The 576,716-nt window shown below is 41.1% G+C and overlaps 1 protein-coding gene, 1 long non-coding RNA gene and 1 other non-coding gene across 4 annotated transcripts; 2 read left to right on the top strand and 1 right to left on the bottom strand.

Annotated features, from left to right (window-relative positions):
- The first annotated feature begins 269,271 nt into the window (after positions 1-269,271).
- LOC128054509 (uncharacterized) lies at positions 269,272-270,805 on the top strand. The gene is made up of 3 exons (XR_008200006.1): positions 269,272-269,753; positions 270,192-270,267; positions 270,650-270,805. It is a non-coding gene; the product is annotated as an uncharacterized LOC128054509 (long non-coding RNA).
- On the top strand, positions 269,974-270,110 carry LOC128054898 (small nucleolar RNA SNORA13). The gene has a single exon (XR_008200045.1). It is a non-coding gene; the product is annotated as a small nucleolar RNA SNORA13 (small nucleolar RNA).
- A 1,555-nt stretch (positions 270,806-272,360) lies between the features above and the next one.
- EPB41L4A (erythrocyte membrane protein band 4.1 like 4A) lies at positions 272,361-559,476 on the bottom strand. Of its 2 annotated transcripts, XM_052646727.1 has the most exons (23): positions 559,302-559,476; positions 445,936-446,040; positions 407,676-407,727; positions 401,810-401,888; positions 387,044-387,141; positions 385,748-385,868; positions 383,245-383,332; positions 380,960-381,048; positions 380,315-380,378; positions 359,755-359,846; positions 358,419-358,496; positions 352,238-352,359; positions 322,733-322,823; positions 319,666-319,749; positions 318,591-318,704; positions 305,993-306,040; positions 304,822-304,899; positions 294,083-294,202; positions 281,746-281,793; positions 280,550-280,618; positions 279,945-280,055; positions 278,325-278,406; positions 272,361-272,755 (listed from the first exon to the last, which is right to left on the bottom strand). In XM_052646727.1, the coding sequence occupies exons 1-23, from the start codon at positions 559,398-559,400 to the stop codon at positions 272,627-272,629; spliced, it is 2,061 nt and encodes a 686-aa protein (XP_052502687.1). In that variant the 5' UTR covers positions 559,401-559,476; the 3' UTR covers positions 272,361-272,626. The 2 variants fall into 2 exon arrangements, with proteins under 2 accessions (XP_052502687.1, XP_052502689.1); XM_052646729.1 differs by lacking the exon at positions 305,993-306,040.
- Positions 559,477-576,716: the final 17,240 nt, after the last annotated feature.

The following is a 576,716-nucleotide window of genomic DNA, read 5'->3' as shown; positions in this document are numbered from 1 at the left end:
GAGTCAGACACAACTGAGTAACTAAGCACAGTAGAGCACAAAGGTTGTCATTATTATTTTTAATCTTAAATGTTGTTTGACAAGCCAGAAAAATGACTGAGGACAGCAAGTGGGTATGATCATAAAATGAACAGAAGGAACAGGAATATCTTAATTTTCTATCACTCCTGTGACAAATCACCACAAATTTGGAGGCTAAAACAGACACAAATTTATTATAACCTACAGTTATGTAGGTCTGAAGTCTAGAAAGCTCTCTCTCACTGGGCTAAAATCAAGACGTCCATAGACTGTATTTCTTTCTAGGGGATAATCCGTTTTCTGCTCATTCAACTTGTTGGAAGAATTCAGTTCTTTTCAGCTACAGAACCAAGGTCGCCGACTTCTTGCTGGCTGTATACTGAGCAATGGTCACCACTCTTCGAGGCCACCAGTGTTTCTTGGCTCATGGGCCCCTTCTCCATCTTCAAAGTGAGCAGTGACTGATCGAGACCTTCTCATGTCTTGTCTCCTGGCCCACTCTTTGGCCTCCCTTTTCAAAGATTTGTGAGATTAGATTGCATCATCCAGATAATCCAGGATTAATCACACCTGCAAAGTCCTTTTCATCATATAAGGTAACAATTTCACAGAGTCCAGGGATTAGGATGTGACCATCTGCAAGGGAACCGTTATACTGCCAACCACGAGGGGTGAGGAAGAGAGAGCAGGTAGAGTCCTAGCGACCCCAGGAAGCCTCTTATGCTCTCCTGACCTAGACATCTTCTCCCCACTCCCTCCCCATCCGTGCCCAACTTTCTCTCCATAAACCCAGAGAGTGTCTCAGGTGGAGACAGAGACACAGACTAAAGATAGGACCACACTGTTTGGGCTGGTGATTTTTGTTCTGAGTGGTGGTACAATCTCATCTGTTCATAACCTGAGGGCCTAGATGTTGATGAGGAGTTCGATGTATGAAGAAAGTAATCTACTTGCACTAGAGCCCAGCCTCTGCAGTGTATCTGAGGTGTCACAAAAGCCCAAGACAGAACGTGTTCATTTGCAGACACAGGTGAAAATACAAGCCATGTTTTTTAAAGCTCTCCTTACATCATTCTCCTTATTAGCTAAGATGCTAAAATGCATCATCTGTAAGAACACTACATGTATGCTCTATGCTAAGATTGAGAGGCAAATCTGGAAGAAAGAGAAAAAGAAACATTTCACAAGTCCAAGAAAAAAGCGTATAAAATCCTTCACTGATTGAGATCTATGGGTCTTGATTTTTAAGTGAATATTCATCTATCCAGTGTTTTGATCCTAAGAAGCAGGGTTTTTCCACTATAATTCTTTCCTGATTCGTGGACTTCATGATAGGCTCCAGCAAGGTTGGCCCTGTCTAGGGAGAAACTTTAGTGGCTTAACAGGCTTTTTAATCCTGTTAGATAGATTAGCTTGTTTGGAGCTGCTAATGCAAGGGGCCTAACATTTTTTATACAAATCATAAATGCAGGTAGCATAAACTTTTGCAGGAAGTCTTCCAAGGACGGCATGGAGCTGGGGGCTGAAGAGAAGAGGTACTTCTGCCTCCATGCTGAGTTACTTGTGAGGTAGGCTACCTGGTGCCTTATGACCTATTATATGCCCATCTCAGTGTGGATTTGTTTCTGGCCACTTGTCACAGAGCAGACTGCCTGAGACACTCTAACATCTTCTATGTTCTACATTGATAAAATGATGTAAGCAGGATGGTTCAGATGGGTTTAGCACATGAGCTCTAACACCATAAAGTCCTTCTACCCTTGGTTGACTAGAATGTCTGAAATCACATTATTAAAGAGTCATCCTTTCGACTCCAATATCTCTTTCTAAATTTCCTCTTACCTTTTCAATTTTAAAATAGTACTATTCCTTAAAAAAACTACTATAAGCCATGCCATATAGAGCCACCCAGGATGGACTGGGTCACAGTGAAGAGTTAAGACAAAATATGGTCCACTGGAGAAAGGAATGGCAAACCACTTCAGTATGCTTGCCACAAAAACCCCAGGAACGGTATGAAAAGACAAAAAGATAGGACACTGACGGATGAACTCCATGGGTCACTACGTGCCCAATATGCTACTGGTGGAGAGTAGAGAAATAACTCTGGAAAGAATGAAGAGACGGAGCCAAAACCAAAACAACACCCTACTGTGGTTGTGATTGGTGATGGAAGTAAAGTCTGATGCTGTAAAGAGCAGTATGGCATAGGAACCTGGAATGTTAGGTCTATGCATCAAGGTAAATTGGAAGTGGTCAAACAGGAGATGGCAAGACTGAACATAGACATTTTAGGAATCAGTGAACTAAAATGGATGGAATGGGCAAATTTAATTCAGATGACCATGATATCTACTACTGTGGGCAAGAATCTCTTATAAAAAATGGAGTAGCCCTCATAGTCAACAAAAGAGTGTAAAATGCAGTACGTGGAAGCAATCTAAAAGATGACAAATGATCTCTGTTTCCAAGGCAAACCATTCAATATCACAGCAATCCAAGTCTATGCCCAACCACTAATGCCAAAGAAGCTGAAGTTGAATGGTTCTATGAAGACCTACAAGACCTTCTAGAAATAGCACCCCCAAAAGATGTTCTTTTCATCATAGGGGACTTGAATGCAAAAGTAGGAAGTCAAGAGATACCTGGAGTAACAGGCAAGTTTGGCCTTGGAGTACAGAATGAAGCAGGGCATAGGCTAACAGAGTTTTGCCAAGAGAATGCATTGGTCCTAGCAAACACCCTCTTCCAACAACACAACAGATTACTCTAACATGGACATCACCAGACAGTCAATACTGAAATCAGATTGATTATCTTCCTTGCAGCCAAAGATGGAGAAGCTCTACACAGTCAGCAAAAACAAGACCAGGGATTGACTGTGGCTCTTATCATGAATTCCTTATTGAAAAATTCAGACTTAAATTGAAGAAAGTAGGGAAAACCACTAGACCATTCAGGTATGACATAAATAAAATCCCTTATGATTATACAGTGGAAGTGACAAAGGATTCAAGGATTAGATCTGATAGAGTGCCTAAAGAACTACGGACAGAGATTTGTGACATTACAATGTTACGAACATTGCAATGCTTGTGTACATTACAATGTACAAGGTCCTGTACATTACAATGTACAGGAGGCAAGGATCAAGATCATCCCCAAGAAAAAGAAATGCAAAAAGGCAAACTGATTGCCTGAGGAGGGCTTACAAACAGCTGAGAAAAGAAGACAAGATACAGGCAAAAGAGAAAAGGAAAGATATACCCATTTGAATGCAGATTTCCAAAGAATAGCAAGGAGAGATAAGAAAGCCTTCCTCAGTGATCAATGAAAGAAATAGAGGAAAACAATAGAATGGGAAAGACTAGAGATCTTTTCAAGAAAGTGAGAGATACCAAGGGAACATTTCATGCAAAGATAAGCAAATGGTATGGAACTAATAAGCAGAAGATATTAAGAAGAGGTGGCAAGAACATACAGAAGAATTTGATAAATAGATCTTTACGACCCAGATAACCATGATGGTATGATCACTCACCTAGAGCCAGACATCCTGGAATGCGAAATCAAGTGGGCTTTAGGAAGCATCACTACAAACAAAGCTATTTGAGGTGATGGAATTCCAGCTGAGCTATTTCAAATCCGAAAAGATGATACTGTGAAAGTGCTGCACTCAATATGCCAGCAAATTTGGAAAACTCAGCAGTGACCACAGAACTGGAAAAGGTCAGTTTTCATTCCAATCCCAAAGAAAGTCAATGCCAAAGAATGTTCAAACTACTGTACAATTGCACTCATCTCATATTCTAGCAAAGTAATGCTCAAAATTCTCCAAGCCAGGCTTCAACAGCACATGAACCGAGAACTTCCAGATGTTCAAACTGGATTTAGAAAAGGCAGGAACCAGAGATCAAATTGCCAACATCTGTTAGATCATAGAAAAAGCAACAGAGTTCCAGAAAAACATCTCCTTCTGCTTTATTGACTACACCAAAGCCTTTGGCTGTGTAGATCACAAGAAACTGTGGAAAATTCTCAGAGATAGGAATATCAGACCACCTTACTGCCTCTTGAGAAATCTGTATGTAGATCAAGAAGCAACAGTTAGAACTGGACATGGAATAACTGACTGGTTCCAAATTGGAAAAGGCTATATAATGCCACCCTGCTTATTTAACTTATATGCAGAGTACATCATTGGAAATGCCAGGCTGGGTAAAGCACAAGCTGGAATAAGATTGCTGGGAGAAATACCAATAACCTCAGATATGCAGATGACCCCACCCTTATGGCAGAAAGTGAAGGGGAACTAAAGAGCCTCCTGATGAAAGTGAAAGAGGAGAGTGAAAAAGCTGGCTTAAACTCAACATTCAAAAAACAATGGAAACAATGGGGAAACAATGGAAACAGTGACAGACTTTTATTTTCTTGGGCTCCAAAATCACTGCAGATGGTGAATGCAGTCATGGAATTAAAAGATGCTTGCTCCTTGGAAGAAAAATTATAAGCAACCTAGACAGCATTTTAAAAAGCAGAGACATCACTTTTCTGAGAAAGGTCCATCTAGTCAAAGCTATGGTTTTTCAGTGGTCATATATGGGATGTGAGAGTTGGACTAGAAAGAAAGCTGAGCGCTGAAGAATTGATGCTTTTGAACTGCGATGTTGGAGAAGACTCTCGAGAGTCCCTTGGACTACAGGGAGATCCAACCAGTCCATCCTAAAGGAAGTCAGTCCTGAATATTCATTGAAAGGACTGATGCTGAAGCTGGAACTCCAATGCTTTAACCTCCTGATGCGAAGAGCTGACCCACTGGAAAAGACCCTCATGCTGGGAAAGATTGAAGGCAGGAGGAGAAGGGAATGACAGAGGATGGGTTGGTTGGATGGCATCACTTACTCAATGGACATGAGTTTGAGCAAGCTCCAGGAGTTGGTGATGGACAGGGAAGCCTGGCGTGCTGCAGTCCATGGGTCACAAAGAGTTGGACATGACTGAGCAACTGAACTGAACTGAACTGTTGCCTAAAAAACATCTTTTAATAATAGGCCCTATGAGATGTATAGAAAAAGAGATAAATAGAAAAAGCTTTCCCTAGATCTGAAGCTGTCATTATAAAAGAAGACAAAGAAAATATTGTCCTCATTGCATTTTTACTGAGAGGATCACTTTTCAAAAAATGTATCTGAAAAAGAGTAAAATTAAGATAACATGGGAGGCTTATTGTGGTTTCTACCACTCAGAATATACCAGCAATTTACATAATGGCTCTTGGACACCAAACTCTGCAAGCTCTAATTTCGTCGAAGTTTGCTCCTGGTGCTCCCCCATCAGTATATCTCCTTACATTATAGAGAAAACATTATAATTCAGAAACCCCATTCAGAAACAGTCAAGTTAACCCATCACTCCTGAAACATTAAACTTAATTCTTATTATACTTCTGACTGTTGGAGATAATATTTAAGTGGTTGAGGAGATTTCTGTTTTTCTCTTACAGGTGTGAGAACCCCTGACTTTCATGGGCCATTGGTGATGACGGGGCTCAGAACTAAGAGTGAAGCTGGGTACCAGCTCATTGCTTCTTCCTCCTCTTAACCACGAGTCCAAGCTCCTCAGAGGGGCAGGTCATCTGATCTTCAATGACATAAAATTCCCACACACAGTCCCAGAAGGAGAATTGGTGTTTTGGGGCTGTGAGTGCCAAGTCTCTCCACTTTCTAAAGCAGAACAAAAGAAAACACAATCTAATCCAGCAATATGAGGAAACACTAACCAACATCATTCTTAATTTAATACATACCTCAGTAGAGCCAGGATGTCAACCCAGGTGGTCTTTGTTCTGAACTATTCTACTTAGTTGGTTCTCACTCCCTAATAATGAAATAGTGGCATATTTTCTATAACTCAATATTCCATTTCTGAAATCACAATATTTTCTCAAAATCTGCTTTTACTCTTATGTTGCTGATTCTGGTTACTGACATAACCCATCTAACCCATCAAACCAGATCCCCTCATGTGTGTTAATTCCCCGAGGATAATCTATCACTTTTATCTATCAATTCTATTTCCTGCATGTCTCTCAGTCTGCTCTCTCATCTATTGCTTATGCTATACCGAGTCAGCTCTCCTCGGGCCCCTCCAACAGCCTCCTCCATGGAGGCTGTCACTTCTTTCATATCCTTTATCCATTCCTTCTCTGATGATCCTAAAACAGAAGCTAATCATACTATTCCCACTAAAAAAAAAAAAAAAACTCTCATGATTTCCCATCTTCTATATCAGTGTCTTCAGGCTATTTCTCCATGAACCAACAACATATTAGTCATTCTAAGGATCTTTTAAAAAGTACAGATTTGTGGCTGCCACCTTGACCCCAGTGAATCAGAATTTCTGGGGATGGGACTCAGGAGTCTGAATTTTGTTAACTGCTGCAGGAGATTTTTATATACACTTAAAGTTAGAGCGGAGAAGGCAATGGCAACCCACTCCAGTACTCTTGCCTGGAAAATCCCATGGACAGAGAAGCCTGGTGGGCTGCAGTCCATGGGGTTGCTAAGAGTCGGACACGACTGAGTGACTTCACTTTCACTTTTCACTTTCATGCCCTGGAGAAAGAAATGGCAACCCACTCCAGTATTCTTGCCTGGAGAATCCCAGGGACGGCGGAGCCTGATGGGCTGCCGTCTGTGGCATCGCACAGAGTTGGACACGACTGAAGCGACTTAGCAGAAAGTTAGAGCAGTACAGATTGCTGAGGAAACTCCAGCTCCCACTGCAGGGGTACAAAGGTCCCAGGATTCTGTCTTAGCTACTCTCCAGCCTCGCCTCCTGTTGCCTGTCTCACGTCCTGTCCTGCACTAGTCAGGCCTGCACTGCTGTGCTGAGCCATCTGCATTGCCATCGCGTGTGTTGCCACCTGTCTCCTCTGTCTTGAGAGTTCTACCGTCTTCTCTCACACTGCCCACTCCATGAGGCCTTCCTCGAATAAACCATGCCAAACAAATGAATCCTTTCCTCCTTATCCCTTTGCCCCATGACAATACCTTCCAGATGGCACTGTAGCTATTTGTTTACCTGTCTGTCTCCTCACATACACTGAAAACTCCTTGGAAGTAAAAATCTGTCTTTTTCAGATTTTACTTCTAATTCTACCATAAAGCCTGAACAAGCTGCATGAATGATATTGAGTTTACAAAGATCCATGTTCACTTTGCATCAGGAGAAAGCAGTAGGAGTGGTATCTTTAGAGCTGACATTCTTGCCAAGAAGTGGAGCCTCATCACAGACCACATCCAGGTCATCCTTTTCCTGCCTAAAGCCAAAAAGGTCTATTAAAACTTCCCCACTGCCGCACTCAGGGTCAGGCAAGGTGAAACTTCTTGGAAAAGCTGTGTTTATCACAGTTTCTTTTTCTACAAAGTAAAAGTTTTAGACAGAAATTGAAATAATATTTGAAATACAAGTCTGTGTAATTAGAGTAGAAAGCTTACACCTTGAGAAATAAACTTTGAGCCACTGAAGGTAGGTATGCTGGACACTGTATTAATAGGCTGTTATGTAAATATATGGTGGAAACTAATTTGAACTAGTTAAGTGAAAAAGAAAAGCTTATAATGATATCAAAGTATTTTACAAAACTCAGGCTTAAGAATGCAGCTGGAGATGTGGAACAACTTGAACTAATGACATGAACACTTTAGGAATCCCTCCCCCGCCTCCACTGCCACCCCAGCTGCTTAGCTTTGCTCCATTCACCACTCTGGCTACATACAATGGAAAGCATGGTTGCTGTAACTTCTGAACTTTAGACCATATAGTTGTAGACTCTTAAGGATTCTGAAAGAGATGGGAATACCAGACCACTTGACCTGCCTCTTGAGAAACCTATATGCAGGTCAGGAAGCAACAGTTAGAACTGGATATGGAACAACAGACTGGTTCCAAATAGGAAAAGGAGTACGTCAAGGCTGTTTATTGTCACCCTGCTTATTTAACTTCTATGCAAAGTACATCATGAGAAACACTGGGCTGGAAGAAGCACAAGCTGGAATCAAGATAGCCGGGAGAAATACCAATAACCTCAGATATGCAGATGACACCACCCTTATGGCAGAAAGTGAAGACGAACTAAAGAGCCTCTTGATGAAAGTGAAAGAGGAGAGTGAAAAGTCGGCTTAAAGCTCAACATTCAGAAAACTAAGATCATGGCATCTGGTCCCATCACTTCATGGGAAATAGATGGGGAAACAGTGTCAGACTTAATTTTGGGGGGCTCCAAAATCACTGCAGATGGTGATTGCAGCCATGAAATTAAAAGACACTTACTCCTTGGAAGGAACGTTATGACCACCCTAGACAGCATATTAAAAAGCAGAGACATTACTTTGCCAACAAAGGTCCATCTAGTCAAGGCTATGGTTTTATGGTCATGTATGGATGTGAGAGCTGGACTGTGAAGAAAGCTGAGCATGGACAAATTGAAGCTTTTGAACTGTGGTGTTGGAGAAGACTCTTGAGAGTCCCTTGGACTGCAAGGAGGTCCAACCAGTCCATCCTAAAGGAGATCAGCCCTGGGTGTTCATTGGAAGGACTGATGCTGAGGCTGAAACTCCAATACTGTGGCCACCTGATGTGAAGAGCTGACTCATCGGAAAAGACTCTGATGCTGGGAAAGATTGAAGGCAGGAGGAGAAGGGGACGACAGAGGATGAGATGGCTGGATGGCATCAGCGACTCGATGGACATGGGTTTGAGTGAACTCCGGGAGTTGGTGATGGACAGGGAGGCCTGGCATGCTGCGGTTCATGGGGTTGCAAAGAGTCGGACATAACTGAGTGACTGAACTGAACTGAACTGAAAGAGATCCTCACTGAACTCTCAGGGGAGCAGCTCAGTAACTGAGTTGAGTCAATGATCAAGTTTCTTCGGGTTAATTCACTGTGACTGGCAACACCAGCAGAGACATATTGGAACATGGTGCCCCAACTAGTTATGTGAAAGGGAGAGGTAACTGGAGTGCGAAATCCTGTAGGTGTTCACCAGCAAGAATAAGCTCATTGATGCTGGAAGCAAAGAGGATAGTTTAAATTGTGGGCAATCCACATGGGATATATGGAATGGGACAACTGAACAAGAAGAGCCAAACCAGGACTATGCCAGAGGCTGGGCCAAAATCTCCCGTGGTAAAAGCCTGTACCATTACCACAGTGAGGAACTGACTGTTAGGGCCAAGGTTGTCTGTTTGTCATTTGTCATTTGCTGCTACGTCTGCTGCAATTAAATATTTGTATGCAAAATAAGAAGTTTGTTTCATAGAGCAGTTTTAGTTTCTAACTAATCCTTGTGTCATCTTTTTAAAGCCATAAGTAAAGAACCTTTTGAAAGAGAGCAAACATGTAGAAAACAGCAAGAAATGTAGACTCCATTATGCCTGACAGATAACTGCAATGCATTAGAAGGCATTTGTGTTAGTCTGCTCGGGCCGCCCCTTCTGGTCTCTCTCTTCTGTGTCTGCATTTCCTCTCCTTATAAGGACACTAATCAGATTAAATTAGGGCCCTTTCTAAAGATCTCATTTTAACTTAACTCTTTAAAAACTTTATTTCCAATCACAGTCACATTTGAAGTACTAGGATTTAGAACTTCGACATATGAAGTTGGAGGAAGGGAACATCAGAGACACAAGTCAGCCCATAACACTTGAAATGCAAACTTTTTAAAGTCTCAGAGGTTATTTTATTGGTCTTCATGAAAACTTTTTAACCTTGCAGGGAGACTTGCATTGCCATTGTCTCAAGGGAACAGATAAGAAGACTGCAGGTAAGAGCTGGCAGAATCATGACCCCACAGCAAATGCTCAGTCCCCGAGATCACAATGCTTCCACAAGTTGTCACTTCCACTAATCTCTGAAGATGCAATTACGAGCTGCTGAGGTCCAATTTGGGCAAGGCAGAGTGGGACTGTAGTAGGACAGCTGCTCTAAATACTGGAGAATAGGAATCTGGACTTTGGATAATTTAATTGGTATGAAGAATAGGAAAAAAGGAGGTGAAGTGCCTTGAAATATAACTGAATGCCTTGTCATCTGGGGTTTGCTTGGCTATTTTTCACTGAGGCTGTTCAAATCCAACTGAAGGCATTCCAGACAGATTCTACCCAGAAAACCCTCATTTTAAAAAGTGCTGACATGGCCATGGGCATTGCTCTTGAGATATAGGCAGATCTGATACTCATTCACCGTTTATAATGGAGAAGGCAATGGCAACCCCCTCCAGTACTCTTGCCTGGAAAATCCCATGGATGGAGGAGCCTGGTGGGCTGCCGTCTATGGGGTCGCAGAGTCGGACACGACTGAAGATCCCAGCAGCAGATCCAGCTCTAAGTGTAAACTGGATTTGCCTGTCTCAGGGCCACCCACCTGACAGGCCCCCAAAACACAATTCTGATTGCTTCATAGCAGTATTCCCAGAGGGGTCTTGTTAGAGCAATCACAGAACCATTTGAAATCGAGGGGGAAGTCCTGGCAAATGAACTACTGAAATAGTTGTGCTTTACAAGGCTTACATGGCCCAGTGTGCTGTAGCGCTGATGAAAACCAGTAACTTCAGAATGGAATCCTAATGGACGACAGGCTTGGGATGGGGGTGAGGGTAGGCAACGGAGTTCTGTTTCAGAAATACTGTCATGCTTTGGACTGAAAGTCAACCTGTTGCCTTTAAATTATGAAACTGGTCACTGCTAGCACCTACTCTTTCGTTAGATGCAATCTTTCATTTTAGTCTGCGTCCTACTTCTTAAGTAATGGGTTTCAATGAAAAGTTTATGGCCATAAAAATATAAAATAATGCCATTTGCAGAAACATGGATGGACCTAGAGATTCTCATACTGACTGAAGTAATTCAGACAGAAAGACAAATAACATGTGATATCGCTTATATGAGGAATCTAAAAAAAGCCTACAAATGAACTTATGTACAAAACTGAAATCGAGTTACAGATAAACTTATGGTTGCTAGGGTGGGTAAGGGGGGGATATGGGCTTCCCAGGTGGTGCTAGCGGTAAAGAACTTGCCTGCCAAAGCAGGAGACGGAAAGTGATGTGGGTTTGATCTCTGGGTTGGGAAGGTATTTCTTGCCTGGAGAATCCCTTGAACAGAGGAGTCTGGCAGGCTACAGTCCATGGGATTGCAAAGAGACAGACATGACCGAAGCGACTTAATACACGTACACACACAAGAGGGATATAAACTGGAGGAGTGGCTTGACACATACACACTGCGGCATGTAAAACAGAACTCATAAGCCCCTACGGTGCAGCACTACTCGGCCCTCTGTAATGGCCTATGTGGGACAAGAAAGGATGGGAAAAGAGTGGGTATATGTATATGTATCTGATTCACTTTGCTGCAGACCTGAAACTAACACAACATTGTAAAGCAATTATACCAATACAGATTTTAAAAAAAATTTTGTGTAAAAACTAAACAAAGCAACAATAACAAAAAAAGAAAATATTATGGCCAATTGCCCACAGCTTACCATCAACAGGAATGCCTTTTCATCTCTCTCTTGTCCCTCACCTTTGTACCACACCCCAAGCTAACTAAATTGCACGGAAAAGGAGATTGAGCTCCAGTTCAAATGTTGGGTTGAGCACACACATCTCCCTCCAGTCTTTCTCTAAGACGCCATTGAAATCAAATTTTAGGGGCACACAATGAATAAACACATGCAGCAAAGAAAACAAGAGCGAGGCGGTGATTATTAGTGGATTGATGGATTTCAACAAATATATGAAAGCCCGAAAATGGAGCGAAATGCATGGCCTCACACAGTAAACACACTCCTGGGACGTATGTCAGAGAAATTCTCACTTAGGCCTGCAGGGAGCATGTTCATGGATGGTCCTTGCACATGAACACAATGGTCATTAAGGCAGTAGAAAGCCGGAAGAAACTTTGGGAAAGATAATTCAAGAGGAGTGAGAACATTCTATGAAACACTGGGCAGTAACAAACAGAAAAATTAGACACAGAATGAGAATTCATGCGAAAGTAAAAATGAGGAACCACAATGTTATCTGTGTAAAGACTAACACACAACAGAGCATATTATTAACAATTACATGCGTATTTGAGGACATGTAAATCCATACTGCAGGTACCTACAGGGAAGAGGCAGATGGAAAGGAATGAAAGACTAGAGAAGAAGGGGAAAATATAATAATAGAGGGTACGCATTTAAGTAGTAACAACGTGCTCTGCACAGCATGCCTGGGACCCTATAGGAAAAATATACTGAGTGGTATGGATTGGATGAAACAGGGAAGAAGCTACATATCAGAATGAAGGGTCAACAATCTATGTACTATAACATCAAAATGATCTCACACATTTATACTCCTACATTTATTTATATACATATAAAAATTACTTGAAGATGCACTCTAACTTTTCAATATAAGCAAGTCTAAATAATTTCATTTTTCACTATGGTGCATACATTGTTTAGACTAAAAATTAAGAAAAAAGAGGGGCTGCAATACACTGAGAAAAACTCAATTTACTCTCTTTTTCAAAGGAAAAAACCACACACAATAGGGAAGAGAATGCCTGAAGGAAATGTAGGTTAAGATTTTAACATGTGGAGTGCTTACAATCTTATTTTAAAACTTGACTTTCTCTGTATGTTTTAAGAAAACAACTCCGAAAACACAAGCAGAGGCTCAGGAGAGCAGCTGCCATGGGGCAGCCATTCAAGACATTGCTTTGGGATTCTGTAAAACCTATAAAAACTTGGGTTTCTTAGGATCTGAAGGTTACCGGATTTTTTTATTAATGAAAGTCTAGCCTACCAGCAATATGAAGTTTCTACTATGTGAAAGGAAAATGCTGATTAACTGAACCCATCATTAAATTGGAGAAAACCTAGGACTCCAGTGGAAAAACAGTTTTATTGATTCCCCATGTTTGCCACTGAGTTACCAGCAGCAGCTCTCATGATATTACACAGGAAGTTCAGCTAGGTAGAGAATTTGATTTGTTGTGTGATAGTTGCAGCCGGATCTTCCTGTCTGGATGAAGATTCCATACAAATCCCAGAAAAACAAAACAAAGGGTAAACTGCAAATAATTTCTGTGGGTCATCAGGATGGCTTTTTGCTTTAATTGCAATTATGTTACAAGCGTTCAGTGCTATTTAAATAGGGAAATAACACAAAGACACTAACTTAAGCAATACTCAGACAGCTGACAGATCCTATATACACTGTACATTGAGTAGAGAAGACAATTAAGGGCTTTAAAGAAAAGAAACAGTCGTTTCATGGCACAAAGACTAAGTGGGTAAACCCTTAAAGCTCCTTCCCTTTCTTCTCTGGGCACTACCTCAGGGTGGCATTCAAGAATCATTTTGAAAGATTTCCAGTAAAACTTTATTCCATATTTCCAAAGCAAAGACTATTTACAACATGAGAACTGTACACTAAGTTTAGAACATCAAAATAGAAAATTAAAGCCAAATAAAATGACATATGCAAATATACCCATTTTAACAGTTAAAACTAAGTTGTTGGGATTTCCCATTTAATTTTCGGGGGACCTGAGCATTCACAATTCATTTCACAATCACCTAACTCTCATGAGGCATAAAGGGATGGGAGCGGAATTTTTACAGAGAGATCTAAAAAGTGTAATGACTTTAACCTAGGAATTAGTTTTAGCAAATAATAGTATAATAATAATACATTTTCCAAATAAAAACTCTTGGTTAATCCTAGTTCAAGTACAGGGTACTGAAGAGAATCTATTTAAATAGCTATGTTTATGATAACCAATTTTAGTGTTTCAAAATTTTCTCTTTTCAATGGGCAGTTCTGTGATTAAGACTTAGAATGTATTTATTCTAATTAGCTTTTCTGTCAGCATAACCTTGAGGGATTTTCTTTTTCTATTTTTTTCTCAGCATGAAGTCCTGCTAGAACAAAATTAAATTTGGTGAGATTTGGGAATTCAGTTGTGCTTTTCCTTGAAATTTGATCATTTAAAGTCAAACCAAATGGAAAGACAGCAGCTTTCCAAAAGCAGAGACGCTTGTATGTTGAAACATGATTTTCTAATTCCAAAGACAAATTAACCTACTGATTCAAAGCAAGTCGGGCCTTGGCCCAGCTCTTTATTGTACTGATGATTCCTACTGCCTGTGTGATTTTAATGAGAACATAATTGTTGATCTACAAGAGCAGACAACCCTATGGGTGTGGCCTTCAGATTATGGCCAGCGTGGGGTAATCTCAAGGCCAGGAGGGGGATGTCATCCACATGGAGTGAAGAGTCATCACAATATTTATTCAGTTATCATGGTACATTGACATCAGATCCTCTGCAACAACATTGTAAGATGTTTAATCACCAGGAAAGTCATAACTCAAGCAGAAGATGACTAGGCAAAACAATCCCTTGCACAGCTCTTAGAGCACCCTCTGAGTAGAAGGTTCTGGGGCATGCTTTGGCTATCATGCCTTCTGAGGCTGCTTTATGGTGCTGATTCCGGGGATGCTGCAGAAACCATCATTTTAATTCGGAGACAATCTGATGGGGACTAAAACCAAATCAATACACTTTCAGCTGATTTTGTTACCCAGTGATATTTGGAACAAATATGCTTATCCTTAAAACCTCACCAAGCCCTTTACAGATAGGCATAGAATGGCACTCAGGAATTGATGGTAGTAAAAATTAAGTGATGCTGGGGGCAGGGAGTGGGGGGGGTGGGTGGGGGGGGGATGGACAGGGACTAACAAATATTCCGAAAATATTAAGGCACTGTTCTCCATGCTTGCAGAGAGAAATATTTCTTTTCTTATGCAGTATACATTCTAGGTGGGAGTGTCAGAGATGAAACAAAAATAACTACAAAGGTAATATCAGGTGGTTTCAGTGCTATGAAATAGAGAACCCCTGAGGGTAGCAATTTGCTGGGTACAGCCAGAAGGCAGTGGAGAAACAAGTAAGGAAGACAGTGCTATGGATGAGACAGGCAGGAAGAAGAGGGTTATCTCAGGGCGCTGCAACTTAGGCATTACTGCCAACGGGGGCCAGATAACTCTGTGTCACAGAGGGCTGCTCTGTGTCCTGTAGGACGTGAGCAGTGTTTCTGGCTGCTCCCTGGGAACATGCCGGGAGCATACCCCATCTGTGACAACCAAAAATGTCTCCAGATATTGCTAAAAATCCCTCGGAACATTTGAGACTCTCTAGTTGAGAACAGCTAGCTCACATAGGGTCTTAGAAGCAGGAGCAATAGACAAAATATTTAACTCATACAGCAAGAGCACTGGCCACTCAGACCAGGCACCATCTATAAATAATCCATAGAGCTGTACCAACGCATCCTGGATGAATATCAGCTTTGCTATAGCTCACGATAAGGAGTTTGAATTATAATTGTGATAAAAAGCTATAGTAGCAATTCCTATCTGTTTATTAAGACAAAAAGTGACATGATTTCTTTTATTTATTCAAAAAGACCGATTCAGCTGCTAAGCAGAGAACAGATTTCAGGGCAGGGAGCCAGAGAGGACACAGGGAGACTGGGAGGAGGCTCCTGAAGAGGTCTATATGCAAAGATGCTGGTGCCTTGGGCCAGGGTAATAGCGGTGCGGACAAGTCAAAGTGACCAAAGTACATTCGAGAGGTGGAGGGCCACTGAGAAATCAAGGATCATAACTAGGTTTGGGCTTAACCACTGAGTGAATGGGGTTCGTGTATAAAGACGAGGAAGACTAGGTAAAGAACGGATTTCAGAAGGATAATCAAAAATTCTTTTTTTAGGTATGTTAAAGTTTCAGATGCCTATGAAACATCTCAATGAAGCTGTCCAACAGGTACCAGCTGGGAACGTGAGACTAGAGGTGTGAACAAATTTAATAATCACCAGCATATATAATCCAGAAACAACTGATATCCAGAGTGTGTGTTTACATAGGTAATCAACACAGGACAAGCCACCAACCATTTAAATCAATGTATCTCCTCACTTTCTAAAGATGAACTTAGATATTTCATGGCCTGCCTCCCATAACCTTCCATGTCTTCTCTACATTTGACAAAGATTAGCCTCATTTAATTTCAATTAACAAACAGACTGACTTTACACTTTGTTTTTTTCTGAAAAATCTTGGGCAAATACTCCTGTGTACTTTTTAAGGGTTTTGTTATAATGCAAAATGAATGCAAATCTATTAGGCACTGGGGTGGGGACAGGGGCATGGAAAGAAAGTCATAGCTCTTTGGGTAACAATACGATTCCTTATTCTTAGTCCCAGACAGCCCAAGACCCCACAATTAAATACTATCTATTTTAAAAATATTCAATGTATTTTGTCATCATTTCATTTACTGTTATTAAATTCTTATTGGTCTTGAAGGATAGGTGTTACTCTACTAGATTCAAACCTGGTTCTAACAGGGGTCAGTAAATACTATTAATAATAAAGGAAATCTTACATTGAAATAACACATTGTGGTTTTCAAGGCATTTCCTATACTGATAAGGTTTTATTTTCACCACAGTTTATGACATAGGAAGGGCAGATATTAGTACACCAATTTTAAAATAAGGACACTATTGTTCAGTGAGATTAAATGATTTTCCCTTTGTCCTAGAGTTGGTAAATGTTAGGAAAAGGATTGGAACACTAGTGTTTTGACAACTAATTCAGTGCTGAGAGAGTAGAAAGAGTTCTGCCAGCACATTATGATACTATAACTCACTATATATGATACCAAAAGTGAACCCTTGTTTGACTTTTTCCTAAAGATGATTTGAACTTGTTCCTCAACCCAAACATATTTTCCTATGTTTCTTCTCTGTAATCTAATTTTCTATGCTTGATAAAATTTGTGTGTCTGCCTCCCATGTTCAACATGCTATCTATCTGTCTGTTTTCTTGGGTTGTGTTTATTCTAGCCGACAACCTTTTCCCAAGACTGCCGTGCTGGCTTCCTAACTTTTCCCTAATTACTTCAATGCCATTATGACCAAAACAGTGGCACAGACTACACAAATTGAATTGTATTTTCTCCTTTTCCATGCTTAGTGAGTTTACTCTAACTTTGCTCTCCATCATTATTAACAACTTTGCTCTCCCATTTTCCCAACTTAAATGTCTCATTCTACATTGACAAAATGTTTTCCTTACTAATTTTACATCTAATAAATGATATTGTGGAAAATGACAGAAAAGTACAAAGAAGAAAATATAAATTACCAACATACCCACTAGTCAAATATCAGTAAAATGTGATTGCCTGACCGCTTTTTTTAATTAACATTCATATTTAATTAATATTTATTATGTACTTTCTAGGTACTGTTTTAGGAACTTTTGGACTCATAATTTATTAAAACATCACACTAATTGTCTCTGGGGATGGCAATTACCATTTCAATTTTAGTTGACGTTACCTGCCAAATTCACAGTTGATTAATGGAAGAATTGAGTTCCAACCTAGATCTGTTTTTTTTTTTTCCTTCTTTTTTTTTTCCTCTTCTTTTTTTTAAATTTTTTAATTTTTACTTTATTTTACTTTACAATACTGTATTGGTTTTGCCATACATTGACATGAATCCACCACGGGTGTATACAAGCTCCCAATCCTGAATCCCCCTCCCACCTCCCATCCCATATCATGTCTCTGGATCAACCCCATGCACCAGCCCCAAGCATCCTGTATCCTGTATCAAACATAGACTGGCACTTTGTTTCTTACATGATAGTATACGTGTTTCAATGCCATTCTCCCAAATCATCCCACCCTCTCTCTCTCCCTCAGAGTCCAAAAGTCTGTTCTATACATCTGTGTCTCTTCTGCTGTCTCGCATACAGGGTCATCATTACCATCTTTCTAAATTCCGTATATATGTGTCAGTATATTGTATTGGTGTTTTTCTTTCTGGCTTACTTCACTCTGTATAATCGGCTCCAGTTTCATCCATCTCATTAGAACTGATTCAAATCTATACTTTTTAATGGCTGAGTAATACTCCGTTGTGTATATGTACCACAGCTTCCTTATCCATTCATCTGCTGATGGACATCTAGGTTGTTTCCATGTCCTGGCTATTATAAACAGGGCTGCAATGAACATTGGTGTACATGTGTCTCTTTCAATTCTGGTTTCCATGGTGTGTATGCCCAGCAGTGGGATTGCTGGGTCGTAATGCAGCTCTATTTGCAATTTTTTTAAGGAATCTCCACACTGTTTTCCATAGTGGCTGTACTAGTTTGCATTCCCACCAACAGTGTAGGAGGGTTCCCTTTTCTCCACATCCTCTCCAGCATTTATTGCTTGTAGACTTTTGGATCGCAGCCATTCTGACTGGTGTGAAGTGGTACCTCATTGTGGTCTTGATTTGCATTTCTCTGATAATGAGTGATGTTGAGCATCTTTTCATGTGTTTATTAGCCATCTGTATGTCTTCTTTGAAGAAATGCCTATTTAGCTCTTTGGCCCATTTTTTGATTGGGTCGTTTATTTTTCTGGAGTTGAGCTGCATAAGTTGCTTGTATATTTTTGAGATTAGTTGTTTGTCAGTTGCTTCATTTGCTATTGTTTTCTCCCATTCAGAAGGCTGTCTTTTCACCTTACTTATAGTTTCCTTCGTTGTGCAGAAGCTTTTAATTTTAATTAGATCCCATTTGTTTATTTTTGCTTTTATTTCCAGTATTCTGGGAGGTGGATCATAGAGGATCCTGCTGTGATGTATGTCGGAGAGTGTTTGCCTATGTTCTCCTCTAGGAGTTTTATAGTTTCTGGTCTTACATTTAGATCTTTAATCCATTTTGAGTTTATTTTTGTGCGTGGTGTTAGAAAGTGATCTAGTTTCATTCTTTTAAGACAGGTTGACCAGTTTTCCCAGCACCACTTGTTAAAGAGATCATCTTTAATCCATTGTATATTCTTGCCTCCTTTGTCGAAGATAAGGTGTCCATAGGTGTGTGGATTTATCTCTGGGCTTTCTATTTTGTTCCATCGATCTATATTTCTGTCTTTGTGCCAGTACCATACTGTCTTGATGACTGTGGGTTTGTAGTAGAGCCTGAAGTCAGGCAGGTTGATTCTTCCAGTTCCATTCTTCTTTCTCAAGATTGCTTTGGCTTTTGCTGTCTTTTGAATCAAATGTTTACTAACTTTCTAAATTCTTTCTTGCTAATAGTAAAGGGATTTAAGTCTATGAATTTTACTCAAAGTTTTAATACAATTTTAGCCATATCCCATCACCTTGGGGGAAAAATTGTAAAAATGAACTCAGAGAGGCAACATGACAGAATGTGTAGGGTCTTGGAGGCCATTGTGAAAACTTTAGCTTTTACTAAGATGAAATAGAGAGCCATTGAGAGTTTTAGGCAAAGCAGTAGCATAATTTAACTAAAAGACTCAAATGAACTGCAAAGAAAAAAGTGCCTATTTAGAAATGTGACCAATGCCACAGAAGTACAAAAAATCCTATAAAAATTAATACACAATTTTGCCTTCCCCATCTATAAGTACTGAGCCCTGTGATTTAACAGAAACATGTTTTATTCTCCATAATTGCAGTGACCAAAATCTAACAAACATTTAAATAAATATTAGTTATTACATTTTCATCTCATCCTAGCATTCTATATTAATAAAGTACAGACTACTGAGTCTTACATAATGAGTACCCAGTAAATAAATACTTGTTGGTTTAAAAACGAAAAAGAAAGAAAAGGAAGAAGAGGGATGGATCGAGAGTGAGAAAGATGAGAGAGAAGACAGGAAAGTCATTTAGTACACCTACTCCTACAAAAAGGACATACGCATACTGTTTAGGACAAATGCTTAGGCTAACACATCTCAACTAATCTCAAATTTTAGAGAACATACAATATGATGAGCCTATAATTTAAAAACAAAGAACAGAGAGATGTTTTATTTCTTAAAATTGCTGTTAAAAACTGAGCTTGTATCTGTTCTTACAGAGAAGGACAGATTACTGTGAGAAACTAAGCTGGTGCAAGATGTACCTAGAACTGGCTTTCTTCCCGAGATCAAGCAGAACAACAAATAAAATACTAATTTGCACATCTGGGCTTGGTTTTGTTCTTAGTGTTTGAAACAATTTCAATTTTTATATCGATGATTGTTTAAGTAAAGGATTTAGTGTGTCTTAAGGAGAACTACTTTATGCACTTACAAAGTAGAATAAGATTTGCTTCTCTATAACTGTGTTTAGCAGCTCCAGATACCATGGGAAATGGATTGGTGTGTAAATTTGCTCTCCCTATGTGAAGTAAACATGTTAGGCTTCTAGGACTTCATGATCTAAAACCACTGAAAGAGAAGAGAGATACTTGAACAGCAGGAATGTACATTTCTGTGAATCCCCACTTATATTTTTCTAATGGTTCACATATCAAATATATCCCATCTATATGTCAAAGTTTTCATTTTCTAATACAAATTCCCTCCAGAGCCTCAGTGCCAAGCTGTGTTCTCTCAACCTTTATTTGTCAATGCCAGATAACAGATCTGGCAGTAACAATTCATCTGACAGTTTTGTGATGACATGAGAGGCTCAACTGGGTACAGATAGCTCTGCCATCACTGCATGATCATTCCTGCAACTCTAACCATAAATTTCACTTTTTATGGATTAAGTAGGCATTTATGATTAAACGTCTGGACCACAGCTTTATTTGGGACTTCTTTCTTTCCATGTATAGGACTGACTTGGTAAGTCTCAGAAGGGCACAATGTAATCTAGTTTAGGAGGGGACAATTAGGGAGAGAATATAAATTACTGAATTTGTTGTAGACTAGAGAAGGCTTCGGGCTTCCCAGGTGGTACTAGTGGTAAAGAACCTGCCTGCCAATGCAGGAGACATGAGAGTCGTGGGTTTGATCCCTGGATCGGGAAGATCCCTTGGAGGAAGCATGGCAACCCAGTCCAGTATTCTTGCCAGGAGAATCCCATAAACAGGGGAGCCTGATGGGCTACAGTCCATGGGGTCGCGAAGAGTCAGACACGACGGGAGCGACTGAGCTTGCAGACATAGAGTGGGCTTCCCTGGTGGCTCTGATGATAAAGAATCTGCCTGCAATGCAAGAGACTCAGGCTTGATTCCTGGGTCAGAAAGATCCCCTGGAGAAGGAGTGGCTACCCACTCCATTATTCTCGCCTAGAGAAGTCAATGGACAGAAGAGCCTGGCAGGCTACAGTCCATAGGGTTGCAAAAAGTCGGACATGTCTGAGTGACTAACACTTTCACTTTCACACTGATGTTATATTTTTCATTTCCTTAAATTCAATTATCTTCAGCTAGCAAAATTAATGGTTAAAATGCCCATTTACCTCCCTGAATTTTAATTCTGGATACCAACAAAAGATGACATTCATTTTAAGAAGTTTCTGACATGGAAGCATGTTAAATGTTTACAAATATAGACTTAGTAAAAAATACTTGCCACTTTTCTATAAGAGTTTAAGTTAAATCACCTTTTTTCTATAATCAGAGTTCTCACAGGGAATATCACAAAGGGTCTCCTGTTTTTATTATGAGGGATAGATAGGTTAGCAGAGTGTCCTTACAACAAAAAAGACCTTAAGAACAGAAAAATTCAGAAGGACCCACATATTTATCACAACTGGCTTTCTCCATGAAAAGAAATTTGAAGTTAATTGTAAATGGCATCAAAGATAAAACTCAAAAAATATGAAAGGTGCTAAGGATGAGGATGTTGTCACATGTGGGTCTAGTACATGCTAAGTTGCTTCAGTCATGTCCAACTCTTCACAACCCTATGGACTCTAGCCCTTCCGGCTCCTCTGTGCATGGGACTCTCCAGGCAAGAATACCGGAGTGGGTTACCTTGCCCTCGTCCAGGGAATCTGCCCAGCCCAGGGATGGAACCTGTGTCTCTTATGTCTCCCGAATTGGCAGGAAGGTTCTTTACCACCAGCACACCTGGGAAGTCTTTGGGTCTCAGCATGATGCTATTTGGCACCATCAAAGCCCCAGGCTGGGGAGCTGAGGAACCTGGTCTCTGGGGCTGTAAGAAATACACAATTCTCCTAGGAGATGAGCCCTCTGATGGCTAACTCTTGAAAAGAAAGCCCCCTGAGGAAGGAACCTTGTCTATCTTGTTCACTGCCAGAATACATTAGTGTACCCAGGTTTCTAAAACACAGGTTTTCAAATATTAAATTATAATTTCTAATAAGTCCATGTAGAGTTCCTGTTGTGGAGAAGGCAATGGCACCCCATTCCAGTACTTTTGCCTGGAAAATCCCATGGACGGAGGAACCTGGTAGGCTGCAGTCCATGGGGTCGCTAGAGTCGGACACGACAGAGCGACTTCACTTTCACTTTTCACTTTCATGCATTGGAGAAGGAAATGGCAACCCACTCCAGTGTTCTTGCCTAGAGAATCCCAGGGATGGGGAAGCCTGGTGGGCTGCCGTCTGTGGGGTCGCACAGAGTCGGACACAACTGAAGCGACTTAGCAGGAGTAGCAGCATAGCTCCTGTTGTGCATCCCCCAAATGGCCTCCCACCACCCCTTCTTGGTCCTGGTTACTTCAGAAAGGTATCACCTGGCAGCAGGCATCACCTGGCAGAGAAGAGCACCTCCAGGATGCTACTTTATCACCATCAGTGTCAGCTGTAATCAGCACTGCAGTGACACTGGTTCCTCATTCTAGAAACCATCCCTTTACCCACTGTTCTGAGTACCTCCCGTGTGCAGAGTGGTGTCTGCCACACGTAGGCTACTTCCTGAGTTTTTCTGAGTAAAATGCTGAATAAGGACCTATCTACTTTATTTTATATTTTTTAGTTATGCATTTCCCCTGAAACATTACCTATTAACTAGTTCAACCCAACCAAACCCACGTATCTGCAGGGGTATTATCTACATTTCCAATGCCATCCATCCAGACAAACCCCAAGTAAGCATCTGCTATGTGGCAGAAATCCTTCCGGACCCTGGAGCGATCTTCCAGGAGTCTGAGGGAGACAGAGATGTGTTTGGACTTCTTCCCCAAAGTACAGATCACATAAATAATTCACAAGTAGGAGAGAAAATGAGATGTCAAAGAGATTAAATGGGTCATAAGTGTGCGGCTATTCTTCAGGCTCAATTTGACTTCTTTTTGGCTTTAGTCATAGGGTCTAAAAGTTATTTTTATGACCAGCTAAAGACATAAAAATAGGTACAACTATATGACAGGTCAGATTACATAAGCTTGAGGAGACCTCGAGACATACATGTAGAATCTAAACTCAGAATAATTTACACTCATTGCCTGGCTACTGTGCGCCAAGCACTGTGCTAAGACATATCCAAACAGCCTTTCGTTCAGTGTCCAAACCACCCCATGAACAAATTCTAGTCTTCACCCTATTTTACACATAACATAACTTAGTTGTGGGAACTCAAATAATTTGCCAAAAGGTACACAGCTGATAAGAGGCAAGGACAAAATGTAGTCTCGTCTCTTTCTGCCTCCAGAGTTTGGGTGAAGGCGCTGCACCATCTGCCTTATGAAGATGTAAACCTAGTACATTAAGCTTCTCTGAAATTGTAAATTTTATGCTAGAATAGCCCGTATTTAAACTAGAGCAGATCTTAAACCTTTTGGCCACTTTAATTTTCTTCCCAGCTTATGAATTGGTACAAGTTGCTATAGCAACACTCTGCAGCCTTTTTCTTCTGCTCTGTGCTCATCAGCCTCTTCTCTCTGACTCCATCATCCAGTCTGGTGCGGCCCCGTAAGTGACTGAAACCCCCACGGCAGACTGGCTGGGGTCTCCGTGGTCACATTTCAAGCAGACATGGCTTTGCTTGTTGAACCTCCTCACTTCACCCACTCAGAACCTTGTTCTCTCTGTTCATCTGATGCCCTTGACTACCGGTCCGATGAAGATTACTATGTCCATATACTTCCCTGGTGGCTCAGAGGTTAAAGTGTCTGCCTGGAATGCTGGAGACCCGAGTTCAATCCCTGGGTAGGGAAGATCCCCTGGAGAAGGAAATGACACCCCACTCCAGTACTCTTGCCTGGAGAATCCCATGGAGGGAGGAGCTTGGTAGGCTTCAGTCCATGGGGTCGCAAAGAGTTGGACACGACTGAGCGACTTCACTTCGCTATACTGACCCTACTTACCACTAGAGCCTGACTTATAGTCTATTGTTTCTTTATCTCTGAAAATGGTCTCTCGCTCAACTTTCCTAAAGGATATAGATGTGCCTCTTTTGTTTGACTCTGGATATTCAAGGACAAACTTCAGAGAGGATTGAGATATTCTCTTTCTTGTCTTTTTAATATCCAAAATACCTAGATTTTTTATTAAAAAAAAAAATCACATTCAATGCCAAGATGGGCCTCCGTACCACATATCTTGTATCCTTCAGAGGACCCATCCTAGCCTTTTGCACCTAGTGAAAGTGAAAGTGTTATTCGCTCATTATTACTGACTCTTTGCAACCCCACGGAAGTACATAAATAAGTTAATAAATAAATGAACGGATGATTGACTAGTAGATATTGGCTAGAGAAGAGCTAGTGTTGTGCACAGGTGAAGGAGAATCTAATTTAAGAGGTACAACTTATTCTTTCCTTCTATACAGAGTATCTAAGAAATATTTGATCATTAAGATTACCAGCATTACTTGGAGTTACAATATTGTTTTATAATATTTGTATTTACAATGCAAATACAAAAAAATACAATATTGTTTTATAACTTGGTTTACAATATTGTTACTATATTAGCTACAATTTGTAAGACACCTACTGTATATCAGACACTAACCTGGGTACTCTTTATAATTTTTAAGTAAATAGCTCCAAAAATATGGAAGATAAGAGCTAGTATTCTTTTTTTCTGGGTGTGAAAATGTAGATTAGGCAGGTTCAGTGAGGTTAAGTAAGTATGGATGATCTCTTAGGAAATAAGGAAGAGATGGATTTGATCCAATGTCTATTTAATTCCAAAAGTAAGATTTCACTTTCTCCTATACTGCCTCGTTATTGAGGGAGTCATAAGAATATTCCCCTTAAAATTTGCAGGTGTTTTCAGGAGATGAAGAATTAGCATATTGTCTTTAATCTATTACCATAGACTAGGTGACAAGACCATCAAGCTACCACATAGCAGAAAGAATAATCTTGTATAAGCAGAACTCAGGATAGGCTAATTTTGATGGGAAAAAGGCAGTTTAAGAAGATTCAAACAGACATCTCCCCAGATTACCAGGGGGTGAGTCTACCTTTCAGTGCACTATATGACCAAGGAGTAAGATGAGGACACGAAATGTGCGGAAGAGGCAGATAGCCAGACACCAAGAGAAGGAACCGATAGGAAGCAGGGGGGAAGGGGAGGGATGGGTGCTGAAAACAAGAGCTGCTCCTTCACAGCAGAGAAGGGGCAATTTCCAAGTGCTGTTCCTTTCCCATCTCTGGCTCTGATTACAGGCATTGTGCTATTCCTACGAGAGACAAAAGGGTAGGGCAAGGAAAGGGAAGGAGAAGACATTTCACACTGAAGCAACATCACCACTTAAAGTTACCTTATGATGGGTGAGGGCATCGTAAATTCAAGTCAAGCCACAGATTTACTCTAAAAATTAAAAGCATGCCCAGTTTGAATTAGGAGACAAATGGAATGTAACCATCCATAGGCATAAAAACGTAAAATTCTTTAGCGGTCAACAGTACTTTCAGATTTGAGTCCATTGGTAGAAAAAAATTTAAATGGAAATGACAATCAGGTGCAAAAATGAGCTCTAGGCTAAGGGCCTTGTTCCCACTTCAGATCCAGGGATCAGCATAAAGAGCCTTCTAAGCGTCAGGACTGGTATGTCTTTAGCTGGAGCACTTACTGCAAAAGTGAGTTCTTGGCTTCTGTTCCTCTCTGCTCACAGAATACATCTCTAAGGCAGAACATTTCCATCTCAAGTGGTTAGGGAAACTTAAGAAGTTTAAACATATATGTAACTTTCTCTGATATGAACTTAGGAATGTGCCCTAAAGTTGCTCTCAGGGAGTGGCCTTTCCATTTTTGTAAAAATATTGCTCTTTTTGATTATTCTCTTGAACTATGTCCATGCATGAACAAAAGTCCTTTTAATTGTAAACATAGGCTTCCTTGTGGCTCAGATGGCAAAGAATCCATTTACAATGCAGGAGACCCAGGTTCAATCCCTGGAGAAGAGAATGGCTACCCTTCCAGTATTCCGGCCTGGAGAATTCCACAGACAGAGGTGCCTGGCTGGTTACAGCACATGGGGTCAGAAAGAGCTGGACACGACTGACAACTAACACTTTCACTTTTTCACTTTAAGACATAGATAACCAACCACTCAAACTAGGGCTAGCAAATACCATCACTCCAGGCTGATGCCCTCAGATCCTTTTGGCCATTTCTGCGCCCCTTTGGTGCTGGCTTTCTTGTCGATTGCTTTCTGTGGCCTCATCAATGATTATTCTTGCAAAGACTCCCTCTGGCTATTGAGTTGCACAATCAGGGAGCTGGACATGCTTGGGAGTTTGCATCTCTCTGAGCCCTGAACCAGAGGCTGATGGTGCAGGGCAAGGGAAGGCCAACTTTCTGATCTCAGGTCAAGAGAGCTCTGAGGTGAAGCTATCTCCCGTAGACTGTCTGAAATCACAACTTACTCTCCTCTTCTCTTACATTGCTTTCTCCACGTCCTTTCAACTTCTCTTGCGAGTACTTCCTTAGTCAATTACCTGTACATGAACCGTCACTTCAGCATCAGTCTCAAGGGAACCTGACCTAAGACACCAGCCCAAATAAAAAGTGGCTGGAGTGACCTGGGTGACACTGCAAGAGGTGACCACAGACACACACAAAGCACAGCCTCGTCTTGGGAACTGGAGCTCAAGAGCATCTGGGTACGAGAGCTTCTCTCTGCAACTGCAGCTCCACGGTTGCTATCGTGTGTTTGAGTGCGTGCGTGTGTTTCTTTTAGAATCTTGCCCAGTCCCCTCATTGCAGACGGCCTTCTCAAACTTCAGGCAGTCTTTCCCAAGGACACAGGTCAGAAGTATAAGACTGGCCACCTTGTACATTTGCATCAGCGATGTGCACGTGCACGCGCGTGCGCGCACACACACACACACACATGCAAAACTTGTTTAAGTTCTAAAGTGCACAAACGAATTAAGCTGAAGGGGAGCAGAAGATAGGTACAGATACATTAGCATATTTCTGTAAATATTTTATATGTGAAAATACACTGATGATATAACATGGAAAACGTTCATGAGAACTGAACATCAGAACTTACTAGTTTACTGGCCTTTCACATAGACATAGCTACTTTGTAGTCTAGAATAGATGAATGAGAAATATGCTTTGCTTCAAAAAGTATTTGTGTGAAGGGAAAGTGAGTGAGAGGTTAACTGTGAACTGTTGCCTTCTCTTTCCCCCTTAAAGAGTATGAGTGAATATTCACATATATCTTATGTTTTATGAGACAGATAATTACTGAGGCAATTCAGAACCCCGTCTCCCAATCCTTCCCTCTTACCTTCTGCCAGGAGATGTGACACTGCCCAATAGCAACATCTACCCGATGACGATGGCTTTCAAATCTTTCTGGCCCATAGTAACAACACAACCTAATATATGCCCACACATGCACATCTAAACAAAATGTAAACATAATCAAAACAAATACTTGTGAAATAATACTTATTCTTCCTACCTCTGATGCACTCTGTTTTCCATTGTTTTGTTATAACTGAGTCTATTTCATTTCTAAAAATGCTAGCAGCAAGCAACTAAATTGATTTCAGGGCCCATTAATGGGTTGCAACTAGTGCCTTGGGACATTAAGGGCCTGCATCTAAAGGCTAATATTACTAGAAGTATTACCCCTTTAAGTCATTATCACCCTCTAACACCTTGTTGTGCATCAGCTCATTATTCACGTAAGAAATGTGTTTTGAGCACCTGCTCCGTGCTTGTCATTTTGCTGAGAGCCAAGAAAGACACAAGCAGAAAAAAGCACCCATCTTCACCTTTAAAATATCACCAACAGGGTCCTTGGTTGCAAGCAGCAGGAGCCCATTCTGACTGATATAAAGAGCTGTATACTATATAGTTATGAGGGTGTTATAGATGATAGATAGATAAAGAGACAGATAGACAGTAGCTTTTCCAGGACCACCAGGAAAGAGAGAGAACCACATAGAACATTGCGTGGCCCAAGCTACAATCACAATCATACCCCAGAAGGGGTCCACAGCTGTCCCTGCTGGCACTCCACACTGCAACGTATATGCCAACCCTGGACCCCAGTCGCTATCACTGGCCCATCATCGGCATGTTGCCCTGAGACAGTCCAAGTGCTGGCCACAGTGGTCCTCCCCAGTCCCACATGGAATCTCCTATCACCGCTTCTCTGAGGCTCCAGCTCTTGAAAAACAGTCTGCGTTGACTGTATCTGATTGTTTGAACTTGGGCCATGTGCCTTTGCATGGTGACTTAGAACTGAGACTCTAGAGTCAGATTCCTTGGATTCAAAGCTTGGCTTGTCCCATTACTTGCTGTGCGACCACGAGCAAGTTGCTTTCTCTCAAGTTGCTTGCTCCAGTCAGTCCCCTCCTGTATCCATTTGATAACGTGTGCGTGTTCAGTTGCTTCACTTGTGTCCAACTCTTTGCGGCCCTGTGGACTGTAGCCCACTCGGCTCCTCTGTCCATGTGATTCTCCAGACAAGAACAGCGGAGTGGGTTGTCATGCCCTCCTCCAGGGGATCTTTCCAACCGAGGGATTGAACCTATCTCATCTCCTGCATCTCCTGCAATACAGGTGTATTCTTTACCACTGAGCCACCAGGGAAGCCTAATTTGATAATAATGGTACCAATTTCACAGATATTAATGAAGATTACCAGATTTAAGACTATTATAGTTGGGTTATATATTATGATATCTGTTATTAAGGATTATATGAGTTATTACTTGTCAAGTACTTAGAAGTGATATCTCTTAGTAGAAGGAGTTGGGAAAGGGAATATAGAAAACTTTCAGATTTTATCATTCAAGATGGGTTCAGCCTCCAATCAAGACTCAAAAGATGGGGAACTTTCTAAACCACAGGATGGGCAAAGAAGAATGGTCACTAAGCTAGTAGAAACATTTAAAAGGACTTCCCTGGTGGTCTAGTGGCTAAGACACTGAGCTCCCAATAGGGTGCCCAGTTCTGATCCCTGGCCAGGGAACTGGGATCCCACATACTGCAACTAAAAGTTCTCAGGCTGCAACTAAAGATGCCACATACTGCCACAAAGATTGAAGATCCTGTGTGCTGTGACTAAGACCCAGGGAACCAAACAAACAAATAAACTGAAATAAATTTTTAAAAGTGAGTTGAACAATTAGATCCCTGCTCCTGGAGGTCAGGGCTCTATAGAAATGAAACCTAGAATAGGATAGAAGTGCAAGGACTATTGCACTTGCCTAATACTTGCCTGGAAAATCCCATGGACGGAGGAGCCTGGTGGGCTGCAGTCCATGCGGTCGCTAAGAATCGGACACGACTGAGCAACTTCACTTTCACTTTACACTTCCATGCATTGGAGAAGGAAATGGCACCCACTCCAGTGTTCTTGCCTGGAGAATCCCAGGGACGGCAGAGCCTGGTGGGCTGCCGTCTATGGGGTCACACAGAGTCGGACGTGACTGAAGCGACTTAGCAGCAGCAGCAGCAAGGACTATAGAAACTGGACTGGGGAACCCTGGCTGCCAGAGACCTCTGTGAGGAGAGCTTCAGAAGAAAGGCAGAGTGGAGAGAGGAGAAGGCCCAGACGCCAGAGACTTCCTTGCTCGACAATTTCGTGATAGACTCCTCCTGTTCTGCCCCACAATATGACACTCTGAGTCAGTAGTCTTCAAATACTTTTGCCCTAACATCCCCTAAAAGAATTTTGCAAACTGTCTACACGCCACAGATTTCTAACATCTAGAATTTTTATCATAAATTTAAATCGCTGAAAATGTTGTGATTTCTGGCGTATAATACACATGCTTTAAATATATTCCTCAAAAGCTTGAAGCTTCAGATTTAGCTATTTTAATTTATAGAAACTGTATATCCTTAAAAGGAAAATGGCAAAGTTCTCAGTTTCAAATCAATTAGGCAAAACAGACCATTTTTGTCAGGAAAAAAAAAAGTCTGACTTTATATTTAATTGAAATGCATATATTAATCTGTGTCTCTGGGTTAACCAACTGATTCTGAGTTCAAGTTCTAAAAGAAATGGAGAAGGTATGGAGCCTTTCCTTGAGTCTGAAGCCTGAAGCAAATAATGTGTTTCTCCTTTAAGATCTTTCCATTAGAAGTTACTCTTTATGTTCCTTACACCATGCTTCCTTACGAGCTGTGAAGTCTCAAATTCTCCCTTTGGCACCTTGACATTCAAGTCCTAAGTCCCGAGCAAGGCGTCATGGTCAAATTTAGGACCAGTAAAGTAGAGGGAGGCAACTGTAAAAAGGGACACAGATAACCCACAAATCACAGGTTCATTCTCAGGTGGCCCGTTTAGGAAAGAACAAATGTAGAGGTTAAAAAACAGAAGTTTATTCCTTAAAATGAACCCAGCTTACATATTCACTGAAAAATCTCACTGGAGCATGTATTCCAGTTACAAACAAACAAACAAAACTTATTTTAGAGCTATATCTAATGCAGAACTCTTTATATGCATATTTTCTATTATAAGTATATTTTCCATTAGAGAGAGAGAGAGATAAATGACAGACGGACATAGATGTTCTTACCGAGAGTTTGAGCCAATCAGGGCCGATACAGTAGAGGTGCTCCACAACAAAAGGAAAAGGAACATTCAGCAAATGGTGCAACATTTTATACTACACATTTACTTCTGTCTTTGCCAGCAGCTTAACTTTCTTAGGGGGCCCTACAATGCCTTTGGTTCCAAATTACTCTTGACAAAATATTATATGTAATTGTGAAATAATGTGAATATTTTATGAAGTGCTATGGTATTTAGAGCAAATATATAATCCAGAGAAAGGCAAATAGAAGGATACTAAGGAATTTTGCCATTTTAAAGGGGAAAGCCAATGGGTTAGGGAGTCCCCGAGTCTCCACTCCCTCTACCCCCCTTACCCACCCCCACAAAATCAGCCTGAGAGCCTCTGGAGCCAATACCTGCAGCCACCTCTGCAGAGGCCTGGCCTCCAGTAAGGGACTTTCCTCACCACGTCTAAGGAGCTTGTTCAGTTCAGTTCAGTTCAGTTCAGTCACTCAGTTGTGTCTGACTCTTTGCAACCCCATGAATCACAGCACACCAGGCCTCCCTGTCCATCAGCAACTCCCGGAGCTCACTCAGACTCACGGCCATCAAGTCAGTGATGCCATCCAGCCATCTCAGCCTCGGTCGTCCCCTTCTCCTCCTGCCCCCCAGTCCCTCCCAGCATCAGAGTCTTTTCCAATGAGTCAACTCTTCACATGAGGTGGCCAAAGTACTGGAGTTTCAGCTTTAGCATCATTCCTTCCAAAGAAATCCCAGGGCTGATCTCCTTCAGAATGGACTGGTTGGATCTCCTTGCAGTCCAAGGGACTCTCAAGAGTCTTCTCCAACACCACAGTTCAAAAGCATCAATTTTTCGGCTCTCAGCTTTCTTCCCAGTCCAACTCTCATATCCATACATGACCACAGGAAAAACCATAGCCTTGAGTAGACGGACCTTAGTCAGCAAAGTAATATCCCTGCTTTTGAATATGCTACCTAGGTTGGTCATAACTTTTCTTCCAAGGAGTAAGCGTCTTTTAATTTTGTGGCTTCAGTCACCATCTGCAGTGATTTGGGAGCCCCACAAAATAAAGTCTGACACTGTTTCCATTGTTTCCATCTATTTGCATGAAGTGATGGGACCAGATGCCATGATCTTCGTTTTCTGAATGTTGAGCTTTAAGCCAACTTTTTCACTCTCCTCTTTCACTTTCATCAAGAGGCTTTTTAGTTCCTCTTCACTTTCTGCCATAAAGGTGATATCATCTGCATATCTGAGGTTATTGATATTTCTCCCGGCAATCTTGATTCCAGCTTGTGCTTCTTCCAGGCCAGCATTTCTCATGATGTACTCTGCATATAAGTTAAATAAGCAGGGTGACAATATACAGCCTTGACGGACTCCTTTTCCTATTTGGAACCAGTCTGTTGTTCCATGTCCAATTCTAACTGTTGCTTCCTGACCTGCATATAGGTTTCTCAAGAGGCAGGTCAGGTGGTCTGGTATTCCCACCTCTTTCAGAATTTTCCACAGTTTATTGTGATGCACACAGTCAAAGGCTTTGGCATAGTCAATCAAGCAGAAATAGATGTTTTTCTGGAACTCTCCTGTTTTTTCGATAATCCAGCAGATGTTGGCAATTTGATCTCTGGTTCCTCTGCCTTTTCTAAAACCAGCTTGAGCATCTGGAAGTTCATGGTTCATGCATTGCTGAAGCCTGGCTTGGTGAATTTTGAGCATTACTTTACTAGCATGTGAGATGAGTGCCATTGTGCAGCTTTGAGCATTCTTTATCATTGCCTTTCTTGGGATTGGAATGAAAACTGACCTTTTCCAGTCCTGTGGCCACTGCTGAGTTTTCCAAATGTGCTGGCATATTGAGTGCAGCACTTTCACAGCATCATCTTTCAGGATTTGAAAGAGCTCAGCTGGAATTCCATCACCTCCACTAGCTTTGTTCGTAGTGATGCTTTCTAAGGCCCACTTGACTTCACATTCCAGGATGTCTGGCTCTAGGTGAGTGATCACACCATCGTGATTATCTTGGTCGTGAAGATCTTTTTTGTACAGTTCTTCTGTGTATTCTTGCCACCTCTTCTTAATATCTTCTGCTTCTGTTAGGTCCATACCATTTCTGTCCTTTATCGAGCCCATCTTTGCATGAAATGTTCCCTTGGTATCTCTAATTTTCTTGAAGAGATCTCTAGTCTTTTCCATTCTGTTCTTTTCCTCTATTTCTTTGCATTGATTGCTGAAGAAGGCTTTCTTATCTCTCCTTGCTATTCTTTGGAACTCTGCATTCAGATGCTTATATCTTTCCTTTTCTTCTTGGCTTTTCACTTTTCTTCTTTTCACAGCTATTTGTAAGGCCTCCCCAGACAGCCACTTTGCTTTTTTGCATTTCTTTTCCATGGGGATGGTCTTGATCCCTGTCTCCTGTACAATGTCACGAACCTCATTCCATAGTTCATCAGGCACTCTATCAGATCTAGGCCCTTAAATCTATTCCTCACTTCCACTGTAAATCGTAAGGGATTTAATTTAGGTCATACCTGAATGGTCTAGTGGTTTTCCCTACTTCCTTCAATTTAAGTCTGAATTTGGCAATAAGGAGCTCATGATCTGAGCCACAGTCAGCTCCTGGTCTTGCTTTTGCTGACTGTATAGAGCTTCTCCATCTTTGGCTGCAAAGAATACAATCAATCTGATTTTGGTATTGACCATCTGGTGATGTCCCTGTGTAGAGTCTTCTCTTGTGTTGTTGGAAGAGGGTGTTTGCTATGACCAGTGCGTTCTCTTGGCAAAACTCTATTAGCCTTTACCCTGCTTCATTCCATACTCCAAGGCCAAATTTGCCTGTTACTCCAGATGTTTCTTGACTTCCTACTTTTGCATTCCAGTCCCCTATAATGAAAAGGATATCTTTTGGGGGTGTTAGTTCTAAAAGGTCTTGTAGGTCTTCATAGAACCGTTCAACTTCAGCTTCTTCAGCATTACTCGTTGGGGCATAGACTTGGATTACCGTGATATTGAATGATTTGCCTTGGAAACGAACAGAGATCATTCTGTTGTTTTTGAGATTGCACCCAAGTACTGCATTTCAGACTCTTTTGTTGACCATGATGGCTACTCCATTTCTTCTAAGGGATTCCTGCCCACAGTAGTAGATATATGGTCATCTGAGTTAAATTCACACATTCTAGTCCATTTTAGTTCACTGATTCCTAGAATATCGACGTTCACTCTTGCCATGTCCTGTTTGACCGCTTCCAGTTTGCCTTGATTCATGGACCTAACATTCCAGGTTCCTATGCAAAATTGCTCTTTACAGCATTAGACCTTGCTTCTATCACCAGTCACATCCATAACTGGGTATTGTTTTTGCTTTGGCTCCATCCCTTCATTCTTTCTGGAGTTATTTCTCCACTGATCTCCATTAGCATATTGGGCACCTACTGACCTGGGGAGTTCCTCTTTCAGTATCCTATCATTTTGCCTTTCCATACTGTTCATGGGGTTCTCAAGGCAAGAATACTGAAGTGGTTTGCCATTCCCTTCTCCAGTGGACCACATTCTGTCAGGCCTCTCCACCATGACCCGCCCATCTTGGGTGGCCCTACAGGGTATAGCTTAGTTTCATTGAGTTAGACAAGGCTGTGGTACTAGTGTGATTAGATTGACTACATTTCTGTGATTATGGTTTCAGTGTGTCTGCCCTCTGATGCCCTCTTGCAACACCTACCATCTTACTTGGGTTTCTCTTACCTTGGATGTGGGGTATCTCTTCATGGCTGCTCCTTACCTTGATCGAGGGGTATCTCCTCACTGCCGCCCCTCCTGACTTTGAATGTGGAGTAGTTCCTCTAGGCCCTCCTGCGCCTGCGCAGCCACCGCTCTTTGGACGTGGGGTCCAAGGAGCTTGTTAGAAAGTGTTAATTGCTCAGTTGTGTCCAAATCTTTGTGGGTTACCCCATGGACTGTAGCCCACCAGGCTGCTCTGTCCATAGAAATCTCCAGGCAAAAATACTAGAGTGGATTGCCATTCCCTTCACCAGAGGATCTTCCTGACCCAGGGATTGAACCCACGTCTCCTGCATTGCAGGCCAATTCTTTACCTGGGAGCTTGAGCTGGTAAGGAGGAGCTTAAGCTGGCCACAAATATTTAGACACTTTGAAGTTAAATTCCCCAATCACTGTCAAGTTGATTTTAAATAGAAATCTTCCTTTCCTTCTCTTAGCATGTGTATGACTGACACAGCATTTTGTAGGAAATGAGAAATCTGCACACCACTCTTTATACATTTTCAGTTCAGGCAAAATCTTTAAGGAATTAATTATGTGTCTTGGATGTGCTGTTATTCAATTTGTCAAGGCAATTTCTGTGTGCCAGACAGAGTTTTCTACTCCCAGTCATTCACTTGCCCCCTGAATGATAGGGAAACAGAAGCCCTCAGAGTCCTCAAAGCCAGATGAGTGAAAGAAAGAAAAGGAAGGAAGGCAGAAAGAGTGAGAGAAAGAGAGGGGAAAACACCTATTAAATGTGAAGTATCTAACCAAAGATCTTTGTACCTAAGCAAGGTTAGCCTTTCTCCCAGGAGAAGATTATTTCTACTCTTTCCTATTTCTTCTGTTCCCCTGAATTTGTCTTGAGAAACTGCCGAGCAATTGTAAAAACTCCCTGAAATGACTAAAACAGAGCACAACTGAAACATGATGAACGAACTGCTGTGGAGATGTACTTTGGGTGAGCAATGCTGAAATCACCCTGACTAGCTCTGCAGGGCTCAGGATAACAGAGAGGCAAGAGCATTGGCCTGTGGCCCCAGTGGCCTGCAGCAGTTTCTGACTGAGCGAGAGCAGTGGAAGGAACGGAGGGTGTGAAAAGGCAGGCGAGAAAATGTACAACAATCTATGCAACGCTAGACCTTGTAACACACATCTCAAAACTTCCCTTTAGATGTTACTCCCGTAAGGACAGAGGACAAATTTACTGTATCAGTTACTAAGACCAAAGGAGAAGACACAGCCCACCTTACCTCCCCAACAATGACATGATTCCCTTGTCAGTAGGGACTTTAATCTCTGACCCCTCTCTTCCACCAACACTGAATATTATTAAAGATGTATTTTGAGATAATGTTTTCTAAATATTTACCCCTTTTAACTGGAATGAGCATTATATCAAGAGTTACTGAGAGGCTACTTGGACTTGACCTTCTGTCTAAAGTATAACCCTCTACATTCCACAAAAGAGGTGCTGTTGTCCTGCTCACAAGGCATAGTGATTAGAAGACTGTCAAGGAAGGAGGTCATGGATGGAAAGCTAACTACCAGCTTATTGCCAACCCAGTAGTGTTTCCCTCTCTTTCTTGCAAAGGGAACTCTTAATTTATTTCAGTGTCCACCTGAGGACAAGCTTCCTGATCTCTAGTTCAGGAATACATCCCGATTTATGTAAGCCATTCACAGCAATGCCACTCCTCTTGCCTGTGATTTGAGTAGGTGATACAGTTCTGGTCAGGTAGTTAAGACAGGAAATCATTGAAGGCTTCCAGAAAAGGTTTTCTTACTCAAAAATCACGTCACAAGGAAGACAAAACAGTTTTTCCTGCTGGATGTTGTGACTGGATATGGTAGCCAGTACTTGTCCAGTCATCTGGCAACTCTGTGTGGGCCTAACTAGAGCACACCAAATGTGGCGGAACAGAAAGGGGAAAGAGTGCAGACCCTTGACAATGTCACAAAGATGCTGAGCTAAATAATTCTGGCACTGCCCTATCTTGCCCCTTCTCATGTCCTTATTATTTCAACCTTCTGTATTGGCTTTAAAGTATGCTCCCATTCACTGATCTTCTTCCATAAATGACTGAAACCTAAGTCTCCCCCCTTGATTTAGCTGACTTAGTGACTCACTTCTAAAAAATAGCACAGGGTGGAAGTGAAAGTACACAACTTCAGAGACTAGAGCTTAAAAGGGCAAAGGCTTCCTCTTCACTTTCTCTCCCCAAGCACTCATAGTAGATGAAGCTACCTGTCATGTCCTGAGGACACGCAAGCAGCCTAAGGAGAGGCCCACGTGGTGAGGAACGGCACTTCTCTACCAACAGACACACAGGTAAACCATTCAGAAGCAGACCTTTCAAGCCCAGTCAGGCCTGAAGATGACAGAAGTCTCTGCCTATATCCTAACTGCAGCTTCATAAGAGACTCTTAGCCAGAACAATCCAGCTAAACCACTCCTGAAGTGCTGACTCATGCAAATGCTGATATAATATCATTGTTTTAACCGCTACTTTGTTGGAGAAATTGTTATAAAAGGGTAGATAACAAAGACGCTTTTTAAGATTTAGTCTAACTTTTTCAAAGGTATATTAATTGATAAAATGTTCTGAAAGTCTGCATGCTAAACCCAGAAAATTACAGGGCCCTTCGGGGCCCCCGAGATCATTTTCCTCTTTCTTTAAAAGGGCATACGATACACTCTGAGACAAATAGATATATCTCTCATATGACCTTCCAAAAACGGAGATAATAGTTGTTCTAGGGCTTTACTTTTACAGCCATCTGGTGAGAGGCCCAAATCCTCTAGCCATGATTAAACCAACTGCATCTTGAATCCTTAAACTCAGTAGTATTTCCCAAATTTCTTATAGAAAAAGTATCCTGAATAACATTAATAGATATTCTACAAAAAATAAAAATAAAAAATAGAGAGAGAGAGAGGGAAGTGATAGAGATTCAAAGCATACTCATACTGTATTGAAGACATTGGAGAAGTCTTTCTGCAAAGAAATCTGTTAAACTTTTTTTTAAGTCATAGTTTCTCAAATTTAGGGTGACAATAGGCAGTCCTTGGGACCTCCCTGGTGGCTCAGAGGTTAAAGCGTCTGCCTGGAATGTGGGAGACCCGAGTTCGATCCCTGGGTTGGGAAGATCCCCTGGAGAAAGAAATGGCAACCCACTTCAGTACTCTTGCCTGGAGAATCCCATGGAGGGAGGAGCCTGGTACGCTACAGGCCATGGGGTCGCAAAGACTCGGACACGACTGAGCGACTTCACTTTCTTTCTTTCTATATAGACAGTCCTCTAATTTTCCTTTCTTCCAACAAAAATACCTATGATAATTTCTTGAGACATAAATGTTCTTTAGGACACAGAGAGACATGACAGTGGATGAGAAAGAGAGCATCACAATACACTGAATGAATGTATTAACATGAATGATCAAAATAATTCAACACTATACTCAAAATACCACAGCCATCCTACGGAGATACAGTCACATCCATTATCTGAGTAATTCAAAGTGTCTAAGTTTAGACTTAGATCTCAAGTCAGAAATGGTATAAGAATTAGTAATGTGCAATGTGCAAAATAGGACTCATGCACATTTACTCAAAAAGATTAGCACTTTTCTCCAGAAGTCCAAACTTTCAGATTAGTTTCTTCTTTCCATTAAGCAATAAAATGTTGCTTTCTCCTCTAAAATTCTTTTATTTTAACATTTCAGGAGAATTTTTCCTCTCAAATATTTGGCAAAGGAAAAGAACTTCTTACAATGATTGCTAAAATATTGATATCTGGTATATAAAACCCCAAATTCACATGCGAGTGCCTGCTAAAATATCAAATAATTCACTAATGATGCACCCACTAGTGCCAAGGCTGGCAGTGTCAGTTCCTGGATTCTATCCTGTTAAGGCCCAAGTCAGTTCAGTTCAGTCGCTCAGTCATGTCCGACTCTCTGCATCTCCATGGACTGCAGCAGCCAGGCTTCCCTGTCCATCAGCAACTCCCGGAGCCTACTCAAACTCATGTCCATCGAGTCAGTGATTTGGGTTAAGCCCCAAAGCCAAGTGAATAAAGTCCCACACTCTTGAGTAAGTAGGAAGATCACTCACAGGAGTCAGTTAGGACTTCCTCTAACCAGACAAGGTCCCATAAGGTAAATGGTTCTGTCCTGGGGCTGGGCCAACCTTTATGCCCAGAATACCTCTGACTTCTCCTGATTATACCTTTGCAGGAATTTCTTTACCATTTAAAAATCAAATCACCAACCCTTTGAAACTTGTTAGAAATGGGATCTATGGAAATGAATATATTCAAGCAGGTACATGAGAAGCCCCACTTTTCTCCTCCACCCCAGCCATCAAAGAAGGCTCCCCATCTTTGATACTTGTAGTTAGCCATCATGCTCGCCACTCAGGAAAGGGAGACTGATTTTCTCGGTCTTGTCCAGGAGAGGACATGAATGCTTTTCCTTAGTTCCATTAGTAGCAATTTCCATTTAGGAAAAGGAACTCCAAAGAAAAGAAATGGAATAATTACAGAGCAATCTTTGGTCAGTTTTTGAAAGGACATCATTCGGATGCTACAACTGCTGCAGTCTTAATGGCTGGTAAATCTGTTTGGACATTTTCCTGGTTTCTTCTATTAGTTAACCCATTAACTGGCTAATCCGTTGCCTATAATCCTTTACTGAGAGAGGATATTACCATCTTGGTCAAGGATGAAATGACTACATTCTTTCTTATCCATACCTTCACTCCCAGTAGTCCAAGTTCCATTTTTTTGTTTATGAAAGATTCCTCATCTGCAGCTTTCCTAAATTCCCATATCCTGTTAGTCAGTCAATCCATGAAGGGCATTGCTCAATCCTAGAATTTCTAAGAACTTAAGAACACCTGCACCATTTTTTTTCCTTTTGGCTTGCTTGAGGGAAAGATGGACATCACATCACGTGGTAGACTGCGTTCCCAAACAGAAACCACAGCTACTAATCTTGAAACTAGGGAGAACTGAGGTGGTCTCAGAAACCAGAGCGGGTCCATGAAGTGGAGTCACACGAAACCTAAAAAGACCCAGGGTTTTTAGACTGTTTTCCCCCCATGACATGAGGTCAGGCTTCTCACTGACCCTTAGGAGGAGGAAGCTGTGGCTGTAGCTCAAGGCAGGACCCAGCCCACACTGTCTACTGCCTGAAGCAATGAGTGGCTCAGGATCTGTTATGTGAGGCCCAACAGAGGTTCATCCCAGGCGAGAAGTGTTGCCAACACGGGTGACTTAGCAAGGATGGAGAACCTCCTGTAGGAAAAAACAGCACACCCTAGATGATGGCGGCAGTAGCTTCAGCCAGACTTATCTACACAGCTTTGGAGAGGCTGGAGAATATCTCACCCACACAGCCAGATACCACTTGGTGTGTGGGAGTTACTGTCTTTGAGGAACACGTTCATTCAGGATGCAGACCCATGTTGAGGTGGGTGGATAGGAGGAGGATGAGAAGGCCACCTAGAAAAGAAAGAGTATTTTGTAGGACTCTTTTTGTAGTTTTAGTAATTATTTTTCTAGAAGAGAAATGTGGCTGTACAGCATTTTTTAAAACTAACTGATCACTCCCCATCACCTCCAATATTTCCCTACCTTCTCTGTGCTCATAATTACATGGTAGGGAGACGACAGCAGAAAGCAAAGATAAAAAGAACTCTTCCAATCAGTCCCAAAGGCAGAAAGAGAGCAGCTGTTTACTGAGCCTTAGACAACATCCCGAAAGGGTCCAAATCTCAGCACAGCTTGAACTTAGCAGACCACATCAATGGGCCAGGAAGGCTAGGAGCCAGTGCAAAGACCACCCTTGCTTCTGACACCTGATGCAAGGTTGAGGGTCCTCAAGCGCACTTCTGGCACCAAAGGCAAATTTGAGTTTCCCCAAGAACACTCTCAGGTTGAATAATTCACCAAATTAAAAAGCAGCAAAGGGAAGAGGCACATATGTCAAGAGTATTCCATGTATGAGCTTCCAGTGGTCCTCTCCCAGTGGAGTCATGCAAACAGCACTTATTTCTCCCAACAAAGAGATGTGACAATGCACAGTGTGCAGAGGACTGCCAACCAGACAAGCTCACTCTGGCCCAGGCAATCAGAGTTTTTCCTGGGGCTCGGTCATGTGGCTATGGTAGACAACCGTATTGCGTGCCCCAAGGATCCCCACAGAAATCCCATTGTCACCGCAGATTGTCTGTCACAGCTGGTTTTTCTGAATGCACTGCAAGAGAGTTCATTTCCACACTTTCTTCAGCTTCTAGGGGTCACCTGGGGTTTTTTGCTTGCATTCCCTTCCTCCAGCCTCAGAGCACATCACTCCCTTCTCTGTTTCCATCATCACATCACTTTCAACTGTGACCCTTACTCTTCCAGAGTCTCTGTTACAAGGTCCCTTACCTAGGGAACCTTCCACCTCAAGATCTTAAACTTACTTACATTTGCCAAGCCCCTTCTGCCATATAAGGCGACATTCACGGTTTGCAAGGACTTGACAGGGGCATATTTGGGAGTCCGTCATTTAGTCTATTTCAGATGGGTTGTATGCCTAAAGAGTCATAGGTACCATCAAAAAAATGTATTTTATCTTCATTTTATCTGACTTATAGTAAGAGATTTGTTGTGAATAGCAAATATTTGTTTCTCAGAAACATTTATAATATGGAGAAAACTTAAAATTTTCTTAAAAAGAAAAAAAATCCCTTCTTAAAGAGACATACATTATGTAGTATAAATATTTTGATACCCTGGAATGCTAGCTGGCTTCAAAGAGTGAAAGGGCTAGGATAAAATATAATTAAGTAAGCCTGCATAAAAAGAGAGCTCATGGAGAAGAATTAGAATCTACTTGGTGGGGCAGTGGGTGGGGCAGGGAGGTATGGTCAGTGGAGAAAACAAAATGATTCATGAGAATTTCCTGAGTGCTGAGTCTTGTGTGCTCTGACACTTGGGAAGATCTGAGGGCATGAGGAGAAGCGGGTGACAGAGGATGAGCTAGTTGGATGGCATTACTGATTCAATGGGCAGGAGTTTCAGCAAACTCTGGGAGACGGTTAAGGACCTGGAAGCCCGGGATGCTGCAGATCACGGGATCGCAAACTGCAGGACACGACTTAGCGACAGAATAACAACAAGGGTTGATCCAACACTTTGTGGAAGAGCAAAACTAACTTTTTTTTTTTTTTTGGCTTTTGTGATAACAGTGCCTCTCCCAAGGATCAATTCCATAAGGCACTATCTTCTCTTATCCTTACAAAAATAACTATATTAATTTAACCTCACAAAAGACATTTTTCTTGATATTCTTGTGGTAATTATTTTAGGAAAAACTGCCAGTATTTAAAAGCTTGTTTGTTACTAAAAGTTTATCCGGATGCTTCCCATACAATGTTTAATATCACTTCATATTTTTTTGAGAATTATACCAAATAACACTAAAATCAAAATGATTCACATTTACTTCAATTGTGGGTATTCTGAATCTTCTCACTTTAAAAAGTCTGATGAGATTTGCATTCCCATCTGATAAATGAGAGTCATGGTCACATGTGATGGAGTCATTGCTCATATCCCTGGTGCGGGTTAAAAACAGTCTCTAAAATAGGCTCTGTTGCTTTTCCTGATGTCTTGACTGCATTATACTACATCTGCAGCCCTGCAGGTGTCTTCAATTCACTGCAAAGCAGTTTGTGCTATCAACTAACAGCAGTGTGTGCTAAGATCACCTTGGAAAGAGACTTCTGCACTTCAGATTTGGCTTTAAAAAAGAGAGAAAAATATTCTACTATGATTGCTCATATAATTAAGAGGCTGTACAGAGAAGGGATTAAGCACATGGACTCAAGAATCAAACTGCCTGGTGTCAACTCTGTGGTCAGCCCTTAGTAACAGAAAATATGAGACAAGTTACTGGGACTTTTTTTCCTGAGTTCCCTCAACTGCAAAATGTGGATAAACATAGTGCTTTGTAGGGCTGGGGTAAGACTGTCAGTCACAGCACTAAGAACAAGACCTGGCTCTAGGCAGCACTCAGTAATGGGGTGAAAGCATCATCCTCTCCTCCTCCTCCTCCCCTCTGATCTCACTTTCATCTCATCACTACCCTCTCGTGTCCTCCCTTTTCCTCTTCCCCATCCTCAGCTTTATATAAGGCTTTGAAATTGGCTCTCCTTTTGCAGCTCCACTCTGTCCCCAGCTGAATTCAATAACATATTAATAAAGCATCCTGCTATTACTCTTCAATAATAACAATAGTTAACATTTTTTGAGCATTCACTATGTTCCTATAGGCATCCTTTTGTGAAATAGACCCTACACCCCTAAGCAGTCTCCTCCCTGAACTCCATGGAAGCATACTGTCATATTTTTCCTTGTGCCCTTCTCCTTTCTCTTAAAGGCTGGCTTTCCTTGGCATTCCTTCCCAGTCACTTCTCTGTACACTTTCCTTTGGCTGGTAAAGATTGCATATTTACAGTAGTCTACTATATGCTGATGATCTCAAAACTGTATCTCCAGCTTGCACTTCTCCCCAGAGTTCCAGAATCTGATGGATGTGCACTGAACATCTCAACTTAGATGTCCCACTGTAACGCGGAGCCAGCCCAGGCAACCTGAGTTCATCTTCACACCAAACTCTTTCCCTTCTTGCATTCCTATCGAAGAAGCAGCAGCATCCCCACCCCATCCCAAGATGTAATGTGTTAAATACTGAGTTGAAAAAGTTAAGAGCATGAAAATGGGCTCTGCCCCTGTGGAACTTAGAATCTAACTGGAGGATACAATAGAAGAAACAAGTAAATAGGCCATACTTAATTTTCTGTCTTTTCACTATTATTACTTACATAATTAAGTGTACTCTTTTCTTGGGATTTTTTTCATTCAGTTCAGTTCAGTCACTCAGTCATGTGCGACTCTTTGTGACCCCATGAATCGCAGCACACCAGGCCTCCCTGTCCATCACCAACTCCCAGAGTTCACTCACTAACGTCCATCAAGTCAGTGATGCCATTTTTTTCATTAGCTTTTTATAAAACTGACTAACTCTGTCATATTTTACCACACATACTTTCTTATTCAGTAATTTTTCTGCATTCACCAATCTATTATTTTTAAATGATCAGGGCTAATGACCTTTCCTTCTATGAACTTTTGTCTACCACTAAATCAACAAAGGTTTTCTCTATCAGGAGATCTTACGAATGGTTAAGTTTGTCTTCCAGTTTTTCTATTTGTTTGTTTCATTCTGTTCTATTAGGCATTTGTTATTGATGAGGTATTATTAAAATTTAATTTATGAAGTTCTCCAAATCTTAATAAATAGTTAGGATGAGAAATCAACCTGCCTAGTTGATTGAGATTGCCTAGATAGCAGTATCTTTCATTTCTGAAATATTTGATACCATCAATTTTTCTGTCTTAAAATTTGCATCTTCCTTGGTTTAGCAACAGAACTTTTAGGTTTCTTCCTATCTTTTCAGCTTTGACACCTCTCTCCTATTTTCTCATCCCTCCTCCTTTTTCCTTCTGGTTGTATTTGTTCCCACAGCTAACGTCTTAGACATCTGTCCTCACCTGATTACTTTCCTTGACTCAGTTCTGGCCCACGGTATCAAAGATACTTTGATTAGGATGACTTCCTACTCATATTCAACAAGAATAAAATTCAACATAAAATCTCCTGCAGCCTTCAACTGGCTTACTCTCCAATTTCTCAATTGATAACAATCCTTTCTTCAATCAAAATCCCAGTTCAGTTCAGTTCAGTTCAGTCGCTCAGTCGTGTCCGACTCTTTGCAACCCCATGAATCGCAGAATGCCAGGCCTCCCTGTCCATCACCATCTCCCGGAGTTCACTCAGACTCACGTCCATCAAGTCAGTGATGCCATCCAGCCATCTCATCCTCTGTCGTCCCCTTCTCCTCCTGCCCCCAATCTCTCCCAGCATCAGAGTCTTTTCCAGTGAGTCAACTCTTCGCATCAAGTGGCCAAAGTACTGGAGTTTCAGCTTCAGCATCATTCCCTCCAAAGAAATCCCAGGGCTGATCTCTTTCAGAATGGACTGGTTGGATCTCCTTGCAGTCCAAGGGACTCTCAAGAGTCTTCTCCAACACCACAGTTCAAACGCATCAATTCTTCGGTGCTCAGCCTTCTTCACAGTCCAACTCTCATATCCATACGTGACCACAGGAAAAACCATAGCCTTGACTACACGGACCTTAGTCGGCAAAGTAATGTCTCTGCTTTTGAATATGCCATCTAGGTTGGTCATAACTTTTCTTCCAACGAGTAAGCGTCTTTTAATTTCATGGCTGCAGTCACCATCTGCAGTGATTTTGGAGCTCAGAAAAATAAAGTCTGACACTGTTTCCACTGTTTCACCATCTATTTCCCAACAGATACTCAAAACCTCAGAATCACCTTCAACTCTCCTTTATCTCCCTTATTTCACTGGTTAACCATGTCTACTAATGCTGCCTTTAAATATTTTTATTATTATTTACATCTATCCCTACATCTCTAATCTAATAGACTAATGATCAAAGGCCAGCCAGAACTCTTCCCTATAAGTCTGAACAACACCCTGTTCATGAATGCACTCTCTTCATCCTTCAATGTCTACCATGCACTTCTACCAGAAGAATCATCCTTATCATGCTATTTCTGAAATAAAAAAACCTTAAGGTATAAATGACAAAGTCCAACACTATTATCCTAATTTTCAGGTCCTTGTATGATCTGATTATATTTAGTTTCTTACTAAAGACCTCTAAACTAAGGGCAAAAGAAAAAAAAAAAGATGAAAAGGAAAGGGAAGGAAAATGAAAAAGGAAAGAAAAAAATGGAAGGGAGGAAATTTTTAAAAATTTTTAAAGAAGGGTATTTTTGTTGGAAATGACAGACACCAATCTCAAAATAAATTCATCACAGAAATAAAAAATTATTGACACATATAATTAGGAATGTGACATCTGAATCTGGCTTCAGGATAGTTGGATCCTGGGTTTTACATGATATCATTAGGACACTGTGTCTCTCTTTATTTCACAGCTCTGTTTTCCTCAGTATCTGCTTTATTCTATGCCAAAGTCTCTGGAAAAAAAAGAAAACAAGAGACCTGAACCAGTTTAGCCAACTCATTTAGATAGCATCACCAAATTTCTGTCATGAGCTCTGACTGGCTCACCTTGACCTTGTGCCCAATTCTAAACCCGTGACTGCAACCAAAGACAAGTGGTAAGTTCATTAGCAGATGTGGGACACATCCTCCTCCCTGGGATTAGGCTTAGTTTGAACCCCACCAAACCCAATGTTTGAGACTGGGGCAGAGGAGACTCTCAAAGGAGATTTTTACATGGCATAATACACATTTATGTGAGACAAACTAAATTTGAAAGAGCCATGAGCAGAGTAATCTGCTAACCTGGAAGTGTCAATTCTGCTAATCAGCTATTGGTGAGATTTCTGTCAAGCTAATTCAATTTTATTTGTGCTTCACTTTCTTTCACAACAAAATGGGCATAGAATTTATGCCACCGGCTGCTCCCCCAAAACAAGATCCTCAGATGAACCTGCCCACATCACAAAAGGTGAAAGTTTGTAGAGTCCAGTGTGGGCATTACACTGAAGTTCTTAGTCATATATGGAGCTTTTGACTTTAAAGCACTTTCATACTGTCTAATTTGATCCAAATAAGACCACCGTGAAATACCTAGCTTCTCATTTTACACATAATGCTTTGCTTCTCAGGCCACAGCCCCTAAAAGCATCTCAGCTGTTCCATAGAATCAGTCATTTCCTCCCTTCCCACTCTCATTCTTTCCAGCAAAGTCACATGTAAAGAAGGAGGGTGGTGTCTCAGCACTGACTGTAGAGAGCCCACTCTGCTAAGGGGCTGACGTCTGTTTAGAGGACACTGCATGGCCTTGCCTCTTCTCCCCAACTGAAAAGTCAATTCCCACTGACTCCGTGCCAAGAGCAGCCCCAGCTTCCTCCAAAATTATCTCTGCTTCTCTTGAGTCTACTTCTAGAGTTTTATAGTCAACCAACTGAGAGATTAAAACCAAAACCCACCAACCAAGAAACATATAAAATTTATTCTAAGAAAAATAAGAAAATCCCAGTCTCTTTACTATTAATCCAATTTTTCCCCTACAACATGATGAACTTTAACTCTCCTGGGGCAGGGATGATTAGTAAGATTTGGAAACACAGTTTACAGTTTAAATTTCTCAACAAATGTATCTTGGATATTTAAAAAGGTATAAATTCAAAGAAATAATGTATAACTATAGAAGTCCCTATTTTTTTAATTCCCTCCTCCACAATAGTTTACAGTTGTTTGTACACAGTAGCTACTTTAAAATTCTTTGCTAAAATTAATTAAAATACTATCTTGGGAGGTTCTAAATACCAAACTTACTTAAAAAAAAACTTTGAAATTCAGATCTCATTAATTGAGATTCTGTGTTCTTTCAATCAAGAACTAAAGTAAATTGTCTATCTTTATAATATTAAAAAGCAATGTGACATGATAAATGATGAGTAATATTGAACTACATTATAGAGGGATATTTATCAACTCTGAAAAAGTTTTAGTTTTATCATTTGCATAGCGATTATATAATGTAATTATGATAGATATCACTTATTGAGTACTGATTGGGTGTTACTCTAACTGCTTTATATTATCTTATTAAATCCTCAAAACAAATCTATGAGGCAATTACTTTCTTTACAGATGCAAAAACTAAATCTCAGAGAGAAACTATTCAGGGGTTTTATATAGTAAGGTTGGACCCTAGAGCCAAATATTATGCTCTTAACGAATACACTGCACTCTTCCTCCTTCCAAGAAGTGACCACTCGTTGGAAGAGTGCTTTGATGTGGTAATTTTAAATTATTTTTGTGCATACCTTAAATAAAGGCATCTTGACAAGAAATATTTTGATAACATATTTTAGTTATTGTGTAAATTTTAGTATTCATGTAATGTTTGAAGTAAACATATTTCTTATCAATGTCTTACAAACATGTTCTCTTATGAGTTGCTGAGATGTTCCTAGACTTTGCCCCTTCATTTATTACCAGTTTAAGTTCACATGCTATACTCCATACATGCAGCCCTCACTCACATTTCGACTAATTTTTGACTCAATATTTGCTGACTTCAATTTTCATGAGTGACATTAAATGTATTAGATATCAGTTATATTGTTGGAAAACACATTTGTTGGTCCCAAATTGTAAATAATGGAGATAAACTGCTGTTGAGAGAGGTAAGGAACCAATCATCTCTATAAACCCCAAAATATTTAGTTTCCCACAAAAGTCTTATCTAATAATTTAATATTTCCTGTAATGCTATTTCCCTGGTGGAAAGATCAGCTCAGTGTGTTCTACACTTTTTGGACCACTTTGTATTTTGGATCAGAAATGTATGGCAGTGAACAGCTGTGGAGAAAGTGGAAGACAGTGAGCTGGATAAGGGCCTGCCAAAACACACTGACATGAATTCTCACTGTTTTGAAACAACAACCATACAAACTATATATTTCCAGTCTTTACTGTAACTCAGCCCTCCCCTATGGGATACATATGAGAGAGAGATGCCCTGGTGGTATTCACTTCTATGTCAACAATCAGTAGGCTAGAATCTGTCTTGGCTATTTCAGTTCTATCAAGTTCAAAGACCATTTATTATATATACCCAGAGACAAAAACAAGAGTCCTTCTCAGACAGCTGTGCCTAAGGGCCATGCAAAAGTGAATGGCCATCCAAGGAATGTCTTCATGGAAAAAATTTCTGAACACTAAAATGCAGTATTTCTCTCTCCTGCCCTGTCAGCTGGTCACCTTTCCCAAGCATGGAACAGCTCACTGTAAGTGGACAACATGTTCCCAGCTGCAGCTGACTCATATCATGACTGGGAATCCAAATCAGCTTCTTTCCAGTGTGGGAAAAATCTGAACTTAATCAATTCCCTATGTAGAAGGCATTTCCAATTTTTCTCATCCTCTCTGGAGAACTAGAAAGTCACCTAACTTGAGACTTGGTGACCAAAACTCACTCATCTAAAATGTGAAATAAAGGACAAAGATTGTTGGTGGATCTCCTACTAGAATGTTCAAAGAGGAAAGCAGAGAACAACAAATAAACCATAGAGTTTGGGCTAGAAAACTGAAGTAATGGTAAATTCATAAAGACAAATACATGAAAAAACAAAACAGAATCCTGACAGCACTTTCTCCTCTCAACCAGCAATTTTCCATAGCAACCTATTCTGATTACAAATAAAAGTGCTGCTGGAAGACCAAGGCTAGTGAAAGCATTTTCATTGTCCAACACAAATGTTATCATATTAAAAGTGCTGTCAAACAGGCTCCATGGATGGAGCACATAGGTTGCACCACTGAATGAGACAAAAAGATTCAAGTAATTGCAGCTGTCTATCAACAAGGGGTCAAAAACTGCAGTCTAACACAAAGGCATTCAAAATTTTAAACTCTAGAAAAAATTTTTAATTATAAAGTATTTGAGACAAAGAAAAAGGTCTAGGATATGATATAATGAGCACTCCTTCACACACCATTTGTAGATCCTCCATGAGCATTAAACTTCAGTTTAAGTCCCCTGCATGCCCTTCTTTGATAGCTCAGAACTCACTCTTGCCATAGGTTACCACTATTCTAAATTCGGTGTTTTTCTTTCTCGTAAATCTTTTTATACTTTTACTATACATATACATGTCTTAAAAGAATATGTGCAATTATTTTGTAAAACTCAAATAAATTATATCACATTGTCTGCATACTTCTTGCTTAAACATTGTGAGATTTATCCATGATGGTATAGAGTGCTGGGACTTGCCTGGTGATCCAGAGGTTAAGAATCCACCTTCCTGGAGAAGGCAATGGCAACCCACTCCAGTGTTCTTGCCTGGAGAATCCCAGGGACGGGGGAGCCTGGTGGGCTGCCGTCTGTGGGGTCGCACAGAGTTGGACATGACTGAAGTGACTTAGCAGCAGTAGCAGCAGAGGCTGTTTTACTCAAATTTTTATCCCCAGTCCAAAACACTTTGTGAGTCCCTCTTATGGGTCAAGAGCTGTTGGTTGAACTAAACTGAATGCAATGTATTAATCCTCCAAAGTTCCATCCCTCTTTTTTTTTTTTTAGGACATAATGATGTAAGCCACTCCAGAAAATGAAGATGTGATGCTGCTCAGCCTTTGGGATATTTTTTGAATCTGTCAGTGTCCGATTGAGCAGAAAACAAAACATCACATAACATGTTGTAAGCATTATTATATGTCCTGCATTAATAGTCTGTGTATCTGCTGCTCTGACTTTGAAACACGTTATGTATATAGATAGAGACATTGGCGTAAGTTTTGTTAAATAAAACAACTGTAAAATTCAAAAAAAAAAAAAAGAAACCACCTTCCAGTCCAGGAGCCTTAGGTCCGATCCCTGACCAGGAAAATAAGATCCCACATGTTGGTGAGCAACTAAGCCCAAGTGCTGCAACTGAGGCCAAGGACAGCCAAAGAAGTAAATATTTTTAAAAGAAGAAATATACAGAGTGCTTGTATTTATTCATTGGCTGATACAGTTATTTCATTGCACATATATACAATCTATTTATCCATTTTTCCAATGATGGACATTCAGTTTATTTCTAATTTGTTCTATTGCCAACAATGATGTTATGAACATTCTTATGTGTTCTTATGTATTTGTCTTGTGTGTATAAAATTAAATGATTCTTTAGGTCAGGAGTCTGCAAACTATGTCTTTGGGCCAAATCTGGCCTATCATTTGCATTTGTAAATAGAGTTTAATGGAAGACAGCCATATTCATCTGTTTATGTTTTATCTATGGTTGCCTTTGACACAAGAGATGACTCTACACATGGACACCACCAGACAGTCAACACCAAAATCAGATTGATTATATTCCTTGCAACCAAAGATGGAGGAACTCTATATAGTTAACAACAACAACAACAAAAAGACCTGGAGCTGACTGTGGCTCAGATCATGAAGCTCCTTACTGCAAAATTCAGGCTCAAACTGAAGAAAGTAGAGAAAATCACTAGATCTTTCAGGTTTGGCTTAAGTCAAATCTCTAATGATTAGACAGTGGGGGTGACCAATAGATTTAAGGGATTAGATCTAGTAGACAGAGTGCCTTAGGAGCTATGGACAGAGGATCATAACATTGTACAGGAGGCAGTGACCAAAACCATCCCAGAGAAAAAGAAATGCAAGAAGGCAAAATGGTTGTCTGAGGAGGCCTTACAGCTGAGGAAAAAAGAGAAGCAAAGGGCAAGAAAGAAAGGGAAAGATATTTCCAACTGAATGCTGAGTTCCAGAAAATAGCAAGAAGAGATACGAAAGCCTTCTTACATGAACAATGCAAGGAAACAGAGGAAAACAATAGAATGGGAAAGACTAGAGATTTCTTCAAGAAAACTGGAGATACCAAGGGAACATTTCATATAAAGATGGGCACAATAAAGGACAGAAAACAGCAGGGATGTAACAGAAACAGAAGAGATTAAGAAGAGGTGGCAAGAATACACAGAAGAACTATACAAAAAAGGCCTTAATGACTTGGCTAATCACGACAGTGTTCACTTACCTAGAGCCAGATGTCCTGGAGTGTGAAAGTCAAGTGGGCCTTACAAAGTTAGTGGAGGTGGTGGAATTCCAGCAGAGCTATTTCAAATCCTAAGAGATGATATTGTTAAAGTGCTGCCCTCAGTATGTCAACAAATTTGGAAAACTCAGCAGTGGCTCCAGGACTGGAAAAGGTCAGTTTTCATCCCAATCCCAAAGAAAAGCAATGCCAAAGACTGTTCTAACTATTGTACAATTGTGCTCATTTCACATGATAGCAAGATAATGTCCAAAACCCTTCAAGCTAGGCTTCAACACGACATGAACCAAGAACTTCCAGATGTACAAGCTGGATTTAGAAAAGGCAGAGGAACCAGAGATCAAACTGCCAACATCTGTTGGATCATAGATAAAGCAAGAGAGTTCCAGAAAAATATCTATTTCTGCTTTATTGACTATGCCAAAGCCTTTGACTGTGTAGATCACCGCAAACTGTGGTAAACTCTGAAGGAGATAGGAATACCAGACCACCTTATCAGCAACAGTTAGAACCAGATATGGAACAACAGACTGGTTCCAAATTGGGAAAGGAGTAGGTCAAGGCTGTATATTGTCACCCTGCTTATTTAACTTATATGCACAGTACATCACATGTGGGCTAGACGAATCACAAGCTGGAATCAAGACTGCCAGGAGAAATATCAACAACCTTAGAAATCCAGATAACACCACTCTTATGGTAAAAAGAGATAAGAAACAAAAGAGCTTCTTGATGAAGGTGAAAGAGGAGTGTGAAAAAACTCAACATTCAAAAAACTAACATTATGGCATCTGGTCCCATCATTTCATGGCAAACAGATTGGGAAACAATGCAAATAGTGACAGATTTTATTTTCTTAGGCTCCAAAATCACTGCAGACCGTGACTGCAGCCATGAAATGAAAAGACATTTGCTCCTTGGAAGAAAAGCTATGACAAACCTAGACAGTGTATTAAAAAGCAGAGACATCACTTTGCCAACAAAGATCTGTATAGTCAAACTATGGTTTTTCCAGAGCCGTGTATGGGTGTGACAGCTGGCCCATAAAAAAGGCTGAGCACTGAAGAACTGACACTTTAGAACTGTGGTTCTGAAGACTCTTGAGAGTCCCTTGGACAACAAGGAAATCCAACCAGTCAATCCTAAAAGAAATCAGCCCTGAGTATTCACTGGAAGGAGTGAAGCTGAAGCTCCAATACTTTGACCACCTGGTTTAAAGAGCCAACTCATTGGAAAAGATCCTGTTGCTGGGAAAGATTGAGGGCAGGAGGAGAAGGGGACAACAGAAGATGAGATGGTTGAATGGCATCACTGACTCAATAGACATGAGTTTTAGCAAACTCTGGGAGAGAGTGAAGGACAGGGAAGCATGATGTGCTGTAGTCCATGGGGTTGCAAAGAGCTGGACATGACTTAGCAACTGAGCAACAAAAATGAATGGTTGCTTTCACACTACAGTTGCAGAGCTGAGTAGCTGTGATAGATAATATATGGCATGTAAAACTGAAAGTATTTATCTGACCTTTTATAGTAAAAGTTTGCCAACCCCTACTTTAGGGTAGAAGCTTAGCAGTGACATGTTTGGATTGAAGACTACATAAATATTGAATTTTACCAAATATTGCCGGATGCCTCCCAAAGTAATGTGCCAATTTACATTCTCTTCAATAATGTAAAAACATCTCTATTCTCCTTGTTTCTCAACCTTACTAGCACTTGAAATCTCAAAAACTTTTGAATCTTGTCTAATTGTCTTGTGGTTTCATTTCAGATATCCTGAATTTGTATTATAATGGCGCACATCTATATTTGTGGGACATGTTTCAGGGCAATAATTTAAATGGTAGACAATGGTCTAACTCCATCCCAAGGTCAGGCTGAGGCACAAAAGTGCTGAAGGATATCTCCTTATCTGTTTCCACCTTAAGTTCCTCCTTGCAAACACTATATTCTTTTCCTGGCACCTCCACCCCAGGCACGCTCTCTCTAAGCACCTATGCATCTGGGTCATGTGTAGCAAGTTCTAGAGTTCATTTGCTACCTGCTGAACACAGCTTTCTACTCCTTCCATTCACAGATAAATTTCACTGTGAAACAGGACCCTGGTGGTTTTCCTGAAAGAAGAGAGAAGTCCTACTCTTTCAGTCTTGGATACCAGGTCTCCACATGGCACCATCATAGTGCAGTTTCTACCATCTACACATGAAGCCAACCAGACAGGCAGCTGTGAGAATATGCTGAGAGAAGGGAGGACTCTTCTGTGCCTCTGGCTACTCTGGAGATGAGGTTCACTGTCTAGGTACCTCTGGATTAGCCAGTTTTGATCAAACTCTTTGATGGAAGTAAATCAGCTTTTATCTTCCCAAGGCCTTTGATTTTATTCTGGAACACAGATATTCCTTTACAAGAGTTTAGGTTCTTGTCTTTTCGTTTATTCAGTTGGCTATGGTAAGGGAAATGCTCCTTCTCACAGAGAGCTGTATAACCTGAGTAGGTAAATGAGAAAACGAGGTAGCAAGGGGAGGGCAAGAAGCAAGGGGAGAAGTTTATACGTGTCAGTTATTGACACATTCTCAGAGCCCTGAAATGCCAAATAGCACCTCAGTTTTATAGTCAGGCTGTTGATCTAGGTGAATTTGAAGAGGGAAAGGCAGATAAAAGGGAAGAGAGAAAATTGGGTGAGAGAAGCAAGACAGGAATCGTTATGAAACAAGAGAAAATCAGCATGAAGAGAAGCTGAAGAGAGCTATTAATAATGTATATGAAATGCAATGGTTAGCACAATTCCAGCTACGGTGAGGTACAAGTTGGGCTATCATAATACAGGCACATGTGCTAATACTTAGGGGCAGGAGGCAGGGACTTCCCACCATGGGGTGAGTGATTCAGGGCAGCATAGCTCCAAGCTTTGTCAAGCTTGTGCTTCCCAGAGGGGTAATGAGCAAGCAGGCGTTGGTGTGCAGGGAGGCCACTTGGCAGCGGACATGCTCATGGCTACAATATACCTTGGGAATGAGTCAGTGGATTTCCTTTTGAACACTCTGTGCATGGGTATAGAATCATCTGAGACCATGAGTTATGTTCCCAGACATTTTCTCCTGCATTCCTGGCAACTTCTTCCATATTGTCTTTTTTTTTCTATCGGACTAGTTGTCGTCTAAAACTGTCTGGTTTTTAAGCTTTGTCTGAGCTTGCTCTCATTCTCTAGGCAACATGTGTCCAAACAGTATTTACTGAGGGCCAACTCAATAAATGAGGAAAACAAAGATTAAAGAAGACATGGTTCCTACCTTCAGAAATGTCAGATGCTGGCACCCCACTCCAGTACTCTTGCCTAGAGAATCCCATGGACAGAGGAGCCTGGGAGGCTGCAGTCCGTGGGGTCGCTAAGTGTCGGACACGACTGAGCGACTTCACTTTCACGCACTGGAGAAGGAAATGGCAGCCCACTCCAGTGTTCTTGCCTGGAGAATCCCAGGGACGGGGGAGCCTGGTGGGCTGCCGTCTCTGGGATCACACAGAGTCGGATATGACTGAAGCGACTTAGCAGCAGCAAGTCACATTACAGAATGGAAAGGAGGAGGATGTGAACTAAGTGTCAAGATCTGGGAGCAGAGAGAAATAAACTCTTCCTCAGAGAATTGAGGTGTATTTTAAGAAAATGTTTGAGTTGTGTTGTGAAAAATCACGGTGAAAGAGGAGAAGGATAGTCCAGGTAGGAAGACCAACATATGCAAAGGTACACTGATGCGGAAATACATGGCATGTTTAGGGGAAATATTTTTTAAATAACTACTCTAGGGGGTGGGAAGTCCTAGCCTCATGTCCTTGAAGTAGGAGCATGCATACTAACGGAAGCACCAGCAAGTGTCAGATGGATGAGGGCAGGGGAGTGAGGCGCACGCCAGCTAAGGAACTGGGGCTTTATTCTCTGGGGCCCTACACAGCTTGCCAGTGTGAACTTAATTAAAGTCAATGGATATCTAAGTTTCAGCCAGGCACATGATTAACTCTCTCATGACATTCTAGCCAAGATGGAAAATACAGGCTCATTTGGTACATCACGCAATCATCTTCAGACATTAGAAGTGTCAGGTAGAAGCTGGATTTCATATTTTATGCCTAGATCCAGAGAAAGAGCTAGAAATAATACATTAAAGTTACAGGGAAACATTACTGGTTAGGGTCAGGAGAAAAAAAAGACACTTCTAGTCAGTGCCTAATTCATTATTAACAACCTATTAATATAAAAGAATTATGTCAGTGGGGAAAGGACCTGTTTCATTGTGTGTATTTTTCATTGTGTATTGATTTGGCAGAAGCTGTCAATGTTATCAAAGCTTTAAGCAGGGATATATTTTATTTGATTTTTTTTTCTGACTTCACAAAACTGTCAAAGAATGGCATTTTTTAGAGTCACAAGTAGATGTATTTTCATATCATTTAAATGACTTGGTCTAACACATGACAATTTCTCTACACTTGAAAGTATCCATTGTTAAACTGGAGAATACCATTTTCTCCTTTGCTCACAAAGATATATTTAGAAAATAAAAAGGAGAAAAAAATAGAAAGATAAAGAAAGGTAGAGAATAGAAATGCAAAGTGAGAAACAATACATGTGTAAAATGGAAAGTGACAGGTTCTTTCCATGTTACAATGAGGACAGGGAGATCTAAGCAGTTAAATGCCTCCAGTGTTTGCACAGAGTAAGAAGCTGGGTCCCCAGACTGTCTGGGACCCTGCTCTCAGACCATTCTGTACACACCTTCTGGTAGGAGCAAAGAGAGGGCAAGAATAGGATGTTAAATAACTTTTTGAAAAATGCATTTTGGTGATTATTGGTAACCAGTACAAAAGACCAAGTGTAAGATGTTGCAGATGATATTAAGGACTAACCTACTGTCAGAAGCAGATTAATTATTTTAAGAAGAAAAAGGCATACAGCATATATATGCTAGTCTGCTAAGATTGCCAGAACAAAACATCATAGACTTGAGTCATTTAAACAACAGAAATTTATTTTCTCACAATTCTGGAATCTGGAAGCCAAGGTCAAGGTGTTAACAGGATGGTTTCTTGTCTTTCTCTTTGGCTTCCGGGTGACCACCTTCTCTCCCCGTCCTCACACGAACTATCCCGTGTGCACATTCCTGCGTCTGTTCGTCTCTTTCTGTTCTTACAAGGATATCAGTCCTGTTGAATTAGAGCCCCACCTTGATGGCCTCAATCTTAACCACCTCCTTAAAGGCCCTATTTCCAAATACCGTCACACTGCGGGTTTACAGCTTCAACATATGATTTTTTCAGGGACACACTTCAGTCCATAACGGTGTGTAACAGACGGGGAGGCAGGTCCAGACCAAAGACAGTGGTGCCTGCGTTACTGTTCCAAAGAATTTACTCTAGCCTCTACCTTGCATGTCCTATGGCATCTTGCTGACCCCCAACACTCTACTATCGTCTTTTAGAATTTGTCAAAATAACTATTCATTTACTGACTTTCTATGCAGTTTTTCAACTCTCGCCCTTGGAACTCTGAACTCTGTTCATGGACCAGGTACCTGTCAGTTTCTAACACAAAGACCTGCCCCCCTTGAACTCTCACTTGCCCCAGGTCGACGCTTTCCTACACAGTGACTTGAGTACTGCTGTCCTCCTCCCCCTGCCCCTTCTATCTGTGTGCTTTCAGGCTTCTCAGGGGACCACTTCTGCCAGCACAGCTGCCCAGTAAAGCTTAAACTACCTGCCAACACGTGTTCTTCCACCACTAACCCAAAAGGTCCTTGAGACAAGGACTATGTCTTGCTCATTTGTGTACTCAAGGCCCACAGTAGTGTTTGAGCATGTAATAATTTTTTGAGAAATGTTTTCTAAGAAGTGACAAAAAACAAATCAGGTTTCTAATGGAGATACATGAGGAAGAAGGACAGTGAGTCCAGATTTTTTGTTTGCTCTAGTAAGGAAAGTGTAGCTCCACATGATATTATCCTCTACAGTCATACTTACCCTCAGCCTGCCTGACATACAGACGAAACAGGGAAAAATAAATAAGTAAAGGGTTGTGGAGAAAGTCCCAGTCCCCATGCTTAATTCTTCACTCAACCAGCACTTTTTAAGCAGCAGTTACAGTCAAAAAGTTATCACACTCCATACACATTCAAAGAGGAAAGCCAGTTTTATATTTTTTCAGGTCATAATCTGTTATTATTGATAGACATGCTAATAAAAGAATAATTATGAACATTTATTTATATGCCACTTCATTCTACTAAAAAATTTATATAATGCAGAAATATAAAATTAATAGTTGAGTCACTTCAAAAAAGATTAATAGTTAAGAGAGACAAAAAATTTTCACTAACTGCAGGACATCCAAGATGCTGTATCTAGAGATGCTAGAAATGAGAAACAAATTGGGCCATAATCTACCTATACTGAGAAAAAACTTTCAGTTACAAGACTTATGGTAAGAAATACAATGTGTTCTTATGTAGAGATCCCGTAAAAAATTTCTTTCCCTGTCTGTATGAGGGGAACACTGTGGAGACTTTTTTTGTGGGGGGTGTCCAGGAAATGTTTATTTATTTATTTTTAATTTATTTTTTTATTGAAGGTTAATTGCTTTACAGAATTTTTTTGTTTTCTGTCAAATCTTAACATGAATCAGCCATAGGTATTTTTAAGTCAAGATGACATGTTAAGTACACTTAAGGATTTAAGTCCTCACTTCCATTCCAATAATAAAATACTAAATAAAATATATAAACTATATTTATTTTTATGTAAATGAACTGGATGAAAGGAATAATGAGAAATACCCAGGTGTCAGAAATGTAGTGATTTTAGGCTGAGTTCTGGCAACTCATGGTATCCTGGGAGATCTTGGCAGATCCTGGGAGTAAACAGAACCATTGAGTCTATATTTCAACACCAACATGAGTATGAGTGTTAACAGTTACAGATCTCATCCCTGTGGTGGAAAACCAAAGTGATGTAATTCTTAACTACACCTAGGCCCAAAGTTGGGCTTCCTGTGAGAATATAGGACCTGGCAATGGCACCCCACTCCAGTACTCTTGCCTGGAAAATCCCATGGACAGAGGAGCCTAGTAGGCTGCAGTCTGTGGGGTCGCGAAAAGTCAGACACGACTGAGCGACTTCACTTTCACTTTTCACTTTCATGCATTGGAGAAGGAAATGGCAACCCACTCCAGTGTTCTCACCTGGAGAATCCCAGGGACAGGGGAGCCTGGTGGGCCCCCGTCTGTGGGGTTGCACAGAGTCGGACACGACTGAAGCGACTAAGCAGCAAGCAAATTGTCCACCCAAGCCATGGTTGGAAATAGCTTCCCACTGAATTCCAGAATCTTGGATCTGCGTCATATTATTGCCTAGTTCCAATATTTAAATCCAAAAAAATCCAGAGACAAAACACAAACATAAGGACTTGCTCAGGGAGAGCGACAGTGCCCAGGTTAGGCTACAAGGGGAAATGTCCACAACAGGGTATACATGAGGGGCTCAGAGAGAGGGTGATGACCAGGGAAGTAAACTTACAGACAAGAAAGACACAGCACATGGGAATGGCTGCATCCACAGAAAAGACAACACATGTAACTCAGAGCAAAGAAACAGTAAGACAATGAGAAGTGTCTAGCAATTAAGTTATTAGAAAAACAAGCTCATGGTTATGATTCAACATTTCAAAAAATATTTTTCTTTCCCTAAATAATTTATAAATATATGTGTGCATGGACTGCAGACTGCCAGGCTCCTCTTTCCATGGAATTTTCCAGGAAAGAATATTGGAATGGGTTGCCATTTCCTACTCCAGGGGATCTTCCTGACCCAGAGATCGAACCCGTGTCTCCTGCGTCGGCAGGCAGGTTTTTCACCACTGCACCACCTGGGAAGCCTGCAGTTCCAATAAAAAATCCCAACAAGAATTCGCAAAGAACTTGATAAGCTAACTACAAGATTCACTTTGGAAAGCTGTATGAATACCAAGATTTTTTTTTAAAGGACAGTGTTAGGAGAGAACTTTGTGCTACATCCATCAAAACATTAAAAATAATAAAAGCATGTTCTTTTAACAAGGGTATACAAATAAAGTAACAGTACGGAATAGGTAGTCCTATGGCATGGCATGAGCCACTGGGGAAGGGCGCTTTTCAGGGCACTTCAGGTACATTTTACTTTTCAGAAAGGAAAAAAACTATATTCCTACTTCATACAAGGAAAAGATCAGATGGATTAGGGAACTAAGTGGAAATTAAAACTGCAAATCTATTTAAAAGACAACTTGAGTTTCAGATGAGAAGTTTTCTTAAACAAGTTACAAAGACATAAAGGAAAGATGAACATATCTGACTAAATATATAATGGTGAAACATCAAAATATATTCAAACTTACTCCATAAGTTCATTTATATAAATGTTAAAAGTTAGTCTATGGTGATTGAAATCAGAATAGCAGTTACCTTTGAGAAAGGGGGGCTTCCCTGGTAGCTCAGTTGGTAAAGAATCTGCCTGCAATGCAGAAGACCCCAGTTTGATTGCTGGGTTGGGAAGATCCATTGGAGAATGGTTAGGCTACCCACTCCAGTATACTTGGGCTTCCCATGTGGCTCAGCTGATAAAGAATCTACCTGCAATGCAGGAAATTGGGTTCAATCCCTGAGTTGGGAAGATCCTCTGGAGCAGGGAAAGGCTACTCACTCCAATATTCCGGTCTGGAGAATTCCATGGACTAGTCCCTGGGGTCGCAAAAGTCGGACACAACTGAATGACTTAGAGGAAGGGATGTGTGGGTAATAACTGGACAGGTTTATAAGGGGGGGCCTCTGAGTGCTGATGAAGTTTTTGCTTCTGATTTGGATGATGATTACACTTTTTGAAAAGACATCAGGCTGCACATATGTGTGCACTTTTCTGTATGTATATTAACTAAATTTAAAATCTTAAATAAACACGGATATATCAACATGATTAAAATGCAGACAGTGTTGTGGGGGGCATTTGGATTAGATATGAAAGAAACTGTGTCCCTTGGACTGCAAGGAGATCCAACCAGTCCATCCTGAAGGAAATCAGTCCTGAATATTCATTGGAAGGACTGATGTTGAAGCTGAAACTCCAATACTTTGGCTACCTGATGCGAAGAGCTGACTCACTGGAAAAGACCCTGATGCTAGGAAAGATTGAAGGCGGGAAGAGAAGGGGATGACAGAGGATGAGATGGTTGGATGGCATCACTGACTTGATGGACATAAGTTTGAGTAAGTTCTGGGAGTTGGTGATGGTCAGGGAGGCCTGGCATGCTGCAGTCTATGGGGTCACAAAGAGTTGGAACCAACTGAGCAACTGAACTGAACTGAACTGTTGAAATTAAAAGTGCACATACCTTAAACTCAGTATAGAGCAGTATTTTTCAAACTGTTTGTTGTGACTCAGGAGGTAGGTTCTTAAATCAACTTCATGCTTTATAACAGGGTTTTTTTTTTTTCTTCCATGAAGTATAAAAACAGTAAAATATTTGGACATAAAAATGCTATGCATGGATAGCAGTCAGTCCAAGACATGCTTTTCACTGAACCAAATGAAGAAACAAAAATGTCAAGTTTTTCATAAAACTAACCAGATAATGTAGTATTTTAATTCTGAGACTGTCCTTAAAACTTTTTAGTACAGAAAAGTTCTTTCTATAATAAATTATGGTGACTCAATATTAATATTGTCTGTGGATTTTTTAATGTTTGCATCGAGCAAAAGTAAAAGTTGGCAAACCTGTGTGCATCACCGACTTTTTTTCCTCTAAATATCACCGATCTCTGACATTCCAATGTCTGGGAATCACTATTCTACTCCATACCTCAGCAGTTTCGAGCAGATCAAAGTCACAGACTGAACCTTTTGTACTGTAACTACTGAACTAACCATGCACTCATTCTTTAACACATTCAGTGAGTGGATGTTGAGGGGACTGAGGCATAAAGGTCAGTTAGCTTGATTTAATTCCACAACAAAGCCTTTAAAAAATGTGTGCCATTGCTCACTAGGGCATGGCAGTGGAGGTGGATGGATTATTGCAAATCCATCATCGCTGTGAAAAACAATCCAGTGGATGGGTCAAAACCTTCATCTTTATTTGAATATGATCGCATATGAGCACACTGCTAGTGATCTGGATAGGCAAGAATGCTGAGGAGCAAAGAACAACACAGGCCTAGCGCCCACTTCAGGTAGCCCACTGGAGTGGCTTTGAGAATCAGAGACGGAGAGAGGCTGGATCCTGAGACAGAGTTTACAATCCACTCTGGCTCACCCTCACTGTATCTAAAGTTGCTTACAGTTTAAAAATAGATGTCTATAGATTGAAAGTTTAAATGTTCTACAAGTTTTATCTAAAAAATGCCAAGCAGTTAGGGATCTATGAAAAGTGATTTAAAAAATCAGTTTAAGCCAAATAACCTCCAGCATTACCAATTTAAATATTAAGTATTTCGTGTGTGTGTTGTGTTAGTCGCTCAGTCACATCCGACTCTTTGCAACCCCATGGACTGTAGCCCACTAAGGCTCCTTTGTCCATGCGATTCTCTAGGCAAGAATACTGGAGTCTGAGTCATAAAATGTTACCCATAAGCACTCATATGGCAGTAGTCCTGGCTTAGTAATGGTTTAGATTTCTACTCATTGACAAGCTGCTATCCACTTCCAACTATAAACCCAGAGATCATTTATCCCAGTCTTTCCCCACATCGCAGTTAAGAAGCTGAGGCTCAAAGAGGTGAAATGACTTCTACACAGGCAGTTAGTTCAGAATCAAGGTCCCTTGGCTCTTAGTCCAGTGCGCCCCTAGCGGTACCACTTTTCCTCTCAGAGTGTAAACAGGATGGAAATTACACCCACTTAAGAGTGCACTTTACCCATCCAGCAACCAACGCTCACTGGATTTAAGTTTGAAAAGGAAAATGAATGTTAATAATCAGCAACAAAATGCTATATTTTTGCCCAAAAGAAAATAATAAGTGCTATGCTCCATTGATCTATGGTCCAGTTAGGAAAGCTTTCTTAATCTGACAGTAGAATGAAACATTTGATGAGAAACAAATGGTAAAAAACATGCTAAAAATATTATAATTTCAACTATAGTATTTTCTGTTCATTTAACCTAACTTTAAAGAGTTATGTTATTTTAGAGCTCTGAGTCTATTTCTAGCATGAAAACCACTTCCTTTTATTTACTCTATATTTATGATTTTTAAGTATGGCACCCCACTCCAGCACTCTTGCCTGGAAAATCCCATGGGTGAAGGAACCTGGTAGGCTGCAGTCCATGGGGTCGCGAAGAGTCGGACACGACTGAGCAACTTCACTTTCACTTTTCACTTTCATGCATTGGAGAAGGAAATGGCAACCCACTCCAGTGTTCTTGCCTGGAGAATCCCAGGGATGGGGGGAGCCTGGTGGGCTTCCATCTATGGGGCCGCACAGAGTCAGACACGACTGAAGCGACTTAGCAGTAGCAGTAGCAAGTAGCCCTATAGTTTCCATGTATAATTTCTACTGTTTGCCAATTCTATACTTTCAGTTCAGTTCAGTCCCTCAGTTGCGTCTGACTCTGCAACCCCATGAACCGCAGCATGCCAGGCCTCCCTGTCCACCACCAACTCCTGGAGTTTACTCAAACTCATCTCCATTGAGTCAGTGATGCCATCCAACCATCTCATCCTCTGTTGTCCCCTTCTCCTCCCACCTTCAATCTTTCCCAGCATCAGGGTCTTTTCAAATGAATCTGCTCTTCCCATCAGGTGGCCAAAGTATTATTGGAGTTTCAAGTTCAACATCAGTCCTACCAATGAACACTCAGGACTGACCTCCTTTAGAATGGACTGGTTGGATCTCCTTGCAGCCCAAGGGACTCTCAAGAGTCTTCTCCAACACCACAGTTCAAAGGCATCAATTCTCTAGCACTCTATACTCTAAGAAGTGTCAAATACTGTTATTACCCTACTGTCTTCTGATTCTATAAGCTAGAGATTGCTTTTAGGGACTAAGCAATAACATAAATGTGTGAAGTGACAGTTTGGAGTGATGAGGATTTGGTGAACAGGTTCATGTCTTTGTTTTTGCTCTACATGGATTTTGAAAACACGTAGAATTTTAACAGGAGTGTTAGAATATCAGTGAGCAATTAGATAAAACTCTAAAGAAGAAGGGGAAAGAAATTGAGAGTGTCCATTAGAAACAAAGACCCTGCTTTCTGTAAGTCAGGGGTATAGTCAGATCTCAGGGAAGGTATAACAGCCTCCATAATGACAAAGCTCAAGTTGCCTCAATAGTCCAGTGCTCTTTTCATGTTTATACCAAGACTAACGGTGAACAAAGTTGTGTGTGTGTGTGTGTGTGTGTGTGTGTGTGTGTGTGTGTGTTTAACCAACTGAAGTTCTGTTCTTTTACCTTATTTCACCTGTAAAACCTCTTCATTCTTTATCATTAGCTAAGAGGAGACCGGGCTTCCCTGGTGGCTCAGATGATAAAGAATCTGCCTGCAATGCATGAGACCTGGGATCAATCCTTGGGTTGGGAGGATCCCCTGGAGGAGGGCATGGCTGCCTACTCCAGTATTGTTGCCTGGAGAATCCCATGGACAGAGGAGCCTAGTGGGCTACAATCCACAGGGTCACAAAGAATAGGATGCAAGTGTGCAGCTAAGCACAGCACAGCAAGAGGAGACCATCCTCAGCCTGAATCCTTAAAAAAGAAATCATGGATATGGGTGTGGAGCCAATGAAATGTAACCCATGTAGTAAAACTGATGCACTCAGAACATTCCTCACATTTTCCAGTTCTCAACCCCGGTAATCCACTCTGCTAAAAAATCAGTATTACAGAAGACATTGTCAAGTACCCTTTCTTTTCTTCTTTAGCAAATGTTCCCCTAAATATTCAGTGAATCTCTCAGAGAGTGACAGCATCTCAGAGAAACTCTTTGGAACAGACACTATAAGATTGTGCCAAAATGTCATCCCGCCAAGAAAACACAGAAAAAGAGATTTTTTTTTTAAATGGATCATCAAAACCCAGTTCAGAATAGCATGAAACAGAGAGAGCAATTTGAGAACTGAAGGCAGTCAATTAAACAAGACGGAACTTCCTCCCTCTAGCCCTGTCCAGAGATGTAGTTGACAGTTTTCTAACAGACTATGTAGTTTTCACACCTAAATTTACTACAGAAGTTTCTATGGCACCTTGAAATTCACAAGTTTCACATGGTCTGTACTCAAGACCAACAGCCAATAAGCTTGAAAGAAGAAAAGGTAGAATGAAGTGACATATGGAAAAATAGAAAATTACAGTAAGAAATGATTCTTGTGGTTCAATCATCTCATTTTATAGAAATAGAAACTTGAGTCCTTGGAATGACATACTCAAATAAGATGAGTAGCAATCTTGTTTATTTTCTACTACACTACCACCATTCATAAGGACTTTCTAAAAAATTCTTTTGAAGTATTATCAATACATGAAAATGAAAATGAAGTCGCTCAGTCGTGTCCAACTCTTTACGACCCCATGGACTTCTCCAGGCCAGAATACTGCAGCGGGTGGCCTTTCCTTTCTCCAGGGGATCTTCCCAACCCAGGGTTCCTTCCCAACCCAGGGTTCGAACCTAGGTCTCCCTCATTGCAGGCAGATTCTTTACCAGCTCAGCCACAAGGGAAGCCCCATTATCAATGAATATAGGAAAGTAAATTAATTAAATGTACATTTAAAAAAAACAATAATAATAAAGCAGGAACTTGTGAAAGCACCACCCAGGCAAAGAATGAGGACACTGCAATCTTTCGGAAGCCCTCACATGGCCCTCTTCTCTCTCTCTCTTTTTTTTTTTTTAAAATTTTTATTTATTTATTTATTTTTTAATTTTTAATTTTACTTTATTTTACTTTACAATACTGTATTGGTTTTGCCATACCTTGACATGAATCCACCACAGGTGTACATGCGATCCCATGTTTGGGATCACATGGCCCTCTTATTGCTCCCTCTTCCCTCCCTGCAAAGGAAGCCAGGCTTTCCTGCAAGTGCTTTACCTTCTACTTAGGCATCTGTACCTAAATAATATATTTTTAGCTTTTTTATTTAGTGGAATCAAATCATTATGTGGAAATTTTTATATCTGACATCTTTCACTCAATGTACATTTGTAAGATTTAACTAAGCTGATGTGTAGAGCTGTAATTTGCTCATTGCTATTTAATATTTCACTACATGAATATGTCATATTTTTTAATCTTCAGGTTATATATCTGTATGGAGTGCAATTTCTATGCTGGAGAGTATGCACAGAGTCTACTTAGGACACTTTCAGCAGGAAAAAAATATGTGACTGATTAAAAATGGCTCAAACAATAAGAACACTTGCTATTTTGCATAACAAGACATTAAGGCATAAGTAAAATCCAATGTTGTCTGTTTCAATGACTCAACAGCATCATCAAGGACCCAGGCAATTTCTTCTGCTGCTCTCATCCTTAATCTCTGTCCCACTTTTTCAGGCTGGGTCCTTCATAATCACAAGAAGCCACAGCAGCTCTAGACAACATAGCCAACCACGACCACATCCAGAGGGAGAAGGGGCCGTTTTCTCCAGTGTTTCTCTCTTAAGTGTAACACAACCTTTCCTTGGAGCCCTCAGCAAACTTTCTCTCACCTCATAGTTAATGATTATATCACTTGTTCTACTGAAATCAATCACTAAAAAGAGAAATAAAACTCATCTATGTCAATCAAGGTAAGGTGTTCAATACAAACTCTCAGAGGCTGGTGAGAGACCCTGGCCCTGAGCACTTTGCCATGGGAATGAGGTTGTGTGCTTATCTTTTATTCTCTTGAATTTTGCTCTCGTTAAACATAATGACATATATTTGTTTACTGTGGAACGTATAATTTAAAACCTATATAAGAACATAGTGAAAAGAATAATAAACCGAAACCCTATTCTGTGAAACCAGTTCCGAGCTTCACTATTAACTCATGCCCAGTCTCCTTTCATCTGTACCCCATCCATTCCCCCATTCCTTCTTTGGTTACCCACAAGTAAATCCAGCTCTCGTTATTACTTCTATAAACATATCAGTTGCTGTTTAGTCTTTCAGTTGTGTTTGACTCTTTGCAATCACACAGGACTGTATCCCACCAGGATCCTCTGTCCATAGGATTTCCAAGACAAGAATACTGGAGTGGGTTGCCACTTCCTTCTTCAGGGGATCTTCCTGACCTAGGGATTGAACCCAAGTCTCCTACATTGGCAGGCAGATTTTTTACCACTGAGACACCAGGGAAGCAAAACTATATACCAATATAAGTCTTTAAAGACTTCTTTAAAAACAAAGCCACAATACAATTATCACATCTTAAAAGAAGTTTCCTAATACAACAAGCAGAAGATATTAAGAAGAGGCAGCAAGAATACACAGAAGAACTGTTAAAAAAGATCTTCATGACTCAGATAATCACGATGGTGTGATCACTCACCTAGAGCCAGACATCCTGGAATGTGAAGTCAAGTGGGCCTTAGGAAGCATCACTATGAACAAAGCTAGTGGAGGTGATGGAATTCCAGTTGAGCTCTTTCAAATCCTGAAAGATGATGCTGTGAAAGTGCTGTACTCAATATGCCAGTAAATTTGGAAAACTCAGCAGTGGCCACAGGACTGGAAAAGGTCAGTTTTCATTCCAATCCCAAAGAAAGGTAATGCCAAAGAATGCTCAAACTACCGGACAATTGCACTCATCTCACACGCTAGTAAACTAATGCTCAAAATTCTCCAAGCCAGGCTTCAGCAATACATGAACTGTGAACTTCCAGATGCTCAAGCTGGTTTTAGGGAAGGCAGAGGAACCAGAGATCAAATTGCCAATATCTGCTGGATCATCCGAAAACAAGAGAGTTCCAGAAAAACATCTACTTCTGCTTTATTGACTGTGCCAAAGCCTTTGACTGTGCAGATCACAATAAACTGTGGAAAATTCTGAGAGAGATGGGAATACCAGACCACCTGACCTGCCTCTTGAGAAACGTGTATGCAGGTCAGGAAGCAACAGTTAGAACTGGACATGGAACAACAGACTAGTTCCAAATAGGAAAAGGAGTACATCAAGGCTGTATATTGTCACCCTGTTTATCTAATTTGTATGCAGAGTACATCATGAGAAACGCTGGGCTGGATGAAGCACAAGCTGGAATCAAGATTGCTGGAAGAAATATCAATAACCTCAAATACAAAGATGACACCACCTTTATGGCAGAAAGTAAAGAAAAACTAAAGTGACTCTTGATGAAAGTGAAAGAGGAGAGTGAAAAAATTGGCTTAAAGCTCAACACTCAGAAAACTAAGATGATGGCATCACTTCATGGCAGAAAAATGAGGGAACAGTGGAAACAGTGAGAGATTTTATTTTTTTGAGTTCCAAAATCACTGCAGAATGGTGACTGCAGTCATGAAATTAAAAGATGTTTACTCCTTGGAAGGAATGTTATGACCAACCTAGAAAGCATATTAAAAAGCAGAGACATTACTTTGTCAACAAAGGTCTATCTAGTCAAGGCTATCATTTTTCCAGTGGTCATGTATCGATGTGAGAATTGGACTATTAAGAAAGCTGACCACCAAAGAATTGAAGCTTTTGAACTGTGGCGTTGGAGAAGACTCTTGAGAGTCCCTTGGGCTGCAAGGAGATCCAACCAGTCCATCCTAAAGGAGAGCAGTCTTGGGTGTTCATTGGTAGGACTGATGTTGAAGCTGAAACTAATACTTTGGCCACCTCATGTGAAGATCTGACTCATTGGAAAAGACTCTGATGCTGGGAAAGATTGAAGGTGGGAGAAGAAGGGAACAGAGGATGAGATGGTTGGATGGCATCACCGACTCAATGGACATGGGTTTGGGTGGACTCTGGCAGTTGGTAATGGACAGGGAGGCCTGGCATGCTGCACTTCATGGGGTCACAAAGAGTCGGACACACTGAGCAACTGAACTGAACTAATACAACAAATACCCTGTTAGTTTTCAAATATTTCCAACTACCTCAAAAAAATGTATCAGTAAGTGTATTTATGTCCATGTGTGCAGGTCATGTATTTAGAGAGTTTGAACTGAGATCCAAATAAGGCCCAAACATTCCAATTACTGATAGGTCTCCTAAGCAGGACCAGGTAATCTTGAAAAAAAGTCAGAGTTTTGTAAATGAGGAGGATGGGCAGTTGAGGTAATGTGAGTATAGGCTGGAGCTCCCAAGCCAATAAGCCTCAACCAGGCTCTGAAAGTCTCCCTAAAAGACTGACCCATGGGCCATGTCAGTGATCACACCTAGAAATGTGCAGGTTACAGTCTCGAAGAACTCCTTCACTCCAAGGGCAAAAAATACTAAGGATCCAGATTTTTTAGGAAAAGCATATCACAAAGAAATGAGCATCATTAAAAACTGGGTGAGAAAGAACATGGAATTAATGCTAATGTCACTGCAGCAACAATTTGTTTTTAAGAAATCAACTGTTAGCAAGAGATTAATAGAAGTGGTAAAAGACTAGAAATGTGTAATTCCCTGGTGAATTATATCTATTGATTAAAATAAAAGTATAAAATATAGTGACTTCAAGTCATCACTTCTTTGTAATCAATTTCACTTTTAATCTACACTTAGATTTTACAATTAGGTTGTAAATACTTGAAATGATTGGTATTGAATTTGAAATTGTGATTTTTAAAAAATGTGGCATTGAGATCAACTGCTAACTGAAGGAGAAGTGATATACTGCTAATGAGATTTTATGGTGCTATTTATTAATACCTCTCCACTTCTAAAAATGATTTGCAGTAACAAAATAAAATATATAGATTTGATAAGACTGGAAAAAACATCAAAGAAGAGTAAAGGCAAAATTCCAGAAATAAAAGAAGGAAAGGAGAATAATTAAGCAGAAAACATGGGCTAAAGCAAGGGATTGACTATTTAAAGAAAAAAAAACTTTTAAAGTTTACTATCCTCTGTCTCTACTTTTCCAACCCATTTTTCTTCTAACAGTCTCAAGTCAGAGGTAGTGGTTCAGGAAAAAATGTTTACTATCAGCACAGCTTCTCCAGGAACTGGGCATGGCAAGATGGCTATGCTGAATAAACCTATAGCCTATTATACAGAGTGAAGTGAGTCAGAAAGAGAAAGATAAATATCATATACTAATGCATACATACGGAATCTAGAAAGATGGTACTGAAGAATTTATTTGCAGGGCAGCAATGGAGAAACAGGCATAGAGAACAGACTATGGACACAGGGAGAGGGGAGGAGAGGATGAGATGTATGGAGAGACTAACATGGAAACTTACATTACCATGTGCAAAATAGATCAATTCAGTTCAGTCACTCAGTCGTGTCCAACTCTTTGCGGCCCCATGGACTGCAGCACGCCAGGCCTCCCTGTCCATCACCAACTCCCGGAGTTTATTCAAACTCATCCCCATTAAGTTGGTGATGCCATCCAACCATCTCATCCTCTGTCATCCCCTTCTCCTCCCACCTTCAATCTTTCCCAGCATCAAGGTCTTTTCAAATGAGTCAGCTCTTTGCATCAGGTGGCCAAAGTATTGGAGTTTCAGCTTCAGCATCAGTCCTTTCAATGATCACTCAAGAATGATTGTAAAATAGATAGCCAGTGAGAATTTGCTGTATGTCTCAGGAAATTAAACAGGGGCTCTGTATCAACCTAGAGGGGTGGGCTGGGGAGGGAGATGGGAGAGGATTCAAGAGGGAGCAGATATATGTATACCTATGGCTGATTCATGTTGAGGTGTGACAGAAAATAACAAAATTCTGTAAAGCAATTATCCTTCAATTTAAAAATAAGTAAATTTTTAAAATTTATATTTAAAAAAGGAATATGACAGTGGTTCTCAATGATGGTAATTTCACCCCTCAGGGGGAGAATTGGCAATGCATGGACCTGTTCTGTCTATGTTTGTTCAATAACGGAGAGGTACTATGTTCAATGAGTGGACAGAGGCCCAGGTTACTGCTGAACATCCTACTATGTACAGGATGCTCCCTTCCCCCAGTAAAGAATCACTCAGCACAATATGTCAACAGGACCAGGTTGAGAATCCCACATCTAGTGGACAAAGACATAGAACAATTCCAAGGCACCAGCCCATCATGCACCATTAACATACACAGGACTTCTCTCTCCTTTGTCCAACAAATTCTTTCCCTACAATTTTCTTTCCTTGCTGTTACCCTCAGCACAATCAAAATACATGCCTTAACAGATCAATTCCAGTTTACTGCAAGCTCCCAAATGATTTTATGGCTCACTTTGATATGAGCTCACAGATGTCTAATTTTTCTGACATTATAATTCACTCCTTCCACCTAAGAATGGCAGTGGTTTCTGTTTTGTCTATGATGACAAAGCTAATTCCTCTTCCTGACAACAGACTCATCATCCATCAATGGCTAATTCTTCACTTTTGTAAACTCACCTTAAATCTTCACAGCTCCTTTTCTCCAGCCAAGACATCAAAAGACCTTTCTCCCTGTTATCTCCTTCACCTGTTCAACTTGCCTCCAGGTTGGTTAAAAACTTTAGTAAAGAATACTTCTGAAAAACCAGACAAATTTTTTAGTTCAGTCAATTCAGTCACTCAGTCATTTCTGACTCTTTGTGACCCCATGGACTGTAGTACACCAGGCTTCCCTGTCCAGCACCAACTCCTGGAGCTTGCTCAAACTCATGTCCATTGAGTCGGTGATGCCATTCAACCATCTCATTCTCTGTTGTCCCTTTCTCCTCCTTCCTTCAATCATTCCCAGCATCAGGGTCTTTTCCAGTGAGTCAGCTCTTCATATCAGGTGGCCAAAGTATTGGAGTTTCAGCTTCAGCATCAGTCCTTCCAATGAATATTCAGAACTGCTCTCCTTTAGGATGGACTGGTTGGATCTCCTTGCAGTCCAAGGGACTCTCAAGAGTCTTCTCCAACACCACAGTTCAAAAGCATCAATTCTAGAGCGCTCAGCTTTCTTTATAGTCCAACTCTCACATCCATACTTGACTACTGGAAACAACATAGCTTTGAATAGGTGGACCTTTGTTGGCTGAGTAATGTCTCTGTTTTTTAATATGCTGTCTAGGTTAAATATAGCTTTTCTTCCAAGGAGCAAGCATCTTTTAATTTCATGGTTGCAGTCACCATCTGCAGTGATTTTGGAGCCCCCCCCCCCCAAAAAAGACTCTTACTGTTTCCATTGTTATCCCATCTATTTCCCATGAAGTGATGGGACCAGATGCCATGATCTTCGTTTTCTGAATGTTGAGTTTTAAGCCAATTTTTTCACTCTCCTCTTTCAGTTTCAAGAGGCTCTTTAGTTTTTCTATGCTCTCTCCCATGCAGTATCATCTGCATATCTGAGATTATTGATATTTCTCCCAGCAATCTTGATTCCAGCTTGCCCTTCATTCAGCCTGGCATTTCACATGATGTGCTCTGCATATAAGTTAAATAAGCAGGGTGACAATATACAGCCTTGACGTACTCTTGTTCCTATTTGGAACCAGTCTGTTGTTTCATGTCTGGTTCTAACTCTTGCTTCTTGACCTGCATACAGATTTCTTAGGAAGCAGGTAAGGTGATCTGGTATTCCCATTTCTTTAAGAATTTTCCACAGTTTATTGTGATCCACACAGTCAAAGGCTTTGGCATAGTCAATGAAGTAGAAATAGATGTTTCTCTGGAACTCTGTTGCTTTTTCTATGATCCAGCAGATGTTGGCAATTTGATCTCTGGTTCCTCTGCCTTTTCTAAATCCAGTTTGAACATCTGGAATTTCATGGTTCACGTTCTGTTGAAGCCTGGCTTGGAGAATTTTGAGCATTACTTTGCGAGCGTGTGAGATGAGTGCAATAGTGTACTAGTTTGAACATTCTTTGGCATTGCCTTTCTTTGGTATTGGACTGAAAACTGACCTTTCCCAGTCCTGTGGCCACTGCTGAGTTTTCCAAATTTGCTGGCATATTGAGTGCAGGACTTTGACAGCATCATCTTTCAGGATTTGAAATAGCTCAACTGAAATTCCATCACCTCCACTAGCTTTGTTCGTAGTGATGCTTTCTAAGGCCCACCTGACTTCTCATTTCAAGATATCTGGCTCTAGGTGAGTGGTCACACCATCGTGGTTATCTGGGTCATGAAGATCTTTTTTGTATAGTTCTTCTGTGTATTCTTGCCACCTCTTCTTAATATCTTCTGCTTCTGTTAGGTCCATACCATTTCTGTCCTTTCTTGTGCCCATCTTTGCAGATTTTTAGTTACTTCCATTGTGGTAAGTGGGACAATAGCAGAATCTACTACAAAATCTGTGTATTGAAAAGGCTTTTTCTATAACTTTTTCTAGACTCCACCTGCCAATGCAGAAGATGCAGGAGACACAGATTTGATCCCTGTGTTGGGAAGATCCCCTGGAGAGGAAATGGCAGCCCACTCTGGTATTCTTGCCTGGAAATTTTCATGGACAGAGGAGCCCGGCAGGCTACTGTCCATAGGTTTGCAAAGGGTCAGATACAACTGAGTTCTGAGCATGCATGCATTTTCCTTCTAATATTCTATGTCAGAAAACTAAGGCTGAAACAAAATACATTTTGATGCAAAACAATTTTAATTAATTGAAACTGAGTCTCCCTAAAACCAAGTTCCCTTGCCAAATTTATGATTCAATCTCCTTCTTTGTCCTGCCCCCTGTTTCCCTCAGGTTGAGGACTATCAAAGAAATAGGGAACTGAAACCAAGCAAGACCCTGTGGGGCCCTCCTAAGTACAAAAGTTCCTCTGTGTCCCCTGTCTGTCATTTGTAGAACAAGGCTTTAGCCTTTGAGGCCTTCCCAGAGTTCCAAAAGCCAACTCAAGTAACTACTAATTGGGTAAGTGAGTGAATGCAGAAACAAAGGAAAAAGAAGTTAAGCAAGAAAATTAATGACACTAGTTCCTCCTCAAAGGATGTATGTAACAATTTGATGCATATCTTTGAATCATTCTGCAAGAACCAAGACTCCACCCAGGGAGAGGATGGTGACTAGAGGCTGAATACAAGCACACAGATCCCAGACTGGTTGGAATTAGAAGGCTGATTAAGATTCCTGAAATACCACTCTGTTAGGCTACCACCAACCAATCAGAAGAAAGTCCTGCCTCCTTTCAACCCTCACCCCAAATGTTGCCTTTGAAAATCCTCTCTGAAAACCACTGGGAAGTTTTGGTCTTTAAGTGTGAGCCACCTGTACTCCTTGCTTGGTACCTGCAAAAAACCTCTAATTTCCTCCATTGCAACCTGGTGTTAATAGAATAGTTCTGCTGTGAGGTGAGCAAGCAGACACAAGCTTGTTTTAATAACATAATCATATTTTTTTCATTTTCCACTGGTTTAATTAATGGAGATTTTGTTTCATGAAAATCTTTGTTCAGAAGAAAGGAAGGGAGATATCATTCAAATTTTTTTTTAATTTGTTGCTGTTTTTTTAATTTTAAAAATGATCCTTTGGGGGGAAATTTTTTAATATGTTGAAATCTAGTGACTCAAAAAATGAGATGAAAATAAAATATGAAAATTGAGTTCACATTTTTTTTAATAAACTCTATTGCAGAAGAGAATTGTTCCCTTATTTCTGATAACACTAAGTCAACATTTCTAGTACAGATATTGGAAATGATCAGCCTGAATAAAATATGAAAACTATTTTAAAATACCTAAGAATTTATTACACTGAAAGGGGGATAGATGAACTTTTAAAGTTACTCACAATGAGAGCAGTGGAATAAATGAGGCAGTTGCAAGGAGTGAGATTTTGACTCAATATAAGAATGAAGATTTGCTTCCACTCTGATATTCAAGGAGCTTCCTTAATGTTTCAATACCATTACTTTAGTTAGGAAAATATGCCCTAACAAAAAACTGATGGGCTGGGCTTCAGCATTCCCTCCTGGTGTTTTATGGACACTACACATGCAGCTTCATGCCTTCAGATCCTTGGTTACCTAGCTTCTCTCAGGGTTTGGGCAGCCACTAGCCCCATACATTATACTTAGATGTACTGGGCTGACCAAAAAGTTCATTCAGGTTTTTTGACCAGCTCCATAATTATGCTCCTCCTTTGCTCAACAGCAGAAGTCCCCTGCTGTGTCCAAAACAGCCATGACAATTTAGCAAGAGTCACAGGGCCCTTCACAATCTGCACACCACCATCAACCACTCCTCCAGCCTGGTGGAAGAATAAAGATTTTGATGTAATAAAAATTCATTTTTTAAAACTTCATTGTTATTTAGAAAAAAACATTTTGATGCACTCAAATAAATGACTTGGGGAAATGTTATAGATAGAAAATGCATCCAGATAGTATAAAGGAATTTAATAAAGTTTCCCCTAAGATGTTTCAGTCAAGTTAGAGAACTGTGAACCAGATACTAGGACATTTAAGAGAATCTATAACTAGAAAAGTGACATCAAAGACTAATTAATGGATGATTACTAGCCTTAAAAAGAGATTTCCCACGGTAGAACACAGAATGTTGCTTGTCCAATGACATGTTTAAAAGTATGGAACTCTTGTTCATCACATCTACAGACCCTGGTGCTGAGAAGGGAAGCAAATACCGTGAATGGCAGAAATGAGGCAAAAAGCTAGAAGGCCAGAATGCTGGATGGAAAAGGTGATGAAATTCAACCAATTCAGAAAGCAAACTGCAAAAGTACAAGACAGTGAGACAGTGATATTCCAGAACCATTTGTAGAAAAGGCATAAATATTTTACTCAACTGCAAATGTAATATAAGTCAACATGTGACTCTCCCTCCAAAAAGGAACTAATATGACCTTGAGTTGTATTAATAGACATACAGTAGCTATATAAAGGAGATAAATGTTCCTCTGTTCTCTACAACCTAAATGCAAAGGTACTGGTGATATTTAGCCTGAAGAAAGAAGGTAGATTGATTGCTCTCTTTAACTATTTAAAGGTGTGTCGTGTAGAAGCAGCCCTCGGAAGTTTGACATACAATGGGTAAGATATATGAGGAGATAAATTTGGATCTTCTTCCTAACAGTGAAAATATACATGGGAAGGAATAAGGTCTCTATTACCAGACTGGACCAGTTTTATACATGCTGTAGGTTGGATTCAAGTTCTGGAGAAGTGACTGGAGTGAATGAGACAGTTCAAAATATCTACCTCATTCACTAGGGGGTCACTGGGTAAAGCTGGTGGTGGATTGGACAGAGTGGGGATTAGTGAAGGAAAATTGCTCCATACTGAAAAAGCATGAAGCAAAACTCCTGCTGGCTCTCATTAAAGTTTTACTAGAGATGAATTGCACTTCCACACTCATTAGGAACAAAGCCTAATAGAATTACAGACAAAATTCTCTTTCCATTTTATGTTTTGTAAAAACTTCAAAATGTTTCCTCTTCCTAAACCTGATCTTCAAAATCTCTTTTCTAAACTGTGTACAATGTAGATATGTTAGGCATTTTCTAGGAGTAATTTTTCAACTGTAATAAGTGAAGCCCAACAACAAACTGTAGAATAAATCTGTTACTTGGAATTAAAATTTGCAGTTCTAAATTTATTTTTGTTTTAGTTTCTTTTGTGTTCCCAAGATATCAAGTAAAATAAACCTATCTGTCAGCATACATGGGTCTCCTTACAGCAATGTCAAAATGATGGTTTCGGTCTGAGTATTTTAGTTCTCAACATCAGTGACAAGCATTTGGCCAACATTCCTTTGGGATTTACCTGTGTTTTGTATCAACATTCCATAGACATGCTCACTCTCTCTGGCTCCAAAGGACTTCTTGGCCTCTAATATGCATTTAGTTTCTATTCCCACCACTTCTTCATGGTATTTCTTCAAGGCAGTAAATACATCTAGAAGTCTTGCTGGCCAGATCTCTTATAGGTTCGTTTGCCTGCTTTTCCTTTCTCTTGAGCTAATAGCTCTCAAATTTAGAATGCTTCAAAATCACCTGTATAGCTAGTTTAAAAATATGGATCCCAAGATCTCATCCTCAGGTGTTCTCATTTAATAGCTGCCTTGAGACGAGTATGACCGTTCTAACAAATTCCACTTACCCTATAAAGGTGTTTTTTTTAATTTTTTTTAATACAGAAGGTCAACAGATTACACATTGAGAAATATTCTCCCAAGGATTCTAAATGGAAATGAAACAATGTACTATGTGGTATTTTTCTCATCAGGCCTGAGAAAATTTGTTGATGATCTACATTTTTACAACAATGACTGGTTAAAACATGTCTCCCTCACCTACAAAGAGACAGCAGTAAATGTAGTTTCAAGAATATCTGCTATTTAAATGGTGATCTGTATGGAGCTTGTTAGAAATCCCTCACCCCACTCCCACTGGATCAGAACCTGCACGCCAATAGGATATCCAGGTGATTTATATCAACACTAAGATTTGAGAAGCAACTGTGCTACAGCATGTGAAAAAACGACAAGCAACCTACACAAGCCATCATAGCAGGGTTAGACTCAGCTTCAAATACCAGACACTCAAAAATAACAGTAGCTTAAACAAGAAAGCTTGTTTCTCTAGCACATAAAAGTCCACCTGTCGGTGCATTAGGGCAGATACTATAACTTTCTTCTGTGTGGTGGTCCTCAGGGATCCAGGTTCCTTCTTGGCCAAGCTGTTGTGTTTTGTCATGCAAAATGCACACTGCAGAACTCTAGGATACCATTCACATAATATTCAAAAAAGATTTGTGAATTTATTGTGACAGTTTTCCTGCATCCGGCATGAAAGGACTTACAGAATGGATGATTTTTTCTAAATCACAAAAACTTGCTTTTACAGGCTGGTGGCAGAACAGTCTAGCTTTCTGCTTATTATCCCTTCATCCTCCTGCTAAGTTAGATTTCCGGAAGTCACACTCACTTTTCAAGCAGAATCCTAGATGAAGGACCAAGAAGTATGCACCAGTTATCTAGTCCTGCTAAATTTACCTGGTGCTGCCAAATCTTAGCATACATCCCATTGATCAGACCTGGTACCAGAGATACACACAGCTGCAAAGGAAGCTGGAAAATGTAGTCTTTATTTTGGGCAGCTGTATGTCCAGCTCAAAAGTCTATTATGATGAAAAGCAGGAATAACACTATGGTAAACAACTAGGAATCATATATTTGGGGACAAAGCCAAGTAATTCTGAGATTTCTACAGCAAAATAATCTGCCTTTTCAGAACCTGTTCGACTCAATCAGACGGTTCTACTTCAAAGTTGAGTCTCTCTAAACTGCCACATTTGCTATAAGCAACTTCATAGCAACATTTGACTGTCTCAATTTTCTTTCCTTTGTCCTGGAGGGGCAGTGATAGGAAAGTGGCTAGGAGTGAGCCTAGAGAAAAGAGCAGAAAAATGCAGGTACCTGTACTGAGGTATAGAGGAGATAATGTTCAAAAGAAAGTAGAAGTTGTCATCAAAGAAAGACTAACAAACAAGGTGACCATATACTGACTCTTAGGGAGTTAAACCAAAGCATCTTCAATCCTTTATGTTCAAAGCAAGGATTGTCCTAAAGGCAGGAGAGGTTGAGTATACTGAACTGGAGGAGTCACCACTTTGGGGAGCAAGGTTAGCTCCAAAATTTGTGGAACCAAGTACAAAATAAAGATGCAGGGTCCCTTGTTCAAAAAGAAGGAAGAAAGTGTAAAGTTACTAAAATATAAAGCTATTTCCTTTAAAACTATCTTATTATTTATAAACATAATAAGGATAGTAATAGATGAGAAATAAAATTAACTTACAAAGTGTACAAAAATTATATTTTGGTACATAATTTTATAATAATATTTTATTAATGTAATATCTTGATTGATTATAAAGTTTGCTAGATCTTTTTTTTTTTTGCAAACTTATTTACCAGGTCATCAGAATACTGTATTTTCAATTGATACAATTTAAAGTACATAAAGTGTTCCTGCTTATTTAACTTATATACAGAGTACAGCATGAGGACGCACAAGCTGGAATCAAGGTTGCTGGGAGAAATATCAATAACCTCAGATATGCAGATGACAACACCCTTATGGCAGAAAGTGAAGAGGAACTAAAAAGCCTCCTGATGAAAGTGAAAGAAGAGAGTGAAAATGTTGGCTTAAAACTCAACATTCAGAAAACTAAGATCATGGCATTTGGTCCCATCACTTCATGGGAAATAGATGGGGAAACAGTGGAAACAGTGTCAGACTTTATTTTTCTGGGCTCCAAAATCACTTCAGATGGTGATTGCAGCCATGAAATTAAAAGACACTTACTCCTTGGAAGGAAAGTTATGACCAACCTAGATAGCATATTCAAAAGCAGAGACATTACTTTGTCAACTAAGGTCCGTCTAGTCAAGGCTATGGTTTTTCCAGTAGTCATGTATGGATATGAGAGTTGGACTGTGAAGAAAGCTGAGTGTGGAAGAATTGATGCCTTTGAACTGTGGTGTTGGAGAAGACTCTTGAGAGTCCCTTGGACTGCAAGGAGGTCCAATCAGTCCATCCTAAAGGATAACACTCCTGGTGTTCAGTGGAGGGACTGATGCTGAAGCTGAAACTCCAATAGTTTGGCCACCTCCTGCGAAGAGTTGACTCATTGGAAAAGACACTGATGCTGGGAGGGATTGGGGGCAGGAGAAGAAAGGGACAACAGAGGATGAGATGGATGGATGGCATCACTGACTTGATGCACATGAGTCTGGGTAAACTCCGGGAGTTGGTGATGGACAGGGAGGCCTGGCATGCTGCGATTCATGGGGTCGCAAAGAGTTGGACACGACTGAGCGAATGAACTGAACTGAACTCCACTGAAAGTGTTCCTGGCAAATAAAAGATAACAAATCACTTTTTCCGATATTTAATTGTAAGAAGGATCTCTCAGTTCACATAACTATTAGAGCTATTAAGAGGATTTCATAGACTGTGTCAAAATTGGGATTAAAAAAATTGTTTTGAAATGTAAAGTACTGGGAGCCAGTGTGAGGAACTCTGCCCTTGGCAAAGGTCATGAGGAAGGAGGCTTCGGCATACGCAAAGGCGGGATCGAGCCTCAGGAAACCCCCTGTTCCCAAGCATCTACCCCCAAAACCAGAGTCTACCTACTTTACTGTTTCATGCTCTCACCTACACCTCTGACTTTATGGGGGGCTGTTCCCCACCGGTTCTCTCGGAGAAGAAGTAAACTTGCAGCTCCAGTCAATGAAAATTCCTGGGTCTGACAAGGGTGTCTCAGGTCAAACCTCTCTGCTGGCAGACTAGCTTGTGTGACAGGATTATCCACACTCCTACCATAAACAGCACAGAGAATTTGGAGTATTTTGAAAATCTTAATTAGCATAGGGCTTTTCTCATTGTTGAGTCAATGACTGCCACCAGGCCTCCATATTGTTAGGCACCTGGGAAAATATTAATGTATTTGGAATATAGAAAAGGAAATATAGTAGTTTTTGATGTTAGCAATACTAGACTTTTTGAGTTAATGAATTTTCTCTTTTGTTATAGGTCACTGTACTTTGTTATAAATCACCGTGTCCTTCTTATGTAAAAATGTAACTTTATCACTATCTTAAGACTAAATAGATCTTAAGGGGAACATTGGTGAAGGGTTTTCATTTGTTGGGCTGATGTTTGCTGCTAAATCTCCATATTCCCTGCCCTTATAATGAATATAACTAGCATATAGGAGAAATAAGTATTAACCTTTAGGATTAATCATGTTAACCTTAGGTTAAACAAATTCCTTTCTTAGTTGTAACCCACTACACCCTCACCCTATAGGAATGCAACTTTATCCGGTACCTTCAGAGGGTGGTGTCTGGTTTAAGAAAAAACACCCTTGGAAAAAATAAGTTTTCTGGTTAACTGACCGTTATCAGAAAGAAAGGATCGTAAAATGTCAGCAGGCCTCATGGCCAGAAGATGATGTAAAACCCGTGAACTTTTTTTTATACATTTATGTGAAGCACCTGATTTTGATAAAGGTCAGGACTGCTGACCCCTGCGTGACTTTAAATTTTCCATTTGTCTCTATGTGTAACAAAAGGTATATAAGCAAACCTTAAAAAATAAAGAAATCGGATCAGTTTCTGAAAAGACTGATTCCCCCGTGTCATTTCTTTCTTGCTCCCTGTTTTTTCTGGCTGAATTCCCATCTGGAACATGGGTGCTCACCACGTCTACTTACTTGCCCTGGCTTCTAAGATCCATGAGAGAGGGAGCCAAAGGCGGGGCACCCTTCGATATTCAAAGGGGCATCGGTGGCCCAACGTAGATGGTGCAAATTCCTTGTCTTGGAGTTTTATTGGTATCCCACGTAAACCAAGTTATTCAGCCTCTTTTTCTCCACTAATATTTCCTGCTATGCTATTTCTTTCTAATCTCCCTCTATATCTTTAATTAAGCAATTAATTCCTAGGACGCTGAATCCGTCCCCCCTTCAAATTACCCTGGATCCACCGTGGCTGGACCCCAGCAGTAAAGGTTAGTATATCTAGAGCCAATGGTTCTTGCAGAAGAAAATCTTTGAAATATTTAATTTCAGGGCTTCCCCAGTGGCTCAGCAGCAAAGAATCCACCTGCCAGAGCAGGAGACAGAGGTTCAGCCCCTAGTCCGAGATGAACCAACACACTGCAGAGTAACTAAGCCCATGCACCACAACTATTGAGCCTGTGCTCTTGAGCCCGGGAGTCACCACTGCTGAGCCCATGTGAGCTCTAGGGCCCGTGCTCCACAACAAAAGCAGCACTGCAATGAGAAGCCCGAGGGCCACATCTAGAGAGCAGCCTGAGCAGCAACAGAGACCCAGCACAGCCAAAAATAAATAAACACACTTAAAAAAAATAATTTGAGTATCTCCTAAATACAACCATTTTGGCCTGAACCATTCCCTCCCTCACCTCCTTCTCTCCATCACCAATCCAGGAGACAAGTACAGGCATGTGTAACACTTAGAGGTGTTTGAATAAATTCATATCAACAATCATTTACAAAACACAAGCTTCTTATGAATTGCAACACAAAGTGTAAAAAATGTACTAATTTTACTACTTTGTCCTACACTGGCAACCTCTTTAACATCTAGAGACTAGAGGTCACAAAATTAGGACTCATTTGTCCATGATATATACTAGATCCACAGCAAAACAAAAAGCACATAACATACAAAAAATGATTTCATCTGAAAATGTCCAGGTAAAAACAACATGCATATTCAGTTCAGTTCAGTTCAGTCGCTCAGTCATGTCCGACTCTTTGTGACCCCATGAATCACAGCACGCCAGACTTCCCTGTCCATCACCAACTCCCGGAGTTCACTCAGACTCATGTCCATCGACTGAGTGATGCCATCCAGCCATCTCATCCTCGGTCGTCCCCTTTTCCTCCTGCCCCCAATCCCTCCCAGCATCAGAGTCTTTTCCAATGAGTCAGCTCTTCGCACAAAGTAGCCAAAGTACTGGAGTTTCAGCTTTAGCATCATTGCTTCCAAAGGAATCCCAGGGCTGATCTCCTTCAGAATGGACTGGTTGGATCTCCTTGCAGTCCAAGGGACTCTCGAGTCTTCTCCAACACCACAGTTCAAAAGAATCAATTCTTTGGTGCTCAGCCTTCTTCACAGTCCAACTCTCACATCCATACATGACCACAGGAAAAACCAAAGCCTTGACTAGACAGACCTTAGTCGGCAAAGTAATGTCTCTGCTTGTGAATATACTATGTAGGTTGGTCATAACTTTTCTTCCAAGGAGTAAGCGTCTTTTAATTTCATGGCTGCAGTCACCATCTGCAGTGATTTTGGAGCCCCCCAAAATACAGTCTGACACTGTTTCCACTGTTTCCCCATCTATTTCCCATGAAGTGATGGGACCAGACGCCGTGATCTTAGTTTTCTGCATGTTGAGCTTTAAGCCAACTTTTTCACTCTCCTCTTTCACTTTCATCAAGAGGCTTTTTAGTTCCTCTTCACTTTCTGCCATAAGGGTGGTGTCGTCTGCATATCTGAGGTTATTGATATTTCTCCCAGCAATCTTGATTCCAGCTTGTGTTTCTTCCAGTCCAGCGTTTCTCCTGATGTACTCTGCATATAAGTTCAATAAGCAGGGTGACAATATATGGCCTTGACGTACTCCTTTTCCTATTTGGAACCAGTCTGAATTGATGCTTTCGAACTGTGGTGTTGGAGAAGACTCTTGAGAGTCCCTTGGACTGCAAGAAGATCTAACCAGTCCATTCTGAAGGAGATCAACCCTGGGATTTCTTTGGAAGGAATGATGCTAAAGCTGAAACTCCAGTACTTTGGCCACCTCATGTGAAGAATTGACTCATTGGAGAAGACTTTGATGCTGGGAGGGATTGGGGGCAGGAGGAGAAGGGGACAACCGAGGATGAGATGGCTGGATGGCATCACTGACTCGATGGACGCGAGTCTGAGTGAACTCCGGGAGTTGGTGATGAACAGGGAGGCCTGGCGTGCTGCGATTCATGGGGTCACAGAGAGTCGGACACGACTGAGCAACTGAACTGAACTGTTGTTCTATGTCCAGTTCTAACTGTTGCTTCCTGACCTGCATACAGATTTCTCAAGAGGCAGGTCAGGTGGTCTGGTATTCCCATCTCTCTCAGAATTTTCCAGTTTATAATTTTCCAGTTTATAACCTTTTATAATTCTTACCCTCCCACCTCCTTCAAACCCCTGAACAAGTGAAGACAACAGTATACTGCTCACAGAGCTGGTTTAACATTTAACATTCCCAAAGACATTAACATTCCCAATTCCTATGAATTTGGGCAAAATGATATTTCACTACCTCTACATTTAACATACACGGGGCACTTCTAAACATCTAGGTGGACTAGAAGTTTAAATAAGGACTTAATTTGTCCACTATATACAGAGCAGTATTGAATACACTGCCATATGTAATGGTTATAATCTGAAATTGTCTTCAAAATATGAGTATTGTAGCCTAAGATCCTTCCCTTCTCTCCCCTCTCCACCATACCCAGGGGGCTATAATGCTCAAATTTTCAGAAGACAATCTTTCCTAGAAACTTTTAACACAAAATGTACAAAATATATTGCTTACTAACTCTATTTTTGTCATATAGTGGCAACCTCTTTAACATCTAGAAAGACTAGATGTTGTAAATTAGGATTCATTTGTCCATTATATACACTATATATATAGCAAAGTGAAACAAAATGCACTAACAGAAAAGACAATGGTCAATCTTGCCTCACTATAACCCACTGGCACAGAGGTCTGCACTTCCCTCCCCCCGCCCCCACCACCCCTGACCTCCAACCAGTGCACAAAACACGTGGTCTGGCCACCACCCACCCCCCAACCTTTCATATGAATTTTAACAAAAAGGCATTTACAAAATGTCTTTTTACTATCTCGACTTTTAACATATATCAGGCACTTCAGAACATCTAGAAGGATATTTCAAAAAAGTACTTATTGTCAACTATACATACAGTAGTGAGGAATGAAATCCACACACAAAACAATGCTTATATGAAAATGTCGTCTAAGTATGACCAGTCTGGCAGAGAACTTTCTATTCCTCCTCCCCAAGGTCTTCCATTCCATGTCCTCCAACCCACTGAACAAACGGGGACTTCGGTGGCTCTGGAAGTTGCTTCTAGAGGTAATCAAACAATTCCATTTCGAAAAGTCATTTCCAGAAGACATTTCTTTTCTACTGTTTGCTTGTTTTTTAAACAAATGGGTATTTACAAGACATGCGATTTTTCTAACTGTTTTATCATACGTCGGCAATGGCTTTACATCTAGGAGGCCTAGATGCGGCAAAAGTTTTCTTCTGAAAGGCTGGGGTGGCGGGGGAGTTGGGAGCCTTGTGTCAGCGGCCAGTAAATCCTCCCGCTGGGCGATGGGCACTTTCTGCTGGCCACAGGGGTACATTATTCTGCCATTTCCGTCTTCTGACATCAAGGGCTTGGCAGGACGACGCTCACCGTCCCATCACCCGCTAAAGCTCCACTTGTCACCGACCGCGGTTCCGCTCACCTCGAGGGCCCGCTAAGGCCTTTGTCCCTCACTGTCCGGACGAGGTGAGGTCTCATCCAACCAGGATGCAGCGGTCGCCAGACCGCGGATACGCGCGGCCGCAAGGCCTAAGGGTGGACTCGCCGGCGCAGTAGTCCTTCCCGGCCCCGGGCTCTAACAGGCCTCCGCGGACCAGGAGCGGCCGCCATTCTCGTAGTCCCGCCTCGCCTGACGCCCAGAGGCGCCACGTTCCCAGAGGCCCGGAGGAGGCTTCGCCTGAGCCCAAGCCCTGCCGCGCAGGATGAAGAGACCGAGCGGTCGGCAGGATCCCGGCTCGGAGGGGCCGCCGCCAATAAGTCGCGGAGGTGCGAGTTGGGGCATCCAGAGGTTCGAGGCTGCTTCCGGCCTTGGGCCCCGCCGACCGGCGGCCTCGGCGAGCGCGCTGCAGAGCACACCAAGACTGGCCCGGGGCGGCGGTTTACCCACCAACCAGAGGCTGGAGGGCCTGCAGTGCCCCAGGGTAGAAGGCCACGGTCCGCTTCTGGCCGCGCTCTCTGCCGGACCTAAACAAAATACATTTTTAAAAGATATATGTTTCAAAAACGCAAACCCAATTTTAAAAAAAAGATTTAATTGTTCATGCAAATCAGTTTTATGCATTTGAGTTAAATTATAAACATAAATTAGTGCAATGGCATTTAAGTATTTCCTCTAGAGTTCCGGAAATGGAGGTTGTACAAGAAACCAAAAGTGGTTTTGAATTGGCAAATAATTCAGAACACTTGCTTATTCAGTTCAGTTCAGTCACTCAGTCATGTCCTACTCTTTGCAACCCCATGATTCGCAGCACACTAGGCCTCCCTGTCCATCACGAACTCCCAGAGTTCACTCAAACTCATGTGCATTGAGTCGGTGATGCCATCCAGCCATCTCATCCTCTGTCGTCCCCTTTTCCTCCTGCCCCCAATCCCTCCTAGCATCAGGGTCTTTTCCAATGAGTCAACTCTTCTCATGAGGTGGCCAAAGTATTGGAGTTTCAGCTTCAGCATCAGTCCTTCCACTGAACACTAGGAGTGGTCTCCTTTAGGATGAACTGGTTGGACCTCCTTGCAGTCCAAGGGACTCTCAAGAGTCTTCTCCAACACCACAGTTCAAAAGCATCAATTCTTCCACACTCAGCTTTCTTCACAGTCCAACTCTCACATCCATACATGACCACAGGAAAAACCATAGCCTTGACTAGACGGACCTTAGTTAGTAAAGTAATATCTCTGCTTTTTAATATGCTACCTAGGTTGGTCATAACTTTTCTTCCAAGGAGTAAGCGTCTTTTAGTTTCATGGCTGCAATCACCATCTGCAGTGATTTTGGAGCCCAAAAAAATAAAGTCTGACACTGTTTCCACTGTTTCCCCATCTATTTCCCTTGAAGTGATGGGACCAGATGCCATCATCTTAGTTTTCTGAATGTTGAGCTTTAAGCCAACTTTTTCACTCTCCTCTTTCACTTTCATCAAGAGGTTTTTTAGTTCCTCTTCACTTTCTGCCATAAGGGTGGTGTCATCTGCATATCTGAGGTTATTGATATTTCTCCCGGCAGTCTTGATTTCGGCTTGTGCTTCTTCCAGCCCAGCGTTTCTCCTGATGTACTCTGCATATAAGTTCAATAAGCAGGGTGACAATATACAGCCTTGACGCACTCCTGTCCCTATTTGGAACCAATCTGTTGCTCCATGTCAAGTTCTAACTGTTGCTTCCTGACCTGCATATAGGTTTCTCAAGAGGCAGGTCAGGTGGTCTGGTATTCCCATCTCTTTCAGAATTTTCCACAGTTTGTTGTGATCCACAGAGTCAAAGGCTTTGGCATAGTCAATAAAGCAGAAGTAGATGTTTTTCTGGAACTCTCTTGCTTTTTCCATGATCCAGCAGATGTTGGCAATTTGATCTTTGTTTCCTCTGCCTTTTCTAAAACCAGCTTGAACATCTGGAAGTTCACGGTTCACGTATTGCTGAAGCCTGGTTTGGAGAATTTTGAGCATTACTTTACTAGCGTGTGAGATGAGTGCCATTGTGCGGTAGTTTGAGCATTCTTTGGCATTGCCTTTCTTTGGGATTGGAATGAAAACTGACCTTTTCCAGTCCTGTGGCCACTGCTGAGTTTTCCAAATGTGCTGGCATATAGAGTGCAGCACTTTCACAGCATCATCTTTCAGGATTTGAATTAGCTCAACTGGAATTCCATCACCTCCACTAGCTTTGTTCATAGTGATGCTTTCCCAGGCCCACTTGACTTCACATTCCAGGATGTCTGGCTCTAGGTGAGTGATCACACCATCGTGATTATCTTGGTCGTGAAGATCTTTTTTGTACAGTTCTTCTGTGTATTCTTGCCACCTCTTCTTTATATCTTCTGCTTTTGCTAGGTCCATACCATTTCTGTCCTTTATAAAGCCCATCTTTACATGAAATGTTCCCTTGGTATCTCTAATTTTCTTGAAGAGATCTCCAGTCTTTCCCATTCTGTTCTTATCCTCTATTTCTTTGCATTGATCGCTGAGGAAGGCTTTCTTATCTCTCCTTGCTATTCTTTGGAATGCTGCATTCAGATGCTTATATCTTTCCTTTTCTTCTTTGCTTTTCGCTTCTCTTCTTTTCACAGCTATTTGTAAGGCCTCCCCAGACAGCCATTTTGCTTTTTTGCATTTCTTTTCCATGGGGATGGTCTTGATCCCTGTCTCCTATACAATGTCAGAAACCTCTGTCCATAGTTCATCAGGCACTCTATCAGATCTAGGCCCTTAAATCTATTTCTCACTTCCACTGTATAATCATAAGGGATTTGATTTAGGTCATACCTGAATGGTTTAGTGGTTTTCCCTACTTTCTTCAATTTAAGACTGAATTTGGCAATAAGGAGTTCATGATCTGAGCCACAGTCAGCTCATGGTCTTTTTTTGCTGACTGTATAGAGCTTCTCCATCCTTGGCTGCAAAGAATATAATCAATCTGATTTTGGTGTTGACTATCTGGTGATGTCCATGTGTAGTCTTCTCTTGTGTTGTTGGAAGAGGGTGTTTTTTATGACCAGTGCTTTCTCTTGGCAAAACTCTATTAGCCTTTGCGCTGCTTCATTCTGTATTCCAAGGCTAAATTTGCCTGTTACCCCAGGTGTTTCTTGACTTCCTACTTTTGCATTCCAGTCCCCTATAATGAAAGGGACATCTTTTTTGGGTGTTAGTTCTTAAAGGTCTTGTAGGTCTTCATAGACCCGTTCAACTTCAGCTTCTTCAGTGTTACTGGTTGGGGCATAGGCTTGCATTATTGTGATATTGAATGGTATTTCCTCTAAGAGTTCCGGAAATGGAGGGTGTACAAGCAACCAAAAGTGGTTTTGAATTTTCAAATAATTCAGAATACTTGCTTATCGACCCTATCATATTTCCAATTAAAAGGAAAAGTCAATCTTAGACTTGTCATCCTTATTAGTAATTGGTTCATCTGATGCTACATACATATGATATGATGATACATATGAAAACAATGTTCTTTTCCATCCACTTGGGCAATCATTAAAGTTAATTTGTATTTCTAAGCCTGTAGCTGTCTGTTTGCAATGTTGTAACAGCTTTTAAACCCATGGATTCTAAACTCTTTGAAAAAATGATTGTAATTTCCCATTATGCTTTATTGCAAGGTGCATGTATACACTTTTATTTTGTAGGTATTAGCAAAATGTACTTAAGTGCTGGCAGTTCCTATATCAGCATTCCATCCAGAGGATTAATACTTATGCTAAAGCCCTAGGGATGAGCTCCTACGACAAACACCCAAGCTGGGGTCCCAGCCCAGTCTCAGTCCTATAGCCTTCCCAAGGCTGCACTGATGGCTGTCACCACCAATCTAGACCAGGTCCTAGTCTCAGTGGCCCAGTCCAGGTCTCACATCGTCCTGTACTGTCCCAGCAACGAGAGTGCACACAGAGCAACACTCAGTGTATATGCCCCAGTGTACAACACAGTGCTTTTAAAATTTTATACATTATATTTCACTTAAAGTTATTATAAAATATTGGCTATATTCCTTGTGCCATACAATATATTCTTACAGCTATTTATTCACTCCTGGGACAGTCCAGGATGTTGTGAGACCTGGAGTGGGATACTGTGAGCCCTGGAGTGGGCTGCTGGGGCCAGGACCTGGTCTAGATTGGTGATGGCAGCCAGCTTATTTATTTTATACATAGAAGTTTGTACAGTCTTTTATACATGGAAGTTTGTAAGTCACTTCTCTGGTGGCTTAGACAGTAAAGAGTTAGCCTGCAATGCAGAAGACCAGGGTTCTATCCCTGGGTCAGGAAGATCCCCTGGAGAAGGGAATGTCAAACCACTCCTGTATTCTTGCTTGGAGAATCCCATGGACCTAGGTGGCCTACAGTCCATGGGTTTGCAAAGAGTTGGACACGACTGAGCAACTAATACTTTCACCATTCATTTTGGAAGTTTGTACACGTTAATCTTCAACACCTATCTTGTACCTTCCCACTGTCTCTGTCCCCACTGATAACCACTAGTTGGTTCTCTTTATCTATAAGTTTATTTCTGCTTTGTTATATTCATTTGTTTAATTTTTTAGATTCCACATATAAGTGATAACACACAGGATTTGTCTTTCTCTGACTTATATCACTAAGCACAATATCCTCCAGGTCCATCTGTGTTTTTGAAGTTTTTTTTTAGCTGAGTAATATTCGTGTGTGTGTGTGTGTGTGTGTGTGTGTGTAAAAAGGCCAATCTTCTTACCACTTTATCTTTTGATGGATACCTAGGTTGCTTCCATATCTTGACAATTGTAAATAATGCTGCTATGAACACTGGGGTGCATGTATCTTTTCAAGTTAGTGTTTTTGTTTTCTTTGGATCTATATCCAGGAGTTGAATTGCTGGATCACATGGTAGTTCTACTTTGACTTTTCTGAGAAACTTCCATACTGTTTCCCATAGTGGTTACACCAATTTACATCCCCACCAACAGTGTACCAGGGTTGCCTTTTCTCCACATTCTTGCTAGCATTTTTATCTGTGGTCTTTTTGATGATAACCATTCTTATAGGTGTGAGATAGTATCTCATTGTTGTTTTTTGTTTGCCTTTGATGATTCGCGATGTTGAACATCTTTCATTTCTTTGCACAAGCCTAAAGCAACCTCCTGAATTTTGAATCTTCCATTTGCATTTAACAAAAAAGGCAAACTTGTAAGTTATTGCGTGTATATTTACTTTTAATTTCTCCTTTTTTCTATTCAAGTTACCAGGTTTAATGCTGTTTATCCACACTTAATTTGTAATAAAGCAAATTGTTTCTGAAATACTTTCCCAGATCACAGGCACATATATCAATATATGTACACTATTTCAGATCTCTATCACTGAACATTTTCCCCATGCTCTGAGTATTATCTACACAGGCTCTAAGCCAACAAGAATTGAGACATACTGACATACTTCCCTGGTGACTTAGTAGTAAAAGAATTCACTTCAGCAATGCAGAAGACATAGGTTCGATTCCTGGGTGGGAAAGATCTCTTGGAGAAGGAAAAGGCAACCCACTCCAGCATTCTTGCCTGAGAAGTCTTATGGACAGAGGAGTCTGGTGGATTACAGTCCATGGGGTTCCAAGAGTTGCACCTACATAATTTAGCAACTGAACAACTGACATACTGAAAAAACCATTACCTGAGTCTGTTGCTTGCTTTCCTATAGCTAGTATGTTCTGCATGTCTCCTCTCTCTGCAGTCTTTATTTCCACCAGTTATTTTGGGTCTGGTCAAGATTTTTACTCTTACTGGCTCACAAAATGTTTGAAAGTGATACAGTTGGACTTCCCCAAGGACAGCAAGGAAAGTATCGTGTTGGATGCTGTATTTATATAAGTTGTAAGGCAGCAGATGTTACCCTCAAAGAAATAGATGTGGAAACATAGGATGAAGCAAGGCAGACAGTTCAGGGATTGGTGGAAATACAGAGATATTAAGAATGGCAATATAAACATCTCTGTGGTTTGGGATAACTGATCTGTCATTGTTGAAAAAAACACATCAAAGAAAACAGGCCCAGAAGCAGTCTTGACTTCAAGTCATTTTAAGAGAATGGAAAAAGTATTGTCAACATAAAATGCTAGGAACTCATAGTATTGACAGCTGTGCTACAACAACCTTATATGACATTGCTAGTGGTCCTATTTCCCAAAACACATCCTCCTTGCTAAACAGTGTGTGCATACATCACACAGTAGTATCTTTATATAAAGCACATCACTGTAAGAACTATTGCTATTTAATTTAATCTAATAGTAAAATAATTATACTCAGCAAACATGAGTTCATTATATTTAATTTCATTTTCCATTTAAATTGTATTTTCAAAATTATCATAGAACTATAAAACAACAGTTGGTAACATCGTTTTTATCAAAATCAAGCACATATAATGTTTAAGGCACTGGAGAGACACAAACGTAGGTTATATTGTCAGGTCTCAAGGAGTTTAAAATTCAGTTTGAGGAAAAATATCAGTGAGCATTTACTGAGAAAAAAGTGCCGATAATACAACGGATGCCCAGGTAACTAGGAAAAGATATATACAGCAAGTGGAGCTTGAGCTGGATGCTAGTAAGTATTGACCCTCATAAAAGGAGAGACTGGTGAAGGTCTCTGTGCAGAGGTGTGAGGGAAGAAACATAAACAAAGCTCAGGAAGTTGAGTGAAGAGCCTGAAGTCATGGAAGGGGTCACATAGGGTAGTAGTGAGGATTACAATAGTCAGAAACTGCTTGGCTGCATATGATAGAAACTCAAACCAGTTGGACCAAAAAGAGGAAGTCAGGATTGCAGGGTATCTTACACAATCCAAGAACAGAAATCTGGCAGAGAACCTGAGGACAACTGGAACCAACGATGCTTGTCTGTCTTCTTTTCCTCTGGGCTCGTGTTTCATCTTCTACATGATAAGAAACATGAATGCCAACACTCTCTCAGTACACATCTTACAGCCTCAGCGATTCAGAATGAGAGAAGGAAAATGGTCTTTGTTCCCGTTTCTAAAATTCCTGAGAGAGACACTGACTGGCCAGGGTACGGGATCAGGAGATCTGGAAGCCTAACGATTAATGTAAGGAAAGGAAGGTGGTTTAATAAAGTGTTTGAAAAGGAAAATGGTTATACTATAAATATATACATGTTACATATAGAAATAGTATCCATCAACATACACATTCATGCCAAAAACCAAAAATACCACATTTTGTTTGTGTTAAAAACTCACATCAAAATGCTAGCCTGAGACAGGCTTGATTCATTCCTGTTATTCTTTCCTAAAACAGTTAATATCACCTGTAATTATTAGATGAAATGCAATTATCTTTAGGGCTCACTGCTGCTTTGTATTCTGTGCCAGGGTTTCATCAAAGCCACATTCCATCCTTTTGCTTTTCTGTCTTTGTTTAAGTTAGGCAGCATATAGACTGTTTTACAAATTAAGCTGCTCTTTCTTCAAGGTGAAACTTTTTATAATGATAATTGAGGGGAACTGAGCTAACCTCAAAATGTAGACTAACTATGTTATATCATGATTTTATGGTACATAGTATGTTTTGAGGTCTAAGAATTTACTAATTTCATATAATAAACTCTATTTAAGGAATCATTACTGCCTTCATTGAGAAAAGACTGCATAATAGCTTCTGAGTTAAATAGGTGCTCTGAATATTTCAATGCTATAGTGAAAATTGTTAGAAGCATGATAGAAAAACTGGTATTTGTTTTATGGCATTCTTGACATTTTAAGAAATGTAGATTCTAGTCCTAGTGAAACAATTTCCACATCTATGTCTGACATGTTTATATTTCCAGAACTGGAAAGAAGAATGCCTTCCAGAATACATTCTTACAGATCCTCAATAGAATTTCCCCTCCCTTCTCTTTTTTGCCACTTTATTTATTTTTTTAATTGAAGGATAATTGCTTTACATAATTTTGTGGTTTTCTGTCATACATCAACAAAAATCAGCCACCCTCCCCTTTCCCTGCATTTTCATGGACATGCATTTCCCAGGTGGGTCAATGGTAAAGAATCTGACTGCCAGTGCAGGAGATAAGGGTTCTATCCCTGGTCTGATAAGATTCTCTGGAGAAGGAAATGGCAACCCACCCCAGTATTCTTGCCTGGGAAATCCCACTGACAGAGAAGCTTGGCGGGCTACAGTTCATGGGCTTGCAAAGAGTCGGGCACGACTGAGTAATTGAGCACACGCGTACATGCGCACGGGCGCACATACGTCATAGTCTCTCATACTAAATTACACAATATATTTCACTATTGCTAGTTCTTTGCACTAGGGAGCACTCAATAAAAATATGTGACTTGCTTTGGAAAGCAAAACAAAACAAGAAAAAGAAATGTAGATTCTGCATCAAATTTTCCCTTTGGAATAACTTTTTTTTCTGCCTCATTACTCTGTGCTGCACCCCAGTGCCTTCAACTCAGGTCTGTTCCACCATATACCAGTAGAGGAGCACAATGCGCCACCCTAAAGTGCATCTCTCTGGCACAAGGACTAAGTAAGGTTGATTATTTTTAAGAAACTATTTATTTATTTTACTTCCTCATCTCGGCCGCCTCGGGTGTTGTGGCGCACGGGCTTAGCTGCTCCACAGCACGTGGGCTCTTAGTTTCCAGGCGAGAGACTGAATCTGCATCCCTTGCATCGCAAGGCGGATTCTTAACCACGGACCACCAGGGAAGTCCCTAGGTTGATTGTTTTTAAGAAGCTGAAGACTCAGGAAGTCTTTCTTTTCACCTTCACCCTAACTGCCCCAAAGAATGTAGACAGAGGACCTGTTCCAGGAAGGGAGCTGTCACCACAGATCACTATAGTCTGAATGTGACAGGGAGGAATGAAGCAAAATATGTTTGTTACAATTCAGTTCTGTGTTTCCTGTGTCTACATATGTGGCCCAGGAAACATTTGTTTACCAAATATCAGCTTTTCATATCCATGTGAATTGCCTTCCTCTCCTTTGAAAGTCTCAAACCACTTCTCCCAATATCCTCTTTTGTCTTTAGCTGATGACTGTATTTAAGCTCAGGGTTTCAGCCACTTTGGTGAGTTACTTCATGTTTCTGGGTCTTTTCCATGTATACATGTTATTAAACTTCTGCTTGACTTTCTCCTGCTTATCTGTCTCATGACAATTCCTAGGATGAAAATTTCCTCCTCCTCAACATATCTCAAGGTCAGGGCTCAGCCTCCACTGGGGCAAAAATGTCTTTCTATTCTAGCACCTAAAATGGTGACAGGACCATTGGCATTCAGTCAATATTGAATAAATGAATGAATTACATCAAGGGTTTGCATTCATGGACACAAATCAATAAACAGAGCAAAAACATCCCCCAACTAAAAGAAGCAAGGTTAAAATGAAGAGGTCAGTGAGGGAGGGAGCAAACAGCTTATACTTGCTTCCTTTCTTTATAAAATGCCCCTTCATGTGCATAAACAGAAAGTTATTCTTCACATACCAAAGCTGAGTAATTCCAACTCCATTTATTCCAATTCTGTTAGTGCTTGGGGATAAAGTTCAGTCTCTAAAGGACAAAGAAGTTCTTGCTCAGTGTTGGCCAGATGGCTCAGGACACAGCTCTGAAGTCCATTCTGATTGTCCAAAGTTTCTTTTGATAAATAGCATGATTGCACTGACTGGAAGAGCAATTCCTTCTATCAGAAAATACTAGCAACAGAATTATTCTGGACTATCAAATTGCAAAAGGATAAAAATGTCTGCATTTTTATCAATAGGTAGATATTGATACAGATAAAAGTCTGCATTTTATCAATATCAAATTTAATCAATATTTTGGGATCAGTTTTTATTTGGTTCCTTGGATAACAAGACAACACACAGCTTATTCTGTGAATTAAGTCTATCCAAGCCCAAATACACAGTTTCACACAGCACACCACATGTCTTTATGCTACGCCCAAGGCATTTTCCTAATTAGCAAAAATGAAGAGCATATGGTAGGAAGGAGAGAGACAGCAAGCACCAGGAGTTGGAAGTGCCTACGGGGCAATCCAGGGGGAGATATGCAGTAGCAGATATAAAGGGCTTAAAACCAATAATGGTTTAAATCATAGCTAACATGTATTAAACAGTTGCTAGCCACCATGCTAAAGGCTTCACCATGTGACTTCACTTAAGCCTTACAACAACACTCTGAGAATGCTCTACATTAATCTCCATCTTACAGATAAGGAAATAGAGGCATAAAGGGATGAAATAATCTGTTTACAACTAACAGTTGTGAATTGATGAGTTAAAGCTAGCTTGTGCCTCTTTCAAAGAAAGAACACATTTCATGGCCAAAACTGCCCCATTATTTTAATCTGCTGTTATGTGTGCTCAGTTGTGTCCGACTCTCTGAGATCCCATCAACTATAGCCCACCAGGCTCCTCTGTCCAGGGAATTTCCCAAGCAAGAACACTGGAGTGAGTTACCATTTCTTCCTCCAGAGCATTCTCTCAACTCAGGGATCAAGCACAAGTCTCCAGTGTCTCATGCACTGGCAGGTGGATTCTTCACCACTGCACCATCTGGGAAGCCCATTTTAGTTTGCTATGGGACAAAAAACCTGTTTGTCTGTTAGGGGACCCACAGAAGCCCAGCCTGATAAATCAGAATCCTACCTAGACCTTTCTGTCCTCCTGAGACGAAACAGGACTCTGTGGGGCTCCTGGGCACAGAAGCCTTTCATACAGTTGCTAATCAGTGAAAGGAGGGAACGTAGAGACAAGCAAGGACCAGCCAAGAAGCCACAGTGCAGCCTTGGAGCGGGGTCCTGATTCCACCTTAGTTCAGTTCAGTTCAGCCGCTCAGTCGTGTCCGACTGAGACCCCATGAATCGCAGCACACCAGGCCTCCTTGTCCATCACCATCTCCCGGAGTTAACTCAGAGTCATGTCCATCGAGTCAGTGATGCCATCCAGCCATTTCATCCTCGGTTGTCCCCTTCTCCTCCTGCCCCTAATCCCTCCCAGCATCAGAGTCTTTTCCAATGACTCAACTCTTCGCATGAGGTGGCCAAAGTACTGGAGTTTCAGCTTTAGCATCATTCCTTCCAAAGAAATACCAGGGCTGATCTCCTTCAGAATGGACTGGTTGGGTCTCCTTGCAGTCCAAGGGACTCTCAAGAGTCTTCTCCAACACCACAGTTCAAAAGCATCAAATCTTCAGCACTCTGCATTCCACCTTAAGTGATACACAAAACAATACCTTTACGCTCTTAGTAGAACTAAAACACCCAACAAATGGAAGATGTCAGCATTCTTCATTCCAGAGAAGCACATCAGGAGACCACCCGAGGCCAGATTAAAGGAGGCCTTGCATACACCCTGATCCTTATCAGCAACCCCACCCTTGAACCATTGCTATAAAATTTCTCATCAAATTCTCCCAAGTTGGGACACTCAATTTTTGAGGCTAAGAGTCCACTGAGTCCACTTTGCCTGGCAAAGCAACAAAGCTACTCTTTTCTACTTCACTTAAAACTATGTTTCTGAGATTTGACTCAGTACCAGGGCACAGAGACCAATTTTTGGCATCTCACTATCATTTATATGCTTAGTCACTCAGTCATGTCTGACTCCGTGCCACCCAATGGACTCTAGCCCACCAGGCTCCTCTATCCATGGGGATTCTGCAGCCAAAAATACTGGAGTGGGTTACCATACCCACCTCCAGGGAATCTCCCCAATCCAGGGATCAAACCCAAGTCTCCCATATTGCAGGCAGATTCTTTACCACCTGAGCCAGCAGGGAAGCCCACCATCATTTATATACTCTGGCAAATTTTTCTTTCTCCATATAACAAATGTTGGGATTCTGAGTCAAATTAGATTTTGAGGCTTCAAAAAGTCCTATAAGTGTTTTGTTGATGGACGTAATGTCTCCTTCTCTTTACATCCATGACACAAAACATCTAGAATTATTAGTGACCATCTAAAACTTCGATGGTAATCGTCTCTCAGATTCTTGCCTCCAAATGGTGCTCTCTTTTACATTCTGAATCCGGCTATTAATAATTCAACTTTATTTGCCTCCCTTGTACTCAGTTACAAATGCTGCAGTTATTTCCTATACTGCCCCACAAAAGGGAGCTAATCTTATCTTGCCAGAAAAACATCAAAGATATAGTTAGCCCTCTAGAAGCTGATACTCTCTCATTTCTTAATGATGATTTAGGGCAGGAATCCCCAAACTGTAGCTCACAGTTCAAATTTGGTTGTCTGCTTGTTTGTATAAGTACTTTTCATTGCAACACAACCACATTCATTTGTTCATATATTGTCTGTGGCTGCTTTTGTGCATCAATGAGTAGTTGCAACAGACACTACTGCCCCACAATGCTAAAAATTTTTACCATCTGGCCTTTTACAGAAAAAAGTTTTGACTCCTGGTCTAGGTGGTTAGATGGGGCACTCTATCACAAGCATGCTTTCAACAAAATACGTAAGAACTGACAATGACTGTAACTTAAGAATGTTTATCACTTTCCTAACCTAAAGTCTAGAGTCTGTCAGATTCTAGTTGGTTCATAGATTCAACAGTGACATCAGAGACCGAGGTTCTTTATCCTTTTCTACTCTGCCATCCTCAGCAGGTTGACTTACCAGTTCAGCATGTCCAGATGGCTAAACAACTACAAGTGTCCTCACAGGAGAGCATCCAAAAAAGATGGAAAGTAAAGGGCAAAGGAGACTTTGAATTCTTTTTTTTAATCATGAAAGCAAAGCTTTTCCAGAAAACATTAGCAGAAATTCCCATATTTGGCTATGTGCATAGCCATGGACCAAATGGAAAATGGGCTTGGAGCCATGGCTATCTTGCCTGGTTGCATATTAGAATTACCTGAAGAGTAAACAGCAAATTAGAAACACTAACATCTGTGCCCTGTCTCAGACCAATTATGTCAGAAACTCTGAAACTGTTCCTAGCAGTGGCATTTTTCTTTAACTCCCAAGAAGATCCCAACAGGTAACCAGGAATGAGAATCACTAGTTACACTAATCATGATTTCTTTCCTGGAGCTAAGCATACTTCCACATGAACAAAAGCAGAATTCATTTTCCTAGGAAGATGATGGAATAGTTGATGATTTGGGACAGGCAACCAACAGTGTTTGCCACAGTTATATACATGTATAATCAAAGCTATGGTTTTTCCAGGAGTCATATATGGATGTGAGAGTTGGACCATAAAGAAGGCTGAACACTGAAGAATTGATGCTTTTGAATTGTGGTGCTGGAAGAGACTCTTGAGAGACCCTTGGACAGCAAGGAGATCAAACCAGTCAATCTTAAAGGAAATCAACCCTGAATATTCATTGAAGGACAGATGCTGAAGCTGAAGCTCCAATACTTTGGCCACCTGATGCAAAGAGCCAACTCACTGGAAAAGATCCTGATGCTGGGAAAGATTGAAGACAAAAAGAGAAACGGACAGTAGAGGATGAAATGGTTAGACAGCATCACCAACTCAATGGACAAGAATTTGAGCAAACTCTGGGAGAGAGTGAAAGACAAGGGAGCCTGGTGTGCTACAGCCCACGCAGTCACAAAGAGTCTATGGGTACACAACTTAGCAACTGAACAGTAAGAACAACATACATGGATGTTAAAGTAATTCAGATAGATGGTGGGACTAATGTGGAAGAGACAATTAGCAAGGATCCCCCTAAAATCCTCAAAGAATGGGGAGAAGTACTCAGAAAGCTTCTGAGCAACAACTCAGAGGAGAGTAGAGGGCCATGGACTTCAAGGAAGAAAGAACACACAGATGGAGATCACAGGAGATAGGGAGTGTTACAAGTGTAAGGAATACAGCAAAGAAAGGAGTTCTGAGAGTACAATTGGTTCCGTATTAGGCACATTGAGGGTAAAATGTCTATGTTATTTCAACAAAAATACTCATCAGTATAGAATTCAAATAAGTATTCTATAGAAAACATTTTTGAGAATGATAGGCAGGAGGCTACAAATAATTTCCTCAAGGAATAGGCATAAATTAAGTCAGGAGAAAACTCTAACTATGAGGATGGTGGAGATCATCAATCTGGGTGAAGCTGTTCTGTGAGATATGTAAAATACAGAGAAAAGCATACAACAAATGCAAATCAAGTCTGCTACCAACTGTTAATAGATTGGAGATGTTTAGAATTATCCTGAACTGCTAAAGATAATAGAAATTTGCATGTTTTACTTGACATACTTTAAACCTTGATGATAGAATTAGTTTTCAACTAATAAGACTAATCAATTAACAGGACAAATCCAGTCCTTCTAATTCCAGATTCCCCGGATTGAGTCCTCACTTAAACCAAAGATTGATTTGCACATGACTAGTAACCACAGAATGTGAGTGACCTTTTGGTCTCCAATGAAACCTCCTGGGAAAATTGTTTTCCCTGAACTCATTTAAAAACAGCTAACTGCTCTATATTATTTAAGGATCTTTTGTCAAAGGAATTCAATGAGCATCAGCCTGAGGTCACCTCATGACTTCTTAAACTTTTTCATCCAGTGAACTCCCCTGGGTTTTCCATGACTCATATCAACTGTCCACAGAAAAATAAGTTCAGTTTTCATCATACGTATTCTGCAGTAGCTTTGGTCTCCCCCTTAGTATCACATCAAATCTGAAAGGAGGAAGTGCCCAAGGGGAGGCTGAAGGTAAAGAATGCTGGGTCATTCATAGTTTAGTGCCTCTTCTCCAAACACTGCCCAGAGAACCGGGCTACAGATGCTGTGACTTCCTGAGAACAGTCCATGATCTCACTATGGGTCAACCAGCTGCTAGTGTAAAAAAACACTGGGAAAATATTGAAAATCTATGTGGTGTAATGACAGACTATAAGATAAATAGAACCCAGGAATGCTAAAATAATAATTTTTCAAAATTGTTATATGAATAGCATAAAAACATCACCTTAAAAATCAGTGGGAAGATATTTATTGTTTACTATTATTAGTAAATTTAAAATATGCCACTTTCATAAAACTATCATAAGTTAAAAACATCATTCCTTAGCCTTTAATTCAATAAATACTTCAGTGCCTACTATATGCATGTCATGTGTAAGGCCCAAGGTTAGTGGAACACAATTCCTGCTTTTCAGGAAATTTAAAACTCGAAATACCTTGGCTTAAAACAAAAAAGTTAACATGATATTATAATATGGCACAAAGGTATTAGAGTAAGTCCAGCATTCACTATTAGAATTCAGATGTGCATGCTGTCACTTCAGCCATGTCTGACTTTTTGAGACCCCATGGACCACAGCTGGCCAGGCTCCTCTCCATGGGATTCTCTAGGCAGCCACACTGCAGTGGGCTGCCATGCCCTCCTCCAGGGGATCGTCTCGACCCAGGGATGGAACCTGCTCCTCTTACATCTCCAGCATGTAGGTTCTTTAACACTAGAGCCACCTGGGAAGCCCAGAATTCTGATGTATCTGATCATATTCCACACACTTTATGTAACAGGCTTACCAGGAATCCAACCATAGGCATCTCTTGCTAAGAAGATATCATAAAGACATGATTAGGTAGGTAAGCCTGGCCTGGTAGAAAAGCACTTGTGTCAGCGGCAGGTGACTCTGACAGCTGTGTCTACCCATTAGAAGTCTCTTTTGCCCTTTGTGTAACAGCAGAAGGAACTGTTCCCACCAACACCAACAGGATGTGAGACCAGACAGGGCCACGGGCCGGCCCTAGTCTCTCACAGAGCATGGTCTGTTAACGCAACCAAACCCTTAGCAAATTCAGTCCTTCAGCAAATATTTTTCGCGAGTCTACAATGTGGCAGAGTCACAGTGCTGTGTGGCCTAACAAAAAATGGAGGAAGATGAATAATGTACATATGCCGTGAAATAATCAAGCTGATGTGTTTTAAATTCATGAGGTTCTTATTGGAATAGAGTGTCCAACTGGTGACAAATTTTTAAGGATGCGTGAAGGCTAAAGCAGATCCTGAGGAAAATGGAAAGGATGATTAATTAGGAAAGGAAATTAGGTTCTATGAGAAAAAGTTAAATTAATTCCAGCTTTAAATTGAAGACTAAGGGCTGACTTGATTATTATCTTTATGATCAGGTGAGATTTTACGTTCTTTTTTTTTTCCTTAAAAGACCTAGACACAGACTTCCCTGGTGATACAGTGGATAAGAATCTGCCTGCCAATGCAGGATTCAATCCTGGTCTGGGAAGATTCCACATGCCACCAAGCAAATAAGCCCATGGGCCACAACTACTGAGCCTGCATTCTAGGGCCTGTAAGCTGCAACTACTGAAGCCTAGGTGGCTAAAGCCTCTGTTCTGCAACAAGAGAAGCTACTACAATAAGCCGGTGCACCACAATAATGAGTAGCGCTTGCTCTCCGAAAATAGAGAAACTCCCATGCAGCAATGAAGACCCAGTGCAACCAAAAATAAAAAAAATACCTAGACACAGAAGAAATAGGATAAAATCAAATTTAGACACTGGTCTAAATAAAACACAATAAACACACACACAATGCGGGCCATTGACTCATTGCTTAACACAATAGGAGGTTGCAGAAGTACAAAGATGAATTACATATGTCTCTGCCAAAAGAAGTCACTGCATTTCAATATAAGAAAGAACTCCTTTGACCAATCAGGTGATAAAACTCAAGAACTAGCTGAAGGAGCATATGTAATATAAATGCCTAGAGATTGTCAAGAATAACACTGACTGCTATTCAAGATTGTTATGGTTGTTATGATCATAGAACTAGATGATTACTGAAGTTCCTTTCTAGACTATGATACTAGAGCCTGTACCTTACTTTTACAATCTACAGTTTCCTTCAAGTGGTGTTCAAAGTAATATATAACCAAAGTATATATAACTGGATTTATACTTGTCCACTGCAAGGAGATCCAACCAGTCCATCCTAAAGGGAGTCAGTCCTGAATATTCATTGAAAGGACTGATGCTGAAGCTGAAACTCCAATACTTTGGCCACCCAATGCGAAGAGCTGACTCATCTGAAAAGACCCTGAAGATGGGAACGATTGAAGGCAGGAGGAGAAGGGGACGACAGAGGATGAGATGGTTGGATGGCATCACCGACTCAATGGACATGAGTTTGGGTAAACTCCAGGAGCTAGTGATGGACAGGGAGGCCTGGCATGCTGAGGTCCATGGGGTCACAAAGAATCGGACATGACTAAGTAACTGAACTGAACTGATTGATTAATATTACAACTTCATGGCAAAATATTCTTATGTCCATTTTTTAGCTGATTTAATTAAAAGCAATACTTAACTCCTTGAGTTTAAGGGAAAACATCTGATAAGCCCTCTGACAAAGGGTTAAGAATTTAAACTCTGGATCAAGATTGTGTGTGTGTTCAGTCACTAAGTCATGTCCAACTCTTTGCCATCCCATGCACTGTAGCCCACCAGGCTCCTCTGTCCACGGAATTTTTCATTCAAGAATACTAGAGTAGGTTGCCATTTCCTTCTCCAGGGGATATTCTTGACCCACAGACAGAACCCATATCTCCTGCATTGGCAGGTGGATTCTTTACCACTGAGTCACCTGGGAAGGCCCTGGATTAAGATTATTACCAATAAATAGATTACAACTATAAAATGAGAGGAGCATTTGGAATGTTATAGTCGACTACATTTAAATTTGAGTTTTCAGGTTGAATATGCAGTATTACAGACTAGAAAAAAAACTATGAAAGCTTAGTTCTGTCCTTTTCAAGAAATGTAATGAGATACATATAACCCTGAAGCATAGAGTTTACATCTAGAACATTTGTTGTTTAATAAGAACACTAAAAAGAATAAAAATATTTGAAGCAGCTTTCTAGATATTTCTACTTGGATATCCCACTAAAATTTCAAATACAGTGCATCAAGAAAAGGGAGAGAGAAAGCAAAAGAGTAAGAGAGTGAGACCTTAACTCAAATCTGTACCTGTACTCTTTATATGTCTTTATAGTATCACCATCTTCCCAGTATTTCAGTCCAGAAATGTCAACCATCTTTGACTCCTTACTCTCTGTTCCCCACATTAATTAATTTAATTTATTGGGCACCTATCATAAAGTCTGTCACCACATTAGAGGCTAGGAGTGCAAAAATATATGACACTGTATTTGCCCTCAAGTATATGGCCATGTAAACCAATTTTCAGCCCCACATAATTAGACTGTTTTGTTTCAGCATCATTGAGATCATTGTGGATTCATATGCAATGTTAAAAGATATAATACGGAGAAATCTCTCACACACTTTTCTTCATTTCCTCCAGTCTTAGATACTACAAAACTATAGTGTATCAAACCAGGATATTTATATTGATCCAATCCAATCCTTATTCAGATTTCCCCAGTTTCACTAGTATGTGTGTGTTTAGTTTTACACAATATAATCACGTATATTAGGTTCCTATATCCACCAACACAGTCAAGCTACTAACAATGCCGTCACTACAAGTGTTCCATCGCCCTTTTACAACCACACCCACTTCTCTTCCATTTCCCACCCCTATTCAACTGATTTCTCATTCTTGTTTGGGTAGTGCTTTTTTCAGCTTAGCTGGAACTTCACATTTCCTCCGCCTCCTTCTTAGCCTGTGGAAATGTTCCTGATCCTTAAAGACTCAGGCTCAGTCTGATTTCCTTTCGTGAAAGTCTCCCAATTCCCTTCCTTCCTCCATCTCCTGATTTATGCTACTACTCTTACTTTAGATTTCATCATCATTTTGCTTCTATCATGAAGCTACCATGATACTACAGTTTAAAAACTCCTTCTAACATATGTCTGTGGATATCTAATCCACTTCTGATAAGTTTACGGAAATGCAGAGTGAGTTGCACACCAGTGATGTTGGCAGTTCCACACATTTTTCAAATACAAGAGCTCAAATGACAAAACTGCCTAAGAGTGAAGTCAGAGTGATCATTCATTACCTGGAAGACAAGACCAGACTATTTCTTAATAGTTTTCTCTTAACAATAATAATATAAATATATATAAGATGCAATGCAAATTTATCTCTTGGTGATGAGCCAATGTGTTGATCTAACTTGAAATTTATCAGGAAAATCTGACATCTCCTGCCCTTTTAACAAGAATAATTTACAAAACTATTCTCTAAATGAAGACCCAGTAAATGTTACCTCTTTCTCTAATAAAATTAGTATTCTATTCCTATAGTATACGGATGGCACTCAATGTATCTTCAATTTAAAGGAAAATGAACAATGTCATGCTAACCTTTTTTGATATATAAAATAAATACCATAAAAGGTTAAAGGTTAAAAGCTTAAAGTAGGATCACTTAGCCTCCTCTTCTCTGGACACACAGTCATTAGGAGCTGATCACAGGGACTGTCTCTGAAGTTCTCAAATAAACTACATTGTTATTTGTTCTTTTTTCCCCCTGAGGTAAAGCAAATATATTCCTTACTTTTTGAAAGAAATTCAGCAACACCAAGGTCATGATTTTTATTAAGTTCTAAAATCACAGCCAGTATCTAAATTGCATCTTTTGATAGATCTTTAATCAGTTTTTAATCACATTCACCACAAGTTCCAGGCATGATAATAAAAATTTCCATCTAACTTATCAGACCTAAGAGGAATATGATCTTTTGGAAATTCCAACATAGGCTTAGCTGAACACAGAGATTTCTTTGGAGCCTAATTTTATTTTAGCCCTCTTTTCTGATTAGAAATGAAAATAAAAAAAATATTTAACCATTAGGTGTATCAAAGAAATGAATGGCTATCTGTACCTTCCAGGGAAAATATTGCCATCTAGGCAGGACCCTCATAAACTAATGACAGGCTTAGTTCAGCCATAAAGGACAACAGTTACCAATAAAATTGACTTACATAAATGTTTCAAATTTTGTACTTTTCCTTATCCTTTAATATTGAACAAAGTCAGAAAAAGAAGCTTTAAAAGGAGACTGGAAGAAGAAAAAAAGAAACACACTGGAGGGAAGTCATAGGGTGGAAAATGAGCCATAGCAGGGGAATTTGATGAAAATTTCTGGTGGATTTATGTCATGTATTAGAGTGTCATGAAGAAGTGAAGTGAAGTGAATCGCTCAGTCGTGTCCAACTCTTTGCAACCCCATGGACTGTAGCCTATCAGGCTCCTCCGTCCATGGGATTTTCCAGGCAAGAGCGCTGGAGTGGATTTCCATTTCCTTCTCCAGGGGACTTTCCCGACCCAGGAATCGAACCCGGGTCTCCCGCATTGCGGGCAAACTCTTTACCATGGGAGCCACTCCGTTTTTAGAGTGTCATAAAAAAATAAATTAAAACAGGAAAGAAAAGAGAGAGGCTTCAAAAGTCTTCCAGTGCTTCAACAACAATAAAAATAATGCTAATATAAATAGCTCCCATCTGATTTGTGTTTGGACCACACAGTGCACTTTTGCCCACACATATTTTCTTTCCTAATCTTCACAATAACTCTTTGACGTGAAAAAAAAAATTACTTAATGTAGATGTATGGCAGAAACCAACATAATATTGTAAAGTAATAATCCTTCAATTAAAAATAAATGCATTTTAAAAAATTACTTGAGTTTCATACCACCTAATACTGCAGCATTCAATTGGAGGGATGGCATACCTTCTCTTAGTGGCTCTCTGCATAGAATCTGCATGCTGTGTTTAAACATGCAAGTAGAGTGGTGGATCCAATCATCCACAGTGTGAATAAGATCTACTAAAACTGTAGTGATCTGACAAGATTATGGATTTCTGATTACTCTGTGTACCTGACCCTACTTCCCAGTTCTCATGTCACGTACCACATCCTAGAAGCTGCTTCTTTACTTAAACTGTGACTTTCGATGATATGGCCAGTGTAAGACATTGTGTCTTAATGACAAATTCGACAGAAGTAAAAGGCAACTCTAGGGACTTCTCTATGAATAAGAAAATTCTGCAGTGTTAACTGATAAATCTTTAATTTTTAATTTAATTGGACCTAATTAAATACACGTGAGTTGAACAGCTGCAGTTTAACTGTCTTCATCCTATCTATGAAACTTAAACCTTCAAACAATGATTGGTGGGTCAGAAATGAACAATAACAGTTTCTAATAGAGTTCTATTTATAAAAATATTTCACATTTTTGGTTAATTTGTCATCTAGGACATGTTTAGTCTAAAATAAAGCAGAAGCCATGAATATTATTGTGGCCTGGGTTCTGGCCACAAGAGACACATATGACCTCAGACAGAATACACTGAGTCAGCATTGTGGTCTAGAATAAGGACAAATTAGCCCTAGATTGGACTTCATGTCCATGGAGTCAAGTCCCACATGGACCAAACACTAATGGAGCTGAGTCATCAGTGTAAGGGCTCAGCCAATTATTTCCCCAACTGAGAAGTTTTTTACAATACAGACTCATAAACCACCTCCTGGATCTATTTCATACTATTCATAGGGTTCTCAAGACAAGAATACTGAAGTGGTTTGCCATTCCCTTCTCCAGTAGACCACATTCTGTCAGACCTCTCCATCATGACCTGCCCATCTTGGATCTATTTCACCCATATTTCTTGGAATGCTTATGGATCTGAATTTTTCAGAAGTTTCCCAGGTGCCTGGATGATCAGTAAATTTGGGGAAATAGGGCTAGACTAAAATTATTCTAAGTAGGTATAAAAGGGGGCTAGGAGTTCTCCATCTGCTCACAGACAGAAAAAAAAGCTGCCTTAAACTACTGCTCCACCATCCAATGCTGGTAACTAGAAGTCTGATTACAATTTGACCCTTACTCCTTTCTTAACCATTTGTTTGTGTGACTGATTGACTGACTGATCTTCTCTAGAAACTGAATTTGGAGACCAGAAACTTCATTACGATGCAGCTATTTAAGGGCACTCTATTAATCTAAAGACCCAAAATCTTCAGCTCAAGGGAAATTCCTCCAGTTCCTTTCTATCACTTCCATTTCCTATGTTCTCTTTTCCTAAAGCACCTATTTTATAGGTATTTAACATTAAGAATTAAAATTCTTGTGTTTTAACTTTTAACTCATTGTTCTCATCTTTTCCTCTTTCCTCTCCAAGTTTTAGAATATTTTATTTTCCAGAACACTAATTTAGGCCTTCACTCTGTTTTCCAACTCTTGAATTTTTTTCAACTTTGCCTTTGAGAGTTTTAATTTCTAGGACCAATTTGTGTTTTCTTATTATTCATCTTCATAACAATCTTTTCCTTTCCCTCCTTCTCCCCTCCCCATCCTCCCCCTTCTTTGCTTTTCTTTTAATGGATAATAGCCATTTGACTTTCTCTTAAAGATACTTTTAAGTGTTTCTTATTAAGTTTTCAGCTATTTCTTGAAATATTTATTTTATAACCTTAGATCAGTAGTTCTGCTAGTTCATCTTGTTCCTTCTATGGTTTTTCATCAACTATCTGGTGATGGGTGTCCATTAATAGCTGGCATGGGTTACTTCTGCAGTGATATAGTTCCAATGTTCCAGCAGGCCTCAACTTTGATTGAAAAGACTGCTTTTAGTTTTCACATAAATGGTTAGGGCAGGTCAAGCAGACAACACCCGTCAAGGCTCCCTGGGCATGGGCGGGCAGGCAGGCTGGATATCCATCTGCTGTACCCCTTGCCAACTGAGGAAGATGTGTACTTTGGCAGAGAAGCGCTTCAGAGCCTGAAACTCCTGGCAGTGCAGTCTGTTCCGTTTTTTCCCTCTGTGCCTGTATGTGGCTCATGTCACCGCATGATCTGCTCTCCTTTTCACTCAGACCCCTAAAACCTTTGTTTGAAAATACATTTCAGACTTACCCTGACACTGAATTTCACCTGTGCCTGTCATTTAGTTTAGTGGGGTAAGTGAAAGGACTGAATTGCTCCATTGTTCAGATTTAGCTCCTATTTAATTATTACAAGGGCAAGTCCTTCAGCTCACTCTCCTTTATGTTAGGTCACTCTCAACTTGCAGGATCTCAGGATTGCATTCTCTCTACTTTGAAAAATCCTCAAAATTTTCTGCCTGCTGATGACATTCTTCCTCCTTTTCCAACACTGATGAAATATACACATATTTTATATATATACACATTCAGCCATATAAGAGAGTCAAGACAAGAGGAAATTTAGATGTTTTCAGTTTGATCTCCTCCTACAATAATTCTCTTAGCTTTCTCCCATATTAAATCACAGATACATTCAGCTCCAGGCACTAACACAAACATTAAACCACATCTTTCGTAAAATACATAAGAAACCAGTAAGTAAAAAGCTCATAAAACTCACAGGCTAATGACATCTATTTCCTCATGAAAATATAAATGGATGAATTATATTTTATATTTGACCTTTCCTTTTTTTTTTTAATTTTCTTTTTCAACAAAAGAAGTTCTACCTGACAAGGTATCTTGTTGGGTAAACAGAAGTACTGCTCAAGTTGATAAAGCATACTTGACTACATATAACAGTTTCTATCATTTTCAAAATATTTAGTCCAAGAGAAGCCTGAATTGAACCCATCATCATGGCCTATTGTGTCATACAAATTTATAGCAAGAATGATACCTACAAGGTACTATGAAAATCTACGTTAATAATTCTCAATCTCTTGGATGGTTATTGACCATCTGCAGTTACTAGTTACACAAGGAAACTGTTTCTTGCCATAACACAGACCCAGTTGCAGAGGGTTATAAGTCTTATTAATCCACATAACATGCTTCTTTTAGAGATTAAATTTTTTTATAAATTTATTTATTTTAATTGGAGGTTAATTACTTTACAATATTGTATTGGTTTTGCCATACATTAAATCTTGAAATGATATAATTTGATATTTGCAAATATCACTCAGGAACATGCTATCTTCCATCTTTCCATAGTGAAGAATCAGGGATCACTCATAAGTCACACACCAAAATTCTATGTGCTCACCACATTAATCATAAGTGTGTGTGTGTGTGAGTGTGTGTGTGTGTGTGTGTATAATCCAGTTGTGATGTAAACTCAAATACTAAGGGCTTTAGAATCTCCTTATCCTATTTCCAATTCACATCTAGATGGTAAATATGGCACAAAAAAATGACCTGTAATAAGAACTTGTCTGTCATACATTCATGCACTCAAATTGGTCTGGAGTTGATGGGACATGACATGCTACATGGACAAAAATATAAACAGAGAAAAGCAAACAGCTTTGATATTAAATGTAAGTTGTCTGGACTGCCCAGAGTAGCAAACTATAAAATTAACCAGTGGCCAAAAGGCCATGAGAATAAGTTTAAAGTATTTTTAAATATCAAGAGATGTAAATAGAGCTGTATTGGTAGTGACAATAGTTGTGATTATCTTTTCCCTATGAATTTAGAGACATTCTCAAATCAGCCATGTCATACTAGGTTTCCCTCAAAAGTATGAATAAATAGCAAGCTACCACTAAAGTAGAAAAGAAAGAATCTGAAGAAAGTGAATGTTCATGCTAGCAGAAGACCCTGTAGTATATATGCAATGGAGGCAAAACCTGCCTCGGGTCCCAGAGTGTCAGGGATCTGACAGTGTTAAAATGATACATAAAGACAATTTCATTTTGATGGCCTAAGTTTAAAATACATTCCAGTGAAGACTGTGTGACATGTTATGTTGAGTTTGGAAAGAGAAATAATTATACTATGACTTTTATCTGTGTATAAAAATGTATTGGACAAATAAATCTAATAATGTGTGACATTGTACAGGAGACAAGAATCAAGACCATCCCCAAGAAAACAAAATGCAAAAAAGCAAAATGGCTGTCTGAGGAGGCCTTACAAAGAGCTGTGAAAAGAAGAGAAGAGAAGAGCAAAGGAGAAAAGGAAAGATATACCGATTTGAACGCAGTGTTCCAAAGAATAGCAAAAAGAGATTAAAAGGCCTTCCTCAGTGATCAGTGCAAAGAAATAGAGGAAAACAACAGAATGGGGAAGACTAGAGATCTCAAGAAAATTAGATACCCAGAGAACATTTCATGCAAAGATGGGCTCAATACAGGACAGAAATGGTATGGACCATATAGAAGCAGAAGTTATTAAGAAGAGGTGGCAAGAATACACAGAAGAACTGTACAAAAAAGATCTTCACGACTCAGATAATCATGATGGTGTGATCACTCACACTCCCGTAGAGCCAGACATCCTGGAATGTGAAGTAAAGTGGGCCTGGGAAAGCATCACTATGAACAAAGCTAGTGGAGGTGGTGGAATTCCAGTTGAGCTATTTCAAATTCTAAAAGATGATGCTGTGAAAGTGCTACACTCAATAGGCCAGCAAATTTGGAAAACTCAGCAGTGGCCACAGGACTCGAAAAGGTCAGTTTTCATTCCAATCCCAAAGAAAGGCAATGCCAAACAATGCTCAAACTACCACACAATTGTACTCATCTCACATGCTAGTAAAGTAATGCTCAAAATTCTCCAAGCCAGGCTTCAGCAACACGTGAACCATGAACTTCCAGATGTTCAAGCTGGTTTTAGAAAAGGCAGAGGAACAAGAGATCAAATTGCCAACATCTGCTGGATCATGGAAAAAGCAAGAGAGTTCCAGAAAAACATCTATTTCTGCTTTATTGACTATGCCAAAGCCTTTGACTGTGTGGATCACAATAAACTGTGGAAAATTCTGAAGGAGATGGAAATACAAGACCACCTGACCTGCCTCTTGATAAACCTGTATGCAAGTCAAGAAGCAACAGTTAGTGCTGGACATGGAGCAACAGATTGGTTCCAAATAGGAACAGGAGTACATCAAGGCTGTATATTGTCACCCTGCTTATTGAACTTATACGCAGAGTACATCATGAGAAATGCTGGGCTGGATGAAGCACAGGCTAGAATCAAGATTGCCAGGAGAAATATCAATAACCTCAGATATGCAGATGACAATACCCTTACGGCAGAAAGTGAAGAACTAAAGAGCCTCTTGATGAAAGTGAAAGAGGAGAGGGCTTAAAGCTCAACATTCAGAAAACTAAAATCATGGCATTCAGTCCCATAACTTCATGGCAAATAGATGGAGAAACAGTGGAAACAGTGTCAGACTTTATTTTTGGGGGCTCCAAAATCATTGCAGATGGTGATTGCAGCCATGAAATTAAAAGATGCTTACTCCTTGGAAAGAAAGTTATGACCAACTTAGATAGCATATTCAAAAGCAGAGACATTACTTTGTCAACAAAGGTCCATCTAGTCAAGGCTATGTTTTTTTCCAGTGGTCATGTATGGATGTGAGAGTTGGACTATAAAGAAAGTGGAGCACCAAAGAATTGATGCTTTTGAACTGTGGTGTTGGAGAAGACTCTTGAGAGTCCCTTGGACTGCAGGGAGATCCAACCAGTATATCCTAAAGGAGATCAGTCCTGGGTGTTCATTGGAAGGACTGATTTTGAAGCTGAAGTTCAATACTTTGGCCATCTGATGTGAAGCGCTGACTCATTGGAAAAGACCCTGATGCTGGGAAAGATTGAGGGGAGGAGGAGAAGGGGACGACAGAGGATGAGATGGTTTGGATGGCATCATTGACTCAATGGACATGGGTATGGGTGGACTCCGGGAGTTGGTGATGGACATGGAGGCCTGGTGTGCTGCAGTTCATGGGGTCGCAAAGAGTCGGACATGACTGAGCAACTGAACTAAACTGACTGAATGTGTAAGGAGTTTTGGGCAGGAGAGTCTGGGGAATTAAGCATCTGTGCTGCATTAGCTTTCTAGGGCTGCATTTCCTTTGTACCTGTCTGTGTCCAAATTTCCTCCTCTATAAGGACACCAGCCATACTGGATCAGTGAGCAAGTGAGTGAAGTCGCACAGTCGTGTCTGACTCTTTGTGACCCCATGGACTGTAGCCTACCAGACTCCTCTGTCCATGGGATTTTCCAGGCAATAGTACTGGAGTGGATTGCCATTTCCTTCTCCAGGGGATCTTCCCGACCCAGGGATCGAACTCAAGTCTCCCACATTGTAGACAGATGCTTACCATCTGAGCCACCAGGGAAGTCCTATACTGGGCCAGGGCCCATTCTAATAGCCTTAGTTTAATTTAATTACCTCTGTAAGACTCTATCTTTAAATATGGTCTCATTCTGAGGTACTGGCAGTTAGGACTTCAAACGTGTTTTTGAGGGGACATGATTCAGCCCATAATACATGCTATTTTTGCTTGATATTTTTGTAAATAGAGCAGCAATTAACGGGTGAAGGGAGGAGGGCAGGGGTGGGGACGAGGGAATCTTAACATTGAACTCTAGATAATACATTCACCAGAGCCTATACAACTGAATTAAGTGTCAAGCAAGAGCCCACACTAGATGAAGGAAAAAATTTTAGATTTTCTTAACAAGAAAAGAAGCAGTGGCAACGTGAAAGAGATACAGTGGTTCTTGAATATGGACCTTACAAATTCATATTAATAACAATAATATACAAAGGTATAGATTCATCAACAATATTAGAGAAACATTATTAATTGCAATGTGAATAGACGATCTAGGATCATTGAGGATGAGATCAAAATTAATTATGTATAAAGTTCCTTTACTGAAAAATATGATAAAGTGTTTGTGGTATTACTATGAGATATCAAATTACTATTATCTAGCCTATTTTTTTTTTCAGTTTTCTGCTATCTATATAGCAGAAATTGACGTTCATTATTAGAATGAGATTTTTAATTGGAGTATTCGGCTTTTTTAGTTTTTTTTTTTTTTTTTAGAATATCATTAATAAGATATGAGTACGAATATGAGTAACATGAAATTTCCTGGCATTTTGACCCTTACTGAAAAATCAGGCAGACCTGCTAAGATACGAGTGAGAACTAGCATATCACTTTATGCTAACATCTTCCATTTCAGATTTTTCACCATGAAACATTCATGCATTTAAAATTAAAAGCTATAACAAATTCACTTCAGTAGAGTTTTTGACTTCAGCCTTATACTCTCCCCTCCAGACCTCACCAGCAGTCTGGGAATGCCACCACGCAGTCTAGGTTGAAAGAAGTCAAAATCACTGGTGTTTCTGGGAGAACACACATTCTCCTTTCTGACTCTCAGTCACAGCTTCAAAACCCTATGGCGTGATGCTGAGACCCGCTTGATTTACCTTGCAATGTGACCTGTTTTAGCTCTTGTGCTGGTGACTCACTGAACATCTCTTTTATTAATCCTTGCATCTACTGCTAACAATCAACACTGGAGCTGAAACAGCTTTCAGAAATAAACACAGCATTTTCCTGTACTCTTAGAGGGGGGAGAAAAAGAGAGATGAGGGCATTGGCCATATAAAACCATATACCATATATACTTGGCTTAGAAAGCTAAGGTTTTTAATCTGTATTTTAAAATTTGGGAGTCTATTCTAAAGTTTTAATTTTCCCTACTCAGATTCTAGGGGACATTATCTGTCTATTCTAGCTTTTTTTAGTTTTCTGATATCTATATGACATTGATACTCACTAATAGAACAAGGTTGTTGGTTAAGATGTTTGGTTTTGTTGCTATTTTCTCGTGTTATTTTTATTCATTTATTTATCTGGAGGAGTTTCATTTTCCATTCATTGATTTTTCCTGAACAGCCCCGTCTCTGCTTGCCATAGTTCATAACTATGGTTACTTTGAATCTTCTCTTTAGGTAGGACAAGATGTGGGGTCTCAGACTCTCCAACATGAGGAGAAATATGAACAAATTTGATAATGAAAAATTTCTTTAAATACAAATTCGAGAAAAATCTTCACACATGCTCAGAGATATATAAAAATATTTATGAAGTATTGTTTGAAACAGCAATAAATAAGGAAACTATATCTGTTAATGGAACAGTAGTGAATAAATTATGGAATATCAAACCAATAGAACACCATGCAGCAGTTAAAGAAATGAGGCAGACCTGTGTGTATGCAGATCTCTATATTTTGTTTTGCTTTTGGCCATTCAGCCTGCAGACCCATTTTTTATCTGAAGGGAATTCTCTTTTCACAAGATAGGAATACTTGGTAGCTTTAACATGTGACTTGCCCATCCGCTCTACGTGCCCCTGGGTGGGCCTACAAAAATATTCTTTATGCCAAAGTTTGGCTTTTTGATGCCTTCTTAATGAAAGAGGTACTACATCTAGAATATTTAGAAACAAGAATTAGAACAGTGTCTGATACATAATAAGTGCTCAATAAATGTCATCTCTTCCTATTATTTTATCCATCTATACAGAAATATATAGCATTAACTGGGAATGTGAATCTCAAACTTTTTGTACAACTGCACTATGTCTCTGAGCTAACACTAATTCCTGAGGACCAAGAATATCACTCTCAAGTCAGATTAAAATGGAATGCTGATAGCCTCAAAATGGGTTTAGAAAGACCCTGAATTACAAACAAATACAAACTCAAGAGATGAAGACCAGATATTGTTAATCATAGAGTGCCGCCCACCCCCCACCCTCGCCACCACCAATCATGATACCTTTCTGATTTACAGAGTAAAGAATAAGGACTAACTAACAAATGAAATATCCTGGCACATCTATTCCTATATTCAACCAAGCCACACTGCAATTCTGAGGACTGGCCAGTGTGGTAACATCAGTGAAGATCTGAAATGTATGGGTGGTGGCTTCTACTCTATGTGTGTATGTTAGTAATTCAGTCATGTCCAACTCTTTGCAACCCCATGGACTGTAGCCTGCCAAGTTCCTCTGTCCATGGGATTTACCAGGCAAGAATACTGTTGTGGGTTACCACTTCCTTCTCCAGAGGCTCTTCCTGACCCAGGGATCAAACCCAGGTCTCCTGGATTGCAGGCAGATTCTTTACTGTCTGAACCACACTACCATTTAATTCTCCAGCTTGATTGGTTGAAGAAAGAGATGGATAGGTACTAGAGAGTAATAGTGGGAGAAGTACAACTATTGCCAGAAGCACTCTATTATTAAATAGAAGTACATCTTAGGATGAGGTTTGAGCAGTTCTGAAAATCCAAGTAAACTGAAAAGAAGTCTACTTACACTTATTTCAGTCCAATTGCAAAGCAGCTCTGTTGCTGAGCAGATATTGGAAGCATTTTCCATAAGACCATGACTTCCCTGGTCCATCTGGCAAAACCATTCTTCTCAAGAGATGGATACATCACATATGCCTGGACTGGTGCCACTGTGCACTAAGTTTATTTAAAGCTCCCTCTTCTGAGTCTGGGATCACCAAGAAACTCTGATTCTGAAGTTGTTTAACTTTAGGCAAAGAACAGATTGATGATATAACTGTTTTCCTGAAATCACTGTATTTTTTCCCATGGTTTGAAGCTTCTTAAGAAGGTCTGTGTACAGGGAAAGACTGCATTAATCATGTTTTCACATGTATGCCCAGGCCACGTAGTAGTTATATTTTCCTTTGTTAATAAATAAACCATCATTCTGGGTCTACCTCAGTCATGCAAAGTATTTTGGTAAGCATGAGTCAGATTCTCAGGGCCTGGTCACTCCTGGGAAATATAAGTCATTGGAACTTTAAAAGATGACCAGATTTAGCTGGCCTCTCTTTTAGATGACATCGCATGCAAGAGCATATGTCCATTCAAAACATTTTAAACGTTTCCATTTCCTTCATCTCCGTTTAGCTTTTGGTAAGTACCTGCATTTCAATTTTTATTCCTCCAGCCCTATTGCATGTAATTTGATTTCTACTTTTAGTCTTTTACTCCAAGGTCTTCACTAAAGATTCTAGAAGGATTTTATGTGAACCTAGTTTTATTGATGTTATTGCTATTGGAGATTATGGTCAAATAATAAAACTAGGCCAGGACCTGATAGGAGGGAGTTTGGGAAAGAATGGACAAATGTATATGTATGGCTGAGTCCCTTCTCTGCTCACTTGAAACTACCACAGTACTGTTAATCAGTTCTATCCCTATACAAAATAAAAAGTTAAAGCAAAACAAAACTAGGCCAGGTCCCGGTTTTCCCCTCTATATCCAACTGTGTCTGGAAACAGTTAACACTTGACATCCTTATAAGTGAAGAAATGGCTTCTCTGTACGTTCATGGAGTTTTTTTTTCCCCCAGAGAGGCACACGCTTATTGGTGGGTCTCTCAAGAACTCCCTGTATTTGCCTGTTGCCCAAACCTGTTGCCAGAGCCAATTCTCTTTATTTCCGTAGTCTTACTTAAACACATTAATCTGAATTAAATAAAGCAGTTTTCTGATGACCTGTCAAAAAACCAACTCCACAAATGATTAAACTTTTCTTAAGTCCTCTTCCAAACAAGCACTGGGTTGCCCAGAGATTTATCTTGGCAAAACGAACACTGCAAACCTAGAGCATGCTGGGTAAAAATCTCATAATTAATCCTCAAAGAGGTGACTCAGTTTGCTTGGCATTCACCTTTGGCCTTTGCCCAAATATGTAGAAATTTTTTCTTAGTGACAAAATAGAACTAATGGCATTTGGTAAGAGAAGGGGAAAAATGGAGGGAGGAGAGCAGAGAAAAGAGAATAGAAACATATAAATGAGAAATGTGTCCCTTTGGGCTTATGCATCAGAGTAATGCATTATACTCAAATTCTAAATATAGGTGGAAATTTGTTTTAAATTGTATTATTTTTGTAATTGGTTTATTAAGAGCAAATTTCCAAAATGTACCATTACATGCCAAGATTCAACAATGGAAGAATATAGAACTTTTAAAAATTGGTTTAAAAATCACTGTTTCTCTAACTCATGAGTTAGCATGTGAATCATAGAATAAATGGCTCACCTAAAAATAATGTTAGAGCTTCATATAAAGTTAGTATTTTTGAACTATTTTAAAATGAAGTCTTTTTTATCATCTAAAATTAAGTTTAACATTTTGGAAAGTCACTTCCTTCAAAGCTCTAAGGATCTTATGCTAGAGCAATTAGTAAACAATCACAGTCTCTTTTTGCATGCTTTGATCTGCTTTGTTGTTGATGCTCCATTTAAAAAATATGCTTCACAACTAACAACAGATTAATCGGCAAATTATATAAGCAGCTCATATGGCTTATATTAGAAAAACAAAATAGCCCAATCAAAAAGTGGGCAGAAGACCTAAACAGACATTTCTCCAAAGAAGACATATCAGTTCAGTTCAGTTCAGTTGCTCAGTCGTGTCCGACTCTTTGTGACCCCATGAATCGCAGCATGCCAGGCCTCACTGTCCATCACCAACTCCCGGAGTTCACTCAGATTCACATCCATCGAGTCAGTTAGGCCATCCAGCCATCTCATCCTCTGTCGTCCCCTTCTCCTCCTGCCCCCAATCCCTCCCAGCGTCAAAGTCGTTTCCAATGAGTCAACTCTTCACATGAGGTGGCCAAAGTACTGGAGTTTCAGCTTTAGCATCAGTCCTTCCACTGAATACCCAGGGCTGATCTCTTTCAGAATGGACTGGTTGGATCTCCTTGCAGTCCAAGGGACTCTCAAGAGTCTTCTCCAACACCACAGTTCAAAAGCATCAATTCTTTGGCACTCAGCCTTCTTCACAGTCCAACTCTCACATCCATACATGACTACTGGAAAAACCATAGCCTTGACTACACGGACCTTAGTTGGCAAAGTAATGTCTCTGCTTTTGAATATGCTATCTAGGTTGATCATAATTTTTCTTCCAAGGAGTAAGCATCTTTTAATTTCATGGCTGCAGTCACCACCATCTGCAGTGATTTTGGAGCCCAAAAAAATAAAGTCTGACACTGTTTCCACTGTTTCCCCATCTATTTCCCATGAAGTGATGGGACCATCTTCATTTTAGATGGCCATAAACACATGAAAAGATGCTCAATATTGCTCATTATTGGAGAAATTCAAATCAAAGCTACAATGAGGTATTCACCTCACACCAATCAGAGTGGCCATCATAAAAAAAGAAAAAACTACAAATGATAAATGCTGGAGAAGATGTGGAAAATAGGGAACGCTACTGCACTGTTGGTGGGAATATAGATTGATACAGCCACTATACAGAACAGTATGGAGATTTGTCAGCAAACTAGGAACAAAACTACCATATGACCCAGCAACCACACTACTGGGCATATACCTTGAGAAAACCACAATTCAAAAACACACCTGGAAGATGGCAGAGGAATAGGATGGGGAGACCACTTTCTCCCCAACAAATTCATCAAAAGAACATTCCAACACTGAGTAAATTATACAAAACAACTTCTGAGTGCTGCCAGAGGACATCAGGCACCCAGAAAAGCAGATCATTGTCTTCAAAAACAGGTAGGAAAAATATAAAAGATGAAAAAAGAGACAAAGGAGGTAGGGAGGGAGCTCCATCCCAGGAAGGGAGTCCTGTCCCGGGAAGGAAGTCTCAAAAAGAGAGAAGTTTCCAAACACCAGGAAACGCTCTCACTGCCGAGTCTGTGGTGAGCCTTGGAAGCACAGAGGGCAACATAACAGGGAAGAAAAATAAATAATTAATTAAAACCAACAGATTACAAGCCCAACAGTAGGTAACTCCCCCAGTGGAGAAGCAGCACAGACGCCTGCATCTGCCACTAGCAATGGGGGCTGGGCAGGGAGGCACAGGCTGCAGTGCTTTTTAAGAATCGGGCCGGAATGCTCCGAATGTAACCAGAGCGAACTAACTTGGGCTAACATACCAGACTGTGGGATAGGTACCACATGAAAAGCTCTAACATAAGACACCACCAGGAGCACGCACAGAACAAAGGACAGAACAGAAATAGCCAGCTGCAGACCATCCCCCACCAGTGACAGGCAGCCAGAGCCGTAAGGGCTGGAAAGGGGCAACCACAGCCCCGGAGAGACTTTACCTACCAAACTGCAAGCAGGCTTGTTTGCTAACTAAGACTTCTTGGGGTTCTGGACAGTCACCATCTGCCTGAAAAGGGGCGCCAGCAGTACACCCAGAAAACTGAGCAGCAGGGAAAGGCGATAAGTCGCAGTGACCACGCTCGCCAAACACCTGAGCTACTCGGTCCTGGGAAGGGCACAAAACGCAGGCCCAACTGAATCTGCACCTCTGAGGGCTACCTGAGAGCCAAGCCTGAGTGGCTTAGACCAGGGAGGTGCATGCAGTCTAGGGCCGACCTCAGACAGTTCCCGGCAGAGCAACGTAGAGCCTGAGCGGTGTGCGCCGTGTGCAGGGGCATGCCCAGCGTGGCTGAGACACTGCGAGCACACGCCAGTGTTATTTGTTTGCAGCATCCCTCCTTCCCCACAGCATGAATGAACAAGTGAGCCTAAAAAAAAAAAAAAGTGTCCACCACCGCCCCCCTTGTGTCAGGGCGGAAATCAGACACTGAAGAGACCAGCAAACAGAAGAAGCTAAACAGAGGGAACCGCCTTGGAAGTGACCCCACATTGCCCACAACACCAGAGAAAGTCCCAGAAATATCTTTACTATTTTTATGACCATTCTCTTTATTTGTTGTTGTTTTTTGTTGAGGTTGTTGTTTGATTGTTTTTTCTTTTCTTTTTCTTCTCCCTTTTTTTAAACTTTTTTAAATTTTTAAGTCCTCTATTTCTCCTTTAATTTTAATTTTTATAACCTACAATCACTTTTCAAAAAATAAAGACCCTATTTTTAAAGCAATGCCATATATATATATTTTTGTGGTTGTTGTTGTTGTTTTTTAATAATTCTCATGACTCTTTTTTTTTTTCCTTCTTGTTCTTCTTCTTTTCTTTAATATTGTATTTTCGAAAATCCAACCTCTACTCTAGATTTTTAATCTTTGCTTTTTGGTATTTGTTGTCAATTTTGTACATTTAAAAACCCAATCTTCAGTACCCAATTTTACCTGAGAGCGAGATTACTGGCTTGACCACTCTCTCCTCCTTTGGACTCTCCTTTTTCTCCACCAGGTTGTCTCTGCCTCCTCCCTCCCCCTTCTCTTCTCTACCCAACTCTGTGAATCTCTGTGTGTTCCAGATGATGGAGAACACTTAGGGAACTGGTCACTAGCTGGATCTGTCTCTCTCCCTTTCATTTCCCTCTTTTATCCTCCTGGCCACCTCTGTCTACTTCCTCCCTCTCCTCTTCCCTCTATAACTCCGTGAACATCTCTGAGCGGTCCAGACTGAGAAGCGCACATAAGGAAGTGATTACTGGCTAGCTTGCTCTCTCCTCTTTTGATCCCACCTCATCTCATTCCAGTCACCTCTAACAACCCCCTCCCTCTTCTCTTCTCCATGTAACTCAGTGAACCTCACTGGGTGTCCCTCAATTTGGAGAAACTTTTCATCTTTAACCTAGATGTTTTATCATTGGTGCTGTATAGATGGATAAGTCTTGAGGCTACTGTAAAAATAAAACTGAAAACCAGAATCAGGAGGCTTAAGTCCAAATCCTGAGAACATCAGAGAACTCCTGAATCCAGGGAACATTAATCAAATGCCTCCATACCTACACTGAAAACAAGCACCATCCAAGGGCCAACAAGTTCCAGAGCAAGACATACCACGCAAATTCTCCAGCAACACAGGAACACAGACCTGAGCTTCAAGATACAGGCAGCTCAAGTTACTCCAAAACCATAGACGTCTCATAACTCATTACTGGACACTTCATTGCATTCCAGAGAGAAGAAATCCAGCTCTACCCACCAGAACTCTGACACAAGCTTCCCTAACCAAGAAACCTTGACAAGCCACTGATACAACCCCACCCACTGCGAGGAAACTCCATAATAATGAGACCTCCACAAATTCCCAGAATACAGAAAGGCCACCCCAAATGCAGCAATATAACCAAGATGAAGAGACAGAGGAATACCCAGCAGGTAAAGGAACAGGAGAAATGCCCACCAAACCAAACAAAAGAGGAAGAGATAGGGATTCTACCTGAGAAAGAATTCCAAATAATGATAGTGAAAATGATCCAGAATCTTGAAATCAAAAAGGAATCACAGTTAAATAGCCTGGAGACAAGGATTGAGAAGATGCAAGAAAGGTTTAACAAGGACCTACAAGAAATAAAAAAGAGTCAATATATAATGAATAATGCAATAAATGAGATCAGAAACACTCTGGAGGCAACAAATAGTAGAATAACGGAGGCAAAAGATAGGATTAGTGAAATAGAAGATAGAATGGTAGAAATAAATGAATCAGAGAGGAAAAAAGAAAAATGAATTAAAAGAAATGAGGACAATCTCAGAGACCTCCAGGACAATATGAAATGCTCCAACACTCGAATTATAGGAGTCCCAGAAGAAGAAGACAAAAAGAAAGACCATGAGAAAATACTTGAGGAGATAATAGTTGAAAACTTCACTAAAAAGGGGAAGGAAATGATCACCCAAGTCCAAGAAACCCAGAGAGTTCCAAATAAGATAAACCCAAGGCGAAACAGCCCAAGACATATATTAATCAAATTAACAAAGATGAAACACAAAGAACAAATATCAAAAGCATCAAGGGAAAAACAACAAATAACACACAAGGGGATTCCCATAAGGATAACAGCTGATCTTTCAATAGAAACGCTTCAGGCCAGGAGGGAATGGCAAGACATACTTAAAGTGATGAAAGACAATAACCTACAGCCCAGATTACTGTACCTAGCAAGGATCTCATTCAAATATGAAGGAGAAATCAAAAGCTTTACAGACAAGCAAAAGCTGAGAGAATTCAGCACCACCAAACCAGCTCTCCAACAAACGCTAAAGGATATTCTCTAGACAAGAAACACAAAAAGGGCGTATAAACCCGAACCCAAAACAATAAAGTAAATGGCAACGGGATCATACTTATCAATAATTACCTTAAATGTAAATGGGTTGAATGCCCCAACCAAAAGACAAAGACTGGCTGAATGGATACAAAAACAAGACCCCTATATATGCTGCCTACAGGAGAGCCACCTCAAAACAAGGGACACATACAGACTGAAAGTGAAGGGCTGGAAAAAGATATTCCACACAAATAGAGAACAAAAGAAAGCAGGAGTAGCAATACTCATATCCGATAAAATAGGCTTTAAAACAAAGGCTGTGAAAAGAGACAAGGCCACTACATAATGATCAAAGGATCAATCCAAAAAGAAGATATAACAATTATAAATATATATGCACCCAACATAGGAGCACCACAATATGTAAGACAAATGCTAACAAGTATGAAAGGGGAAATTAACAATAACACAATAATAGGAGACTTTAATACCCCACTCATATCTATGGACAGATCAACTAAACAGAAAATTAACAAAGAAATGCAAACTTTAAATGATACAATAGACCAGTTAGACCTAATTGATATCTATAGGACATTTCACCCCAAAACAATGAATTTCACCTTTTTCTCAAGTGCTCACGGAACCTTCTCCAGGATAGATCACATCCTGGGCCATAAATCTAACCTTGATAAGTTCAAAAAAATTGAAATCATTCCAAGCATCTTTTCTGACCATAATGCATTAAGATTAGATCTCAATTACAGGAGGAAAACTATTAAAAATTCCAACATATGGAGGCTGAACAACACGCTTCTGAATAACCAACAAATCACAGAAGAAATCACAAAAGAAATCAAAATATGCATAGAAATGGATGAAAATGAAAACACAACAACCCAAAACCTGTGGGACACTATAAAAACAGTGCTAAGAGGAAAGTTCATAGCAATACAGGCCTACCTCAAGAAACAAGAAAAAAGTTAAATAAATAACCTAGCTCTACACCTAAAGCAACTAGAAAAGGAAGAAATGGAGAACTAACTCCAGAGTTAGTAGAAGGAAAGAAATCTTAAAAATTAGGGCAGAAATATATGCAAAAGAAACAAAAGAGACCATAGCAAAAATCAACAAAACCAAAAGCTGGTTCTCTGAAAGGATAAATAAAATTGACAAACCATTAGCCAGACTCATCAAGAAACAACGGGAGAAAAATCAAATCAATAAAATTAGAAATGAAAATGGAGAGATCACAACAGACAACACAGAAATACAAAGGATTATAAGAGACTACTATCAGCAATTATATGCCAATAAGTTGGACAACGTGGAAGAAATGGACAAATTCTTAGAAAAGTATAACTTTCCAAAACTGAACCAGGAAGAAATAGAAAATCTTAACAGACCCATCACAAGCATGGAAATTGAAACTGTAATCAGAAATCTTCCAGCAAACAAAGCCCAGGTCCAGACGGCTTCACAGCTGAATTCTACCAAAAATTTCGAGAAGAGCTAACACCTATCCTCCTCAAACTCTTCCAGAAAATTGCAGAGGAAGGTAAACTTCCAAACTCATTCTATGAGGCCACCATCACCCTAATACCAAAACCTGTCAAAGATGTCACAAAAAAAGAAAACTACAGGCCAATATCACTGATGAACATAGATGCAAAAATCCTTAACAAAATTCTAGCAATCACAATCCAGGAACACATTAAAAAGATCATACACCATGACCAAGTGGACTTTATCCCAGGGATGCAAGGATTCTTCAATATCCATAAATCAATCAATGTAATTCACCACATTAACAAATTGAAAAATAAAAGCCATATGACTATCTCAATAGATGCAGAGAAGGCCTTTGACAAAATTCAACATCCATTTATGATAAAAACTCTCCAGAAAGCAGGAATAGAAGGGACATACCTCAACATAATAAAAGCTATATATGACAAACCCACAGCAAACGTTATCCTCAATGGTGAAAAATTGAAAGCATTTCCCCTAAAGTCAGGAACAAGACAAGGGGGCCCACTTTCACTGCTACTATTCAACATAGTTCTGGAAGTTTTGGCCACAGCAATCAGAGCAGAAAAAGAAATACAAGGAATCCAAACTGGAAAAGAAGAAGTAAAACTCTCACTCTTTGCAGATGACATGATCCTCTACATAGAAAACCCTAAAGACTCCACCAGAAAATTACTAGAGCTAATCAACGAATATAGTAAAGTTGCAGGATATAAAATCAACACACAGAAATCCCTTGCATTCCTATACACTAAAAATGAGAAAGTAGAAAAAGAAATAAAGGAAACAATTCCATTCACCATTGCAACGAAAAGAATAAAATACTTAGGAATATATCTTCCTAAAGAAACTAAAGACCTATATATAGAAAACTATAAAACACTGGTGAAAGAAATCAAAGAGGACACTAACAGATGGAGAAATATACCATGTTCATGGTCGGAAGAATCAATATAGTGAAAATGAATATACTACCCAAAGCAATCTACAGATTCAATGCAGTCTCTATCAAGCTACCAGCGGTATTTTTCACAGAGCTAGAACAAATAATTTCACAATTTGTATGGAAATACAAAAAACCTCAAATAGCCAAAGCAATCTTGAGAAAGAAGAATGGAACTGGAGGAATCAACCTGCCTGACTTCAGGCTCTACTACAAACCCACAGTCATCAAGACAGTATGGTACTGGCACAAAGACAGAAATATAGATCAATGGAACAAAATAGAAAGCCCAGAGATAAATCCACACACATATGGACACCTTATCTTTGACAAAGGAGGCAAGAATATACAATGGAGTAAAGACGATCTCTTTAACAAGTGGTGCTGGGAAAACTGGTCAACCACTTGTAAAAGAATGAAACCAGAACACTTTCTAACACCATACACAAAAATAAACTCAAAGTGGATTAAAGATCTAAATGTAAGACCAGAAACTATAAAACTCCTAGAGGAGAACATAGGCAAAACACTCTCCGACATAAATCACAGCAGGATCCTCTATGATCCACCTCCCAGAATACTGGAAATAAAAGCAAAAATAAACAAATGGGATCTAATTAAAATTAAAAGCTTCTGCACAACAAAGGAAACTATAAGCAAGGTGAAGAGACAGCCTTCTGAATGGGAGAAAATAATAGCAAATGAAGCAACTGACAAACAACTAATCTCAAAAATATACAAGCAACTAAGGCAGCTCAATTCCAGAAAAATAAATGACCCAATCAAAAAATGGGACAAAGAACTAAATAGACATTTCTCCAAAGAAGACATACGGATGGCTAACAAACACATGAAAAGATGCTCAACATCACTCATTATCAGAGAAATGCAAATCAAAACCACAGTGAGGTACCATTTCACACCAGTCAGAATGGCAGTGATCCAAAAGTCTACAAGAAATACATGCTGGAGATGGTGTGGAGAAAAGGGAACCCTCTTACACTGTTGGTGGCAATGCAAACTAGTACAGCCACTATGGAGAACAGTGTGGAGATTCCTTAAAAAATTGCAAATAGAACTGCCTTATGACCCAGCAATCCCACTGCTAGGCATACACACCGAGGAAACCAGAATTGAAAGAGACACGTGTACCCCAATGTTCATCACAGCACTATTTATAATAGCCAGGACATGGAAACAACCTAGATGTCCATCACCAGATGAATGGATAAGGAAGCTGTGGTACATATACACAATGGAGTATTACTCAGCCATTAAAAAGAATACATTTGAATCAGTTCTAATGAGGTGGATGAAACTGGAGCCGATTATACAGAGTGAAGTAAGCCAGAAAGAAAAACACCAATACAGTATCAGTTCAGTTCAGTTCAGTCACTCAGTCGTGTCCGACTCTTTGCAACCCCATGAATTGCAGCATGCCAGGCCTCCCTGTCCATCACCAACTCCCGGAGTTCACTCAGAGTCACGTCCATCGAGTCAGTGATGCCATCAGCCATCTCATTCTTGGTCGTCCCCTTCTCCTCCTGCCCCCAATCCCTCCTAGCATCAAAGTCTTTTCCAATGAGTCAACTCTTCACATGAGGTGGCCAAAGTACTGGAGTTTCAGCTTTAGCATCATTCCTTCCAAAGAAACCCCAGGGTTGATCTCCTTCAGAATGGACTGGTTGGATCTCCTTGCAGTCCAGGGGACTCTCAAGAGTCTACTAACACATATATATGGAATTTAGAAAGATGGTAATGATAACCCTCTATGCGAGACAGCAAAAGAGACACGGATGTATAGAATAGACTTTTAGACTCTGTGGGAGAAGGAGAGGGTGGGATGATTTGGGGGAATGGCATTGAAACATGTATACAATCAGGTAAGAAACAAATCACCTGTCTATGTTCGATACAGGATACAGGATGCTTGGGGCTGGTGCATGGGGATGATCCAGAGAGATGATATGGGGTGGGAGGTGGGAGGGGGGTTCAGGATTGGGAACTCATGTACACCCGTGGCTGATTCATGTCAATGTATGGCAAAACCAATACAGTATTGTAAAGCAAAATAAAGTAAAAATAAAAATTTAAAAAAAAAATGACACCTGTACCCAGTGTTCATTGCAGCACTATTTACAATAGCTAGAACATGGAAGCAACCTAGATGTCCTTTGTTAGATGAATGGATAAAGAAGACGTGGTCCATATGTACAATGGAATATTCCTCAGCCATAAAAAGGAATGAAATTAGGACAGTTGTAGTGAGGTGGATGAACCTAGGGTTTGTGACACAGAGTGAAGTAAGTCAGAGAAAAACAAATATCATATATTAACACACAAATATGGAATCTAGAAAAATAGTATTGATGAACCTATTTTGCAGGGAAGAAACAGAGATGCAGACGTAGAGAATGGGCTTGCGGGTAGAGGGGAGGGGAAAGTGAGGGTGGGATGAATTGAGAGTGTAGCACTGACATATACAGACACGTGTAAAACAGACAGCTAGTGGGGGGCTGCTGTATGACAGGAAGCTCAGTCTGGCACTCTGTGATGATCTAGAGGGGCGGGGTAGGGGGGAGGAGCCTCAAGAGGAAGGGGATGCAGAAATATATACAAAACTATGACTGATCTGTGTTGTATGGCAGAAACCAATACAATATTGTAAAGCAATTTTCCTCCAATTAAAAATAAAGAAAAAAATAAGCTTCAATTAACTAATTGCTTTTATACAGGACATCCTATAACATAGTGGAATCAACTGTATTAATAAATACATCTGAAGTAAAATTAGTTAGCATATAGGATGTTTTCATTTTTCAGGCCTCCTCAACAAAAATTTATCCTAAATCAATAAACTAGAAATTTAACTAATATACACACACTTATATTAATATAAAAACAATAATGATGATGGAATTACATCTTTAGAAGCCATCTAGCTCATTTTATAGATGAGGAAACTGAGGTCAACAGAGTTATAAATTAGATGAAATCCGTCTTCAAAATAGTAAAAATATTTTTGTCCTCTACTTTTAAGTCACTCTCAAAAAACATAGGTAACAAAAAAAACAGAAACAAAACTTTAATTTCATTACAATTGAGGATCTCTATAATACTGAACCAATTAGTATATGAAAACAGAAAGCAGATAGAGAAATGGTGAAATGACTCAGCAGGTGGTGGTGGGAAGATAAAGTCTACAACAGCATGGTACAAATAAGAAGCAAGCCACTTTTATCCTAGAATCTTGGAAAGCTTTAGGAAATGGAGGTAGAAATCACGGAAGTCAGTTGGAAGATTTCTACTATCTCCCACCTTAAACAAATTACTGAACCAGAGGGCCCTTGACTGGAACATCAGGCACAGAGGAGGGAGAGATGTGGTGCCTTGCTGGAAACTGGCGGATAACATTCTACCTGCATCATAAACAGTGAAACTCCCAAGCTCTTCTGCCTCCCAGATTTAGTAGTATTATTGAAAAGCAGAAACATTACTTTGCCAACAAAGGTCCGTCTAGTCAAGGCTATGGTTTTTCCAGTGGTCATGTATGGATGTGAGAGTTGGACTGTGAAGAAAGCTGAGCACTGAAGAATTGATGCTTTTGAACTGTGGTGTTGGAGAAGACTCTTGAGAGTCCCTTGGAGATCCAACCAGTCCCTGCAAGGAGATCCAACCAGTCCATTCTGAAAGAGATCAGCCCTGGGATTTCTTTGAAGGGAATGATGCTGAAGCTGAAACTCCAGTACTTTGGCCACCTCGTGTGAAGAGTTGACTCATTGGAAAAGACTCTGATGCTGGGAGGGATTGGAGGCAGGAGGAGAAGGGGACGACCGAGGATGAGATGGCTGGATGACATCACTGACTCGATGGACGTGAGTCTGAGTGAACTCCGGGAGTTGGTGATGGACAGCGAGGCCTGGCATGCGATTCATGGGGTCGCTAAGAGTAGGATATGACTGAGTGACTGAACTGAACTCAACTGAGGAGAGTGAAGGTGGCTACAATGTATGCATAGGAGTTGAATTCAAGTATACATTTCTTTCCTTCCAAAAATAACCAAATGTGCATCTTCACAATATACCTTTAAAGGTAGATGGAGAGTTCTGTTGTGTTGCTTTTGCTCTTATTGTAATTACTATTTTTAAATAATAAGGACTGTGTCCTTAGCAGTTTCAAGAGAGATTTGGGACCAATGATACCATAAAAATGGGAAAATTCTTTGTCTGAAATGAACATTCATGGATAGTGACACAAAGAACAAGAATGTTTAGATGCACACTTTTCATTCAGGTGTGCATATTGAAACCTCAATGTCTATCTGGAGCTTCTGGAAAGGGATCTTGTGTCAATATAAATAACTTGCAAATAGGAAAACCCCTTATGATAAGAATTAAAAATACATTTCCCCTGAAACACTGAAAATAGGAAATGTTTCATAATACAGTGAAAGAAAGTGAAAGCATAGTGATAGTTTTCCTAGACATGGCTTCTGATCACCAATGTAAATGGCAAAATATTAAGATTAATGTTAATCTGAAGCTCATCCTCCTCTCTTATCAACCCCATCAGACTGAACACCTGTCACAGGATCTGTGCTGTGGACCCTTGTGTGACTCCACATTATGCATTCCTGCTTCCTTGAGTAACAGGCCCAGGTACTTCTTACCAACTCTCAGACTAAATGGTTCAGATGGAACCAACTTCATCCTCAAGTCTAGAGGTGGACATTGGATGCTTGAGGGACCATCCAGAACATCATCAGCCTATCCCAAATACAGCAATTGGTTAAGCAAAGAAAATATGTACATCAGAAGGTTCCAGGCCTTTGGCCCTGGGCACTGGTGAGAATTCTTTCCTTTCTGCAACACAAAAGATTAAGGATGAGCTTCTAAAGGTCAGCTCTAAGAGAAAGCCTACCTGAGAGGGAAGTCAACTTCCAAATGGATGCAAAACAAAGATTAAAAGAGTGATTTGATTCTGATTACATCAATACATCAGATCTAGTGGTATTTAAGCAATAGATACCCTTGGCTTTTCACATATATGAGCCAATTAAGTTCCCTTTTTTGCTAAAGCCACTTTGGATTGGGTTTCCTATTACTTGAACTAAAACACCCTAAAACAATCATGCATTTGTATGTAAGTATATTCAAGAGAAAACTATGTATAATCTAGTCTCCTTCCTTAGATCATATAAACTAAACTCCCCACACATATCTCACATATAGTCTTCCAACACAAATATATATCATAAGAGAGCCTAAAAGCTATTTTTAAATTTTTCAAAACCTAGTACCCTTAATAAGGAGTAAGAAATGCTCCATAAATGTTTATTGAGTGACTCGAAAATGACAGACTGAATATATGAATGAATAATATAGATCCCTGAACTTGTCCATATTAATCCATGCAATATAGATTCTCTGTATAGATAATCATTAATCCTAATTTAATAATTTTCAAGAATCATTGGAAGCTCCCAATCTTCAGCTGAAAGAAAACTATTGCTTTATCCAGTGCAAAAAGAATGCACCTACAAAATTCTTACTGCTTAATTAGAGATTGGAAAAAAAACAAGTTAAACTGGCATGGTTCTTATCAACTAGAAGCTCAACAGTTAATATGTATAATGTATGGAGAACTCTAAAGGAAATATGACTATACAACTGTATACATATAGTTAAGATAACTTTTAAAAAATCCTCATATTATACTGATCCCTTTATAATCCTAGGAATTTTCCTCTAAATATACACTAATTTGCTTTTACAAGAATAATAATTAAAGTAATTTTACCTTGTGCTGTATACACTGTGTGATACGAAGGGCTGATTCATTGGAAAAGGCCCTGATGCTGGGAAAGATTGAAGGCAGGAGGAGAAGGGGATGACAGAGGATGAGATGGTTGGATGGCATCACCGCTCAATGGACATGAATTTGAGTAAACTCCGGGAGCTGGTGATGAACAAGGGAGCCTGGCATGCTGCAGTCCATGGGGCTACAAAGAGTAGGGACCTAGTGACTGAAAAACAATACATTGTGTGAAGTCTTCATATACATTACTATTTCTTAAACTCCTCATATCAACTGTACATGGTATAACTGAAGATAATTTCTTTGAAAGTTTGAAGGTCGTAAGTATTCAAAAAATAATTTATATTTTAAAAGAATGTTTTTCATGATTGCCCATTTTTAGTCACACTATATAATAACAGATCACTTTGATACAATGTGCTCTGCTGAGCTAAGTTGTTTTTTTTTTTTTTGTTTATTTATGGGTTTCCCTGGTGGCTCAATAGTAAAGAATCTGCTTCAAGGTGGTAAACGACAGGAAGGTGATGATGAAATGAACAAGGCAGTGTGGAACACAAAGAAAGGTTAGAAATTTCATAAATCCCATGGAACAAAATATATTCACTGGTGAGTAGAAGTTACTCCAAATGCATAGGAAGGGAGAGAAGCTTGAAAATGAAGGAAAGTACAAGTATGCAGTGGGCCCTGCCTGATCTTTTCCAAAGACCTATTATATCGACCTCTCCTGTGGCTGCTACAGAAAAAGCAAATCCTAGTGATTAGTGATCTTATGAAACTTCTTTCTGCAGATTAGGAACAAATTGTACGTTTTTAAAATAAATCTTGTGCCTAAAAAATTTCCAAGTGCTTTTTTAAGCCATTTTTAAGGAAATGAATATGGTTTATAAATTCTGATTTTGTAATAAAAATGTGGTGAGCAAAATATATTGATTATACATACAATGTTTATCTTTACATTTTATGTGATATTTTCCTTTCACAGGTAAACAAATATTTTCATTTGAATCATCCACAGATACACAGAATTCTTTAGTAATTTGCACGGTATTTAACTCATAAAAGTGATTCTGTAAGACATCAATGCATATTAAATTTATTTCATATCATAGTTGACATCTCACATTATATACCAAAACTATCAGACTAAAATGGCTTTTGTAAATCACTGTGCCCTTTTGGAATTAAGATATCTAAAGTAAGAAATATTAACCTGGAGTGAGTCAGGTCCTGACAGTTTAAGTAAATGATCTTTTATTGTAAGCATTAGTGCCCATACTTTATTGATGGGGAAAATGGGGCTCAAAGAAAATAAGCAAGGTCAAAGTAAGCCAAGATTCAAATTCTTGCCTCTCTGATTCCAAAGCAAATGCTCTTTTTAAAAAAATAATATTTGCTTTTGGCTTTGCTGGGTCTTCCTTGCTGCAAACATGCTTTCTCTGGTTGTGGGGCTACTCTCTGGTTGTGGACTTCTCACTGTGGTGGCTTCTCCTGTTGGGAGCACGTGCTCTAGGCTGTGCACACTACCGGGCTCAGTCGCTTGGCAGCATGTGGGATCTTTCTAGATTGGGGATTGAACCCTGGTCTCCTGCATTGGCAGATAGATTCTTTACCACTGAGCCACTACAGAAGCCCTCTTTCTTTTTTTTTTTTAATGTTTCTTATCTGAATCCATTTTTTAAAATTAAAGTATAATTGCTTTACAAGGTTGTATTAGTTTCTGTTGCACAACAAAATTGAGTCAGCTATATGTATACACACAATGTATAATAAAATACACTAGAAAAAACTTCATGAGGTCAAGGATTTTTATGTTTTGTTCACTGTTGTAGTTCCAGAAACTATGACAGTTACTAGTATATATTTAAGAGGTACTTAATATTTGTAAAACAAACAGAAAAATGGTTAGTTCCTTTTACTTACTATTAACACAACCTAATGCTTAACTTGTTTAGCAATGAGAGGATAAGTGTCTTGTATTTACATCTGACTATGTTTATATTCTTGTGAATGTGACATAATAGAAAAGTGAATAAAGAAAACACATTGTAAGAAATCCCAGAATTCCTGGGATGATTTTCTTCAGTAAATGAAAGAGGTGGAAGACAGTGTATATGATGGTTTTATGTCTAATTGTAACAGTTTCTCTCCCTAGGGACATAAAGGTAGGCAAAGTATGTGGGTGCACAGGACATGAGTGATTTGAACATCCTCATCAGTCTCTTACATTTTTTTAGTGAACAAGAAGGAAGGTCATCAGCTGAGACTATGAATGGGGGAGGTGATAGTGTTTGAAGAGAGAAAAAAAGTCCAAAATAGTCATGTGACAGACTTGGAGAGGGAAGAGGTTAGGGACACAGAAAAAGATCAGTGGCACCAAGAGTGAGGCTAGTCTGCAGTCCTGTTTATCCACCGATTCATGTAGAGAGCCAGATTTACCCATGGCTGTGGTTTTGTAAAGGACAAGGCAAAAGATGGGCAAGGGAGTGATGATCAACCATGAAATTAAGCTTTGTGGGAGGAAACACAGAACAGCAAGAGGGTAAGAGACAATCGAAAGTGGTCCATAAAATCAATGGAGTCAAGGTACTGAACTTATATTAAGTGGAGCCATTTTTTTAGCCCCTCAACTCTTTTTGACTCTTAATCCTGTTGTTAACTATGTTACTTCCTTTTTTGTATTACATGAAAGTAATGCTAAATTTGACATTAAACTCACCTACTCAAAAATACTTTACTGAGTACCAGATGCTGTGGGATATAAAGTTAAATAAGATTCATCTTTTACCTCAAGAATTTCACAACCTCCCAAAGGAAACAGGCAAGAAAGCAAGGAATTACAGAATAATGTGGAAAATTCTATTGAAAACTACTATAGTGATACAGACGGGAGATCTCTGAATCAAATTGGAGGGTGACAGAAGACTTCTGAGGTGGGGCTTTGAAGATCAAATAGACACTCAAACAGGAACTAGAAAAGGTCCTTCCATGACTCACCCAAACTATAAATCAAAATGCTTACTGAAGTTATACCAACAAAGAGTCTTACGGCACATCTCTAAAAATCACCTCCTAAATTAGATAATTTCATGGAGTAGCCATCGCAGTTCTGACAGACTGGGCCATTTCACCCAGCTCTGTTTTCTACATCTTGTCCATGAAGCCATCTTGAGCAACTACTTCAAGTATCTTGCTGGAATCAAAATGCTCCATACAGGTTCTCTGACCTCCCAATGCAGGGAACCTATCTAAGGGAGAGATTAGTTTGCCATTCGTTCTTAGAAAATTCATGAATACCCTCACAGTTTATCACTGGCTTTTTTACCTAACAAGCCACTTAATTAATATTCTGTTTAAGGATTTTCCCAATAACTTACATCAGATTAGTCAACCTGTAACTTGCCTGCTTACAGAGGGTGATATTAGGATGGGAAGCAATACCTCTTTTTGAAAATATTTTAAGGAGACAATAGTGTTTGAGAGTCACTTTTATGCTGAGGGAATTGAGATGAGAAAGTTCTGCCTAAGACAAAGGATGAGGATAGATAGGGCAAGATAAATGGGACAAAAAGGGAGAACATTAGCCTGGAGAAATGGAGTGTTATTTAAGAAGTTTGTGTTCAATTCATGAAGGGGAGTAATCCAGGTCAGCTTGGATAAAGTCCTTAGGAGTCAAAGATGATGTCTTGGTTCTGACATCTGGTAAAGGGCTCTCTTAGAGCTCAAGATAGAAGCCAGACTTACTGGGGAAAAACTCGGAAACCACTTTTAAATAAAACAAAGGAAACTCTTTTCTATGACAACACACTAATTCTGCCAAATCAGTTTGCCAATGCTTGTCACAATGTTAACAATTAAGAATTTGAACACATAAAAGTCCTTGGTTCCCCTGCAGTTCAGCAAGGCTGCTAAGAATCTGGAATAACTCCTTCAAGGGAAAGGAAAATAAATTAAATTGATGACAGACAAAAAATCACAGCTCAATACAGATAAAAGAAACTAGTAGGTTAAAGAAATTGCATTAATTGTGTCAGCAAGGACCTAGCTGATAGTCAAGCCATTAATTGCTTTTTTCCTTTCCTTAATCATAAAAGTTAATTCAAAAAACAAAAGTTTTATTTTGTGTGATTCCTTTAGTGACTATATTAATTTTTTAATCTTAAAATCAAAATACAGACTTTTTATCAAAGTTAAAAACAATGCCTAATGAAGCAGGAGGGTGGCTAAAGGAGAAACTATCTCTGATTATCTTTTGGTTAAATCTTATTTGAAAAAAAAAAAAAAATGTATCTCCTGAGCAGAGAATCCAATATTCTCTGTTCAGTTTTTGCTGGGGAGGCAGGAGGTATAACCTGGAAATCCTGAAATTGCCAAAATGAAAGTAATCTGATTAAATTTCTCTCAACATTAACAACAATTTATTATTATGCCATTTATTATTTATTATTATTATTATTAGGCTTCCCTGTCGCTCAGGCGGTAAAGCGTCTGGCTACAATGCAGGAGACCTGGGTTCAATCCCTGGGTCAGGAAGTTCCCCTGGAGAAGGAAATGGCACCCCACTCCAGTATTCTTGCCTGGAAAATCCTATAGATGGAGGAGCCCAGTAAGCTACAGTCCATGGGGTCGCTACGAGTCGGACACGACTGAGCCACTTCACTTCACTTCATTATTATGCCAAGACTAGCCAGCCTTGAAAACCAGTATGTTTCCTTCAGGAAAGGCAGCTAACGCAATCAGAAAAATATGCTGGTTGGTTTTTTTAACCAGCATTACCTATGCAATAGTAACCAAACTGTGAATAATTATATATCAGTGCGTACTCCACAGGCGGGCACCATCTTGTCTATTGTCTTACATGCTCTGAACAGACAGAAGATCGTGATACAAAACCAAGAACTTTTGAAAAGTGAATCATATGAATAGTTTAAATTGAGATCTATGCAAAATTAATCTGGCATATTTAATGATGAATCATTGCTACTGTGTTTTTATGTTATTGGCAATTATACATAATTGATGATTGGTTCATACATTTATAGTAACTAGCATTTTTAACAATTTTTTCTCTTTTATTTCTCAGTGCCTGCTCTTGGTGTTACTGGAAAGTTTTCCTCATTCTATAGCAGGTTTTAATTATCACTTTACTTCTGTCACAGAGGTTAAAACAAAATTCTGGACTTGATACCTCAAATTTAGGTCCCAGGCTCTAGTCTGAGGAACTCTGCCCTGAAGTGCCTTGCCCAACCTACACCATCACAGGAGACCTTCAAACGCCATTTTAATTCCTCTCCATTTAGGACCCTAGAAGTTATGCTAACTGAACAGACAAGAGAATGAAAATGTAGGTTGTAAGCCTGTGCGGGAGCTGGCAATACGGCAAGCGCATGAGGGAAGCAGCATACAGGGCAGGGGTGGAAGAGCAGGTTGGTCCCCAGGGGTGGGTGAAAAAAAGAAGAGGCAGATGCCAGAGAGGGAACAGATGTGGAGTTTATAAACTTGCACTGCAATACTTCAGAGAAAACATAAATCTTCTCCCATTTGTTTTTTTCCTATCTACCCTCTCCTGATGTTTAGCCTTTATACTGGTAGATGCTCAGGTGTGTTCAGGGTGGTATAATTGGGCATTGATCAGGCTACAAAAAGAAAGGCAAAACCAATACAATATTGTAAAGTAATTAGCCTCCAATTAAAATAAATAAATTTAAATTTAAAAAAAATTAGGAAACAATCTCTGTTTAAGTCATTGGAAAAAAATAAGGGACAGCTTATCTCCACATTATTTCACAGACATCTTCTCCATTTTATGCACTGCCTAGGACTTGTGTAATGCCTTATATACTGCTGCTGCTGCTAAGTCTTTTCAGTCATGTCCGACTCTGTGCAACCCCACAGATGGCAGCTGACCAGGCTCCCCTGTCCCTGGGATTCTCCAGGCAAGAATACTGGAGTGGGTTGCCATTTCCTTCTCCAATGCATGTGTGCATGCTAAGTCGCTTCAGTGTCCGACTCCTCATAGGCTATAGGAGCTCAATGAATAATTACTGAATATATTATTGTTAATCATTTTGAAAAGAAACTTCTCAGTATTATATGTATACTGCTGTCTAAAACCAAGTCACAGACTCACCTAACCAATTCACAGCTTCCTGGATTGTTAATCTAGAAATAGTACAAGCACCCAGGATAGAGCAGGGAGAGTGTGCGCCTGAGTCTGTGGTTCAGGGTTGTTCATCCAATGTTCTAGGTATAAAAAAGGTAGAAATCTGTTTTCTGGCTCAAATCTACATTTTGTCTTAAATAACTGTGTGAATTTGAACCAAATAGCAGCCAGATGCTTGATCGTAGAGCATAGAATTCTTATACTACCTTTGTTTCCTGGTCTTTAAGAAGAGGGCCTATATATTTCACATTTTATTAAGAAATCCTGCCTGCAGAGCACTGTGCTCGACACTACTATAGGGAAGAAAAATGGTACTTTCTATTTTCTTTAGGAGCCAAGACCACCCAAAATAAGCAGGTCTCTATCCTCCTCTAAACATTCACAAGGAATATCTCTTAATAAACAATGTTAACAATAAAAGTGCATTTTCTTGGCAAAACTCTTATTAGTCTTGGCCCTGCTTCATTCCGTATTCCAAGGCCAAATTTGCCTGTTACTCCAGGTGTTTCTTGACTTCTTACTTTTGCATTCCAGTCCCCTATAATGAAAAGGATATCTTTTTGGGGTGTTAGTTCTAAAAGGTCTTGTAGGTCTTCATAGAACTGTTCAACTTCAGCTTCTTCAGCATTACTGGTTGGGGCATAGACTTGGATTACTGTGATATTGAATAGTTTGCCTTGGAAATGAACAGAGATCATTCTGTTGTTTTTGCGATTGCATCCAAGTCCTGCATTTCAGACTCTTTTGTTGACCATGATGGCTACTCCATTTCTTCTGAGGGATTCCTGCCTACAGTAGTAGATATAATTGTCATCTGAGTTAAATTCACCCATTCCAGTCCATTTTAGTTCGCTGATTCCTAGAATGTCGACATTCACTCTTGCCATCTCCTGTTTGACCACTTCCAATTTGCCTTGATTCATCGACCTGACACTCCAGCTTCCTATGCAATATTACTCTTTACAGCATTGGACCTTGCTTCTATCACCAGTCACATACACAGCTGGGTATTGTTTTTGCTTTGGCTCCATCCCTTCATTCTTTCTGGAGTTATTTCTCCACTGATCCCCATTAGCATATTGGGCACCTACTGACCTGGGGAGTTCCTCTTTCAGTATCCTATCATTTTGCCTTTCCATACTGTTCATGGGGTTCTCAAGACAAGAATACTGAAGTGGCTTGCCATTCCCTTCTCCAGTGGACCACATTCTGTCAGTCCTCTCCACCATGACCTGCCCATCTTGGGTTGCCCTGCAGGCATGGCTTAGTTTCACTGAGTTAGACAAGGCTGTGGTCCTAGTGTGACCAGATTGACTAGTTTTCTGTGATTATGGTTTCAGTGTGTCTGCCCTCTGATGCCCTCTTGCAACACCTACCATCTTACTTGGGTTTCTCTTACCTTGGACGTGGGGTATCTCTTCACGGTTGCTCCAGCAAAGCACAGCCGCTTCTCCTTACCTGGGATGAGGGGTATCTCCTTACCACCACCACTCCTAACCTCGAACGTGGAATAGCTCCTCTAGGCCCTCCTGCGCCAGCACAGCCACCGCTCCTTGGATGTGGGGTTGCTCTTCCCGGCTGCCATCCCTGGCCTCAGGCGGGGGATAGCTCCCCCTGGCCACTGCCCCTGACCTCGGACATGGGGTAACTCCTCTTTGCCACCGCCCCTCAGGCATGGGGTTCTCCCGGCTTCTGCCTCTGACCACGGACATGGGGTAGCTCCTCTCAGCTGCGCTCTGCACGCCATTGCAGGCGTCTGTGTGCTGCACGCCCTTGCAGCCACCCACATTCTGCGTGCCCTCGCAGCCACCTGCGTTTAGCAAACAGCCTCTTCCAACAACACAAGAGAAGACTCTACACATGGACATCACCAGATGGTCAACACCGAAACCAGATTGATTATATTCTTTGCAGCCAAAGACGGACAAGTTCTATACAGTCAACAAAAACAAGACCAGGAGCTGACTGTGGCTCAGATCATGAACTTATTGCCAAATTCAGACTGAAATTGAAGAAAGTAGGGAAAACCACTAGACCATTCAGGTATGACCTAAATAAAATCCCTTGCAATTATACAGTGAAAGTGACAAATAGATTCAAGGGACTAGATCTGATAGATAGAGTGCCTGATGAATTATGGACTGAGGTTCATGACATTGTACAGGAGACAGGGATCAAGACCATCCCCATGGAAAAGAAATGCAAAAAAGCAAAATGGCTGTCTGAGGAGGCCTTACAAATAGCTGTGAAAAGAAGAGAAGTGAAAAGCAAAGGAGAAAAGGAAAGATATAAGCATCTGAATGCAGAGTTCCAAAGAATAGCAAGAAGAGATAAGTAAGCCTTCCTCAGCGATAAATGCAAAGCAATAGAGGAAAACAACAGAAGGCGAAAGACTAGAGATCTCTTCAAGAAAATTAGAGATACCAAGGAAACATTGCATGCAAAGATGGGCTCAATAAAGGACAGAAATGGTATGGACCTAACAGAAGCAGAAGATATTAAGAAGAGGTGGCAAGAATACACAGAAGAACTATACAAAAAGGATCTTCATGACCCAGATAATCACGATGGTGTGATCACTCACATAGAGCCAGACATTCTGGAATGCAACATCAAGTGGGTTTTAGGAAGCATCACTACGAACAAAGCTAGTGGAGGTGATGGAATTCCAGTTGAGCTATTTCAAATCCTGAAAGATGATGCTGTGAAAGTGCTGCACTCAATATGCCAGCAAATTTGGAAAACTCAGCAGTGGCCACAGGACTGGAAAAGGTCAGTTTTCATTCCAATCTCAAAGAAAGGCAATACCAAAGAATGCTCAAACTACTGCACAATTGCACTCATCTCACACACTACTTAAGTAATGCTCAAAATTCTCCAAGCCAGACTTCAACAATAGATGAACCATGAACTTCCAGATGTTCAAGCTGGATTTAGAAAAGGCAGAGAAATCAGAGATCAAATTGCCAACATCCATTCAATCATAAATAAAGCAAGAGAGTTCCAGAAAAACATCTATTTCTACTTGATTGACTATGCCAAAGCCTTTGACTGTGTGGATCACAATAAACTGTGGAAAATTCTGAAAGAGATGGGAATACCAGACTACCTGACCTGCCTCTTGAGAAACCTATATGTAGGTCAGGAAGCAACAGTTAGAGCTGGACATGGAAAAACAGACTGGTTTCAAATAGGAAAAGGAGTACATCAAGGCTATATATTGCCACCCTGCTTATTTAACTTATACGCAGAGGACATCATGAGAAATGCTGGGCTTGAGGAAGCACAAGCTGGAATCAAGATTGCCGGGAGAAATATCAATAACCTCAGATATGCAGATGACACCACCCTTATGGCAGAAAGTGAAGAGGAACTAAAAGGCCTCTTGATGAAAGTGAAGGAGGAGAGTGAAAAAGTTGGCTTAAAGCTCAACATTCAGAAAACAAAGAACATGGTATCTGGTCCCATCACTTCATGGCAAGTAGATGGGGAAACAGTGGAAACAGTGTCAGACTTTATTTTTTGGGGTTCCAAAATCACTGCTGATGGTGACTGCAGCCACGAAATTAAAAGATGCTTACTCCTTGGAAGAAAAGTTATGACCAACCTAGATAGTATATTCAAAAGCAGAGACATTGCTTTGCCAACAAAGGTCCGTCTAGTCAAGGCTATGGTTTTTCCTGTGGTCATGTATGGATGTGAGAGTTGAACTGTGAAGAAAGCTGAGGGCCAAAGAATTGATGCTTTTGAACTGTGGTGTTGGAGAAGACTCTTGAGAGTCCCTTGGACTGCAAGGAGATCCAACCAATCCATTCTAAAGGAGATCAGCCCTGGGATTTCTTTGGAAGGAATGTTGCTAAAGCTGAAACTCCATACTTTGGCCACCTCACGTGAAGAGTTGACTCATTGGAAAAGACTCTGATGCTGGGAGAGATTGGGGGGCAAGAGGAGAAGGGGACGACAGAGGATGAGATGGCTGGATGGCATCACTGATTCAATGGACTTGAGTCTGAGTGAACTCCGGGAGTTGGTGATGGACAGGGAGGCCTGGCGTGCTGCGATTCATGGGGTCTCAAAGAGTCAGACACGACTGAGCGACTGAACTTGAACTGAACTGAACTGAACAATAAAAGTAATCCTTCCACTTTCTTTTCCTTAAATCCCTTTTGGGATTTAACAAGGACACTGATAAAATGCCTTACATTCCCTAGAGTTAGAAAGCTTTTTATTTCAAATCTAAATCCTGTGTGCTATAGCTTAAATCTATTTCCTCTTATTCTCTTCTCATGAAAGACAGAGAAAAATCACGTATCTTCCTCTATATAATAGTCCTTCATGTATTAAAGATTTCAGTCTTCATTTCTCCAGTTTCAGTTCAGGGGACTCTCAAGACTCTTCTCCAACACCATAGTTCAAAAGCATCAATTCTTTGGCCCTCAGCTTTCTTCACAGTCCAACTCCACTTCCATACATGACCACTGGAAAAACCATAGCCTTGACTAGACAGACCTTTGTTGGCAAAGTAATGTCTCTGCTTTTCAATATGCTATCTAGGTTGGTCATAACTTTCCTTCTAAGGATAAGTGTCTTTTAATTTCATGGCTGCAATCACCATCTCCAGTGACTTGGGAGCCCAAAGAACAAAGTCTGACACTGTTTCCACTGTTTCCCCATCTATTTGCCATGAAGTGATGGGACCTGATGCCATGATCTTAGTTTTCTGAGTTACATAATGCCAATTCCTTTCATTTTATTCATATATCTTATTTTCCCCAAGCTTTTCAACTTCTCTTGGACTCTATGGATAATCAAATAGTCCTGCAGTCCCTTTCAGATACTAATTGAGTAATAAACCTTCAAGGAGTGAAGTATTTTTAAACTTAAATCAGAATTTCACATGATCTTGGGTTTAAAACATTTTTGGAGAGCAGGAGGAAGCTAGAAAGCACTGGTACAGAAAACATGGGAAGAGGCAAGAAAGTACTATTTGAATATTGTTATTATTTTATTACAGAGAATATTAAGGGATATGTCACAGCAAATAAGGAAAAATGCAAGATTAAAGTCACAATTAAAATAACCAGCTGCTTATTCCTGATTTCCTACCAAATTGCTGTCAGATGACTATGATAGCTGTTCATGGTAATCTAGATTGAAGTTAAAAAAAAAAATCACAGTTTAACTGGGCATGAATTCACTCTATACTGTGTTCATATTATTTTTCTACAAGTCTTCTAGTTTTTTCTTCTTCCCTTTCCAACTAAGTTCTGCAAAATATTTCCTCCCCATATATTCTGTGGAGAAAAATAAGAGACTGTTACCCTGTTAGACTTAATCTAACATCTAGAATCAATTAGCATGTACATAAAATATTATTTGCCTAAATTCCATAACTAATGAATGGATAAACAAAATATGGTATAGCTATACAACAGAAAAGCCACAAAAAGGAGGGAAGTACTGACACATACCATAGATAAACCTTGAAACATGTTGAGTGAAGGGAGCTAGACACAAAAAGCCGCATATTGGAGGAGTCCATTTGTATGAGAGGTCAAAACAGGCACATCCATAGAGACAGAGACAGATTTGATCTTACCAGGGACTTTGAGGGAGAAGGATGGGGTGTAACTGCTTCATGTGAATAGCATTTCCATTTAAGGTGATGAAAAAGTATTGGAACTAGATAGTAGTGATGGTAATTGCAGGGCTCATAAAGTGATGTCATCATTTTTGTGAAATTCTTCTCATAAAATGTACTTAATAACCTTGAATTGTATATTTTACCATGGTTAAAATGGTAAACTGTGTGGTATGTATATTTTACCACAATAAAGAAAACATCACTTGTATTCTCAGGGAGTGTACATATTACCAAAAAAATCAAGCAGAAACAGAGGTTGGACACAAGAGGACTTTCTTGTAAGTTAGTAATCAGTTTAATATTTATTGAGAGGCTACAAAGAGCAAAGTACTGGGCTGAGTGTAGAGAGACAGCGGGGAATAGAGACAGATATGGGTTCTGCCCTAGCACAGCAGTTTAGTGAAGCAGCCACCCTTCCATTTCTTCTCTCCTGCTTGAGATACGTTCATTCTTAGAGAAAGAATAAGACCAAAACAAAAAACAAAAAATAAAAAGCATGGGCTCTATTGAGCCACCAAATATACCTACATCTATAAATAAACAAACAAAAATGAAGCAAATAGCTGCTAAAAACTTTATCTCAGGTCCTAAAATAAGGACTTGAAAATTTATACTTAAATTTATGCTTAAGCTTATCGAATGCCATGAAAAAGAAGGGATAATACTTAGTGATTCAGTGTATCTGCATATGATTTCACAAATAGGGATCCTTTCCATCTCACATGTCATTTCTCATACATATCATTTCTCATAAAGAATAAAAAATTACAAGATAGTTTGGATTACTCTTCAATAAATATTCACTCCTATCCTTCCCACTCCTCCATGGGTTTGTTATATCCATGGATTCCGGGCTTGGCCATGAGACTGACCTTGACCAAAGGAACCTCAGAGGATGATGCTTGTAGAGTTTCTGCTCTTTGCCACAGGAAAGTGCTCTGAGCAGAAACTGGTCTAAGAACAGTGAAAGGCACATAAAACTGATATAACTGCAATCAGCGCCTTAAGAGTTGCCCAGCTGTTCTGGGCTGGATCTCTCTGCAGTCAAATATAAACGTTTGAGATGAGAATAATTCCATCTTGTTGTATAAGTCGTGAAGTGCTGGAGTATTTATGCAGCATTATTGTGGTAATAAAGGATTAATTCAATACATACATTGCAATCAACTGACCCAGAATTCTCTCAAAATATGATTTATAGAAATACTTAGAAAGCCAACCACCAATAATAAATTAGTTTTTTCTTTATATATTTTCTTATTCAGTTACACATTTAGTACTAAAAATTCTCAAATGTGTAAAATGGAAATTCAGACTAACTGTCATTTATCTATTAGTATACTACTACTAAGTCACTTCAGTCGTGTCCGACTCTGTGCAATCCCATAGACGGCAGCCCACCAGGCTCCCCCATGCCTGGGATTCTCAAGGCAAGAACACTTCTATAACTAGTGAGATATGCAAGCATGTACTACTGGGATGTTAAAAAAAACAGAAACCATGATATTTGTTACATATATCCTGATATAATGAGGTTCTAATAAACATTTTGATGAAAGCAAATTAGTCGCTAATCCGACATTTTCTTTTGGCGAATTAGCAAGATTAGGTTTCACATTAAATGAAATGTGTTTGTGCTTAAGTACTCTGTCAGAGCAGGATCACTGATGGCCTGGGTAGAGGGAACTAATTTAAGTAAACCTCCTCACTATATTCTACCACTCAGACATTTCTATTCTTAATCTTCATGTTTTTAGGCCCCAGATAGAGCTGATAAATCAATGTCATATTTTTTATGAATTTTCCTCATGAAATATTGAAGAAGTTTAAAGGAAAGTATCTGGCACATTCAGAAAACCTTATGATGTTGTTCTTTTAACTTGAGTCCCTCCATTGGTCCCAGGTGGAAAACTGAAAATACTATACAGTGACTGTTAAGAAGATATTTATAAAAACAGAGTCTCTTAAAGAAGTGTAATTCACTTTTAACTTTTCATAAGGCACAAGATTTTATTTTTCCTAATAAAATGTTAGTTTATGAGATAAACATTGTTTATAAATTATGATGGAACATCTAATGAAGGTAATTTTCCTCTCATTGGACACTCCCTGCCATTCACAAAAGTTCATTGGAATAGGAAAATATGCAAAATAGTAAACAAAGAAGATGAAACAATGCTTATTAACAATCACAAACCAAAAAAGGAATTTAATTTTTAAGATAATCAGAAAAAAAATTATTTAGGATAGATAAGTGATAGAAGTAGGCAGAGACGAAGAATTCTATTTGCCTGAGATAGCTGAGAGTTAAATGACTGTGAAAAGGCCAAAACGCCCCACTAAACAGCCACAAGACAAAGTGGAACAGAGACTGCTATTCATTCAATAAACATCAACAATACACTATGTACTTCATTAGAAACTTAAATAAATCAAGGAAGTGAAGATTACAGGTTGTAGTAACTCAGAAATCTAAATAATGACTAGAGCAGAAAAACACATCAAGGAATCAAGAGTTCTGCCCTGAGGGAAAGAATAGTCATGAAAAATTCCAGAGGCAGGTCTCCAAAGTAAACTCACCGCATGTGTCCTTTGACTAAATTAGTGCCATGGAAACTTTTTAAAAAATATTATTGCATTGTAAAGCAATAGGCTTTGTGATCAGAAAAAAAAATTAAAGTAAGAAAAGACAGATTCTGAGAAGGACTCAAATACTTTAAATACTTCAAATATTTTAAAGTTTTTAATCTCTGTGGTAGGCAGAACTCTAAGACAGTCCCCCAAGATTCCTGACATTTGGTGTGCACACATCCTTTCCCAGTTATCCAGTCACACACTAATCTAAATTCTGCTCTGAAAGGATTTTTCAGATAATTAAGGTCCCAAATAAGTTGACCTTAAATTTAAGAGATTATATGGGTGGGTTGGATCTAATCATATGAACCCCTTTTACAACTAGAGTTTTCATCCACTAGTATCAGAAGAGGAAGTTAAAGAACTTCAAATTGTGAGTGAGAGCGAATAAGGAGAAATTTCCCATTGCAGCTTATATTCATTTCTTACTGCTGCTTTAACAAATCATGAGAAATTTAGCGACTTAAAACAATGTGCATCTATTCTCTTATATTAGTTCTGGAGGCCAGAAATCTAGGATAATTCTGAAGAGGCTAAAATTACGGTGTCAGCAGCTGGTCTGTTCCAAGAGAGAATTTGTCCCTTGCTTTTCTAGCTTCTAGAGGCTTCAGCATCCCTTGGTTCCTGGCTGCATCACTCCTATCTCTGCCTCTGCCTTCTGATTGCCTTCTCTCCTGTTAGGACCTTTGTGATTACTCAAATTTACCCAGACAATTGAGGATAATCTCCCATCTCAAGACCTTAATTTAATCACATCTGCATAGTTCCTTTTGTCTATAAGATAACATATTCACAGGTTTCAGGGATTAGGATATGGAGATCTTTGGGGCTGGGGAGGAGTATGGGGCACACTATTCCACCTACCACTTTGGCTTTGAAGATGAAAGAGGTAGTCCACAGGAACTAAGAGCAGCCCCCAGCTGACAGCCAGCAAGGAAAAGAGGACCTCAAGTCTACAACTGCAAGGAACAGAACTCTGCCAGGATTTCCCTGGCAGTCCAGTGGTTAGGACTCTACGTTCCGACTACAGGAAGCCTGGGTTTGATCCTTGCTGAGGGAACTAAGATTCTACAAGCCCCATGCTGCTGCTGCTGCTAAGTCGCTTCAGTTGTGTCCGACTCTGTGCGACCCCAGAGACGGCAGCCCACCAGGCTCCCCCATCCCTGGGATTCTCCAGGCAAGAACACTGGAATGGGTTGCCATTTCCTTCTCCAATACAAGCCCCATAGCACAGTCTAAAAAAAAAAAAAAAAAAAAAAATTGCCAACAAAAATCAGTTTAGAAACAGATTTTTCCAGAGTCTCCAGAAGATAACTCATTCAGGCCAACACCATGTGATACTCTAAGCACAGAATCCAGGCATTCCATACTGGACTTCTAACCCACAGAATGGTAAGCTATTATACGGTAAATGGTAAAGTATTACATTATTTCAAGCTTCTTGTAGTCATTTGTTACACAGCAGCAGAAAACAAATAAAACTGCAAAATATTTTACCCTCAAAATATTTTCAATATTTCAAATCAGTCACAGTATTCATGATGCTATGCACTAAAAGGTTTTGAACTTCAATTAAAAATGCGTGTGTGCAGCACAAATAGGTGCAAACATCAATATCACCTAGTTATTCATGTTCTTTACTGAGATTGATATAATTATTTTAGTCAACACATACTCTAGTGACATAAATGAAAGCCTTTGAAATCACAACACTCAGTTATGTAGTTAGGAACAAGACACACAAGCAAGGACTTGCTAGAAGATGGCACCACAAGAAAATGTGTATAGAACCACCCTCCTTGAAGTCTATTAAAATAAATAAAATGAACCCAAGTTAGTTACAAAAATCTCATCCACAATAATACTAGGGTACTACCACCATCTAAAATAAAGACTTCCAATAATTCTACTCTTCCATAAACAGTGAAATTTGGACACAACCACAGGGAAACGTTGAGAACTAAAATCCATCTCCATAATCTTGATCAGTTTTTGTTTTACAAGATAACATATCTTAAGTAAAAAGGGTAAATAACCAGTGTCAGGATAAACCTTGAAGGAAAAAAAAGCATCCACTTGAGTATTATCTGTACATCCAAGGCCAATCAATGAGACAAGGTTGAAGATGATAACCGGCCATGTGTCATCTTTATTTTGTATGAACCTAACTGGGAAAATCCATAATTATAATCTTTAAAACAAAATTAGAAGGTAGTACCTCTTTCTCATATATTATCCCAACCTCACACCCACACATACACACCGAGAATGAAAGATGTCTAAAGACAGATGATTTATCATTTCTGGAAACTGTGTAGAAACAACATATCTGAACTAAAGCTACAGACTGCCTGCTATCCGAGCTCACACATCACTGCCCTCCACCCCACCCCACCACACACACACAGGAAATCTTACCTTCCATTTAAGTCTTCAGGGGACAATTTGAATAATGCCTATATAAGCATGATGAAGAGCTTACCTACTCTCTGACAAACAGAGGATCAAGAGTCATTTATGATCCTATCCCCACATCAGGCATCAAGGAGGGCTTTTCACAGAGCCTGAGACCTAGATTACCAGTGATGCTGGGGTAGGGGTGTGGCTGTCTTTCAACATTAAATAACAACAAGCTCCCCCAGAATCCCAATTCCACTTAGATTCAAAGTTCAAAGCAGAGCCTCTCCCATCAAGAGCAGACTGTGCTCTAGTTCAGGGGAATGCAATCCTATGATATAAGGCAAAAGATCCACTTCCTTATTTCCTGTTGCCTCTGTCAACAGGATCAAGAGGGAGCTTCAAGCACCCAATTGTTCCTGCCCAAAATACTCAGGCTGCTACCATTTTCTGCCTTGAATTATATAATAAGGGTGAATCTCACTATAGCCTTTAGCCTTGTATATGTTATCTCTACAGCCCCAGATGGCTAGGTACACCCTCATCTCCTACCTTTGAAACCCCATAAGGTTCTGCTAGCTCCTCATCTAGTCTCTTCTCCCAACCCTCCAGGAATCTTTTTACTAACTAGAGTTTTAGGACTCTATTATTGGCACGATCCCAAACATCCCCAGCCCCTTCTCTGATTCTCTCTCTTATCTTTTTACTCTAAAGGAAACCTGGCATTGTCCTAGGCTTCCCCTGTGGCTCAGCATTAAAGAATCCATCTGCCAATGCAAGAGCCACAGGAGACGCAGGTTCCGTCTCTAAGTCAGGAAGAGTCCCTGGAGGAGGAAATGGCAGCCCCCTCCAGTATTCTTACCTGGAGAATTCTATGGACAGAGGAGCCTGGCAGGCTACAGCCCATGGCGGGGGGGGGGGGGGGGGGTGGTCACAAAGAGTTGGACACAACTGAGCATGCTCACACACAGCACAGTCAGCACCGCCCTAAAGGCATTGCTTGCTGCAGAGCCCTTTGTCATGACTGCGCAGGAAAAAACTGAGTCCTTATGTCCCTGAGCATGGAACTGAGGTGGATAGCCTCTCTGTTGCTTATTCTTTCCTCACTTCCATCTAAAAACCTTCAGCTGTATGTTTCGTGATATCAGATTATATTATCTCCTACCCCTCAATTCTGCTCTGTCTACAGATCTTCCGCTACATTATTCACTCTTGTGTCTCAAAGACTTTCACATCTGACTCATTGTCCTTCTCTCCAGTCTATACCTTTCTTAATTTTTGGAGAGTTCAACATACATGTAGATAATCTTTTCAAGTCCCAAGCTTCTCAGTTCCCTGAACCTCTCTCCTCTGGTGATACTGTTTTCCACATTATTTTAGCCATCTACTTCCATAGATTTTATTATTATAAAACATAACATAATAACATAGATGTTATTATTACTTTAGCCTCTCCATATTCATTATTTCACCTGTTTTACTATTGGATAACCACCTTCTTTTATTCTTTTCACTCGATCTGCTCACAAACTGCAACAATCCGTTGGCCCCTCTAGGACTCCAGCCTTATCAGTTTCCACTGTATCACACCTTATTGTTATTTCTCTCTCTTCTTTAACTAGCTTTACTTTCATAATCCTTAGCTCTCTCGTCCTTCTCCTTCATCATTATAAATACTTAGGAAATGTCTAAACCTGGTTAAATCTAACCTTTCAACCACCACATGTCTGCACCTCTGCAGCTAGATATGGCTTTTTTAAAAACCCACATAACTACCTCGATTGGCATCACTTTGAATTCATGATCATGAACCTCAAACAATCCCCTAATGCTCTCTTACTATCATCCTACACTTCTATAGCCTATTCATTTTCTACTCTACTAGAAATTCATTTTACTTTTTCTCATTTCTCCTCAAACTCCCAACATCTCCTGCATCCTCGTGCTTGATTATAATGTTGCTTCCAACTTCACAATGAAAATCAGGACAACATTTGCAAATTTCTACTACCACATTTTCCCAATTGCCAGTCTTGCATATGTCACCTGTTACCACAGCAGCTTTCTGACTTTCACAAGGAAATAGCTCAAGATAAAATGGACAGTTCAAATCCATTAAAAATTAACAAAAATCATGAAGATAAGTCCAAGAAGAAATTAAAACATTATTTAACGTAGTCCATGATTACTGGTTATTTTGATTTTATAGAGTTACTTTCCTAAATGTGACCAAGGCCTAATAATTTCAGAAATAAATTGCTTCAAATTTCTAAGAAATAAAATTCCTATTTTAGCTACATTGGAGTGCAGTAGGAAAAAAAGAGAAATGCTTCCCAGATCATTTATAAATTTAGATAGCACTGCTAATGTAATCATACAAAGATATCTTTAAAAAAGAAAATGTAGGTTAATTCCACTTATCTAGTTATAGCCATTCCAGAAGGGCAAGAATGGATCAATATTAAGAATTCTATTAATAATATTCACCATACACTCATCTAGTGAGTGAGTGAAAATTGTTCAGTCGTGTCTGACTCTTTGTACAGTCCATGGAATTCTCTAGGCCAGAATACTGGAGCGGGTAGCCTTTCCCTTCTCCAGGGGATCTTCCCAACCTAGGGATGGAACCCAGGTTTCCCACATTCCAGGCAGATTATTTACCAGCTAAGCCACGAGGGAAGCCCTTATCTAAGTAAATAGCAAAAAGGCGTTGGATATAATTTAATTATTTATAAAAGTTGGATTTAAATCAATCGCTTTTTAAATTAAAAAATTTCAATAAAGTAAACATTCATAATTAATTAACATGATACACATACAATTCAAAAGACAGCATTATGCTTAATTTAGGTACTAGAAATAGAAATATTAAAGTAAGCAGCAGGGTAAAAAGATGCCTAACATTACCACAACAACTGTACTTTGCACTGGAAAAACACTGAAAACAGAGCACTGGGCTAAGATTCAACAATAGAAAAAAAAAAGGCAAGTCATTACTATTTACAGGTATTTGTCTCTCTGGAAAGTAAAAGGGAAGCAACTTTAAAAGTACTAGCAGGAAACAAAATATTCAGCATAGAGCTGGATTAAAAATTAATATACAAAAATCAATAATTTGATATATTCTTATAAAACATAATGAAAATATGTATAATAGAAACAAAAAATACAAAATATCCTGGGAATATTGATCAGAAATACATAGTCCCTGTGAGAAAAAGTTAAATAAGCAGGGTGACAATATACAGCCTTGATGTACTCCTTGCCCAATTTGGAACCAGTTTGTTGTTTCATGTCCATTCTAAATGTTGCGTCTTGACCTGGATACTCAGAAGGCCGGTCAGGTGGTCTGGTATTCCCATCTCTTTCAGAATTTTCCACAGTTTGTTGTGATCCACACAGTCAAAGGCTTTGGCATAGTCAATAAAGGAGAAGTAGATGTTTTTCTGGAACACTTGCTCTTTTGATGATCCAACGGATGTTGGCAATTTGATCTCTAGTTCCTCTGCCTTTTCTAAAACCAGCTTGAACATCTTGAAGTTCACGGTTTCACATATTGTTGAAGCCTGTTTGGAGAATTTTAAACATTACTTTGCTAGCATGTGAGATGAGTGCAATTACGCGGTAGTTTGAGCATTCTTTGGCATTGCCTTTCTTTGGGATTGGAATGAAAACAGACCTTGTCCAGTCCTGTGGCCACTGCTGAGTTTTCCCAATTTGCTGGCATATTGAGTGCAGCACTTTCACAGCATCATCTTTCAGGATTTGAAATAGCTCAACTGGAATTCCATCACCTCCACTAGCTTTGTTTGTAGTGATGGTTCCTAAGGCCCACTTGACTTCACATTCCAGGAGGTCTGGCTCTAGGTGAGTGATCACACTGCTGTGATTATCTGGGTCATGAAGATATTTTTTGTATAGTTCTTCTGTGTGTTCTTGCCACCTCTTCTTAATATCTTCTGCTTCTGTTAGGTCCATACCATTTCTGTCCTTTATTGAGCCCATCTTTGCATGAAATGTTCCCTTGGTAGCTCTAATTTTCTTGAAGAGATCTCTAGTCTTTCCCATTCCATTGTTTTCCTCTATTTCTTTGCATTGATCACTGAGGAAGGCTTTCTTGTCTCTCCTTGCTATTCTTCGGAACTCTGCATTCAAATGGGTATATTTTTCCTTTACTCTTTTGCTTTTCACTTCTCTTCTTTTCATAGCTGTTTGTAAGGCCTCCTCAGACAACCATTTTGCCTTTTTGCATTTCTTTTTCTTAGGGAAGGTCTTGATTACTGCCTCCTGAACAATGTCATGAACCTCTGTCCATAGTTCTTCAGGCACCCTGTCTATCAGATCTAATCCCTTGAATCTATTTATCACTCCCCCCGAATAATCGTAAGGGATTTGATTTAGGTCATACCTGAATGGTCTAGTGGTTTTCCCTACTTTCTTCAATTTAAGTCTAAATTTGGCAATAAGGAGTTCATGATCTGAGCCACAGTCAGCTCCTGGTCTTGTTTTTGCTGACTGTATAGAGCTTCTCTATCTTTGGCTGCAAAGAATATAATCAATCTGATTTTGTTGTCGACCATCTGGTGATGTCCATGTGTAGAGTCTTCTTTTGTGTTGTTGGAAGAGGGTGTTTGCCATGACCAATGCATTCTCTTGGCAAAACTCTGTTAGCCTTTGCCCTGCTTCATTCTGTACACCAAGGACAATTTTCAAATTACTCCAGGTATTTCTTGACTTCCTACTTCTGCATTCCAGTCTCCTATAATGAAAGGACATCCTTTTTTGGATGTTAGTCCTAGAAGGTCTCGTAGGTATTCATAGACCCATTCAACTTCAGCTTCTTGAGCATTATTGGTCAGGGCATAGACTCGGATTACTGTGATATTGAATGGTTTGCCTTGGAAACGAACAGAGATCATTCTGTCATTTTTGAGACTGCATCCAAGTACTGCATTTCAGACTGTTTTGTTGATTATGATGGCTACTCCATTTCTTCTAAGGAATTCTTGAGCACAGTAGTGGATATAATGGTCATCTGAGTTAAATTCACCCATTCCAGTCCATTTAAGTTCGCTGATTCCTAAAATATCAATGTTTCACTCTTGCCATCTCCTATTTGACCACTTTCAATTTACCTTGATTCATGGACCATGAATTACAGGTTCCCATGCAGTATCACTCTTTATAGCATCAAACTTTACTTCCATCACCAGTCATCCATCAGTTCAGTTCAGTTCAGTTCAGTTGCTCAGCCGTGTCCGACTCTTTGCGACCCCATGAATCGCAGCAGTGTTTTTACTTTGGCTCCATCTCTTCATTCTTTCTGCAGTTAGTTCTCCACTGATCTCCAGTAGCGTATTGGGCACCTACTGTCCGGGGGAGCTCATCTTTCAGTGTCCTATCCTTTTGCCTTTTCATACCATTCATGGAGTTCTCATAGCAAGAATATTGAAGGGGTTTGCCATTCCCTTCTCCACTGGACCATGTTTTGTCAGACCTCTCCACCATGACCTGTCCATTTTGGGTGGTCCTACACAGCATGGCTCATTGTTTCATTGAGTTAGACAAGGCTGTCCATGTGATCAGATTGGTTAGTTTTCTGTGATTGTGGTTTTCAGTCTGTCTGCCCTCTGATGGAGAAGGCTAAGAGGCTTATAGAAGTTTCCTGATGGGATAAACTGACTGAGGGGGAAATTGAGTCTTGTTCTGATGGGTAGGGCCATGTTCAGTAAATCATTAATCCAATTTTCTATTGGATTTTTCTGGATTTTCTGGATGAAGCACAAACTGGAATCAAGATTGCTGGGGGAAATATCAATAACCTCAGATATGCAGATGATACCATACTTATGGGAGAAAGTCAAGAAGAACTAAAGAGCCTCTTGAAAGTGAAAGAGGACAGTGAAAAAATTGGCTTAAAACTCAACGTTCAGAAAACTAAAATCATGGCATCTGGTCCCATCACTTCATGGCAAATAGATGGGGAAACAGTGGAAACAGTGACAGAATTTATTTTGGGGAGCTCCAAAATCACTGCAGATGTTGACTGCAGCTGTGAAATGAAAAGACACTTACTCCTTGGAAGAAAAGTTATTACCAACCTAGACAGCATATTAAAAAGCAGAGACATTATTTTGCCAACAAAGGTCGGTCTAGTCAAAACTATAGCTTTTCCAGGAGTCATGTATGGATGTGAGAGTTGGACTATAAAGAAAGCTGAGCACTGAAGAGTTGATGCTTTTGAAGAGAAGACTCTTGAGTATCCCTTGGACTGCAAGGAGATCCAACCAGTCCATCCTAAAGGAAATCAGTCCTGAATGTTTATCGGAAGGAGTGATGTTGAAGCTGAGACTCCAATACTTTGCCTACCTGATGGGAAGAGCTAACTAATTTGAAAAGACCCTGATACTGGGAAAGATTGAGGGCAGGAGAAGAAGGGGATGACAGAGGATGAGATGGTTGGATGGTATCACTGACTCAGTGGACATGAGTTTGAGTAAACTCCAGGAGTTGGTGATGGACAGGGGGGCCTGGCATGCTATAGTCCATGGAGTCACAGAGAGTCAGACATGACTGAGCAACTGAACTGAACTGAACTGATGAGAAAAACAGTATAAAATTCCAATGAAGGCCATAAAATAAGACTTGAAAAATGAGTTTCATTCTGTTTGGGGGTAAACAGATTTGCTTACTTAAAGGTATCTTTTTTATCAGAGTGAAGTGAAGTGAAGTGAAGTCGCTCAGTCGTGTCCAACTCTTTGCAACCCCATGGACTGTAGCCTACCAGGCGCCTCCCTCCATGGGATTCTCCAAGCAAGAGTGCTGGAGTGGGTAGCCATTTCCTTCTCCAAGGGATCTTCCCGACCCAGGGATCGAACCCGGGTCTCCAGCATTCCAGGCAGATGCTTTAACCTCTAAGCCACCAGGGATAAATCAGTGTTATAAAAATCAATATTGCAATTGTACTTTTAAATTTGGGTCTATAACTTGAACAAAAGAAAGTGGAAGGCCCTTTAAATATTCAAATATATTCAAGCTACAATAATAAAACATCCCAGGATTGCCGGGAGCCAGCGTGAGGAATTCCACCCATGACAAGGTCATGCGGCAGAGCTCTGATGGCAAGGCTAATCAGACCTCAGGTTTTCCCCCTGGAGTTTCCTGAGCATCCACCCTCCAAAAATAAGAATCTGCCTGCTTTTCCACTCTTCTGACATTCTCTGGAAAAAGTCAATTCAGGGCTTTAGTCTTCTGCATTTGAAAGAGTGTTTCAATCCAAAAACCCCTCTGATGGCTTTCTAGCCTGCCTGCAGGACTGTACAGCTACGCATGTGATTGTTTGAGGCCTCCTGACCGCAGGAGGCTCAGGAAGCTTAAAACATCCTAGGAATGTAGGGGCTTCCGAGGAGTCAAAATCATTAGAATAGGACTGATTAAAAGTTTCATTTGTTGAGCCAATACTTGCTGCCAAATTTTCATATCCTTTATTTTTAGATATAGTTGGTATATAGAAAAACAAGTAGTAGACCTGGTATTAGCAACATTAGATCTTTGAGTTAAGTACCCTCTTTGTTATAACCCACTGCACCTTTGTTCTATAGAGATGTAACTTTAATGCTTTAAGGAGATGCAGATTAAAGAAAAACACTTCAGGGGAAAAGAAATTAACATTCATTAAGGAAAAGAGCCAAAAAGTGTTAACAAGCCTCTTGGCCAGAAGATAATGTAAATCACCTGAGACCTTTTGTATACAAAAAGATATACAGAAAGAGTTTGGGCTGCGAACGCTACATAATTTTATATTACCCATTGATCTCTATGTATAATCAAAAGTATAAAAGGCCTTGAAGGACAACAGAAGGAGAGCCAGTCGCTGGACTGGTTTCCCCCATGTCTCCTCTTTACTCTAATTTCAGGCTGAATTCCCATCTGGGGTGTAGAGGCTCACTATGTCTACCTACTTGTCCTGGCTTTTAAGATCCGTAAGAGAGAGAGCCCAAGGCGGGGCACTCTCCGATATTCAAACGGGCGCCGGTGGCCTAATGTAGATGGTGCAAGCTCCTTGTCTAGAACTTCATTGGTTTTCCACGTAACCCAAGTTAATCAGCCTCTTCTCTCCACTTAATTTTCCTACTACACTATTTCTTCCTAATCTAATCTTATATTAATAAATAAATAAGTTTTTCTCACACCAACGCCGTCCCCGCTTCGAATTCCCTGGATCCACCGGGGCTGGACCCCAGCACAGGATCAGCACAGAAATAGACAGAATAAAAGAAAATAGACTCAACTATATGTAAATGTATTTGATAAGGATGGTATTTCAAATTAGTGGAGAGAAAAATGCACTACTGAAAGAAGAGGCTTGTACAATTATCCAGTCATCTGGAAAAGGACAGCAAATTGGAAAAGTGAATCCATGACTTATATCCATAATTTACATACAAGGCAAAAAAGTAAATTCACAAAAAACTAAAGGAAGCAATGGCTAATATGTGTCATAAACTTAGAATTCAGGAGGTTATTTCCAAGCATGATATGGTATCTAGAAGCAATAAAATAATAGACACATATGTTCACATGAAAATTTGAAACTTCTGCAAGGCAAAATATACCAGAACAAAATAAAGAAGACAGAGTGATCAGAGAAAAGTACAGACAACACACAGAAAAGACAAAAGTCTAACATCTCTAATATATGTTAATATATGCAACATATTTATATATCATATATATCATATATTAACAGATTAATATGATATATATTATATATATGATATATTATATAATAATATATTTGTTAATATATTAATTAACAAATTAAAAAATATATATATATATATTGTGTGCTCAGTCTTGTCAGACTCTTTGCAACCCCATGGGCTGTAGCCCACCAGGTTCCTCTGTCTATGGAGTTTTGCAGGCTAGATTACTGGAATGGGTTGCCATTCCCTACTCCAGGGGATCTTCCTGACCCAGGGATTGAATCTGTGTCTCTTGTGTCGCCTACACCGGCAGGCAGATTCTTTACCACTAGCGCCACCTAGGAAGCCTATTAACATTATATAGAAGTCTGTATTTAAAAAGACAAATAACCAAATAGGGAAAAGATACATATCAACAGGCAACTTGTAGAAAAAATTCGGTGGGCCAATAAACTTATAAAAAGGAGCTGAACCTAACAATTAAAGAAATTTAAAGTAAAATGGAATTAACAAAGATTAATAAAGACCAATGATAGATTATAGACAGTATTAATGAATACAACTTTACTTGGCAGAGTAATTAATAATATATCAGTTAGAAAAACATTTACTGACAATCTACTAAAATTCTGAAAGTTCGGAATCTTTGAACCAGCAATATTACAGGTATTAATTCAGAGGACAGAAAGAAAAGAAGAGTGGGGAGTGAGAATGGGGGATATAGGGAAGAGGAGAATGCAGGGGAGGAGGAAAAGGAAAAAGAGGAGAGGAGGACATCAGAGGAGAGGGAAGAGGAACAAGAGGAGAAGAATCTGATAAAAATAAAAACTAAATTCCGGAAGAGTATAAAGAATATAGACAAACTATTAATGGCAGTTACTCCTGAAGGATGAGGTGGTATGGGAATTTCACTTACTGTTAAATATTTGCTTAGCACTTAATTTTTTTTTAATAATAAGAAAATATTATTTTTGAAATCTAATATTTCAAAAGTAAAATGAAATTGCAAGCAAGCTTAGAAAGATAGCATTTCCTTTATATTGATTTTGTTGCTAGCTTTTTCTCATCAAGTTCATATCTAGAGCTCCTAGAGATAAAATTTCCAATTTCCACCCTAGTAGTGACCATTCCACTCTCTCTGTTCATGCACTGTAAAAATACAGAATGGAATGGTCTTCATCAAAGCTTAATCCCTCAACACACAACACTGACACAATATCTCCCCAAATTGCTCAGATTGTTGACTTTAAGAACCATTAGGCAAGAAATGCTGGAAAGCTAGCACAGAATTATATAAATAATGATCTGAAAGTAATGAAAATGATGGCACTTTGCCAAGTCAGAAATCTAAGAATTCTGTTGGGAAGCAAAAGAAAGCTGTTTTCATCAAGATAGTTTGTGATGTTTCCAATACAACTAAAAATCAAAGAACTTACTTGGACGGGCCTGCTCCTTAATTAACACTTTGGAAATGTCTTATCACCAAAAGGTTTCCTAGGAATTAGTATCCCTGCTCAGCGGAATGAAGAGGAGGATTTTCAACTTTTGACCTAAAATTTTTGAATCTTTCCAAGCATTGATTCAGTACCAAAAAATCCAATTTAGTATTGACTTCTACATAATAAACAATATATTAAATAGATTTATACATATTAATCTTCATGTCCCTTCATATTAATATTTTCACAGCCTAGGCAATAATAAAAATGATGAAAGGAACTTGGAATAATACAGTAACCAATTTTCCCAATCAATACACAAATTATTTCAGAGACAGAGTCAAAGTTCCCTGAGGATCTAATTTTCTTCATACTGAGAAGCACAGTGACGACTCAAAGAAACTGAAGTTAGCAACAACCCATTTTCTGTAATTTGGAGATCGTTTAGGGGTGTGCATAAGAGGCTTCCAAGGTGGTGCGATGGTAAAGAATTTACCTGCCAATGAAGCGACACAGGAGTTGTGGGTTCCATCCCTAGGTTGGGAAGATCCTCTGGAGAAGGAAATGGCAACCCACACCAGTATTCTTGCCTGGAAAATTCCATGGAAAGAGGAACCTGGTGGGCTGCACACGAGGCCATAAAGAGTCAGACATGATTGAGCATGCATCTCTCCTCCTCCTCCTAGGGGTGTGTGTATTGAATGCATACTTTGGATGGTCCTCTGTGTCTTCTATGAAGAAGAGCAACATGTGGCGTCTCTAAATCATTCTCATCTTCTGGGTGACATCTCTCATAGTTGCTAGATTACTGTACTTCACAGTCATTTTCATTCAAACCTCATTTATGTGTTTAGAGTAAAGGAGTCCTTGTCTTTTGTAGTCTGTTTCAAGTTCAGTCTTCAAGTTGAAGTATGTGATCATCTTAAGACAGATTGAGAATTTAGGATGCTCTCTGAATAAAGCTCTACCATAGCTGACCTGGGGAAGAAAGAAATTTGGTACCAGGTGTTAAAGGGTTAAGATAAGAGGCTGAGTATCCAAAGAGAATGTAAAAAAAAAACAAAAAGATGGCAATTCACAAGATGTCTTGATCTCCTGCAACACAAGAGAACCTCATACTTTGATAGACATTATCAATGATCACTAGTATCCAGGTCTTCCTCCTGGACACATAATACTGTACCTCCAGGCATACTTGGGATTCAGTTCAGTTCAGTTGCTCAGTTGTGTCTGACTCTTTGCAACCCATGGACTGCTGCACACCAGGCTTCCCTGTCTGTCACCAACTTCTGGAGCTTACTCAAACTCATGTCCATCGAGTCAGGCAGGGTCTAAAAACTAATTCTAGACAATGTTATAAGCGGAAGTATTCATGCCTTTTTCCAGGCAGGCATATTTAATTATTGGCACAAGGCCCTTCAGAGTTCTCCACCTGCTATGCTGACTAGATAAACACATTATGAAATGAAAGTAGCATGAGATGGCAGTGCAGTCTTTACTTTGGAGCCATGAATAACTGTGAGGAGCAGAGGTCTACTGCTGGGCCTCATTGGGTGTATTCCTGTTTTAAGCCACTGAGATTGGAGCGATCTGGTACCAGCTGCATAACCCAACTTATCTTGAGAAATATATATACTTAAGCAATCATCATGGTAACAGATGAAAGATCTTTTGATGTCATCATTATGGTCAACAAAGATGAGCTGGGGTAAAGTATTATCATTTCAATACTAAAATAAGTTGATGACATAGTTGGCTATGCACATAAATTAGCATGTATATAAATTGGTGGATAAAAAGATCTTTAAAATTTTCATAAACTAATAATTGGGTTTTCTGAATTTACCTTTTATTTCCAAATACCTTGGTTAATTTTTTAATGAATAATATTTGAAGGAGAGAGAAGATGGGGCTAAAAATATAAATTCACCCTCATCTATTAATAGTTAACAGCCAAGTATACAGGTAAGAAGAGTGATTTCTGTTTCAGTAGTGGGAAGATATATTGTTAAATCAACCTGACATATTTATAAGCCACAAATTCAAGTTTAGCCTGAGACAGTTCTATCCAATGAGACAAATAGTATACTGGTTATTTCATATTTGTTTAATATGGGCACCTTATCTCTCCTTTCACCCTAGTCTTACCCCACGAGCACTCATACATTTTGTGTTCAGCCAATAAGGACGCTCAAGCAGAAAATGAAAAGAGAAGACAATATGGTCAGGATATTGTGTCCCTAATTCTCTCCTTGGAAAATCACCTCAACTTGTCTGTGTCCCTCAAAAGAAAGTCACTGGTTCTCTCAAGGAAGTATTAATACCCTCTCTCCCCCCGCCACCAACACACACACCCTGCTAATGTAGCTTCCAGCCTAGGGATGGTAACAGCTCCACTATTCCTAGCTTCAGGCTCCTGCGCTACTCTTGACAACTTACATAATTCTATAATAGAACAGACTTAATGAAAGAAACATTTAGGCATTGGTTCTTACTGGCTATTGAACCGGGGAATAAATAATTTAACATTATCCTTTCCACTGAATCACAACACTTGATTTTAAAGACAGAAGAATAACATAACATATTGTTCATGAAAGAATCCAATTTGTTATTTTACTAGGGCTATCATTTCATGTTTATATAGTAAACTACTTTTGTAAAGAATCTTCATGTAAAAAGAGCAATCAACTAGATGGGAGAACAAGACAACTTTGCAACAAAACCACAAAAAAGACCCCCACAAAAGACCCCCACAACCCTAAATAAAGCAGTAACAACAAAGCGACAGCATCCACAAGATCTGCATGTCATCAGTGTCTGTGTGGGAGAAGACAGAGAGAAGAAATGGGGTGTCCGTGAGTCTAAAAAATGAAAGAGCAAAACAGTGTACAGGTATCCCCTGGGGAGCAGGACCCACCAATTTGAAAACAGCACCCAAAACTGGAAGCTTTTTGACCAACTCAACAGTGGATGGGAACTTCCCTGGTGGTGCAGCGGTTCTGCCTTCCAATAAGGATCTGCCTTCCAATACAGAGGATGCAGGTTCTATCCCTGGTCGGGGACTAAGATCCCACATGCTGTGGGGCAACTAAGCCCAGGTGCTACAACAAAGATACAGTGCAGTGTAAAAAAACAAAAACAAAAACAAAAACAAAACTATAAATGGCTGATGACTCTGCAAGAGACCCTACAGTCAAGTCTGAAAAAGACTCAAGCAGTTTGGGTCACATACATTGTCAAGATCAAACAGCCAGAATTTCCCTCTGAAAGTCCCACAGTAGGCAGAAACTTCTTGGAATAAAGTAAAAATTCAGTAAAAATTTGGGCACTGTAGAAACATGGAAGAGAGGACCCAGGTAAGTAGGGAAAGGGAAACAGAGCCAGGAAACCTCAAAGAGCAAGTGAGTATATGCCCTCAGATTCCCAAAACATAAAACTAAAGAGCAAGTGAGTATATGCCCTAACACCCCAAAACAGAAAACTAAAGGGAGCCCTAAAAATTAAGAAAACTACCTTGAGTAATAGAGCCATAACTTCTAAAAGCTTAGGAAAATTAGTTTCACATAAATATGAGCAACAGATAAAGATCTAGGTCAAATCCAATACAAAGCTATTGAGGGGAAAAAGAGAAAAAGTATATAATACTCCCCTTTTGGACACTGAAAACATACTAGGAGACATAAGCACAAAACAGATCTAATTGTGACCTCCCAGAGCAAATAAAGCTGCTAAGAAAACTATATAACTTAAAAGAAGAACATTAATCAGCATTATAACTCAGAGTGTTAAGAGTTGATATACTGAAACAGAGCTATCGGGGCTCTGTAATCCCCAATTAGCCACCCCCCACCACCTTCCTTCCACCAGTCTATGGGGGAAGGTGAGGACCACAGGGACGCAGCACCGGGGTCAAGAGGCTCCACGGGCTCCAGCACAGGCCTCCAGCACAGCATGTGGGAAGGAGCTTGTGAGAGAACCTGGCTATCCTCCGCAGAACCAGGCGCTCAGAGCTGGGATGACCACTCTCACCTGAGGACGTCAGCTGGCCCCTACTAAGGGTGAGCAAAGCCGCTGACGGGAGCAGGCACACATACACCAGTGGCGGCAGGTGCTATACCAAAAGGAGCCTGCAGAGGACCCCCAAGGACTGGACCTGGGGGGAACCTAAAGGTATGAGCGAGAAAACCTGCCCCCCCTGCACCAAGGAAGTGCAGAGGGAAGATCCCCTGCGGTGAGCCTTCCGAAGAACTCCCCAGGGTGAAGAGAGAGGAGGAGCAGCTCTGGCCCTTCAGATTCCGTGTCCATTCCCATCCACCCCCTCACAGGGGAAAAAGTACAAACAGCCTTGAGGACAGGGATAAACCGGTGGAAAGCTGAGGAAGCATAACCTTATTGGTCAAACTGTGCTCCCCTTGCCTACTATAGGTTTCACAAGAGCAAGCTGTGAAAGGGGAAACTTTTTAATTGAGAGATTGTTGTTCAGTCGCTCAGTCATGTCCCATCTCTTTGCGACTCCACGGACTGCAGCACACCAGGCTTCCCTGTCCCGCACTGTCTCCCAGAGTTTACTCAAACTCATGTCCATCGAGTCGATCATGCCATCCAACATCTCATCCTCTGTTGCCCCTTCTCTTCCTGCCCTCAATCTTTCCTAGCATTAGGGTCTTTTCCCAAGAGTCAGCTCTTTGCATCACGTGACCAAAGAATTGCAGCTTCAGCTTCAGCTTCAGCATCAGTCCTTCTAATGAACACCCAGGACTGATCTCCTTTAGGATGGACTGGTTGGACCTCCTTGCAGTCCAAGGGACTCTCAAGAGTCTTCTCCAACACCACAGTTCAAAAGCATCAATTCTTCAGCACTCCGCTTTCTTTATCGTCCAACTCTCACATCCATACATGACCACTGGAAAAACCACAGCTTTGACTAGATGGACCTTTGCTGGCAAAGTAATGTCTCTGCTTTGTAGTATGCTGTCTAGGTTTGTCATAGTTTTTCTTCCAAGCAGCAAATGTCTTTAAATTTCATGGCTGCAGCCACCATCTGCAGTGATTTTGGAGCCCAAGAAAGTAAAGTCTGTCACTGTTTCCATTGTTTCCCCATCTATTTGCCATGAAGTGATGGGACTGGACGCCATGATCTTAGTTTTCTGAATATTGAGTTTTAAGCCAGCTTTTTCACATTCCTCTTTGATCTTCGGTTCTCTGGTGGCTCAGAGGATAAAGCGTCTGCCTGCAGTGCAGGAGACCTGGGTTCAATCCCTGGGTTGGGAAGATCTCCTGGAGAAGAAAATGGCAACCCACTCCAGTATTCTTGCTGGGAGAATCCCATGGACAGAGGAGCCTAGCGGGCTACAGTCCACGGGGTCGCAAAGAGTCGGACACGACTGAGTGACTTCACTCTCTTTGGATCTTCATCAAGAGGCTCTTTAGTCCTCTTTGTTTTCTGCCATAAGGGTGGTGTCATCTGCATACCTGAGGTTACTGATATGTTTCCCAGCACTCTTGATTCCAGCTTATGCTTTGTCCAGCTCAGAATTTTGCATGCTGTACTCTGTATGTGTTAAATAAGCAGGGTGACAATATACAGCCTTGACGTATTCCTTTCTCAATTTGGAGCCAGTCCATTGTTCCATGTCCAGTTCTAACTGTTGCTTCTTGACCTGCATACAAGTTTCTCAGAGTGAGAGACAGATGTTTGCATTTATACAAGATTCGACTTTCTAATGGCTGAAAATGAGACTGTCTCTAATGTCTGAATGCAAATGATGAGATCTGTCCTAGGCACTTTCCTGGAGTAGAAAAGGGAGGTAAGACAAAAAGGGCAGGAGGACAAGGTAAAAATACATAATGAAATGAAGTTGCTTCTGCTGTTATCCTACCAATGAAATGGTTGAATGGTAACATTTCTGGAACCAGCACAGAAGAGCTACACTCTCTGGGACTGGAGGAATTAATAGATGGTGAGGACTGACAGCACTTTCACCCAATGTGGGCCCTTTGTCCTTAAAACCTAATGATTCAGTATGATTCACACATGCTAAATCTTACAGGTAAAGAAACTGAGACTCAGAAACTTTACATAAATGGCCCAAGGATAGAGCTGGTACAAGCATGTCTAGGACATTTGCTAAGTAGGCTGCTCCAGCTCTGTGGTGTGTTTTATACACATTTCTCATTTAATCCAAACAACTCCTTACAGGCTAGCTTCTATTTTTATGCCCAGATCAGGAAGTCAAATTAGTCTTTGGTGCCTCCTCCTGCTTCACTACCTTGGGCAGTAGGGGGATATTAGGAATCCCAAGAAAAGCTTAGCGCAGTGTATCCTTTAGTGAGGAAAAGGTCCCACTGGCACCCTCAGAGCCAAAGAAAATATGTTCCAGATTTACTGCCCACTTTTCATGTCAGGTGCAGGTAGTTTCAACAAAATGATAGAACAGATTTTATTCACTATCCATTTGTATCCCAAAATTACTCGATTCATACCAATAGTTGCTGGGCTGTTTTAAAAATACTCCTTTTCTCTATTTAAAGCTGTCACACACAAACTCTTGGGATGCAGCCTGATGTAAAATTAACTACCAGGCATATTTCAACTGCCAAGAAAAAAGCTCAGAACCATAAAATGTCAGTGGTTTACTGTGCTATAGCTGACTTTATAGTTAGCATTATTAGTTTTCTTCCTAAGGAAGAGCACAGCATGAGGCTTTAAGGACATACTGCTGTGTGCCAGACAGTCACAGAGAAATCTATTTCCTTCCAGGAGCCATTGAAACTGTACTGGCTGGAGAGAAAGGATAGATAATTACAGTAGACAAATATACAAATTACACGAGTCAGAAGGACAATGGAACAGACAGGAAGATGAGAATCCTGGTTTCCTTGGGGCAATATAGAACGCGGCGTTTGTAAATCTTAGTTACGATGGCACTGAAATCGACAAAGACACCCTTAGTCATCACCTCATTCCTTTTTTATTTTTAGCTACCAACCGAGATTACATTCTGCTCAGTTTCAGTAAGAAATGGGTTTTGTTTTACATTTTCTAGGCTCTGCTTTGATTAAGAAATCTTACTACACAGAGACTTGATTTCTACATATTAATTTGATAGCCAAATCTGTGAGCCCTCTGCCCTTTGGTTGAGCTTGTTTTTAGTAAAATGTATTCTGTAACCAACATCTTTTGTTCCTTTGCTATATCATGATTTGTTTTCTGGGTTCTTAGTACATAAGACATATACAAACTTGCTGCCATAGAATTGGTTTTCAAAATGGACAAAGAAAAATAAAGAATTACAAAAAGGAGCCAAGAAACTTCATCAGATTTCTTAAATACTTTCAACTTCTTGGAATTTGTTCATGGTATCATCTCATTTCTTTCCCCCTTGTGATGACTAGTTCTTAAACCATTAAAATAAAAAGATCCTGTGTTCTGTCTTTGGGTATAGAAAGCAAAGGAGTTCTCAAAGAGCTGCATCCGAATCCTCAGCCAGGATCGTGGCAAGAGGAAAGACACACACACATACACACAAGAAGTGTATAGTAGCATCATCCAACCAGGAAGGTTTCCAGGTTCACTTAAAAAGAAACACCTTCAAGAAAGAACACCAGAGCCCTGGGCGCAGATCTGAGCCAGGCTGACAAGACCAAAGGACACTAAAGGATTTGCATTTAGGTAAAGCGCCATGTCACAGCTAGTATACCTAACCTAGCAAGGTCATGTCACACAAAAATCTTTCTCCATATTTTAATGGAGATATGGCCAGACCACTTCTCCCAACTAAGATGGAGTAGCGATATCATGGCATTTATTCTTCTCTGGTATTGCATGCCTACCAAGCCAAACTAAAAGCTCCCTTAAACTAAAGAGCTAAAGTAATTCTCCACAACTTGATGTGTTGAACAGTCTCAAAATCAAAAGAGCATGGATACCAGAATTGGAAAGTGAATAGGAGAAATGATAACTGAGAAGTTTCCCCTAATAGAAGTTTTCTTTAATAGCCCTCCCAAAAGCAAGCCTTCATGGAGAAAAGGAAAAAAAAACTTGTGTACTTTGCACATATTTGGATATTCATATTTTGAACAGCTTTTGAAAAATCTCAACAAAATTACCACAGAAACCTGGATAAACACTGGTAATATTTAAGATAATGACTGCTCCCTTCCAAACCAATCTCAGAAGCAACAAAATATGGTACTGCAAGGAATAATTCAGCAGTCCATGAAAACAATTCTGCTTAATGAAAGTGAGTGATTCGCAAGTATTGTGAGAAACAGGAAACATTCTCAGGAAGCATTTATGGTTCATGTGTTAGTATTTATACTAACCTGGATTATTCCCTCTTTAATTTCAGGCAATATAGTGCTTTGCAGGTGGCTCAGTGATAAAGAATCCGCCTGCCAATGCAGGAGACACAGGAGACACAGGTTTGATCCCTGGATTAGGAAGATCCCCTGGAGGAGGAAATGACAACCCACTCCAGTATTCTTGCCTGGAAAATCCTGGAAACTGGACAGAGGAGCCTGCCGGGCTACTATCCATGGGGTCGCAGAGTCGGACACAACTGGGCCACTGAGCATGTGCACGAGTGCTATCTAAATTTAGGTCTCTTTTTTTCTTTGTCGCATTTTTCTTATGGCACATGTGCTTTTAGGTCAACATTAATGGTGCAGCCCAAAAGCACACATGCTGACAATTATATTTTCCTTACTATGCATCTCTGTTGTGGGTTAACTCTTATGATCTTTCTCATGAAAGCCAAGCAAATCAGATTTACATTCATGGAACTATAACAAAACTTTTGGGAATGTTGGTAATGGGTCCCACATGTTCTGTTTGCTTAGATTCATAAAGCTGGAAAGGGAATTTCAAGAGATCATATGGGGATTTTAGAAACTGAATTTTATATGATCTGATATCATTTACTAATTTTCCAGAAGGACAGATTTCTGAGCAAATGGGTAGTTTCTGTTAGGCCCCTTGAGTTCTCACTTGTAAGACTGAACCCACTTTTGTGTGAGAAAATACACTGAGACAGATAAAGGGAATTCTGATGTCACCCCTATGAAGACAGTAGGAGGCAAGTGGCAGAAACCACAGAACACCTTAAACAATTCTGGTACCAAGATAGATATATGACACCAGAATTCCAACCAATTAAAAGCATAAAAATATCTATGAAGCATGTATAAGTAGCCATTATTATTTCCTAAATGTACTAGTGATGCAACATGCAATATAAAATAAAATAATGTTTCAACGTATTTCTGCATTGCTGAATCTTCAAGGGATAGTCCTGCTCAGTTACTCTTCAATCAGGAGATTCTTTTATTAGTTGGTCTCTCAAATAGTTTGCCTTGAGGAAACTGAAAAATTTCAGTCATTTTGGCCAGCCCTCTGCTGCTGGTATCTATATTTAAATCACTCAGAATAGGTGGTTGCTTATCCAGTTTTTAAACCCTTTCTGAAACAGGGATCTCATAACCTTCTCATTACACCAAAATGCCTCCTACATGTAAATCTGCTCTTTGGGTCACCACTAAACTCACTATAATGAGTAGACCTTAACATAGCAGTAGATGGACTTCATAAATTGGTAAAGAATTAGTAATGCATGTAGGGAGCAGAGTCAGCTGTAGGAAATAAAGAGGACAGCGGGGACGAGCTCACAAGCACAGGGTGCATGGCAGCAGTTCTCAAACTGCGGCCTGCATCAGAGTTACCTGGAGGGCTCACTCAACAGATTACTGGACTAGTACTTCTAATTCAGTAAGTCTAGTGTAATCTAATGCCTGAAAATGTTTTATTTCTAAAACATTTCCCAGTGAGGCTGATGTTGCTGGTCCAGGGACCACATTTTGAGAACCACTGGTCTACAGTATATATTCTTGCAAATAGCTCCAACTTCCTGAGATACAGGAATGTACACAAAATAAAGACAGAAAAATCTTAGAAAGAAAAAATTGCTTTCATTTCTCCTAGAAACATTTTTCACATAGATCTGCAACTATTTGTCTCCCTAATGATGGAGTTAACTTGTCTGTACCAAAAGACCCAAAATGGTTACTGTCCAGGCTAGAGTGTTACCTTCTGAGGTATTTAAATGTCAAGGAGGAATGAGCCCCAAAACTTGGAGATACTTCTTGGGTGGTAAAAGCCAAGAACACAGGGCATTCTGGCTCCTGGAGAGATTTTATTTATAAACGAAAGAGCTGAAGTAAGGATTTAGGCCCATTATGTTTCCAAGGAGACATTTTCAGGAGAGGAGGGGGATAGCTGTCTCCTTCCCTCTTACAAGCAGAGAAAAATCATTTTCCCTGTCTCTCACCTATGGAGTGTTCAGCCACTCAAGCAGTACACTTGTCCTTACTCTTATTACATCACACCAGAGGTAAGTTCTGGGACAACAGGAGTCGATGTGCTTAAAAACTCTCTCTCATACCCACAATACTTTATGTATGTATTTAGGATAAAATTTATAAAACTCGTATTAAAAACCTAACAGCATCCAACCTTAAATCAGTTCCACTGTGATTAGGGCACCTTGAAATTCCTGATAAAGGTTAAGACTGTACCCAACTGATTCTGTAAAAGGAATATTAAGAAATTTTATCCAAATTATTTCTTCCCGGTAGAAAAAATAACTTATATGTTTATTGCCTTTTAGACCATTAACCAGTTTCCAACTGCACTCACCATTCTCATTCTAAGATTCTCCTACTGGATATCCTATAAATGCCGACTTTCTCAAAGTGTTGTTGTAACAAGTTTTCATCTTACTGGTTCCTTCATTATTTGATAAGTTAAGTGAAATTGTTGGCAAGTTATCTCTATTTCTATAAGTTACACTTTTAAATTCAAAAACTGTGTTTACAGGAAGTTCCAACAGCCATCACTCTAACAGAGCCTGTAGCAACGGGGCTTGCCCCTCGTCTGCGCTGCTGTCCCACCTTTACTACCGGCTCATGGAAGCGCTGCCTCCTCTCTTGACAAAACAGGGCTCAGTTCACTTAGACAGGCGCCATCATTCCTCACTTGACATCCATGTGCCTTACGGTTTAGTCGCTAAGTCGTGTCTGACTCTTGAGACCCCAAGGCTCCTCTGTCCATGGGATTCTCCAGGCAAGAATACTGGAGTGGGTTGCCATTTCCTTCTCCAATGTGCTTTATAACCTGCTTGAAATAGAGAAAAGCATTAACCTTTACACCCACTCTTTCTTTGACAGAGGTCCTCCTAGCGCGTCTAAGTAGCACAACGGGACGTGATTCACACAACCTCCATTTAGATGAGGCCATGCCCTATGGAGTTGTGCAATATGGTGGCTCTGGACCAGCAGGTCTTTTCTTGGGAGCATAAGATGGATCATAAAAATTATTTATATTTTATCCATACTCTATGAGCCACTCATCCAGAGGAAAAAGACTCCAGTCTAGTCCACATCTGGAATTATATAACTAATGAAGAAGAAAGAGGAAGTTCTAGGTTGCTTAAATGTATATAATGAGCATTTTCCATTTTTCTTCCTCTTATGCAGAAAGTCATTCCTTCTCCATATAAGTAAATACATTTAGTTCCTTCATCACTCTTAAGCACCAAAGAAGCCCAGATGGCCACAAAAGCAGAGCAGGCTCATCTGTCTCTACATCTTTCTTTCCAGAGCACAACGGCTTCAGAAGCAGATTCTGGTTCTTCTATCTAGTTGTATACATGGTTTACAGTGTAACAGCTGTTGGTAGGAGCGATTTTGCTGAACTGCTGTTGGATATGAAGCCACTGATAATTAACAACCCTGAGAAATGTATCAGAGTACCACAGAACTCTGCTGAGAATATCATTCATTACATCACAAGATGCCATCTCCATTAAAACTTCTCCTGCCTGTCCCCAACCTCAAGGATATATCTGTACCTCTGGAGCCACAAATGTTTGCATCTTATGTACAACTGGCCTCTTTTCTGAATAGCTTTTAAAATATCAGACATAAATATAACAGCCTTTGTAGACCTTTCTGGTTGACTTTTTAAATTATTATTATTATTAATGTTATTTCTTGCTCCATTTTAATATCCGTGCTTTTGTGTTGCTCACTTCTCATTTCCTTTAAACTTGTATCATTTTGCTTTCTCTTATTCTCATTTCTCCCCATCTCTTTCTCTCTCTCCATCCCCTCCCCCACAACTATCATACAGTCATACACACACACAGAGAACTATTTGGAAACATAAAATCTCTCTGTAACAAGTAGACAGTAGAAGAAAGAAACCCTGGATTCTCTAAGTCAAGGATTCAGTACTCTCCTCCTCCTCCTAAGTCGCCTCAGTCATGTCCGACTCTGTGCGACCCCATAGACCGCAGCCCACCAGGCTCCCCCATCCCTGGGATTCTCCAGGCAAGAACACTGGAGAGGGTTGCCATTTGCTCTCCAATGCAAGAAAGTGAAAAGTGAAAGTGAAGATGCTCAATCATGTCCGACTCTTAGCAACCCCATGGACTGCAGCCTACCAGGCTCCTCCGTCTAGTCATCTGTTAACATATGCCCTCATTACTCCACACACTATTCAACTGTGATCCCCTCAATCCTGAAGTTTCGATCTTTCTTCCCTTCTTTCATCAGGAACACTATCCAGCTTATCCAATGTTTGGTAAGTTTTCAAACAATGCAGTTATTGATATTAGGTAGTTCTTTGAATGTTGTTAAGAAACTGGGACATATTAGTTAAGGGGAGTCATTTGTTTGGGGGAAGCAGTTTTTTTTAATTACTAGGCAGTATTTTCTATATTTCAGATAATATTAACAGAAGCAGAAGATATTAAGAGGTGGCAAGAATACACAGAAGAACTATACAACAAAGATCTTCATGGCCCAGATAACCATGATGGTGTGATCACCCACCTAGAGTAAGACATCCTGAAATGTGAAGTCGGGTGGGCCTTAGGAAGCATCACTACGAACAAAGCTAGTGGAGGTGATGAAATTCCAGTTGAGCTATTTCAAATCCTAAAAGATGACGCTATGAAAATGCTACACTCAATGTGCCAGCAAATTTGGAAAACTCAGCAGTAGCCACAGGACTGGAAAAGGTCAGTTTTCATTGCAATCCCAAAGAAAAGCAATGCCAAAGAATGCTCAAACTACTGCACAATTGCACTCATCTCACATGCTAGCAAAGTAATGATTAAAATTCTCCAAGCCAGGCTTCAGAAGTATGTGAAACCATGAACTTCCAGATGTTCAAGCTGGATTTAGAAAAGGCAGAGGAAACAGAGATCAAATTGCCAAGATCCATTAGATCATCGAAAAAGCAAGAGAGTTCCAGAAAAACATCTATTTCTGCATTTATTGACTACAGCAAATCCTTTTACTGTGTGGAACAACAAACTGTGGAAAATTCTTCAAGAGATGGGAATACCAGACCACCTGACCTGCCTCCTGAGAAATCTGTACGCAGGTCAGGAAGCAACAGCTAGAACTGGACATGGAACAACAGACTGGTTCCAAATTGGGAAAGGAGTACTTCAAGGCTGTATATTGTCACCCTGCTTATTTATGTGCAGAGCACATTATGCAAAATGCCAGGATGGACGAAGCACAAGCTGGAATCAAGGTTGCCAGGAGAAATATCAATAACCTCAGGAATGTAGATGACAACACCCTTATGCCAGGAAGTGAAGAAGAACTAAAGAGCCTGTTGATGAAAGTGAAAGAGGACAGTGAAAAAGCTGGCTTACATCTCAATATTCAGAAAACTAAGATCATGGCATCCGGTCCCATCAGTTCATGGCAAATAGATGGGGAAACAATGGAAATAGTGACAGACTTTATTTTCTTGGGCTCCAAAATCACTGCAGATGGTGACTGCAGCTCTGAAATGAAGACATTTGCTGTTTGGAAGAAAAGTTATGACCAACCTAGACAGCATATTAAAAAGCAGAGACATTACTTTGCCAACAAAGGTGGGTCTAGTCAAAGCTATGGTTTTTCCAGTAGTCATGTATAGATATGAGAATTGGAGTATAAAGAAAGCTGAGTGCCGAAGAATTGATATTTTTGAACTGTGGTGTTGGAGAGGACTCTTGAGAGTCCCTTGGACTGCAAGGGGATCCAACCAGTCCATCCTAAAATAAATCAGTCCTGAATATTCATTGAAAGGACTGATGCTGAAGCTGAAACTCCAATACTTTGGCCACCTGATGCGAAGAACTGACTCATTGGAAAAGACCCTGATACTGGGAAAGATTGAAGGCAGGAGGAGAAGGGGACAACAGAGGACGAGATGGTTGGATGGCATCACTGACTCTGTGGACATGAGTTTGACCAGACTTTAGGACATGGTGAAGGACATGGAAGTTTGGAGTCCTGCAGTCCATGGGGTCACAAAGAGTCAGACACAACTAAGCAAATGAGTTGACTGACTATCTGTATTTATGTCTCTGTACAGCAAAAATAAACTTTATTACTGCAGAATATGTCTCTGATTATTTTAAACTTTCACTGACCACCAACAGCATTTGAAGTATCAGAAAAAAACAGCATTAAACCTAATTACAGCCCAGTGGGCATACTGCCTAAAATAGTCATGTTCTGGCTTCTGTCTAATATAATTCTGTTTATTTGGCTTACTCTGTCAATTTAGGTTTTATTTGTCATCTTTTATTCATCATTATTCTTTAAAGACCTATATCTATCACTAAAAATTCCCAAGCAATTCTAATCATGTGAAGAAAAGAAAAATCTAATTTGTACAAATATCTGAGTCCCAACTTTGTTATAAATTCTGAGATTTATTTCTTTAATAATGTATCAAAACAATTTGAATAACAGTCTTTTCATAGGTTTTAATGTTGTAAATTCTGGATGCTAAAGTTTTTGCTTTCTCATTATGTCCAGAAACTCAAGTAATTTGGAAAATACTCCTTCAGGTACCTACCATACTAATGCATTACATTATGTATTATGATTACCCAAGTAAAATAAGAGCCAAGGATAAGGTGAAGGTACTATTTGCTTCCAAAGAGGCTGTTTTATTGAGATTTTTATACTTTGTGAGTGCTACCTAAATACTTGTTGACTGTGAAAAGAAGATACCCCTTCCACATCCATCTTTCAGTCCCTTCACTGACCTCAGGATGCTTACACTCTGCTGTTACAGCTCTCACCTCCCCTAATGACTATTCCCTTTCAGTTTTCCGTGCTGTTTGGCTCATATGCAGACAAGGTAATGGGAAGCATCATTAACATCAAATACAGGGGAAAGGGAGGAAGCTGCGATCCCTTTCTTTATTTAAACTATATAAAGACTCACAAGGTAGTCACATAGAAAGAAGTAATATGTCTCAATGGAGAGTTGTAAAAGTTCTCACATCCAGGCAACAGAAAATGTGAAAAGTAATTCATTCCCCTACTCCAACCTGATTATATTCCAAAGGCTTCCTGGTTCTAGGGCTGGATCAAGAATTCACGCCTGTTGTTGGCTATTTTTAAAATCCCAGATACGTTACAGTCATTTGGATGTGCTTCCTTTCTTGAGAATCCAAAAAAACAAGTGACTGAAATCTAAGGCCCAACTCCCAACCTTACCCCCTGGAGGCAGCTGAGTCATTCCAAAACATCAGAAAGTTATCTAGTCTGGCAAAATTTCAATCCTCCCCTGCTTGCTTCATCATTATGGCAGTTAGAAACTTATTGCAGAGCTTCTGGTTATAGCTGAAGACCACATGCATTTAACTAGCCTAACTTGCAAAATCCCATTAAAATGGCATCAATTCAGTCCAGTCACTCAGTTGTATCTGACTCTTTGTGACCCCATGGACTGCAGCACACAGGCCTCGCTGTCCATTACCAACTCCTGGAGCTTACTCAAACCCACGTCCATGAGTTGGTGACGCCATCCAACCATCTCATCCTGAGAGAGTCAATTCCTAGGTAGGTTGATAAGAAGTCTGGGGGTCCCCAAGGAAGAGAAAGGGGTCTGGGGCTCTCAAAGTGGAGATTGGGGTCTGGAATTCTCAAGGAGGAGAAAAGGACAATTTTTTTTTTTTTTTTCCGCTGCATTCCTTAGTCTTAGTCAATTACACAACTCAGTTTAAACTCTGTACTAGGGATTATACAACAACAATGTATCTGGCTAGGGGACCATTTCTCCTTCCTGAAAACCTTTTGACGAATCCTGATATCTTAGAATGTATATTATGGGAGTGGGTCTGGAGGATCTTCCTACTGTTAAATTTTAATCTCGTTATCCTAAAATGTAAACTGTGAGAGTGGGTCTGGTAAAATTTTCACAAACTTGAGACATTCTTTTGATTCATTGTAATAACTAATTAAAAGTATATAATTTCATTGCTAACAGTAGCAAGGGGGTACTCTTTCTGGCCCTTTCTGATGTCTATGTCAGAAGCGTTCTCTATCCTTTTATACTTTAATAAAACTCTATTGCACAAAAGCTCTGAGCGATCAAGCCTTGTCTCTGGCCCTGGATTGAATTCTTCTCCTCCGGAGGCCAAGAATCCAGGCCTCTTTTGTGGCTCAGCAACAACCTTTCAATCCTCTGCTGTCCCCTTCTCCTCCTGCCTTCAATCTTTCCCAGCATCAGAGTCTTTTCCAAGGAGTCAGTTCTTCGCATCAGGTGGCCAAAGTATTGGAGTTTCAGCTTCAGCATCAGTCCTTCCAAAGAAATCCCAGGGTTGATCTCCTTCAGAATGGACTGCTTGGATCTCCTTGCAGTCCAAGGCACTCTCAAGAGTCTTCTCCAACACCACAATTCAAAAGCATCAATTCTTCGGCGCTCAGCTTTCTTCACAGTCCAACTCTCACATCCATACATGACTACTGGAGAAACCATACCTTTGACTAGATGGACATTTGTTGGCAAAGTAATGTCTCTGCTTTTTATTATGCTGTCTAGGTTTGTCATAGCTTTTTTTTTTTTCCAAGAAGCATCTTTTCATTTCATGGCTGCAGTCACCATCTGCAGTGATTTTGGAGCCCAAGAAAATAAAGTCTGTCACTGTTTCCACTGTTTCCCCATCTATTTGCCATGAAGTGAGGGACTGGATGCCATGATCTTAGTTTTCTGAATGTTGAGTTTTAAGCCAACTTAAACAACTATGTCTTATGTTAGCCTCCTGAAGCTGCAATAACAAACCACCACAAACTCAGTGACTTAAAAGAAATGGACTCCCTTATGATTCTAGAATCTAGAGATATGAAATCAGTATCACTGGGTAGAAATCAGGGTGTTGGCACAGCCTCTGGAAACCCTAGAGAAGAAGCTCTTCCTGCCTCCTCCAGTTTGGATGGCTGCCACAATTCCTTAGCTTATGGCTGCATCATTTTAATTTCTGCCCCACAATCACATCCCCTTCTCCTGTCTGTAACAAATCTCACTCTGCCTCGTTCTTAAATGGACATTTGTGGTTATATTTAGGGCCCACCTAGATATCCAGGATGGTCTCCCATTTCAAGATTTTTAACTTAACCACACCTGCAAAGTCTTTACCATGTAAGGGAACACTCAGAGTTTCCAGAGACTAGGACATGGATATCTTTTGAGGGGGCCATTATTTACCCTACTATATGCCTAAAAAGATATGAGGAGAGGGATCAACAGCATCTAAGAAAGGACTTTTTGATGATTAAAGTAGATGACGCAGCTCAACATTGCTAATCATCAGAGAAATGCAAATCAAAACTACAATCAGCTATCACCTCACATGTCAAAATGGCTATCATTAAAAAGAACACAAATAACCACAAATAACAAATGTTCATGAGGATGCAGGGAAAAGGGAACATTTTCACACTGTTGGTGGGAATTTAAAGTGATGCAGTCACTGTGGAAAACCTTAAGGAAGAAAGAATATTCACAAAAAGTGATTTATCACTGCATTTATCTACTGTCTTTCTCCCAACCTGACGGGAGAGCAGAGGTTATTCTCTGGAGAAATAAAGTCAAAAAGGCCTCACAGTTAAGGCCACCAAACAGAATGGAGGAGAGGAGTGTGGCATAGGATAAAACCAGAGGATGACAAGGTACGCTAGTGAACCAAGGGATATGCACCCCCCTTTCTCTGACCCACTCCCAAAATGCCACCATATGGCCCAAAGTCAAAGAAATAAGGAATTCCTCTCTGGGAGAAAATGAACCATTTCAGCAAAATGCATCTACAAGTAATAACACTTAGGAGCATTCCAAAGAAAAGACCAGGTCTTCCTTCTAAGACCTGTGGTAGCACATCTCAAATTCTGGTGCCTGTACCTCCTTATAGTCACAAAAATTACTGATAGCTTCAAATAATGCAAATTACAGGTATCAAATTGTGACATTTTAGAAATTAAATTGGGAATTTTAAAATACTTATTAATTTATTTCAAAATAACAATAACAAATCTACCATATAACATAAGTAACATTTTTAATGAAAAATAATTATTTAAAACAAAAAATATTTAGTGGAAGAGTGGTAGTTTTGAACAATCTTTTAAAGTCTGTTGTAGAGACGGGATAAAGATGGCGGAGGAATAGGACGGGAAGACCACTTTCTCCCTCACAAATTCCTCAAAAGAACATTTCAACGCCGAGCAAACTCCACAAAACAACTTCTGTAGGCTGGCAGAGGTCATCAGGCAACCAGAAAAGCAGACCATTGTCTTCAAAAACAGGTAGGAAAAAATATAAAAGACGAAAAAGGAGACAAAGGAGGTGGGGAGGGAGCTCCGTCCTGGGAAGGGAAGCCCGTCCCGGGAAGGGAATTTTAAGAAGAGAGGTTTCCAAACACCAGGAAACACTCTCCCTGCCGAGTCTGTGGCGAGTCTTGGAAACACCGAGGGCAACATAACAGGAAGGAAAAATAAAGAAATAATTAAAACCAAGAGATTACAAGCCCAACAGTAACTCCCCCAGCGGAAAAGCGGCACAGACGCCTGCATCCGCCACTGGGAAGTGGGGGCAGGGCAGGGAAGCGCAGGAGGCGCGGGCTGCAGTGCTTTGTAAGAATCGGGCAGGAACGCCCCACGCGCAACCAGAACGATCTAACTGGGGCTAGCAAACCAGACTGTGGGATAGCTACCACGCGAAAAGCTCGAACATAAGACAGCACCAGGACCCCGCACAGAACAAAGGACGGAACGGAAAAAGCCGGCTGCAGACCATCCCCCGCCGGGGACAGGCAGCCAGAGCTGTAAGGACTGGAAAGGGGCAACTGCAGACCCGGAGAGACTTTACTTACCTAACTGCAAGCAGGCCTCTTTGCTAAGACTTCTGGGGGTGCTGGACACTCACAATCTGCCTCACGGGGGACACCAGCGGTCCACCCAGAAAGCTGAGCAGCAGCGGCAGAAAAGGTGACACGCCGCGGCGATCGCGCTCGCCAAACTCCTGAGCTACTCGGACCTGGGAAGGGCACAAAGCGCAGTCCCAGCCGAATCTGTGCCTCTGAGGGCGGCCTGAGCGCCGAACCTGAGCAGCTTGGACCGGGGAAGTGCACGCAGCCTAGGGCCGGCCCCAGACGGTTCCCGGCTGAGCATCGTAGAGCCGGAGCGGTTTGTGCGCCTCGAGAAGGGACAGGTCAGGCGGGGCTGAGACACTGTGCACACGACAGCGCTATTTGTTTGCAGCATCCCCCCTCCCCACAGCGCGACTGAACTAGTGAGCCTAAAAAACCAGCAAACAGAAGAAGTTAAACAGAGGGAACCACCTTGGAAGTGATCCCACATGGCCCAAAACATCAGAGAAGGGCCAGATATATTTTTAATAATTTTAAAATCATTCCTTTTTTTTTTCTTCTTCTTTTTTTTCTTCTTCTTTTTTTTTCTAACTTTTTTTTTAATTGTTAAGTCTTCTATTTCTCCTCTAAATTTTATTTCTATAACCTACTATTACGATTTGAAAAAAAAAAAAAGACTTTTTTTTTTTTTTTTTAAGGCAAACACCATATATAGCCTTTGGATGGTTGTTGGTGGTTTTTTGTTTTTGTTTTGTTTGTTTTGTTTTTTTGTTAGTTTTTTAAATAATTTTTGGTTTTTTTTTTTCTTTCTTCCTTTTTCCTTCTGCTTCTTTTCTTTAATATTGTATTTTTGAAAATCCAACCTCTACTCTAGATTTTTAATCTTTGCTCTTAGGTTTCTGTTGTCAATTTTGTACATTTAAAAACCCAAACTTCACTACCCTAGTTTACCTGAGAGCGAGATTACTGGCTTGACCATTCTCTCCTCCTTTGGACTCTCCTTTTTCTCCACCAGGTGGCCTCTGTCTCTTTTCTCCCCCATCTCTTCTCTATCCAACTCTGTGAATCTCTGTGTGTTCCAGATGGTGGAGAACACCTAAGGAACTGGTTACTGGCAGGATTTGTCTCTCTCCTTCTCATTCCTCTCTCTTATCCTCCTGGCCACCTCTGTCTACTTCCTCCCTCTCCTCTTCCCCGTATAACTCCGTAAATACCTCTGAGCGGTCCAGACTATAGAGCGCACATAAGGAAGTGACTACTGGCTAGCTTGCTCTCTCCTCTTTTGATCTCACCGCATCTCATTCCAGTTACCTCTAACTACCCCCTCCATCTTCTCTTCTCCTTGTAACTCAGTGAACCTCTCTGAGTGTCCCTCAATGTGGAGAAACTTTTCATCTTTAACCTAGATGTTTTATCATCGGTGCTGTATAGATGGAGAAGTCTAGAGGCTACTGTAAAAATAAAACTGAAAACCAGAAGCAGGAGGCTTAAATCCAAAGCCTGAAAACATTAGAGAACTCTTGAATTCAGGGAACATTAAGCAATAGGAGCTCATCAAATGCCTTCATACCTACACTGAAACCAAGCTCCACCCAAGGGCCAACAAGTTCCAAAACAAGACATACCACTCAAATTCTCCAGCAACACAGGAACACTCCCCTGAGCTTCAATATACAGGCAGCTCAAAATTATTCCAAAACCCTTGATGTCTCATAACCCATTACTGGTCACTCCACTGCACTCCAGAGAGAAGAAACCCAGCTCCAACCACCAGAACTCCAACACAAGCCTCCCTAACCAGGAAACCTTGACAAGCCACTGATAGAACCCCACCCACAGTGAGGAAGGTCCATAATAAAGAGAACTCCACAAACTACCAGAATATAAAAAGGCCACCCCAAACGCAGCAATATAACAAGATGAAGAGACAGAGGAATACTCAGCAGGTAAAGGAACAGGAGAGTTGCCCACCAAACCAAACAAAAGAGGAAGAAGTAGGGAATCTACCTGAGAAGGAATTCCGAATATTGATAGTGAAAATGATCCAAAATCTTGAAACCAAAATAGAATCACAGATAAATAGTCTAGAGACAAGGATTGAGAAGATGCAAGAAAGGTTTAACAAGGACCTACAAGAAATAAAAAAGAGTCAAAATATAATGAATAACACAATAAATGAGATCAGAAACACTCTGGAGGCAACAAATAGTAGAATAACGGAGGCAGAAGATAGGATTAGTGAAATAGAAGATAGAATGGTAGAAATAAATGAATCAGAAAGGAAACAAGAAAAACGAATTAAAAGAAATGAGGACAATCTCAGAGACCTCCAGGACAATATGAAATGCTCCAACATTCGAATTATAGGAGTCCCAGAAGAAGAAGACAGAAAGAAAGATCATGAGAAAATCCTTGAGGAGATAACAGTTGAAAACGTCCCTAAAATGGGGAAGGAAATAATCACCCAAGTCCAAGAAACACAGAGAGTTCCAAATAGGATAAACCCAAGGTGAAACACCCCAAGACACATATTAATCAAATTAACAAAGATCAAACACAAAGAACAAATATTAAAAGCAGCAAGGGAAAAACAACAAATAACACACAAGGGGATTCCCATAAGGATAACAGCTGATCTTTCAATAGAAACTCTTCAGGCCAGGAGGGAATGGCAAGACATACTTAAAGTGATGAAAGACAATAACCTACAGCCCAGATTACTGTACCCAGCAAGGATCTCATTCAAATACGAAGGAGAAATCAAAAGCTTTACAGACAAGCAAAAGCTGAGCGAATTCAGCACCACCAAACCAGCTCTCCAACAAATTCTAAAGGATACTCTCTAGACAGGAAACACGAAAAGGGTGTATAAACCCGAACCCAAAACAATAAAGTAAATGATAACGGGATCATACTTATCAATAATTACCTTAAACATAAATGGGTTGAATGCCCCAACCAAAAGGCAAAGACTGGCCGAATGGATACAAAAACAAGACCCCTCTATATGCTGCTTACAAGAGACCCACCTCAAAACAAGGGACACATACAGACTGAAAGTGAAGGGCTGGAAAAAGATATACCACGCAAATAGAGACCAAAAGAAAGCAGGAGTGGCAATACTCATCTCCGATAAAATAGACTTTAAAACAAAGGCTGTGAAAAGAGACAAAGAAGGCCACTACATAATGATCAAAGGATCAATCCAAGAAGAAGATATAACAATTATAAATATATATGCACCCAATATAGGAGCACTGCAATATGTAAGACAAATGCTAACAAGTATGAAAGGGGAAATCAACAATAACACAATAATAGTGGGAGACTTTAATACCCCACTCATATCTATGGACAGATCAACTAAACAGAAAATTAACAAAGAAACGCAAACTTTAAGTGATACATTAGATCAATTAGACCTAATTGATATCTATAGGACATTTCACCCCAAAACAATGAATTTCACCTTTTTTTCAAGTGCTCATGGAACCTTCTCCAGGATAGATCACATCCTGGGCCATAAATCTAAACTTGATAAATTCAAAAAAATCAAAATCATTCCAAGCATCTTTTCTGACCATAATGCATTAAGATTAGATCTCAATTACAGGAGAAAAACTACTAAAAATTCCAACATATGGAGGTTGAACAACACACTTCTGAATAACCAACAAATCACAGAAGAAATCAAAAAAGAAATCAAAATATGCATAGAAACTAATGAAAATGAAAACACAACAACCCAAAACCTGTGGGACACTATAAAAGCAGTGCTAAGAGGAAAGTTCATAGCAATACAGGCATACCTCAAGAAACAAGAAAAAAGTCAAATAAATAACCTAACTCTACAACTAAAGCAACTAGAAAAGGAAGAATTGGAGAACCCCAGAGTTAGTAGAAGGAAAGAAATCTTAAAAATTAGGGCAGAAATACATGCAAAAGAAACAAAAGAGACCATAGCAAAAATCAACAAAGCCAAAAGCTGGTTCTTTGAAAGGATAAATAAAATTGACAAAGCACTAGCCAGACTCATCAAGAAGCAAAGAGAGAAAAATCAAATCAATAAAATTAGAAATGAAAATGGAGAGATCACAACAGACAACACAGAAATACAAAGGATCATAAGAGACTACTATCAGCAGTTGTATGCCAATAAAATGGACAACGTGGAAGAATTGGACAAATTCTTAGAAAGGTACAATTTACCAAAACTGAACCAGGAAGAAATAGAAAATCTTAACAGACCCATCACAAGCATGGAAATTGAAACTGTAATCAGAAACCTTCCAGGAAACAAAAGCCCAGGTCCAGACGGCTTCACAGCTGAATTCTACCAAAAATTTCGAGAAGAGCTAACACCTATCCTCCTCAAACTCTTCCAGAAAATTGCAGAGGAAGGTAAACTTCCAAACTCATTCTATGAGGCCACCATCACCCTAATACCAAAACCTGTCAAAGATGCCACAAAAAAAGAAAACTACAGGCCAATATCACTGATGAACATAGATGCAAAAATCCTTAACAAAATTCTAGCAATCAGAATCCAACAACACATTAAAAAGATCATACACCATGACCAAGTGGGCTTTATCCCAGGGATGCAAGGATTCTTCAATATCCGCAAATCAATCAATGTAATTCACCACATTAACAAATTGAAAAATAAAAACCATATGATTATCTCAATAGATGCAGAGAAGGCCTTTGACAAAATTCAACATCCATTTATGATAAAAACTCTCCAGAAAGCAGGAATAGAAGGAACATACCTCAACATAATAAAAGCTATATATGACAAACCCACAGCAAACATTATCCTCAATGGTGAAAAATTGAAAGCATTTCCCCTAAAGTCAGGAACAAGACAAGGGTGTCCACTTTCACCGCTACTATTCAACATAGTTCTGGAAGTTTTGGCCACAGCAATCAGAGCAGAAAAAGAAATTAAAGGAATCCAAATTGGAAAAGAAGAAGTAAAACTCTCACTGTTTGCAGATGACATGATCCTCTACATGGAAAACCCTAAAGACTCCACCAGAAAATTACTAGAGCTCATCAATGAATATAGTAAAGTTGCAGGATATAAAATCAACACACAGAAATCCCTTGCATTCCTATACACCAATAATGAGAAAGTAGAAAAAGAAATTAAGGAAACAATTCCATTCACCATTGCAACGAAAAGAATAAAATACTTAGGAATATATCTACCCAAAGAAACTAAAGACCTATATATAGAAAACTATAAAACACTGATGAAAGAAATCAAAGAGGACACTAATAGATGGAGAAATATACCATGTTCATGGATCGGAAGGATCAATATAGTGAAAATGAGTATACTACCCAAAGCAATTTACAAATTCAATGCAATCCCTATCAAGCTACCAGCCATATTTTTCACAGAACTAGAACAAATAATTTCAAGATTTGTATGGAAATACAAAAAACCACGAATTGCCAAAGCAATCTTGAGAAAGAAGAATGGAACTGGAGGAATCAACTTGCCTGACTTCAGGCTCTACTACAAAGCCACAGTCATCAAAACAGTATGGTACTGGCACAAAGACAGACATATAGATCACTGGAACAAAATAGAAAGCCCAGAGATAAATCCACACACATATGGACACCTTATCTTTGACAAAGGAGGCAAGAATATACAATGGAGTAAAGACAATCTCTTTAACAAGTGGTGCTGGGAAAACTGGTCAACCACTTGTAAAAGAATGAAACTAGATCACTTTCTAACACCGCACACAAAAATAAACTCAAAATGGATTAAAGATCTAAATGTAAGACCAGAAACTATAAAACTCCTAGAGGAGAACATAGGCAAAACACTCTCAGACATAAATCACAGCAGGATCCTCTATGATCCACCTCCCAGAATTCTGGAAATAAAAGCAAAAATAAACAAATGGGATCTAATTAAAATTAAAAGCTTCTGCACAACAAAGGAAAATATCAGCAAGGTGAAAAGACAGCCTTCTGAATGGGAGAAAATAATAGCAAATGAAGCAACTGACAAACAACTAATCTCAAAAATATACAAGCAACTTATGCAGCTCAATTCCAGAAAAATAAACGACCCAATCAAAAAATGGGCCAAAGAACTAAATAGACATTTCTCCAAAGAAGACATATGGATGGCTAACAAACACATGAAAAGATGCTCAACATCACTCATTATCAGAGAAATGCAAATCAAAACCACAATGAGGTACCACTTCACACCAGTCAGAATGGCTGCGATCCAAAAATCTGCAAGCAATAAATGCTGGAGAGGGTGTGGAGAAAAGGGAACCCTCCTACACTGTTGGTGGGAATGCAAACTAGTACAGCCACTATGGAGAACAGTGTGGAGATTCCTTAAACAATTGCAAATAGAACTGCCTTATGACCCAGCAATCCCACTGCTGGGCATACACACCGAGGAAACCAGAACTGAAAGAGACACATGTACCCCAATGTTCATCGCAGCACTGTTTATAATAGCCAGGACATGGAAACAACCTAGATGTCCATCAGCAGATGAATGGATAAGAAAGTTGTGGTACATATACACAATGGAGTATTACTCAGCCGTTAAAAAGAATTCATTTGAATCAGTTCTGATAAGATGGATGAAACTGGAGCCGATTATACAGAGTGAAGTAAGCCAGAAAGAAAAACACCAATACAGTATACTAACACATATATATGGAATTTAGAAAGATGGCAATGACGACCCTGTATGCAAGACAGGAAAAAAGACGCAGCTGTGTATAACGGACTTTTGGACTCAGAGGGAGAGGGAGAGGGTGGGATGATATGGGAGAATGGCATTCTATCATGTATACTATCATGTAAGAATTGAATCGCTAGTCTATGTCTGACGCAGGATACAGCATGCTTGGGGCTGGTGCATGGGGATGACCCACAGAGATGTTATGGGGAGGGAGGTGGGAGGGGGGTTCATGTTTGGGAACACATGTAAGAATTAAAGATTTTAAAATTAAAAAAATAAAAAAAAAATAAATAAATAAAGTCTGTTGTAATAAAATAGTCTGGGCTCTCATATCTGCTCCTGCATTTAACCTGTTGCAACATTCTGGTAGAAGTATATGAAGAAACTGTAACCTCACACTAATATATATAGGTGGAAAATGGAAAAAGTATTTGAGTACCCTTTTTGGATAAGTGCAGACTGAAACTCCACCAAAACTTGAAAATCAGTAGTTTCTAAAGGTTATCTTTAGGCAGAATCTGAAATTATACCAGTGAACTTTTTGTATTCTGTTCCATTAAAGTCCATTGGTCTATCTCGCACTTTGAACATATCTTTTGATTTTGTAACATCATGCATTTATCATTTAGAAAAATCTTTGCTCACTGAGTTATAGAGGTCTTCCAAATGTTGACACATTTCATTATACAATATCCAAAAAAATCACATTTGTTAATATTACCACAGATATCATCAGAAAACTCTATAAGTATTGGTAAGCTGTCAAGTTGCTCATGGCCAATTTAAGTGTTTCAAACTTTTATATTTCTTGAAAGCCTGAATTTTATCATTGGCAAAAAATATTGTGAGTTGTTTTCCTTAAAGTGACATGCTCACTTTATTGATTTTTAAGAAAATGTCTGGTAGGTATCTGATTATAGCTTTTCTATCATTCATTCTTGTAAATCAAAATGGTTTTCATGAAAAAAAAAAATCACTTCAACTTTCAACTCAGACAAGGGCAGTAATGCTTTTCCTTGAGACAGCCACTGTATACAGTATGTAACAGAAATGTCCTCTGCAGACTTGCCATTTTCTTACACAGAATGTTAAAAAATGTGTACTAAATTCATAAATTTTACTATTTCACCAAGGTTAACCTTCAGTGAAATTAGCATGTTATACAATAGCTTGTGGTGGTGAATAATACTGGTATGGCTTGGTGCCATTACCTTTATTCATGGCAAGAGGTTTCAACAGTTTCATCCACCAGTGCTTTGCACCATCTGTGTGAAAGTTAACACAGTGAAAAAGCAAACAGCTGTCTGATATTTAATATGAAAATAATTTTGACCTCATGAACTCCTTGCAAGTTTCTCTGAGATCTCAGGAGTCCTTGAACAACACTTTGAGAACCACTAATTTTTTTTTCTTTTTTTTTAAATTTTTATTTTTACTTTATTTTGCTTTACAATACTGTATTGGTTTTGCCATACATTGACATGAATCAGCCATGGGTGTATATGAGAACCACTACTTTATAACCAAATGAACAAACCTGTCTTTATGATCTGAGAACTCTTTGGGCATTTTAGTCACTTACTGAAAAATATGCAGAGTTAAGTAAGAATCATTTTTGTGCTGGGGTTTTCTAGGACAACCCTCAGGCTCAGTGATTCACTAGAGGGACTTAGAGTACTAGAAAAGCTGTTATACTCATAGCTATATTTTATTACAAGAACAAAGATTAAATTCAGTAAAGAGAAAAGGTACATGAGGTAAAACCCAAGAAAAGCCAGGTATAAGTTTCCAGGCTTCCCATCCCAGTAGAGTCATACAAGGATACAGCTAATTCTCCCAGCAATGATCTGTGGCACATGTAAAATTGTGCCAATAGGGAAGCTTGCTGGAGCCTGGGTACCCAAGGTTTTTACTGGGAATCAGTCATGTAGGCAAGCAGAACCTGCGTGAATAACCTCAGCTACTGAGCTTTCAGTCTCCCTTCCCCAGTACAAAACCAGGCAGTCAACATAAATCACTGTTTTAGCACAAACCAGTGGATCACATTGGTTCAGTGTGGCCCAAGGTCTCAAGCATACAAAATCAATTTTATCAAGTAGAATATTCCAAGGGCTCAGAATTTAGCCTCCAAGAGCCAGCCACGAGACAGTTCTGAAGGTAGGACTTTCTGTGAAATGTGTTGGGTTTACCTCAGGTGTGCTAAATCAATCCTTTCCTGATCAGCTGAGGGTGGCTCAGTGGGGAATCCGCCTGCCAATGCATGAGACACGGGTTGGGTTCCAGGAGGACCCCACGTGCAGCAGAGCCATAGGCCCATGCACCACAACTATTTGAGTCCATGCTCTAGAGCCCAGGAAACTGCAGCAACTGAGCCCTCGCATGGCAACTACTGAAGCCCAAGTGCCTAAGGCCCGTGCTCTGCAGCAGGAGAGGCCACCTCAGTGAGAGGCCCGCGTGCCACACCTGGAGAGTGGCCCTGCTCTCCACAAGGAGAGAAAAGCCCATGCATCAGCAAAGACCCAGCACGGCCAAAAATAAATAAACTATTAAAAAAAAAAAAGCTGAAAGGAAAAACAGAAGAGACAGGCAAGCCAGATGCAGAGTGAAATTCAAATAAGTTATAAATAATATCCCCAGTGACATAATACAAGATATTGCACTCATAAAACAATATGAGTAGCCTACACAATGATCAGAGGGTAAGAAAGAGCTCTTGGGAATTAGCCATCATAAAATATCCAAAATAAATAGTTGAAAGTTAAAATAGAAGGAATCACCAAGAAGCCAGAATAAAAAACTAAAAAGTCAGAAAATATAAAAACAATGGTTAGAAAGAACCCACAAAAATCCTCTTTGAGTTGATCTAGGATGCCAGTGAATGAAAGGAGAATGAAAATGAGGGAGCAGAGACAATGGAGAGAAACAGCTCAAAGAAGGAGCACAAGACATTGTTCCAGAATTATAAGGCAAAAATCTGTAGTTTGAAAGAGTCTGCTGAGTGACTAGAGCAATGAAAGAATATGCATCATTTCAAAATTTCAGAATGCCAGAGATAATGAGAAGTTTCCAGAGAGAGAAAGCCTGTCAACATAAAGGAATGAAAATGAGAATGATATCAAATTTCACAACAGCAGTACTGAATGCTAATGACAGTGGAGTAGGGCGATGTTTCAAAATCTAAGGGAAAATATTTTTTTACTTAAAATTTCGTCCAAGCCAAACTATAAAGGAAATGTGAAAATTAAAAATAGACTCAGTTTAGACTTTAAAAGTTTTTTAATGAATGTCTCATGCACCTTTTCGAAGGATATGCTTCAGCAAAAAAGGGGAGTCAGTCAAGAAAGCAAAACCTGTTCATTGTAAGCTCCAACAAAGTGACTGCATCAAAGGATAGTAAGAGTGTCAAAGAAAGGTACAGAATTATTCCATCATCACTCTGTTTTTCCATACAAACAGGATGACTTCACAATAAACTGTGGAAAATTCTGAAAGAGATGGGAATACCAGACCACCTGACCTGCCTCTTGAAAAATCTATATGCTGATCAGGAAGCAACAGCTAGAACTGGACATGGAACAACAGACTGGTTCCAAATAGGAAAAGGAGTACGTCAAGGCTGTATATTGTCACCCTGCTTATTTAACTAATATGCAGAGTACATCATGAGAAACGCTGCACTGGAAGAAACACAAGCTGGAATCAAGATTGCCGGGAGAAATATCAATAACCTCAGATATGCAGATGGCACCAACCTTATGGCAGAAAGTGAAGAGGCGCTAAAAAGCCTCTTGATGAAAGTGAAAGAGGAGAGCGAAAAAGTGGCTTAAAGCTCAACATTCAGAAAACGAAGATCATGGCGTCCAGTCCCCTCACTTCATGGGAAATAGATGGGGAAACAGTAGAAACAGTGTCAGACTTTATTTTTTTGGGCTCCCAAATCACTGCAGATGGTGATTGCAGCCATGAAATTAAAAGACGCTTACTCCTCGGAAGAAAAGTTATGACCAACCTAGATAGTATATTCAAAACCAGAGACATTACTTTGCCGACTAAGGTCCATCTAGTCAAGGCTATGGTTTTTCCTGTAGTCATGTATGGATGTGAGAGTTGGACTGTGAAGAAGGCTGAGTACTGAAGAATTGATGCTTTAGAACTGTGGTGCTGGAGAAGACTCTTGAGAGTCCCTTGGACTGCAAGGAGATCCAACCAGTCCATTCTGAAGGAGATCAACCCTGGGATTTCTTTGGAAGGAATGATGCTAAAGCTGAAACTCCAGTACTTTGGCCACCTCATGTGAAGAGTTGACTCATTAGAAAAGACTTTGATGCTGGGACGGATTGGGGTAGGAGGAGAAGTGGACAACCGAGGATGAGATGGCTGGATGGCATCACTGACTCGATGGACATGAGTCTGAGTGAACTCCGGGAGATGGTGATGGACAGGGAGGCCTGGCGTGCTGCGATTCATGTGGTCGCAAAGTCGGACATGACTGAGCAACTGAACTGAACTGAACTGAGGATGACTGTACAGCCTCTGTTTGTTGACAGTACCAGTTTATACAAGTTGGTCATAAAACCTCCTTTAACTCTCAGAAATGTCCAGGTTTGACAATAAATCATATAGTCACTTTAATTAAAAGCCATTGTATCAAACAGCTTAGCTAAGTTATTCTATGATAACAAATGGCCCTAAAATCTCAGTGGTGGGCAACAACATGAATAGAATTACTTCCTTTTCATGGTCACTATGGGTATCTCTTCTCATCTTCATTACAAGATCAAGGCTGAAGATCAGACTCTAGCTGAGACATAAGAATTTTGTAGTAGAAGGAAAGAATAATGGCAGAACCACATTATGGCTCTTACAGTCTCTGCTGAGAAGTGGCACCTATCACTTGCACTCACATTATTGGCTAAAGCATGTTACATGGCCAAGTCTGAAACCACTGAGTTGAGAATTAAAAACCTTCTGTAGTGTGATTCTCAGTATGGAAAGGATCAGTTGGGGTTGATGTAAGTAAATTATTTCTGGAAAGTAATTTACATTATCACAGGTATGTAGAATTTAGTTTTAGAACTGCATATTTCAATTCAATCAAGATAAAGATTGACTTTAAAGTAGCAATTCATGAAAAAGCCTGATTCTTATCTAGAGAGCAATCACTAGGAAAGGTGTGCATTAAATAATGGCATTCCTCAATATACCTAATGTTGATTCAGGAGTTAAAGTAGCATCAGAGCTTTCCAAGTGAACAGCACAAACTACTAGGTAAGACTCAAGTCACTCTTGACTTACTATGTCACCGGCATAAACTTTCTTCAGAGACACGTGGTGCCAAACTGACTTGTCTGCCCATTCATTCATTCCTTCACACAGCACACATGTACTGAGCATTAGAAATCCAAATTCCGCTATTGAGCTACATGAGTTGTTCATTTATTTTAGAAATTAATCCTTTGTCAGTTGTTTCATTTGCTATTATTTTCTCCCATCCTGAGGGCAGTCATTTCACCTTGTTTACAGTTTTCTGTGCTGTGGACATTATGTATACCTATGGCTGATTCATCCTGATGTATGGCAGAAACCAACGCAACATTGTACAGCAGTCATCCTCCAATTAAAAACCAGGTCTGTGGGTGTGTTAGTCACTCAGTCGTGTCTGACTCTTTGCCCTAGGCTCCTTTGTCCATGGAATTCTCCAGGCAAAAGAAAACTAAAAATAACATTTAAAAAAAAGAAATCCAAATTCAAATAAGTTCTATAGTTTCCTACAAGGAGCCCTCAATCTTAAGGAATTGTGAAAATACTGATAATACGATGGGATGTGTACTTTATGCTTTTAATAAAGTGCTTTGTGAGCACTTTATTACTGTTGGGTTGATCTTGTTCGCTGGTCTGAATTTCACTGTCTCCCTCCTGCTGTGGCCTAGCTGAGGCACTTAGAAATATTTGTAAATTTTTAAACTATAAGGTATTTTCATAAAGTGGTTAAATATCCAAATATCCTACAATGACACACTTTTCCTTAAGCTCCATGCTAAGTAATTATCTCAGGCTATCTACACAAAGCATCTTTCTCTGGATTGATAGTCACTGCCTATAGTGTAAAGGAAATGACAAAAACACAGAGGCATTATTGTAGAAGATGATATTTCCCAAAGAAGATCTGACTCCAATTACGACCATTCATGTAAGAATTCTGATTAAGGGAACCTACAATTTCACAGTTGTAAAATCCTTAATTACCAGCTAACATGCAAACTTTCAGGAGTAAGGGGAAAAAAAAAAACAGCAAAGTACAGTTGACCTTGAACAAAATGAGTTTGAATTGCACAAGTCCACTCATACACAGATTTTCGTCAACAGTAAATACTACAGTACTACATGATTCAGTGGTTGCATCTACAGATGTGGGTCTGCAGATACAGAAGAATGACTGTAAAGTTTTACATGGATTTTTGACTGGTTCTGGGGGCTCCATGCCCCTAACCTCCACATTCTTCAAGGGTCAACTGTTGAACGAAAGCGTAGCATCTTAAATCAAGGCAGAAGGTGAACCAGATAAGAACCAGAATAGGGGAAATGTCAGGCTCACATTGATGCTGTTTCCCTAAAGGTAACTCCCTCCTCATGAATCCATATATTCCTTTACTGGGTTGAATATTCCTAGCGTTGTAATACATCTCTTCCATTTTTTCCCTTAACATCTCCTCACTTTACAAGACTGTACAAGCCCGCTGCTCCTAAGAATCAAGTAGATGTCAGGCTCCATCTCTGTGATCTGGGAAGAAGGTATTTCCTTCCATTTTCCCAAAGCTAAGATCACTGAAGAGTAGAAAAAGATAAAGTGTCAGCAAAAACCTTCTGAGAGCTGTGCCTTATTGCCCACTGGAAATAGCTAAGTGCTTTGCACGCAACATCTCATTTTATCTTCTCATGAGACCCATGAGAACTTTTTAAAAAATATCCATCTTACTGATGAAAAGAAATTGTGTAACAGAAAAGTTGAAACTTTGTCCAATGTCACATTACTAACAACTGGCGGAGCTAGGATTTGAGCCCCTCCAGGCTTCAGAGCCAATGCCTTAATTATATACTATACTATACCCCCTCCATGGCCGCAAATGTGGAAAAGACTATAGTGACAGAAACTAAAAAGCGGCAAATACCCTGAATATGTGCCAGTCCAACAATCTGCAGATAGATCCCATGGAATTAGTTAGAAACTTCTGTACTATTTTATGTGGAACATCCACCTTTCCTATCAAGCAACCCCAGATAGAACAACTTGCCAAATGGCTTGAATGCAATAAGTGTAACCGAAAAATCTTAACAAGAACTTTTACAAAACTCATTTCACAATACATGTAAATCGAGTTATCACTCGATATTGTCTTCAACTTATATAGTGATATATATCAATTGCTTCTCAATAAAACTAGAGAAAAAAGAAAAAAAACTCTTAAAATCTGCAATGTTTTCATAGCTACTTCATAGAGTTAGTATAGCAGCTTGATTTTTAGTCAGCAATTTGTTATCTGTGGAAAAAAGAAATTATCATATACTAGGTCTCACATGCATACTCACTCCAAGTTAGTATGAATTTTGAGCATAAGCACTGTGGGAGAAAACAGTCTTAACTTTACTTGCTTAGTATTTAATTTTAAAATATTTCATTTCTATTCACGTTGTAATTTGAACAACATATGCTGCTAAATATTAAAACAAAAATTGTCCTAATTTTAAACCATATTTTATAGAAAAAAAGTTTTTATTTATAGTTTTAACCTATTATCAATAAGGAAGAAGACATACAACAACACACATGAGTTTTCAGCAGAGATCAAAAGATTTGTATTTCAAAAGTCATATATACTCCAAATTTCTAAACCTGCTTGTATTTATTCTTTAAAAGCAAAAAGAAAGCAAAAAAGGTCAAATTCTAATTTCAAAGAATATTACTGTGTACTTTGAAAGTACTGGTTTTGTCTCTGACAGAGTTATTTCACTCCATTAGAAAATTATGGCTTAGAGGTTACTAGAAGCTGTCTCCCCCATAAACAGAATTGAAGACCATAAAAATAAGTTGCAAATAGAAAGCTCACTTTGTCATTAATAGACATTTATGTGTTTCAATTATATCTATGTTTTTCAAATATAAAAGCTTAAATATTACACGAGAACATCATGAAAATTATGTTGGAAGAAAAATATGGTCACCGCTTATCACACTGCACGTGGATCAACTGAAAACTAAATTTATAATGTTGCTTAAAAAGAGACCAAAAGGGTGTCCTAAAGTAGGGACTCTGGTTGGTGGTATTAGGAGCATCATTCATTTTTTCTTTATTTACTAATTTCATAATTTTACACTGCTAAAATGTAAAACATTTGAGATGAAATAAGGTTTACCATGTGTTTAGTTGCTCAGTTGTGTCCTACTCTTTGCAACGCCACCGACTGTAGCCTGCCAGGCTCCTCTGTCCATGGGAATTCTCCAGGCAAGAACATTGCAGTGGGTCGCCATGCCCTTCTACAGGGAATCTTCCCAGCCCAGGGATCGAACCCAGGTCTCCCACCTTGCAAGCAGATTCTTTATCAGCTGAGCCACCAGGGAAGTCCCAAGGTTTATTAAATCTAATGTGGAAAGATAAAGGGAATATATGCTGATTTCAAAGCTACAGTAATTAAAATATGATATTGGCACAAGAATAGACACATAAATCAATGGAACAGAATTGAGAAACTAGAATAGGCCCTTAAATTTACGTTCAATTGGTTTCAACAAAGGTACCAGGACAATTCAGTGGGGTTTTTCAACAAATGATGTTGGGATAACCAAATATCTATATACAAAAGATGAAGGTGGACTCTATCTCATACCACATACAAAGATTAACTTAAATGTGAAAGTTAAAACTATAAAGTTTTTAGAAGAAAACCTAGGTATAAGTCTTTGGAACTTTAAAATTGTTTGGGAGACTTGGAATTAAGAAATCTTTGGTTTCTTACATGTAACACTAAAAGTATAAGCAATAAAAAAATAGATAAGTTGGACAGTATTAAAATTTTAAATGTTTATGCTTCAAAGGACACCATCAAGAAAGTGAAATGCCAACCCACAGAATGAGAGAAAACATTTTCAAATTATATGACTGATTAGGGATTTGTTTCCAGAAAATATATATAATATATATAAAGAATTCTTGCAACTCAACAATAAAAAGCAAATGTCAAATTTGAAAATGTGAGAAGAGTTTGAATATACTGTCTTTCTTCAGATATATGAATGACCAATAAGCACACGGAAAAGTGCTCAACATCATTAGTCATTTGGGAAATAACACAGTGAGATACCAGTTCAAATATATACAATCATAAGTGTTGGCAAGGAGCTGAAGAAACTGAACTCCCATACATTGCTAATAGGAATATAAAATGATACCAGCACTCTCAAAACAGTCTGGCAGTACCTCAAGATATGATACATGGAGTTACCATGTAACCCAGTAATTTCACTCCTAGGTATCTACATGTGAAACTTATGAAAGATTATGTCCCCATAAAAACTTGTACACAAATAGCAGAAACCCAAATATCCATCAACTGAGGAAAAGACAGACAAAATGTGGTCTGTCCAATGCAGCAACAGGATGAAATACTGACACATACAGTAAGGATGAATATTGAAAACAAATGTGTTAAATGAAGGAAGTCAAACACAAAAAGGTCACATATCACATGATTCTATTTACATGAAATGTCCAGAATAGGCAAATCTATAGAAATAGAAAGCAAATTGATTAGTAGTTTCCAGGGACTGAGGGAGAGGTGAGGTGGGGGTGGGAAGTGACTATTAATAGGTACAGGGTTTCTATCTAACATGATGAAATGTTCTAAAATTAAATTTTAGTGAGACTTTCAGGTAAGTTCAGTTCAGTCGCTCAGTCGTGTCCGACTCTTTGCAACCCCATGAATTGCAGCGCGCCAGGCCTGCCTGTCCATCACCAACTCCTGGAGTTCACTCAGACTCACGGCCATCGAGTCGGCGATGCCATCCAGCCATCTCATCCTCTGTCGTCTCCTTCTCCTCCTGCCCCCAATCCCTCCAAGCATCAGAGTCTTTTCCAATGAGTCAACTCTTCGCATGAGGTGGCCAAAGTACTGGAGCTTCAGCTTTAGCATCATTCCTTCCAAAGAAATCCCAGGGCTGATCTCCTTCAGAATGGACTGGTGGATCTCCTTGCAGTCCAAGGGACTCTCAAGAGTCTTCTCCAACACCACTGTTCAAAAGCATCTATTCTTCGGCACTCAGCCTTCTTCACAGTCCAACTCTCACATCCATACACGACCACAGGAAAAAACATAGCCTTGACTACACGGACCTTAGTCGGCAAAGTAATGTCTCTGCTTTTGAATATACTATCTAGGTTGGTCATAACTTTTCTTCCAAGGAGTAAGCGTCTTTTAATTTCATGGCTGCAGTCACCATCTGCAGTGATTTTGGAGCCCAAAATAATAAAGTCTGACACTGTTTCTACTGTTTCCCCATCTATTTCCCATGAAGTGATGGGACCAGATGCCATGATCTTCGTTTTCTGAATGTTGAGCTTTAAGCCAACTTTTTCGCTCTCCTCTTTACTTTCATCAAGAGGCTTTTTAGCTCCTCTTCACTTTCTGTCATAAGGGTGGTGTCATCTGCATATCTGAGGTTACTGATATTTCTCCCGGCAATCTTGATTCCAGCTTCTGTTTCTTCCAGTCCAGCATTTCTCATGATGTACTCTGCATATTAGTTAAATAAACAGGTTGACAATATACAGCCTTGACGTACTCCTTTTCCTATTTGGAAGCAGTCTGTTGTTCCATGTCCAGTTCTATCTGTTGCTTCCTGATCTGCATACAGATTTCTCAAGAGGCAGGTTAGGTGGTCTGGTATTCCCATCTCTTTCAGTTCAGACTCAAATTGAAGAAAGTAGGGAAAACCGCTAGACCATTCAGGTATGACCTAAATCAAATCCCTTATGATTATACAGTGGAAGTGAGAAATAGATTTAAGGGCCTAGATCTGAGAGATAGAGTGCCTGATGAACTACGGAATGAGATTCGTGACATTGTACAGGAGACAGGGATCAAGACCATCCCCATGGAAAAGAAATGCAAAAAAGCAAAATGGCTGTCTGGGGAGGCCTTACAAATAGCTGTGAAAAGAAGAGAGGTGAAAAGCAAAGGAGAAAAGGAAAGATATAAGCATCTGAATGCAGAGTTCCAAAGAATAGCAAGAAGAGATAAGAAAGCCTTCTTCAGCAATCAATGCAAAGAAATAGAGGAAAACAACAGAATGGGAAAGACTAGAGATCTCTTCAATAAAATTAGAGATACCAAGGGAACATTTCATGCAAAGATGGGCTTGATAAAGGACAGAAATGGTCTGGACCTAACAGAAGCAGAAGATATTAAGAAGAGGTGGCAAGAATACACGGAAGAACTGTACAAAAAAGATCTTCAAGACCCAGATAATCATGATGATGTGATCACTAATCTAGAGCCAGACATCTTGGAATGTGAAGTCAAGTGGGCCTTAGAAAGCATCACTATGAACAAAGCTAGTGTAGGTGATGGAATTCCAGTTGAGCAGTTTCAAATCCTGAAAGATGATGCTGTGAAAGTGCTACACTCAGTATGCCAGCACATTTGGAAAACTCAACAGTGGCCACAGGACTGGAAAAGATCAGTTTTCATTCCAATTCCAAAGAAAGGCAATGCCAAAGAATGCTCAAACTACCGCACAATTGCACTCATCACACATGCTAGTAAAGTAATGCTCAAAATTCTCCAAGCCAGGCTTCAGCAATACGTGAACCGTGAACTCCCTGATGTTCAAACTGGTTTTAGAAAAGGCAGAAGAACCTGAGATCAAATTGCCAACATCCGCTGGATCATGGAAAAAGCAAGAGAGTGAGACTTTCACAATTTTATAAATACAATAAAAACCACTGAACTGTATATACACTTTAAATGAGTGAATTTTATGGTATTTATACACTAATAAATATTTTTTAAATAGTCATAGCAATAGTGTTTGTAACAATACATTATTTTGACAATAATCCAAATTTCAATCAACAGTAGAATAGGTTAATAAACTTGAATATTTTCACTCTGCCATGCCTATGGCAATGGAAAAGAGTGAGGTATATGCTGCTGCTGCTGCTAAGTCACTTCAGTTGTGTCCAACTCTGTGCGATCCCAGAGACGGCAGCCCACCAGGCTCCCCCGTCCCTGGGATTCTCCAGGCAAGAACACTGGAGTGGGTTGCCATTTCCTTCTCCAATGCATGAAAGTGAAAAGGGAAAGGGAAGTCGCTCAGTCGTGTCTGACTCTTCGCAACCCCGTGGACTGCAGTCTACCAGGCTCCTCCACCCATGGGATTTTCCAGGCAAGAGTACTGGAGTGGGGTGCCATTGCCTTCTCCAGAGGTATATATTAGGGGATAAATAAAGAAGAATTTCAAAACCCTATCACTGAACAGTAAAAGGAAGGTACAGAAATGCATAAAATGATTACATGTATAGAATTCAAAAACTAAACAAAATATCTTTTCTAATCTGATTACTCACTTAGAGGGAAAAAAAAATCAATGTTATGGTTAACAATTTGTCCATACTATAAAATCTTAAATTTTTAAACTTTAAGATTATTTTGCTGTGAAAGAAGCCCTCTCCTCTAAAAATAGATATCAATATCTTTATCTTCATTCTGCACTTTATTTTACCAAAATCTTATTCAAAGAAACTTCAAAATTAAAAAAAAGTTTCTTGACACAAATGTCAACATAAAGGGTGCAAAAATACTAAACATTACAAAAACATCCACTAAACATCATAAACAAAAGGGTAAGTCTATATTTTATCCTGTGGTGATTGATGGCAGTCTTATGAGACTGCAATCGAGGACAACAGCATTTTTATTCCAATTAGTCATGAAGGATTTCATAGAACCTCATAACATGTTCAGATCTTCTGTTTCAAACAGGAAGAGGTGATGAAGCTGAAAACCTTTAAAACTAAACTGTCTTTTTTTAAGGCCATTTTCTCATTTTACAATTCTCTGCTCATATATTTAAAAGTCCAGTAAAATGAGAAATAAACTTACAGTATCCCCATACTTACCACTTTACTATGTGGTTTATAAGATGATTTAGGTAGTACCATTTCTGAAAGAGTAGTGAGGGACAAGATTATTGGGTTCCTGGAGATTCTGATTCAAAATTGAATATTTGAATATAAACATCTGAATACTTTTGAAGGAACTATAAGAAATTTTAAGGGAACCCCTGAATTAGAAACTTCTTAAAGTCCCAATTCCAATTTTACACTGCAAAATACAACAACTGTATAAGCAACCAGTTAGCAAAAATAGAATGGTACAAGACTAGTCAAGTTATCAAATCACAAATCTTGGAATATAAACACACTGCTTTGTGACAAGCAGAGCAGCTGTTTAATCAGGTAAGAAAAACTGAAATCACATCTACTAGGAAGGCCTGATAGATACTGAACACAAAATCAGTCAACAGAATTCATTATTTTAATAATACACTTTCTTCAAAGCACTTAAACTCACAAGGAAAATGGGAAAATACATGATAAGAAGTTCTAATCATCTAGATGTATGGTAATATTTTTCTTTTAAGTATATGTAAACAATCTGTATACTGTAATTAGATCTCAATTTTTACCCAAAGGTTTTCATATCTTTCAGCAAAAATGGATATTAGGAATCAAGAGAAAATTATTAAGATTCAGATTTCTCTAGTTCTTTAATTTGGCAATGAAGGAGTAGCATGGTATGTCAAAAACATCTAGAATGGAAGAATAAATTTAACTCTGCATACCTTATCCATTTGAGATTATAGTCATCTACAGACTTCACAGAAACTTTAGAAGTCATCTGATTTTTATTAATGATTGTCTCATAATGTTCTTAAGTTCCTTTCAAAGGCAAATTCTCTCTTGGATTTCCAGGTTATGTCCTTTTTCTGCAAACACATGTCACTGAAAGCCAATGGTATTACCTAAATAGGACAGAGAGAGGGCCAACACAGCAGTCCAGGCCTGTGTCAGAATGGAGCTGTTTCTGCTTCTGCCAGTTCCCATTGCCACTCCCGCCAGGAGCCCATTGCAGCATACACGACAGGTCTGCCTGTGGCTGATCACACATCATCAAGACAGAGCTTCTTTTTATTTCTACCTTGAGTTGACTTATTAGCTCAATTTCTCTAACCTTCTTTGGAAAAGAAGTTATATAAATAAGAACTTTCTTCTGGTTAGGACATTTGACTAGAACAAAGTTACCTTTGGTTCTTAATATATTTTGAAAGAATAAATACCAACAATTAAACATCAAACATCAATATGGCTTTTGTTTTTTACTCTTTAAAGAAGAAGAAAAATAATACAAGAATAAGAAAACAAACTACTAAAATATGGTCCAAGACATTAACAAACACCTCACCGAAGAAGATATACAGATGAAAAATAAGCATATGAAAAAATGCTCTACGTCATAAGCCATCAGGAAAAGCAAATTAAAACAACAGTGAGATTCAACTACATACCTATTAGAACGACCAAACTCTGGAACACTGACAGCATCAGATGCTGGTAAGAATGTGGGGCAGTGGGAACTCTTGTTCATTGTTGACAAGAATGCAAAATAGTACAGATATTTTGAAAGCCAGTTTGGCTATTTCTTACAAAACTAAACAAACTTTTAGCACTTGGCACAGCTGTTGTGTCCCTTAATATTTAACCAAAGGAACTAAAAACCTATGTCCACACAAAAACATCCACGTCCTGCACATGGATGTTTATAGCAGCTTTATTCTAATTACCAAAACTTGGAATGGATAAACCTGAATGGATAAACTCTGGAACATTCAGGCAATGGAATATTATTCAGTATTAAAAGAAAAGTGATATTCAGCTATAAAAAGACATGGAAGAAAGTTAAATACATATTACAAAGTGAGTAAGGACAATATGAGAAGCTCTTACAGTATGATTCCAACTTTATGACATTCTAGAAAAAGAAAAGTATGGAGATAGTAAAAATATCTGTGGTTCTTGGTGTTGAGGGGTGAATAAGCAGAGAACAGAAGATTTTTAGGGCAGTAAAAATATTCTATGTGACATTATTTACATATATATATGCATTTGTCCAAACCCATAGGATGTTCAAGGCCAAAGGTGAACCCTAAGATAAACTATCAACTTAGGGCCAATTGAGGTGGGTCAATGCAGTCATGTCCAGCTGTTTGCAACCCCATGGACTGCAGCACACCAGGCCACCCTCTCCATCACCAACTCCAGGAGTTTACTTAAATTCATGTCCATTGAGTCGGTGATGCCATCCAACCATCTCATCCTCTGTTGTCCCCTTCTCCTCCCACCGTCAATCTTTCCCAGCATCAGGGTCTTTTCAAATAAGTCAGCCCTTCACATCAGGTGGCCAAAGTATTAGAGTTTCAGCTTTAGCATCAGTCCTTCCAATGAATATTTAAGACTGATTTCCTTTAGGATGGACTGGTTTGATCTCCTAGCAGTCCAAGGGACTCTCAAGAGTCTTTTTCAACACCACAATTCAAAAGCATCAATTTTTTGGCACTCAGCTTCCTTTATAGTCCAGTTCTCACATCCATACATGACTACTGGAAAAACCATAGTCTTGACTAGATGGACATTTGTTGGCAAAGTAATGTCTCTGCTTTTTAATATGCTGTCTAGGTTGGTCATAACTTTTCTTCCAAAGAGTAAGAGTCTTCTAATTTCATGGCTGCAATCACCATCTGCAGTGATTTTGGAGACCCCAAAAATAAAGTCTGACACTGTTTCTACTGTTTCCCCATTGATTTGCCATGAAGTGATGGGATCAGATGCCATGATCTTCATTTTTGAATGTTGAGCTTTAAGCCAACTTTTTCACTCTCCTCCTTCACTTTCATCAACAGGTTCTTTAGTTCTTCACTTTCTGTCTTAAGGGTAGTATCATTTGCATATCTGAGGTTATTGATATTTCTCCCAGCAATCTTGATTCCAGCTTGTGCTTCATCCAGCCCAGCATTTCTTATGATGTACTCTGTATATAAGTTAAATAAGTAGGGTGACAATATACAGCCTTGATGTACTACTTTCCCTATTTGGAACCAGTTCAATGTCCAGTTCTAACTGTTGCTTCCTGACCTGCATACAGATTTCTCAAGAGGCAGGTCAGGTGGTCTGGTATTCCCATCTCTAAGAATTTTCCACAGTTTGTTGTGATCCACACAGTCAAAGGCTTTGGCATAGTCTAAGCAGAAATAGATGTATTTCTGGAACTCTCTTGCTTTATTTATGATTGAATGGATGTTGGCAATTTGATCTCTGATTTCTCTGCCTTTTCTAAATCCAGCTTGAACATCTGGAAGTTCATGGTTCATCTGTTGTTGAAGTCTGGCTTGGAGAATTTTGAGCATTACTTAAGTAGTGTGTGAGATGAGTGCAATTGTGCAGTAGTTTGAGCATTCTTTGGTATTGCCTTTCTTTGAGATTGGAATGAAAACTGACCTTTTCCAGTCCTGTGGCCACTGCTGAGTTTTCCAAATTTGCTGGCATATTGAGTGCAGCACTTTCACAGCATCATCTTTCAGGATTTTAAATAGCTCAACTGGAATTCCATCACTTCCACTAGCTTTGTTCGTAGTGATGCTTCCTAAAACCCACTTGACGTTGCATTCCAGAATGTCTGGCTCTATGTGAGTGATCACACCATCGTGATTATCTGGGTCATGAAGATCCTTTTTGTATAGTTCTTCTGTGTATTCTTGCCACCTCTTCTTAATATCTTCTGCTTCTGTTAGATCCATACCATTTCTGTCCTTTATTGAGCCCATCTTTGCATGCAATGTTTCCTTGGTATCTCTAATTTTCTTGAAGAGCTCTCGTCTTTCCTATTCTATTGTTTTCCTTTATTTCTTGCATTGATCACTGAGGAAGACTTTCTTATCTTTCCTTGCTATTCTTTGGAACTCTGCAGTCAAATGGGTATATATTTCCTTTTCTCCTTTGCCTTTCACTTCTCTTTTCACAGCTATTTGTAAGGCCTCCTCAACAGCCATTTGCTTTTTTGCATTTCCTTTCCTTGGGGATGGTCTTGATCCCTGTCTCCTGTACAATGTCACGAACCTCCGTCCATAGTTTAATAGGCACTTTGCTATCGGATCTAATCCCTTGAATCTATTTGTCACTTCTACTGTATAATCATAAGGGATTTGATTTAGGTCATACCTGAATGGTCTAGTGGTTTTCCATACTTTCTCCAATTTAAGTCTGAATTTGGCAATAAGGAGTTCATTATCTGAGCCACAGTCCGCTCCCAGTCTTGTTTTTGCTGACTGTATAGAGCTTCTCTATCTTTCGCTGCGAAGAATGTAATCAATCTGATTTTGGTGTTGACCATCTGGCAATGTCCATGTGTAGAGTCTTCTCTTGTGTTGTTGGAAGAGGGTGTTTGCTATGACCAGTGTGTTCTCTTGGCAAAACTCTATTAGTCTTTGCCCTGCTTCATTCTGTACCCCAAGGCCAAATTTGCCTGTTACTCCAGGTGTTTCTTGACTTCCTACTTTAGCATTCCAGTCCCCTACAATGTAGGGTTATACTTGGTAAAAGAAAAAAAAAAAACGTGTACCATTCTAGTGAATAATATTGATACTGGTGGAAGCTATACATGTGTGTGGTAAGAGAGTATAATGGGTAATTTTCTAACCTTTGTCTCAATTTTATTTAAAACTAAAATTACTCCAAAAATAATAAGTTCTTAAATAAAAATAATAATAATAAAGAGGCTGAATAATTTATCTAAATATCAGTATGTGTTTTTTTATTCTCCCATCCACAGGTATTTTCCTCTCTCCATCCCAAGGAGGTTTTCTAAGCTTATTTGTTCCCTTGCCTTGACGTAAATGTTTTTGTGTCCAAATATAAAACAGCAGCTTGGGCGTCCAGAAAATAACACCATCTCTTGGATTTTATATGCAAAATCAAACTCATAAAAGGAATAATTGAAGAGAAAGTTGAGGACTTTGAGGTAGAGGGAGGAGGAAGTAGGAGAGCTTCTCTTAAAGAGTTGGGGGACCACAGTTCACCTCCCCATATATGATCCAAGCATCCTCTTTCTGAGGACTCTTAAAGGCAACTTGCGAAACAGCAATGGGCATGGAATAGAAAGAACCATGGCCATGGAAACGTTGGGGAAAGGTCTTATGCCCAGTCTTGGCACAGAAGTGACAGTGCTATTATGTAGCTTAGGACATGAGTCAGTTCAGTTCAGTTAGTTCAGTCGCTCAGTCGTGTCCGACTCTTTGTGACCCCATGAACTGCAGCACACCAGGCCTCCCTGTCCCTCACCAACTCCCAGAGTTCACTCAGACTCACGTCCATCGAGTCAGTGATGCCATCCAGCCATCTCATCCTGGGTCGTCCCCTTCTCCTCCTGCCCCAATCCCTCCCAGCATCAGAGTCTTCTCCAATGAGTCAACTCTTCGCATGAGGTGGCCAAAGTACTGGAGTTTCAGCTTTAGCATCAGTCCTTCCAATGAACACCCAGGACTGGTCTCCTTTATGATGGACTGGTTAGATCTCCTTGCAGTCCAAGGGACTAGTAGTGGGCCTTAGAAAACATCACTACAAACAAAGCTAGTGGAGGTGACAGAATTTCAGTTGAGCTATTTCAAATCCTAAAAGATGATGCTGTGAAAGTGCTGCACTCAATATGCCAGCAAATTTGGAAAACTCAGCAGTGGCCACAGGACTGGAAAAGGTCAGTTCTCATTCCAATCCCAAAGAAAGGCAATGCCAAAGAATGCTCAAACTACCGCACAATTGCACTCATCTCACACGCTAGTAAAGTAATGCTCAAAATTCTCCAAGCCAGGCTTCAGCAGTACGTGAACCGTGAACTTCCAGATGTTCAAGCTGGTTTTAGAAAAGGCAGAGGAACCAGAGATCAACTTGCCAACATCTGCTGGATCATGGAAAAAGCAAGAGAGTTCCAGAAAAATATCTATTTCTGCTTGATTGACTATGCCAAAGCCTTTGACTGTGTGGATCACAATAAACTGTGGAAAATTCTGAAAGAGATGGGAATACCAGACCACCTAACCTGCCTCTTGAGAAATCCGTATGCAGGTCAGGACATGAGTAGTTGAGACTAAAGATTGAGGGCTATAAAAACAATGAAATAATGCTATCTGTAGCAACATGGATGGATCTAGAGAGTGTCATACTAAGTGAAGTAAGTCAGATGAAAATAAATATCACATGAGATCACATATGTGAAATCGAAAAAAAAAAAAATATATGATACAAATGAACTTTTTTGCAAAACAGAAACAGACTCCCAGACTTCAAAAGCAAGTTTATGGTTACCAAAGAGGAAATGTGTCAGGGGAAGATAAATTAGGAGTTTGGGATTAACATATGCACACTCCTGGTGGCATAGTGGTAAAGAACCCACCTGCCAAAGCAGGAGGCATGAGATGTGTGTTCGATCTCTGGGTTGGGACGATCCCCTGAAGAAGGGCATGGCAACCCACTCCAGTATTCTTGCCTGGAGAATCTCATGGACAGAGGAGCCTGGTGGGCTACAGAGTGAGATGTGTTCCAACACTATGGCAACACCATAATGTTGCCAAGAATGAGACACAACTGAAGCAACTTAGCATGCACACACACATGTGAAGATGAGAGCGTTAGTCACTCAGTCGTGTCAGATTCTGTGCGACCCCATGGACTGTAGCCCATCAGGCTCCTCTGTCCATGGGATTTTCCAGGCAAGAATACTGGTGTGGGTTGTCATTTCCTTCTCCAGGGGATCTTCCCAATCCAGGGATCGAACTCAGGTCTCCCGCATTGCAGGCAGACTCTTTACCGTCTGAGCCACCCAGTCAAAAAGTGAAAGTGAAAGTCGCTCAGTCATGTCTGACTCTGCGACCCCATGGACTGTAGCCCATCAGGCTTCTCTGTCCATGGGATTTTCCAGGCCAGAATACTGGAGTAGGTAGCCATTCCCTTCTTCAGGAAATCTTCCCAACCCAGGGATAGAACTCAGGTCTTCTTTACCAGCTGAGCTGTCAGGGAAGCACACATATATAAAAGAGATAATCAACAAGGACCTACTGTATGGCACAGGTAACTCTACCCAATATTCTTTAAAAACCTATATGGACACCTTATCTTTGACAAAGGAGGCAAAAATATACAATGGAGAAAAGACAATCTCTTTAACAAGTGGTGCCGGAAAAACTAGTCAACCACTATTAAAAGAATGAAACTAGAACACTTTCTAATACCATACACAAAAATAAACTCAAAATGGATTAAAGATCTAAATGCAATATCAGAAACTATAAAACTCCTAGAGGAAAACATAGGCAAAACACTCTCTGACATAAATCATAGTAGGATTCTCTATGACTCACCTCCCAGAGTAATGGAAATAAAATCAAAAATAAACAAATGGGACCTAATTAAACTTAAAAGCTTTTGTACAATGAAGGAAACTATAAGGAAAGTGAAAAGACAGCCTTCAGAATGGGAGAAAATAACAGCAAATAAAGCAACTGACAAAGAATTAATCTCAAATATATACAAGCAACTCCTGCAGCTCAATGCCAGAAAAATAAGCGACCCAATCAAAAAATGGGTCAAAGAACTAAAGAGACATTTCTCCAAAGAAGACATACAAATGGCTGACAAATACATGAAAAGATGCTCAACATCACTCATTATCAGAGAAATGCAAATCAAAACCACAATCAGGTACCATCTCACCCTGGTCAGAATGGCTGCTATCAAAAAGTGTACAAACAATAAATGCTGGGGAGGGTGTGGAGAAAAGGGAGCCCTCTTACACTGTTGGTGGGAATGCAAACTAGTAGAGCCACTATGAAGAACAGTGTGGAGATTCCTTAAAAATCTGTAAATAAAACTGCCATATGACCCAACAATCCCACTGCTGGGCATACACACTGAGGAAACTAGAATTGAAAGAGACACGTGTACCCCAGTGTTCATCACAGCACTGTTTACAATAGCCAGGACATGGAAGCAACCTAGATGTTCATTGGCAGATGAATAGACAAAAAAGCTGTGGTACGTATGTATACACATGGAAGGTTATGTAGCTATTAAAAAGAATGCATCCACCTTCTAATGAGGTGGATGAAACTGGAGCCTATTATACAGAGCAAAGTCAGAAAGAAAAACACCAATACCGTATATTAACACATATATATGAAATTTAGAAAGATGGTAATGATGACCCTATATGCAAGACAGCAAAAGAGACACAGATGTATAGAACAGACTGTTGGACTCTGGGGGAGAGGGAGAGGGTGGGATGATTTGAGAGAAGAGCACTGAAAAGCATATTGTCATACATGAAATAGATCGCCAGTCCAGGTCTGATGCGTGAGGCAGGGCGCTCAGGGCTGGTGCACTGGGATGACCCTGAGGGATGGGATGGGGAAGGAGGTGGGAGAGGGGTTCAGGATGGGGAACACAGGTACACCCATGGCTGATTCATGTGAATGTATGGCAAAACCCACCACAGTATTGTAAAGTAATTAGCCTCCAATTAAAAATTTTTTTAAAAACCTATATGGGAAAAGAATCTGAAAAAGAATGGATAAATGTATATGCATTACTAAACCACTTTGCTATATACTTGAAACTAACACAACATTGTAAATCAACTATATTCCAATAAAAAATAAAAAGTAAATTTTAAAAGACTACAGACTGAGGAATGAGGCTTCCCTGGCTCATTGGTTAAAAATCTGTCTGCAGTGAAGGAGACACAAGAGACGTGCATTCAGTTCCTGGGTCTGGAAGATCCCCTGGAGGAGGGCATGGCAACCCACTCCAGTATTCTTGCCTGGAGAATCCCATGGACAGAAGAGCCCATCAGGCTACAGTCCATAGGGTCACAAAGAGTTGGACACAACTGAACCGACTGAGCATGCACACGTGCAAAGACTGAGGAATATAATGTTCTGAACTGTAAAGAACTCTTAAAACCTTTGGGTGAACAAGGTGGCAGGGAAAGAACCTTAGTAATGACTGAGATTTAGTTTCTTGGCAGTGCATCAGGGTGGGAGACTATCTGACAAGGAAAACTGGGGGGAATACAACATTTTATTATTGCCTGATGTCATAGAATAAATACTGAATTTTCTACAGTTTGGAAACATTCCTTGTATATACACCATACCTTTCCACCTCAAGGTTAGATGACCAGTCAGAATGCTTCCAGAAAACCACTAATCAGTTTTTTCAATTTAAGAAAAGTCTTCTATATAACCATCAGGATATCTGATGCACCAGCCAAGCAGAAACATGTCTTGTATACACAATGGAGAGAATAAAGTAAAGCAGATTTCTCTGAGAAACACGTAAAGGCCAATTACTTCTTCTCACTCAGTGGAACAAAATGAGAAAGAAATGAACTATAAAAATGCCAAACTTCCATAAGTATGTCATTTTGTTCTTCTCACATGAATGGAAATATCTAAACTTTTGAAGGGTAAACTCAGTTTTTTGTACTAATATTGATTAATAGGCTGTAGTTTTTAGACATAATCTGAGTGAGAATTTATCTATATCTAATTTTAAAGTAGACATTTTCAAATTCACTTGACCGCCTTTATAGGAATACTACAATATAGAAGGTAATCTTATAGGAACTTCAGTTCAGTTCAGTTTAGTCGCTCAGTCATGTCCAACTCTTTGCGACCCCATGGATTGCAGCATGCCAGGCCTCCTTGTCCATCACCAACTCCTAGAACTTGCTCAAACTCATGTCCATTGAATCGGTGATGCCATCCAACCATCTCATCCTCTGTCCCCTTCTCCTCCCACCTTCAATCTTGCCCAGCATCAGGGTCTTTTCCAATCAGTCACTTCTTTGCATCAGATGTTCAAAGATTTAGAATTTCAGCCTCAACGTTGGTCCTTCCAATGAATATTCAGGGCTGATCTCCTTCAGAATGGACTGGTTGAATCTCTTTGCAGTCCAAGGGACTCTCAAGAGTCTTCTCCAACACCACAGTTCAAAAGCATCAATTCTTCGGCGCTCAGCTTTCTTCATAGTCCAACTCTCACATCCATACATGACTACTGGAAAAACCATACCTTTGACTAGACAGACCTTTGTTGGCAAAGTAATGTCTCTGCTTTTTAATATGCTGTCTCGGTTGGTCACAACTTTTCTTCCAGGGAGTAAGTGTCTTTTAATTTCATGGCTGCAGTCACCATCTGCAGCGATTTTTGGAGCTCCAAAAAATAAAGTCTGACACTGTTTCCATTGTTTCCCCATCTATTTGCCATGAACCAATAGGACCCGATGCCATGATCTTAGTTTTCTGAATGTTGAGTTTTAAGCCAACATTTTCACTGTCCTCTTTCACTTTCATCAATAGGCTCTTTAGTTCTTCACTTTCTGCCATAAGGGTGGTGTCATCTGCATATTTGAGGTTATTGATCTTTTTCCCAGCAATCTTGATTCCAGCTGTGCTTCATCCAGCCCAGAGTTTCTCATGATGTACTCTGCATAGAAGTTAAATAAGTAGGGTGACAATATACAGCCTTGACATACTGCTTTCCCTATTTGGAACCAGTCTGTTGTTCCATGTCCAGTTCTAACTGTTGCTTCTTGACCTGCATGAGATTTCTCAAGAGGCAGGTCAGGTGGTCTGGTATTTCATCTCTTTAAGAGTTTTCCACAGTTTGTTGTTCCACACAGTCAAAGGCTTTGGCATAGTTAATAAAGCAGAAACAGATATTTTTCTGGAACTCTCTTGCTTTTTTGATGATCCAACCGATGTTGGCAATGTGATCTCTGTTTCCTCTGCCTTTTCTAAATCCAGCTTAAACATCTGGAAGTTCATGGTTCACATACTGCTGAAACCTGGCTTGGAGAATTTTGAGCATTACTTTGCTAGGGTGTGAGATAAGTGCAATTTTGTGGTGCTTTGAGCATTCTTTGGCACTGCCTTTCTTTGGGATTGGAATGAAAACTGACCTTTGTGTCAGTCCTGTGTCCTGTGTCCTGTGTCCTGTGGCCATTGCTGAGTTTTCCAAATTAGCTGGCAAAATGAGTGCAGCACTTTCACAGCATCATCTTTTAGGATTTGAAAGCTCAACTGGAATTCCATAACCTCCACTAGCTTTGTTTGTAGTGATGCTTCCGACTCTTTGTGACCCCATTGACTGGCCTAGTGGGTTGCCAGAGGATCTTCCCAATCCAGGGATCGAACCAGGGTCTCCTGCATTGTAGACAGACACTTTACCATCTGAGCCACCAGGGAATGCCCTAAAGAGTTTATAACTTACCAAATCTGAAACTAGAGGCCAATCTCAGGAATAGATATACTGCTTGTATGTTTAGTTAATTCTTATGCCGTGCACTTCTCAAAGGCAATGGATCATTTACATTGTAACCCCATTTTCCCTAGAATATTGCCTTGAACATAGCAGGTGTTCAGTAGGTATGTTTTGGATTGAATTTAACTCTTTCCTCAAACTTCAGGTTCCTGCCCCAAAGTAAACAGTAATAGATGTTGTGGGTGCCTCTCATAAATTCTTTGATTAATATTCCCATCTCTAAACTTCTGAAATTGCTATTGCTAACAGTTTACACTTGTGACCTTATACCTCATTGGATGGGTATTAGGGAAGAGGATAGTGGAAGATTAAATAAATGAAGTGAAGAAAAACTACTTCTGCAGAGCATTGCCTCAGCAGGAGATGCCCTGGAAATTAAATCATAATCACCCCAATATATCGACCCCAGAGGATGGCCAAGGATTGGTCAATATGGGGTTCAGAGCCTGGTCCTCTTGCCTCAAGGCAGGACAGCTCTAGGCTGAACCTAGATTCAGAGCACCCTATGAATCAGACTAAGGCGAGACTTTACCCAAGATGTCATCACTGCTCAGTTTCTCCTTCTTTATCCTGCTTCCTTTACTTTGTCCTGAAAAGCACTTCCTCATCAACCGACACACACCTCAGTCTCTGAATTGGACTCTTCTTTTAACAAATGTGATCTAACACAGTAATTCTCGGCTCTCATCCTCTGCTTCTGTCTGTTTCTCTCCATAAGCATGCATCACTCCACTAATACAACCATGCCGTCCATAAATTCACTTTAGGTTTACTTCTGCTTAACTTTGTTTAGTAAATAGTGACCGCTGCCTGGACTTCACCAAACAAAGAAAAAGCAGAGGTTCCTGAAAAGGCCAAGGGTCCCAAATAGGCCTGAGATCTCTGTTGGTCAAGAGAGAATCTTGACATTTATTGGCTCCCGCAGTATGAAGACTATTGGAAAATGTAGTTGGCAATTCTGAATACAAGCAAAAGCAAAATTCAACTAAAGTCAACTATTCAACAGCAGAATATTACACTTCTGGCATTACTGCAATGCCAGTTCCTATGCCCAACACACAGTGAGGCCAGGCAACACTAAAATGTCAGAGTTTGGAACCGAGATTTATTGCAGGACCATGCAACAAACCCGGAGGCTCACGCCTTAAAAGCCCCAAACTTCTGGAAGGCTTTTGGCAACGCCTTTTCTAGGAAAGGTGAAGGAGGGGGTGTAATCAGTTGTTGCAAGCTCTTTGATGTCAGATCCTTTGTTCCAGAGGTCGGGTCACGGTCAGGTAAGGGTGTTCCTGTAAATCTCTGCCGAGTAGTGTTATTCTCACAAGTCTCTCTATGTTTTGGGGATGTGCTGATACAACGGGGCAAGGAGAGGGTGGAACAAATTGAGAGAGTAGCACTGAAACATGTGAAACAGATCAAGCTGGAAACGACTGAGCAACGGAACAACAAACGAAAGAGCAGAGCTAGCTGGTGGGAAGTCGCTGTAGAGCACAGAGAGCTCGACTTGGAGGCGTGGGATGGGGACAGGGGGAGGGAGGCCCGCGAGCGAAGGGATCTATGCACTCACGGCTGATTCACACTGCTGTACGGCAGAAAACAACACAACAGTATAAGGCCATTACTCCTTCAATAAAAAATAAATTTAAAAACGAGAGTCATCCTCTGTCCGGACAAGAAAGGGTGAGGTCCCGAGGGATTAGTTTCCCTTCTGAGGTCCCGGTGCTGGCTAAAAGACAGGTCTCAGCTGGCGGCTCCCTCAGGGCCAGTCCCCAGACCCTGCCCAGCTGTCGTTCCGAGGGAGCCAGGCGCCCAGGACCCAGCGGCCCTCGGGCTCCTCAGGCCGCCGGGGTGGTGGGACCAGGTTCGCAGGCTGCGTCTCATGCAGACGGGCCACCGCCATCAGGCTGCAGAGGCAGGTGGGCACGAGAGGGAGGTTCAGGGCCGCCTCACCGGCCTGAGTCCAGTCGGTGGGAGGCCTTGGCGAGGGCTCTGGAGCCCTGCAGGACACCGCCCCCAGCCTGCTCCCTGCCCCCCAGTTCACCTGCTGGCCGAGGCCCGGTGAACTGGAGAGCCCCCAGCAGAAGACCAGGATCCCTGTCTCACCTCACTCCCTGTCTCACCTCACTCCCTCTCTGCCTGAAGACCACCACTCCGCCCACCGCAGGCTGAATAGACCCACTAACGTCCCTCCTTGACAGCTGGCTGCTGGGGGAGAGGCCCAGGGCAATGCCCACCAGTGGCTGAGCAGCACCGCCACCTGCGGTAACTGTGGCAGCCAAGGGCTGAGAGCTGGCCCCGCCGCGCTGTATTACACCGCCTCTGTAGGAGAGCGCTTCCCTGGTGGCTCAAGTGGTAATGAATCTGCCTACAATGCGGGAGACCTGGGTTCGATGCCTGGATTGGGAAGATCCTCTGGAGGAGGGCATGGCAACCCACCCCAGTATCCAAAGGCCTAGGTTACCCACCCCAGTAGTTTTGGGCTTCGCTAGTGGCCCAGACAGTAAAGCATCCACCTGCAATGCGCGAGACCCCCTGGAGGGGGGCATGGCAACCCACTCCAGTCTTCTTGCCTGGAGAATCCCCCTGGACAGAGGAGCCTGGCAGGCTACAGTCCATGGGGCCGCCAAGAGGTGGACACACTGAGCAACTAAGCGGAGCACAGCACAGCACACTGCCTCTGTAGGAAAGTTGACACTAAAATGATTTATTACTAGTTATGACTTACAATTGTACAGTGACTGGAAAGACCACCAAGATAAGAACCTGGTAACCTGATCACCAGTAAATATTTAGTTGGATTATTGTGTGAAAGTTTATAGTAAACATATGTCAATACTATGCTGCTGCTGCTACAGCTGCTGCTGCTGCTGCTGCGTTGCTCCAGTCGTGTCCGACTGTGCAATCCCATAGACGGCAGCCCACCAGGCTCCCCTGTCCCTGGGATTCTCCAGGCAAGAACACTGGAGTGGGTTGCCATTTCCTTCTCCAATACATGAAAGTGAAAAGTGAAACTGAAGTCGCTCAGTCGTGTCCGACTCTTAGTGACCCCATGGACTGCAGCCTACCAGGCTCCTCCATCCATAGGATTTATACTTACATGTAAAATTTGATATTTCAATTAATATAATCTAGTGCTTTTTTATGAACATCTAAAAAATAGAAGAGCTGAGGTATAGTTTTTTATCAACAATAAGGATGATAAAATATATGACTACCTTCAAGAGCCAACTCAATCAGCAGCTTACACTTCCAGCTCTCAGTGTTGATAGATAACTTTAAGCTGCATCTCTATAGTTCTCTTGTTCTTCATGGTATCACAATAAATACAGAAGCTCCAAATATCACATTTCCACCTCATTTTCAAAGACAAAAAGCATGGGGAAGGGTAGCTTTCTCTCACTGGAGAAGGATTCTTTCCCAGGAGCCCCCAACACATGTCCTCTGGCCAAAACTAGGTCTCATGACCTCTCTTAAGCCAAAGGATGGGCCTATTTTGCCTCAAACTCATTTTCTCTACCTCAAACCTGAATAAAATTGGAGGAAATGATGCAAAAAATGTTTGGGGCCAGGCAACAGTTCTGCTAGAGTCAACATAAAAAGTCAGGGAATCTCCTTTAGTAAACCTCTTTCTGAGTCTCCTCAAAGTTACAGAGTCATTTAACCAAACTCAAGGCTTTTTGATCTCAGACAAGATATATTTGCATATTCTACACCGCTAGTTGTAAGAGAGAGAGAGATTCATTATAATTCAAAGGTGTAGACAGTGACATCCTACAGCTTTTCTCAAATAAGGAAAAAGACCTAAAAACAGAATTGCTTTCCTCTGTTCACTTGATAATAGTACATAATTGTCTACATATAACAGCCACTCAGTTCATGCTGTCCACTAGAAGGCGGCATGGGTATACAGTTAGAAGCAGAGAGCCAGACGGATGTGAGTTCAATATAACCTCCTTCACTTACCAGCAATGGACCTTGGGTAAGACATTTTGCCTCTGTGTGCCTCAGTTTCACTATCCGCAAAAGGGCCCCATCAATCCTTACCTAGCTCTTTTGAAGATGAAGATTACTTTAAAAAAAAAAAAAAAAGCACAATTTCTGAGCCACACTAAGTAGTCAATATGTGAAAACTATTATTGTTAGTTCAAGAGTCTAAAAACTGAAATGATAGCAGTCACCTAGCCAATTCCCATTCTCCTCCTCAACTAGAGAAAAAAAGTATAAACAACAAGGATCAGCTTCATCCCTTTCCAATGTAAAGGTTTCTGAGAAGTAATGATCTACTGGTAAAAATTTACAGGTATGAATGTTCCCTTCAGAGAGATTTCCTAAAGCATACCTCCTAGAAGACGTCTGATTCACTAGATTTTGTTTCTATTATTCCCATGAATTGTAGTATGGAAATTTAAAAGGGACCAATCTCATTTCAGTTCATTTTTCATTTTTCACTAATCACTTTCTCATATCTTGGTCTGAGTGGTAGGTCTTATGTATCTGTTGTTTCAAATGTAAAATAACTGCATGATTAACACAAACATAATTTTGATACTATAAGCCTCCTAGACAGCATCAGTTACCCACACTGAGAAGGAAACTCAATATTTGAAATGCCTTCCTACATTTCAGAAACACTGTCATGTGTGGTACAAGATATGTTTTTATTAGTAAAATTTTTCTATATGCTTTTTTCTCTGCAAAGGTACACCAACCACACATCACAATGAATGGCTTTTCTAACCATACTAGTAATTTTATAATACAGTCTTAAACTTCTCTTTGCTTTTCTGATTCCTTTTTTTTTTTTAATTTTTTTTTTAATTTTAAAATCTTTAATTCTTACATGTGTTCCCAAACATGAACCCCCCTCCCACCTCCCTCCCCATAACATCTCTGTGGGTCATCCCCATGCACCAGCCCCAAGCATGCTGTATCCTGCGTCAGACATAGACTGGCGATTCAATTCTTACATGATAGTATACATGATAGAATGCCATTCTCCCAAATCATCCCACCCTCTCCCTCTCCCTCTGAGTCCAAAAGTCCGTTATACACAGCTGTGTCTTTTTTCCTGTCTTGCATACAGGGTCGTCATTGCCATCTTTCTAAATTCCATATATATATGTTAGTATACTGTATTGGTGTTTTTCTTTCTGGCTTACTTCACTCTGTATAATCGGCTCCAGTTTCATCCATCTCATCAGAACTGATTGAAATGAATTATTTTTAACGGCTGAGTAATACTCCATTGTGTATATGTACCACAGCTTTCTTATCCATTCATCTGCTGATGGACATCTAGGTTGTTTCCATGTCCTGGCTATTATAAACAGTGCTGCGATGAACATTGGGGTGCATGTGTCTCTTTCAATTCTGGTTTCCTCGGTGTGTATGCCCAGCAGTGGGATTGCTGGGTCATAAGGGAGTTCTATTTGCAATTTTTTAAGGAATCTCCACACTGTTCTCCATAGTGGCTGTACTAGTTTGCATTCCCACCAACAGTGTAGGAGGGTTCCCTTTTCTCCACATCCTCTCCAGCATTTATTGCTTGCAGATTTTTGGATCGCAGCCATTCTGACTGGTGTGAAGTGGTACCTCATTGTGGTTTTGATTTGCATTTCTCTGATAATGAGTGATGTTGAGCATCTTTTCATGTGTTTGTTAGCCATCCATATGTCTTCTTTGGAGAAATGTCTATTTAGTTCTTTGGCCCATTTTTTATCCTCACCTCCTTACTCATAACTATCCTTTTATTTGTATGGGTCCATTGGTAGAAGGAATCACAATGCACCTAGCATTAAATACCTGCTTTTGGGAACAAATATTTTCGGTTTACAGACATAAAATACCATGATATAAAGACAATAGTTTCCAGAGACATTATGAAAAATATATCAAGTAAAGAAATTTAAATCTCTCTCATAATAAAAAAAAGAATGAAAATGGATGAACTACTTAACCACATGGAACGATATAGATGAATACACTGCATGCTTTTATACCTAATAAAATATATAGTAAAAATATATGTCAGTTTCTGCTGCCTAGAAAACAACTACAAAATCTCAGCAATAAACAAAAATGGCACTTATTGCTTGCTCACTTGTCTGCAGGATTATCTGGGCTTCAGCTAAAGGCCCAGCAAGGCCAGGCTTGATACAAAGCTGTGTGATTTCAAGTCCATTCTAGATTCTAAGTCTGCGCTTTTCCTTGTCCTGGGCTGGGCAGATTACCCAGGGCATGCTCTCATGGACATGGCAAAAGAGCAAAAAAACAAGTCTAATATATATAATACGAAACCATTCATGTAAAATTGTTAATAAACACAAAGCAAAACCATGTATTCTTTATAATAAAGAATAAAAATATGAATGGAAATGGAATAATTTTAAAATAGTGGAATGGAAGGAGAAAAGATAAGCCTGGAGTTTTAGCTATGACCATAAAACCTAATTAAAAAGAAAAAGAGAGCCTACAAAAAAATATGCAAAATATGAACATCTCTTAAATCTCAGTGTGTGGTTAGTAAATATATGACTGTTATAATTACTTGTATATTCAAAATAATTCATAATTCAAAATTATGAATGATTGTATTTTTTTGAAAAGCAGCATAAAAACTAACCAATTGCCCATATTATTTCTGGAAAATATTGTTTCATGGGAATCATCGATTCAGCCTGAAGAGTTTACAAATACCCTCAGTGACTTATCCATACATTAATAACTCTCACTATCTAAGACTTCCTCTCCTTTCACAACAGTCAGGGGCTTTGTTCAAAACACTTCCATAATTTGTGAGAAACCTTGATGTTTGATGGCAACTTTGTGCAGATGACCACACATGCTGAACAATCTGGTATTTTATGGGTTTTGTCATACTTTTAACTCCCCAGCGATATTTTCAATATATGGAGATTGAAAGTAGCTAATAGAACGACAGCCAAATCTGATCGTCTTCTTTGTTTGAAGGACAGCTCTTACCAAGTTGCAAATAGAGACTGAATTAAAATCTGGATGTGCCTACAAAAAGAGAACATTCTAACCTGAAAATGGGGTGTTCCACCAAATTTCAGCTGAGGAAAGAGAGTTACAAATATGAACACTGAGTATATATGTCAGGCATTTGTTTTACATGCATTTTCCTACATAATCTTTGTGGGCAGAATATCTCTTCCCAGTCTCAGTTGAAATTACCCTTGCTGTGGTCTCAGCAAAGTGTCATGAAAACAATTTTAAACACTGAAAAGACTGATTTATACTAATATGTAACCAGTGTACACAGCCCTGGAAACAAGTGTAAACGCAAAGTTATTATACCATGACTCAAAGTGAAGACTAACTATAATTTCCTTCAAAAGACCTAAATAAAATATTAATAATGCTACAGTGTATAGATACATAGAGATATTCTACAGAAATTTTATTTAATAAATAAATCAATTAAGCATATTACATTTATTTAGAAAATGATTACAATTGGATAGAATTCATGGATAGAATTAGTGAATTTGGAATTACTGCATCTTAGAAAAAATACAGCCAACCAGACAATTCAGGTGTTCCTTGCCCTAGAGAAGCCAAATGAAGACACCAAGAGAGAACAATGGCCCCACAAGAGCAGAATCTCTAAATGACAACATTTTATGTAAGAATGGGCAAACGTATATTATTGGGCAGGAAGTTCTATTTCCCCTGCAGGAGGAATACATTGAAGTCCCTAGACTAATGTATTCACCCAATTTCTCACTTTAAGCCCCAGAAGATATCAGCAAGTCTTCTTATCCCAAAGAAGAAATTAATATTTTCCCTTCTATGTAGGCCTACGAAAGTGAAAGTGTTACTCAGTCCTGGCAGACTCTTTGCGACCCCATGGACTGTAGCCTGCCAGGCTCTTCTGTCCATGGCGTTTCCAGGCAAGAATACTGGAGTGGGTTGCCATGCCCTCCTCCAGAGAATCTTCCCAACCCAGGGATCAAACCCGGGTCTGCCACATTCCAGGCAGATTCTTTACCATCTGAGCCACCATGGAAGCCCCACTGTAGGCCTATGCTGCTAAGTCGCTTCAGTCGTGTCCGACTCTGTGCGACCCCATAGACGGCAGCCCACCAGGCTCCCCCGTCCCTGGGATTCTCCAGGCAAGAACACTGGAGTGGGTTGCCATTTCCTTCTCCAATGCATGAAAGTAAAAAGTGAAAGTGTAGTTGCTCAGTCGTGTCCGACTCTTAGCAAACCCATGGACTGCAGCCCACCAGGCTCCTCTGTCCATGGGATTTTCCAGGCAAGAGTACTGGAGTGGGGTGCCATTGCCTTCTCCGATATAGGCCTATACCAACTACCTAAATAATACAACAAACTAGAGGAGTCATCTATCCATAATAGGATGGATTTTAAAAGCCTTCTAAGGCAAATAAGCCCCTTCTGCTAAGAAAACAAAGCTAAAGTCTATGGCAATACATATATGACTGAGTGGGCTTCCCTACTCAGGTTATGGACTCCAGTATTCTTGCCTTAAGAATTCCATTGACAGAGGAGCCTGGCAGGCTACAGTCAATGGGTTGCAAAGAGTCAGACACAACTGAGTGACTACCACTTTCCTTTTCTATATGACTGAGTACTCCATGGGCATTCAATAAGTATTTACTGAGTATCTACTATGTGCCAGACATAACACTAGACCCTGAGGATACAGCTGATGGTAGGCAGTCTCTTAGCTTATCCAGAATCCCTACTCCCTGTTATCCATCCTGTGTAACCCACTTCCCTTGAGTCACGAGATCTAGCGACTTCCTTCTAATGACTAAAAATGGTAAAAGAGATTGGATGTCACTTCCAAAATTAAATTATGAAAATACTGTAGCTTCTGTTTTGGGTTCATTCATATTCTCCTCTGTCTCTCTCTCCTACCAGTCTCCTACCAGGGAAAGTCAGCTTGCCATGTAAGGGAGGTGGCCCTGGTCTACATGAATTAGCTGAGAAGTAGATCATCTGGGCCTACCAACAGCCATAGGAGTGAGCTCAAGAGCAAACCCTTCAGCCCAACCTCAAGAGAGATCTTGAGCAAGAAGCCCTCATCTCTACCACCCCCGGATAAATCCTGACTTGCAGAAATTATAACATAATAAATGTGTGCTGTTTTAAGCTGCTAGATGTGGGGGTAATTTGTTAAGCAACAATAGAAAACTATTATTAATACATGATGGTTTATAACGCAAATGAAGAACTTGTCTATGTGCAGCTTACAAATAAGTGGGCAGACACAGAAAATAAACAGATATATATAATATAATTTTCTATAATTATAAATGCTATGGGGGAAGTAAAACAAAGTAATGGGATATAGGGTGATTACCCAGGTAGGTGGAGAAAGAAGACTCCTCTGCAGAGACCAGAATGAAGTGGACCTGAGCAATGGATATGTGCTACTGTAATAATTTAAATGAAAAAGTATATATGAGAATTAAGCCATCTTGTGTTAAGCCAAACATTAAAGAAATTTGCAAAAATGTAAAGCAATGCCACTCTTTCCAATAATTTTTTGTTTTGAAAAAGCTATTTTCATTAAAGATGTGATATGTACAATTGTGTATTATTACTGTTTTTAAATAAACATTTTTCCATTTTTGATTTTGTTTTTATTTCTAATATAATAAATCTAAATAGCTATAACTCACATAGACAAAGACATTTGAGGATCCCCAATAATATTTAAGAGTGCAAAGGGATCCCAAGACCAAAATAAAGGTCATGGTATGAAGTATATATCTTATTCCAAGTTGAACAGGACTAAAATCCACTGAAGGATTTTTCAGCAAATGACATGACCTGAAGTAACTTTTTAAAAAGATTATTTGGGGTTCCACAGGAGAATGGACTATGTGGGAGAGAAGCATGGAAACCTGTCAGAACTTGGCAAACAATTACCCATGATGCTTTCAAGTGGACCTGAGAATAGCCATAAAGTTAGGCTTATATTTTAACGTAACATTTTCATGTTTTCCCACATGAAAACAACATATCTCTATTTTGCAGCCAAATATTTGTTAGTGTCATATTAATAAAATGTTCGCTAGTATCATTATTAATAAAGGAGTAAGTGAATCCTGGTGAGTTAGATTAGAACATGGAATTTCCTTTTCACTTGTTCCTCAGGCCCCAGTGATTTGTTCCAAGCCTTTATGGTATGCTCTGTGGACTTTACCCAGGCACACCATATAATTTCTAAGCAAAACAGCAAATTTATACTTTGGTGACATTTCCTGCAAGATGAAACAATCAGAAAATAGGGCTACCTTCTGGCTACCTTCAGCTCTGCTTCTGCCATTATGAAATTCATGCTTCTATAAACTGGCAGTAATAGAATTTCACCTGTCTTATAAATAGCGCTTTTAGAGATGGATTAAATGTTATCTCTAATAGCAGTATGACACAGAAATAGAAATCAAACAGACCAAACCAAAACACTTTAATTTTTGCATTGTTGGATGAAATGTGGTGGGGGTTTTTCTGCCAAATATTAACCTACAGAAACAACAGGATCTAATCAGAAGATCTAAAATGTAAAAATTTCAATGAAACTGAATTAGTATAGGTCTTTAAGGTATCTTTCCTGAATTTTTCTGCCAACACTAAGGAATATCCGGTGCTATTAATGACTAGTAATTCCTAGCTTGATTCTTCTCCCATAAATAATACTTCAGGAAATATACTTAAAATGCTAGAAAAAAAACAAAAATCATGCATCTTTCTGAATTAAGTGAGTTTCTGATCTTGCTCATATCCTCCTTTGTGAATCAGTCAAGCATCAAGGTAGGTACCTACCTAATGTAGTATAAATACAGTACTGCATGTTTCTCATTACCCTCACTAATTTCCCTTCCTCATAGAGAGATTTTAAAAGGGCGGGGGGGAAGAAAAGAAAAACCTTTATTAAGTTTTTTCCTGAAGATCAGAGACAAAATTGGATGGCATCAAAGAATAAAACGTAACAGCACAAAGAGAAGTGAAAATCTGCTATGGATTTGGTGCAGTATGCCTGATTTGGGCTACAGAGTACACTTCAAGCATAAACTGCTCATCCTGACTTTCAACAGAAACTCAAGCAAAAGAAAGATCAGATTTTTTTCTCTTTGAGCCAGCTTCAGGAAAACAGTTTTAAAATAACTATTGACTGGTGGAAGGAAAGAAATTATTTGATATGTGATTATAAAATCAAATGTGGAATAAATTTAAAAAGTTGATACTTAAAAAGTACAGCTTCTATGAAATTAAAGTGTAATTATGTTTTACACATTCTTTGTAACTCAGTGGAATATACTAGAGCAAATTTTAAACAGTATGTTGGAAATAGCACTTCATTTGCAGAAATTCATTTATGCAAATTTTCAAAGGTATATTTAAAGGAAAGCACATCAGGTTTATTAAATTATTTCCCTGAAAGCTAGAACAAGGAAACCTTGGAAGTCAGTTTAATTTCCTTCTGTTTCTCTCCAACCAATATCCTTTTCCTTCACTCTTATTTGCAAGGTCTCAAGACCTGACTGTCCCTGCTCTGTAGGGTGGTAATTGCCATATGAAGCAGGAAGACGTAAACAGAAGAGGCATTAAGTATGCCAGCTTACATGTGGCAGCTGCCAGCAATAGGTAGTTTTAAAAGTTGCAAAAGCCTTACCTACCCCCTTGACTAATTTTTGCCCACTGACTTCTAACTTAGAGCCAGAAATTTCTAAAGGTTCTATTCTTTGACCCACGGAAGTAGGGACTTTTGCCTAAATGCCAATATTATGTAAGAGAAACAGACTAGCAAGATTTAAGTGGAAGGGAAAAGAACTGTGAGCTTGGCACATCAGTGTGAGACTGCAAAATCTAAATTTATTAGTCGAAATTGCATCTAGAATAAATTTGTATGAGTGAAATGAGGCAGGTGCCAGGTCACTAGGCTAGAACCTTGGTAGATAAGTAACATAGTGAGTACAGGTACTTACTAAGGAAAAATACTCTTCCCCTATTAAAAAGCAGAGACATTACTTTGCCAACAAAGTTCCGTCTAGTCAAGGCTATGTTTTTTCCAGTGGTCATGCATGGATGTGAGAGTTGGACTATAAAGAAAGCTGAGTGCCAAAGAATTGATGCTTTTGAACTGTGGTGTTGGAGAAGACTCTTGAGAGTCCCTTGGACTGCAAGGAGATCCAACCAGTCCATCCTAAAGGAGATCAGTCCTGGGTGTTCATTGGAAGGACTGATGTTGAAGCTGAAACTCCAATACTTTGGCCATCTGATGTGAAGAGCTGACTCATTGGAAAAGACCCTGATGCTGGGAAAGATTGAGGACAGGAGGAGAAGGGGATGACAGGATGAGATGGTTGGATGGTATTATCAACTCGATGGACATGGGTTTGGGCGGACTCCAGGAACTGGTAATGGACAGGGAGGCCTGGTGTGCTGTGGTTCATGGGGTCGTAGAGTCGGACACGACTGAGTGACTGAACTGAACTGAACTGATTGGACCAAAAATCCAAAGTCTTGAAGCAAAGGTGATTCAGGAACTACAGAGAAAGCCAGACTCCTAAAAAGCAAATCAGGGATAAGACAAGGATTTTTGCTCTGTGGGTGCATTAAAAGCATCATGCAACTTTCTGGCTGATAAAAAAGAAGATGATCAGCTTTGTACAAAAACATGGCATGGAAAGGAAGTGGACTGTCCAGCAGGTTGGCACTAAGGGCCAGTAACTTAAGAAAGAATACTGGATTGGTCATTTAAATTCAAAGAATGATCCACAGAAAACTGATGGAAGACTGTGAAGAAGCAACATCACTAGCAAAATACATTAAAGAAAGTAGGACAGAGAGCATAGCTATGAAGATTAGGAGCAGGCACTGAACTAAAAAAGGGGCAAGAGAAGGGATTTCGGGATGAAAAGAGGAACCAGAAGGGTGTAGATAACTAAAGAGAGGAAAGAATTTAAAGAGAAAAAAAAATCTGTGAACAACAGTGACAACAGAAAGAGAACAAACACGGTTATCAGGAAGGGTGGGAGGAAGGGATAGTCGGTGAGTTTGTGACTGACACTTATACACTGCTATATTTAAAATGGATAACCCACCTGCAATGCAGGAGAAGTGGTTTCCATCCCTGGGTTGGCAAGATCCCCTGGAGAAGGAAAAGGAAACCCACTCCAGTATTCTTGCCTAGGAAATCCCATGGACAGAGCATCCTGTGGTCTCAAAGAGTTGATCAAGACTGAGCGACTGAACTGAACTGAACTGAACTGAGCAACTAAGACTTTAACCTTGGGTCTTGTCTACCTTTTCTCAAGGTCAGTTCAGTCACTCAGTCATGTCTGACTCTTTGTGACACCGTGGACAGCAGTACGCCAGGCTTCCATGACCATCACCAACTCCCAGAGCTTGCTCAAACACAAGTCTATTGAGTCAGTGATGCCATCAAATCATCTCATTCTCTGTCACCCCATTCTCCTCCTGCCTTCAGTCTTTCCCAGTATCAGGGTCTTTCCAATATCTCAGTCCTCTGCATCAGGTGGCCAAAGTATTGGGTTTTCAGTTTCACCATCAATCCTTCCAATGAATATTCAGGACTGATTTCCTTTAAGATTGACTGGTTTGAGCTCCTTGCAGTCCAAGGGACTTTCAAGAGTCTTCTCCAACACCACAGTTCAAAAGCATCAATTCTTTAGTGCTCACTTTCTTTAGTGTCCAACTCTCACATCTGTACATGACCACTGGAAAAATGATAGCCTTGACTGCTGCTGCTAAGTCACTTCAGTCGTGTCCAACTCTGTGCGACCGCATAGATGGCAGCCCACCAGGCTCCCCGATCCCTGGGATTCTCCAGGCAAGAACACTGGAGTGAGTTGCCATTTCTTTCTCCAGTACATGAAAGTGAAAAGTGAAAATGAAGTCTCTCAGTCGTGTCCGACTCTGTGTGACCCCATGGACTGTAGCCTACCAGGCTCCTCCACCCATGGGATTTTCCAGGCAAGAGTACTGGTGTGCGGTGCCATTGCCTTCTCCGACAGAGATTTATTGGCAAAGTAATGTCTCTGCTCTTGAATATGCTGTCTAGGTTGGTCATAGCTTTTCTCCCAAGGAGCAAGCATCTTTTAATTTCATGGCTGCAGTCACCATCTGCAGTGATTTTGGAGCCCAAAAAATAAAGTCTGTCAACTATGTCCATTGTTTCACCGTCTATTTGCCATGAAGTGATGGAACCAGATGCCATGATCTTAGTTTATTGAATGTTGAGTTTTAAGCCAACTTTTTCACTCTCTTTTTAAACTTTCATCAAGAGGATCCTTAGTTTCACTTCACTTTCTGCCATAAGGGTAGTATCATCTGCATATCTGAGGTTATTGATATTTCTCCCAGGATTCTTGATCCCAGCTTGTACTTCCTCCATCCCAGCGTGTCTCATGATGTACTCTGAATATAAGTTAAATCAGTAAGGTGACGATATACAGCCATGACGTAGTCCTTTCCCAATTTGGAATGAGTCTGTTGTTCCATGTCCAGTTCTAACTGTCGCTTCTTGACCTGCATACAGATTTCTCAAAAGGCAGGTAAGGTGGTCTGGTATTCCCGTCTCTTGAAGAATTTTTCAGTTTGTTGTGATCCACACAGCCAAAGGCTTTGGTGTAATCAATAAAGCAGAAGTATATGTTTTTCTGGAACTCTCTTGCTTTATCTATGATGCAACTGATGTTGGCAATTTGATCTCTGGCTCCTCTGCCTTTTCTAAATCCAGTTTGAACATGTGGAAGTTCATGATTTGCATACTGTTGAAGCCTGGTTTGGAGAATTTTGAGCATTACTTTGCTAGTATGTGAGATGAGTGCAATTGTGCAGTAGTTTGAGCATTCTTTCACACTGCCTTTCTTTGGGATTGGAATGAAAACTGACCTTTCCCAGTCTGGTGGCCACTACTGAATTTTCCAAATTTGTTGGCATACTGCGTGCAGCACTTTCACAGCATCATCTTTTAGGATTTCAAATAGCTCAACTGGAATTCCATCACTTCCACTAGCTTTGTTCGTAGTGATGCTTCCTAAGGCCCACTTGACTTCACATTCCAGGATGTCTGGCTCTAGGTGAGTGATCATACCATTGTGGTTATCTGGGTCGTGAAGATCTTTTTTGTACAGTTCTTCTGTGTATTCTTGCCACCTCTTCTTAATATCTTCTGCTTCTGTTTGGACCATACCATTTCTGTTCTTTATAGTGCCCATCTTTGCATGAAATGTTCCCTTGGTATCTCTGATTTTCTTGAAAAGTTCTCTAGTCTTTCCCATTCCATTGTTTTCCTCTGTTTCTTTGCATTGATCACTGAGGAAGGCTTTCTTATCTTTCCTTGCTATTCTTTGGAACTCTGCATTCAGATGGATATATTTTTCCTTTTCTCCTTTGCCGTTAAGCTTCTATTCTTTTCTTGTCTATTTGTAAGGCCTCCTCAGACAACCATTATGCCTTTTTGCATCTCTTTTTCTTGAGTATGGTCTTGATTACTGCCTCCTGTATAATGTCCCAAACCTCTGTCCATAGTACTTCCCGCACTCTGTCAATCAGATCTAACCCCTTGAATCTATTCGTCACTTCTACTGTATGATCATAAGGGATTTGACTTAGGTCATATCTGAATGGTCTAGTGATTTTCCCTACTTTCTTCAATTTAACTCTGAATTTAATAATAAGGAGTTCATGATCTGAGCCACATTCAGCTCCCACGCAGTTTTTGCTCACTGTATAGAGCTTCTCCATCTTTGGCTGCAAAGAATAGAATCAATCTGATTTCAGTATTGACCATCTGCTGATGTCCATGTGTAGAGTTTTCTCTTGTGTTGCTGGAAGAGGGTGTTTACAATGACCAGTGCATTCTCTTGGCAAAACTCTATTAGAATTTGGCCTGCTTCATTTTGCACTCCAAGGCCAAACTTTCCTATTACTCCAGGTATCTCTTGATTCCCTACTTTGGCATTCTAGTCCCCTATAATGAAAAGAAAATCTTTTTTGGATGTTAGTTCTAGAAGGTCTCATAGGTGTTAGGTGTAGAAGGTGTTGTAGGTCTTCATCAAGGCAGATGAGACCTAAAAGAGATGGTTTATCTTTATAGGGGACTGGAAAGCAAAAGTAGGGAGTCAAGAAACACCTGGAGGAACAGGCAAATTTGGCCTTGGAGTGCAGAAAGAAGCAAAGCAAAGGCTAATAGAGTTTTGCCAAGAGAACACACTGGTCATAGCAAACACCCTCTTCCAACAACACAAGAGAAGACTCTACACATGGACATCACCAGATGGTCAACACCGAAATCAGATTGATTATATTCTTTGCAGCCAAAGATGGAGAAGCTCGATACAGTCAGCAAAAACAAGACTGGGAGTGGACTGTGGTTCAGATCATGGACTCCTTATTGCAAAATACAGACTTAAAGTGAAGAAAGTGGGGAAAACCACTAGACCATTCAGGTATGACCTAAATAAAATCCCTTACAGTTATACAGTGGAAGTGACAAATAGATTCAAGGGATTAGATCTGATAGACAGAGTGCCTGAAGAACTATGGACAGAGGTTCATGACATGGTACAGGTCACTTCATGCAAGAAAAAGATGTGCAAAAAGGCAAAATGGTAGCCTGAGGAGGCCTTACAAATTGACAAGAAAAGAATAGAAGCTAACGGCAAAGGAGAAAAGGAAAGATATACCATCTGAATGCAGAGTTCCAAAGAATAGCAAGGAAAGATAAGAAAGCCTTCCTCAGTGATCAATGCAAAGAAACAGAGGAAAACAACAGAATGGGAAAGACTAGAGATCTCTTCAAGAAAATTAGAGACACCAAGGGAACATTTCATGCAAAGATGGGCTTGATAAAGGACAGAAATGGTACGGTCCAAACAGAAGCAGAAGATATCAAGAAGAGGTGGCAAGAATACACAGAAGGACTATACAAAACATATCTTCACAACCCAGATAATCATGATGGTGTGATCACTCACATAGAGCCAGACATTCTGGAATGCGAAGTCAAGTGGGCCTTAGGAAGCATCACTATGAATAAAGCTAGTGGAGGTGATGGAATTCCAGTTGAGCTATTTCAAATCCTGGAATATGATGCTGTGAAAGTGCTGCACTCAATATGCCAGCGAATTTGGAAAACTCAGCAGTGGACACAGGACTGGAAAAGTTTAGTTTTCATTCCAATCCCAAAGAAAGGCAATGCCAAAGAATGCTCAAAATACCACAAAATTGCACTCATCTCACACACCAGTAAAGTAATGCTCAAAATTCTCCAAGCCAGACTTCAACAATACATGAACCATGAACTTCCAGATTTTCAAGCTGGATTTAGAAAAGGCAGAGGAACCAGAGAGTAAATTGCCAACATCCGTTGGATCTTTGAAAAAGCAAGAGAGCGCCTGAAAAATATTACTTCTGCTTTATTGACTATGCCAAAGTCTTTGTCTGTGTGGATCACAACAAACTCTGGAAAATCTTAGAGATGGGAATACCAGACTACCTGACCTGCCTCCTGAGAAATCTGTATGCAGGTCAGGAAGCAACAGTTAGAACTGGACATGAAACAACAGACTGGTTCCAAATAGGGAAAGGCACACGTCAAGGCTGTACATTGTCACCCTGCTTATTTAATTTGTAGGCAGATTACATCATGATAAACGCTGGGCTGGAAGAAGCACAAGCTGGAATCAAGATTTCCAGGAGAAATATCAATAACCTCAGGCATGTAGATGACACCACCCTTATGGCAGAAAGCAAAGAAGAACTAAAGAGCCTGTTCATTAAAGTGTAAGAGAAGAGTCATAAAGTTGGCTTAAAGCTCAACATTCAAAAAATGAAGATCATGGCATCTGGTCCCATCACTTCATAGGAAATAGATGGGGAAACAGTGGCTGACTTTATTTTTCTGGGCTCCAAAATCACTGCAGATGGTGACTGCAGTCATGAAATTAAAAGACGCTTATTCCTTGGAAGAAAAGTTATGACCAATCTAGATAGCATATTAAAAAGCAGAGACATTACTTTGCCAACAAAGGTCAGTATTGTCAAGGCTATGGTTTTTCCAGTAATCATGTATGGATGTGAAAACTGTACTATAAAGAAAGCTGAGTGCCAAAGAATTGATGCTTTTAAACTGTGGTGTTGGAGAAGACTCTTGAGATTCCCTTGGACTGCAAGGAGATCCAACCAGTCCATCCTAAAGGAAGTAGTCCTGAATATTCATTGGAAGGACTGATGCTGAAGCTGAAACTCCAATATTTTGGTCACCTGATGCAAAGATCTGACTCATTAGAAAAGACCCTGATGCTGGGAAAGACTGAATGCAGGAGGAGAAGAGGACGACAGAGGATGAGATGGTTGCATGGCACCACCAACACAATGAACATGAGTTTGAGTAAACTCAGGTAGTTGGTAATGGACAGGAAGGCCTGGCATGATGCAGTCCATGGGATCACAAAGAATCAGACATGACTGAGCAACTGAACTGAACTGAAGTGAAAAGATATGGTAGATCTTATCTCCTTCTGGTTCTGAAGACAGTTAAAAGCGAGCATAAATATGCAAGAAGTGTTCTGACCACAGATCCCTCCGGAAAAGGAACCAAGAGAAAATTAACTCCCTCTCTAAAGTAACAGATATTGGCTTCTCCTTTAGATACTTTAGTTAAGGAAAAGGCGTTCCTCCAAATATACCCCACTCCATTCCATCCTTTCCCCCATCCACCCTGGGGACACTGTTTGCTTTCTAGCAGTTTCCCACCCACAGGGTCTCAGCTCACTCCTTTTCTGTACCAGGCCTCGTGGTAAGATTCACTGCTCATGCTTTTCTCTCTCTCTCTCTTTTTTTTGGCTGTGGCGGGTCTTCACTACTGTTCAGGCTTCTCTCTAGTTTTGGGGAGTGGGAGTTATTGTTCACTCTGGTGCAGAGACTTCTCATTTTGGTGGCTTCTCTGGTTCCGGGGCACAGGCTTCAGCTGCTGTGGTTCCTAGGCAATAGAGCAGAGGTTCAATGGTTGGGGCACTCGGGCTTGAATGCTCCGTGGCACGTGGTAATTTCCTGGGCCAGGGATGGAACCCGTGTCTCCTGCATTGGCAGGCAGATTCTTTACCACTGAGCCACCAGGGAAATCCCCACCCTGTTTTCAGCTAAATCATCTACTTGCCTCTAGATGAAGGTTTCTTAACCTCTGTTCTACTGTCATGCTGAATCCAATAATTTCTGGAAGGGGTATGGATTGGGGGATCCTGTGCACTGTAGGATATTTAGTTGCATCTCTGGCCTCTCCCTAAGAGATGGCAGTACCATGCTCTCCTATAGTCCTAACAATCAAAAATGTCTCCAGATAATGCTAAATGTTCTTCTTGGAGCAAAATACCTCACTCCCACACTGAGAATCACTGCCATAGACACCTCTGTCCCCAGATTCCCCCTGAAGCCCAATGCAGACAACTTCTCCCATCCCAGTTCTCCCATACTGCCTGTCTCTGAAACAAGCAAATGACATTTTTTTCTTTGCAACAGTTTTTCTCTACAGATAAAAACTGATGAGGCTTAACAAATATAATCATGAAAAAAATCCCAGTTTCAAGAATGCTAACAAAGTGGCCATGCTCCCATATTCCACAGAAGCATGATGGGAATAACAGCTGCAGTTTACATGCCCCCTTCCTAGACCTCCTCCTTGGCTAAGCATGGGATATAGCTGCATCCCAACCAATCATGGTGAGACTGGATGCTGGACCCACGTCCAGGGTCACAGTCCTAATGGACATAGACCTAATAGACCACTTTCACTTGTACTTTCTAGAATTCTGAAGTGTCTTTTCATTGTATGTTCCAGGAATGTATACATAATATTATCAACCTATGCCAATATTAATAAAATACTACAAATGCATCATTTGCTTAGAAGAAATAATCCACATTGGTAGGAAAACGGTTGATTGTAGATACTTTACCTTAAAAAAAACTGAAAGTTTTTTTGAAAGACAAGAAACTTAATATGCCTCTCTGAGTACCTCTCTTTTACACAGGGAAAAACACCTTACAGATTCATACAGTATGACATAAACTTATACAAAAATCAAGAAATTATGTGTTCAGAAATTTTAAGAAAACTTCCAAGTGCCATCCACTCACTTATATACTGTAGAAAATAGATTTAAAAATATGAATTTTCTCTACAATCTTGAGAAAAATTGATTCTACTTCTAGACAGACTCATTATTAACATTGTTTTCTGATAGTAAGTATAGGTTTTAATTTTTCTTTCAAAATTCAATAGATGCATTCTCATTCATAAAAAAAAATGTCATCACCTTGAAATATTTTTATACAGCTTTTTGTCCATCTGATATAACTTTTTTTCTTTAAACTCCTTGAGCAAGCAATGTTAAAGCTTCAAGATACTTTTTGCCCAATTCCAATTCAAGATTCATTAGGTCATCATACCAGTAAATTTGAGCTGCAGTAGGCGTTTCTGTATTTATTACCAAGAAGCCTGTTGCTGATGGACAATTCACTAATCCACTTAGAGGGAGGAGAGATGGAGGGAAAGAAGAAAAGGGGGAAGAGGAGGCAAGAGAGGAGAGGGCAAGACAAAACACAAGAGGAAAGAGGAGAGAGGAATGGACCTATAAGAAAAGCATGTGCTAAAAAGAAAAGCATGAAGTATGTGCTAAATTCAATTCACAGTGAAATCAACCTCCTCTCAGATCATAGGGTGCTTCCTTTCAACACATAAATTTCCTTATGTGAGTCTTTACTGCTCTGTCAATTTGTACCTTTTAATGGATTAAACAGATCTTTTTATATTTGTAAGCACTTTGCGAAACTGGCATGACTAAATAGGCATATTTATATGTTTGCAGTTAAACACCTGTTCTTAAGTATGGATTGTTGTATAACAAAAGAATTATAGATGTTAAAAACATCTATTCATTTCAGAAAGAACATTTTCTGTGCATCTATTTATTGAAGAGTATCTTTTCTCTTTATGTGTTTCAGTTCCCATCATTCACCTTTGAATGTCTTTAAATATGTTTCTCAAACCCCCTTCTGTTGTGCAACTTTTCTCTGTGGCAGTCTCCTGTCTGCAAAGGTCATTTACTATCAAGTTTACTGTATATGTTTAATTTTATATTGTGCAATAAATCTTCAGTAGCTCCTACATATGATAAGTCTGAAGGTTCAATCAGAGGTTGGATGTATCAATGTTTAACACATTTCTCAATTAAAAAATTAGTATATGTTAAAAAAAGGAAAGATGTATTGTCTCCTATCTTCCTCATGTTTTTATCATCTTGAGGATGGTTGCCATTGATTAAAAACAATTTATCCTTACCAACGCTTTCCATTCATTCCCAGATCAATCAACATGCCTGTAAATATTTTCCTTTCAGCCCTCTGCCCTCACATAAGCATGCGGAGGAATAAATGCCAATTTTTCCAACCACCTTCTGGCTAACACATTTAGTCCCTGCTCTAATAAATAAGCAGATACTTTCCTAAGGCTTTCATTAAAAGACCTTTCCAAATACTACTGATTCTCCTCTCCAACTATATAGCTTAACACAGCCACTGACTCTAGAATATGCCTAACTTACTTTTAAAAAGAAAAGGAAAGGAAAAAAGGCTTCAAAAAGTCAATACAAGAGTCCAAGATATTCACCACGTAACCAAGAACTGAAGATACACTTGCAGAGGAAGCTCAGGTCCTTCTCTGAGCAAAGACGCTTGAGAATCTGAAGAATATACACAGTGAACTGATCTCTTCACATCATGGATAAAACTGACAGGAGAGAGCCTTCAGGTTATTCTGCTCCATAACCTGCAAGATGAAGAGTTATCATGTACAATCATAATCTTTTCCCATTACTGAAAACTCAGTAAATATCAGTAAATACAACTCTTGGTTTGTACCAAAACTTTTTATTTAACTGACCTAGGAAGGTTGATTAAAATTCCATTTGGTGTTATAATTTAAAACACAAGTGAGATGACACCTCTAAGAATATGTGTGTGTATATATGTGTGTGTATATTTTGAGTTGTGTGGAAGGATTATAGAAATAAATGAAATGCACAACAAAAACCGTGGAAGTGAGACTCAGTCCCTGTGGGTGTACAGGGATTGAGTATAAGAGAGGAAGTGATAAACTAGGAAAGGAGAACAGGATGCATTTCTCTTCAGGATACAAAAAATAAAACAGGAAGTCAGGGAAGAGTTCAGGGAGGGTTTTCTTCTACTTCTTTCCTCCTGCAGGAAATCACTAATACTTTCTGAGAAAAGAGATAAGCCAACCAATTTTTACCTATTAGTGAAATTTCTCAGTTTAGGCATATTAGTGATTACTGTCCTTTATAATAGCTCAAGAAAATTCCGCTTAGAAAATACTTGACAGTAATCCCCATTGTTTCTAAGGTAAATTCACCATTTTAAGTGAAACTCCAAAAATGTGACTTTATCTAAAGAATACCAAGCAGATTAATAAAAGAAATGCTAAGATCCTGTTAAAACATCCAATGTAATATAATCCATATCCAGAACCAACTGAAGCAAAATGGTCAGTATGCAGAAAAGTATACTTTTCAGGAAACATTTTAAATTTGAACACATGACATGCCAGCCTTTCTGAGAACCTTTCAGAGAAGCAGCTAAGTGGAGCTGTTGGTGTCCCCGTCTCCTTCCTTGTATCCTCCTCTATGACCACTGTAGAAGCAGGTTCATCCTACTGGTCTGGCTTTCTTAATCCAGAGTGATCCTTTAAGAGACCAGGTCAGTTTTCATGAAGGATGAGGCTGGGACATCCCCTTTCCACCCTTCCCTTCCCCCATTCATCACACTCCCTGACCTGGAAGACCAGCAATCATAACAATAGATTTGATTGAGTCAAAATCCCCAGGATCAACCCCCAGGCTAACTTCCATTTCTAGAATTTCAGCACCCACCAGGGTTCCCTTAAGTCATTTCACTGGGTCATGATGAAAAACAGTTCCGATCTCTAGTACAATCACAACTTCTAATTCAGAGGAGGAGATCATGGCATTAAAAATCCAAACTATTAAGAGTCTCATCTCATCTGCATAACAACTTCAAAGAAATAGGTTTGGTCTGTTTGACCATTTATAATGCGTTACAGAGCTCTTGCTACATGTAAAGACTTGAAAAAATAGAGAAATTACATTGTTGACTCCCACATGGTAGCATATATTCAATATAATACTGTGCTGAAATGCTGTGATGGGCGAGAGCTGGTTTACATGAATGTGTTGTAATCTGAATTAAAATGCCTCTACATTATTAAAAAGAATAACTTTCACTACCATTTGGTATGTAAGGCTCTGGAGGCTCTCCTTCCCCATTTCTGTTTTAGGATCTCTACTTTCCACACATTTGCTAACTCTACTTGCATTGTTTTCTTGACAAGCATGGGGGTAAACATCAAGGTTAGCTTTCTGACTGCTAGAAAACTAATATCACTATGCAGCATATCCATATGTTTCTCGTCTGATCATTCACATCTGTATTTTTAGATCCAAAGAATCTCAATATCCCAGAAATGCCACGTGACATCGAATATTTCTGTGTTCTTCTTTCACACTGTTATGGACTGAATTGTGTCCCTCCAAAATTCATATATTGAAGTCCTAACCTCAGAATGTGACCATATTTGGAGATAGGGTCTTTATAAAGGTAATTAAGTTAAAATAAGGTCATGACATTAGGCCCCCATTCAATATGATCTGTGTCCTTACAAGAGGAGGGAACGTGGATACACATACAGAGGGAATATGAGGTAGAGACACAGGGAGATGATAGCCATCCACAAGCTGAGGAGAAAGGCCTCGAACAAATCCTTTCCTCATGGTCATCAGAAGAAAGCAGTTTTGCTGACATCTTGATCTTGTACTTCAAGACTCCAAAACTGTGAAAGTCCTTCATTTGTGTCCAACTCTTTGCTACCCCATGGACTACACAGTCCATGGAATTCTCCAGGCCAGAATACTGGCGTGGGTAGACATTTCATTCTCCAGGGGATCTTCCCAACCCAGGGGTTGAACCCAGGTCCCCCACAAGGGAAGCCACAGTACTGGAGTGGGCAGCTGATCCCTTCCCCAGAGGATCTTCCCAAACCAGGAATCCAACTGGGGTTTCCTGCATTGCAGGTGGATTCCTTATCAACTGAGCTACCAGGGAAGCCCAACAATGTAAGACAATTAATTTCTGCTGCTTGAGCCACTTAATCTGTGGTACTTTGCTATGGCAACCCAAGCAAACTAATATGCTTACCAAAGGAAGAAGGGTGCAGGAAGTTTTAAGATGCCAAAGGGACAGACTGTAAAACAGCAGGAAATGGGGAAGTTCATTAAGATGACAAGTGGGAGCCAACAGGTTACATAAGAGTACAACTGTTAGGCATTCCCAGCAAAGGAAAGAATTAATTTAGGTCCTGCTGGACAATTCAAAAGGTGTAAATTAAAGAAAATTATCTGTTCCTAAGTTTAAAGAAAAAAACATAGAAAAACATTGAAATACACGAAGATGCAAAGTAGCAAAAAGAGATCTGCCATGTTGAAAATATATTAGGATACTGAGTTAAAATAAATAGTCCTAACATTTTAATACATAAGACATAATACAAAGACGTAAGTCTTTGAAGCTGCTTGGCAAACTCTAAGACTCCTTTCTAAGGCTTAAAAAAGTCTCTCACTAACCAATTTATTCACTGGAAAATGGCAATAGAAACAGTCCTAAGGTATTTATAGCACACTGCAACTTAGGCTGAGAAGTAGATTTCAGTTAAACCTATAGAATAATTGATAATAGATTTTTCCAATATAATTTTAATACATATGTTTACTTTTAATAAATGATAAATAAATGGCAACCTGAGGTATGTTAATAATCAATTTTGGCTGTTTCCCCATTTATTAAAAATGGGAAATATGTAGCTTATAGCTCTATAAATATCTGACATAGTCAGACTGAACATTTTATCTTCCCGGAGAGGAGCTATCAGAGGTGGCTCAAGAAAAGGGCCATATACTATATTATAATTGACTTTATTTTTGTTCTCATCATTTCCTTATAACATCTCATCCACTCAAGCAGAGAAACAGACCATCTAATGTTTCACAAAAGATAAAGCATTTTCCATCTTTCATGTTGTGAAGAAGGCTGAATTCTCTTAATCTCACACTGTATTTTTTGTCTTAAGCATCAAGCCTCTCGGTTTTCTGCCCACAAGCCAGAATATTGGGTGGATTATCATCCTTCAAGCACACTCTTTGCCAAGGTCTACCATTATTGTTCATTAGTTTTAATTCTGGAGAAAAGGAGCTGGAGCCTATACAGGTGATATATGGGGTTAAGGGCCCAAGGACTAACAGGATTGTGTAAGAAGCTACTGCTGGGTGATATATGGCCATATTGGAGCAACACACGCTAAAAGTGAGGAGGCAGCATGGAGCAGTTGGCAGGGCCACAGGAAGCCTAAATTACATCATTCATTTAATAGGTCTAACATATGGCAGCTATTACATCTTCAAAACAAACGCAACACTAACCAATACTCTCACAGAAAAGGAGCTTCCACTCTTATATTTGCTTATAAAAGTCCTCAGTCCGAGTTGCTGACAATCCAACACAATAATAACATGTTTCTAAAGGCAATAATAGGATAGATTGTGCCACGAAACGGTTTCTCCTCCTGATAACATACAGAATGTTAAATGTTCTTGCTTTCATCTTATACATTTTTTGAGAAGCTCTACAGTAACTCAAATGGATACTTTAATGGTTTTAAACAACAATTCAGTAACATATAAATCAGCTCATAATTGTTTTCAGAATGAATGATACAAATACTCTATATCAAAGCTGGTCTTTGCTCAAAGCAAGTGAAATATGTCTTCAATTTTGTCGTTTTCTAATTAATCTCATTTTTATCTTGCAAAAAAAAAAAAAAAAGCAGGAAAAAGCTCCAGTAATCTTTGAGGACATAATTTTGCCCTTGTTTTGCATGGTTTTCTAGTAGTCACCCTAATTAGGAGAAAGAGAGACAGTAAAAGAGTAAGGTAAAAGCCTTATAACCTACTAATAATCATTGGAATTTCTTTTATCCTGCTTAAGGAAAACCATCCATCTAAATTCCAGCTCTTCTGGCAAGATACCCTTAAAGTCTCAGGCCCTCTGGAAACACTCTAGGAGGGAAATGGCTTAGGACTGACAGAGAAATACGAAACAACTTTGCACCAAAATTCAAACAGGGACCCATTAGTTCATTCCTCATTGCCTACCTCTGAACTCTATGCTTTATCCATGTCACTCCTAGGCATGACCCAAGATGCAATTCCTCCTACTTTCTTGAACTTAAACCCATTAGGTGTAGTCCCCTGCTTCTTTGATTGGCTTCTTCCCATCCTACTTCCCTTTCACCAACTGTCTAAAGCTTTACAACAGAATATCATTCTTCTACCTAGAAATTTCCAACATTTTAAAGGTTTTTAAGAATGTCAATTTTCAGGACCTCCCTGGTGATCCACTGAATAAAACTCCACACTTCTAATGCAGGGGGCTTAGCTTCAACCCTGGTCAGGGAACTAGATTCCACATGTCAACAAGAGTTTGCATCTGCAATTAAAAAATCCTGCATGCCACAACTAAGACCCAGAGTAGTCAAACAAATCAATAAAACTTAGGGATTTCCCTAGTGGTACAGTGGATAAGAATCCACCTGCCAATGCAGGGGACACGGGTTTGACCCCGGGTCTGGAAAGATTCCATATTCCCCAGGGTAACTAAGCCCATGTGCCAAGACTACTGAGCCTGTACTCTGGAGCCCAGGAGCCACAGGTACTAAGCCCAGGAGCCACAAGTACTGAGCCCAGGAGCCACAGGTACTGAGCCCAGGAGCCACATCTACTGAGCCCAGGGGCCACAAGTACTGAGCCCAGGAGCCACAACTGCTGAGCCCAGGAGCCACAAGTACTGAGCCCAGGAGCCACAAGTACTGAGTCCAGGAACCAGAAGTACTGAGCCCAGGAGCCACAACTGCCAAGCCCAGGAGTCACAACTACTGAGCCTATACTATAGAGCCCAGGAGCCACAGGTACTGAGGCCAGGAGCCACAGGTACTGAGCCCAGGAGCCACAACTGCCAAGCTCAGGAGCCACAACTACTGAGCCTATACTCTAGAGCCCAGGAGCCATGACTACTGAGCCCAGGAGCCATGACTACTGAGCCCAGGAGCCACAGGTACTGAGCCCAGGAGCCACGACTACTAAGCCCAGGAGCCACGACTACTGAGCCCAGGAGCCACAGGTACTGAGTCCAGGAACCACAGGTACTGAGCCCAGGAGCCACAACTGCCAAGCCCAGGAGCCACAGGTACTGAGCCCACATGCCCCAGAGCCCATGCTCCATAACAAGAGAAGTCACTGCAATGAGAAGTCCACGCACCACAACTGGAGAGCAGCCCCCACTCCCCACAACTAGAGAAAAAGCCCACGCAGCAACAAAGACCCAGCACAGTCAAAAGATAAATAAACAAAACTACTTTAAAAAATAAACACTATTTTTAAAAAAGAATGTCATTTCTCTACCCTAGTATCCATTCACCTTTTTCTAGATTGCATTATCAATGTTTTCCTCTGAGAGACCAACTTCCTCCTCATTCTGTCTTCTTACAGACAGAACAGGTAGAGTTAACTCTACCCCTGACTCTGGAATTAAAATACAAAATTAAAACTTATTCAATCAAAGAACTGCATTCTACTCTTACCATCCATTCCACTTTGTGGTGATGATGAGCTTAGAATGAGTATGTGAACCAACAAGGTCCAATGAGAAACCCAAGATGTTCTGAACTGCCAACAAGGACAAACTCTATTCCACTGGGCACCACCCAGGAGGACGTGACCTGGAGCACTAGTAGACATATTTCTAATGCATGAGCCCCAAGAATGAAGCCACAGTGAGTGACCCCAAACCAAGAAATGGCACAAGAGAACTGGAGACCTTTACACTGTCTTTCCCTTCTTAGCTGCTATTATCTCAGGAGCAGAACTGTGCACCCCTTGAGATCAAGCTCTTGGTTATTTCTTTATACTATTAACCACATCTAACAATGTCTGTACTTTTTCTACCAAGATAGAGAATTATAATAAATGTAGCAAATAATGTGTACGTCTTTGCCCCCATTTCATTTACAGCCCAAATTAAGATTAATCTGAGACGTAAAGTGCTCTTCCCTTAATTTACTTCTCATAGTGTGAGCACCACATTGAACATGATTACGGAATTTAAAGAAACTTTTGAAGTACACCACTGTCCCTAAAGACGGGTCATCTACTTCACATGAAGCTCAACTGAAGATTTGAGAAAGTTTCACGGTAGTTGTCATTGTAAATTATTGCTTTAAATGTTGATTTTATGACCAAACCAAAGTAATATGTGACTTTCCTTTGTGTGTTGTGTGACAAGGCTGGTGCAGACCATGGTCATACTAAGTCCACAAGAAGGAGTGATGTGGAGCTTGGTAATGCCATATCTTGATACACTGTAGAAAAAAACCTGTCTGTCTTAGAACCAGAACTCTTTGCCTCCAAAAACTCCGTTGCACTGCTCAAAGAGCTGTTACTGTGAAAAAATTCAAGTTCACCACAAAGATAGGTACCTGGAGACCTCTGATCATAATTCACTGTCATGAATCCATGGGCTTGGGGGTGGGTGTGACTCAGAGAATTCCCAATATAAGTAAGAGAACACGGAAACTGTATTCCCATAAAACATTTTTTCCCCCTTTTAGCAAGCTCTCATGCTTCTCTGAGGCTTACTGAGGTTTCTGCAGAGGAAAGCTGATGAGGAAGAACCCAAGAACCTGAAGGTCCCAGCGCCGGGTTATCAGAGTGAGTGAGACCTCAGAGAGGTTTCAGGGTTTCAAATAGAGATTGACCTTGAGAAACACTGAGGAAGGTGGGACATGACTGCCCCCAACAGACATCTGTGTCTAGCATGGTACACAAGCCACTCATCTAGCCTGGCAGAGAGAAAAACTCAAGCGAGCACTACCTCAACCGCGAGGGGCTGTGAAACTGCTCAGTGTAAATAATGGACAGAATGCAGAGACCACATGGACAGACGACCACAGGACAAGAAGGACAAGGTGTGGGCCCACAGGTGAGAAACTGTCTGCTGCTTCAAGGCTCCCTGGTGTGCAGGAACACATGGGAGGCTGTTTTGGTCCCACTCGCAGGGCATCCCACGGCCACTCCTCCAGAACTGCACTCAGGCACCAGGGCTTGGGGCCCCTCTCTGAGGCTCAACCGGTTCCCCTTCTGCCCTCCAGCTGAGGGGATCTCTCTTTAATCTCAGGGGAAGCCTGCTCTCTTCCTCCTGCTAAGTCACTTCAGTCATGTCCGACTCTGTGCAACCCCATGGACTGCAGCCTTCCCGGCTCCTCTGTCCATGGGATTTTCCAGGCCAGAGTACTGGAGTCGGGTGCCATTGCCTTCTCCGCTCTCTTCCTCCTACAGCTTCTAAATATCTTGTTGATACCCCCCAAATACTCTTATTTCCCTAAGGATTTAGGGTTTTGGAACACAGCTCTAGAGAGGTTCTTCCTACACTGTCACTTCCCTTCCTGGGGTGATGAGCTCAGAGCTGGCCATCTGCTCCAATGGGAAAAGGAAAGATGTGCCAGAAGAAATAAACGAATAAATCTCTACGGTATTATTCCACCATCTCCTCCTCCTGAATTAAATATTTACATCCCTGCAAAGCAAATTTATTCCATATGCAGGCATCACTCCTCACCCTCACCAAAAGCCCCCTTCAAACACACACACGTGTGTGCATGTGCACGCATACACACACACACACACACACACACACACACACACACACACACACACATCCCACAGGCTCAGATCTGGGTCCAAATCCCAGAAGGATGAAAACTGCTGTGGACAAGTGGCCCCTGACCACAGGAGTGATATTTTTTCTGAGTTCCCAAAGGTGGTGGTTGTTGTTATTTAGTCACTAAGTCATATCTGACTCTTCTGCAACCCCACCAGGCTCCTCTTCATGGGATTATCCAGGCAAGAATACTGGAGTGGGTTACCATTTCCTTCTCTAGGGGATCTTCCCAACCCAGGTATTGAATCTGCATCTCAACCACTTTGGCAGGCAGATTCTTTATCACTGAGCCACCAGGCAAGCCCAAAGCTGAAGTAGGTAAAAATGTGCCCCGGGTGAGTTTTTCTCCTTTATAATTCTCCTTATTTGAGGTCATCCATAAAATTCTCCCATCTCCCATCAATAATCCCTGCCATCTGCCCCCCAAACCAACCGATTATTTCTACTGAATTAAGAAGCCCACTTTACCCAAGAAGTGAAAAGCTGTTGACATCGTTGGCGACAGGTGTGTGATCACTCTCCTCAACCTCAATTCCCATTACCTCATTCCCAAAATCTCTGTTACAAGATCTCTGGACTCCAGAGGTCTGGAGAAAGGAGAGATATAGGGGTTTATTGAGCCTATACTCTCTTTTGTTTTTATTTAATTTACTTATTTGGCCACTCTGTCTGGCCTATGGGATCTTAGTTCCCCAGTTCAATTCAGTTCAGTTGCTCAGTTGTGTCTGACTCTTTGCAAACCCATGGACTGCAGCACACCAGGCTTCCTTGTCCATCACTAATTCCCAGAGCTTGCTCAAACTCATGTCCATCGAGTCGGTGATGCCATCCAACCATCTCATCCTCTGTCATCCCCTTCTCCTACCTTCAATCTTTCCCAGCATCAGGGTCTTCTCCAGAGCCAGGTCTTCGCATCAAGTGGCCAAAGTATTTGAACTTCAGCATCAGGCCTTCCAATGAATATTCGGGACTGATTTCCTTTAGGATGGACTGGTTGGATCTCCTTGCAGTCCAAGGGACTCTCAAGAGTGTTCTTCAACATCACAGTTCAAAAGCATAAATTCTTCTGCACTCAGGTATCTTTATGGTCCAACTCTCACATCCATATATGACTACTGGAAAAAACGTAGCTATTTTTAGTTCCCCAAACAGGAAATCAAGTCTGCACCCTCTGCACTGAAAAGTGACAGTGAAAGTCACTCAGTCATGTCAGTCCTTTGTGACCCATGGATTGTACAGTCCCTGGAATTCTCCTGGCCAGAATACTGGAGTGGGTAGCCATTCTGTTCTCCAGGGAATCTCACCAATCCAAAGATCAAACTCAGGTCTCCCGCATTGCAGCCAGATTCTTTACCAGCTGAGCCAAGGGAAGCCCAAGAATACTGAAGTGGGTAGCCTATTCCTTCTCCAGCGGATCTTCCAACCCAGGAATCGAACCAGAGTCTCCTGCATTGCAGGTGGATTCTTTACCAGCTGAACTACCAGAGGATCTTAACCATTGGACCACCAGGGAAGTCCCCAGACTCTTTCCTGAAGGTAGAAAACGGCCCTACTCTTTGGTCCTGTCACTTTTCTGAGACCCTTTCCTCTTACCCTCACCAAGCAGACCTTACCTCCAGTATTAATGACTGAGGGTTTCCTTTAAGGCAAAGTCATTATTAAAATGGTTCTTTTTTCCTGGCAAACAAAATAGCGGTGTTTGTGCTTCACTAGTCTTAGAAACATTCTCCAATGTAGAGCTGTGCCCTCTGGAGGCTTGTTAAGAAGTCCTATCTCCTTTCCTAAGACAGCGTCTGACTCGGGCCCTGGCCATTGCATCAGGGCATTAAGCAGAGTAACAGGATCCTTCTGCCTTGCAAGCTATCTTACAAACAGCCTAGGTAAGGGCCTCCCAAAAGAGCTGCTGTGGTAAATACCCATCTATGCCATCTGGCAGGGTGAGAGCTTGTGCTGCTTGGAATCATTCCTTTCTCCTAACAGTCTACTCTTTATATCCAGAGTCTGAGTCTGAGAATATGCCTTGAGAAGATGCCATGCACCTTCCTTTGTCACTACCTTCCTGACACTTACACAGCTCAAATTCACCCATTTATAAGGTTACATTTGTCCTCTCTTCTGCCCATCAGCCCTCACGTTGCCCCCAAATTTTAAAGTATTTTTGTAAAACTCTTGCAAACTTGATCTCACTACAGTCCACAGTTTTCTGATCATTGGTGTTTCTGGAGCACTTACCTTATCTCTGCATGGGTTCAGGAGTATTGCCCCCAAAGGGACTTTGACCCCTATTTCTGGAAGGTATCTGTGATCTGTAGTCCAGAAATATGCTGCCTGAGGAATCACAGACATTCCAGGTCCCCGTGGGTATCAGATGCAAGTCCTACCATCTCAAAACAGGTGTGCCATCAACATAGCTCTTCTCCATGGTTCAGTCTACCTTTCAAGTTCCACGTCCCCAGATGGGTTAAAATTTAATCTGTTGGTTTGGCATTCTTCCTTTCACATTTTTCCTTTCCTGGGTCATATCTAAGTCTCCAGGGATCTACAGCGTCATGCCATTGGTTACTTTCTAAGGCATCTGATGTCCTGTCTGGTCCTCTCTCACCACATTAGGCCTCCCACACTTCTGTCCGCAGGGCCCTGGGGAGTTCAGTGACTCTCCCCTCTGCTTCTGAGCCCTGCCTGAGGGATCCAGGAACCTCTGTGGGGCCATCTGTGGCTGGCTGCCAAAATATACCGTGTGGCAGCTCCACTCGGGAGCTGATTCCTTCCCCATGGCCTCTCCTGGAAAGTGGGCATACAGCTATTCTTGGCCCCCACAAACCTATCTGAAATTGCATATCCTCCAGAATATCTGGAATTAAATCTCAGAAACACTAGTCATTCTCCATTGCATGCCTGGTCTGAAAAATTCTGTAGAATGGCCATTTTCCATCCAGGCATGGAGAAGCAAAAAAGTTTGCATGAAAAAAAGAATGAGGCAAGTTCCCATACAGAAACAGAGAAATAAAGAACAAGATCCAGAAAACTACTACTTGAATCCTAATGGATTTTTGGTCATAGTCCAGTCCCTTGTGAGACGAGAATGAACCTTTTGCTTTCAAACTGTATCTTCCCATTTTGAGAAGGTATCTGTTAAAACAGATTCACATATTACTTCTAGGTTTGATTTTAAAGTCAGTTAAGTGAAGAAAATCATATACAGTATCATGTATCCTTAAAATACTTTACACTGCTAAAAAGTGTAGTGTGCATTTTTTACAGCTCTGTAAGATGCTTTACTGGCTCCCCTAATTGATTTCCTATACATGTTCCACCACTGATATCAATTAATTCTTCAGCTCTTCAAGAGTGTAGGTGAATCTATAACCATTAACTTACTTGGTCATCTAAACAATACACTTCCGTCCATTGTCAGTGATAAAAATAATTTTTAAATGAGATCATTTTTGCATTACTTCCATAGGTTTTGTTTGACCAACCTGCACTGACCACTGATTATTTAAGTCTCCTGAGTTATGTAATGGCTTCCCAGGTGGCGCTAGTGGTAAAGAACATGCCTGCCAGCACAGGAGACCTGAAATGCAAGTAGGATCCCCGGGTCGGGAAGATCCCCTGGAGAAGGGAATGGCAACCCACTCCAGTATTCTTGCCTGGAGAATCCCATGGACTCTTTCTCCCTCTTACTCTCTGGCTCTCACTCTTGAACTGGAGAAATTTTGAAGTTGAGTAAGTTAATTACGCATACAATAAAATTCTACTATACATGCAAACAAGGAGAGAACATAGGAGACCATACATTTAGGACTACTCCTATATTTTGCCCACACAGAAACAAAGGCCCAGAGCACGCATGCTCACTTCAACAGTATGGAGTAATGATTAAGAACATAACCTCTGAAATCAGCTAACTTCCTTTAGCTTTTCTTCATTTTCAGGTGTTCTGCAGGGAGCATGAATTACTTTTTTTTTTAATTAGAAGACACAAATAAATGATTTTATTTAATGATTAAGGACCTAAATGTGAATTGAATTCAAATGGAAGACTTACTGGTGTTATTGTCAGTAATTCTTCATAATTCCCTAGGTTCATTATGAAATTTTTAATGAATTCAATGTGAACAACTTAAAGTCTAGTTTCGATTTACAATTAGCTTCGATTTAGCTTCGATTACAGTTAATAATTGTTCTACTTCTGCTCACATGTCAGCTGCTAGAAGCGGCACTATAGTGTTTGGGCTTAAATGACCTACAAGTGCACAGGTGCTATCTAGTTAAGAAAAAAAGACTTTCCAAAGATTTTAGGTAGACCACATCTGGGGGTCAGAAATGTCACACGCCACACTGCATTTTCATGAGTTGCTGCTGCTGCTGCTGCTAAGTCGCTTCAGTCGTGTCTGACTCTGTGTGACCCCAGAGACAGCAGCCCACCAGGCTCCCCCATCCCTCTGATTCTCCAGGCAAGAACACTGGAGGGGGTTGCCATTTCCTTCGATGTTATATACTCCTTAATGAATGAATAAACAAATGTGCAAATGAATAATTATGAGATAGATATCATGTAGTATTTGATGCAATGTCAAAAGTTATTGCAAACAAAACATTTAATCCAGTGGGGTTTTGCTTTTCAAAGATTCCCCCTTCTCTTCTGCTTCTGTCCATCCTAGAGAAGTAAAGTGAGCAACTACAATAGCAGAATTCTGGGTGTGGTAGGCAGCCTTTAAAATGGGCTCCAGTGATCCCGCCTCCCTACTTTCAGGCCATTCTATTGTCCCCTCCCCTTGAATGTGAGCAAAAGTGACAGGCTGCTACTTGTAAGATTAGGTTATAAGAAAACCTACAGTTTCCATCTGGGGCACCCCTCCCCCTGCCCACCCTGCTCTGAGGGAAGCTAGGTGCTGTGCTGTGCGCAGCCTATGACTGCTCCTTGCCTATGTCTGCATGCAATAGCTAGCAAGGACCTGAGGGTTATAAACAACATGCGTGTCAGCCTCTTCAGTCAAGGCTTCAGAAGATCACAGCTCCACCTGACCCCCTGACTGCACACTTGTGAGGGATCGGAGGCACTCAGTTAAGTCACAACCAGACTGCTGACCCATAGAAACCCTGAGATAATAATGTTTGTTGTTTTAAGCAACTAAGCTTAGGGGTAATTTGTTATGCAACAATAGTCCAGGGAACAAAAAGAAAGCTTAAATCAATACCATATAATGTAATTAAAAAAATAATAACAATAAGACCCAGGAAAGCTAGAACAATTTGGGCAAAAAAAATAAATAAATAATGTTGTTGTATTAGATCATAACGTAGAACTGGATGATAAAATAAATAGAAGTACATTTATACTGATATGCAGACTTCCCAGGTGGCGCTAGTGGTAAAGAACCCACCTGCCAATGCAGGAGACATAAGAGATGCAGGTCCAATCCCAGGTCAGAAAGATCCCCTGGAGGAGGCCATGGCAACCCACTCCAGTATTCTGGCCTGGAGAATCCCAGAGACAGAGGAGCCTGGCAGGCTATAGTCCACAGGGCCACAAAGAGCTGGACATGCCTGAGTGACTAAATATACATACATACTGATATAAATAAATGACTGAAGACAGGGAAGACAGAAGGAAGGCATACTTCTTACAGAAAAATTCCACATAATACCTACCATCCTCTCCCTGTTCCAAGCAGGTATAGCTTAATCTCCCAGCTACTTGAGTGTGGGCTGGACTTAAAGACTTACTTCCAAAGAAGAGAGAATAGAAAGGGAAAATAGTAACTTCACAATGGAGAAACCTGGAAAACTCTACCACATTTAAATGATAAGATTAACATCAGCAGGGGCAAGTCATGCGGATATATACGCCCTTTATGAAGTAATAATAAATGTGCCTCTTTCCTTCTCGGCAGGAAAGCTATGACAAACCTAGACAGCGTATTGAAAAGCAAAGACGTCACTTTGCTGACAAAGGTCCGTATAATCTTTCCCGTGGTCATGTATGGTTGTGAGAGTTGGGCCGTAAAGAAGACAGAGTGCTGAAGAATCGATGCCTTTGAACTGTGGTGCTTGAGAAAACTCTTGAGAGTCCCTCGGACAGCGATGAGATCAAACCAGTCAATCTTAAAGGAAATCAACGCTGAATATTCATTGGTAGGACTGATGCTACACCTGAAGTTCCAGCATTTGGGTCACCTGATGCAAACAGCCAACTCCTCGGAGAAGACCCTGATGCTGGGAAAGACTGAGGGCAGGAGGAGAAGGGGACGACGGAGCATGAGACAGCTGGACAGCATCACTGATGCAGTGGACGTGAACTTAGGCAAACTAAGGGACACGGTGAGGGACAGAGAAGCCTGGTGTGCTGCAGTCCACGGGGTCACGAAGAGTTGGACCCATCTGGGCGACTGAACAACAACATGATGTAACGAAAAAAAGCACTACACCTTCATGGTACTCGTTCACAGAACTCACAATCCAGTCTAATCACGAAAAGAAAGAGGAGACAAACCCAGGGTGGGGGATATTCTACACAATATCCAACCAGCACTGCCAAAACCATCAAGGTCAAGAAAAACAAACAATGGCTAGGAAACTGTCCCAGAACAAAGACTGTAGAGGCCTGACAAGCAGCACCATTTGATATCCTGGATAGGATCCTAGGTCAGAAAGGGAATATCAGTGAAAAAATGAGCCTTACCCTCTTCTCCCTGTGTGTCCCTCCTCTCTGTGTCTTTTATAAGGACCTCTGTCACTGGATTTAAGGCCCACTCAGATAATCCAGAACAATCTCATCTTGAAATGCTTCATTACATCAGCAAAGATTCTTCAAATAAGGTCACATTCACAGATTCTGGGCTTTAGGATGTGGACATGGATTCTGCAGGCCACCATTCCACCCACTTACGATGGCAAACATTAGGGAAAGATAGGTGAAGTGTATGTGAGAACTTGCTACACTGTTTTTGTAAATTTTCTGTGCATATAAAATTATTCCAAAATAAAAAGTGTACTCAAAAAATATCTAAACAAAGTTGGCTTGTGACATAAATATTCAGAGACTGAAACCATAAAAAGAAGCATCCACAGACAGATGCCCCTTTGCTGACAGCAAACCTGGTAGCAGCCGTTATCTATAACTTTGTAAAGAATAACATGTATATTAATAATAATATAGGAGATTATATAATCTAGAAGATTACATTGGTTTTTTGAAAGCATGTCTAAAACACCAGAGATGGAAAACCATCCTGATCTTTCAAATACCTTCAACCAGAACTTGAAAGTAAAGAATGCAAAATTGCTTTCATGTTTGGTTGCTTTTCCTTCCCTTTTTAATTACAGATTTAGAAAAAAGGTCAAACACTGCAAAATACACATGTCATACAAATTCAACAGCTCTTTGATTTCATCACATCACAGAAGAATTCCAAACTCTAAAATTTGCTCTAATTTACTCAGTGCTTTGAACAAATGCAAGATAAATGGTTCCAGTGGCTGATCTTTCCTCTGTATTTACCAACAAAGACATTGCTACAGCTCAAACTTGTGATTTAAAAGCTTAAAATGATTATATGGAGTTGGCCTACCTGAACTTCAAAAAAAATTTAGTCTTTTCTCTGAGACACTCCTACATGGCCATGGATCTGCTTTCTTTTAATTTCCATGGGTTATTTTTCCTTTAACATAAAATGTAGTCTATTGTCTCAAATGGTTCATGCTGAAAACTGACTTCAAGCTTACACATAATTCTCACCCTCATGGTTAGACCCCTGCACCTTTTTGCTGAGGGGAAAGAGGCTACAGTCAGATGACTATAGATACAGACAAAGTCTCAGATGTGGAGTACAGGCATGTCAGGCCCCACAGCCCTGAGATCCAGCCTTGACTGCAAGCCAGATTTCTCTGATGGAGGCAGTCATCCAGTGCCAGAATGCAGACCAACAGACAAGAGGGAAAACAGATTCTCCATTCAAAGTTTCTCTGTGTTTCTAAACGCAGAATGCACAAACCTTAAATCACTTAGGAAAATTGTCAGGGAGAGTGTAATCCCTGTTTTGTTTCCTCCAAGGAAAACACATTATAGTTCTTTTGCTACCCTGTCTTTTCCTGACCACCAGATTCCAAAATCAGAACCTATTCTGGTATGAGATTGACATGTTATCAAAGTAATGAAAAGAAGGTGAAGGTATAAGCTAATATGATGTTTAAAAATTATACATATGGCCTTTACCCCTACTAACCAATTTATAAGTCATAAAGCCATCTGCTTTCTCACCAATCCAAAGATGTCCTCTTACCTGTCCTCCTTCCCCTTCTCCTGTCTCATGTGAAACATTTGAACACTCCCTTTCTTATGCCCGTATCCCAGGGGTGAGTTCCAGTCATCCTGCATCGAACCAAATGAACTCCAAAATGTTTGCAAGCGTTCAGTTCTACTCACTAGTGTTCCCTCCGAGAGAAGCCCTTATTTCAATTGCAGAAAGTTTCTGACAGTTGTTTTCTTTCATTTTTCACTGTTTGTTTCAGTACCTTGTTTGTTTCTATACACTGTTTGTTTCTATACCTTCCTAATCTTCCTTCCTTCACAGCAATCATGCCTTTTAATCATTAAATTTCATGAGGTAAAGTTGCCTGTGTGGCCATCCCTTTCCATCAACACCCTTAGGACTGCTCTAGAGGAAGAATAATAGCACCCAGACTTTTAAAGTAGGCGTCCACAGAGGGTTTGAGCTAATTATTTTGGTAGAGGCACAATATGGGACAGCGAGTCTTACAGCGCAACACCAGGCTCTTTGTATTCCATCCTTGTGAGAAGCCCTGGAGAGAGCTGCCTCTGGAATATGCATGGGGCCTTTCACACCAAGCTGCAAGATTCCCAGGTAGCTCAGATGGTAAAGAATCTGCCTGCAATGCTGGATACCTGGGTAGGAAAGATTCCTGGGTTGGAAAGATCCCCTGGAGAAGGGCATGGCAACCCACTCCAGTATTCTTGCTGGGAGAATTCCATGGACAGAGGAGCCTGGCAGGCTACAGTCCATGGAGTCGCTAAGATTCGGACACGACTGGGCAACTAACGCTTTCACTTTTCACTGTTAAGATTCCTCAGCTTAAAGGACAGCCACTACCACTTCTACTCTCTTCAGAATCCTCCAGGATTGAGGCTCACTGTCTCTCCCTTCCGCTTGACAGCCTTCTCTCTGAACAGCCCTCGTCAACTTCCAGTTTCCCACTTGCCTGAACTAAGTGTTCCCCCACTATCAATCCAGGTCTCCCGCATTGCAGGCAGATTTGTTACCATCTGAGCCACCAGGGAAGCACTTATTATCTCTAAGTGTTACTATATCGTTCTTATTGTTTAGTCACTAAGTCCTGTTGCATTCTTTGCAACCCTATGAACTGCAGCACACCAGGCTCCTCTGTCCTCCACTCCTCTCCTGGAGTTTGTCAAATTCATGTCCATTGAGTTGGTAATGCTATCTAGCCATCCCATCCTCTGCTGCCCTCTTCTCCTGCCCTCAATCTTTCCCAGCATCAGGGTCTTTTCCAGTGAATCAGCTTTTCATATCAGGTGGCCAAAGTATTGGAGTTTCAGCTTCAGCATCAGTCCTTCCAATGAATATTCAGGATTGATTTCCTTTAGGATGGACTGGTTGGATCTCCTTGCCGTCCAAGGGACACTCTTCTAGAGCATCACAATTTGAAAGCATAAATTCTTTGACGCTCAGTCTCCCTTATGATCTGACTCTCAAATCCGGACATGACTACTGGAAAAACTATAGCCTTGACTATACGGACCTTTGTTGACAATGTCTCTGCTTTTTAATATGCTGTCTAGGTTGGTCATAGCTTTTCTTCCAAGGAGCAAGTGTCTTTTAATTTCATGGCTGCAGTCACCATCTGCAGCGATTTTGGAGCCCCCCAAAATAAAGTCTGCCACTGCTTCCATTTTTTTCCCATCTATTTTCCATAAGGTGATGGGACCAGATGCCATGATCTTAGTTTTTTGAATGTTGAGTTTCAAGCCAGCATTTTCACTCTCCTCTTTTATACTCATCAAGAGGACCTTTAGTTCCTCTTTGCTTTCTGCCATAAGGGTGGTGTCATCTGCATATCTGAGGCTGTTGATATTTCTCCTGGCAATCTTTTGATTCCCGCTTGTGATTCATCCAGCCTCGCATTTTGCATGATGTACTCTGCATATAAGTTAAATAAGCAGGGTGATAATATACAGCTTTGTCGTAGTCCTTTCCCAATTTGGAACCAGTCAGTTGCTCTGTGTCTGGTTCTAACTGTTGCTTCCTGTCCTGCATACGGTTTCTCAGGAGACAGGGAAGATGATCTGGTACTCCCATCTGTTTAAGAATTTTCCAGTTTGATGTGATCCACATAGTCAACAGCTTTAGCATAGTCAATGAAGCAGAAGTATGTATCTGTTTTTCTGGAATTCCTCTGCTTTTTCCATAATCCAGTGAATGTCAGCAATTTGATCTCTGGTTCTGCTGCCTTTTCTAAACCCAAATTGTACATCTGGAAGTTCTCAGTTCACGTATTGCTGAAGCCTAGCTTCAAGGATTTTGAGCATAATCTTGCTAACGTGAACTGAGCGCAATTGTATGGTAGTTTGAACACTCTTTGGCATTGGAATGAAAACTGATTTTCTCCAGTCAGGGGGCACCACTGAGTTTTCCAAATTTGCTGACATATTGAGGGCAGTACTTGAACAGCATCATTTTTTAGGATGTGAAATAGCTCAGCTGGAATTCCATGACCTTCACTAGCTTTGTTCATAGTAATGCTTCCTAAGGCCCACTTGACTTCACACTCTAGGATGTCTGGCTCCAGATGAGTGACCACATCATATAGTTATCCAGGTCATTAGGACCTTTTCTTGTATAGTTTTTCTGTATCTTCTTGCCACCTCTTCTTAATCTCTTCTGTTTCTGTTAGATCCTTTGAATTTTTGTCCTTTACCATACTCATCCTTGCATGAAATGTCCCCTTGGCATCTCCAATTTTCTTGAGGCGATCTCTGGTCTTTCCCATTTCATTGTTTTCCTCTGTTTCTTTGCATTGTTCACTTAAGAAGGCCTTTTTATCTCTCCTAGCCATTCTCTGGAACTCTGCGTTTGGTTGGGTATCTTTCCCTTTCTCCCTTGCCTTTAGCGTCTCTTCTTTCCTCAGCTATTTGTAAAGCCTCCTCAGACAACCACTTTCCCTTCTTGCATTTTTTTTTTCCCTTAGAATGGTTTTGGTCACTGTCTCCTGTACAGTGTTACAAACCTCCATCCATAGTTGTTCAGACACTCTGTCTACCAGATCTAATTCCTTGAATCTATTCGTCACCTCCATTGTATAAGCATAACAGATTTTGTTTAGGTCATACCTGAATGGCCTAGTGGTTTCCCCCATTTTTTTTCAATATAAGCCTGAATTTTGCAATAAAGAGTTCATGGTCTGAGCCACAGTCAGCTCCAGGTCTTGTTTTCGCTGACTGTATAGAGCTTCCCCATTTTTGACTGCAAAGAACATAATCAACCTGATTTTGGTACTGACCATCTGGTGATGTCCATGTGTAGAGTGGTCTCTTGGGTTGTTGGAAAAGGGTGTTTGCTATGATTGGCATGTTCTCTTGACAAACAATTAGGCTTTGCCTTGCCTCATTTTGTACTCCAAGGTCAAACTTCCTATACACTACAAGTTATTTTGTCTATTCTCCAAAAATAACACTTGGTATTTGAGATGATAGCTGGATGCAAGTTGAAAATATGAACTCCCTTTTCTTGTGGATACAAATATGGATAATATGCTTGTAAGTATGGCTCAAGAAGACCTATTCATAGAAAATTAATACCTTTACTATAATAAGGAACTGGTCATAATAAGTTACGAGTCATTCAAAAGTGATCTAAGAATAGGACTCTAGAAACTATTAGTAATTAAGTTGTGACATCTGGACTGCATGGATCAATCAACAAGACTAAAGAGAAACACTGAAAGAGCAAGATTTTCAGTCAGAAGATTAAGGCTCAAATCCTGTCTCTAATGCTTATTAGCCATGTGACCTTGAGGAAATTTCTAAACTTTTGAAACACACATAACCATTTTTTAGTAAATTAGCTGTGCTCCCATTTTTCCATGCCTGCCTATGCTTATGCCCTTTGGCTTCCAACTCCTCCCATTACAAGCAGAGACTATTCCCTCATTGTCTGAGTCAGGGCTGGCCCTGTGCTTTGGCCAGTCGGAGGCAGCAGACGTAGAGAAGTGCCAGGGCCTGGTCTGGGCCTCGAGAGGACTTCACACACCACTCACTCTCTGGGAAACCTGCAACATCCATGTGAGCGAGCCTGCCTGATGTAGACACAGATACCCTTCCAGCTTCAGGAACACAGCAGTAAGAGCAATTTTCCTTACTGACTGCACTATAGGACAGCCTCCTAGACGAGGGCTCTTATTGGCCTTGTTCAGGTCATGTGTCATATCTGAACCAACCACATAGACAGGTGAATGGAGCTCTAAGACTCTATTAGCTCTTGTGCTGATCCCTATATGAAGACAGGAAGTAGAATCTGCACTAAAGGAATAGAAAAGGAGAGGAAATATGCTGGGTTGCAGAAATAATAGTGCCTAAAGCCTGAAATAGTACTGTCACCCTACAACTTATTACATATACAATTGTCCCACACTATCACTGGACTACATCTTTAGACTTGGAGGCCATAGTCCAATAAGGCAGAAAGAAGATACTCTGATCTCAGAAATAGAATTCAGTGCTCTTCTTTCTCTCTATATAATCACTCTTTACAATCCCTTAACCACCACAAATATGGAGCAGTTCTGGGAACATCAACTCAGATCAGTTCAGTCGCTCAGTTGTATTCAACTCTTTGTGACCCCATGGATTGTAGCACACCAGGCTTTCCTGTCCATCACCAACTCCTGGAACTTGCACAAATTCATGTCCATCAAGTCAGTGATGCCATCCAACCATCTCATCCTCTGTCATCCCCTTCTCCTACTGCCTTCAACCTTTCCCAATATCAGAGTCTTTTCCAGTGAGTCAGTTCTTTGCATCCAGTGGCCAAAGTATTGGAGTTTCAGCTTCAGCATCAGTCCTTCCAATGAATTTTAGGACTGATTTCACCTCCTTGCAGTCCCAGGGACTCTCAAGAGTCCTTTCCAACACCACAGTTCAAAAGCATCAGTTCTTTAGTGCCCAGATTACTTTACGGTCCAACTCTGACATACATACATGACTACTGGAAAAACCATACCTTTGACTAGATGGACCTTTGTCAGCAAATTAATGTCTCTGCTATCTAATATGCTGTCTAAGTTGGTAATAGCTTTTCTTCCAAGGAGGAAGCGTCTTCTAACTTCATGACTGCAGTCACCATCTGCAGTGATTCCGGAGCCCAAGAAAATAAAGTCTATCAACTGTTTCCATTGTTTCTCCATCTATTTGCCAAGAAGTAATGGTACCGGACGCCATAATCTTAGTTTTCTGAATGTTGAGTTTTAAGCCAACTTTTTCACTGCCCTCTTTCACTTTCCTCTTTCACTTTTATCAATGGGCTCTTTAGTTCCTCTTTGCTTTCTGCATATCTGAGGTTACTGATATTTCTCCCTGAAATCCTGATTCTAGCTTGTGCTTCATACAGTCTGGCATTTCTCATGATGTACTCTGCATATATGTTAAATAAGCAAGGTGACAATACACAACTTTAACATACCCTTTTCCCAATTTGGAACGAGTCTGTTGTTCAATGTCTGGGTCCTACTGTTGCTTCTTCACCTGCATACAGATTTCTTAAGAGGCAGGTCAGGTGGTCTGGTATTCCCATCTCTTGAAGAATTTTCCACAGTTTGTTGTGATCCACACAGTCAAAAGTTTTAGCATAGCCAATGAAGCAGAAGTAGATGTTTTTCTGGAACTCTCTTGCTTTTCTGATGATCCAACAGATGTTGGCAATTTGATCTCTTGTTCCTCTGCCTTTTCTAAATCCAGCTTGAATATCTGGAAGTTCATGGTTCACATACTGTTGAGGCCTGGCTTGGAGAATTTTGAGTATTACTTTGTTAGCGTGTGAGATGAATGCATTTGTGTGGTAGTTTGAACATTCTTTGGCATTGCACTTCTTTAGGATGGTAATGAAAACTGACCTTTTCCAGTCCTGTGGCCACTGCTGAGTTTTCCAAATTTGCTGGCACATTGAGTGCAGTACTTTCACAGCATCATCGTTTAGGATGTGAACTAGCTCAGCTGGAATTCCATCACCTCCACTAGCTTTGTTCATAGTGATGTTTCCTAAAGCCCACTTGACTTCTCACTCCAGGATGTCTGGCTCTAGGTGAGTGATCACACCATCGTGGCTATCTGGGTCATGAAGATCTTTTTTGTACAGCTCTTCTGTGTATTCGTGCCACCTCTTCTCAATATTTTCTGCTTCTGTTAGGTCCCTACCGTTTTGGTCCTTTATTGTGCCCATTTTGCAGGAAATGTTCCCTTGGTGTCTCTCATTTTCTTGAAGAGATCTTTAATCTTTCCCATACTATTGTTCTCCTCTACTTCTTTGCACTGATCACTGAGGAAGGCTTTCTTATCTCTCCTTGCTATTCTTTGGAACTCTGCATTCAAATGGGTATATCTTTCCTTTTCTCCTTTGCTTTTCACTTCTCGTCTTTTCTCTGCTATTTGTAAGGCCTCCTCAGACAACCATTTTGCCTTTTTGTGTTTCTTCTTCTTGGGGATGGTTTTGATCACTGCCTCCTGTACAATATCACGAACCTCTGTCCATAGTTCTTCGGACACCCTATCTATCCGGTCTAATCCCTTGAATCTATTTGTCACTTCCACTGTATAACTGTAAGGGATTTGATTTAGGTCATACCTGAACGCTTTAGTGGTTTCCCCTACTTTCTTCAATTTAAGTCTGCATTTGGCAATAAGGAGTTCATGATCTGAGCCAGTCAGCTTCTGGTCTTGTTTTTGCTGACCGTATAGAGCTTCTCCATCTTTGGCTGCAAAGAATATAATCAATCTGATTTTGGGATTGACTGTCTACTGATGTCCATGGGTAGAGTTGTTGCTTTTGTTGTTGGAAGAGAGTGGTTGCTATGACCAGTGCATTCTCTTTGGAAAACTCTGTTAGCCTTTGTTCTGCTTCATTTTGTACTCCAAGGCCATATTTGCCTGTTACTCCAGCTATCAGTATCTCTTGACTTCCTAGTTCTGTATTCCAGTCCCCTATAATGAAAAGGATATCTTTTTTGAGTGTTATTTCTAGAAGGTCTTTTAGGTTTAGAACCGTTCAACTTCAGCTTCTTCAGCATTAGTGGCTGGGGCAAAGAATTGGATTACTGTGATAATTGAATGGTTTGCCTTGGAAATGAATAGAGATCATTCTGTCATTTTTGAGACTGCACCCAAGTACTGCATTTCAGACTCTTGTTGACTATGAGGGAACAAAAAGGAAATTAAATGAACATACATGTATCTTTTAAAGAAAGGTACTTTATTATACTTAACTTTCCATTCTCTCTCAGCAACATACAAATATTCTCATGGCATTCTTACAGGGTTTTTGATGCTCTAAATACTGAGATTTTAGAGGCTTAAGCTGCCATGGCTGAATTTATACCTAGGATTTAAAGATGATGTCTCTTGAGCTGAATCAAAAGACTGTGGATACAGAAGAAAACTCAGCAATCACTTAAATCAAAATTGGACACAAACAGCAAAGACATTTCAGGTTACAGGCTTTACGCCATAAACGGGGCGATCGGTGGCATTAGGAGTTCCAGCAAAGAACTGAGTAGATTAAGATGTATGCTGCCCACTCATTCTCACTACTTTATGATGTTCTAATCAGTGTCTCATTTTCATTTGAACTGAAATGTACACCTTACTGCATAATTTTAAATAGCCCAACTAGTTAGAGAAATGATTTGTTTGTGCCAACCCTTTTCAGGGCCTGTCAGAGACTCTGACAGGAATTTACAGATAATTCCATCACCTTAGACAGCAGCTGTGCTCTGAAGAGACTTAAAATCCAAGGGCAAACAAAGCCTAGTTGTTCTGCACACATGAGTAAGAAATGCAGAACTATCTCATCAATTCCAAGAGATCTGAGGGATTCTTTAATATTTAATTGCCCATTCCTTTTACGTCCTTGAATGTAGTTTGCCTGTGCCTTTTCATCGACAAAATGTAAAAATCACAGGTAGACTGCATTAGCAGAATTTGGGTAAGACACTTAAAATGCATGTGCTCACAATGCCATATCTTACTAAAGCTTATCTATACTAAGTTTAACAGAGAGGAAAACTACTGGACAAACCAGAAACACAGAAGATAATCTTACCAACTACATTTTGGCACAAAACACAGTCAGCATGCCAACAGGGAAAAGACATCAAAGTTCAGTTAATTAAATCTTTTCTAGAAAAACTTCTGGATATAAATATTTATAAATACTAAATTAGATAGACAGACACACAGATACCAAAACTTGGTTGTGAAGTAAAATGGAAACAGCACTACAAAGCTAAAAGGAACTGGAGATCTTCTACAGTGAAGAAATTTAGGAGCCAGAGACATAGGGTGACCTGTTATTGACACTGCTCTTTGGTGACAAAACCACAGAGAGAATCTAGCTGGTGTTTCCCGTCACTGCTGTAGCCAGCTCATCTGTTTATTAAGCTGCTCTGTTCAAGACGCACACAGAGAACAGCTTTATCCTCTTTTCCACTCTCTTCATACCTGCTTTCTGGACCCCTTTGCTCCCTTTGAATGGGAACTTAGGAAGGTCCCACAGTTCTCTAATCTAAGTTGCAAGAGTGGTCTTACTTGGGTATTTTATTTTATTTTTTTATTTATTTTTGCTGTGCTTTTATTTTTAAAATTTTTATTTTTACTTTATTTTACTTTACAGTACTGTATTGGTTTTGCCATACATTGACATGAATCCACCACGGGTGTACATGAGTTCCCAATCATGAACCCCCCTCCCACCTCCCACCCCATATCATCTCTCTGGATCATCCCCGTGCACCAGCCCCAAGCATCCTGTATCCTGTATCGAACATAGACTGGCGATTCTTTTCTTACATGATAATATACATGTTTCAATGCCATTATCCCAAAACATCCCACCCTCTCCCTCTCCCTGAGTCCAAAAGTCCGTTCTACACATCTGTGTCTCTTTTGCTGTCTCGCATACAGGGTCATCATTACCATCTTTATAAATTCCATATATATGTGTTAGTATACTGTATTGGTGTTTTTCTTTCTGGCTTACTTCACTCTGTATAATCGGCTCCAGTTTCATCCATCTCATTAGAACTGATTCAAATGTATTCTTTTTAATAGCTGAGTAATACTCCATTGTGTATATGTACCACAGCTTTCTTATCCATTCATCTGCTGATGGAAATCTAGGTTGTTTCCATAGCCTTACTTGGGTATTTTAAAAGCCTCTTTCATTTACTGTCCAAATTCCAAAATCTTTTCTGATGTAAATTGGCTCCTATCTTCCTAAGACTCGGGCTGGCAGGCGCATGGGGTTAGGTTCTTCTACCTTTCTTGCTTCACCTCTGCCCATGATCACACAGCAAATAAGTAGCAGAGCCCAGCTTTGAACCTAGTGGCCCGGCTCTCTAGGAAGTGAATCTCCTCTCACTGACTTCTTGTCAGTCTCCTCCACCAGCTCTTTATGGTAGTCCACCCTCCAGGCAACCTTTGGACTCAGAGGGAGAGGGAGAGGGTGGGATGATTTGGGAGAATGGCATTCTATCATGTATACTATCATGTAAGAATTGAATCGCTAGTCTATGTCTGACGCAGGATACAGCATGCTTGGGGCTGGTGCATGGGGATGACCCATAGAGATGTTATAGGGAGGGAGGTGGGAGGAGGGTTCATGTTTGGGAACACATGTAAGAATTAAAGATTTTAAAATTAAAAAAATAAAAATAAAAATAAATAATAATAAAATGAACAGGCACCTTTGCCACACCCGCTACATGACGGTGGAGCTGCTTCCACCAAATCGCGCTCGTCTGAGCCACTGCAGGCAGGGGCAGCTCCAGCCACGGTCTCTCTTAGCGTCACAGTCCTTGAGTCTCCCAAACTTCCATACACACCAGGTTCTCCGAGCAGTTCCCCAGGTGGGGACAGTATTATACAGCAGGCCAATGACCCTAACAGTTTTCATCACCAGTGCTTAAGCTCCAACCCTAGAGGTTAGCAATGGGCCAATACAGGCCGAACTGGTTGCCCAACCATATAATACAATCTGCTCAGGTGATCTCTTTAGGATTTGGAGCCCTTGGCACCTACTGTGTTTATCTTGCCATTGGAGTTTTGACCTTATCTCCTGGTGGCTCAGACAGTAAAGCGTCTGTCTACAATGCAGGAGACCTGGGTTCGATCCCTGGAGAAGGAAATGGCAACCCATTCCAGTATTCTTGCCTAGAAAATCCCATGGACGAAGGAGCCTGGTGTCCATGGAGTCGCAAAGAGTCGGAGTCACAAAGAGTCAGACACGACTGAGCGACTTCACTTTTTTTCTTTCTTTCTTTCTGAGATAAGAGGAATAAAAGTCACATTTAAAATCCTGATACTGTCTCTGCTGACTAAAGACATTAAAAAGAAAAAAATAACACATATTAGGATTATTGGGATAAATTAATATTGTTCAGTCTTTCAAGATGCCTTTTCTTAAGGAGTCTTGCTAGCTTAAGAAAAATATGCATTAAGAAAATAACCATAAACTCTCAGAATTGAAAGGAATTTTTTTAAGGCCGTACCATGTGGCATGCAGGAACTTAGTTCCTTGACCAAGGATCAAACCCGTGTCCTCTACATTGGGAACGTGGAGTCTCAACCATTGGACCACCTTGGAAGGGATTTTTAAATGTATTTAACTGTCTATCAGTTGCTAAGATATTTCTAAGTTGTTACCCATCCACGCTTGAACAGCCTCATGATGAAGAAATCACCATCTCTTCAACGGTTTGTTCCCATCTGGGGTTGCTTTCAACCATAAGAAAGTCATTATATGAAACTCAAAACTGCCTCTTTAAGGTTTCCACCCCTTGATTTTAATTTGATCCCTTGGGATGACTCAGAACAAGTCTAACCCCCTCTCACAGGGCAGACTTCCCAAGACGTGAAGCCAGTGTCACTCTATCTTCCGATACTGCACCTTCTAGTCCCCAGTTCCTTCAGCCACTTCCTTTATAATATAGCCTCTAGTGCTCTTGTTACCTGGGTGGTCTTTTTCGTGAATAGTCCTGAGCCTGCCTATGATGCACCTGAGGGACAGCACCTAGAACTGAAGACAGGATGGTGCAACCTGGGGAAGAAGGAGCATCTCTCCTTTGCCATGGCACACTTTTTGATTAATAAAACCTAAGTTTACATTTACACTGCTGATTGCCATGGTACAAATGGATTTATATTATATTCACTGCCAACAAATTCCCTTAAGTCTTTTCTAGGCATGCTACAGCTAAGTTATGACTTACCCTATATACATGCTGTTGATTTTAGGGCACAAGTAGTGGACTTTACATATATCCTCTTCAAAATCATTCTTTTAACACTCACCAAGTTCAACGCACCTAAGATTTTAGGATTCTGACTATTTAATTTATCCTCTTTAACTTTATATCTTCTCAAATTTTATAAGGGTGCCTTCAACATCTTCATACAGACCAACAATAAAAAAGATTAAAGGAAAAGGCCAAGGGCATTCCTAGAAACATCCCTCCATTGAACACCAACCTATTAAACAACATCCCCTTGGTACCTATTAAATTACTTATCAACATACACAATGACAGAGGTACATAATAAGGGACTTAGTTGTGTCTTATTTAAATTCAGGTTGCTAGGTTTTTCTACCCAGCTCTTGAGGTCTGGAAACCTTACTAAAAAGAGAAATTTCACTCTGATGGGTGTTAAACTCATTCTGGCTTCTCATAAGTAAGTGATGCAGCTTTTAAGGACTCACACCAATCACTTATTAGTACATTATGGAATTGTAACCACCCTAGTTATTATAGATCAGAGTTCATTGAAATTACTTCTTAACTTTTTGAAAGTTTGAAGGATCAGAACCCTCAAACTCCTCCCATCCTTCAGCTCCTCCTGGGCTCACCATGATGTTTCACAGATTCCTGAGGTTTTGTGTGATCAATTTCAAGCTGAGCCTCAGTACTCAGGGATTTAATTTATTCAGCTGTGAGACTTCAAATCTCTAATCGAGCAGCTAGGAATTCTCTTTCAGTGGCTAAAACAAACATTAACATTAATGCAACTAAAGCCACTCATTAGAAACCCAGGTTTGGGGGTTTGTGCTGTTGGAACTGTTCCGTGCCTCACAGGTGCACTCGTCTCACAGAGGACCTTCCAATGCTGTCTGCTACACCAAAGAAAGACTCTAGCACCACCAAAGAGGAAAGTTACTAATATGGAAACAGATGTTCCTATGAATACCCTTGGAAATGTATGGATATGAAACACATGCCACATATATTTAGTTACAAAAATTAAAAATCCTATTTTTATCTAGCAACTATATATTTCCAGAAAGTGACTAAGCACTGCAATCAAGTCATACCTGACTTAAACAAATTAAGACAGACTGAGCTGTCTAACCCACAAAAGAAGTATCTATTAATAATTCAACTCCAATTGCTATGTATATTTCCTGGCAGTCTGGATCCTGACTAAAAGCACCAGCTTTATTTTCCTAGTTGGCTTAAGACATACACTTCTGTGTCACAGGGAATTTTACCACTGAAAGATGTTTCATTTGTGCCCAGACTGGAATACATAAGATGTTCTTTTGAATTACTCAAAGTAGCGTATTAAAGCAGGTTTTTCTATGCAACTTGACCAGATATTAAAAAAAAAAAAAATCGAAGTATCACCTCTGAAAAACATGTATAAAAACCCAGGTTTTAAAAACACCTCGAGAAGAGGGTGATTCTACTCCAATGTGGATATTTGATTGCTCATTTCATTCCAATTAAAGTATAACAACTGAGAATGCGGCTGTACATCACAGTGAAGCTTTTGTGCTTGGCTTGTACTGCCACCTGGCGGCTTACTGCCTGTACTAATGTCAGACTTGCTTAAGGAATTTCTTGAAGCAGCATTCATTTACCAGTCTCTGCAGTAGCATGAGACTTCCCGGGTGGTACTAGTCCTAAAGGATCCACCTGCCGATGCAGGAGAGGCAAGAGTCGCAGGTTCGATCATGGAGTGGGGAAAATCCCCTGGAGTAGGAAATACCAACACTCCACTATTCTTGCCTGCAAAATTCCATGGGCAGAAGAGGCTGGATGGACTACAGGCTATGGGGCCACAAAGGATTGGACAGTTCTGAGCGACGAATCACTACTACTTGCAACATCACTGTCACCTACAAACAAAACATTTCTGTAAGATCTCTAAAATAGTGATGCAGAAGAGATTTCACATACAGGCTCTGGTAACCAAGTTAAGATAAACCACATCATTTGAACACAGTAAGCAAAATGATTAGTCAATTAATAATAAAAAATCCGTCAGGAAAAAAAGTTAGAGCTAATCACACCCTAAAATAAGAACAAAATGAAAGAGACAAAGCTTCTCTAAACATAGACATACCTAGCTTTTAGTTAAAAACATGAACATATGAAAATAAAACCGGGAATTTAGTTTACATGTATACAAATGAATAGGGTTACAAAAATATTTTTCAAAAAAAATTCTTTACGGTATTAACACTTCTCGATATGTTTCAGTATCCATGCTTCTCCTTTGTGAAACATCTTTTCTTGGTTTAGGTCCTACCGGGTTATCAGCATTTATATGGGTTAACATGAATACTTTATTAAGTATTATATATGTTAAAGTATATCTATTGTAAGAATCTGGCCTGCAGATACAAGGAATTTTCCCTTTCATGTTTAAGATGTGTCTGCATGCTTAGTTGCTCAGTCGTGTCTGACTCTTTGCAACCCTTTGGACTGTAGCCCGCTAGGTTCCTTAGTCAATGGGATTCTCCAGGCAAAAATACTGGAGTGGGTTTTCATGCCCTCCTCCAGGGGGTCTACCCAACCCAGGAATCAAACACATCTCCCTTATGTCTCCTGCATTGGCAGGTGGGTTCTTTATCCGCTGAGCCATTGGAGAAACCCTTAATTATGTAAGATAAAGAGTTCTAAATTTTGCCAAATCAAGTTATTTTCTTACTCCTTTCATTTATTTATTTTTAAAATAAAGATTATTATTTTGAAAGGTAATACTTCCTCATGGTCGAAAAATAAGGAAAGTCTATTATGTCGCTATTCACTGTAATCAGTTTCTTCCAGAAACAGCCATTAGCCTAAGGTTAAGTTTAGCAAGTCCTTTCTTCAGTTAAACATTTGCACTTAGCCTTTCTATTATTTGTTTTTTTCCCATTTAATTCTTTAAACTATGCAGGACTTATTTTGATTTATATCGGGTAATATTCTTTTTATTTCCAAAATGACAAATTATTCCTATCAGTGACATGCGTGGGTTGAAGCCCTCCCATCTCTGCTGATTTGTGATGTCTGCTTTAAGATACATTAAAATTTAACATACATAGCAAATGTTTATGAGTTATACCTTCCATTTCATTGATAGGTGAGTGCCTGTGCCAAACACTTAATTATCTTATGAAATTGAGAATGTTGCAATATTTAATGTTGGAATATATATTAATATTTAGAGTTAGGTAAGGAGTTAGCCCTCCATCATTACTCTTCTTTTTCTAAATTTTTCTGGCTATTCTCATTAGTTTCTTGCTCTAAATGACCTTCAGAATAATTGTGTGAAGTTGCAAAAAAATTTAACTAAGTTACTTTAATAAAGAGACTCTGAGAATTGCTCTAAATTATAAATTATTTTGGGAAGAGTTATTACCTTTACAGATAGGTTGTTAGTAGAAAAAGCAGGATTAGTGATAAGCCTTCTGACACTCTTAAGCTGGATGGCTTTTCAAGGACCAAACTGATGAAGAAATGCAAATTCTTCTGTACCTGCAATGTGGCAGGAGATATGCAGAGAAGTCCCCTAATTCCAAAAATTTAAAATGCTGGATAAAATATTTTAAAATATCTTTCTAAATGCATGGCTGAGTTGGCTAAAAAATAAGGGAAGTCCTCAGAGGCCACACATAAAAGATAGCATGAATCCAAAGTAAGTTCTGGAGCTGGTATGTGCCTGGGACATCTACCGACCTATCCCTGGTGGCTTACAGCTTAAGCTTCACAGGGTCAGTTGGAAGTTAGGAGACAGGACGCAAGGCCTGAGCAAGCGGGAAACAGAACTGCGCATCCATATGTTAAGTGAATGAGGCAGGGTGGTAGGGAGTGAATCACCCTACAGAGAGAAATAGTGGAGACAGTTATCCCACTTTTTATTAGGAAGGATAAAACGGGGGAAATGTCTCCCTAGAGAATGGCTAGCACCAGCTCTCCCTCACGCAGGAGGGCGCACAGCTGGTTCTCTGTGGAGCGGGTGGGACAGCCTGACAGCGCCTCCTGAGCGGTAGTGGTGGCAGTGGATTAGTCCCTAAGTCACATCCGACCCTCGTGACCCTGTGGACTGGGGCCCGCCAGGCTCCTCCGTCCATGGGATTTCCCAGGCAAGAATACCAGAGTGGGTTGCCATTTCCTCCTCCAAGGGATCTTCCCAACCCAGGTCTCCTGCATTGTAGGTGGATTCTTTACCAACGGAGCCAGCAGGGAAACCCAGATAAAAGTACCCCAAATCCCCAGCAACATATAAATCCCCACATATAAATTTTTTCTAGAGGAACACACCCAAAAGATTACCACAGCTTAGTTTCCAAAGAACATATGCTTACAGTTAAAAAAAAAAAACCTATAAGAAAACATATAACATATGACAGTGAGTTGAAACAGACAACTTTAATTTCTAACCTTGAGAATATCGAACGAGTGTATTTATATTTAAATATAAATCTCACATATATTTTTGAGACATAAAAGGGGGTACATAACAAAGGAACAAAAGATATCATAAGTAACCTACATCTCTGAAAAAGAACCAATGAGAAATGCTAGAAAAATAATTTCTAATAATTGACATCAGAAACTCAGTCTCAGCATCTGGCTCAAAACGGCAACGTAAGAGGCTCTCTGACCTCACCCTCCCAGAGACACACTGAATCAACAGCTGGACACAAGACAATTTCCTCTGAAGAAAATCCAAAAAATACTAGACTCCTACTCACTGGGCAAATGAGAGAAAACTCACATCAAACCAAGGAGAAGCTGAGAAACAATCTTGCCATAATCCCCAGCCCTGGTGCAGCAACACCTAACTAGGAGGGAACTCACACCTTCCAGCTTCTCCCTAAGGAGTGAAGGATTGAGACCGCCAATCTGATGCTAACTTTTAAGACCTCCACCTGAGAGATGAGTACCTAAAACATCTAGCTTTGAAAACCAGTGGGACTTGCATCCATGAGCTACACAAGGCCACAGGGCTCTAAAAGACACTCCCTAAAGGGCTCACACAGACTTAGCATGGCTAACCCCCAAGCCCAGCACAGACGCAGCAGGCTGAAACCTGCCCAGTCTTTCCGTAAAAGAGGCCTATTTGCATATTTTGGTAACAATGATCTGAGGGGTAACTTCTAATTTAACAGATATCCAAGGGCTGACTTCATTTTTACCCCCCTTCTCTGGTGACTCAGACGGTAAAGCGTCTGTCTACAATGTGGGAGACCTGGGTTCGATCCCTGAGTCGGGAAGTTCCCTGGAGAAGGAAATGGCAACCCACTTCAGTACTCTTGCCTAGAAAATCCCATGGACGGAGGAGCCTGGTGTCCATGGGGTCGCAAAGAGTTGGACACGACTGAGCGACTTCACTTTCACTTCACTTTCCCCTATAATTACTGTTTTTGACATCATATCTCACATCTTTTGGGGTGTGTATCCCTTAACTACTCATTGTGGATTAGATGATTTTACTACTTGTATTTTAACTTCCCTATGAGTTTTTCACATAGTTGGTTTACTATGTTTATGGTATATTTGCCTTTACCTATTTTTCCTATTGCAATAATTGTGTTTCTAGTTGTGGACTTTTGTTTTTCCCTTAGAGAAACCCCTTCAACATTTCTTGTAAAGCTGGTTTGGTGGTGCTGAATTCTGTAAGCTTCTGCTTATCCTTGCAATTTTTCATGTCTCCATCAAATGTGAATGTAAGCTTTGCTGGGTAGAGTACTCTTGGTTGTAGATTTTTCCTTTTCATCACTTTAAAATATATTGTGGCACTCCCTTCTGGCCCGCAGAGTCTCTGCTGAAAAGTCACCTAGAGCTTTAGGTGAGTTCCCTTGTATGTAACTTGTTGCTTTTTCCTTGCTGCTTTTACTATCTCCTCTTTATCTTTACTTTTTGCCATTTTAATAAAAAAATGTGTCCTGGTGTAATCATCTTTAGTTTGATTTTGTTTGGGACTATGTTTCCTGGAGCAACAAATTTCAAAACACAGCAGAATGGAGGCAGAATGGATACACTCCTCAGGAGGACTTAACGAAACTGACTAAAGAAGAAAAAACTTGAGTGGTTCAGTCATTAAAGAAACTGATTCAGTAGTTTGAAATGTCCCTACAAAGAAAATTTTAGGTCCAGATAATTCTTAAAATGAGGTTTATTTTTTACTTAAAAAACTTCTGACTTTATATTAAATTCTTCAGAGAAGACAAAAAGAGGAAAACATCTTCAAGTAATTTTATAAAGCCAGTACTGTATAAGCATACTCCACAGAACATTTTCCTGATTAACGTTTTCCCAATAAATTAACTCTTGTATTTAATACTCCAATATCATATAACACATATATCATTCAAAACAACAACAGAATGAAGTCAGAAAGAGAAACAAATAAATACTGTATATTAACGCATATAGATGGAAGCTAGAAAAATGGTACTGACCAGCCTGTTCACAGGGCAGGAACGGAGAACAGACTTGCGGACACAGCAGGGGAAGGAGCGGGAGGGCCGTCCTGCGAGAGGAGCATGGAAACACAGACAGCGCCGTATGCAGAACAGACAGCAGCGGGAAGATTTAATTACATGGCGAAACACAAGGTACTCAATCTTGTGCTCTGTGACAACCTAGAGGGGTGGGACCGGGGTGCTATGAGGGGGCTCAAGAGGGAGCAGCCACATGTGCGCTTATGGCTGGTTCATGTTGAATGGCAGAAACCAACATCTACAACATTGTAAAGCAATTACCCTCCAGTTAAAAATAAATTCTAAAAATTGAAAAAACTATTTATATACAAATATTATATTTAGGACCCAAAACACATTTTTACCAACAACAACAAAGGTATAGGGAATGCCCTGAGTTGCATTACAAATGCAACTGGAAAAATGTTCCCAGCTTCATCTGTCAGCAAATCACAAAGCATACTGAATTGCAATGAAAGGGGTATTCCACATAGACACCATTGGTGATGGAAGAAGCACTAGAGGACCATACCATCTTCAGTGTGCGTCATTTTCTGCCACATTTCCACACTGCTTTTCACATTTCATATTGCTTTTTTATCCCCCTAGTTTTGTATTCTGAGAACCAAAAAAGCTGAGGAAATGTTAAAGATTAATGGAGAAAGAACCAAACCAAGCAGAAAAGCAGTAACAATAAAAGAGATTATGTTACTGCTGACAAAGCAACTATTTGCTCATAACTATATAGTTTGGTGATCAGGAAGGAAAGTAATGGGTGTTACAGCCTATTGTTACAGTTTTTTATTTCATAGAGCTTTGTTTAATATATTTTAGTTATATTTTATGAAACTAGTTTGGGTTAAGGACTAACTCATTATAATTGTACCATTTAAAACGAAGGAAATAGGCTCCCAGAAAATGTTTTTGCATAGAATATCTGTAATTTGTTCAGAGACAAGTTACTAATATTAAGTAGATATCTAGGAGCTTCCCAGCTAGAGCAATGGGAAAGAATCCAGCAGCCAATGCCAGAGTCAAGGAATCGATCCCTGGCTTGGGAAAATCCCCTGGAGGAGGAAAGGGTAACCTGCCCCAGTAGTCTTGCCTGGGAAATTCCATGGACAAAGGAGACTGGCAGGCTACAGCCCATGGGACTGGGAAGAGTCGGACACGGCTGAGCAACTGAGCACAACGACAAGAAGAACTATCTGTATGGGTGAGCGAAGTCGCTCAGTCGTGTCCGACTCTTTGTGACCCCATGGACTGTCGCCTACCAGGCTCCTCAGTTCATGGAATTTCCCAGGCAAGAGTACTGCAGTGGGTTGCCATTCCCTCCTCCAGGGGATCCTCCCGACCCAGGGACCAAACCTGGGTCTCCCACATTGCAGGCAGACACTTTCCTGTCTAAGCCACCAGGGAAGCCCCAAACTATCTATATAATTCGAGCCAAAACTATCAAAGAGGGGCTTTCCTGGTGGTCCAGTGGTTAGGAACCTGCCTTGCACTGCAGGAAACACCAGTTCAACCCCTGGTCTGGGAAGATCCCACATGACACAGAGCAACTAAAGCCCCGTGCCACAACTACTGACGCTTGTAAACCTGTGCTCTGCAGCAGAAGCCACCGAAGCAAGGAGCCTGAGCGCCACAGCTGCAGGGCAGCCCCTGCTCGTCGCTACTAGAGAAACCCCCGCGCACGGCAGCAAAGACCCAGCGCGGCCAGAAATAAATACACAGGTGTCTAAACACAGAGATTAAAAAAAACCATCAAAGACGGTATGAGAAAGATAAACACAATCCCCTCTTGTTCATACATATAAATGCAGTAATTCCAAACAGAACAGTTTTTGAAATTCCAAGTTTGGTTTCTCCCAGAACTGTAAGGCTGGTAATACATTAGCAAATGTATTCATGCAATTCACCTCATTAACACATTATAAGAAAAAAAACCTTGTGTTCATCTCAATAGAGGCAGAAAAAAAAATTTAATAAAATTCAACATCCACGCATGATATGTTAAAAAAAAACTATTAGCAAACTAAAAATAGGACACTTCTCTAACCCAATAAATGATAAAATGCATTAAAATGTCATGTCATACATACATGCTGAAACTTTACGAGCATTCCTTTAAAGCTGTGAACAAGACAAGGATGTCTATTATCATTCTATTCAACAATATCCTACATGTCCCAGTCTGGGCATGCACACACACACACACACACACACACACAGAGTATAAGTAGAAAGGAAAAACACTTCCATAGATAATATGATTGTTTAAAGAGAAAATCCAAGAAAATTACAAATGATTTTAAATTGAGTATTCAAATTATTTAATATCTATTGGATTTTATATCAGATCCCTAACTCCCAACATAAAGAAAATGTCAATCCTATGGATTAAGCACTTCACAATGAAATGTGCATAGCTTATCTGCAAAATTTTACTGTGCTCCTGATGAGAAAATTGAAGCAGGACGAGGAGCAGGGGAAGAAAAACAGCCCACTTCTCCCTCTCCACCCTTACAGGGTTTATTAGTTTTCTTTTGCCACCGTAACAAATTAACACAAATTTAGCAGCTTCAAACAATACAAATTTATTATCACAGCTCTGTAGGTAGGAAGTCTGGCATGAGTTTCAGTGGACTAAAATCAAGGCATCAGCACGGCTGTGTTCTTTTCTGGAGACTCCAGGGGAGAATCTGCTTTCATGCGCACACGGGTGGCTGGCAGATTCGGTGCACACAGCTGTAGACAGGAAGTCCGTGTTTGCTGGCTGTCAGATGAGGGCCATCCCCAGATTCTAGATGCTGGCCATCCAAACATCTTCCTCCTCCATCTTCAAAGCTAGCAACAGAAGGTTGAGTCCTTCTCCTGACTTCTCTTCTGCCACATCTCTCTGACTTTTTCTCTGCATTTTTTATCTCCTCATTGCACGATCCCTCATATTAATCACATCTGCAAAGCCCCCTTTTTACTACATAATGGAACATATTCACGGGCTCTGGGAATTAGGATGTGGACACCTTTGAGGGACCATTATTCTGCCTACCAATCAGAACAAGGAAACTGGGTTTGTTCCACGCTTGCATTAACACTGTAGGTAGCTTGTACATCTTTCCATAATGCCTCCACTCCAACAGCACAGGAAATACTCCCTCTCTTTTTCTCACGTCCTTTCTGCTTGTGTTGGCTGAATTATCAGGCTTTCCTTCCTAGGCAATGTGAGGTCGAAGCAGACGGGGAAGATGAAGAATTTAGAGTTAATTTCCTGACACTAACATTAATCCAGTAATTGAAACAAATGCCTTCTATTCTTGAACTATCCAGTTTAGGGATGATTTACAAGGGGCGGATGAGAAAGAATGAGGTGGGAAGAAAATGTCAAGACATTAAAAGAAAAATAGCAGCATAGTACCCGCCTTCCTTAAGACGTCAACCCAAGAAGTTTCCATACTTGGGATGGCAGTAAACAAGGAGAGTACAGCTCATCAGAGTCATTAATTGGGTGTCACTATGTACTGTACAGCGTAAACTGATTCAACAAACCTTGCTTAAATCTTTAATCTACGTGGTCCATAGCAAACTCTGGGACACAGTGAAGGACAGGGATGCCGGGCATGCTGCAGCCCATGGGCTGCAGAGTAGGACACGACTTACGACTGAACAACAACAACGTGGCACGTGGGCTTCCCAGGTGGTGCAGTGGTCAGGAGTCTGCCTGCCAGTGCAGGAGACACAAGAGATGTGGGTTCAATCCCTGAGTCAGGAGGATCCCGTTGAGGAGGAAATGGCAACCCGCTCCAGAATTCGTGCCTGGACAGTTTCATAGACAGAGGAGCCTGGTGAGCTACAGTCCACAGGATCACAAAGAGCGGACATGACTGAGCAATGGAGCAGGCACCCATGCACTCATGTGGTACCCAAGTAAAGGTATTATCCTATAAAACAGAACCCTGGGCTTAGAGAGGTGTCATTTACCCAAAAGCACAAAAGTCAAAGCAAGAAAGAAAGTCAAGTCGCTTAGTTGTGTCTGACTCTTTGCAACCCCACGGACTGTAGCCTGCCAGACTCCTCCGTCCATGGGATTTTCCAGGCAAGAATACTGGAGTGGGATTTCTTCCTCCAGGGAAGCTTCCTGACTCAGGGGTTGAACCTGGGTCTCCCTCTACTGCAGGTAGACTCTTCAACGTCCGCCCACCGGGGAAGCCAAAGGTCAAAGAGCTGGAACTTGGGTCGGCTGGCTCCTCCAGCCAAAGGAAATATCCTCTCACTGACTTTCCCGAGCAAGAAGGCAAGATTGAAAGTTACCATAATCCCCAAACTGTACCCTTCAGAGTCTTCAAATAACACTCTTTGAGGAGACCTTCTCTTTCTCCAACCTTTCTCTCCCCAGATGTTCCAGAGACTTCCTCATGAAGGTCTTAGATTTATTTACCTTTTCATGGTCATTACACATTTACTTCTGTATGGTCCCTGCCCCTGTTGTCCCAGTGGTGATGTTGTCGTTCAGGCTAGTCTTTGTGGGATGACCACTGGACTACAGGCATTAAATTATCCGTTTCTTTTCTTCTTCCTTCCTTTCCTTCTTCTCTTTCCTCTTTCTGTTTCTTTTCTCTTCCCTCGCTTCTCTCTTCCCTCTTTCCCTTTCATTCCTTCCTTCCTTCGCTCCCTCCGCTCTCTCTTTCTTCCTGCAATAAGCTTCAAAGAAACAAAGGAAGGTGCTGGGCTGAAGTCTCTGGTGCTTCTCTACTAGAACTCGGAGGTGCAAGGAAACCACACAGTCCAAATTGCTACAGGCTTCATCCCTCCCATGTTATGGCCATCAGCAAGAAACCAATGAACCACCTCTACTTTCTTTCAGTGCTAAAAATCAATTTTAAAATTTCAGCATAAAATCCCAACACCTTACCACAGATAAAAGCCCTGTATGATTCGTCCCTGCCTGTCTCTGCCGCTGCATCTGATGTCAGCCTGCACTTCTCCCACGGCTCTAGCCACGCTGACCAGGGCCTGCTTCTGAGTGCCAGAAACGTGACTCGTCTGAATTGAAATGTACTAGAAATAAATACACTGGATTTCGAAGACTTCATAGGAATAAAAGAATGCAATGTATATCATTAATAATTGTATAGTAACTACATGTTTAAATGATAATACTTAGCACAGGTTGCAACTCTGAATTTAACTTCTTCCTTTTTTTTTTAACTTAAAAAAGGTTTTATTGAGATATAATTGACATCATACAATGCACCCATTTAAAGTATGTGATTCAATGGTTTTTAGACATATTCACAGATACATGCAACCATCACCATTTAGAACATTTTCATCTCAAAAAGAAACCCCATATCTTTAAGCTGTCACCTCCCTAGCCATCCATTCCCAGCCCCTCAGTTCTATGCTGCTGCTGCTAAGTCGTATCAGTCGTGTCCGACTCTGTGCGACCCTGTAGACGGCAGCCCACCAGGCTCCTCTGTCCCTGGGATTCTCCAGGCAAGAATATTGGAGTGGGGCGCCATTTCCTTCTCCAATGCATGCATGCACGCATGCTAGGTCGCATCAGTCGTGTCCGACTCTGTGCGACCCCATAGACGGCAGCCCACCAGGCTCCTCTGTCCCTGGGATTCTCTAGGCAAGAATACTGGAGTGGGGTGCCATTTCCTTCTCCTAACTTGTTCCTTTTAACGTGCATTTCTAAGATTTAAGACATTCGTGGTTTGCACTCGATTCCTACCGGACTGCGAGGCTCTATGACATTTTCGCCTCCTTTGTTTCCGTCTGGGCACTTAACACTGATGAACTTACGGGGCGCACGTTACCTGTTTCGTGTCTTTCTCACAGAAACAGAATGTAAGACAGGAATTCTGTCTCATTCACACCTGGTTCTCAGGCATTTAGAATAGAGCGTGAAGCACAGTATATATGCAATAAATATTTCTGGAATTCATGACCTTACTCTTCCTCAGCTGGAGACGGTGAGCTCTGCCTCTCCTCCTCAGAACACGGAGTCTCCGGCCCTCTGGACTGCACCCGCAGCTCAGCGCTGACCGTGTGCTCTCGACACTGGGAGGAGGGGTGGTTGAGGATCCACACTGGGAAAGAACTGCCCTCCCGCAGAAAGAGCTGCTCGCTGGGCTCCCCCGGCGGGCGCCCGGGCTGAGCAGCCGCGCCCCTCACCACTCTGCCCGTGCCGCCCCGCCCCTCTGCCAATCACTGGGCAATTCGCCCTCCGGCCACACGGCGGCGTCTGGCGAGGGCGCGGGTGTCGATGGTGCGGTCCGTCCTCCCCGCACCCCTCTAGCAGTGGGCCCTTCCAGTCGTAGAAAAGCATTGTGGGACGGCGGCGCGTCCTTTCTGGCCTCGGCTCGCGGTGGGGTGTGCTTAGCTCGAGGTTCGGATGGCTCGCGTCGTCCCGCAGCCAGCCCTCGGAGGGCCCGGGCGCCGGGCAGGGCCCTGCGGCCTCCCCGAGTCTTGGGAGGCTGCTGCCGCGAGCGGGCCGGGCAGGATGCTCCCGGCACCTGAACGCGTGGAGGGCAGCGGCCTGCTTTGGCCTCCGCCACGTTGTCGTTGAGACCTCAGGAGGCTCCAAGCGGCCCCGAGTCTGCTTTTCCATGCCAGGAGACGGGGCGATGGGGGTGGGGGCTTTTGAGTTCATCGACTGTGTGTCAGGGAATATCCAATGAGGGGATTTTGTGCGTGTGAAAGGGAAAGGCTTCATCGTGTAACAGCACGTATGCCGACCATGTGGTGTGAAATCGGGTCAACGCGAGAGTGTCATTTCAGGTGTAGATCCTGATAACTATGTCATGGTGCAGAATTTGGCGGAAATGAGCATCACCATCCTTGCAGGTGAGTTTTCATGTTCTTACAGAAAGGATCAGTTGCCTCGAGATTTTAATATTTTAGCCATCTAGTAGAGTAATTAAGCGTTCCTTACCCAGTTGGATTCTGAGTCGTAGAAGAAAATGTACAACTGGGCTTAGTTGCCCTCAGAACAGTGAATCTCGGCCCGTTTGTCTTAGGGTTAGCACCTCGGCGCCACGCAGCTTTCCTTATGCGGTTTTCTTACCGCCTTTGTGTTGCCCATTCACTTTTGGAAACTAGTGGATGTGGTGTCAAAAAAGGCGTACACAAAACACTTTCGCAGCTTTTTTTCCTGCCCTTGTGTTTGATGTCTTGGGTGTAGGAGCTGCCTAAGTAACATACACTCATAGTATTTACACATGTAGTTTTGATTCTGCAAAGTTAAGTGTACCTTTCTCTTAACCGGTTTTAATTTTTGTTCAGGTGAAAGATGGACGCTGAAGCATAGACTGCTGCCAACTGAATACTTAACTATCTGGAAGCGTGAAGATGACCTAAGGTAGGGTGATAGTTTTGAATTATTGATAGTTGTCATAACAGCAGTTAACAGTAATGTGAATTTTATCTTTCTAGATGGGGGTCCTTCTCTGGTGGGTATTAGTTTATAATTGTTACTAGTTCATTAATATTAGTACTGCTGTAAACAGATTGTTGACTGCAAATGGGATACCCTCATCCCATTTATCATGAAATCTTCACATGATTTTATGCGTAGTAGCTAAAATTTTAAAAACCACTTGGCCAGCTCTCAAGCATGTTTTCTGTTGATGTATGAAGTCCAGAAGTGCATGACTTAATCCAGGAAAGAAGCATGTACTGAGTTTATAAGTCTTGAAGTAAATGTTCACTTGTCAAATTGAGCACCTTATTTTTTCTTTTAGGCTGTCCTTGGTGAGGAATTTGACAACTTGATCTTCAGGAGCTGCTTAGAGTATTTAAAATTTCCAGGATTGTTTAAAAAAAAAAGTGCTTTTGGACAGCCCATAAATGTACATATAAAACAGTGGGACTGTAAATAAAATAATGTGTTTCTTGGAGGTTTGTGTCTTATGATTTAACTGCTAGAACATAGCATTCTTTCACTGAAAGATCAAAAGGGGGCAGATCACTTAAGGCTCTGTTTAAAGCAAGGGAAAGCCATGATGGAAATGTACATTTGCAAGAAAAGCAGTGCCGTGGGCCAACTGGAGGCTACTACTGTATGCCATATTCTGTCTGTGCCAGAGCTGACCACCTTGGAGAAGGGTGGTGGTAAAGTTAGGAAAGAGAGAGAGTTAAAACTATAGCAGCCAGGAGTTAGTAATGAAGGATATGTCCGTAATGATGATGGTAATGATTGCTGGGTGTGCAGTCTTGTACATTCACAAGATGAGCTAGGGGAGCAGCTTTTTGAGCTAGTCTATTTGAATTGCCTTAGAAATCTAAGTGACTCCTTGATACTACACTGGTCTGTAGTCTGAAAGAAAGTGAAAGTCGCTCACTTGTGTCCAACTCTTTGTGACCCCATGGCCTATACAGTTCATGAAATTCTCCAGGCCAGAATATTGGAGTGAGTAGCCTTTCCCTTCTCCAGCAGATCTTCCCAACCCAGGAGTCAAACTTGGGTCTCCCGCATTGTAGGCAGACTGAGCCACGAGGGAAGTCTGTAGTCTAAGCTATGTGAATAAAACTTGGCCACGGGAATAAGTGTGGTCCATGAGGGTCTAGATTTTAGAGACTCAATTACTGATGTAGAATAGGGGGAGCTGGAAAGGACAGAATGGCAGGAGCAGTGAGAAATGCATTAAAGTAAAAAACACTGCAGGATAGCTTGAAAGTTAACCTTGTGATTTGGTGACATGAAAGTCATGTCTGAGGTCTGCTTTAGTGGAACAGTGGGGAAGAATCCATATTTGAGATGGTTGGAGATAGCACATTAGGAGATCAGTTGAGCACACTGGTAACTGGAGAAGGGTCTGGTTGTGAGATTTGGCTGTCTTTACTAGCTGACAGGAAGAGGTTGAATACATAAGGCCGCAGGGATGAGAAGGCGGAGGGAGCTGGGCTCCAGGGCATGTCAGGTAGAGGGACAGGAGAAAAGGAAGGACATGGGTTGATGGCAGCCATGACGAGGTCTGTCTTTTGTATCAGGGGAAGATGAAAGATCCTGTAGGAACATGTCTTCCCTGTAGACTGCAGTCATCTGCCAAGAGAAAGGTCTGAAATAGTGTTTTGGAAGAGTTAGCCAGGCAGACCTTTCAGGTTGAAGGTCATGAATTTATAAGCTGAGGTCAAGTGAAATCCGCACGTAACTTCTGACAGCACCAGACAAGGACACTAGAAATTAAAAGCAGCACTTTTTTTTTTAACATTTGCAAATAGCCAATGAAACTTAATGCCACAAAATACAGTATTACAAAGAACATTAATGTGAATAAAAGTATCTGCAGTGTGAAAGTGATCTCTAAGTCACGCATTTGTGCACAGGCAGAGATCTACCTAGAGCAGGGAAGAATCTTTTCATTCCCCTTAGTGCACTGCTGCATAGCTACCTGGCCACAGTCCAGGCTTCCAGAACTTTGATCTGAAGCCTCTGGTCTTGATGGTGGCAGACAAGATGCTTGGGAGTTTCCAGGAAGGTAAACATGGCATCAAATGAAAAAGGTTTTATAAGACTACTATCTTTCCAGTTACCAAATAAAAAGGCCCTTAGGCACAAATATACTGTAATTAAACCTTTAAAAGACGCAATAGACTCCATTATTTTCTTCTGAAGAAACATTTCTGCAGGTCCAAGGTATTTCAATAATTATAATTCACAGTTTCAAAGTAAAGGTGGCACACATACCCTCCCCACCCCCATCCCAAGCCCAGTGGGATTAAGTCTCTATCTTGAGGCGTGAAGCTTGGATAGTTTTTATTGTTTTTGCTGTGTGTTTTCCAGGCATATTGCTTGTAGATGTCTGAGATTTTTCTTCAATCAGGCTATCTTTAGACCCGTTTCTTCTCTGGAAAACAATATTTGAAAAAAGAGTAAGATTCAGAGAAGAAACTACAGCCAAGTAAATTTAATTAACACATTAGAAATAACTAAGTCATCAAGTTATATTTAGGAAAAGTGTGTGATACCAGGCTGTACCAATATTCCCTTTATTTAAATAATTAGGATAAATGTGTTTAAATCTTAAAAAGTTATCTGTGCGTAACAAATTTTGTTCAAGAAAGTTAGTAATAAATCTCAATCCATTTCCCCCAATTAAGTGTCTTTTCTACTGAGAGGCTAACCCAGCCTCTCAGGCCTCTCTTCAGAGGAGGGGCAGAGAGATGAAGAGAAAGGGGAGTTTGGGATAATTTTTAATCTTCCCTGATTATATTTTCAGTAGTCACTGAAGAAACTCCTCCAACACAATGCCCTGGGTGTCCTCATCCCTGAGGGCTGGAGCTCCCTGGCGGCTGGGGCGGGGGGCCCCTCACGGAGAAGCGGGAGTGAGGACCGGGGCCTGAGCGCCACACCCAGGGCTGCGGCTTGAGGCTCGCGTGCGCCTCCCACAGCCGCGGGGAGGCCACAGCGCCCCCTGCCTAACAAGCCTGCCTACTCGTGCCTTCTGGGCAGCTGCTGCTGCTACGTCGCCTCAGTCGTGTCCGACTCTGTGTGACCCCATAGACGGCAGCCCACCAGGCTCCCCTGTCCCTGGGATTCTCCAGGCAAGAACGCTGGAGTGGGTTGCCATTTCCTTCTCCAGTGGGTGAAAGGGAAAAGTGAAAGTGAAGTCGCTCGGTTGTGTCCGACCCTTCGGGACCCCATGGACTGCAGGCCACCAGGCTCCTCCATCCATGGGATTTTCCAGGCAAGAGTACTGGAGTGGGGTGCCATTGCCTTATAGATGGCCTAAGCTGTCAGTAGATCTGCGCTAAACAAGCATAGTTACTTCCCCAAAAGTATCTCCCCACACATAATGAGCTACACTCCAGAATTCTATTATTCTGGGATTCCTCTGGACTGAAGCCACCCTCTAAAAAAGTTGTCTTTTATCTGTTGCGGGACTGGCTTAATTTTACTCATATTCAAAGAAGCACTGATGGAATGATTTTGCTGAGCATAGGGAGTACAAATCAAGCTAATTTTGGAGTCAAACACCTGTTTGGGATAGCAGATTTTTAGATAACCAGAGGGGTAGGAGGAGGACACCCGAGCATGAGTCAGGGCAAGGAATATAGCGTTAAGACAGCAGAAGAATCACTACCGTTTAAGTTTGTTAGGCGTTGAACCTCTCTCTTCTGCCTGCAAACCTTAAGGGAAATGAATCAAAGTTCCAAATCCATCCCACTTTAACCAGCCTTCATAAAAAGTGAGATGAGATGTAGGCAGGCCAGGACACTGGCAGAACTCTGGCATCATCGTGGAACTTAGGAAATGCAACTTTCCCACTTCCCCATGTCACTTGCATCCTTTGTCCACATGGCGACCAGGTCAGCAGTTTCCTTTTGGCACAAAGAATGATACAGAACGAAATCCAAACACACTCTTTTCCCACGGCATCTAAGGCTCTGTGTTATCTGCCCTCCTTCCCCTTCACTGTGCTCAGACCTCAAACACCCAGGCCCTTCCCAGCCTCAGCATTTTTTTTACCATGCTCTTCCTTCTGCTTCCATCAGCCTTCCATGAGTACTCACATGGTTGGCTCCTTCTCACCTGCGAGTTTCAATTTTCCAGGTTACTTTCTGAGATGGCCATATCTATCTAAAGTGAAGTCACCTGTCTATTTTCTAACTCAGACCTTTGTTTCTTCATAATGCTTACCTAGTTTTTGGTTTTGTTTCACCTGTTTACTGTTATGTGTCAAGGCCAAGAGTCACCATCTTCTATCAAGGGCAAGGTCATAGACTCCGCCTGTCTCTGGTGCATACTGTTTTTCCCTCCCTGCAAACAACCCTTTAAAAACAAAAGCAATTAGCTCCTGGACTGCATAGAAGCAGCTGCTACTGCTAAGTCGCTTCAGTTGCAGCCCATCAGGGTCCCCCGTCCCTGGGATTCTCCAGGCAAGAACACTGGAGTGGGTTGCCATTTCCTTCTCCAATGCATGAAAGTGAAAGTGAAGTTCTAAGTCGTGCCCGACTCTTAGCGACCCCATGGACTGCAGCCTACCAGGCTCCTCCGTCCGTGGGATTTTCCAGGCAAGAGTACTGGAGTGGGGTGCCATTGCCAGCTGCAAACTAAATTTATGCTATGGGCTGTAGTTTGCTGACTGCTCCAGTGAGTGCCTTGTCATTCCTTAGATGTGCTCCCTAGATACTTATTGAATTCAGTATCAAAGGTGTCCCAGAGACAACCTTAGATTCAGTGCCATTGATCAGAAGATGCATATGAGTTGTTCCTCTGTGCAGCAAAGTGATAGCTATTCTTTCAACATTTCCTGTAAGTTTCTTGAGATTCCTAAGTGGTGACTGGGGGCTTCCCTTATAGCTCAGTTGGTGAAGAATCCGCCTGTAATGCAGGAGACCCCGGTTCAATTCCTGGGTCAGGAAGATCCCCTGGAGAAGGGACAGGTTATCCATTTCAGTATTCTAGGGCTTCCCTGGTGGTCAGCTGGCGAAGAATCCGCCTGCAATGTGGGAGACCGGGGTCTGACTCCTGGGTTGGGAAGATCCCCTGGAGAAGGGAAAGGCTACCCACTCCAGTATTCTGGCCTGGAGAGTTCCATGGACTGTCTAGACCATGGGGTTGCAAAGAGTCAGACACGACTGAGTGACTTAGAGAGCCTAGTTGACAAAGCAGAAATACAATGAAATTCTCATTTGTATTGAAGCCAACTTAAATTTAAGACAAAAAAAAAAAAGCTCCGAAAAATAACAGTGCTTATTAATCCTCCTAGCAACCTCAAGAAGTAGTTATTATCCACATTCCAAAGAAATTTAGTTTAGAAGTTTAACAACGTTCAAAGCCACACAAGTGGTGTGTGGAGAAAAAAGAGACACCAGTGCAGGTCCTGTCTGAAGGTGAAGTCTAAACTACTAGTCATGAATGTCATTTTTTTTAATTGCTATTGACTTAAATTGTTTGGACAACCTATTAGCTCTCCCAGATTAATCAAAAATTATGCAGATTTTAGTGGAAGCTGTGGTTAACCACGCAGATCTCTATTCCAGACTGAGGCAGTCATTCCCCAGCAGCTTGAAGAGACAGCTGCCATACAGCTCAAAACTGAGCCCCACCCTGGGCTGAGGAGGCCACCTCATCCATTGTCAGGACCCCCTCCCAGGGCGCCCTTTATCCAGTCACTTGCTACATGGTGAGTGTTTAAGGTTCAGCCCCCTCATCTCCAGGTGGGAGGAATCAGAAGGGCCATCTTGGCTCCAGAACTCCCCATGGGACCATCTGATGCCTTTACTGGGGCTTGTACCACTCAGTTCAACTCTTGCCTATCTTTTATACCCCAACAAGTATTGATCCTAAAAGCACTTTGCAATTAACTTCCCGAATGCAAACCTCCATCACAGAATCTCTTCCTAGGGAACCTAACCTAAATTGGCACAGGCTTTTACTGTCCTTGCTCAGTTCAGTTCAATTCAATCACTCAGTCATCTCTGACTCTTTGCGACCCCATGGACTGCAGCACGCCAGGCTATCCTGTCCATCACCAACTCCCGGAGTTTACCCAAACTCATGTTCATCGAGTTGGTGATGCCACCCAACCATCTCATCCTCTGTTGTCCCCTTCTCCCACCTTCAATCTTTCCCACTCCAACACCACGGTTCAAAAGCATCAATTCTTCGGCACTCAGCTTTCGTTATAGTCCAACTCTCACATCCATACATGACTACTGGAAAAACCATACCTTTGACTAGACAGACCTTTACTGGCAAAGTAATGTCTCTGCTTTTTAACATGCTGTCTAGGTTGGTCATAGCTTTTCTTCCAAGGAGCAAGTGTCTTTTAATTTCATGACTGCAGTCACCATCTGCAGTGATTTTGGAGCCCAAAAAAATAAAGTCTCTCACTGTTTCCATTGTTTCCCCATCTATTTGCCATGAAGTGATGGGACCAGATGCCATGATCTTAGTTTTCTGAATGTGGAGTTTTAAGCCAACTTTTTCACTCTCACTTTCATCAAGAGGCTCTTTAGTCTTCTCTGCTTTCTGCCATAAGGGTGGTGTCATCTACATACCTGAGGTTATTGATATTTCTCCTGGCAATCTTGTTTCCAGCTTGTGCTTCCTCCAGCCCAGCGTTTCACATGATGTACTCTGCATATAAGTTAAATAAGCAGGGTGACAATATACAGCCTTGACGTACTCCTTTCCCTATCTGGAACCAGTCTTGTTCCATGTCCAGTTCTAACTGTTGCTTCTTGACAACAGATTTTTAGGAGGCAGGTCAGGTGGTCTGGTCAAAGACTTTGGCATATAAAATAAAGCAGAAGTCGATATTTTTCTGGAACTCTCTTGCTTTTTCGATGATCCAGCAAAAGTTGGCAATTTGATCTCTGGTTCCTCTGCCTTTTCTAAATTCAGCTTGAACATCTGGAAGTTCACGGTTCACATACTGTTGAAGTCTGGTCTGGATAATTTTGAGCATTACTTTACCTGTGTGTGAGATGAGTGCAACTGTGCAATAGTTTGAACATTCCTGGGCATTGCCTTTCTTTGGAGGTGGAATGAAAACTGACCTTTTCCAGTCCTGTGACCACTGCTGAGTTTTCCAAATTTGCTGGCATATTTGAATGCAACAGTTTAACAGCTTTGTCAGCATCAACAGAACACTGGTCCTTGCTCAAGTCATCAACAAAAATGAATCAAGTTAAGCACAGTGAATGACAGATACGCTGAAGTCAGGGTTCTTAGGTTGTCCATGAACTTCCTGAATCGTATGCTTATGTGCTTGAAATACACGCTTACACACATTTTTATGGGAAAAAGATAGTAGTTATAATTGCCTTTCAAAGGGATCCATGACCCAAACAATCCACTGCGAACAACAAGCTGATACTGATCCATTATAAACATCACAGATACAAATCTATCCAGTAAGCTTATATAGCCTCCATTTTTTTCTATCTTGTTAAATATACAGTGAGAGATGATGTCAAACACTTTGTTTGCTACAGTGTTCCTCTGGTATAGCTATCTAATTCAGCCGAGTGTTAAATTGATTTTGTTAAGGAAGCTAGATGCTTTGCAATGTCCTTGAATTCCTCTTTGACCACATTTTTAATACATCTCCAGAACAAGTGTAACTCTCCTTGACTGAGAAGACAGAAATAAAATGGGAATAAAACAGGACTTCAGTAATTCTGCCTGCTATCAGTTAACAACAGAACACGGGTCCCCTTATCCTTATTTCTTTGACTCAAAAAAAAAAACAAAAAAAATTACAATCTTTGTTTTCATTGGCTTTGCCCCAACTCTCACTTTAGAGTTTACACTACCTCTAGCTGTCACTTCGAACTTTCCAGGTTGTGCCTTGTCTTGACCACACACCCTTCCTTCCTTCTTCCACGTTTTATACATGCTATTTTTTTTAAACATGGAACCTCGTCATCAATACAATACCCACTTAAAACCTGATTATTTCCTACCTGATGAACTGTGGAACCACCAGAACCCTGAGCATCTGAAGAACGGGTCACAGGAAGTGGAGGTACAAGGTCAGTTTTTGAACTGCAGAGAGTGAATTTTAGAATTAATGACTGAGACAGTACCTAGAAGGACAATTTGAGTTGGAAAAAGGCTATAGCAAAATAAACAGGTTTTACATATCTTGCATTCCTTATAGTTACTACTACAGTGCTTTACACAGTGAGGCATTTAATAAATGTTTTTGAATTAAGTTCAATGGGTTAAGTAACTTACCTCAAATCACAGCAAATAAATAGAAAAACCAAGAATAAATTTTAAGTACTGTGATGTGTGTATAAATGGCTTTTTGATTTGTTCCTAAAGAAATACTTATTGGCCATGTATTCTTTTTCATTAAAAAAAAAAAAAAAAAAAAAAACAGCTGTGGAGCTATGGACAGCAATGTTCTATATTTTACAAGCAAACAAAAAATTAAACAAAAACCTAACCTATATCTCTCTCTGATGGGCTAGTCTATCCCCAATTTATTAATGTTTATTTTAGTTTTAAGCTTTAATTCTGAGTTTAATGGTTAACATTTCTACCCTGCAATATCAAGTACATGAATTTCCATGGGGCTCCCTGGTGGCTCGGTGGTAAAGAATCTGCTTGCAGTGCAGGAGACCCAGATTCAATCCCTGGGTTGGGAAGATCCCCTGGAGGAGGAAATGACAGCACACTCCATTATTCTTGCCTGGACAATTCCATGGACAGAGGAGCCTGACGGGCTACAGACCATGATCTCATAAAGAGTCAGACATGACTGAGTGACTAACACACAGACAGCACTTTCATAAATGGATGCATAATGACTTTGTTAACACATTCATTTAAAATATAGCACTTATTGTGTTAAGCTGAAATACAGATACTTTTCTCAAAAGAAACACTAAAGAACACAAAGAAACAAACTGCTGTGACACATAATATTTGCTATAGTAAAAGAAAAGATAAAATGCCATTGATTCAAAAAGAAACTGTTATGCCAGTTTCTCTCTAATATGGATGCATTTATTATTCAAAATAGAATAACTCGTGCATTTTTTCTGCCTTCTAAAAGCTTCAGTGCATAGCTTGGAAGGGCAATGCATGCGTGCTAAGTCACTTCATTCATGTGCGACTTTATGCGACCCTATGGACTGTAGCCCGCCAGGCTCTGCTGTCCATGGGGTTCTCCAGGCAAGAATACTGGAGTGGGTTCCCATGCCCTCCTCCAGGGAATCTTCCCGACCCAGGGATCAAACCTGTGTTTCTTATATCCCCTGCATTGGCAGGCAGGTTGTGTGTGTTTGTTTGTTTGACCACTAGAGCCAGCTGGGAAGCCCTTGGAAGGCCATAATTCAGTGTAATTATAGTCTGCGTCTGTGCTATCCAATATGGTTGCCACCAGCCACACATTGCTGCTTAAGTTTAAATTAATTAAAATTACAAATATTAGGTTTCTAGTTTCTAGGTCACATGAGCCACATTCCAAATACGCCATGTCCACAGACACAGAACATTCCTATCACTGCAGACAGTTCTGTGCTCTGCTCCCTGGAGCTGTGATGGTGACGGCGTACTCACGCCTGCCCACTTACTTCACTTCTGAGAGCACGGACCGCTCTCCATCTGAGCACTGGGACCTGCGATGCTGGCGGTGGCTTCTCGGTGAATGAGAATGCCGGATGCGGACTGGGTCACCTTGAGTCCTGAACAAGCAGACAAACCACGGAGACAAACACGCCAGAAGTCAGAATGGGACCGAGCTGGGGTTTTCTTTAATATTGTAACTGTGAAGGAATATAACTGAGAGTTTTAAAAACTTGATCTCTCTGAGCTTGGAAAGCCTAAATGGCTTTCATTTCACAAGTTAACAAAAGAAAACTACCTCCATCATAACATGCAAATAAAACTTTATCATACAGTTGACCCTTGACTAATGCTTGCTTAGGGATACCAACCCTGAGCGAAGTTGAAAATCCCGATACCCCTTTACAGTCTATAGCACAGAGAGTGACCTCAGTATAGAATGACAATAATTAATTATAATACACCCTTTTCTACTCCTTCCTCTATAGTTATTTTTACTTTCAGTTAAAATGTTAAGACAAAGCACTGAAAGGAACACCTCTGGAGAGTAAGAATGGATTACTCATTTACAAATATTAATAAAACTTTTTAAGAAAGGTTTTCAAAGACATACTCTATTTTAGTGTATGGAATCTCTTTTAATTGTTCTTCTGACAGTCCAGATGGATCCACAAGCTCCTTTCTAGAAGGGAATGAGCAAGAGAATGAAAGTTTTGACATAAATATGAACACCATTTACAGTTGGCAGGTGAGTTTTCACCTTTCTAATCTTGTCTCAGCTTTCTTTAAGAAAAAGAAAACCCTTCTTTTCTAAAGAAATCTGAGCGCCAAAGAATTGATGCTTTTCAACTGTGGTGCTGGAGAAGACTGGAGAGCCCCTTGGACTGCAAGGAGATAGTCCATCCTAAAGGAGATCAGTCCCGAGTGTTCACTGGAAGGACGGATGCTGAAGCTGAAACTCCAATACTTTGGTCACCTGATGCAAAGAACTGACTCACTGGAAAAGACCCTGATGCTGGGAAACACTGGAGGCAGGAGGAGAAGGGGACGACAGAGGATGAGATGTTTGGATGGCATCACCGACTCGATGGACATGAGTTTGAGTAGGATCCGGGAGTTGGTGATGAACAGGGAGGCCTGGCGTGCTGCGGTTCATGGAGTAGCAAAGAGTCAGACACAACCAAGCGACTGAGCTGAACTGAATCTTGTCTTATCACACAGTGTTAATACAACTAATAGAGATATAAGCCAGGAATGAAGAGTAAGAAAACTGGTGTCCATTTGGGACTTCCTTGACAGTGCTGGGAAGGGACTCTGCCTTCTAATGAAGGGGTATGGGTTCAATCCCTGGTCAGGGAACTAAGATTCCACATGCTGCAGCCAAAAACTAAAACATAGACATAAATAAAACTTAAAAAAAAAAAAATACTAGTATGTTTTTAAGGGGGAAATGGGAGGAAAACCTTTTCAGTAGCTCTTCTACCCTCTTGCAGTTTTTCTTTATTCAGGATACAGATGACTCGCCAGCATCTCCTATCTCCCTAAAAAGATCTGCTTCTCTCTCCTGTAGCAGATGTCTTTTCCTTGGTATTTATTTACACTGCGTTGGCCTCTCTGAGGCTCATTTACAGGCAAGGCTGACTGGCCTCAGGAGAGATGGTGGGGCTGCCTGCTGAGGCACCACCGCCGGGTGCCAGGCTCCACACAGTGACGGCAGTGAAGACCACCTCGCAGGCTTCAGCCCTAGGCTGCCTCTCTGTGTCCTTATAAGCGCCTTCAAGCCACATGAGTTTTAAAAACAGTACTCACTGGATATGCTTCCATAGCTCTTCTTTCGCTTGGATATCGGGACTTCTCCTATAAATAGAAAGAACAACACTCATCTCAGCACACATGCTTCATCCAATGAGCTAACCTCTAACTTCAGCAGAGCCACAATATTACCAGTTTCCAGACTGTGAAGTTCTTATCTGCCAGCTGATACCAGACAAGGAAAGGCTGAACAGGGAGAGCTAATGTGGGATGGTTAGCACAAAGATAGCAGACAATTTATCTGCTAGTCCACTTAAAAAAAGAGAAAAGACATAAAAATCAGCCACAACCAGGGCTCCATTTAACGAAGAGCTTAGCAGTAGCGGGGCAAATCTACAGTCTCCAGTGGTGGTTTTACAAAGAAGACTGATCTGAGGCTTCTGTTTCTGGTCCTTCTAACTACTTCTCAGTTAAATCAAAAGAATTAACCTTAATGTATTAATATGGAGAAGTCCCAATGCGAGCTGTGATCACGCAGTAGAAGCAACACCACAAGGGGAAGGAAAATGGTGGGGCAGCCAGGCTGGCAGACCGTGTGCCGCTGACTCGCTGTCCTTTCTTGCTGCATCTGACATTGCATTTCTGGGCGAAGACCTGGGTTCACAAGGACTGGAGCATGTCTGTGGCCCATACTGCCATCTTCCCATATGCCCGTCTCCACCCCGTCTATAGACTGTACAAACTTCTCCTCTAAGAACTACTTGAATAGAAACTGTACCACTATGTTTAACTTTCTAGAATGAGAAATTCAAAGCCAGCATTCAGGTGTTCGGGGTCCCCATAATAGCAGTGAGAACTAGAAATCTATGATCATAGCAACTGTTGCCACAGAATGATTTTTTTTCCCCTAGTGAGAAAACGATAAGCTTTCATCCAGTCCTTTCTAGAGAACCAAGTTCTAACAAAGGCCCAAAGAAAAGACCTAAACCCCAACAATTAAAATGCCTGCAGCTAAACAAAGCCACCGATATGCTCTCCTGTGGAATTTTAAATTTATAATCTGTATCAGCATTTCTGGGCTCAATATCACTTTCACCATATGATATTATCATCACTTTCATTTTTCTCAGTTAATAAGGGCACCACTGAGACATTCTGGTAGGTCTTTCTGGGCCCACAGAATATAATAAACAACTTTCTCACAACTGAATTGACTAAGTAGTTTTTTCCTTTGTAGAGAAAGAAAAAAAAAAAATCTAGACCTTTCAATCCACTCAAAAGGAGTCAAAACACAGAAGGTAAGGCAAACGGAATGCAGCCCTGGTCTCAGACAAATAAAATACGGTATTGTTAAAGGCAGAGTTTGCTATCAAAAAGAAAATTGTAAGCTTAAAAAACTTAAAATGCTTCTTTGGAAGAATCTCCTATATGGGATTTGCCTTTCCTACATGTGGCTGATATAGTTCACTAGACAATACATTAGCCCAGTCAACTGCACTGCCAGAGAGAAGGTACTAATATTGAAAAGCACTAAACTATTATTCTGTTTATATACAAAAAGATGAAAGATGGTTCCATTGTAATTATGCACCAGCATCTGATTCTCACAGGAAGTCACCCAAAATCCTCAGTATTACATAGCATCTAGGTTAGGAAGCGATTCTGCTGGGAATCACGCTTGTTTCAGGACGGTGCAGTGCTGAGGCTGTCTTAAGGGCAGGGTATGTTGCCCCCCCACTGCTGACACTGGGGTCAGATGTCATCCGTGGTTGCTGGGGGCTGTCTTGACCACTGTAGGATGATCAGTAGTACCTATGGACAGGGAGGCCTGGCGCGCTGCGGTCCATGGGGTTGCAAAGAGTTGGACACGACTGAGCGACTGGACTGGACTGAACAGCCTTGACACCTAGATGCCAGTAACACCTCCAGTGAGACAACCGAAAACATCTCCAGACTTCACCAAATGTCCTCTGGGAGGAAAGACTATCCCAGGGTAGAAACCACTGGTCAAAGGTATGATACGGTAGTACAACAGCCAAAGTCTGGTGACGGAAGGAAGAGGTCAAATGATCGTAAAGCTCCATTACGCGGGTGCTGAATAACGCTAGAGAGAATGACACTGAAACAGGGACTAGTTAAATCTTAGAAGAATGAAGGAAATGTCATAATTTGACAGCAGGAGGGAGGAGGGGAGGAGAATGACAAAATGAGGGGCAAGGAGGACACGTTCCCCAAGGCTGCCAACCCCAGGCCTAGTGGTAGATGTGAGCAAAATACAAACAGCTGATAACAACAGATATTCCTGAGTGTTGGAATTGCACCTAATTTTATTTTCTTATTTACATTTCCTATATTGTCTGATTTTTTTTCTTTTAGCCAAGAGAATTTCTTACCTTAATTATCAGAAAAGAAAAAAAATAAGGTTATTTTCATGTTTTATACTTATGGGTGATTCACATTGTTGTACAGCAGAAATCAACACAAAAATTGTAAAGCAATTATCCTCCAATTAAAAATTTAAAAATATTACTATTGGGGGGAGGAATAAATTAAGAGCTTGAGATTAATACATACATACTGCTATAAATAAAATAGACAAGGACCTGCTGCACAGCACAGGGAACTATATTCAGTGTCTTGTAACAACCTATAAGGGAAAAGAATCTGAAACAGCATACACATGTTACTGAATCACTTTGCTGTACACCTGAAACCAGCACAACACTGTAAATCAATGACACTTCAATTTTTTAAAAAGGTATTAATGCTGCAATTCCATAAGAAACGTCTTTCATTCACATCTCAGAAAAACTGGAAAAACGTTATCTTAAAAGAGGGCTCCCCCGGTGGCTCAGTGGGAAAGAATCCACTTGTAATGCAGGAGACTCAGGTTCTATCCCTGGGTTGGGAGGATCCCCTAGAGGAGGATATGACAACCTATTCCGGTATTCTTGCCTGGAAAATCATATGAATAGAGGAGCCTGGTGGGCTACAGTCCATCCATAGGGTCATAAAGAGTCAGACACAACTGAGCTACTGAGCACTTATCTTAAAAGAACATTAGTCCTTCCAGACATAAATACTGGTCCTAAAAGATTCAGAAATTTAGTCTACATGTTTAAATGCTATGGCACCATAACAGTCATGTATTTAACCAAACTGAGTTCTGAAATGCCAGCAGTTTCAAAAAAACATTAAGTCAGGGAAAAGTCCCAAAGCTAAAAGAAAAAAAATGCTAATTTCCTCCAATTGCTAGATAACCTGTGATTTAATAAATGTAAACACAGGTTACATGCTAATGAGAACTGTATAATTTTTATGCTGACATCTGCATGCATTTCATCAATAATTTAGGATGATCTCATGATGTGCAACTCAACATTGATTTGTGGATTCTGAAAGCTGTGGAATTTTAACAGCCATTTTTCTTAACTTAAAGACCCTTAATTATGCAGGTGTTTTACTTGAACTCACCAAATAAATTTCCAAGAAAATAGAACCATGAGTTTCCATAGGTACAACGTATATAAAACACATACATGCAGTCCAATATTAGCCCAATATTTTTGAAAAAACATCCCTCATACACACCTTATACCAATAACTCAAATTAATATTTACCTTTCAGAGAGATTTCTTTGATAAGACATCATAGAAATAATTTTTCTTTTTTCCATATAGTCTTCTTCTACATCCCCCCAACACTCTAATTATATTATCTAGAAAATAGTATAACATATAATAGGTGCTATATATTATAGTAGAGTGTTATTCACTCAGCTGTGTCTGACTCTCCGTGACCCCGTTATAACCCACCAGGATCCTCTGTCCATGGAATTCTCCAGGCAAGAATACTGGGGTGAGCTGCCATTCCCTTCTCCAGGGAGCCAGAGACTGAACCCGGCTCTCCCACACTGCAGGTGAATTCTTCACCATCTGAGCCACCAGGGAAGCCCATGTTACAGGAGATAATCTACTCTGTTTTGTTACTGTATTGTGCTGAAAAAATACATATGACAGCATTTGACTTATTTTTGTGATCACTGCCATAGAAGGAAATTTAGAGCTGAAAATGTGTTACTAAAACAATCAATTTTATAAAATATCTTTATTTTAAACATGCAGAGCACTTAACTCAGTAATTGCTTATCAAATTCCTGAGTGGTCAGAATAGGTATGATTATGCAGTGTCTTAAATCTTCTCCTCCTTCCCTCTCCCCCTCTTGGAATTAGAGAAAGATTAGAAAGCCACAGAGCCCAGAAACCTAGTTGCTGAAGATCACTCAGGAGTCACTTCCAGGGACTTCATGCTAAATCTTTATCTAAGGCATCAGACTTCTGTTTTGTGTTTAACTGGGAACATCATTCCACCCTGACAACCTCATCTTTCAGTTTCTCATAGAAGTAGTAAGACATTATTGCCACCAGAGGGAGCCTGAGCCTTCATGCACACACAAGTTGAACCTGTGAGAACTTACTGTTTCAACTTCTCTGTCTTTTCCAAATATCCCAGTGAATTAAAAAAATTCACCCATGTAGAAAAGAAATTTCATTTAAGTTTCCCAATGATATGTAATATCAATGTCTTGGCAATGAAGCTGAAAAATAAACTAGATAGGACCATTTCCACATTCAAGTAAATTATATCCAATCATATTTCAGTTCATGTGTTTTAAGAGAGAGGATTTTGTATTTTCTACAACTGTGTATCTCTGGTATTAAATAGTGAACACAATTTCCTAGTTTTTCATTGGAGATTTAAAAAAACAATGAGTGAATCATGTGTGAATGATGTATCATAACATTCTAAATCCTCAGTGGATACCTCCATATGGGCAATTGACGCACACGACCACAGGAATTCAAGAATAGGGGAGTAACTGACAGATATGCAATTTACTAAATATCTTAAATGCTAAATATATGTACAAACATTGATACATTTAAAGAACAATTTTAATTACTTTCTTCAGATGCTGCTCTACGTTTTCACTTAAAAGAAAAAACAAAAGCTGTAGTGGTTCCTGCTGCTGCTAAGTCGCTTCAGTCATGTCTGACTCTGTGCGACCCCAGAGACGGCAGCCCACCAGGCTCCCCCGTTCCTGGGATTCTCAAGGCAAGAACACTGGAGTGGGGTGCCATTTCCTTCTCCAATGCGTGAAAGGGAAAATTGTAAGTGAAGTTGCTCAGTCATGTCTGACTCTTAGCGACCCCATGGACTGCAGCCCACCAGGCTCCTCCGTCCATGGGATTTTCCAGGCAAGAGTACTGGAGTGAGGTGCCATTGCCTTCTCCGGTAGTGGTTCCTAGAGATTCCTAAATTCTCAAATTCTAGTTTTAATGTGAGTGACCTCAACCTGCTCTCTTTTCTCAGCTGTTCCCCATTTCAAGGGGAAAAAAATAAAGTAACTTATTTCTATGGATACACTGAGACCTGGAGAACTTACTAATTATAGTGATTGCAGTTGTGAGTATTTATGCTGTCACTTGACATGTATGATTTGACTTAATGTTCAGCAAAATCTCTTCAGGATGGTATCATCCATGCTGTATGCGTGACACTAAGAAGTTCATGGAGATGAGGTAATAAGCTAACATTCAGAGGCCCAGAATGCAGGCATAGGTCTGTTCTTAACAACAGCACCAATCAGATATTTTCTTAATTGTCAACAAACCTTGGGTTTTTGATGTCATGATCAAACGGAAGACAGAGCCCAGTTTGTCCTAAATAAAGTAATGAACAGTCTTGTAGAATTTTAACACTTCTATCTATCAGCCTACCTGACATTTCCATTTGTTTGCCAACTTGGTTTTTCAAACCTAATGAAACAGAAACCTTAACACTTCCCACAGATACCAGACCATCTCTCTCCACCTCATGGATGAAGTATGTAAAAAGGCATGGCTACTCACTTAATATGTCAACTCCAAAGTTCATCCACACTGTCTCTCACACTATGAACCCGTTAGCTCTCCTTCCAAAATGTGTATTCATCCACTTCACTTCCACTATCACAGTCTTTTCTGAGTTAAAACCACCTCACACTTGGACCACTGAAAAATTTTTTAAATTGCTCTTCCTGCTTCCTTTCCTTTTTCAATCTGCTTTTAACTCAGCAGCCAGAGCAACTTCTGAAAGAATTACTCTTCAAACTGCTTTTTTTTTTGTTAACTGTACTTTGGCCATATCAGCTATACAGTCAAATAATCAAGTTCAATTAGAAAGTCATGCCACAAACATTTGCTAAGTCTTTTTATGGTTTGTTTTAAAAACTAAATTCCAGAAAGGTATATATCATACTATTAACAGGATTCTCTCATACAATTGCATTGTTCTGAGATAACCCTCTCTCTGGTCTGATATTTTTATCATGTAAGTAAGATTTAAAAGAAAGTTTAAACTCCAAATATTAATAATTATAGGACCCATAAGTATCCTAAACACTCAATTTAAGTTATAGATGGTCAGACTAGATTTTAAAAAAAATTTTTAAGACAAATTACTACAATCTACAAAAGATCAAGAGATGGGCTTTAATCATAAACATATACTTAGGCCTAAAATAAGAGTCACTTCAGTCATGTCCGACTCTTTGTGAGACGTCTATGTGACCCTGTGACCCACAGCTTCTCTGTCTATGGGATTCTCCAGGCAAGAATCCTGGAGTGGGCTGCTGTTCCCTCCTCCAGGGGATCTTCCTGACCTGGGACTGAACCTTCGTCTCTTATGTCTCCTGCATGGGCAGGTGGGTTCTTTACCACTAGCGCCACGTGGCAAGCAGTAGCTCCGCTGGTAAAGAATCCGCCTGCAATGTGGGATACCTGGGTTTGATCCCTGGGTCAGGAGGATCCCCTGGTTAGAGAATGGTTACTGACTCCAGTATTCTTGCCTGGAGAATTCCATGGACAGAGGTTACAGTCCACAGGGTCACAAAGAGTTGGACACAACTGAGTGACTTTCACTTTCATATACCATGTAAAAAGTGAGCATGAGAAAAGTATAATGGCTATATCTAAGTGCACACATACATATACACACACAAGTCTGTGGGTAAAATGGACATAGAGAAAGGAATATTACCAGAACAAAGGACATGTCACAATGATAAAAAGGTCAATTTATCAGGTAGGCCAAAAAAACACTTTTTTTCCCCCACAGATATGGGTGTACCTAATGGCAGAGCTTCAAACTAAGCTGAAATAAGAACTGACAGAACTAAAGGGTGAAACAGAAACATCCACAATTACTAGAAAGTTTAACATCTCTCTCAGCGACTGATTGAAAAGTAGACGAAGAAATCAGTAAAGTCACAGAGCATCCAAACAACTCTCAGTTAACTAGATTTTCCTGACATTTGTAGACTACACCCGACAACGAAGAGAGACTCTTTTCAAGTCCGTCAGATCATTCATCGCTAAAGACTACATGCTAGCTCTTAAGACAGAGCTCACCAAATTTGAAATGACTGAAATCTTACAGATCTTAACCAGAATACAGCAAATTAGAAATTAACAGTAATTTGATATGTAGAAAATCTCCAAATACTTGGAAATGAAATAACACCCTACTGAAAAAAAAAAAAAAAACAAGGTCAAAGAAAGCACGGATTTCAGTGTCCCCTTAAGAAGATAAAAAAGAAAGAGCAAATAAAAGACAAAATACATAGAAGAAAGTAATAAAGAGTAGAAATCAATGAGTGGTTAACAGACAAAGAAAATCAACAAAACCCAGAACTGGTTCTTTGAAAAATCAGAAAACACAATTAAGGAGAAAATTAAAAGAAGAAACAATGTATTCACATCAGGAATGAAAGAGGTAATATCACAACAGATGTTCAAAAGACACTAAAAGAATTATTATAAACAATTTTTTTATTAAAAGATGACAACTTAGATAAAAGGAACAAATTGTTTTAAAAACACAGACTACCAAAACCTACACATAACAAGCGGACACAATCTTAACAGCCCAGTATCTGTTAAAGAATTTCAGTTTGTACTTTAAGACTTACCACAAAGAAAGTTCATGGAAGGGTTGGTTTCCTGGGTAAATTATATCAATATTTATGGAAAGAATACCGTTAATTTTACCCTCTCAGAAAATAGAGAAAATAAGGGAAAGTAGGAATCCCTCAGAAGAAATGGAGTAGCCATCATGGTCAACAAAAGAGTCCGAAATGCAATACTTGGATGCAATCTCAAAAACGACAGAATGATCTCTGTTCGTCTCCAAGGCAAACCATTCAATATCACAGTTATCCAAGGCTATGCCCCAACCAGTAACGCTGAAGAAACTGAAGTTGAATGGTTTTATGAAGACCTACAAGACCTTTTAGAACTAAGACCCAAAAAAGATGTCCTTTTCATTATAGGGGACTGGAATGCAAAAGTAGGAAGTCAAGAAACACCTGGAGTGACAGGCAAATTTGGCCTTCGAATGCAGAATGAAGCAGGGCAAAGACTAATAGAGTTTTGCCAAGAAAATGCACTGGTCATAGCAAACACCCTCTTCCAACAACACAAGAGAAGACTCTACACATGGACATCACCAGATGGTCAACACCGAAATCAGATTGATTATATTCTTTGCAGCCAAAGATGGAGAAGCTCGATACAGTCAACAAAAACAAGACCAGGAGCTGACTGTGGCTCACATCATGAACTCCTTATTGCCAAATTCAGACTCAAATTGAAGAAAGTAGGGAAAACCACTAGACCATTCAGGTATGACCTAAATCAAATCCCTTATGATTATACAGTGGAAGTGAGAAATAGATTTAAGGGCCTAGATCTGATAGATAGAGTGCTTGGTGAACTATGGATGGAGGTTCATGACATTGTACAGGAGACAGGGATCAAGACCATCCCCACGGAAAAGAAATGCAAAAAAGCAAAACGGCTGTCTGGGGAGGCCTTACAAATAGCTGTGAAAAGAAGAGAGGTGAAAAGCAAAGGAGAAAAGGAAAGATATAAGCATCTGAATGCAGAGTTCCAAAGAATAGCAAGAAGAGATAAGAAAGTCTTCGTCAGTGATCAATGCAAAGAAATAAGAGGAAAACAACAGAATGGGAAAGACTAGAGATCTCTTCAAGAAAATTAGAGATACTAAGGGAACATTTCATGCAAAGATGGGCTTGATAAAGGACAGAAATGGTATGGACCTAACAGAAGCAGAAGATATTAAGAAGAGGTAGCAAGAATACATGAAAGAACTGTACACAAAAGATCTTCACGACCCAGATAATCATGATGATGTGAACACTAATCTAGAGCCAGACATCTTGGAATGTGAAGTCAAGTGGGCCTTAGAAAGCATCACTATGAACAAAGCTAGTGGAGGTGATGGAATTCCAGCTGAGCTGTTTCGAATCCTGAAAGATGATGCTGTGAAAGTGCTGCACTCAATATGCCAGCACATTTGGAAAACTCAGCAGTGGCCACAGGACTGGAAAAGGTCAGTTTTCATTCCAATCCCAAAGAAAGGCAATGCCAAAGAATGCTCAAACTACCGCACAATTGCAGTCATCTCACATGCTAGTGAAGTAATGCTCAAAATTCTCCAAGCCAGGCTTCAGCAATACGTGAACCGTGAACTTCCTGATGTTCAAGCTGGTTTTAGAAAAGGCAGAGGAACCAGAGATCAAATTGCCAACATCCGTGGCATCATGGAAAAAGCAAAAGAGTTCCAGAAAAACATCTATTTCTGCTTTATTGACTATGCCAAAGCCTTTGACTGTGTGGATCACAATAAACTGTGGAAAATTCTGAAAGAGATGGAAATACCAGACCACCTGACCTGCCTCCTGAGAAATCTGTATGCAGGTCAAGAAGCAACAGTTAGAACTGGACATGGAACAACAGACTGGTTCCAAATAGGAAAAGGAGTACGTCGAGGCTGTATATTGTCACCCTGCTTATTTAACTTCTATGCAGAGTACATCATGAGAAACGCTGGACTGGAAGAAACACAAGCTGGAATCAAGATTGCCGGGAGAAATATCAATAACCTCAGATATGCAGATGACACCAACATTATGGCAGAAAGTGAAGAGGAACTCAAAAGCCTCTTGATGAACGTAAAAGAGGAGAGTGAAAAAGTTGGCTTAAAGCTCAACATTCAGAAAATGAAGATCATGGCATCTGGTCCCATCACTTCATGGGAAATAGATGGAGAAACAGTGGAAACAGTGTCAGACTTTATTTTGGGGGCTCCAAAATCACTGCAGATGGTGACTGCAGCCATGAAATTAAAAGATGCTTACTCCTTGGAAGAAAAGTTATGACCAACCTAGATAGTATATTCAAAAGCAGAGACATTACTTTGCCAACTAAGGTCCGTCTAGTCAAGGCTATGGTTTTTCCTGTGGTCATGTATGGATGTGAGAGTTGGACTGTGAAGAAGGCTGAGTGCAGAAGAATTGATGCTTTTGAACTGTGGTGTTGGAGAAGACTCTTGAGAGTCCCTTGGACTGCAAGGAGATCCAACCAGTCCATTCTGAAGGAGATCAGCCCTGGGATTTCTTTGGAAGGAATGATGCTAAAGCTGAAGCTCCAGTACTTTGGCCACTCATGCGAAGAGTTGACTCACTGGAAAAGACTCTGATGCTGGGAGGGATTGAGGGCAGGAGGAGAAGGGGACGACAGAGGATGAGATGGCTGGATGGCATCACGGACTCGATGGACGTGAGTCTGAGTGAACTCCAGGAGTTGGTGATGGACAGGGGGAGGCCTGGCGTGCTGCGATTCATGGGGTCGCAAAGAGTCGGACACAACTGAGCGACTGAACTGAGCTGAACTGAAGGGAAAGTTCCTATTTTAAATGACCAGCATACCCTTGTTTAAAAAAAAAACAAAAACTGACACAAATATTACAAGAAAATTGTAATCCAGAATCTCTCATGAACATATGGAAAAAAATCTTAACAAAATATTAAATAGAAACCGGCAATATATGGAAACGATAGGAGGTTTATTGGGCATTTATCCCAGGAATGCAAGGATGTATCACTCAAAGCTCAGCCAGTATCATTCCTCCACTGATGGAATAAAGAAAACGCACACCTGCGACACCATCTCTCCTTCCACAGGTAGGCAACATGAGGCATCCTACCACCCAGGATCGTAAAAGGATATAGGCAGTTAGTCCCAGCTCACTTTTCATTTAAAAATGTATGCTTTGGAGCTTCCCTGGGATGGTTCACCTCTAAAGAATCCATCTGCCCATGCGGGAGACACGCGTTCGATCCCTGGTCCAGGAAGGTCCCGCATGCGGCGCAGCCATCAGGCCTGTGCACCACCACTCCCGAGCCTGTGCTCCGGGGCGCATGAGCCACAAGCACGGAGGCCGACGTGCCCTACAGGCCACGCCCCACGAGAAGGGATGCTGTGCAATGAGAAGCCCACTGCCTGCACCTGGAGTGCAGCCCCCGCTCGCCACAGCCGGAGAAAAGCCTGCGCAGCAACAAAGACCCGCTACAGCCAAACGAACGATAAAGTTTAAAAGTACGCATTCTTTAAAAAGGCATGACTGGGGGCCACTCTCACCTTTTAAAACGGGTCACATTCTCTCTATGGAACATGCCCATCTCCCGGGGCCTCTCACCTTCTGGGGTGGCCCATCCTCAGTCTATGAAGTGTGTATCCAAGGCAGAACACATAAAGCTGCTTTCCCTCTTAGTTCCTGGGGCACAGTCCCCTTGTCTGCCCACTTGTGTCTCTCATAAGTGCCCTATATTAATAAATCTACTTCTTGCTCATCAAAAAAAGAAAGAGATGCTCTGGAGCAAGAGGTGGGAGTGGGGAGTCTAAATCTGGATGACGCAATTTTTTTAAAGTATAAACATTATCAGTTCAAAAGAAAATTGATCTGGGGGACTGGCAATCTCATCATCATGGGATAACTGTGCTCACACCTGGCATTGCCTAGCTACAAAAGGAGCAGGCTGATCTCAAGACTGGGACGTAATGAATCACTCATTGAGAACTGCTCACAAATGGTAATCTGATGGGAAGTTAGTCATAGCTAGTCCAACCTGGACCAAGGCTTCAGAGGAGAGAAGCAGCAGGTATTTCAACAGTCTGGCTCCGGAAAAAAGGAGGCTTCCTACTTACTCAGCTGAATATACACTTTTGTTTAAAAACAAAATAAAACATTTTGATAGCCTTGTGCTTATGACATTTTGCTTTGGCTCTGCTCCAACTTCTACCCCTTCAGATATAGTTGATGAGTGTCACAATAAAACAAAATAAATATGGCAAACAAATACTAGTATGATCATGGTAGACCTGAACCACCTTAGAAGACCTCAAAAGAGACAGCCCAATGTGCCCCAGAATCCACATGCGACCAAAAGTTCTGAGGTTTTCAATTCAGGCATAAAGAGGGAGCACATACGAGCGAGATCTGTGTCTGGATCGTCTATTGTTCGGGTCCGCCTGGTTTTTCTCCTTTTGTCTCCTTAATACAGCTTCCCACTGTGGCGCCGAATCAACCATATCACTCTCCTGCCGTATTCTGAAAAAAACAAGGTCCACCTAAAGTTAACACCCACACGTGTGTTACCTTTATCAGTTCATCCTAAATGTGCTGTCAAAAGTATCAAAGTTATCGAAAAGGTCAAAGGTGTCAAAGGTATCAAAAAGTTATTAAATAAGCTATTTAGAAGTTATAAAGAAATGAAATGCAGATGACACCACCCTTATGGCAGAAAGTGAGGAACTAGAGAGCCTCTTGATGAAAGTGAGAGAGGAGAGTGAAAAAGTGGCTTAAAGCTCAACATTCAGAAAACTAAGATCATGGCATCTGCTCCCATCTCTTCATGGGAAATAGATGGGGAAACAGTGGAAACAGTGGCTGACTTTATTTTGGGGGGCTCCAAAATCACTGCAGATGGTGATTGCAGCCATGAAATTAAAAGACGCTTACTCCTTGGAATGAAAGTTATGACCGACCTAGACAGCATATTCAAAAGCAGAGATTACTTTGTCAACAAAGGTCCGTCTAGTCAAGGCTATGGTTTTTCCAGCGGTCATGTATGAAAGCTAGAAATTCAAACACTTAAATACAGTGGCATAATGCCTCGGCAGCGGGATAGGCACAGAACATTCTGGTTACGCTGCTAGTGTGTTTAAGAGAGAATGAGGGCTGAGCACTCAGTGTGGCCAGGGTCCTGGCAGGGAAAACAAAATGAGGGAAAGCGAAGCTGAGGGGAGAGGGGGCTGGGGGTACAGGCACTTGTCATGTGAGGTCAGGGGACAATATTATCAATCCTGTCCGTTTTCAAAAGATAATCTACAAATCTGGATTTTTTTTTTAATGAACTCTTTTATTTTTTAAGTAATGGCAATCAATTCTGAGTGTGAAGATACTGAATGGGCCTAGCAAAAACCATCATGGACCACACTCAGTCTGCAGATACATCAAGCCTTTCTAAAAACAAGGGTGAAGAGTTATAGGGGAAAGAGGGAAACAAGTATTAAATTAAAGCAAGTGCATACTTAATGTGTAAATAATGTCTAGAATGCACTGATGCTGTAGAGCCATGAGTATTTTTTGCAAAAATCAAAGAACTGTTATCTGAATCTTTAACTCTGAATCTATGTAAGTTCTTGAGGGAGCCACTCCAGGGTGTTTCTTTCACACTGCTGCTCCCAGGACATGGGAGAGCAGCGCGGCATCACACGGTAATCATCCCAGGACTAGGACTGCTTGAGCATAACTGTTTCAAAATAAGTGAAAAGAACAGACCAGTCTGGAGTCCTCTCTTTCACTGAACAGATGTCTTCCGGTTGCCCTGTTACAGCACCGTGGCATGGCTATCTGGATTTGCTTATAATGCAGATCAGTGGACAGTGGCAAACATTCATCTCACCTCAACAGAGACAAAGGAAAGCAAATTCAAGCCTAAAAAAAACCTAAAATAAAGTAGCTTAAAAGGAAAAAGCTATTTAAATCTCTCTATATTAAAGAGGAATTGTGTTGAGTAAAAAATTATCTGTAACACACTTCAAGTCTTTGAACTGTATATATTTCCTCACTAAAGCTTTCATTTCTATTATTTGAATATTAATAGGATACAGTCAAGGTATTTTTCACAAATTCAAGAACGTAGTTCCCTCTCTCATGATACATGCAAAGAAATTAAAATTGCACATATGTGGTTATGAATTTGAACAGTAGAAATAGCTAAAGAAAAATATGAGAAGATACATGAATATTAGAAATAGCTAAAGAAGAAAAAAGATATACGATTCAAAGTCATATGATTATTAATAATTCTTTCAAACAATTATTTTTTATATTTTGACTACATATACAAACACATATGTATATGGATTTTCATAGCCAAGACCTACACCTCCGAGCCATTCGCTGTATCATGTAACAGCCAGTGACCAACCAGACCTGCTGGGGGAGAACTGTCCTGTATACCCCCAGGACTGAGGAGCCCAAAGTTAGGAAGAGATGGTCAGTGGGAAGGTGCCAGGCTGGCAAGGAGATAGCTCCCTTCTCACAGGAACCCACACCTTGCAAAGCCTGGGGATACACATAAAACCAAGTCCGTGCACCTCTCAAGCCTGGAGTCTTTTAGACGCAGCCTCCATTCTGAACTAAATCACTGCGTAGTTCATGGACAGGACTAAATTTCACTAATTTTATTTTTAATCAGTTAAGTCAGAACCTTTAACCATTTTTGAGGGGTCAGGTGTACCAGCAAGGGTGAAACCTGACTGAGGCAAATGTACTTTTGCTAGAAGAACATTCCCTAGACAATTCACAGGAAGCACAAGGAGTACATGCTCATTCTTCTCTTGTGGACTTCAGCTAGCTGCCTTCATGCTGGTAACAGAAATGAAAACTCCTACCTCCAGTACCTTGCTAGTAATAAGAACTATATCAGAAAGAATTCCGACCATGGCCTGTACATTTAACTTCTATCTTCCTAATCAAACAGTTGAAAGTGAGGGCAATGAAACCCTGTCAGTTAATATCCTTGGAACCCACATGTTCCAGAAACAGATGCCCTCTACCGGTGATGCAGCTTCATAAATATTCTAACAAGGTGCATTAAAAATGTAAGGCTCATTGCAGAGTCACAACAGAAGCACATTTTCCTGAATAATGGGCGGTGTGGCTGCCTTAGTCTGTAATGAAGTTTGAAATTACACCCTTACAAAAGGCCTCTGGTTAATGGTACCTCATTACAAGAGTGAAAGTGTCATTTCTTCCATCACTGACCTACTCCAGAAAATATAGATGCTACTTGGAAAGGAAAAATCTTACCCTTAAAGGCAAGAATACTGTAATACTCAGTCCTTAGGAGGCAGAAATTAACTGTTTTGTTTATGCATAAGTAACTAAAGAAATCTTTATATGTACAACATGTATCCTATAATGGTTCTGTCTTGTGAGTCCCATTTCTCCTGATACGGTGAGACATGCTAAGTATTGGGTTTTGCTTCTTTCCTGATAGATTTTAATTTTAATGCAGGAATTTAAATTATGAAGAATAAAAACACTGCAAGCATTATATTGATATAGGGCCTTTTGAAAAGTCAAAATGTTTTATATTTTGACTTTTTACAGTCATTAAAGTGTTAAGGGGGGAAAGAGTCCGTTGCATTTTTTACTGGGAATATATTCATTTTCAAATGTTTTAAAGTTGAACCTCAAAAATGCTAAACATTTCTTTCCTGTATCCACTAAGGCAATAACTCTACATATCATATTTTGTCTATTTCCTCAGTACAGCTAAGAAGACTTAACAGCTAGACCAAGAAGCCTAACCATACGGAGGCTTTTTTTTTTTTTTTCATTCTCCATCATTTTATTTTATGTTTTTTTGGCTACGCCACATAGCATGTGGGATCTTAGTTCCACAACAGGGATGGAACCCACAGCTCCTGCGGTGGGAGTGCAGAGTCCCAACCACTGGACCACCAAGGAAGTCTCAGCTTCTGTGTTTAATGTATAAGAAGAGAGTTCTTCTAGACCAGAGCGTTTTCCAGTAATGTTTCAGAATAAGAGAGTTCTGATATCCTTCCTTCATATCTCACCAAACTTCAACACCCTACTTTTCCAGGCTATCCATGCAATTTAGATTTTAACTGCATCTGACACTTAATTAAAGTTTGTAAAAGATTGTGATGATGAAATGCCATATAATCGTTTGATAACAATAATGAAGATAATGACTATTCTTGGTCTCTTCTTTCCATCTTCCCAAAACAGTTCCGCTTCTTCTGCAAAATTCTTCACATTACCCAATGAATTCTTATACAAATCTCTGTGCATTTCACTCTGTCCTCTACCCTTACCGGGGCAGTTTCATTCCTAACAGGACATTCCTTTAGACCAGTTCCTAATTCATTTCTCCTTCACTGAGATAAAAGACCATGTTTAATACAAAACCTGAGCAATCTTACAGAGCAAATGTAAAATGACACTTTGGATGATAAGGAGCAATACCCGTTGCTCCTGAGTTCAGCCTAGCTCCAGCTCTGTTGTTATCCAACTCAGAGATCCCTGGGCAAAACGTTTAACCTTCTTTGGTAAGTCTGTTTCTTCATCTACTGAATTTCTGTGAAGATCCTTTCCAGATTTAAAACTCTATGTTTTTCTCTTTGTGCTTCACTTACAAGGCAGCCAGACTCTTTGAAACAAACCTCCACTCTTCAGCCATAGCACAACTCTCCAGACAATTGCTTCATATGGCTACTCCATCGCTAACAGTAACTCTGCAGTTCCCAACCGATTGTGGACTTGTGTTTCTCAGCAACAGCTCTCATTCTGGGATCACCTGCTATAAACCAACCTTCTTCTTTTTTCAGTAGTTTTTCTTCCCTAGGGAAATTTCTATCAGTTCCAGGCATCTGTCAACATACTCCCTGAAGACCAGCAAGCAAAAAATTCATTTGCTTTTCCCATCTTCCCCCACCATCAATAAATTAATCTTATTTGCTTCTAAAGGTACTTCAATCTCTTCCACTTACACCTTATGCTCTCCCTCCTAAAATGGGCTACCCTTGGCACAGTTTCCTCTGCCCAACTCTGCTTCTGTTTTTGTAATCGTTCGACCTGCCTCGAGTTTAGTCCTCTGAGAACATTTCTCTGTTGCTGTAGCTTTGTGCTTCCATAGTCGTCTCTATCAATTTGGATTATGCTCTGGAATTCCTAAATTATCCATATCAAATGTTTAAATCTTAATACAGCTTAATAAAGTAGAAATCAGAACCCTGTGCCATGGGTGTACCACAGTGAGCCTCCCTTCCAGTGGCTCTGTACAGACTACCCACTCCAGACCCGCAATTTGTACCTGGTTTGCAGCCCAAACACTTCTGTCAGGGACACGAACCAGGCACGAAGGCATGCTTGCGAGGCAACAGTTATCTATTTTCAGGCCATGTGGAATAAACACGCTTGGGTTTAAGTTTGCCACCATCCAAAACACATTCTCCCCTTAAGGTACAGGGACAGTAATGTTTTATTTTGTTTTATGACTCTAGCAACAACAAGACCCTACCAAGGCCGTGATCTAGACCTGCCTGCCTCAGCCACATCATCCCTGTTAGCTGCAGTGCCACAGAGGACGGTTCCTTACTTTTCTCAGAAAAATAATATAAAAGACTCTGTGGAACCCATTTAAAATACTTCAAACCATCTTAATCCGTTATTCAGATACAGATTCTAAGAGACACCTAAAAAGCAGGAGGAAACTTTACCGTTTGTGGCAGGATAAACTCACAGGTTAGAAACACTGGCCTCTTTGTTGTTAAAGGGAGCGGCCCCCACTCTGTAGATACAATGGGGACTTCAGGTAACACTGAGCAGCACTGAGCATTCTCATCAGTCGAATGCAGGGCTCTTTCTGCTTTCAAAGCACATCCATTATCTCAGATCTTCACAAACCTCATGAGGTAGGCAGGGCCGGGATGATCCCATTTAGCATGTAAGAAAATTAAAACTCGAGAGGGTAAAGGAACCAGCTTTTAGGCACGGAGCTCTTCAAAGCAGGGACAGATTCATAATGCACGGTCCCTCCTTCTTTGTTCTGTGCTCTATTTCACCCACACGCATGCACACATGTGCATACATATCGCCTCATGTACATAATTCATGCGATTATGAGGCAAACGGCTCAGAATGAAATTTGGGAAAGGTCCAAATGGCCCCCTGTTGCCAATTTATTCTAGTCCTGTTCTTACCCCCAGCTTCTCTCATTTTTCTTACTCTTTTAATTTTCGCCAGGCTCCAGAGTTACTTCCACTTTTATGCTTATGCAAAAAACACCAGACTGGTTCTCTGCCTCACTGCCCCCTACCTCCTCCAAATCTCCCACTTCAAATCCTAAAAGCCTAGCAACACATCAAAGCTAATGACTGAGTAATCCACAGATCCCAGTGAATGCCTAAAGGAGAGCTGATTTTCATCAACAGCACAAAGGATATTTTGCAGACCAGTTCCTTTGAATGTGAAGGATATTTTATTAAGCTCAAGGTATTTTCAGAGAAAGCTGGCTTATGAAAGGCTTCACTGTGATAGATCTACTTCTTAGGTCCTCCTTCAACATACTCTGTGGGCAAGTCCCAAGCACGGCCCAGGGGTTCAAATCCACAAAGGAGGAGCCAACTGACCCTTCTGATTTTACGTGCAAGATTCAAAATTCTAACTAGTGAAAACTAATGCAATCTAATACTCACAAAGATCATTAATTTAATGCTTCTCTATACTTGGTAGGTTTCTAATTTGATTAATTTAATTGAACCAATTTTTTCACAAATCGGTATAGAAAAGTTAGTAATCTCAAAAGAAATTTGCAGCCTTTTAGATTTCAACCTTACCAGTGAACTAAAATATCAACTCCATTTCACAATATCAATCTATCTTTCACTATTTAGATCATAATGACCACTTTCTAACTTTTTGGAGATCAGATACCCTCTTAAGAATCTGATTAAATCTACAGACTCTTATCACCAGAAAATTGTATGCTTGCAAACAGAGAATTTTACATTAAATTGCTTGAGATTATGATACCCCTAAAACCTACCCATCAATTAAAGGATAAAAAAGCCTGGTCTGAAAATACAAATGTGTAGATAGGGAAGATGGGGAAATGGAGGACAAAGTTAAAAGAAAAGTGGAAAAGGCTAGAAAGAGGCTGTAGGAGAGGTCGGGACAGCCAAAGAAGAGGCAGTGACACCAACATTAGATATCCAGCTCGGTCTGCCACAGTGCTATCACCTCTTACAGCTCAGTTAGTCTCTGCAGTAAGTCAAGAAAACAGATCAGTCAGTACACACGGCATTTCAAGGATGAGAAAGCTAAGTTTAAATTGGTTAAATGGTTGCCCAAGGTCAAACAGCAGGACATGGCAGAACCAAAACCCTGACCCACTCCCTTAGGGTTTGACTTTTGCTTTTCTATTTTTTTGGACATTTTATCACTGGTTCCTAAACAGAGACAGATGTCAGAGAGGACAAGAAAGAAAGAGTGAGAAAGAAGCTAAGAAAAGAACAGGGGGGACTTGGGTGAGGGAAAATAATGCGACAGATTAAAAAAGGCAGAGAAGAGGAGAGATGGAGGCAAAGGTGTGCGTAGACACACCACCAGGCTTCCCTGGTGGCTCAGACGGTAAAGCGTCTGCCTACAACGCGGGAGACCTGGGTTCGACCTCTGGGTCAGGCAGATCCCCTGGAGAAGGAAATGGCGACCCACTCCAGTACTCTTGCCTGGAAAATCCCATGGACGGAGGGGCCGGGCAGGCTACAGTCCATGGGGTCACAAAGAGTCAAGACACGACTGAGCGACTTCACTCACTAGGGACACTGAGAGGAAAATAAGGACTCTGTCATCTTAGATGTTATAACAAGAAACTGTTCCAACTTCCAGCTAATTATACAGAGAAAAAAAAAACAACTGCTTTCTCCAACCTCAAAATCTGGAAAACTGTAGGTACCCATGCAGATTATGAAAACAGTAAGAAGACCACTAAAGTAAAAGAGGGTTAAGAAATATATAAACAATTTCCCAAACAAAGGAGGCTTAAGCCTCTGCTGTTGCAAATTCTGTGGAATGATACCCTGCAGCTACTGCCCAGTCCTCACCCATCTGGCCTCACTAGCTCTCGACCCAAAGCTAACAGAGGAAGTTGGTTATCTACAGTCATGTTTTTCTAAAACCGAGTCTAAACAACACTCTTGTTTCTAATACTAGCCTTCCAGAGTCAGTGTGGACTATGATTTTTTCCATGTTTGTTCAAAGCCACAACCACTGCCTTGAATAAAGCTGATTTGTAACGCTGTCTTGTTAACTTGTGCGACTCTTCACACAAAATGAGAGAGACTGAAACTGTTATCTATGGGAGCAGCAAAGCAGCTTGAGCTCCCAACAGGAAGACCTTGTGACAAAACAGTATTGACACAGCATTGTCTTGAACCTAATGTGAGAGACTCTCCTTATGTTCAAAAAGCAAACAAAGAAACAAACAAAAACAACAAAAACTGCAACAACAGCAAGAAGCACTGGCAGAGGAAATAACATCCTGAAGACCACAGGCAGTCTTCAGAACGTCTCTCCGGAGAGAGTCTCTCCAGAGCTCCACTGGACACATCCTGGGCTTCAAAACGGTGCTTGAAAAGCTAATGTGCACAGTCTTTGTCCTTCTGCCCCAGGCTACAGTTCCCATGGGGAGAGAGGAAAACAGGGTGTCTCGGGTGCAGGCTCTGACTTCCAAAGTGAGAAAGCATCGGAGCTGAATTTAGAGACCTTGCTGGCAGGAAGAAGAAAATCAGCATGTTCAAGACTCACTTTGCCCCCACAGAGTCGGACACGACTGAAGCGACTTAGCAGCAGCAGCAGGGTTACCAGAGTCCTTTAATAAAAGCACAAAGGATGCTGGTGAGAGCTTGGCTGGGTCACTCTGCTGACGGAAAAAAGGAAAGGCAACTGAGGCTGAAGAGATTCCGTCTCTCCCCCGAAGTTGAAAGTCAGACATTATTAGACAACCCTTCATTACAGACACAAGACATATTGGGACTGTTAGCAGGGCCACAGTATAAATATTCAGACCCGCATATCCCAAGGTAGAGTGAGTGGGTTCTGGCAAGATTTTAAAGGCTGATAATGGGCTGGAGTGGGTAGTGGCAGCACTGCGCCCTGGGGACGTGGCCCCTGGGGCAGAGTCCTGTGCAGCACCACCCCGCACGCTGAGCCTCCGGCAGGATTCTCAGGCCTGGGATTAGCCCTGCAAGACCTGCTGCTCCCTTTGCCCACTTTCGCTGTGCCTCTGAGAGCCAGACTCCAGACCTCATCTTCTACAGACACAGCCACCCTGTGTAAGCCCAGGGCAGCATCTCTACAGGTAAAAGAAATTATTTTTGCAAGTCTTTGTGTCAGTGTGCTTTGAAAGCAATTTCTCATTAATAGCCTTATAAAGTACTTTAGCACTTAAACATTCAGAACCGCCATCATTCTAAAATATACTATTTATACAGTACAAAAAAGCCAATCTGAAAAATTGTTGATGAAACTGAGGTAGAGGCAGAAAATACCTATTAGGAATATGAAAGCCAGTGCTTCTAGATCAGTAATGAGCTATTTAGGAATTTGCTGGCAACCTTTAAATAGTGTTTCATTTTAACAGCAAATGTCAAGTTAGCACTTCTGGCTCAAAAAGACACTGTTCTTAAATAGGCTGGCTCTGAGAAGCTGAGAACAGCGCACCAGGCCCTGGTCCATAGGGTCGCAAAGAGAGGGGCTCAAGCGACCTCGCAGGCACAAACTCAGAATACACCCAGCAAAACAGAAATGTATTTGTTAAGACACTGGCTTGATAAGCAGGTCCATAGCGATGGGGGAGGTATTTTTCAGTTTGATTTGTGTTGTCTGTGCAGAAATACTGGATTTTAGAGTGGGAAGAGGGTACCTGAGGGAAAGCTACCGTCCACACATAGGTTTTTACAGATGAAGAAATTGGGATCATTTCCTTGAGAAAACTGTCCTAACACATTGAGATCTCACCTCTATCAAGGAGGCTCGACACAGAAAGTTTTCCTAAGAAAGTGGTCCACTCTCACAGTGCTGGCTGAGCAGCTATTACACAGGTGTTGTAGTTAGAGAGGGATGATTCAGTGCATGCCACGCACAGGGGCTCTGAGCACGGAACAAGGACCCTGGAGATGGTCTCACGCAAATTCCTCAGCAGGAGACAGCCCAGAAGAAGCAGCCCCACCAGAGTCCACGTCAGAGGGGCACGGGTGTCCCCATGGTGGTGCCGTGGTGTTTGGGGGCCAGGCGCCCCATTGTGGAGTGCTGCTGTGCACGCTGTAGGGAGTTCAGCAGCAGCCCTAGTCAGCAGCAATCCCCCAGCATGACAGCCAGAAGCTTCCCAAAACAGTGCCAGATGTCCTCAGGGAAGAGAGGGAAAACAGACTGTCCCCAGCTGGGAACCACTGGATTAGAAACTGGCATAACCAATAACTAGATCCCTCAGCTCCCCAACCTGGCGTTCTCTCATCATGGATTACTTGTTTTCAAATAAATCTTTCAGAATTAGGAAGAACTTACTAAATCAATGCATTGTCATCATTAATATTGATTACATGTCAAATCATGTTACTAACAAGCTCTTAAGACTAAGTCCTAAAAATATGAATTAATTGCATTTACCCATCTAATTGTGTGTGCCTGGCACAAGTATAAACACATTTGCATTTACATACATATAAGACTAAAAGTATGCAACTATGAGTGTCTTGGTTTTTGGTTGGGCAAAGAATAATGATGTCATGTTAAAAGACACTTCAGGGAGAAATCTCTGTACAAATGATAACATTTCTTACCACTCTTAGGCAATTTCACTACATGTTGTACCTAAATATAGATCATTGCTTTTTTTTTAATTAACAAGGAACATCACTGTCAAACTGTTTAATCATCTTATTATAAAGATAAGAAACTCAGTTCAAAGAGCTGAGGTTTCCTAAAATAGTACCTCAGAATCATTCCAGATTTCTTCTTAAATACAGCTGAGAAAAATCAGGTGTGAAAATTCACAGGACACACAGGTTCTACAATCAGTGGCAGCCGCTGATTTCAGCGGCTGATTTCCTGCTATCATATTCCAACATTACCTGTTTCTCTTTTTCCGGTGCTCTCTGTTAGAATTTTCTGATTCACTACCACTGCTTGTGTTACAGCGTGAGCGTGACCTGAAAAGAAAATAAGAGGAAAAAAAACCATAGTTATGACAAATGAAAAATTCCAGAAAGGTTCATGTAGGTTCTTTAGAATTAATTTTGCAATAAAATTACCAATTCAAACATAAGTAGTTGTCATAGCCCTCTCCCAATCAGTTTCTCAGTTCAGCTAGCCATCTGAATGTCTACAGAAATGTGGAAGCAGACTAATGTAAATGTCACCATGCTCCTAGAAAGGACCACAGAATCAAGTGCTTTCAATAGAACTCTGAGGTAGAAAAGCTATAAGTCCCTGGGGTGGACGAAATATGGACTCAAAGTCCTGTCAAACCCCTACCCCCACGAAGAGAGGGAGAGCTTACTTCCACTCCCCTTGAATTTGTGCTGGTCCTACGACTGATTTTTCCAACAGAAGGAGGTGGAAGGGATACTCTGCCAGTTCCAGGACTATCTCTTAACAGAGCTGGTAGCTTCTGCTTCTTCCCAGCCACCTAGGTTAACCAGGTGCAGAGATCATGGAGAGAGAGAGTTCCCAGGCGGACAGCCATTCTGCCAGGGACCAGTTAAACTAGCTAACAAACTGCTGTTCAATCAATAGAATCATATAAGATATATATGGTTGTTGTTATATCCAACCACCCAGGTCTGGATGGTTTTACTGTAGCCAGAGATAAGCGAGGGACTTCCCTGACAGCCCAGTGGTCAAGACTCCATGCTTCCACTGCAGGGGGAAATGGGTTCGATCCCTGGTCAGGGAACTAAGATTCCAAATGCCACTGTGTGGTGTGGCCAAAAAGAAAAACTAAAAGAAAGAGAATAGAAAAGAAAAAAAGAGAGAGAGAGATAATGGAGATAGCTCCTCTAAGACAAAAAGGAGCAGGAAAAAAAAAGAGAGAGAGAAACTCCTAAAGATGTCAAGGAATGGAAGACAGAGAACCAGTTGCAGCCAAAATTTTTATTTCAAAGTTTAAAAAATTACAATATCCTTAAAGCAGCCACTAATAAAACCAAACATTTCCCACACTCTTGCCTCAGGTCTGAGCTGTGCTGACCTGCTAAGCCCTTTCCCTCTCCCTTGACCCTCCTTCCCTCTTGGCTTTTTTACCTCCGCCTTTGCTTTAGATCTGAATCTTCACCACTGTTATGGGCTTTCCTATGGGGGGGTGGGGTAAGAAAAAAGAATTCATTCAGGAGGACAGAAAATCATCTACTGGCTAAGGAAAGCATACCAGAATGAGTTCTACTTCAGTTAATGCACATTACACAGTCATCCATTCACGTCAGTTACCAAACACATGAGTCACACATACAGGCCCAGCTCTACAACAGATCCCAGAAACGATACCAACTGGCCTCAAGAAGCCAACAGGCTAGCAGGGGCTACAAACAGTCCATAAGTAATTATGCACACTTATCTGTGTCTGTAATTATCTATTAAGTAATTAACAGATATAACAGTAATTATCTGTTAAGTTCCACTCATCCAATAACACAGTTCAACTGTAGCACCCAGATCTGCAATTGAAACAGAGCACTAACCTACTTAGGCCCACCAAATCTAACCTGCCTCACTTGCTTTTAGTTGATTTTAAACTGACCACTCCCTAGCTTCCTTATGGATAACACCTCTGATGTATGGGTCACTATAGTAATGGTTGCTTACATTGTTTTTCAGGAATGTGGAGTTAGTTCTTGCCCAGTTCAAACTGGTTGAAACCACTGACCATTCAACCGGCCCTGCCTGAGTATCAGACGGATGATCTTTTGATGCTAAAGGGCCAAAACCTCTACCCTCAGAACACACTAACTCTGCCATTTTCTGAACAGTTGCCATGAAGAACCATGAAGCTCGACCACTCTTGCAGAAACCACCGAGTACCTCCGTCTTCTTACCTCAATCACCTCTCCCCACACCTCTTTATCCTATAAATATCCCTAAGTCTGATCTTCAGGGAGACAAGTTTTAGATTTGTTCTCCCATCAACTTGCTTGGTTATCTTGTGAACAAATGATTTCCCTGCTGCAAATGTCCAGGCATTTCAATGTCTGGCTTGCTGCAAGTTAGGCAAACAAACCCAATTCCATAACACAATCCACCAAGCCAAGTTCTGCCATAATCTGATGTCAGCTCTCATCTGAATGCCCTTTCCAACATCCCAGCCTCCACGTCCCTTGTCATCTTCCCTAAGGACCTCTTTACTGCAACGCAGCAACTCCATCAGGGTCACCTTTGGACTTTATTATCTGTAACCACCTACAAAAACCTTGTTCTCTAACCTCAATCTCCTCTCCTTCCTGAATACCACTTCCTATTTACCTTCAAACAGCTTCAGTGGGGCACCCTGTTAAATGTGTGAGTTCTGTAGTCCTGAATGTGAATCCCGTCCCATCTGATGATAAGCAGTGTGATTTAAACACAAGACTTCTCTCCTGAGCCTCAGTTTGAATAGTACTTCCCACACAGGATTGTTACGGCTTCCCTGGTGGCTCAGAGGTTAGAGCATCTGCCTGCAATGCGGGAGACCTGGGTTCGATTCCTGGTCGGGAAGGTCCCCTGGAGAAGGAAATGGCAACCCACTCCAGTGTTCTTGCCTGGAGAATCCCATGGACAGGGGAGCCTGGTGGGCTACAGTCCACGGGGTCGCAAAGAGTCGGACACAACTGAGCAACTTCACTTCACTTCACTTCAATTCACACAGGGTTGTTATGAGGATAAAATGAATCAATATATTTAAAATGCACACAGTAGGGCCTGGCCCACTCTAAGCACTCAATAAATGTTGGCTACTACCATTGTTGCTTCTTCAATGACTTCCATTCTACCTTTCTGTGACCTCAGTAGTACTGTCTGTCTATCAACCTTGCAACTTTCTGTAAGCTAACTTTTATTTCCTCCCTGACTCAGTTTGGATTTTCATCATCACAATAAGATGTATGCCAATACTTGAAACTTCCTCTGATCGTGTTTTTTGTTCAGTCTTTATGACAAAACTCCAAAGTGGGTGAATCCAACTCTCCATGTTCTTTGGGCCAGCCCTCAAAAGCTGGCAAGCAGTGCTAGATGAGGTTACATAAAAAGGCATGTTAACTACACCACAAATCCATGTGCATACTCTCAGATCTACAACATGGCCCAGCAATCCTACCACCCTTCTCTGATCTAAGAACTCTCAGGTTCTTCAAAGCACTTTCAACCCCCTTTCACTTGGCAGCGCTCTGACTCACTGCACCGCGGCTGCAGCCAATGACTGTGTGTTCTCCTTCCAAAGCAAAAAGGAGCGAGCCATTAGATGGGAACTCTTTCCTTCTCCTGTTACCCCAAATAGAACTCACCCACGTCACCCTCTCTTTTGCGGAAGTGTCCCTACAACTAAGGTCAACCCGCTCAGCTGTGCTGTGCGGCCCCCGCTGCCTTTGAACCTCCTCGGTGACTGCCATTAACCACGTCTTGTCTCTCACATATGTTCACCGTGTCCTCAGAGCCGAGTCTCTTTCCCAGCCTTTCACATTCCCAACTCTCTCCTACTCAAACATACACACACCTACTTTGACTCCACATCCCCCCGCGACTTTCTGCCCAGTCTCTCTCCTCTCCTTAAAGCCACACTTCTTGAGCGAGGCCTCTTCCTTGCTTTTGGGCTCCATGTCCTTATCCTTTGTTATGTGTGCCTTTCCGATCTAGGCAGGGCAGACGTGACTCTTTTAATGCCACATCCACAACTTTCATTCTCCCACCTTCCCAACATAATTATATCAAATAACATAATGGTGATAGAATTGTTCGCTGTAAACACAATTACATAACTATTGTTCACAGATGACTGATCTAAACAGTGTTTTAGGAATACAATTTCTTGTATAGGTTTAAATTTTCCTTAGAGATGATAACTGCCTAGTCTTCTACTTAAGTTACTTGCTTAGTTTTCCTCGTACTTCTCACTAATACTTTATTCCATCTCTGAGAGAGCTGCACAGCTCGTCCTGAGATGGGTAAATACACAGTATTGGCAAGTTCCATGTAAATCCCTTCTGGAGAACTCTGCCCTCCTACTCACATTGGACAGTTTGCTGTCTAGCACTGCTGCATAGATGTCCCTTCACCCTGAGCCATGGAATTTCTTCTGCACCTTTGATGAATCCCATAGTCTTAGGTCTCATGGCCTCTTGTCATGACAGCTATATATTCATACACACACACACACACACACACACACACACACACACACACACATACATATATACATACTCATATTTAAGTCACTTCAGTCATGTCTGACTCTTTGCAACACTATATACTGTAGCCTGCCAGGCTCCTCTGTCCATGGGATTCTCTAGGCAAGAATACCAAAGTGGGTCACCACGCCCTCCTCCAGGGGACATTCCTGACCTAGGGACTGAACCCATGTCTCTTACGTTTCCTGCATTGGCAGGTGAGTTCTTTACCACTAGCGCCGCCTGGGAAGCCCATACACACTATATATATATATATCTCAGTTCAGTTCAGTCGCTCAGTCGTGTCCAGCTCTTTGCAACCACATGAACTGCAGCACACCAGGCCTCCCTGGCCATCACCAACTCACAGAGTTTACTCAAACTCATTTCCATTGGGTCAGTGATGCCATCCAACCATCTCATCCTCTGTCGTCCCCTTCTCCTCCCACCTTCAATCTTTCCCAGCATCAGGGTCTTTTCCAATCAGTCAGCTCTTCACATCAGGTAGCCAAAGTACTGGAGTTTCAGCTTCAGCATCAGTCCTTCCAATGAACACCCAGGACTGATCTCCTTCAGGACGGACAGGTTGGGTCTCCTTGCAGTCCAAGGGACTCTCAAGAATCTTTTCCAACACCACAGTTCAAAAGCATCTGTTCTTTGGTGCTCAGCTTTCTTTATAGTCCAACTCTCACATCCATACATGACTACTAGAAAAACCATAGCCTTGCCTAGATGGACCTTTGTTGGCAAAGTAATGTCTCTGCTTTTGAATATGCTATCTAGGTTGGTCATAACTTTCCTTCCAAGGAGTAAGCGTCTTTTAATTTCATGGCTGCAGTCACCATTCTGCAGTGATTTTGGAGCCCCCCAAAAATAAAGTCTGTTACTCTCTCCACTGTTTCCTCATCTATTTGCCATGAAGTGATGGGACCAGATGCCATGATCTTAGTTTTCTGAGTGCTGAGCTTTAAGCCAATTTTTTCACTCTCCTCTTTCACTTTCATCAAGAGGCTCTTTAGTTTTTCTTTGCTTTCTGCCATAAAGGTGGTGTCATCTGTGTATCTGAGGTTATTGATATTTCCCCCAGCAATCTTGATTCCAGCTTGTGCTTCATCCAGCCCAGCATTTCTCATGATGTACTCTGCATAGAGGTTAAATAAGTAGAGTGACAATACACAGCCTTGACGTACTCCTTTCCTGATTTGGAACCAGTCTGTTGTTCCATGTCCAGTTCTAACTGTTGCTTCCTGACCTGCATACAGATTTCTCAGGAGGCAGGTCAGGTGGTCTGGTATTCCCATCTCTTTCAGAATTTTCCACAGTTTGTTGTGATTCACACAGTCAAAGGCTTTGGTGTAGTCAATAAAGCAGAAGTAGATGTTTTTCTGGAACTCTCTTGCTTTTTCAATGATCCAGCGGATGTTGGTAATTGATCTCTGGTTCCTCTGCCTTTTCTAAAACCAGCTTGAACATCTGGAAGTTGACGGTTCACGTATTGTTGAAGTCTGGCTTGGAGAATTTTAAGCATTACTTTACTAGCGTGTGAGATGAGTACAATTGTGCAGTAGTTTGAGCTGTGTGTGTGTGTATATATATATATGCACATATATATGTATGTGTGTATACACTAAATATATATATCTGTGCACAAATATATGTATATATATTTTTGAGAATGAAATTTCTGACCATGTCTTCTTTATACACATATAATTTGGTTTATCTGGGCACAGAATCCTAAATTGAAACTAATCTTCCTTCAGCATTTGGAGGCTATGACTCATTATCTTCTTTCCCTGCTTTTGCTGTGAAGCAGTCCAAGTCCATGATATTTATTTGTCATGATCTGTGTTTTTTCCTCTCACATTTTCCTTCCTGATGCCAATTTTTTTAAAATTCTCTCTTGGTCTATAATGTTTTAATGATCTTGGTATGGATCTTACTTTTCAATTTACTATGCCAAATGCTCAGTGGGTTCTGTCTATCTATAAAGTTAAACCATTCCAACCTGGGATATTTTCTTATATTGTTTCTTTAATAGTTTCCTTTCTTGTAATTTTTGGGTTTTTTCCTCAGAAATTTCATTAGTCAAATGACTGATATTCAGGTTTGATCATAATAATCCTTATTTCCATGGATTTGTTTTGGTTCTACTTTGGGGAAGATTTCCTTAATTTATCTTCCAATTCTTTAAAGTTCTACCCCACAAATTTAAAAGCTTAAAACTCTTATTCACTCTTTCTATACCACAGTTTCTACTTTTCTAAAGGTAATAAGTATATATTTTTTAGAAAATTTTGTTTCTTATACTGTCTCTATTTCCTGCGACTTCCCCCCATACATACTCCTAATTCTTGGCTCAGTCTCTGTCTTTCCAAAGAGAAGCTATCCCCAAATGCTGGGTGATTATGGCTCTTTTCATATTCAGACACTGAAAAGACTGGACCCCTCTGGATGGTGCAGTGCATGGTAACAGACAGCCTCACTGCACTGCAGAGCTAATATGGGAAGTCTCGCCATTTCACTGGAGAATCTTTTGAAAGTTCTTATCAGTAGACCTTTTCCCTAATATCTTTCCATATCTTATAAAGAGAGTCTCTACTCTCATGCCTAGGAAATAGAAGCCTGGCTTCTAGCATTCTGGGAATGAGGACTTCAGTTCAGTTCAGTCACACAGTAGTGTCTGATTATTTGCAGTCCCATCAATTGTAGCATGCCAGGCTTTCCTATCCACCTCACCAACTCCTGGAGCCTGCTCAAACTCATGTCCATCGAGTCGGTGATGCCATCCAACCATCTCATCCTCTGTCATCCCCTTCTCCTCCTGCCTTCAATCTTTCCCAACATCAGGGCCTTTTCCAATAAGTCAGTTCTTCCTATTAGGTGGCCAACGTATCGGAGTTTCAGCTTCAGCATCAGTCCTTCCAATGAACATTCATGACTGATCTCCTTTAAGATGGACTGGTTGGATCTCCTTGCAGTCCAAGGGACTCTTAAGACTCTTTGCCAACACCACAGTTCAAAAGCATCAATTCTTCAGTGCTCAGCTTTCTTTGTAGTCCAGTTCTCACATCCATACATGACTACTGGAAAAACCATAGCTTTGACTAGACGGATCTTTGTTGGCAAAGTAATGTCTCTGCTTTTTAATATGCTATCTAGGTTGGTCATAACTTTTCCTCCAAGGAGCAAGCATCTTTCAATTTCATGGTTGCAGTCACGATCTTCAGTGATTTTGGAGCCCAAGAAAATAAAGTCTGTCATTGTTTCCATTGTTTCCCCATCTATTTGCCATGGAGTGATGGGACTGGATGCCATGATCTTTAGTTTTCTGACTGCTGAGTTTTAAGCTAATGTTTTCCCTCTCCTTTTTCACCTTCATCAAGAGGCTCTTTAGTTCCTCTTCACTTTCTGCCATAAAGGTGGTGTCATCTGTGTATCTGAGGTTACTGATATTTCTCCCAGCAATCTTGATTCCAGATCATGTTTCATCCAGCATCTCGCAAGATGTACTCTGGATAGAAATTAAATAAGCAGGGTGATAATACACAGCCTTGAAGTACTCCTTTCCCAATTTTGCGCCAGTATGTTGTTCCACGATTTTTCACGTAGATATAATATCTCTGTCTCTTTTACACGTTAACCCTCTTCAACTAAGGCAAATAAATGCTGAAGTTTCCCACAGCTCTGTCATTGCCTTGTCTTTGCACTCTATCTATAGTATCTATCTAGACAACCTCAACTCCATTTCATATTTCAACTAACATCTGTAAGAAATCTATATTTCAGTCCAGATAGCCAATCTAGCTCCTGACTTATATCAAACAATCCATGTAAATCCCTCACTTGGACTTCTCAATGGTACAACAAATTCAACTTATCAACAACCAAACTCAGTTTTCCTTTTTAAGCCTGTGATATCCAGGTGACTCTTATTTCAGTGCATCACACCTCCATCCATGAAATTATACAAGTCTGGCTTTCATCTTGACACCTGTCATTCCTTCGCCCCTCATTTTGATCCTTCTTGTCCCACACTTTTACCTCTTAAAGGGTCTTAAAACCATCTACTTCCTCCTATCTCCACATCGCCACCTTGGCACAAGTTCCCATCCTCTTTCTCCAGGACCTTGCTGTCTGGCCTATGTCCACCACCACCTTTCCCCCAGAGGCAGCAAGGACCATCTTTACCCAGTAAAAACGCAACTGTGTTATCACTCCCTTAGAAAAACTACCAGAATAATGACTGAAATCCTCAACAAAAGCCAGATGTCCTATGAGGTCTGACTTCTCTCTCTTCCTTTCTCTCTTTCTCTCCAGGCTCATCTCTAACACATTTCTGTCCTCTCAGTGCTTGACAACACTGACCTTTCAGCCTTTCTATGAATACTCCCCATCTCCATTCCATCCCAAGGCTCCTACAGGGACTTTCTCTAGTGCTGGTTAACACATGCCTTGCATAGAGACGTCCCCAATAAGCATTTTTGAGTGTGAAAATGGACTAGGGTAAAAATAAACTTGTATTGGCCAGGAAGTATAGAAGCTTTTCTGTTCTAAAACAGGACTGCTTAAACAAGCAGGCTTCAGGGTCTCCATGAACGTTGAAAAATTCTATGAAAATTTATGTAGTGGTGGTTTAGTTGCTAAATTATGTCCGATTCCTGTGACCCCATGGACTGTAGCCTGCAGGCTCCTCTGTCCACGGGATTCTCCAGGCAAGAATACTGGAATAGTTTGCCATTTCCTTCTCCAGGGGATGTTCATGATCCAGGAATTGAACCCAGGTCTCCTGCATTGTAGGCAGATTCTTTACCAACTGAGCTGCAAAGGAAAATTTACACATGTATTTAATTAAGTACCTCCCCCTCCTCTGGAATGAATCCAACATTTCATCAGGCTCTCAGAGTTTCATCAGCCCAAAAGGTTAAGGACCAGGGTTCTAGGCTCCACTCGAATTTGATAGATTTATCCATTTAATGACAGACAACTAGCAAAAATACGAAATTTTGATATGTTTTGCAAAACATGTTATTCTGGCCATGCACTGCAAAGTAGAATTTTCCATTGTTAAATTTAAGTCCACAATATTCCTCCATGCTGATGACAAATATTCAGTTTTAAATGTCAGAGTTGATTCAGCTATGCAGGGATTTGTGCTCAGGATCAAGGTAAATACATGTGAAGATACAACAAGACTGAGAAGGACAGGGACAATTACAGGGTATTTAGAGTGGAAAGAAACAAAGAATGAGCTCTAGCTGTTGACGCCAACAGCCAGCAACGTCTAGTCTCCTCAAAACACACATGCCCAGTAAGAGACCTTTCCAGTACCACACAGAACCAGACAGAGGCCCCGATGCTCAGACAAAAAGATCCTCTACTCTATAAAATCAAAAGTGTCTTTCCTCTGGATGGTACCCATGAAAGGATCCTGTGTCCACTCACCACAATTACGTCTCTGTATTGCACAGGAAGCCAGCAGAAACTGTATTCAATATGAACATTATTAAGTCTGGATTTGGGAATGTGTGTGCTCCCAACTATTTCAAGCAATTAGTTTAGGGAAAAAAAACAACAAATTTTGATATGTAATGTAAAAGCTTGATAAATTCACTTCTAAACATTAAAATCAAAATGACCATCTGGTCAGTGTGTGTATTTTATTTAGGGACTGCTGAAAAAGTACACTAATAATTTAGGGTGAGAACCTATAAAAACCTATCTATTAACAATAACCACAGCATCACAGAGTCTTAAAATATTTAGTAATTCCCACTCCCCACAACTCCTCAAGACACATAGACAAACAAACGCACTTTACAGTGTTTCCCAGTGATGCTGACTTGTTTTTTAAGTGTTCTCCAAGTTGAACCAACTGTTGGAAGGGAAAGGAGAACAGAAAATCTATTCCCCTGACTGTTTTAAATGATGATTCATTAGCCCTGCCTTTTTCAGACATACAGACGTGGACCCAAATTCTGGATGTGTGCAAGGAATAGTTACTCTTTTCTCCTCAAGCCTGTTTTCTCATCTATAAAGTGAGATAATAATGCTGGGCCAGGTATTTTTCCATTGGTACTCAGTCCCATCCAAACCTAGTTGTAGTCTCCCATGTATTGCCAAGACGAGAGACCTGAAAATTACATCTTCCTAGGCTTCTTCACCACTTAGGTGCTCAGGTGAGACTTGAAGGCAGGAGGAAAAAGGAGGCAATTTTGCTTCTGGCAGCACCTGCAGCACTTACTGTTGCATTCCCCAAAAGTGAGGCTTCCACAGCATTAGATGTGGTGGTACCTTCTAAAGCAGCTGCAGCACGTCTTTCCTACAGTGGTGGTGCCCCCAGCGGTGTCAGCGCCAAGCACAGGCTCCCAGGAGCCAGCTCCAAGGCAGAAGCAGCTTTGAATCTTTGGGTGACTTCCCCATCTCTCCCGCTACGCCTGCAGCCCAGGGGCAGCACAGCATCCAGGCCACAGACTCTTGGTCTTTTTGTTCCTTCAGTCCAGCTCCCACCTGTGCACTGATCCCTGCCTTAATCCCTCTCTGCTGGAAAGGCCTAGTGACTGAGAGATACATTATGTCAACTTCCGTAGGGTACCATAAGGTTGAAACGAGAGAATGCATAGCTAGTAAACTGCTCAGTACTTGGAACATGGTACATGCCAGCTATTTTTCCATTATTCTGTCTAATCATCATGGCTCCCCCTTCTCAGTCCTGCTGGGTGAAGATGACGGCCTTTCTTTTCTTAACTTTCAAAGAATTTTGGTGAAGTGGACCTGGTTTGAGAAAGTTATGGATGAAGACTCTAGGAAACTGGCAGAAGCAGAAGGAATCAAGCAGGGATGGACCAGCAAGTGAGTATGAACAAAGGGCAGAGAAAAGAGTTGCACCTCTGCTTTCTAAATCCACAGCGCATACGAAAAGAATCTTGATGGTTGTCTGAAAACATGACTGGAACATCTCATAATTTGGTTATTGTCATTGTTATTCGGTTGCTAAATTGTGTCCGACTCTTCATGATCCCATGGACTGCAACACACCAGGCTCCTCTGTCCTCCACTATCTCCTGGAGCTTGCTTGAATTCATGTCCATTTAGTTGGTGATGCTATCTATTCATCTCATAATTATAAGTCACATAAAATACCACTCATGTAGGCACCCAAAGTAAAACAGTCCTCATCAGATAGAAATAAAGTGAATTTCACTAGTAAGTGATTTCTAGGTCTTCCTCTCTTGGACCTGTCATATTGCCCAGCCTGCTTTGCAGAGAGGGTTCAAAACCGCTATATAGGAATTTTTCTTTTTTTTATTAAGCACAAACACACAAGTATATTTATATGAACAATCTGACCTGCTGGGTAAAATGTAACAAGACTCATTTTCTTTCTTATTGAAAGGGGTTTTACTGAAGTTTAAGCAACAATATCAGTCTTGAGAGCCAATAATTCAGCCTCACCTAAGAGATATCTCTCTAAACATGATCTTGTCTTCCCAGTTCAGTTCAGTCGCTCAGATGTGTCCGACTCTTTGCAACCCCATGGACTGCAGTATGCCAGGCTTCCCTGTCCATCACCAACTCCCAGAGCTTGCTCAAACTCACGTCCATCAAATTAGTGATGCCATCCAACAATCTCATCCTCTGTCATCCCCGTCTACTCCCACTTTCGATCCTTCCCAGCATCAGGGTCTTTTCCAAGGAGTCAGTTCTTTGCATCAGGTGGCCAAAGTGTTGGCGTTTCAGCTTCATCATCAGTCCTACCTATGAATATTCAGGCCTGACTTCCTTTAGGATGGACTGGTTGGATCTCCTTGCAGTCCAAGAGACTCTCAAAGGGCTTCTCCAACACCACAGTTCAAAAGCATCAATTCTTCGGTGCTCAGCTTCCTTTATAGTCCAACTCTCATATCCATACATGATTACCGGAAAAACCGTAGCTTTGACTAGACGGACCTTTGTTGGCAATGTCTCCAACATTAAATGCTTAAATATTAAATGCTTTTTCATATGCTGTCTAAGTTGGTCACAGCTTTTCTTCCAAAGAGCAAGTATCTTTTAATTTCATGGCTATAGTCACCATCTGCAGTGATTTTGGAGATCAAAAAAATAAAGTCTATCACTGTTTCCATTGTTTCCCCATCTATTTGCCATGAAGTGATGGGACTGGATGCCATGATCTTAGTTTTCTGAATGTTGAGCTTTAAGCCAACTTTTTCACTCTCCTCTTTCACTTTCATCAAGAGGCTCTTTAGTTCTTCTTCGCTTTCTGCCATAAAGGTGGTATTATCTGTGTATCTGAGGTTATTGATGTTTCTCCCGGCAATCTTGATTCCAGCTTGTGCTTCATCCAGCCCAGCATTTCACATGATGTACTCTGCATATAAGTTAAAAAAGCAGGGTGACAATATACAACATTGACGTACTCCTTTTCCTATTTGGGACCAGTCTGTTCCATGTCCAGTTCTAACTGTTGCTTCCTGACCTGCATACAGATTTCTCAGGAGGCAGGTCAGGTGGTCTGGTATTCCCATCTCTTTGAGAATTTTCCACAGTTTGTTGTGATCCACACAGTCAAAGGCTTTGGTATAGTCAATAAAGCAGAAACAGATGTTTTTCTGGAACTCTGTTGCTTTTTTGATGATCCAGCGGATGTTGGCAATTTGATCTCTGGTTCCTCTGCCTTTTCTAAATCCAGCTTGAACATTTGGAAGTTCACAGTTCACGTACTGTTGAAACCTGGCTTGGAGAATTTTGATAAATTTTTTACTTTGCTAGCATGTGAGATGAGTGCAATTGTGCGGTAGTTTTAGCATTCTTTGGCATTGCCCTTCTTTGGGATTGGAATGAAAACTGACCTTTTCCAGTCCTGTGGCCACTGCTGTTTTCCAAATTTGCTGGCATATTGAGTGTAGCACTTTCACAGCATCATCTTTTAGGATTTGAAATAGCTCAACTGGAATTCTATCACCTCCACTAGCTTTGTTTGTAGTGATGCTTCCTAAGGCCCACTTGACTTCACATTCCAGGATGTCTGGCTCTAGGTGAGTGATCACACCATTGTGGCTACCTGGGTCATGAAGATGTTTTGGGGGTCATTAAGATCTTGTCTTCTCAGGTAAAAACATTTAAATCTTTTACATATTAATGTATATCATTAATCCAATACATATCACATATACATATTATACATAACAATATATTTTCAAAATATTATACATATTTTTAAAATTTTAGTCTTATCTACAATACAGAGAGTAAGTTCCCATCAATATTTTATGAAATCATCCTCTGAAATGCTGGCTTTTAAGAGAAATACTTCAGGACCTCTAGCTTATTTCATCTCAAAGAAACAAACAACAACAACAACAAAACTCAGAAGCTCTGTTATCGTGAGGGGACAAACAGTCATGACACTATGAGAGTAACCTGGTTAAACTGCGCCTGGGACCTGGAACTGCTGCTGAAAATTTAAAACCGACGGCTGTTCCGCTTACCTCCTCCTGGTGGGCTGCACAGAGTCATTGTCGCTCCCACACGAGGGGTTTCGGCGGCGTGTGTAAGGGAACTTGGGGGATTTCATGCGGTCGTTGGGGGAGTTATAGAGTCCGCTGGAGTGGAAGAGGAACGGTCAAGGATGTCTGCAGAGGGCTGGGAGGAGCAATACCCTAAGCTGGACCCAGGGAAGGGCTCACAACTGCCCATTCTCTACTGTCAGGGGAATACTGGGTCTTGGGCACAAGCTTCTCTTTCCTGACAAGATGTATTGAAAGAAGAGTAAGATCTAGTAAAATAAATCATGACAGTCTTCACTTTGCAGGAATGGGCTTGTCTCACTGGACTTCAAAAGAAATGAGCACACACAAATGACAGCAACAGTAACAACAATCTGCGTTTATGGTGAATCTACACATGCTAGCTGAGGGCTTTATACACATTATCCCAGTTTATCTCCAGGTCAACCCTAGTCACTGAAGTACAGTTATTAGACTCATTTAACAGAAAAGAAAACAGAAATACAGAATATTTAGTTAAGCAGCCAAGTACCCGGGAAAGAGGCAGAGTTAGAATCTGAACCATCGTGTGGTCAGACCTGGAACAATCATTCAACTTATCAATTAATTATGAAGCAGATCTGTCCCTGGTATGGTAATTGTGAACAAAATTAACTAAATATTTATTTATTTCTAGGAATAAAGGTCCTCTAAATGCACTATTCATCAACGGTAGTTTTCAACTTAAGTTTTAACAAGAATGGTGCAATTGGGGAAATTATCATTAATATGTCATTTCAAGTATCCAAATGACCACCTAAGCCATCCTCACCACCTTTCAGGCAGTTTCTTAGTATATGCAAGTTTTCCTTTCTGTCTTTCCAGGAGAAAGTTTCATGTTAGGACACATCCTGTTGACTTCTACTTCAGAAGTTCTCAGTCATGCTGATTTAGGAATCTGACTGCTTGTCCACAGTTAGTCATCACCAGCCACAAAGCAAATTCCATCGTTTAACAAGCTGCAATTGCCAACCCCATTTATACTGTTCTCCTTTATAAAAACAAGGATTCTCTTTACCTCTGGGGGCCGTTTTCTTCCCACGGTGCATGAGATTTACTTCTCTGGGTATCAGGGCTGTTTTCATTCTTTGCTTTCTTAAAGCTTTAATTTAAAAAAACAAACAAACAAAAAAGAGTGGAAAATAAATTAACTAGAAAATAAAAGAACATTAACTCACATACTTATTTCTTCAGTAAAATTATTTAACAAACGTTTTAAAATATGTGTTTTTATTCATACCTGTGACTCATTCCAGAAAAAAATGTAAAGTGGCTGCCTAAAAAATAATAATAATAATAAACTTTCCGGCTGTACCTTGGGGGTCTCTTTGCCGCTTCTTTCTTTCTTGTTTTACTGCTATAAGTCACCCAAATGCCAAGTCATCAATTGTTAAAAGAAACTTTCTGAAGTCAACCTCCAGTATGAGAAGGGGTTTCCCTGATAGCTCAGTTGGTAAGCAATCCACCTGCAATGCAGGAGACCCCAGTGCAATTCCTGGGTTGGGAAGATTTGCTGGAGAAGGGGTAGGCTACCCACTCCAGTATTCTTGGGCTGCCCTTGTGGCTCAGCTGGTAAAGAAGCCACCTGCAATGAGGGAGACCTGGGTTCAATCCCTGGGTTGGGAGGATCCCCTGGAGAAGGGAAAGGCTATCCATACCGGTATTCTGGACTGGAGAATTCTGGCAGGATGAGAAATAGGGGGAACCAGCAAGCCAAAAACACAAGGCTGATAAGAAAGTAGAGTTGAGTATTCTGGCTCATGTGGCTGGCTCCCTCTCTCAGCAGTGGTCAGAGACTGCTGGCTTTGGATCTGGGTCTGAATTCGTGCAGGCCGGTCAGCTCTGGGCAGGTTCAGGCCGCCCAAACTGACCTTCTCTGCCCCCAGCTTTCGCCATATCTTGGCTTCATCCTTCCAAATCAGAATGACTTTCAAATCTTATTTCCTGACCTAGTATCATCTTTCTGTCCTAAGAATATAAATATAACTGAGTTGTTACTCAACCTCAATAAATTATTTTAGAAACACTGGGAGACACAAGGCAGGGGCACATCAAAAGCCTCCCATCACCAGGGGAGGAGAGAAAGGATGCCACCTCTCACTTCCCTGGGAGCCTCCACTTCAGAAAAAGATAGAGCTACTTAACTCCTAATCCATGTTTAACCCCAGCTTTCTGAGGAATCCTCTATTTAATTGTCCTAGAATATAGTCATAGCAGAGTTCTTTGTAACAGCAAAGAAAGAGGAGAGAAAAAATGGCAAGGTTATTTCAAAAAATGAAAATAAACTTGTACCCTAGTATATGATATTCATCTAGGGAGTTATAAAGCCTAAAATATTAGATATTTGACAGAGGCATGTTAAAGAGCACTAGTATTGATAGACGGTAGGTATATTTTATTTACATTCTTCCTGAAAAGATTGAAAAACATTTGGAAGATCAAATTTCTAAAGTAAAACTTTAATTCTGAAAGGAGGAAAAGTAATAAATATGGTATGTAGAAAGATACAGTAGAAAGTTTGGGTGTGTTTAGTAAATCAGAGAGAAAAGAGAGAAGGGAGGTTGAGCAGTGTGGTAGGGAGATGAAAGAGGGACTGAGAGAGCAGCAGGAGAATAATGACATCTCAGGGGGAAATTAACCGAATGCAGTCTCTGAGCTGGTTCTCATCTGGAGCCTGAGTGGGCAAATTTGGCAGGCCTTCAGGTATCAGTCCTATCAGCAAGAATGCAGTTGTGGAGCGGACTGCACTCCTCCATACACTCTAAAAAGGCTTGGGATCTGAACTTCCTGCAAGATGAAGTCTTATGTCAGACTTACCATAAGCATACCCTGTACATACAGATTCAGCTGACTCTCTAGCCACAGCGACAAGGCTAAGGGAAGCACAGTACACGAAAGCGCATGCCATGCTAGTATAACATAGAGAGTGGAAAGCTGCTATAACACGGGGAGCCCAGGCCAGCGCCCTGTGCCAACCTAGAGGGATGGGGTGGCGGGGAGTGGGAGGAAGGCCCACGGGGAGGGGGTATACTTACGGCTGGTTCTTGCTGTTGTACCGCAGAAACCAACACAACATTGTAAAGCAATTATCAACCAATCAAAACAAGAATGCAAAAAGAAAAAAGAGGAAGAAAGTGTACGTGAAAGCAAAGAACTTATCATTCCAAAAAGAGAATCTGTACAGGGAGCATCCTGTACCTACACAAAAGAAAATGAAGGCAAAACCTTGAGGGAAACACTGCAACTCTGAGAAATTTCATAACTTAGAATTATTTTGCTGAGAAATCATACACTATATTTCTCCAAGCAGCAACAATCCAATGGAATGAAAACACCATTATTTACTAACAAAAGATGGAGTAGATGATCTCAGAAGTTTCTCAAGGGCACATATTTCCGACTGCTTGGACTTCTCTACAATGCGTATGGAGTACTCTCTCTAGAGAGCTCACTGCACGTGCGACATCCTGTTCCATTGAACATAATTGGAGACAGGAAAAAGTGACGCTGGAACCGTGTCTGCACAGAGAACAATGCTGATCTTTCAGGGCAACAATCCACATAATATATTAAGAGAAGGGCCTTCCGCTGGGGGATGCTTCAGGGAAAACTGATGCAGAAGACCATGACAGCTCTTCATACATATGCAATCACTGCCTTCTGAAACCCTGCACCTCTGAACGCCATCAAACCTCCTTCCAGGGCCACAGTTGAGTGCACTGCTATAATGAACGCAGTACATTAAGCATGAATACTGTCTGCTTACTTCCCAGGCCCCTCTGAGTTAGTCCATTATATCAGGCCATTTAAAAAAATCACATGGGACTTTCACTGTGTTGTGGAGAAGGCAGACCAGACTATCCATAACTTCATCATGCTATGACAGCAGCAGCATTTCCTTCAAATGAGAGGGACATGTCCTGATTCTTTACATTTTACTGGCATTTTAAAGTATTCTTTGGCCCAGAGACTATTTTCATTAAAAGTACTAGTTAATTACCAGAGTGCTTCTTAACCTTGACGAAAGATTAAAAACATTTCTGTGACAGCAGATAGCAGCGTGTCCTTTCAGTTAACTAACTGACCTTTTTATTGGTGAAGGTGCAATAATTTTAGTCGTTCCTTCATTTTCTCCATTTTCCATATTCGCAGTTACCCGGTTCATGCTGTTTGATCCTAGTAGCAAAGCAGAGGAAAGAAAGAGACAGTGGAGAAGAAAAAAAAAAAAAGGAGGCAGTGGTCAGAAAAACACGAAAGAAATGGAAAAAAAATTTTAATGTAAACTTAGGGACATCATGACACATTGTATTGGTAAAATAGAATTCTAAATACATAATGAATTGCTCAATAGATCTGAGATAATATTTTCTGAAATGTACTAAACCCTGAATATAACAATGTCCAATGTCTAGGTTATGGCACCCTTTGAAAATAGGATGTTTTAAGACTTCAGTGTTTACAAAGTTCCCACATCATGGACATTCTTTAAACCGTTAAATAAGAATCTAAGATATTTAGTACTATTATACTGGAATGTAAGCCATTCCAATCGGTTTTTGACAACTGTGTTGTGAAAAAATTACTGTTTCTTGGAATGCCGTTGACAGCCCTCATTCTCAATCAAACCTACCCCAAATATTTCAGACCTGAAAATACTCCAACTCATAATGCAAATAGTAAAAATAGACTAATATAGATATGATTTGTATTACATTAAAAAAAAAAAAGTTTCCAAGTGTGCTTTTTAATGTAAACATCCCTAAAAGGCTAAAACTAACTTTTTAAAAGCTGTTATTCCCCAGATTTGCACACATGCTAGATGGACCAGCAGAGGGCACCCCCAGCAGACACAATGATGGAAACTGTGATTAAATTAGCCCAGCAGCCAAGCCCATCCAGGAAATCTGGATCCCATTCTTGGGAAAGAGGCTGATAAGCCTGTAGGGGTGAGATGTGCAGGCACTGATGGCTAGTCTCCTCTCTAGTGGCACGCCCCCCACTCTGGGAGGATGGACGCCTGCACTCCTGGTTCAATCATGTGGCAAGCAGGCGTGTCCTCCTCAGAAAGCCATCTTGTATGTCCATGGGTCAAGTCCTTCAATCCAAAGTATAATCACAGCTAACAGTTTCCAAATTCTAAGCCAAGTCTGTAATACTAGTAAGAGCTGATACCTGTTGAGCACTTACTATGTGGTGGGTGCTGTCCCAAGTGAAAGTCGCTCAGTTGTCTCAGATTCCTTGAGACTCCATTGACCCTCTGTCTATGGGATTCTCCAGGCAAGAATACTGGAGTGGGTTGCCATTCCCTTCTCCAGGGATCAAACCCAGGTCTCCTGCATTGTAGGCAGATTCTTTACCATCTGAGCCACTGTCCTAAGTACTTCTGGTCTATTTACTTATATAATCCTCAAAATAATCCTCTAATATGGATACTAATATTTCCCCATTTTAAAGATAAGAAAAACAGGACTTTGCCAAGGTCCCACAGCTCATGAGTGAGGGCCCAGCTTTTAAACCCACCAGTCTGGCTCCTGAAAATTAGCTCGAGACCACCACGACGCACAGCCTCCCATGGCCATCTGTGCCTCATCCTCAGGAGCCAGTCTAAATTAAGGGTACACTGGGAGAAACAGACTGTTTGGAAGATAAGTGAAAAGAATGACCAATGAGAACATTTAATCGTCAGCTAAGAGAAGAACTCTCTGTCAAGGGCAACCAACCTTGAGAGATAACAAGAGGAACATGTGAGCACCCTGAAGTTGGCAATTCCCTCCAGGACATTGGGAGGCAGCCTTGGCTACTGATCAGGAATGATAAACATGAATGAATACATCTTAGACACAGAAAGCAAACAGAGGTTTCAAATAAGCACTCCATAAACTATTATTATGAGCAATTTGACATGCATTCAATACCTGAATTTTGTTCCAGTTTTGGAATCCTGAAGTGAAAAGGTGAATCTGAAGATATGTGGCATTAAACGCACGCTCATATGGGAGCAACATTCAGAATTCAGGCATTATAAAAGAGCATGGTTGGATGAATGGGATACAACCAACTCCCCCTGAACAACCCCCAATGCTATCAGACACTGTAGTGGCCAGTCACTGTCTATTTTGCCATAACCCTTAATAAAAATCACAAGGGCATATTACCAAAATTGCAGGTGCAGATTTAAGAAGGAGCTACTTCTCAAAAGTGGGAACTCTGTGTGATATGGCCCTGGGACAGTGACAAGAGGGATTAATTCATTTGTGCCCCAGACAGCTGATGTGTCCCCATATAAATATTTTTAATAGTTTTAAATACATGTTTTTTAAATGCAGCATTGTTCCAAGCTGGTATTGCTAATTTATAATATAATGGAAATTCACATACCCAGGGCTATTTTCCAGGCTGGGGGAAAAAGGGGGCACAGCAGGGAATCCAGCCCAAGTGCCCAGTGGCAATAACAGCAGTGGAAGAAGCACCGAGTGAAAGCAAGCATCACTTAAGCTGAAGTCCTGTGCAGCTAGCTGGTGGATACACCTGGGTTTACCTCAAGTCTTATCACTTGTGACTGAGCTGCTGCTGCAGCTGCTGCTGCTGCTACGCTGCTTCAGTTGTGTCTGACTCAGTTCCCATGGACTGCAGCCCACCAGGCTCCTCCATCCATGGGATTCTCCAGGCAAGGGTACTGGAGTGGGATGCCATCGCCTTCTCCGTTTGACTGAGCAGTCAGTCCCTTCTTAGCTTTTTGCGGGGGGCGGGGTGGACGTTGGTGTTTTGTTGTTTGTTTTGTGTTATTGTTTGTTTGATTTTAAAATTTTTATTAGAGTATAGTTGATTTACAATGTTGTGTTACTTTCTGCTGTACAGCAAAGTGAATCAGTTATACATACATACACCCACTCTTTCTCAGATTCTTTTCTCATGTACGTCATTACAGGGTACTGAGTAGAGTTCCTTGTGCTACACAGCAGTTCCCTATTATTTATTTATTTTACACACAGTAGTGTGTATGTGTCCATCTCAATCTCCCAAGTTATCCCAGTCTTCCTCTCCCTAGCCCTGGTAACCGAAATATTGCTGAGCAGTCTTTTCCTAGTCTAACAGCCTTGGGGAAAGTGAGGCGGCTTGATCCCTTTCACCGAGTCTCTTTCCCAAGCTTGCAAAAGCTTAATAAACAGGCAGGCCAAAAACTGAGGAATATTTTCAAATAGAAAATTTTCAAACTATATATGTATATGTACTTCCTTAACGAAACGAACACTTGGTTATTCACAATACCTAAGTCATAATTTTTGAGGTCAAACACTAGATCTATGGTTTTCTCAAAGAATTTCAGGGAAAAAAATCACACACAAGCTCTCTCAGACAATCTCAAACACCACAGGCAAATGTCTTCAAAATAAACTGCTTCACTGACAAGATTATTTTACTAACATAACAGTCAGATAACACACTCAAACACATCATAACTAGATAGGGTAATCCAACTTAATTTATGGTTTTTTATATTCAAAACAGCATACTACTAACCAAAAAAAATCTATTTATATGCATTCCCCTCTTCTGTAAGTATGTGAACTGGACAAGCCTGAAGTGTAAAAGACATACTAGGAAAACTAACTGTAAGAAAAAAAAGCTACATATTAGCCTTGACTTAACTGGGAGATTCTCTGCAGTATCCATTCATGTAATATTCATACCTTAATTATAAGTTACTCTTTTTATTCATGAATGTAGGGTTCTTTAAAAACTCTAAGTAGGCAATACTTATTAGCTTTATGTTAGTAAATATGCACTTAAAAGTAATAACTATACTTTAAAAATACTATATTTTAACCATTGTCCTAATTACGTCAAATGAGTGAGGTTTTTTTTAACCATCTATCATTTAAAAAGAAAGCTAAGCAATTAAATATTGCTTACTGCAATCTGCAAAGGTGAGAGAGATGGTTATGCATCCTTTAGGCTTACCGATTTTCCATTTTGCTGACATGCACTAACTGCTTTCCTTTTCAAGACTCTTCCTCCCCTCGCTATCCTACCTTCCAGAACCAGCCCTCCTACGTAAGCTCAGAGTCTTGAACTACAGAGAAGTGGTGATCTGACAAACCAACCATACTAAAGGGCTCATGTCTTCATGTATTAACTGGTCACAAAGTAGTTGCATTTTAAAGACAAAAAGGAGAAGATAAATACTAACTAAAATAAATAATTGATAACAATGGAATTTTAGGCATTATTCCAGAAGAAATTTTGAGGCTGGAGAAATTGTTTTCAACATTCTTTTTTCATTGTAAATTATAACAGACCACCAGAAAAGAATATAACATACACATGTGAACTATTTAACAAATTATTATAAAGTGAATAGCTATTAAACTACTTCTCATGTTGAGAAATAAAACATTAAGGGCAGTTTCCTACACTATAGAAATCACTCCATGTGGGGCAACTCTTTCTTTTAGAGAAGGGCAGACAGTTGTTTTCCATCTAAAATATCCAGAAATACAAACGGCCACATATATATTTCAAAAAATATGTATAATATACACAATAAAATTATTAATAAAAGTGAATAAGGCCTCAAAATCTTAATAAAGTGAAGGGCGTATCACTGAGGCCCCATGATTTCCAGCACAGTGTTTTATACATTGCGAGTATTCAGTGAAGGTCTGTCATTACAGAGGATGTCTTTCTGTTTCTACTAGTTTCTCCCACTAGAAGGGAAAATTGAGGATAATAATGTTACGTTTAAAAAGTGTCAAAACGAAGACCAAAACAAATCTGGATGTGGCAGTATGGAAAATCCAGGAGGTGAGGTGACATGCAGCCACATCCTACAAGCCCGGGCTACTTCTCAGGGCTTTACGGCAGCCTTCCGCCGTAGCATGCTCCTCCTTGCTAGTCTCTTAGATGAAAGCAGCAGATGACCTACAGCAAAAGTCGGTTATCCACATGTGACCACCAAGCCTGCTAAGTAAATCTGCATTTTGCTTTACATGACATATTAACTCTAGCAAGGTCATTTAGAATTAGAAGCATACAGTTGAACTTACGTATCATTCACAGAAAAAGGCAAAGGCCTGGGATTTCCCTGGAGGTCCGGTTAAGACTCTGTCCTCCCACTGCAGGGGGCATGGATTCCATTCCTGGTCAGGGACCTGAGATCCCGCATGCCACATGGTGTGGTAGCCCCCCTCCCCCAAAAGACAAGGGGCTTTACTCATGAGACTGGTCACAGGTAGAAGACTAAGTGTATCAGGAGACTGCTATAGTTTATTAAGGAGCCAGATCCAGCTCATGATCTGCGATTATTTTCGTCTCTGGACTGGTAAACACTACAGCGTGGCAGGGGTCCGACAGTTCCCTGTGGGTTAGGCAGCACCGCAGCGCCAGTGTTCAGCGTTCCACGGTCTCCGTTCATTTTTTAACACCCCATATGCAAATGATCTCAGCCCGTGTGCAGCGGACTGTGACCACGCTATTGTGCAGTCTGGCTCTGCTCACAGTTCAGTGCCTTTATCTTAAGTGACCCTCGCCTTCCATTCAGGAAGAGTGGCTGTCAGAACCAACTTCCCCAGGATCTGTTTAGCTGCTTGACCTGGGGGAGATTCTTAAAAGTCATCCCTGTGATGTCCAGATTTCAAGATGCGGTACTGAATTCACATGGATGCTCAATTACAGAAACACTGAGCCTCACAAGGTCCCTCATAGCTCAGTCGATAGAGAATCTGCCTGCCAATACAGGAGACCTGAGTTCGATACCTGCATTGGGAAGATACCCTGGAGAAGGAAATGGCAACCCACTCTAGTATTCTTGCCTGGAGAATCCCCGTGGACAGAGGAGCCTGACAGGCTACTGCCCATGAGGTCACAAGAGTCAGACAGGACTTAGCAACTAAAACCCCACCACCAAAGTTCATAGCTCAATTTGACACCTGTCAACCTTAGTTTAAATGTCTGATGTTACTTAAATGTTGCCACTGCTTTGAATTTAGAGTGGGCATGGAGGATGAACACGCGACATTAAAAGAAAAATATATATATATATTTATCAGAGTAATTTGACTTATTCTGTTTAATGGGGAAAAAGACAAATAGCCAGTAAGTAAAGTGAGACTATCATATATACATGATTTCATTTTTAAAACTCTCAAATATGATACATTTGTTAACTTTTAGGCTAAATTTTATCCCACTTATTCACATTTTCTTTTCTGATCTATATTTTTAAAAGCTACATCTAATGCTTGAGACAAATAATCAGGACAGAATAGATTTTAGCAGATTATTAGGTTTCATTAAAGACAGTCTGAGTTCATAGTATCTGACCTAGAATGACTTATCAGAAGAAATATTATATTCATGAATTAAGAATGAGCTGGTAACTGGAAATATATTTTAGCTCTAGTTCTCACACTGATAGTACAGAATCACCTTGCCTTGGTTTTTCAACTTTATAAACTGGGTACTATGGGAAAAAATGGCAGATGACAGAACAACTTGGCAAAATATATTTTTCTAACATCACAAATTACAAACAGTAAAATGGCCATGGAAACTTTATATATATATTTTCCTATCATCATAAAGGTTTTATATTTGCCAAAACTGATATTCATTAAATTAGGTGTAATTTAATTAAATTTCAAAACACATGATTTGGAAAATAAAAAGTGTTTTAGTGTGCAGTGGCTAATTCTTTCAAGTTCAAATGCCTGACCTCAGCCCATTCATCCCAAAGAGGTCGCCAGACCTCTGCCTTTCTGTTTCTCCATTCAAAACTCCTAAGAGTGGTATTTAAACACAGTTACCTCTTTACTACAAACATACAGACTTTTAAGACTGATTTTGCTACATGTCAACTGCAAGATCAAACAAAGCATTCTGCTAGAAAGCTGGAGGGTAGGTCATAAAGAGTGGGTGTGGATGAGAAAGATGCTAGGAAAATATGTCTGTGCATGAAAGATCCCTTCCCTGGTTGGTCTGCTTCCAGTGTCTTCTTCCTTGACCCAGCACTCTCCTGGATCCCTCTGCTTTCCTCGTGACCAACACGGTCAACTTGGGAGAAGAAGAGATGAAGGCATTTCACCCTCTGCCCAAGCTACCGAGGTACACACACCGAAAAGTAGGCACCAACACCCTTCTTTGTAGGTCAGAATACTGGTTCAAAACCAAAAAAGGCACGTCCAAGCATTTGTTTTCTTCCCTAGGCCCCCAGAGTAGAACAAAGGGGCTGTGCTATCTGAAGGGCCTGCGATCCACACCTGTGCATGCTGGCGGGGCTGCCAGCCACGCTAACAGTAGACGGGGCCTGTCTTTCCTCCCAGCCGTCCCAGGCCCAGAGCCAGCATGGCTCTGTGAATGGCGGTCTGGAAGCAAGAGGTGTGGCAAGTCTCTTAGTCTCCAAGTTTTTCTTCCTGTGATATGAGAACACAGTATGACGGGGGAGAACTGAATCACATCCTATCCCTGCGCTGCTCTCCCGCTCCCGCTGCCCCGCGGCCCCCCATCAACAGGGCCACACAGTTCAGAGCAACCTACAGCAAACCTTCTCCAGCCATCTTTTCTCAGGCCCCACATTTATGCTCAGCTGGTCTAGGGCAGGTGAACAGTTCCATACCAGACACAAAGTTGGTTCTGCTCCAGAAGAGTGTGCTAGATCACTGCTGAGCAGGTTTTATCTGATGCAATGACAGTGGTATACAAAGGGTGTGTGTGCTAAGTCACGTCTGACTCCTTGTAACCTCATAGACTATAGCCCACCAAGTTCTTCTGTCCATGGAGTTTGCCAGGCAAGAATACTAGAGTAGGTTGCCATTTCCTATCCCGGGGCTCTTCCCAACCCAGGGAGAGAACCCGCATCCCCTGTGTCTCCTGCATTGACAGGTGGATTCTTTACAACCGTGCCACTTGGGAAGCCCCATATAAACTATATATAAACACAAAATACATATAATTGTATGTAAAGATCACATTAAAAAGGTTTATTTTGCTAAGGCAAAATTGAGAACATTTTTGGGTTTTCTGATTTTTCCATAGTTGAGCTCATATCTAGGAGGCCCTAACTCAGTGTTCTTTAAACTTTTTACACAAGTACTCACTCAAAGAATTTGGAAAGTGATTCACCTCAGTGCATGTTTCTAAGATATCTAACATCTTGCATCAGAAGTTTAAAGAGTATCAAAAGGATGTCATTTGCAACATATAATACTGACATTTTAAGTAACTATTTTTACATACACTTATGGCTGATTCATGTTGATATATGGCAGAAACTAACACAATATTAAATTAAAAACAAACTGTTTTAAATAATTTTTTAATATAAATTTGTTTTAATTTGAAGTTAATTACTTTACAATATTGTATTGGTTTTGCCATACATCAACATGAATCTGGCACAGGTATACACGTGTTCCCCATCCTGAACCCCCCACCCTCCTCCATCCCCATAAAAAGATGTAACTGTTTTGAATCTCTTTATTCACAGAGAATAGACTGGTGGCTGCCGGGAAGGGGGTTGGGGAGGTATGAGGTAGGAGAGGTTAGGGTTAGCAGATGCAAACTTTGACACACAAATGAGTAAACAAGGTCCTATTGTATAGTAGAGAATAGTATTCAATATCCTATGATAAACCATTATGGAAAAGAATATTTTTAAAAAGAACACACACACACAATGGAATCACTTTGCTGCAAGTACAAATTAACACAACATTGTGAATCAACAGTACTTCATAAAAAATATTAAAACAAAAAATTAATTAAATGAAACTGCTTCATGACTCTCTTAAATATATCCAGTGTAATAGAATACCATAGAACTTTGATATTCACAGTCATTCATTTTAAAAACACATGAAATGACCTAGAGGGGTGGATGGGGGGTGTAGCAGGGAGGTACAAGAGGGAGGGGCTATATGTATATATATATATAGCTGATTCACATTGTTGCACAACAGAAACTAATACTGCATTGCAAATTAATCATACTCCAATGTAAAAAATTTTAATTACAAAAATAAGCAAACAAAAATACATGAAATGAGTTTATCAGTTGAAAATTTCACAGCAATCTTTCATTCTCCTTGTAGTTGCAATTCAATTTCATCTCCTCTGCAAAAATGTATTCCAAAGTAATGTTTTATGCTTGGAAGTATTTATTCATCACTATATCTTATTTTTGTGTTAGAAAAATAGAAATAAAAGGTTTATTTCCCATGACCATAAAGCTCGACGTGGTAAAATTTTTTTCTAAAGTTATCATTACAATTACTAACAGCATGTTATTAGTATATCACATCAATGCTGTAAGTAATTATTAAATGTAAAAAGTACATTTATATTGAAAAGTAATTCTTAATAAGATAAACAGGATAGTCTTGTTTTCTCCATGATTAACCTAGATCATATCCATTCAAGAATATTATTTTGTGTTAAAATGAAACAGCTTAGCAACAATTCTCTTCTTATTTTTATTTGAATAGATTTTCTTCTTCACATTAAGTAGAGGTTTATATTATTCTGTTAAGTATTCTGTTATAAAGACATCATCAGTGTCCCAAAGAACTTCCAAGTTACATGTATACCTATAACTCTACAAGTAGTGATATATTATCTAAAAGTATTTCAAATTTTCTATTAGGTGGCAAATCAATCGGGTCCTTCATCAATTCTGCTGAAAGTCAAAGTGAGAAAATGACATACAAGGAAGTGTCACTTGATAATCAAGGCCATTTTACTTTTCCAGCATCAGTCCAGGAGGTTGAACATTTAAACACAAAACAGTATAACAGATTCTGAGTGGGAAAAATGACTACTTTTCTTTTGGAAAATAGGAAAAAGTCCATTGGGAAGGGGCAAGCCTACTATCACAGGCAGGCTCCTTCCAGGAAAGAGAATCTGGAAATCCAGTCTATCAAAACTGCCTGGGTCTACAGAACCCTGAGAAAACCCTCCAGCATCCCCTCCTCACCAGGGGCTGGAATCTTCTGTCCCAGGTCACCAGTCATTGAGAATTTGCTTCCTTCACAACAGCATCATAGAATATACCATTAGTCAAGCAAACTACCTTCCTGGACACTTACAACAGAAAGTGCTCCACTCCACAATGCCTGACACATGTACCTGATTTCGGTAGGTCTTTTATCTCTCTGGTCTGACAAAGTGGTTAAGTATACAAGTCTTACAAACCCAGATTCGTTTCGAGCTCTGCAAATTTACCCACTGTGTGATCTTCGACAAGTTATTATATCTCTTTGCATCTCAGTTTTTTCATCTATAAAATGAAGATATAATGAACTCCCTATATAGTGGATATGAGGATTACATCAGATAATTTCTCAGTTCAGTTCAGTTCGCTCACCTCAGTCATGTCCGACTCTTTCCAACCCCATGAACTGCAGCACACCAGGCTTCCTTGTCCATCAACAACTCCTGGACTTTACTCAAACTCATGTCCATTGAGTTGGTGATGCCATCCAACCATCTCATCCTCTGTTGTCCCCTTCTCTTCCCACCTTCAATCTTTCCCAGCATCAGGGTCTTTTCAAATGAGTCAGCTCTTCACATCAGGTGGCCAAAGTATTGGAGTTTCAGCTTCAGCATCAGTCCTTCCAATGAATATTCAGGACTGATCTCCTTTAGGATGGACTGGTTGGATCTCCTTGCAGTCCAAAGGGCTCTCAAGAGTCTTCTCCAACACAACAGTTCAAAAGCATCAATTCTTCAGCACTCAGCTTTCTTTATAGTCCAACTCTCACATCCATACATGACTACTAGAAAAACCATAGCCTTGACTAGACAGACCTTTGTTGGCCAAGTAATGTCTCTGCTTTTGAATATGCTGTCTAGGTTGGTCACAGCTTTTCTTCCAAGGAGCAAGCGTCTTTTCATTTCATGGCTGCAGTCACCATCTGTAGTGATTTGGGAGCGCAAAAAAAAAAAATAGTCTGCCACTGTTTCCACTGTTTCTCCATCTATTTCCCATGAAGTGATGGGACCGGATGCCATGATCTTCGTTTTCTGAACGTTGAGCTTTAAGCCAACTTTTTCATTCTCCTCTTTCACTTTCATCAAGAGACTCTTTAGTTCTTCGCTTTCTGCCATAAGGGTGGTGTCATCTGCATCTCTGAGGTTATTGGTATTTCTCCCAGCAATCTGGATTCCAGCTTGTGCTTCATCCAGCCCAGCATTTCCCATAATGTACTTTGCATATAAGTTAAATAAGTAGGGTGACAATATACAGCCTTGACATACTCCTTTTCCTATTTGGAATCAGTCTGTTGTTCCATGTCCAGTTCTAACTGTTGCTTACTGACCTGGATACAGATTTCTCAGGAGGCAGGTCAGGTGGTCTGGTATTCCCATCTCTTTGAGAATTTTCCACAGTTTGTTGTGATCCACACAGTCAAAGGCTTTGGTATAGTCAATAAAGCAGAAACAGATGTTTTTCTGGAACTCTGTTGCTTTTTTGATGATCCAGCGGATGTTGGCAATTTGATCTCTGGCTCCTCTGCCTTTTCTAAAACCAGTTTGAACACCTGGAAGTTCATGGTTCATGTATTGTTGAAGCCTGGCTTGGAGAATTTTGAGCATTACTGCACGGCACTGGAGTGGCGAGCGGCCAAGGGGAAATACCCCATGGCCGAGGTCAGGAGCGGTGCCTGCACTTTGCTGAAGCAGCAGTTGAGTAGATACCCCACGTCCAAGGTCAGACATGGCAGCTGCGCTTCGCTGGACCAGCGGTCTGGAGATGCCCCACATCCAAGGTCAGAGAAACCCCCGTAAGACAGTAGGCGCTGGAGCCGCTGTGAGGAGATACCCCACGTCCAAGGGCAAAGGAGAAGCCCCAGCAAGACGGTAGGAGGAGCAAATTCGCATTTAGAATCAAACCCCATTCCCGCCAGAGACGCTCAGAAGGCTCAAACAAACCTTATGCACAGCAAGACCCAGGGACCCCACAGAGACTGGGACAGAACTGTGTTTGAGCATCTCCTGCGGAGGTACAGGTTGGCAGTGGTCTGCTGCAGGGACAGGGGCTCTGGGTGTGGGTATGGCGTAAGCCCTTTAGGAGGTCACCATTAACCCTACCACAGAGCTGCCAGAACGTACACAGGACTGGGAGATAGACTCTTGGAGGGCACAACAGAGCCTTGTGCACTAGGACTAGCAAGTGCTAAATAACTATTATATCCTTTTTATATGATGAAGTTCATCTAGATCAGGGGCAAGACTTGCTCCATGGGACAGGGTCTGCACTGGGTGTTTTTTCCAACACTGTCAAGTAATTCTTCAGTTTTCAGCAGACACTGACTGGGTATCCTGAAATTCAGCTCTGTCCCGATACTATCTACCTGGGTAGCATCAGATCAAACAGGTTAAGGGCTCATCTCCATAAGACTGCCCTCTTCTTTATTTTTAATTGGAGGATAACTGCTTTACAACGTTGTATTGGTTTCTGTCTTATATCAATATGAATCAGCCATAGGTATAACATCTGTCTCTTCCCTCTTGAACGTCCTTCCCACCTCCCATCCCATCGCAGGCTGCTAGGTTCTCACAGAGGACGAGGTTGAGCTCTCTGTGTTAAATAGCAAATTCCCACTGTCTACCTATTTTACATATGGTTCAGCAATACGTGAACCGTGAACTTCCTGATGTTCAAGCTGGTTTTAGAAAAGGCAGAGGAACCAGAGATCAAATTGCCAACATCCACCGGATCATCGAAAAAGCAACAGAGTTCCAGAAAAACATCTATTTCTGCTTTATTGACTATGCCAAAGCCTTTGACTACGTGCATCACAAGAAACTGTGGAAAATTCTGAGAGAGATGGGAATACCAGACCACTTAACCTGCCTCTTGAGAAATCTGTACGCAGGTCAGGAAGCAACAGTTAGAACTGGACATGGAACAACAGACTGGTTCCAAACAGGAAAAGGAGTACGTCAAGGCTGTATATTGTCACCCTGCTTATTTAACTTATATGCAGAGTACATCATGAGAAACGCTGGGCTGGAAGAAACACAAGCTGGAATCAAGATTGCCGGGAGAAATATCAATAACCTCAGAGATGCAGATGACACCACCCTTATGGCAGAAAGTGAAGAGGAACTAAAAAGCCTCTTGATGAAAGTGAAAGAGGAGAATGAAAAAGTTGGCTTAAAGCTCAACATTCAGAAAACAAAGATCATGGCATCCGGTCCCATCACTTCATGGGAAATAGATGGAGAAACAGTGGAAACAGTGTCAGACTTTATTTTTTGGGGCTCCCAAATCACTGCAGATGGTGACTGCAGCCATAAAATTAAAAGATGCTTACTCCTTGAAGAAAAGTTATGACCAATCTAGATAGCATATTCAAAAGCAGAGACTTTGCCCACTAAGGTCTGTCTAGTCAAGGCTATGGTTTTTCCAGTAGTCATGTATGGATGTGAGAGTTGGACTGTGAAGAAAGCTGAGTGCTGAAGAATTCATGCTTTTAAACCGTGGTGTTGGGGAAGACTCTTGAGAGTCTCTTGGACTGCAAGGAGATCCAGCCAGTCCATTCTGAAGGAGATCAGCCCTGGGATTTCTTTGGAAGGAATGATGCTAAAGCTGAAGCTCCAGTACTTTGGCCACCTCATGCAAAGAGTTGACTCATTGGAAAGGACTTTGATGCCGGGAGGGATTAGGGGCAGGAGAAGAAGGGGACGACAGAGGATGAGATGGCTGGATGGCATCATGGACTCGATGGATGTGAGTCTGAGTGAACTCCGGGAGTTGGTGATGGACAGGGAGGCCTCGGGTGCTGCGATTCATGGGGTTGCAAAGAGTCGGACATGACTAAGTGACTGATCTGAACTGAACTGAGTGTATATGCACCTGTGTGGAGCTGGAGCGACAGTGAGGAGATACCCCACATCTAAGGGCAAAGGAGAAACCCCAGCATGGCGGTAGGAGGGGCGAAATCACATTTAGAATCAAACCACATACCCAACAGAGACTCTTGGAGGGTTCAAACATACTTTGTGCTCACCAGGACCCAGAGACTCCACAGAGACTGACAGAGAACTGTGTCTGGGTGTCTCCTGAGGAGGTACGGGTCAGCAGTGGACTGCTCCAGGAGCAGGGGCTCTGGGTGCAGTGGACCTGGGTATGGCATAAGCCCTCTAGGAGGAGGTCACCATTAACCCAACATAGAGCCACCAGAACTTACACAGAACTGGGGAAACAGACTCTCAGTTCAGTTCAGTCACTCAGTCGTGTCCGACTCTTTGCGACCCCATGAATCGCAGCACGCCAGGCCTCCCTGTCCATCACCAACTCCCGGAGTTCACTCAGACTCACATCCATCGAGTCCATGATGCCATCCAGCCATCTCATCTTCTGTCGTCCCCTTCTCCTCCTGCCCCTAATCCCTCCCAGCATCAGAGTCTTTTCCAATGAGTCAACTCTTCGCATGACGTGGTCAAAGTACTGGAGTTTCAGCTTCAGCATTATTCCTTCTCAAGAAATCCCAGGGCTAATCTCCTTCAGAATGGACTGGTTGGATCTCCTTGCAGTCCAAGGGACTCTCAAGAGTCTTCTCCAACACCACACTTCAAAACAATCAATTCTTCAGCACTCAGCTTTCTTCACAGTCCAACTCTCACATCCATACATGACCAATGGAAAAACCATAGGCTTGATTAGACAGACCTTTGTTGGCAAAGTAATGTCTCTGATTTTGAATATGCTATCTAGGTTGGTCATAACTTTTCTTCCAAGGAGTAAGCGTCTTTTAATTTCATGGCTGCAGTCACCATCTGCAGTGATTTGGGAGCCCCAAAAAATAAAGTCTGACACTGTTTCCACTGTTTCTCCATCTATTTCCCATGAAGTGATGGGACAAGATGCCATGATCTTTGTTTTCTGAATGTTGAGCTTTAGGCCAACTTTTTCACTCTCCTCTTTCACTTTCATCAAGAGGCTTTTTAGTTCTTCCTCACTTTCTGCCATAAGGGTGGTGTCATCTGCATATCTGAGGTTATTGATATTTCTCCCGGCAATCTTGATTCCAGCTTGTGTTTCTTCCAGCCCAGCGTTTCTCATGATGTACTCTGCATAGAAGTTAAATAAGCAGGGTGACAATATACAGCCTTGACGTACTCCTTTTCCTGTTTGGAACCAGTCTGTTGTTCCATGTCCAGTTCTAACTGTTGCTTCCTGTTTCTCAAGAGTCAGGTTAGGTGGTCTGGTATTCCCATCTCTTTCAGAATTTTCCACAGTTTCTTGTGATGCACATAGTCAAAAGCTTTAGCATAGTCAATAAAGCAGAAATAGATGTTTTTCTGGAACTCTCTTGCTTTGGAGGGCACAAATAGAACCTCGTGCACACAAGGACCCAGGAGAAAGGAGCAGTGACCCCACAAGAGACTGACCCAGACTTGCCCGTGAGTGTCAAGGAGTCTCTGGTGGAGGCATGGGTCAGTGGTGGCCTGCTACAGGTTCAGGGGCACTGAGTGTAGCAGTGCATGCATGGGACCTTTTGAAGGAGGTCACCATTATCTTCATTACCTCCACCATAGTTTGGCCTCAGGTCAAATAACAGGGAGGAAACAGCCCCACCCTTCAACAGAAAATTGGATTAAAGATTTACTGAGCAAGTGAGTGAGTGAAATTGCTCAGTCATGTCTGACTCTTTGAGACCTCATGGACTGTAGCCAACCAGGCTCCTCCATCCATGGGATTTACAAGGCAAGAATACTGGAGTGGGTTGCCATTTTCTTCTCCAGGAGATCTTCCCTACTGAGGGATTGGACCCGGGTCTCCCACACTGTAGACAGACGCTTTAACTTCTGAGCCACCAGGAGCCCTGCCCATCATAACAAGACCCAGTTTCCCCCTGTCAGTCTCTCTCATCAGGAAGCTTCCATAAGCCTCTTATCCTTCTCCATGAATCAAGGCAAACTGTGGTCAAACAGGAGATGGCAAGAGTAAACATCGACATTTTAGGAATCAGCAAACTACAACGGACTGGAATGGGTGAATTTAACATAGATGACCATTATATCTAATACTTTGGGCAAGAATCCCTTCGAAGAAATGGAGTAACCATCATAGTCAACAAAAGAGTCCAAAATACAGTACTTGGATGCAATCTCAAAAGTGACAGAATGATCTCTGTTCGTTTCCAAGGCAAACCATTCAATATCACAGTAATCCAAGTCTATGCCTCGATGAATAATGCTGAAGAAGCTGAAGTTGAACAGTTCTATGAAGACCTACAAGATCTTCTAGAACTAACACCCCAAAAAGATGTCCTTTTCATTATAGGGGACTGGAATGCAAAAGTAGGAAGTCAAGAAACACCTGGAGTAACAGGAAATTTTGACCTTGGAGTACAGAATGAAGCAGGACAAAGGCTAATAGAGTTTTGCCAAGAGAACACACTGGTCATAACAACCCTTTTCCAACAACACAAGAGAAGACTCTACACATGGACATCACCAGATGGTCAACACCAAAATCAGATTGATTATATTCTTTGCAGCCAAAGATGAAGAAGCGCTATAGAGTCAACAAAAACAAGACAGGGAGCTGACTATGGCTCAGATCATGAACTCTTTATTGCCAAATTCAGACTTAAATTGAAGAAAATAGGGAAAACCACTAGGCCATTCAGGTATGACCTCAATCATATCCCTTATAACTATGCAATGGAAGTGACAAATAGATTCAAGGCCGTAGACTGTCACCCTGCTTATTTAAGTTATATGCAGAGTATGCCATGAGAAATGCTGGACTGGATGAAATATCAATAACCTCAGATATGCAAACGACACCATCCTTATGGCAGAAAGCAAAGAAAAACTAAAAAGCTTCTTGATAAAAGTGAGAGAGGAGAGTGAAAATGTTGGCTTAAAACTCAACACTCAGAAAACTAAGATCATGGCATCTGGTCCCATCACTTCATGGCAAATAGATAGGGAAACAGTAGAAAGAGTTGCAGACCTTATTTTCTTGGGCTCCAAAATCACTGCAGATGGTGACTGAAGCCATGAAATTAAAAGATGCCTGCTCCTTGGAAGAAAAGCTATGACCAACCTAGACAGCATATTAAAAAGCAGAGACATTACTTTGCCAACAAAAGTCCATCTAGTCAAAGCTATAGTTTTTCCAGTACTCATATATGGATTTGAGAGTTGGACTATAAAGAAAGCTGAGTGCCAAAGAATTGAAGATTTTGAACTGTGGCTGGAGTTGATTTCTGGTTGGAGAAGTTGACTTGCGGTTGGAGAAGACTCTTGAGGGTCCCTTGGACTGCAAGGAGATCCAACCAGTCCATCCTAAAGGAGATCAGTCCTGAATATTCACTGGAAGGACTGATGCTGAAGCTGAAACTCCAATACTTTGGCCACCTGATGTGAAGAGCTGACTCATTTGAAAAGACTCTGATGCTGGGAAAGATTGAAGGTGGGAGAAGAAGGGGTTGATAGAGGATGAGATGGCTGGATCACATCACCGACTCAATGGACATGAGTTTGATTAAACTCCGGGAGTTGGTGATAGACAGGGTGGCCTGGCGTGCATGGGGTCGCAGAGAGTCAGACACGACTGAGCGACTGAACTGAACTGAATGTATATGTGTCAATGCTACTCTGTTTGTCCTACTCTCTCTTTCTCCTGCTGTGTCCACAAGTCTGTTCTCCATGTCTGTGTCTCTACTGCTGCCCTGCGTATAGGTTAGTCAGTTCCATCGTTCTAGATTCCATATGTATGTGTTAATACGCTAAGTTTGTTTGTCTTCTTCTGACTTACTTCACTCGGTATAACAGGCTCTAGGTTCTTGCCTCCACTTTAGATGCCTGTTGCAAGTCTAGGTAGCCATCTGTGCTCTGACCAACAGGCTACAGGTCAGAGATTCCCAAGACCCCTTTCTAAGATTAATCTGCTAAATTAGCTCACAGAACTCCGACCTCAGTTACTTACTAGACTGCTGGTTTATTATACATAAAAGGATATAACTCAAACACAGTCAGATGAAGAGAGGCACGGGGCAAAGATGCATGGAGAGAGACAGAGACCTTCCATGCTGTAAGCACACCACTCTTCCCACAGCTACATCTACATGTTCACCAGCCCCTCAGAAGCCTATCCTTTCTAGGTTTGGGAGGCTTCATTAATAGGCATGATTGATGAAATTACTAGCCACTGGGGACTGATTAAACCTGCAGCATCTCTTACCTCCCCAGACATCACCAGATGAGACGGAATTTCTGAACCTCTGTTCAAGTTTAGTTCCCCTGGCAGTTAGCATCCCCTCCTTGTTTGGGGCTTTCCAGAAGTCATCTCATCACCGTAAGCTCAGATGTGGTTAAAAGGAGCTTGTTATGAGTAACAAATGATGTTCCTTTCACGTTCTTACCACTTAGGAAATTCCAAGTGTTTAAGGAGCTCTGTGCCAGAAATGGGGATGAAGGCCAAATGATTAATTATTATTAATTACAACATCACAAGTCTTATGACAAACAAGTGTTCAATGAATTCTTGTTGAATGAGAAAGTAAGGGAAGAAAAATGTCATTTATGGTAACTCACTAAAGCTATGGTATTTAACTGGAATATACAATATGCCTTTAGCCTTGGTTGCTTTTTTAATTTTGATAGCTATGCATGGAATGCTAAACACTCCCACAAAGAGTGGAAACATTAACTTTTTAGAGAAAATATAACCAGTCTGCCATATATTAAGACATTTTTTATAGAATGAAAATAAACATTAGCTTCAAGGCAGAATAGAAAAGGGTGTCAACAAAGGAAGACAGCCTTGAACAAACATACCCCAGACTCTGGGACCTAAAGCTCCTTGCAATTAACAGAGTTACTGTCATTTCCCCTCTTTGCTAGGCAAAATGTCCCAAAGAACTTAAATATTTTCTGTAAACACTTTGATGGTATAAAAAACAGAATGATTTGCTGCTACTCTATAAATGTACTATCTTCAAAAATACCTGCTGAAACAGCAGATCTAGTGAAGTAAAGAAATGATACGATAGTGGAAAAACAGAGGATGTATACTTATTTTCAAATTACTTTTCACTTTTTTGGTTTTTCATTTACTTTCCAAGGATGTGCCTTAATATTCCAAAAACTTCAGTTCAAATTCTGCTGCTGCTCTTACTATCTGCGCAACTCTGAACAAACGTTCAACGTTTTTGAGCTACAGTTTCCTTATGTGTAAGATGAGGATAACACCCACCTTCCTCACAGCTTTACCAAAATAATTGCTTCACTTCATGGACAATGAGATGAAAGCTCAGCCATGCTGAATGACGTGTTACAAGTCAGAGTCAAGTCAGACCAGGAATTCAAGTCTACTCAAATCAGATACATTTTTTTTTTCCTGCCACTGTCCCACATGCCTTCTCAATGCAAGAGTTTATATCATCAGCTGCAGGAATTCTTAGGGTGAAGAGAAAGTGGGCTCACAGATTTGGACCACACTTCAATAGATGACCTAATTCTGATTTACCAGTTTGAAGCAGGAAAGTCATAGTCACACTTTCTCTAAAACAAAGTTAACACTCTCCTAAATTTTCTAGAAGTCATCTCCAAAACTACCCACATAGTTGTTACACCCTTGGTTAGAATGCTTTTTCTAATTTCCTTATATGAGAATTTTTACTGTCTTCCCTTCCTGTCTTCAGCTGACCTAGATAGGACAAACATGCAAAAACTTCACAATGCCTGTTAAGTGCACAATAGGTGTGGGAGCTATTTTCATCAATTTTCTCAGTCTTTTCCCAGACAGTGCCTACTGATTCTCATCCAGATAACCTTCAGGTTCCAGAACTTGCTACACTTGCAAATCATTTCACCTCTTGGCCTTAGCCAGTGACTATCCTCTATTTCATCTAATCCAAAAACACATGTGGGTCCTACATAAGTCTTCCTCCTTTGACTTGATGATGTACAGTGCAATATCCTATACTTTTAGGCTTACATTTAAATGCACGGATATGAGTGTGTCTAATGCCTTTGCCTTGAAGACTTGGGCTGCATCTGTTATGGCACAGTAGAAATCCTAATATTTGAACTTGGATGGTCCATCTTGTATTGTTCTATTACATCTTTCATAAATTATCACGCACACATCCTAGCATAACATCAGTGTCCTCATCTGAGCTTTTCAGGAATCTATCTGTTGGAAACTTGAATGGACATTTGAAATTACTCTGTCAACTTAGGACACTCATGACAATTATCTGAAGGGCTTTTTTAAAGTACAACATGGTAAAAATGCAAATACTATTAAAGAATACAGAGTAAACATATCTCTCTCCCATTTCTGATTTTCTATTTTTGATCATATATCTATGCAATGGGAGTATATTGCCTGCTGCTACCCATTACTCCTGCCCTTTTTTCCCCCCTTGCTTATACTGTATCTTGGAAATCATTTCATATTGATGCCAATTTACCACTTTCTTTTTTGTTCCCTCTCCACAGTGACCTGGTTCATATCCAGCTCCGGGGTGCTGGACAAGTCCTTGCCTCTGACTTTTGACCTGTACACTGTGAGTCAGAGCATCTTCCAAAAGAAATGAGGGCAATACTACTTGCAGGGTGCCCAGTACACTGCAAGGCATACAGTGATGCTTAATGACTATTAGTTATTAACAATCCTCTGCCTGGGGAACCCCTCAGGGGATCTGACCTTTCACAGCAGACGTGGAGGGACTACAGAGTCGGCCAACACAAATTCAAATCTTGCCCTCAGATTTCTTCTAAAGACACATGGTATTTCCCAAGGGTACACATCTATTATTTTATTAGGTCAGTTCCCTACTAGTGGACATTTAGGTAGTTTCCAGTCTCTCGTGATGACAAACATAGCCACGGGCCTGCTCATATGGCAGAAGTGAGGTTGCTGCTGATCTAACAATATGTTGAGGGTGTGACTTGACTTATCAAATCACATATCCACAGCCATGACTGCTATTTCCTCTTCACTCAATAACTCTGATTCCCTCTCTGAGCCCTTTCAGCTTTGCCCTTTATCTTCTGTTTCTATTGTCTGCTCAATGTGAAAAATGCACTTGGGTAGGCCTAGTGCCTAATTAGGAGAAGGCAATGGCAACCCACTCCAGTACTCTTGCCTGGAAAATCCCAAGGATGGAGGAGCCTGGTGGGCTGCAGTCCATGGGGTCACTAAGAATCGGACACGACGGAGCGACTTCACTTTCACTTTTCACTTTCATGCATTGGAGAAGGAAATGGCAACCCACTCCAGTGTTCTTGCCTGGAGAATCCCAGGGACAGAGAAGCCTAGTGGGCTGCCGTCTATGGGATCGTACAGAGTCGGACACAACTGAAGCAACTTAGCAGCAGCAGCAGCAGCAGTGCCTAATTACCTCAAATAGGGAAAACCACCTTACACAGAAGATGAAATGATTAACTATGTGAACCTTAAAAACAGCATACAATCTCATCATTATTATGGGTTCACTATAAGGAGCACTGAAGAATTGATGCTTTTGCACTGTGGTGTTGGAGAAGACTCTTGAGAGTCCCTTGGACTGCAAGGAGATCCAACCAGTCCATTCTGAAGGAGATCAGCCCTGGGATTTCTTTGGAAGGAATGATGCTGAAGCTGAAACTCCAGTACTTTGACCACGTCATGCGAAGAGTTGACTCATTGGAAAAGACTCTGATGCTGGGAGGGATTGGGGGCAGGAGGAGAAGGGGACGACAGAGGATGAGATGGCTGGATGGCATCACTGACTCGATGGATGTGGGTCTGGGTGAACTCCGGGAGTTGGTGATGGACAGGAATGCCTGGCGTGCTGCGATTCATGGGGCTGCAAAGAGTCGGAGACGACTGAGCAACTGAACTGAACTGAACTGATAAGGAGTCTGTTATTCTCAACTCACAGTCACAGACTATCCGGGGTGGGGGCGGGGGCGGTTAGAGAGCCTGGAGAATGGTGAGCATGGAGCAGGGGCTAAAAATAAGTGGAGAAAAGTGATTACTCTGAGGAGTAGGAGCAGGGTAAGCAGGACAACCCCTAGCTCTGGGCTCCTAATACTGCCTGACAACAGCTGCCCTTGGGTGCCCAGGGATCTTTGGGCAGGCAAGGGAAGAAGGACGCAATACACTTGCCCCCAAAGGGGGCACTTTGACCTGCCCAATTCCTTCATATTGTTTATACCTAATCTTCTAGAATAAATCGGTACCAATCCAGTGGTAACCAGTTTCTTTCTGAAGCCCATTCACTGAACTTCAATGACTCTGTCCACGCATCACTTCCAAAAGGCCATGCCTCTTCCACGTGATAGTAACGGTTATATGTGAAACTGATGCTATATGATAAATATAATTCAAAGACTGCCAGGTGGACTCACAGATTGGTCCCCACTATGTATAGAAAGACTCCTTTTGATTTAGGAGAAAGAAACCAAAGAGAAGTTTGAAAGAGAAACTAAAGAATGTGGAAAGCACTCGTCCACATTCCCAACATGATGCTGTGTCCCATGACAACAACCTGTGAGGCAGGAGGTAAGACCACCACTGGACACACAAAGAAACTGTGGCTCAGGATGGTTAAGTGACTTCATAACATCGCACAACTAGTCCAGGAATGACTGAGGCTGAACCCAGATTTGGAAGATGGAGCTAAGTCTGATAACGCCAGTCTTTACTCACATAGCTGGGTTTTAGACTGCCTTAAAAAAAATTATTTAAAATATATTTTTGACCACAAGTCAAGCTGGGTTTCTGCTGACCTCACATCTGGCACATGTCAACCAGAGCAAGGGCTCAGTGAGTGACTATTACTTTCCTGACATCACCACTTCCCGGCAGCCCAGGGAGTCTTACTGCACCAAACTGGTAAAAGTGTTCTTCACTGTCTCTCCTGCTCGGGCTGCTCTCCTGCATTTCTCGGTCTCTCCTGCTCCGGCCTGCACCAGCTCAGGGCACCTGTAAGCATCAGTCAGCTTCTCCCATGTGAATCATTTGCTAGGAGCTGCAGAGCTGTGTGGCACCATCAACCCCTGGAGCTGGCCAACTCACCTACCAGCTATAAAGCGCTCCTGCTGGGAGTCATGGGCTGTAGAATCTGATTTAGGGACCCTACAGGAGATGCTGCAGAAACCACAGAGACCCCAGGGCAGGTGGGCCAGTCATTCATACCAACTCTGTCAATCAGGTTCTGAAGAGGCAGCCCTCAAGCCATAGTGGCCCTTTAGGAATGTTTCATTTGGCACACAGAGACTTTCTTCAAAATGAAATTAATTGCCAATACTTAAAACTCTGGAAAGTTTCTATAAATACCCAGATTCCATGCTTCCCTTACAACAGTGCAAGATTTGGCAACACTGAGTCCTCTTTCCTGCACAGAAACACTGGTTTGGCCTAAGCAGGAGCTGTCTGCTTCCAGACCGTCCTCAATCACAAGTCATTTTCATGAGCCCTCTTGCATTGTGTCTGCAGTGTCTTCTAGAATGCCAAAATGTCACCTGAACCAGCTTTTCAATTGCCTGAAGGACTACACTACAACTAATTATTTCTCTGTTCATCAGTATGATATTCTTAAAAACTCAAAATGCTGCACCAGACAATCACAGCATTGTTTATCCACTGTAAATGGTTTCACCCATTACTTTTCAAATAGCTAATTACAGATTATAGCTAAACATTCTGTCTTTACTGCCCTTCTTACAGCAGAAGCTCTTCTATGACATGAACCCACTTACACGAGGTGCCAAGAACTTGTCAGAGAAAGGGCTGGACAAACATGCACTTTTCCTTCCTGCCATCTGGCCTCTTGCTTTACCCAGAACGCCTCTGCTGGGGCAGAGCTGCAGGAATGCTCTGGATGCCTGCCCTGGCGCTGAACTCCCCTGGGTGGGGCAGCAGGCAGGCCGGGTGCAGGGCTCTTGACTCTGGAATGCACTTCCTCATAGAGGTGCCAAGGCCTAATCTCAGTGGATTCTAATCACAATGGCTTTTGAGCTACCAGGGCATTTATTATTCCTGATCAAGAAAAGAACAAACAGACTTTTAAAAATTATCAGAGAACTCAGATACAGGTTAAGAGGAATGGTGATTGAATTTGACTGAGCTACTTCAGAAGAAATAAAAGAATGTCTTCTACAGTTACAAGTCATGCCGTATAAATTAACGATATAAACTAACAAAAAGCCAAAGTTCCCTTTCTGTCTTGTTTTTTAGTGCCTATAAAATGTTAAATGAGAGGTAAGAATGTATGCCAATAACTCTTGGAGCTGTAGTTCTAAAGTTTTATTTTAGAGAGAATACCAGAATTCAATTTATGAAAATTCAGAGCTGGTCTTAAAGAGTTTTGTCTTTTTTTTTTAATCTATCTTCCCTTTAAACCACAGCTCCATTTTTGTGAAACGCCGTACAATCTAATAAAATAAACGTTCTCTACGCTTTAAAATAAGCTTTCTACCATTTTAATTGTCAAAATTTTCAAATTAAAATTAAAGCAATTGTGACAAGAATTAAGGTAATACTTTTCCTTTTCTTCGGTTAGTTAAGAGAATAATAATAATAATAAAAACCTACTGTTCTGAGCGATTGTTCCTTTCCTGCCCAGCCACCCATGTATGAGTCTCAGGAACAGGGAGCTTTGGAGGAGGCAGCTCTGGAGCTGGGAGTATGGGAATCAGAAGTGACAGGCCTAGCAGCGCTGCCTGGAGCCGCAGAGAAGCCTCGGTGGGGAAGGAGGTGGAGGCTGGAGGGCTGGGTGACCTAGTGACCTGCAGGCTACCCCTCACAGCAGCCTCCCCTCCACCCCTCTCAGCAGCAGAGCCTTAAAGGGCAGGCTTGACTCTCAGCATAGGAGGCTTCCAGCTCACCCATGACTTCTCCCCTCTCGACACACAGGGACCCAGATTCACACAGAAGTGCCCTGCTTCAAAGGACCTGGTGGGATGATTTGGGAGAATGGCATTGAAACATGTATACTATCATGTAAGAATTGAATCGCCAGTCTATGTCTGACGCAGGATATAGCATGCTTGGGGCTGGTGCATGGGGATGACCCACAGAGATGTTATGGCGAGGGAGGTGGGAGGGGGGTTCATGTTTGGGAACACATGTAAGAATTAAAGATTTTAAAATTAAAAAAAAAAAAAAAAAAACAAAGGACCTGGTGGATAGGATAAGGAGCAGAAAGTGACTGAAACACGAAGACAAGAGCGCCCTCTTAAAATGTTCTGCTCCAAGTCCGAACCCCACCATGACCTTAGGCATCAGGTCTCCACCAGCTGGGTTCAACTGAGGCTCAAAGTAGAGCACATTTGAATTAGAGGAAAAAGTATATACAACGTTCAAAAACACGTACAACAACATCATCCCTGCCCCCACAACAGTCTTCGTTTGTGCATGACGGCAACTAAAGTAACACTGCATCACTGGCATTGCTAAATGGTCCTTCTACACCCAGGCAGTCATGGTCTCAAGGGCAGGGTCACCTCTGGGTTCCCAGAACACATCACAGTTTTGCAGCATACAGGACTGAAAAGCAAAACTGATAGGTACATACAGTCAAAGTCTTAGTTTTTAACCACAGCATTGTATGGCTCTTTTTTTGTGAATAGGCTTCCCTTGTGGCTCAGCTGGTAAAGAATCCATCTGCAATGGGGGAGACCTGAGTTCGACCCCTGGGTTGGGAAGATCTCCTGGAGAAGGGAAAGGCTACCCACTCCAGTATTCTGGGCCTGGAGAATTCCATGGACTGTACAGTCCATGGGGGTCGCAAAGAATTGGACAAGATTGAGTGACTTTCACTTTCTCTTTTTTTTAATAAAAAGATGCCACTGTTATAAAACTAGCATGAATACTTAGAGATATCACCTCAAAGATATTCACTTTAGTTATATTTATATTCTTCAAGTTTTGAAACAGCTTAAATATCCAAAAACTAAAGACTAATTGAATAAATTATGTCACGTCTATGCACCTGTGTAGCAGAAAATCATAGGGTCATTAAAATGGTGCTGTGTGAGAACATTTAACACTTGTTAGAATATTTTCACGACACAGCATTAAATAAAACGTAGGTTGTAAAACAATTCTATATCATTTTTGCAGAAAAGATATACAAATGACCAGAAGCCTATATAAAATAGTCTCAGCACTAGCAGATGCTGAAGCTGGGTAAGATGGAAGCCAAAAGGAGAAGGGGGAAGCAGAGGATGAGATGGTTAGAGAGCATCACTGACTCAATGGACATGAATTTGAGCAAATTCCGGGAGACAGCAGAGGACAGAGGAGACTGGTTTGCTACAGTCCATGGGGTCACAAAGAGTCGGACACGACTTAGTGACTGAACATTCAGAGAATGGAACTGAGTATGAAAGATTTTTTTTGAATGGGGAGGTTTGGAAGTTCGCAAATTTTCTAAAGCAAGCATGCACTTTTATAATAATAAAAGCATAACAAGTGCAACCTTTTGAGAAGATGCTTGGCCTGACGTTGAGAGGCTGTCCCAGAGCACTCTGGGCTGTGTGCGGCCACCTCCTCAGCCCCCTCCCCAGCTCGTGCTCCTCCTCAGTTGCTAAGTCCTGTCTGACTCTTTTGTGACCGCATGGTGCCTACCATGCTCCTCTATCCATGGGATTTCCTAGGCAAGAATACTGGAGTGGGTTGCCATTTCCTTCTCCAGGAGATCTTCCCAACCCAAGGATCAAACCCCATCTCTGCTTGGCAGGAGGATTCTTCACCTCTTCACCGCTGAGCCTGGGAAGCCCTCACCCTAGAAGGAATGTGTTTTAATGTAACACTACGCGGGAAGGGAGAAAACATGAGGCTCAATACAGTTTCAGGCAGGTTTGTGAAAACTGCGCTAGGCTGGATTCTACATAAGCCAGCAAAGAAACAAACAAACAAAACCTCTGTCCCTAAAATAATCAGCTTTTGGAATTTAGGCTTACAAGGAGAGACAGACAGAAAGACAGAGTGCTATATAGGCAGATATTTTTCTAACAGCATATGAAGAGAGGAAAAGGAGCAACCTGAGCAGGTTTGTGTAAAAAGCATGTGTGATTCCAGCATCTCAAGTGGAATGAAATGTTGATTTGACACAAGGAATGCTTTTGATATTCTCAGTTGGTCTCAGAATAAGTTCATGAGGCCTGGTGTTTCAGAAATACCTGATGATCTGAAAGTTTGCTTATCAATTATACCACACTGCACTTGATCCAAAGGATTAATACTGATCAGATACAAAGATAATCACAAAATATTAAGATAAAGATTAAATTTCAAGGCTAAAATTTCTGTCCTAAGTCACCTGCCTATTATGCAATCTTGGCTAAATTAACTTTATAATCTTAGTTTCCTCAACAGCTAAATGAGGATAATGATATTACTTATGTGGCACAGTAATCTATTGTAAAATTAAATCACGTCTAATTTTTGCCACTGTAGAAACATCAGAAAGAATTTAATTTCTGCTCAGCCCAGTGAGAGGAGGGGACCTACAATCAGATTTAATTTCACTCTAGAAACGCTAAATAAGTCAGGTGATATTCTCACAGCCAGCAGCAGTGGAGCAAACTTAAACATGTTCCTCATAGCCTTGGTATGAGGATTAAAAGAAACAACGGCTGTCATGATGCTTTGCCAGCTGTCATGCAATGTTCAGTTGTTAATTACTGTTATTAAAAATTCCATTCATTTCATACAATATGGCAAAAAGACCCAGGAGGTCTGGGCTCTCATCCCAGCCTCACTCCTGTCTAGCTACTGAGACCATGTCTTTCTCATCTGTAAAATGAAAACACAGACTTTGCCATGCCCTCCCTTCCAGGATTACTGTGAGGCTCAAGTGAAATAATATATGTGAAAATCCTGTGAAGAGTGTTAGACAAGGGTGATCTGTAAGAAACAACAAACCAATGTTAGTACTATCACTTTAGAGTAAAATCTGTGAGCTCTGAGCATTGAACATAGGTTAAAACTGATGGATTAGGTGGCTTTATTAAAGAAGTGGTGTGCATTAAAAACAGAAAACCTGAATAACCCAATGTACATCAACAGTAGAATGGATAAAGAAGCTGTCATACAACAGAAAACTCACTGCAAGGAAAATGAATGCACTTCAAAAGAACACCCTTCCTGATTCATTTTTACTACACTTCAAAAACAGGCAAAATAAACTACTTTGTTCAGAGAAGGCTACATAAGCAGTAAAATTATAGTGAAAAGTAAGGAAATAATTATCACAAAGTCAGATGGGGGTTTTTGCCAGTTGGGACAAGAGGAGATGGTGAGGCTGTGATCAAGCAAATAGCAGGGACTTCTGGGGCTACAGGCTATGTTAAATTGTGTGTGTGTGTGCACAAGTACGCATATATATATACACACATGTGGGGACTCCCTGGTAGCTCAGCTGGTAAAGAATCCACCTGCAATGCAGGAGATCCCAGTTCTATTACTGGGCTGGGAAGATCCCCTGCAGAAGGGATAGGCTACCCACTCCAGTATTCTTGGGCTTCCCTGGTGGCTCAGCTGGTAAAGAATCTGCCTACAATGCGGGAGACCTGGGTTCGATCCCTGGATTGGGAAGATCCCCTGGAGAAGGGAACGGCTACCCACTCCAGCATTCTGGCCTAGAGAATTCCATGGACTGTACAGTCTAAAAGTGAAAGTGAAGTCGCTCAGTCGTGTCCGACTCTTTGCGACCCCATGGACTGTAGCCGACCGGGCTTCTCCATCCATGGGATTTTCCAGGCAAGGGTACTGGAGTGGGTTGCCATTTCCTTCTCCAGGGGATCTTCCCGACCCAGGGATTGAACCCAGGCCTCCTGCATTGTAAGCAGATGCTTTACCGTCTGAGTCACCAGGGAAGTGTATAGTCTATGGGGTCGCAAAGATTCAGACACGACTGATTCTCAGTTTCACACACATATGTATGTGTAATGCTCAGTCATACCTGGCTCTTTGCGACCCCATGGACTGCAGCCTGCCAGGTCCCTCTGTATGTGGCATTTTCCAGGCTAGAATACTGGAATGGGTTGCTATTTCCTCCTCCAAGGGATCTTCCCAACCCAAGGAAAGAACCTGCATCTCCTGAGTCTCCTGCATTGCCAGGTGGATTCTTGACCACTGAACTAGCTGGGAAGCCCTCAAACATAACACATTTATGTTTATGTGTATAGGTATACATGTTTGTATATTTTATGCACTTTATTATACTGCACAATGAAACAAAGTCCAACAACAATAAAAAACCAATTAAACTGTTCATAGACTATTACGCCAGCAGTAATTTTTTTAATGAATTTTGCTAAGACTTGGTTTTAATTCTAATCTCAGCTACACCAAACTAAGAAATTGCTCAGTTGTGATTTTATTTAACCTCTTCAAAAAATGAATTATTAAGTATAGTCATTAAGCAAGTTACAGTGATTCAAATTGATTACCTGTCAACTTAAGAATAATTTCTGATTGCTTGGACATTTTCTGGGTCAAACTGAAAACTCTAGTGTTAACAGTCAAAACCTTTCAAGGCTACAGTCACCACTTAAGTATATGCCATACCAACAGCCTAAAAGGAAATGCAAGGTTACACTGATGAGTTGGGGGCTCTGTGACTTACCAGCTGGCTGTGTTTGTGCTATTCTCTTAGGGTAAGTCTTGCTTCGACTTCTTGACACATTCTGATCAGGCCGGGGAAGCTGAATAGAAAGATCTCGACTCATCTGTAGTGCTGTCCTGCCACTTGAAGATACAACATTTTGAGTAACACAGGTAAGACCACACAGCCACAAAATTAAAGCACAGCTCATAAAGAATATCTGCAGTGTATGGAGAGAAAGAAAAAAAAAAAAAAAAAAACCCGACTCACGTAGATTATATAGGAGCTTGAAACGATTCTCATTGCAGTGTTAAGCAAGGAAGTAACAAAGTCCAACAGGAAAGGTTTGGTTGAGATATAAGTGCCAGCTGAAGAATTCACCCATCATCTGGTTCTGCAAGAATGAAGGCACTAGCCACTAAGTTGCTGACCTTCGACATACTCTGAAAGGGATTCGCGACAGAGATTGGGACTGAGGCACTCTGTGCTCTGGGAAAAAGTGGCAAAACAGGCCTTCAGACAGACGTTTTCAGAATATCTTACGAGCTTGATCTCTTGCATCTTCTCATACTAGAGAAGCACTGCAATCATTAACGGAGACATCTGCTCCTGGTGACTAGCAGCAACCTTCTACAGAGGTGTGTGTTTGATTGCACACACTCCCTTAGGGGCAGGTCCTCAGAGCTATCTGAAAGACCATCTCTCAGCCTCTAGTCCTCTCTCTACAAGCACCAGTAAAGCTTGACTCACAGCTCTCATGTTGCACTTTTTTTTTTCCCCTCAGCTGACATAAGGAAGATTTTTCAGAGAGAGAACCAAGAAAAAATTTATTAAAGGAGGAATCAGGTTTGGATTTAAGTAGAATGATAGGCTAGAAACTGAGGATGCTCATGTTGTCAGCTCCACAACTTAGTAATGAAACCGTGCTGGGCTGAAGTACTGAGGGCAAAGATTCCACATGAGTCGACATGTCCTCGTGCTGTACTTACAAGGCAAGTCATAGAGCCTCTGCCAGTGGGCCACTTGGTGAGACTGTACTCTGAACCCTGTGACACAATCAGCCCCTGATTCTGCCCACCCCACCTGTGCCAGCAAGTACCCAGGAAGATTCAGAGCAGCCAGAATCCCCCGGCACAGCAGCACTTCCTTATGAGTCTATGAGGCAACAGGGTGAGCTTTCCCTGAGGAGAAACTAAACTTCTCAAGAACCATGTAACTTAATTTGCTGAATTTCAGTCAACATTCATTCTACTAAAAATTTATTCCACAGCTGCTGAATCCGAACCAATAAATGACTCTTGGATTTTAAGGAAAGTGTCATTTAGGTACAGAGAAAAGGAATTTCTCAGTGACTACTTTGATTCGCTATGAGAAGCGCCATCTAATGGGAAAAAGGTCTTTTAATGGCCTCAACCTATTTGCCCTCCATTTACAGGACACATGGCAGGCCACTCCGGTGCTCCTTCCTGGAGAATCCCAGGGCCGGGGGAGCCTGCTGGGCTGCCGTCTGTGGGGTGGCACGCAGTCGGACATGAATGAGGCGCCTTAGCAGCAGCAGCACAGGATACATACTGGTGGTTCTTTCCCCAAAAGAGATCAAATGAGACAGAAAAAGCCGAATTTACCTCCTACATACTTCTGTGGAAACGCCCCTCCTTACTTACTACCCCATTCATTTTTACAAGAAATAGAGGCCTGAAACATTCATAACAAGCTCATCGGGCTAACTGGGGATACGACTTACTATGTGGAATGAAAATGACAGTTTCTATCCATGAGTGTACATACTCCACATTCAAGACTTCATGAAAACCAGGGGGAGGGCAGGGGGGTGGGGGGCACAGAGTGACAGGCTTGCTTTCACTTGAAATTTAACTACTTCCCCTCATATATAGTGAAAATGTATCATATAGAAATCTAATAACATGATAAGAAAATTGTCATTTATCAACTTTCATTTTGCTGTTTTCACACATTAATATATTGTTAATAAGAAGCTCTGGACACTGGGTTCAAATTCCAGCTATGTCATAGCCTAGCTCTCTGACTCCGGGAAACATTACTCAAACTCTCTGTAGCTCAGCTTCCTCATTACTAAAGCAACAATAATACCAATGACCACTTTATAGGCTTATTATGAATGTTAAGTATGAATGTTTCTAAATTTTCCAGAACAATGCCAAGCACATAAAATGTTACATAATTATAACTAAATACAAATAAACACATTTAAAAAATTATTAATTTGAGAACTTTCAACAGTTTTAGCTATTCTAAAGGTAGTGCATAAGGTAATACAAATAGCAACATCTCTCCCCTGAAAATCTTTTTAAAATTCTATACAGACAGCAAAATTCCATTATTATAAATTATTTGAAGTATGAAGATAAGATCTCCTTGCAACAGATTTAATCTAAGACTTGGATAGTCTGTACTTCATTGCATGGAGGAAAAAATTTTTGGCCTAAAAACATAACCTAATATGTGGACTACTGAGGCATTTGATAATGAGATTTTATTTTATTATTCAATTTTTCCTCATGGCTTGTTTCTCAGGAATAAAGAAGAAATGAGAAAATCATATCACAAGACTAATAAAACTGAAGTCCAGGGACATAAGCTGACCTGGCAGAGGCTGCACAGGACCCAGGACCGGAAGAAGCTTTCTATCCTCCAGTTGGCCAGGGTGGCACAGCCTGGCAGCCCAGGAGAAGAAACAGCGCACACAGCCATGTACTTTAAAGCTACAAGCCTGGCTCAAAGCTCAGCTCTAGCAGAAACGTGTGGTCTTCAGTAGGTTATTTTTTTAATCTCCTAGAACCTTATTTTCCTCGTCTGTATTTCTATTGTTCATATTATTTCCCAGCAGAAATACTCCTCTATGGTCTTCTTAGTACTTCCTTGTAACAGAAAAGCACAGGGCCAATGCAGAGATTCTCAGTATTGGTATAAGCATTCCTACACGCCTAGTGGCTCTCCACAGTGGCAGGATAGAGCTTTGTCCCCATGTCACCCACTTGCCCACCCCTCGCCTTGTGGCACACATACTCCCATTCCATGCTGGGAGGCCCCGCCAGCAGCCCTTCTTCAGCTCCAAAGTGAGGCTACAAACAGCCATTGGTTGGGTAGAGGGAAGAGAAGACACCTGGGTTCAGATCTCAACTCTGCTGCTTACTAGCTAAAGGTCTGGTTCAATTACCTTAGACTTGGCGGGGGGGCTCAAATATCTTCTCTATACAAATGAGGATAAGGCCCCTTTGATGGGTCACTGAATGTATTTAACAAAGTAACACACATGAAAGCACTTGAGACAAAGTAAGTTCTCAGGAGGACTGGATCTCTTTCACACTTCAAGAAATGTGGCAGCAAGGCTATCAGGGTTCTGCGGGCGAGAGGTGGTTCTCAGGTCGAAGTCTCATTGCTAGAGTATAAGCTCTACACAACTCATTCATTCATCCAAACCAGGAGTCCTCTACAAACTTAACAATAGGTAGAGGCAAGGTTAGTTTTTAAGGGGCTCAGAGGAAGAGAGAGCAGTGTATAACAAAATATTTAACCAAAGACTTAATCAGTCTCTATTTCAGATTACTGGTATCTGATAATAAAGCAATAAATGACTTTGACTGTCACATTTCAGCTCTATCTTTTCCCAAAAATTTAATTTTGAATTTCTGAAAGGATTGCCTGTCACATACCACTAAAATTAAGTTTTCTCCTCTAAAGTAATGACTAGTTTTTTCTCAAAGATGTTGGAATCTCCTTGGTATTCTGCAAGCCCTAAGATGCAAAAGAGAAAGTAAAGACTAGAACTGTCTTTCTCTATCACACACTCCTACACACACATACTCCACTGTAAACACATGTAGAGTTATACACACAGACAACCACACTCACACACCACAGCCACTGGTTATGCCGTTCACTATCTCCCACGCTCTAAAAGCCTACAGGGTAAAGGAAGGAGCTTTCTGTTTCCAGAGTTCTTCCATCCTTCCTGGTTGTCTCCAGAACGTCTCAAAATAAAGGAACAGGCATACAATGTTTTTTAAAGATTGGCTGTTATTACTTTTGACAATTAACAGTCATGTACTGGTGACCACCCAGTAGTCAGAGACCCATCCCTGCCTAAGCCTGGCTCTGGGTAGTGGGATGAAACATCCTTCTTCCAGGAATTGCATGTTAGTGCTTCCTACATACAGACATTGAGACTCGAATTTCATTAAGATTTACTAAGCAGTTAACACCACCCACAAAATTAGAACAGATTTAGCAGAGCTTCCAATTTGCAAAGGTTACCTTTAATTACTTTTGCAGAAGAAATTATACTTAATATGCAAAATCCAATAACTTCCTAATAATAATTCCCAGAGCGACAGCATTTGCATTTCAATAAATTTGAAAAATCAGGTATGGTAAATTTGTGGAAACCAGCTACAGTGTATGTTAAACAGCATAATTAAAAATTTCGCATTATGAATATTAAGACAGATGCTTTTTCACTAGCTTCATTTCAGTGACAAAGAGACAGGTTTACACATTCACTCTATAACCCTTGAAATGTGTTACGTCCCAATGGGAAGAACAGCCCAAATACTCACTATGAGCTGTTTTCTTTACTATAAAAGTAAATACTCTCTCCTTAAATTCCTGTAATTATATCACTATCTAGGGGAAAACCTTGATAACAAAGTTTAAATCTTTGGATTTCAATAAACACTTTCCTACAAATACCAAGAACATCTATAATATAATAATACTTAAGTGTTAAGTCAGCAAATGAGGAAACATCCAAGTGAATATGTAAAGATTAATGTACTGAACATTTAATATTAATCACTCCTTTACTGATTATCCCTGGTTTCAAAGCAAGATTTTAAAAAGTGGTTCATAAAAGAAAGGAATTAAAATCTGGCATATTATTGTCTTGCAAACGCTTGACCTGGTTTGATTTTTAAGTCTAAGTAAGCATTTCACTTGGAGATGTCTCAAATAGACTGACAGAACAGTGTCCTACCTTCAAAGTGCCATTTCTGCACCCTGCTTCAGTTTTATAGGGCCTGGGAACATCTCACTGCTGTATCACTGCTCACTGAATAATACTGTAGCTCTCTGAAGGCAGAGGTGTTAGTTGCTCAGTCGTGTCCGACTCTTTGTGACCCCATGGACTGTAGCCCGCCAGTCTACAGTCTCTGTCCATGGGATTCTCCAGGCAAGAACACTGGAGTGGGTTGCCATGCCCTTCTCCAGGGGTTCTTCCCAACCCAGGTATCAAATCCAGGTCTCCCACATTGCAGGCAGATTCTTTATGTCTGAGCCACTAGGGAAGCCGAAGGCAAAGGTGGTGAAATCTTATTCTTTCTATCTCTGGGCACCTATTATCCTGCCTTCAATATCACAGGTTCTCCAGTTAACAGAATGAATTGAAACAAAACAAATTATTTTTCAAAACATAGAAACTTTCCATTTTCACAAGCACCTGCCTGGCTGCTTGACAATCAAGCTTTCCTCGCAACATGCAACAGTCTGACTAACCAGTAAAGACACAGGCTCTGTCTGGAGTTAGACTGCCAGATAGTGGGCCCAACATTAACATTTCCTGGTTGGTTTCTCTGAAAAGTGACTTGTCTCTGAGCCTCAGTTTCCTCACATGGTATGAGGATAACATCAATAAGACTGCAATGATTAAAGAAGCGATATTGGGACACATGTAGCACAATATATGGCACTGGGTACTGCTCCATAAAGTTAACATATACTTGCTAGCATTACTATGTTGTAAGCATTATACTACAGAAAACATTTGACCCATGATGCTGCAACAGAGAATTAACTGAATATCCTAAGAATACCAATAGACTACTATTCAGAATATCTACTCTGTTTCATAATCACCACATAATTGGAGATAACTGATAATTGGACCAAAATGAATTTCTGAAGATAGTAAGCTCTACTACATTCTAAAAACTCTATACTTAATCAAGCTAATGTACTCTTTAAATATCATTAGACCTAGAAAATCATTTTTGTCAAGAAAGTTTAATAAACTGTTATTGCCTATCAAAATAATTGGCATTATGAAAAAAAATCAGAAAAAAATCAGATCACAAACTTTAATATGCATGCATGCATCTGGATGGTTAGATTAAATATGCATTCATACACACATCCACACACCCCAAAGGAAAAGAATGCCATTTACCTATACCGGTGCTTATAACTCATGGATCCAAACTTGCTGAGTTTTCTTGACAATGAATTTGATTCATTTTCTGGCATTCTAATGAATTTGTAAAAGAAAATTAGAGAAAGACTTACAAATATGTAACATGAGCAAAAACTATGTAGAAATATGTAATAGTGCAATACTGCTTAACACATAGTTGAAATATTTTACTCAGTCTACATATTGGCAAAAAATAATAATTGATTATTTTAAAGCTAATACTTAAAACAACAACCGCATTCTACTATTTTATACAAGTATGATATCAAAATACTCATACTTCCTGAAGACTATTAAATATATCATCACCCTTACAAGGAAGATTTTGTTGTGAATAAATTTAATTTCTCTACTTAAATTCTCTTGGGAACTTTGTCACTGTGTTGATTAACCCAAGCCAAGGTTCTCATGGCAGTTCATCATATCTAATGCTATGGTTCACTCTTCTTCATATTCCATTCTATGGTACATTCAACACACAGCTCCAAGTGGAGTTTCTTGGCCCCGCCCCACTGATGAGAGGTAATGTCTCAGACATTTTGGGCTACATCCCTTTCTGGATACAAACTCCTCAAAAGATGTGGATCATTTTATAATACTACTCCTCTAGCATCATACTATTTGGAAAAAATGTTCCGTGTAAATCAAAAAGGAAAAAGGGGAAGGATTAATCTAAATTTGAAAACCAAAAACAGTTTAATGTATAACATTACCTGATAAAATTTAATCTTTACACCATAAGAATGTGAAACAAGCAGCACCCACACAACCCAATGGTCAGTGCTCTGCCTACACCTTTGCGACCCCCCAGGAGCACACGAGGCAGATGCCAGCTCCTCACTCGTCACAGCATCTGCCGCCCTTACTTCCCACTCCCCACGCTCCTGTCCTCTAAGCGCTGGGAGGGCCCCACAGCGCAGTCCCTGTCCTCTCTTTACTGTTTCCATAGGCGACTGTCTGCCTACTGTCTGCCTTATTACCTACAAAATTTACATGACCAACCTTGGTCTTTTCTGTAAGCTTTGCATACCTAGCCACCCATTCCATATTTCGAGGCTAGGCATTTCAATTTTAGTGTGTTCACAGCAGAACACTTAACTCCCACCAGTACCAAAGCTATACTTTCACATAAACCCAAAAAGCAATCATCCTTGATCCTTCCTTATAGCATGAGCAAACAAACAAACAAAACATCTACATACATGTGCATGTTAAGAAGTTAATAAAAGAGAAACACTTATACATTTCTTCTAAGAATAGAATTCTTGTTATAAAAGCAAACAGTTTTCATTTATTAGGCAAAGAAACATACCTAAAAAATGTGTGATATTCTACACTACATTTCCAAAGATGCTTGCAAGCAGTTTTACTTCGAGCTTCAAAAAAGAATGAGGTTTCACTGCACTAAAAGAGAAAAAAAATGTGAGAATATAAATTACAGACCATAAGATTTTTCAGATGACAGCCACCTTCTAGGTACCAAAAATTCAAGCAAGCAGAGAAATCACTGTTAACACATTAAAAAAAAAAAAAGAACAATTATCTCTTGATAGAATTACAAAATGTAAGTGCCATGAAATTTTAACACCCTCACCTCTACTACCTTTTTCTACATCACCCCATGACTGCAAATAATCACAGTGATGGCGTGGAAGCACTGAAAACTCTTCTGCCAACAACGTGCACCAGAACAGGAAAAATACTGACCACGTGGAAATCAAAGCCCCCCAAAAAAGAAGACACTCATAAATCCAGTTCTTAACTGTATTTTTTTCAGGGATGTACAGGCCACACTTAAATGAAAGAATCTCAAGAGGGGCTGCTAGGAGGGGCAACATCATCACCGCAGTGTAATCTGGGCAAGTTACTGAGTTTCTCCATTCTGCATCAAGTTATTGGGTGAAAGAAATTAAATGACATGACAGATGTAAAGTGCCATACACTAGGTATGCAATTAATTTTCACAATTATTTTAATCTGGTAGTTCCTTATCTATTTTATACATATACAATATCTATTTTATAGTTATATAGTTTAATACATAAGAAACAGAGGCAATATTAGATATAATTTGAATTTTACAGGAAAAGATACTATTTTTTAAAGTGACTTAATAGAAAACCAAGCAAAATACAGTATCTATACAAAAATAATAATAAACCACAAGCTCTGTGAAGTTACATAATTGCTAATTTAGTTTCAAATAAAAATCAAACTCAAGTCACAAATGCAGAAATGCCTGTGGAATAAGGTTCCCATGGATTCATATACACAAAATTGTCAATGCAGAAGAATAATTGAATGACTCCTCTCCCTTCACACATCCTTTTAGCAAGGACAGAACATTTACATGCAGGAAATTTCTTCCCAAGTCTATCTAGAATGAAGCTGCCCAATTTAGGAGTTTATTTGCAAAATGAAATGGTATGATGGAAACAGAGCCAATATATGCATGTTATAGCAAGACAACCTGTAATTCCAAACTTCGTGAGGTGGAGGAAGGAACTTGGGCAAGTCTAGGTTTCTGAGCTGGGTGCAGCAAAGTACTAAAATATAGCAAGTGGAAAAACCTGGGGACTTGGATGGCAGAGGAATGGACAATAGCTCACACTGTTTTGATTTTGAGGCGCCCATAGAATTGGGAACTCCACATGCCTAGCGGGCCGGTAAATATGCACGGGCAGGCTGAGGAGAGACGTCGTGTCTGCTGGTATAGGTGACTTTACCCGAGAATCTAAAACAGTTTGCTCAGGGAGAGAGTACAGATAATGATGGGATCACAGTGGAGATGCTCACGAAGGTGGAGTGAGACAGGCCAACATGGACCAGGAGGCAATGGTGTCAGAGAGAATGGGGGAGAGGGCAAGTGTCCAGTGAGCCAGAAAGGTCACAGGGCTTGAAAAGAGGTCACTGCATTTCATGGGGAGAAATCTTCAGTGGCTTTCATGAAAGGGGTAAGGATTTAAAAGGTAGGGATGAGTAAGAAAAGGCAATGAATTCAGAATGTGTCTTCCTCAAAAGCAAAAGAAACCAGGGGGAGAAGTGGAAATCACAGAAGACCCTTGGAGGCAAAAGGAGGCCAAGCATCCTGTCAGGAGATGGGGATGCTTAGGGGGAATTTTTCTTCTTTCACTTTTCCTTTTTAAATACATACACGTGGTAAAAACACCAAAAGTTACCGAAGTGGTTACACAATGAGAACTAAACCTCCCTCTCACCATTGTCTCCAATTCCCCTCCCCAGAGGCAACCACTATCAAGAGCTTCTTACATAACAGGCCAGTGTTTTGAGGTCACTGGATTATCCAACATATAATGCACAGGCAATTAATTGTAAAATACTGAGTCTCTGGCTATGTATCAGGATAAATAAGATAAAGTCAGTATATGGGACTTCCCTGGTGGTCCCGTGGGTAAGACCCCGTGCTTCCACTGCAGGAGGTGTGTGTTCTATCCCCAGCTGGAGAAGTAAGATGCAGCATGGCTTGTCAAAAAAAAAAAAGCCAGTATAAGACAGGGTCCCCCTGGTGTTTTAGTCACTAAGTCGTGTCCAACTTTCGCAACCCTGTGGACTGCAGCCTGCCAGGCTCCTCAGTCTATGGGATTCTCCAGAGAATACTGGAGTGGGTTGCCATTTCCTTCTCCAGGGGATCTTCCCCACCCAGGGATCCAATCAGGTGGATTCTTTTCCAGCTGAGCTGTCTGGGAAGCCCCAGGCTCCTCCCCTACTCCCCCAACTATCACCTTTCTCAATCTCTCTCTCTGTCAGCAACAGAAGCACTAAGAGATGGCGGCTGCTGATGACTACTCTGTGACAGAGACACCTTCATGTTCTATCAAGAACATCCAAAACTAACGTGGAATTGACATATTAAATCGAATTTTCACAAAGTGATTTAATTACATATATTACCTAGATTTCCAAAAATGCAGAAAAAAAAAATTTTTAACTTGAAAATAAAATAAATCTCCTCAAACTTTTCTTGGACTGGTATTCACTCTATTCTTTAATAAACATCTGCATTCTTTTACTCTTCATATAGACACAAAACTACCATCACCTAATGATCCAACCAGAATTTTAGGATCCAACCAGAATTGGATTTTCCCAAGTTTCCTTGCGGATAGGCAATGGCAACCCACTCCAGTACTCTCACCTGGAAAATCCCATGGACAGAGGAGCCTGGTGGGCCGCAGTCCATGGGGTCTCAAAGAGTCAGACATGACTGAGCAACTTCACTTTCACGCGTTGGAAAAGGAAATGGCAACCCACTCCAGTGTTCTTGCCTGGAGAATCCCAGGGACGGGGGAGCCTGGTGGGCTGCTGTCTGACTGAAGCGACTTAGCAGCAGCAGCAGCAAATTTCCTTGGGTACAAATTTATTAAAGGAACAAAAGAGCTTCCCGCAGGCCCCCTAATTACTTCTGCCCCATGCAATGACAAGTACAAACTCATTCCCCCATTCAAACAGGGCTTTAACACTAGCTGCCTGGACTTCGTCCCACTGTTAGCAGAATGATCCAAATACTAAAAGGTGAGTTGATACAAATAAATTTTTAAAAAAAGAGCCAGGCACTCTGAATAAATTCTATATATTTTTGCCACTTAAAATAACTGCTGACATTAATGTAACTGATGTGATATTTAAATATCTTGCCTTCCCTCGTGGCTCAGCTAGTAAAGAATCCGCCTGCAGTGCGGGAGACCTGGGTTCGATTCCTGCCTGGGTTGGGAAGGTCCCCTGGAGCAGGGAAAGGCTGACCACTCCAGTATTCTGGCCTGGAGTATTCCATAGGCTGTACAGTCCGTGGGGTCACAAAGCGTCGGACACGACTGAGCGACTTTCACTTCTTTAGGGACTTCCCTGGTGGCTCAGACGGTAAAGAGTCTACCTGCAATACGGGAGACCCAGGTTCGATCCCTGGGTCGGGAAGATCCCCTGGAGAGGAAATGGCAACCTACTCCAGTACTCTTGCCTGGAAAATTCCATGGACAGAGGAGCCTTGTAGGCTACAGTCCATGGGGTCACAAAGAGTCGGACATGACTGAGCAACTTCACTCACTCACTACCTGCTAAACCTTTTCCAAAAGGACATGGACAATTAGCACCTTTCCATTCGTTCATATAAACACAAGCAGCTGCTTAACTTCAGAAGTTCATTACAACCAATTGCTAAAATACTTTATCCAAGAATCCAATGCATGCTTTTGGCAAAATTTTTCAAATACCTTCATAACTTCAGCCATTTCATGCCAGACGCAAAGCTATAGTCTCCATCTACTTTTTTTATTTTATAAACAGACCAAGCTTAAGTCACCTCTAACTCAGATAACACATGAGGGTTCATCATACTGTGGATCTCTAAGTAAACGGGGCTCAAAGTCCCAATCCCATCATTTGTAAGAATTCAGGACCCAGATCAAATGGATGAATTCCCAACCTAACTCCCTCTGTTTTTCTCATTCTTTTCCCATCTTTGCTGGCTGTTTCGCTTCGCAGCTTTGAAGAAATCAATCTGTTTTGCGCCTGACTTCTCTGAAGGGCCTTGAGTTTACTGACGGTCACGGAGGTGCTCACACTGCAAGACGCTCGGCAGTTTCCTCTCCCTGGGTCCCAGCTTCACTGCCTTTCCCGTGCCCAACAGCCTCGCCACACAAAGCCCCTCTCTAGCTGGCCCCTCGCTGCGGCCTCGGACAGCTCGCCTTCCCCAGCTTCCCTAGAAGAGCGGGGATAAACATCTTCTCAATCCTGTCATTACATATTCATCCCATCTCCAAGGTTAATTGAAGTAACCTAAGGGACACTGCAAAGGTCAAATACTTGAAAGAGATGAGTACTTCTAACAATGGTAAAATGCAACCATTACACAAATATTGGAAAGGCCTACAGCAGAGAGGTTCCTTATCACTGACCCACAGACACAGAGCAGAGGCTAAAAAGAAGTGCAAAGACTACAAAACTACAGTATTATGGGACCTTTTTTAAACATTTGATTTCTACAAGATTTATATGTACTTGGCAATTGTGAACTTATTCTAGGCACTAGACGAAATAAAAATCAGGGGACTAACAGCAAGTGACTGAAAGAACTTAATTACTGATAAAGAAAAGGAAGGCAAATGGTAGAAAGGAAAAAACTTTATTCTTGAACTAAAAATAAATACCAAAGAAATATCACAAATTTTTAAGTTTTTTGAGATATTTATCTTTATAAATGGTGAGTCTAAATGTAAAATTAAATTACATTTGTGTATGTCAGACAGTGGGCACAATATTTTAATCACTTTCCCCATATCTTCCACTGTTTTCTCATTCCAAGTGCAAAGCCATATAAAGAATTCAAGTAAGTTCTGCAATAAAAAAACTATCAATCTTCCTATTAGTTGGAAAGGCAAGTTAGCAGGGAATTTGAAAATACTGAGTAAATGTTATCTTGTTCTTCTAACATTATCTTGTTTTTTCTTTACAGAGTACTCTCTGAAAAGTGACTCTTAAACATTAATGTCTCGTGATATTGGCATAAAAAGAGTTCTACGGTCAAGTCAATTTGGGAAACATCGGGTTAAATGCTCAGACCTTTTAATGAGCCTATTTTACACTGTGACTCTTGAAGAGCTGCTAAGGTAGCGGGTCTTTCCTTGATTTATAAGAGCAAAACCTTTATTTCTAGAACTCTGGCTTTTATACACTACATACAAACACCCCTACACACACGTCAGTTATTTTTAAAATTCTTTCTGAAATGCACATAATATGGTTTGAATTAAAAATCACTGTGCATTTCAACAGAGCACTGGAAAAATAACATTAATTTCCATTCCAACATATATGTTGTATTTTATAATATAACAACAAAAACAGCAAAAATATTCCAGAACTCTTGAACTCTTTTGTCTGCTATGTGGGTATTTCAAATTATACACTAAACATGAAAAACCTTTTTACCTCTTTTACAAAGAAATTAATTGCTTAATGAATAATTGTTTATAACTCTTTCTAGCTCTAGACTTCCCTGGTGGCTCAGATGGTAAAGTATCTGCCTACAACGCGGGAGACCCGGGTTGGATCCCTGGGTTGGGAAGATCCCCTGGAGAAGAAAACGGCAATCCACTCCAGTACTATTGCCTGGAAAATCCCATGAACAGAAGAGCTGCTAGGCTATAGTCCATGGGGTCACAAAGAGTTGGACACGACTGAACGACTTCACTTACTTAACTCTCCAGTTCATTGAAATATATATTACAGAATTTGAAGGGATGTGTTAGATTGTGTTGCATCTCCCCTTTTTCCTTTTCCTCCCAGGAATTTAAAGGAGAAAACAGGAGCCAAAACATTAGAGAATGTTTACATCATGTTTCAGTAAACTTTAAAAACTATTTTGTTGAGCTTACTCTTCTTCCTATTTGAAAAAATTCACAGATGCAAATCCAGGATTCCAGATGGCTTGCTTTATTATTGTTTTTACTCTATCTTTTCTTCATCTGCTCTCTAAAGAAACTGTAGAATTTCCTTAAATGTCAGCATTTCCTTCTTATACTTGCAGGTTTCATTTTTTCATGAAAACTAACCCTTATTGCTAGTCTTACAAATGTTTGCAAGAATTTAATAACAAATGTTACTTAAGCTTGTTAAAATGAAGGCATATCTGGTACTATCTACTGATACTCTTAATGTAGAAAATTTTTATACTAGAATTTAGACATTCCTTCCAAACAAATGGCTCCCTTAATTATGGAAAAACATACATAGTAGCAAACGAAGCTAAGGAAACTCCATGGGCCTGAAAAAGACCTGAGCTCCCCTTCCTGCTGTGGCATCAGCTATTCACCTTCCAAGAACAAGTGCTGCCTGAGCCCTTTCCGGTGCAAAACTTTAAGTGCATGAGGGCAAGATAGTTCCAACACAGAGACATGTACCCGGTGCTTGCTACAATTCCAACTTTGGATTGGGTTCATTCACAGTACAACCTCACAACCCTGTAAAACAGATTTTATCATCCTCACTTCATAGACAAGAAAAGGGAGTTTCAATGTTGTTCAGGAAGTTGTCCAAAGTTGGAGAAGTGAGAGTTCTGAGCTTACATTATGCTGTTTTGTCCACAAGGTTCGTAGTCCATCACTGAATCTGCAAGATTCCAAACCAAACTGTCATATGGCCTCAGGATCCAAATGTTACCAATAGAGTCACACATTTGAACATTTACAGGAAAGTACAAATAGTCCAGGTTCACTTATACATTGCAGGTGAAATGTACAATGGCACAGAAACTGCAGGTAACGACTGGGGTATGGGAATAAGGCAACACCTAATATTCACACATGTACTTACCCTCTTAACTGAGCATCCTCACTCCTGAGAACACACCCCAAAGACAGTCCTCCAACAATATAAAAATACATTTGCACAAAGTTATTGACTGAAGGAAAAAAACATAACTGCCAACTCTCAAGAACTATCAAATGATCCAGCATAAGACATTGGTTGAGTAAATGATTTTATAGACACTCAATAAAGTAAATGCAGCTGTACAAGAGAATAAGAAAGCTCTCAATGATCTGATATAGAGATTTCTGGAGGTACTACTAAATGAAGGAAAAAGCACAAAACCATATTCAGGGACTTTCCTGGTGGTCCAGTGGTTAAGAATTCACCATCCAAAGCAGGGGACATAGGTTTGATTCCTGGTCAGGGAACTAAGATACCACATGCCAAGAGGCAGCTAAGCCTGGGTGCCACAACTAGAGAGAAACAAAAAAACCTGTCAATTTCAGTGGTTTGCACAAAGGAATTCTGACACTGCTTGAGATGTAGTTTTAAGACCAAACAAACAAGTACATGTGTTACTGTCGGGAGCTAAGAGTCTCATAGGCAAAGAAAGGTTATACAAATATGAAATGAGGAAAAGAAGAGCAAGCCCTGTGGGGCTAGACGGAAACTGGAGGTATGGCGTGAATTTACGATTTCTAAAATATGTAGAAATAGCTGTGAAAAGAAGAGAAGTGAAAAGCAAAGGAGAAAAGGAAAGATATAAGCATCTGAATGCAGAGTTCCAAAGAATAGAAAGAAGAGACAAGAAAGCCTTCCTCAGCGATCAATGCAAAGAAATAGAGGAAAACAATAGAATGGGAAAGACTAGAGATCTCTTCATGAAAATCAGAGATACCAAGGGAACATTTCATGCAAAGATAGGCTCAATAAAGGACAGAAACGGTATGGACCTAACAGAAGCAGATATTGAGAAGAGGTGGCAAGAATACACAGAAGAATTGTACAAAAAAGATCTTCACAACCCAGATGATCACAATGGTGTGATCACTCACCTAGAGCCAGACATCCTGGAATGTGAAGTCAAGTGGGTCTTAGGAAGCATCACTACAAACAAAGCTAGTGGAGGTGATGGATTTCCAGTTGAGCTATTTCAAATCTTGAAAGATGATGCTGTGAAAGTGCTGCACTCAATATGCCAGCAAATTTGGAAAACTCAGCAGTGGCCACAGGACTCGAAAAGGTCAGTTTTCATTCCAATCCCAAAGAAACACAATGACAAGGAATGCTCAAACTACCGCACAATTACAATAATCTCACAAGCTAGTAAAGTAACGCTCAAAATTCTCCAAGCCAGGCTTCAGCAATACGTGAACCGTGAACTTCCTGATGTTCAAGCTGGTTTTAGAAAAGGCAGAGGAACCAGAGATCAAATTGCAAACATCTGCTGGATCATGGAAAAAGCAAGAGAGTTACAGAAAAACATCTATTTCTGCTTTATTGACTATGCCAAAGCCTTTAACTGTATGGATCACAATAAACTGTGGAAAATTCTTCAAGAGATGGGAATACCAGACCACCTGACCTGCCTCTTGAGAAACCTATATGCAGGTCAGGAATCAACAGTTAGAACTGGACATGGAACAACAGACTGGTTCCAAATAGGAAAAGGAGTACGTCAAGGCTGTATATTGTCACCCTGCTTATTTAACTTCTATGCAGAGTACATCATGAGAAATGCTGGACTGGAAGAAACACAAGCTGGAATCAAGATTGCCAGGAGAAATATCAATCACCTCAGATATGCAGATGACACCACCCTTATGGCAGAAAGTGAAGAGGAACTAAAAAGGCTCTTGATGAAAGTGAAAGAAGAGAGTGAAAAAGTTGGCTTAAAGCTCAACATTCAGAAAACGAAGATCATGGCATCTGGTCCCATCACTTCATGGCAAATAGATGGCGAAACTGTGGAAACAGTGTCAGACTTTATTTTTTGGAGCTCCAAAATCACTGCAGATAGTGACTGCAGCCATGAAATTAAAAGACGCTTACTCCTTGGAAGGGAAGTTATGACCAACCTAGACAGCATATTCAAAAGCACAGACATTACTTTGCCAACAAAGGTCCGTCTAGTCAAGGCTATGGTTTTTCCAGTAGTCATGTATGGATGTGAGAGTTGGACTAAAGAAAGCTGAGTGCCGAAGAATTGATGCTTTTGAACTGTGGTGTTGCAGAAGACTCTTGAGAGTCCCTTGGGCTGCAAGGAGATCCAACCAGTCCATTCTGAAGGAGATTAGTCCTGGGTATTCACTGGAAGGACTGATGCTAAAGCTGAAACTCCAGTACTCTGGCCACCTCATGTGAAGAGTTGACTCATTGGAAAAGACTCTGATGCTGGGAGGGATTGGGGGCAGGAGGAGAAGGGGATGCCAGAGGATGAGTTAGCTGGATGGCACCACTGACTCGATGGACATGAGTTTGAGTGAACTCCGGGAGTTGGTGATGGACAGGGAGGCCTGGCGTGCTGTGATTCATGGGGTCGCAAAGAGTCGGACATGACTGAGCAACTGAACTGAACTGGACTGAACTGAAAATATGTAGAAGCAAGTTCATTTGAGCACATGTGTATGAATGTATGTATTTATACCTGTATATATGTGTATATTCATGCATGTATTCCCTGGCATTGTCCACTAGTTAGTCCAGAAGCAAAGTCATCCCAGTAGCAATGACCACACTAACACCCAGATCTTGACCCTTCCCCACTAAAAGGAACCAGGGCTCTTTGGAGAAATGACTGATAAGAGTGTAAATGCAGGCTAGGTACAAGATGCACCTGAAATACCATGAGATGCCAAAAAAGGGAGAAAATAATCAAAACAGTGGTAGGAGGCATGTCAAAAGGTCTCCCATTGGCCATGTCTAGGACAATTACCAGAGAAGGCGATGGCAGCCCACTCCAGTACTCTTGCCTGGAGAACCCCATGGACAGAGGAGCCTGGCAGGCTGCGGTCCATGGGGTCACTAAGAGTTGGGCACGACTGAGCGACTTCACTTTCACTTTTTACTTTCATGCATTGGAGAAGGAAATGGCAACCTGCTCCAGTATTCTCGCCTGGAGAATCCCAGGGATAGAGGAGCCTAGTGGGCTGCCGTCTGTGGGGTCGCACAGAGTCGGACACGACTGAAGCGACTTAGCAGTAGCAGCAGGACAATTACAACACCAGAATAGCTAGGTACAGTAGCGCATTAGAAAACACTGGAAAAAATAGAAGTCCATGCTGATAACAGAAATAAATTAAAAAGAGAGAAGGTGAGGCTCTCACAGTGGACTGTCAAGGACTGACTGATAAATGTGGAGGGTATATGTATATATATACATACATATACACACCTAATTATGACTGATTGAAGCTTTACAGCAGAAAAAAACACAGCAGTGTAAAGCAATTTTCCTCCAATTAAAAATAAAATATTGAGGCAGTCGGAGAGCTAGAAAATCAGCATTTTGCAAGCATCATAGTAAAAGATCTAATTAGGAAAGAGTCTTAAGTCAGTTAGACCTAAGGGACATTTTCAAGAGCACAGTATTTGCACTGAATGACGTGATCCCTCCACAGATTTCCTATTAGTTGTAAAGGAGGGGAAAAAACCCAGCAATTACACTCATTTAATATAACCAACAAGAAGCAGATAGGAGTGTCCATGCTCCTCCAGATCTAACACCCCAGGAGAGCCACAACTTCACCTGGGCTGCTTTCCAACTGAGAATGCATAATCTCATCTGATTATAGTGAAATATCAGACAAATATGAAAGTCTACAGTTGACCCTGGAGCAATAGGGCGTTAGCAGCGCCAACCCCCACACAGTCGGCCCTCTGGATCCAGGGTTCTGCTTCCAGGCGTTCAACTAAGCACAGATCAAGAAGTACCTGTAGCATCTATTTAGTGAAACAAATCCATCTATGGTGGACCCGCGCAATTAAAACCACTTGATATTTAAAGGTCAAAAAGTGGCATAGAATTGTATCCTTCAAAAATCCCCCATCCATCATAAAAAACAAAAATGCTACTAAAATGTTTCAGATTAAAGGAGGCTAAGTTGACTCTACACTGGAGCAGGAAAATGCTATTAATATAAAGAATGTTATTAGGTCAGTCAACAAAGTTGAAAAAGTATTTAAATATATTTCTATATATAAATATAGAAAAAGTAGATAATAGAAGTATTCTATCAATATACATTTATAAAGTAGATAAATATGCTATGGCCACATGAGAAAATATTCCTATTCTTAGGAAATACACACTGAAGTATTTAGAGACAAATGACATGTGAAACATACAGTCGAATCACTCAGAAGGTAGTATGTATGTGTAGAGAAATAACAAAAATGGAAATGAAGTAAAATGCTAACAAATGAATGTAAGTACAATATATAACCCTGTTCTTTGTAGTATTTTAATCTTTGCAACTTTTTATAAATTTGGAATTGTCCTCAAATAAAATCAAATTTTAAAACTCTGTAGTTCTACTTAAAGCATGAAAGGAATGCCTAGCTTGTATAACCAAGACGTCTTGGGCTTGTTGACGAACAGTGTCAGCTCCTGGCCACCGTCACTTCCCGTGTCCTCTTCCGAAAACAGGCAGAGAGTTCAGCCACGTTGGTCTAATTACTTGTGGCCAGAGCTGCCAGAAACCTTTTGGTTCTACATCCTGTCACGCTGGGTGGGTTTAGCTGAGGTCAGTTCCACGATATATTACATGTAAATATAATCACAGCATCACTTTTTCCCCTGTTTATTCAGCAGTGTGCTTAGTACATGCCACCTTCTGGGCCTACTGTGGAGACTATATTCTCCCCTGTTAATGAAACCAAGAAATTTGGGTATGATCCTAAACTCCTCCCTATTTTCACAAATCACTCAATCTGCTACCAATCAGAAACAACTTTACCTCCTATTAATATAAAGAATGTTATTATACATGTCTCCCAAATGTCCCCATTTAAACATCTATCAGACATCTGAGATTCAACGTGGTAACTTTACCTCCTATATGTCTCCCAAGGGTCCCCACTTAGACATCGACCACACATCTGAGACTCAACATGTTAACAGTGGGCCTCCTGATTTTCCCCCTGAACCTCTCTACTCACAGCCTCCCCCATCTCCCTTGATGGCAGCTCCATTCTTGCTGCCATTGGTGCCAAACACATTTAAGTCACTCGTATTTCCCACATCCATAAAACCATGTGACTGCATCCAGATCCAACAGCTTCTCAGCACTTGAAATAGTACGACTCTGGTCCAAGTCACTATCTTCTCTCATCTGGATTTTTTAAATCAGCATTACTTACGGAATGAGTTAACAACCAGCAATCTTGGCTCTCAAGGGCATTCAGTGAAAATCAACCATTTCATCCAAACTTTTAAAAAATGTAAACTCCAGTAATGAACACATTATTAAAACAAAGAGCTAACATACATGTTGTAAAACAATAGTGGTGTTTTCATTAAAATAAAAAACCACATACTAATCAAATTAACAGAGATCAAACACAAAGAACAAATATATTAAAAGCAGCAAGGGAAAAACAACAAATAACACACAAGGGGATTCCCATAAAGATAGCAGCTGATCTTTCAATAGAAACTCTTCAGGCCAGGAGGGAATGGCAAGACATACTTAAAGTGATGAAAGAAAATAACCTACAGCCAAGGTTACTGTACCCAGCAAGGATCTCATTCAAATATGAAGGAGAAATCAAAAGCTTTCCAGGCAAGCAAAAGCTGAGAGAACTCAGCACCACCAAACCAGCTCTCCGACAAATGCTAAAGGATCTTCTCTAGACAGGAAACACAGAAAGGGTGTATAAACTTGAACCCAAAACAATAAAGTAAATGGCAACAGGATCATACTTATCAATAATTACCTTAAATGTAAATAGGTTGAATGCCCCAACCAAAAGGCAAAGATTGGCTGAATGGATACAAAAACAAGACCCCTATATATGTTATCTACAAGAGACTGACCTTAAAACAAGGGACACATACAGACTGAAAGTGAAGGGCTGGAAAAAGATATTCCATGCAAATAGAGACCAAAAGAAAGCAGGAGTAGCAATACTCATATCAGATAAAATACACTTTAAAACAAAGGCTGTGAAAAGAGACAAAGAAGGACACTACATAATGATCAAAGGATCAATCCAAGAAGAAGATATAACAGTTATAAATATAGATGCACCCAACATAGGAGCACTGCAATATGGAAGACAAATGCTAACAAGTATGAAAGGGGAAATCAACAATAACACAATAATAGTGGGAGACTTTAATACCCCACTCACACCTATGGACAGATCAACTAAACAGAAAATTAACAAAGAAACACAAACTTTAAATGATACAATAGACCACTTAGACCTAATTGATATCTATAGGACATTTCACCCCAAAACGATGAATTTCACCTTTTTCTCAAGCGCACACGGAACCTTCTCCAGGATAGATCACATCCTGGGCCATAAATCTAGCCTTGGTAAATTCAAAAAAATTGAAATCATTCCAAGCATCTTTTCTGACCACAATGCAGTAAGATTAGATCTCAATTACAGAAGAAAAACTATTAAAAATTCCAACGTATGGAGGCTGAACAACACACTGCTGAATAACCAACAAATCACAGAAGAAATCAAAAAAGAAATCAAAATATGCACAGAAACGAATGAAAATGAAAACACAACAACCCAAAACCTGTGGGACACTGTAAAAGCAGTGCTAAGGGGAAAGTTCATAGCAATACAGGCATACCTCAAGAAACAAGAAAAAAGTCAAATAAATAACCTAACTCTACACCTAAAGCAACTAGAAAAGGAAGAAATGGAGAACCCCAGGGTTAGTAGAAGGAAAGAAATCTTAAAAACTAGGGCAGAAATAAATGCAAAAGAAACAAATGAGACTATAGCAAAAATCAACAAAGCCAAAAGCTGGTTCTTTGAGAAGATAAATAAAATTGACAAACCATTAGCCAGCCTTATCAAGAAACAAAGGGAGAAGAATCAAATCAATAAAATTAGAAATGAAAATGGAGAGATCACAACAGACAACACAGAAATACAAAGGATCATGAGAGACTACTATCAGCAACTATATGCCAATAAAATGGACAACGTGGAAGAAATGGACAAATTCTTAGAAAAGTACAACTTTCCAAAACTGAACCAGGAAGAAATAGAAAATCTTAACAGACCCATCACAAGCATAGAAATTGAAACTGTAATCAGAAAGCTTCCAGCAAACAAAAGCCCAAGACCAGACGGCTTCACAGCTGAATTCTACCAAAAATTTAGAGAAGGGCTAACACTTATCCTACTCAAACTCTTCCAGAAAATTGCAGAGGAAGGTAAACTTCCAAACTCATTCTATGAGGCCACCATCACCCTAATACCAAAACCTGACAAAGATGCCACAAAAAAAGAAAACTACAGGCCAATATCACTGATGAACATAGATGCAAGAATCCTTAACAAAATTCTAGCAAACAGAATCCAACAATATATTAAAAAGATCATACATCATGACCAAGTGGGCTTTATCCCAGGGATGCAAGGATTCTTCAATATCCACAAATCAATCAATGTAATACACCACATTAACAAATTGAAAGATAAAAACCATATGATTATCTCAATAGATGCAGAGAAAGCCTTTGACAAAATTCAACATCCATTTATGATAAAAACTCTCCAAAAGAGCAGGAACAGAAGGAACATACCTCAACATAAAAAAAGCTATATATGACAAACTCACAGCAAACATCCTCAATGGTGAAACACTGAAAGCATTTCCCCTAAAGTCAGGAACAAGACAAGGGTGCCCACTTTCACCACTACTATTGAACATAGTTTTGGAAGTTTTGGCCACAGCAATCAGAGCAGAAAAAGAAATACAAGAAGATTGGAAAAGAAGTAAAACTTTCACTGTTTGCAGATGACATGATCCTCTACATAGAAAACCCTAAAGAAAATTACTAGAGCTAATCAATGAATACAGTAAAGTTGCAAAATATAAAATCAACACAGAGAAATCCCTTGCATTCCTATACACTAATACTGAGAAAATAGAGAAATTAAGGAAACAATTCCATTCACCATTGCAATGAAAAGGGTAAAATACTTAGGAATATATCTACCTAAAGAAACAAAAGACCTATATATAGAAAACTATAAGAGACTGGTGAAAGCAATCAAAGAGGAAACTAATAGATGGAGAAATATATAGTGTTCATGGATCGGAAGAATCAATAAAGTGAAAAAGAGTATATTACCCAAAGCTATCTATAGATTCAGTGCAATCCCTATCAAGCTACCAAAGGTATTTGTCACAGTTCATTTTAGTCTAGTCATTCAGTCGTGTCCGACTCTTTGCAACCCCATGAATTGCAGCATGCCAAGCCTCCCTGTCCAACACCAACTCCCGGAGTTCACTCAAGCTCATGTCCATCCAGCCATCTCATCCTCTGTCATCCCCTTCTCCTCCTGCCCCCAATCCCTCCCAGCATCAGTCTTTTCTAATGAGTCAACTCTTCGCATGAGGTGGCCAAAGTATTGCAGTTTCAGCTTTAGCATCAGTCCTTCCAGTGAACACCCAGGGCTGATCTCCTTTAGAATGGACTGGTTGGATCTCCTTGCAGTCCAAGGAACTCTCAAGAGTCTTCTCCAACACTACAGTTAAAATCTGTGATACATATACACAATGGAGTATTACTTAGCCATTAAAAAGAATACATTTGAATCAGTTCTAATGAGGTGGATGAAACTGGAGCCTATTATATATACAGAGTGAAGTAAGCCAGAAAGAAAAATACCAATACAGTATACTAACACATATATACGGAATTTAGAAAGATGGCAATGATAACCCTGTATGCGAGACAGCAAAAGAGACACAGATGTAAAGAACAGTCTTTTGGGCTCTGTGGGAGAGGGTGAGGGTGGGATGATTTGGGAGAATGGCATTGAAACATGTATATTACCATATGTGGAACAGATTGCCAGTCCAGGTTTGATGCATGATACAGAATGCTTGGGGCTGGTGCACTGGGATGAGCCAGAGGGATGGGATGGGGAGGGAAGACGGAGGGGGATTCAGGACCGGGGACATATGTACACCCATGCAAGATTCATGTCAATGTATGGCAAAACCAGTACAATACTGTAAAGTAATTATCCTCCAATTAAAATAAATAAATTTATATTAAAAAAAATAAAATACGGAGAGGTAGGAATTCCCCCATGATCCAGTAGTTAAGACTCTGCACTTTCACTGCAGTGAGTCCAGGTTAGATCTTGGTGGGAAAACTAAGACCCCACAAATGGGGCAGTGTGACACCCCCCAAAAAAGCCAAAACAAAAAACAAAACAAACCAACAAACAGAAAACAGTGAGGTGAGTGAAATGAGTAAACAAATGCAGAATCCTGATTTTATTAAGATTCTGATATTTTGTTCATTGTGGGTTTTTGTTTGCATTGATTTTGATTTTTTATGTTACTTAAAAATAACACTTATTTGCAAATCAAAATCACAGTGAGACACCACCTCACAACCACTGGGACAGTTCAATCAAAAAAGTAGAAAATCACAAGTGTGAATGAGCATATGGAAAACTTGGAGCTCTGCTAGACGGGAATGTAAAACGCTTTAGCTGCTGTGACAGTTCATTAAAGAGTTAAACACAAAAAATAAAAAGAAATAAAATAAAAAACCAACCAAGAATTCTTTATATGGCTAGATCACTTGACACTCTTCTAGAAGTTGTGACCAATACTATAAAATTACAAAAGTTTATTAAATAACAGAAACAAGAGTATAAACATTTTTACCTGTGACTGATATAACTATATAGCTATAAAATGTATAAGTATCAAATTAAAACTCCTGGCTAGAACAAAAGAATTCAACAAAACACTCATATTTGAAATAAACATAAAATTCCACAGCTTTTGCCTCTATCAGCAAAAACAAGTTATGAGATATCAGAAGAGGAAAAAAATGCTAACTGCAACATTAAGAAAAAATACATAACCAAATACTATGCAGGCACAACATGAATATATATAATAAAAGGAGAAATATTTGTGATATGCTATGAAGAATAAAAACTGTGTACAAAACCACCTGGAGATGAAATATATATACATGTCTATATACATATATTAAATGTTCACTCTAACGGGGAAAAAATCTGAGACAGTGTACCAAAGTAATAATCATAATCACTACCTTTGATCTAAAGTACTAGATAATTTAAATTTTCTTCTTCACAGTGTAACTCCCAGATTTCTACAATCATCATGTAAGATTTTTCTTTAAACCACAGTACCTATTAGGAAGCTTAAATAATGCATAAAAGTATTTATACTAATTAGCTTCTGAACCTGTCAGAGGGATAAACTTTTATAAAACCAATACTTAGTTACAGACAGCTATTTGCTATTTACAAAGCAATATATAGACAGATCATCAGTACACATTAAATATTATTAATATTTATTAAAATACGTCAATGTGTTATGTTGGGCATGGTTAATATTTAAAAGTGGGAATTGGACAGCATTAGTGCCACAGTGCAACCCCAGGAAAATATTTTATCTACAGGACATTGCTATTCTTTTGAGAACTCAATCTCTGAATTTGGCCCTAACAGCACTTAATATACGTAGTTAAGTCTCTGCAATATTCAACCAGAAAACCAGCAGAGTAAGACCCTTAATCATTTTTCAAATTTATGGTAAATTATTGTTCCAGGTGATAGGTTTCAGGGGCTTATTTAATCTGTGATTAACAGTTAGGCCTCCATATTAATCAACTTTATTCTAACATATAAATTACCACCTCATAAAGAGATGCCCTGGTAGAGAAAGGAGAAAGACTATGCAAAGTCAGAATAGTCTGGAAATGGTGTGCTTTGGTCAATGTATTATTTAATAAAACAAATTTTTTTTAAAAATTTAATCGGAGGCTAATTACTTTACAATATTCTAGTGGTTTTGCATATATTGACATGAATCAGCCATGGGTATACATGTGTTTCCGATCCTGAAGCCCCCTCCCACCTCCCTCCCCATCCCATCCCTCAGGGTCATCCCAGTGAACAAGCCCTGAGCACCCTGTCTCATGCATCAAACCTGGACTGGCGATCTGCTTCACATATGATAATATACATGTTTCAAGGCTCTCAAATCATCCCACCCTCACCTTCTCCCCTAGAGTCCAAAGTCTGTTCTTTACATCTGTGTCTCTTTTGCTGTCTCGCATATAGGGTCATCGTTACCATCTTTCTAAATTCCATATATATGTGTTAATATACCATATTGGTGTTTTTCTTTCTGACTTACTTCACTCTGTATAATAGGTTCCAGTTTCATCCACCTCATTAGAACTGATTCAAATGCATTCCTTTTAATATCTGTGTAATATTTCATTGTGTATATGTACCACAGATTTCTTATCCATTCATCTGCTGATGGACATCTAGGTTGCTTCCATGTCCTGGGTATTGTAAACAGTGCTGTGATGAACATTGGGGTACATGTGTCTCTTTCAATTCTGGTTTCTTCAGTGTGTATGCTGGGTCTTATGGCAGTTCTATTTCCAGTTTTTTAAGGAATCTCCACACTGTTCTCCATAGTGGCTGTACTAGTTTGCATTCCCACCAACAGTGTAAGAGGGTTCCCTTTTCTCCACACCCACTCCAGCATTTATTGTTTGTAGACTTTTTGATAGCAGCCATTCTCACCAGGGTGAGACGGTACCTCATTGTGGTTTTGATTTACATTTCTCTGATAATGAGTGATGTTGAGCATCTTTTCATGTGTAAAACAAAAATTTAAATCCCTTTGATGCAAGCATGAGTTAAATGTGACCTGCTCTGTCACCTTACTAAAGACCACAGCCACTAAAAGAGCCAGGAGCACACGGTGCCTCAGGATGCACACCGACAAACCGACAAACCGTCAAGTTTTCTCAGAAATGCCAGGGCACAGGGAGGGAGCTGTGTGTGTAGGAAACCAGACCACCCTCGGAGACTGCCATTAAAAAAATAAAAAATCACACAATGACATCAATTTTATTGTTGTTTTTACCTAATAATGAAGAAATGTAAGAAATTGAAAGTTCAAGTTAGCTGCAACTTTACCAAACATTCATCTCAAGGCAGCAGATGGCATTTTAAGGCAGTGTAGTAATAATGTACAAAGAGCTCACCAAAGGACCTCATTCACAAAAATAAGTTAGGTCTCAATAGGAAAATGACTTTGAATAATAGTAATGTTTCCATGAAAGTCTTGCCATTTTATTATCATGTTTTCTTTTGTTTTTCCCTCTCAAGGCCACGTAGTTTGTGAGGTCTTAATCGTAGATCCCCCGACCAGGGACTGGACACAGGCCCTAGCAGTTGGAAGTGTGGAGTTCTAACCTCTGACTGCCAGGGAACCCCTACTATCACATTCTCACTAAACACTCTGATGGCACGTCACATAATTCTGGGAGGGATCACTGCATTTTTTTCTAGAAGAACAAATGGTAGTACCAAGTTCTCTGCTTTGGCAGCCCACCACCCCAGTACATCAGTTCACTGATCAGGCGCCAAGTGCTTACTGAGCACCTGCTGCATGCCGGACACTGAGCCGGATGTTACGTTCCAACTGTGGTTGCAGCCACTTTTCTTCCTGTGTCTTAGTTTGTCGCTGCATCATCGGATTGGTTTTACCTCTTTTTACAACTATCTCACTAGAAAGTCAACTCAAGACCATTCACTTAAATTCTGTTCTGCAAAAAGTTAGTATTAAAGAGACAGAAGGGTGGATTCGCCTACGTCTTATTTTCACCTGTGTATCCCATAAACATGAATTATAGTAACAGCACTTCAAGGAAGCATTACTTTCACAGGGAGATTAAAAGGAAGCTTTCATATTCTTGTCTTCCTTTGCCTGGTTTCCCTAAAACTACTCGTCAAAGCACGAGAGCACCCTGAGGCTCTAACAAATCCTGTGCCTACTACCCAAGCAGTCCTGGAGGTCTCTGCCAAGCTGCAGCAGGACGGTCAGCATTTTTGCACCCTTGGCTCGCACTCCCTTGAAAGCATCCAGAGTTTCTCATCTGGTTTACCTACCATGCTCAACTAGGGAAAGAACAGAAGTGTGACTTCCTGTAGATTGTTCAATTGACTTTGAGACAAAATTAGGACATGTTTTGTCCTGCATGAAAGCTGCACCCTTCTAATTACATGAATCTTACCTTCACAGACAGTACTAAAAAACTAATAATGATAATCACCTCCTATTCTCTCCTGTGCCCAAGAAAGGTTATTTTTTCCCCTTTGTTAAAACTGAAGTGACATTTCTCCATAACTCATTCATTTATACTCACTTCCCCTTCCCTTCCTTGAAAAGGAGTTGTTTATCTGAGCCAGTTAACCTGGTTCCACGTGGCTGCAGCTGAAGAAAACATGGCATTTTTACTTTACTAGGTCTTCTAAGTTATCAATGAGCAGACAAGGCTTCCCGTCTCAGGGAAGCTAAGCACTAAACACAAACTTACGTCTTTTCCCAGTACTCTGAGTTCAAACTGGGTCTCCTTGAAGTGAACCTTTGTAATCCGAGGCCTGGAAAACAAAGCAGATGGTGGTGCTACTGCTGCTTTTAAGAATTAATCAGAAATTGAGAGAAGTATCCAGTGGGAAAAAAGATGGCTCCTACTGGCTCCTTCATAGGTTGCTACTGCTCTGGACACCTTCCTAAACTCACTCCCTTCTCACTCTCCTGGGCTTCTCCAGTGAATGCAGACGAGCTTGGCATCCCCAGGCCCTGGCAGTACAGCCTTTCCAGATACAGCGTAGTGCTGTGGGCTCCCCAATCTCTCTCAGATCCTTCCTCGTTTAGAGTCAGAACTCAGAGCAGTCCTGGGCCCACAGTTCACCACACACACTGGAATGGATAGGAAATCCTACTATATACAGCCTCCATGGACGAGAGAGTCTAGAATCAAAATACCTCAAATTTACAGAGAACATATACACCGAGATGAACTAGCAGAAAACTCATACCCACTTTCACTCATTTATTATCAACCACTGGAAATGTCTGTTTGCTTTTTCCCAACACTTTCAATGACATTCAAGTTCCATAAGCCCAATACATATAGTGCACAACTTCAATACCAATTCTGCCCTCAAGTTAAACTTACCAGAAATACTTTCCCACTTGTTTTTTATTCTTATAGACGACAACACCGACCGGAGTTAATCCTAAAAAATACTCAGATTTGTTTTCTCCCTGCAAAAACAAACATATGCTTGTAACCACAACTTTATTCATGTAAAAACTCTCTGTCAAACTGTAATTAGCCATATGCACACTGTCTGTTGCATAAATACTGGATCTGGTTTTTCAAAGACATCAGCTTAGAAAGCTAGTTAAGCTATCATGGTAGCTAACTTGCTGCTCATTTTTTCCCGAAGTTTTTAAGAAAACTGTTCTCAGTGCATTCTAACTGGTCACCTCAGTTCATTAAAAGAACCTGGACCACCTACCGATCAGGCCACTGACTGACTCACTCCGTGTTGCTTCTATAGTCGTGTTCACCCAGCTGCATATTAACTAGAATCCCCCATGGACCTTAAAATGCTCTTTCCTGGGTACCATCAAAACAGGTTAAATGGGAATCTGTAATGATGGAATCCAGGTAACAAAAACACACAAATGTTCCAGGTGATTCTCCTGAGCAGCCAAGAACTGACAACCACTGGCTGCCCTCAAGGGCCCTTTTCAAGATCACTTATCTTACTCTCCGATCTGGACAATCATGAGGCCTGGTTCACCACCATCCTCCCCAGAATCCTCAGTCAGCTGCCTGCATGATTTTCTGAGGTCTCCAGCATACACCTTTCTATTTTCATTTGTGCCTTAAGATTGCTCAAAACTTGTAAAATACGATCTCTTCTGGTAAAGACTGGAAGCCTTTCATTTCTGGACAATAACAAATCCCAATTAAGAAAATGGGATTCTGGATTGAAAATGTCACAGAGTGCATACCAAACAGGAAATTGACTTTGTATTCATTCTTTTTTTTTTTTCTATTCTAAGGTCAAATAACAGCCTGCAAAGCCAAATTCCCAAGGAACATAAGATAAATATATTTTCAAAGAAAATCAGCTGTAGCCTATTGTTAGTTCTAAAAATTCAATTTTAACGCAAAGTATGGAAGATACTAATGAATCTGATTAATTTGGCATAAACTTCCACCTCCCACAAAAAACGCGTGTTTTGAATTAGGATAAACATTACATAAACATAGAGGTATTTTACAGAAGACCCTCTTTAAAAATTTCCTACAAAATATACTTAGTTTTATAAGTAGTTTTAAAGGACAGTAGGATGGAGCATTTAATGGTTTACTGATATTAGATTATAATTTATCAGGGAACAACTACTTCTACCAAATATGTAATTTTCATTGCCATATTAACAGTATACGCAGGGATGCCACTAGTTCTTTACAAATAATATCAGATGATTTGCTTTGGGAAACTCTGAGACTCTTACGTTGGACACAACTGAGCGACTGAACTGAACTGAGACTCTTACGAGCAAAAGGCATATTACAAAATGAATACATCAGTTAGTGCCTGTGTTACAGTAAGTATATCAGGATTTCTTAAAAACTGAGTTCTGAGTCCATAATTCAATTGACAAGCATTCAATCTACATACACTCTTTAGCAGTTCATTTCATGTAAATAAAACATCTGATCCACTTTCTCAAATAATCAAATTTGTTTACTGCTAACTAAACTCACAAAACCAAAGACAATGACACTCCAGTCTCATGGGCACAGAAGAACCAACTGGTAACCTTAGAAAAGTGTCTCAAAGTTGAAAACCTGATCCAGAAAATTCAGTGCAGATTCAGTGTCAGTGTCCACTGATCCTATTCAGAAAGCTTTCATCAGCCACTGAGGAAAGTCTGGAAAAATGTTCCTATTTATGCAATGGCAATACTGCAGTAGGCAGTAACCCTAATATTGGTAACACCTGCACACCCAACATAGACCCACCAACACTTATACATGTACTGTTGCCAAAAGTCTACTTTGCCATGCAGGTGATTTTATGAATTCTTTTCAGCCATAAACTCTATTTTTGGAAAATCTTCCTGTTTTCTAATATAATCAATTATAAACTAATTTAAAACCGTTTTGACGTTTAGCTAACCCCTCTGGAATTATTATCCAGATTGTGTTTTCAAGCCAGTTAATTGTTTTCTACACACGGAAATACAATCACAGACTTTTATGCAAAACTCATTAGGATTTAAATGACGCAAAAGATTCTTTATGTTCAAAAACACAGATGAAAAAGTATCATCTGCTCACTAAACAATAGGACTGCTGCTTTCCTTTGGGAGTTTCAGCGACTTTTTAAGAAAATGTCATCAGCTTAAAATATTCTGTGTTAATTAAATGTTACTCACATAGACAGGATGGAGGTCAACACCATACATCTCCAGGGATTTGGCAGTCCTCAAGTAATTCAGCTCTGCTTCAGAAGGAGCCTGACCCCTGCACGCAGCATAAGGACAAAACAGCCTTACTTTACTTACAGCTACTGCGCTCACAGGGAGTAAAAACCATTTTCACTATATTCACTGGAAAAATAAATAATCCTTTGTGCTAATGCAAACTTAAGCCTTCATATTTCAAGAAGCCTCCTGCCTTCCTGGTGACAAAATTTTATATTCTGAGGTGATACTTGTAAGTTTCATTTACCAAATCTAGTTTTGCTCATTATAGCCAATTCCAATAGCTCCACACATATTAAAAAGTCTCAGTTTCAGAAACCCCAAAGAGATTATTGAGCATATAAGCACTCAAATCAGAAAGCACACCCCTTTGCAAAGAGTAAAATGTCTCTATGCTCCAGCAGCTCTCCATCGGGAAGTAAACGGAGGAGAGCTGTGGTGGGAGCAAAGAGAGTGGGCTCCTCAACAGCCAACTGGGCTCAACAGCACATGTCACTTTCTTAATACAAAATGCTTGTCACTTTTCTTAAAGTCTTCCCCAACTCTTCATCAGTGATAATATACAGAAAACAGCATTCATTCCTAACAGGATAAGCATCTGCCAATAATCTCCACAGATAAGTGCAACTCTGTGTGTGTATGTGCGTCAGAGAGAGAGAGAGTGAGAGAGAGATTTTTAATGGTTAAAAAAAGGAGTTTTTTAAAATTAAAAAATACTACTTCAAGGCAATCCCATGTTTCAGCCATGGTACTCTGGAAAACCCAGCAATGTAATACTTTTGAAATCTATGAAGAATGTTTACCACAAATTAGACACAAAAAAGCTACCAAATACTGATTGAGCTTTAGCCTCTTAAAAGTAACCACCATGCTGTCAGTGCCATCACATAAAGCAGACAAGGTGCTGTGCCAAAGTTCCTTGATGATTTCAAAACATAATTGAACTTGAGAACTCCTAGCACAATTAGTATTCTCAGAATGTGCCAAATACACTGCCCTTCATAATTTTGTAACAGGCATTCTTTCAGCACTCATTTCAGGTGAAACCTTATAATGCAGGACTCTAGAACAAGGCTAGAATACAAGGTGGAGAGCCTGGTTTCTCTGATTGCAATTTCTGCTGCTACTCATTGAAACAAATCCTTCAGGCAAACATTTTTTTGTTGACCAGATTAATTCTACATTTTTTTCTCTTAAGTATGGTAGATCTGAAACCAAGCAAATTCAAGAGGGAAAGTTACATGAGAGGCAATAAAGGCAAAGTTAATCAGTATAGGAAATTTAACAAAATAACTATAATTAAATTATAACTTCAATGCTGCAGGTCATTAATTGAAAATCCTACTTGTAGAGTGTGTATATTTCTCAGAAGTGCATGTGGTGTTAATATAATACCCTTTGAAAAGCCACACTGGTGTCATGATCTCCAGATTCATTGCTAAAGACTGAATAAGGATTTGCTTGTAACTGTGAATTTGCATACTTAAGACAGATCAAATCCAGAATACATTAAGGCTTTTGTGGTTATAAAATGCATTCATAGTTTAAAAAAATTAATTTCACGAGGTACTGGTGACTGAAAAAAAACATAAAATTGTAAAATAGAGTATGTACAGAATGATTTCATTTATGTATTTCATACATACATAAATACATTTATATATTTCATTTCATACATACATAAATCTACATAAAATAAACCTTCGATATAAAATAAATTTTCATACAAAATAAATTATGCATAGAGAGGGATCTGAAAGGCCACTGACTAAAAATATACTTACTTTAAGTATTAGGATTTACTTTTTTACACTTTTTTTTTCCTTTTTAAATTGTCTGGGTTTCCTATGAGCATTTTAGTGTTATAAGCAGTAAAAAAAAAAAAAAAAAAAAAAAAAAAAACCTTTAAAAAGAAAAATGTTCAAGACATAGAATAAGAAACTTTTCTTTTCTTATGCCTGTCAATAGCATAAGATGATCGCTGATGCGATGTAAAGTGGGATTCTTTTTTCACCAGCCTTACTGAGATATAATTGACATATAACATTACGTAAGTTCAAGGTGTATAAGATATTGATTTGATACATTTAAATACACATTGCGTAATGATCACCACCATAGCATGGCTATCATTTTTGTTGTGCTAACATTTAAGATCTACTCTCTTGGCAATTTTCAAGTATATAAATACACTGTGAGGGCATAATGCTAAGTGACATAAGACAGATGAAGACAAATACTGTATAATATATCACCTGTATGTGGAGTTAAAAAAGGAGACCTCATAAAAACAGAGACTAGAATGGTGGCTACCAGAGGGTGGGGGAGGGGAGGGGTGTGTGTATGTGAAACAGAGACATGTTGGTCAAAGAATATAAACGTCCAGTTATAAAATGAAGTTCTGAGGCTCTAATGTACAACATGCTGATTAGCGTTCATAAAACGGGCTTCTTACATCAGAGTCTTATGAATCCTTTCTATAGCTTCTTCAAGTTCTTCCTTTTGATCAGGAACAAATCGGTACTCTGACACATAGCCTGCAGTGTGTTTATATGGATCATAATCTCCAAGTTCAGCTAAAACACAAAGAAAATGTCACTTTTTTCCATTTTAGGATAATATACCTAAAAATACAGGAATAAAAGTATTCCTATCATGCTTAAATATTTTCTTCAAATGCTTTATCAATAAATTTATATAAGGTAACTAATTTTAGTTTAAAACAACTCTGATGAGCATATATAGAGATCAACAAAATCTTATCTAAAAAACATAACATTTTTGCTTTCTGTGAGACTATAACTATCATTTTCATTTAACTTATTCTTAGCAGTTTATATGAAGTACAATGTAAATAGAATTCAAAGCACATATAATGGAAATGCCTGAGGTGAAAAACAGCTAGATCCTCTCTCTGACAAGGACACCAAGAGATAAAGCATGTGGTTCAAAACATATTTGCCCCAAATAATGGTCATGGAAATATAATACGATGTTGCACATAACCCCATTACAGTTTACACAAAGAACAAAATGAATCCAGAGAATTCACTATGTTATGCTTATAAAAATTCTTCCTACATTAATCCAGCTTCCAAGCCCAACCCAGTTCCCCAGTTCATTTACAGAGCATTTTTCTGGGAATATTTTTTCTAGACTATCTCTGGTCTGCGAGAACTACACAGGCAAGGAACATTCTGTCTCATCACCCCATACCTAGCTTGATTCCTTGAAGGGGCTCAGTAATTATAACTACAAGACAGCCTCAGATTCAGCCTCCAAAAAGACAATGCCACCTGGAGCTGCTCCCTCAATATGGTGGCCACATTGATGCCAAGAGCTAATGGACAAGGGGGTGTTGACTGCAGGCAACAAATTAAACTGGTGATGGCGCCTGCCCATGTGGAGTCTTCACAGCAGCCACTTGGAATCAATGGGATCTCTGAGACACAGCAGCTACGAGGGATCGATCAACTTAGGCAGAGTGTAGAACAGAACAGATTTTCAGACTCTCCACTGAGTCAAGAATCAATGCCACTCCCATGACTAAAACTCCATGGGACCTCCTATCAGGGATATGTAACCAGTTTCATTTTCACCTCTTCTGAAGGCATGTTGATTAAAACCGGAATTCTAACTAAATTCAATTTCTTTTTAGCAAAATGTCATTTATTTATAAACTTGCTTAAAAAGAAAAATTCAAACATCCTGCTCAAGACCTCTGAAGCAAGTCTGCTTAAGTGAAACCTACCCTGGATGGCATAGGCTCCCAGTTGAGCAGCAGTGTTAATGGGGCAGGGCAGCCGGCCCTGAAGGACATCTTGCTTCACCTGCAAGAAAAACTGATACCTAAAAGAAAAACAGAAGAGAGAGTAATGATCTCTTCCACTACTATCATCTGAATGTTCAGACCCTGAAACCTGTCGCCTTTAATGAAAATGAAGCCGATTTTTGCTCTTTTGTGAGGGGGCTGTTGAGGGAACAGGGACTATTTAAACACACTGCAGAGGCAATCAGGGCAGTGACTAAGGAGTGAAGGGTCTCAAGTTCAACCAGCTGGATTGCATCTCAGCTCCAGGACTCACTAGCTGTTTGCCTTGAGTGGCTATTTCATGTAACAACCAGGCTCCGCAATAGTAAAAGTGAGACCAGGAAGTATCCATACCTCATCAGGTGGATACAGACGTTACATACAAGCTATTCTTACCATTCTCATCACTGCCAATGCTGCCGCCACCGTGACATGTTCTCCTTAGAATGAACATATTACAAGGACACACTCAATAAGCTATGTGCTCCCTACAGAGTCTAAAATCATGGGTACAGGACAGAAAGGTCATTATAATTCCATCAGTCCCCACAGTTATTAAGATGCTGCCCATTACCTGAGGCTTTGCTCATTCCATCTGCTGAAAGAAAACTTTTTATAATAACAGTGCCACATATAGTAACAGAAAACTTATAAAATGAGGTTAGTACCAATTTCACCTCCAATTTGCAGATGAACAAGTTAACAGACACAAAGAGATGAAAAAAATTTGTCCAAGATCTCACAATTAGTTATGTAGCAGAACTAGAACTGCAACGCAGTAGCAATTATGACTCCAGGCTCTCTAAATCGGGATGCTATGCAATCGTAAGCTACGGTTTCCCCCTTCTCCTTCCATTCAGGCTTTCTGCCAGTGGGTGACGAACGCGAAAAGTTAATGAAACAATACAATGAACAGTCAATGCCATCCCCGGTCACCACCACTCTCTCTCTCTCTCTCTCTCTCTCTCTCTCTCTCTCTCTCTCTCTCTCTCTCTCTGTCTCACTTTAGGCTGTCTTTTGTGATCTCTCTCTTTGCAAGGTGATTCCTGCTGTCATTGGGAAGGACAAGGAGAAAGCGCAGGAAATTAACTATAAAAGTCAGTTGTCGTATTTCTGTACCAAATGCTCACAATTAAGTTTTTAGAGAAAGAATTTTAAATGCTACTCTGATAATTTCGAGAAGTTCAATTCAGTTGCTCAGTCATGTCCGACTCTTTGCACCCCAATGGACTGCAGCACGCCACGCCTCCCTGTCCATCACCAACTCCCAGAGATTACTCAAACTCATGTCCATTGGGTCGGTGATGCCATCCAACCATCTCATCCTCTGTCACCCCCTTTTCCTCCTGCCTTCAGTCTTTCTCAGCATCAAGGTCTTTTCAAATGAGTCAGCTCTTCACATCAGGTGGCCAAAGTATTGGAGTTTCAGCTTCAGCATCCATCCTTCCAATGAATATTCAGGACTGATTTCCTTTAAGATGGACTGGTTGGATCTTCTTCCAGTCCAAGGGACCCTCAAGAGTCTTCAACACCACAGTTGAAAAGCATCAATTCTTTGGTGCTCAGCTTTCTTTATACTCCAACTCTCACATCCATACATGACTACTGGAAAAACCATAGCTTTGTCTAGACAGATCTTTGTTGGCCAAGTAATGTCTCTGTTTTTGAATATGCTGTCTAGGTTGGACATAGCTTTTCTTCCAAGGAACAAGCATCTTAATTTCGTGGCTGCAGTCACCATCTGCAGTGATTTTGGAGCCCAAAAAATTAAAGTCTGACACTTTTTCCATTGTTTCCCCATCTATTTCCCATGAAGTGATGGGACCAGATGCCATGATCTTAATTTTCTGAATGTTGAGCTTTAAGCCAGCTTTTTCACTCTCCTCTTTCACTTTCATCAAGAGGCTCTTTAGTTTCTCTTCACTTTCTGCCATAAGGGTGGTGTCATCTGCATATCTGAGGTTATTGATATTTCTCCCGGCAATCTTGATTCCAGCTTGTGCTTCTTCCAGTCCAGCATTTCTCATGATGTACTCTGCATAGAAGTTAAATAAGCAGGGTGACAAAATACAGCCTTGATGTACTCCTTTTCCTATTTGGAACCAGTCTGTTGTTCCATGTCCAGTTCTAACTGTTGCTTCCTGACCTGCATATAGGTTTCTCAGAAGGCAAGTCAGGTGGTCTGGTATTCCCATCTCTTTCAGAATTTTCCACAGTTTGTGGTGATCCACATAGCCAAAGGCTTTGGCATAGTCAATAAAGCAGAAGTAGATGTTTTTCTGGAACTCTTGCTTTTTCGATGATCCAGCAGATGTTGGCAATTTGATCTCTGGTTCCTCTGCCTTTTCTAAAACCAGCTTGAATACCTGAAGTTCACGGTTCATGTATTGTTAAAGCCTGGTCTGGAGAATTTTGAGCTTTATTTTACTAGCGTGTGAGATGAGTGCAATTGTGCGGTAGTTTGAGCATTCTTTGGCATTGCCTTTCCTTGTGACTGGAATGAAAACTGACCTTTTCCAGTCCTGTGACCACTGCTGAGTTTTCCAAATTTGCTGATACATTGAGTGCAGCACTTTTACAGCATCATCTAGGATTTCAAATAGCTCAGTTGGAATTCCATCACCTCCACTAGCTTTGTTCGTAGTGATGCTTCCTAAGGCTCACTTGACTTCCCAATCCAGGATGTCTGGCTCTAGGTGAGTGATCACACCATCATGATTATCTGGGTCATGAAGATCTTTTTTGTATAGTACTTCTGTGTTCTTGCCACCCCTTCTTAATATCTGCTTCTGTTAGGTCCATACCATTTCTGTCCTTTATTGAGACCATGTTTGCATGAAATGTTCCCTTGGTATCACTAATTTTCTTGAAGAGATCTCTAGTCTTTCCCATTCTATTGTTTTCCTGTTTCTTTGCATTTATCACCGAGGAAGGCTTTCTTATCTCTCCGTGCTATTCTTTGAAACTGCATTCAGATGGGTATATCTTTCCTTTTCTCCTTTGCCTTTCATTTCTCTTCTTTTCACAGCTCTTTGTAAGGCCTCCCCAGACAACCATTTTGCCTTTTTGCGTTTGTTTTTCTTGGGGATGTCTTGATCCCTGTCTCCTGTACAATATTATGAACCTCCCTCCATAGTTCTTCAGGCACTCTGTTTATCTAATCCCTTGAATCTATTTCACAATTGCACTGCATAATTGTAAAGGATTTGATCAAATTTGTACCCACAGGCTTAAGTGGAAATCTGCTTAACACCCTGCAGTTTCCCCACCGCTCAGTAATATCACCACAGTTCTTAGGTAATGGAAACCAATAACAATGTGTAATCTGCGGCACCCACGTTCAATCACAAAATCTGTTTTTTGGAGTCTATATACTTTTCACCATCTCCTAGTCTGGGTAACAAACCCGGAGAGTTCTAAAACTTTCACAACCCTGTCACTAATCATACTTATCTCTCTTACAAACAACCTTTCCAAGAAGTAAATGGGAGAATGTTACTCCCTTGATTTACCAAAAAAAAAAAAAAAAAAACCAAAACTTAAGAGATTTCCCTAAGCCTTCAGGATAAAGTTCAAGATCCCTAAAATAGCTTGTAAGACTTTTACTTACTTCTTGAGCCAAATTTCTTGCCGTGAACTAATGACTACCCCCACTGCCTAACTTGCAGTAAGTGAAAAAGTTGGCTTAAGCTCAACATTCAGAAAACAAAGATTATGGCATCTGGTCCCATCGCTTCATGGGAAATAGGTGGGGAAACAGTGGAGACAGTGTCAGACTTTATTTTGGGGGGCTCCAAAATCACTGCAGATGGTGATTGCAGCCATGAAATTAAAAGACACTTACTTCTTGGAAGAAAAGTTATGACCAACCTAGATAGCATATTCAAAAGCAGAGACATTACTTTGCCGACTAAGGTCTGTCTAGTCAAGGCTGTGGTTTTTCCTGTGGTCATGTATGGATGTGAGAGTTGGACTGTGAAGAAGGCTGAGTGCCAAAGAATTGATGCTTTTGAACTGTGGTGTTGGAGAAGACTCTTGAGAGTCCCTTGGACTGCAAGGAGATCCAACCAGTCCATTCTGAAGGAGATCAGCCCTGGGATTTCTTTGGAAGGAATAATGCTAAAGCTGAAACTCCAGTATTTTGGCCACCTCATGCAGAGTTAATTCATTGGTAAAGACTGTGATGCTGGGAGGGATTGGGGGCAGGGACGACAGAGGATGAGACGGCTGGATGGTATCACTGACTTGATGGACGTGAGTCTGAGTGAACTCCGGGAGTTGGTGATGGACAGGGAGGCCTGGCGTGCTGCGATTCATCAGGTCACAAAGGACTGGACATGACTGAGCAACTGAACTGAACTGAACTGAACCCCCACTCCCTAACTTGCAATCTCTTTTCCAGCCCTACTTAAACATTTTCCATTCCCTGAATGCTCATCTTAGGCATCAAATCCACTTTGTTATAATCATCTGGGTTCCTCTTGAAGAGAAGAAAAGCAGAGTAAAGTAACATTAGCAGAACTGAAATGCAAAAATATAGAGATATTAACCAGAATTACTACAGATTACTGGAAACTTGTGTTAGCTTCACTCGCTTCCTCAATTGCTAACTTGGAATCTCTTTTCCCAAGGTGTGTTTTGTCTTTTTTTTTTAGTAAATGGGTCATAGATGCATATTTGTCTTGCTCTACTAAGACTTTTACAACATTTGATTGAACAATAAAAACCTTTTGCCAAATAAATTTAGAGGCCTAACTCTATAGACTTTGCTTCAGAGAGAAATGGAAAGAGAACCAAAGAGATGAGAAAACAAAGAGCTTAAACAGAGAGAAAAACAAGCAGGTAAAAAGGAGAAGAAACCAGATCCCACCGATGACTATATTTCTAGTATCTCAGGCTCAGCACACAACAAGTACACAGTAAATACCTGTTGACTTGATGGATATAAGAATGAACAGAAAGACAGATGGATGAAAATGGGGACAAATTAGCATCCTTTGTTGTCTCTGGGAAATTTATGAAAAAAAAAAGGACATCTATTCAAACTTCCCTGGATAGCATGTCTTTTAAAGATACTGGAGATCTTTAAACCATTTTACTTTTTTAAAATTCACTAAAATCAAAGAAGACAAGTAAACTATTTTTAACTAATAATTTCATTAATCTCTATCATGGCAAGCATCACATTAGTTTTATACAAGAGAAACCTCTAACACAGCAAAATCATATTTTTATATGTTAAACACTTTATCTTATCTCAAGGCTTATTTTTAATATACATAACTAATTTTGTCCATTTATGAGACTTAGTGTACAATATAATATTTTATTTATTTAAAGTATCTGCCTGCAATGCAGGAGACCTGGGTTTGATCCCTGGGGTTTGGAAGATCCACTAGAGAAGAAAAAGGCTACCCACTCCAGTATTCTGGCCTGGAGAATTCCACGGACTGTATGTACAGTCCATGGGGTCACAAAGAGTCAGACACTGACTTTCTCTTTCACTTCACTTTATTTAAATTATAGATTTAGAGTTGCTAGGTCTTCCCTTCTACATCATTCTGATTAAGGCTATGATTAGATGCGTGAGTCCTTGTTTATCTCTGGTTTTAACCAGATAAATCCCATTTTGCCTAGGACAGTTTCAGCTTAAGCCTATTACATATTCTCCATTATTAAGAACTTTTCTCATCATGCTCCAAGTGTTAGGGTTTGAACAGCAAATTATATGATGACCTGAGTTATATTATACCCTTACTGGAAAAAAAATGCTGATCCAGAACATATTCTGATACAAAGCAGTGTCTGCATAAAGCAGTTACTTGTTATCTTTTAATATAAATCACTGTACTAGTGTATATGGAGAAGGAAATGGTACCCCACTCCAGTACTCTTGCCTTGAAACTTCCATGGACTGAGGAGACTGGTAGGCTACAGTCCATGGGGTTGCAGAGAGTCAGACCCAACTGAGCGACTTCACTTCACTAGTGTATACGCGCTGTCACCCCGGTGAGATTAAGAGCCCCATAAGCGGGGGGGGGGTCCTCCATCTTTCACCCCAACCTCCCTCATGACAAGAGTACAACCAGTACAACACCAGAGAAGGACTTGAAATATTGGCATCGCCGTTTTCTGTTTCCGTGATGTTCATAGAAAAGGGCTGACTTGACACCCCGCATGTACAAGCTGCTAAGGACCATCAGTGATTCAGCAAGTGTCAGGGATGAGAAGAACAGGCAAAGGAGACGTGCTTAAAGAAGAGGCAGAAAGAAACCATTCTTTCAGGAGTCCAAACAGGAGGTTCTGAGATTTCTGGAGCCAAAGACAACCAAAAATAAGCCTGAAGAATACCAGTGCAGCTTGAAGCAGACCTTCCCATAACTTAAGACCCTGCTGAGTAAACTGAAAGATGTGGGGACAAGTACAAGCTTGATTTCTGGTGCCAGCTGAACGTGACACAAAGAAACCTGAGAGAAGAGGTTTGCCTGCCTGTACAGGAGGACTGTCCTCTGAATTCAACAGAGAAGCCTACTCATTTGTATAAAACAATGTGCTGGACAGAGGGGAAGGTTCAAATAACAACATAATAGTAAACATGAGGGCGGAGGGGGAAACAGCATGCATGGCTTAAGAAAAAGAAAAACAGGAGACACGCCCACTGACTATCAAGGGAATATGGCAAAGACTGGGAATAACATTTTTGCAGCTTAAAACTGATGATAAAAATACAAGAGCAAAGAGTTGTAATATCACCTTATATTTCAGTTCAGTTCAGTCGCTCAGTCGTGTCTGACTCCTTGCGACCCCACGAATCGCAGCACGCCAGGCCTCCCTGTCCATCACCAACTCCCGGAGTTCACTCAGACTCACGTCCATCGAGTCCATGATGCCATCCAGCCATCTCATCCTCGGTCGTCCCCTTCTCCTCCTGCCCCCAGTCCCTCCCAGCATCAGAGTCTTTTCCAATGAGTCAACTCTTCGTATGAGGTGGCCAAAGTACTGGAGTTTCAGCTTTAGCATCATTCCTTTCAAAGAAATCCCAGGGTTGATCTTCAGAATGGATTGGTTGGATCTCCTTGCAGTCCAAGGGACTCTCAAGAGTCGTCTCCAACACCACAGTTCAAAAGCATCAATTCTTCGGTGCTCAGCCTTCTTCACAGTCCAACTCTCACATCCATACATGACCACAGGAAAAACCATAGCCTTGACTAGACGGACCTTAGTTGGCAAAGTAATGTCTCTGCTTTTGAATATGCTATCTAGGTTGGTCATAACTTTTCTTCCAAGGAGTAAGCATCTTTTAATTTCATGGCTGCAATCACCATCTGCAGTGATTTTGGAGCCCCCAAAAATAAAGTCTGACACTGTTTTAAAGGTCACAGATTTCTTCTGCATCCATACTGGAATGTGATCCAAACCTCAAATCTAATGTGTTGAGGATCATTATCTTCACTTAGAAGGAGACAGGGACCCCGGAAGTGAATGTTTAACTGAAGGTCACTCAACCCATAAAGAAGCTAAAACATACTAGCCTTCACAAAGAGAAGAATATCAATAATATAATAATAATAATAATATAATAATATTATAATAATAATAATAAACTGACAAGCTTAATGTCAATCTCTGCTGCTGCTGCTAAGTTCTGTTGCTAAGTTGCTTCAGTCGTGTCTGACTCTGTGCGACCCCATAGACCTCAGCCCACCAGGATCCCCCATCCCTGGGATTCTCCAGGCAAGAACACTGGAATAGGTTGCCATTTCCTTCTCCAATGCATGAAAGTGAAAAGTGAAAGTGAAGTTGCTCAGTTGTGTCCAATTCTTTGTGACCCCATGCACTGTGGCCTACCAGGCTCCTCCGTCCATGGGATATTCCAGGCAAGAGTACTGGAGTGGGGTGCCATTGCCTTCTCCGAATGTCAATCTCTAACAAAGTACAATAAAATATTAAAAACAAATGCTTATTTTTAGAAGTTATTCATCATGAACAAGTTATTTGGAGCTAACATGACACTCTTTTTAGGAAGAGTTAAAATTTCAATGGCAACAAGATCAGTGTCTCAGTCGTGTCCTGACTCTTTGTGACCCTATGGACTGTAATCCACCAGGCTAGTCTGTCAGTGGGATTTTCCAGTTAAGAATACCAGAGTGGGTTGAGATTTCCTTCTCCAGGGGATCTTCCCCAACCAGGGATCAAACCCACATCTCCTGAGTCTCCTGCATTGAAGGTGGATTCTTACCACTGAGCCACAGGGGGAAGCCACAAGGTTTGTCAGCAAAGCAACAGGCAGACTCCTTTACTCACTCATTCTCTGTCCTTTCTCTCCAGATGACTGAAACCACAGCTCTCTCTTGGTCACTACTAAATTTCACTGGTCCTCAGTGCAATGGACAACAATGCTCCACATATTATTCAATGGGAGGGGAGTCAGTGAGTAAATTCTGTCTTTATGTACAAATTCAAGAAATGCAGGCTAGAGGATAGTAGTAGGATGTTCTGATTAACGGATTGACTTAATCTGGAAGACCTGTCTTCAGGGCTCCAAGCCGGTCTTTTCCTCCCTAATCTGTGTGTGGGGGGGAGTGGCGGGGGGGGAGCGGTGCTCTGGGTCTTCTTTGCTGTGTGTGGGCTTTCTCTAGTTCCAGCAAGTAGGAACTACTCTTGGTTCCAGCGTGAGGGTTTCTATTGCGATGGCTTCTCTTGCTGCTGAGCTCAGGCTCTATGCAGGTGAGCTCAGTGGTGGTGGCTCGAGGGCCCTAGCTGCCTGGGGGCTCTGCAGCTGTGGCGCACGGGCTTAGCTGCCCTGCCACTAATGGGATCTTCCCAGACCAGGAATGGAACCTTTGTTCCCCGCACTGGCAGGCAGATTCTTATTCACTGTACCATCAGGGAAGTCCTCTTCCCTAATTTTTAATCAGTAATTTAAACACATACGATAATTCATTTTATCTACCCTTACCATCTACTGAACAGTTACATTTTTACACAGGTGGCATGGTGGTAAAAGAATCTACCTACTAAAGTAGGAGACTCAGAAGACCTGGGTTCGATCACTAGGTCAGGAAGATCCCCTGGATCAGTTCAGCTCAGGTCAGTCAGTCATATCCAACTCTTTGCGACCCCATGGACTGCAGCACACCAGGCCTCCCTGTCCATCACCAACTACCAGAGATTACCCAAACTCATGCCCATTGAGTCAGTGATGCCATCCAACCATCTCACCCTCTGTCGTCCCCTTCTCCTCCTGCCCTCAATCTTTCCCAGCATCAAGGTCTTTTCAAATGAGTCAGTTCTTCACATGAGGTGGCCAAAGTATTGGAGTTTCAGCTTCAGCATCAGTCCTTCCAATGAATATTCAGGACTGATTTCCTTTAGGATGGACTGGTTGGATCTCCTTGCAGTCCAAGGGACTCTCAAGAGTCTTCTCCAACACCACAGTTCAAAAGCATCAATTCTTCGATGGCTCAGCTTTCTTTATGGGCCAACCCTCACATCCATACATGACTATTGGAAAAACCATAGCTTTGACTAGATGGACCTTTGTTGGCAAAGTAATGTCTCTGCTTTTTAATATGCTGACTAGGTTGGTCACAGCTTTTCTTCCAAGGAGCAAGCGTCTTTTAATTTCATGGCTGCAGTCACCATCTGCAGTGATTTTGGAGTCCAAAAAAATAAAGTCTGACACTGTTTCCCCATCTATTTGCCATGAAGTGATGGGACCAGATGCCATGATCTTAGTTATTTGAATGCTGAGTTTTAAGGCAGCCTTTCATTCTCCTCTTTCACCTTCATCAAGACACTCTTTAGTTCTTCTTCACTTTCTGCCATAAGGGTGGTGTCATCTGCATATCTAAGGTTATTGATACTTCACCCCTGAAATAGCAAATGGCAATTCCCTCCAGTATTCTTGCTTGAAAATCCCATGGACAGAGGAGCCTGGTGGGCTCCAGTCCATGGGGTCACAAAGAGTCAGACACAATTGAGTGAGTGAACACACACACACACCCAAGTTTGCTTGTAATATCTAATATATTCTTCCTGTCCTCTTTTTGAAGAAATACAATAATGCCATTTTACAGATGAGAAAACTGAGACTTTAAAAAAGGTTATGCAGTCTTCTCAAGTTAACACAACCAGTGAATGGCAGAGTAAGGCTGCAAAGCCCAACCTGACCCCACAGCCTGCCTTAACAAATATGTGTATTATGCTGATAAAATCTGCAGAAAATACCGAGCTATCAATGATACATAATACATGGAAGTTTGTTATAATATTTTGAATCAGAATTGAAAATAAGTTTAACAGATCCCACGAGGACACGAAGTATTTAAAGAACTGAAAAAGACAAAGAGTTTAGATCTATTTGCATAAACCTAGAAAGAATACCTAGTGCTGAGGACAGAGGTTCAAGAGATCTTTTAGTTCTTATTGAACTTCCTACTGCTTTGTGAGGCAGTAAGGTTTCCTCTCTTAAAAATGTTTAAGAAGAAGCTGGCTGACATTTCAGGAAATTTTTATAAAAATGGAGTGTAGGATATATGACCTCAGAAGCCCCCAACTTCATTTACTATCAGAAAACATTTTAGAGCAAACAGTAGGTACTCTGAGTTGAAGCAATTCTATTAACTTATATTTTTCGTAGTCTGGAACCTTATTTTTTAATGTATCTCACTCACCTAAAAAAAAAAATTTCCCCCTAAATACAATGTCCTTCATCTAATATGATCATTTATGTACTTAATGCAGTACTACCTATAATTTTAAAATGAAACAACCTGGATAGCTATCCACAAGGGCAGGAGTATAACAAATGGGTTAGATGGTGAAAGAGGTCTGTAACAATATGTATGACATTGTGTGATTTTCAAAAGATCTATATATATAAAGAATAAGTAAAAGTGTGCTTACTATAGCTATTTTTCATATACAAATTGCAAAGTATATATACAAGATAGATAAACAACAAAGACCTACTGTATAGCATAGGGAAATATGTTCAGTATCTTGTAATAATCTATAACAGAAAAGAGTCTGAAAAAGAATTACATATGTACACATTTGTATCATGTATGTATAAATGAACCACTTCGCCATACACCTGAAACACTGTAAATCAACTACACTTCCAGTTTTAAAAATTAAATTTAATTTTTAAAAAAAGAAACAGAAGAGAAAAAGTGAAGAAATAAAAATTTAAAAACCTAAGAGCCAATACAGAATAGGCTGAAACAATTTTCCGAAGAACTGAAGCAAGACAAAGATTCAAGGTGAAAATGCAAACAAAAGTATGCTTTTATTTTGGGGGATTTTGTCTTTTGGTTGGCTTTTGCAAAAATTATCTTGTGTAATTGACTCCCTTTTTAAGGTCTATTATGCCTAACCATTTAAGTTAGCATATTCATGCAAATCAGTGATTTTATCTTTAGGATATACTAAGAGGAGAAGGAAATGGCAACCTATTCCAGTATTCTTGCCTGGAGAATCCCATGCACAGAGGAGCCTGGTGGGCCACAGTCCATAGATGGTCACAAATAGTCAGACATGACTTAGTAACTAAACAACAAGAGTATATAATAGTAGCACATTAAATGCGTATTTAACTTACCTAAATTTGACTGTATGTTTTTGTACAATAAAACCAAATTATCATAGATCATGGCCACTAACTGTAAGCTAACTATATCGCCTGGTTATTACATGATCTGGTCTAAAACTTGAAAGAAAAAAGGTTTCATTCAATATATTGTGGGGTTGTACATTACAAACAAATCCATGTATTCTGCTAATGAGCCATTAGAAGATTCTGCAAGGAAATTTCTATGCATCATCTGTATTTGGTGAACAGCTCTGGGTGTTCTTTGGAAGGAATGATGCTAAAGCTGAAACTCCAGTACTTTGGCTACCTCATGCGAAGAGTTAACTCACTGGAAAAGGGAGGGACTGGGGGCAGGAGGAAAAGGGGACAACAGAGGAAGAGATGGCTGGATGGCATCACCGACTCGATGGACGTGAGTTTGAGTGAACTTCGGGAGTTGGTGATGGACAGGGAGGCCTGGCATGCTGCGATTCATGGGGTCGCAAGAGTTGGACACGATTGAGCAACTGAACTGAACTGAACTGAATGCATTATTAGAAAACGCTACTCTTTTTCTCCCTTAACACTAAATCAAGCACTCTTTTGGACTCTAACCCTCACTTGAGATGTAACTAACTGAACTGTCAGAGAAAAGAGAGAAGAAAATAGTAGTGCTAGCATTTATTACCCACTGAACTGTGAGCCAACACAACCAACTTAAAAGAGCTTCACATACATTATTCCATTTAATGCTTATAAAAACCTTACAAGACAGGTGGTGGAGGTGTGGTTTAGACGCTATGTCATGGCGGAGTCTTGCGACCCCATGGACCTTAGCTCCTCTGTTCATGGGATTTGCCAGACAAGAATATTGGAGTGGGTTGCCATTTCCTCCTCCAGGGGATCTTCCCCACCCAGGGACTGAACACAAGTCTGCTGCATTGGCAGGCCGATTCTTTACTTCTGAGCCACCAGGAAAGCATGAGGCAGGTACAGTTCCAACATTATAAGTGAGGAAACGGAGTCACAGAGAAGTTACTGATAACATCAAAATGAAGAACTTCCTTTGTATTTTCATAAAATGTTGTGCCCTGTAATCCCTGATCACTTACAGATACAAATCTGCTTCTATATCACTTGGACTCAGGTTCCCCAGAAACCTCAACTAGAATCACTCTTGACTGCAGAGACTGTTCATGAAACTCTAGTGTAAATAGGACCCTCAGCTGAACCTTTCCCCAGCACATGTTGCTTCTCCCATAGAGGTTTGCTCAGAAAAAGCCTAGACACAGTCCTGCCTTTCCAAGCGCTCACTAACAATGTAGCGATGCAAGACTGGAAAGCAGATGTCAGCACAGTTCTATAAACGAGGCCTAATTACAATACTTCAGAGCAGAATAGCAGAGGTCCCATAGCTGACCTCTCTTTTCTGTGAGAGTGAGACAAATCAAGACAAAAGGAAGTCAAAGGAATAAGACTTCTAAGGAAGAGGATAAAAGGACGGAACAAAAACAGAACCACAGACTGTCTTCATAACCAAAGGTATGATTTCCAGTTCTTTGAATGATGCATTGGGTTCTACTCAAGCCCCGGATGGGTTCGTTAGGAAAACTGACCATTTAAAGGTAAGTTAGGGAAACGCTTCTGTTTTTGTACCACATGTAGGCAGGTCAGGCTTCCCAGGTGGCCCAGTGGGTAAAGAATTCGCCTACAAGGCAGGAGCTGCGAGTTTGAGTCCTGTGTCAGGAAGATCCCCTGGAGGAGGGCACAGCAACCCACTCCAGAATTCTTGCCTGGAAAATCCCATGGACAGAGAAATCTGGCGGGCTACAATCCACGAGGTCAGAAAGGGTCAGACTCAACTGAAACGACTGAGCACACACGAATGCACGTAGGCAGGTCATTAGCGGAATCAGTGAAAACAGGATGCTGTTGTCCGCTCTTTGTAAGCCACTTTCAAATGCTGGCATGCACTGTTTTAACAATATAATCAATACCAATCAGAAAGTTTGCCTTAACTGAAATAAGATAGTCAATGATGAAGGTGAAGTAATACATTATAAAATACTGGGTTTTCTCTCTCCCTTAATACTAAAAGCAATTATCTTTTCATTTTCCATAGAGATGAATGAAATCTCTGAACAGATAATATTTAAGCTACAACAATTAAAGAGAACTCAGTAGCTCTTCGGGCTTATATTCACATATGCAAGCTCAGCGTCAAAATATCGTCCCTACATAAATGAATTTAAGACAAAACAGAAACAGACACAGAAAACAGGCTTGTGGTTGCCAAGGAGGAAGAAGGGCAGAGAAGGGTTTTGGGATTAGTAGACGCAAACTATTATGTATATTATAGTACGGAAAAACAGTAAGGCCCTACTCATTGCTTAGCACACAGGGATAGCACAGGGAGCTATATTCAACAGCCTGTAGTAAACCATGTGGAAAAGAATATGAAAAATAATATAAACATATATGTATAATTGAATCATGGCTTCCCAGGTGACGCTAGTGATATATAGCTGGTAAATAACCAGCTTTCCAGTGCAGGAACATAAGAGATGTTCAATCCCTGGGTCGGGAAGATCCCCCAGAGGAAAAAATGACACCCCCCCCCCCACCCAATATTCTTGCCTGGGAAATCCCATGGACAGAGGAGCCTGGTGGGCTACAGCCCATGAGGCCAAAAAGCATCAAACACGACTGAGTGAGCAACAACAACAACTGAATCGACTTTGCTGTACAGCAGAAAATAACACAACACTGTTATTCAACTATACTTAAATAAATTTTAAGATATATTTATATCTTCCATTTACATATTCATACAGCTACTTTCACATGACTACAACGGCTGACTGTATCCTTCACAGTAACGATACAGAAATATCCCATCACAGCAGATGCAGAATCTATTATCACGTCACCCAGTCCATGTCATTGTTCAAGCACGTCTATCATCAGACACTGAACTGCCTCATCCAATGCGAGTTTAAATTTAACTCTCACAGGAAATGCTTACAAAACACATGCAGACACCATCCCAACATTTGACTCTAATTTGTTTTAAATAAAGCCTTTTGTATATGCCATACACGTACTGATCAAAAGCAAAGTCAGTACTATACCTGGTTATTTCTTCTTTAAGTTTACATGGATCTTCGGCATAGAATTTAATACCAAAATACAAAGTATATGGAGGTCCAGCTAAAATAAGAAATAAAAATTAAATTTCACATTATAAGTTTGCCAAAGTAGTAGTTTAGTATAACACAACTATTAAAAATTACACTCATCAAAAGTATTTGCAAACCATATACTGGGTAAGGGGTTAATACAAAATATATAAGGAAGTCACACAACTCAATAGCAAAAGACAAATAACCCAATTAAAATATGAAAACTAAATAAATATTTTTCCAAAGAAGACGTTCAAATGCCCAAAGATATTCAATACGTGAAAAGATATTCCACATCGCTAATCATCAGGAAAATGCAAATCAAAACCACATTATGATATTACTTCACACCTATAAGAACGAACACCTATAAGAATGGCTATTGTCAGAAAGACAAAAGAGCTGGTGACAATGTAAAGAAAGAAGAACTCTGTGCACTGTTGGCTGGGACATAAATTAATGGAACCATTAGGGAAAACAGTACGGAAGTTCCTCAGAAAGTTAAAATCAGAGCTACCATGTAAGCCAACAATCCCACCGCTAGGTGTTTTATCCAAAGGAAATGAAATCAGGATCTCCAAGAGATGTAGGCACCCCCGAATTCACTGCACTCCTACCACTAACTACTGCAAAAGGTACTCACTAAAATCAGCAAAAAGCTAGAAACAATTTAAATGCTCAGCCGCAGGTAGACTATTTAAGTCAACCACAGGACATATACATGGTACTATGCAACTGTTTAACTGAGCAGTCTCGGATACTGTATGACAGACGTACAGTCTATTTTCATTTTTTAACTAAGTAAATAAAGTTACAAATTAAAAGCTAGGGAGAGGTAGTTACATAGAACAACAGGTAACAAAGTCATAATACATTTATGATATATAAGTGATGTTATTATTCATTATTATTATGACACATATGCTATGGCACACACAAGACAACCAACACTAGGGTCCTACCTCTCTCCCCTAGCCTACGCTTTCCTGTATAAGGCCCTCCTTATGCTGGAGCTTCTTGAAAAACTAAATTTTAAAAGAAATTTTGTTATAATTTATCCCTAGAGTTGATTCCATATGTTTAATTTCTATGTTTACTTAATCACCGTGTTTTTATTTCTGACAAATATAACTTCACCCCTGAACACAGATGTCAAGGAGGCACCGATTATTAAATATTCAGAAGAGTAGGAAGTCCATCCTCCACTAATCTGTGACAATTAAGCTCTGTATTACTAAGCAGGCCTGTGGGTGCAGGGCCACAAGGGTTCACATATCTGGGGATGTGAGGAGCACAGATGCTGCTGACATGGTGTTCAAAGGGAAGAAGGCCTTGTCCAGACTCCAGAGCTGCTTTTATTCCCCAGAACATGACAGATTCCACACTATTGACCAAGCCTGCTGCTGCTAAGTCGCTTCAGTCATGTCGGACTCTGTGTGACCCCATAGACGGCAGCCCACCAGGCTCCCCCGTCCCTGGGACTCTCCAGGCAAGAACGCTGGAGCAGGTTGCCATGCCAAGCCTAGTCAGTTCAAATGTGTTTGGTGATAAGCAGTTAAGCAGAAGTTTGAAAAACATATAGTTAAAAACATTCAGTTTGGACTGATTTTCTCTAAGGACTTTTGGCCAAAATCAGCCCTTCTTTATCCACTTACATATAAAATGTCTTATGTCCAAATACACAAGTTACTATTTGACTGTATCTGATAATGTTCAAAAATGTTTCCTTAACATTTGATTCCCAGCAAGCATCTGGTAACATATGTAAGGCAGGAAAAGCTCCAAGGAGGTAAAGCAACTCACCCAAGATCCCAAAAGTGAGAACCACATTTGCTAATACCGAGAGTTTAGTGCTTGCTGCCAAATATTGCATACAGGCTCTCAGGGAAAAAAATCATACAACTTCAGAGTAAGGTTAAATAATTCATACACACATCACTGTTTTGTACATCAACTGAAGGCTAAAGAAATGGAAATTCTGGAGCAAGGATATGTCTGCCCAGGTATTTTTCAGCTTCTTAATCTAAAGCTGACTATAAAAATCAGGTGCCAATGAAGCAAATTCCTAGATTATTATCTTGGTCTATGTCTTTCCAGGTCTATCTTTAAGAAATCATTTATGTAAAGTAAGTTAATAATGTTTCACTCTAGCAAAATAGAAGCCAGAAACTGGGAATCCTCTAATCTACCCTTTGTGAAGACTGATTTCAAGGCCTTTAATGATAATAGCCTCGGCAATGCCAAAGAATGCTCAAACTACTGCACAATTGAACTCATCTCACATGCTAGTAAAGTAATGCTCAAAATTCTCCAAGCCAGGCTTCAGCAATACGTGAACCATGAACTTCCAGATGTTCAAGCTGGTTTTATAAAAGGCAGAGGAACCAGAGATCAAATTGCCAACATCTGCTGGATCATGGAAAAAGCAAGAGAGTACCAGAAAAACATCTACTTCTGCTTTATTGACTATGCCAAAGCCTTTGACTGTGTGGATCACAATAAACTGTGGAAAATTCTGAAAGAGATGGGAATACCAGACCACCTGACCTGCCTCTTGAGAAATCTGTATGCAGGTCAGGAAGCAACAGTTAGAACTGGCTATGGAACAACAGACTGGTTCCAAATAGGAAAAGGAGTGCGTCAAGGCTATATATTGTCACCCTGCTTATTTAACTTCTATGCAGAGTACATCATGAGAAAAGCTGGGCTGGAAGAAGCACAAGCTGGAATCAAGATTGCCGGGAGAAATATCAATAACCTCAGATATGCAGATGACACCACCCTTATGGCAGAAAGTGAAGAGGAACTCAAAAGCCTCTTGATGAAAGTGAAAGAGGAGAATGAAAAAGTTGGCTTAAAGCTCAGCATTCAGAAAACGAAGATCATGGCATCTGGTCCCATCACTTCATCGGAAATAGATGGGGAAACAGTGGAAACAGTGTCAGACTTTATTTTTTTGGGGCTCCCAAATCACTGCAGATGGTGACTGCAGCCATGAAATTAAAAGATGCTTACTCCTTGGAAGGAAAGTTATGACCAACCTAGATAGCATATTCAAAAGCAGAGACATTACTTTGCCGACTAAGGTCCACCTAGTTAAGGCTATGGTTTTTTCAGTAGTCATGTATGGATGTGAGAGTTGGACTGTGAAGAAGGCTGAGCATCAAAGAATTGATGCTTTTGAACTCTGGTGCTGGAGAAGACTCTTGAGAGTCCCTTCGACTGCAAAGAGATCCAACCAGTCCATTCTGAAGATCAGTCCTGGGATTTCTTTGGAAGGAATGATGCTAAAGCTGAAACTCCAGTACTTTGGCCACCTCATGTGAAGAGTTGACTCATTGGAAAAGACTCTGATGCTGGGAGGGATTGGGGGCAGGAGGAGAAGGGGACGCCAGAGGATGAGATGGCTGGATGGCATCACTGACTCGACGGACATGAGTCTGAGTGAACTCCGGGAGTTGGTGATGGACAGGGAGGCCTGGCGTGCTGCGATTCATGGGGTCGCAAAGAGTCGGACACGACTGAGCGACTGAACTGAACTTAGCTCAGGATATCTAAATCAAAATTTACCAATGAGAATTCCGGTGACTAGAAAATATTCTATCATTTTTACAGATATTCCTTCTGACTTATCTGCTGGAGATGTGAGAGGCATTCTCCTTCATTAATTTTCAAACTATCTTATAAAATAATAAATTATGCATTATTCACTTGCTATGCTGCTGCTAAGTCGCTTCAGTCGTGTCCAGGGCTGCTCCTCTGTCCATGGGACTCTCCAGGCAAGAATACTGGAGTGGGTTGCCATTTCCTTCTCCATTCAATTGTAATATCAGTGTTTTATTCTTTCTGTACATCAAATTTTTGACAGGATGACATTTATTTAGGATGAGAAAGTTATAACTGCATTAAGAAATGCAGTGAAAAACTGTAACTGCATTACAGATTATAGATATTAAACACAATATTTTATACCATGTAAAGAAATAGATACTTCAAATGCTTTTAAAGGAACACTTGAATAATATACTTTAAAATAATTTACATTTTTCTCCACATTTGCATAGAAATCTGCTTTAAAATACTAAAATTTTTCTAATTTTTGAACTAGTATTTTTTAAGTAAGTGGTTGAAATGGACAAGAATTTACTGTATTTATTATTCTACCTGAATCTTTTGGAAAAGTGCAGATTTCTAGATCCTGAGGGATAAGACTTGTTAAACTGGAGCATCTACCATTCATATCAGGATACCTCATGGAAGTTATCTGCATTCACATCTAATCACATGAACCTCCTGCTTCCTCTCAGCTTCAGTGGGCAGTTTGCTCACTCAGGAAGCATGTGGAATGAGAAGTCAGATGGTCAGGGCTTTGGTCATCCCTCCAATCCCGAGCAGCTTCTCATCCATGGCAGGTCGCAAACCCTTTCTGATTAGGACTTTCTCTTGCGTAGGCTGAAGAGGTAGAACTTGATGTCTAAGGTATATATTTTGAGGGTGCTTTCTCATCTCATAGGCCACCAGCCCCAGCTCTGAAACCTGTTGCCCATTCTCATCCAGAATGCTGGCCCTCTACCAACTGTGTTTGTACCGACCTTGGAAAAGCCTAGACACAGCTGAGTGGACTGAAGTGAGCTACTAATGCAAACTGGCCAAACACCCTCCCAAGAGTTTGGAGTTGCAATTCAGAGACAGCCAGTTCGCCTCTGCTTGTGGTTAGAGCTATAACTCGGAAACTGTGGAGGTTTCCACCACAGACATGGAGGGGCAAGAAGAGCCGGACCACAGAGAGAAACAAAAATGATGCTCATGTTCAGAGAAATGGTATGTGCTGAGTTCCTGACAATTTTGCAGCTCTTAGTTCCCAATTCCTTCCTGAGGCACAGCTCTGCTCCTGCCCGTGGGGGTCCACAGAGCACCATGTGACCCATTTTACCCCAAGGAATGAATCAATACACAGGAAAAGTACAGACTCAGAATGGGGTAAGGAAGACCAGAAGAATCCTCTAGGTCTTATCAGCAATAATTCAGCAAAATAGTTTAATGATACGGTTTCCGTTTGGGACGACAAAAAAGTTTCAGAGATGGTTACTGGTGATGGCTACAAACCAATATGAGTGTATTTAATGCTGCTGAACTGTACACTCCAAAATGGTTAACATGGTACATCTTATGTTATACATTTTACTAATAATTTTAATAATAAAGATGATTTAAAAATACTCTTCTACACACTTAAGGGCTGCAAGTGCGTGGCAGGTGTACATTTATAAATAAAAATCTGAGTTATGAAAATTAATGACTATAACATTAGACTTCTGAGTCAATTAGTAGACTCATATTGATAAAGTCAAAACCAAAATAGATGGGTCCTTTATGAATTCATAGCAATCTTTCGGGTTATGAGGGCACTCCTTAATGACTGACCGAGTAAACAATGTGAAGGGCAATACCACTCTTTAACCCAAGGAACTCAAGCACTTTAATATATCCAATGCCCACTTGCTTTTCAGATCAGTGCCTCTCTGCTTTTTCTGTCTGAAGGTGAAATTTCAAAAGCAATGGAAAAATCACAGACAGAAGTCCAGGCCAGGTGCCCCTGAAAGCAAAATTCAATACTCACATCTCCTCAGAGTCCCTATTCACACAATCTAATCAGAGTCTCGAGAGACTGAGCAATGTATAAACACCCATTCCATACTCTGGCACTCAAGTGCTAATATTCACACCTGTGGTCTTAAAGCCTATTTCTGCACTCATCTAATCATGGACATTACATCATTTTCAAATTTCAACAAAGTTAAAATCAAATACCTACTGTTGATCAGTTCTTTGTGTTCAGACAGGGTTTTCGCAGGATCCAGCCAATACTGGTGTGAGGAAGAAAAAAGTAATTGCAGAAATTAGTTGCATTTCATTGGCCTTCTCTTCAAGAATATTTGCAAAGTGTTATTTTTTTAATTACATTTAAATAATAAGTAAAACATTTGATTTATGATATATACACACAAACATACATAAGAATTTTCTGCTGCCAGAACATTAAAAGAGAAATGACATCAGTGCTGGGAGAGAAGAGAAACAGTACATGCTGGGTTCTTAGTTGAATTCTCATGTTGGGTATAAGATCAGCAACATCAAGATGATAATGAGTGAGTTTCTTTCAGTCTTTGGCTGCAGAGAATGCCACCCAAATCTCTCTCCAGCATCCCCACAGCAACTCCCCTACAGACATGTCTCTCCGTAAAATTTTCTCTGTTCATTTCCAGTCCCATTCCTGACAAGCATCTCTGCCAGGTGTAAGGAAGAAAGCAGTCTAATCAAATCATATCCAGGAGAGGAGGCCCAGTTCAGTGGGTGAGGGTTCAAGTCTCAGAGCAGACCTATCTGGATTCCATGCTCTCTCCCCTCATTCATCACCATGTAACTTGGAACCAGTTACTGGACATCTTGGGCCTTCCCAGGTGGCACTAGTGGTAAAGAATTGTGACAGTCACTCAGTCATGTCCGACTCTTTGTGACCCCATGGACTATACAGTCCATGGAATTCTCCAGGCCACAACACTAGAGTAAGTAGCCTTTCCCTTCTCCAGGGAATCTTCCCAATCCAGGGATCGAACCCAGGTCTCCCGCATTGCAGGTGGATTCTCTACTAGCTGAGCCACGGGGAAACCTGAGTACTGGAGTGGGCAGCCTATCCCTTCTCCAGAGGATCTTCCCGACCCAGGAATCAATCTGGGATCTCCTGCACTGCAGGTGGATTCTTTACCAGCTGAGCTATCAGGGAAGCCCAGTGGTAAAGAGCCTGCCTGCCAATTCAGGAGACATGGGTCTGATCCCTGGGTTGGGAAGATCCCCTGGAGGAGAGCATGGCAACCCACTTCAGTCTTCTTGCCTGTAGAATCCCATGGGCAGAGGAGACTAGTGGGCTACAGTCCACAGGGTTGCAGACAGCCGGACAGGACTGAAGACTCAGCACACACGCAAGCGCTGGGCGTCTCTCTCTGAACCTTCTGCATAGGCTCGCTGGGAGGATGAAGTCAATTATGCCCTGCAGAGGCTTTATAGTAGCCCCTGCCTCACACTGAGTATGCAACACGTGCTAGCGATGATTAGCATTAAGGTGTGATGGTCATTCTTCATAAGTATCATTAGCCAGTCTTAAGATACTTGCTTATCAATTCAAATTAATCTTCAGAGGACAGAATTTTAGACAGTAATGGGAGAATTTGGGGCCCTGTCGAGAGGCCTTCCTTTAAATCTCATCTTGGTGAAATAAAATCACTGAAAGGAAAAGAAACAAGCTTTCTGCCTCATCTGGAGGAAGAGCAGAGGAGGAGCAAACCAAGTACAAAGCGGGTGGAAGCACCCCGAGTTCCCACAGAAGCACACAGTCAAAGGGATCCCAGTGCCTGTTAAGTCAGGGGAGCGGGCAAGGTGGAACCTTCACCCCACTCTTCTTGCTAATGTTGGCAGTTCCAAGGGCCAAGCTAACCAGTTTCCACAGTTTCCATTTTATCGTGTTACTGGATGAAGAAGGGGAAACTCTCATAGCATGGAGGCAGGAGCTAGTCCAACCTGAACCACTGTATTCCTAGCACTCTTGTGTCTGCCCAGGGAAAACACTCACAATGAAAACATTCACTCTCTCTTAATCACCCTGGGTCAGGAATAACAAACCACAAAAGGAGCCTCAGAGAACCTTTTGGCCCAGCACCCCTTTTTCTGCCGCTTCACCAAGGGCAGAAATGCTCACTCTGCTGTGTAACAGTACCAGTAATTATAAATAGTTATTATAATATTTTATATAATCCCCTTACCTTTTATTCCTATTTACATATAATAAAAATCACTCATCCTAAATGAGTATCATAATCATTTTATTACAGATATTATCACAATACTTAACTCTATTCATGTATACATAATCCTATTTGCCACTCACAGAGCTGTTTCAAATTTTCTTACTTTTTCAAAAGGTAACCAATATAAACATATTTGATTACCCATCACCTTTGAGAAATAAAATCACTGAAAGAAAAAGAAGCCTTCTGCCTCATCTTATATATTTGACAAATATATATGCTTCCCTGGTGACTCAGATGGTAAAGGATTTGCCTGCAGTGAAGGAAACCTGGGTTCAATCCCTGGGTCGGGAAGATCCCGTGGAGAAGAAAATGGCAACCCACTCCAGTATTCTTGCCTGGAGAATCCCATGGACAGAAGAGCCTGGCGGGCTACAGTCAGGGGGGTTGCAAAGAGTCGGACATGAGTGAGCGACTAACACACAGACACATCAATATAAATGGGTAGCAACTTATAACCGGAGAAGGCAATGGCACCCCACTCCAGTACTCTTGCCTGGAGAATCCCATGGACGGAGGAGCCTGGTAGGCTGCAGTCCATGGGGTCGCTACCAGTCGGACACGACTGAGCGACTTCCCTTTCACTTTTCACTTTCATGCATTGGAGAAAGAAATGGCAACCGACTCCAGTGTTCTTGCCTGGAGAATCCGAGGGACAGGGGAGCCTGGTGGGCTGCCGTCTGTGGGGTCGCACAGAGTCGGACACGACTGAAGCGACTTAGCAGCAGCAGCAGCAGCAGCAACTTATTTTGTTTTGTTTTGCCATACATTGACATGAATCCACCATGGGTGTACATGCGTTCCCAAACATGAACCCCCCTCCCACCTCCCTCCCCATAACATCTCTCTGGGTCATCACCGTGCACCACCCCCAAGCATGCTGTATCCTGCATCGGACATAGACTGGCGAGCAGCAACTTATAACACAATGTCCATCATCCCACTCTTATCATGTCTTAATTTTTGAAAGTCTAGAAAAACTTACTTTTAACGTAAGGTGTTTGAAGAAGAGGTAATAATCAGTGAATCGTTTTTGGAATCCACAATGACTAAAGATGTGGCTTTGGTATTAGAAAATAAATGGTTCTCAGGAAACACTGATTCACTAAAATAGAGTAAAAATCAATCCAAATGCTCAGCTGTGTGTTAGACACAGAGCAGACCTTCTCCCCTAGATAAAGCCCGGGCTGCTTCCTACAAAATGGAAACATTAGGTGGGTGGATTGTTTCTTGCAAATCATGTTAACAAAAAGGTAAGACTCTCCCTGGATTTTTCAAATAAGATAAAACAGAGGAAAACACACTCAACCATAAACACCTGCATCAGGTTTCTAACACTGCCATAACAAGTTATCACAAACAATTTACACCACCACCCATTTATTCTCCCCAAGGTCTGTAGAGGTATCTTTGCTCCAGGTTTCACAGGACAAAATCCAGTATATCAGCTGGCTGGGGTTCCAGAGGGTTATCTGGCAAGGAGACCCTACCCACAGGAGCACTTTTGGAAGGAGACTTAGGAATTGGGCCATGAGAGGCTTTCCCAGTTTTCTCCAGATGTCAAGGCATACATAATACTAGGCCTTAATTTTAGGCCTTACACTTCACTGACAAAGGTCCATCTAGTCAAGGCAGAGATCAAACTGCCAATATCCGTCGGATCATCCAAAAAGCAAGAGAGTTCCAGAGAAACATCTACTTCGTCTTTATTGGCTGTGCCAAAGCCTTTGACTGTGTGGATGATGACACACTGTGGGAAATTCTTCAAGAGATGGGAATACCAGACCACCTGACCTGCCTCCTGAGAAATCTGTATGCAGGTCAAGAAGCAACAGTTAGAACTGCACATGGAACAACAGACTGGTTCCAAATTGGAAAAGGAGTATGTCAAGGCTGTATACTGTCACCCTGCTTATTTAACTTATATGCAGAGTACATCATGAGAAATGCTGGGCTGGAAGAAACACAAGCTGGAATCAAGATTGCCGGGAGAAATATCAATAACCTCAGATATGCAGATGACACCACCCTTATGGCAGGAAGAACTAAAGAGCCTCTTGATAAAAGTGAAAGAAGAGAGTGAAAAAGTTGGCTTAAAACTCAACATTCAGAAAACTAAGATCATGGCATCTGGTCCCAACACTTCATGGGAAATAGATGGGGAAACAATGGAAACAGTGACAGGTTATATTTTGGGGGGCTCCAGAATCACTGCAGATGGTGACTGCAGCCACGAAATTAAAAGATGCTTGCTCCTTGGAAGAAAACCTATGACCAACCTAGACAGCATACTAACAAGCAGAGACATCACTTTGCCAACAAAGTTCCATCTAGTCAAAGCTAAGGTTCTTCCAGTAGTTATGTATGGATGTGAGAGGAGGACTATAAAGAAAGCTGAGTGCTGAAGAATTGAAACTTTTTAACTGTGGTGTTGGAGAAGACTCTTGAGAGTCCCTTGGACTGCAAGGAGATCCAACCAGTCCATCCTAAAGGAAATCAGTCCTGAATATTCTTTGGAAGGACTGATGTTGAAGCTGAAACTCCAATACTTTGGCCACCTCATGCGAGGAACTGACTCATTTGAAAAGACCCTGATGCTGGGAAAGATTGAGGGCAGGAGGAGAAGGGGACAACAGAGGATGAGATGGTTGGATGGCATCACCAACTCGGTGGACATGAGTTTGGGTAAGCTCTGGGAGTTGGTGATGGACAGTGAGGCCTGGGGTGCTGCAGTCCATGGAGTTGCCAAGAGTCGGACAAGACTGAGAGACTGAACTGAGACTGTACTAAGTGCTTCGGGCAAAAAGGAGGGAGGGCAGAGGCCTGCGGTCTTACTACTCTGTCTAATCTCATCTCAAAACTAGTAAAAAGAAATTGCAAAAAAAGTCTCTTAATCTGTCCTTCTAACAACATCATCCCCCAAAAACAAATTTCACAAACTTACTCCTCAAACCACCTTTGTTTCTTTGTTTGTTCTTTCCTCTAGAATGACTTTCAGGCATTAAAAAGCTAAAGAAAGAAAACAGGAAGGAAACTTTAAGCTAAATGTAACAGGAAAAACTGGCTAACCTATTAAAATTTTCCAAATTAATGGTAATCTGTACACTTTTAAAATAATCTCTCCTTGTGAGGTGAAAAAGCATAATGAAGGGTCTACAAGGACTTAGAAATTACAATTTTGCAACAAAAAAGGGAAGACTCAAGACTCAGCCAAGGGCTGCCCACTGCCATTAAATTTCCTCGGTATACATCCATACGCACACAGGTGGCACTTGATCCAAAGAGAAACTGGAATTACAGAAGTCAGACAGTGATAAATGCCCCAGAATATACATAATAAACATGAGCCACCAGTTCCCATAGCCAGCATCTTAAAATGTAAAACCCACTTACGTTCACCAAGGTAAAGAAACGACCTTGGAACCAATGGCACTTGCCATTACCCATTATCAACAAGAGATCAAATGCAGCAGGTGTGTGATCACTGTGAAACACAGCAGGCAGCTGCTCCATAACCAGTGGAAAAACAGGGCACAAAATTTGCTAATAACACAGCATTCCCGTTTTAGCTTTAGGGCTAAAGTTTGAATATTCACCTATATCCAGAATGGATGTAGGCTCTAAAATTGGGATAACATTTATTCACTCAACCTTTATGGCATACCCACTACATATATTCTCTATACGGCATGTCAAATCTTGCCCTGAGGATTGCAGTAAAACACAAATGACTGAGAACTTTCCCTAACTGTGAGACACTCACAGCCTAGCAGACACACAGACAGAATCACTGATATGGTATAATGCGGTGAGACTATCACCTGTATAAGATGAATACATGTAAGACAAACATAAAAAGAAAAGGAGCTCTTCAAGGTAAGCACAGAGAGGCATCACTGAAGAGAAAATCTTTGAACAGTATGCTCCCAAATAAAACACTTCTCCAAAATACAGAAATGGAGACCAAGCCCTAAGTTTTTACCAAAGTGCTACCTAACAGCTCAACTGCTCTTAAAGCTGATGGGTCTATTTTTCAGTGATAACACAGAACAAGGTACTCCAAGTCCTTCACAGCAGAGGACTTACTGAAGTCAGTGCCGTCTGATAGCTTATAACTATGCAGCTGAGAAATTAATGTTCCTGAGACTTACCTGGTGGTCCAGTGGCTGAGACTGCATGTTCCCAACGCAGGGGCCCTAGGTTCAACCCTCGGTCAGGGAGCTAGATCCCGCATACCGCAACTAAGACCCGGCACCAGCAAATAAATAAATAAACATTTTCTTGAAAAAACAAATGTGTTTCTAAAGCACTTCCAGAAAGAAAAAAAAAAAAAAGTGGCCCATTCAGTCTTTCTGTCTGTGCTGAGTGGGGTAAAAAAGAGGAACAGAGGGCCGAGCAGGGTCCACTGCAGTGCTGGGCTACAGAACAGCTTTCCTGAGCTGTGCTTGCTACCTAGACAGTCAAGAGGAGAGACTGCCCCATCTCTCTCATTCTCTCTCAACATGTAAGCAGCCCACTCTCTAAGAAAACCCATCAATCACTCTACCCCTTACCTTCCCCCGCCTCCTCTTGCTCACTTATTTCAAACATATCCAATAGTTCTGTATATCCTCATAAGCTGGACTGGACCCTATTTAGCAGGAAGATGAAGTGACAATTAGCCAAAACAGACCCTGCTCTCTCATCCTGATTTCTACAGCGGGCTTCCTAACACAAGAGCATATTAACAGACCTCAATCTCAATGTGCTGTGCTGTGCTTCGTCGGCCACTTGTGGCCGACTCTTTGTGACCCCATGGACCGGAGCCCGCCAGGCTCCTCTGTATAATCCCAAACTCCAATCACTAAGGAGTTAGGATGACAAGCGCTCCTCGTCAATGACTCTTTGCCAGGGTGTAAGACTCCAACAGTTAGAGGGACTTACCTCTTCAGTCCTGTCGATCTTAATAACAGCATTTATGCAACTCAAAGAAAAATGACAGATGGGTTCAAGGTCCTTCCTACTCTCACAGTCTTGGCTAAATGCCCCGAGTGCGTTTTCACCCACCTTGGCTGATCATGTCTCAATTTCATCAATTTCCTACGCAACAGTCTCTGAATTGTATTTTTAAACTCTGACACTGTCCAGCAAATCAATATCCAAACCTTCAAAAGATATATATTAAACTCGGGATCCAACCTTTCATTTGACAATTGTTCTTTTGGCATCTCTTAGAGCTCTAATGTTTGGAGAAGGAAATGGCAACCCACTCCAGTGTTCTTGCCTAGAGAATCCCAGGGACGGGGGAGCCTGGTGGGCGGCCATCTCTGGGGTCGCACAGAGTCAGACACAACTGAAGCAACTTAGGAGCAGCAGCAGCAGAGCTCTAAGAGTAGAATAAAGCCTAAAACATTTTAGATAATGCATGGACAGCATGGAGTAAAAAGAGCTTTGCTACATCATATTTCACACTGAGTATAATACTGACTCTTCTTTGGAGAATTTAAGAATACTACAATGGTATTCAATAATGTTTCCTGTAGATCCAAAAAAGGCTTTAAAGCGCACAGTCTGTATCAATATAACAAAATAACTTATTGATCTAAGGGAGTATGGAGAGTTGGCAATCTATAAGTGACAATGGAGCCAAAAAGATCTAAAAAAATGATACTGCAAGTCATTCCTGGGGAGTTCCAGGGCTTGACATAATTTGCACATACAATCCCAGAAATCCAGAGCTGCGATAATGCCTATTTCGCTTTTTCCATGTCCATTTCCCAACGTCCCTATACAGACACATCTCAGGCCCTCTAAGCAACATTCACAGGATGTGATCTTAATTTGCTCCTTGGTATCAATCACAGAAGCCTTGGAACCTCAGGTAAAACCACCATTACAAAGCTACTCATAGCAGGGACAGAAACCAGGGCTTGTCATTAAGCCATCATGAGGGGATGGGGGGTGGGATGGGCCAGCGTGTAACTAGGCCTTATTTTTCAACAAAAGTGGATTCTATTGCACCATCTGACTACTCAAGAAGTGTCACTGGCCCCAGGAACAATTCCTCAGTTCTTTCCCACAGACCCTGGCACCAACTAAGGCTTAGAGAACTAACAACAGTAACGGCTAACGCCTACTAAATGCTCACCGTGTGCCAGGCACTACTGAAGACTTTTAATATGTTCACTTATTTAGTCCCTCTAATTATGAAATAGAAACTATAAAAATTAGCCTCTGACAAATGAGGAAACGGATTAAACAACTTGCCCCAAAATATAGAATAACAGATCCAAGGAACTGAACTTCCTTTTATTTTAGGTTCGAACCAAGCCACTCTTCAAGAATACTGTCTGAATAGGAACGCAAAAGTTCAATTTCAAGATTCATACGCTTGACTACCCAAATTCTTTCTTCCCAGCTCGCTCCCTCATGTTCTGACTCCACCAGGATACAACTGAGATTCCCTACTACCATTGCACCATCTTTCCTCCCTGTTTCGATGCACGCCCTCACTTGGCTCGTGATTCATTCTTCGCTCACTCACAACTGTCCTCAATTCCCCTGCACAATCTTCCCTCCATATATCCACTGGAAAAAAACAAACAAACACCGGCCACCTCTCCACCTTCTCCATGCCAGCACCTGCCAGCTCTCCACCTTCTCCATGCCAGCACCTGCCAACTCTCCACCCTCTCCATGCCAGCACCTGAGAGGCTAACTGTAACTGAAGACTCAAACTGCACGGCCATAGATGGGCTCACTCTAAAGTCATTATTAAGGACCACTGACACCACCCAGAATCCTACTACATATTATTCTTTCACTTGCCTGCGTAACGCCTCCACACTTTCGCTTCCCCCTTTCTCACTCTCAGCTGATGATCCTTCTTATTTCACTGAGAAAACTGAAGCCATCAGGTGAGAACACGTATGCCTTCTCACAACATCCGCCAACCCGTCTGCATCTGTGCTGGTCCTGTCTCCTCTCCTATTGCTGTGGAGGAATGGCCATGCTCACTGAAGCCCATCCCTTCCCATCTTTTCAGGAATATGGTCCCAGCAATTCTGTGCTCTCTTCCCTGCACCATCAAAGCTTCCCTTTCCACAGAATCATTCCTGGCCGAATACATGCTTTTATTTCTCCCATACTGAAACACACACACCCTTTGGAGCGCGTATCTGCCCATTTTACTTCCGTACTTCAAAACAAATCTCTGATGGGCGAGGGGAGTTCTATATTCTGCTCCCTCTCACCACATCGCTGCCCCCCTCCACCCCCGCTGCCACTTAGTTGGTTGTGATTTGCTGGACGCATCCCCTCTATACCCAGCAATGTCCTATCTACTTTGGGATTTGCAGAGATGTAATTTACGAGACATAAGACATGGACCATTAACAAAAAAACCTTAGAATTTACGTTGAGATTTAACAACTGCGTGTGTGTTCACTCATTCAGTTGTGTCCAATTCTTTGCAACCCTATGGACTGTAGCCCGCCAGGCTCCTCTGCCCATGGAATTTTCCAGGCAAGAATACTGGAGTGGGTTGCCATTTCCTCCTCTAGGGGATCTTCCCGACCCAGGGTTCAAACTCACACCTCTTGCATCTCCTGCACTGGCAGGTGGATTCTGTGCCACTGCACCACCTGGCAAGCCCCTTTAACATCTGCAGCTTACATTTATTGATCTTTCCATATGTCTGGAACTATCTAAGCCCATTTCTGGATTTATTATGCCATTTAACTGGTTCAACTGAAAAGGTTCAAGTAGAACAGAAGTTTGATTTTTCCTCACATCAGGGTACTGGGCAGATGAATTAGTTGATAGGGCTTGTTATGAGTGGACAAATGTGAAATGATTTCCCAAATAATAAAATGCCATATGGACTTAAGGGAAGTGTTGGGAATTTCACGAAGGCTAGTGAGTAATTTGGAGAGTAGACTCAGATTAGTGAAGACTTAGGGGAAAAAAAAGTGTGGAGCTTGGATTATGAGTCCCTACTTACAAATGGGGTATGTCAGTCTCTGAAAGGCCTAGTGATGTGTTCAACATCATATTGTAAATGAGTTAGGGAATCATTAAAGTTTCCTGATGCTGGGTCCAGCACCTTAAGGGCATGGAAAACTTTAATTTGTAATTTGAAAAGAAGAAAAATGAAACCAATGGTATTTTACATGACCTGCATACCTACTATGTGCCAAGCACTGTATTAGATGTTCTGCCTATTATTTTTTCATGTTAACCTTTTAACAACCTTGTAAGAAAAGTACTTGTATCCCCATTTTATAGGTGGAGACAGAGTACTGGCCTACAGTTCCGCAATGGGTCAACTAGGAAGTAGAGATTCAAACTCAAACATGCCTGTATCCAAAATACATTCCATCTCCAATCTATGACTATGCCTTCACTCAGGTGGAATAAATCTGCTACGTGAATTGTTCTCCAGGATTATTTATTTTTCCCAAATTTGATCACAGCTGCTCATTCAAGGGCTGAGCTTCCCACGGTCTCTTGAGAGCCCACTCTAGTACCAACAGCAATTGTTAACCCTAATGACAGGTGCGAGTCATCACCCACTGTCTTGAAATAGCTTTGTCATGCGCTCTCTCCCTCCAGCCTTTCTTCCTACTTCACTGACCACAGCTTCACAGTCTCCTCTATCGGGGGCTCACTCTCTCCTTAACCAGGAAAGGCTGGATTGCCCTGGGCTCACACCTTACAACCAGGCTCCTGGCTTTAAATGTAACTGTGGAAAATTCTGAAAGAGATGGGAATACCAGACCACCTGACCTGCCTCTTGAGAAACCTGTATGCAGGGCAGGTCAGGAAGCAACAGTTAGAACTGGACATGGAACAACAGACTGGGTCCAAATAGGAAAAGGAGTACATCAAGGCTGTATATTGTCACCCTGCTTATTTAACTTATATGCAGAGTACATCATGAGAAACGCTGGACTGGATGAAGCACAAGCTGGAATCAAGACTGCTGGGAGAAATATCAATAATCTCAGATATACAGGTAACACCACCCTTATGGCAGAAAGTGAAGAAGAGCTAAAGAGCCTCTTGATGAAAGTGAAAGTGGAGAGTGAAAAAGCTGGCTTAAAGCTCAACATTCAGAAAATGAAGATCATGGCATCTGGTCCCATCACTTCATCGGAAATAGATGGGGAAACAGTGGAAACAGTGTCAGACTTTATTTTGGGGGGCTCCAAAATCACTGCAGATGGTGACTGCAGCCATGAAATTAAAAGATGCTTACTCCTTGGAAGAAAAGTTATGACCAACCTAGGTAGCATATTGAAAAGCAGAGACATTGCCAACAAAGGTCCTTCTAGTCAAGGCTATGGTTTTTCCAGTGGTCATGTATGGGTGTGAGAGTTGGACTGTGAAGAAGGCTGAGTGCCAAAGAATTGATGCTTTTGAACTGTGGTGTTGGAGAAGACTCTTGAGAGTCCCTTGGACTGCAAGGAGATCCAACCAGTCCATTCTGAAGGAGATCAGCCCTGGGTGTTCTTTGGAAGGAATGATGCTAAAGCTGAAACTCCAGTATTTTGGCCACCTCATGTGCAGAGTTGACTCATTGGAAAAGACTCTGATGCTGGGAGGGATTGGGGGCAGCAGGAGAAGGGGACGCCAGAGGATGAGATGGCTGGATGGCATCACTGACTCGACGGACATGAGTCTGAGTGAACTCCGGGAGTTGGTGATGGACAGGGAGGCCTGGCGTGCTGCGATTCATGGGGTCACAAAGAGTCAGACACGACTGAGCGACTGAACTGAACTGAACTGATACATGACACCTCTCAAATGCATAGCCAGACCAGAATTGCCCCCTGAAGCCAACTAACTTCCTACTTAGATGCCTATTAGAATCTTTCAACATTACATGTTCAAAGAGGAAATGATGATTCTACTCCCTTCCAGAAAAACCTGTTCTCCTATAGTCTTTCCCATCTCAAGTAAATGATACAAAACACTTCCACTGGTTCCAGTCAAAGCCTCTTTACCGTCTATCTCCTCTATCAATCTGCAAATACTGCTGGCTTATGTTAAAATACAAATAGAATCTGACAAATTCTTACCACTCCCAGAGCCAAGCAGTCATCACCATTCACCTGCATTTCTTAAACAACTCCTTTAATGGTACTGCAGGTTCTACCTCAGCATTTAGAGAAATGCTTTAAAAATGCAGATCAGATCAGTTTACTCTCCTTCTCTACATCCTCCAGTTGTTTCCCTTCTTACTCAAATTAAAATCCAAAGTTCTTGTGATGATCTGTAAGGCCCTCCCTGATCTGGCCCCGCTCCTGTCACTCTCCATTGTGTGTTTTGATGATGAGGTAGCAGGAAGGACCTTAAGAAAAGTGTTAGTGGAAGCCTTAGGGCCCCCACGCATGAGTGCATGTGAAGTCGCTCAGTTGTGTCCGCCTCTGTGACCCCATGGACCGTAGCCCGCCAGGCTCCTCTGCGCATGGGACTCTCCAGGAAAGAACACTGGAGTGGGCTGCCATGCCCTCCTTCAGGGGATCTTCCTGATCCAGGGATCGAACCCGCCTCTCTTAAGTCTCCTGCATTGGCAGATGGTTTCTTTACCATTAGCACCACCTGGGAATCCCTTAGGGCCTCCAAGGGGGCCTAAAGAAAAGCAGAGAGAAACCTGTTGGAAGCAGGAAGAAAGACCTGACTCTTCAGGCAGAAATTTGGCAATGCTGTTCCTTGGGGCATATGGAAAATAAAAGATGCACCTATTGAACTGGACCATCCAGACAAGGAGATTTCCAGGCAGACTGGAGAAAGTCTTGACTGACTTCTTTTGCTCCCTATAATGAAAGCTAAGCGGAAAGAGATACGCTCAAAACTGACTGTGAAATATCAACTAGGACTTTTAACAGGTTTGAAAATAAAATTCTGTCACTTTTAGACTTATCAAAAGGCAAATGATGCTACAATTAAGAAATGGCTCCTGGGCAAAGACCAAATCCAGAGTGCTGTCAGGAAATTATGAATGTAACCATAAAACTTAAGTCTTCAAAATATCTAATATGATATATTATCATGTATAAAACATATAGCTAGGAGGAAGCTGCTGTAACACAGTGAGCTCAACTGGTGCTCTGTGACAACCGAGAGGGGTTGGATGGGAGGTGGGGTGGGAGGGAGGTTCAAGTAGGAGTTCAGGTCAGTTCAGTCACTCAGTCGTGTCTGACTCTTTGCGACCCCATGACGGCAGCAAGCCAGGCCTCCCTATCCATCACCAACTCCCAAAGTTTACTCAAATTCATGTCCATCGAGTCAGTGATGCCATCCAACCACCTCATCCTCCATCATCCCTTTCTCCTCCCGCCTTTAATCTTTCCCAGCACCAGGGTCTCTTCCAATGAGTCATTCTTTGCATCAGGCGGCCAAAGTATTGGAGCTTCAACATCAGCCCTTCCAATGAGTCGTGTCCAACTCTTTGCAACACCATGAATTGCAGCACGCCAGGCCTCCCTGTCCATCACCAACTCCTGGAGTTCACTCAGACTCACGTCCATCGAGTCAGTTATGCCATTCAGCCATCTCATCCTCTGTCGTCCCCTTCTCCTCCTGCCCCTAAGTATTTAGGACTGGCTGAATCTCCTTGCAGGTCAAAGGACTCTCAAGAGTCTTCTCCAACACCACAGTTCAAAAGCATCAATTCTGCAGTGCTCAGCTTTCTTTATACTCCAACTCTCATATCCATACATGACCACTGGAAAAACAACAGCTTTGACTAGACGGACCTTTGTTGGCAAAGTAATGTCTCTGCTTGTTAATATGATGTCAAGGTTGGTCATAACTTTTCTTTCAAGGAGCAAGAGTCTTTTAATTTCATGGCGGCAGTCACCATCTGCAGTGATTTTAGAGCCCAGAAAAATACAGTCTGACACTGTTTCCCATCTATTTGCCATGAAGTGATGGGACCAGATGCCATGATCTTAGTTTTCTGAATGTTGAGCTTTAAGCCAGCTTTTTCACTCTCGTCTTTCACTTTCATCAAGAGGCTCTTTAGCTCTTCTTCACTTTCTGCCATAAGGGTGGTGTTACCTGTATATCTGAGATTATTGATATTTCTCCCAGCAATCTTGATTCCAGCTTGTGCATCATCCAGCCCAGAGGTTCTCATGATGTACTCTGCATAGAAGTTAAATAAGCAGGGTGACAATATACAGCCTTGATGTATTCCTTTTCCTATTTGGAACCAGTCTGTTGTTCCATGTCCAGTTCTAACTGTTGCTTCCTGACCTGCATACAGATTTCTCAGGAGGCAGGTCACGTGGTCTGGTATTCCCATCTCTTTCAGAATTTTCCACAGTTTGTTTTGGTCCACACAGTCAAAGGCTTTGGCATAGTCAAAAAGCACAAGTAGATGTTTTTCTGGAACTCTCTTGCTTTTTCGATCATCTAACTGATGCTGGCAACTTGATCTCTGGTTCCTCTGCCTTTTCTAAATCCAGCTTGACCATCTGGAATTTCACAGTTCATGTAGTGTTGAAGCCTGGCTTGGAGAATTCCATGCATTACCTTGCTAGTGTGTGAGAAGAATTCAATTGTGTGGTAGTTTGAGCATTCTTTGGCATTGCCTTTCTTTGGGATTGGAATGAAAACTGACCTTTTCCAGTCCTGTGGCCACTGCTGAGTTTCCCAAATTTGCTGGCATACTGAGTGCAGCATTTTCACAGCATCATCTTTTAGGATTCAAAATAGCTCAACTGGAATTCTATCACCTCTGCTATCTTTGTTTGTAGTGATGTTTATGTGTATACTTATGACTGATTCACACTGTTGTATGGCAGAAAGCAACATGACGTTATTAAGCAATTTTCCTCCATTTAAAAAAAAAAAGATCTAAAACGATGCCTCGTAAACAAAGAAAAGTTCCTCTAAGAATCTTAAGGGTGTTGTTTTCCAAAACTTTTACAAGGAATCTAAGGTTTGAAGAGCTTATTTCAAGAAACAGTGATTTGTCCCTAATTATTAGAGAACTGAAAATCAAAACTACAATGAGATATCACCTCTCAGCCAGAATGACTATCAGCAAAAATCCATGAACAATAAATGCCAGAGAACATGTGAAGAGAAGGGAACCCTCCTACACTGCTAGTGGAAATGTAAATTGGAACGGCCAGTATGCTTAGCAGTGTGGAGGTTCTTTACAAAACTAAAAATAGGCCCTGCAATCCCACCCCTGGACATATATCCAGAGAAAAACATGATCCAAAAGGATACGTGCACCTCACTGTTCACGGAAGCACTGTTTACAGTAGTCAAAACATGGAAGCAACCTAAATGTCCATCAACAGAGGAATGGATAAAAAAGATGTAATACATACATATACAATGGAATATTCCTCAGCCATTAAAAGGAATGAAAGAATGCCGTTTGCAGCAACACAGATGCTACAGAGTGTCACACTGAGTGAAGTGTGTCAGACAGAGAAGGAGAAATATTGCATGACATCCCTTACAAGCAGAATCTAAAAAGAAAGGATACAAATGAACTACCCACAAAAAAGAAACAGAGAAGGAACTTACAGGTGCTGGTGGGGAAGGATGAGGAAGGGACAGTTAGGGAGTTTGGGATGGACATGTACGCACTGCTATATTTAAAAGGGCCTACTGTACAGCACAAGTAACTCTGCTTAATGTTATGTGGCAATCTGGATGGGAGGGGGGCTGGGGAAGAATGGATACATGTATATGCGTGGCTGAATCATTTGCTGTTCACCTGAAACTATCACAGCATCGTCAGTCAGTTGTGCATATGTGCTTAGCCGCTCAGCCGTGTCTGACTCTTTGTGACCCCGTGGAACGTAGCCTACCAGGCTCCTCTGCCCACGGGGTTCTCCAGGCAAGACTGTTGGAGTGGGACAATTCCCAACCCAGGGACAGAACCTGGGACTCCTGAGCCACCAGGGAAGCCCTGGATAATGGATACACATATATATATATAGCTGAGTCCTTTTGCTGTTCACCTGAAATTATCATAACATTGTTAATCGGTTGTACTCCAATACAAAATAAATTTTTTTTAAGAAATAGCAATTTGTATGGCCTTTGTCAAGTAGAATTGACTATAAATTGATTCATAAGAAATCCACAAATTTTTTTGAAGAAATTATATCAGCTTTAGTTTAAAGGACAGAAATGATACACACTGAAAAGGGGCCTTTGGAGCTCAACCTTCATCAGGCAGAAAGCAGACTGAAAATACTACTCAGCTGCAAACACACTTCACTTTTTACAGAAAGGGAAGGAAAACTCAGAGAACAGAATCAAAAGCCCAGAGGGAAGGGGCAACTGTCACAAGCAGTTAAGACCAAGCTCTAATCAAAGAAACAGCTGCTGGCTAGATTTCAGCACTGTTAAGGACTAGTAACTGCTATGTGTCTCCTGTTTTCCCTCATTCTAAATGCAACTGTCTATACCAATTATGGGCTTTCCCGGGGGAAAGCAGTAAAGAATCTGCCTGCCAATGCAGGAGACACAGGTTCAATGCCTGGGTCAGGAAGATCCCCTGGAGAAGGAAATAACAACCCACTCCAGTATTCTTGCCCAGGAAATCTCATGGACAGAAGAGCCTGGTAGGTTATAGTTCATGGTGCTGCAAAGAGTCAGACAAAACTTGGTGACAAAACAACAGCAAATACCAATTATCCTGTCCCATGTGTGTCCCATCAGTATATGCTGAAAGATGATCTGGGGTATGTAGATATATATTTCTTACCCTTCTAATTCACAGGTCTTCAGATCAAGAGGAACTATATTCACAAGGTTGAACTGCAGGTACTGAAGAAAAATACCCAAAGAGTCTGATTTGATGAACTCCTGTACCTTAAGTCTGAGTCCAATGCCATACTAAATTTGATTTGGAAAGGCCTTGGGAGGAAACATTTTATATGTAGGAAGAAGAGAAATAATTTTTGGCTGGAAGATAAAACTTTCATGTTTTAAAACATGGGCAAATTTAGTTGGTGCTCCTCTCATCAAGCAGGATCATCTAATCTCTCTTCCGTTTAAATACAGACTGGCCGTTCCTCTCTTCAAATCAGCAGAATACAGCAAAAGTAATACTCTCTGACTTCTGGGCTTAGTTATAAAAGGTAATACTGCTTTGCCCTTCGGAGAAGGCAATGGCACCCCACTCCAGTACTCCTGCCTAGAAACTCCCATGGACGGAGGAGCCTGGTGGACTGCCGTCTATGGGGTCGCACAGAGTCGGACACGACTGAAGTGACCCTGCAGCAGCAGCAGCTTTGCCCTTCCCTCCCTATCTTCCTCTGGATGCCTGCCCTGGGAACCCAGACTCTACCCTGTGAACAAGTCAAGCAACAACATGTCAGTTCCACATGTAAGTGTCCCACCACCAGCCAAGCTCAGGTCAGTGCCAACATCCACAATCAGACACACGGCTGAGATTTCAGATGACTGCAGCCTCCAGCCTTTGAGCCTCCCCAGCTGAAAATAGTGATGCAGAGATAAGCTATCCCTCAAAGCCCTGTCCTCATCACATTTCAAGAAGAGAGTCGCTTTTTTTTTCTTGACTGTGCTTTGCAACTTGTAGGATTTTAGTTCCCTGACTAGGGATTGAAATCATATCCTCAGCAGTGAAAGCATGGAGTCCTAACCACTAGTCCACCAAGGAATTCCTAGAGTTGCCTTAATGTATTTATATTTTTTAAAAGAAAAAACTTCATGTATGTATCTGTTTAGCTGTGCTGGGTCTTCCTTGCCACATGAGCTTTTCTCTAGTTGTGGTGAGTAGGGGCTACTCTCTAATTTTGGTCCACAGGTTTCTCACTGCAGTGGCGTCTCGTGTTGGGAATCACAGGTTCTAAGGCACACAGCCTTCAGTAGTTGCAGCTCCTTGGATATAGGACACGGGCTCAGAAGTTTTGGTACCCAGGCTCAGATCCCCTGCAGCACACGGGATCTCCCCAGACCAGGGACGGAACCCGTGTCTCCTGCACTGGCAGGCAGATTCTTCACCACTGAGCCACCAGGGAATTCCACCTTAATTTAAAGTCACTAAACTTGGAGGTGAATGTTACAGAGCCATGATTAACAGGAACACATGCTAATTCATCAAGGTCTCTTTGATCCTCACTCCTGCATTCAACAGGCCTGCTGTTCCCTCTGTGTTTAAATCATCTGTGAACCTCATGAGCATGCCCTAACCCTCTACAGCTTTATCCTAGGAGCTGATATCAATGCTGTAACCCCTAGGACATACCTAGAGACTTCCTTCTAAATTGATATCATGCAAAAATCAGTTCTCTCTGCTTAAGGTTTAGTCAATGAAACTATCTTTCAATTTAACCATCACTTTTTCACTGAATCCACAAATATATCAACTGTTCTATATAACTTTCTGAATTCTAAGTATACTAGTTTTATCAGAAATAAAGCAGTCAGACATGAGTTGGTTTTCTGGTTATTAATAGAACCATGTTGGATTGTAGTGACCGACTATTATACCTCCTTGTAGCCCACAGATCATCCCTTGGACCTGCCTTCCTGTCAAGCTGTGACTATCTCCGGCTGCATCCATAGGCTGCATCCATAGGCTGTTCCTAATCTCTAAGGGGCCAGGATATCTAATAACAAATGAGTTTGGATTTCTTCTTAAAATAAAAATAAACAGTGTCTTAAGCATGACAGATTTCATGAGAAAAGTTCTGAATCCTTGAATGGACTTTAAGATATTACCTCAGTACTGGTGGCTCAGATGGTAAAGAATCTGCCTGCAATGCAGGAGACCCAGGTCAATCCCAGGGTTGGGAAGATCCCCTGTAGAAGGAAATGGCAACCCACTCCAGTACTCTTGCCTGGAGAATCCCACAGACAGAGGAGCCTGGTGGGCTACACTCCATGGGGTCACAAGAGTAGGACACGCCTGAGCAACTATCACTCAAGCGACTTTAGTTTTTTTTTTTCAGTAAGTTTAGTATACCTTTTGGATAAATGAAGTTGCTACCTACACACTTCTAACATCTGAATAAGTGAGGCATCATGATTTATCTTGAAATAAAATCTTGAATCTGCCATACTTTGAAACTGTAGTAATTGAGCTAGAGTTTGTTTTTAAACTCTGCTCAAGCAACTGAATATAAAGTGAAAGTGAAGTTGCTCAGTTGTGTCCGACTCTTTCGACCCAATGGACTGTAACCTACCAGGCTCCTCCCTCCATGGGATTCTCCAGGCAAGAGTACTGGAGTGGGTTGCCATTTCCTTCTCCAGCGGATCTTCCCGACCCAGGGATCGAACCGGGTCTCCTGCATTGCAGGCAGACGCTTTAACCTCTGAGCCACCAGGGAGGAACCATATAATTTGTCACAGAGGAGCCAAGCCACCCCAAGGGGAGTTATGCCGTGAACTGGACATGGGTACCCTGCTCAGGACCACTATACAGAGTTGTGCCCAACTCCAAGGGCCAGAATTACATGGGTAGCCCAGATGTGTACGGGCTCTCCTTCTGCATTTACAGTCTATTTCTCGCTGCTGCTACTGTGTACGTGCGCAGTCATGTCTGACTTTTTACAACCCACGGACTGTCATCCTCCAGGGTCCTCATCCATGGGATTTTTTGGGCAAGAATACTGCAGTGGGTTGCCATTTCTTCCTCCAGAGGATCTGGAGGATCTGAACCCATACCTCCACACCTTCTGCATTTCAGGTGGATTCTTTACCACTGAGCTACCTAGGAAGTCCCTGTTTCTCCCTAACAGACTCTAAAAACCTAGGGGATCCTAAGTGTGACACTGTCCTCTCAGGAACCCAGCTACTTGCCTAACATCTCCACCTAGATGTCCACTGGGCATCTGAAACTTTACCCTTTCAAAACAGAACTATTGACTCCCCACTCCCAAAATCCAGCTCCTCAGTCAGATGCTATCACTTCTCAGCTTCAGCTTCCAAGAGGTTCCCACATACCCAGGCTCCCACATGCTGTCAGGCACTCTATACACCCCTCCTGCTGGTCAGCCTGTCACCCTCCTTCTCACTATGCTTAGCAGCACTGGCCTTTTTCTCACTTCTAGAAGGCTTCATATTTGTCCTTGTTTTAAGCCACCAAACAGCTGCTCCTGCCACTGCCCCTCCCTTCTTGTCTTTCAAGCCTCAGTTTAAATGGAATCTCAGAGAGACTTTTTCTGACCACTCAACAAAAGGAGCCTCCCAGTCACTCTGGCACAAGTCATGTTATTTTTAAAGCATTTGTCACTACGTGATATTTGAACACATATTTACAATTTATCTCTCCCTAGAATATAAACTAGGGACCTTGTCTTTTGCTGACCACGGCATCCTAGTTGCTGAGACACAGTTGTGACCCAGTAAGAATCTGCTCCTTGACTCAGTGGAAATGAGAAATAGCATTTGCTCTTATCTCATCACAGTCCCAGGTCAGGTCTGGGACACCAACGAGAACAAGGATATCACACTGTAAACAAAAAGTTTTCTGAGTAAATATTCTCTGTAAAATATCCTGCAACCCAAAACAGTGGTGGGCATCATTTCTACTCAAAAAATGCTTTAAAAAATTAAGTTCCTATATATAATTGGCTTTTAAAGGGCATCCTTTGTTAACTCAAAAGCTACTCTGAAATTTCACAGTCCAAAAGAGAAAGTGGGTAAATCTTGCCTCTGTCCCCAAAGAAAGTACCTGCCCCAACTTTGAACAATTTTTGGAGCACCTCTCTTACTGGAATAGGTTATACAAAAATGGTCAAACTAGTCATCTTAGCTTTTTTCCTTCGTTTTTTAAGTTTTTTTAAAATAACATTTATTTCTTAAAAGTTAACATGTGCATAACAGGAAACCAAAAAACACAAGAAGCAAAAAAAAAGTCATTCATAATCATGCAGTTTATCATTTGATGTGTCCTTCTAGGTCTCACTTGTGTATTTTCACAACTAAGCATCCATTTTTATGTAATCAAGGACATATAGTTATGTATCATGCTGTTTCACAAAAATGGCTCCATGTTTTTTACCATTTCAAAGTCCCAAAGCTATGAGTATTTTGATAACCAAGCATGCAATATATTTTAAATTTAATGAATTTCAAGATAAAATAATATAGGAAATAATGCATTTTATCAGTAAGCTACTGGCATACTCCAATCAAATCTCTTTTTATATTCATGAAGAAAACCCTCTTAAGATTCTGAATAAGGTTAAATCAAGATCAGTTTATCAGAGGTTTGTATCAGAACGCTAGATTTTAAAAAAACCCTTGTTTCCTATGATAATCAGAAAAATGTCTAGAAACATTAACTCTAAAACCACTGCTTTCCTATTATCCAATCAATCAATCAATCATCTGAAATTCCATCCTGCATAGCTCATCCTGAGTCAACCAGGTAGAATACAGTCTAATAAAATGTTCATGGTAATGAAATTGGCAATATTCTTGTCATGCACTTAAACAACTAAGAAGGTGTGGGTCACAGAAACTGGTCACACAGAATCTGTTTTATTGACAAAAAGAACACAGCATCCCTGCATACTTTGTTACATATGCAAATATATGTGGGTGTATATATATAGTGAAGTTAGTACCATTTCTGATAACTTTGTTTTAAAGTATTTTGTATCTTTACCATGTTCAACTGTTCCTCCTTTTAATCTATTTTTGATGAAAAAAGACACTACTTGCCATTAGTGAAGAAAGAACTGTGCAAGATAGAATTCAGTCCTTCATCTTACTCAATCTGAAAGACAAATTTATGGAAGCCATGGGATAATCTATTTTATTACATTTTATCAGTAAGCTGGCACATTCCAATCAAATCTCGTTTTACATTCATGAAGAAAATCCTCTTAAGAGTACATGACCCATGGAAGACACATTTGTGTCTATTATGATCAACCATCTGGGAGAGAAAAGGAATGGTGGGGTGGGGGGGGGGTGGGGGGCAGGGCGGAAGAACTACAAGAGGGTTAGGTTCAGATGAACCATGGAGCTGACCCTAGACAAATCTAGGTCCTTCAAACCCATTTTTGAAACCATGTCAAAGAAATAAACAGACAGGCTTCCCTGGTGGTCCAGTGGCTAAGAATCCACCTTGCAATGCAGGGGATACAGGTTCAACCCCTAGCCAGGGAACTAAGATCCCACATGCCACAACTAAGACTCAATGCAAAAATAAATAAATAAATAAAAAATCAACACACACAACAAAGAGAATAATCAGAACATGTTCTGCTGGGGTTCTTTCCAGCAGGCCAGCTCCTGAATTCTCACTATTCAGCAAGTGACTGGACTCAGAAGAAATCAAACCCACTCTAAACAGAAACCAGTTCCAGAAAAGCATCATCACTTCCTTTCTTTTCTTTTCTTTTTTTGGCTGCACTGGCTTATTGTTGCTGCTTTCCCTAGTTCTGGCATATGGGCCTCTCCAGTTGCAGTGTGCTGGCTTAGTTGCCCTGAGGCATATGGGATCTTGGGCTTCCCAGGTGACTCAAGAACCTGTCTGCAATATGGGAGACAGGGCTTTGACCCCTGGGTTGGGAAGATGCCCTGGAGAAGGAAATGGCTACCCACTCCAGTATTCTTGCCTGGAGAATTCCATGGACAGAGAAGCCTGGTGGGCTACATCCATGAGGTTGGAAAGAGTCAGACATGACTGAGCAACTAACACTTTCACTTCATATGGGATCTTAGTTCCCCAGCCAGGGACCAAACCGGTGTCCTCCACATTGGAAGGCAGAGTCTCAATCACTGGACTTGCCAGAGAAATCGTATCACCTCCTTCCTTAATAGAAACTGTTCATAAACTACAAAGAAATAGAAAAACCTATTTTATTAAAAATACCATTTATTATGAACACATTCTTTAAAAAAAAATCACAGGTAACACAACTGTGTAGCCACTAGTGACATTACCTGAACTCAAAATCTCATACACCTCCTTCTACTACACATTACACTACCTCTTACAAAAGAGGAAGATTCTGAATAGCACTCGGTAATCTCCAGCATACTAAGAATATCATTCATCTGTAACTTCCTGCAACTCCATATACTTCCAACATAACATCGTAATACCTCAGTAATGTTTATATATATATATATAGATATAGATATATATATATATCTATATATATGAAGTCTAGTTAAAATGAACAAGAGGAAAGTCCTTTCTTAAGAGACCCAAGGCAATAAATTCAAAGAACAGTGGGGAACGGAGGTAGCAAACAAAGAAAAACAAAGAGAGAAGCATTGTGCCCTTTCTCTGACTTGCCATTTGTCCAGGTGAGAGAGCACCTAGTTGGCAGTGGCAGAGGTGGTAATAGAGTGAGAAATGGGGCATAATCCCTACCATCAAGGAGTTTTCAATCAAGTGGGAGATATTATTTAAGAGAAAAACACAAGGTAGTATTCCTTACCTGTCTTCTGTGAAACCCGTACGCAGGTCAATAAGTGACAGTTGGAACTGGACATGGAACAACAGACTGGTTCCAAACTGGGAAAGGAGTACATCAAGACTATATATTGTCACCCTGCTCATTCAACTTACATGCAGATGTCACTCTGGATGAATCACAACCTGGAATCAAGACTGTCAGGAGAAATGACAATAACTTCAGATATGCAGATGATACTACCATTATGGCAGAAAGCCAAGACAAATTAAAGAGCCTGTTGATGAAAGTGAAAGAGGAGAGTGAAAAAGCTGGCTTAAAACTCAACGTTGAAAAAACTAAGATCACAGCATCCAGTCCAATCACTTCATGGCAAATAGATGGGGAAACAATGGAACCAGGGACAGACTTTATTTTCTTGGACTCCAAAGGCACTGTGGACAGTGACTGTAGCCATGAAATTAAAAGATACTTGCTCCTTGAAGAAAAGCTATGACAAACCTAGATAGCACATTAAAAAGCAGACATTACTTTGCCTATTAAGGTCCATCTAGTCAAAGCTATGGTTTTTCCAGCAGTCATGTATGGATGTGAGAGCTGGACAATAAAAAAGGCTGAGAGCTAAAGAATCGATGCCTTTGAACTGTGGTGTTGGAGAAGACTTTTGAGAGTCCCTTGGACTGCAAGATCAAACCAGTCAATCTTAAAGGAAACCAATCCTGAATATTCACTGCAAAGACTGATGTTGAAGCTGAAACTCCAATACTTTAGCCACCTGACACGAGCCAACTCATTGGAAAAAGACCCCGATGCTGGGAAAGACTGAAGGCAGAAGGAGAAGGGGATGGCAGAGGATGAGACGGCTGGATGGCATCACTGACTGAATGGACATGAGTTTGAGCAACTCTGGGAAATGGTGAAGGACAGAGAAGCTTGGCATGGGGTCGCAAAGGGTCAGACACTACTAAGCAACTGAACAACAAGAATTTCCAATGCGTGCTAGAAGTAAGACTAGGGCATTTCTGGGGGATGAGAGAAAGCTTTAGGAAAGAATCTCAATCAGATAGTAAGGAAGAGCAGGATCACCAGGGAAAAATCAGGCACGAAAGACAAGAAGGACATTCGAGCCAAAGCAGCAGAGGGTACATCATGAGCCACTACAGTACAGGCAAGGAGCTGCCGGTGGTTGAGTGCAGTGTTCAGGAACCTGTGGTGCAGGTTTGGGTGGAGGATGGCTGGGGGGCTAAAGAGAAGAATTACAGTGCAAGAAAAGCTCTAGAACAACAAAGGGCCACATTTCTTACAGGATCTTGTAAACCTTGTTACGGAATTTCTGAATTTTTCCTTAGGGATTCATTAAAGAATGTGAAGCCACAGAGAAGACATTCTTAAAGTAGTATTTCTGAAACAAAACTACAATTGCAAGGGGGAAAACATGGGAGGGAGCAAGAGAGAAGACAGGGAGACCAATCAGAAAGCTTTTACAGAAATCCAGGTTCCCAGGCTGGCACTTCAACCAGGACTCAGGGCTGGGAACTGGTGCTAGAAGGATAAGAGGTGACCGCAGTCCTGCAGACACACTGCTCTCCCCGCTTAATTATGAACAGTGGTTCTTTTCACTCTCAAAAGTATCCTAGGTTGGATGGTTAATTACACAGTCACATTAGCCATTAGAACTGACAGACTTGGTGACTCGTCAGCTCTGAGAAGGGAGATGATGGATTTGGGGGTGACACCCTAGCCTGAAGTGCAGCATTCACCAAGGTATTCAAGAAGAAGGGCAGACACCTCTTATGCAACTGTAAGAACATCCTAAAGGGTACACAGACAACAGACAGTTTTAAGAGGCTTAATTCTAGGATCCCTCAACTTCCATATACATTTTTATTCCCTCTTTTATTGAGAAATTATTGACATACACAACTAAGTTTAAAGCATTCAACACAATGGTATAATTTATATATATTATGAAATGATTACCGCAATAGGTTCAGCTAACATTCACCTTCTCACATACACACAATAAAAAGAAAGAAAAAATAGTCCACCTTTTGATGAGAACTCTTGGGATTTGCTGTCTTCACACATTCTTTTAGACCTGATCTACTGGGCACAGTTCTCCCCGCCACCCACCCCTTTCACAAACACTCCTTTCCCATTTACAGTAGGAAGGCACCTCTCACCCTTTCAAATTCTCTAGAGCACACTGCCCCAGGATGTGGAAAATCCTCGAGCAGAAAAATACCAGTGTTTTAAATACCAGTGTTAGCAAAGTTTCCTTCAATAAAACACTCTTAAACCAGAAGATCAGGTTCTCTCTTTTCAAACCTTACATGTCCTTTTGACTCACACCACTACTCTTTCCTGGAAAATCCCATGGATGGAGGAGCCTGGTAGGATGCAGTCTATGGGGTCACAAAGAGTCGGAAACAACTAAGCGACTTCACTTTCACAGACAAAGTAAGAGAAGTATGGTATTTTGCTCCTTGGCGAGGTTGTTCTGAACTCAGGTATATTATAGAACAAGGCAACAAAAGGAATGGCGATTTTTGTTTAATGATCTTGCAATTTCCACCATCCAGCTATTATCAAAACACATAAAAACACAGCTAGGTCAGCAGATAGGGATCCATAGAAAAAAACAAATCAAAGCCCTGGAAAACCTATCACATCTAAGTGATAGGTTTATCACTTAGATAAACCTTATCTGTGCCTTATCTGTCTATTCTCATCCAAAAATCAAATTCCCAGGTGAAATACTTGTCACAGGATACATTAACATTTTTATTTAAACTGACAAAATATAGAATACACCCTGGTTTAGCTGAGTGGTTTGATAACTGGTTTTGCAAAAGGGACTTCCCTGGTGGCTCAGATGGTAAAGCATCTGCCTACAATGCAGAAGACCAGGGTTCAATCCCTGCGTTGGGAAGATCTCCTGGAGAAGCAAATGGCAACCCACTCCAGTATTCTTGCCTGGAAAATCCCATGCACAGAGGAGCCTGGTAGGCTACAGTCCATGGGGTTGCAAAGAGTCGGACACGACTGAGCAACTTCACTTTCACTTTGCCAAAGTAAAAGTTGGACTCTCTTTATAAACTGGATGAACTAAATCTGCAGCTCCTATATTCTGATGAAAATACAAATACACAAGCAGATAAAAGCATTTTACCAAATATCACATATTGGCAAATGTTCATTAAAATGAACAATTTTTAGTTTGCAGGCAGCGGCGGCGAGCCAGCGCACTAAGCGCGGCCGAGAAGAGCTACACTACGTCCGAGGTCAGGGGCAGCGGCTCAGAGTGCCAGGCTGCGACGGCGCAGGAACGGCCGAGAGGAGCTACCCCGCGTCCGAGGTCAGGGGCGGTGGCCGAGAGGAGCTACCCCGCGTCCGAGGTCAGGGGCGGCCGGGAGGAGCTACCCCACGTCCGAGGTCAGGGGTGGCCAGGAGGGGATACCCTGCATCCGAGGTCAGGGGTGGCGGCCGGGAGGAGACACCCCACGTCTGAGGTCAGGGGCGGCATCCGAGGTCAGGGGCGGCGGCCGAGAGGAGCTACCCCTCATCCGAGGCCAGTGGCGGCTGGGAGGAGACACCCCGCATCTGAGGTCAGGGGCGGCCAGGAGAAGCCACCTCCCGCCTGAGGCCAGGGGCGGTGACCCTGAGGAGCCACCCACGCCTGAGGCGGGGGCCATTGGCCAGGAGGAGCATCCCGAGGAGCGGAGGCTGCGCAGGCCACCTGTGCCTAAGGAGCTACCCCACGTTGAAGGTCAGGAACAGCAGCGGTAAGGAGATACCCCTCCTCCAAGGTAAGGAGCAGCGGCTATGCTTTGCTGGAGTGGGCCATGAAAAGATACCCCACGCCCAAGGTAAGAGAAACCCAAGTAAGATGGTAGGTGTTGCAAGAGAGCATCAGAGGGCAGACACACTAAAACCATACTCACAGAAAACTCGTCAGTCTAATCACAGTAGGACCACAGCCTTGTCTAACTCAATGAAGCCAAGCCATGCCCTGAGGGGCCACTCAAGACAGGCACGTCATGGTGGAGAGGTCTGACAGAACGTGGTCCACTGGAGAAGGGAATGGCAAGCCACTTCCGTATTCTTGCCTTGAGAACCCCATGAACAGTATGAAAAGGCAAAGTGATAGGATACCAAAAGAGGAACTCCCCAGGTCATTAGGTGCCCAATATGCTACTGGAGATCAGTGGAGAAATAACTCCAGAAAGAATGAAGGGATGGAGCCAAAGCAAAAACAATACCCAGTTGTGGATGTGACTGGTGATAGAAGCAAGGTCCGATGCTGTAAAGAACAATATTGCATAGGAACCTGGAATGTCAGGTCCATGAATCAAGGCAAATTGGAAGTGGTCAAACAAGAGATGGCAAGGGTGAACGTCGACATTCTAGGAATCAGCGAACTAAAATGGACTGGAATGGGTGAATTTAACTCAGATGACCATTATATCTACTACTGTAGGCAGGAATCCCTCAGAAGAAATGGAGTAGCCATCATGGTCAACAAAAGAGTCTGAAATGCAGTACTTGGATGCAATCTCAAAAACAACAGAATGATCCCTGTTCATCTCCAAGGCAAACCATTCAATACCACAGTTATCCAAGTCTATGCCCCAACCAGTAACGCTGAAGAAACAGAAGTTGAACAGTTTCATGAAGACCTACAAGACCCAAAAAAGATGTCCTTTTCGTTATAGGGGACTGGAATGCAAAAGTAGGAAGTCAAGAAACACCTGGAGTAACAGGCAAATTTGGCCTTGGAATGCGGAATGAAGCAGGGCAAAGACTAATAGAGTTTTGCCAAGAAAATGCACTGGTCATAGCAAACACCCTCTTCCAACAACACAAGAGAAGACTCTACACATGGGCATCACCAGATGGTCAACACCGAAATCAGATTGATTCTATTCTTTGCAGCCAAAGATGGACAAGCACTATACAGTCAACAAAAACAAGACCAGGAGCTGACTGTGGCTCACATCATGAACTCCTTATTGCCAAATTCAGACTCAAATTGAAGAAAGTAGGGAAACCCGCTAGACCATTCAGGTATGACCTAAATCAAATCCCTTTTGATTATACAGTGGAAGTGAGAAATAGATTTAAGGGCCTAGGTCTGATAGATAGAGTGCCTGATGAACTATGGAATGAGGTTCATGACATTGTACAGGAGACAGGGATCAAGACCATCCCCATGGAAAAGAAATGTAAAAAAGCAAAATGGCTGTCTGGGGAGGCCTTACAAATAGCTGTGAAAAGAAGAGAGACGAAAGCAAAGGAGAAGAGGAAAGATATAAGCATCTGAATGCAGAGTTCCAAAGAATAGCAAGGAGAGATAAGAAAGCCTTCTTCAGGAATCAGTGCAAAGAAATAGAGGAAAACGACAGAATGGGAAAGACTAGAGATATCTTCAAGAAAATTAGAGATACCAAGGGAAGATTACATGCAAAGATGGGCTCGATAAAGGACAGAAATGGTATGGACCTAACAGAAGCAGCAGATATTAAGAAGAGGTGGCAAGAAAACACAGAAGAACTGTACAAAAGAGATCTTCACGACCCAGATAATCATGATGATGTGATCACTCATCTAGAGCCAGACATCTTGGAATGTGAAGTCAAGTGGGCCTTAGAAAGCATCACTACGAACAAAGCTAGTGGAGGTGATGGAATTCCAGTTGAGCTATTTCAAATTCTGAAAGATGATGCTGTGAAAGTACTGCACTCAATATGCCAGCACATTTGGAAAACTCAGCAGTGGCCACAGGACTGGAAAAGGTCAGTTTTCATTCCAATTCCAAAGAAAGGTAATGCCAAAGAATGCTCAAACTACTGCACAGTTGCACTCATCTCACATGCTAGTAAAGTAATGCTCAAAATTCTCCAAGCCAGGCTTCAGCAATAGTGAACCGTGAACTTCCTGATGTTCAAGCTGGTTTTAGAAAAGGCAGAGGAACCAGAGATCAAATTGCCAACATTCGCTGGATCATGGAAAAAGCAAGAGAGTTCCAGAAAAACATCTATTTCTGCTTTATTGACTATGCCAAAGCCTTTGACTGTGTGGATCACAATAAACTGTGGAAAATTCTTCAAGAGATGGGAATACCAGACCACCTGACTTGCCTTCTGAGAAACCTATACGCAGGTCAGGAAGCAACAGTTAGAACTGGACATGGAACAACAGACTGGGTCCAAATAGGAAAAGGAGTATGTCAAGGCTGTATATTGTCACCCTGCTTATTTAACTTCTATGCAGAGTACATCATGAGAAACGCTGGACTGGAAGAAACACAAGCTGGAATCAAGATTGCCGGGAGAAAGATCAATAACCTCAGATATGCAGATGACACCACCGTTATGGCAGAAAGTGAACAGGAGCTAAAAAGCCTCTTGATGAAAGTGAAAGAGGAGAGCGAAAAAGTTGGCTTAAAGCTCAACATTCAGAAAACGAAGATCATGGCATCCGGTCCCATCACTTCATGGGAAATAGATGGGGAAACAGTAGAAACAGTGTCAGACTATTTTTTGGGGCTCCATAATCACTGCAGATGGTGACTGCAGCCATGAAATTAAAAGACGCTTACTCCTTGGAAGAAAAGTTATGACCAACCTAGACAGTATATTCAAAAGCAGAGACATTACTTTGCCGACTAAGGTCCGTCTAGTTAAGGCTTTGGTTTTTCCAGTGGTCATGTATGGATGTGAGTTGGACTGTGAAGAAGGCTGAGTGCCGAAGAATTGATGGTTTTGAACTGTGGTGTTGGAGAAGACTCTTGAGAGTCTGATGGCTATCAATTAAAACAGCAGTGTATTATACATTTTAATAATTCTTAAACTTAAAAAGTGAATATTTATTGGAAGTGCATGTTGATAAAATACTGGACTGCTTCTTCTCAGTTAGTTCACATACCCCTGGATGATTATAATATACTCCTGGTGTGAGACAGGGATCAGCATCAATTTTATTCCTATTTCTTGTCTTTATAAGGATGAGCACTGAGTAACCTTATCTACTGAAGGAGGTAGATTGAAAATGTAGGAGTTTTGATAAAGGAAGATCACTCAGTTTTTTGAACTCTCCAGAGTTATATGCTCCCCCCCCAAAAAATCACATAGTGATCTGTCATCTAAAATTACTTTCAGTAATCTTTAGGCATCTCAAATGCACTGTAGTCATCACCATCCCCTCTCAACCTGCTCTGAGAGCAAGGGTATCTCAGACCACTCATCAGGTTCTGCTTTAGTTTAGTTTGAAAGCAAGGGGTTCAAAACTTACTGAGTGGCAAACAGTTTGTAATCATTAGAGTAATTCAACTTCACAGTGTCTGGGAGATGTATTAAAAATGCTTTACCAAGACTTACCAAAGCAGTATTTGTTATGTTTTTTCTCTTTTACTTAGAGGCACCTGATGTAATCTATTTTGATTTGAAAGGATTCAGTTCACTTCAGTTCAGTTCAGTCGCTCAGTCGTGTCCAACTCTTTGTGACCCCATGAATCGCAGCACGCCAGGCCTCCCTGTCCATCATCATCTCCCGGAGTTCACTCAGACTCACGAGAAGGCTGCAGATGCAGAAGCAAAATCCAGGAGAGAGGTACTGGGGCTCGTCCACTGAGAGGAGGGAAAAGGATGATTAAGAAGCAACTAAGAGTCCCTTGAACTGCAAGGAGATCCAACCAGTCCATCCTAAAGGAGATCAGTCCTGAGTGTTCATTGGAAGGGCTGATGTTGAAGCTGAAACTCCAATACTTTGGCCACCTCATGCGAGAAACTGACTCATTTGAAAAGACCCTGATGCTGGGAAAGATTGAGGGCAGGAGGAGAAGGGGACGACAGAGGGTGAGATGGTTGGATGGCATCACTGACTCAATGGGCATGAATTTGGGTAAACACCGGGAGTTGGTGATGGACAGGGAGGCCTGGTGTGCTGCGGTCCATGGGGTCTCAAGGAGTCGGACACGACTGAGCGACTGAACTGAACTGAAGTGTGTACAGAGGGTTAAGAAGCTGGGGAATTTCCATCTGATTGCTTTTATTGTCTCAGTGAAGAGAAGAGTTCACTGGGGGAAAGGGCATTCATGTGCTGGCTGAATCTGTAATGCAAGGTGTCTCCCTCCTTTGACTTCTAAAGTTACAGGACAGCAGATCCAGCAGGTTGAATTCTATATTCTGAGAAAAGCTCTAACTAGGTAAAATCTGCATTTGAAGGAGCAATTTGTAGAGAAGCCTCAAGCTAACATTAAAATAGAATATGGGAACTCCTGTGGTGGACCGATGGCTAAGACTCAGCGGTCCCAATGCAGGGGGTCCAGGTTCCACCCCTGGTCAGGGAACTAGATCCTGCATGCCACAATGAAGATTAAAGATCCCATATGCCACACTAAGACCCGCACACCCAAATAAGCAAAACAAATAAATATTTAAAGTAAAATGAGACATGATTATAAATTTTAAAACCAGAAGTAGTAATAGGATATCACATTTACTCTTATTACTGCTTTCAATATCAACAAAATGGATCTTCAAAAATCTCCAGAGGTGTTTAAGAGTCCAGAGCTTATTAGATTTTCTCTCCTTTCCTCCAGACTGTTTCCTTCTTTCCTCTACTTCACCTTTTAAAAATATATTATCACCAGCAATACTTTCCTCCATCCTAGTTTCAACAGGAAAAGTGTTCGAAATGTTTAAAACTGTATAATACACAATGAGCTTTCAAGTGTTCTCCAATTTGATCCTACAACAGTCTTGAATGTCAGGGCAAGAAAAGCATCTCAGTATTCAGAAAAATGAAGTGACTTGACCTTTCTTAAGAGCAGACCTAGGGCTCGACCTGTCTTGTGACTCCAAAGGCAGTTATCTGTTCCGCTACCGCTCCACACTCCATTTACAATAACAAAGGCAGCTCATGCTTCTATCAGCTTCAGAGTAATTTCAAACTTGCCCAACTATTAAAGTGAAGAAGCCTATATTAAAATCCCAATTCTCTGCCTATCTTGAACAGATCTCACTCCCTCCCTCATAATAAGGAATCTAGATAATCCTTGCAGCAGCAACTAATCTACTCATAGGCTTCTGCGATGTACACATGCAGTCCTCATCACAGAAATTCTGCACACCTGCAGGAGGATACATGCTAATATTACCCAGAGAGGTAACAGTGTCTCAGGTTTCTGCCTAATGCAGTGAACCCAAACAAGAAAGCCCTCATGTTTCCCCTGAGCCAGCAAAATAAAACTCTCCCCACAGTAACCACATGCACTGGTTTCTTTTTGATGCAGCAACAAATGACCATAAACTTGTGGCTTCAAACAGCAGAAATTTATTATCTTACAATTCTGAAGGCCAAAAGTCCAAAACGATCTCAGTGGGTATAAGAGACTGAAGGTCTGTGCCCACTGCAAGTTTGCACGTTAAAGCCCCAGTCCCCTATGTATCCGTGTATGCTCAGTCATGTCTAACTCTCTGTGACCCCACAGACGGTAGCCCACCAGGCTCCTCTGTCCATGGGGTTTTCCAGGCAAGAATACTGGAGTGGGTTACCAATTCCTCCTCCAAGGGATCCTCCCGACCCAGGGATCGAACCCCCATCTCCTGCATCTACTGCACTGGCAGGTGGGTTCTTTACCACTGAACCACCTGGGGTGATGGTATTTGGAGGTAATTAGGTCAGGGAGAAATGGGATTAGTGCTCTTACAAGAAAGCTCTTATACCACATGAAATTATGTGGTATACTTTCAGCCGTCATCTGTCTGAAACCTGGAAAAGGGCCCTCACCAGAATCCAACCATGTTGGCACTGTCCTTTCAGACTTTCAGCTTCTAGAGCTGTGAGAAATCAATGCTTCCTCCTTAAACCACCCAGCCTACAGTAATTTGTTAAAGCAGCCCAAACTGACTAAGACACTGGGCTTAAAACTTAAGTGCAGGCAGGGCTGTGTTCCTTCTGGAAGAACCCGAGGAGAATCTCGGCCTGCCTTTTCCAACTGTTGGAGGCCACCTGCCTGCCTGGTATCGAGGCCTCCTTTCAGTGCATGCACCACTCTGACCTCTGTGCCCCCTGTCACATCTGCTCTGACCCTCTTGCCTTCTCTTTCACCTGCAAGAATACATGTAACTATATTGGTCCCACCTGGATAGACTCCCAATCACAAGATCCTTACTTTAGTCGCATCTGCCAAGTCCCCTTTGCCATATAAAGTGACACACCCACAGGGGCTGGGATGAGGACACTGAGCAGAGAGAGCTGGTGCTCACTTGAACTGAAGCTGCGCCAAGTGGAGCTGCTGGCCACGGGCCATGAGGGAAACAGGAAGGAGTTCCCAATGAGCAGCCACTCAACCGGTGACAGGCAGGCCTAGAACACGCTGCAGGGCGTCCACTCTCCTGAGAGGGCTGCTGTTCGAGACTGAGGGTTAATACTTGAAGAGAATTTTAAACATTTACAGCTAGTGAGTGGCACGGTCATTAGACAAAACTGATGTGTTCTTCTAATCCCTATGACAGACTGCCTCACATCCAGCTTCCATCAAGACTGGTCCAGATATAAAAAGGACTTATTCCACACAGACCAGTCTGGATTAAGAACGAACCTGATAACCCAGTTCAGAGCAGAACAGAAAGGAGGTTCTAGATCCAGGCTAAGGTTAACTGCTTTCACCGTTGCCATTTTTAGAAAAAGAAACTGCAAGTACATGAACTCCATGGTGCATCTAAAGGAAAGCCTGAGGTAATGCGGGAAGCACTGTGTTGATTCAGTCTCAGTAAATGTGTCTTCATGAAGAACTCTTTTTATTATCCTGAGATTCTTTTACAGACACCTCCTGAGAAGTAAAGAAATTACGAAGCCCAGAGTGTTCCAAATCAAGTCAGCTATACCTCAGAGAGACATTAGCCTTAACAAAGCGTGTTTCTATCCTGAATACCCATTGGAGGACTGATGCTGAAGCTCCAATACTTTGGCCATTGATGTGAAGAGTCAACTCACTGGAAAAGACTCTGATGCTGGGGAAGACTGAGGGCAGGAGGAGAAAGGGGGCAACAGAGGATGAGATGGTTGGATGGAATCACCGACTCAATGTATATGAATCTGAGCAAACTCCGGAAGATAGTGGAGGACAGGGAAGCCTGGCGTGCTGCAGTCCAAGGGGTCGCAAAGAGTCAGACACAACTGAGCAACTGAACGACAACAAGTACTCTTCACACATATAGAACATCTAAATCTAGGCATTTGCTACATAAATTTCCCAGGACTTGGCTCCATGGAATATACAGTTCAATAAAATTTGAATTTTTTCATTTAACATTCCAGGCATGAAACACCCTTTCCTCAGAATTCCTCATCTTACATGCATTCAAGTCAGGACATTATTGTACTGAATAACTGGAAGATCTTGAAAACATGAAGACTTGGGTTTGAATTCTGATCTCAACACTTGCTGGTTGTGTGACCTTGGGGACACTGTTTAACCATTTTAGCTTCCTTTTCTTCATCTCTGATGGTAAAGTAACAATATTTAACTTGAACCGTTGTTCTGGGTATGTAATGAACATAAGAAAACGTTCAACAGTTGCTGGTGTATTGATGACAGTGATGGTGATGGCTGATACATCTGGATTGAGGCCTGTTGGTTATTCTGTTCTCCAGGAGAGAAACTTCCCTGCGATGTGGGGTCTGCCTGTCACAGGGACATATTTATCAGGCATATACGTATGTACTAGTAGCTCAGTCATGTCTGACTCTTTGTTGACTCCATGAACTACAGCCCGCCAGGCTCCTCTGACCACAGAATTCTCTGGGCAAGAACACTGGAGTGGGTAGCCATTCCCTTCTCCAGGGATCTTCCTGACCCAGGGACTGAACTCCTGAATTACAGACAGATTCTTGACCATCTCAGCCACCAAGGAAGCCCCCTGTTGCTGCCTAATTCTCTAGGGTAGCTGCCCATCTTCTCATGCAACACACACCTATTCCCTGAGATGGGCATAAAGCCCTCCATAACCTTTCCTCGTCAGTTCTGCAGCCACTGCCAGTCTAACTCACCTATAGACGCATCCTTACACTTGGACCACACCTGGAGGACTAGCAGTGCTGCAGGCTGCCTCCTGCATTGCAGGCAGATTCTTTACTGTCTGAGCTACCAGGAAGGCCCTCTACGTCCCCCATCCCCAGCCAGTTCAGGCATGGCCCCAAAGCATGGTCCACTGCTGATGGAGGGAGGGGGAGGGGGAGCTTTTCTTTGATGCACTCATCTCTTTTTCCTGTCCTCTTTCTTCCTTTCATCCCCAGTTCCTCTTCCCAATCTCTTTGCATTGGCTTCAAGAGTTGATCTAAGCGGTCTCCATTAGGACCTCAAAGTCTTCTATGTAGGTCTTAATTACATACAAGATCCTTACACAGGCATTGTTCATTAAAATAAACTTCTGGGCACAGAAAAAGAGTAAAGCAATAAACAAATCCAATCTAATGGACAGTAATCCAGGCATATTCACAGAAATAACTCCTCTGTTTTTAAGACAAAGACTTTTCCCCACGTCCTGTGCTATTCTAGCATTGGGCTATTCTTAAACTCTTATTCACCATTAAGTAACTATGGGATACGAAGGGCTGTTTCTACTAGCATAGAGAGGAAGTAGGGAAATATGAAGTGAGATTTACTGACAATCCCCTCAAAGACTTACAGCTGGGGGGCTGCCCTTCTAGAGTGAGGGAGGTCCCAACACCTATCTCAAAATCCAAGAGAAGCACGTCAGGAACGGAATCATGTCTTCCTTCCCAGACACTCTACCAACCCTGCAGAAATGACAGGCTTTGATCAAACAGTTACCTAAAGGAAGGGTAAATTGTCATGACCTTATTCTCATAGCTTCCTACAATTAAAAGGAAAACAATGCGTTTAAACATGCAAAGACTAAGTCATGTTTACAAATCACCTCTATTTTTTCTGAGTTTACTATAAAGAAACAAACTCAGAAGACCAAAAAATCATGTGATTTACACATCTGATGTTTTTCCCACATAAAAAAACATGTCTTAAATAAGTTTTCTCCTTCATATTATGTATTTTCTCCTAAGCCTGTATCAGAAATGGCAACTCTTAGAAATAAAGGTAACGGAAAAATAAATTTTGATCTTAACAAGCCCTAGAAAACTTTAAATAAACTATCAATACCACCTTCTAATTCTTTTGCAATGATACAAGCCATTGTTTGAAATTCTCTAGCTTTTCACATTTTTTTCCTTTGGAATGTTAAAAAAAAAAAAAAAAGACAGATAAGGTCTATACAATTTTAGCAAGACAGTCAATCTTTCCAGGCAAGGTCTGACATACAAGATCAGAAACTGAATTTCCCTCTGCTAGAAAAATGCTATTTCAAAAATATGAAGGTAATACAAGATATTTTCTATGGCCTTCAATTTAATCTCTCAGTATAGATTTACAGTTTTGCTATGTTGACTTATAGTCGTACAAGACAGAATTCAGTGACCTGAATATGTCCATTCCATTTGAAGCACGTATTAATGACCATTTGCCTTTAGAAAGCAATTCCTTCCTATGGAAAGCTAAGTAACACACCCAATTTTTTATTCCTACTTTGTGAAATCTTGTGAAACAGAACAAGGTTGTTATAGAAAAAGCTCAAGAACATATTGCCATCAACAGCATTCCATTTGCCTGCCTCTTCTCATTCTAGCATGTTCTTGAGAACAGAACAAGAAACCGCACTCAGATAATCAGTGAACCGCAATGAACAGACCCCAGACCCAGATGACTCAGTGGAGGCTAGGAGAACTAAGGAAGAAGAGAAAAGCTATTTTAACAGGCATATAAAAAAATAAAAGGTCAAATATGGTATTTTTAAGGTAAGCATTAAGCATTATAAGCATAAGACTTTCTAGCTCAGGTTAAGATTTGTCTTAAGACTTTTAAGCCAAAAGTCATATTAATAAATATACTTTCATATCTCAAAACCCTCACCTTCAAAATCTTTCCTCTTTTCATCATCCAAGAGAGCTTTTCAACCTTATAACCAAATAGAATCTACACTAACCAATTTGCTAAGTTTGTTAATAACTCTCTACCATCCAGCCAGTTAGGAAGATCTTGAGTTAAATCCTCCTGAACAAATGACATCCAACACCAAAAGCTTGGTTGCCTTTATTACTCTTACTTCATCAAGCTTATAAATGAAAACCTCTACTTAGTTTATCTTATAATTGCTTGTCCAACTTATAAAACTTAGATAGGCACCTTTTTACACTGTATTTCTTTTAAATACTCTTTAACCATTTACTTTCCTAAAAAACAATAATAACCACAAGGAGCTTAGCCTGGTGTTCTGTGACAACCCAGAGGAGTGAGATCGGGAGGGGGGGAGGGGGGGTAGAAGGGAGGCTCAAGAGGGAGAGGATTTGTGTATATTTATAACTGACTTGTGTCGTACAGCAGAAACCCACACAGCATTGTAAGGCAATTATCCTCCAATTTAAAAATTGTTTTATATTTTAAAAAGCAATAATACTTATCACTATAAGACATTAGTCATTTGGCTCCTAACACATTAAATGGCTAATTCAGTCCTCCTAACAACACAAAGGGAAAGTACTCTCTATAATATAATTGTAAAAAACAGAAACCATGTAAGCCACCTATCAAGAAATCTACACACACAAACTGTGAATCCTACAACTCTGCAGACTTTTGGCAGAAGAGGGAAAAAAATTCAAAGAAATTAGCAATGGAAAACATGTTTAAGTTTTTCAGTTACAAGAGAAGGCAGAGATATGATGAAATTTACAACCAGCAAGTTTAATATGGAGTCACTGCACTCACCGTTTGGTGGTTTCTGTCACAGTAACGCAGTCCAAAATAGTCCACCTCCACAAGGTTTATGTGACGAAACACGTGTTCAAGGACAACGGACCCTTTCGTTGACTTCTGCAAAAATAATTCACAGGTTGTGTCTTTTTTTTTTTTTTAATAAGGTGTCTTGTCTTTCTCAGTGGGACACAGCCACAGTTCTCATCTTTTATTAGCTTTGCTCACATGGAAACAATTTTATTAGCCCATAGTTCCCTCTTTAAGTTTTGCCTCAATTACAAAGAGATTTAAGTATTAAATAAATACTTCTGAGAAAGAATTTTAAATTATTATTTATTATAAATTAATGAGATGCTTTTCTTATGAGACTAAAATATCAAGACAAAATTATTATTTTAATAAACATAATAGCTTAATGAAGTACATCTGATAAATTCATCAAAAAAAAATTTACTTTGGTTAAAATCCCATACTTCTCTCACTTTAAAAAGCAATTTTCACCAGGATCATTACTCTCACAACTAATGCAGAAGATATATAAAGTTAAAATAGCAATTTTTAATAGGCTTCCCTTGTGGCTCAGCTGGTAAAGAACCGCCTGCAATGTGGGAAACTTGGGTTAGATCCCTGGGTTGGGAAGATCCCCTGGAGAAGGGAAAGGCTAACCACTCCAGTATTCTGGCCTGGAGAATTCCAGGGACTATACAGTCCATGGGGTCGGAAAGAGTCAGACACAACTGAGCGACTTTCACACACACAGAGCCAAAGCTTTTTGAAATTTTTATCTCATTTTGCTTAATAAGGTTTTATGTTTTATTTTTTAATTGAAATATAGTTGGCATACAATATGACATTAGTTTCCAGTATACTATATGATTTGACATTTGCATACATTATGAAATGATCACCATGATAAGTTTAGTAACCAACTAGTCCCACACACAGTTATTACAACATTATTGACCATATTCCTTATGCTGAATATCTCTGTGATTATTTATTTTAATTGGAGGAAAATTACTTATTGTGATTATTTTGCCACATATCAACATGAATCGGCCACAGGTATACATGTGTTTCTCCCATCCTGAACCCCCCTCCCACCTCTCTCCACTCTATCCCTCTGGGTTGGCCCAGAGCACCAGCTTGGGTTCCCTGCTTCATGCATCGAACTTGCACTGGTCATCTATTTCACATATGGTAATGTACATGTTTCAATGCTATTCTCCCAAATCATCCCACCCTCGCCTTCTCCCACTGAGTCCAAAAGTCTGTTCTGTACATCTGTGTCTCCTTTTGCTGTCCTGCATGTAGGACTGTTGGCACTATCTTCCTAAATTACATATATATGTGTATACACATTAATATACTCTGTGATTATTTATTACATAACTGGAGGTCTGTATCTCTTAATTCCTTCACCAATTTCACCCTCTCCCTTCTGGCAACCATCCATTTGTTCTCTGCACTACAAGTCTATCTTCATTTTGTCTTAGTTCATTCTGTTTTTAGATTCTACAGGCATTTGTCTTTCCCTGTCTGACTCACTGCTTTTAGCACAAGGTCCTCTAGATTCATCTATGCTGTCACAAATAGCATGGCTTCTTTTCTAATGGCTGCCTAGCATTCCACTGTGTACAGATGCACAACACATCTTTACCCACTCATGTATCAATTAACACTTGGGCTGCTGCTACATCATGGCTACTGTAATAATGTTGCAATGAACACTGGAGTCAGTGTTTTTGATTTCTTCATGTAAATACCCAGAAGTGAAATGGATGGATCATATGGCAGTTCTATATTTAACTTTTTTAGAAACCCTCATACTACTGTCCATAGTGGCTACATCAGTTGACATTCCCACCAGCAATGTAGAAAGGTCCCCTTTTCTCCACAGACTCATAAACACTTATTATTTGTTGCCTTTTTGATGGTACCCATTCTGACAAGTGTAAGGTGGAAGCTCACTGTGGTTTTGATCTGCACTTCCCTGATCCTCAGTGAAACAGAGCTAGTGATACAGAGCACCTCCTCACGTGTCTGTTGGCCATTAGCATGTCTTCTTTGGTAAAATATCTATTCAGGTGTTCTGCCTATTTTTAAATTGGGATGTTTGTGTGTTTTTGACATCAAGTTGTATGAGTTTTTCTGTGCACCTTGGATATTAACCCTTATTGGATATATGGGCTGCAAATAACCTTCCCTCATTCAGTAAGCTTTTTATTCTGTTGATATTAATAATTTCCTTTCTGTGAAAAACTTTTTAGTTTGATACAGTCCCATTTGTTTATTTTTGCTTTTGTTTCCCTTACCTGAGGGAAATACTTTCCAAAAAGTATTTCTCAGACCAATGTTGAAAGGCACCTTGTCTATGTTTTAAGAGTTTTATGGTTGCAGGTCTTATATTTTTCATCTTTAATCAATTTTGAGTTTATTTTTGTATATGCTGGGAGAAAGTAGTCCAATTTGATTCTTTTTCATGTAGCTGTCCAGTTTAACAAAGATTATTGAAGAGGCTGTCGTTCCCCCGTTTTGTATTTTCTTGCCTCCTTTGTCATAGATTAATTGTCCATAGCTCAGGTTCATTTCTAGGTTTTCTATTCAGGTTCATCGATCCACACGTCTGTTTTGTGCCAGTACCATATTGTTTTGATTACTGTAGCTCTGTAGTGTAGTTTGAAATGAGGGAATGTGATTCCTCCAGTTTATTTCAAATTACTCCCTTTGTTCTGGGATTCAAAGTATATCAGGTATTGCAGTCACTCTTTAAGAGTGGAGTCTTTGTTTTCTACAGCCCTTTAGCTCTCCTGTCTTCAAAACCAGATATTCTGGGGGCTTGTCTTCCCAATGCAAAACTGTGGGCTGGGTAGCTCAAAGTGGGGGCTGCACTTTAGGGAAAAATTCGGCAATGGTGATTATCCTCCTGTTTGTGGGTCACCTTCCCAAGGGGTGTGGGTGCTAATTACACTGAAGCTTTGTCTCTCCCACCCGTCTCATTGCGGTTCCTTCTTTACATCTTTACTTGCGGAAAATCTTTTTTGAAACTCTTCAGGTCATTCCCATAGATGGCTGCTCTGTAAATAGGTAGAATTTTCACGTGCCCATGGAAGAGGTGAGCTCATGGTCCTCCTACTCTACCATCTTGGCCACTACCACCAAGGCTTTCATTTTCAATCCTTACCTAACAAACCTACAATTAAAACCACCAAAGTCAATGTTCTGAAAATGTCTTTGTCTAGATATTAGACTTTATCTCTTTCATATAAACACAGACATAAGGAAAATATTTCCCTTGTCTGGTAAATGCTAATATCTATCTAAAACATCTAATCTCTCCCCTTCCCACTACATATTCTTTAAAGATTATCATCTAACATATTAAATATTATCCACACATAACCATTTAATCAGAAAACATTACTCCATATACACATTAATCTCAAAAAGAACCTATTTTGATGGTATACCTACAGATAGATTTTTTTCTTCCTTTTTTCTCATCACTGACAGGAACAAGAAATTCCCAAGACATTACACATTATGAGGCAGGGCTTTGTTCAGCTGCACTTTCTTCAGAGAATTACGATTTCATACATACTCATGTAAGATGAGAACACTGCATTGTTTTGAGAAAATAGATTGTAATATAAGGGAAATGTTTTTGATTAAATATAAAATGGGTGATAAGAGGTGATAAAATCACACACTGGGAGAAGACAGTGCTTGTTACAAATCCCATAAATTACTTTGGTTAAACTTAATTGGTCTTTTGTTCAAAATCCCTTAGATAATCTATAAACAAAAAGCCTTGCTATGAAGTATCTTCAGGTTGTTAGACATTTTCTGCTATAATAACAATGCCACAACCCCAAAATGTCTCTTTGTGCCCATGTACCTATGTCTTTAACTACAGTAAAAATCTCCTAGTGAAACTACTCTTTCAAAGGATAGGCCTACTTAAATTTACAATGGGCACTGCCAAAAAGACCATTACAATTCATGCAAGGAGAGTATATGTCTCAACACCCTTGCCAACATTTGGATTGAGCAAAATTTTTCCAATCTGACTGAGCAAGAAAGACGGAAGGACTAATTATTTTAATTTGTGTTTTCCGGACACTAATAAGTTCAGTTCAGTTCAGTTGCTCAGTCGTGTCTGACTCTTCACGACCCCATGGACTGCAGTATGCCAGGATTCCCTGCCCATCACCAACTCCCGGAGCTTGCTCAAACTCATGTCAATCAAGTCGGTGATGCCATTCAACCATCTCATCCTGTTATCCCCTTCTTCTCCTGCCTTCAATCTTTCGCAGCACTGTGGTCTTTTCCAATGCTTCTTAGCACTTTGGTTAGTTATTCTCTAAATTGAAGTTTATAAGCAAATTCCCTCAAATACTTCTAATACCTGTACAGTTTTACTTAGTTTATTTAGTTCTTCACTCCATCTGGAAACTATTTCTGTGCTTGGACTGAGGATCTAATTTTGTTTCCAAATGGATAGACAACTAAACCACTATTTACCTAGAAGGCCATCATTTCCCTTTTGACTGGAGCAAATTTATCATCTACTAAACGAATCCTCGTTCTATGCCATGGATTACTCCTAGACTAATCCTTGAAGATTTTATTAACTTTAGTTTAATATAGTCTGTTGATCTCTATCATTCTCTTTCAAATTTGTCTCTGCCAATTCTTAGACATTTCGCTCTACTACAGGAAGTTTAGAATCAGCTTGCCAATTTAATAAAAAATTCTGTTAAGAATCTGACTGAAATTAAACTGAATTGACAGACTAGATAACTTGGGAGGTAATGATATGACATTTACAAACTGAAACCTATATGATTTTCTTTTATATCCACCAAGGAAATTTTATACTTTTTTCATGTAAGTCTTACAAAATTCAACTTGGGCTCTGTGGTAGGTAGAAGTTATAAAATGTGCTCCCCTCCCCCCACAAAAATAAAAGTCCTGCTCTAATCCCTGGAACCAGTAAGTATGATCAAATATAAACCTTCTTATTGTCTTATGTGTTACAATTTTTACATTAAAATGGGAAGATTATTGGATTATGTTAGACGTAATCACTTGGGCCCTTATAAGCCAAGCACATTCTACAGCAAAAGAGGAAGGCAGAAGGGAAATCAGCGATGTTTAAAGCCTGAGAACAACTCCATAGGTCCTTGCCACTTGAAAGATGGAGGGGGCCATGTTAAACAGCCTCAAGAAGCTGAGAGTAAGCCCCAGTTGACAGCCAGGAAGGAAATGGGAACCTGAGGCCTACAACCACAAGAACTGGATTTTGCTAAGTCCTTGAAACACTCTGAAAGTCAGTTCTTCCCCAGATCCTTCAGATAAGAGGCCAGCACCTTGATTCAGTCTTATGAGCCTGAGCAGAGAATTGATTCACGCCATCCTGGACTTTAGACCTTCAGAATGGTAAGAAAACCAATAGGACTATGTGTAAACCACTAATTAGTGGTAATTTGTTATGCAGCAATAGAAAACTAACACAGGCTTAATGTTAGCTATTTTATAGTTGCTATATTATACTTGCTGACTGGCTATTGTTACTCTCTTGGTAAGCAACTGATTTTCTCCACTGCAGGCTCTGTAGACGTCACCTGACAGTAAGTTAGGTCTTCTCCTCATCCTAGTATCACAGCCACTAAACCTGGAGGTTATTACAACCTCCTTCCATGATCCGCCTGCCCATGTGATGGGCTACAGTATTCACTCTCAATTGTTTTCTACATTTGCCTTTTGCCTCAGTAATTTTTTTCAACCACCTCTGGTTAACTGCGATCAGCTTATTCTCCAGGAGGCTATGGAAAATGCACATGCCTCTTTCCTATTGAAAACAGTTTCAGAAGGCTGCCATTCAAGCCAGTGCTCCACTGTGATCTAACCTCTTCTCTGGGCCTGTTCTTCTATCCAGGTACAGACAGGAACAGGTAGAACCAAAGAACTCCACTTAATTCTTCCATCCCAAGCAGGTAAAGAAGTGCTTTGTGAACAAAAGAGGAATGATTGATGCTTAAAATTACATCAGTGAAATGGGGCAGATCTGTTAAAATATACATATAAATTAAGGCTGCCTTTATATAAAAACCTTTTCTACTTCTATTTCTACAAGAAATGTTAGCCTTTCACATATATCTTCTCACATACAGCCTTTTTATGCTACTCAAAAAGCATAAAAAAGATTAAATGCCCTACTAATGAAGAAAATACACAAAGACAAGCTTGGAAAAACAGCTTAGAAGTTTGGAAAGTATATGAAGATTGCAAAAATTTCACACAGGAATCACTGTTTCCAAAACTATCATTCCCAAAATACCAGAACGTAAGTCTGTAAATCCTCTGTGACAGTTTTGCATTTATATAGAATCTGATGCTGAAAATACTTTACAAATATTATCCTTTAGCATATGTTATCCTCTACAGAGAAACCACAAGGAAAGCATGCGGTGTTAGGCAATGAATCCAGAGCTGACCAAAGGAAAAGCGTGATGTTTCATGATTCCCTCTACAGCTTTCTGTACACTGCAGGTGTGTCTGCACATGCACCTGGGGAAGAGCCAGGTGGACCTCAGAAATACTATGTTTCTGTCACTTCTTCAAGCAAACATGTACATGAAAAACTTTCAACTTCTCATCTATCATACTGCAATACGACAAGACTCAGAAAACTTGGACGCCAGCAGTACATTAGCTACTGGGGTGGGGTGACACCGCCAGCTTACATATCTGCCCATCCAGCACCAGCTGAGCCCCTCCAGTTCCCCGCCCCGTCATCTGTATTCCACGGCAATGTCTTCTGCTTTTACACTTATGGATAATTTCATTCTTCACATATGGGTCCTTCACAGAGATTGCCTGTGGGCTATATGTTGCAATTCACATTGAAAGTCTTCAAGTTCCAAAACAGCCATTCTTGAATAAAGAAATTAAGAACTGATACAGAACTGATGAGAGCCCAAGAATAAACTAGAAATACCCTGGGCAAAGAACAGGCCAGTTCAGGATTTATTATTAAAAAAGGACAAGTAAGTATCATCAAGGATATTATGAAAGGATAATATCATTCATTCAAACATTTATTGAGGACCTACTACATGCCAGCAAGTGATTAACACTGATAAGACGGAAAAAGTACACTAATAAGAATGCCAGGGGAAAGTCAGACACACCTGGACCATAATACTAAGCACATCTCTATGGAGGAAGCAGGTGACTGGCTTCTCAGAACCAGAGAGAGGCCAGGGGGTTATGGAGCAATAAGAAACTTACAGAAAGTGAGACAGGGAAGGACTTGGTTTTCATCAGAAGTTTTTTTGTACATATGTCTGATAATTTTGCACGTCTTACTTGTATAAAAAAATTTTTTTAAGAAAAATATACCTAGTAGATACTAGTCATTATCTTTTTTTTTTGCTCACAGCTATCATCGTTTTGTAGCTTTGGTTCACATCCCATGAGCTATTAAGTACAGAAATGTAGAGAGAGGAGAGAGCACTATGACGGTGAGTTGTCAACATGCTGACCACATATACACCAACAATTCACGGTCCCACCTGCCAAAACAGTGACTACAAGACTTTTTCATCTTAATTTTCCCCGAGCCCTCTGAGCAGGCAAACCTAACTATTCTAGGCCATCATATACAAATATGGAGGTCATGCGCCCCAGTACTTGAACCGGGGGAGACACATCTTCCAAGGGAGACAGTTCATTTCATCTGAAGTTTAATATAAACTTATTTTTTAACTTTAATTCCTTCAGCACTTAGCAAAGGAAACTCATAAATGTGATTGTATTTAGCACCCTTCCAGTTCTTTCTGAACATTTCTAGAAGAATCTCTGCCAAAATGAGAAAATCAACAGAGATGCCACAAAATAAGATCCAGTGACAACCAAAGCGCTTGGCAACATGCCCAAGGACTTTCTGAATAATGAATAAATTAAAATATTGTCATTGATAAAGAACATCAACTAATGAGACTTTCGAGAGAATGAGTTGAGTGCCAACACAAATAACAGAAAAGGAAATTTCACAAGGTCTCCCCGCATCTTGGCTTGTCTGTACTGTTCCCTTTTTGTGGAATATCTTCTCTCCTTTCTGTCCTCTTCAAAACTCCACTTATCCTTCAGAACTCAGCACAAATACCACTTTCTCCATAAGGCCTGTCTCTATCCCCTCAACCTCCTTATGACCTCAGCCTTCCTGGACCTACAGAGTGTCTTGTTTTTGTCCATCTCTGAGACTTACGCTATTCTGCCTTTATTAAAGCCATCTGGTATTTCTCTTAACTTTGCCACCGATATTTAGAAATTCTGAAGGCAGGTACTGAGCATTATACACCTCTTCCTTTGCATGCCAGTCCAATAATCCACACACAGTAGGAACGCCATAAAAGGCTATTGCATAAACACTAAGGGCCAGCAAACAAGGAAGGGAAAGAGGCACTGTTGGAAATATGGTGGCCTATGAAATCGTCGCTTCCTATTTCTCAATAAAGATTTCCACTTTGCCTGTCCCATCAGACTTGTAAGCGTGAAGGAAGGTGGGTGGGTTCAGGTGTCCTGCTGACCTCGGTGCTACTTAAGTTTACTTTTAATTTCAAAAATATGCATTTGTTTCAGTGTTAATACAATTTCAAAAGGCTTAACAGGCTCTGAATTTGGTATAAGTACTTTATATTTGAAATTTATAAGACACAAACAAATTAGAGGCTTGATACTCAACTTTAATGTATAAAATGTAAAGATACACAGTTTTCTTTATGTAATAAAATAAATCTGACAAGAATTGTGTTTCCTATCATCAGGAAAACAAAAATTATCAATATGAAGCAATTAAGAAAATAAAGGAGTAAAGGAAGCTTCTGGCCTTTTATAACTCCATTCAGAAAACTTCATTTAATTGTCAGAATTGATTAACTTACCTTTCAAGTGACAGTAAATAAATGCCTGTGACAGATTTCTGGATGGTAAATTATATGCCACTAAAATCTCAGCAATAGAGATAGATTACTTTCATTACTGACATTTTAACAATATTCTGGAAAGAACAAAGCTACAGGAGGCTTATGATCACAGAGAAAGACTCCTAGGCAGGACGAGTTTATTTGAAAATACCATCAGTGAGACTTTCAACCAGAACAAAGGATTCTTCAAGTGAGTAACAACACCTTTGCAGATTCACATGACATTACAAACCAGAAAGGCAAGTTTTTACCAGCTGCACAGAATGATAACTATTACATTCCAGACAAACAGCTTACTCCCTCACAAAGGGGAAATGAAGCCTTCAAAAAATTATTTAATCTCAGGCCTATAAAAAGTCACTATATTTTCATTCAATATTTTTGACAGAATAGATTTCAGGTTCTCTGCAAAAGCAGAAATTACATTAATTTTTCTCAGCTCAGGCCCATTAGGATAAGGTGAAGCAGGGCCATGGAGGAGACATTCCTTAGGCACCAACGGTAACTGTTTCTCAGGTCAGGTACTGTTAACCATCATATGAAGGCTTTTGACTAAGAGTTACCTTCACCCTAGGTGAGGAAATTTGTAAGAAAAAAAGACTTTCTTAAACCTATTAAAAAGCAGAGACATTGCTTTGCCAACAAAGGTCCGTCTAGTCAAGGCTATGTTTTTTCCAGTGGTCATGTATGGATGTGAGAGTTGGACTATAAAGAAAGCTGAGCGGCAAAGAATTGATGCTTTTGAACTATGGTGTTGGAGAAGACTCGAGAGTCCCTTGGACTGCAAGGAGATCCAACCAGTCCATCCTAAAGGAGATCAGTGCTGGGTGTTCATTGGAAGGACTGATGTTGAAGCTGAAACTCCGATACTTTGGCCACCTGATGTGAAGAGCTAACTCACTGGAAAAGACCTTGATGCTGGGAAAGATTGAGGGCAAAAGGAGGAGGGGACGACAGAGGGTGAGATGGTTGGATGGCATCACTGACTCGATGGACATGGGTTTGGGTGGACTCCGGGAGGTGGTGATGGACAGGGAGGCCTGGAGTGCTGCGGTTCATGGGGTCACAAAGAGTTGGACACGACTGAGTGACTGAACTAAACTGAACTGACTTTTAATCATTAAATAAAATAAAATGTGTATTTTTCAAGGTACTATGTATAATTTTCACATATAAAAGTTTGCTCACATTGATGGACTTTTCTCAGACTTTCATCTAGTGTTTCTGTCTATCATTGTGTCACAAACACCTCCAGGCTTAGTGGCTTCAAGCCACCACCATGATTTGCTCACGATGTGCCCTCTGGGCATGGCTCAGAAGGGATAGCTAGTGTCTACTCTGTCTAATGTTGGCTAGAGAGGTCACTGTGGACTCATGATGGCATCATTCAAGAGTGACATCTCACCCCAGGCAACTGGAGGGGCTGGAGGGCTGGGGGGCCTTTCTCCCCTCGCTCCCAGTCTCTCCTGCTCCAGGCCTTTCTCCCAGCAGGGCAGTCTGACTTTACCACATGGCGATTAGGGCCTTCAAGAGGGCGAGGAGAGACGCTGTCCAGTCTCTCAAGGACCAGGCCCAGCAAAGCATCACTCTTGCTACAGTCTATTGGTTGAAGTCAGTCCCAGGGCAGCCGAGATGGAAAGGAGGGAAGGAGACTCTGTCTCTTGAGGAGTCATGCCATGAAGGCACAGGGAGTGACTGGAAGAATCGCTGGTACTCAACCTTATAGACAGCCTACCATATTTTACTTCCTAGTCTAAGAGTCGGACATGACTGAGCGACTTCACTTTCACTTTTCACTTCCATGCATTGGAGAAGCAAATGGCAACCCACTCCAGTGTTCTTGCCTGGAGAATCCCAGGGACGGGGGAGCCTGGTGGGCTGCCGTCTATGGGGTCACACAGAGTCGGACAAGACTGAAGCAACTTAGCAGCAGTAGCAGCAGCAGTCGTCTCTCTTTACACCTATTACATTCTTCTCTTTCCCCCCTCTGGTCAACTCGTCTTTGCTGTAATGTTTCAAATGACAGACATGTCTCATTTAATGTACTTCCTATTCTTGCGCTTTGCAGATACTGTGCTTTTCACAATGTGGAAGTTTGTGGCAACCCTCCATTGAGCAGCTCTCTCGGCACCATTTCTCCGACAACATTTCCTCACTTCATGTCTCTGTGTCACATTTTGCTAATCCTCTAGACTATTTAAATCTTTTTCATTATTATTATATTTGTTATGGTGATCTGTGACACTGATCTTAGATGTTACACTGTAAAAAGATTTCGAAGGTTCAAATGATGGTTAGCATTTTTCAGCAATAAAGAATTTCCTATTTAAGGTATGTCCCCTGTTTTAGACATCATGTTATTGTACACTCATTAGACTATGGTATAGTGTAAACACAAACTTTATTCTACCCACACTGTACACCTGTCATACAACCGACATTTCCGTTACAACTGAGCCATACCTGCAGCCGTGACTCCACAGAACCATCACAAAGCAGTATCAGGGTTAAAACGCATCGCCCCAACAGGAATGATGGTGTTTCCTTTCATGTCTCAAATTCTTAGAGGGGTGGAAGAAACTAACTCACCTTCTCTCCCTTCCTTCCTGAACAACTGAAACATTCCACTGAAAAGCCAGGAGAATCCCTCCCTTTTCTTCAACACTTGTTAGCGACAGACAGCAGACTCAGGGCTGAGCAGGGTGGTTGGGTGGTGGTGCAGCTGGAGGTTGAGCCAAACAGTTGTCTGGGCAAAGATGGCCACGGAGGAAGGCAGCGGCCAGAGTGGGCAGACTGGTCACACTGAGGGGAGTGAAGTAATAATAAGCAGATATATTGTGAAAACGGAGAAGGCAATGGCAACCCACTCCAGTACTCTAGCCTGGAGAATCCCAGGGATGGAGGGGGAGGGCTGGTGGGTGCCGTCTATGGGGTCGCACAGAGTCGGACACGACTGAAGTGACTTAGCAGCAGCAGCAGCAGCATATTGTGAAAAATAGGAGCCAGATTTCTTGTTAGAAAAAGGAGTTACACAAAGGAGAAAACAAGAATGAATCTTGTGGTGCAAATACATGGTTTAGTATTTTCAAATTAACATGTGTGTGTGTGCATATACACCCCAGTTCTCTAGACCTTCCCACTGAGCAGGCACGGGAGCAGGGACACCTGGAGAGCAATGACCAGTGTTGTGCCTGGAACTTCAGTTCTAAGTATCATTCTCTACTCCTTAGAAAACAGGCCAATTCAAGGCTTGGACAGGGAAGTAAAAGACCTAAAATGATTTTTTATTACAGAAAGGAATGGCATGCTCAAAGAATGATGGGGCCCTTCCAAAAGAACAGAAGTGTTAGTTTGAAGGGAACTCTTAACAATCAAATCAGGGACGATTTGAACACCACTGTAAGTGAAAATATCAGATTATAATCCTCTGAGAGGAATCCCTGAGTTCATGTGAAACAGAAACAAATAATGAATAAGCAGAAGAGAAAACACTTCTGTATAACAAAATGCCAACTTGTAAATGCTGGAAAAATGACAGAATTAGAAAATGACCATCATGGTTATGACTGATTCAACTGAGACGCATCAGCAATGATAAATGAGTGGATGAAAAGCCAGAGGAGGAATCGAATATTTTACAAGGTCTCAGAATATCTCCCCACAAAATACTTATTACAAAGAATAAAAAAGAAACTTTACAGTGAAAAAAATCTAGCGTCTTTACCTTAATCAAACAAGTTTAATTTCTCCAGTAGTGGGACAAATTGACATCAAGTACCGCCTCAAATAAGATGCAACAAATATAGTGCCACTTCAGTGTTTTTCCTGCCAAAGCTATTTAAGGTGAGTTTAACCCTGAGGAAGCATGAGACAAGCCCAATTTGAGGGACTTTGCACGAAACATCCGGTGTAGTCGCTTCAGAAATCAGAAGCTCACGAAAGTACTGAGTAACCATTCCAGATTGAAGGAGAGTTGAACATGTTAGCAAAATGCCATGAACAATCTGATTTGGATTATTTTCTTCTAAAGGGGACAATGTTGGGACAACTGACAGAATTTGAATGAGGCTTTGTATTAAATAGCTAGACTATACCTCATTTCCTGATATTGACAGCTGTGCCAAGATTATGCTGCAGAGGGTCCCTGTTTATACGTAATTGGCACTAATGCATTCAGAGGTAAGTCAGGTTTTCAACTTACAAATGGTTCAGTAGGAGAGACAAAATCATGATAAAGCCTATGTTGTAACATGTTAACTGCATCTGTGAGTGAAGAGGATAAGAGTTTATACTATTTACAACTCACTCGGCCTTCTAACTTTATGATTCTATGATTTTTTGACGAAATTTCTTAAATTGGGCGAAATTTCAAATTTAAGATAAAGTGGGGACTTCCCTGGTGGCACAGTGGACGGGAGTCTGTCTGCCAGTGCAGGGGACACAGGTTCGATCCCTGGTCTGGGAGGATTCCCCATGCCGCAGAGCGGCTGAGCCCAAGTGCCGCACCCACTGACAGCCCGCGTGCCCGCGTGCCCGAGGGCCCCAGCCAGTGAGCCCCCGCGTGCACGCCTGGAGCCCGCGCACCGAGGGCCGGAGCTCTGCAGCGAGAGCGAGACCTGTGAGCGCTGCGACGGAGAGCAGCCTCCGCTCCCTCAAGCAGAGAACGCCCACGCAAAGCAATAAAGGCCCAGAACAGCTGGACAGAAAATCGACAAAACATTTTTAAACTTATCAAAACATGATAAAGTGAGGCTTTGTTAATATTTTGTTCTGTCACAATAATTCAAAGTCACATAAGCCAAAATCACATTAAAAAAACTGCTGGCACTTTTATTGGTGCATACTAGTACTTTACACGTATTAACTCAGTGCTGACAGCAACCCTGTGAGCTGGAGGTGAGACCACAGCCAGCGCTTCCCATCTGCCACACACTTGACACTGACCTAAGAACACCACATCTTCCCATAAAAATTGAATCCTCATACCAACTCAAGGATATCGGTGTTATCATTTTCCTCGTTTTAGAGACAAGACAATTAGAACCCATAAGGAAAGCAAACTTCCCTGAGAGCACACAGACAGTGAATGGCCGAGTCAGGATTAAAACCTAGGCAGTCTGGCTCTAGAAGCCATGCTCCAAATTGCTCTCACACTGTACAGAGAAAGCGAGAAAAGAGGTGTGAGGCCAGAATTCTCTCAAACCTCCTACGGAGAGTTTCTCAAAATCTGTGTTATAGCCAAAGGATCCACCTGAGTTGACTGCAGATCTTAAAGCCCCCTAAAACGATCTGGCCAGAAATTTCAGTTCGTTCTATCTCGAAAGACACGGTGACTGGTCCTGGAAGGGCTTCTCATTCTAGTGGCCCCAGCAGACCTCCAGGGCCACTGTGCTGGCGAGGAGGGCCATTAGAGCATCTAGCAGCTGCTCCGAACACCGTGGTCGATGCGTCTCAGTCTGATGGCTTATACTCATCTATTCACACACACACACACACACACACACACACACACACACACACACACACGTACGTGTGCTCTTACCTTCCAGTACTTGATTTACCACAGCCCAGCAGCCCTCTTAGCCTGTCTGAGAATGAGGCATCCAGGGTAAAACAAACTCAAATTACAGCCCAAGTTAGAAGGCTCAGCCACTTGAGTGGGGGAACCCAAGATGAAAAACTAGAACGGTGTCTATTAAAAACAAACAAAAAATAATAAAGGAGAAAAGGTAATGGGGATTTTTAAGAAGATACTATTAGAACACACCAAGAAAAGGCTTTCTGAAATCAAACAGCATGACTTCTGAAATTAAGATGTCAACAGACACAATGGGAAAGAGCGCGATCACTATCAGGAAGATCAGATAAGCATAAGTGAAAATAAGAGAGACATAAAAGATCTAATCAGAAGATAGAACATGCAGAAAACAGGTTCTCCTAGAAAAGTAACAATAACAGAAAAGAAATAAAATGGAAGGGAAAGTGGGAGGGGACAAAACAAAAGAAAACCTCCCTGAGCTAAAAGAAGGGATAATTCTCTAGATGGAAAGGGCTCTCAGTAACCTCAGGCAGTATTAATGAGGAATAAAGAAGACACATGCCTAGGCTTGTGAATACTTTAACTGAGAAGGGAAATCATCTGCAAGCATACATCTTATTCAGTTATGTAAACATAACTCCGGAGAAGGCAATGGCAACCCACTCCAGTACTCTTGCCTGGAAAATCCCATGGACGGAGGAGTCCATGGGGTGGCGAAGAGTCAGACACGACTGAGCGACTTCACTTTCATTTTTCACTTTCATGCTTTGGAGGAGGAAATGGCAACCCACTCCAGTGTTCTAGCCTGGAGAATCCCAGGGACGGGGGAGCCTGGTGGGCTGCCGTCTCTGGGGCCGCACAGAGTCAGACATCATTGACACAACTTAGCAGCAGCAGCAAACATAACTTTACTATTTCAAGAAACTCTTACCCAGGAAGATGAAGCTACAAACAATTTTATTGTTTTAGGAACTTCCAAAAACCCACTTATTTAAACAATAGATGGCTCAACTAACCCTTATTAAGATCATGGCATCCGGTCCCATCACTTGATGGCAAATGGGGAAACAGTGGAAACAGTGGCTGACTTTATTTTTCTGGGCTCCAAAATAACTGCAGATGGTGATTGCAGCCATGAAATTAAAAGATGCTTACTCCTTGGAAGGAAAGTTATGACCAACCTAGATAGCATATTAAAAAACAGAGACATTACTTTGCCAACAAAGGTCCGTCTAGTCAAGGCTATGGTTTTTCCAGTGGTCATGTATGGATGTGAGAGCTGGACTATAAAGAAAGCTGAGTGGCAATGAACTGATGCTTTTGAAGTGTGGTGTTGGAGAAGACTCTTAAGAGTCCCTTGGACTGCAAGGAGATCCAACCAGTCCATCCTAAAGGAGATCAGTCCTGGGTGTTCATTGGAAGGACTGATGTTGAAGCTGAAACTCCAATACTTTGACCACTTGATGCGAAGAGCTGACTCATTTGAAAGACCCTGATGCTGGGAAAGATTGCAGGCAGGAGGAGAAGGGGACGACAGAGGATGAGATGGTTGGATGGCATCACCGACTCGATGGGCATGGGTTTGGGTAAACTCCAGGAGTTGGTGATGGACAGGGAGGCCTGGCGTGCTGTGGTTCATGGGGTGGCAAAGAGTCGGACACGACTGAGTGACTTAGAGTCAGTATCCCTTAGTCAGCCTACCAGTCTTAAATTGTTTTACCAAAAACCTGGTCTAATTCTATGTCCTTGCTCTGAACAGGCTGTGTCAACTCAGACCCTAACAAACCTCTCAAATCCCCCATCTTTGTCCTCCCTCCTCTGAAAAACAGTCAGTCGTGATCTCTCTCATTGCAGTAAGCAATAAACTAAACCTTGCTTTATCTATGGGCTTCCCTGGTGGTTCAGATGGCAAAGAATCTGCCGGCAGTGCAGGAGACCCAGGTTCAATTCCTGGGTCAGGAAGAGCCCCTGGAGAAGGAAATGGAAACCCACTCCAGTATTCTTGCCTGGAGAATTCCAAGGACAGAGGAGCCTGATGGCTACAGGCCATGGGGTCACAAACAGCTGGACACAACTGAGCAGCTAACACTAACACACTTGCTTTATCTATACTGTGTTCTTCAGTCTTCTCAGAATCAGCAGTCAGGGACTCAAGATTAGGAGGAAATCAGTCAGGCTGCCCGGGGTGGTAAAGAATCCACCTGCCAATGCAGGAAACACAGGAGACAAGGGTTCCATCCCTGGGTCTAGAAGAGCCCCTGGAGTAGGAAGTGGCAACCCTCTCCAGTACCCTTGCCTGGAAAATTCCATGGACAGAGGAGTCTGGTGGGGTACAGTCCATGGGGCCAGAGTCGGGCATGACTGACCACAAATGAAGTCACTTACACAAGTTGAATAGAGGATTTACAGAAGAAAAAGGATTAGATTAGCATCAGATTTCTTGACTGCAGTACTGGAAACAAGAGCACGGGTATACAGTGACCACTGAAGAGAAAAAAGCCTAACCCAGCTGTTCTTCACCTGTCAGGAAAGACGAAAACCCTTTCTTTCAACATGAGAAAGTAAGAAGCTACTTAGCCAATGAACTCAACCTGAGGAAATCTTGGAGGCTGTGCTCTAACTGGAGACAGAACTCAAGATGTGAAGGACAATAAAGAGGGCAGAAGTGGCACAATGTATCCACTTTGTGGATAAAGCATAAAGCTGATATGACTCAATTCATAGTTTATAACTTAAATGTTTATTATGTGACATACAATAAGAAGAAACGTAGTAAATAGATGAGAACAAAAAAGTCTAACCTGTCTAGGTAAAACTCAAAGCGGGGGTACTCTCTTTAATTTTTGTTTGTTAATACAGAATTTTTAGTTATAGCAGCTCTGAAAGTATTCAGTGGGGAAAGAACCACTAAAAAAAATGGACAAGCAGAGAATGTCCATTTTCATGCTGAGGTGGGTAGAAAACTGTGCAGAAATGTGACCATGGGCCGAAGGAAGTAAAAGAGTGGACGTGACCAAGTGTAATAAAAGTAAGTAAAAGGTGGATGGAAAGGATGAAAGCACACACAGCACTGAGGGTGATAAACGTGAGCTGTGCAAGAGCGACAGTCTTTTCGGACCCTGCGGGATCTATGTTACAGACATGAAAGCACCAGCGACACAGCCAAAGATGTTTACTGCTTCACTGCGAATGGCAAAATAAAATCCCCCAGCTTGGGGACCCACCAGCTGAAAAAGGACTGAATAAACCACAGTCATCCAAAATGAGGAATTATGCAACAGTTAACAAGTTGAATAAATATGTACTGAGCTAAAGTGATGTGCATAAGGTATTTTACTTACAAAAGCAGAGTCGTGTTTTAAGTGACTAATATGGAATTAAGTTTTTTTCTATGTATCTCTGCCTTTTGAATATTTTCTACAACAGTTTGTTTTACTTTTGCCATGTCAAATTTGAGAATTTCAAAATTTTTAATTTCAAAACCATCTACGGAAAAGAAAAGAAAAGGTTATGGGGAGGTCATTCCTTGACAAGAGAATAGCAAAGAGGCAGCTGAAGGTGAGTCCAGGCCCTCGGTTTCGCCCAGCTCTGCTCCTGCCCCGCCGTGTCATCTCTGGTGGGCCGCTGAACCACTCAGGGGCCCAGTCTCTTCACTTGTGAAATGGGGTAAGCTAACTGAACTCTTTCCAGCTCTGGCAGGCAGTGAATACGCAACAAAAACTGTAGACTGAATCCTTTGGAAACCCCCACTGTCTGCCTTTTTCTCTGGGAACTTAAGAGTTATCCAAAATCTGGTCAAGGGTCAGCGCTGCCAAGCCACCTTGAAGGCATGACCACCTCCCACTCAGTAGAAAATTCCTCCAGGAGGTTATCAAGAGAACTGACAGATCTACACAGAAACCGGACAAAAACTGTTTCCTGGAGTCCCTTCGTCAAACAGGGCCCTCTCGGTTTCACAGGAGAGGCAATAAGCCATCTCCCTTGGGTATTACTGGCCAAGGGGTAATGCAAAATAATTAAGTACAAGATGTTTCTTTTCAGCTCAAATTTCTGAAAAAGGAAGAATACTATCAGAACCAAAGCTGTTTTTTTTTTCTTAAGTTTTATAAATTGACTTTAGTCGCTGAAAGCGTTCTACTTGCCATGCCTCTAACAGACAGGGTCTTGTTCCAGTCCCTGTTCCTTCATTTAGTGTTCTTACCTCCTGAAAGTATGTGATACACAGCAGTTCACAGGGCAAAGGCTGGGACCCTCTCAACTCACCCTCTCTCCTTTATTTTCATCACTACTTCCTTTTTCTTGTTTCTGCTCTCCACTCTTAAGGATCAACCTCACACCCCTACACCATGTAAGTTCTGCAGTCAATCAGAAATCTTCAGAGGCAACAGAGCACTAACAGCATCACAGAATCAAGTATTTACTCACTCAACAAACATTCGCTGGGCATCTAGTATACGCTGTGCTAGAGACATTCCGTACCTGATTTAATCCTCACAACCGCTGTGTAAAACAAGTCAGCGCAGCTTCAATCTTACAGATGGGGGAAACTAAGGCTAAGGAAGGTCAGCTGAGTGACTTGTCAAAGTCACGGAACCAGCTGAGTGCTGAAGCTCAGATACGCACCTGGGCTCCCACGTTCACGGTCCTTTCTGAACATGACGCTCAGAAGAGCAGACACATTTCTGGCTAGAGTAATTTGAAAAGGCCTCCTCAAAGAAAAGAAATTCAACATATTATGGATAGCTTTTTTAAGAAGGAACCCTCCATGTTTAAATTTTTTGATTCATAAGACATAAATATTTTTTAAAGCTCCTTTTAAGGCTTCCCTGGTGCCTCAGTGATAAAGAATCCTCCTGCCAATTCAGGAGACGCAGGTTTGATCCTGAGTAGGGAAGATCCCCTGGAGAAGGAAATGGCAACCCACTCCAATATTCTTGCCTGGGAAATCTCATGAACAGAGGAGCCTGGTGGGCTACCGTCCATTGGGTCTCAAAAGAGTCAGATACAACTTAGTGACTAAACAATAACAAAGCTCCTTTTAAGGATATAAAATGTTAAAACTATCTATACCTACTTAGTAAGACATTTTTCTATTTAACAGAAATTGTAAGCTACAAACTTCAGCTGTAAATAGAAGCACCTTGAATAGAGTGAACAATTAATAACTAATCCTCGATAACAGAAAGCAAGCTAGGAGGGCAGCACTGGGTTTGAAATGGGGTCTGGCTGTCCAGTCAACCCACCCTTCGCGTTCACTACAGTTCTACAACTTTTGATTAAATGCCATCTCCACGTATCAGTTTATCTCTTCTTCATGTGTTCATTGTATTTCTAATATTTCAGCAAGTTACAGTCCTTCAAAAAGATGCTGTAGAATACTGGAGAGAAAGATTCTATATAACAAAATAATCTTACTTGAATGCAACTTTCCCAAAGAACTAACATTATGAATAAAGAGTTGTCGTTCTTGAGCAGAAAAGGACTGTGTATCTGATAAATATTTTTTAACGGTTATATCTAAACTGTTCTTTTTAATGAAGTGATTTGTATAGTTATATAAGTAGTGAAATAGAGCTAACTTAAGAATTTGCCTCAGAATGGATTAATAACCAGGGTAGAGACTAGAATCCAGTTCTCTGAACTGTTCAATATTTATCCTGCTCATTTAAAATGTTGTTCACTCTGTAAACATTTTGTAAGCAACTAGTATTTCCCTAAAAAGTGGCAAAACAAAATCAAATTTTCACCATTCAAACTAAACTGTACCACCAAGTTTTTCTGAAATTTTCTTATTTTCTCACTAATCCTCAAGTAGCAAAGCACCTAATGTGTGTGTGTGCTTAGTCGCTCAGTCATAACTGACTCTTTGTGACCCCATGGACTGTAGCCTACCCGAGTGGAGTGGGTAGCCATTCCCTTCTGCAGGAGATCTTCCCAACCCAGGGACTGCACCCCAGTCTCCTGCACTGCAAGCAGATTATTTAATACCTGAGCCACCTGGGAAGCCAAAGCACCTAATAAAACTTCTCAATTCCTTGGATTTTGTGTGGGGCAGGGAGCAGGCGGTAAAATAGTTAATATGTTAGAAGGAAATGCAAATGTACTAAAAGAATGAGAATCATCAACTCCTACATCACAGGTCTTAGGAACTTAAATTCTTCTGTGGCATTTATTAAAGCATAGTTCATTCAGTTTCTCCATTCCAAGGGAGTTTAACCAAAATGCACTGTGAAACGTTAACAAGGGCCACGAGGCATGGTCTCTGTTTCAAAGCAGCCTGAACAATGAAAATTTAAGCAGCCCCTGTGCCCTGAGACCTATGCATCCAATATGGTAGCCACAGCCACGCACGGCTCCTGAATCCTTGATGTGTGTCTGGTCCAAATGAAGAGGTGCTGTAAGTATAAAATACACACTGGACTTTGAAGGCAATATAAAAAGAATAATTTTTATATTATATATGTCAAAATATTTTAGATCTATTGGGTTAAACAAAATGTCATTAATTTTTAAATGTACCTACTAGAAAATTTTAAATTACCTGTGTGTTTCACATTATATTTTTATTGGACACCCCTACACGGAAGCTTTTCTGGATAAAGGAACACAAATGCTGATAGCTGGTTTCCTGGGTTGGCAAGAGTTCTGACAGTCCTGATAACTAACTCTTTCATCACAAATCCTCCCAGTCTAGTCCTGGCTCTGCTTTAACTAGCGGGATGACCCAAAACTGCCACTGAACTTCTCCAGCTCTAAATCCCCATCCATAAACTCAGAGAACATTTAACACCAAGGCATCATGTTAAACAATGAAGACACCGAGACCACATTTCCTGCCTTCCAGCTCATTGATCCTTTCACTGCACAACTCACCACACCCACTTCCTGATCTTATCTACTCAGTGACCCCACAGTGCCTCTCTAATCCCAGGGACTGGCCAGAAATCAGGTGTCACTCTACAGGAAAGGTCTACAGGAAAGGAGAGGACAGATGGATCTGAGTAGATCTATTACACAACAGGAGATCTTTTCAGAGCCCCCTCCCTCAGCTGAAAGTGAGAGGACTTTCCCACACCAGGTAGTCCACAGGATTATTTGTAATATCAAAGGGATGCAGAATACCGGGCATCTTCACAGCTCTAGGCAAGGCTGTGTGATCTCAGGCAAGTCTGCTGAAACATGGGCAAACTCGATTTCCTCATTTCAAAATGCATTAATAATATCTGTCCAACCCACATCATAGGCTGGTTTGGAAGATCATATGAAACCTCTTGAAAAGCACAAAGTACCACAAACACAGTCACGGTCTCATTCCTGTCACATAATGCTAGCCTGTGCGCAAGCACAGCATGTTCTGGCGCTAACCAGGCTCCACAGCACTGAAAGATATCTGGCACACTCTGATACCTGGCTAAATTCACTTCTTTTTCAGATGAACAAAAGAATAGATAGAGATCATGTTTTTTAAGTTTTTTTAAAAAGGATGAAGCTAAGTAATAAAGAGCTTACCTTCATCCTGCATATAGAATGCATCAGGCTTTGTTCCACACTTTGAATATTATCAGATTTTATCAGAACAACTTATTCTAGAGATGAGGAAACTAAGGTGCAGAGAGTGAATATTCTAATGCCCTTCCGTAAGGCAGGAAGAGACCAGACTTGACCCCAGGCCGAGTGGCTATGTGGCTCATTCTGGCAACTGTGCTGTCCTGCCTCCACTGTCTTGGTATAAACTAAAAAGCCTAATACTCTTGGGTCTGTGTATCAATGTGTGTCAACACCTCCAAACTGATAACCTCTAGAGAGAGCCGTCAGCAGGATCGGTGTGTACAGGGTGAGAGGCTTTCATTCTATAGCCTCCTGTACTGGTTCAAGTTTCTGATCTTGTGCACCTTGTTTTTGTCCACAGACTATTTTAAGTAAGGGAAGTCATCCTTCAACACACCAAAGGAGCTGCCTTTCTAGTCTTACAAATCCTTAAACCAACATGGTAGGAAAGCCACAGCCTCTGCATCAGCAAACCCAAACCCAAACTCCAATTCCCACTACATAATATTTAGAGACATTTGGAGAAGTTCCTTAGCCCTCTGCTAAGGTTCCTTAGACCAGCTGCTTTTTACACAAGGACAAAACTCCACATTCCTCACAGGTCTGCTGTGGAGATGGATGTACGCCAAGAATCTGGTCCCAAATTGGTGCCCAGCCATAACTCAAAACCATCACTTCTGCTCCATCCCCCTTTATAACTACTCAGATCCACTGGTTTTATACTTAAAATGGGGAATGTGTTGACCTGCTACACCAGACAAATGACCCCAAGTGAAAGCGAAAGTCGCTCAGTCATGTCCGACTCTTTGTGACCCCATGGACTATACAGTCCATGGAAATCTCCAGGCCAGAATACTGGGGTAGGCAGCCTTTCCCTGCTCCAGGGGATCTTCCAAATCCAGGGATCAAACCCAGGTCTCCCACATTGCAGATGGATTCTTTACTAGCTGAATCACAAGGGAAGCCCAAGAATACTGGAGTGGGCAGCCTATTCCTTCTCCAGCAGGTCTTCCCGACCCAGGAATCAAACTGGGGTCTCCTGCATTGCTGGAGAACTGAGGGTCCTCTGTGGTTTCGGAGTCTGTGTGTCCTCTTCCCACTAACACACTGAACCAAAGAAACACTGGGCATCCAGGGCCAGAGCAGCAGAGGGCAGGGGCCAGCTGGGCACGGCCCTCTGGGGACCGCTGCTGCCTCCTGACAAGTCTCATTAGAGCAAAGTTGTCAGCCTTCACTCCAGCACTGGGTCAGCAGATCCTTGAAGGCACAGCTACAGCAGTTGGCAGGCAAGGGGTTTCAGCCCCCAGGAGCAAACATCCCCTGTGCCTTAACTGATGTGGGCAGCAGCAACTGGGAAGCTGCTAACTCAACAGAAGATCTGCTGTCCATGGTATCCAAAGGGTACCTGCCTCGAGGATGTGTGAGAACAACCTAAGTTTCTTTTTCAAAATACTGATCCTTCACCTCCCGCCCTGTCCTGTCCATGTGACTACCAAGGACAGAAAGGCATCAGAATCACAGCAAGAATTTCTTATTAAGGATAGGATGCTACCAACCAGCTCTCCATCAAAACATGTGAACTGAGAATGGAAACTGAAGAAATCTAAGGGATCTAGTCTGTGGGACCAGGAATGAAAGCAAAGGCATTCATGACCTCCACTTGTATCCTCAAGGACATGGGCACAACATTACAAGTTAAATTCCAAAATCTTAAGACGATAAAAGTAAAACAGTCTTTTTGGTTTTGCTCTCCATCCAATCTCGGTTTTGCTCTCCATCCAATCTCATTCCTATGGACTGTGACCCACATATACAATCTCATCAACTTTCCTTATTCTACTCTTTAACCATTCTTACTGCACACAGTCTGAGGTGCAGTGGTACTACTTCTGTTATTTGGAGTAATCATCTGTTTGAGGGACCACCCAGGACCTTTTCAATGTGACAAGGTCTGCCATGAAATAATGTCTTATGGGGTTCTTTCGGTTTGTTTTACAGTCTGTAATAGACTCACAAAAATAGAAAACAGATTTATAGTTGCCAACCAGGGGTTAGGGGAGAAGGAATGGATAGGGAGGTTGGGGTTAGCAGACGAAAACTAGCATGCTGCTGCTGCTAACTCGCTTCAGTCGTGTCCAACTCTGTGCAACCCCATCAGTTCAGTTCAGTCGCTCAGTCATGTCCGACTCCTTGCGAACCCATGAAGCACAGCACGCCAGGCCTCCCTGTCCATCACCAACTCCTGGAGTCCACCCAGACTCACACCCATTGTTGGCAGAGTAATGTCTCTGCCTTTCAATATGCTGTCTAGGTTGGTCATAACTTTTCTTCCAAGGAGTAAGTGTCTTTTAATGTCATGGCTGAAGTCCCCATCTGCAGTGATTTTGGAGCCCAAAAAAATAAAGTCTGACACTATTTTAGTGGAAACAGTGGAAACAGTGTCAGACTTCATTTTGGGGGGCTCCAAAATCACTGCAGATGGTGACTGCAGCCATGAAATTAAAAGATGCTTACTCCTTGGAAGAAAAGTTATGACCAACCTAGACAGTATATTCAAAAGCAGAGACATGACTTTGCTGACTAAGGTCCGTCTAGTGAAGTCTATGGTTTTTCCTGTGGTCATGTATGGATGTGAGAGTTGGACTGTGAAGAAGGCTGAGCACCGAAGAATTGATGCTTTTGAACTGTGATGTTGGAGAAGACTCTTGAGAGTCCCTTGGACTGCAAGGAGATCCAACCAGTCCATTCTGAAGGAGATCAACCCTGGGATTTCTTTGGAAGGAACAATGCTAAAGCTGAAACTCCAGTACTTTGGCCACCTCATGAGAAGAGTTGACTCATTGGAAAAGACTTGATGCTGGGAGGGATTGGGGGCAGGAGGAGAAGGGGATGACCGAGGATGAGATGGCTGGATGGCATCATGGACTCGATGGACATGAGTCTGAGTGAACTCCGGGAGTTGGTGACGGACAGGGAGGCCTGGCATGCTGCGATTCATGGGGTCGCAAAGAGCCGAACACAACTCAGCAACTGAACTGACACTATTTCCACTGTTTCCCCATCTATTTCCCATGAAGTGATGGGACCAGGTGCCATGATCTTCGTTTTCTGAATGTTGAGCTTTAAGCCAGCTTTTTCACTCTCCTCTTCCACTTTCATCAAGAGCCTTTAAGTTCCTCTTCACTTTCTGCCATAAGGGTGGTGTCATCTGCATATCTGAGGTTATTGATATTTCTCCTGGCAATCTTGATTCCAGCTTGTGCTTCTTCCAGCCCAGCGTTTCTCATGATGTACTCTGCATAGAAGTTAAATAAGCAGGGTGACAATATACAGCCTTGACGTACTCCTTTTCCTATTTGGAACTAGTCTGCTGTTCCATGTCCAGTTCTAACTGTTGCTTCCTGACCTGCATATGGGTATCTCAAGAGGCAGGACAGGTGGTCTGGTATTCCCATCTCTTTCAGAATTTTCCACAGTTTATTGTGATCCACACAGTCAAAAGCTTTGGCATAGGCAATAAAGCAGAAATAGATGTTTTTCTGGAACTCTCTTGCTTTTTCGATCATCTAACTGATGCTGGCAATTTGATCTCTGGTTCCTCTGCCTTTTCTAAAACCAGCTTGAACATCTGGACGTTCACAGTTCAAGAATTGCTAAAGCCTGGCTTGGAGAATTTTGAGCATTACTTTACTAGCGTGTGAGATGAGTACAATTGTGTGGTAGTTTGAGCATTCTTTGGCATTGCCTTTCTTAGGGATTAGAATGAAAACTGACCTTTTCCAGTCCTGTGGCCACTGCTGAGTTTTCCAAATGTGCTGGCATATTGAGTGCAGTACTTTCACAGCATCATCTTTCAGGATTTGAAATAGCTCTACTGGAATTCCATCTCCTCCACTAGCTTTGTTTGTAGTGATGCTTCCTAAGGCCCACTTGACTTTCCATTCCAGGATGTCTGGCTCTAGGTGAGTGATCATACCATCGTGATTATCTTGGTCATGAACATCTTTTTTGTACAGTTCTTCTGTGTATTCCTGCCACCTCTTCTTAATATCTTCTGTTTCTGTTAGGTCCATACCATTTCTGTCCTTTATTGAGCCCATCTTTGCATGAAATGTTCCCTTGGTATGTCTAATTTTCTTGAAGACATCTCTATAGACGGCTATATAGAGAATGGTAAACAACAAGGTGCTACGGTACAGTGCAGAAAACTAGAGTCAGTCAGTTCAGTTTCAGTTCAGTCGCTCAGTTGTGTCCAACTCTTTGCGACCCCATGAATCGCAGCACGCCAGGCCTTCCTGTTCATCACCATCTCCTGGAGTTCACACAGACTCACGTCCATTGAGTCCCTGATGCCATCCAGCTATCTCATCCTCGGTCGTCCCCTTCTCCTCCTGCCCCCAATCCCTCCCAGCATCAATATCCTGTGATAAACCATGATGGAAAAGAATACAAAAAAAGAAAGTACATGTATGTATAAACAAATCACTTTGCTGTACAACAAATTAATACTACATTGTTCAACTATACTTCAATGAGATAAACAAAGTCTGAATAAAACTCTGGGCTACAAAAGATGTGGGTACTGTTGCTCCCATATGACATACGGCCCTCTCTGAAATCACCCCTTCCACTCCCTAGTCCAGGCACTGTTTGTTTTTTTGTTTGTTTGTTTGTTTTTGCATTTCTGGTTATCTTTTAATTTACTTGCCTATTCATTTATTTTGGGTCTTCACTGCTGCACATGGGCCTTCTCCAGCTTCCGGGAGTGGGGGCTGCTCTGAGTCGTGATGCACAGCTCTCTCACTGCAGCGGCTTCTCTCGCTGCGGAGCACAGGTTCCAGGTACACAAGCTTCAGCAGTTGAGGCTCCCGGGCTCCAGAGCGTGGGCTCACGGACTTCACTTGCTCCATGTTATGTGGAATGTTCCCAGACCAGGGATCAAACCTGTGACCCCTGCACTGGCAGGGGATTCTTATCCACTGCATCACTGGGGAAGTCCCTCTGGTTGTCTTTCATTTCTCTTCTTTGAGCATTCTTTCCTTTCTAACTCTTATATTTTACTGCCACTATAATTCATATTTTCAGCCCTGAGAGTGCTTAGAATAATAGAGATTACCAACAGGTAAAATTAGGAATGGAAAATATACATAGATATGATGGAATTATGGCTTTTTTAAAATTGACCTATTTTGGAGGTATTTCCTCGGTGGTCTAGTGGCTAAGACTCTACCCTCCCAATGCAGGGGGCTCAGGTTCCATCCCTGGTCAGGGAACTAGACCTCACATGCCACAACTAAGAGTTTGCATGCGGCATGTGCCCCTTAGTAACCCTGGTGCAACCATATAAATGAATAAAAGCATATTTTTTAAAACTGACCTATTTTGTTTTAAAAGCACAGTTGTTTTTACAGTTTTGCTTATGTACTTTGTTGTGTTCAATCTCTAAATCATGTCCAATTCTTTGCAACCCCATAGACTGTAGCAAATCAGGCTCCTCTGTCCTCCACTATCTCCCAAAGTTTGCTCAAATTCATGCCCATTGAGTCAATAATGCTATCTAACCATCGCATCCTCTGCTGCCCCCTTCTCCTCCTGCCTTCAATCTTTCGCAGCATCAGGGTCTTTTCTAATGAGCTGGCTCTTCGCATCAGGTGGTCAAAGTACTAGAGCTTCAGCTTCAGCTCAGTCCTTCCAGTGAATATTCAGGGTTGATTTCCTTTAGAATTGGCTGGTTTGATCTCTTGCAGTCCAAGGGACTCTCAAGAGTCTTCTCTAGCACCACAATTCAAAAGCATCAATTCTTTGACACTCAGCCTTCTTTATGATCCAGCTCTTACATCCATACATGGCTACTGGAAAAACTACCTTTGACCATATGGACCTTTGTCAGCAAAGTGATGTCTCTGCTTTTTAATACACTGTCTAGGTTTGTCATAGCTTTCCTTCCAAGGAGCAAGTGTCTTCTAATTTCATGGCTGCAGTCACCGTTGGCAGAGATTTGGGAGCCCAGGAAAATAAAATCTGTCACTACTTCCACTATTGCCTTCCTATTTGCCGTGAAGTGATGGGATAGCATGCCATGATCTTAGTTTTTTGAATGCTGAGTTTCAAGCCAGCTTTTTCACTCTTTCATCAAGAGGCTCTTATTTCCTCTTCATTTTCTGCTTTTAGGGTGATATCACCTGTATATCTGAGGTTGTTGATATTTCTTCTGGCAATTTTGATTCCACCTTGTGATTCAGCCTGTCATTTCAAATAAAGTACTCTGCACGTAAATTAAATAAGCAGAGACAATGTACAGCCTTGTCATATTCCTTTCCCAATTTTGAACCAGTCAGTTGTTTCATGTCTGGTTCTAACTATTGCTTCTTGACCTGCATACAGGTTTCTCAGGATCTTGTGGCTCTTCACAAATAGCGGAAGGCTTTCTTCCTTCACTCTTTTAAAAGCAACACAACATACCAATCAAGAGATTAGCATCCAAAGTTTGGGGAAAGGTTTTTCATAGATTCAGATCATGCACAATGTGTGGTACATGGAGAACAGGGAGGTAGTGGGTAATATTTAAGCATCACTCACATTTAATACTATAGAGTCCCCAATGCCTGCAAAGGCTAAGAGTACTGAAATCATTAGTAGCACTTTGCTGAGCAGGAGGCCTAACTGTAGAACTGTTTTTCCTTCCATCAACTTAATACCTGAAACCAACACAATATTATAAATCAACTATACTTCAAAATATTAATAATAAAGTGAAGGCATCCCCCAAAGGCTTAAAGGTTTGGGAACAAGCCCCTGACTAAGGAGCTACATCCCTGAGCAGGCTGCCTTTCCCAGGCAAGACCTCTAATTCCTCCTGGTTCTGCCGGGCCCTCCTCTATAGGAAATGAACTGAGGAGTGGGAAGATGTCAAGCAAGGGGGATGGGACAATGGTAGGAATGTGCATGTCAGCACTGCTGACCCCATAGCCAATTAAGGAGCCACAAGCTGGTCTCCACGGGAAGCTGCAGCCAGCCTCAGACAGAAGGATAATGGTTGTGACACCAAGCCCCAGGAGATGTGGTCTTGATGAATATTAAACACACACACACACACAGACAAAGTAGAGACAATCCAGGATGCTACGTTTGCAGTCCCTCTTCTCAGAAATGGACAGGGTGGCCAAAAGGGAAAGACGTGTCTCCCTCAAACTGCTTGACTTCCTCTGGTCCTCTTTTCTTCACCCACACTTTCCTGCATTTACAGGCTGTGGGAGATTCTCTCTGTGATTGTTACATATTGACAGCAATTCTGATCCCACTCTTTCCAGGACACATGTCACCAGCTCAGCTTTTGCATAAATCCTTCTCGGGCAACCTGGCTGCCTGCCAGGGCCCCTGATCAGCCTGGAGGGGTATCTCACTGAATTATTCTAAACCGATGTTGTTACCATCAGTTTCCCCTGTAAATATATGGAAACAGCTTGCTCAGCACCCACATCAGGTCATCTCAAGGACCACAAAACACAATTCATGGTGAGTCTAAGAAAACAAAAAGTAAGAGATGACAGACATCCCACCCGGCAAAGCCAAACATTAAATTTTGACAGAGAAAAGAACTGGAAAAAACGCATGTGACAAACAACCTTAGGAAACATATCACTAAATCCTGGTCTAGAATGGGATTTTTTTACTTTGATTAAGTTAACATAGAATAAAAAGAACCACTTTGTCATCAGGGGAAAAAAGACAGGGTGGCTTTTTTCACTGACTGGGCATAAAGGGGCCGGAATACAGGATGCCTTGTGAGGACCCAGCCAAAACCCAGCCAAGAACAGAGGAGAGCAGAAACTTGAAAAGCACCTTGAAAAGCAGAAACTAAAAGCACCTCCACTAGAGTCTGAATCCTCCTGAGTACCGAACTCAGAAAAAGACCCTCCTTCTTCAGCAGTTCAAAATTGTTTCAGTCTTATAAGGAATTAATCATCTATGCTCTTTTTTCAACCAGGAAAATGTAAACATAATATAGATTCATCAATGATCAGTGCAAAGAATTGAAAGAAAACAATATAACGGGAAAGACTAGAGATCTCTTCCAGAAAATTAGAGATACCAAGGGAACATTTCATGCAAAGATGGGCTCAGTAAAGGACAGAAATGGTATGGACCTAACAAAAGCAGAAGATATTAAGAAGAGGTGGTAGGAATACACAGAAGAACTGTACAAAATAGATCTCCATGACCCAGAAAAATCACCATGGTGTGATCATTCACCTAGAGCCAGACATTCTGGAATGGGAAGTCAAGTGGGCCTTAGAAAGCATCACTACAAACAAAGCTAGTGGAGGAGATGGAATTCCAGTAGAGCTATTTCAAATCCTGAAAGATGATGCTGTGAAAGTGCTGCACTCAATATGCCAGCAAACTTGGAAAACTCATCAATGGCCACAGGACTGGAAAAGGTCAGTTTTCATTCCAATCCCTAAGAAAGGCAATGCCAAAGAATGCTCAAACTACCGCACAATTGTACTCATCTCACACGCTAGTTAAGTAATGCTCAAAATTCTCCAAGCCAGGCTTCAGCAATAGTGAACCATGAACTTCCTGATGTTCAAGCTGGTTTTAGAAAAGGCAGAGGAACCAGGGATCAAATTGCCAATATCTGCTGGATCATCGAAAAAGCAAGAGAGTTCCAGAAAAACATCTATTTCTGGTTTATTGACTATGACAAAGCCTTTGACTGTGTGGATCACAATAAACTCTGGAAAATTCTGAAAGAGATGGGAATACCAGACCACCTCACCTGCCTCCTGAGAAATCTGTACGCAAGTCAGGAAGCAACAGTTAGAACTGGACATGGAACAACTGACTGGTTCCAAATAGGAAAAGGAGTACGTCAAGGCTGTATATTGTCACCCTGCTTATTTAACTTCTATGCAGAGTACATCATGAGAAACGCTGGGCTGGATGAAGCACAAGCTGAATCCAGATGCCTGGGAGAAATATCAATAACCTCAGATATGCAGGTGACACCCCATCCTTATGGCAGAAAGTGAAGAACTAAAAAGCCTCTTGATGAAAGTGAAAGAGGAGAGTGAAAAAGTTGGCTTAAAGCTCAACATTCAGAAAACGAAGATCATGGCATCCGGTCCCATTACTTCAGGGCTAGTAGATGGGGAAACTGTGGAAACAGTGTCAGACTTTATTTTGGGGGGCTCCAAAATCACTGCAGATGGAGACTGCAGCCATGAAACTAAAAGATACTTACTCTTTGGAAGAAATGTTATGACCAACCTAGACAGCATATTAAAAAGCAGAGACATTACTTTGCCAACAAAGGTCCGTCTAGTCAAGGCTATCGTTTTTCCAGAGGTCATGTATGGATGTAAGAGTTGGACTATAAAGAAAGCTGAGTGCCAAAGAATTGATGCTTTTGAACTGTGGTGTTGGAGACGACTTGAGAGTCCCTTAGACTGCAAGGACATCCAACCAGTCCATCCTAATTGAAATCAGTCCTGAATATTCATTGGAAGGACTGATGCTGAAGTTGAAACTCCAATACTTTGGCCACCTGATGCAAAGAAATGACTAATTGGAAAAGACCCTGATGCTGGGAAAGACTGAAGGCAGGAGGAGAAGGGGACGACAGAGGGTGAGATGGTTGGATGGCATCACTGACTCGATGGACATGAGTTTGAGTAAACTCTGGGAGTTGGTGATGGACAGGGAGGCCTGGTATGCTGCAGTCCATTTGGTTGCAAAGAGTCGGACACAACTGAGCGAATGAATAGAACTGAATACAAATTCATAGGCAGAAAAATATCACCACTACCTTATTTTTGTTTGGGGTTTGGGAGTGGGTTATTTATTTATTTTTCAGTTCAGTCAGTTCAGTTCAGTCGCTCAGTCGTGTCCGACTCTTTGCGACCCCATGAATCACAGCACACCAGGCCTCCCTGTCCATCACTATCTCCTGGAGTTGACTCAGACTCATGTCCATCGAGTCCGTGATGCCATCCAGCCATCTCATCCTCTGTCATCCCCTTTTCCTCCTGCCCTCAATCCCTCCCAACATCAGAGTCTTTTCCAGTGAGTCAACTCTTCACATGAGGTGGCCAAAGTACTGGAGTTTCAGCTTTAGCATCATTCCTTCTAAGGAACACCCAGGGCTGATCTCCTTTAGAATGGACTGGTTGGATCTCCTGACAGTCCAAGGGACTCTCAAGAGTCTTCTCCAACACCACAGCTCAAAAGCATCAATTCTTCAGCACTCAGCTTTCTTCACAGTCGAACTCTTGCCTCTATACATGACCACTGGAAAAACCATAGCCTTGACTAAATAGACCTTCGTTGGCAAAGTAATGTCTCTGTTTTTCAATATGCTATCTAGGTTGGTCATACTTTTTTTTGTTTATTTTTAACCATATCTATAAAACCAAAGACAATGAGGAATATGAGAAAATCACTTAGCTAGGTTTGGATACTTCTAGATACTCAAATATATTGACCCAGTCCCACAAACTGGCATTTTCTAGATGATTCATTTTACCCCACCACACCAGTTAGACACCTGGTGATAAGGACAAAATTTCCAGACACAAATCTATCCACGGCTCTCATCACCACCATCAGCCAGTCTGAACCTCAGTTGCCACCTAACTGGTCTCCCCACCCAAATACAGAAGGTAGCTCTCTCTCGGTCTCAAAGCCAAGTTATCAAACTCTGCTCCTCTCACTCCCAAATGTCCCATCTAACCTGTCTTCCAGTCAAACCAAATCTCTCCCTTTCCCTGAGCAGAGCGTCCTCTCATGCCCCCAGGCTCTCCACAGGCCACCTCCTTTCCCCAGAAAGCCCTTCCTCCCTTGTCTGCTGGTGAGCTCCTGCCAACCCTTCCCTTGGCAACTGTCCCAGAGACCCTGCCCACCCTTGCCCTTGTCACCTCAGCCCATCTGGCCTCCCTGCTGGTCCCTCAGCAAGATCAGCACACGGCCACGCCAGGGTCCCTGCATCGGGTTCCCGCCACCTCTCCCATCACAGGTTCTGTCGTCATTCCCCCACTTCCTCCAGATGAAGGGGCTTCCTCTTACAGCCCAGGTAGAAAAGAACACTCCTACTCTTTCACACCCCAGCCTGCCTCATTCCCTTCACACTGCTTTACTCTCTTTACAGCATTTTATCACAACTTGATACACACAGAGGAAGACACACAGACGAATGTTATTGTATATTCTTTATGGCCTACGTCAGTCTCCACAATGGGCTGGCCAACTATGGTGCATGGGCCAAATCTGCTCCCCCAACTCACCCCTCTCCCAGGCTTTGATTAGAACAAAGGAGCCCCATGATTTTACATGTAGTCTGCAGAAGAGTGGAACGGTTGAGACCTCATGACCCACAAAGCCACTTCCTACCTAATCCTTCACAAAAATATTTGCCACCCATGCTGTCCTGCTCTCCAGCGTCGAGCAAGCTGCCCCCTCCGCTGCTGTGCTCACAGTTTACCTCCAGATGCCCTGGTGCACAGTCTAGCAGGCAGCAGGCACTTAGAAACCATTTGTTAAATGAGAGAGGGAGACAGAGAGGAACGTGTGAAGGAAAAGGAGTAAATGGAGGCGAGAGATGCTGGAGGAGAAATCCACAGGCCTGGTAACTGCATGGAGGTGCCAGGGAAAGAGGAGGAGTCATGCAGCAGAAGGACTTCAAACGCGGCTAGGTTCCTTGGTCAAAGGATGAGGTGCTGACCAAGCACAAGCTCTGCATCAGGGCTGCTTCCCCACTGATGGGTCTGAAATGAAGGTGTCAGCCTCCTTCACAAGGTGAGTCAATGCCCCACAGACAGCCCCATTAACAAACTCGCTCCAGTGAAATGTACACTGGAAATTCAAATCTTTGGTAACCAGAGATAACATGCTTAAATCTGAACAGCTAACAACAGAGAAGTAAGTACATATAAGCCAATTTATAAATTCTAAATACATAAATGTTTACAGGCAAACAGAAACCCTTAGACCCAATGGAGGAAATCCTCTGCTGCTACTGCTAAGTCGCTGCTAAGTCGCTTCAGTTGTGTCCGACTCTGTGCGACCCTGTGGACTGCAGCCCACCAGGCTCCTCCATCCATGGGGTTTTCCAGGCAAGAAGTACTGGAGTGGGTTGCCATTGCCTTCTCCTGTAGGAGATCCTTTAATGGTTAGCAAATCTTACTCTCTGGGTTAACAACAAATGAGAAACAAGAGCTCGGACTAGTTAAGTCACCCAGACTAGTTAAGCTGGTTAAGAGGAGGAGGCTAGAACAGAAGCCAGCACCTTGCCAGGTCAGGGGCTCTTCCCAGGCACCAGAGCCCACGGCAGCACAGGCAGTCGGGAGGCAGGGCCTGTCCACCCCCTGCACTCTCAGGAGTGGGGACAGGAGCAAGACCACACAGGACTGAGGGGGCAGGTGAAGGAAACAAAGAACTGCCCGTGCAGGAATGCCAGTGGGGATCTCTGGCCCACATCTCACTTGACCTTTCTGTAATACTGTGCTTTTCAACATTTAGGTTGCATCGCAATCAACTGCTGGTCTTTTCAGATGGATGACCCACCCCAAAAGTTTCCTCCTCAGGTAGAATGGGGTGGGCCCAAGAACCTGCATTTTTAACAAGTCCCCATGTGACACTGATGCTGCAGGTCCAAAGATCACACTTCAGGAACTGCTGGGGCAGCACGTGACCATGACCCATCCTGCGGCTTTCCTGAGACGCCTCTCACCTGGCTCTCCACCTCTCTCTCCAGCCACCAGTTTGAGAAGTCTGACTATAAAGAGAAGAGTGGAGGGAAGGGTGGTGACTGCTGCAAGTTCACGAAAAATGAAAGAACCTGAGCTTGTTCACAACACAACGGAGCACAGAGGTGGGGACAGGAAAGAATGGCAGATGGCAGAGCAGACAGAAGGGCACAGAATCTACCCAGACACTAGTGACAAGCTCACTGCTCTGGACAGCGAGCAATGAATACCTTTACAAGTGTGTCAGGATGGACGTCTCAAAATGAACACGATCCACTTCAAAACAACTCCCGTGATTATTACACTATTATAGCACCACACAGTTTAGTGCTTCCTCTAGAACTTTCTTCTGAGAATGTAACACTTTTTAAAAATATCCTCAACATTTGCAGACGGTCATTTGAGGGTGGCTTCCCTTGTAGCTCAGTCGGTAAAGAATCCGCCTGCAGGGCAGGAGACCTGGGTTCAATCCCTGGGTTGAGAAGATCCCCTGGAGAAGGAAATGGCGACCCACTCCAGTATTCTTGCCTGGAAAATTTCATGGACAGAGGAGCCTGGTGGGCTGCAGTCCATGGGGTCACAAAGAGTCGGGACGACTGAGCGACGTCAAAATTATCTGCAGACCAGTCTTAGTGAACATGTTGAGTACAATGAATAACATAGTATTTCTTGGTTAAAAAACAAGAAATAAATCTAAAGTAAGACTGATTTCTTTAAACAATAATGAGAATACAATTATATGTACAAAATGGGCTGAAAATATGCATAGGTACATGAGTTATGGTATTCTTAAAACTGGTCTCACAATTTTATAACCACAAGATTGACACTTAAGTCATCAAACAAACAAATATACAGGAAAAGAACAAATGATGAGACTAACTCACCATCACCTTCCTCTTGTTATAATCCTCCCATGATACCAACAGTGTTGGGGCACTAAATCTAGGTCATCACATCCCTACCTCAGGAAGAAAAGATCTTCAGTTGTGAACCAGCTGCTGGGGAGGGGGAGAAATTGGCATGATTCCCCCATAGCTGGAAGCCCCTGCTCTGTAATCAGACAGATCTGAAGCGAATCCTGGCTCCACCACTTCCTCAACATGTAACTTTAGAAAACCAGCCTTCCAAAGCACAAGGTTTTCCATCTCAGAAACACAGCTGGTAGTGAGAATCGCCTCACAGGAGGGCTCTGAGAGTGAAATGACGAGATCCTGTCCCCTGTGTGGCTGCACATGCTGCTTCCTCACAAGGCGTGCTCCAGGCTAGCCGCCACTGTCATTTCTCTCATGATCTGCTAAGGTCAGGCTGCCCCTGGGGAGCCTGGACGTGCCCTGTCCTCTGCCCACCCTCTATCCTATTATAAAGACTCAAGCCAGCTCCAGAAACCCAGGAGAATCAGTGGAGACTGTTACAAATCCTACTTCTTCCAAACAGGCTTTAGAACCATTCTTCAGCATCACTGAGGTTCCTGCTCCGGGGGAGTGCCGAGGAGCTGAGGAGAGCCACCTTCTCCCGAGAGCCCTTCCAGTCAGCGGCCTGCAGATCTGCCCCTTCTGCCCTATCTTGCCATCTTACCTTTTCCCTTCTAACCTGATTTTCTATTCCTCCTCCTCCTACTAATGAGGGCCAGAAATTACTGAGCACCTAATGGGACCAGACACGCTTCTGGATCATTTTACAGGGAGCATCACACTTTATTCCCACAACAACTCTGTGAAGATGGAACTACTGTTACCCCAATTTTCAAAGGAGAAAAAACTGAGACAGAGAAGTCAGGTAACTTCCTCATACAGCCAAGAAGCCATGAAGCCACGGTTCAAACACAAGCCAGGTCACGGAGCCTAGGCTCGTAACTTCACACCCCCTCATAAAAACACATAACCTATAACCAGATTTCAATGAGCCGAAGCCACAAGCATTCCAAAGCTGCCTGACCTCATCCAGCGATGACCTCAGCCTCCACTCTCAGTTTTCTATCTTCAGTATGAAAAAATGACCATATATCTTCAAATGTGGTTTTTAAGAAGACTTCACCTGACTACTTCCCTTCCCTCCCTCTGAAAGATATAATTTGGCCTCTTCTGAAGGCACAACCATGAGCTTGTTTTAGTTTCTCAGTGAAAAGAAGTTTATTCAGTTCATTTTTCTCAAGTGTTAGAGCAGCAGTCTTGCAAAGTATTAACAAGCAGAAAATGGAAAATACATAACAGAGACAGCATTCCTGGAAAAGCATTACATTTCTGTCAGGGATTCTTCCACTGTGACATGTTTTATGTGGCTGCCATGTTGCCAAAAGTCACATTACCCATTTTAGATAAAGAAATCAATAACCAAGTACGAACTACCCATCAAATGTAGGGAGAGCATGAGCTGGTAAAGGCTGTGATCTAGCTGGGGTTTGTAGGTGCTGATATTTGCCTTCCTATATGCCTAACTATAAAGGTGCCCAGACAGAGAAAGGATTTTAATGTTTATCTTCTCATTTTTGACAGCTTGAGAAGAAAACAAAATATTTCTTAATGCTTGTATTATTAGTTTCCTAGAGTTGCCCTTCAGAGAAGGCGATGGCACCCACTCCAGTACTCTCGCCTGGAAAATCCCATGGATGGAGGAGCCTGGTAGGCTGCAGTCCATGGGGTCGTGAAGAGTTGGACATGACTGAGCGACTTCATTTTCACGTTTCACTTTCATGCATTAGAGAAGGAAATGGCAACCCACTCCAGTGTTCTTGCCTGGAGAATCCCAGGGACAGGGGAGCCTGGTGGGCTGCCGTCTCTGGGGTCGCACAGAGTTGGACACGACTGAAGTGACTTAGCAGCAGCAGCAGCAGCAGCAGCAGCAGCAGAGTTGCCCTTACAAAGTACCACAAACTGAGTGACCTAAAGAACAGAGACCGATTGTCTCACAGTTGTGGAAGCCAGAAGTGCTAGATGAGGCCTGGTTTCTCGTGAGGGCTGTGAGGGAAAACGTATTCCATGTCTCTGTTCTAGTTTCTCAAAGCCTCAAGCTTCCCTTGACTTGTAGATGGCATTCTCCCTATGTGTTCACATCATCTTCCTTCTTTTTGCAAGGACACAGCCATACTGGATAAGGAACCACCCTAATGACCTCATCATAACTAGATCATCTGCAAAGACCCTATTTCCAACAAAGGTCACATTTACAGGTCCTGGTGAGCATCTTTCGGGAGACACAATTCAACCCATTCCAATGCCTAACAGGGAAGTCTGCCTTAGACTGCTTCCTTCAGTAAGATTTTCTAATCCTCATATAAAGATTAAGAAGTAATAGAAACGGATCTATGCTCCAAAAACAATTTTTTCAATTCTATATAATAGCACATTAAGGTTTTATTTTTTCCTTTCATCTCTACTGAAAAAGTGAAAGTATTAGTATTAGTCATTCAGTCATGTCCAACTCTTTGAGACCCCATGAACTGTCTGCCAGGCTCCTCTATCCACAGAATTCTCCAGGCAAGAATTCCCTTCTCCAGGGGCTCTTTCTGACCCCGGGACTGAAGCCAGGTTTCTTGCTTCGCAGTTATAATTTCTACCATCTGAGCCACCAGGGAAGCCCTTCACCTTTACTAGTCCAATACAACTATATTTCTGCCAATTTTATTCTGTGATGTGAATATTGCTTGCAAATGATCCACTTAAAAGGATCTACAGCTTGGACTTCCCTGGTAGTCCAGTGGATAAGAATCGGCCTGCAAATGCAGGGGACATTGGTTCGATCCCTGGTCTGGGAAGATGCCACATGCCGCAGAACAACTAAAGGCTGTTAGCTACAGCTACTGAGCCCACTGCCACAACTACTGAAGCCCGCGTGCCTAGAACCTGTGCTCCAAAACGAGGGAAGCCATCAGCCCATGTACCACGACAAAGAGTAGCCCTCGCTTGCCACAACCACAGAAAGCCCATGAGCAGCAACAAGGACCCAGCAAAACCGAAAATTAAAAAGGATGTACAGTTTATCCTGTATCTACTTCCTGGATAAAGATCCAATTTAGACATCAACCCCACAGCATTCATTCAGCCCTAAAATAAACTTAAGTGTTGTTCATAAATAAGTGTCTATTTGCACAAACAGCAAGGGCCTTCACACCTACTGTGCACTCTGCAAGGCTACTTCTTTCTACAAAGTAACCAGATGGTTTGCTTCCTTCATTCAAGTTTCTGTTCAAATGTTACCTCATCAAAAGTCCCCAACTAGTACTCTAAAACAATCCTCCCACATCCCACTACACTTACCCCCTTCACCCAACTTTATTCTTCTTCTTAACATTAAGTGTATTTATACTTAATTTCTCATTGTATAATTGGTCTCCGCCTGCAAGATGGGACTTTGTTTTAGTTCGCTGCTCTGTTTCCTGAGCTTGGGAAATATGGAACTCAATAAACTTCGATTGAATTTACTGAATAAATCCTTAACAGGCTCCAAAAATTCCACGTATAATTGTGTTCAGTTATAATGCATTAACCTTCCTTCACAACCTATTCTTCAAGAAATAAGTTTACAAAAATACATGTGTGTGTGTGTGTCTGTGTGTATACAGAAAATGATTTTAATAGTGGAGGTCATCAAATGCAGCTCTGATGCATTAGCTGTCAACTGAAATATCATGGTAATAGGATTCTCTAATCCCTTTTTCATGACCTCACAAATGAACAAGGCATGTAAACTATTATAAACATCTTTGCTGATGGCTCACAATATGAAAAGAAGTCATTCTAAATATTTAATATTTTAATATTAAATATTAAAAACCATATTGTTCATCCATAACTACATGCCTTAAAAAAAAAGGCACTCTAAAGACAGAGCCTGGTATCTTAAAAAAAAAAAACTGAAAAACAATTTTGGACAGTAATCTAAAATTCTGTATATCAGTTTAGGTGAAGACAGTATACAAGATTGAATATGCAACTAATTATGTCAAAATTCCTTCAAATATCTTTATTCAAAGTCAAGTATCAATTCCATCCTATAGAATGAAACAAAATAATTCATAAAACACCATGCAAAGATATGTGCAACTGGAAAATATAAATTGTCAGAGAACTATATTCTTGGGAGGCACTTAAATTAGAATTGTTAAAAACTTCACTTTTAAAAAAAAATTTATCAGTAAAGTAACCCTTTCCATTAAAGACCATTTCCTTAAAGATACTGAGTAACAAAGACATGCAAAAGAATAAAATTAGAATACTTTCTAACACAAAACACAAAGATAAACTCAAAATGGATTAAAGACCTAAATGTAAGACCAGAAACTATAAAATGCTTAGAGGAAAACATAGGCAGAACACTCTCTGACATAAATCACAACAAGATCCTCTATGACCCACCTCCTAGAGTAATGGAAATAAAAACAAAAGTAAACAAGTGGGACCTAACTAAACTTAAACGTTTTTGCACAGCAAAGGAAACTATTAAACAAGGTGAAAAGACAACCCTCAGAATGGGACAAAATAATAGCAAATGAAACAACTGACAAAGAATTAATTTCCCAAATATATAAGCAGCTAATACAAGTCAGTATCAGAAAAACAAACAACCCAATCAAAACGTGAGAAAAAGACCTAAACAGACATTCTTCTCCAAAGAAGACATGCAGATGGTGAATAAACACATGACAAGATGTTCAATGTCACTCATTATTAGAGAAATACAAATCAAGACTATAATGAGCTATCATCTTACACTGGTAAGAATGGCCATTATCAAAAAGTCTACAAACAATAAATGCTGGAGAAGCTGTGGAGAAAAGGCAACCCTCATGCACTGTTGGTGGGAATGTAAATTGATACAGTCACTATGGAAGACGGTATGGAGATTTCTTAAAAAACTAGGAATAAAACCACCATCAGTTCAGTTCAGTTCAGTCGCTTGGTTGTGTCCGACTCTTTGCGACCCCCTGGACAGCAGCACACCAGGCCTCCCTGTCCATCACCAACTCCCGGTGTTTACTCAAACTCATGTCCATCGAGTAGGTGTTGCCATCCAACCATCTCATCCTCTGTCATCCCCTTCTCCTTCTCCCCTTGATTTTTCCCAGCATCAGGGTCTTTTCAAATGGGTCAATTCTTTGTATCAGGTGGCCAAAGTACTGGAGTTTCAGCTTTAACATCAGTCCTTCCAATGAACACCCAAGACTGATCTCCTTTAGGATGGACTGGTTGGACCTCCTTGCAGTCCAAGGGACTCTCAAGAGCCTTCTCCAACACCACAGTTCAAAAGCATCAATTCTTCAGCACTCAGCTTTCTTTATAGTCCAACTCTCATGTCCATACATGACCACTGGAAAAACCATAGCCTTGACTAGAAGGACCTTTGTTGGCAAAGTAATGTCTCTACTTTTCAATATGCTATCTAGGTTGGTCATAACTTTCCTTCCAAGGAGTAAGCATCTTTTCATTTCATGGCTGCAGTCACCATCAGCAGTGATTTTGGAGCCCCCAAAAATAACGTCTGTGTTTCCACTGTTTCTCCATCTATTTGCCATGAAGTTGATGGGACTGGGTGCTATGATCTTAGTTTTCTGAATGTTGAGCTTTAAGCCAACTTTTCCACTTTCCTCTTTCATTTTAGTTCTCTTTAGTTCTTCTTCATTTTCTACCATAAGGGTGGTGTCATCTGCATATCTCAAGTTACTGATATTTCTCCCAGCAATCTTGATTCCAGCTTGTGCTTCTTCCAGCCCAGCGTTTCTCATGATGTACTCTGCATCTAAGTTAAATAAGCATGATGACAATATACAGCCTTGACGTACTCCTTTTCCTATTTAGAACCAGTCTGTTGTTCCATGTCCAGTTCTAACTGTTGCTTCCTGACCTGCAAACAGATTTCTTAAGAGGCAAGTCAGGTGGTCTGGTATTCCCATCTCTTGAAGAATTTTCCACAGTTTATTGTGATCCACACAGTCAAAGCTTTGGCATAGAGAATAAAGCAGAAATAGATGTTTTTCTGGAACTCCCTTGCTTTTTTGATGATCCACACCCACCAACCCCTCTCCTAGGAACAGACCCTGAAGAAACAAAACTGAAAAAGACACATTTATCCCAATGTTTACTGCAGCATTATTTATAATATCTAGGACATGGAAGAACCTAGATGTCCATCAACAGATGATTGGGTAAAGAAACTGTGGTACACACAAACAATGTAATACTACTCAGCCATAACAAGGAACAGATTCGAGTCACTTCTAATGAGGTGGATGAATCTAAAGCCTATTATACAAAGTTAACTAAATCAGAAAGAGAACAACAAATATTGTATACTGACACATATATACGGAATCTAGAAAGATGGTATTGAAATTATTTGCAGGGCAGCAATGGAAACATAGACATAGAGAACAGATTTATGGACATGGTTGGGGGACAGAAAAGAGAATGTGGGATATATGGAGAGAATAACAAGGAAACATACATTACCATATGTAAAACAGATAGCCAGTGAGTATTTGGCTATGTATGACTCAGGGAACTCAAACCAGGGCCCTTTAACAACCTAGAAGGGTTGGATGGGGAGGGAGGTGGGAGGAAGGTTCAAGAGGGAATGGATATATGCCTACCTATGGCTGATTCATGTTGACGCTTATCAGAAAGCAACACAATACTGTAAAGAAATTATCCTTCAATTAAAAATAAATAAATTTTTTTAAACAAGACACTAGGCAACAAAGAGAAATGCCTCACAGTGTGCAAGAAAACAAGCAGGCTTACTGGGTATAACAAATGCTGTTCTAGAGGGCTTGCCAATTCCTTTCCTTCCCTTTCTTCATTCCTTTTCACTGTTCTTTCTCCTTCTGTATTTCTTCCCACTGAACTGAAGACATAAGAAATACACCTTGTCACACACACACACAAAACTAACTATCACTAACGTTTCCTGATAACTTCTCCATAGCACTGATTACCATGTATTTCTGAGCAGGCTGGCTTTGAGATGCCTGGAAGTCCTGAGTAGATGGGCTGGCAAGGGTTTTATAGGGTAGCCGTTGTACTGGGCACATTTTCCAGATCTGTTCATCAGCCAGGCCAATGTCCCCATGTGCTGCCTTAGGTAGCAATTTAATCCAATACATGTGAAAAGAATTAGAGCTGAAGGCACCCACCCCTCATTGGTGTGTTGAGTTGCAGCAACTCCACAGCCACCTGGGTTGAGGAAGGAAAGGGTGGTCTTGAGGGAAGAGCAGCCACTAAGATTGACAGAGGTTAGCATGCAGACTTCTGTAGTTATCAGATCAGCATACAAAACAGGAACGTTTCAGCACACATAGACACTCAGGTTTTGTTATCAAGTTGCTATACTTCAGAGGCATTCAGTCCCAAGAGTGCATTTCAGCATTCCATCTTGTTGACACAGACAAATCTCTCCCAACCCAGATGAGAAAAACAGTCTAGAAAATGCACGAGGCACCCTGAACAGACGAGTTTTTAAACAAGTTTCTCAGAGGATTTCTATAATGTTTAGGGGACTTAAAATAAAAATGTCATATTCAGAATGCAGCCTATAGGAATAGATTCCATTTTAAAGGAACTGACACGCAAAACACAAGTAGGAATCTGCGAACAGTAATCAGCTGACTTCATAGACAAGCAACAGTCTTTTATGTTACGGGTCCTCAAGTGCTTTCCAGCATAGCTGGTTTCATTCTCCCAATAGCTTCGGAAAGTCACTTGGTAAAATTTAAGTTCGTAATTTCAAACATGTTCAGGTTCCTAAGCGGCAACCAAGATGAAATTTCTCGTCCTGTGTGTTTAAGGGGAAATACAGAATGTAGCATGGTGTGTGCTCAGTTGCTTAGTTGTGTCCAGCTCTCTGCAAACCATTGGACTATAGCCCACCAGGCTCCTCTGTCCATGGGATTTTTCTGGCAAGAATACTGGAGTAGTTCCCATTTCCTTCTCCAGGGGATCTTCCTGACCCAGGGATCAAACCTGTGTCTCCTGCTTCACAGGCTGATTCTTTACCTGCTGAGCCATCAGGGAAGCCCACAGAATATAGCAGAGTGATTAAGAATTCAAACTCTGGACCCAGCAGCGCCACTTTGAACCTTAATTTGGAGTCAAACCTGGCTTTGAGTATAGCTTACACACCTGAACCTTGACTGTATCATCTATGAGTAGGAAACAGAATCTAGAAAGGACAAAATACCCAATATTTTCAACAAATAACTAACAAATTAGAAAAAGAGAACCTACAGTCTTGAAAACACACACATCTACCAATTGCAATATACTATTTCTGTATTCTGATCCAAACTATTACATATACAATTTATCAAACTTATGAAACAAGTGGAAACGTTAATGCTGACTGGATATTTGATAATATTAAGGAATAACTATTAAAATTATTGGCAAGCTAACAGGATTATGTTACATGAAAAGAGCTCTTACCTTCTTAAGTCATGGTCCCCAGTTCCACAGCCACTAACCACATGTGGCTACTTAACTCTCAACTAATTAAAATTAAACACAAGTAAAATTTAATTTTCTTCTTATGGCAGAAAGTGAAGAAGAACTAAAGAGCTTCTTGATGAATGTGAAAGAGGAGAGTGAAAAAGTTGGCTTAAAGCTAAACACTCAGAAAACGAAGATCATGGCACCCGGTCCCATCACTTCATGGCAAATAGATGGAGAAACAGTGGAAACAGTGGCTGACTATTTTTCTGGGCTTCAAAATCACTGCAGATGGTGATTGCAGCCATGAAATTAAAAGACACTTACTCCTTGGAAGAAAAGTTATGACCAACCTCGACAGCACATTAAAAAGCAGAGACATTACTTTGCCAAAAAAGGTCCATCTAGTCAAGGCTATGGTTTTTCCAGTGGTCATATATGGATGTGAGAGTTGGACTATAGAGCTGAGTGCCAAAGAATTGATGCTTTTGAACTGTGGTGTTGAAGAAGACTCTTGAGAGTCCCTTGGACTGCAAGGAGATCCAACCAGTCCATCCGAAAGGAGATCAGTCCTGGGTGTTCATTGGAAGGACTGATGTTGAAGTTGAAACTCCAATACTTTGGCCACCTGATGCGAAGAGCTGACTCATTTGAAAAGACCCTGATGCTGGGAAAGATTGAGGGCAGGAGGAGAAGGGGATGACAGAGGATGAGATGGTTGGATGGCATCACCGACTCAATGAACATGAGTTTGGGTGGACTCTGGGAGTTGGTGATGGACAGGGAGGCCTGGCATGCTACAGTTCATGGGGTTGCAAAGAGTCAGACATGACTGAGTGACTGAACTGAACTGAGTCTCACTAGCCATATTCCAAGTACTCAATAGCTCCATGTGGCTAGTGGCTACAGAAAGAGAGTAAATACTTCTGTCATCACAGAAAATTCTGTTGGACAACACTAGACTAGAAATACATACCTACTGAGTCATTTGTGAGTGAAACCTTATGATGACTAGGATTTGCTTCAAAATATAACAGGAAGGAAAGAAGTGGATGAAGGTATGAATGAGGTGAAATTGATTTATGGTTATTGCAGGGAAAATGAGGGTACATGAGAGCCGTTCATTTAATATATTCTATGTGACAGTCACCTTTATGAGTCAACATGGATGGATGGATGACAGTCTCCAGTTTTTCAAACAGTTATCTAGATGTTATGAAGGTATTTTATAGAGCTAACAGACATTTATTTGATTTCACTGATGAGGAAGATCAATTCATTTGCATAGAAAACTTAGGTTCCTAGGAACACAGGGTCAAGACTGTTAGTCCCAACAATCCACAATTATTTTTGCTCTTTCCAAGATTTCCATTGCTTTGGGATGCCAAATCACTTATTCACAAATATAACTATTTGCTGTATTTCCATCAAACATCTGATAGGAAAGATCCTTCAAAGTCAGATAAATTAGATACTTTTCATCTAACAAAAGAAACCAAAAGAAAAAGGACTTGTCTAATCAATATAAATTGAAAGAAATCAAACTGTGAGAATAGATACTTCCTTCTGGTTCTCATTAAAAAAATGTTAGCCACAGAGGTTCATAATCAGAAACACGGCAGCGTACACTACACTGGAGAAGTATGCAAATCTACCAACACTTTGTTATTTTATAGTCATCACCGAAAATAACCAAAAATAAAGGTTAGTGAAAGAAAACTCACATATCATCATCTCCCTGTTCCATCAGACAACACAAGTTTTAGCCACTGAAATCCTCTCTGAGACCTCTCAGGCCACAGCTTTGAAAGGAAAGCTACATCTAGAAAAATTCTTTTTTTTAATATAAATTTATTTAATTGGAGGCTAATTACTTTACAATATTGTATTGGTTTTGCCATACAACATGAATCCACCACGGGTATACACGTGTTCCCCATCTGGAACCCCTCTCCCACCTCCCTCCCCGTACCATCCCTCTGGGTCATCCCAGTGCACCAGCCCCAGGCATCCTGTATCATACATCGAACCCGGACTGGCAATTCGTTTCATATACGATATTACACATGTTTCAATGCCATTCTCCCAAATCATCCCACCCTCTCCCTCTCCCACAGAATCCAAAAGACTGTTCTATACATCTGTGTCTCTTTTGCTGTCTCACATACACGGTTATCAATACCATCTTTCTAAATTCCATATATATGTGTTAGTATACTATATTGGTGTTTTTTCTTTCTGGCTTACTTCACTCTGTATAATAGGTTCCAGTTTCATCCACCTCATTAGAACTGATTCAAATGTATTCTGTTTAATGGCTGAGTAATACTCCACTGTGTATATGGACCACAACTTTCTTATCCATTCGTCTGCTGATGGACATCTAGGTTGTTTCCATGTCCTGGCTATTATCAACAGTGCTGTGATGAACATTGGGGTACATGTGTCTCTTTCAATTCTGGTTTCCTCAGTGTGTATGCACAGTAATGGGATTCCTGGGTCATAAGGCAGTTGTATTTTCAGTTTTTTAAGGGATCTCCACACTGTTCTCCATAGTGGCTGTACTAGTTTGCATTCCCACCAACAGTGTAAGAGGGTTCCCTTTTCTCCACACCCTCTCCAGCATTTATTGCTTGTAGACTTTTGGATCGCAGCCATTCTGACTGGCATGAAGTGGTACCTCATTGTGGTTTAGATTTGCATTTCTCTGATAATGAGTGATGTTGAGCATCTTTTCATGTGTTTGTTAGCCGTCTGTATGTCTTCTTTGGAGAAATGTTTCTTTGGCCCATTTTCTGATTGGGTCATTTATTTTTCTGGAATTGAGCTGCAGGAGTTGCTTGTCCCAGTGATCTTTACAGCTTTTTAACATCAAAGTGGAGGACGTGAGAGTGAATACCCAGTGTTTAGCATTTTGGCAGTTACAATCCAAATAGCCAGCTATATATCTGATCCTAACCCCAAACAAGAGCCTAATGCTGGGAAAGATTGAGGGCAGGAGGAGAAGGCGGTGAGAGAGGCTGGGATGGTTGGAAGGCATCATTGACTCAATGGACATGAGTCTGAGCAAACCCTAGGAGATAGTGAGGAACAGGGAAGCCTGGTGTGCTGCAGTCCATGGGGTGACAAAGAGTTGGACAACACTGAGTGACTGAACAACAACAAACCCCAAACCAAACTTGGGCACAAACAGCGCACTGCAAACCAACAGTGCTCTGAGCAATATGGACAGAACCACAGAGGCCTACACACAGTTTTGTAAGGAAACACTAAGCAAACAGCAAAGCAAGTGAAAGCCACAAGAAGCATCATCTCGCCACGGAAGCAAGCTGGAATAACTGAAAGGATGGTTAGACATACCTACATACGTACATACACACACACACCAGCATGATCCATTATGGGGGCCCACATTGTTTGCCTCTTTCACTTTGTTGACATTTGAACTGATGACAGAAAAGCAACAATGGGTATAAAGATGAAAAAAATACAAAAGGAATACAAAATACAAAAGGAATCGGTTGAATTTTTAAAAACTGAGGCACACTTCACGAAGCAGTGTAGATAATTCATCTCTGCTTATTAAAATACAGAATTTAGGCAAGCACTAATGTTTTAATTACAGATTCTCCACTCCCTCAAATCCATCTCCTACAGGCATGAATTTCCAAGCATCTTGGAGCCATTAACGTGGTTCAGCTAAGAACATGTGGTTACTCTGTTCATATCAAACATGCTTTTGGACCTTCATCCAGCTTTTGATAATCCATTTTGTAAATGGCTTCTCTTCTTCCTCCTTTTCACTGCTTGACCTTTGAGTATCCATTTAAAACATAACTGAATACTTGTGGAGAAAAGTGGTGACAGGAAGACTGAACTAGCAGAAATTTGGAGAAAAGCTTAAGTCTAAGAAGCTGAGCAGCCAAAGGCCACGGTTTCAAGTCTCCGATCAGAGTGGAGCATAGCCAAGGGGCAGCCTCCGCTTCCCATCACTCCAACAGGGTGAAAAAGAGAAGGCCCCAGTATCACAACGTCCCTAGGCTGGTCAACCAGCCACAGGTGCCCAGCTTCCACCCTCCAATAAACCCTCCAACTCACTTCTTGCTGCCAGAGCACCTTCCCAGCATCCCATCTTCACACTTTTCCTCTGACAAAAGTCCAGAAAGGCTCCCCACCACTTACCACATCTGCACTACTTTGGCTGGCACTTTATTCTGTGGCTCAAATTATCCTTCCATGTGTGTCTCTCAATACACCCTTGTATCAATCAAACTGAAATATCCAACATAAGCCAGCATATGGCTTACTTCTTACCGCCATGACTCAAGGTGCATCCTAACTGGACTGCTCCAGCCTCGCTCTCATCTCTACCCACTGAAATTCTCACCTGTCCTTCAAGGTTCTCAAGTCACCTCCTTCATGAACCTTTCTGTAAAATGCCCCACCTTTGCTCAATTACCACCTTGTGCCTGTATTAGAACTAAGTGGTACACATATACTCTTCTCAAAGTAGCTTATAATCACCTCAAAAGCCATGGTTTTCATGTTTTATTTAGTTCTCTTTATATCTATGAGAACAAAGACAGTCCCCATAAATTGCTAAAGAAGCATTTTCAGATATCAGTAACAATGGCCCAAACCCTATTTCATGAAAAGTCATTTTTTTAGAAAATTTGACTTAAAAACACAGTAGTCCTAAATGTTTACTGGCTGCCGATAAAACCTAAAACATCCAGAAAGTCGCATGAATCCCTCTACAGGGCGGTGGGGAGGCAGCTAGAGGCAGGTGTGAGGCAAGTGGTTGGGCTCAAGGCAGATCAGCAAAGTAAGACAGGTCGCGAGTAACGTGACAGTGGTATTAACGAAGCGCTCAGGTGTTTTGTGGAGGGAGAAAGTAAATCTTGATAGTGAGTTCCCAAACATCTATTAGGGATTCCATCTCTCCATTCAGAAGCACACACATGCAAATCAAGAATGTGTTTCAAATTATCCCCAAACAAGGTATTTAGTCCCCATAGAGCATGCTAGAGCCTCATCCTCATTCATTAATGTTATTACTAAGTCTGTGAGTCTGTTTCTGTTATGTAAATAAGTTCACTTTCATCATTATTTTTTCACTTTTTTGGAGGGGAGACTTGGCAAAGCCCCCATATAGCAATATGGGGCTTGGGTGACCCACTGGAGAGGTGAGCTTTAGAAAAGAGTGAGGTCTCTCCTAAGATGAGGGAAGGGATGACGAACAGGTGCAGCTCCTAAGGAGTGTGAAGGTGGAGGTGAAGGAAGCACAGGAGTCTTTGTGGCTCTGCCTCCAGGTGAGAGGTGGGGGCATCTGCTGAGGCTGGCAGGGGTGGGCGATAGGGTGCCAGGGGTGAAAAGGTCGGTCGCAGCCACTGCAGAGGAAAAGAGAGAACGATATAGGAATGACTTAAAGGACTGCTGTGCAGATATGAGTTTCCAAAGGAGACAAAAATTAAGGTGACAGCTGTTTGAAGGCAGATGATTTTCTCTCGCAGCACTGGGGCAGGAGCAGCAAGGAGTGTCCACAGCTCTGTGCCCAGCATCAGAGCTCCCGCCATGGGTACAGCAGGAAAGGACAGAGAAAATGGAAGACACAGAGGGAATGTCCAGGACATTACTGGTCATGGGGTACAGAACTGAATGGTAAAAAGCAGGAAAACCTGGAAAAAAGAAAAACCTGCGAAATGGCTAGGCGGAGAGGTTGCACTGGAAAGAAAACAGAATTGGAGGCTCCAGGTCAAAGAGGGATTTATGAGTTAAAAGATTTCTGCAAAGCAGATGAGTTCCAGGGGATGACATGGTCAGGGTTTAGCCATGTCAGTGGGCCACTATAAGGAAAAGTGAAGGTCATGGGGTCAAGGAGGCAGGCAGTGTGAGGGATGAGAGGCATCACCGTGCAGAGCAGCGCTGTCCAACAGAACTGCTGCTGGGACAGAAGTATTCTAATTCTACCTAGTCCGACACAGCAGTCACTAGCCACACTGGGCAATGGGGCACTTGAAATGTGCCAAGGGGGTAGAGGGACTGAGTTTTCATCTTATTTAACCTAAGTTTATTTAAATTTAAATAAACTCAAGCAGCTAGAAGCTACCATTCTAACTGGTGCGGATATAGAACAACAAGTTCTCAACTTGGTGCAATAAAGTCACTTGGGGAGACTTAAGTACAGCTACCTGGCTCCCACTCACCAGACATTCTTACTTAATCAGTTGGGCAAGTGCCTCAGACATCAGCACTTTTTAAAGGTCCTGGATTGTACTGGTTAAGAATATGAACTCTGGAATCAGGTTACCTGAGTTTAAAACCCACACTTACTAGTTGAGTTCTGTGACTTCGGGCAAATAACCTCATCTGTGAAATGGGAATAATGAGAGTACCTACTGACTTTCACATAAACATGATTTAAAAAATAGTACCTGGCACAGAATAAGAACTCATTACATGTCAGTTATTATGATTCAAACGGATGTTGGAGTCATTAATGCTGACAGTTATAGGGGAAAAGAGTGGAGTGAACTGCCGAACTCTACACTGCAGAGGGACCCAGATGTCAGGAATAGATTAAGTTGAAGGTAAGGAGAAAGTACGAGAGGACAATAAATGCAGGAAAGAGAAACAACCTGGACGGGACAGTGATAAACCAAGTTAATGTAGACCCCACTCCCTGACAAGTGACTCACTACCAGCAGGCAAGGGAGGACGGGGAGGAGGCGCGTCAGGACAAAGTCAGTGGGAGTCAGGGTAAGGAAGAGCATGGAAGAAATATTCATCTCAGTTCAACAAAATCTTACCCACTCCCCTAAAAAGGGGCACATAAGCTAACTATCAGTTAAGTAGTAGTTTTTTGTACTGGTGTTTGTTTTCCTCTGCCATATAGTTACCCTGCACACACACACACACAAAAACATCCAGGAAAGGTTTCTGCTGAAAATCCCTTTTTCTAATTAGGACTCCAAAACAAATAGCAACCTTGCACAAGTGAACAGAAAATACTTTATGATTCATACTTCAGTTCAGTTCAGTTGCTCAGTCGTGTCCGACTCTTTGCGACCACATGAATCACAGCACGCCAGGCCTCCCTGTCCATCACCAACTCCTGGAGTTCACTCAAACTTATGTCCATCGAGTTGGTGATGCCATTCAACCATCTCATCCTCTGTCATCCCCTTCTCCTCCTGCCCCCAATCCCTCCCAGCATCAGAGTCTTTTTCCAATGAGTCAACTCTTCTCATGAGGTGGCCAAAGTACTGGAATTTCAGCTTTAGCATCATTCCTTCCAAAGAACACCCAGATCTGATCTCCTTTAGAATGGACTGGTTGGATCTCCTTACAGTCCAAGGGATTCTCAAGAGTCTTTTCCAACACATTGATGCTCAAAAGCATCAATTCTTTGGTGCTCAGCTTTCTTCACAGTCCAACTCTCATATCCATACATGACCACTGAAAAAACCATAGCCTTGACTAGATGGACCTTTGTTGGCAAAGTAATGTCTCTGCTTTTGAATATGCTATCTAGGTTGCTCATAACTTTTCTTCCAAGGAGTAAGCGTCTTAATTTCATGGCTGCAGTCACCATCTGCAGTGATTTTGGAGCCCAAAAAAATAAAGTCTGACACTGTTTCCCCATCTATTTCCCATGAACTGATGGGACCAGATGCCATGATCTTCGTTTTCTGAATGTTGAGCTTTAAGCCAACCTTTTCACTCTCCTCTTTCACTTTCATCAAGAGGCTTTTTAGTTCCTCTTCACTTTCTGCCATAAGGGTGGTGTCATCTGCATCTCTGAGGTTATTCAAATCTAGCTGAATTGATGTTGGAAGTCTTTGCAAACTATATGTCAAGATTTTACTACAAACCTGTTTTATTCCCATTTTAACTATGTCATCTATAAGTCTCAGACTTACAACGCCATTAATAAACACAGCATAGTACCAATAGGTACGAAAAACTATCATGTATGACTAAAGAACAAAGGTACCAAAACAAACAAAAGAATAGGGGGCAAAAAACCTAAAATGGAATCAGAGAGATGTGGGAGGAAGGGAAATCTGACCACCAACAGATGCCTTAGGTTACAGGGTTTTTCCCTTTTCTCTGGAATTTCACATAAAGACATAAATTTAATGAATACAAATTTATACTCAAATTTCATCACCACTACTAGACAATCTATTTTATCAACTTGCAAAAGAAGCAGAAAGTAGTCACATTTATTTGCAACTAGTAAGGTAAGTTAATAGAAGTCAACAGTTATTTCAAAGACAGTTTCTATGCAGCACAAGTGGCTGAATTCAAGCAGTGCAATTCACAGAGCTCAATGATTCAGATGAATCAACTATATTTAGATTTCTACCTGAGCAAAAAAATAGTAACTCTGAAATTTCTTTATGGACTAGTTATTTCTCATAAGAAAAAGAAACACCAAACAACATCTTTTCTATTAGAGTGTTTCACACTTCAAAATGGTATTTCACCTGCTTGTGGAGTGCTAAATGTATTCATCTATGGCACAAGTTGAGTTTCACAGTTGAAACTCAATTTTCAATATAATGAAGGTCACTTCTGGTTCCTTACTAGAAAGCATTAAGAATGTGTGAAAACAAACACACTCTTCCAAACCACCTCCTAACACAACTACAAGCTCTACAGGAATTATCTTTTGCAAAGACCACCGCCCACAACAAATTCCACTCCTTCACCTGCTAGCCCTTACCGACTCCTAGGATTACTCTTTGAGATACACTAAGTGATCTTGAAGCTGGAAACACAAGCATAACCAAAACACATTCTATTTGCTTTGATTCCCTTAGATAGCAATCCTTACCTTTCCACTTTTGAAAAGTTCAGTTCAGTTCAGTCACTCAGTCGTGTCCAACTCTTTGTGACCCCATGAATCGCAGCACGCCAGGCCTCCCTGTCCACCACCAACTCCCAGAGTTCACTCAGATTCACATCCATAGAGTCAGTGATGCCATCCAACCATCTCATCCTCTGTCGTCCCATTCTCCTCCTGCCCCCGATCCCTCCCAGCATCAAAGTCTTTTCCAATGAGTCAACTCTTCGCATGAGGTGGCCAAAGTACTGGAGTTTCAGCTTTACCATCATTCCTTCCAAAGAAATCCCAGGGCTGATCTCCTTCAGAATGGACTGGTTAGATCTCCCTGCAGTCCAAGGGACTCTCAAGAGTCTTCTCCAACACCACAGTTCAAAAGCATCAATTCTTCGGCGCTCAGCTTTATTCACAGTTCAACTCTCACATCCATACATGACTACTGGAAAAACCATAGCCTTGACTAGACGGACAGCTCCACTAAATCCTAGTGACCTTAAATACCACTGTCTAACAGTCAAAGTGAAGTTTATTGTAGTCAGGTGAAACATATTTTGGCCTCCTGCATTTCACAGTGAGTCCAATAAATTCATGGACCCACCCTGTGGTTATTTTGCAGTTTCTGAATGTGTACTGAATAAACTTATTTGACCATTGACACATTTTCCACAATGGCTCCATGACCAGGGAGTATAGGCTATTGTGATAGGAATGACCAAGTGACCTCCCTATTAGGATAGTAAACCAAAGAAAATATTACATCCATGGGAAAACTGTAGAGATTAATATCACTACCAAAAACTTGAAATTTTCAAGGATCACATTCATGTTTAACTTACCTCTTTGATCTGTGCAGAGAAGAGATAGATCTCAGAGAATGGCTGTGGGTTATTGTAAACTCATCAACAGCAGCTCCAGTGTGACTGGCTGTACCAAATGAGGTACCTTCTCTGGACCAAACCTAGCTCTTGGCACCTGAGAGGAAGCTACTCATCTGCAAAATGCTTTAGCAATTTGCAGGGAACACAAGAATCCATTTGCTTTTATTTTAGGTCAAGGTTAAGAATACACTTGCAACACACTTGCCTCAGGGTTTGAACAACTCTCCACTGTGCCATACTTACTCTACAGGACTGTGCTTAGTCTAAGACACCTTACAGATTGTCACAACTGGTCCACTGAACTGACTGCACCATGCAGAACAGACCTGACGAACAGGACATGACAAGTTCCTTGGTGTTTCAGTATAATGTGCCCAAGCTTCATGATGAAAAACACCTTGAAAATTCAAGGGCTGCTACATCAGTCAAGTTTCTGAGGATAGAACGTGTTGGAATATCCCCTCCAAAGTGAAATGCAAGTTGCTGAACCCAGAACTTCTTACTGTCAAAAGAAAGAGGCACAACACTTCATGGGCCACTTTACATTCTACTAAAGACAATGCCTACCACATTTATCAGGCTTCCCTGATGGCTCAGTTGGAAAAGAATCCACCTGCAATGCAGCAGATGCCAGTTCGATTCCTGAGTCGGGAAGATCTGCTGGAGGAGGGATAGGCTGCCCACTGTGGTATTCTTTGGCTTCTCTTGTGACTCAGCTGGTAAAGAATCTGCCTGCAATGCGGGAGACCTGGGTTTGATCCCTGGGTTGGGAAGATCCCTGGAGAAGGGAAAGGCTACCCACTCTGGTATTCTGGCCTGGAGAATTCCATGAACTGTATAGTCCATGGGGTCGCAAAGAGCTGGACACAACTGAGCGACTTTCACCACATTGATTCACACTTATAGGTATCTTATAGCGGTGAGGGTTAGTTACTTACTTAGAGGGCCCAGAGCAAAATGTGACTATATGCAGCATGTCCGGTCTGCAGTACCAACTGCTCTGCCACTTGGGTCTTAAGATGCAGCAAGTTGAATTAGTTGCCTCCAATAAAATCCAGAGAATCACAGCACAAATCTCTAAGGTTCTGGAACAAAGCCATTCCCTAAGAAAAGACTCCTGGCTTGCAACTAGGCTTTGGCAGAGCCTGAGGAAAAGATATCAAGTGACTTGTAACCTGAGCTGCCTATAAGGATCTGAATGTTATCTGACTCAACAGGCTATAAAGTTGGGCTTGCGCAGAAGCAATCAATCATCAAAAGACAATGGTGTAAAAGAGACTGGGCTAAATCAGATCTACACAAGGTAAGAAATCACATGGGCAGATGGTTCAGACACTTCTAATGCCCACTCTTACTGTATTACCCTACCTAGAGCTTCATGGAGAATTCCTTATGATCAGCTGACTGAGAAGGAAACTTCCTCAGTATCTGGCACCAAGCAAAAATGGACTGCTACAGTCTCCCATCTCCAATAAAGAACATCCTTGAAACCCCTTGTGAAGAGAAGTCACCCTAGCGGACTACTACTTCTGCTTGTCCACTTTATCAACACAGAGAAACAGCCAGAATTATGGATCTCTGGTGAGTCATGGGCAAGGGCTAATGGTTACCCTGGATGGTCAAAGTGAAAGTCACTCAGTCATGTCTGACCCTTTGTGACCCCACGGACTATACAGTCCATGGAATTCTCCAGGCCAGAACACTGGAGTGAGTAGCCATTCCCTTTTCCAGGGGATCTTCCCAACCCAAGGATCGAACCCAGGTCTCCCACATTGCAGGCAGATTCTTTACCAGCTAAGCCACCAGGGAAGCCCAAGAATACTGGAGTGGGTAGCCTATCCCTTCTCCAGGGAATCTTCCCAACCAAGGAATCAAACCAGGATCTCCTGCATTGCAGGTGGATTATTTACCAGCTGAGCTACCAGAGAAGCCTTATGGATGGGGGACCTCTCTGGACGACATAGTATGTGAAAAATGTTTTGCTCCAATGTGGATATACACTAAAGGGCAGAGGGTCCCCTCAGTAATCAAGTAAATAAAAGTACAAATATTCAGATATCAGTTAGCCTGTCACCAGCCACCCCAGGACATCCTCAACAGACAGACTAGAAGTGGCCACAGTGACAGCAGCAGAGGTGATGAATGGATTCCACACAAGAACTTCTCATGAAGGCCAACCTGGCTCCTGCCAACAATGAGTTCGTAACTTGCCAACAGCAGAAACTAATCCCCAGTCCTCAAGATAGCAACATTCCCCTTAAGAATCAGGCAGCCACTGGGGGAAGCTGCGGGGTAGGTGTATGTGTGTGGATGAGTAACACTGGACCCCTTCCATCAAGGAGGAGGTAATGAATCATCCTCACTGTTTAAGTCCAATTTACACACACACACACACACACACACACACACACACACACACACACACACACACAGTTATTTGCTTCTCCTCACTTCTTTATCTTTTCCAAGAAGGATTGGCCATGGTGTTTACCTTTACAATTTAGTTTTTAGATTAAAGAATATTCCACAGAATTGTAAATAAGTTAGGAGAGATGATAATATCACCCAGAGACAGATACTGTTAACTAACACCAACAATAAAGTTCTTAATCTGAAATCCTGATGGGGTGAGTACATGGTTAACCATTAGGAAAACTAAATCCACTTGCAATCAAACAGGGTAGGAAAAAAAATCAACCATTAGTACAGCAAAAATTTACAAGACAAAATACCGAGATTTGGCAAGCAAATGGAGCAACTGGAATTCCCATATATTGCAATTTGGAGCATAAATTGGTATATCCACTTTGGAAAACTAGCAGCTACTCATATACCTACTCTGTGACCCAGTAATCCTATGTTTTAGCTATATACATGAGTGAGTACACACATCCCCACATGTCTAAGAATGTTCAGAAGTTTTACATATAATAGCTAAATACTATCAATAGAATGGATAAATTGTATTATACTCATGTAATGGAATATCACACAGAAATTGAAAGAAGCAAAGAACTTCTGCTACAGGCAATAACATGAAAAAATCCCAAAGCATAATGCTAGGTGAAAGAAGCTGCACACAAAAGAATACATATTTTATTATTCTACTTATGAAATGTCAAAAAGAGGATAAATTAAGGTACAGTGCTGAAAGTCAGAACAGTGGTTTACTTCTAGGCTTCCCTGGTGGCTCAGACATTCAAGTGTCTGCCTCGAATGCGGGAGACCCGGGTTGGGAAGATCCCCTGGAGCAGGCAATGGCACCCCACTCCAGTATTCTTGCCTGGAGAATCCCATGGAGGGAGGAGCCTTGTAGGCCACAGTCCACGGGGTCGCAAAGAGTCGGACACGACTGAGCGACTTCACTACTCACTCCTCACTCCTCTGGGCAGGTCAGTGACAGGGGAGAGAGGTACTCTTTGAAAAGGGACACAAGGGTCCCTCCTTGGAAACTGAAAATATTCTTAATCTTGATCTGGGCAGTGTTTTTACATATTTCATTTATATGTAAAAATTCACCCAGCTGTATACTTAAGATTTGTATATTTCACTGTATGTTATATCTCAGTAAAATTGTTTTTCAAATATTTATGTATATATACATATTCTTAAAATGAATCCAGAGTTGTTCTTTTTGTTTCCCCCCAGTTTCTCTAATCGGTCCAACAAAGGTAACAAAAACCAGAGATAAGTAATTCACATTTTCAGCTGAGTCCTTGCTTAGAGAAACTTCCATCTTTCTGCATAGCCAGAGGCAGCCAATTATCTGCTATAGCTGATTTCAGAAGCATTTACTTCATTATGCTCTCTAATCTTAATATTATTGGAACAACAATGATTTGAGTTGCAAATTTGAAACTACTTCAGTTCAGTTCAGTTCAGTCGCTCAGTTACGTCCGACTCTTTGCGACCCCATGGTCTGTAGTACGCCAGGCTTCCCTGTCCGTCACCAAATCCCAGGGTTTACTCAAACTCATGTCCATTGAGTCAGTGATGCCATCCAGCCATCTCATCCTCTGTCCTCCCCTTCTCCTCCCGCCTTCAATCTTTCCCAGCATCAGGGTCTTTTCAAATAAGTCAGTTCTTCACATCAGGTGGCCAAAGCATTGGAGTTTCAGCTTCAGCATCAGTCCTTCCAATGAACATTCAGGACTGATTTCCTTTAGGATGGACTGGTTGGATCTCCTTGCAGTCCAAGGGGCTCTCAAGAGTCTTCTCCAATACCACAGTTCAAAAGCATCAATTCTTCAGTACTCAGCTTTATAGCCCAACTCTCACATCCGTCCATGACTACCAGAAAAACCATAGCCTTGACTAGATGGACATTTGTTGGCAAAGTAATGTCTCTGCTTTTTAATATACTGTCTAGGTTGGTCATAACGTTTCTTCCAAGGAGTAAGTGTCTTTTAATTTCATGGCCGCAGTTACCATCTGCTGTGATTTTGGAGCCCCCAAAAATAAAGTCTGCCACTGTTTCCACTGTTACCCCATCTATTTGCCATGAAGTGATGGTACCAGGTGCCATGATCTTAGTTTTCTGAATGTTGAGCTTTAAGCCAAGTTTAAAAACCTCTTACTTCCCTGCTTTAGTTTCAAGGATAAGTAGGAAACATGTCCTTGAAAGCCTTGATGAGTTTATCTTATATATAAGTCATGTATCACATACTTCTTTTTTAAAATAACTTTATATGATACACCATCTTCCCTTTCTATCTCAATATACCATGTTTCAAATTTAAAAGTATACATTTGAATTCTGTGATTACTTAAAACTAAATTTTATTTTAAAAAATTCCTATCCAGACTAGATCCAATAGAAATTTAACACATTTGTAAAAGTGTAAACAGATAGGCAGGGGGGGTCCCCAGAGGAAGAAAACCAGGCATGGCTTTCTTGACCTAAGATAAGTCATTTTTGGCCTAAACTACTGAGTGATTTAAGCCTGGCCACAAAGCTTGTCCTTAAACAGGTCTCAGTGAAAATTATTTTAAGGGAACAAAAGAATGCATAAACAGTCTTATCAGGCAAGAGAAGTAACAATAGCAAAGATAACAAATCAGTTGCAAAGACTCCAATTCTCTATCAATTGTAAAGATTAGCCTAAAGCACTATCTGGAACTGTACAGCAGAATTAAAATCCGACCCCCTCCCCGCCCCAGGGCAGGGGTGGGGGGCTCAACCCAGATCAACTGGAACCTAAGACAAGATGGTGTTCACCTTTTCTGATCCTCCTGACTTTATTCAACTAAAACTTGGACTCTGCCTTTCAAACTCAAGCCCCTTCATGAATAGGGATGTATCCTTAGATTAAAACTTCCCCAATTTTGCTGTTTGAGGAGACACTGCTTTGGGAAAGATCCCTAATGTCGTTGTTACTTGCTGCAATGAATAAATCCTTCCTTCTCCCAAACTTTGACTTGGTTTTGTCTTTTGACTCAACAACCACCAAGAGGCAAACTCAGTTTTAGTAACATAAGCAATTAAAGAAAATCCAATTCTAAAAATATTTTACCATGTTGACATTTTTTTCTTCTTTCTTGATAAGCCAGGCTATCAAGGTAAACTTTTAAATTCTTGGGTTGTTTGCTATGCTAAACTAAATGGGCTAGTCTATTATTAGACTATTAAGTTTATAAAACCAGCAGACCGTTAATTTTAAAAGTCAAGCAGAACACTGACTTCAGTTTACCCCTAGTATCAATTCCACTAGGGTTAACATTCACATTGCTCAAAATTAAACCTTGGAGAGCAACACACAAGTCTTCAACTTAAGTCTCCTAAAGTAATTATTAACAATGGTCTTTACCCTCTCTTCAATACATTACCTTCCCTAAGACAACTCAATTTTTGAAACAATAAAGGCAGTATAAATGGTATCAAGTCTGAGGGTTCATTTCAACTCTAATCTAATGCTTAACATATTTTCTAAAAGTAGTAGATGACTTAATCTGTATCTTTATTTGATTACTGACTCTCAAATTTTAAATATTAATTTTACAATTGAAAATTAAACTATTACCTAACACAGCTGTATGCACATTCAGCAATTTCTACTAAAAGTTCGTTTTAGTGTCTTCCCTCTTCAATCAAATATTCACCTTCACCACTAAAACTATTTATGCTGTATTTGCATAAAAGTTTTTAGAGTAAAACTTTCATAAAATATATTGAATAATGAAGTTTTCAAAAAACAATAAATTCAGCATGGACTCAAGGTAGTACTGAACATATTATTTTATGCATAAATTTATTATACGTAAAACATTTATAAATGTTCACATCACAGTTGTAATTCTTAAATTTCAGTTTTATCCTACTGATCCAGAATCACTGCTAATACTATTTAGCTTTTCACTGGTAATATTGACATTATTGCCAAAATCCTACTTGACAGACACCATAATATGAGCATATTCTCACTAGAAATAAGACAAATTAATGAGAAACTCAAAGAGGGAGAAGGGAGACTTTTTTCTTTCATATGTACAGTACTCAACGCAGCTCTTTTCTCCCTATCAAATTTATTTTTCTGACAAAATTTCTGATTTTTAAAGAACACCTTCTCTCTAAACCTTAACTCAGAGGAAATATCTAAAAATTCTTTCAGACTTTTAAGTACTTTTTTGTTCTAATTACTACTTCAAATAAATTTATAATACAAATATTTCCCAATTCATAATTTCAATCTGTAAGGTTAAGGTTAATCTCTGAATCTAGCCTCAATCTTTAAACTGAATGTAAACTATAAAATCATACTTTTATTAGGTCTAAGTGTAATTTTTAAAATATACTCTTATATTCATAGAACTTTCAGCACTTAATGTGAGTATACAGTATTATGTGCTGAGACAAAATAAATCTGAGATACAGAATTAAGGAAATATCCACAACACAAAAGTTACCTATTTCTCAATTGCAATGTTATCTGTCTTTATTACTCTTCTTTCTAAAACCTAGTTCAGTTCCTGGCAGGAAAAAAAAAATGGTAATAATAAATGTTTGTTGAATTATGAATAAAAATTCCAAACAAAAACAAGGGATCTTAATAGGCCTGAACTGTGCAAAAGATTCATGAACTCTATACTTTACTTTGGGTCCAAATATTATCTTCCTCAGCAGAGAAAAATATCACATAAATGTCTTAAAGTATTTGATTTAATATCAACTTATTTAGATATTAAAGATTGATTTTCAAGGGAATTATTTATTTTAAAATACTTTTAGACTTAAAGAAAAGTGGCAAAGATAACAAACAGTTCCCATAAATCTGGCACCCCGTCACCTCTGCTGCCAACACCTGACATTGCTATGGTATATGTGTTACAACTAAAGAATCAACACTGGTACATTTCTATGAACAAATTTCCGAATATCCAAATTTCACTAGTTTTTCCTTCATGTCCAAAACTCTACCCAGAACATCATATTAAATTTAGTGATCATAGTTTCTTAGCTTTTGGTCTATGATAGCTTCTCATTCTTTTTACCTTAAGTTTGATGTCCTTGACAGTTTTGAGAAGCACTGAGTTGAAGAATGTCCCTATTTGGATATGTCTTGTGTTTTTCCTAGAAGGTTTTGGTTTTGAAAACATCAGATTTCAAAATATTCAGCTCAAAGACTTCCGACAAGACAAAGTACAAAGCAAAAATTTGGTCCTTCATCTCCCCATTAATTCAACAAAAAATGGGAATTCAAAAAAGTGGGAATTCAACAAAATTCCCACTGTTCTGGGAAGAAGCCATCTACAAGTTTAAACTACAGACTGCAGATAGAGAACTCAAGCAATAGGAAATTAAGTTCAACAGTGTTGCTGGGGGACAAATCCAAGGACCCTGGAGAGAGCCAGAAAAAGTCTAAGAGCCAAGGGGAGAGCTGGAAGAAAATTCATCTGGCATCTACTCTGCCCCAGGCATCTCTATGAAGTCAGGGTTCAACTACAAAAACTGTACTGACTATTGCCCCCTGCCACTCCCTACTTTTGCCTCAGTCTCCCACATCAATTCATTGCAGCCTATCTCTCCATATGGGTAAGCTGTCTATAATCATTTTCAGAAAAAGAAAAGAAAGTGGTCGGGTCCCAGCAGGAAAGAACATTACCAACAGAGTAACTCAGATTAATCAAGGAGCCTCTGCAAAGATGTAGGCAGAGAAGCCAGCCTGAGATGATGTACCTTGGGGTAGGCCAGCACTGGAAGCTGTTCCACACCAAGCTCCAAAGAACAAGGAAAGGAAGGCATTGCTAAAACCCTGGGAGAACTGTGATTAGAAAGAGCTACCGGATGAGCTGAAGGGAACAGACATTCTCACCTCACTTTCCCGCCCTCCAACCCTGCTAGAGCCTTCCATTGACCAGAACCAAGGAGACCAGAAGATAAATGAATTAAAACACAAATCAGCATCCCGGAGCACAGAATGGATTAGGATGGGAAATGAATCTGGAGGGGCAAATAAAAGATAGGCAGTTCAGAAAGGAAGGCACCCTTCAGAGAACTGTTTTCATACTGATCTTTGTTCTTCTGTCTTATCACCCCTGCTGTGCTGGGAACTCCTGGAAGGGGATTTACAAAAATAATCTTAAATCCCACGCAAACCTCCTGGTAAGCCCTAGAAATCTATCCGAAAGAAGAGATGCAACAGGCCAATTGAGGTCCATCACAGCATGACTCTGCTGCAGGGAAGACTCACAAACACCCAGACTGACCACTCAGTTCTGCCCTAAACTCATGTCAATACAGAACAGAGTCTGCACCTGTGGTCACAGGGCAGCGACTATGTTCTCACTAGGAAGAACCTAACCATTGGATCATCCTGCCATAAACTTCAGGGCTGCACCTTGAATCTACACCTGATAGACTGGGAACAAAATGAAACTTCATTTACATTACACTCCAATTCTCCAAATAATTTGTCTTGCTTAATAGTCTGTAGACCAGTTGTCTAGAGACCTTCAATGAGGCACTACTAGAGCTTTTATGTTTATATAAACACCAGATTTATCTTTCCTTATCACCCACTACTTACACGCTCTCCCCTCCCCACCCTTCCCCTACTCTCCTGCCTTGGGATCCTAGCTATCTTTCTCTGTGGAACTTTCTACTCCACATTTCGTTCCTGGCAGCTCCTTCCAGGAATGGCAGATGCCTCCCAATTTCTTCTCACTTCCTCCCAGACAAGCACTGTACTGGACAACAGAGTAAGTGCCTACGAAACTCATGAGCTGAATATGCTGTGCGCAAATGCCTTTGCATTTAATAAAAACACCCATTCCTCTTTTCAGAGATGCGATGGAAACATGAAAGGTTGAAGGTCCGCAGGAATGACATTTATCTTTCATTACAATTGCTGCCAATAAAGTTCCGAGTCCTGTTTTAACAAACCATGAACAGCTTGGGCTATCATATAAGGAACACCAAATATCATCACCCACAAACAAGTCTCTGCTGTGGTATGGCAATGAATTATTATGTTTATCTTACCAGGAATACAAAGCAGATGATTTAGTACTGTTCTTTATAAAAGGAGATGATCAGTAATTGCATGTAATTTATCAAAATGGGATTGTACAGAGATTACTTAGTAGGAAAAACAGCTCATAAGATGATCTAAAATAATTTAAAAGCCGCAATGATTTTTGTACCTTTTAGGTCCTTTATTAACTTAGTACTTAATTGCCATCTTTAAAGATACGAGGCGCCAACCTTCACAACAGATTGGCCTTCTAACGAAATGTCTTTATGCCTATCTCATCCCTCTGCTTTCCCTTGTTAAAATAATTCTGTTCCGTCTGCATCTTTGGTCAAAGAGCACGGATTGTCTCCTGTTGGACTCCACTCCTTGCACAGCATGACTGACACGACCCTCTCACCTCCTCTGCCCGTCTGCTGTCCCCTCTCGTCTATCACCATCTTCTCCTCATTGGCTCACTCTTTCTTTACAGCCTTAGTCACTCAAATTCTCTTAAAAAATAAAATGCAAATCTCCCTAGCCTCTCTAAGTCCCTCCAGTTGCTCCCCGTTGCCTTCTTCCTTCTCACCAGAACGAGAACCAGTGTTCTGGCCTTCTGCATCTTTACCCCCGGCCCCTCCTTTTCTTGAGCCAAGGCCAGACGCCATCCATCTACTACACCTGGTCCCCACAAAGGACACCAATTTCTTCTAGATGTCAAGCCCACTGAATACATTTCAGCCTGTGTCTTGCTGGCCTTCTCTGCCATGTTTGCTACCACTGACTTCTTCCTATGACCACTGCAACGTAAGTTTTTCATTTCTGGTTGTTCTGGATCTCTCTAACCATTCCTGCTTACTGTGCCACCCTCAGTGGTGTTTCTCTGCCGCTCTTTATGCACTGTAGTCCCTACTGGTTCTCTTTTGTTACTGCCTTTGTCTTTCTCTCTGCCTTCTCACCCCTCGGTCAATTCTCTTCCACCCCTCCCACTCTCCTGCCCCCTTCTCACTCTTTCCCAGCTCTCCTTGGAGTACACAGTCATATCCACTTCCACGATTCTCTCACCTTTTACTAAAGGCTCTCTAAGTCTTTTCTCCCTAAGTCAAAGCTATGATTTTTCTAGTAGTGAGGTATGGTTATGAGAGTTGGACCATAAAGAAAGCTGAGTGCTGAAGAATGGATGCTTTTGAACTGTGGTGTTGGAGAAGACTCTTGAGAGTCCCTTGGACTGCAAGGAGATCCACCCAGTCCATCCTAAAGGAAACCAGTCCTGAATGTTCACTGGAAGGACTGATGCTGAAGCTCCAATACTTGGCCACCTGACATGAAAGAACTGACTCATTGGAAATGACCCTGATGCTGGGAAAGATTGAAGGCAGGAGAAGGGGACGACAGAGGATGAGATGGTTGGATGGCATCACCAACTCGATGGACATGAATTTGAGCAAGCCCTGGGAGTTGGTAATGGACAGGGAAGCCTGGCATGCTGCAATCCATGGGGTCGCAAAAAGTTGGATGCGACTGAGCAACTGAACTGAAGTCTTTTCTCCAGCTACAGAAATATACTTAGATGGCAACTTTGATGTCCACAGTGTTTCCAACTCAACATAAATAGCCCAAGGGTACCCTAGCCACCATCAGTCTGGCAAGCCAGCAATCTGGAATTATCCTAACCTCTACCTCCTTCCTCAATTTCCAAATCTTGCAAGTCTTATCTCCTAAGTATTTTTAAAACTCATCCCCGTTTCCTTTTCAAACAGATCTCCCAGTACTCGTTTAAGTTCTTATTGTCTCTCACCTGGACCACTGCAAAGTCTCCCAGCAGAGCCTCCACGTTCTCTTTTATTTCGAACCTGTATGTGTTATGTGTGCTCAGTCATGTCCGACTCTTTGCAACTCCTTAGACTGTAGCCATCCAGGCTCCTCTGTCCATGGGATTCTCCAGGCAAGAATACTGGAGTGGGTCGCCATTTCCTTCTCCAGGGAATCGTCCTCACCCAGGGGTCAAACCTGTGTTTCCTGTGTTGTAGGAAGATTCTTTATCACTGAGCCATCAAGGCTTTGAACATGGTTCTCCTTAGTTCTGAATCTCCATTTTACTTCCCTGTCACAACCCGGCCAGATCCACTGAAAACACAAATGTCTATCAGTAGCCTAGTCACTTACGTTTGCCTACACCAAAGCCTTTGACTGTGTGGACCACAACAAACTGTGGGAAATTCTTCAAGAGATGGGAATACCAGACCACCTGACCTGCCTCCTGAGAAATCTGTATGCAGGTCAGGAAGCAACAGTTAGAACTGGACACAGAACAACAGACTGGCTCCAAATTGGGAAAAGAGTACGTCAAGGCTGTATATTGTCACCCTGCTTGTTTAACTTATATACAGAGTACATCATGAAAAACGCTGGGCTGGATGAAGCACAAGCTGGAATCAAGATTGCTGGGAGAAATATCAATAACCTCAGATATGCAGATGACACTACCCTTATGGCAGAAAGTGAAGAAGAACTGAAGTTCTTGATGAAAGTGAAAGAGGAAAGTGAAAAAGTTGCCTTAAAACTCAACATTCAGAAAACTAAAATCACGGCATCCGGTCCCATCACTTCATGTCAAATAGATGGGGAAACAATGAAAACAGTGAGAGACTTTTGAGGGGAGGGGGTGCTCCAAAATCACTGCAGATGGTGACTGCAGCCATGAAATTAAAAGACGCTTACTTCTTGGAAGAAAAGTTATGACCAACCTAGACAGCATATTAAAAAGCAGACATTACTTTGCCAACAAACGTCTGTGTAGTCAAAGCTATGGTTTTTCCAGTAGTTGTGTATGAATGTGAGAGTTGGACTATAAAGAAAGCTGAGCACCGAAGAATTGATGCTTCTGAACTGTGGTGTTGGAGAAGACTCTTGAGAGTCCCTTGGACTGCAAGGAGATCCAACCAGTTCATCCTAAAGGAAATCAGTCCTGAATGTTCATTGGAAGGACTGATGCTGAAGCTGAAACTCCAATACTTTGGCCACCTGATGCGAAGAACTGACTCATTGGGAAAGACCCTGATGCTGGGAAAGACTGAAGGCAGGAGGAGAAGGTGACAACAGAGGATGAGAAGATTGGATGGCATCACCGACTCGATGGACATGAGTTTGAGCGGGCTTCGGAGTTGGTGAGGGACACGGAAGCCTGTTGTGCTGCAGTCATCGGGTCGCAAAGAGTCAGATGTGACTGAGGGACTGAACTGAACTCAGTTAAGCCTAGTCAAAACCCTTAAAATGACCTTCCATAACCCTGCACACAGAGCATAAAGGTTCTCCCATTCCAGGCCCACATGCTTCCCCAGGCCATTTATGGCCCATCTAATCTTTACTTTTTTTGTTTTAATGTGGACCATTTTTAAAGTCTTTATTGAATTTGTTACAACATTACTTCTGTTTTTATCTGTTGGTTTTTTTGGCCACAAGGCATTTGGGATCTTAGCTTCCCAACAAACTGTGGGAAATTTCCCAAACAAACTGCAGGATCAAACCTGCACCCCCTGCACTGGAAGTGGTGAGTCAACCTCTGGACCGCCAGGGGAGTCCCAGTCCTAGTCTACACTTGGCGTCAAGTTCTAGTAATCAGAACCAACCGCTGTCACCTGCACGTGTTCCCCAGGGTTATGCCATGGTTCATCTGTTTTCACGCTATTTGATCCTCTGTGGAATTCTTCCCTGAGAAAGTCATATTCTAGGTATTCTAGCCTCCTTGGCCTTATTAATTAAAATCATCTGTTTGTGTGCTGCCTCTAACAGACTGTAAGCTGCCAGAGGGTAGGGACTCTGTCCTCTTCAGTGGTGTATTCTCAGTCTATAGCAAAGCAAAGAGGTGCAAGAAATGCTTACTGGATCAAAGAGCCCTAATTACAGTAACTGGACTTGAAGCAGAAGTTAGTATGCTTAAAAACATTTGAGGGGTATTTTGAATATCATCTGAATTTGGATCAAATTACCAGTAAATAACTTATGACCAACCAAGATAGCATATTCAAAACAGAGACATTACTTTGCCAACAAAGGTCCGTCTAGTCAAGGCTATGGTTTTTCCGGTGGTCACGTATGGATGTGAGAGTTGGACTGTGAAGAAGGCTGAGTGCCGAAGAATTGATGCTTTTGAACTGTGGTGTTGGAGAAGACTCTTGAGAGTCCCTTGGACTGCAAGGAGATCCAACCAGTCCCTTCTAAGGGAGATTAGTTCTGGGTGTTCTTTGGAAGGACTGATGCTAAAGCTGAAACTCCAATACTTTGGCCACCTCATGTGAAGAGTTGACTCATTGGAAAAGACTCTGATGCTGGAAGGGATTGGGAGCAGGAGGAGAAGGGGACGACAGAGGATGAGGTGGCTGGATGGCATCACCGACTCGATGGACATGAGTTTGGGTGAACTCTGGGAGTTGGTGATGGACAGGGAGGCCTGGCGTGCTGCGATTCATGAGGTCGCAAGGAGTCAGACACAACTGAGCAACTGAACTGAACTGAACTAGTAAATAAAGAGAAGTTAAAGAATATTCCTGGAGGTAAAAGCTTTGATGAGCCCTAAGAGCACTTATCTTTTCCTTCATTAAAACTGCAAACAAAGTAATACCAAAAATCTGATTAGCATATTTCATTGTCTCTGTTGCAATAGATTTTCAAAGGAGAGTTATTTCTCTTGTAGACATTCTTCTGTTCAGGGACTTGAAGAAATAGCTGCATAATCAGATCTAGATATATTTCTTTAACAAATGAATTAGAAAAACTTAGGGATGTATCTGAGAGTTTATTTGAAATAGCTATAAATCTTGTGACTTTATTTTCAAATGCTGTTTATACTAAATGATTTATGACATGATCCTAGTTGAATGTTAAGAAACATGGCTTATAAAATGATCTCAGAAAAAGCTAAATTAATTCACTCATACGTGTTCCTCTACTTGAGAAAGGCCAATGTCCTCATACTACTTTACTTGTTTCTACATACCACTGAATACAGACCATTCACAAACCTGGGGCTCTTTATATAATGAGCACCATGTGCCATGCTGGGTTTTTTTCATTCATTTATTCAATACTTTCCAAATTCTTAAAACAGCTGTTTTATCTCCATTGTCTACCTGAAGAAATGTTGAGAAACCACCAGCACTCCAGTGGCAACTGCTGGGAGCAGCAGGAATGCTGTCAGGGAGGTGGGGCAGCTTACCCTCTGGAAGCCTCACGCTTTCTGAGGGGACAGGAGCCTGCGCACAGACAACTTGGCCCACTTAGCCTGGAGCAAAAGCGACTGAAACTTGGGAAAGGCCCTGGCCTCTGAGCTCCTCGTGAACCTCCGGCGAACACCCCCGGATGCTGACCTGCTTCTGCTGCTTCCCTGTGTGCGATGTAGGTCTCCAGAAAGGGCTCTGCCTCTACAGCAGTCTTTAGCCCCCTTTGACCACTTTTGCTCCCCTAGAGAACTGCAAACTTTCCCTTCTTTCAGGAGTTACTCTATAGCTTTAATCTGTCAGTGGCATTCTATATATTTCTTGGATTTTATGGATTTTCTCTTTTTAAAAGTTTATTTTTCTGTTGCATGGCTTGTGGGATCTTAGGTCTCCCACCAGGGATTGAGCCCAGACCTCCACAGTAAAAGTGCTAAGTCCTAACCACTGGACTGGTAAGGAATTTTAAATGTTTTTTCTGTCATTTTCACAGCATTTTTAAGATGTGAATGCTAATGGATGTGTTTCCTATATTCATAAAATGGCCTCCTAAGCAAATTAGATACTTGACTGATAATCAAATCATCAACCAAATCATCTAGGTTAAACTAAAATATTCATGGATTTCTTTTAAAAGGTTTATTTTTCAAGTCACAAATCCTCAAAGTCTGTTATGCTCCAAAAGTCTGTACACTGGTTATAATTTCAACTATCACAAACTAAGTACTATTTTAAATGATGGAGATACTGCAGGAAATCAAACAAAGAAGGCCCCATCTATTCCAGTTCCTGAAATTCAGGAAAACTTTGGTATAAACAATGCACACTGTGTATTTACATATTAGCTTATTGACACCCTAGCAGTCATTAGCATTTCGAGTTCTGTTATTGGGAGTTCACACTTCTGCTCAGCACTTTAAGTATCAATTATTTTAAAATACAACAAAAGGCTTATTCATTAGTGAAGGGGCTGTTCGATATAATTTTAATCTGTGAAATGAGTGGTGTCTAAGATACGCGGTTCGTTCGACGACTGTACAGACTCCACCATCTCTGTAAGAACAAGGCACCAAAAACCTGGCAAAGTCAAAAATCTGCCACCCATATATATAGAGTGGAGCTCAAGATCTGGAACTCTTGTCCTGCTTCTCTTCACTCTTCTCCTGCTTCTCTTCACTCTTCAAAAGACTCTCCTGCTCAGCTTGAGTCACAACTAGCTGGCTTAAATCATCAGAACATCACCACTGCGTTTGTACCGGAGGATGCTCAAAGCGCCCAAGGACAGAGGGCAACAAAACGATACGTGGCTCTGGAGCTGCTTTCTAATAAATGACTGCACACCTGGCAGAATTAAGAGCGGAAACTGCTTTCCTTGTAATTTAACAGCTGGAAGCAAAAGCCTGGAGGGAAGGTTATAGAGCACTCACTTATTTCTAGACTCTGGAGGTCTCCAATATTGAACAAAAGAACACAACACAAAGCTGAAAGGCCAGACTAACTTAAGTCAGCCTGTGACATGCCTTCATGGAGTTTATATTCTAGTGGAGGAGATGGACAACAGTAAGCAAAGAAACACATATCAACAGTGGTATTATTAGGAAGGAAATGAGCAGAACAATAAGGACAGCCGTTTCAGGAAGGTATATCTAAGCTGAGCGTGTACTAGTCTCGAGAGGAGAACATTCCAGGCATAGGAAGCTACAAGTACAAATTCACCTGTCACCCAACTTGGAATTGGTATTTTTTCCATATATGTCAAGTGTGCAGAAACTGGTAGCCACCTATACTTCAAGATCCATTTAAATAATAAAAGCAGCTAAATTATTTGAGCACTTGTTTATATATGTCGCTGTCAACTAAAAAAATATGACACAACCTGAAAATTGAGAATTACATTTTATTTGGCAGACAAAACTGAGGACTTAAGCCCAGAAGACAGTCTTTCAGACAGCTCTGGAGGACTGCCCTGCAGAGATAAAGGAAGAGCCAGAATATACAGGAGTTTTGCAACAAAAATCAGGTAGTCGGACCATCAAAATATTACTGTTAATTAAAGAAAACCAGATATCTCAAGTTAATGAATTTAGCCCTTCTCTACGTATGGGAAGATACAAGAGTCTGGGCTGATTGAAATCATTCCTTTGATATGCATCTTAACCATCCAGGGCCAGTATCCTACTTTTCTACATCCTGAATCCCCTTGGGGTGCACAGTTGGGGATGGCTGCAGTAAATGCTGGCTTGGTAGTTGCAACATTCTTTGCTTACTGATAGAGCAGGCATTTTTTCACCCACACCATGAACTGTTTTACAGCTTTCAATGTATTAACTAATGTCATTCTCAGAAAATTCTACTTCCATTTTATAGAAGGAGAAATTGAAATACAAAAAAGCTAAGTAACCAGCAAGCAACAGAGGCAGTATTAGAACTAGCCAGTCTGCCCAGGGTCCCTATGTTCTTAGCCTCGTGAGCTGCCTCTTCAAAACTTGTTTTACTCATTTTTCAGGAATAAATTGAAACAACTGCTGTCAACCACCAAAAGGTCCGTGATTCAATGTAAAGACAGAGTATCCACCTTATATTTTAATGGACAAATGCTGAGGTGACAGTTTATATGGTTTCTATAGTGCTGAAATTACATAAGTTTGATTCCACCAAGTTTTGAATTACTGCCAGAAAATCAGGTTAATATGTGAAGAGGAGAAAACATTCATTTTTCACTGAGTATGTGGTAAAGAGAGCAACTCATGTACACACTTGCCCGTTTTGCCACAATGCAAGCCTGCAGAGGAGGAGGCACCTATCTTTTAAGAAAACTTCCCACAAAGAGAATTATTAGTGTGGACAGAGAGCTCAATTCAGAAATAAATGGCATTCTTCAACTGTCAGAAGGATCCCCACAGAATAGCAAAGGCCCCCAACAAGACTGTTAAGCTTGTGTTGCAAGCTGTGGCCATACAGAAAGGAGTTCATCTCCACTGACAGTGATGGGGGCCGGACGCAGAAAGGCTGAGAATGTTTCATGATCCAATAATCCCCTCCTGTAACCCTCTAAGAATGAGCAGAAGTGGTTCAGACCAAAAAAAAAATATTCAGGGGGATGAATACTCTTGACACCAAAAGATGATGAAAAAGGGTAAACTGTTCTAAACAAACATGATTCATACTATAAAACATCGCATTAGTCCAGTCACCTAGGTTACCTAACAATACGAGTTATAAACATCTCTCAGAGACAGCAGTATTTTGCCTCCCAGGCCTTCACCATGCATTTCAAAACAATTCCACCAAAGTAACCGCAGTTAAGAGAGCCCTGCCAACGCCCATCCATGGTGCTGGGGCTCACCACTAATGTGTACTTTCTCTAGAATCCTACCTAGTTTGGTTTTTTCTCTTAAAAATGCACGAAATTTTTATATTCTGCTCTTAAAAAAGAAAAAGATTTGTTTTGATTTTTTTGTCCTTTTTTGCAAGGTAATTTAAAACATGATTTTTCTATCAGGCAGAAGTGGCACTCCAGGAATATAGGTCAAGTTTATTCTGTAACTTTTCACACCTCTCCTCCTTCCCACTCACCACTGAGAATGCATATAAATAAAACTTCAAGTTTGACGCCAAGGCTTTTAAAAATCTAAGAATCTGTAATGTTATGGTCAACATTCAGGTTCTTTTTGTCTGCAGAAAGGTAGCTCTCAACTCCAGCTGCACATTACAATTAACTGGGGAGCTTTTTTAAAATACCACTGCCTAAGCTTCACTCCATACCAACTGAATTAAAATCCCAGGGTAGAAGAGACCATCATGTACAGTTGCTGATTTTAGCTTCACGGGGTGACTTTGATGGGAAGACAGGGTTGAGAACCACTGCACAGAGGATGCTAAAGAAATATTAAGGCCCCAGAGTAATGGTAGAACACTAAAGCCAAGCCCTAGGCTCAATCTTCTTGCTCCTTCTTCCTAAGAACCCCTTGGAAACACAGATATTAAGTAGGTGACAAGTTCCCCACTTGCCCTTTGGAGTGGGGTCAAAACCAGAAGGTTGTAATGGGATCCAGAATCTCACAACATAATACAAAAATGTCCAAGTTTTGTTCAAAAGTCACTCATCATACCAAGAATGAGGAAGATCTCCAACAGAATGAAAAAAGACAAGCAACAGATTTCCATATCAAGATGACAGAGATATTAGAATTATCTGACAGATTTTTCTGTACCCATGATTAAATTCTTCAAGGAGCCATTAGGAAGATGCTACATAAACTGGGGGAAATGCTCCCATCTTCCTCAGGCCCCTGAAGCTTAGCCCAGACAAAATCATGCAGGTGTGAGCTAGTGCAGGTTGGGAAGCTTGTTCGGGGAAGGATACCATGGGATACCATCCCACCTGTACACTAGCCTGCAATCTCCTAGGGGTCGTTCACTGTAAGTCACCTTTGTCTTAATGGATTTAATCTGACTTTCTGAATGAAACTGTTGAATGAAAGATGAGGACCATTAGAAGGGAGCTCCACTACTGGGGAATGACTGTCTCCAAAGGCTTCGAGTGTGAAGAAGGGACAAAAGGACTGACCTCAGGGCTGGTTTTGACTAAACATAGAAAGTAAGAATGGAAGTTAAAAACTTCTATGGACTTCACTGAAATTAATAATTTCTGCTTAGCAAAACATCCTGTAAAGAGGATGAAAAGACAAGCTACAGTCTGAGATAAAATATTTGCAAACTACACATCCAAAGTAAGGACTGCTGCTGCTAAGTCACTTCAGTCGTGTCCGACTCTGTGCGACCCCATAGACGGCAGCCCACCAGGCTCCCCCATCCCTGGGATTCTCCAGGCAAGAACACTGGAGTGGGTTGCTATTTCCTTCTCCAATGCGTGAAAGTGAAAAGTGAACGTGAGGTCGCTCAGTCGTGTCTGACTCTTCGCAACCCCATGGACTGCAGCCTACCAGGCTCCTCTGAACATAGGATTCTCCAGGCAAGAGTACTGGAGTGGGGTGTCATTGCCCTGTGAAGCACTAGAAAAATGAAACAGTAGCAAAACAAACAATCCAATTAGAATATCAGCAAAGATAAAAAGAGACACTTCACGAAAGAAGATACACAGGTAGCAAATAAGTACATGAAAAGACATTCCATATAATTAGCTACTAAGGAAATGTAAATTAAACCTACAAAGAACAATTTTCTGTTCAAAAAAACCAAAAACTACCATATCGTATCACTATATACTGAGCAGGATAGCTAAATAAAAATAGTGACAACACCAAATGCTGATAAGGACACAGAGAAATTGGGTCACTCACACATTGCTGGTGGGACTATAAAGTGGTATTGGAAGGACTGATGCTGAAGCTGAAACTCCAATACGTTGGCCACTTGATGTGAAGAGCTGACTCATTCGAATAGATCCTGAGGCTGGGAAAGATTGAGGTCAGGAGGAGAAGGGGACGACAGAGGATGAGATGGTTGGATGGTATCACCAACTCAATGGACATGGGTTTGGGTGGACTCTGGGAGTTGGCGATGAACAGGGAGGCCTGGCATGCTGCAGTTCATGGGGTCACAAAGAGTCGGACACGACTGAGCGACTGAACTGAACAGCCTCTTTGGAAAACAGTTCGGCAGCTTCTTAAAAAACTAAACGTGCATCTGCCATATGACCCAGTAATTGCGCTCTTCAGTATTAATCCCAGAGGAATAAAATTTTATTTTCATATATAAAATGTATTTATGAATATTTGTAGCAGCTTTAATCATAAAGTCAAAAAGTGTAAATAACCCAGTGTCCTTCAGCAGGTGGAAAGGTAATCAAACTATGGTCACATCTGCACCATGGAATACTGCTTAGTAATAAACACTGATACATGCAAACCCTGGATGGATCAGCAGAGACTGACTCTGCATGGAAAAGCCTACCCAAATGACTCCACAGAACATTTCTGTAATGATAAGACTATAAAAAGAGACTTGTGGCAGCGAGTTTAAGGAGCCAGAGAAGCAGCCAAGGTGTGGCTGTGGCTATAAAAGGGCACTGAGAGAAAGTTCTGTGATGTTGGGAATGTCCTGGGTCTTGACTGCAACCATGTTGATACCCTGGCTATCATACTGGACTATATAGTTTTGCAAGAAGTTACAATGAGCAAAACTGAATAAAGGGACACGGCACCTCTCTGTGTAGTATTTCTTACAACTGCATGTGAATTCTCTCAAAAGAAAAAGTTTAATTAGAACAAAAAGGCTGCTGGCCCACTGAATATTGACTACAACACATACAGCAAACAGCAAGAACCTGGAAATGACCTTTATGTGTGTTCAGCACTGTTATTTACTGGCCATTTTTAGCTCTAACATTTCATTCATGATTCATGAGTCTCAGCAACCTAACTAATTTTATTCAACAAAGAAGGACACCCCATAGCCTTGCCAAGACCAATATTTCCCTAGTGACATTCAACATATTAGCTATCAAGCCCACGACACACCCCAGACTACAGTGACCATTTTCTATGCTGATACTTGCTTTGTTCTCTACCATCCCTTCAGAGAAAGATGCTAAAATGCCCATCTACAACCTTTCCAGCCCTGTCTTTCAGACTAACATCTTCACATGAACTGAGGGGGGGGAAAAATCACTACTCCTAATGCTTCATCTTTCCTGTCACAAACCCAATTCTCAGGGAAACCGAAAAGGGTTATTATTACTCTCCAGTGTATTTAGGACACTATGAATTCATCTGTAACTCAATTTCACATTTGAGAGATTTTAAATCCACATTGATTGGGTCCAAAAACAACAAAAAAACCTGCCACCTTCACTTCTCACCTGTAAGAATAGCCATTAAAGGGGTTTCCCAGATGGCACAGATGGTAAAGAATCCACCTGTCAGAACAAGAGACATGGGTTCAATCCCTGGGCGAGGAAGATCCCCTGGAGAAGGAAATGTCAAGCCACTCCAGTATTCTTGCGTGGAAAATTCCATGGACTGAGGAGACTGGCAGGCTACAGTCCACGCGGCCGCAAAGAGTCTGACAACTGAGCGACTGAGCATGCACACATAAACACTTATTCTGAATTTAAAACGGTCCAGGGAGAGGAAATCTACAACCCATCCCAACACTTACTCTGATACTCCACAACCTTCATTTGTCAAGCCATGTTATCTTCAATAACACAACTTGGTAAAAATTATGTTTTTTTCCTCTCATGATTAGAGGAATTAGTATCCACACAATGTTGCTGCTGCTGCTGCTAAGTTGCTTCAGTCATGTCCGACTCTGCGACCCCAGAGACGGCAGCCCACCAGGCTCCCCTGTCCCTGGGATTCTCCAGGCAAGAACACTGCAGTGGGTTGCCATTTCCTTCTCCAATGCATGGAAGTGAAAAGTGAAAGGGAAGTCACTCAGTCGTGTCTGACTCTTAGCGACCCCATGGACTGCAGCCTACCAGGCTCCTCCACCCATGGGAATTTCCAGGCAAGAGTACTGGAGTCGGGTGCCATTACACAATGTTAGCCACTCCTAAGAATGCTAGGTTGGCTGGGTCTGAGAGCATTCAGCATTTGACTTTTGCACAATGAACTAGATCAATCTGAGAAACAAGGAAATTCCAGGGGCCATTCCTGTTCCTGCAGCTTCAGTTCTGCAATGCCTCTCTCAACTGTGCTTCAAAACGGAGTCTGATCTTAGTGGTTCAGGTGCATTTTTTTTATTACAACACAAAGCCTCCTTCTGTATTTGTCTGATGCACAGTTGAACATAGAATAATAGGTCCTGAGCAAGAGGAAACATGGGCCATGTTTAAGAGCTGGTAAGCTGGCCTTTCTAAAAGTATTTTAAAGTCTAGTTCTGACTTAAAATTAAGCCTAATTTTGCATCAAGGGCTAAATATGGAAACCATTCCACTGTGATGTACTCCCTGAAAATCCTTACCTGTGGCTCAGGTGTGTGCAGGCGTGAGTAGGTGTGAGCATGCATGAACACCTTTACATAGTGGCAGAGCACACTGGGCCAGCACTGAAGCAGTGCCCCCTCACTCTCTCTGCAGACACTCATTCTCCAAGGGGCCAGCACACTAGGGAAGCCACAGCAGCCCCTCCGCTTTCAATGGACATGAATGCAGGCAAAAGAACACATATATTTCCTCTCAAACATTTGGAAACGTCTTCTTAAAGTAATCAGAAGTTTGTTAAGCACTTCCTTTCATGTAATAAACTGATGAAACCATTGGCAGTGTCAAAATATCCACCCCACCCCCCCACATATCCTGAATACCTAAAATTTATTATTAAAAAAAAAAAAGATGTGTCCTACAAATAAAGTTAGAGCATAACATCAAAATACTTCTCAAAGGAATATGAAAGCCTAAAACTGCCTTTCATAAGTACTGATTTGGGGGAAAGAAAGAGGTGAGGAACATAAAGGCCAGAACATAAAGAAACACCCAAAAGAGCAGAAAAGCTGGCGGCAGGACCAAGTCTAAGACCACACACTGCCGCATCCTGGGAGTCTGCCCATAATGGAGAGCAGGGAGGAACACTGGAATGTTCACGAGCCTCATCACGCCTACTTTCTCCTCAAAGGGAGCAAGAGGTCTCGTCAGTGGCAAACTGCATGAAAAGACTCTCCTCTGAGATGAAACCTAGCCATTCTGAAAAGCTATGAGCAGCATTTCTCATGCTGACTGAGATAGTTTTGTTCTCAGGCTCGCCCAAAGGCACAACAAATTCTCCAGCATTAATAGGAGAGTTGTCAAAGTAACTGCTTAATGGAATCTGTCCAAATCTAGAACCAATCACTTTTGTCTACATATGATTAGTTACTGAAATTCTTCAAGATGTAAGACAGGCTATTTGAGTTGTCTTTTATTCAAAGCACTGACACAGTAAATTTTTGATTTAACTGTTTTAAGGAAATTAAAACCCACAGAATTTCTCTAATTTATGATCTTCAGGTCAAAATGGAATCTACTCTTCCCAGTAGGTTAATCACTGTTACCTGAAAGAGAGGGCTATATAATCTAAAGCGACCCCACTAGTGGAGAGCTCAGTCCTAGTCCCAGGGAGCAGGAACCAGACAGGACTAGTTAAGAGGGTGTCATGCTAAATAAGAATACAACATAACACTACTCTACCAAATCCTGATTAAAAAAAAAAAAAAAAACACCAGGTTAAGAAGTGACTGAAAATAACTAAGGGTCAGTAAGAAAATTTTCCCAGAGTATATTATTTATCTATGTTTAAATATAATGCTTCCTCTCTCCCTACTTGTTTTTTATTTCAGCAAAATATTACTTAGTTGTTATAACTTTACACATGATGTTCTGTAAAATAATGTTAAAATAACTATAAAGACAATTTGACCACGGATAACTTACTTTTCTCGTCCATAATGTTACCACCTGAAAATTCTTTGACCAATGGATGATTTACATGGGAACCAACAAAACAAAAAAACCTTTCCTAAAAATTGGCATACTCGAATAAGTTCTCAGAGAATAACCTCAAGAACCAAAAGATACAAACAAAAAACCCTCTAGTTTCAGATAGTTTAACATACACAAAGAACAGTAAGTCTCTCATTATGCAATGTATTACAAAGCATGGAAAAAAGACTTGAAATGTCCCCAACTAATTTTCTGATGTTGGCAGAAACAGCCAGAGAAACCATTCCCCTACACATACAGACACATGTACACACAAATGAGCCAAAGGAAAAGGAGAGGAAAGTGCCCGTCTCATTCACCCAGAGGACAGTGATTTTTTTTTTTTAACAAATAAAAAAATTCCCCAGACCATTCTGACATGCTCTGACTGTGAATCAGTATAACTCAACAATCCTTCACAAATCCTTTATCCAAGACTCATGGGGCCAGATGTGCTTCAAGATTCCAAACTCCCCAAAAACACACTATGGGGCATATGTACTATATTTCACACACCTTCAGAGAGTCTGGGCAGCTACAATTTTTCTGTAGCAAAAGTAAAATAATGTGATAAATAAAAAAATTTTAATTGCCTCTCACCATAGTTATTTTCTTCAAATATTTGCAAGTCAGGTCAAGTTCTACAATCAAATGAGTTATTTAAAAGTTTTCAGAACTTTTTGGATTTCAGAATTATGGAGAAAGGATTATTGACCTGTTACAGAACATTCTGTAAATAATTATGTTAATTACTGATAATGCATCAAATGCCTACTCTGAGAGATGATGCATTTGGCATATATTATATTTAATTTTTTCTACTATTCTGCAAGAATGAGGACATTCTGGGTGAATGTCCTCTGAACAAATGCGGTTCAGAAAGGTTAAGCGACTTGCCCAAAGCCAGTTATGAAAGAACGACAACTTGAATCAAGATCTGTCCATTCACCAACAACAGGACTTGTACCACGTCCATCCACTATGCTATTAAATAGTCAGGTTCTTGATTTCACGCTACAGAAAGCAACTCGAGCAAACCTAAGCAGAGAAGCAATTTTCTGAAAGCATACTGATAGCTTACAGAATAGATGGGAAACCTGGAGAATCAAGCTCACCAAGTGAGCACAAGTTAAAGGAGGTCAAGCTGAAGAAGCCACTACCTACATCAAGCCCTGAATTTGGGATGCTGTGACTGACAGCTCCCCCTCTACTGCCGCCTTCACCCTGTCAAGGCCGGAGACACATCGCCATTGCTGCTGGACTCTAGGACTCTAGATAACCAAGCAGAGCTATGAACATTTTCTAACCTGTTTGTCTTTGCAAATTCAAAGTGCCAGCACTTTGGTTAAGCATCAGCCACGTATCTCCATGCTTTCATAATGTGAAAAAGGCATTACGCCCCATCAAGTCCACACCAAGAAGGGGCTCTTCCCAAATTCTACCAAACATTTCAAGGGGTGTTAGGATATTGGGCAATTTCCCCTGAAAGGGGTGGGGAGAACAGTGTTGTTATTCTAAATAAAATGTTTGCAAATCATACTCAATGGCATGCAGTAAGGTGCGTGTGTGTGTGCTTAGTTGCCCAGTCATGTCCAACTCTTTCGACCCCATGAACTGCAGCCCGCTAGGCTCCTCTGTCCAAGGGATTTTCTAGGCAAGAACACTGGAGTGGGTTGCCATTCCCTTCTCTGGGGGATCTCCCAGAACCAGGGATCAAACTCAGGTCTCCCTGCATTGTAGGCAGATTCTTTACTATCTGAGTCACCAGGGAAGCAGGCCTTCAGAAATAAATTGCTTTAATTTTAAGAAATTTATAATAGGGTAATTCACATTAGTAAAATTTAAATAAAGAAATCAACTGGTGGTTTTAAAAATATTTTATACAATTTAACATTCATTCTTCATTTTTAAACTCTTAGTAAGTTAGGAAGAGAAAGCTCTTTCATTAACCTGATGTTCTTCACTTCAATTTAATCATATTTGAAAGAGCAAGACAAAAAGCATTTTAATCACTCACCGTCATTTCTCCATGTCATTCGAAAGCTCTAACCAATGGCTATCAGAAGAGAAGGGCTACAACTGCCAGAAAACAGGAAGCAAATTGTCGTTATCTGGCAGATGACAGGACATCGTATACCTGTGACAAGGATGAAGACTGCAACCCAGCATAGAGGCTGAAATCCACTCTTGTATGAATCCTGTCTGAGTCAAGAGGTTGGCTGTTCCTGGGGGAAATTCTGACCCGGTGAAGTAACTCATATGCAGTTATTCAGATTGGGCGTTAAATATTTCATTTTATAATACAAGATATCTCTTCAAGAATAATTATGATATTCTTTGAATGTTTGAGTTTCTTTTGAGCACATGAAACTTGATTGGTGCCCAGGGATTCAATAAGAAAGGAGAAGGGAGTCTTATCTGCAGCTACAAGACCAGCATATAGGAAGCAGGTGTATCTGATACACAGTTTTCAAATTTCCTTACCTGCCTTTTAATGCTTTTAGGTTATCCTCAATAAAAATATTGTATATATATGCACACACTACACTTATGTACATAATATATTAATATTATTCTGAATAAAATGTATTTTAGAAAGATTTACAACCAACCCAGACTTGAATTAGAAGTATCTGAGTGCAAAGAGGGAAATGCTTTGGACGAAGACTTGCAGAAGTATGACAAAGCAGTCTGAAGAAGCTAGAAGGGAACCATGGAGAAGCTGGAAAGAAAAGTCCAGAGTAAGAGCTGACAAATGCCAATCGAGAAAAGTCCATCTCTAAGACCAGATAGTTTCCCTGGTGAATTCAACCAAACATTTAAAGAAGATTTAATGCCAGTCCTTCTCAAACTCTTTCAAAATATTGAAGAGGAGGAACCACTTCAAAATATTATTTTTTAATAGTAAAGTTAGCCTTGGTTTGCCATGTTAATTGCAAAAGTTATTTTTTTGCCTTTCAACTCAGGTTTAAGAAGTTGTGATATTTTCATGAAGGTATAACTGACACATAACACATAACATCATATTAGTTTCAGATGTAAAACATAATGATTTTATATAAATATAAAATACTATATATCACTCAAGAGAGGAGACTTCAGTTTCACAAGTTCACGATAGGTGTTCAAATTGATACAATTTCTGAAAATAATGTGAGTAATGTGCATTGATTTCTTTTTAACTAGAACATTACTCCTTTTCTCCAAGCTTTATTGTCTCAGAAATAAAATTGTGAGCTCATTGTTAGCCAAATAATTAGCTTTCTAATATGGCTTAATTAGTCTTTTATTTCAGATATTTCATTTCATTACACATATCTCTAGCTACTTTAATAAAGAATTCAGCCCTAGCGCTTTATATTTTTAAAAGGCAAAACAAGATGAAGCAATGCCTTGCATCCTCTCAGCTGTCAGGCCTGTCTGTATGAAGCGCAGCTGTTTGCACTAAGGCCTAACAAAGACACTATCACCCACGAATGGGCATCTTATGTTAAACCCTGCAAACACATAATGAAGAAATACACAGACCCTGAAGCACCAGCCTCGTAAACCCAGACAATAAAATTGCTCAGGCCTTACATAAAATATCAGTACAACAAATTACTCCTGTCTGATCCTAAATTATTTCCAGTGGGACATCAAACCTTCAGTAATACATTTTACTAGTTTAAAAATTAATAAATACTGTTCATTTTGATAGATTCTAAAAGGCTTACACATAAACTAATTATTTTAAGGAATACAAGGACTTCCCAGTTCATCTGTATGGCCCAATATTGATTTAAAAGGATGCTCAGGGAAGGAGTTTTCTGGGTAATTGAATTTTTCAGGTTGTTTTAATCCAATAAATGATTGTCGAATTTAACTGTCAGGCTGACTGTGAAAGATGTAAGAGATTGGACTGAGCACTAACTTCAGAACATATTATAGAAATAAAGTTTTAAAATAAATCTCTGATATCAACTTTCTTTTTAACCCCATATTTAGGATAAATATATAGGACAGATCTCAAAATTGAGATTATAGATTCCAGTCACTTTGACTGGACAGTGAAGGAAGATACTATAGATATAATATTGGAAGACTGAATAGATGAAAGGTTCAGTGAGATCAGAGAGTGAGTCTCCTGCAAGAAAGCAGAAGCAATTGAGTTAACAGACAACACACACTGGCAGTAGATCCTTTCCCCTTCCGCCACCCTACTTGACTTTGACTTCACCATTAACAGAGCCTACCAGCGGGTCCCTGCTAAAAAGATTGAGGGGAAAAAAAGAAAAATTAAAGAAAAGAGCAAATTGCCACCTGGATACCTCAGTGTGTGTGTCCACCTGGAAGGCTCACATGTGCCCCAAAAGACATGGGACTCACAACTGACAGAGAAAACTAAAGTCCAGAGAAGAGAATTCCCATCCTACTGGGATTAATGATGGCATAAAAGCACTGACTTGCGAAGACATAGCCATCCAGACATGGAGGAGAAAGGCCTAAAGGCTGCTTGCCCTTCAGCTCCGTCAGTCAGTGCCCCAAGGGATGGTTGAGGGTCCTGCACATAAGGATGTGCAGGATGAAGCTCACTAGCCGGGAGGTTCCCAATGGCATCTCCTCTCAAACTCTGCTCAGCAAGGTCTCTAGGCTGACTCGCATGGTTGCGGACTTGGCCAGATCCAGATGCAACCAGGGATTAAGGTAGATGCATGAAGTCCTGGTATCTGAGGCCGACCATGTCCAACACAGGGGCTCTTCTGAGCCCATCCAGAATGTTACCGAAACACAAGTCTGTGTGCCCAACGCACAGTGAGGTCAAACAATACCAAAATGTTGGAGTTTGGAGCAGAGACAGGTTTATTGAGGGCCATGAAAGTAGACAGGTGGCTCATGTCTTAAAAACCCCAAGCTCCCCGAAAGCTGTCAGCAAAGCCCTTTGCCAGGAAAGGTGAGGGAGGAGCATGGTTAGTTGTAAACTCTTTGGTACCAGATCCCTTGTTCTAGAGGTCCTCTCACAGTCCAGTAACGATGTTTCTGTAAATCTCTTAACGAATGCTATTTTCTGTCCTGACAAGAAAGGGTGAGGTCCCAAGCGAAGCGCAACTTTCCCCTCAGAGGTCCTCCTCCTGGCTAAGAGGAGGCAGGTCTCAGCTGGCGGCTTCCTCAGGGCCAGGTTCCCAGACCCTGCCCAGCTGTCACGGCCGAGGGAGCCAGGCGCCCAGGACCCAACCCCAGCCAGGAGCCTCAGGCTCCTCAGGCCGCCCATATGGTAGGGATCAGGTCCCCCAGGCTGCTGCCATCAGGTCGAAGAGATGGCATGAGGGGGAGGTTCACCATCGCCTCAAGGTCTGAGTCCAGTCGGTGGGAGGCTTTGGCGAGGGTTCTGGAGCCCTGCAGGACGCAGGACACAGCCCCCAGCCTGCTCCCTGCCCCACCAGCTCACCTGCTGGCTTGAGGCCGGGTGAACTGGAGGAGTCCCAGGGAGAAGGCTAGGATCCTCCTCTTATCTCACTCTCCACCCAAGGACCACCACTCCGCTGACTAGATCCCCTCACTAACAGTCATTCCTTGACAGTTGGTTGGTTGTGGGCGGGGCCCACTGTGGTGTCAACCAGTGGGTGAGCAGGACCACTACATTGACGGCTGGTAGCCTGGGGGAGCAGAGAAGGCAATGGCACCCCACTCCAGCACTCTTGCCTGGCAAATCCCATGGACGGAGGACCCTGGTGGGCCGCAGTCCATGGGGTCGCGAAGAGGCGGACACGACTGAGCGACTTCACTTTCACTTTTCACTTCCATGCACTGGAGAAGGAAATGGCAACCCACTCCAGTGTTCTTCCCCGGAGAATCTCAGGGACGGGGGAGCCTGGTGGGCTGCCGTCTATGGGGTCGCACAGAGTCGGACACGACTGAAGAGATTTAGCAGCAGCAGCAGCAGCAGCAGCAGCAGCAGCCTGGGGGAGGGGCTCTGTGCAGCACCAACCAGTGGATGAGCAGGACTCGTTGCCTGATAATAGTGGGGAGGGGTACTGGCACATAGCAAGGGCCGTGTGCTAAGGGCTGCACTTGACCCCGCTCTATTACAAGACTACCATTCCCACAGGACACCCCAGCTTCCCTCAGGGCTCCAAAGCCTTCCCATCACTTTAAGGATCTCAAAAAGGTAATGAACTACCAACAGAAGGTAAGTGTCAGACTGCCCAGAAGTGAAGTGAAGTGGCTCAGTCGTGTCCGACTCTTTGCGACCTCGTGGACTGTAGCCCGTCAAGCCCAGAAGAGACCATTAATATTAAGTTTCTTATCAAGTGGCTATATTTTAAAGACACTGTGCTAAGTAATTTGCAAATTTTTCCTTTGAGTTGCCCAAAAATACGACATTTATCGCAGTCCTCCAAACTGTAGATCTGAAGAGTTTCTACATTTTCAAATATATATTGTCTGTAAATGAGATTTTATATGAAGCAGTCCTGTAGACTGTAGGTTTTATTAGAATATAATCACACTAAAGAGAAAAATCAGAAATTCAGATTAACTCTTAAGTAACTGATTCAAAACTCATGAAATACATTCTTAATGTTCCACCTTCACTACGTTAAAAAGAAATGTAAAAGTTGCCCACCCAAGTTTTAACAACAGGAATAATAAAAAGGAAGTAAATCATCTCAATCTTATACCAGCACATAAGGACCAGCAAAGAGAAGTTTTAAGAAATCAGATACAAGAGTTCGTCACCAGGGGCTATGCCACAGAAGAGACTCGGATAGTCTGGCTGTTTGAGTAGAAATTCACAGATCATTAAATTAATTCAAAGATCAACAGGGAAGCACACTGACAACGCACCCTTACCCGACCTGATTACAACTCTGAATATTCACCAAAATAAATCACTTAAAGGGGCAAGCAGTCCAAGGTTGAAGTGCAGGACAGAGCGATTGCTAGAGCAACCCTTAAATATACAGACCGAAGGAAGGCGAATGGTAGGGAGGAGGTTGGAAAGGCTGTCTGGAAACAGATTGGTGGCTTGGGTTCCTGGTCATGGGGTGCACCTGAATCACAAAGGGAGGTTTTTTAACTTTATCCAAGCTCAGAGCCCACCTAGACCACTTAAATCAGAGCCTCTCTGGTTATTTTCAAAACTCCCTCCAAATGACTGTACTGTGCAATCAGGGGTCAGCCCCACTGGCCTGAGAAGGAGAGGAAGTCAGGGCTAGGAAAAGACAAACTGTGTTCTAAAAACTTCAAGTCCACAGGCTGCCCTAACATAAAGTGCCACTCCGTGACCACCTGGGCAGCAGAAGGCTCTCTCAGAGGCCCTGCCTAGGCTTCCATCCACCTGGTTCATTTCTGTACGCAGTCAACTGTCTCTAATCTTCGGAAGGGCATCTTGATGGAATCCCAGAAAACAGCAGCGCTGGGGAAACATTTCCGGTGAGGGGTCTGGTGAGCAAGCTGAGTAGGGAGTTGCCAGGCTCACTACTCTCCCTTTCAGCCCCTGCTATGAATTCTCAGAGGTAAACACACACTTAAGAGTAAATTATTGGTTTGTGGACCTCTGGCGCAGTTGCTTCTTAAATTAATTTAATGAGCTGTGAACTCACGCTAAAGTAACTTTTCATCCCAGAAGAGAACCTTTGGACATGAAAAAACAACAAACGTCTGAGCCTCAGCAAGAGTAGGGGAAAAAACCAACGTACAAGAATTTAAAAAGCAGAACTCACATTTCCTAATGGAAGAAACTGACTTCATTCAAAGTTATCTCCCTGTATGGGGACAGATTTGAATTGGCATTTTTAATAAGCTGGGTGCTTCTGGCTCATATTCTCTGATGAGGTTGTAGTCAGAATATTAGCCAGCGCTGTACCGGTTGAGCACATGAATGGGGCTATGAGCCCAAATTCCAAAATGGTTCACTCCCCAAGCCACTGGCAAGATTTTTTTTTTTTTTTTTGTTACCTTGCTTATTTTTTTTTAATAGTTTTTTATTTTTTTAATTTTAAAATCTTTAATTCTTACATGTGTTCCCAAACATGAACCCCCCTCCCACCTCCCTCCCCATAACATCTCTGTGGGTCATCCCCATGCACCTGCCCCAAGCATGCTGTATCCTGCGTCAGACATAGACTGGCGATTCAATTCTTACATGATAGTATACATGGTAGAATGCCATTCTCCCAAATCATCCCACCCTCTCCCTCTCCCTCTGAGTCCAAAAGTCCGTTATACACAGCTGTGTCTTTTTTCCTGTCTTGCATACAGGGTCGTCATTGCCATCTTTCTAAATTCCATATATATGTGTTAGTGTACTGTACTGGTGTTTTTCTTTCTGGCTTACTTCACTCTGTATAATCGGCTCCAGTTTCATCCATCTCATCAGAACTGATTCAAATGAATTCTTTTTAATGGCTGAGTAATACTCCATTGTGTATAGGTACCACAGCTTTCTTAGCCATTCATCTGCTGATGGACATCTAGGTTGTTTCCATGTCCTGGCTATTATAAACAGTGCTGCGATGAACATTGGGGTACATGTGTCTCTTTCAATTCTGGTTTCCTCGGTGTGTATGCCCAGCAGTGGGATTGCTGGGTCATAAGGGAGTTCTATTTGCAATTTTTTAAGGAATCTCCACACTGTTCTCCATAGTGGCTGTACTAGTTTGCATTCCCACCAACAGTGTAGGAGGGTTCCCTTTTCTCCACACCCTCTCCAGCATTTATTGCTTGCAGATTTTTAGATCGCAGCCATTCTGACTGGTGTGAAGAGGTACCTCATTGTGGTTTTGATTTGCATTTCTCTGATAATGAGTGATGTTGAGCATCTTTTCATGTGTTTGTTAGCCATCCGTATGTCTTCTTTGGAGAAATGTCTATTTAGTTCTTTGGCCCATTTTTTGATTGGGTCGTTTATTTTTCTGGAATTGAGCTGCATAAGTTGCTTGTATATTTTTGAGATTAGTTGTTTGTCAGTTGCTTCATTTGCTATTATTTTCTCCCATTCAGAAGGCTGTCTTTTCACCTTGCTTATAGTTTCCTTTGTTGTGCAGAAGCTTTTAATTTTAATTAGATCCCATTTGTTTATTTTTGCTTTTATTTCCAGAATTCTGGGAGGTGGATCATAGAGGATCCTGCTGTGATTTATGTCTGAGAGTGTTTTGCCTATGTTCTCCTCTAGGAGTTTTATAGTTTCTGGTCTTACATTTAGATCTTTAATCCATTTTGAGTTTATTTTTGTGTGCGGTGTTAGAAAGTGATCTAGTTTCATTCTTTTACAAGTGGTTGACCAGTTTTCCCAGCACCACTTGTTAAAGAGATTGTCTTTACTCCATTGTATATTCTTGCCTCCTTTGTCAAAGATAAGGTGTCCATATGTGTGTGGATTTATCTCTGGGCTTTCTATTTTGTTCCATTGATCTATATGTCTGTCTTTGTGCCAGTACCATACTGTTTTGATGACTGTGGCTTTGTAGTAGAGCCTGAAGTCAGGCAGGTTGATTCCTCCAGTTTCACTCTTCTTTCTCAAGATTGCTTTGGCAATTTGAGGTTTTTTGTATTTCCATACAAATCTTGAAATTATTTGTTCTAGTTCTGTGAAAAATATGGCTGGTAGCTTGATAGGGATTGCATTGAATTTGTAAATTGCTTTGGGTAGTATACTCGTTTTCACTATATTGATTCTTCCGATCCATGAACATGGTATATTTCTCCATCTATTAGTGTCCTCTTTGATTTCTTTCATCAGTGTTTTATAGTTTTCTATATATAGGTCTTTAGTTTCTTTGGGTAGATATATTCCTAAGTATTTTATTCTTTTCGTTGCAATGGTGAATGGAATTGTTTCCTTAATTTCTTTTTCTACTTTCTCATTATTGGTGTATAGGAATGCAAGGGATTTCTGTGTGTTGATTTTATATCCTGCAACTTTACTATATTCATTGATGAGCTCTAGTAATTTTCTGGTGGAGTCTTTAGGGTTTTCCATGTAGAGGATCATGTCATCTGCAAACAGTGAGAGTTTTACTTCTTCTTTTCCAATTTGGATTCCTTTTATTTCTTTTTCTGCTCTGATTGCTGTGGCCAAAACTTCCAGAACTATGTTGAATAGTAGCGGTGAAAGTGGGCACCCTTGTCTTGTTCCTGACTTTAGGGGAAATGATATTTTCTTTTAAAATTAAACATGTATGTATTTATTTAATAAACCATTGATAGACTTGATCTTGGGTTCTTTTTACTGGCTCAGAGGTTAAAGCATCTGCCTGCAATGCGGGAGACCTGGGTTTGATCCCTGGGTCGGGAAGATTCCCTGGAGAAGGAAATGGCAACCCACTCCAGTATTCTTGCCTGGAGAATCCCATGGAGGAGGAGCATGGTGGGCTACAGTCCATGGGGTCGCAAAGAGTCGGACATGACTGAGCGACTTCATTTCACTTTACTTCAGACTTGATTGAAAAACAATTTTTTACCAAAACAGAGTAATCCTCACATATTATACACACATATGTTTTAAAAATCCATATGGTATCTTAAAAACCACCTGTGCATTCTTTGTGCTATGTTTGGTGATCTTAAGGACACCGAGTACATGTAAAGTGAGTGTGAGTACAATATGGATTTAAACTTTAGAAAAAGAAATCATTACCAAAATGAAGTAGTTTAAAACATTTTTTTAAAAAATGTAAATAATCATGAACATGAAAAAAGACACTCAAAAGTAATCAAAAAATATAAAAATGCCACATTTCCCTTATCAAATTGACAAGGATATTTTATATGCTAACATTCTATGTTCATGAAACTCTAGAAGTACAAAATAAAATAATCGTGATAATAATAGCAGCCAGGGTGCATTCTCAGCTAATTTTCATCGCTACCCTGTAAGAAAGATAGAAAGAAATGAAGGGCAAGGGACCAAGTAAACTCAGCACATGGCTGGCAAGGGCAGATCCAGGACAGATCACAGCTATGCTAACTCAATAACCTAAGCATTAGCCATTATCCTAAAGGGCAGCCTATCTAAAAAATATTTGGCCCTATGAAACAAGAACCTCAAAAATCTCCAAGCATTTGGATCCAGAAATCCCCCTTCTAGAGTACTCAGACAATCATAAACTAAGTCACTAAGCTAAGGAATGCACGCAGCAAGTTCATACAATGGTGTATAAAACAAACCGGCCAGAGTGGAATATTTAGACAGAGCAGGATCATACAGCTTTCAAGATGGAAAGCGGCTTTAGTGACGGTTTAGTCCAACCCAGTCACCCTACAGGGGTGATTATTTAATATGAAAAAAATTTAACTGTTTTCCCCAATGTGGGAAGACACAGAGGAATCTTTTTATAAAAAAAATAGCCTTTTCTTACTTTTTCCTAGGACTGCCCAATTTCTGTACTCAGGAGTTTAATGGGAGGGAAGGTTCTATCAGCGTTTACAATAAACAGCCCCACAATAAACACATATTTAGAACTGGGTTTTCTTTCTTGCATGTATGGTCATCCCAGTAGGCCTATCTTTGCTAAAGAGGCAAAAATTACAATTAAGTTACATAACTGTTCATAAAATCAGACTGCTGATTTAAGTTCATGGGATCTGAGTAAAATGTACATTGTCTTTGAAACACAGGCTTTTCAGTGGCTCATCTAGTACCTCGGAGACCTTTGCCCCTTACTGTCACGGTGTTTTCCGAAAGGAAGAAGCTATCGAGAGCCTATCCTTAAAAGGGCGGGGGTGGGGGGAGATCACAATACATCATCATTAGAGCCAGCAGCACAATGAGTTTAGCCCATGTAAAAAAAGATGTTTATTCAGTAAGTATTTACTGTGAGCCCACTACATGCCAGATGCTATAGTCAATGCTGAGCAGATCTCAGCGGACAAATCCTTAAAAAAAACTCCTGGCCTCATGAAGCACACATTCTAGTGGAGAAGACAGGCAACAAACAAAATCATCAAGTAAATTACCCACTATGTTAGAAGGGGGGTAGATATGGTGAAGAGAAATAAAGCTGAAGGGGCTTAGTGAAAGTGTATGCAGAGGGCTCAAGGAAGGTCTCAGAGGGGAGACACTTGAGCAGAGACTTGAAGGGGTGAGGTTAAGCCAGGCGGATTTCTAGGGAAAAGCATTCTTGGCAGAAAGAACAGCAGAAGCTGAGGCCCCAAGGCAGAAACAGGCTGCATGTATAAGAAACAAATAGACTTGACTCCTAACATCTTCATGACCCTTAAGCCTTAGAATGCAGAGTATTTAAGATTAATTATTTCACTGTCTTTTAAGAATGCTCTTTAAAAATAAACCTAAAACATTTTCCCCTTTGCCTCCAGGTTCAGCCAGCCTCCTCACTGTCCCAGGAGTTCCACAGGGCAACCCCTTGCTTTCTGTGTATCTATAGCCCACTTATCCTTAAAAGTCAAATTCAAGACACTTCTCCATGAGACCCTCAGGTCTCACACTTGAATATCATACTCCGTTCTGTATTCCCCACAACAGGCTGACTAGTGTCAAAGAGAAGGAAAAGGTAACATTTACTGAAGATCACTAGGTATAACATCAACTGAATGGACTGGCTCACTTTTTCTTACGGGCAACTTTTAATGGCATATGGGCTTAATCTATGAAGTAGCCTTAAAGAAGAAAATAATAACCCTCTGCCACTCCCTACCCACACCCCCCCGGCCACCAAAATGAAGTAACCAAAAGTCCATGAGTAACCAAAATGCTCATGAGTCTGAGAAAAAACAGTTTCACTCTCTTTTCCCCACCAAATCATTCAGGTTGCTGAACACAGGAAATCGCATTGATTTTCCTGAGCCCTGTCTACTATATGCAGCGAACTGAACAAGCCGTAGTAATATGTGAAGCCTGGGTAATAAAGGTGATCATAGCTCCAGACTAGATAAAGCACAGACACAACTGCTAGAAATGAAAACTTGCACCTGTCACCAAAGCCACCTTCAACACAACACATCAGACTTTGAGAGCTAGAAGGAAACTCGGCTATTTATACTTATGGTCAAATGCCTGAGTCAAATATGCAGTTAACATGTTCACTACCCAGGGTCTGCAGAATCCTTTCTTCATCCTTCACTCAGTTATGAACCAAAAGTTCCTATGTAAGGAAACTATTTCTCAATCAAGGTTGTCTCATTAATTTTGAAGACTTTTTAAAAAAATTACCCCTCCATGCACTGACACAAGCAGAAATAGCAGGTTCATGTAATAGCAAACATACTTGTGGACTGTGTATGATTTGTTCTCAGCCCCAGAGTTTTAATTTATGAGGAAGTGCAAAATCTATTAGTAATTGGTATAAAAATTACAGATGTTTCCAACTATTTGAGTTCTTCCTGGCTCTTACTCCCTTTTCTTCCTGCAAGAGGAATCCAACATCCTAACACAAGAAAATGGCAATCAAATTGACCAGAGTGGTTTCAATGCCTCTTCCATGAAGAGACTGCCCAACAAATGAGAGCCAAACTCTGACAGATGCATGCAGCGAGACTCAAAACATGCCAGTCTATGTCATTTTGTTCATGATCTTCAGTTGAACATACTTAGAAAGCTAGCAACTTGGCATGTCTAGTAAGCCACGGATTCCACTCAGAGCAGCAGAGTTTATTAAATGTAGGGGAAACGGTACATTTTGTTGTCACTTTGCTACCACAACCTCAGGCAGAAAGCACACAATTGTCTAACCATTTGAGGACAAAGACGGACACATATACTAATGGTAAAGCCAAAACAGAGGGAGGCATGTGCTGAAACCACAGCAACCTGTCAGAACTTTGCTTTGCTCAACTCAGCACTGACTTGAACAAGTGGAAAAGCACAAGGAGGACCCAGTGATCTGTAACCAAGCTGACACATAAAATCACCCTTCCCTTGGGGAAAAAAAACTTGTATGTCATTTTCAACTTTCCAATTATACTAAACGAGAAGCATTTTAGAGCAAGAGTCAATTCACAATGAAATTCTTCAAAATAATGGTTTTTTTAAGTATAGCAATGTACATTCTGATGAATATGATACCTGTTTTCAGTAGCCACGATTTTCATATTAAAAGAAAATGTTGTTTCAGTACATACTGATATTTTGAAAACATTTAAAAGTAAAAAAAATGATTTTCTAGAGAGCAATAAGTCATACATTTACTCTTTTTTTAATTTACTTTAATGAAGTACAGTTGATTTACAATGCTGTGTTAGTTTCTGCTATATATCAAATTGATTCAGTTATACATATATATTCTTTTTCATATTCTTTTATTTATGGCTTATTAAGAATATTCAATATAGTTCCCTGTGCTATACACAGGATCTGTCGTTTATCCATTCTATATATAATAGCTTGCATATGCTAACCCCAAACTCCCAATATATCCTTCCCAATACCCTCTCTCCCTTGGCAACAAGTCTGTCCTCTACATACATTTACTCTTAAACACAACTACCCAAATATTAAAACAGTAAACACTAGGTCATTTATCTTTCTTTCTCTGGCACAAGCACACTTGTGTGTGCACGCAAGCATACACGCACATATGGTTCAGCATTTTCAAGCAGGGGGAAATCTCAAGAATTTTTAACCTGAAAACACACAAAAAAGCCCAAGGTTTTTCACTACCATTCACAAAGGAAATTTGTGACATAAAGCAATTGATCTGCTGTCAGCCTGGGGTCTGGTTTCCTTTTAGCTGTTGTTTGGGGGCGGGGGGGGGGGCGGGTCACTAAAATGCCAGTGTCAATACTGATGTTTCCATGACACTGTCACGGCTCACTCTCCCTGGGTGCATGTAATGGCATAAAGGCATTCTCAGGGAAAGTTCTTCAGGGTTTGCCAGACAAAGATTCTAGAAAATAATGATTTGTGGAAGTTCTCATGATCCTCAAAAGAAGGCTATTCAGATTCTTACAAAGACTAAATCATAACAAACTTGTCTTCATCACAGAAATCAACAAAATTGCAAGTCCTCATTTTTGACATGTAATTTAATCCAAAAAGGAATTTTAATGAGTAAATTCTTCCAGGCTTCCATATCTAAGCTTCATTTTTGAAACACATCTTCATCACATGAACTCAGCTCTAAATTGAACTTAGTTCTTTCTGCTTGGACAGGTAATCTGACTACTGGATTATCAGAAAAGCAAAGGGATTTATTTTCAGCTATGACCTTCAAAATGTGAAAAGCTGTACATGAAGGTCAACATAAAAAAAAGAGATAAAGAGAGGAAAAGAAGGAGGAAGGAAGCTGCCAGTTGTTTTCAAAGTAATCTCTGTCCAACCCAATAAATCAGTTTTCTAGACAGCAAATGCAAAATAATAAAAAAGCATTTAAAGGAAAACTGTAATTTGTCTCATGGTTTCAAACTTTCTAAGGACATTCTAAATCATTTCATTTTTCTTTCAATCAATATAAGGCTTAGTACTATACTGTGGCTTAATACTATACTGTACTATACTTAGTATAAGTACTATACTGTACTATATACTATATAAGTACTATACTGTACTATACCTAGTACTATACTGACATAATAATAATAGTTAATATTTGTTCTTTCTCATGTTATCATGTGCCAGGCACTATTCTCAGTTCTTACATGTTTTATTTCATTCAAACACCAGAGCAAACATGAAATAGACAGTATTATCACCCTCATTTCACTGAGGCCAAAGGTCATTAGTTAATAAATGCCAAAACCACAATATAAAAATAATCAACACTCCAGAGCACCTTAAAATTTTGCAAGATTTTTTCAGCCATTATCTTTCTTTGAGCCTCACAAGGAACTCCAGGAAAACATCTACTTCTGCTTCATTAACTATGCCAAAGCCTTTGACTGTGTGGATCACAACAAACTGGAAAATTCTTCAAGAGATGGGAATACCAGACCACCTTACCTGCCTCCTGAGAAACTTGTATGCAAGTTGAGAAACAACAGTTAGAACTGAACATGGAACAATGGACTGGTTCCAAATTGAGAAAGGAGTATGTCAAGGCTGTATATTGTTACCCTGTTTATTAAACTTACATGCAGAGTAAATCATGTGAAATACCAGACTAGATGAATCACAAGCTGGAATCAAGACTGCTGGGAGAAATATCAATAATCTCAGATATGCAAATGACACCATCCTTATGGCAGAAAGCAAAGAAGAACTAAAGAGCCTCTTAATGAAGGTCAAAGAGGAGAGGGGAACAGCGGGCTTAAAGCTCAACACTCAAATAACTAAGATCATGGCACCTGGTCCCATCACTTCATGGCAAATAGGTGGGAAAAGAGTGAAAACAGTGGCAGATTTTATTTTCTTGGGGTCCAAAATCACTGTAGACAGTGACCATAGCCACAAAATAAAAAGATGCTTGCTCCTTGGAAAAAAAGCTATGACAAACCTAGACAGTGTATTAAAAAGCAGAGAGAGCGACATCACTTTGCCAACAAAGGTCTATACAGTCAAAGCTATGGTTTTTCCAGTAGTCATGTATGAATGTGAGAGTTGGACTATAAAGAAAGCTGAGAGCCAAAGAGTTGATGCTTTTGAACTGTGGTGTTGAAGAAGACTCTTGAGAGTCCCTTGGACTGCAAGGAGATCAAACCAGTCAATCCTGAAAGAAATCAACTCTGAATATTCACTGGAAGGACTGTTGCTGAAGCTGAAGCTCCAATACTTTGGCTACCTGATGCAAAGAGCCCAACTCACTGGAAAAGACCCAATGCCAGGGAAGAGTGAGGGCAAGAGGAGAAAGGGGCAACAGAGAAGATGGTGGGATGGCATCCCCGACGCAATGGACATGCGTTTGAGCAAACTCCAGGAGAGAGTGAAAGACAGGGAAGCCTGGTGTGCTGCAGTCCACAGGGTCGCAAAGAGTCAGCCACACCTGAGCAACTGAACAACAACAACTGGGCCTCACAATACTTTGATATGGATGGAATAACGTAACCACCGATTTCATTTCGCAAATGGAAAGAAAAAATTAAGGCTCCACAATATTGACTTTTGCAAGATAGGAAATGAAGGCGCTGGCAGAAAAATGCAGATTTTCTGAGTCTATACTCTCTCACTATGCAAGCTTTCTAACTAGGCTGTCTTTCTCACTGTAGACAATACAGGTATCTTCAAAGCAAAACTCTAAAATTTTCTCAAATCAAAATTCTAGCTCCCGATGGTTAATAATGTATCTGCCTGTCTGCTTGCCTGCTAAGTCACTCTAGTCGTGTCCGATTCTTTGCAACCCCACGGACTGTAGCCTCCCCAGGCTCCTCTGTCCATGGGATTCCCAGGCAAGAATACTGGAATGGACTGCCATGCCCTCCTCCATGGGATCTTCCCAACCCAGAGATGGAACCCACGTCTCTTATGTCCTCTGCATTGGCAGGTGGGTTCTTTACCACTGGCACCACCTAATTCACCTCTTTATTCCCCACGTCAGGTACAGTGCCTGGCACAGAGCAGACCATGAGTCTATGTATTCCCTAGATGCTCTTCGTCCTCCTCCACCAAAGTCATTTCTCTATGTTTATGCTATCCTGCAGGCCTAGACCACCTTCAGAGCCACGGTTCATCCTCACAAATCATCACTTTGAGGAGGCCAGAGTCTACAGGAATTCACAACCCAAAAAGATACAAAAACTGAAAACTTTATCTAAAGTTTGATGCCAAAACTCACTTGGTAACCATGGCAGTCCCTCTTCCAGATGTCTCCTAGTGATCTCTGCCTCCCCGTATTCACATCCTTATACAGTCCCCTCTCACTCCAAGATTGGCTAGTATGACCAACAAAATACCACATGAGCATAATAACAGATGTTATATACAACTAGGGCTTCCATCTTGGTTTTTCTGTCTAAGATTACTTGCTTTGGAGCAAGCCAGCTACCATGTTGTGAGGACACTCAGGCTCACGTGGTGAGGAACCACAACCTACCAGCAAGCCTGTGAGCAGGCTTAGAAGTAGTCCCACCATCTGCTTCCCTTTGACTGATGCCTCAGACACAGTTTGAGTGCAGCCTCAGAAAAACCTGAACCAGAATCATCCAGTGAAGCTGCTCCTGGATTCTGGACCCAGAGAATCTGTACAGGATAATGTTCATTCTTCTAAGCTGCTAAGTTTTGTATGTAATTTGGCACACAGCAATAGATACACACCTGGGGCTTCCCAGGTGGCGCCAGTGCTGGAGATGCAGGAGACATGGGTTTGATCCCTGGGTCAGGAAGATTCCCTGAAGAAGGAAATGACAGTATTCTTGCCTAGAAAATTCCATGGACCGAGAAACCTGGCAGGCTACAGTCCACGGTGTTGCAAAGAGTCAGACAAGATGAAAGATGACTAGGTAATAGTTAACTAATACAGAGACAAACTCTGGAAGAAGGCAACTTGAAGTCTCTATTTACCCCCACTTATTGTGAATATTCAAATAATGAGTTGTGCAAATATTACTGTGCTTGTTTTAAGAGGTATCACCCTAAACCTGGCCAGGGATATTGCATAATGGAGCATTTATATACCACACTACCTTGCTAGAATCTGAAAGATTTTGAACCTTCAAACACATCTAGCCTCAAGGGTTTCAGGTGAATCTATATTCACTTCTTCTAAAACACCTTTCCTGATTAACCGATCCACCTCAGTATATAAGAAACATCATTTCTTATAAGGATGTCTGCACCTCTTAAAATCTCCACTATATAAACCCAGTACTTATTTATGAATTGTATTGAATGCTGTTTTTATAAGTAAATATTGGTCTTTCCACCTAAAACTTAAATTTCTTTTAACTTTTTAAACTTAACTGTGAAGCAAACTCCATTACTCATATTAAACCTAAACTGTCATTTCTCATGACATTACCATTTTTAACTGAGAGGGTTAGTAAATATTAAGACAGAAAACCTGCTTCTGTCTCTTTCATCCCCTCCTCCAATTCGCCACCTAGGACTGCACTTGTCAGCATGGGGACTTTTCTGAATCATATTGGGGTACAACAATTTTAAAAACCCGGGTTTTTAAAAACGACTTACACGTTCTGTATAACGTTCAGTTTGTAACTTTTTAAAGGGTGGATACATAAAGGGATAAATAGGAAATATAAGAATTGGTTATTCGGGAGGCTTTTTTACTTACAGTATTTAAAAATTCAACAGTATGCATATAAAATTATGTAAATTTCATTCAAATGTTTATGAATCATATCATTATTGAACAAAAGACTTGTGGCTGTGTAATTACTATCTTTTATGCATCTGACAGAATTAAATATACCCATACTTATGTTTGAAGGAAAAAAAAAAGGCTAGTCTTCCCTCGATTTCATATCCCCACCAGAAATCCTGGGTGCTACTGGGTACACAAGCTCTGAATAAATTCTTATAAAAGTAAAAAAAAAAAAATTCTTATAAAAGTGAGTTCACAAATCCATACTTAAGATTACAGACACACAGCACTGGTCCAGACCACCATATACCCTCACACTCGAAACCTATTTATCTTCAAATAACTACCCCAGAACATTATGTAAAAACACTGTCTGAAAGAAAAAGAAGCCAGTTCCCTGAGGAATTCAGGAAATTTTGCACAACCTCAAAGTGCCCTTGTAAACAGCAGCAGATGCATGAAATAATCGTTATCGGGGGAAAGATCTATTAGCCTCCTGATGATTGGCCCATCTGAAACCTTTCAACGAAAGAGCAATTTTACCTTTCTACTTTCCTCTCTAGCACCCTCCCTCAGGCAATAAGAAGGGTCACTAATCAGTTTTTAATTTTCTTTCCTGGAGAGATACCAGAATGGAGCTATAAGCATTCAAGGTAAAGACTTTGCAAAACAGAAACCAAGGAAAAACTCTGAGTGATATGAGCTCTAAAACCATGGCCATAACCATACATTATTCTAAGCCTTTTAAATAAACAAGCATCTTCCAGAAAGTCAAAAAAAAATAAATAAAACGCAATGCAGCTAGTATCATTCTGAGAAGAAATTCCACATAAGCAAACTCCCAAATTGGGAGGGGGGAAAAAAAAGATTCTTTGAGACAAAAGAGTCTCTCCCTCATATAATCTACCCAGAAAGAGCTGCACAAATCCAAATGCTGAGACTGCAGAAAGCACTCAAGCCAGATGCGGGCCTAGAAGGACTTGATTTGAGGAGGAGAGGGAGGAAACGGGAAGGGTTGGCAGCATGAGAGGAGACAAGATTGGCAGCAAACCTGAACGATTTTCAATCAGTTCTGACCTCTTCCCCTATAATCAGCTCCCAGCTGTTCCTTGCACACTTCGAAGAAACTGAGGGCGGGTGAGCACTGAGAAATCAGCAGACGGGAAACCAAAGACAGGGTTTCAGGACCACGTAGTGGGCTCTGGCAAATCACTGCCCCTCACTGGGTCCCTGCCCCCTCAGCTGTCCAAAGGGAGGGCTGCATCAGATGATTCTAAATGCCTGCGTCTAGTCTGCCCTCCTAGGGTAAGTGAAAGTCAGTCTGTTGTAATGCATACCATCTCTGCCACATCCTCCCCTGGTGTCTGCTGCACTTGGGGGCAGGCATTGCAGGGCTGCATTACCTGAGGACGTATGACCACAGTCAGGTTTGGGGCAGAGAAGCAGACATGAACTACCCAGCAAAAGAATGAGTGACTGGCAGAAAAAGCAGTAACATGTAACAACCAGTTTGTGTGAAAGATCTGTCACCCACAGCAGTGGCATTATCGAGATTCTAGACACTTGAGATTTTCATCACAGAGGAAACTGCCTGTAGCCTGCATATCTACTGGGATTTGTGAAGTGTTTGAATCAGTTCAGTTCAGTCGCTCAGCCATGTCTGACTCTTTGTGACCCCATGGACTGCAGCACACCAGGCCTCCCTGTCCATCACCAACTCCCAGAGTTTACTCAAACTCATGTCCATTGAGTCGGTGATGCCATCCAACCATCTCATCCTCTGTCGTCCCCTTCTCCTTCTGCCTTCAATCTTTCCCAGTATTAGGGTCTTTTCCAGTGAGTCAGTTCTTCACATCAGGTGGCCAAAGTATTGGAGTTTCAGCTTCAACGTCAGTCCTTCCAATGAATATTTTCAGGACTAATTTCCATTAGGATGGACTGATTGGATCTCCTTGCAGTCCAAGGGACTCTCAAGAGTCTTCTCCAACACCACAGTTCAAAAGCATCAATTCTTCAGCGCTCAGCCTTCTTCACAGTCCAACTCTCACATCCATACATGGCTACTGGAAAAACCACAGCTTTGACTAGATGGACCTTTGTTGGCAAAGTCATGTCTCTGCTTTTTAATATGCTGTGTAGGTTGGTTAAAACTTTCCTTCCAAGGAGTAAGCATCTTTTAATTTCATGGCTGCAGTCACCATCTGCAGCGATTTTGGAGCCCCAAAAAATAAAGTCTCTCACTGTTTCCACTGTCTCCCCATCTATTTGTCATGAAGTGATGGGACCAGATGCCATGACCTTAGTTTTCTGAGTGTTGAGCTTTAAGCCAACTTTCTCACTCTCCTCTTTCACTTTCATCAAGAGGCTCTTTAGTTCTTGTTTTCTGCCATAAGGATGGTGTCATCTGCATATCTGAGGTTAATGATTTTTCTCCCAGCAATCTTGATTCCAGCTTGTGCTTCATCCAGCCCAGCTTTTCTCATGATGTACTCTGCATACAAGTTAAATAAGCAGGATTCCTAATGTGATTGTGGTTAAAACCTAGAGGGCAACTGTGGCTTCATGGAACTGGACTAACATCCCCTGTGGCGTAATATTACGCCAGTTTCAATACCACTAAGATGTGCTACCACTTCCCTCGGCCATAGGGGATGTTAGTCCAGTTCCATGAAGGCACAGTTGCTCTCCAGGTTTTAACCTGCAATCACACTAGGAATCCTGGAAGTTCAAGGCTGAAAGCAAGCCATGAGGATGAGAGAGGGTGTGGGCGTTCAGAAGTGATGATCTTCCAGCCATCTACATCACTTTCCCAGGGGGAGAACACTGCATCTTCCACTGCTCAGGACCATTATCTAGCAATTTCTCAGTTTGTTGCAAGGTAATAGATGAAATCCACATACCTATTTAAATGACGTTAACTTTCCTAACATACTACACCCTTAACTACCAAGACTGACAAAGTTATTCATAAAACATATGCTAATACTCTTTTCCAGCCCTCCATCAAGTAATTTACAGAAAGAGTCTGGAAGAACCAAAGGCAAATCCTTCACACAACATGAACAGCAACATTCAAAGCTTATACAGAAAAGGTTTTGGAAATCTACATATTCAACAACCAAGGTTTCAATTTACAAATCCAACAACAGCATGACTAAACAATCCTTCTATCAATCCTTCTTCAAATATGACGAATATTTACTGAGCACCACCACGTGCCTGCCACTCTTCCCCGGGATTTAAGAGTGGATAAAATATACAATATTTTACTGCCACCAGGAAGTTTACAGGAAATTTTGCTCAAAATATTAAATGTCAAATTTGTTTTAACTGGGAGTGCTTTCTCTGCTGAATTATACACATCTACCCTACTAAGGAAATAGTAAAAATAAACAAGAGGTATAGATAGGTATGTCAAGGGAACAGAACTGTGAGTCCAGAAATTAACCTTTAATTTATTGTCAATTGATTTTTGATAACTAAAACAATTAGTTTTTTCAACAAATGAGCTTGGACAACTGGATATCCACTTGCAAAAGAATGAAGAAAAGATCATAGCCCCAAGTGTAAGAGTTAAAGCCATAAAACTCTTAGGGGAAAAAAAAAAAAAAACCAGAAGTAAATCTTCACAACCTTTGAGTAAGTAATGGTCACTCAAATATGACCCCCAAAACACAGGAAACAAAAGGAAATATAATTGGACTCATCAAAATTTAACACTTTTGTATATGAAAGAACATTGTCAAGAAAAAATTTTTAGATCCCACAGAATAGGAGAAAACATTTCCAAATCAAGAATCTGACAGAAAAAAAAAAAAACTTGCCATGGGGTCAAGAAGAGCTGGACACGCCTGGACAACTGAACAACAACATACTATACACATGTAGCAAACAACGATAAAAAGGAAAATAACTCAGTTTTTTAAATTGACAAACTATAGATACTTCTCCAAAGAAGATATACAAATGGCCAACAAACATATGAAAAGATGCTCACATCACTAATTTTCAGGAAAATGCAAATCAAAATGACAGTGAGATACCACTTCACATCCAAAAGGTTGGTAATAATCCAAAAGATTAAAGCAAGTGTTGGTGAGAAGGTGGGGAAAATTGGAACCCATAGACATTGCTGGGCTTCCCTGGTGGCTCAGACAGTAAAGAACCTGCCTGCGATACAGGAGATCTGGTTCGATCTCTGGCTCAGGAAGATCCCCTGGAAAAGGGAACAGAAACCCAAGGATTCTTGCCTAGAGAATCCCATGGACAGGGAAGCCTGGTGGGCTACAGTCCAGAGGGTCACAGAGTCACACACGACTGAGCAACTAACACTTTCACTTTCAGACATTCCTGGTGGGAATGTAAAATGGTGCAGCTACTGCGGAAAACAGTTTACAAGTTCCCCAAACTATTAATTGCTGCTATGATCCAGCAATTCCACTCCTGGGTATATATGCAAGAGGAACTAAAACATTATGTTCACATAAAGACTTATACATGAATCTTCATAGCAAAATTATTTGTAGTAGCCAAAATCCATCAACTGATGAATGGACAAATATGGCGTATCTATGCAATGGACTATATTTCAGCAATAATACGGCATGAAATACTGATACATACCTTATGAGTGAATGCAAGGTTAGAAAGCCAGGCACAAAAGACCACATATTATATGAATCCACTCATAAGGAATGTCCAGAATATGCAAATCTAGAGACAGAAAGATGAGTGGTTGCCTAGCTGGAATGGGGAGGAGGGTGGGAGGAAAGGAGGTGTGATTGCTAGCGAGATTTCTTTTGGGGTGATGAAATGTTCTAAAACTCATTTTGATGAAGGTTGCACAACTCTGCAAATACATGAAAAACCACTCAATTGCACACCTTAAATGGGCAAATTATAAGGTATGTGATGTACATCTCCATAAAACTGTTTTTAAAAATTAAATAAGAAATTAGGAGTCAAGCAGGTACACGTGTACCCAGGGAACCTAGAAAGTATCAAGGCGAAAAGATGTCTTTTCCTTCTCAGATTCATTGCTTATATTAATCTGGAAGTACCTTTCCTTATTCAGATTAATTCAGCCAGTCCACAATCATTCATTGACTCAACTCAGCTTGACCTGGGGATCCCATAAAAGAGATATAATCCCCTCCCTCAAGGCTTTCTTTGAGAAGGAAATGGCAACCCACTCCAGTGTTCTTGCTTGGAGAATCCCAGGGATGGGGGAGCCTGGTGGGCTTCCATCTATGGGGTCGCACAGAATCGGACACGACTGAAGTGACTTAGCAGCAGCAAGGCTTTCTATGTCTATCACAACAGCTCCCACTCATTCGGCATGGGGCTAAGGGTTATGCATAGTACTCAGGATAAGGTGGAGAATTTGACCCTCATTTTATAGAACAGGAAGCTGACTCTGAGGGTAGTGCCTTGGCTATGGTTACAGTACTAACACAGAGAAGGGAGACCTGAAGCAAGAGTTATCTATGACCAAGAACCACACCCTCATCATCTTCTGATATTGCTCCCAGGGTGAGGTGTACAGAAACTCCTGCAATGAAATGCAGGCATAATTCAGATTAGGAGAGGGCCTTCAGAGAAAGTGGCACCTGAGCAGAACCCTGCTTGATGAGAACAGGGACTTCACTCAAACACGAGGAGGTGGGGTGAGGCTTTCCAAGCAGAAAAAGACCAGGATGAGAGGGAAGATAGAGAATTCAGACTAGAAAGCAGCTTGGCTCGGCCAGAATCCACAACAAGGATATGGCAGGTGGTGGGAGTAAGGTCAGATAGACATGGGGTCCCATCATGAAGGGCCAAGGTGTGGCCCTCGTGCTCGGGAATATAAACTAAGCCAAAGAGATTGAGAAGCTACAGCAGCCGTCCAGCTGAGAACTGAGAGCAATCTGGACCAGGGCAGAAGGCATCAGAAGAGGGGAGAAGAGACAAACCTGGAACATACTGAAGTGGTAGAATTCCAACATCTGGAAGGATGTGGAAATTTAAGGAGAGCCCAGGTGCCAGAATCCTGACAATCCTGACCACCTTCCCTCCTGCCTGAACCCCTTCCCCTTTCCCTTAGGAAAGAATTCCACCCCTACCCAGCCCCAAGCAGAATCTGTCACCCTGAAGGTGACCCCATCGCCACTGTGGTTCAAGAATGGCCACAAGACTCTTTGCTAAAAGACACAAGGGCAAGTCTGCTGGTGAACTTCGGGAGAAGGAGTCATCCCTCCTACAACAGAGCCTGTCTCCACTCCCATCTCACATACTGCCACGTACAAGTAGCATCTCTAGAACCATTTACCCGTCCGCTACCACCTGCATATGACCCTGATTCCCAGGATGACAGAGCACAGGAGAGATGAAGAGAAACTGGGAACCTGATCTGAGCAAACAAATCTCATGTTAAAAGAATCTGCAATGAAATCTCTGTAACCGAGAATCAAAGCATCTTAACTCATCAAGACCGAGTGCGGCCTCCTTCACCAAACTAGGAAGCACCAGAAGACAGCGGCTGGAGGGAAAACAGGGCTGAGACATCGACGGTGACCTCCAGCAGGCAGTCAGAGACTCAAGTCAGATAAGAGGCAGGAAGTCTCACTAGGGGTACAGATGCGAAGTTTCAGCATCCCAGTGCTAGCTGAGGCAATGTGAGTAAAAATACAGAGATCTGAAAAATCACTGGTATCTATGGATATTGAACCGCTGTTTCCCTACTTCTAACAACCAACCCATCCATGCCTCTCAGATCCAGCACCACTTTGGGCAGGGTTGGGGAGGTAAGATATTCTAAACTGGAATTCAGCGGAGTGGGGGGAAAGGCAAATAATAGACCATACATAATGACAGCTATCATTTCAGGGGGCTTCCCAGGTGACGCTAGTGGTAAAGCACTCGCCTGCCAACATGAGCACCTTTTAGGCTATGTGCCTAAAAGTCTTTTCTCAAATTTGTAGTCATTCCATGAGGCAGTTTTCCCACCCTACAGCTTACAGATGAGGAAAGAAGAGTCCTGTGATCCATCACAAGATCAGTTATTTCAGGATTTAAACACAGGGCACGGTAGGGGAAGCAGGGAGACCAAAAATGACTACACAGCACCCCAGTTAGTACGATGGTTCCAGTACAATGTGGGAGCAGTGAGAATGGTGGATAAAAGCCAGTTTTGACAAGTGACAAGGCAGGAGAGGCTCCAAGATTGCTTCTCAAATACAGCCCTAAACGAAGGGCAAGGTGGGACCCGAGTGTTTAAAAACTCAAACCGGGGGACTTCTCTGCTGGTCCAGTGGCTAAGACTCTGCACTCGCAAGGCAGGGGCCCAGGTTCCATCCCCAGTCAGGGAACTAGATCCCACATGCAGCAACTAAAGACCCTGAGGGACACAACGAAGACCCAGCGCAGCCACATACATGCATTTTTTTTTTGGTGGGGGGGGGTGGGGGTGGGGGGGGGGGGGAGTTTTCTTTAAATAAATAAAAAAAACTCACAGTCTCCATGGGCTAGCTCAGGAACTTGACGCCCAACTCACGTCACTGTTCCTACGCAAAGATGTTTTCTAAACAAGGTACTTTCTCGGCAACCTCCAGGACACCATGCCTACAAAGCTGGAGTGCTCAGCATCACGAACAGAGCTGCCTCACGCGCTCTGAACACGCTGTTTCTCAACAATCTGCTGCCGCATTTGGTTCCCTCCTTGGTCTCGTTTGGCTCATTCCTCCTCTGACATCTGACCTTTCAGTCACTGTCCATAGGGTCTAGCGCTCAGCACCTTTCAGGTCTCCCGGCCTGCATTCATCTCCACTTGGCACGTCAATATCCTTGAAAACAAATTTCTCACCCATTTGGAAACCACTGCCAGGCCCCCTCTTGACTTCAGTGAATTACTTGCAAGAGCCATCTCAGCCTTTGGAGACTCAGCAAGAGTGTTCAGTTACAGAGAAATGGATTAACAGTAGGCGGCACTAAGGAAAAGTGCCTATTTCACTTTAACAAAGAAAAAAAATAAAACAGGAAATACATGGTTCAGAGGGCAAGGAATGCAATCCACATTTTTGAGAATACTACAGACTTTCCAAACTATGGTTACAGGCTTTGAGTCACAGACTAAACTGGCTGGTCCCTGACCTTAACACACCTAGTCTAGATCCAAACAAGTGGTAACAGGGGCCTGGTTAAATTTAATATATGAGACTTGGAAACAAATCTTGTGACACAGGAGCAAATGGCAGTTACTCTTACCACCCAAAGCAGGCTGACTGGAGCATTAAGGACGAGCTTTTCATGTGGCTAAAATATCAGAGACAAAGCTCGGCCAAAGAAGTCAATCCGAGAGAAGGTGGAGCGCGTGCGTGCTTAGTTGCCCTGTCATGTCCGACTCTTCGCAACCCTAGGGACTGTAGTCCGCCAGGCTCCTCTGTCCATGGGATTTTCCAGGCAAGAACACTGCAGTGGGTTGCCATTCCCTTCTCTAAGGGATCTTTGCAACCCAGGGATCGAACCCAGGTCTCCTGCATTGCAGGCAGATACTTTACCACCTGAGCCACCAGGGAAGCTTCCAGGGAAGCTGAAGGGTTATGGCAAATCTGACATCTGACCTGTCCTGTTTATAACAGGCCTGCAGAAAAGTCCATTGTGCATCAGAATGAAAAACTTATCATTTGTCATAAAAACCCAGTATTTAACCTTGACCCTGTCTTTTCCATTATGCCTCAGAGTAGTGTCAGATGAGGCTTATGCAGCTTTAGCAGTAAAATTGGCAATACAGCAAGATTAAAAATTATACCAATGGTCCCCAATTGTGTAAACCCACACTATGAAACCAACCGACACTACTGTCTGATGGTTTAAAGAATCGGAGACAAGGGAAGAAAAGCAACTGAAGTGTGAGGATCTATTATCCCATCTTGAAACAGGCCTTTCTTCCAAAAGACTCTTAAGCTGTAAGGGGAAAGCTACACTGTTAAAAGAGAGAGAGGAAAGATTCAGTAGTTACTTCTGTAACACGGAAACGGTGTAGCTCATGTTTTCTGAAACAGCTCTTCCTCAGCTAGATCTTCAGCGTCCTGCATGCGCTCAGTTCACTGCACCATCTCACTTTCTACCCACTATCAGTGTGAAAATGAGAGTACCTTGGCAACAGGATTTCTCACAGTAAGATTCACTTTATTCTAGGATCTTTTCAAGTAAAAATAAAACGGCAAAGGAATCTCATTATCCAGAAGATTTTCAACTGCCTACTCCAGCAGTAACACTCCATTCATTCTTCTATTCAAATTACAGTGAATATGCATCTGTTACCTGTGTACAGCTCTAGCTGCTGGGGTCACAGGGAAGGGCTCTCAGGCTTCTGTGGGAGAGAGGCATCTAGAAATAACATCTGCAGCGTGATAAGTGCTGTAACAGGATGTGAGCAAGGCATAGACAAGCACTTAGCTTTGCCAGGGCAAACTGCCTTAAAAGCTTTCTAACAGATGGGACGCTCAGTTTAAGTCTTAAAGGATGAGTTCAGATGAGTATGTGGCTAAGGAAAGGCAAAAGGGTACCACTCAGCAGCAATCCCAAGCATAAGGTGCAAGAAAGTCAGGTATGTTTGGAAGACTGAGCAGTTCTAACCACAGTCACTTGGGTACACAGAACTGCTGAAGGTCTAGGTCAGGTAGAATGTTAACTCAAACAATGATGGTGGGACTTTATATGCAAACAGGAAGGAAGCACGCAAAGAAGGAGAAGAGGACAAGGAAAGAAGGAGGAAGAATCTAGACCAACAATTTCCGAGTGTTTACCACATGCAAGGCACCATGAATTCATGAAGTGGGTATTATTTTGTTTCCATTTTACAGATGGGGAAATTGAGATTCAGAGAAGAAAAGTAACTTTCTGAAGGCCTCACATCTAATAAGTAATCAGTGGAACCAATATGTAAACCTCGTCCATGCTTTTCATCAATCCAGTATACTGCCTGCTAGTCTAAGAATATTAAGCAAGTTAAAGATACAGATTTCATATTGTTTTCACTAACCTATGAGGCATATAACTCTCTTTCAAAAGAGAAAAAAGAAGGCATCTGAAAGTTAGTCTGCATACAGTGTGGAAGGTTGGGTACCAAATTCAGAAGAAAAAGGGAAGCTGCTACCCTCCATGGCAGTGGTTTTCACCTGAGGGTGATTTCACCTATCAGGAGACATTCGGCAACATCTGGGGGTATTTTTCCTTGTTACAACTTAGGCAAGCGGTGTGACTGGCATCTTCTGGGTAGAAGCTACAATTACAGCTAATTATCCTCCAATGGAGCAGACAGCATCCCACAACAAAGAACCATCTGCCCCCACAAAGATACAACCTGACATGAACCACTGAACAAAAGATGAGCTTCCCATCTCATTTTATAATAAAAATAACCAACCACTGTCAACATATCTAATGAAAAGTCGATTCTGAACTTCTGACCCTGCAACTTAATTTTATCACCATCTGCTATGGTCTAAATGTTTGGGTCCTCCTGAAATTCATGTTGGAAACTTAAACCCCAAAGTGATGGTCTTTAGGAGGTGTGGCCTTTGGAATTAGCACCTTAAAAAAAAAAAAAAAGGCCAACTGAGCTCCCTAGCCCCTTCTGCCACATGAAGACACAACAAGTTTTCAACCTGGAAGAGGGCCCTCACTCAACCATGCTGGAACCCCTGATCTCAGACCTCCAGCCTCTAGAACTATCAGAAATATATTTCTCTTGTTTATAAGTCACCCAGTCTGTAGTATTTTGTTACAGCAGCCTGAACAGATTAAGATACCACCCATGCTCAAAAACAACAAAAACTGTGTGTTAGTTTAAATTTAGTTCAAAGTTCAGTTCAGTCGTTCAGTCATGTCCAACCCTTTGTGACCCCATGGACTGCAACACGCCAGGCCTCCCTGTCCATCACCAACTCCCAGAGTTTATTCAAACTCATGTCCATTGAGTTGGTGATGCCCTCCTACCATCTTACCCTCTGTCATCCCCTTCTCCTCCTGCCTTCAATCTTCCCCAGCATCAGGCTCTTTTCAAAGGAGTCAGCTCTTCGCATCAGGTGGCCAAAGTATTGGAGTTTCAGCTTCAACATCAATCCTTCCAATGAACACCCAGGACTATCTCCTTTAGGATGGACTAGTTGGATCTCCTTGCAGTCCAAGGGACTCTCAAGAGTCTTCTCCAACACCACATTTCAAAAGCATCAATTGTTTGACACTCAGCTTTCTCTATAGTCCACCTCTCACATCTATACTGACTACTGGAAATTAAACTAACTTAAAGTTAGTTTAAGCTTAATATTATAGAATTCAAGGACAATTATATTAACGGGACAGCAAAAAGTGTGATCCAGCATCAACCAAGAAAATTGTAAGCCCCTAGAAAAGGATAGCTAGTCATTATCTGCTAAAGGTAACAAACAATGCTTTCCCCATTAAATTGCTTTTAAATCACTTTAAAACCATGGATAATAAATGGCATTTTTAATCTTTTTTTTTCCCAAGGAAAACGTCTTGTAAAATTGAGGGGGCAATTAAGTCTAAAGATCTAAAGGTATAACATGGTATCTATAGGGGATAAGGCTATAGTATATAACTGAAATTTGCTAAGACAGTAGTAGATCTCAAGTGTTTTCAATAAGAAAGAAAGGCGTGAGATGCGCATGTGTTAACATTGGTGAGATGTGGGAAGTCTTTCACAATATGTATGGGTATTATATCATCAAGTTGTACTCCTTAAACATGTTGCAATTTCATTTGTCAATTATACCTCAATAAAGCTGGAAAAAATACTTTCAATCATTTTTTTTTTTTTTTAATTTTCGAGGGAGCATTTATATAGCAGTTCATCTTAAAACAGTTACAACACAGATATCATGTTTGAGGTTTAGAAACCTAGACACAGTGTGAAAAAGGTGTACTATCCCAGTCACATGTAACTTACTAACCAGTCAAGACCCTAGGTCAATCTTTTATTACCCCAGAAATGCTTATACCCCAGAAATGCTGGGGTACGATTACTTGCTTCAACCTATGTTTAGAAGGTCCCTGACTGTGTACCTTATGTCATTGGTATTAAAAGATACAGCTATATGTGAATATAATACAATTTGCAAAAAACTACTGCTTTTCCCTTTTGCTCAGTCTTCTTAGATGTTTTATTTACCAATCTAAATGGAGTATAAGAAACAATTGTTGGTAAGAGAGATGCACGTAATTCAAGTCCCCAAGTTCTGCTTTTCTAATTTATTAGGAAGTTTCTGATCAAAGTATCAAAACTGATTTATAATATTCCCTCAGGAACCTCAGGATGATTTAGAAAGTAACTTCATTTAAAAGTTAATGGATGGGTTTAACTGTGTGAATTGGATGGTATATTTCAATAAAGCATTTTTTTTTTTAAGTTAAAGGAAATTCCATCTTACTGTCACACTGCTTTCATTAATTTAGTCAAATACACTGAGGGAGAAACAAGCACCTCGGTGTTTATTACATTACCACTCAGAGGACTAAAATCTTGCTGAAATGAAAATACTGATCGAGTTCACATTTGCAGCAGCAATTTTGTGGACTAAATCATAAAACCTCGTGATTTTTTTTCCCCTAAAAATCTTTTGCTAATCAAATGACAAGTAATAAAAGTAGTGTGAGTCACATTCACGTTGTGCTTTCCAAGAGAACAAAAAGAAAGATTTCTACCTCACCCAGCACAGAAAACTACAAAGGTCAAAACAAACGTTCTCCTGAACAAACACTGCTCAAAAAACTAAGAGACCAACCACAGCAGAAATTCCTACTAAAATAAACAACAGAGATAGCAGCGGAGAACAAACAGCTAAAAGCTATTGTGTGGCTCGACACACAACCAATAGCATTCAGTTTATATAAACTTGGGTTTTTAAATCTTGGATAAGGCTCAATCTACAATCTTCTGCATGCAAAAGACTTTCTGTTTGACAAGGTAAGGTTACCTCTAAAATAAGTTAAGAAGGCAAACAGCTATATGTTATTAGTATGAATATCACACCAGGTTTTATTTTTCTAATTATTTTTGAAACAGAAAACTATTTTCCATTTAAATGCTACTCATCTTAACAAGGGGCTTCCTTGGTGGCTCAGACGGTAAATCGTCTGCCTGCAAGGCAGGAGACCTAGGTTCGATCCCTGGGTCGGGAATATCCTCTGAAGAAGGAAATGGCACCCCACTCCAGGACTCTTGCCTGGAAAATCCCATGGATGGAGGAGCCTGGTAGGCTACAGTCCATAGGGTTGCAGAGTCAGACAGGACTGAGCAACTTCACTTTCACTTGAATCTGAACATATAAGATGTGTAACTACTGTCCTCAGGCTGAAATGCTTCCTATGGGAACAAATATGTAGATTTTTTTGCCTGAAGTCAATGAAAAACTTTGATCGGAGTTGCAGAAAAAAATCACTTTATAACTAAGTTTTCAATGAGTAACCTGGTGTTTAAACAAATCCACAGTGTTTTTCAAAATAGTACAGGGGAAAAAAATGTTTTACAAAGCTTATTTCTATGCCTTCTACTTAAATTTACTTCAACTAATCTTTTTAATTTATAATGCATTATTATAATGGTAATGCAAGAAAATTATTAAATAACTTTAGGAATCAGTAAAATTTCTCCCATTAAGGGTTAAAATATGTAATTTTAACACAAGATTAGATGTCTTCATCTAAGACAGAATGTTAAAAAGGGTCATCTCAAAATAAATATTAGAAAATACTTTTGAAAAAAATTCTATTTCAATTTCAGGGGAAAATGTCATATGCTTAGCTAACTTTAGTTAGCGATAATCAAAATTATCAAGAGTACTATCCTGGAAGGAAACCACTATAATAGTAGTTATTGGCTATTGACTTTGTAGTAATTGTTTACTATTTCGTTTACAAACTAAAGTAGGAATTAAAGAAAATGCCAAGTATGTACAAAACAATAATATGCACAAACATAATATTCATTCAGTGTTTGAATATCCTGTAAGATGCTGTTCATACATTACACCATTTGTAAGCATATATGTGTATGTTTAATTTAGTGCATACCATTAGCAGATTGGAGAAGCAAATGGCAAACCACGCCAGTATTCTTGCCTGGAGAATCCCATGGACAGAGGAGCCTGGTGGGCTACAGTCCACAGGGTTGCAAAGACTCAGATACGGCTGAGCAGCTGAGCACGCAGGCACAAGCAGAGAGGTGCTTAACACATGCATTTTTATGGTAGCATAGTAGCTACAGATAATGTGGTTAACTTAGCAGACATCTGTGTTATACATATGGCCATCAAAATAACTGTGGCGTGCTTCATGACACTGAAAGAGGGCATGCCTGCTGCAAAATGATTACTTTGAACAAAAGCATGCCTAAATTATTGTTTAGTTAAATGGCATATATCCAAAATAACAGCATTCTAAAGTTGTGAATGCCTTTGAATCACTCACCAATTTTCCACCTATTTGTAAAACAAGATAAGCACCATCAGGTTATAAAAAGTAATTATGGATCAGGATTTTTGATTCATGTTTCTTTGACAATATTATTCCATTTGATCCCAAGTCTTGGCTGCTCTCTTGACAGAATAATGTACAAGCTCCACAGCTGACAGGAATAGGGCTTTCATGATAAAATAGGAAGCTCACATACCAGATGACTTTAGACTTCAGAAAGATTGCTTTGTTGTTTTAGTATCAGATCATGAGTTATCTTTCTCTAATTGTTTCAAAGCCAAAGAGAATCTATGTGTTATCAAAAATGTATGTTTTTGTGAGTGTTGCCTATTTTATTTGCACAGTACACTAAAGAATGTTACATCATCTTGTAAGTTCTTTCCCTGATTTCATGTTGGCGGGGCGGGGGATGGGAGTTGGAACATAAAGAGCTAAAAGTATACAATGAATACTTGCCCAAAGTCTTTTATTGACCTTAAAAGAATCTGATTGACTTTTGCTTATTACAATTACAGGGCAAACAATATTCAAAACAATTTGCTAAAGGGTTTTTATTTTGTGGCTTTAACTGATCATTTTTACCTTTCTCTAACAAAAAAAAAAAAAAGCTGTAAAATCAGAATTCTGTACACCAAGAATAATACAAACCTGAAACTTCTGACGGAGAACAGTTACTCTAGTGCGTATTAAGCTATGTTAAAAACTAATTCACACAAGGAAATGCCCAGAGTCTACGCCATTAGGATTAAATTCTGCGGTGACAAGACAAGGACAACACAATTGGCAGCCTTAACTGTATTTTCCAGACGGCCTGCTGTACGAGAGAGAGGCGGGGGAAGGACGATTTCCCCTCCTCAGACTCAGCAGCTAAGGTATCTAAAATGCCGAAGCGATTTTAAACTGAAGGAGAAAGAAAAAACAACAAAACACTCGGGACTGCGATCATCTCTAGGTAGCTACCTTGTTGCGAGAGAAAAACCAGCGCGCAGGCGCGTCCTTCAGGTTGTCAACCGTAAACACGAGCCCATCAAAAGTAAGGAAGTGGATGTCTGCAAGCTCCCATATCCTTTTTGTTTGGGTTCTTCAGGTTAATAGAGGTAACTGCATTTTAATGACCTACTAAGAGGCACAAAGTTATTACCTAGTTTGGAGAGATGTTTACTTAAACATGGGGCTAAAACCAGGTTGCTTTCGGAAAAGGAAATTATTTTCCGGCCAAACGTAACATTACCCAACCACAAACACAGGCGACACAATCACAACCACCTAATAAATGTGTTTCCAACGAGTGAGCTCTTTTCCTTTCCCAGTAATCCTATCAAGGGAAAGATAGTCGCTCAACAAAGCCGAGGATCGCCTGTATATTCATTTCTGCGCCTCTTTGGGAGCTCTGGGGGCCTTAGCTGCTCTGGGAGGAGAACGAGCTAGGGAAGAGTTTTGGGTCTCAGTTTCAGGACGGTAGATTGCAGTTGAGAGCTGCTGCACGGACGATCCTGCCAGACGTCAAACTTACTCTCCTTTATGAAGAACGCAAAGTTAACTCGGCCTGACACGTCCACCCCGCACCTGAGCACGAGGGTTAGCTGCCGCGCCTTCCCACCGCGCGGAGACACCCCGCCGCCCGCCCCGCCCGGGTGTCGGCGCTGGGACAAAGCCGCGGACCCCCTCGCTCTCCCAGCCGCGCACCGCCCCCCCCGGCACACGCCCCCGACCCGCGCCTACCTTGATGCCCTGTTGCTGGGTTGTGAGAGTTAACTTGGATTCATTCAGAAGCAACACTTCGCAATAGAATTCTTCCGGAACCGCGCAGAAACAGCCCATGTCTCCTGTGGCGGGCCTCGGCCGGCGGAGAAAGCTGCGACCCAGCCGCTGAGCCACCCCCTGCCCTCAAACGCGAGGCAGGAACGGACTGCCCGCGCCGCGGCGACGCCGAGAGCACCCGTCACCGGCGGGGCCCGGAGCGGCGCGGACGGAAGGTGAGGAGGGCGGGGAAGCCCGGGAACGCGTCAGCGCCCGGGAGCGGCCGGGGAAGCGCCGGCGGAACTGGGCGCGGAGCGCGGCGGCGAGTCCCCGCGCATCCTGCGGCTCCGGCTCCTCCGAAGGCGGGGGCGCCGCGGCCCCTCCGCAGCCCTGCGGGCGAGAAAAGTCGCCTGTCAAAGGGGTCAAGCGGCAAGAAAAGAAAGGGACGAGAGCCCCGGGCCCTCCTCGGACTTGGAAGCCGCTAGAAGCCCTGCGACTCCCTCCACCCACGCCCGCCGGAGGGCAGAAGCAGCGCACCGGCCGCCCCCCGCCTCCGGGGTCCCCAGAGGGCGCGCGTCTCCAGCTCCGACCCCACCCCGCAGCCCCCGGTTCGGTTCGCCGACCCGGGAGCACTCGGCTGTTCCTTTGTGTCAGGGGTGCCCCCACCACGTCCCGGCCCCACCGCAGGGGCAATGGCGAGGGTCGTCCCTCGGTCCACTACCGCCGCCTGCCCAGCCCACCAGCACCGAGAAGCCGGAAGAGGGTCCGAAAGGGTTTCGGGCTCCTTACCGCGACCGCCGAGTGGAGGTCAGATCGTCGCGGGGCACAGCTGCCGTCGGGGGATCCCCGAGTTCATCACGGGTGGCCAACTTGAAGCTCTCCCTCCGAGAGCCCCCTGCCCGGGCGGCGGGGTGCTGCTCCTCCAGGAGATTCGGAGAAGCGGGCGGTCGGGAGACTGGTGAGCGGAGGAGCCGGCGGCCCGGCTGGGAGCGCGGCCGGCGGGCGAGCGGGGTGTGCCCCGGGGCGCGCCAGGCCGCGGCGGCTCCCGGGAAAGTTAGCTCGGCGCTGCGAGGGGTGGCGCCCCGGGCGGGAGCGGCCCAGGTGCAGCTGGGCCGGGCCTGGGTGCCTGCGAGAGGCCCGGGAGCCCAGCCGGGACCCAGTGGCCGCGACGGGGGCGCCCCTTCTGGGGCGGGGTCTCGGCTGGGGCTGGAGGGCGGAGCAGAGATGGTCAAACGGCGAGGTGCTGGAAGGTCCGCCCGGGAACCGCGCGGCGCGGGAGCGGTCCGCCTCGCGGCCCCGGGCCCGGGCTCTCTTCGCTGTATCGGTTTCCCGGGGAGATCTGAGGCGTGCTCTAGGAAGGGGCAGGGCGCGGCTCCGCGCGGACCCCGGCGCTCGACGCTCCCAGTCCCACGCCCTCCGCGCCACTGGCTCTCCAGGACGGGCAGGCACCACAGCTCCGAGGCTGCAGTGCCCCCTGGTGAGCACTCCTGTCCGTGCACAAGCAACCAAGGCTGAGCTGCGGGTGAGACCCGGCTCCCGCTGGCCTTCTGAGCAGGTGCAATCTGCGCTCTCCAGCTGGGAACCAGAAGTGAGTTAATGCAAGTGGAAGTTAGAGGAAACACTAGGGAGAGCTCGGGGCATGGTTGACGGCAGGCCTGCCAGAAAGCTTCTCTACTTCATACTGAGTGTTACAAAGAGTGAGAGTTTGGGCGTCAGACCGTTTTGAGTTCTCTCCCCTACCGCTTTTAAGGTACGGAGCCCAAGTGTGAACAATGTACTTAAAGCCTAGGACGTTACTAGTTTGAAGGAAACAAACAAACAAACCTGGCATCCGCAGCACAGTAAAATGGAAATACACAATGCAACTTTGGAAGGAATTTCCTCCCATAGTGATTTGCTACAAAGAACCTTCTGTAGAAAGCCTCTCTGCAACCCCCCAAAGAGCAATAAATTCACTATATTTGGTGTGAACTTAACCTAAAGCTAAGAATCAAACCCTGTTTTTTCTTTCAAGCTCACTGTCCAATTTGAGTTTGAGTTTCTAACCAAACTGTGTGTCCAGCCTTGGATTACACTGACAAAGTTTTGCCTCCCATGAGCTGACTTCCTCTTATTCTAGATTTTAGTGTATTGTCTTGTGGAAGCTTTTCTGTCATATAATATTCCTCACCCAAATTACCAAATATGATTGAAAGATTGATTCTTTCCCACAATATCCAATAGAGCCACCTAAGCTTGAAAAAGCTGGCTTAAAACTCAACATTCATAAAATGAAGATCATGACATCTGGTCCCATCATTTCAAGGCAAATAGATAGGGAAACAATGGAAACAATGACAGACTTTATTTTCTTGGGCTCCAAAATCACTGCAGATGGTGACTGTAGCCATGAAATTAAAAGATGCTTGCTCCTTGAAAGGAAAGCTATGACCAACCTAGACAGCATATTAAAAAGCAGAGGCATTACTCTGCTGACAAAGGCCTGTCTATGGTTTTGACAAAGTCAAAGCTATCGTTTTTCCAGTACTCATCTATGGATGTGAAAGTTGGACTGTAAAGAAAGCTGAGCGCTGAAGAATTGATGCTCCCTACAATGGCACCCCACTCCAGTTCTCTTGCCTGGAAAATCCCATGGATGGAGGAGCCTGGTAGGCTGCAGTCCACGGGGTCGCTAAGAGTCGGACACGACTGAGCGACTTCCCTTTCACTTTTCACTTTCATGCACTGGAGAAGGAAATGGCAACCCACTCCAGTGTTCTTGCCTGGAGAATCCCAGGGATGGGGGAGCCTGGTGGGCTACTGTCTATGGGTTCGCACACAGTCGAACACAACTGAAGCGACTTAGCAGCAGCAGCAGCCCCTTGCCGGAGCACGCCTCCCGATCTCCCTGGGGAAACCGATACAGCGAGCAGAGCCAGGGCCTGGAACCATGAGACTATCCACTCATGTGCCCTGCGGTTCCTATGGACCTTCCCACACCTGGCCATTTTGAACTGTGGTGTTGGAGAAGACTCTTGAGAGTCCCTTGGACTGCAAGGAGATCCAACCAGTCCATTCTGAAGGAGATCAGTCCTGAATATTCATTGGAAGGACTGATGTTGAAGCTGAAACTCCAATACTTTGACCACCTCATGTGAAGAACTGACTCATTGGAAAAGACCCCGATGCTGGGAAAGATTGAAGGCGGGAGGAGAACGGGAGGACAGAGGATGAGATGGTTGTATGGCATCACTGATTGGATGGACATGAGTTTGAGCAAGCTCTGGGAGTTGGTGATGGTGAGGGAGGCCTGGCATGCTGCAGTCCATGGGGTCGCAAAGAGTTGGACATGACTGAGCGACTGAACTGAACTGAAACTTGAAAAAACAAAAGATAAGTTCCAAGCATAATGGCCCACTTGCCAGTTTTGGGTTTACTGCCGTCGGCCTTATGTTCTTCGGTATTGTGGTTTGTTAGCTCTACCGCCAGTGGTGATGGGAAAACCAGCTTTTGGCGGTGGGACGGAGTCCTGTTCTAGGCTCCTCACAAGGGAAAGTTCAAAGCTGTGGAGTCCTGTACATATGACAGCCTTTTCTGGATGAGGCATTTTCTTTTCCATTTCTTTATCAAAATGGAGAAAAGAAAATCCACTTAACACACAGTTGCCAGGAGAAAGCAGAAGTGCCACAGGTTTTCTTTGTCTAATAGCCTGTTGAGCTACTGAAATGAAGTAGGGCACTGGGTGGCCTTCCCAGGAACAGTCCCCACCCCCGTGTCCCCTTGCCTCTTGTTTACAGAAAGGCTTTAGCCTCCTAGGCCTTCCAGGTTCCAAAGGGAAATTTTAATCAGAGAAGTGAGAAAATGCAGAAACACGGGAAAACAGTCAAGTGAGACAAAAGAATAATAGTTTAGCCAGGAGACCAAGTCAAGGACTTTTAGTTCCTCCTTGAGGGCTATAGATAATGTTCTGAGCCATATCCTTGAGTTGTTTTAAAGATACTAAAGCTCCTACAGGGTGGAAGAAGTTAACTGCTGACCACTAGCATTTAGACTCCAGACCAGTTAGACCAGAAGGGTTTTTTTTTAATTAAAATTTATTTATTTTAATTGGAGGCTAATTACTTTACAATATTGTATTGGTTTTGCCGTACATCAACATGAATCTGCCACGGGTGTACATGTGTTCCCCATCCTGAACCCCCCTCCCACCTCCCTCCCCGTACCATCCCTCTGGGTCATCCCAGTGCACCAACCCCAAGCATCCTGTATCGTGCATCAAACCTGGACTGGCGATTCATTTCATATATGATATTATACATGTTTCAATGCCATTCTCCCAAATCACCCCACCCTCTCCCTCTCCACAGAGTCCAAAAGACTGTTCTGTGTCTCTTTTGCTGTCTTGCATACAGGGTTATCGATACCATCTTTCTAAATTCCATATATATGCATTAGTATACTGTATTGGTGTTTTTCTTTCTGGCTTACTTCACTCTGTATAATCGGCTCCATTTTCATCCATCTCATTAGAACTGATTCAAATGTATTCTTTTTAATGCCTGAGTAATACTCCATTGTGTATATGTACCACAGCTTTCTTATCCATTCATCTGCTGATGGACATCTAGGTTGCTTCCATGTCCTGGCTATTATGAACAGTGCTGCGATGAACATTGGGGTACACGTGTCTCTTTCAATTCTAGAACCAGAAGGTTTATGATGTTAATTTTTGAAACACCACCCTGTTACTTCACCACTTAACTAATCAGTAGGAGGTCTGCCTTCTCCCTCACCTAGTCTTTATAAAAATCCTTCCCTGAAAGCCACTGGGGAGTGTAGGACTTGAGTATAAGCCACCAGTTCTCCTAACCTTGGCCTTATTTTGGGTGCCTTGCAATAAAACACCAAACTTTCCTTCACTACAAACCAATCAGATTGGCTTTACTTCAGCCAGGCTAGCAGACTCAAGTTTGGTCCAGAAATACTATAAGTGGCACACAGTAAACTGTGTGTATTTACAGTACACAATTTGTAAGTTTTAACTTATGTATATGTGAAACCATCATCACGGTCAAGCTAGTAAACCTGTCTATTACTCCCTAGAGTTTGCTTCTGTATCTTTGTAATCTCTCCCCCTCACTCCTCACCACACCTCACCTCCCAGACAACCACAGATCTTTCTGTCACAATCGGCTATTGACATTTTCTAGAGTTTTATATAAATGGAATAACAGTGCCAACTCGTTTCTTTTTGGTCTGCTTTAGTTCCTGTAGCATAATTTTTTGATATTTATCCATGTTGTTGTGTATATCAATAGCTTGTTCATTTGTATTACTCAGTAGTATTGCTTTGAACATGTGCTTACCACAATTTGCTTATCCATTCATTTAAGTGGTTTCTAGATTTTTACTATTACAAATAATATAAATACTACAAATCCTACTGTGAGGACTATACCACACAGCCCCAGCTGCCAAAACGAAAGGTTATAGACTGGGTGGCTCCAACAACAGATGCTTATTTCCTCACAGTTCTGAATGATGGAAGAGCAGGATCGGGGTGCCTGCATGATTGCTTTCTGGTGAAACCCCTTCCCCTGACTTATAGGTGACTGCCACCCCACTGCATGCTCACATGACCTCTTCTTTGTGAGGAGCTCCTGGGGAGAGCATGAGCTCTGTGCATCTTCTCTCACAAAAACACTGAACTTGTTTGATCAGAGTCCCACCCATGTGACCCTTTTAACCTTAATTACCTCCTTATAGGTTCTGTCTCCACATACAGTTATCTTAGGGGTTAGAGCATCAGCATATAAATTTGGGCTTCCCTGGTTGCTCAGCTGGTAAAGAATCTGCCTGCAATGCAGGAGACCTGGGTTCAATCCCTGAGTTGGGAAGACCCCGTGGAGAAGGGAAAGGCTACCCACACCAGTATTCTGGCCTGGAGAATTCCATGGACTATATAGTCCATGGGGACACAAAGAATTGAACACAACTTTCAAATAAGTTTGGAGGAGACAGAATTCAGTCTGTAGCAAGGATCCATGTTTTTGTGTGGACATGTGCTTTTAGTTCTTTTGAAATAAAAAGAGTGGAATCACTGGACCAGAAGATAGACAGATGGCAAATAAGCACATGAAAATCTGCTCAATGCTACTTGTCTTTAGGAAAGAGAAATTCAGATCGCCATAAAATGCCAGTAGAGCTCTAACAGAATGGCTACTACACCACCATAACAAGCATTGGTGAGGGCAGGGGACAATTTGTGTTTCCATACACTGCTGGTGTGAATAGAAGATGGAATCACCTTGGGTAACCCTTTGGTAATGTCTCAAAAATTTGAACATATACTGTCTACAGGATTTTGGAGGAAAACTTTCTCTGTCTATCCACAGATACAAATTAACAAGATACTACTGAAACATATTTTTCTCCCCAAGAAAATCATACAGATCTTTAACATGTGCATAACATAATACACTCTATTTAAAGCCTCATGTCAAAACCTTTGATCTCTCTTCAGAGATTTTTAGAAAAATATTTTCTTTGGTCAAGATGACAGTCTGTCATAATAAGCCCATGTCGATGAGTCAAATGACAAACAAATTCAGAGTAGATATAATTTTATAGAAATATGTAGACCATCTGCGATGGACTGCAGGAATCTCATCCTGGAAGAAGCAGTTTCACTGTACATTAAACAGGCCCCCACCCTTTGCTGAAACATGCACTTCAAAATGCCAGACACCACATTCTGTTTAAAGCCCCATATTCCCTTCAGGAAGATGTATTTAAACAATCCATGTCTTCTGTCATCTTTTTATAATTTTACATTTCCCAAACTTCAGAAAGTTAACTAATTTGAAAAAAGAAAAAACACCTTCAAAACATTGACATGCATAATTTAATTACTTAAACCCCTGAAGGCTATGCGGAAGAACCACCAGGAAGACTTGTTAAAAGACAGATGCTGGCCCCGCCCCTGGAGTTTTGGATTCCGTAGGTCTGAAATGGGACCTGCGGAACTGCGTCTCTCACAGGTTGCCCAGGGCTGCTGATGGTGCTGGCTGGGAACTACACTTTGAGAATCACTGCTTTAGAATCTACCTCTCAAAAAAATAATCAGAGTTATTTCTAATTACCTATGAATAACTTTTTAAAAGGGGACAGTTCAACAGCCTCCCTCTTATTCTACCTCATACAGCAAAATAATGCCAGTCAGAAAAAAAGAGTGTTGAAGACCCTGCTGAGCAGGATACATCACAAAGAGTAGTTTTTAAGGAAGGGAGAGATTCCTGTTTGAGTTTCACCATAGTACCTACCACCTAGTCTATTTGGATACCCTCCTCATTTTATTGTAAGATATTGAATATACAATAACATGCGATACAGTAAGTCCTCTTGCTTATCTATTTGTGTATGGTAGTTTGTTATTTGTTAATTCCATACGGTTAATTTGTCTGTCCCTCCCTCCCTCCTTCTCCCTTTTAGTAACCATAAGTTTGTTTTCTATGTCTGTGAGTCTCTGTTTTGTATATAAATATATTTGTATTATTTTTTGTATTCTACATGCAAGTGATATCACATAGTATTTGTCTTTCTCTGTCTGATTTTCTTCTCTAAACAATAATCTCTGGGTCCATCCACGTTGCTACAAAGGGCAATACTTCATTTTTTATGACAGAGTCATATTCCACTGTGTGTGTGTGACATCTTCTTAAGCCAGTCATCTGCTGATGGGCACTTGGGTTGTTTCCAAGTCTTGTCTGTTGTAAATATGCTGCCTGAACATTGGGGTGCATGTATCCTTTTGAATTCGTTTTCATCCTTTCTGACTGTATGCCCAGGAATGGGATTTTAGGGCCATATGGTAGCTCTACTTTTAGTTGTTCAAGGAACCTCCATACTGTTTTCCACAGCGGCTACACCAGTTAGTATCCTCACAGCGTAAAGGGTTTCCTTTTCTCCACACCCTCTTCAGCATTTGTTATTTGTAGACCTTTTGATGATAGCCATTCTGACCAATGTGAGGCAGTAGCTCATTATAGTTTGATTTGCATTTCTCTTTTAATTAGTGATGTTGAACATAGATTTACAGCCCAAAATATTTTTCCTGTGTTCTCTTGCAGGAGTTTTGTATTGTCACGTAGTCTATTTAGGTCTTTAAACCATTTTGAGCGTATTTTTGTATATGGTGTGAGGGAGTGTTCTAATTTCATTGATTTGCATATAGCTGTCTAGCTTTCCCAATATCACTTGTTGAAGAAACTGTCTTTTCTCCATTGTGTATTCCTGCCTTCTTTGTCATAGTTGTGTCAGCTACACAACTACTTTGTGTAGCTGATTGTAAGTGTGTGGCTTTATTTCTAGGCTCTCTATACTGTTCCATTGATCTATATGTTTGTCTTTCTGTTAATATCATTGTGTTTTGATTACTGTAGTTTGGTAGTATAGTCTGAAATCTGGAAGGTTTATGTCTCCAGCTTTGTTCTGTTTTTCCTCAGGATTGCTTCGGCAGTTCTGAGCCACTTTCGGCTGCATATAAATCCTAGAATTGTTTTTTCTAGTTCTGTGAAAAATGACACGGTTATTTTGATTGCGTTAGATCTATACATTGCTTAGGCAGCATGGCCATTCTAACAATATTAATTCTTCCAATCCAAGAAAGCTTGCAGTATCTTTTCATATCCATGAATCAGCTTTAAATTCCTTTTTCAATGTTTTGTAGTTTTCAGCATGCAGGTCTTTTACATCTTTGGTTGTTCATTACTAAAAATTTTTTGTTGATGTGATTTTAAATGGAATTTTTAAAAATTTCTCTTTCTGTTATTCCTTGTTCATGTAAAGAAATGCAACAGATTTCTGTTTATTAACCTTGTAACTTACTGAATTTATTCATCACTTCTAGTAGTTTTTGTGTGGAGACTGCAGCCTTCTCTATATATTGCATCATGTAGCCTGCACACACTTTTACCTCTTCCCTTCCAATTTGTACACCTTTTGTTTCTTTTTCTTATCTGATGGCTGTGGCTAGGACTTCCAGTACTATGTTAACTAGGACTGATGAGAGTGGGCATCCCTGTTTTGTTCCTAAATTAGGTAGGAAGGCTTTCAGCTATTCACTGTCGAGTGTTATGCTGGCTGTGCGTTTGTCATAAATGGCTTTTATCACGTTGAGGTATCTTCTCACTCTACTCACTTTGGTGAGAGTTTTTTTTAGGTAGGAATGTTGAAATTTTTCAACTGCTTTTTTTCCCTGCATTTATGAAGATGATCATATGGTTTTTATCTTAACTTTTGTTAATGTGGCATATTACATTGATTGATTTGCTTAAGTTGAACCATATCGCTAGGATGAATCCAACTTGGTCATGGCGTATGATCCTTTTTATGTATTTTTGGATTGGTTTGTTAATATTTTATAGAATTTTGCATCCTTTTTCATAAAGATATTGACCCGTCATTTTCTTTCTTTCTCTGTCTCTCTGATTTTGGTACAGGATGATGGGAGCTTCATAGAATGAATTTGGGAGTGTTTCCTCCTCTCTTTAGTTTTTTTGAATCGTTTGAGAAGTATAGGTATAAATTTTTCTTTGTCTGTTTGGCAGAACTACTCAGTGAAGCCCTCTAGTCCTGGACTTCTGTTTGCACAGTTTTGTTTTATTATTATTAAAAATTGTATTTCACTAATGATCTGTTCAAGTTATCTGTTTCTTCTTGGCTCAGTTTCAGCAGATTTTATGCTTCTAGAAACTTGCCTGTTTCTTCTAGGTTTTCCAATTTGTTGACATGTAACTGTTCATAGTAGTCTCTTATGATTTTTTTTTATATTTCTGTGGTATCTGTTGTTATTTCTCCTCTTTCATTTCTTATTTTGTTTATTTGAGTCCTCTCTCTTTTCTTCCTGGTGAGCCTGGCTAGAAGTTTGTCAGTTTTGTTTATTTTCAAAAAAAAAAAAATATCAAGAAAAAAAGAAAATTGCTGTTGGTTTTATTGATCTTTTTTATTTTTTAATCTCTATTTTATTTCTTCTCTGGTCTCTATTATTTCTTTTCTTCTGCTGATTTTGGGTTTGTTTTTTCTTCTTTTTCTAATTATTTTAGGTGATGGTTTAAGTTGCTTACTTGAGATTTTTCTTTTTTATTGAAGAAAGCCTATATCACCATGAACGTCCTTCTCAGACCTGCGTTGGTCACATCTTATCAACTTTGTGATGCTGTGCTTTCTTTTTTTTTTTTTTTAAATTTAAATTTTTTTTTTTTTTTGATGCTGAGCTTTCATTTTGGTTTATCTCAAGGCATTTTCTAATTTCTTCTTTGATTTTTGTCATTGACCTATTAGTTTTTCAGCAGCATGTTGTTAGTCTCCACTCTTCCTTCCTTTCCCATTTTTTTCCTTCTGTGGTTGATTTCCAGTTTCATGCTGTTGTAATCAGAAAAAAATGCTTGACATAATTTCTATCTTCTTTAATTTGTTGAGGCTTGTTTTGTGACGTAGTATGTGATTTATCCAAGAGACTGTTCCATTCATGCTTGAAAAGAATGTGTATTCTGGGTTTGGAGGATGAATTGTTGTATAGGCATCAGGAGGTTGCAGCTGCCAGTGTGAGGCTCTCTACCCTGATTATTAGCAAGCCAGCACACATGCACTCTTTTTGAGTAGAGACTGTTTCTCTGACAATTCTATCTGTCTTATTGGATTTCTCAGCAGAAAAGAGGGCTGTCTCCTCTGTGCACAAACAGAGGACTGGGATGCCCAAATTATAGCTCACCCTGCTCACTCCCACACGTCCACCCAAGTGGGCCTTCTTGGCCTAACAAATCCCTCCCAGGAACAGTCATCCTGATTTGATTGGTGCCTTTTTCCCATCATCCTTGGTTACATGGTGATCTTTCTGGCAGCTTTGATGCTATAGGAGTTCTGTCAGTTTCTGGTTAATTTTCCATCATAACTGTTCTGTATGTAGATTTTGTGTGTGTATTTGTGGGGAAGATGAGCTCCATGTCCTCCTACTCCATTATGATCCCTTCCCCTCAGTCTTAATTTATTTTTTCATTTACAATTCACCATCACATGTGAAGTAACATCACCCAAAACTCCAGGAAAGTATGAAATTAAGTTTTGCTGTATGTACTTATAATGTATATACCAGTAATATATATCTGAATATGCTTAGTTCAGATTGTAGATAGGATAAAGTGGTATTTAGGAGGGGATATATATCAAACCACAATCAAATTACCACATTTCATTGAATCTAAGATGCCACTGATTATATTAGTAACTTATTTACCACCAAGAAAGAACTAATTGAAGAAAGTATCATTTATAAAATAACCCAATTTCAGAAATATTAACATGAGGGGAAAACATCATCTTGAAAATTGACAAAGTATAGTAGGGATAATTAGAATAGTTTATACTACTCTTTTCTGCTAAATAATTGATTCACTACTACTAATGTCTCTGTATTTATACCATGTTTATTGGTAAATATATATGAAGGACATAGGTGTAAATATTTACAGGTAACAGATATATATAAGAAAGTATGCATGTATATAATTTTTTTGTAGATCAAATAATAGGGGGATGCTTTTGAAAACTGAACTTAAACCATCCTTTAGAGCAGAGTTGATTGCCTTGCTGACTACAAATTACATGTATCATTCAGAAACTGACTCTGCTTCTCGGTGTCCTTTTACTTCTAGTACCTCCACATATTAGTCTTTAGCTCAGCCTAACTTCTCTTGAAGCAGTCAGATGCTGGAGAAATTCCAAGGCTCATATCTGTTGTCCACGCCACACAAAGGGAGGCAGTCATCCTAACTTTGTTAGTTGGAGGCCCACGGTTCACTTTGATAGGCCAGTCTGAGTCACATGCAGTTCAGTGGAGTCACTAGGAGCATGGATTCCACAGCCAAACTGCCTGAGTTCAGAATCCAACCCAGCTCACTATTTATAGCCCTGAGATTCAGAGTAGCACCAAGAGAGGGTTATAATAGTCCCTACCTCTTGTGGTTGTTATAAGGATTAAATGGACTAACACAGTGCTTAGAACAGTGCCTGGTACTTAGTATATACTATGAAAATGTTATTGATGATGCTGGTGGTGATGGTGATATCATTCATTCCTGAAACAATCGCTGTGGCTAGAGGGAGACTGTACTGAATGGCTTAACCTAGGTCAGAAGTCACCTCCCAGGTGATAGGCAACATTTGCTTCTCTGGAATCACATGGATCGCCAAATAGGGGCTTTGAGAAGGAAAATTAGGCAACTGAGGCATGGAAAGAAGGTAGGAGTACCCAAATCATGGTTTAAATATACAGGGCTATTTGGCAAATCATATTCTGAAATGAAGACCATCTGTTCAAGGTAAATAATCACCCTTTGCCTTCTATCTTTGACAAATATCTATTTTCATGTACCAAGTTTCCATGTTGTATAAAGTATACACTTAAAAAATGACACTTGGACTCCCCTTTTCCTCATATATTTCCAATCATTTTACTACTCAGTCATAACTTGTTGACAGCCTACTGTGTGCCAGGCTTAGCAATGAGTAAACTGTGCATGGATTCTGGCCTCGGGGAATCTGCAGCCTTACAGAATGTTGTTAGCACGCATTAATCTTCCTTTAGCTAGATCCATATTACGTAAGATAAAAGGGCAAATAAGACCCTAGAAAATCATGATGTGAATTTTTTGGTTGAGTAGATTATTTTTTACTATAGTATTATAATTTAAAATATTCTCCTATGTGCCTGTCTTCCCTATCAGACTATGAGGGGCTTGAAGGCAGAGGCAGCACCTTCTTCAGTTTTTACCTATAACACTCAAGGTACTGCCTGCAGCATCATACGTATTCAGAGCTTTAAGTAATTGATTTAGTTCCTTCGCCAAAAAACTGCTAATAGTAAGGATGGGTGGAATGGATTCAAATTAGATAGAAAGGGGTAGTCCCTGCGTATTTATCCAAAGATATGTCTGATTTTGCTATTTATGATAACTTGAGGTATAAATTTACCTTCCCATTATCTACATATCAAAACAAAACACAGCATATAACCTACCTCTGAAACGAAACCCCAATTTTTAACTGAGCCTTTTCCCCAAATTCCCTTGGAAGTAGGTATGACCATGTGGCTCAGACCTGACCAGTAAGATGTGTTACGTATTCAAGAATACTTCCTGAGAGCCCCCCTTTCTAAGTTTTATTTATTTGTTTTTAGCTGTGCCGGGTCGTCACTGTTGTATAGGCCGCCCTCCTGTTGAGGAGAGCGGGGCTGCTCTCTGCTGCTGTGTGTGGGCTTCCCGTCACCGTGGCTTCTCTTACCGTGGGGCTCGGATCTGGGATGCAGCGGCTACAGTGGCGGCGGCGGGTGGGCTCAGCTCCAGAGCAGAGGCTCGATAGTAGCGGTGCACAGGCTGAGTTGCTCAGGGCCTGTGAGATCTTCCTGGGTCAGGGATCATACCCAGGTGTCCTGGGTATGATGTGGGTATGATGGATTCTTTAACGCTGAGCCACCAGGGAAGCCCCTGAGAGCCTCTTTAAAATCTTTCTCAAAGTCTTTACCAAGAAGAAAGGAGACAGGCAACATCCGTCATCCCTGCTGCTGGCTGGCATTTGAATGGAATGGCTGGAACGCAAACAGCCGGGTAAAGACAGTGGTGGGGAGCAAGAAAGGAACCTCTGCCCAGCACGCATGGAAGCACCATGTCAGCCTGGGCAGCCTGTCTCAGCTTCTCTATGAGGAAGGAAGAAAGAAAATCACCTGTTCAAACCCTTGTTGTTTGTTTTTGGGGGTTGTTTGCCTTTTGTTAAAGGTGGCCAAATGTAATCCTGTGTGAAACTCACACCCATGTTTCTAACTGTATTGGATAGCCAGGAACCAGATAATCAACCTACATACCTATTTTTCAAGGACCACTTATTTCTGAGCTCTATGCCATTTCTTGGAAACAAGTTTTATCTATTATTAAATGAAAATATTTAGCTTCTATGATTTTGTGTATCCTTAAAATGTGCAAATTCCATTTCTTGGAGAATCTATTACTAAGAGTTCTTAATTCAAAAAGAATGAGGAGAAAAGAAGGCATTTCTCCCCCTGCAGAAGTCACCGTGGCTGCCGGGAGCCTGCCCTCTCCTTGCCCTTTCTGTGGCCACTCTGGGTGTGAGAAGCAGGAAGGGAGACAGAAACAATGGTGGGTGAGGGGGTGCTCCAGAGTTACTCCTTGTTACTCGGATATCATGGTAACTAGCTTTTCAAAAACTCACAGCCCTTTTCTCCAGGACTTGTTATATAATGAACTTCACTTAGGTTCTAAACCCTGTGACAAAACCAGGGCCAGGATTATCCTCACTGTGAGGTTGAGGGGTTCAGGGAGGTGCTAGGACTCCACCAGCCAGTGGTTTTGTGGGGAGGGCGCTGTGTAGCACTCGGGCATGCTGCTGTTTCCTACACACTCACGGGTCTGACCCATTAGAGTAAAAGCGCTCCTTTTTAAGGAAAAGGTGAAGTAACTCAAAGGTGTGCTCCTCCTGAGTCTGATTTAACAAAGGCTCCCAGGGGACCATCAGAGATTGGGCGATCAATATCCATCCTACTTTTCCTTTTCTGGATTTCAGATTTCGCTAGTAGACTTCGGTGAAAGAATTAACGGAGTGGTGGATTAAGGCACCAACAGGAGAGCCTTACTGATATTCCAGTCTCTTCCCAGACTGTGCTTCTGAATGACTTAGGCCCTGCTTGCTGGCTGGTGGACCCCCTGACTATCAAACCTGCCAGCACACTTCAGCTGGCACCAAGCAAACATATGGTGTCAGGGTCAATATTTACCTTCATTTGACATGTACAATACTGCATCTATTTATTTATTTAGCAGGCGATTAGGCTTCACAGAGCAAAATCCCTTTGTTCTCTATTTGGGTTACTAGATATCAGAGCCTTGGCAAACAACTTTCAGACAAAACCATCTAACCCTTAGTGTGCAGTCTTTGTGTACCATTGTTATTCCTATGAGAGGAAAAAAGAATATATAAACATATACACAAAGTATATATTGAGAATATGTTGTTATTATATAGAGAGGAATACATTATTAGTAATAAGGTAAATATTAACATATATTTTATATATTATTTGTATCTTTATATTTAATATATGCATTTAGATAGAAAAAATATATATACAATATAAATATATATTATTTGAGAAACATAATGTTCTTTTTAATATAGGCATATATCATGTCAATGTGTTATATGTGGTTTTGGTACCTTGAGAGGCTTTTGCAAATAGGAAAGATTATTTAGGGACTTCATTTTTAATAAGTTATGTGTTAATATTAAAAATGGAAAGTCTAGGCCTTTTATGAGGTTTTAGTTCACTTACAAATATTATCATTTGGTTTTTACAGCTGACAAATTTTTACATGACTTTTAAGGAAGGCTTGATTAATATATTAAATTAATGTATAAGCTGAGTTAATTTAAAGAAATACCCTCAAACATTTTAAGCTGTATTTATACAGTTTATATCCATGTTAAGTATCTCAACTAACAAACAAGCCAACTATTTTAAGAATGTAAATTACTCTTATACTTTTTAATGTTTTAAGATTTCTAACCCTATTTTTAAACTTACTAATATATCCTTATATTTTTCCAACTTAAAGTCACAAATTAATAATTCAACTAAAAATTTATATTGGAAGCAAGGTTACTTGTTTACTCTAATGGACTCAGTTCCGTTAAATATTTATAGCAAGTACTTCAAGTAACAAATATGCACAAATCTCTTAAGAATTATTGATATCCTAACTTTGTCTCTGTATTTAATTCTGAATCTTCCTGAGAGTAAAAGATGCTTTATAACTAAGGAAACAGTGTCATTGCAAATAATTGGGGGGTTACTGTCTCAACATGCTAACATTTCTTCAAGATCACAGATATTACCTGGAACATGAGGTTAGGGGTTAAAAATATGTGGCACCATCTTCCTCCCAGCCCTGACAATCATGCTGAGCCCCTTCTCAGAGTCACTTTGTCAATACCAAGTGACTGGGTTTAAGACTCTCCTGACCCTACATTGAAAAAGCAACAAAAACATCTATTTCTGCTTTATTGACTATGCCAAAGCCTTTGACTGTGTGGATCACAATAAACTGTGGAAAATTCTGAAAGAGATGGGAATACCAGACCACCTGACCTGCCTTTTGAGAAACCTATATGCAGGTCAGGAAGCTGGGCTGGAGGAAGCACAAGATGGAATCAAGATTGCTGGGAGAAATATCAATAACCTCAGATATGCAGATGACACAATCCTTATGGCAGAAAGTGAAAAGGAACTCAAAAGCCTCTTGATGAAAGTGAAGGAGGAGAGTGAAAAAGTTGGCTTAAAACTCAACATTCAGAAAATGAAGATCATGGCATCTGGTCCCATCACTTCATGGGAAATAGATGGGGCAACAGTGGAAACAGTGTCAGACTTTATTTTTGGGGGCTCCAAAATCACTACAGATGGTGACTGCAGCCATGAAATTAAAAGATGCTTACTCCTTGGAAGGAAAGTTTTAACCAACCTACACAGCATATTGAAAAGCAGAGACATTACTTTGCCAACAAAGGTCCGTCTAGTCAAGGCTATGGTTTTTCCAGCGGTCATGTATGGATGTGAGAGTTGGACTGTGAAGAAAGCTGGGTGCCGAAGAATTGATGCTTTTGAACTGTGGTGTTGGAGAAGACTCTTGAGAGTCCCTTGGACTGCAAGGAGGTCCAACTAGTCTATCCTAAAGGAAATCAGTCCTGGGTGTTCATTGGAAGGACTGATGCTAAAGCTGAAACTCCAATACCTTGGCCACCCTGATGCTGGGAGGGATTGGGGGCAGGAGGAGAAGGGGATGACAGAGGATGAGATAGTTGGATGGCATCACCGACTCGATGGACATGAGTTTGCGTGAACTCTGGGAGCTGGTGATGGACAGGGAGGCCTGGCGTGCTGCAATTCGTGAGGTCGCAAAGACTTGGACACGACTGAGCGACTGAACAGAACTGACCCTACAGGGTAGTGGGCTGTAAACAATGGAAGTGCTCAAATCTATTCTCTTCTTCTGCGGTCCCCACCCCTGCATTTGAGGCAGTAACTTGGAAGACGTCTCCTCTCTCTACCTCCTTTTATAATCTAGCCAATCACCAGGTTATTCCATTTCTCTTACAACCTCTGAAATCTCTCTCAAATCTGCCCCTTTTCTCTGACTCCAGGCTTCATTATTCCTGCCTCCAGTTACTCAGCAGCCCCCCAGCAGTCTCACCTGTCCAGGGGCTCTACCACAAGCCTCCTCCTTCGATCCTATTAATAACGACTATCCACCATCACCGCCATTTACAAATGCCTTCTGCATCCCTGGCAACAAG

The sequence above is a fragment of the Budorcas taxicolor genome, chromosome 10 (assembly GCF_023091745.1).
Source record: "Budorcas taxicolor isolate Tak-1 chromosome 10, Takin1.1, whole genome shotgun sequence".
Classification (NCBI taxonomy): domain Eukaryota; kingdom Metazoa; phylum Chordata; class Mammalia; order Artiodactyla; family Bovidae; genus Budorcas; species Budorcas taxicolor.
The sequence above is the reverse complement of the archived record's forward strand: the minus strand, read 5'-3'. Positions and strand labels throughout refer to the sequence as shown.

Excerpts from the sequence above, each read along its gene's own strand:
- EPB41L4A (XM_052646727.1), bottom strand. The coding sequence starts at position 559,400 with ATGGGCTGTTTCTGCGCGGTTCCGGAAGAATTCTATTGCGAAGTGTTG. Across the intron at positions 401,889-407,675 it reads ACACAAAGAACTGATCAACA|CTGGACCTCCATATACTTTG; the intron begins GTAGGTATTTGA and ends TTCTTATTTTAG. Across the intron at positions 387,142-401,809 it reads CTTAAAGAAGAAATAACCAG|GTATCAGTTTTTCTTGCAGG; the intron begins GTATAGTACTGA and ends TTTTTCTTTTAG.